The sequence below is a fragment of the Plecotus auritus genome (assembly GCF_963455305.1).
Source record: "Plecotus auritus genome assembly, chromosome: 7".
NCBI lineage: Eukaryota > Metazoa > Chordata > Mammalia > Chiroptera > Vespertilionidae > Plecotus > Plecotus auritus.
Window position 1 is genome coordinate 30,471,987 of NC_137774.1, and position 576,716 is coordinate 31,048,702.

The 576,716-nt window shown below is 46.2% G+C and overlaps 10 protein-coding genes and 1 pseudogene across 31 annotated transcripts in view; 7 read left to right on the plus strand and 4 right to left on the minus strand.

Moving 5' to 3' along the window:
* The first annotated feature begins 5,799 nt into the window (after positions 1-5,799).
* On the plus strand, positions 5,800-56,959 carry RHBDL3 (rhomboid like 3). 5 transcript variants are annotated; one of them, XM_080679079.1, is made up of 10 exons: positions 5,800-6,246; positions 7,782-7,805; positions 21,817-21,975; positions 24,710-24,776; positions 26,349-26,573; positions 30,103-30,251; positions 33,479-33,591; positions 39,222-39,322; positions 49,077-49,137; positions 53,189-56,959. In XM_080679079.1, exons 3-10 carry the CDS (start codon positions 21,941-21,943, stop codon positions 53,458-53,460), a joined length of 1,023 nt encoding a protein of 340 aa, XP_080535205.1. In that variant the 5' UTR covers positions 5,800-6,246; positions 7,782-7,805; positions 21,817-21,940; the 3' UTR covers positions 53,461-56,959. The 5 variants fall into 5 exon arrangements, with proteins under 5 accessions (XP_080535205.1, XP_080535203.1, XP_080535206.1 ...); XM_080679077.1 differs by lacking the exon at positions 24,710-24,776; XM_080679078.1 differs by lacking the exon at positions 24,710-24,776 and having other exon boundaries at positions 6,237-6,343.
* A 2,564-nt stretch (positions 56,960-59,523) lies between these two features.
* Positions 59,524-70,943, minus strand: LOC308255169 (protein Njmu-R1). Of its 3 annotated transcripts, none has more exons than XM_080682186.1 (10): positions 70,761-70,943; positions 70,020-70,100; positions 68,210-68,335; positions 67,162-67,305; positions 66,863-66,920; positions 65,570-65,689; positions 64,885-64,949; positions 64,409-64,545; positions 62,773-62,876; positions 59,524-62,224 (listed from the first exon to the last, which is right to left on the minus strand). In XM_080682186.1, exons 1-10 carry the CDS (start codon positions 70,898-70,900, stop codon positions 62,009-62,011), a joined length of 1,191 nt encoding a protein of 396 aa, XP_080538312.1. In that variant the 5' UTR covers positions 70,901-70,943; the 3' UTR covers positions 59,524-62,008. The 3 variants fall into 3 exon arrangements, with proteins under 3 accessions (XP_080538312.1, XP_080538313.1, XP_080538314.1); XM_080682187.1 differs by having other exon boundaries at positions 59,524-62,134; positions 70,761-70,927; XM_080682188.1 differs by lacking the exons at positions 59,524-62,224; positions 62,773-62,876 and adding an exon at positions 62,969-64,159 and having other exon boundaries at positions 70,761-70,925.
* Positions 70,944-79,853: 8,910 nt separating this feature from the next.
* ZNF207 (zinc finger protein 207) lies at positions 79,854-105,540 on the plus strand. 8 transcript variants are annotated; one of them, XR_013961060.1, is made up of 15 exons: positions 79,881-80,073; positions 81,359-81,485; positions 88,629-88,767; positions 89,950-90,117; positions 90,248-90,323; positions 90,823-90,870; positions 91,951-92,021; positions 92,585-92,742; positions 93,872-93,964; positions 94,968-95,210; positions 96,274-96,433; positions 96,578-96,761; positions 96,975-97,057; positions 99,354-99,408; positions 103,240-105,540. XR_013961060.1 is itself a non-coding variant. In XM_080677564.1 (12 exons), exons 1-12 carry the CDS (start codon positions 80,033-80,035, stop codon positions 96,736-96,738), a joined length of 1,485 nt encoding a protein of 494 aa, XP_080533690.1. In that variant the 5' UTR covers positions 79,876-80,032; the 3' UTR covers positions 96,739-97,426. The 8 variants fall into 8 exon arrangements, 4 of the variants coding, with proteins under 4 accessions (XP_080533691.1, XP_080533690.1, XP_080533692.1 ...); XR_013961061.1 differs by having other exon boundaries at positions 103,243-105,540; XR_013961058.1 differs by lacking the exon at positions 90,823-90,870 and having other exon boundaries at positions 79,876-80,073.
* A 22,584-nt stretch (positions 105,541-128,124) lies between these two features.
* PSMD11 (proteasome 26S subunit, non-ATPase 11) lies at positions 128,125-164,328 on the plus strand. Of its 4 annotated transcripts, none has more exons than XM_080677568.1 (14): positions 128,125-128,268; positions 131,287-131,388; positions 137,606-137,730; positions 144,249-144,320; positions 144,704-144,761; positions 147,796-147,990; positions 152,303-152,447; positions 153,536-153,596; positions 156,469-156,531; positions 160,308-160,433; positions 161,063-161,098; positions 161,361-161,412; positions 161,724-161,866; positions 161,977-163,403. In XM_080677568.1, the coding sequence occupies exons 1-13, from the start codon at positions 128,178-128,180 to the stop codon at positions 161,864-161,866; spliced, it is 1,269 nt and encodes a 422-aa protein (XP_080533694.1). In that variant the 5' UTR covers positions 128,125-128,177; the 3' UTR covers positions 161,977-163,403. The 4 variants fall into 4 exon arrangements, with proteins under 4 accessions (XP_080533694.1, XP_080533697.1, XP_080533695.1 ...); XM_080677571.1 differs by lacking the exon at positions 161,977-163,403 and adding an exon at positions 164,135-164,328 and having other exon boundaries at positions 128,145-128,268; XM_080677569.1 differs by having other exon boundaries at positions 128,145-128,268; positions 162,519-163,403.
* Positions 164,329-165,193: 865 nt separating this feature from the next.
* Positions 165,194-167,911, minus strand: LOC308255173 (uncharacterized protein; the record flags this gene model as incomplete). Its single annotated transcript, XM_080682195.1, has 4 exons — positions 165,194-165,213; positions 166,324-166,385; positions 166,598-167,679; positions 167,750-167,911. 3 exons carry the CDS (start codon positions 167,909-167,911, stop codon positions 166,337-166,339), a joined length of 1,293 nt encoding a protein of 430 aa, XP_080538321.1. The 3' UTR covers positions 165,194-165,213; positions 166,324-166,336.
* On the plus strand, positions 167,083-171,604 carry CDK5R1 (cyclin dependent kinase 5 regulatory subunit 1). Of its 2 annotated transcripts, XR_013961246.1 has the most exons (3): positions 167,083-167,500; positions 167,769-169,137; positions 170,062-171,604. XR_013961246.1 is itself a non-coding variant. In XM_080681116.1 (2 exons), the coding sequence occupies exon 2, from the start codon at positions 167,910-167,912 to the stop codon at positions 168,831-168,833; it is 924 nt and encodes a 307-aa protein (XP_080537242.1). In that variant the 5' UTR covers positions 167,083-167,500; positions 167,769-167,909; the 3' UTR covers positions 168,834-171,604. The 2 variants fall into 2 exon arrangements, 1 of the variants encoding a protein (XP_080537242.1); XM_080681116.1 differs by having other exon boundaries at positions 167,769-171,604.
* A 3,004-nt stretch (positions 171,605-174,608) lies between these two features.
* MYO1D (myosin ID) lies at positions 174,609-458,511 on the minus strand. 2 transcript variants are annotated; one of them, XM_080678530.1, is made up of 22 exons: positions 458,075-458,511; positions 362,941-363,149; positions 360,624-360,717; positions 357,649-357,814; positions 356,095-356,148; positions 354,602-354,697; positions 351,686-351,802; positions 349,737-349,940; positions 346,495-346,640; positions 345,558-345,672; positions 340,469-340,639; positions 336,460-336,530; positions 332,663-332,737; positions 326,475-326,607; positions 322,642-322,808; positions 320,945-321,152; positions 290,564-290,787; positions 288,044-288,188; positions 287,399-287,503; positions 277,425-277,538; positions 255,270-255,424; positions 174,609-176,745 (listed from the first exon to the last, which is right to left on the minus strand). In XM_080678530.1, the coding sequence occupies exons 1-22, from the start codon at positions 458,167-458,169 to the stop codon at positions 176,589-176,591; spliced, it is 3,021 nt and encodes a 1,006-aa protein (XP_080534656.1). In that variant the 5' UTR covers positions 458,170-458,511; the 3' UTR covers positions 174,609-176,588. The 2 variants fall into 2 exon arrangements, with proteins under 2 accessions (XP_080534656.1, XP_080534657.1); XM_080678531.1 differs by lacking the exons at positions 174,609-176,745; positions 255,270-255,424; positions 277,425-277,538; ... (5 more) ...; positions 326,475-326,607; positions 332,663-332,737 and adding an exon at positions 333,001-333,192 and having other exon boundaries at positions 458,075-458,486.
* LOC308254216 (coiled-coil domain-containing protein 28A-like) lies at positions 203,119-212,467 on the plus strand (annotated as a pseudogene). The gene is made up of 5 exons: positions 203,119-203,168; positions 205,179-205,285; positions 206,259-206,275; positions 208,267-208,335; positions 211,747-212,467. The product of its transcript is annotated as a coiled-coil domain-containing protein 28A-like (transcript).
* A 17,968-nt stretch (positions 458,512-476,479) lies between the features above and the next one.
* Positions 476,480-488,747, plus strand: TMEM98 (transmembrane protein 98). Of its 2 annotated transcripts, none has more exons than XM_080679214.1 (7): positions 476,480-476,557; positions 479,723-479,908; positions 480,786-480,917; positions 481,785-481,818; positions 484,036-484,151; positions 486,970-487,029; positions 487,645-488,747. In XM_080679214.1, exons 2-7 carry the CDS (start codon positions 479,772-479,774, stop codon positions 487,850-487,852), a joined length of 687 nt encoding a protein of 228 aa, XP_080535340.1. In that variant the 5' UTR covers positions 476,480-476,557; positions 479,723-479,771; the 3' UTR covers positions 487,853-488,747. The 2 variants fall into 2 exon arrangements, with proteins under 2 accessions (XP_080535340.1, XP_080535339.1); XM_080679213.1 differs by lacking the exon at positions 476,480-476,557 and adding an exon at positions 477,252-477,376.
* Positions 488,748-510,577: 21,830 nt separating this feature from the next.
* On the plus strand, positions 510,578-514,766 carry SPACA3 (sperm acrosome associated 3; the record flags this gene model as incomplete). Its single annotated transcript, XM_080678676.1, has 4 exons — positions 510,578-510,764; positions 511,561-511,719; positions 512,050-512,128; positions 514,700-514,766. 4 exons carry the CDS (start codon positions 510,578-510,580, stop codon positions 514,764-514,766), a joined length of 492 nt encoding a protein of 163 aa, XP_080534802.1.
* An 8,335-nt stretch (positions 514,767-523,101) lies between these two features.
* ASIC2 (acid sensing ion channel subunit 2) overlaps positions 523,102-576,716 on the minus strand; it is an 851,967-nt gene continuing 798,352 nt past the window's right edge. For both annotated transcript variants that reach the window (XM_080679281.1, XM_080679280.1), the window contains exons 3-10: positions 576,566-576,693; positions 536,135-536,285; positions 533,881-533,937; positions 532,413-532,566; positions 530,587-530,678; positions 527,225-527,304; positions 525,508-525,576; positions 523,102-524,007 (exon numbers count right to left, since the gene is read on the minus strand). In XM_080679281.1, coding sequence (XP_080535407.1) covers positions 523,906-524,007; positions 525,508-525,576; positions 527,225-527,304; positions 530,587-530,678; positions 532,413-532,566; positions 533,881-533,937; positions 536,135-536,285; positions 576,566-576,693 — 833 coding nt within the window. In that variant the 3' untranslated portion in view covers positions 523,102-523,905. The remainder of the gene's footprint in view (positions 524,008-525,507; positions 525,577-527,224; positions 527,305-530,586; positions 530,679-532,412; positions 532,567-533,880; positions 533,938-536,134; positions 536,286-576,565; positions 576,694-576,716) is intronic.

Sequence of the window (576,716 nt, forward strand, 5' to 3'; positions counted from 1 at the left end):
ACAAGCCTCGTGGCAAGTTGCCCATGGCCCTCCCAGACGCTCTTTGGTTCTCTCATTCCACACGGCTTTGTGAACACCCTCGTGCAGGGCCCCAAAGTGGTGAATGAAAGCTAACTGTTCACCCTCCTTCTAGGGTCACTGATTGCACATGTAGCTTAAGAGAAACAAAGCAAATAAACAGACTAAAGCCAGAGACAGCGCCCCCCTTTCTGGCTCACACCAGCCTGCAGCGGGCAAGCCCCACTTGGGGGCGCTGGTTTAGCCTGCTGGTGACCCAGGGAGAAAGCCGCTGCAGGCCGAGCTCAGGGCCTCGGGCACTCACGCATCAAGGACTGTTGTCTTTCACCCTTAAGATAAGAAATTTGATGACAATAGAGAGTCACACCTCCTCTGGGCCCAGGGAGTTTAGTGTCCCCATTTGTAACATGAAGGCTATTGTACCTATTCTGCGTGCCTCACACAGGCTGGCTTTTTGAGGATGAGCTGCAATGACACGCGGAAGTGCTTTGTAATAAAGACAGCAGCCGCACAGTTGTATTTTTAATATGCAGAAGAACCCTTTCTCCATAACGTGAAACTTGTTTCTTGCAAGGGGCCAAGAGTAATAACTATGTAATTAGACTTCATGTCGCATCAAGAGAGAATGCTCTGTTTTTCATGAAACAGACATTTGTTCAGCTCCTGTGTGTATTACCATGGATGCAAAATCGAATAGGCCAGCCCTGGATGGTTTGGCTCAGTGGACAGAGCGTCGGCCCGTGGACTAAAGGGTCCCAGGTTTGATTCCAGTCAAGGGCACATACCTCGGTTGCAGGCTCTACCCCAGCCCTGGTCGGGCCCTTGGGGGAGTCAACCAATCGATGTGTCTCTGTCACATCAATGTTTCTGTCTCTCCCCATCCCTTCTACTCTCTCTAAAAATCAATGGGAAAATATCCTCAAGTGAGGATTAACAAAAAAAAATTTTTTTGAATAGGCCATATCTCTCCTTCTAGGCATATACATTTGCATCTAAAGGATCTAAAACTTAGATAATGCAAGATCTAATGAAAATAGTGATCAGAGGTAGGCGTGGTCTCTTTGGAGTGGAGAGTTGAGGGAAGGCTTGGCAGAGGAGTAGGGTTTAGCAGAGTGATGCGCATGATCTAACAGACTGTTTACTGAGGAGACAGGACCTACCTGTAGCATAACCCAAGATCGCAGAGTGTTGGAGGATCCAAACATGAGACCCCGGGAACCAGCCAAGCCCCAGGGAGATGACAGAGAAGGAAGATGAGACCCAACGAAACAGCTGATAGTTTCCCAGAACATGTGATTGGCTCCACACTGAACCTGGGAAAGTTTCCTCTGTACTTTCCTAAGCTGCTTTTTTGGGTGCCCGCGCCTCTCTTTGAAAAGGTTTGGTGTCTGTGAACCTAGACGTCTCTCAGTCATGATTTAAGTTATTCAGAAAATTGGGGGCCCTGGGGTGACAAAGGAAGAGACGAAAGGAAGGGGGGGTGTTCTGTTCAGCAGCGTGTGCCGTTTGATCTTGAAGACAGTGGGGAGAATGGAGGAATGCCGGGGCTGGGCATGGAGGCTGGTTGGATTCCAAGCGCGGTCTTCTCCACTGTTTGGACTTGCAGACTTCAAACATGACTGGGGATTCCTGGAAGACAAAAGAATTCAGGGCCGAGGCTTGGATCTCAGTCAAAAATAGCTCATGTCTTCATCTCAGGCCGGCAAGGCGGCAGCTTGGGGCTGTTTGCAGGCTTCTCGGAGACTGGAGCTCCACGTGGGGAGAGGGGACTGTAAGGGTCAGTTTAGGGTTTGCTTCAGGGAGAGAAAGGGCCCTGAAGGGTGTGGGCCAGGCTGAGGGAGACATCAAAATGGGATACGCTTGTTGAAAAAGGACCAAGAGGGAGAGGTTCTGGAGGAAATGTATCTCTCTCTCTCTCTCTCTCTCTCTCTCTCTCTCTCTCTCTCTCTTTCTCTCTCTCTCTCTCTCTCTCTTCCTTTCTCTCTCTCTCTCTCTCTCTCTCTCTCTCTCTCACACACACACACACACACACACACACACACACACACACACGCTCACCACTGTTTAGGGAGCCATAATTACAGCCCTTAATGTTTCTTCCCTGGCTTCTCATTAGCTCACATTGTCCACAAACAAACTCCTCCGCTCCCCACACCGCCCCCTCCCTCTCCCAGCGGCTCCTTCTGGCTTTCCTTTTCCTGGTTCACCAATGGCAGCCCCAGGTTCAGAACATCAGATCCTAAAAAAACAACACAAAACCCACTCTGTACTGTGGTGGGTGCATCTTAGAGACTCAGCCCCAAACAGCGGGCCCCTCCCTCCATCCCTCCCACTGGACTGAAATTAGAGGATTATCTCATTTTCTCCCCAGAGGCCAGGGCCCGGGTCTCACTCCCTTTGTATTCTCAGCCCCTCAGCCAGGGGCTGGCAAATAATGGGCACTCGCAATGTGTCAGTTAAATTGCAATCCTGAGCCACTGCCAACTTAATCTTCCTAAAATGCTGCTCCGGTGAGAAGCTGCCGCTCCTCCATCGCCCACCGAGTGAGGTCCAATCTCCTGCGACGGGCACTCAAGGACTTTTGCGACACGGTCCTTAGCCACTAGGCCAGTGGTCGGCAAACTCATTCGTCAACAGAGTGGCAAACCGCGGCTCACAAGCTGCATGTGGCTCGCGAGCCGCAGTTTGCCGACCACTGCACTAGGTAGGCCATCTCCACTTTTGCTCACTCACTTCGCTGTTCCCACCCCAGTCGCGCTGTCCTATCTTGGTGCCCTTGCTGCAGTGTTTCCCTCCACCCAGAAACCCCTCCACACTCTCCACACAGCTCCTGTCTTTTAAGATTCATGCTCCTGTACAACACCCCTCCCCCCCCCCACCACTGCATTTGACCCTTCGGAGTTTGAACTGCTCCCCCAGGCTCTTGGCCTGCTCTTCATTGATTTAGAGTGTCTTGTCAGGAACTTTCAAAGAGGTCAAGGGTGAGAGCGCCTACATAATGAAGAGCAGGGTATAAATGCCAATCAGCCCTTGCTGGCTGTCCCTCCCACTAGACCCAGGGTTCTGTAGGGCCCCACAAGTGAGGGTGAGGAGGCTCCATGCCCATTCCCTCCTCTGTCCTCTGTCTCTGATATGGCACAGAACGGCTGGTCCGCAGGTTGGAGTGGGACTAAAGCTATCCAACAGCCTGGCCACTCGTACCCCTCAGAGGCCTGCTAGGGAGTGGGTTGTGCTGCAAATTCCCCAGGGGCCCGAAGGGTGGGAAGAGGCTGAGGCAACACTGAATGCAGAAGGTGGGAGTGTGGCCTCAGGGTCACGGAGGATGCTGGCTATCACAACTGTCTCCAAGTCCAGATGACCTCCTCCTCCCAGCAGGAGCCAGAGAAAGGGACATAGTCTCCTGAACAGAGGCTTCGGTGAGAGGCCGGGAATTCTTTCCTAGGAGACTTGTGGAAACACTGTCTGCCAAGGCGGGGTGAGCTATTCCTAGGGCAGATGGAGGAACGAGATGGCCTTCTGGATGCTTCTCAGATCCTCACTCCTTTATTCCAACTGCTGCTGCCCTGGTGATCTCTTACTTGGACGGCATCTCCATCTCCCTATGGTCAGGCCAGCTTACCTCCTCTCTCTCTCCTGCACTACAGCCCAAGGGATCTTCTTAAATATTACTCTCTTGCTCACAATCCTTCGATGACTCCCCATTGCCCAGCCTCTGCCCATGCCATTCTCTTACCTGGAATGCCTCCCCTCCAGCTTCCCCACTTTGCCTGGTTCTGGGGGCATATTCTTTAGGAAGCTCTTTTGGACCTGCAGGGACCCCCTCCTTTGGGTTTCTCTATGCCTGGACTTTCCTGGCCGTCAACCCCAGTTAAACAGTGTCTGCAGGGCAGGGTGCAGACCTTATTCACCCCTGTATTCCCAAAGCTCTGTCACTGGGACATCATAGGAGCACAATACATGTTCAGGGACTGAACTGAGCCTGCTGAGGTCCCCTCCGCCAGAGGGATGACAGCAGGGAAGGTATGGATAAGAGCTGTCCTTGGGCTGGAGAAGAGGCAGAATCTAAAGGGAAGCTGGGGCCCCATCTGGTTTGGCTCAGTGGATAGTGCATCAGCCTGCGGACTGAAGGGTTTGATTCCGGTCAAGAGCACATGCCTGGGTTGCGGGCTCCATCCCCGTAGGGGGCGTGCAGGAGGCAGCCAATCAATGATTCTCTCTCATCACTGATGTTTCTATCTCTCTCTCCCTCTCCCTTCCTCTCTGAAATCAATAAAAATATGTCTTAAAACATAAAGTAAAGGACAGCTGGGGTCAGAGCACAGAGTGGCCAAGGAGCCCTTCTTCCCCTCCCCTGCAACCACCCGCTCCCTGGCCCGCTTCTCCAGCCAGCATCCCAGGGGTCACGCACATGAAATCAGGAAGTGGGGGGAGGCAGTGACAGGACCGGGGCCCCAAGCCGCCTCTCCTCTTTTGGGGCTTCACTCCGCAAAGGAGTCAGCCTCTCTTCTGTCCCCCGAAGGCTGTTTTCAAAATCACACCCTAAGCAGACAGTTTTATTTACAAGGAAAATCTTGGCAGGATCTTGACTTGTTAGTAGAGTAGAGATGGGGGAGGGTGGTGAGAAACAAAAATAGTTGAGATGATCACACTTGCTGAAACCGAGATGAATATGGGTGTCTGTAGCAAACTCACCTAATTAGAACGAAATTAATTTCCTTTTCCATGTTTAAGGGGAGCAGTCATTGTCAGGGAGATGGTCACAGGTTGGATGTGGGGGTGCTGGGGTTATGTGTTTGCTTTGGGGACATGAGCACATTAGTTGCAATTTTCATTATTGGAGAAGAGCCTGTTTCTGAGAGGGAGCAAGGGCCGGAGTGAGTGGGTGGGTGGGTGAGAAGAAGGAGGAAGAGGAGTGGAAGGGGACAGCCTCCGTGTGGGCTGGGGGCTGACTGTGAGACATCACCAGGAATGAGTCCTCCTGGGAGAAGTGGGCACCATCCCAGCCAGCACTGGCCCCTGGCACGGTTTCCAGGCAGAGCCTCTGCTTGGGGGAGACAGTCTCTCCTGGCAGGTCTTTCCTGCAGAGGAAACGGCACCAATATTTTTTTTTTCTTTAAAATATCCCCTATTCCTTTGCTCTAACTTCATTCCTGCTTGCTTTAGTTTACCTCCCCTTTCCCAGTTGGAGCATTTCCCTGGGCTTCCCTTTGTCCACCTGGTCAAATGAAGCCAGGGCACTGTCCTATAGCGCTGGATGGAGGGAGGGCAAGGCTTAGGGTGGGGATCCGGGGCTTCCCTATCTGACTTCTCCCATCCCTAAATGATGGGCATACCTGGACCTCCCAGAGTCTGAGCCCTCAGTGAAGAGTCAGAGTGATGGGATCGCCTCCTCTCAGCATCCGTCCCCCAGTTCACTTTCCGTTAACCCTGGCGTTGCCAACTTAGTGAAACGTCCTGCCTCCTTCACGCATCTACTGCCTCCAACTAACCGTTAGCCCGGTGGGTCTAGGGACGCGGGCCCTGCACCCGGCCTCGGCCCCGGCTCCATGCAGAGTCGAACCGGACCCGGGGTGGAGGCGGGTGGTGAGGGGCCCAGGGACAGCGCAGCCCCATTTCCGCCCCGGGAGGTGCAGCCACTGCCAGCCAACCCCGCCGCAGCCCTCCGCCCTCCCGCGCCGCGGCGCTCTAACCCATTTGGCCCGAGTGGCGGCGTCCAGGGAAGAGGGTGGGCAACGGCGGTCCCCGGAGCAGCCCCGCCCCCGCCTGCGCACCGCCCGCGAGGAGTCCGTGGGGAGGAGGAGACTCCGGCGCAGAGCGGGGGCCGCGGGAAACGGGAAGGGAGCGCGGGGAGCCGGGGGCTGGGCCGGCCCAAGGGCGCCCTCGCTTCGGAGCCTGGAGCGGAGGCCGGCGGGCCGCTAGCGCGGAGAAGTTTGGCGGCCAAGGGGCGGGCGTTCCGGGTCGCGAGGCGGCGGTGCGGGGCCATGCGGGCGGGGGCGGGCGCGGAGGCGGCGCGGCGCGCACCGAGTCCCCGGAGCGGCGCGGCCGCCGCGGCGCAAAGTTAACCTGGCGCCCGGGACGAAACCACAGCCACCAGCCGCCCCCGGACCCCGCTCCGGCATGGGTGAGCACCCCAGCCCGGGCCCCGCGGTGGCCGCCTGCGCCGAGGCGGAGCGCATCGAGGAGCTGGGACCCGAGGCCGACGAGCGGCCGCCGGTGGCGCCCGAGGACGTGAGTGCCCCCTCCCCTGCCCGGGCAAACTTTCTGGGGGGCACTCGGAGGAGAGCTGCCCCGACTCGCCTCCATGGGGCAACTTGGAGGTTTCAAGGTGACGCGGGAGCGCCCCGGATTGGCCGGGTCCCCGCGGGCGGGAGGGGGCGGAGGGACCGGTCTCCCCAAAAGCGCGAGCGCCACCCCCCCTCGGGCTCCCCCGGCTTCCCTGCGGGACGCAGCCCGCACCGCTGCGCTGGGGACCGTCGGCCGCCGGGGCCCCTTCCCCGCGGCTGGTGCAGTGCCCGGGACGCGGCGTTTTCCCGCAGAGGCGGCCGCGTCACGGCAGTGACTCCCCCTCCCCTCCCACTGGCGACCTGCGGGTTCTCCGGGCCCGGGAAGGGGCGGGCGCCGCAGGGTCCCCAGAACCCGGCACCGCTAGCCGGCCTGAGGACCCCCTTGTTCGTCCACGGATCAGCCCCTGCCGGCACCTGCGGTGTCGCGACACTGATTGAAATTCAAGCTGGCCCCGTCCCTGCACCGGGAGGAGGGAGAGGAGTGCGGAGAGCCCGTCGCTCCTGAAGGGGGCTCCGGAGTCCGGGACGCGTCGGTACCAGGACGGCCCCCGGCGGGGTTGCGGAGGGGCTTCCCCAAGGGCTTCCCCGCATCTGCAGCTCGAGCCCCCCTCCCCTGGGTCCCGGAAGTCACCTGCGTTGCCGGCACTGGGAGGTCCTGGGAACTGGGGTTTCCTAAGCTTCTCCCTCCGGGGTTAACCTGCACCTAGAGAGGCAGACCTTTGGCCCTGCCCCGGCACTCAAAGTGGGGGATTCGGAAGTGAAGCCAGGTCCCCCTCCCAACCTACCAAACCTAAGCCGAAAGTCTGGATGGCCGGGGGGGTTGGCGGGGGGGAGCGTAACACCTTCCCTCCCTTTGGCTCCTATAGTTAAACCTCTCACTTGCTTCTGGCCCCAAAGCCCTGGTAGAATCTCACGTTCTCCCCTCTGGGACTCAGCCTGGAAGAGACTGGGTAAATTTCAGCACATGGGGGAGCCCCTTCCTCCCAACCAGCAGCGCCTGTGCGGGGGAGGGGGGGGTTTCCTGAGTAAGGGGTCTCTGCCCCCAGCAGGTGGAGGCCACTGCCACTGGTCTGATGGAAGGGCACCTGGGTATGCATTCCCTGGCTGGGGAGCAGAAGCGGATACAAGAGTTATAGTTACTGGAAGTTATTGGAGGCCCTTGGGCAGAGTCCGACGCCTTTATTGAGTCATCGTTGCAAATCCCCCTTGTTCTGCGCATCCCACTGCCTGGCTGTCTGGGAAAGAGGGACACTCCTCCCGCCTCCCCCTCCTGAGTTCCCTCCCTTTGCTCAGTACCGACTCACCTGGGGAGATCTTCCCAGGTTTTCACTGGTCTCTGGTGGTGGGTCCCTGAACCTGGGGAGCAGCTGGGAGGCTATGTGAGAAATATTAGGGGGCTACAGAAGCCTTGGTGATAAGTGTGTGTTTCTTTCTTTCTCTCCTCTTCCTCCTCTCCTGCATGGCCTTCCTCTCTACCAGCACTGGAAAGTCCTGTTTGATCAGGTATGTGAGCAGTTAAATTCCCCCCCTCTTCCTTCCAACCCTCCCCCAAATCAGAGAACTGAAGATGGTGACGTGGGGTGGGGGTGTGGCCTAGTGCATCGCTGGGACAGAAGACACTGCTCCCCAGGTTTCAGGAGGCGGGGGCTCCCCTGAGACATCCTCCCCTCCCTGGGTCCTCCTCCCAGCTCACTTCATCAGAGCTGGATCTACTATGTAGAGACTGGACAGTACATATTGAAAGTCAGGGATGGTGTCTGTATGCCAGGGGATTGCAGTTGGGCCTGGGGAGGCGGGGAAAAGGCTTAGGTTAACGTCCCCTCTTCTTCTCTAACCCACGATCAAAGCTCTGTGGCCACCAATGAAGTCAAATCTCTGCCATCCTTGGAGTGTGACTCACAATACGGGCTCTTTTGAAAGCTAACTGATTTTCTGGCAGGAATGGAGGGAGGGGTGTAGGGAAAATAGTATGTGATTGTTTGCAATGCCTAGAGTCTAGGCTGGGGAATGGAACAGGGTTAGGGATGCCAACTTTGAAACCCAGAGATGGACAACTGACCTTCAGCCAGGATATGGTTCTCTTTGCTTGGTACTCACGTTGGGTGCTGTTGTGATTGTCCTTCTCCCACTTCGTCCCATGAAGCAGCAGGAGAGGAGGCAGGAGCTATCCCAGTGTTGGGGGAATAGTGAGCACTGCAGTCCTGGGATGACAATGACTGTGCCATGAACTTCGTGCAGGAATATGTTTTATTGGCGAGGGAGACAGAGCTGAAAAGTTAGCTTGGACCAGACCATGTCCTGTTGTAGGCAGGGGAAGCCTTGGAGCGTTTTTTAGCAGGTTTGTTACGGGATCCAAGCCATGCTTTGGGAAGATTCTGCATGACAGTGGGGTGGGGGTGGATGGACTGCAGCGGTGAGTGACACTACTAGGAGCCTGCGGCCGTGCATGGACCCAGGCATTGACTTGGAGGAAGACAGTAAGAATGGAAAGAGGGACATGGCGATGAGAGACTCAGCAGATCTCACTAGACTGAATAGATGAGGTGAACCGCATATATAACTGACATTCTGAATCCAGGGGGGAAAGGGAAAATCAGGGTTGGGATTGGGGGGAGTGGGGTTGGCACAAAGGACAATTTTGGTTTCGGACAAGTTCAATTTGAAGAGCCAGCTCATTGCAGATGCCCAGGTGGGAGCAAAGACATGAAATTGCAGCTTGAAAAACATGGCGGGCCTGGGATGGGGATATGGGGTGTCATCCACATTAACACGAGGCCTGGCTGTGGTTTGGGGAGCGTCTAGTAGCTCCTGTCCCCGTGGAGTAGCACATGTCTCCCTCTGCTCCTAAGTGCCACCCACTCTTCCTCCGGCTCCTAAGCGTACAGCAGCTGCTGGCCTGATGTCCTGAGGCGGGAGTGAGCCGTTTGCTGCCACTAGTTCCCAGCCAGCAAGCTGCCAGCCCTTCACACTTCTTGTCAGATTTAGAATCAGAACCTAGAACACCGTGTATCATTCTGGTCGGCTCTGTCTGTGTCTTTCTCATTTGATTAATTTCCTTTGCTGGTCCCTGGGTGTGTGTTTACACTTTAAAACAAACTATTTGGATGAATGGAGGAAAACTTTTAGTAGAAGGAATTTGGAACTGGAGGGAGCAGGGAGAATGTGTAGTACCTGATATTAGTGGGTGGTCTATGCAATTCAGTTTCGGCCGCTGGAGGGAGGTCCTGAGTGTCAGAAAGACCATCCCCCTGCTTCGGGGAAGGCCCACCCAGAAACCATTGTGGACTGGCAAAATTATCCTAGGAAAGAAACTCCCAAAACATACTCTGGGCAAACAATCTTTTTCTCACAAGTTCTGCCTATCTACTCCCATCCCTCACGTGGCAATGAAGGCCAATTTTTGTCATCCTTCCTAACGGTGCTTCTTTAAATTTTTTAAAATATATTTTTATTGATTTCAAAGAGGAAGGGAGAGGGAGGGAGATAGAAACATCAGTGATGAGAGAGAATCATTGATTGGCTGCCTCTTGCACGCCCCACACTGGGGATCGAGAGCCCACAATCCGGGCATGTACCCTGACCTGGAATCCACCGTGACCTCCTGGTTCATAGGTCAATGCTCAACCACTGAGCCACGCCAGCCGGGCCTGTCAGTGCTTTGTGTTGAAGGACAGGGTTTGACCTCTGGCACATACCCAGTCCCTCTGCGTTCGTCCCCTTGCTTTGCAAAGCCAACCCTGGACCATTCCCCTGATAGGGCTAAATGAAGAGTAGGTCTAGAGCTTCACAAACGGACACCAGCTTCAGAAGGACGCCAGGTTATTCAGAACGCTGAAGTGTTTTATCCTTCCTGCCTCTTCCTCTGGGCTGCTTAAAGGTAGGATTCGGTGAGGGTGCCCTTGGTGCCCTTAGGAAAGAACATTGGCTGGGGATTGCAGGCAGCCTCCCTGCCGTCTCATAGACAGCCCCAACGGGTCAACCTCTGGTGAATGGGGGGAAGGGGGGACTCACACCACACCTGTCAGAGTTCCGGCAAGCTGATGTGGCCCTACAGTTCATTTCTCAGAGGTCAATGGGATGGGAGGCTGGCCAGTCAGTTCTCCTTCCCTCCTGGATCAAGGGGATACCAGTGGTCAGCTGGTTTCAAACTAGGATCTGCTGGGACCTTTTTCTAGGTGTTAGGAATGAAATTGGACCAGTTCCTCTATGCTGTCTAGTTCTTCAGCACATAGAGTAGCTTTGACTCAGCATGAAACTAATTGGACCTCAAAGGCTGGAAGCCATGACCTTGGCCTTCTGGTCTTAAAGGCTTCAAGCCATGACCTTGGCCTTCTGGTCTTAAAGGCTGCAAGCCATGACCTTGGCCTTCTGGTCTTAAAGGCTGCAAGCCATAACCTTGGCCTTCTGGTCTTAAAGGCTGGAAACCATGACCTTGGCCTTTTGGTCTTATGTGGTCACCCCTCAACTAAATGGCCAGAATGCCTTTTGTGGGAGCTGGAGGTGAAAGAAACAGGTGAACCGAGACCCTTGAAAGTTTATCCAGTGCCCCCCACACACACCCCCTGGCATTCTGGGCATTTGTCTGGCCTGCTCAAGCTGGCTTATTGCATGATATCCATCCTCACCCCTTCCTCAGTTTTTCCCATCGATCCCAGAAGTTACAGCAGTCAGGAAGCCTGAAGATCATCACCCCCTCTCCACTACCTCCCACATGTCCCATGTTTTTGTTTCCTATTTTAACTTCTGCTTGAAGGAATTGTCTTCTCATATTCTTGGGATCTTAATGGTTCTCCTAAATACTAGATTTTAAAGTTACCATAAATATTGATCTGTTGTTATAGTATCACTAGAGGCCCAGTGCACAGATTCGTGCACTGGGGTTGGGGGGGAGGTGAGAGTGTCCCTCAGCTCCATCTGGACCCTCTTGCAGTCCAGGGCTCTCACAGTCCAGGACCCCTCGCTCCTTATCGCCCGTCCGCCTGCAGCGGAGGTGGGAGAGGATCCCACCACCGCCACTGCGCTCACCAGCCGTGAGTCTACTCAGCCAGAAGCCAGGCTCGCTGCTCCTTAGCGCTGCCTTGGAGGCAGGAGAGGCTCCCGCCACTACTGCTGCGCTCGCCAGCTGTGAGCCTAGCCTCTGGCTAAGCGGCACTCCCCCTGTGGGAGCACACTGACCACCAGGGGGCAGTTCCTGTGTTGAGCGTCTGCCCCCTGGTGGTCAGTGAGCATCATAGCAACTGGTCGTTCCACCGTTCAATTTGCAATTTAGGGTTTTATTATATAGGATATTAGGGTTTTATTATATAGGGTGATAAAAAAAATGTCTTATTTTTCTATAGTTGAATCTGTTGGGCTTTTGCTTCACAATTTCTTCTATTGCTTCAGGCCTGAGACAGTTTTTATCCCTTTTCAGATTTCATAAATATATGCTGCTATTTCCTACTACTTCTATGATTTAGAAAAAATAGTATCTAGCCCTTTACTCTATCCAGATCTTATTCCTGTCGACTTACACCAACATCACCTATTAAGAAACACTTTCTGGCCCGGTCGGCATGGCTCAGTGGTTGAGTGTCGACCTTTGAACCAAGAGGTCAGGGTTTGGTTCCCGGTCAGGGCACATGCCCAGGTTGTGGGCTTGATCCCCAGTGTAGGGCGTGCAGGAGGCAGCTGATCAATAATTCTCTCTCATCGATGTTTCTCTCTCGCTCTCTTCCTCTCTGAAATCAATAAAAATATTTTTTTAAAAAACACTTCCTGCCCTGGCCAGTGTTGCAAAGTGATTAGAGTTTCGGCCCATGCACCGAAGGGTTTCGGGTTCGATTTCTGGTCAAGGGCACGTACCTGGGCTGCAAGTTCAAGCCCAGTTCAGGAGGCAACCAATCAGTGTGTCTCTTTCACACTGATGTTTCTCTCTTTCTCTCCCCCTTTCCTTACCTCCCTCCCTTCCACTCTCTAAAAATCAATGGAAAAAATATCCTCAGGTTAGAATTTTTTAAAAAAGAACAAACACTTCCTTTATACATTGTTTGAGAAATGTTATCATTTGGAAAATTTCTTCAGGTGGTTAGGTATATTTCAGGTTTTTCTCTGTTCCACTGATATTTACAATTTCACTCAGGTAATGTACCTTTTAGTTATTGCTTTATATGTGTCCTATAGCTTTCCTACGAGCTCCTCTTTTTAAGGTTATTCTTTGATAGTCTTACTCCCAGTCCCTTCCTGAACTCTAGGGAGGTGCCCTCAAGGATCCAAGGTCAAATAGCAGGTCAGTGGCAGATGTGGGACCAGAGCCCAGTTAACCCCTAAAGGGGTTGGAAAACCATTTCCAGGTTACCCTTAAAAATGCTTTCAAGATCTGTAAGTGTTTAATGAGCAGAAGGGTTCCTAGCAGAGTTCTGTTAATTTACACAACACAATTGCTTTCAGGCTCAAACAAGCAAGAGGGAAAAGAAGAATTGAAAGTGACTTGATTGTGTCTCTCTTTTTCCCTTCCCAAGGGAAGCATGCATTTCCCAGACCCCCAAAAAAGACCCCCAACTTTGCTGATCTCCCAGAAGGAAAGCGGACAGTCTTAATTATGCCACCACAATTACAAATCTATATATATACTAGTAAAACCCTAATATGCAAATAGACCAAACGGGGGAACAACCAAACAACCAGTTGCTATGACGTGCGCTGAACATCAGGGGGTGCACATGGAATATGGCGGGCATGGGCCGCAGCAGGATGGTGGAGCAGGTGAGCAGGGGCGCCAGACCAAGGCAGGGCGCTGGTCGCTGTTATTGGGGCGCGAGCCTCTGGTGGTTACTGAAAATTCTTTGCTCCCGTGTGCTGTGGTCCTGCCCAGCACTTGCACCTGCTGCCTGCGCCAGCCCCACTCGCACCCGCTGCTGGCACCCAGCGCAGGCCCTGATCGCTCAGTACTGTCAGCAGGTGCAAGCGGTGGCTGTCAGCCCCAATTGCCCCTCAGGGCCTCTCCACCTCCCCCTGCTCCTGGTCAGCAGGTGCAAGCGGGGCCGGCGCCATCAGCATGTGGCAGCGGGAGCAGGGTTGCTGGCAGACAGGGGACGGGGGAGAGGGGTCCTCGGCCGGAGGGGCTGGGCGGGTGCAGAGGATGGGCCGAGACCCACCCCTGTGCCCACCGCAGCCTCTCAGCCCACAGTTCCTTTCAGGGTGCATGAACTCATGCACTGGGCCCCTAGTGCGAATTATAAATGTGTAACTACCAGAGCACAGTGCTGCTTAGATGGGCTGCCCAGGACAGAACCCTGGATTTGGAGTCAGATAGACCTGAGTTCAGGCCTTACTGACTTTGTGATGGGGAGCAAATGACATTAGCTCTCTGAGCCTCAATTTTCTCCCCTTAAATGGAGATGATCATCTTTAACTCCAGGGGTGCCTGTGGGAATTAAGAGAAAGCTGAAACTCTCTTCCCAGTGCCTGATAACCAGTAGTCAGCCCCTCACACCCACTTCCCCCTCTCCCTGCCTGCGGCTCCCCTGGGACTCCTGCATTATGGCTGTGACTCGGCTTCAGTCCCCAGGCAGCTGGGACATGTGACAGCTGGCCCTGGATGAGTCAGCATGGGCATTATTACTGCTGCTCTTCGAGACCCAAGAGGCCTGGCTTCGAGTCACAGCCCCCAGCTGTCATCTCAGAGTCTGAACCTCCAAGGGCTTCTGTGGGGAGAGGACTCTGGAGGAGGAGAAGCAGGGTGGAGAGGGACAGTCTGGTGGAAAGGTGGCCCTCTCCCCCATTGCCCACCCAACCCCAACTTCCTATATTCTAGGGGAAGTCTGAGCTCTTCTTCCCCTCGAGGCCCAGGTGAGGAAAGAGCTGGGGAGCCCGAATGTCCAGCTGCCTGAATTCGGGTCAGGAAGCTTGATTCTCTGCTGAAGGAAGGGGGTTCTAGCTTCTCCCCTTCTGGGAGAAGCCCCTTGAGAGGGATGAGCTGCCCCCCTGCGGACTCCCCACGTGGCTAAAAGAACAGAAATAATGTAGCTGGGAATCCTGGAGTCACCATTCCAGCCCCAGCTGGGAGCAGGCCAGGTGGTGCCCCATTCTACTCTCCGGGAGTGCCTTTGGCCAAGTCACTGGTCTCTGCCCCCCTTAGTTTCTGTATCTGTTAAATGGGACTAATCACATTTACTGTAGGATTGGAGTGAGACTAGAAGTGACAAAATACACGCCCTAGCCGGGTTGGCTCAGTGGACAGGATTTGGCGCGTCGGCCTGTGGACCAAAGGGTCCCAGGTTCGATTCCGGTCAAGTGAATGTACCTCTTTTGCAGGCTCCTTCCTGGCCCAGGCCCTGGTTAGGGCGCGTGCAGGAGGCAACCAATCAATGTGTTTCTCTCACATCAATGTTTCTCTCTGTCTTTCCCTCTCTATTCCACTCTCTGGAAAAATCAATGGAAAAATATCCTCAGGTGAGGATTTAAAAAAATAAAAATACTTGTGAAAATCAGTATTTCTGAATCAGGGGGAAAGTCAGAGGATTGGTGGGAAGTGGTTTTCTCTCAGAGGTGAATTACCATCCTCATTGGCAGGGAAGGAAAACGGGAAGAGAAAGGGGCTAGTCCCATAACCTCGCCTCCTGACGCCTGACCCCGGCAGCTGCAGGCCTGGATGTCCTTTATGGGGCTGTAAATATCCGTGAATGGGCCAGAGTTCCCGGGCTCTGGCTGTTGGGTGGGATGCTCTGCTGAGCCATAAACCCCTGGGCAGCCTCGTTAATTCTGCTCTGCTCAGAAGCCGGCTAATGAGGCAAGGAGCCAGCAGATGAGCCACAGTGACCCCCCACCCCAGGTGGAGAGGGCAGCTGCCTGCACCTTGCCATGTCCCAGCACACATGCCCTGGAGTCATTTCCTAGGGCTCGTTCTGGTTCTGGTGGACAGAGGAGAGAGAGTGTGGCTGCGGATGGGAGACTTCTGAGACTCTAGGTCCCAACCTTCCAGACCCAAGACTCCTTCACCACGATGGCACCACAGGTGCTGCCTTTGGGGTCCTTGAAAGTGCCCACACCCCTCATTCAAATCGAGGGCCTCTCTAGATGAGGGACAGGGAGAGGGTCCTCCCAGGAGGGCGATGAGGATTCAAGTGTTGGGAGCTGGGACCAGATGTGTTGTTGTCCTGGAAATGCAGTTTGGGTACCTCACACATGCAGGAGAGATATAAAATAGGTATGTTCCTTTCTCTTCGGCTTCTCTGCTGCTGGGTAAATTCTAAAGCCTTGGCCGGCTGGCTGGCCTTGGCGGGAGGCGAGATGGTGCCGCTGTCCTGGGTGCTGAGCAGGCAGATCCCAGCTGGTGCGGGCTGTTCCCTGGGAGCCGATCAGCGGCCCATTGGGCCAGTCCAGGCAGTCGGCCAGTCGCTGATTCCTCGGCCTCTCCTGGGCTGGCATTCCCCTCCACCCTCTGGCTGGGACCGGGGTCTAACTTTGCTGGAGGAGCCCAGACACAGTGTCAGCTGCTGTGAGGGCCTGTGCCACTCGGGAGATGGAGGCAGAGGCTGATTTGGAACCACCAGCCAAGGGTGGGGGAAATGCCTCTACTGTGGACGCATGCATTTCCCCAGAGTGCTCCATGGAGTGTTTCTGTGAAAAAAAATACTGTGATCCAACACGTTTGGGAAATGCTGGGCTGAGCAAAATCAGACAGGTTTCCCCATTGCAAACCTTCCAGAGCCCTTGATTTGGTTTCTGCATCATGCCCTTCCAAGAGGGTTTCCCAAACTTACGAAGCCACAGAACCCTTATTTCATGCACCGTCTTGGGCCTGGTGTCCCACAAAACACACATTGGGAAACCCTGTGCCAGTTGTACTTCTTATAACTGAACAGGGCAGAGGAAAACAAGGAAGAGCAAGGCTGGAACCCCCAACCCCCAAGGAGGAACCCTGAATTGTCTTCATTTTGAGCAGTAACTCACTTTGTGATGTTGAGCTAGTTTCTTTTGCCCTCTGCTCTTGTGTGTCCATCCATAGCATGAGCGTGATGCCTGGCATGTAGTCAGTTCCAAGTAAGTATCTGTGAAATGAAATAACGAGAGGATTGAACTGGTGTCCCCCAAACTCTTTAGCTGTAGCGCCCTAAGGATGGGGCAGTGCAGCCTCTGGGCCCCTGCACCTGGGTGTCCATCCATCTGCATGTCCTGCTGTCCACACTTGGCCATCTCGGCTCTCCATGCCCCATTTTTCTCCCCTGTGAAATGGAGCCCACAATAGCATCTACCTCATAGGGCTGTGGAGGGGTTTAAAAGGGGGGGCGGGGGACTATATAATTTATCATCCAGATTGGGGCCATTTTGAGAGGGAAAGGGGCACTGTGAATAATCACGCACAGACAGTAGGGACAAGCCAGGACCGTCCCAGGCCCACCGGGACACAGGGTGAGGCGAGGGTGCGATGAGGCGGTGCCTGTTGTCCAGCGGGCGTTCCGTACGTACAGCGCCGCCTGTGCTGTCCAACCAGGTGGCATGCAGGAGGCCAGCACACAGAACACTCACAGTGGGGCTGCCCTAGCTGGGAGGGGGCTGCTCAGACCCCTTCTCCACTCCTATATGCCTCAGAGGTCCCGCAGCCCCCAGAACCCTGCAGAGTAGCTTGAAAACTCCCTGGATCAGGGATGAGGAGGGTCCTCCTGGGAGACAGAAGGAAATTCAAGTGCAGACACGGAGTTGTCCTGGAAATGCAGTTTGTGCAGATCACACACAGGATGGTTCCTTTCGGCCCTTCCGGACCAGGGCTTATGGTTCCCTGACCTGCTGCCCCTCTCCCCAATGTCACCAGGTGACAACAGACCTCACGTAGAGCTGCCTGGTCCTAATTCCACATTTCCCATCACCCCTGACTGAGCAAGGATGCAGAATAGATCCGCTGCCCCTATGGGCTGGATGGGGTGTGATGGGCCCCCTACATCCCCTGGAGAAGGCAGAGCTCCTACCACATGATCGATGGAGAAGCAGAGGCAGTGTGCCTAGGGATCTGCCCAAGATGGCACCGCGTGGGAGGAGGGGTTCCTTCTGGGACTCCCCCAACTCCTTGCCCCAGAGAGAGGGAAAGAGCCCAAAGTGGCCATAGTACAGAGGGAGCCCTAGACGGTTTGGCTCAGTGGATGGAGTGTAGGCCTGCAGACTGAAAGGTCCCAGGTTCGATTCCAGCCAAGGGCACATGCCTGGGTTACGGGCTCGATCCCCAGTAGGGGGCCTGTAGGAGGCAGCCGACCAATGATTCTCATCATTGATGTTTCTAGCTCTCTCTCCCCATCCCTTACTCTCTGAAGTCAATAATAACAATAATGCAGAGGGAATTTGGTGGGTCCTTTTCCCAGCCTAGGTCATAAGTGCACTAGGAAGGGGTCCAGGTGGGAGTTGGGATGCATGGCAGGCACAGACTGTGAGGCCCCAGGCTGGGGAAAACTGGCGACTTAGAGGATTAAGGGGGCAGAGGGCTGGGTGCTGGTGGGATTAAAGTTCCCTGGAGCCTCTCCCCACAGCAGCTCTTTTCAAGGCTGAGGCAGGTGGGTGGGAGCGGTGGGAGGGGCCCCTCACTGTCTCTCCCTCTGCCGGCCAGCATCCTCCGCTCAGACTGAATGTGGGCTTGGCTTCCCCCGCCCTCCACAGCACTGGGCCCTATTCAGGAGGCAGCTGCCAGGATGCTCCCCACTCCTGACTTCCTGCTGGGCCCCTGCCTGCGGTCCATGCACAGCCTCACTCACCAGCCCCAGTCAGGCTGCCTCCAACCCTCAGCCCAGACAGACTCATCCCCAGAGCACCCCGCTGCCATAAGTAGGTGAATGCAGGGCCTGGGACTCCTGGGACAGAGAGCTTTGGGGCCTTGAGCGCACTGTCAACAAGGAAATTTCATTTGTAGGGTGTGTATCCCCAAACGCTCCAAGCCACGGGACTGGTATGTTCTCATCACCCATAGCTTGCCTTGAAGGAGAAGTGCTCCCTGCTTTGCTGTGAATGGGGCAGTTGGAGCTGGATATTGAGTCCATGTGACCCTGGGTCCTGGAGAGCGTTGGCCTGCGTTTGTGTCAACCCACCATGACCCGAGGGGATGTGACCCTGCTTGACAGATAGGTGATTATGGCTCCAGCAGGTTACCCTAAAGTACACAAACCGGTTGGTTAGTGGCAGAGACAAGAGTGGGATTTTGCCTTGCTCCTTGCAGCCTCTTAAGAAGCTCTGAACTGCCTTCCTGGGCAATGGGACCTACCTCCTTCCTTTACACATCCTCTCTCTCAGGCTTTCTCTGTGTCTCTTCTCCCTTCGTCTCCCTCTCTCTGCCTCCTACCTGCCCCTGTGCCCCATGCCCACTGTCAGCCTCTGCTCTTGTCCTCATCGTCCCTGGTTCTTGGCGGGGGGTGGGGGGTGGGGGGAGTTGGAAGGTGCTCTGTGTACATTTGTGGAGCCCAGGCAGCCGCCCCACCCTTGCCTCTCCCTCCCCTCTAGTCAGCCTCCTGCATCCCTGAGGCCTCATTATTAGGGTAGTGATGACCCCATTGTCTGGCCTGTCTGGCCCTGGCACTGAAAGGTAGGGTTTTGGCAGAGAAGGGAGGCTGGGCCTGATTCCAGCTCATCCTCTGCAGTCTGGAGCCTGTAATGTGCTTGGGGCAGGACTGGCAGGCCTCGGTGGGGGGTGGGGGCTTGGGGAGCCCTAGGGCAGCCCCTGTCACTAGGACAACAGCAGGGAGCCCTGGAGGGGGAGGGGGAGAGGGAGCAGGTGGTCCTTTGTCTGAAGCTGGAATGAAGGAGAAAGGCCCTTGTCTGATCTCAGCCCCTTCACCCCACTGCCCCCCCACCCCCCCGCAAGCCTATAGGCAGCCCTTGAGAAGGGATTGGTATCTGCTTCCATGAAATGCAAGGCCATTGGGCTTCCTCCCCCTCAGCTGAGGCAGGAGACTCCATGCTGTGTGCAGACCACTGCCCCCCTGCAGTGCTCATGGCGTTGGAGTGGAGGATGGATTTTCCCAGGACTCAGGCCTGCTTCTGAACCCCACTGTCATCCCCCATCAGCCCACCCAGCTTGGGAGGCATGTGGAGCCAGGCCAGGCTGGCCAGTGAGACCCCCAGGCTGGCCAAGGAGGCACTCCCTGGCCGACATTGCCACTTTGCCTCTCTAAGCTTTACTTTCCTGTCTGAGCAATAAGAAAGTCAGAACTGTTACTTTTTTTAAAATATATATTTTTTATTGATTTCAGAGAGGAAGGGCGAGGGAGAGAGAGAGAGAGAAACATCAATGATGAGAGAGAATCAATCAGCTGCCTCCTACACGCTCCCCTGGTGCTTAGCATCCCTGACACACACACACACACACACACTGGGGATCAAGCCCACAACCAGGGCATGTGCCCTGACCTGGAATCGAACCATGACCTCTTGGTTCATAGGTCCATGCTCAACCACTGAGCCACGCCAGGCCTGGCAGAACTGTTGCTTTTTGAGGCTCCTTCCTGCCTTAAAAGTCTCTGTTTAGAGTGGGCCTGTGAGACTCCTAGAGCCCCTCCCCTCTTGGGTCAGCACTCACCTCTTTGATCCTTAAATTTTGCTTCTGAGCAGCAGGGCAGCTCTGGGGGTTGAAGGTCATTGGTGACCAGTGGTGAATAGAGGCAACACTAAGCTGCCTGGGTGTGGAGCCCTGGCTCTGCTGACTGCTGGCACTGTGCTCATTTTCCTGTGCCTCTGTTTCCTCATCTGTAATATGGCGATAATAATAGGACCTATTTCATACAGTTGTAGGAAGTCCAAGAAATGATATACATAAAGTGCTTACAACTGTATTTGGCCCCATGAAAACACTCAACACAAATTAGGTATGTTTATTTTTTCCTTTTAAATTGATTTTAGAGAGAAAAGCATGGATTTGTTGTTCCACTTACTTATACATTCATTGGTTGTTTGTGGAATGTGCCCTGACCAGGAGACTGAACCCGCAACCTTGCCATTCAATCTAACCAATTGAGCTACGCGGCCAGGGCCTAGGTATTTTTATTCTTAAAGGTCTTTATGGGGCTGGGGTAGCTGAGTTTTCTGAAATGCTCTGTCGTGGGAACCACATTGGTGTCATCTCTGAAAGCTGGTGTTTGGGCTGAGGGTGGGGACCCACACTGTTAGGCAGGCCTCCTTCGGCAGGTCCTCTCTCGCTGAGTTCTGGGAGAACTGAACTGGCCCATGACTGTGACTCTTGGCTGTTTCTCCTGGATTGCCTGAGAGATGCTGCCCTGAGAATCAGCCTTCCTAAGATGGTCTTCATTGACCTTATCTAGAAAAGGGGAAACGTGGATCTGGTCTTCTGGGTTCCTCTCTCTCTCTCTCTCTCCACACACTCATGGCGGAGTCTGATTGCCTTCAACAATCTCAGTAACCCATGCAGCATCTCCAGGATGCAGTGAGCTCGTGTGGGGAAGTGCTTGTGAACAGGCAAGCTCTCAGCAGGGTTAGCCTCAGTTCCTAGCAGGGTGGGTGCTGTGGGGGCAGGAGGGGGGGAGGGGGGACACTGGGTGGGTTCTTCGAGGAAAGGGGGGCTTTGGAAGAGGGGCAGAAAGGTTATGGGTTTCTCTGGGAGAGATGAATAAAATCCTTTTCTAACTGAACTGATGAGACTGCCCTTGGAAAATTAGCACCCATCTCTTCATCCGGACCTCCCCTGTGCATTCACCGAACAAATCTTTATTGAGTGCCGATTCCGCCGGCTCGATGCTAAGCACGGGGATATGTGGTGACGCTGCCGTGGGGGAACCGGCAGTCCAGCAAGGAGTCGAAAGTAGACGATTACAGAGCTGTGCGGGGTGGGGGCTGGAGGTCTGTCCGAGGTGCAGACGTGTCTAAGAGGAGCCTTTCCGGATAGGGGACATCCAATGAGCTGGGAAGGGTGAGGCGGAGGCCCTCAGGAAGATGAGGGAGAAAGGAATCCTGGGCGGAGGGATCCACGTGTGCAAAGCTACAGAGGGCAAAAGGGTGATGCCAACAGACAAAACACAGAGCACAGTGCCTTTGGGGAGCCCTGTTCTGGTGGCGGGGGGGGGGGGCGGGGGGGGGGCGGGAGGGTGTTTGACACGGAGGGAGCCAGCAGCCACATGCAGGATTGGCAGGCTGTGCTCCCTGCTCCCAGGCCTCGAGGATTCCCCACTGGAGTCCCTCTGGCCCAGGCCCCGGAAGTTCCTCATCTTCCTCTGCTCATCTTTTCATTCCTGCTTTCCTCTTCCTAGAGTCAGAAGTAAGGGCGGAGGGAAGGGAATTTAACCTCTCTGAGCCTCAGATTCCTTATCCGCACACCAGACGCTTGGATTAGTGGATCTCGAAGGTCTCCAGGGCCTTCCAGGATTTTACGTGATTGTCCAAGCTTGGTTTGGATGTTTCCCTCCGGGCCTTGCAAACATCCCAGACACCGCCCAGGCCACGTGTTGATGAAGATGGGGCACCTGTGGTAGAGCCGAGAGGGGGCCAGAGCCCACTGACACGCCCCCCCGACGCCCCTCTCCCTGGCTTGTCTGTGCTTCTCCTGTAGTGTGACCCTGGGAACACCGGCTACATCAGCTCAGGCAAGTTCCGCAGCCTCCTGGAGAGCCACAGCTCCAAGCTGGACCCGCACAAAAGGGAGGTGCTCCTGGCTCTGGCCGACAGCCACGCCGATGGGCAGATCTGCTACCAGGACTTTGTCAACCTGGTGAGCGCTCTGGGGCCCTTGCTGTTGGGAGGGGCCTGTCCAGGGATTGTGGTTTAGCCGACCCTTTTGGACAATTAAAGGGATCTCTTGGCCCAGAGCATTGAAAAAGTCCAGGCTTCAGCCGGGTATCACCGAGGACCTGGTTTCTCTTTGCCTCTCAGCTCTGCCTTCTCATCCTCTGAGAAGCTGCTGGCAATTCCAGCCCCTTCCGTTGTGGCAGCAAAGTGGCTGCCGTTCCAGCCCTCACACCCTCAGGCCTCACCACGCAGGAGAGGAGAGGGACTCCTGGTGGTAGCTCCTACACGGGATTTATTTCCTCCCTTCCATGGGCCCAGATTGGGTCAGTGGGGATGTGTTGACTGACTCCAACCAATCAGGGCCCACCTCTGGAGCTGGAAGTGGGCTCCATGCCACCGAAACCAAGTGCTGGGAGTGGGAGGCAGGAGGTCGTCATTGGCAGGAGAGGAACTGGGGAGCAGGTGTGGGGAGGATCACGCCAGACCTCTCCAGGAGCCGTGGGGCACAGGAGCTCATCAGACCTGCTGGCAGACGCCCTGGCTTGTTGGGGGGACTGGAGACAGGGTGCCCGTGAATCCTGCCCACTGCTCTGACTTAGAGTAGGGACTCCCTCCTCACTGCGGGTTACTGCTGTGTTACTACTGGGGTGAAACTGGAATGGGGTTCAGTGGGATTAAGCAGGAAGCATTTTACCTGCCACGAGATGGTTGGAATATCAGTAGACTCTACATGAACTAACAGGATGAATCCAAGGCTGGAGTCTGACCTTGGTTTCCCTATTGAAATGGGTGGGGCCAGTCACCTCTCTTCTGTCACGCATGGAGGGGTGAGACAGTGTCCTCTCTCCTGTCACCTGCTGGTGTCAGTGATGGGGGAGCCAGTCCCACTCACACCTGTCCTGTGCCAGGTGGGCTCTCCGATGTGGATACCCAGCTTTGGACTTGCTTGAATTGCCTCTTGGCTGAGGGCCTGCCTTTGCCCAGTGATTACAGGGGGCAGCAGTAGGGCTCTCGGGTTCTACTGCTGTTCAGAATGGACCCAGGGAGCAGGCCTTATAGAGGGCAGGGGTCAGAGCTGAGCCACAGGCGGAGGGGCAGCCGGGATTCATGGGGCAGGCGGTGGAGGTGAGCCCTGGGACTCAGAGCCCAGCTGTGCCAGCCAAGACCAGGCCACGGACTTGAGCCGGCACAGGCTCCTCCACCGCCCAGCGCAAGCACGTCTGCTGCAGCCCCCGCTCAGTCCAGGGCAGCATGAGGGCCCGGCTGGGCCCGGCAGGTGCTTCTCTCCAGCAAGGGGTGCGGGGGGGTCCTCTGTGAACTCGCAGGCACAGGGGCTTTGTCACCGTTGGGATTTCTGTCAGTTCGGAGCTGGAGCAGCCAGCTGGAGCCTGGATTCGTGGGAGCTGGGCTGCCCTGGGGACCAGGACTAAGAGGAGGTCACCAGCAGGGAATCTCTGGAGTCAGGCAGACCTGGCTCCCTCTTCTGGCTCTGCCTGTGCCACGCAGAGGGAAAGATCTTCTGAGCCTGGATTTTACCTCCTTCGGGGTCATTGCAAGGATTCAACAAGGTGAAATATATGAAAGACTTGGTTGTCTGTAGTATTCTTCCAGCAGGTAAACTCTGCCTCCTTCGTGAGCCCTTCCTCATCCCAACCCCCGCAGTGCTTTGCCAAGTCTCTCTCTCTTTTTTTAAAATATATTTTATTGATTTTTTTACAGAGAGGAAGGGAGAGGGATAAAGAGTTAGAAACATCCATGAGAGAGAGACATCGATCAGCTGCCTCCTGCACACCTCCTACTGGGGATGTACCCGCAACCAAGGTATATGCCCTTGATGGAAATCGAACCTGGGACCTTTCAGTCTGCAGGCTGACGCTCTATCCACTGAGCCAAACCGGTTACGGGCAGTGGTCGGCAAACTCATTAGTCAGCAGAGCCAAATATCAACAGTACAACGATTGAAATTTCTTTTGAGAGCCAAATTTTTTAAACTTAAACTTCTTCTAACGCCACTTCTTCAAAATAGACTCACCCAGGCCGTGGTATTTTGTGGAAGAGCCACACTCAAGGGGCCAAAGACCCGCATGTGGCTCGTGAGCCGCAGTTTGCTGACCACTGGGTTAGGGCAACCAGGTCTCTTGATTGATTGATTGATTGATTGATTGATTGATTAAAGAGAGAGAAACATCGAACTGCTGCTCCACTTATGTATGCATTCATTGGTTGATTCTTGTATGTGCCCTGACTGGGGATTGAACCCGCAACCTTGGCTTATGGGGACGATGCTCCAACCAAGTGACCTACCCAGCCAGGGCGCCAGACTTCCCTTATAGCACAGACCACATTATGTTACAGCTGAGAGGCCAGGGTTGTCACGTGAGGGCGTGCAGGTTGTGTCTGTACAGGATGCCTGGCAGAGGGGGGAGTGGGGACTGGAATCTGGCCTGGGCTTTGTTCCCCCAGGCCTGGAAGGGGTGCATCCACCTGGAGGGAGAGGATCCCTATCTACTTGGCAGGAAAGTGCCAACTAGCTGGATTCCAGAGGCAGGCAGATCTGGATATGAATCCTGACTCTGATTTCCTAACGATGGGTCTTTGAGAAATTACTCTCCAAGCTCTGGTCCCCATCTTTATGACGTGGGGATAATCCTAGGCACCAAATAACTAAGATGACACCCTCTTTTGCTGCTGTTTATACATCTGTCTCTCCTTATAAGTTCCGTGAGGCCCAAGACCATGGTTACTCCTGCGCCCAACACAGTGCTAGGCACACCAAGCGTGCAGGTGAGTGATGAGTATGGGCTCACCGTGCTTCTGTACTCAGTGCTGAGCCCGACCCCACACGGGTTGTCAGAGTGTGACTGCGGGTGTGTTTGTGAGTGTGCATGCAGGGCACGCCCGTGTGCATATTCACACTTGGAGATGGGAAGAGAGGATGGTAAGTGTGGCTACAAAATACTTCATGCTGGGGTCCTGTCTGGGGCTTACCGTGTACCTGGAGCGCCAAGCCCTGCCTGCATTTACAGAGCTCCTGAGCCAGTAGGAAGGACCAGACCCAAGCTTTGTAGGTATGGAGGGGAGGAGAATAGGGAATCTTTGGAAGGGCTTCCTCTGGGAAGGCCTGCTGGGGCTTTAAGCCAGATTTTAAAGGGGAGAGCCAGCAGAATCCAGAAGGGGAAAGGCTGCAGAGGGAGGCTTATCCCATCCATTTGGTCTGAATGCAGATCCTCTCAGCTACCTTCCCCAGACAGGGCTCCAAACCGCTGTGCCTTGGTCTGCCTGGTGCACCTGGCCAGCCCTCTCTGGACTCCTGCCTCCGGGTTTAGCCTATTGCCCACCGCTGGGCCCACAGTCCCAGGAATACGTTGATAAGCCCCAGCCCAGCTACGGTGGAACAGCCACCCAGGCAGTACTGTGGGCTCTGGGGTTGGGAAGACTCGGTCTCTAGGACATCTCCCCATAATCAAGGTCTAGAATGTGGTCATGGAGGGCAGGTGGGAGGCGACGGAGGCCTCGGGGCTGGAAGTCAGCAGGCTGCTCTGATCTCTGGGAGCCAGGCTGACTGCTGGGTGAACAGCCAGGGCTCTGCTGTGTCGGGCAGCCTCAGTCTGCCAAGACAGGGTCAGCCCTGAGGCAGGGTTCAGTGGCCAGTCACTGGAAGGTACTCAGGAGTAGTGACCTTCCACAGGCACAGCTCTGGGTTCTGGGAAAGTCAGCAAGGGCTGCCCAACCCTTCCCAAGCTAACGTTTGTGAGGATGCTGAGTCCTACTCACCCTCCAGCTCTCACTCAGATATCACCTCCTCCAGGAAGCACTCCCTGACCACCTCGAGACCAGGTTGGGCTCCCTCCCGTGTGCTCCTGCAGCAGACTTGACTCTGACCTGTGATTGCTGGTTACTCATCTGTCTCGAGCACCACTGTATCCCCTGTGCCTGGCAATGTGCCTGACACGTAGTAGTTGCTCAGGAAATTGTGATGGATGGATGAGAGATGGGTGGATGGAAGGAAGGTACTGTGAATATACGAATACAGGCTCAAGAGCCTTACGGGGTTTGAACTTGATGAGTCCTTAAAACTCTCTGTGCTTTGGTTTCCACATCTAGCAACATGGGGATATTCATAGACCTTATGTAACAGGTAGACTGCTTATAGCAAATGAACCAACAAATTGTGAAGTGCTTAGAACAGCCCCTGACATGTAAGAGCTCAGTGAATATTGCTTCTGGTGAGCTATTGTAGAACAATAAGAGAGGTGGGATCAGGCCTGGTTAAGTCTAAGGATTGTGCTGCCTGGGAAATGGGTCGGGGCTCCCGAGACCCTGGTTCTGACCCTGCCCGCCCTGTTCCCTGTGCAGATGAGCAATAAGCGGTCCAACAGCTTCCGCCAGGCCATCCTGCAGGGGAACCGCCGGCTCTGCAGCAAGGCCCTGCTGGAGGAGAAAGGGCTGAACCTCTCCCAGCGGCTCATCCGCCACGTGGCCTACGAGACCCTGCCCCGGGAGATTGACCGGAAGTGGTACTACGACAGCTACACCTGCTGCCCCCCACCCTGGTTCATGATCACCATCACCCTGCTGGAGGCAAGGACAAGGGTGGGGAAGGGCCACTCGGCCTTAGCACAGCCAGGGCAAGAGGATGTCTGAGATGGTGAGGGGCAGAGCAGCATCTTCTCCACCCAAAGGCGATGGTTGAGGGAGGAGCCAGTAGCAGTTGTCATTGCAAGCCCAGCCCCAGGACAGGCCATGCAGGGGTCCTGTTTCCTGGACCCCAAAGATATTCCCAAGATTCTTACTTCAAGCAATAGTCACTGCAGCAAAATCCCCATGGGACCACCCCACCTAAACAGTAACAACCAAAACAATGTAATAAGTTCACCGATCTGGGGGAGTTAGGCTAACTCACTAAAACCAATTTATTTGAGTTCCTCCCTGAGTGAGTCATGTGGACAGGTCATTTGCCCCCTGCCTCTCCGCCGGGACTCCATCCTCCGCCTAGGAAGCAAGAATAAGCAGATAAGCAAGCCTGCCCTCCTTCTCCCATAGCCCCCTCCCCCCACTTTAGCCAGAGAATGGAACACAAAAGCCTCCCACAAATGCATATGGGAGGGAGTGTTTCTGAACAGGTAAATGTGGACTTAACACATTTTGAAAGAACATTCTCCCCTTAGGGAATCATCCAGACCCACTGTTATTCTAAGAGTCTCCTGCTTCGATATCAACAGAATCTAAAGGTACCCCTTTCTGAATCAGGGCCCGTGCACGAGGAACTCTGAATTCTGTGGGCTGTTCCGCCTAAGAACCCGTGGGCCCCTCCACCCCTAAATGGATGCTCGGCTCCCCTTTGGCGTTTTATAATCTTCACTGGTTTCTCCTCCAGAACCACGGGCCTAATTACCACCCCTGCATATGTTCTTGCAAAGTTCCTAATCAGACGGCAGGATCAGGATCGTTAAGCTTCATGGCATTCTTTTTTTCCTAAATGAGAATAGCTGGTCTGCAGGCCCATAGCTTCTTCCAAGTTCACGTTGAAATTGCGATTTTTCTGAGATATTCTTGGACTCCTTCTTCAAATGCTTACGGTGTTGGTCTATTATATTAACTTCTATTTGAGGACCAATAATAACGAGCTGCCTTGGAAGCTGTATTTGTTGCCAGGCCACCCGCATCCTGTTAGGTGGACAGAACGGCTCCCCAGAGAGCCCAGGGGAGTCGAGCTGCTGGCGGGCCTGAGCCAGTCCAGGCTCCACCCAGGAAGCCCTAACCCGACGCTAATTACAGCTGCCTTCCCGAATCGCATGCCGGGTACCCGGCGGGGCCTCCTGTATTTTATCTCATCACTACCCTGGAAGTGCAGGCATTCATATCCCCATTTCCAGGTCAGGACATCGAGAACAAGAAAATTCAAATCATTTGTCCAAGGTTATCCAGAGAAGCCAGATTTTGTGTCCAGATTCATTTCAAATTTCCATAAGCCTCAGCTATGTAAACTCAAACCACCATCCTAGAAGAAAATGTTGAAATAACTGTTTCAAAGTCCTTGTACAAAAGCCCAAGGCTTTTTGTTTTAAATACAATTCTAGATACCCAGTTTTCTGATTCCATAACAGAGAAAATAGAAGGGACCCACTATTAACCAGCAATAAAAAGTAAGAACCTGACCTGGCTGGTTTGGCTCAGTGGATAGAGTGTCGGCCTGGGGACTGAAGGGTCCCAGGTTCAATTCCAGTCACGGGCACATGCCCAGGTTGTGGGCTCAATCCCCAGTAAGGGGTGTGCAGGAGGCAGCTGATCAATGATTCTCTATCATTGATGTTTCTATTCCTCTTTCCCTCTCCCTTTCTCTCTCTGAAATCAATTTAAAGTAAACCTGAGGGGTTTTTTTTGTTCATTTGTTTTTTGTTAATCCTCGCCTGAGGATATTTTTCCATTGATTTTTAGGGAGAGTGGAAGAGAGAGGGAAAGACAGAGAGAAACATCAATGTGAGAGACATCAATTGGTTGCCTCCTGCACGAGCCCCGACCAGGGCCCAGGCCAGGGCCTGGGCCAGAGAGGAATCAAACCCAAGACCTTTTGGTCTGCAGGCTGACGCTCTATCCACTGAGCCAAACCGGCTAGGGCTAAACCTGAGTCTTAAACACAAGAATTTGGGGCCATTTAGTTGTAGGAGGGAAGCCCCATCAATTGCTGGAGAAGACATCACTCCCGGTGCCCAGCTCAGTACCTGAGGCACCCTTAAGAGATTATGCACATACCTGATTAAGAACATAGGGACATGAATGATGCATTTTAGAAAGAGTTCCAGAAAAAAGTAGTTTACCCTTTTAGGGCTTAAATTAGTGTGCTTTAGTCATTTGCATAGTCTGCTTATGTGGGGTGGTGGTGAGGATGCAGAGAATTTGGGACCCTTGTGCCCTGTTGGCGGGAGTATAAAATGGTGCAGCTGCTATGGGAAATAGTATGGCGATTACTCAGAAAATTAAACATAGAATTACCACATGATCCAGCAATTCCACTTCTGTGTACATACCCAAAATAAATTGAAAGCAGGGACTCAAGGAGGTATTTGTACACCCATGTTCATAACAGCATTATTCACAGTAGTGAAAATGTGAAGCAACCCAAATGTTCATCAACAGATGAAAGATAAACAAAATGTGGCTTATACATACAATGGGAATGTTACTCATGCTTAGAAAAGGAAGGACATTTTGGCCTAATCAACAACATGGATGAACCTTGGTGACATCATACTAAGTGAAATAAGTAGAAGTCGAGTTACCTAGAGTAGCCAAAGTCATACAGACAGAAAGTAGAATGGTGGTTGCCAGAGATGGGGAAAGGAGAATGAGAAGCTAACGCTGCATGGCTACAGAGTTTCAGTTTTGCAAGGGGAAAAGACTTCTGTGGTGGTGATGGTTGCCTAACAATTTAAATGAACTTCATGCCACTGAGTTGCACACTTAAAACTGATTTTGATGATAACTTGTATTTCTATGTATTTTACCATAGATTGTTGTGGGGTTTTTTTGGTTTTTTTGTGTTTTTTTTTTAAATATATTTTATTGGTTTTTTTACAGAGAGGAAGGGAGAGGGATAGAGAGTCAGAAACATCGATGAGAGAGACATCGATCAGCTGCCTCCTGCACGCCCCCTACTGGGGATGTGCCTGCAACCCAGGTACATGCCCTTGACCGGAATCGAACCTGGGACCCTTCAGTCCGCAGGCCGACGCTCTATCCACTGTGCCAAACCAGTTAGGGCTGTTGTGTTTTTTTTAATCAACTTATGTGGCATTGCCTTATCCCCCAAATGGGTATGTTCTTTATTATTGGGGTTAAAGTTTAAAATCCTCCAAACCCTTCCTGCTTAGCCCCAAGGAAGTATGGGCAGAGATCATGTGACCATGCTGTGAATAGTTAACGCAAAATAATCAAACAGAAGTGGGGTAGAGATGGTTGAAGATGCTGAGTGCTGGCCACGGGGGAGCCCCTCGTTCTCTGAGAAGGAAAGATGACAACTTCCAGCAAGGATTCCGGGTGTTAGCACAAGAGGGTTCCTGGCAGCTTTGTACTTGGTAATGGGACCCCTCCATCCTGTGCTTTCCCCCAGGTGGCCTTCTTCCTCTACAATGGAGTGTCGCTGGATCAGTTTGTGCTGCAGGTGACCCACCCACGGTACCTGCAGAACGCACTGGTGTACCACCCACAGCTCCGAGCGCAGGCGTGGCGCTACCTGACGTACATCTTCACGCACGCGGGGTGAGTGCCTGTCTTCTTTCCCTCTATCAAGAGTCCCTATGGAAAAATAAGTAGTCCCGATAGCCTGGATTGAAATAAATTTTTTAGTTTGTCTCCCTGGACACAGGATTTGAGGTGACTTCTTGAAACTCTTCTCATACCAAAATATATGAGTTATTGGGAGTATATGGGAAATGGAAAATGCAGGGAGTAAAATGCTCACATCCCACAGTGAAATCAGCACAAACATCCATAGCACGTGAGTCTATGTACTTGCTAGAGGTAGGTTATAAACTGCTTCTGAGCTTCCTAGTGGCCAAAGCAAAGAGGGAAATATGGTCAGCTACCACGTTCATTGTCCATAAACTGTGTTGTGTGTGAGTGCCCCCATCAGTGAAATAAAGGACAGATTTCTTGAAGCTGCCTTCTTCCCAAAGTGCTCTCCATACATGGTGAGGGTCTTCGTGAGGAATTTGGCAATACTTACTGTTCTGTTTACAGAGCCTTGTGGCCTCGTTTAGGGCTGGAGCACAGTCAGTTCTCACTGGTGCCTCTTACCCAGGATCAGGCCAGGTGACTACCCAGGTCCAATTCCCTTGAAAAGCACTGTCTTGGCTGGAGACCATTTTTACATAGTAGAAGTGCTGAGTTGGAAAAGCGGAGTCCCTGGACCCCCTACCTCTGTGGTATCTTCTACAGCCTCTCTAGGGAGAGAAGCAAAGGGGCTCACTGTTAGTCTGGTGCAGCCCTGGGGCGGGGGGTGCCTGTCCCTGGGGTTGGACATGGGAAGAGGATCACTCTGGCCCCTGAGGCTCCATCATTCTCGTTCTTTGGCAGAAAGACCTACAGTAGCCAAGAGGGAGCCCCGCTGTGAGCCTCCCTTCCTGCTGAGCCTCTAAATGGCACAAACGCCAACCCCTAATTGGATGCACCTGCTGGGGAGGGCTTGGGTGAGGAGACATTCTGATGGACGCCTCCACGCTGAGCTGAGCCGGAGGAGACTGTGCCACAGGCTGTTTGCCTTGCCTGCTGTCCCAGGCTTTGATCTCACAGGGCTAAGAAGCAGAGGGAGGGAGGCGTGTCATTGTATCAGTCTTCTCGTGAGTCAAGATTAGGAGGCAACAGGAAGCAGGGACTTCCCTGGCTAGGCTGCCCAAGCCCGTGGGTGCACGTGGGTTGAGACTATCTGCCTTATTTGTAGGACTGCCCTCTGGCCTTCCCTGATCCTGTGAGGTAAAGAGGGAGAATGGACAATGTCTCTAAGGCTTCCTTGTCCATTCTTTGCCTCCCAGAGCTGAAAGCCGGAGTGGCCAGAGCACAGATGCTCTCCCCAGAGGCACAGGGGCAGCCTCAAGCCTTTCTCTGGCCGTTGCTTCTCCTGGAGCTATGCCTGTCAGGAAGAGCCCTGGGAGGATTCTCTAGGTCTGTGACCTTGAGGGAGGGGCTCCTGGCTGGTGCCACAGTAGACAGGTGATAGGAAGAGCTGGCCAGCATCTAGGGAAAGCCCGTAGGGTGACGCATTACTCAGGGACACACTCTAGGCCAGTGAATTCAGAAGTCACTGTGGTTGAGCCTGGCTGGCATGACTCAGTGGTTGAGCGTTGACCTATGAACCAGGAGGTCACTGTTTGATTCTTGGTCAGAGCACATGGCCGGGTTGCAGGCTTGATCCCCAGTGTGGGGCGTGCAGGAGGCAGCTGATCAATGACTCTCTCATCATTGATGTTTCTCTCTCTCTCTCTCTCTCTCTCCCCCCCCCCTCCCTCCCTCCCTCTCCCTTCCTCTCTCCACTTTTTAAAAAAGAAATCACTGAAGAAAGAGGTTGGCTGGGGAGGCAGGAGCTCTGGATTCCCCTCACCTAGCCCCTTCTAGTCTCAAGTTCTAAGCTGTAAACGAAGGAGACAGGAGCAGAAAACCTCTGAGGTCTCCCTGTGAGTCTGAGGCTACCACCCAGCTCCTTTTCAGTAAATTTTTCTGACATTTCTAATCTAGGATCCTTTGGCTGGCACAGTTGGGGTGTTGGGGTGGGGAGCCAGAGATTGCAGGGATGGTGGGAATTGGGGACAGAGCCTGACCTGAGTCATGTGCTACCTCACAGGCACCCTCCTGGATCAGCAGGTACCCGAGCCCTGCAGGCCAGGCCAGCATCCAGACCCTTGTTCCATGCTCTGTTACCCTATAACTTACGCTTCCCCAGGGAGCTGTCCAGCTGCTCAGTTTATGTGAGATAATGGATGTTAAAGTGCTTTGTAAACTTGAAAGCGCACACCAATGTAATAATAGTAATGTTACGATATTTTCTAGTAACATGCACTCAGCTAGACACCATTTAGCAACAAGATCTGGTCACATGATAGCGTAAAAAATAAGGTATTCTCAGGGCAAGAAACCCCAACCCTGAGAGTTTCAGGCAGAATGGGTCCCTGCACACCAGGAGGGAGAGGCCTTCCTCGTGAGATGTTAAGTGACAACTGAATTAGTAAGCTCCGAGACGCATCTCTAACACTTGCACTTGTTTTGAAAACATCTCTCTCTCTTTATTTTTATTTTTTAATGTATTTTTATTGTTTTCAGAGAGGAAGGGAGAGGAAGAGATAGAAACATCAATGATGAGAAAGAATCATTGATTGGCTGCCTCCTGCACGCCCCACACTGGGGATCCAACCCGCATCCCAGGGATGTGCCCTGACTGGGAATCGAACCGTGACCTCCTGGTTCATAGGTCAACGCTCAACCACTGAGCCACGCCGGCTGGGCAACATCTGTCTCTTTAAATATCAGTAGCTCTTACAGATACAATGGCAAGCCAGCGTGCCCTCGGGACCTGGTGAATGGAGCAGGGCCTGCACATCAGAGATCTGGGTTGTGGGTCTGGCCACGAACCAGCTGAGTGACTCTGAGCTGGTCAGTGCCCCTCTCTGAGCCTTGGCTTTTCACATGTTAGCCAATGGGGTTGCTGGGTCTTGACCACAGCCTCTCCCTGTGGCCAGTGCAGCACTGTCAGTTACCGCCCAGGCCCTGCACGTGTTCTTGTCTCAGGTGGTGGGAAAGATGTGGAAGGAACGCTCTTTCCAAGAGGATCTGTCTCTTTTGTGATTCCTGCCCCCACCATCCCAGACCATGAGTTCCTCAAAGGCAGGTATAGGGTCTTGCTCACTGTTGGATCCCCAGCATCTGGGCACTCAGTGTTTGTCGAATAAACGAATGGATAACTGGATTAATGAATGGAGTGTGGTCTCTCCATACAGGATAGAACACCTGGGCCTCAATGTGGTGCTGCAGCTCCTGGTGGGGGTGCCCTTGGAGATGGTGCATGGAGCGACCCGCATTGGGCTGGTCTACGTGGCTGGTGTGGTGGCAGGTAGGCAGGTGGGCCCTCTGTCTATAGGAAAAACCTCCCCAGGGTGGCTGGGACTCCCCATGGGGTCATGCAAGCCCCAGGCTTTCAGGGGGCCCAGGACCCTCATCACCAAAGCTCCTGACTATTAGGCTTTTTCTCCAGGCAAATCTCCCCACCTCCTTGGAGAATCTAGAAAGGGGACTGCCACCCAGAGAAGGAGGCATGTGATGGCAAAGGAGAGGAGAGCACAGGATTTGGAACACCGTGTTGCAGCTGTGTGAGCTTGGGGAAATTCCTTAACCTCTCTGGCCCCATTAAGCATTAAACGTGAACTAATAAGATCTGCCTGCAGGGCGTTAGGATGGTGGAGTGAGGTGACACGTGGAGTGACAGTGTTATATAAATTGTGCAAGGGCACACACAGAGATCCCTGTAGGGGCATCTAAGGGGTGGGGGAAGCCAGGTGCCTCCCTGGCCAGTCTAGTCCCTGTCCCCAAAGGGACATCTTGCCTCTGCCCAGCTGGCCACTGTCCCCTTGATTGACTCACCACTGACAGGAGAGAGTCTGGCCTGAAAGGTGGTAAGCATCCGTGCCAGCCCAGCCAGAGGAGTCCGGGCCCCCGCTGACTTGGCTCACGTGGCAGGTGATCATGGCCTTGAGCACAGGGCAGCCTGAATGCCCCCTTCCCTCCACAGTGTGGGGTGAGACGGCCGGGGTGAGCTGGGGAGAGCAGAGCAGGCTGTGCAGGAAGAGTCTGCACTAGCCAGGCCTCCGAACAGAGGAATTTCTCTCATGAAGTTTCCAACATCATTGCCGGATTTTTTATAACAAGGTTTGCTGCCTCAGCTCTTCACCTTGACAGCTGAGCCCAAGGGAGCTTTGTGTGTGTGTTTAAGTAAGATTTTAATCCTTCCTGAGGAGCATTAAGCTTATCATCAGGAGAGTGGGGCACCGTCAGCCTTGTAAACAACAGGTAGGCAGGGACCCTGGGAATAACTGAAGTGGCTTCAGGCATCGAAAGGGGAAGGGTCCCACGCCTGCCAGGCAGGGCCGGTCTGCTGGTTCCTGAACCCTCAGCCTGGATGTTGGTCCAGTGCCGGCTCCTTCGCTCCTCTGTGGGCTAAGGTTAAAGCCTTGGGTACCTTGGACAGCACCCATGCCCGCTTGTCCCAGAATCCAGCACCTCCCACATCCTTGTGGGAAGGTCTAATGAGCATCTCTGTGTGCTAGACTCACTCAGCCACCCACGCACCCCCCCTCCACCAGTCTCTTGACATCTGGGGATTTATAGCCACACTTTCCAGACCTAGTGCTCAGAGACCCAGATGGTTAATGGTGAGGAACAGGAAAGACACTCAGACACTCGCAGTCAGTAGTCGAGGAGATGGGAGAGCCAATAACCCAGAAGACAGAAATAAGATTCCAAATGACTCAGGCCCCAGCAAGATCAGACGATGCACAGTGGGGAGACAGTGCAGGTATCTTCGCAGCGATGTCCCTGCAGAGCGGGACGGTGCACAGACAGAGGGGGAGCTCGCCAGCTAAATACGGGGGTGTGGGGCTGTCACCAAGCAATGATGTGTGCTGTACTGTGTGAGTCATCGCTCAGGCTCAAGGGCACTCTCGTCACAGCAGATCATGCCATTTATCTCCTAGATTGAGTTGACTGATCTGCCCGCACCCCTCCCTTCCTCTCCGCTCAGAGAGGCGACCCATTCACAGACAGCTAGACCCTGACTGGACAGCCAGTAATCAAGTGCCTGCCCTGCAGGCCATATTTTATTCAGTCCTCACAAAAACTCCGTGAGGCAGGTACTATTACTCTTCGCCTGTTCCGGATACGGAAACCGAGGCTTAGAAAGCCTAAGTGACTTACCCAGGAAGACACAGTAGAAAGTGGCAGAGCTGGGCTCCAACCCAGGTGGTCTAACCCCAAAGGCTGTGCTCAAAACCAGTGCCATCTTACAAGAACCAAAAGGCAGGCATTCTTTGTGCAGATAATTTAATTGTCAGAAACCAAGGGAGGTCTTCATAGACATCGGGCCCTGCTCTTTCATTCCTGCCCAATGAAAATATTCCAAATCCAAGGCTGGCACAGTTTGTAACAAGGAGAGCTTACCTCTCCTGAGCACGTCTGGTACCCTGGGCATGCGATAAAGGGTTCACACGTGCTCTGCTGTATCCATCACAACCATCCAGAGAGGGGGTCCCGCCCCACCCCACCACCACCCCCCTCCCCCCCCCCCGCCACATTGCAGGCACTTCAGAACCATGGAGGGCAGATCAATTTGCTCAGCTAAGAAGGGCTAGACCTGGGGTAGATTCTTCTCTGCCCTGTGCTTCCGGCCAGTGCTGGAGGCCCATGTGTATTTCACTCTGGTTAACAATTAAATGGCCAACCCTTTAAACACTTTAGAAACTAGTATCTCCAATGTTCCACCAAGCTTTTATTATAGATTATATAGATTATAAAATCACGTGTGTATCCCCAGAGCCCAACGCAGGGATTGGCACATGTTAAGCAACAAATATTTGTGGAATAAATGAAAGAGTACATAAATAAATAAGGTTACATTATTTAAAGGGAGGTGTTCTGCCCATTTTTATTTGGATGTTTTTAGGGCCAAGGGAGAAGTGGGAGAACACCTGCTTTAAATTTTTCAGGCTAATATTATCCAATCTGTGTATTATGGCAAAGTCACCAATTTATCTGTGTACTGGCAGGGACCCAGAATTTGGGGGGGAGGGCGGGATTCACAGCCCCGACTAGACTTTGGTCTGCTGCTGTGCAGAGGTGTACCTTGCCACACTCTACCCATCCCGTGCCCCCGTGGAATTAACACTGGCCTTATTGAACCATTTATCCCTTGGTGGAATCCTGCCTTGCCCAGGCTTCCTGCCCTGAGATGGCTCTGCTAATTGTACTGATATGCATGCATGCCCTGTTTGAATTTGGTCTCTCCCAGTCTTTTTTGTCCAGGGCTAAGCGCAGTTCCTGGAGGGAAGTAAGTGCCACAAAGGGAGGGTAGGTGGGTCCAGATTGTTACCTTCAAGGTGCTAGAACCTCCCAGTTGGTGTGGCTCAGTGGTTGAGAGCCAGCCTATGAACCAGGAGGTCATGGTTTGATTCCTGGTCAGGGCACATGCCCGGGTTGTGGGCTCGATCCCCATTGTGGGGCGAGCAGGGGGGCAGCTCATCAGTGATTCTCTCTCATCATTGATGTTTCTCTCTCCCCTCCCCACCCCCGCCACCTTCCTCTCTGAAATCAGTAAAAATACAATTTTTAAAAAATATGCTAGAATCAGGGTCTGAGACTGGAATTACTGAATTTCTCATCTGAAAGGGACCTTTAAGGCCCCCTCCTGTGGGCGGCAAACTTTGCTCCCCAGGCCCCACCCCCATTCAGCTGCCATCTGCGCTCTGCGCTCTGCTCCTTAGTGTAGGATGTGGGTAAGGTTTTCTTTGAAAAAGGGTTTCACTGCTCAAAAGTTGGAAAAGCCTGAGACCTCCTCATTTCAACAAATATTTGTGATGTGAAAATCGAAGCCCAAAGAATTCAGGGGCTGTGTCCAAGTCACACAGTTAGCCAACCACACCCCCATTCCATGCTTCTTCCACAATCCCAGGATGACCCTGGCCCTGGGGTCAGGACTCTGATCCACGGTTAGGGTGAGGGAAAGGTCAATGAGGGGCTCCCTGGGGGCCCCACTGATGTCTCTGTCCCTGATAGACCACAATGGGGAGGCCGAGGGAGCAGAAGCTGGCGGGTTTGTAGGGACTTGTGCTGAGGGAAGAGGACAGCCCGGAGAGACTCTCTCTGTCCCTGCGGTAATTAATGAGGAGCAAGCTGAAGAGTGGGGCGGCTTGGGCAGCCAGCCCTTGCTGCCCTGCAATGCAGCCTTGTCAGCCAGCCCGGCAGGAGAGCGTGGGAATCCTTTGTCATGCAGATCCTGCTGCCGGTCTGTTTGCCACCCTGAGATTTTTTCCCCCTCTTCTATATGGTTGACCCTGTGGCTATGCAGTACAGGGAAAAAAAAAAAGTTATCTGACAATAGATCAATACCTAATTAAAGCCGGAGGGAAGGCATGAAAGAGGAGAGGAGAGATTTATAGCTGCCCTGGGAGGGCAGAAGGACTTGGGAGTTCTCAGTTTTTAGTTTGTGTTTTCCTGGGAAATTACATCCCCCTTGAGACCAAGAACCAGTCGTGGGGATCCCTTCTTTGAAGGATCTCAGTGAGCTCGGGAGCCTTGAGAGGGGTGGGGCGGGTACCTGGGGAGAAAGGGATGATGTTACAGGGGCTCTCCCCACCCAAGGTATCAGGTGCTCTGGTTCCTGGTTCCCGGCTGGGCTCAGCCACCTCCTAAGTAGTGGGCCCTCCACCCCTATGGAACCTGCAGAATTTGGCCTTCTGCTTGTCCCTCCTCTCTCCACCCTGGCAGCAGCTAATTGGCTCATGAGCCTGCAGGCATTTTCCAGTGGTGATTTCTGCACACTTCCCAGGCCAGCTACCTCTCATCCTCCGAGCCCTGGGCTCTACCTCCCAGTTATTTTTAGTCTCCATGTCCTTCCCTCCAAGCCAAAGCATTGATCACACTTAAATGAGACCAGAACAATACATTTCCCAGCTCTTCTCTCCCAGCTTTCCTCCCAGGACAAAAGTTAGTCATACCCCAGACCAAGAGTCCATGCCTGTCTTTCCCCCAGAGGCTGTGACCTCATCTCTCTCTTCCTGGGGACTTTTCAAGGGCATTTTTTCCCTCCAAAGATGCCCCATTTGCTGTGGAAACTTGTTGGCCTTCTGTGATTCCTCTCGGCTGGAGGGAGGTTGGAGGTGACCTAAGCAGGTTTGTAGACGCCATTGAGCAGAGAGAGTGATGGTAGAGGGTGGAGGTTAACTTCTGGACCAGTGTGGTGCGTGGCCACTATCAAGACTAAGACCTGGACTCAAATGCAGGTTCCTGTTCTTCCCACCAGGTGAGCCATGAGGCTACTAGCACCTTTCTCAAAGGGCTGTCTTGAGGGTTCAAGGGGAGAATGAATGTATGTAAAATGCTTGGCCGGTGTTTGACACACGGTGCTCCGTAGGTCGGTACCTGTTTCTGCAGTCACTACCTCTGCAATTTTTTTTTTTTTAAATAATGCAATTTTTTAAAAAAATATTTTTATTGATTTGGGAGAGGGAGAGAGAGCTAGAAACATCAATGAAGAGAGAGAATCATTGATCGGCTGCCTCCTGCACGCCCCCTCCTGGGGATTGGGCCCACAACCCGGGCATGTGCCCTTCAGTCCGCAGGCTGACGCTCTGTCCACTGAACAAACCAGCTCGGAATACCCCTGTAATTTTTGTTGTTGCTTCAGACCCCGAGATGGCACATTGGAGTGCAGAGGTTGGATTGAGAGGCAGATGTTCGCTTTCCTTTGTTGAGCCTTTGTTTCCCTGACTGTAAAAGGAAAAGTTGGGATCAAATGGTTCTTTCAGCCCTAAATTAATCATCAGGGACCTGCAAGGCAACATGGGACTGAGGGAGGGAGAGAAGGAGCCTTTTGCTCTGGGGTCTTACCCCCAAGGCTGAGGCATCTGAGGGTCTGAAGTGGGGGTAAGGAGCCACCGCCAGCATTCTTGAATTCTCGCTCGCTCTCTGCCCCAGGATCCTTGGCGGTGTCTGTGGCTGACATGACTGCGCCCGTCGTGGGCTCCTCTGGAGGGGTGTACGCGCTTGTCTCTGCCCATCTGGCCAACATCGTGATGGTGAGCACCTCGCGCCCTGGCATGCCTTCTGTGGCCTCCCCTTACCTGTCTCCAGGCCCAGGTGTGAATAGGGTGGGGCCGGGTTTGGGATCCTCATCAGGGTCTCAGCCCAGACCCATCAAGTGCCAGGCAGACCTGGCTGGTAGCAAAGTTTTCAAACACTCCTCACCCTCTGCAGGCCTGTTGCAAATGGGGCCCCTCAGTATATGATTCATATCTACTCCAGTTATGGCTTTGCCTAGGAATCAGCGGTCTCCCTATTCCGCCTCTTTCCCACTTGGTCACTTTAAAAAAGCGCTAAAATTCTTGACCACTAGCACACATCCTAATTGTAATTCATTGCTTGTCATAGATTGCTAAAAATAAAGGGACCTTAGAGGTCATCACATCAAAATTCTCAAATTAAAAAGAAGGCTCTGAGTCCTGGCTGGTGTGCCTAAGTGGTTAGAGGATCAGTCTGGGCACCGGAGGGTTGCAGGTTAAATTCCAAGTCAAGGGCATGTACCTTGGTTGTGGATTCGCTCCCCGTCCCAGGTCGAGGCATGAGTGGGAGGCAACCAGTCGATGTGCCTCTCTCACATCCATGTTTCCCTCTCTCTTCCCCCGCCCCCCACTTCATCCCTCCCTTTTACTCTCTCTGAAAAGCAATGGAAAAAAATATCCTCACCCTGGCCTCGTGGCTCAGTGGTTGAGCCTCGACCTATGAACCTGGAGGTCATGCTTCAATTCCCAGTTAGGGCACATGCCTAGGTTGCAGGCTGAATCCCCAGTGTGGGGTGTGCAGGAGGCAGCCAATAAATTATTCTCTTTCATTATTGATTTTCTATCTCTCTCTCCCTCTCCCTCTCCCTCTCTGAAGTCAATAAAAATATATTTAAGAAAAAAAAATCCTCAGGTGAGGATTAAAACAAAAAAAAGTCAGCTTTGTGGCAGAATTGGGGCTTGAAACCACATCTCCTGAAAACCATTCAGGTGTGTTCTCCATCTGCCTGTCACAGTGGTAGAACACTGCCATTCCATTTCTCACTCTCTGCTTTGCCTTTTCCTGAATTGTCATATCATTTAATGGTTAAAACTGTGGGCTATGGAGCCAGGCAGCCTAGATCTGAATCTCAGCCACTCACTTCCTAAAGAGTGACCTTGGGCATATGACTTCACTGCCTCAGTTTCTACATCTGTGAAATGGGATGATGTGGGATAAAATGAGCACTAGCCGGTTTGGCTCAGAGAATAGAGCATCGGCCTTCTGACTGAAGGGTCCCGAGTTCGATTCTGGTCAAGGGCACATGCCTGAGTTTCGGGCTCAATCCCCAGTGGGGGGCATACAGGAGGCAGCCAGTCAGTGATTCCCTCTCATCATTGATGTTTCTAGCTCTCTCTCCCTCGCCCTTCCTCTCTGAAATCAATAAAAATATATTTTAAAAACATAAAAGTAAATGGATAAAGTGAAAATAACCGCTCATTATAAGTGTTAACCTAATTCCCTGATCCTCACAAAAGACACCAGGGTAGAAATAAGAATTCATCTGATAGTTTCAGCAGAGGTCAAGGAAGACTGCGCCCTTGTTTTGGAAGGAATCTGAAGTTTGGAGGCTGAAGGAGGCGTCACTGACAGTGCTTGGCCCAGCCTGGCTAATGCCCCTGCTGGCCTGGGAGCCTCCAGGCAGGTCCCAGATCTTACGCATCTGTATCCCCAGTGCCTGGGGCAGAGCTGGACACATGGTAGATAATGCTACTAATTTTGCTGAGTGAGGAATGAATGAATGAATGAATGAATGAATGAATGAATGACCGAACGGTGTCCAGAAAAGGCATAGCTTCTCTTTGGGGTCCTCCTGCCCTTGCCCCCCTCCTCCAGCTCCATCTCCACCACATGACAGGTATGAATACTCAGTTACAATCGTTTTTGGAGTTCCCCAATTCTCCCATTTCATCTTTGTCATTGCCACTCTCACCTGCCCCACTCCTCAGCACCATCCCTGTACTTTTCACCAAAGTCCCCTTTGCATATTGAGAGAGAGTAGGAAAGGGAGAAAGGAGAGAAAAGAAGAGAGAGGGGAAGAGAGACACACAGACCGACACCGACTCTACTTGCTACTTGCCTGAATTTTGGCAACTGCAAGTGAGCACTTGGAGAACTACAGGAGGCTTGGGAAAGCCTGTGTGAGTGTGTGTGTGTGCACGTGTGTTTACTCACATGCACACGCATGCACACACACACACACGGCTTGGCCTGCTAAGAACCTGGAGCACGGTGCCGCGTCGCGTGCCCCTCTTAAATGGGCCATGCTGTATCAGTGCCACCACTTTCCCCAGACACAGCTTTTCCTCTGAGTCCCGTCTCCTCCACTCCCCCCTCCTCCTGCCCCAATTCCTTCTGTAGGGGAAGGAAATGCTAACCACCCCCTCCCTTTCCCCCCAAGATATGTCTGTGTGAAAGGGGATGAACAAGCACCACTAAGAGAACACGGGAGAGAAGAAACAGACAGGATTTCATAAAGATGCCTGGCCCCTGCCCCTTCCCCACGGCCTGGGAAACAGCCCTGATGCCCCGGGGAGTTCCCATGGTGAGGGCAGACCACCCTGAGACCAGAGGGCTAGGGCACGAGGTTGAGAAGGGAGGCGTGAAAGCAGTTTTGTTCCAGTTCACGCTTCTCTCTGGCAAGGAGCCCGCGCCTGTGGCCGTGATGAGCAGCCGGGGCTCAGAGCCCATTGCCCTTCCAGAAGGACACTGCTCTGCCCGGCCAGCGGGGAGCTTCGCAGTCCCCAGAGCATGACACGCAGTGGCCTCTCCCTAGAACGCTGTGTGGTGCTTATTTGACAGTGGAAAAAAAAAAAACAAACACCTCATTTTCTCACTTAAAAAGGTTGGTTTCCTTTCGTCCAGAGGCCACCTGTACCCAAATGAGCTCAGTGCCCAGCATTTCAGAGATGCGTTGGGTCCAACTATATGAAGTTGCCATTTCTGTGGGTCAGAAGCACTTAAACATCGGCAATTTCCTGTGGTTCGACCGAATAAATATACCATTGATTTTAATTGCAAAATGAAGGTTGGTCTGTGTGTGCGCGCACACAGTAAAACACCTCGTCAGAACAGACAGGAGAAAAAGCGTGGACTTGACGGACAGAAAATCCGGATTTGAGTATGAGCGTTGCCGTTGTGATAGCAGTGAGTTCCTTAACTTTCTAGGGCCTTCCTTTTCTTACCTGTAATCCCTTCCTCACAAGGTAGAGAAAGTCATGAAAATATGGATGAGAAAATGCTTTCCACTGGCAAGTCACCACATAGCTGGAAGGTCCTGTATGTGTGTGTGTTTATATATATGTGTACAACAGCGATGTGAAAGAGAAACATGATTGACTGCTTCCAGTATACACCCAAACTGGATACCGAACCTGAAACCTGGGTATGTGCCGTGATCAGGAATCGAACCAGTGACCTCCTGGTGCACAGGATGACCCTCAACCAACTGAGCCACACCAATCAAGGCCATTCTTTTATCTGTATAAATTCTGCCTCTATCTGCACAAAGGAAAATGTGTCCCTTTGGCTCTAGATACATAATAGAAAAATGTTTGACACTTGTGTTCTCAGGTCTACCTGTTTAAATGAGAGGTTTCGCCTTAAATCAAAGCCTGTCTTATTTTACATAAAAACACATTGAGTTTCAAAAAGCTTGCAGTTTACACCCACGGATTAAACTCAGAAACTGTTTCAACAAAAGATCTGGATGCCACAATCGAGACTCCTCATTTTAAACACTGGAAGCATGGAGATGCACATAATTGAATAATTTATTAATTGCCTTTTGCTGAGGGCTCTCGGCCAGATTTCCACTTTTGAATATGCCAGATATTTGCTCACACTTTGCTCCATAGGATAGATGTTTTCCTTAGATGTTGGAGGTCTGAATTTTCACGAATTGAATCATACTGTCAAAGCACAAGGCAAGATGGTTGTCAAAATGTCACCAACGAATTCTGTGTCGTCAGGTTCACTTTATTAAGTAAAACTCCTATTGTAGGACAAATACTCACGCCCTAATTTATCTGTGTCATGCTTTCCCGTCTCCTGTGTTGGATTTTCTTGAAGTCATTTAACAAGAAATGGTTTCTACCCGGGATATGGAATGGAAGCTCCCTGCCTGGGTGTCAGCCTCTAAGCTCTTAACTGGGTGGGTGAGCAAGGCGCCTAGGGTACTGGTGACTGCCTTGGGTGCCCTGGGTGAGTTACCATCTCACCTACAGGGCTCTGGGAGAGAGTGAAATTAAAAGGTTTGTATTCCCCAGGGGCCCGCAGGCTTTTCAACATTTATCGCAGCAGCAGTGCTGGCTGTGTGTGTGAGAGATGGTTTTTCTTCTCTCCTGTTGTTTAACTGCACTCGTTTTATTAGAGGGAGTAATGGGTTGGGGAAATGAGGCAGCTGGTGGAAGGGGTGGCTTTCTAGTGTAAGCCCTCAGCTGCTGGGAGACTGGTCATTTATATGACATTTGCTCAGCTGTGGGGGAAACTGAGGCAGCCAGCAGGGACAGACTGAACATGGCGCTGGCCCAGAAGTGTGGGCAGACAGAGCACTGGACCGGGAATCCTTCCAATCTCACCATTAATTCACTGTGTGTGACCTTGAACTAGCCCTCCTGGACCCTCAGTCTCTTCTTCGTTAAAGTGCAGGACAGAGGGTATGACTGGATCAGCGTGGCAAACCCCAGAGCCTTCAGGGACCAGGCAGGTATTGTACATGAAGCTGGCCTGGGGAGCACTGTACCGAAACTGGGGCTCCCGGGCTCTCCACTCAAGGTCATTGAGGTTCAGAATTTTTAATACCATTGTGCAGGGCAAACTCACCATCTTTGCCTCAGATCTAGGTACTAGCATCAGGCAGTGGTGTGTACTATGTGCCAGGCGTGTCTTTTGTGCTTTATATGTGTCAACTCATTTCACCTTCACAACAACCCAGTGAGGTTGGTAATTGATATGGGCACTATGGTTACTGTTTTTGCAAACTTACAAATGAGGGACGCTAGCAAAAAAGGAGTTCTGAGCCACCCCTCCCCCCATGGTCTTCCCAGACCCAAAAGATGAATGGTGCTTCCTAAGACAGACCCCAGATGGTGAGATGGGGCATGAACCTGAGCGGACCCAGAGAGCAGCTCATACTAGACTTACTTTGCTTGACGTTATCACTCGGAACTCAGTGAAAGAGACACTGTGTTCAGGTAAGATATTCAGAGGGTTTTATGAGGAAAAGGGATGCTAGAAGTGTTCTGTATCACTTTTATTTTGTGGTTTTTTAAAACATTTTTATTGATTTCAGAGCGGAAGGGATAGGGAGAGATATAGAAACATCAATGATGAGCGAGAATCATTGATCAGCTGCCTCTTGCACGCCCTCTACTGGGGATTGAGCCCATAACCAGGTCATGTGCCCTGACTTCCAGGAATGGAACCTTGACCTCCTGGTTCATGGGTCCACGCTCAACCATTGAGCCACACCAGTTGGGCTCACTTTTGTTTTTAATTGTGGTAAATATACATAAATTATAATGTACCATCTTAACCATTTTTAAGTGTGCATTCAGTGGTGCTAAGTACATTCACGTCATTATGCAACCATCACCTCCATCCATCCACAAAACTCTCTTTTCATCTTGCAAAACTGATACTCTATAACCATGAAACACTCCCCATTCCTCCCTCCTCCCAGCCTGTGGCAACCATCATTCTATTTCTGTTTCTATGAATTTGACTATTCTAGGTGCCTCATATAAGTAGAATCATACATTATCTGTCTTTTTGTGACTGGCTTCTTTCATTTAGCATAATCTGCTCATGATCCATTACAGTTTATAGTATGTATCAGAATTTTCTTCCTTTTTAAGGCTGAATAATGCTCCACTTGTATAGACATACCACATTTTGTTTTCTCCATTTACCTGTGGATGGACACTTGGCTGTGGTGAATAATACTGCTATGAACATGGGTGTCACTTTTGAGGGAGAATTAAGACCCCTGGGTGGATGGTTATCAGAGGCAAAGCCTGGCCGGACAATCGCAGGAAGAACTTTTCAGTGATTAGCTCACAGGCTGCCCAGGGGGTGGTGAGCTCCCTGTCGCAGGCCATTTTGTTGGCAGCTTGGCAAGGGGTGTGCCATTTAGGAGAAGATGGTCCATCAGGTGACTCCCAAGGCCCCGCCCGTCCTGGAGAGGAGCTGAGGGTTGCCCACCATCAGCTAACTGAGCTAGTTCCAAACGTTGCCAGCTCAGTGGAGGGCACCAATTCGTTTTGTTCCCTGTCTCCTGGGGATGCTTCTCCGTGGGCAGACACCCGGAGGGAACAATGTCCTGCCATCTGCTTCTTGGCATAGAACTTGTCAGTGAGCGAAGGTTAGACTTCCCCATCTAAAGAGGGGCTGTGTGTTGCCTTTTGTGAGCAGGGCTTGCCGGTCAGTGAGGAATAATGGGGGGAAAGCGGGTGATGGGCAAGAAGCCCAATGCCCAGGGATTTCTCCCTCTTTTTGGCAGCTTCCCTGCATCCCGCTTACTCCCCCAAAGCTTCCATAGACACTATTGTATGTGCCTCTGTGAAGTTTAACACGTGTCCCCCAATGTCAAAGGAGTGTGAGACGTGCCCCTCAGCTGGGCCTGGGCCAGGCAGCAAAGGAGGCAGAGTGGGTGGGGAGGGAACAGAAGCCCCTGGCTGTACCAGTTGCCTCCTTCCCTAGGTCTGATGTGTTCCCGAAGACCCCAGGCTCCTCTCGGTGTCTGCACATCACGCTTTGGTCAATGGAGTGGAGCTTTGAATGCACCACAGGAGTGCCCCTCAAAAGAACCCTGTGGCGAAGTCTTTTGTAAAGTGAAAAATCCTTTTGTAAGGTGGATAATTGTACTCTGTTCGTCGCCTTTAGAGGTTCAGAGTGTTCGGAGATTCTCGGGAAAGAGGAATTTGTTTGAAGGCCATCTGGCCCACCTCTTCCCGATGCCTAATGCTAGAGCATCCCCTTCAAGTGATGGGAAGCCCCGTGTGAACCCCTCAATGATGGGAAACTCACCATCCCCCAAGATGGATCAATCCATCTTTGGGCAGCTCTGCTTATTAGAAATGGAAACTTATCCTGAGCTAAAAAAAAATCTTGGTGTGAATCGATCAGACTGTCACTGCCTGCCTTCACTCCATCTAGAAGTCTTCTTGACTGCCTGCCTTCCTTACTCAGAAACTGAGGTTCTAGTCTGCTCCAATCACTAACCTTTGCTTTTCTTCTGCTTCCATAGAGATGCCTCTCATTACATACCTGATAGCTTGCACTGTAGGCCTACCTTTGGGAGCCCACCTGCATCACCGCCTCCTGAAATGGGACACAATGGTTTAACGCAGTGGTCAGGAAACCGCGGCTCGCGAGCCACATGCGGCTCTTTGGCCCCTTGAGTGTGACTCTTCCACAAAATACCACGTGCGGGCATGCACATACACTGCAATTGAAACTTCGTGGCCCATGTGCAGAAGTCAGTTTTCGGCCTGAGTGAGTCTACTTTGAAGAAGTGGCATCAGAACACTCAAGGGGCCAAAGAGCGGCATGTGGCTCGCGAACCGCGGTTTGCCGACCACTGGTTTAATGGAACTACCTCCTCCAGGCTGAGACTGGTTTAATGAGATACAGAATAGTCTACCCTGGGGTAGGAAGAGAGCAAAGGGACCACTTGGTCTCTCATTCAGTCCTCGGAACATAGCAGAAGAGTGGTCTGATCTGGAACTAATGGAACTCTCTCCTCTTTCTCAACTTCTGGAATGTGAAACTTCCAGGGAAGTCTCAGAGGAGGGAACTATGAGGGTTCAGAATGAGTCACCCCAAGATGGGCCTCTGAGGTGTGCAGATTGCTTTGAGCTAAAGGTAACTTTAGCTGCAGGCTGAAGAGAAACTTATGTTCCTCCCTTAACTACCTAGAAGAACTTGAATTAGGGGCCTTGCCCATAATAAGAGATCATCAGAGATAACCTCTTTAGATCTATCTATAGGGCAGGACAAACTTCTGTTTATCACCTGCAATGATTCTTTGAAGCCCCCAAGCCACCTGACCTCATCCTGGCTTAAGACATCTTACACACCCATGTTCCTTTCCTATCTTTAAACCTCTCGTGCATGTGGGGTCTCTGACTCTCATGTTTGCTGGGTTCCCGTACATATGTAGGTATCAAATTTGGTTATTTTCTCTTGCTAAAAAAAAAATCTCTGCGAAGTTTTCATCCATTGAGTCTTCTGCTTGCAGGTTACACTGAATGTGCCCTTTTCTTGTGTTGACTCACTTGACCCTTGACAACTGTGAACTCAACCCCTGAGTCTTCTCCTCAGTCATTCCTCATCTGCAGGATTTTGAGTTCTCTCATCATCTTGATGGTTCTGTTTGGACTCTGCTTAGTTTGCTGTCCTGCATCCCTTTGCAACCCTGGACATGTTTGTTGTAGGCAGCAGGAGCGGCGCCAGTTGTGTGACCGGTGGGGTCAGACCAAACCTGGGTTCAACCACCTCGGTACTTGGGTTCTGGCTGGGCAAGAATTCAGAGCCAAGACCCAAACTGTAAGAGAACATGAACTGGGTAAATTACAGAGGTAGAAAAGTAATTCCTAGAAGCAATGGGCTTAGGAAATGAGATATGGAAGTAAAGAAAGGGCCCTTGGAGCTTGGGAGTGAGGAAGTTAATGGTTCTGTGCCTGTGTCTGGGGAAGGGGCGGGGCGGGGGGAAAGGAAAGGCACATCACACTTGGAAGGAGATGTAGAGTTTAAGGGTGGAGATTTTAGGGGAGGTTCCAGGGAAATATCTTAATAGAACGTTCAGCAGTTTTCCAGGTGTGACCTTTCAGGGTTGTGGTCTCCACTGATTGATTGGCCAGCTCCAGGACAGGGGGTCATTATTCAGTGCAGCCGGTCCTGACGTCATTCAGTCAGCCATCGCTGGTTTTGTTGCTTATCTGGGCCTGGAGTTGAAATACAACTGAGGCCTAGATGTTATCTCTAGGGAAGAAAGGTCAGTGGTTCCAAACCTTGTGACCATGGATATGCCAGGAGAGGAAAAGTCATCCTGGGGGCAAGGTCCCACCCTGCAATTGATGTCCATTGCTAGGCTCCTGGGACTTTCCATCCTGGTGACCTTCTGTACCTGGCCCATCATCCGTCTTCCGTCCTCGCTCTGCTCATGTCTGCCTAACTGCCTACCACAGACCCAGCAATTAATGCAACTCTCAGGTGGTGTCTGTGTGCCTGGAGGAGACAGGGACTCTCATTTCCCTCTGTCTAGATTCTCTTGCCCTGCTAGTGCGGCTCCAGAGCTTTCTGACAGTAATAAGCTTACCATTGTCTAAAATCTTAAAGCCACGCTGGTGTGATCTGTGACTAAGCCACAACCCCTCACTCAGGACTTAATGGAGATGACTTATTTATTTATTTCTCTTTAAATATATTTTTATTGATTTCAGAGAGGAAAGGAGAGGGAGAGGGGGATAGGAACATCAATGAAGAGAGAGAATCGTTGATCGGCTGTCTCCTTCATGCCCCCAGGTGGGGATGGAGCTGGAAACCTGGGCATGTGTCCTGACTGGGAATCGAACCGTGACTGCCTGGTTCCTAGGTCTATGGTCAGCCACTGAGCCACACCAACCGAGAGGAGGTTACTTTTTTAAGGGTCAGGTTTTCTTAAGCAAGATACTTCTGCAGAGGAGTGGTCCAATCTGGAACTAATGGAATGCTCTCCTCTTTTCCTAGAACTGGTCAGGCATGAAGTGCCAATTCAAGCTGCTGCGGATGGGTGTGGCCTTGATCTGTAGTAAGTACTGACCGGCCCACTGGGGAGAGGGAGCCCTGCCCTGGGCCTGGGGATATAAAGACAGCACAGTCCCTGCCCTTCAGGGGCTTATGGTCAAGAAAAAGAGGGGAGGAGCTGTCAATAATGTGCAACTAAGTGGAGTGTTATGAGAGAAGTCTGGCCCACTCTGCTATTTCTTAACCTTTCTTGAACTTTTTATTGACATGTGATACGCAAACAGAAAAGTGAACACAGAGTAAGTGTCCAGCTCAATGACCGACACCCAGGTCAAGCAAAATAACTTCTTTTTTTTTAATTTATTTATTTTCTTACAGAGAGGAAGGGAGAGGGATAGAGAGTTAGAAACATCGATGAGAGAGAAACATCGATCAGCTGCCTCCTGCACACTCCCCACTGGGGATGTGCCTGCAACCAAGGTACATGCCCTTGACTGGAATCGAACCTGGGACCCTTCAGTCCACAGTCTGACGCTCTATCCACTGAGCCAAACCAGTTAGGGCCAAAATAACTTTTTTTAAAAAAAATACATTTTATTGATTTTTTACAGAGAGGAAGGGAGAGGGAGAGAGAGTTAGAAACATCGATGAGAGAGAAAGATCAATCAGCTGCCTCCTGCACACTCCCCACTGGGGATGTGCCCGCAACCAAGGTACATGCCCTTGACCAGAATCGAACCTGGGACCCGTCAGTCCGCAGGCCAACGCTTTATCCACTGAGCCAAACCAGTCAGGGCCAAAATAACTTCTTAATAACCTTTTGGGTCACGGAGTCGATCCTTTGAGATCTCCTGTTGGAAGCTAGAGACTCCATCCCTGGAAAAACGCACATATGTGTGTGTGCATGTGCACTAAAACTAGTAATTTTAGCAGGTTTACAAACTGTAACTAACCCATGAACCCCCAGGAGCAGGCTGTGGGCCCTAGTCAGGAGAGGTCCGTTCTACCTGCAAGGGTCATGTTGACCAAGACAGGCAGGTGGTCACCGTGTAGCCAGGGTGTAAGAGGGCATTGCGGGCAAAAGTGCAGCCTGAACCAAGACACAGGTGGGTGAAGGGTCATGGCCTGCAAGTCAGTTGGAAATTCGACCTCTGAGGTTTGAGACTGTGTGATTGTGATAAGAGATAATAGGAGTCAGCTCATGAACGGCTTTAAATGCAAAGAGGAAGATTGGACTTCATCCTCATACACTAGGAAACCACTGGAAGGTTTTAAACAAGAGTTGCTGACAGATTCGGGTTTAGGAGACCCGTCAGGCTGCAGTGTGGAGAAGGAGCTGAGTGTCAGGGGATGGGACCAGAGGCCAAGAGACTCATTCTGAGAAAGAGAGAATAGTCTGAACAGAAGTGAAGGGGGTAGGAAGAAAGCAACGGGAACGCACAGTCTCTCATTCAGTCCTCAGGCCACAGCTGTGAAGAGGATATTTTTAGGCTTAGTTTTCAGGGGTGCACCCGAGGCTCAGAGTTCCTTGCCCCGGGCCACCCAGCTAGAGGTGGTAGAGCCGACGTCGGAACCAGCCTGCGCCTTTCCTAATGCCCACACTTCAGCAGGCTGGGCAGGAGCACCGGGACGGTCTCTGCCTGGGTCAGCCACCTGCCCGATGGGGAAGAGGAAGACTGGGCCAGAAAAATCATGGGGCGGAGGGGCCTGTGTGGGCGCCACTTGATTCATGTCTTTCAGGACTCTCTGGTGTCGGTTTCCAGTTGGAGGATCTCCACTTCCAGAGAGGAACTTCCAGCCCTAAAGCGCAGACTTTGGGCCAGGGCAGTGGGGGAAGTGGAGCGGGTAGGGCAGGGGTGAGCACAGCTTCCCTGCCTGCTCAGACTCAGCTTGTCTGTCTGCAAGGAAGGGAAGAGAAGCATTACTCATACTGTTCACAAAGTAACAGCCCTAGCTGGTTTGGCTCAGTGGATAGAGTGTCAGCCTGCAGACGAAAGGGTCCCAGGTTCGATTCTGATCAAGGGCACATGCCTGGGTTGTGGGCTTGATCCCATTGTGGGGCATGCAGGAGGCAGCCGATTGATGATTCATGTTTCTATCTCTTTCTCCCTCTCTGAAATCAATAAAAATATATTTTTAAAAAATAAAAAACAACAACAACTCTAAGGATCATCAAAACTAAAATGCTATTTTGGAGTTGGGGACCATGTCTTTCAAACCTCCCCTGTGGAACCCAGGGCCTGCTAAGCAAAGGCAGGAAGATGCCCCAGGGCCTGGGGAGGAGTGGGGAGGACACAGTGCCTGTTACTGGCTGCACCTTTTCCGCCATCTGTCGGCCATCCTTGGAGTTGCAGGCCCATGCCAGAAGGTGAGGCAATCCCCGGGAGGTGCTGACACCCCTGGAATGGTTAGGGTGGATAGAAGTTCACTGGTGCATTAAATGGTAACTGAACAAGGACACAATTCCCCTCACAGGGTTTTCTTTCAATCTGTCAAATTCGCCTTGGTTTCCTCATCTGTAAAATGGGGTAAGAGTACCTGCCCTAAGTGTCCTTGAATGGTGGGTTAACAAAATGGCAATTTCCCAGCAACTATTATTTCAAGAGAGTACATCCCCATTGGATTGACCAATCCAAGAAGGTAATGCAAGAAGGATGGATTGGAGAGTGAGTGAGGGCATTTTAGAATCTGTTAAAAATCCCAGCACTTTGCCGGGACCATTTATTTCCATTCCTTCTTTGCCCTTCTCCCCCTTCATCTCTTCCTTCCAAGCACAGAAGCACTGGTTCTGAGGGTTTCCTGAGGGTTTTGAAATGATACATGCAAACCCTTTATACACTGTAAAGTGCTAGCACATGTTGCTTGTTATTAATGTCCTGGCAGTGTAGCCTGGTACACGGAGGCTGAGACTTTATACAGATGAGGAGGCTGAGCCTCTGGGACATGTGACAGCAGGGATCAAGGGCCTGTGGGCTTCTGCATGAGCTGTCCTCTCTGCCTGAAATGCTCTTCACTCAATAGTCACATCTCAGCTCAAATGTCACCTCTTTTAAAAATCTGTTTTTTTATTTATTTTATATATATATAAAATATATATATATATATATATATATATATATATATATATATATATATATATATATTTTTTAGAGAGAGAGAGTGGAAAGGAGAGAGAGAGAAACACTGATGTGTTAGAGACACATCGATTGGTTGCCTCCCCCCAATCAGGGCCGGGAGTCTGCAACCGAGGTACATGCCCTTGACCCTTCAGTCCGCAGGCCAACGCTCTATCCACTGAGCCAAACCAGCTAGGGCAAAAAAATACTTTTTTTTATTGATTTCAGAGAGGCAGGAAGAGGGAGAGAGAGATAGAAACATCAGTGATGAGAGAGAATAAAATGATCTGCTGCCTCCTTCTTGCCCTACATAGGATCGAGTCCACAATCCGGGCATGTGCCCTGACCAGAAATTAAATCGTGAATTCCTGGTTCATAGGTCGACGCTCAACCACTGAGCCACATCACCTCTTTAGGGAGATCTTGCCTGATTCTCCAAACTAAAGAATCCCACTCCTTACACCCAGCTTTATTTTTTTAAAAATATTTTTATTGATTTCAGAGAGGAAGGGAGAAGGATAGAGAGATAGAAACATCAATGATGAGAGAGAATCATTGATTGGCTGCCTCCTGCCCTGCCCCCTACCTGCAGGAAGGGGGTCAAGCCCACAACCCAGGCATGTGTCCTTGGCTGGAATCAAACCTGGGACCCTTTAGTCCACTGGCCAACGCTCTATCCACTGAGCCAAACCAGCTAGGGCCCATCATTGGCTTTAAATCACTTACATTTGTTTCCCATAGAGTTCCTCTTACTGAACTGATCTCGTGTATGTAATGCTGGTGGATTGCCAGGTCCTATAAGCTCTGGGAGAACAGAGGCTTGTCTGTCTGCTTCACTACCGTGTCCCCAGTGCGCAGAACAAACAGAGCTTGGTCTGTGGCGAGTAGATTAACGGGTGGATGGCAGAGTGGGTGGCTGGGTGGGTGGCTTGCAAGGCCTCTCCCTCAGCCCCTGCCCAGGGGCCTCCCGTGACTTCTCTGTGCTTCCTCCCCTTGCAGTGAGCATGGAGTTCGGGCGGGCTGTGTGGCTCCGGTTCCACCCATCGGCCTATCCCCCGTGCCCTCACCCGAGCTTCGTGGCACACTTGGGTGGCGTGGCCGTGGGCATCACCCTGGGCGTGGTGGTCCTGAGGAACTATGAGCAGAGGCTGCAGGACCAGTCGCTGTGGTGGATTTTTGTGGCCATGTACACCATCTTTGTGCTGTTTGCTGTCTTCTGGAATATCTTTGCCTACACCCTGCTGGACCTAAAGCTGCCCCCGCCCCCCTAACGGCTGGAGGACCGAGGTCGGGGAGGGGAGGGAGAAGCGGCCTCAGAAAGAAGCATCTGGATTCTGTTTTCTCATCACCAGCTCAGGGAGGCCGGGAGGAGAGGACGAGAGACGCTGGGCAGACTGTAGAGGCTCTGTTCCAAAAGGCACCTGCTGGAGGAGTTGGATTGGCTACTGTTGTTTTTCTAGACTCTTCCAAAGACATCGGGCCATCAAAGGCCTGCCGGGGCTGAGAGTGGCTGTCCCTTTTGGGTGGGCTAAGAGCAGCCTCATCTTCCACCCTGAGAGACCATAGAGCAGGGGTGGGGAACCTTCTTACTGCCAACGGCCATTTGGGTATTTATAACATCATTCACGGGCCATACAAAATCATCAACTTAAACATCAGCCTGCTACATTTGGTCAAACATTTGACTCATCCGTAATGCCTTGGCAGGGCCAGACCAAATGTCTTCCCAGGCCTTATATGGCCCTCGGGCCGGACATTCCCCACCGCTGCCATAAAGTGTAAGGAAGGCCTGAGGGGGCAGTAGCCAGGCAGGCCCTTGTCCAGCCCAGAGATAATGGCGGGCCAGGAAGTGTTCCCTCTGGAGCTCTGGGAGGGGAAGAGGGCCTGGTGCCGGACATGTGGAGTAGGCCCGGGGAACCCAGGTGCCTTCCTGTGCCTGTCGGTGGGCACTGGGGTGTGGCCTCTAACGCCTGGGGGGGGGGGGGCGGGCAGAGGAGTGAGATTCTAATTCCCTACCCTTGCCATGGGGGTACCCGGGAAGAGGAACCCCAGCAAGAGGGAATTCATCCCGCGATCCCCCTTGGGGAAGGCCCTGCTTTGGACTTCTCCCTCCCTCTCTTCCCGAATGCTGGCCTCTCACATCAGGGCCCACGTCCCATCCCATGCCCTGCCTTGTCTTTAGAGCCCTGCCCTGCCTTTCCATTGCCCTGACCCTACATCGTGCCTCTCCTTTGGTTGTGGAGACTGTTCTGATGGTGAGCACATGGTTTGGTGGGTGGAGATGCCCGTGTGATGGGAAAAACAATGTGAGGCGAGTCGAGTCCGCAGGGGAAGGCTGCGAGGGGCAGTGGGCGTCTGTGGACGCGTCTGAGTGAGAGGAAGAAGGGGCTGGGAGGTAGAGTATTGTGGTTCCTGAGGATTCTGGCTTTTAGCAAAGCCTGCCTCTTCTTTTCCACTCCCCGTCTCTTCCAGGCGTCTCCCTGGGAATCCCTGACGGTGGGAGAGTGGTCTGTGGTGGGAGGGCGGCCCCTCAGGATGCTGAGGTTTTCTCGCCTTTGCCAGCTTCTGCTCTAGTTCCCTCTGGAGTGGCTTTCATACTGAAAAGATTCTGTCCTGTCTCCCTTTGGAGGGAGGAGCTTTGGGGTGCAACAGAGGCTGGGCAGCAATATGGAGGCCACGTGACTTTTGAGTTCAGGGGGACGGGAGGTTTGCAACAAAAGGACTTCCAGTTTAGGTGGAGACCTGCTTCTAGAGAAGAATTGTTGGGGGCGTGGATGCGCATCAGAGGTGAGGCAGCCATAGCTCGGGTTCTCAGAGAGAGGAGGGAGCTGGGAGGTGTTCAAGTCCATCCCCACGCCCATTTCACAAGGGAATGGCCTCCCGGCGGGAGCTGGTGCAGGCCCCAGGGAGGGTGGGAGGATGGCTTTTGACAAAAGGTCGTTCTCTTTCTACTGCTCTTGCGACTCCCAACCACTGACAGCCCCGAAGGAGGAAGGACCCAGGCTTGGGTTCTGCAGGAACAAGGGCAGGAGTGCAGGGCCTGCCTCTGCCAGCCAGTGGCCAGGAGAGCCACACCGAGGTTCGAAGGCAGCCGGGCCGGACTTCTGGGCGTCTTGGGCCACGGTGGCTTCCATCCCCAGTCATCACACAGAAATGGGCAAGGTCTCTCTACCCAGTTCACCCACACCCAGGCCGTCCCCGCCTTTGCCCACTGCTCACCGGACTGTCCATATGGCGCAGAAGCTCAGGCTGCACTTACGCCAGCTCTGCTGAGGACTGCCCGCTGAGGCGGCGTGGCCAGGCCTGCGGCTGGGCTGCGTTGCCCTGAGGGACCTTGTCTGTGCCCTGCCAGCCATTCTCTGCCTCCTGAGGGAAAGGTGTAGCTGGGAGAGTGAGCTCTTTGGGAGAGGAGACGGAGCTGGAGCTGGGGGGTGAGGAGATGGGTAAGGATGGCAGAGGGGGCCGTGGCTGCTGCTAACCCTGCGTGCGTGGGGCTGACCCTCCTGGAGCGGCAGAGGCAGCTGTCACCTGCTGGGGAGCAGGGCTCTCTGCCAGACCCTCTCCTGGCCCCTGGAGGTTCTGGGTTGTAGTTTGAGGGAGCAGAGAGCTACCTCTCTCCCTGCCTTTATCTGGTGTGGCTTGGAGAGGAGCCTTCCTCTCTTAGGGGTGACAAGACTGTGAACTAGAAGATTCTAGAAAGCCCTCCAGAGGCATCCAGTTCCCTGGGGCTTAGGATGGAAACTTTGGGAAGACTGCCCAAGGTGGAAGTCCCACCCACCATCCTGTACGTCTGTCCTCTGAGGCCTGGAGCAGCTCAGATTGCCCCATCCTCACCCCTCATCCTCACCGTAGGCCCCCAGCCCAGCTGAATGTCAGCTGCTCCCTGTCCGCTGAGTGTCCAAGGGCAACTCAGAAGTTCTCCGGTCTGCTTAACAGCCATCTACAACAGCCTCTGCCAGCCATCACTTCTAAGCAGGGCCTTCCCACTACCCAGGTCTCTAACCCAGGGCCAGAGCCTAATTTCTAGTAGGAAAGGTTTCATTTTGGTGTAGGGCTTTCTCCTCAGCAGGTCCCTTTGTTCCCTGCCAGCAGCATGTCCCCATCCTCCCTCCTTCCTCATCCACGGTTGGCCTCCTGGCCAGTGCGCCGAAAAGTGAGGGTGGTGTGAATCTCGCGGCCATGGAGCGAAGCCGGATTTTCATCTGCATGATGCAGAAATTGAAACCTGGGGACTCTCTAAACAGCATCCACAGACTCACTCACTCGTTAAACGGAAGAGGAATCGCAGAAACTGGGGAAAGGAAAACAAACCTTCAAAGGAGAAATTTCGCTTTAATGACACCATTAATCATTCGTTTTTTAATTAGGAAAAGCTCCCTAATGAGGCGTAATAGGACTCTCAGTTTCCATGAGAACTACTCTTGCCCAGGGGATTAGGAGAGTCATTGCTCACCATGCCCAGCCTTTCCCCAGCGTCCAATTTCATTTGCAAATAATGCAGGTTCCCCAGGTGGCCGGAAGCCCTTTCCTGGCATCGTTCCTGTTGCTCCCAGGGCTGGCTGGAAAGCACGGATACTCCTCTGCCTTAAAAAACAGTGCCCAACGCTGAACTCTGCCCTCCCCACCCCCCAAGGAAGTTAAGTGGAAAACAAACAAAAAAACAAGCTGCAATGTTTGTTTCTAAATATTTTTGTATTGTGTACATTCTGTATATTTTTGTTGTAACATATTATTTGACCACAGATTCCATTAAAGATTTTTTTTAAGCCATCCGTTATTCAGAAAGTGACCTGAAGGGCCTGGCCTGTTTCCTCTCAGCTTGGGTCATGGCATGCAGCCAGGGGGAGGGGGAGAGGGAGGGCAGCCGTGGTGGTGGGTCTGTGATTTATATAATACAGATGGGGGTTGGTTCTTGGTGCTGGGGTTTCTGGCTTGGTGGTTCTTTTTTTTTTTTTTTTTTTTTTTTTTAATATATTTTATTGATATTTTACAGAGAGGAAGGGAGAGGGATAGAGAGCCAGAAACATCGATGAGAGAGAAACATCAATCAGCTGCCTCCTGCACACCTCCCCCTGGAGATGTGCCTGCAACCAAGGTACATGCCCCTGACCGGAATCGAACCCGGGACCCTTCAGTCCGCAGGCCGACGCTCTTTCCACTGAGCCAAACCGGTTTCGGCGGCTTGGTGGTTCTTAACCTTTCTTGAATTACTGAACTCTTTTTGAGCAGTTGATGAAAGCTATGATTTTTCTTTCCGTGAAGATAGCACAGACAGACAATTTTTAAAAACATTTTTTAAATTATTCAGAGAGAGGAAGGGAGAGGGAGAGAGACAGAAACATCAATGATGAGAGAGAATCATTGATCAGCTGCCTCCTGCACACACCCCCACCCGGGATCGAAACTGCAACCCTTCAGGGGAATTGAACCGTGACCTCCTGGTTCATAGGGTGAAGCTCAACCACCGATCCACACTGGTCGGGCCACAGATAGACAATTTTGTGTACAATTTGGGTGGGGCTGGCTGTGTATAAGGAAACCGATCCATGGCTTCGGGTCAAGAACCTCTGTGCCAGGTTTGTGGTGGGTGCCCCCGCCTTCCCCTTCCACTCTTACTCTACACCCTGATGAGAGATTAATATTTTGACTAATATTATTGGAAGAATCTTCTTTGAAATTTCTTAGGCATTTCCCTCTTTCCCTAGTAGCCTAGTCTTTAGGTCTTTCTGAGGACTGTCAACACCCTGATCTTTTGGAAGGGATAGGAATGTTCTCAGAGTAAAAGGGAACGTGTTCCTAATTCATAAAGGGAAAAATAAGAGCCTAAATGTTAAGGTAAAGTCAGTGCTTGGTAAGTCTAAGGACCCAGTGGGCTTTGAATGGATGCAGCCTGAGAAAGTGAAAGGTTTCCCCCAGGTTTTCTAAGCCATTGGCAGTGCATGTAGTTTGCTATTCATAACTGTTGAATTTTGTTTGAGGATGTAAGTACCCTGTTCAATTCAGCATAGCAGTTTCCCGTAATGCTCTTTCCCAACAGTTTCCTATGTGTCATTTAAAAATATTTCTCAATGCCGCCGAAGTCATCCCAGAACAAACTGTAGAATACAGTTCAGGCCTAAGGTCTAGGAACCCACCTCTGTTTGGAGTGTGAACTGACTTCTCTGTAAGGGAAGCTGGGACCCTGTGTGAGCACCAGTGTTCCCCTGGGTCAGTTCTGGGCTCCTACACCTGAGGCATTTAAAATCAAGCTCCCTGGACAGACAAAAGCTGTCTGGTTAGCTTTGCCTCTTGCCTCCTCTCACTTCCCTCATTCCTCCTCCTACCAGATTCTCATTCTTCCAATAACTTAATGTTTGCTGCTAATATGAACACAATTTACTGAGTACGGTACTAGGTGCTAGGCACTGGTTGAAACATTTTCAATATATCATTCTCTTTCACAGCTACTTGCTGTGATGTGGATATAAATGTCCCCATAGTTACACATGAGGGAAAGACAGGGAAATTTAGTAACTTCCTGTAGCATATGGCCTGGCTGCATTCATACCCAGAACTGCCTGGTTGCAGAATTCATGGTCTCAGCGCTCCGGTGCTCATATAGGAAGGACTTCTACACTAAACGTGTAGAAGAGTCAGGGTATTTGTGTCAAGATTGTCTCACTGTATTAGGGCCATCCAGGAACAGCAGTGAACCTTGGAACATACACTCAGTGTTCTAACAGAATCTCCCTCTTCCAAGTAGTTTACAAGAAAATCCACAGCTATCTATTCATGGCTGCTCCCTATCACCCCCTTTCCCCAATTTCCAGAATCTAGCATTACACCAACTCAAAGATTTAAAGTCTGAGGGCCCCATTTAGCAAGTTCAGCCATTATAGGACTGGAGCTGCCTTCCTAGACCTCCAAGACTTTGAGGAAGCCAGCAGGGCTTTTGTTACTGAGAAGACATGGTTAGGAAAGTGTAGTCGTAGTAACCGAATCTTATTTTCCAGATGCCTGCAGGCTTTTCTGGCATCTGGTCTAAGGGATCCTCTGGTGAAGGACAGGCACCTCTCAGGGTTAATAATGAATGAGAGGAAAGGGAAGTGGCCTGGGTGATGGAGTTCTACAGGTGACGCTACTGGACGGTGAGTAGTAAAATATTGCGTGGAAATTTCTTACACCCTGCCTGATGCCTCTTGCAAGATGCAGAAAAATGTGTTCCAGCAGGTGATTCAATTTTCTTCAACAAATTCCTCAGCATAACAATTACAATTTCCCCATAAACTTTTTGTGTGTTAATAAAAATGTCAGGCCTGAGAATCGAGCTCATTAAATAAAAATGACTATGTTGGTGAGAAGCTAAGTTGTTTTATTGTTATTATTATTATTATTATTACAAATATAATTACAACAGAAAAAGAAAGAAAAATAATTACAGGTAAACTGAAACCATTTTTGATACATGACATACATTTCCTCTGTGTGTCTATGGCACACAAATAATAACATAACTGTATTCCATACTGAACAAATCCTTTTAAAACTTTAAAAATTAATACATTAGCTTATTAAGATTTGAATACAGTACAGGTTTCTGGTCATGAGTTCTTTGAGTTTCTTCTCATGGCCAACAAGACATTCAATTCAATGTCACCATTTTCCTTGTCTACAGTAGTGATAAACAGTTTGTCACAGCCGTTTAAAATAAGACTATTGTATACAACTGTGTAATGTAATGAGCCTACATCACAAATTATATATAAAAGTACATATAGCCCTGGGCTGGTGCGCTCAAAATAGGGGTCACAGATTCGATTCCTGGTCAAAGGCAGGTCTCTGGGTTGCAGGTTCAATCCCCAGCTCTGGGGCATGTGCGGGAAACACAAATCATCTTAATGTGTCTCTCTCACATCGATGTTTCTCTTTCTCTCCCTCTCCCCCTCTCTCCTTTCCTTCCTTCCACTGTCTGTAGAAATCAATGGAAAAAATATCCCCGGGTGAGGATTAACAACAACAACGAAGTAATATAAAGAATATATACTTATACCTTGGCTATTCTTAAGTGACTTGAAGCAGACAATACATTTGCTTTTAAATGCCATTTACAGCATGAATTCTTAAATGACATGTGAATTTGAAAATGAAAACTGTTTTCCAGACTCAAAATGTTGATAATTTCCAAGTGGACAACCAAGTACATTAGAAAAAGTTGGGTTCCAGGGAAGTGCCATAAAATTGCTTACTTCCCATAGTCATTCTGAATTTAATGCTATAAAAATGCTACTTGGATTTTTTTTTTCTGCACTGCCTACAATCCAAGTTATTAAAGTTTAAAACCATATGAAAGCCTTTATGAAGATCCTGAACTGTATTTCTCATTAAAGGAAAAGAAATGCTGGGTGAGTCATGTCCCTCGACTTCTGTAGAAGACAAAGCAGGCTAAGGTCAGTCATTTTGAAAGTTAACACTCAGCACTTAATGTGAATTTATATGAGTTTAGGAGATGATTTTTACGAACTTGTGTCCCTCCAAGCATCCTGAGGGCAGTGAGAACACAAGACTTCCGATCATCTAAACAAAAATCATTATCAAATGGATTTATTAAAGAGCTATGCAGAACAAAGGGCAATCGTGTGCGTAGCTACAATTGGCTTCCATGGGAATTATAAATTATTCTAGCTGAGGGCATTTTTAACTGATTCAGAGTAAAACAATGAGGCTTGAAAACAAACTACAAAAAGCTAAAATCAGTGGGTAACTCTGATATGAAGAATCTGTGTTCTTTGTTATAGTTTGTTTGTAAAACGTATGTATTTTGTTAACACTCTGTTTAAAAACGTCAGCATTAGCAGGAAGGCTGGGAGTATTGTTGAGGGAGGGAAATAGATCAACCAAAGGACTTGTATGCATGATAAGCACACCAATGGACACAAGACACTGGGGGGGGGGGGTGGGATGAGGGCATGCGACAGGGGGTAGGGGAAGCTGGGGGAAGGTCAATGGAGAAAAAAAAAAAGAGATATATGTACTAATATATGTAATACTTTAAACAATTTAAAAAGTAATAATAAAAAAAAGAAATATTTGGGAAGAGGCTTGTATCCAAAGGATATAAAGAATTCTTAATTCAAAAATAAAAAGATAAGCCAGTTAAAATAGGAAAAAAAAAAGTCAGCATTTTCATATAAAAGAAAATACAGGCTCTTGGCTAATACCTGTGAACAAATGAAGAAAAGTGATGGGGCCACCTCTCTAGTAGGTTTCCATCAGAGATAATGTTTGATCTTGAAGCTAGTGCATCTAGATGTTCTTAAAGCTCATTTAATTTTTTACACACTTACGATTTATTTGCATATCGGCTTAAAAGCTGGCTTCATCGTCCAAGCCATTATCAATCAGACAAAGAACTATCAAGCACCCACAGGATGCACAGATCTCTTTGAAACCGTGTCACGGTGCTAATCTGTCCAAGAAAAGGAGTACATTTTGAGAAAGAAATATTATGATTTTTCTGAGAGCAAAGGTTGCTAAATACTGCAGCACACTCCTGAGAGAAACACAAAATCACCTCTGACTTTTTTAAGCAACAACTCCCTGAAGTCTAGAATTCATGGGACCAGCAATGTACTAAAAGTTCACAACTCTATCTAGGATTCAATGACCACATTCCTGATTTTCATGTCGAATTATGTTAAATTTTAAAAATACAAATGAAAAAACATAGAATGCATTTCAAATCATCTTAAATAGCAATCCTATGACAATTTATAACAACTGTAATTTCAAACACCAGCGCTGGAATATACAGCTTCTCAATCCAGTTATCTCAAAACGCCATCAAAAACTTCGGGCAGGAGCTTCTTTCATAAATTCTTCGAGGACGGCTACCACATTTTTGGCTTCAGGCATTTCTTCATGTTCCACTTTAACAATCTTCAAAAGGATATCTCCACTACCACAGTTCTTTAGGAACATGTAACATTTAAACAAAGCATAATGATTCATTTCTGCCTGTCGGATAAATCTCTTCAAATTATTTGTGTCTTGTATGGCCTAGAAAAAGATTACCCAGTTAAATACGTGTTTCATGAGATAAAAATGATGCCTAAAAACACTTCATATACAGCTGGAAACATTTCATATGTTGCAGAGATGTTTACCTTTTATTTGAAATATTTCTATCATTGTTATCACTAATATGCTGTACCCTTGGTACAACACAATTTCTTATATAAAGTAAAAATAGTTTTTCAATCCTAAACATACTTTTAAAAGGTGACAACACTCCTCCCAACCAAAATTTTGAACCCTTAGGCACTAAGCCACATTTTTTATGCTTTCCAACTAAGACATGTCACAAATTATAAGGTTGATATACCTGAGATATAAGCAAGCATTCAATCCAATTAACTGGAAATGCAATGTTATGTATGCAGAAGCCACTGCAAAATAAATAAAGTAAATGCCTTCTGAAGATTCTAGTTTTGAGAGGTCCTATTTAATAGACATCACAGCTAGAAAGCAGATTTGTTCCTCTGTCACTGGACCTAATTAAAATTCAGGTAAAAGTTATATGTGGCGCTTGGCACACAATTAATTACCTTTAGTTTAAAGTTCTCCAGTACTTGTCGAAAAAGAAAAGGGTTACCTCCTTCAGCACCATTCAAAAAAGCTTGCATCCAATCCTCACAAAATCGGTTGCTTCCTATAAAATATTTTAGAAAAATTAAATAAAAATGAAATTCTACAAAGTGCAAACATCTATTCTTTTTTCTTTCTTTCTGTTTATTTACTTTAAAATATGGGTTTTTAAATTTTTTTATTGTATATATTTTTTTAATTTGGGAGGGTTATTGATTTCAGAGAGAGGAAGGGAGATGGTGAGGGAGACAGAAACTTCAATGATGAGAAAGAATCATCCACTGACTGCTTTCTGCATGCCTCATACTGGGGATCAAGCCATGCAACCCAGGCACATGCCCTGACTGGAATCAAACCATGACCTCCTGGTTCATAGGTCGACACTCAGCCATTGAACAACACTGGCCAGGCTCTATTTATTTACTTTAAATTGAGGTATACTTGGCATATAACATTACATTAGTTTCAAGTGTACATAATGATTTGATATTTGTACACCTTGTGGTATTCTTTATTTCTTTTTTAAATAAAACACTTATAATGAATTATATAAGACTTCTATAATGGTCTAAGAAAACTGTACTCACTACCTAGCTAAAAACACCAAAATAGCTGAAGCCCCTATGTGCTACTCCTCAACTGCATTCCCCCTTCTTTCCCATTAGAAAGGATATTATTCCCATGTATTCCTTTAAACTCTTGTCACGTACTTTTGTATCTATAAACTCTATAAAGTATTATTTTGTATATGTCAAAACTTTTATGTATTTTTTTAATGTTTTTATTTTGGACAATATTACAGATGTTCCCTAATCCCCCAATGGCCCCCCTCCACCCAGTCTATGTATTTTTATTTTTATTTTCATATTGAAAGGAAAATAGTTTAATTAAGATTTAAGAATCACATTATGATAAATGATAATTTTAATACACCCTTTAAATTTACTATGTATTTTTCTTTAATGGCTGTTTCACTAGCATGTTTGTGAGCTATATGGAGACATGTAGCTCTAGTTCATACATTTTCACTGGTATATTCCATTGCATGAATATAGCAGTTTACCAGATCATTTTCCTGTCGATGGAAGCATTTAAGTTGCCTCCAATTCTTTGCTATTTCAAACAATGCCTTTATGAACATTTTTGTATTTGTCTCCTTGTATAAATATACAAGAGTTTTTGCCCACCTGGCATGGCTCAGTGGTTGAGTGTCGACCTATGAACCTAGACGTCACGTTCAATTCCCAGTCAGGGCACATGTCTGGTGGAGACCGTGCAGGAGGCAACTAATCAATGATTCTCTCTCATCATTGATATTTCTATCTCTCTCTCCCTCTCCCGTCCTCTCTGAAATCAATAAAAATATATTAATATTTATACACACAAAAGTTTTTCTATATACTTAAGAGTGGAATTGCTAGGCATGACGTGATTTTTCCATGTTTTTAGAATTGCTATTGTTTGCGGTGAGTCAGGGATAAACTTGTAAAGCTGCACAGGGCAGGAAGGATAAGTTTGTACTAATTGTTCAGAGTACAAAAACAGAGACCAACTCACAAGAGCCACAGGATGGCTGCTTCAGAGGTCGTGACTCACCTGCGTTGTAGAACTGAGGCTGGGAAGTACTGCAGTCAATGACCACAGACTTATGCTGCTCCTCCGTCATGGCCATGCACAAAGATGTCATGGTGCCTTCGTGAATAAGGCCTTCAAGACTGGCCACACTCAGAAACCTGCCACACACACAGTCCTTTACCACAAATAATATTGCAGGATGGGAGGGAGAAAGCAAATTCATTCTGCACTATGGGAGGTTTAAAAACATATCAGGCCCTGGCCAGGTATCTCAGTTGGAGCATCATCCCAAGGTTGCGGGTTCGATCCCCAGTCAGGGCATGTACAAGAAGCAACCAATGAATGCATAAATAAGTAGAACAACAAATCGCTGTTTCTCTCTAACATCAATCAAAAAAATTTTAATGTCCTTTAAAAATCTAAAAAATAAAAATATAAAAACATAAATACCAGGCTTGCTGTGTAAAAGGTTCTCTCTTTGCAAAACTATTGTTTACCTGTTAATATCTCTCTTTGTTTTTTCATCTGATTCTTTAACCTCAACAGGAGTATAACTCAGAGCCTACAAGAGAAAAATAAAGCCTAATTGATGCATGTACTCCAGTTTTCCTTATTGAGCAGCTACTTGTGAGTGTCACCTTCCCCCAAACGACCACCTGCTTGATGGGCATGGCCCAGGAACTCTCCTGAGCCTTGTGAAGCTGCTGTTCGCTAACAGTCTGAAACTGGCTTTCCCACCTGGTTGCATGGCACCATCCAGTCTCAGTTGCATCTACCACCACAAATTTAAATGGAAAAACTGGCCATTTACTCAAGCCTTCCCCAGTGTTTGGATATTTTAGTGAATTTTCATTTTTTCCTGGATATTTTCATATAGTTAAAACACTTTAGATTTCTGTTTTCCTTCTCAAATTATTTGGAAATTACACCTCTCCCAGATCATTTGAAAAAGTAATCATTTTAAATTGTTTTATCCTATTAGGAAGACCCACTATTTGCAATTCCACCTTAGTAAAGTACCTTTCTAGATCCGAGTAAATAGAGTGCAAGCATTGTTTGAGTAATATTCAGGGTTGGGGCGGGGGGAATAATGTTAAAGAAAATGAGTAAGTCTTTAAATAATCCAAACTCTGCTCCACTGATTCTCAGTTGAGGAAATGCTTTCATTTGAGCCACACTTACAGCATGCAGCAAAAAGGTAAGCTTCTCCTGAAAGAGAAGAACCACCCTCTGGATCGGGCATACGACATCCTCAAACCAGCTACTCAGGTAGGACTTGACGTGGTTCTCCAGGCCCCTTTCCTAGATCAAGAGAGAATGTCATTGCTTTAATATAAGCCTTCACCTTAGTGGACTTAACATTTTCTTCACGATACTCTTGACAGTGAAAGAACTGCGGACAAACACCTCTTTTTTTTAAGCTAACACCAACGCAAAAAAAGGAATTCTGATATAAAACACACTGAGAAATGCATTATATAAAATGAAAGACTGGATAGGGTTCTATGCTATCTCTTCACTGGGAGGAGTTGTGCATTACATGTCCATCTCCCCACAGTATACTCACTGGAGATACGCTCCACATAATCCTGTCTCCCCAGCTCCTGGTACAGTGTCTGACACATGTATGTATTAGCTTATAAAGAGCCAATTGAATGCCTGAAGGAATGTAGGCAGTTCATTCACACTGTGAATAGGGAAGAATACAAGTTATCTTGTCAAAACACTCAAGCCCACTCCATTTGTCAGACGTGCTGCCAAGAGCACATCTAGCTTCCTGGGCTGAGCTGCTCTCTGGGGACTAACAGAATCGCTCCAGTCAGAGAGCAGCTCCCCCAGACTCAAATCCCTGCTCACTCCTATGCTACTCTTTTCTGCAGTGCCTTTTAAGTGCATGATAAGTAAAAGGAGTTATTACCTTATGTAATGGGTAGTAAATTTGTAAGAGTTATGACTTTAAAAACTGCTACAAGCTGAATGGATAGTTTTTTAAAAGGTATAAATAAATTAATAGATGAGGATATATATAATTCATAAAAAATCAATGAATGAAAAATAGAACATTTCTAAAAAATCTTTGATATTGAGTTCAAGGACAGTCCTGCCATTGCAGAGCACATCTCTGGTGCCAGAGGCTTCATGGACCATTAGTTCTGACCATATATAAATCTTATGCACCCAGAAATCAGGAGAAGAGCACCCTCTTCCTCACTTGGCATGTTACCATATACCATTGAATTTAATGGACTGAATTTTTCATGGATACAAAACATCAGAAGCAGACTTGTGAAACTTAGAGCACTTATAGGACTATGTTCCCTGCTTCCCTTAACAAATACCTTTCAACTAGCCCTCCAAGCCGTGCATTTTTAGAATTTAGATGTCATTGTGTCCACCTGTATAACTTGACAAGTATAAAAGTTGTAGTATGTTAATCACCTCAGTCTCAAAAAACTATTGTCTCAATCATCTTACCTCACAGCTCATGTTATTTCTCAGCCCTTGAATGTACTTGTCCAATTCAAGCCTGAAAGTATGTTCTTAAGGAAGTAACAATGGATGAATCAAGAAGTGTTTTATCTCTCAATAGGAAATATAGTCTTGCAAATAACACAAACTGTACATTAAAACAAGCCAAGACAAACTGGTCATATAAAGGTATGGAATCCAAGTAAATATATAGGGGTAGGAAAGCCTTTTAGAGTAGTAATACCCCTTCTCTTGCCTCCCCACGATTTCTTTCCTGATATCCTCAAAGACCAAAGAAAGGATATAGCTCAAGTCCTTTTTCTGACCCTCCTAAAAAACAGACCACGTACTCTGAAGGGGTATGTTCAGAGTCCATTGCTGCTGTTTCAGGAAGCAGTTTTTCTTGCTGGAAAAGGCAGTAGTAACAACCGACCCGGTAACCCGGAATTCTAGAAAAGAAAGAAAAAAGCTCTATGTATTATTCTACGCATCTAATTTTATGGGCTGTTCTGAACCCTGGTCATCTTGACCTGGCAATACTGTTATATTGCTCACTAGGTCAGAACTTTCCAGACTTCTCCTTGGTTTACTCAGAACAGCAGAGGAAAATGAATATATACCATGATGGGCTTCAGCTAAAGCAGCACCTAACAAACATGGAATTTCTTTGAATTCACCTGTTTTATGGGAAAAATGCATGCAAGTTTCACTCTCGTTCATAGTACATGTCTACATAAATATAAGCATGTTTATCTCCCTCCCCCAAACCTTCACGAATCATTGGAGCTCCAGGCAGATATGACATGTTTACCCCATGGCCTTATATTTGACCTGTGGCCTCACATTCCTGAGGGGACTTGATGCCAACATCATGGTCTGAAGGGAACTACAATCAAGGTGTGTAATAGAAAGAAGGCTGGAATCCAACTGAGGACACCTATATTTAAGCCTGAACTCCATGAATGTGACCAGCCTTGTGACATGAACATCTCTGAATTTATTTCCTCATCTGAAAATGTAAGTAAGAGTATCTGCTCTATTGCCCCTTTGTAGAGAGAATGGCATCATACTTTGTGAAAGCACTTCACAAACTGTAGTGTGCAATTTTGGTTTTGGTGATTAACGCTTTTCTTCCAAGTCCAAGACTAAATCAGTACACTTCGGTGGGAAAGTCTCTGCTGTTCAATTAATTCCATTCCACAAATGTTTATGTGTAAGGCCCAGTGCTCAGGCAGGCAGAGAACAAGGATGGAGTTTGCAGGTCGAGTGGGAGTTGATCTTTTGGAGTTTCTCATCACTTCTCATATTTAGCTCAGAAATAAAAACTCGGGACACAGCACATTTTACACTTACCTCAGCTCCACAGATGCAACATTACCCAGCCCTTCAAAGACGGCTCCCTTAGAAAGACGCTTAGCAATGAAACTGCGTAGCTCTGGCTCCACTTCAGATGGCAGATTAGTGTCCGCCAGGGAGAGGCTTGACAAATGAAAGACACACAGTGCTTATCAGTGGCCTACTGCATTCACACCCCACAAGTCAGTCAGATTATTACTAAAAGCCAGAGTCCCTTTAAGGACTTGAAAAAACTTTCTGACTACTGGTGCGGCTGGTAGGAGTGCATGTTACCAAGTATGAGCTACCTCATCAAAGAGTTTAAAATTATACTCTTTCACCTCATTCTGTCTAGTGTGATGACTCCACTGGGACCCCCAATCCACCGGCCTTACCTTTATTCCATAGTCCCTCAAGTTTCTTATCTCACTTCCCTGCTTCTTACCCATCGTATAGTCCATGGCCAGTCATTATAATCAGACCCCTGCACACAAGTCTCATTCAACCCTTTGTTATTTTCATCTCACTGTACTTGCTTAGCAAAACTTCAGCCCTGATTAGTCCAGCTCTCTACTTACTCTGCACATGCATCTATGCAGTCGAATCTAGTTGGACAAAACTACATTAATGATCACTAGCCTCAAGTGGGCCCAGCTCTAACTACATTTCCTGGCTCACTCATTCATTTTTCTGTTCTGCTAAGTCACTATTTCACGCCTCCTCTTTTTTCCTCAATCCTCCATCTACCTCTTACCCATGAATAAACACTCTAGCTTAGCAATCACTCATGAGCTAAAAATAAAAATTTTAGTTTGGTTCAGGTTAGAATATAAAGTATATAATTTGAATATGCAGGAAGGTTTTCTATCACCAAACTTCCCAACAAATAATAGGAACCCAATACTTCTCAATACTTCTCAAGGTTTTTTTGTTTTATATTATGGAAAATACATATACAAAGTAGGGAGAATAGTATAATGAACTCACATATACCCACCACCCAGTTTTAACAATTATCAGCTTATGGCCAATTTTTTTTTATTGATTTTCATTGATTTTTAGAGAGAGAGGGGCAGTGGGATAGAAAGATAAAAACACTGATGAGAGAGACACATCCATTGGCTGCCTCCTGCACACTCCCTACCAGGGATCAAACCTGCAATCCAGGCATGTGCTCTGACCTGGAATCAAACTGGGGACCTCTTGATTCATGGGTCAACACTCAACCACTGAACCACACCAGCCAGGCATGGCCAATTTTGTTTCATCTGTACCCCCAAGCTTGTCTGTACCCTTCCACCTTCCAGATTTATTTTGAAGCAAGTCTCTGGCATCATATCCTATCAATCATAAATTTATCACTAGGGTATCTCTACTTTGCATCAAGTGTTAAGGTTCATTCATTCATTCACTTAATAATATGTATTAAATGAACAAAAGAGAGCAATCCCTACTGTCCTGGGGTTTATATTTAGTGTGCAGCCGAGGCGCTATGAAAGGGGGTATTCTAAGAGTACCAGTAAACAAAGGAGGATTTTAAACGTTTTGGTACCCATACAATATTGACTATTTATTGGAGTTCTTTTCAAGAAACTCAGAATACGTGTCTCTGGCTAACCACCTTGGGCACTATCAGTATTTGGCTCTGTCCCAGCCTTGAATGAATGAGCCAATGAGGAAATCAGGATGAGGTTCCTAGGACGCAGGTGGGCTTGAAGGTTTGACTCAGGGACAGCTGAGTGGAAATTGGGTCCCCATTGACTCCTCCAGGCCGACGATGCACGGAAGAGTCAAGCACAGGCATGAGTTACGGTCAAGCTGTTGTTACCTGAAGTCATCACCAGAGGGAGTTTCTGCATTTGTGCCACTTGGGCTTCCATCATCACTGTCCCCTCTCGGTGGTGCCGATCTACACGCCACAAAAGCAACACAGCTATCAGTGATGGGCTCCAACTCAAACAGCAAACAGGGGAGGGGCGAACAATCAACTAACATGCTACAAGGGAGAAGTGCCTATCCTCATGCCAAGGCAACTCCACAGAACAGTGCTGATGGCCCCTTCTCTCCAGGCCACATCAGGGAAAGGAAATGCAATATCCAGAAGGGCCAAGAAAATCCTCTCTAAAAATCAGACGTTAAAGGGCCACGAGAGCCCCAGGAAAGTCGGCCGGGCGAAGGGAAAGGAGGCAGCAAGGGCAGAGGATAACCAGAGGTGGGGTGGGAGGAGGAAGTGTGGGGGAAATGGAAGAAAGTGGGGCGATTAATGACGGGAAGGACGGGGGATGGAAGTTGACGTTACTGAACATGCATGCAGGGCACTGCGCTAAACAAAGGACGCGGGCGACGAGAAGGGACTGAGGAAATGACAGGGCCCGTGGGAGCGCAGGCGTCACAGCAGCAGGCACTAAAGTCCCGGATGGGGGCCCGGAAGGACGGAGTGGGGCGAGGAGGGCCCTTCGGGCCGAAACCCTCAGCCCGGAGAGAAGATGGCGTTTGCGAGCAGCCAGGCCGCCGGGCCCGGGTGCGAGGCGGTGCCGGGGCGGGGCCACAGGGAGGCCGGGAGCTGCACCTGCTTCCGCGGTAGCTGTAGAGACAGTAGTGGCTGCTGGGCGGCGGCTCGATTCTCCGCTCCTCCGCGGAGCCTCCCTCCTCGCTGCTCTCCAGCTCCTTTTCATCCCCGTCCAGCGACTCCTGCAAGGAGGGGAGCATCGCGACGGCTCCAAGCGGTCCTGTGTCCCCGCCAAACCGCTCCCCCGCTGCCGTACAGTCCTCGGCAGCCGGGCTCGTCCAGCTCCCGGCCCTCGCGCACCTGAGTTCCGCGGGTTTCCCTGGGTTCTCAGGTGAGGAAGCTGGCCTGGAAGGCTTTCTCCCCGCAGGGACTAGGGGCGCACTAAATTACCTATAGGGAAAGCAGTTCACCACTTCTATTTTAACTCCTTTTTCACCTCTGTACCGTTTAAGACGTAGGAGACTTCCCATGTGATAAAGATGGTACAACTAGCAGGACACATGGAAAAAGATAAAGCTGCCCTCCTATCTCCCTTCAGGCACGCTAACACACACACATCAGTATGATCAAAGATTTCAAAATTTAAAATGACGCTCCTCCCTTTAAAAAATAAAAGGTGAAAATATGGGAGAATTTTTAAAATGCTTGAAGAAGGCCTTCCTAAACTGGACAAAAAGGGGCCACATGCTAGCCTAACTCAGGGAAGGACTTCCTGGCTTGGCTGCCTTGCAAACTAAACTCAGAGACCTAAAATAACCACAAAGGATGGTCTGAAATTAAAACTTCTTAAATTAAAAAGCAGTTTATAGTAGATAGTCATTCCTAGGCCAGTATCTTCCCTGACAAAGACCAACTTTGATATTAACTGAGCCTATTGTCTTTTTGCATCTCAATAATATACCTTCAGAATGTCAGAGTAACTTATAACTTCCCTTTTCCCAGATCCCTCAGGGCACAACCAATGCGCCAGAGCAGAGATCACAAATTCCCTCATTGTTATTGTGTGATTGTTATCCTTTTAATAGTTGACTGTTAGCTATCCAGTATCCACCACTTTGCTTTCTCCCACCTCCTTAATCTATAACCAATGGATTTCTGTAATCCACTTCAGTCTCCTCCTTTGATGGTAATTTATAAAACTAGGTGAAAAACCCATCATTCTCTAGAGCAGTATCTCAATATGTTGAGATTCTGCTTCCTGGCAATTGTCGACAATTTGGTTCAAATAAATTCACAAAAATTCTTCACAAGTTTGAATGTTTCTTATGTTAACAAAATATAGCAGAACACTTAGAAGCCATACAGGAGAAGATTAATAAATCTGACCATGTAAAAACTAAACATTTCTGTGTGGCCCAAAGTCAAAAACACAAATGACAAACTAGGAAAATATTTGCAATATATGTAACAGAAGAAGGGCTGTCATTTGTCAATGAACAAAACAAGACAAGAAAAGACAATGAGCAGTTCACAGAAGAATGAAAAAAGAATACATAAATAAACTGCTTAATTTCAAATACAATTTATGGTATATTGTACTACTTTTCACCCAGCAGATTAGCAGAAATTCAAAAGTGTGAGGGGGTCCTAATATATGGTGACGGGAGATCTGATTTTGGGTGGTGGGCACATGGTGCAATACACAGATCTTGTAACATAGAAACCCGCACCTGAAACCTGTATGTTCATGGTGACCAATGTCACCCAATAAATTTAATTTAAAAATAAAGTTTGATAATACCCTGTGTTGGGGTGTGCAAAGAAGCCATCATTCTCATAAACAGTTGAGAGTAATAAGATTAATGCACATGCTTTGGAAAGAAATTTGAAAATATCTGTCAGTGTTTTAAATGCACATGCCCTTTGACTATCAAAGCAGCCACAGGACATCATCAAATAGATACATTCACGTAAGTGCAAAAATATATGAGTTCACATATTCCTTGCAGCATGGCTTGTAATGATGACAAACTAGACACAATCTGAATGTTGGTCAATAGGGGAGTGATTAAATAAGTTATGGTACATGCTGTGGTAGGCAGAATAATGACTCCCGAAAAATGACCACATCCTAATCTCTGAAACCTGAAAGCTAGTTACCTTAGGTAGCAAAAGGTACTTTGCAGCCCTGGTTGGTTTGGCTCAGTGAATAGAGCGTTGGCCTGCAGACTGGGGGGTCCCGGGTTCGGTTCCAGTCAGGGGCATGTAACTTGGTTGCGGGAGCGTCCCCAGTGGGGGGTGTGCAGGAGGCAGCTGATTGATGTTTCTCTCTGATTGATGTTTCTCTCTCATTGATGTTTCTGGCTCTCTAGCCCTCTCCCTTCATCTCTGTAAAAAATCAGTAGAATATATTTTTTTTTTAAAAAAGGAACTTTGCAGATGTAATTAAATTAAAGATCTTGAAATGGGAAGATTGTCTTAGATTATCCAAGTGTGCCCAATGTAACTACATGTACAAGAATCTTTATAAGGGATACAGGAGACCAGAGAGGAAAAGACAATTATGATACCTAAAGCGGAGATTGGAGTGATTTGGCACCACAAGCCAAGGAATTTATACAAGCTCTAGAAGTTAGAAAAGGCCATGAACGGATCTTCTGATCCTTCAGAAGAAACACAGCCCTGCCTACCTATTTCAAATGTCTGTAATATAATAACTGTATTGTTTCACTAGTAAGTCACTATGTTTGTGATAATTTGTTACAGCAGCAATAGCAAACTAACATGTGTATCAGAAGACTATACAGCTATTAAAAAGAATGAATTAGAATATGTGCACATATAGAAAGACAATCCAATATTTGTTTTTGTCCTAAAGGAGCTAGCAACACAACTGAAGAGAGAAAGCATGCACATGGGGAAGGGAGAATGTGATTACTGCCAAGAAAGTAATGTGGCCCTGACCGGTTTGGCTCGTTGGAAAGAGCGTCAGCCTGTGGACTGAGGGGTCCCAGGTTCGATTCCAGCCAAGGGCATGTACCTTGGTTGCGGGCACATCCCCAGTGGGGGGTGTGCAGGAGGCGGCTGATTGATGTTTCTGACTCTCTGTCCCTCTCCCTTCCTCTCTGTAAAAAATCAATAAAAAATATTTTTTTTTTAAAAGAAAGTAATGTGGACAGTTAGGGTGATCTTAGGAATCTTATTACTGGCCTCTTGAACTTTACCATATGTGAGCATAATCTGAGGACATTAGACTTTGCAAGTTGGTCTATTAACTACCAACAGCAATAATAAATATCAATATAGCATTTGTAAGAAAAAAAAAAGGTAATATAGCATTTGTAGTTTAACAATTGCTACTTATTTAGCAGTAACCAGGGATCAGGATATTTACCTATTTTATTTCATTTACCCTGGACCAACTCTGTAACAAAGAGGTTTATCCCTATTTTATAGATGAAGAAACTGAGGCTCAGTCAATATAAATGATCAAACTATGTTTATCTGACTTCAAAATCCATACTCTTAACTGGTTTTTTTTATATTGTAGTCACTTGCTTTGGTCTTAGAAATCATGCTCCAATAGTGTGGCCTACAGGAGCCTTCATAATCTAGCTTCTACCTCCCCCTCTGACTTTCCTATCACCATCCCCCTTGCTCACTCTGGTGTTTCTCAAACACTCCAATTTTTGTTCCAGTTTAATAGTTTTTTAATTTGCTCTTCTGCCTGGAATGCCCCCAGATAGTTGTCTTTTTTCTTTACATCATTCAGGTCTCTGCACAAATGTCACCTCCTCAGAGAGACCTTCTCTGGCTGTCCTATGCAAAAGGATATCCCACACACCTCTACCGCTATCCCATCAGTCCATATCCTATCTTCATCACACTTACCACTCCTGACAGTATTTGTCTGTCTCCCCACTAGCATGTCAGCTTATTCACTGTTATATTCTCTATCCTAGCACATGGCCTACAATGCTCAAGAACTATTTGCTGAATTAAAGACTTTGCAACTCCTCAGCATCATTTTCTTGCATGTTTCACTTTACACCATATTAAAGATATTAAAGTACACCTACATTCCATGTTAACTTTATAGAAAAACTAGAGGTCCGATGCACGAAGATTTGTGCAAGAATGGGCCTTCCCCTCCCCTGGCTGCCCACACTGCCTTAGCTCTGGCGGGAGCAGCCTTTCCGCTCTCGCCTGGAGCCGCCTTTCTGCCTTCCCACACTGCCCAGTGGCCCCGAGCAGCTGGGGTGGTGCGGAACGCCTGTGTCCCACCCCGCCCCTGGCCGCTGGGCACCTGTGTATGCAAATTAACCCGCCATCTTTGTTGGGTTAATTTGCATACGCACTCCTGATTGGCTGGTGGGCGTCACAAATGTACAGTCAATTAGCATGTTACTCTTTTATTAGGTAGATAATGGTTAACATTTATAGAGTATTTACTGTGTATGAGGACTCTTAAGTGCTTTACATATATTCATTTAGTTCTCACAATCCCATGAGGTTGATGTTATTATTACCCCACTTTACAGATGAGTAAGCCAGTTACTTTTGTCCATGATAAAATAGCTAATAAATGGCAAAGGTACATTCAAACCCAAATACTCTGGTGCTAGAACTCTTTATTTTATTTTTTATTGATTTCAGAGGGGAAGGGAAAGAGAGATTGAAACATCAATGATGAGAGAGAATCATTGATTGGCTGCCTCCTGCATGCCCCACACTGGGATCAAGCCCACAACCTGGGCACGTGCCCTGACTGGAAATCAAACCCTGATCTCCCAGTTCATAGGTTGATGCTCAACCACTGAGCCACACTGGCCAGACTCTAGAACTCTTAATACCACTAAACTGAGTTGAAGATGACTTGATCTAAAATTATGTTTTGTTTTGTAGCCATTTAATCAAACAGTTAATTTCAATTAACTGTTTTGTTTTCACTTATTTAGATATTTCTTACAATATTTTGGTTTTGAACTGCTTTTGTTAAATTTATTCCTAAATTTTATTCTTTTTGAAGCTATTATAAATGGAAATGTTTTCTTAATTTTATTTTCAGATTGTTTACTGCTAGTGTATAAAAGTACAATTGAATTTTGTATTTTGATCTTGTATTGTGAACCTTATTGAACTCTTAGTAGCTCTAGATTTATTTCTTTTTATGGATCCCTTAGGATTTCCTAAATACAAGTGTATTTGTTTGTTAGGGCTGCCATAACAAAGTACTACAGACTAAGCACTTTAAGCAACAAAAAAATGTATTGTCTCACAATTCTAGAGGCTAGAAGTCCAAAATCAAGGTGTCAGCAGGGTTTATTCCTTGATAGATAGTGGCCTTCCTTTTATGCATTATCTGTTCAAATTTCCCTTTTTTTGTTTGTTTATCCTCACCCGAGGATACTTTTCCATTGATTTTTAGAGAGTGGAAGGAAGGGGGAGAGACAGAGAGAAACATCAATGTGAGAGACACAGCTATTGGAGCCTACAACGGAGATAGGTGCCCTTGACTAGAATGGAACCTGCAACCCTTCAGTCCAAGGGCCAGTGCTCTATCCACTGAGCAACCCGGCTAGGGCAAATTTCCTTTTATTTATTTAAAATATATTTTTATTGATTTCAGAGAGGAAGGGAGAGGGAGAGAGAGAGAGAAACATCAATGATGAGAGAGAATCATTGATTGGTTGCCTCCTGCATGCCCCCTACTAGGGATCGAGCCTGAGCACATGCCCTTGACCAGAATCGAAGTCAGGACCCTTCAGTCTGCAGGCCCATGCTCTATTCACTGAGCCAAACCGACTAGGGCAAATTTCTTCTTTTTATAAAGGCAACAATCATATTGAAATCCATTGACCCTATTGACCTCACCTTAGCTTGATTACCTCTGTAATCAATATGACCATAAAAGGTCATATTCTGAGTTACTGGAGATTACTACTTCAACTCAATTTTTCCTTGTGTGTGTGGGGAGAGACACAATGACCCAATTCTACCCCTAACAAGATCATGCCATCTTCGAATAGAGATCGTTTTGCTAGGGGCAGAAATATTAATCATGCTCTGTAAACCGTGATTGTTGCTCTGATTAGAGAAAGCACATTCCAACCTGGCTGAGAGCTGTATGCCCCGGGGAAGAGGGAGTTAACCTGGGAATGCAGTCCATCCTCCTTTCCTGGAACTGCCTATCATCATAAAAAGATTAACAACTTTGTAGCCAAAAACAATAGAGCAGTGCCCTTTGCGAGCCCGGCATTCGACCTGTAACCATTATACCCATTCTTACTCCTTTTGCCTTCTCCCCATGTAATCTTTGTGCTTCTACCCAATATAAGCAGCTGGCTATGGACGGGTGCCGAGCAGATTTTCATGGATGACCTGCTGCTCTCCCATACTGCTGGCATTATTGGAATAAAAGCTCCTATGTGATTCACCCCTCTCTCTGCTGAATTGTCTCAAGTAGTGACAGGCAGCCTGGACCCATTGGGTGTCCGGTTTCAGTTTTACTCCTTCCATTCCAATCTGGATCCCTTTGTTTCTTTTTCTTGTCTGATCACCCTGGCTAGACCACCAATACAATGTTATATAGAAGAGGCTAGGGTGGACATCCTTGTTCCCTTACCTTTTCTTTCATTGTTATTTCTGGTAGAGCACCAAGCACTAAAATTAATTTGCTTGCTTCCTTACTTTAGGAGGAATGAATAAATGACTTCCTGCTCCACCATCCTACTTCAGATCAGTTTCTTCTCTCACCCAGATTACTGTCCCGTTCTGTGTCTGGCCTCTTAGCCTCCACCAATCCAGTGGCCACAGTGGTTTTTCTAAAACTCAAATCTAAGTCAGCTCCATACTTACTACTTCTGTGGCCTTGAGTAAATGACTTCAACTCTGGTAAGCCTCTTTTAAAAATATCTATATATTTTATTGATCCCCTACTGGGGATGCAGCCTGCAACCCAGGCATGTGCCCTTGACCGGAATCGAACCCGGGACCCTTCAGTCCACAGGCCGACACTCTATCCACTGAGCCAAACCAGCTGGGGCTAAGCCTCTTTTTTGTCTCTAGTAACAGGGTGATAATAACAGCACCTCCATCCCAGTGGAGAGAAGTCATGTACAACTTCCCTCGAAGCCTGGCACACAGTAAGTGCTTCAGGGATGTCTGCTATTTGTTTTCCTTTCAATCCTATCTAATAAAAGAGTAATATGCAGATTGACCATCACTCCAACACACAAGATGGCTGCCCCCATGTGGTCAAAGATCCTGACCCCATGTGGACACAAGATGGCCAGCAGGGGAGGGCTGCTGGGAGGAACCAGGCCTGCAAGAGAGGGCAGTTGTGGGCGATCAGGCCAGCAGGGGAGGGCAGTTGGGAGGGACCAGGCCTGCAAGGGAGGGCAGTTGTGGGCGATCAGGCCAGCAGGGGAGGGCAGTTGGGAGGGACCAGGCCTGCAAGGGAGGGCAGTTGTGGGCGATCAGGCCAGCAGGGGAGGGCAGTTGGGAGGGACCAGGCCTGCAAGGGAGGGCAGTTGTGGGCGATCAGGCCAGCAGGGGAGGGCAGTTGGGAGGGACCAGGCCTGCAGGGAAGGGCAGTTAGGGGCAAACAGGCTGGCAGGGGAGCAGTTAGGCATCAATCAGGCTGGCAGGGGAGTGGTTAGGGGGTGATCAGGCTGGCAGGCAGAAGCGGTTAGGGGCAATCAGGAAGGCAGGAAGGTGAGCAGTTGGGAGCCAGCAGTCCTGGATTGTGAGAGGAATGTCCGACTGCCAGTGGGATTGGGCCTAAACAGACAGTCAGACATCCCTCGAGGGGTCCCAGATTGGAGAGGGTGCAGGCTGGGCTGAGGGACACCCCACCCCCCGCCTTGCACGAATTTCGTGCACCGGGCCTCTAGTAGTAACATAAAATTTATACTAATAGCTATGTCTATGGGCCACGCGCTGTTCCAAGTGCAGCAGAGGAAGCTTACCTGGTTGGCCCCAAGTCATGCAGGGAGGCAGTGGCATGGACTCTGAACCACCTACCCTCTCTTGAACTTGCACTGTTCTCTGTCCTCCTAAAACGCCAGTCGCTAAGCAAAGCCTTCAGCATGAAGCCGGCTCGCTGCTCCTACTGCTCCTGGGGCCTGCAGAGGTCGCCTTTGCCAGCCAGCCCCCTTCCTAGGAGCTGCAGCGCTCAGCCTCAAAGGCCTGGCGGTCAGCTCCCTTAGTGAGACGCTCGCCTCCACCTCACTAGTTCCCATTGGCCTTTCAGGAAACCTTCCTTTTTTATTTTTTAAAAATATATATATATTTTTTGCCGAAACCGGTTTGGCTCAGTGGATAGAGCATCGGCCTGCAGACTGAAGGGTCCCGGGTTCGATTCCGGTCAAGGGCATGTACCTTGTTTGCGGGCACATCCCCAGTGGGAGGTGTGCAGGAGGCGGCTGATCGATTTTTCTCTCTCATCGATGTTTCTAGCTCTCTATCCCTCTCCCTTCCTCTCTGTAAAATATCAATAAAAAATATTTTTAAAAAATCACATTAAAAATATTTTTTTATTGATTTCAGAGGAAAGGAGAAGAGGGGGAGAGAGAAACATCAGTGATGAGAATCACTGATTGGCTGCCTCCTGCATACCCCACACTGGGGATCCCCAAGTACGTTCCCTGACCGAGAATCGTGACCTCCTGGTTCAAAGGTCGATGCTCAGCCACCAGCCACACCGGCTGCTGGGCCAGGATACCTTTCCTGGTAACCAATCACCGCCACGTGGAAGGGCTTTCTTCGGAGGCCTCCCAGCACCTCGAGTCCCTCGGCACCGCGCTGACCCCTTGCGGCTCGCTCATCTGTCACCAAGCTGTGACTGCGACTTCTTTGACTCAACATTTAAGTAAGCAAATGTCCAACACTTAGTTCAGAAAGGATTAATCCGGGCAATGAAAGCAGAATTGAAAATTGGGCGCTGCCTCAATGAACCTTTATTTGTAGTCTACCTTTAATGACGCTGGTAATATTTTCAGTCCCTCCCCTCAGATTTCCCCTTCAATTCGCGAGTTTCTCGGCATACCTAGGCAGCCGGCTCCTTTACAAAGAAACCCGAAGGGATCAACAAGCACAGCCAGCGACTGCGGGAGGCCACTGAAACAGACAAGATGGCGGCCGCCTCTCAGGCTGCGAGTCCCCACCCACTCAGGGCGGAGGGCTGCGTCATGTGACCCGCCCCTGCCTGGCACCGCCTCCGGCCGCAGTGCCTGACGGGAGGCAGAGCAGCGAGCGAGGGCGTCGGCCATTTTGTGTCTGTTTCCTGTGGGACGCCGTGGTGGCCGTTGGGTCTGAAGAGTGAGCGACTTTCGCCTCGTTTTTCCTGCTTATTTTCTCCTCCCTTTTTACTTTATCAGTAGAGCGCAGTTATGGGTCGTAAGAAGAAGAAGCAGCTGAAGCCGTGGTGCTGGTATCCTTTGTCAGTTTGAAGTCGCGGCCGCGCTGCGGCGCCGGTTGTTGGTGACGGGGAATGGGAGGCCTGGTTTTGGCCTATGGCGGAGAGTGTCTGGGATCTAGGCCTGGGGGTGGGTAACTTGGCGGCTGGAGGCAGATTTGCGAAGTCTTTTAGGAAAATGGGGTCTCTAGGGTGAAAGGATCTGCCAGTTGTGGGGCGTTGGACTCGGTGACTCAGGAGATTCCAGGTTTGGTGCGAGCGTTGACCCGCTGGGAGGCGGCTAGGACCCCTCCGTCAAGGACAGTGTCCCCTAAGGACTATTCTGCTGTACCCCGTGGTTTTGGTGACGATTCAACAAAGGGGTTTTCTTCAAGTAAAATACTCTGATTGACGCTATGGCTGATTAGGGGAAAGCTTCCGGAGCCAGTCAGCTACTTTTTTCCGTGTTTTTATTTTTAAAGAATCGATGGTTTCGTCAACTCGGATTTCAAATCATCCCCCCCCACACACACCCTTTTTTTTTTTTTTTTTTTTTTTGCGCGGGATGTGTGTGGCGGGGGAAGAACGAGCTTCCGCGTCTCGCTAACTGGCGCTTTAGTCTTGAAGAAGCTTTCTTTTTCAGGGTGGAGATTTTTGTATCTTATTTAGCTAGCTTTGAATAGTTGAACGGTCGCGGATTTTGTAATATTCTTTTAGGGGAATCTTACTACTATTGAGGTAATTCTGCTTTATGGATGTAACTCATTAAGTTTAAATACGTTCCTTGGCAACATAAGTTCATAGGGGATTGCAAACAACTTTATAGGTTAATTTGTGTCATTCACTATGAACTTATTTTTAGATTCTAAAAGAAACTTAAATTCTAAACATTAGGTAAATCTTTATTTTTCGATTATTTTTAATTATCTAATGAATGAATTCTATTTCTAAATCTGTCTTGATATAAAGTTGGGGATTTTATTTTTAACTTTGAACCCCTCTAATCCACAATATGCATTTGTAAATGTTGAAATAGTGAACAAAAGAAGAGTTAATTTCATATAAATCTGTTAAACACAAAAATTAAAAAAAAACTATGTTAAAATGTGTTTAGGGGTGATGGAGTATGGGCTTCCAAGAAATTCCATGGCAAGTTAATCCCTAATTGTATAATATCAAAAGCAAAGTTTCTGTAAAGTGCCTTTTTGCTTTTACCTGTTTCTCTATTTTAATGTTATTGCTATTCACTTATCATAGGGCAGGGTTTTTTTTAATAGGCATTGTCATTATGTTATTTTTGTGCCTTAACACTCTTGATCAGGTACTGTAATAGAGATTTTGATGATGAGAAGATCCTTATACAGCACCAAAAAGCAAAACATTTTAAGTGCCATATATGTCATAAGAAGTTGTACACAGGACCTGGCTTGGCTATACATTGCATGCAGGTAAGGATTTTACTCCTGTATTTAATTTTTACTTCCTTATGATAAGGAAACAACATTAGGGGGAAATTAAGAATGTTCATTTCTTTGACAATTGTAGGATATTTTTGTTGTTTATTGCAAAAGATCAGATTAAATGACCAATCAGCTTAAGAAAACACACCTGTGTTGTTTTTTAATTGATTTCAGAGAGGATGGGAGAGGGGGAGAGAGATAGAAATATCAGTGATGAGAGAGAATCACTGATTGACTGCCTCCTGTACTCCCCACACTGGGGGCTGGGGATTCAGCCTGAAACCTGGGCATGTGCCCTGACTGGGAATCGAACCTAGGACTGACACTCTCCACTGAGCCAAACCAGCGAGGGCAGCACACCTGTTCTTTAGCCATCGAAAAGAGAAACGATTCCTTTATGTTTAGAGTTTTATAGGTATACTATAAATTTGTGCACTTGGGGGTGTCCCCCTCAGCCCAGCCTGAGCCCACTCTCAGTCCAGGAGCCCTCGGGATGTCCATCTGCCAACTTAGGTCCACTCCCTGGGGAATTGGGCCTAAGCTGGCAGTCAGACATCCCTCTGGCAGCCCGGGAGCCCTCGGGGGATGTCCACCTGCCAGCTTGGGCCGTTAGTTGGGCATCTTTAGCGCTGCCGCAGAGGCGGGAGAGGCTCCTGCCACTGCCGCTGTGCTGGCCAGCCATGAGCCAGCTTCTGGCTGAGCAATGCTCCCCCCTGTGGAACTGCACTGACCACCAGAGGGCAGTTCCTGCGTTGAGCATCTGCCCCCTGGTGGTCAGTGCGCATCATAGCGACTGGTTGTTCCACCATTAGGGTCAATTTGCATATTACCCTTTTATTATATAGGATAGGACTAGAGGCCTGATGCACGAAATTCGTGCAAGGGGCTCTGCTCTTGCAGCCCCGGCTTCATCGGGACTGTCGTTCTGCTGTTTGGTCTAATTAGCATATTAGGTCTTTATTATATAGGTTTATATAGGATAGGACAGTGGTCGGCAAACTCATTAGTCAACAGAGCCAAATATCAACAGTACAATGATCGAAATTTCTTTTGAGAGCCAAATTTTTTAAACAACTTCTAACGCCACTTCTTCAAAATAGACTCGCCCAGGCCATGGTATTTTGTGGAAGAGCCACACTCAAGGGGCCAAAGAGCCGCATGTGGCTCGCAAGCTGCAGTTTGCCAACTACTGGGATAGGATTTTTTAAATTTAAATTATCTTTTTTTAAAATATATTTCTTTATTGATTTCAGAGAGGATGGGCGAGGGAGAGAAACATCAATGATGAGAATCATTGATCGGCTACTTCCAGCGCGTTCCCTACTGGGAATCGAGCCCGCAACCCAGGCATGTGCCCTTGACCAGAATCGAATCTGGGACCCTTCAGTCCACAGGCCAACGCTCTATCCACTGAGCAAAACCAGTTAGGGCTTAAATTATCTTTCATTCTAAGGATAGATTGGTGACACGTTGAGATCACAAGATATATCTCAGCACTTGAGTTAAAAAAGCAGGGATCAATGATTTAAATTTATGGGCAGCCCTAACCGGTGTGGCTCAGTGGATAGAGGGTCAGCCTGCGGACTGAAGGGTCCCGGGTTCGATTCTGGTCAAGGGCATGTACCTTGGTTGCGGGCACATCCCCAGTAGGGGGCGTGCAGGAGGCAGCTGATTGATGTTTCTCTCTCATCAATGTTTCTAACTCTCTCTCCCTCTCCCTTCCTCTCTGTAAAAAATCAATAAAATGTATTAAAAAATAAATAAATTTGTGGGCAGTCTCACCAGTTCTGATCCCGTAAGAATTAGTACATAATTAGCTGCCATTACTCACTGCCATTGAAGGATTTGTTATAATCTGTTGCCTGGGTTCAGGTTTATATTAAGAATTTATTCCTTGATCTCTTTTGGAGTGGTATTATTACATTTAATAGTTTCTTGGTTTCTTGAATCTTTTTACTACTATGTAAGGAGAGCTTTGTAATTTTTAAAGAGCTCATCAATACCATTATGTGTTATTCTACTTTTGCCAATTTTAGAGCTGCCTGAATTTTTGCCTAGTTGGACCTTATAAAGTTCTGAGATGAGCAGATCTCTATTTATTGGAAAATAATGTTGGTAGGAAGCAGGGAGGTAAATTAAAACAAGATTTTGCTCTCCTGGGTTGAAAAAAAAAAGTTTATATAGCTCCACTTCACTCTAGTTACATCACCACAACAATTTAACACCTATGCAGAAATATTTGAGAACCTACTATATACTTAGACAGTCACTAAGTCCCATGTAGCTATTCAAAAGAAAATTAAAATTGCTTAATCTGCCCTGGCCGGTTAGAGCATCAGCCCACAGACTGAAGGGTCGAGGGTTCGATTTCCAGTCACGTTTGCAGGTTCAATCCCCAGTGGTTTGAGGCAGGAGTACACCAATTGATGTGTGTCGTGTTTCTCCTCCACTCTTTCTAAAAATCAATGGAAAAAATATTCTCACTCCTTAGGTGGTGAGGGTTAAAAATTCCTGTCGCATTATAGGCCTTTTTTTTTTTTTAAAGAGAGAGAAACATTGATCTGTTGTCTCCATACGCACCCTACCTCGTGCATGGGATGATGCTCTTATCAACTGAACCACACTGGCCAGGGCTGGTACACCTTTTTAGTAAAAGGCGAAAGATTTATACGGTCTGAAGAGAAACCAGAGCATTGGTACACCTTTTTTAAAGGATCATTTTGGCTGCAAGGTTGAGAATAGACTACAGAGTACAGTGAGGCCACTTAGGAGACGAGTATTCTAGATGAAAGATGATGGTGACAGAGCCAGAATTTGCTGATGGATTAGATGTGGAATATGAGAGAAAGTGAGGAGTGAAAGATGATCTGAAGGCTTTTGACTTGAGCAATGTGAAAAATGACGCTACCACATACTGAGATGTGGAAAGCTACAGGAAGAATAGGCTTAGGGATAAAGATACCAAGATTTTTTTTAAATAAATTTTTATTGATTTCAGAGAGGAAGGAAGATGGGAGAAATATAGAAACATCAATGATGAGAGAGAATCATCCACCTGGGCATGTGCCCTTTGACTGGGACCCTTCAGTCTGCAGGCCAGCGCTCTATCCACTGAGCCAAACCAGCTAGGACTTTAATGTGTTTTTATTGATTTTAGAGGAAAGGAGGAGAGAAACTTCAATGTTTGGGGAAAGATTGGCTGCCTCTTGCACACCAGCAACCTGGGCATGTGTCCTGACTGGGAATCAAACCAGTGACCTCTCAGTGTGTGTGGGATGATGTTTACCAACTGAGCTACTCCAGTGGCCAGGGCCCAAGATTGTTTTTATGTTAATTTCAAGTGTGGGTATGTTAGTTTTGAAAAGATCCATTGACTATCCAGGTGGAGATGTCACATAAGCAGTTGGATCTACAAGTGGAGTTCAGAGGAGTTGGAGGTGGAAATAGAAATTTGGAAGGATACCGTATAAGGATGGCTATTTGAAGCCATGTCTTCTCTTAGGGAATTGTATATAATAAAAGCATAATATGCAAATCGACCGAACTGCCGAATGACCAGTTGGCGGGGGCGGGGCCGGTGAGCAGGCAGCACCAGGCCAGCCAAAGGGCTACCAGTGGGCAGAGGGAGGGGATGGTGATAGGGTGAAAGAAAGGTAGCAGCGACCAGGGGCTGTGGAGGGGCATTGGGTGGGGGCGGGGCCTAAGCCATCAGTAGGACATCCCCTGAGGGCTCCTGGACTCTGAGAGGGTGCAGGCTGGGCTGAGGGGACACCCCCGCCCCACCCCTTGAGTGCACGAATTTTAAATTTTCGTGTACCAGGCTTCTAGTAGAATATAGTTAGAAAAATGCAAGGACTCCATGTTGGGCCACTGCCAGCATTTAGAGGTCAGAAGTTTTAAAGAAGTCATTCAAGGAGAGGGAAAGGGTAGGAACACCAAGACAGTAAGTACCCTAGAAGCCAAATGAAAGTGTTTTCAAAGAGTGAGTTAATTTGACTATGTCAAATGCTGGTGGTAAGCCAAGTAAGAACAGGACTAAGATTGGATTGATCAAAGTGGAGATCATTGTTCCACTTTCTGAGAGTGATTTCCTAGAATGATGATGAAAGTTTGATTGGAGTGATTTCAAAAGAAAATGAGGTCTGCAGCCATACTACCCTGAATGCCCCAGATCTCGTAAGCTAATCAGGGTCGGGCCTGGTTAATACTTGGATGAGAGGCTGCCTGGGAATACTGAGTGTGCTGTAGGCTAAAAAAAGAGAGAAAATGAAAGCTGCCATCTTGCGTCCTAGAGAGTGTGCACTTATTCTCAGCTGGTCTGCTCAAGACCTTCTAAGCATCTACCCTAGTCTCCCTTGTAGTCCCATTTCCTCTCCAACAAGATGAAAGAAACTATCATGAACCAGGAAAAACTGGCCAAACTGCAGGCACAAGGTGTGCAATGGTGGGGAAGGAACTGTTTGCAGAAGGCAGTTCACAGAACAGCTATATCAGATGATAAAAAGACTTTAGTTTTCCTTAAAGAAGATAGGGTATTGAGGAGGTGAATGTGTTCACAAACCAAGGAACGGTGATCCATTTTAACAGCCTTAAAGATCAGGCATCGAACACTTTTCACTATTACAGGGCATGCTGAGACAAATTGCTGACACGATGCTACCTAGCATCTTAATTCATCAGGGTGCAGACCTCCAACTAGTTTAAAGAGCTCTACCCAAACAATCTGGATGGAAAAGCACCACTTGCTACCAGAGAAGAAGATGAAGTTTCAGATCTTGTGGAGAATTTTGATGAGGCTTCTAAGAAAGAAGCATACTGAATTGAGTCAACTTCTGAAAAAGATTAAACTTCTGAAGAAGTTACCATGAAGCCTCTGTTTTATATTATGACTGCTTTTTCAAATTTTATTTATGGATGTGTTAAAATCTACAGCTCTTTTCAGTTTTTGCTTATATACAAATTGTTCTTTGCCTAGTCTACAAAAAGGAGAAAATGGGAAAGTAGAGGCATTCTTTCAAGGAGTTGTACTATAGAGAAGATAAGATAAAATGGAGGGGAAGCTGGAAGGAGATTAGTTTAGAAATTAGTAGTAGTATCTTTGACTAAGTGATTCTGTTTATATATAGTCTTACTGTAATTTCAGAGCAACCTGTGAGATGAGTATGTCAGTTAAATCAGACATCCTCCAATTTTATAGAAGATAAACCTAGGACATTAGTAATTTAGAAGGCTTACATCACTCTTGCACCTATCTTTTCAACCGAGACCATACTGACTTATACTAGGCAAGATTCTAAATAGTGTTATTTTTCTCTTCCAACACCTTTTATTTATTTTTTATTTATTTTTTTAGCATATTACCCTTTTATTAGTATAGAGGCCTGGTGCACAGGTGGGGGCCAGCTGGTTTGCCCTGAAGGGTGTCCCGGATCAGGGTGGGGGTTCCCTTGGGGCAGTGGTCGGCAAACTGATTAGTCAACAGAGCCAAATTTTTTAAACTTAAACTTCTTCTAACGCCACTTCTTCAAAATAGACTTGCCCAGGCGGTGGTATTTTGTGAAAGAGCCACACTCAAGGGGCCAAAGAGCCCCATGTGGCTTTTGAGCCACAGTTTGCCCACCACTGTGTTGGGGGATGGGGCAGCCTGGGCAAGGGTTCTGTGGTTTGCAGGCCGGCCACGCCCCCATGGGGTTAAGGTCAGCCTGGGTGAGGAGCTGAGGGCTGTTTTCAAGCTGGCCACACTCCCTTCAGGGTGGGGGTTCCTGCTGGGGTGCCTGGCCCCCCTGGATGAGGGGCTGATAGCTGTTTCAGGCTGGCCATGCCCCCCAGCGGGGACCCTCACCCCATGGGTGCATGGCCAGCCTGGGTGAGGAGCTGTTTGCAGGCTGGCCACATAACCCAGTGGGGACTCCTGCTCCATGGGGGCATGGCCAGCCTAGGTAAGGTCTTCCAACACCTTTTAATTAGTATATTTACTAGTGGCCTGGTGCACGAAATTCGTGCACATTAAAGGGATTAATTAGAGGAAATAATTTAATATTGCTATTTGCCCTTTCTCTATAATAGAAGTGTCAGAGATGAAAGAAAAAGAAAATTAGTAAAATGTAGATGAAAACCTTCCTCCTATCAGAGTCTGGGGTGCACCATGGGACCCAGAGTCAAGTCCCCGCCCACCCACATGCGCCTCAAAATAGTGTGAGACCCAGACCCAGCTGCGCGCGCCCCCCCCCTCCCCCATTGGGCTAGATCCAGACCCGGCCAATCCCACCCTTGTCAAGCCCCACTGGGCAGGGGATGTAGCCTCAGATCCCTTGGCCCAGCCCCAGGATGGGGGGCGTGGCCTAAGGTCCCCCAGCCCAGACTGGGGCGGGGGTGTGCCTTGAGGTACCCTGTCAAGCCCCACTGGGTGGGGGAGGGCATAGCCTCAGGTCCCTGCTGATCGCTCATTAAGGCTCCTTATGGGAACTTGGCCTCAGCTGTGGGTGCAGCCATCTTTGTGACGGAGTGATGGTCAATTAGCTTATTCCCTCTTTATTAGATAGGATAGGATTCTTGCCCTTATCACTTAGAAATGTAGTGAAACTAGTTAATGTGCTTGGGGATGTAATTGCATTTCTTTTTTTTCTTTTTCTTTTTTTTTTTTTTAATATATTTTATTGATTTTTTACAGAGAGGAAGGGAGAAGGATAGAGAGTTAGAAACATCGATGAGAGAGAAACATCGATCAGCTGCCTCCTGCACACCTCCTACTGGGGATGTGCCCGCAACCAAGGTACATGCCCTTGACCGGAATCGAACCTGGGACCTTTCAGTCCGTAGGCTGACGCTCTATCCACTGAGCCAAACCGGTTAGGGCATTTTTTTTTTTTTTAAATATATTTCAGAGAGGAAGGGAGAGGAAGAGAGCTAGAAACATCAGTGATGAGAGAGACTCATTTATCTGCTGCCTCCTGCATGCTGGTCCCCAGGCTGACGCTCTATCCACTGAGCCAAACCAGCTAGGGCTAGAACCAGTCACTCTTAACCAACATACTAAATGGTCTCTAAGTGACTTGAAATTACTCTCTGAAATACTTTTATGAGATACTTTTACCTATCTGATGGAGGTTTTTGTTTGTTTTTTAATGTTAGGTGCATAAAGAGACCATAGATGCTGTACCAAATGCAATACCTGGGAGAACAGACATAGAGTTGGAAATATATGGTATGGAAGGTATTCCAGAAAAAGACATGGATGAAAGAAGACGACTTCTTGAACAGAAAACACAGGGTAAATATTAATGTATACTTTTTCTTAAAATAGCTTCACTAGTGAGAGTATTGCTACTTTAAAGTATAAATTTTAATGGTAGATGTTAGATTCATTCAGAATTCCAATTTGAGTTATATTTTTCTTTGTCTTATTTTGAAGTTGTGTATTGATTTTTATATGTATTATCTATCCTATAATAAAAGGCTAATGTGCAAATTGTCCCCTTGACTGGGAGTTCGACCAGGGGGCAGGGCCAGCTGGCCAACCACCCTGCACCGCACCCCCCTTCCCCACTTACCCAGCCTGATTGGCCCCCACCTGTGCACGAATTTGTGCTCAGGCCTCTAGTCTATAATAATAAAAGTATAATATGCTAATTAGACTGGACATCTGGACGAAGCTGGGGCTGCGCAGAAAGCCTGGGTCCCGGGTGCCTGCTGGCAGCTGGGGGAAGGAAGGCCTACTCTTGCACGAATTTCGTGCATTGGGCCTCTAATATATATATAAGTAAATAATGCTGTTTGAATCATGTCAAATATTTTATTCTAAACTGAATTCCAAGTGGAATTAACAAGTGCTGAGGCCTTTGAAAATAAAGGTAGTTTGTATTTGTTTTTAATTGATTTGAGAGCAAGAGAGACATTGATTTTGTTCCACTTATGCATTCACTGGTTGATTTTTATGTGCCCTGACCAGGTATTGAACCCCCAGCCTTGGCTTTTGGGATGATGCTCTAACCAACTGAGCTTCCTGGCCTTGGCAAAGGTAGCTTGTTTTGATTTATGTAAGCACTAATTGTATACATTTTTTTAAAAATTTGACTTTGAAGCCACATACTATCCAGTTGATATCTGTTTAATCACCTATGGAACTTTTAGTTTTGAAAAGTATTACAGAGAGGTCAGGCCTCTTTACCGTAGTTCACCTTTTTGAGTGGAATAGAAAGCTGTTTGTTTGTTTTTTTTTTAATGAAACTGACTTAGAATTATTTTTACCTGTCATAGAATGGGTAATTGCTTAATATAAGTTGAAAACACATTTGAAGAGTAAAGAATAATATTAACTGAAATATTTTTGGAAGAAAAATTTTATGAGCTAGTTGCACTGAAATAATTTTTTTAAATGTTGAATGTCTTAAACTTGCCTTGGTTCTCCGTCCCCCCTTCTCTATGGGAAAATTAATTAAAACTTTTCTAACAGAGAGTCAAAAAAAGAAGCAGCAAGATGATTCTGATGAATATGATGATGACGACTCTGCAGCTTCAACTTCATTTCAGCCACAGCCTGTTCAACCCCAACAAGGCTATATACCCCCAATGGCACAGCCAGGACTACCACCAGTTCCAGGAGCACCAGGAATGCCTCCAGGTAGCACATAGGGTTTCTTACAATTTAACATTCTTAGGATATTATTGATACAGTGTTAGAAGTATTATATTCTTCATCCTGACCTTTAATATTAATTTGATTTTTTTGTTGTTGTTGAAATTGTTTATAGGCATACCTCCATTAATGCCAGGTGTTCCTCCTTTGATGCCAGGAATGCCACCAGTTATGCCAGGCATGCCACCTGGGTAAGAAAACTTTTTAAATGGCTTGTGGACTTGTGCCAAGTAATGATCTTTCAACTTGAGTGTTAAATGAATTAAATGTGACTTTGCATTTTTTCCTTCTAAAAGGTATGGGCTCTGTAAATATTAAAATTGTCTGATAACAGGATCTACCAATAAATTTGAGGAATATAAATCTGTCTCTCATGAGAATAGATTTTTGTGTTTTAGGATGTATGTAGGCAGCCATCTACTTCAATTGCATCTGGTGTAATTAAAGTAGTTGGTTGTAGAGTTGAGTTTCTGAGATTCAGAACTGTCCATGACACTGTTGGTTGTGACAAGCAAATTCTGTAAATGATTTAAGTATTTGTCAAATCATCAAGAACTAAAAATAAATATGAGGTGCTTGTGCCCATCACTTTTACTTAAATGTTGTTGGATGTGACAGGTAAACAATACACTTTCCCACTGTATTTTGAAAATCACAGTTAGATTTTGATTTTGTCATACATTTTCACAGATTGCATCATCAGAGAAAATACACCCAGTCATTTTGCGGTGAAAACATGTAAGCATCTCATTCATGATGTAATTCAGGAGGTATAATCATGTCATTTTCTTGTGTGTTTAATGGGATCTATTCAATTGACTTCAGAAATTTTCTAACCTTCCTCACTAAAACTTCTTAAAACTTGCAAACTGGTTGACACAAGTCTCTGAAAGGAGGGATATAAAACATCTTTGAGGAAATAGTAATAAATCCGTATATAAAATAAGTATTTTCTAAACATGTAGCTATTTTCTCCGAACTGCTAAAAGTAATGGGATTTAGTAAAAAGGGTTGGTATTTAAGAAAGAATATATAATCTTTTACCAAATTATATGCTTTATTTTTATAGGAGGTAATCAAACTTTTTCTAACGAACTCAATATATAGAAGTTAATCTTCTGATAAAAGTCCTAAATCAAGAATTTACAAACTTAAAAATTTTTTAAGTGCACTGAACATTGGTATTTGAAGATGAGTTCTTTTAGGGGAAGAGAAAAAAAATAGAGGTTTTTAAATCATGCTATAGTGTTAGGTAGTCAATCTAAGTAAAAATTAGACAATCTCAGTTTACTTTTGACTATCTTTAATAATTGTGATAGTTTTTCTGTGCCCTCCAAAAAAATTTTATCCCCACAATGTACATTCAGTATTTTCCTTTTGAAAAATCTGTTGACTCTAAAATAGAAATTGCTTTTTTATTTATATTCTGTGTGGATATTTTTCAAGTGAGACAAAAGGTGATTTTGCTTCCCAGTTGCACATATTTTATATGAGGCCTCTTGTATATATCGAGAATAGCATGTAATATATTATTCCTGATGACTTTAAATGTATTAAAATGTTTTGTGGTTTATTTTACTTTTTGCAAAGACTGACTTCCCTCTTCCCCCATCTTACTGGTAAACCCAAGAGTTTGCTGGTTTTTAGGAGGCTTATTTTGATAGGATTTTTAGTGTGTTGTGTGTTCTTTCAGCTTGATTTCAATATTAGGGGTCAAATTCAAGTCTTATCTATTGTTTCAGGATTTAGCCAAAATATTTTCTATGGTATATACTGTTAATTAACTTTAGATGTTTCTTGAAATTTGCTTTCTGACAGAATGATGCCAATGGGTGGAATGATGCCACCTGGACCAGGAATACCACCTCTGATGCCTGGTATGCCCCCAGGTAAGAAATGTTAAGACATTTCCAATCAAGGGCACATTCGCTTCCCACTCAGGGCACATGCTCAGGTTGAGGGCTCGATCCCCAGTGTTGGAGCATGCAGGAGGCAGACAATCAATGATTCTCCCTCTCGCTCTCCTTTCCTCTCTGAAATAAATGAAAATGTATTTTTAAAAAGTAAAATATTAAAGAATAACTAGTGTTCACTTGATAATCTGCAGTGAACGTTTTAAGTTATATTGAAGTTTAAAGAATGCACTAGTCATACATTTTAGGAGAAGTTTAATCAGTTAAGCTTAGTTGCTGCTTTGCCCACATACAGGGTTTCTAGTGGTATCTTTCATTTCACAAAATTCTGGAGACAAGTTTGAGGCAAGGTTATTTCAAGGGACAAATGCCTAAGTTCTTTGGATTTCATTGAGTTCAGAAGTCAATTGTTAGTGACTTCGTAGAATGGAAGTATTTTTAATATGGTGTATTGTAACAGCAAAGTTTTTGGGAAATACTTTTTTCTTAACTAAATGCTTCCAACACCGAGTCCTCCTCCCAACATTTCTTCTTTACAGGTATGCCCCCTCCTGTTCCACGTCCTGGAATTCCTCCAATGACTCAAGCACAGGCTGTTTCAGCACCAGGTATTCTTAATAGACCACCTGCACCAACAGCAACAGTTCCTGCTCCACAGCCTCCAGTTACTAAGCCTCTTTTCCCCAGTGCCGGACAGGTAAGGTGAAATTCCTAAAAAAGGAATGCACTTATATTTAAAGGTAAAATGTAGTCGTTTACAGAAATCTTTGAAATTGTCATAGGTCAATTTTTATTTATGGTTTTAGTATAATTTATTAAGCATATTAAGAAAGGGTCTATTTCATGTTTGCATACATTGATTTTGTTGACTCATAAAAGATTGACTGGAGCCAGAGATAATATAGTATGTTATTTTTTTTATTGCTATGAACTCTAGTTATTCTAGCTTTAGTTAGAAATGAAAGTTTAATTTCTGGCGACTTAAATATGTGATAATGTTAAGTGGTCCTCCTTTACCTATTGAATTATGACTGGAATGAAAGCAAAGCCAAAGTTGAAAATCCTAAGGCCTTAATAAATCATTTGTTGGGCTCTTCTAGTCTACAACAGTGACAAACTACAATGCTGCACACTTGCTGAAAGGGCACCTTTTAATAGCTCTTGACTTAGTCGCACTTAATTTCCTACTGATTTTGTCTCTAGAACTCAGAAGCGCAAAAGATGCTTCTGTTACATTTGGTGTGTCTATTACTTTTTTCCCCAGTTTTATTCAGAATTAAGCAGATGTATTTGATTTAGAAAATCGGGGTGTATGTTCTTTTATTTTTCACTTTAAGGCTGTCCCTTAGATATTTCTTTTTTAAACTTTTTTTCCTGTTTGTAGTTGCTAAATTAAAAATATTACTTTTTAAATGCTTTTGAAGCACATTAACTTACGCTTTTGAGGTGAGTAGGTAATTTGTTTATCAAGAGATGTTAAATTTAGCAAAAAATTTTTGTTGTGTCATTGATAGAGAATTGGATTAAAGTGTCAATCTTTACTCTCCGTTTAAGGTATTTTTGAAATACCTCATTGCAAAATATTAGCTTAGAAAAGAAACTGGTTAACTAGGTTTATTGGTATAGAATAAATCTTTTTTTGAGGCTCATACTGTCACTTTATTATCAATGCATTAATTGCCTGCCTCATTAAATCAGATTTGATTGCATTATATTTTGCATTTACAGATATGCAATCTATGCTAAAAAAAAAAAGTCTACCACATGGCTTATTTTCACCCATTTGTTTGGAGACTTTTCATTGTTTCCTTTCTTTTATGCTACAGATGGGGACACCTGTAACAAGCTCAAGTACAGCTTCATCCAATTCAGAAAGTCTGTCTGCATCTTCTAAAGCTCTGTTTCCTAGCACAGCACAAGTACGCAGGAAGTTGCAGTTTAAAGTTGTTAAAATGGCTTTATAACTTAACCCTTTGGACCCTACTTTTAAACGAAATCTTTTCCCTCAAAATATACTATGTAATTTTTATTAAGTAAGATTAATGGAGTACAAATCAATTGTATTTGAAAATTGAACTCAGAAAAAAATGAACCCCAAATTTCTATGGTTCTAAAGGGTTAAAAGCATGTAAGCAGTAAATGCCTTATAGTAGCCAATGGTTAGCCTGATGCATGATTAAGCTATTTTGATTTATGCTGTTTAATCGAATGCATCACCTATCATGTAAGGAAATTTGGTTCTAAAGTTGTCCTGTCTACATGTTTTAGATGTTGGATATTACAAAAAAGTAACACATTAATTACTGGTAATTTTATACTTAAAAGATCCTTCTAAACCATTTTGATCATTATAATCATCTAGCCATTGTTAATTGAGAGAACATTGTATTACTATATTACTAATACCTCTGAAGGACATTTTTAATGTGTCACGATTTATATTAATTATGCTTAGTAACTGACATTTATCCAAGCATTTATATTCTGTAATTTCTAACCTTTTGGGGTTGTTTTTTTTTTTTCTTTTTTTTTTTTCTTGGTAGATTAATTAAACAACTAATTTAGAATAGTAAAAGTAGAACATAAGCTATCTCATTAGATAATAACTATTTCATCAACCTGGAATAAATACAAAGTTTTGTAAATGAAAGAACTTGGTTGAGGAGGTAGATGACACCTGAGAAGTTAAATATTCAGTCTTACCTTTTTGTTGTTCCAATGCTGTGTTTTAGATGTGATCGTGACCCAGCATATTTTGATATTCTTAAGTATTTCTTGATTTTTGTAGAGCATTTATCATGTTAACTTTGTTTTAATTTCATTTAGAGTTTGGTCCTTTATTGAATGTTGGTGTCTTATTTTTAAGTTGGTAGTAGATATACTCAGTTTTGGGTTTTGTTGATGAAAAATTGTGTTTTACAGGCTCAGGCAGCTGTCCAAGGACCTGTTGGTACAGATTTCAAGCCCTTAAGTAGTACCCCTGCAACAACTACAGAACCCCCGAAGCCTACATTCCCTGCTTATACACAGTCTACAGCTTCAACCACTAGTACAACAAATAGCACTGCAGCTAAACCAGCGGCATCAATAACAAGTAAGCCTGCTACTCTTACGACAACCAGTGCAACCAGTAAGTTGATCCATCCAGATGAGGATATCTCGTTGGTAAGTTGTTTACAGTTTTTTTGCTAGCAGAGTTTGATTGAATATCATTGTAGCAGCTTGTCCCATTTGAAAATTGTTAATTTGTAAAATGATGGTCGTATTAATCTGATTTAATGCTTACTAAGTGGTTTTTACCATTCTGATTTTTATTTTTGTTATCCTGACCTGAGGATACTTTTCCCATTGATTTTTAGAGACAGTGGAAGGGTGAAGGGAGAGACATGGGTGCACGCATGCGTGCGCGCACACACACATCAATTGGTTGCCTCCCACACACATCAGGGCTGGGGATCGAATCCGCCACCCTTCGGTGCATGGGCCGATGCTCTATCTATTGAGCCACACCGACCAGGGCCTGCCGTTCTGATTTTTTTTTTTTTTAAGCAATTTCATTTTGCCTTTTTAAATATATTTTTATTGATTTCCTTTATTGAAGGGAGAAGGAGTGAGAGAGAGAAAAGAGAAATACCAGTGCTGAGAGAATCATTGCTTGGCTACCTCCATGCCCCTCACTAAGGATCGAGCCTACAACCTGGGCATATGCCCAGACTGGGAATCAAACCAGGACCTCCTGGCTCAACCACTGGGCCACACTGGCTTGGCCATTCTGATTTTTAAAAACCACAGAGTAAAATGAATAGTGCATGTTTTGATCTTAGATGCATTTCCTCCCACCAGATTATTTCTGAAAGAAGAATAAGTTCTTACTCTTAAAATTCATTTTACTTAGACATAGATTTGTAAATTAATTGAAGAAAGAGTGAAGTGTGAGGTAGAAGACCATATACCTTGAAGACCATATTATCTTCTTCACAACTTTTATTGCAGAAACAATTTATAAATCCTAAAGTCGTTATCTGTGCTTCAAATACAAAAATAGATGGCTAGTTCTTAAAGAATCGATATTTTAAGTAGTTGAACTGGTTTGTGGGGCAAAAGTAATTGATTGGAAAATAAGAATACTTTTTTTAAAATTTATAAATAAGGTCTTAGATGCTTGCCTTTATGCTTAATGAGTCTCTGTATTCAGGTGTTTAATATCGTGCTTATTTTTTATTTTTAGGAAGAAAGAAGGGCACAGTTACCTAAATATCAACGTAATCTTCCTCGTCCAGGACAGGCTCCCATTGGTAATCCACCAGTTGGACCAATTGGAGCTATGATGCCACCACAGCCAGGCATCCCACAGCAACAAGGAATGAGACCCCCAATGCCGCCTCATGGTATTCCTCTTTTATGTTTATTGTTTTTAGCGGATTTTTTGAATCTACACATAAAATAAATGTATCTGCAGAAGATACTATCGTTAAAAGTACAATGCACAAACCAACTTAATCTATTTTTTGTATTTTAAATGTGTTTTTTAGGTCAGTATGGTGGTCATCATCAAGGCATGCCAGGTTACCTTCCTGGTGCTATGCCACCATATGGGCAGGGACCGCCAATGGTGCCCCCTTACCAAGGTGGGCCTCCTCGACCTCCGATGGGAATGAGACCTCCTGTAATGTCGCAAGGTGGCCGTTACTGATCTCGCTTCATCCAATCTAATAGGTTTGGAGATTAAACCTTTTCTCAACTTGTGCTGTTTATATAGCCAAGCTTCCGTCAATAAGGCTTCATTGTGACTTTAACATTATCTTCCCACATACCAGGAACTATTGGACATTTATTTTACATGGGAAAAATTATTTGGAATAATAAAGCAGGAACTTTTCCTGAAGTTGCAATTTATACTGTATGGCTTCTTTTTCATGTTTCATCTAGGTTTTTAGAAGTGAAGTATAGTAAATTTGGTTCGTTATATTGTGAAGGCGCTGGAATTTCATGAACATACCACCTTAATAAAGGCAAGTTCTGTAAGCTTACATTGCTATTTGTAAAGTTATGCCTTCACAGCATTTCAGATGCTGTTGGACTTCATGTCCCCAACCTAGCTTGGTGAGGGCTGTAACTATTTCCAAGTACCTGTACATTGGAAGTCTGAATGTGTAACAATATTTAATGTGTTTAGAGTTCCTCATGTTGCAGGGTTTACGAAATCTGACCCACTAAGGTCATGTGACTTTTTCTGTACTGTTAAACTTCATTGTAATAAAATGAGAGAAAAATTTATGCCTTTTTATTCATAACCCAGCTGTGGACCACTGCCTGCAAGGTTTGTACAGATGCATGCCACATTAGATGTCCACATAATAAAATTCATAGTTGCCAATGCAGTTTTGATATATCATTGGATTCTTTCTGTCTTTGAATTATAGGTTGTCCTTAGCTGCATGTTTTAAACTGGACAATATATATAGAATTGTATGTTAGTGCTTTAGTTAACAGAAAACCTTAGATAAATATGAGTCATTACATAATGGGTATGAAATCTTTATATTGTGTCACCTTTTTACCCCCTTGATGTCAATACTTGTTAGATGTCTTAGATATTTAAAATGTAATCCTTAATATTTCCTGCTTCCTGCTGATGATATTTAGAGCCTAGTGCCAGACCACTCATTTCCTTCTGATTATTTTTGAGACTGCAGTACCGCATGGACCTCAGAAGCTTTTCAGGTGCAAACTTCTAGAAGGTTGGCTGCAAGGAGTAATTATTGTGCTGTTAATGGATTAGTATATATTCTAAAGTGTAATGCTGAGAATCTATGCCTATTAGGATGGTTAACAGGGGAATTTGAAATTTTTTATTCTATTATAGTATTTGGAGAACTATTATGTAGAGGTGACTGCTATTTAGTATTTTGTGTTGTAAGTCTCATAATGATAGCTCCTATTGACCATTTTTGGCATCTAGTGTTTTTATCGTTTAAGGGTAGATTTGTGCTTATTTAAATATCAGTGACCTGTACTAAGTATAATTATTAATATAAGGACCTGAAGTTGAGGTTTTCCTCAATATAAAGTTAAAAGTTCTTAGAAAATGGTAACATTTCTTTTTAACCTTTATGTGAAGGTATAGGTATAAGACATGTATCACCTAGAATACGTTTCATCTTTGTGCTATTAGCTGAGCTTCATATACTGTCCCCCCCTCCAGTGCCTGCCTACTGAAATAGTTTTGGAATTTGGCAGCACATCATTTATACTGCCAAAGAAAAACATGTGTTGAAAAATCTTTGAGGTAAAAATGACTTGAACTTTCAAAAAGTATGCAAAACTTTATTTGTATTTAATGCAAAGAGAACATATTTTATGTCACTTGTCTGTTGCTTTTTGAGTTCTGAAGGGAGAAAATACTACTTTTAAGTAAGTAGTATAATTCTCATTAAAAGTCAATTTAGTAAAGTGTTATGCATGACACTTTTAAAACTTAAGCACACCATCTCTTGTGTTCTGTAGGTATATTGCTCAGATAGTGCTCACTTGATATATTCAAAGTGTAATTTGTGCTTGCATCAAAGCATAATTAGCTTCTAGAAAATACCTTTTACCTAACTGCTTCTGGGGTCCATGGTGTGGTTAAATCATGAGTGGAACAAATTAGTTGAATTAATCTTTTTTTGACACATGCTTCCTTAATAATGGAGTTGAATTGAAGTAAAATTCATCTTACCTCACAAGAGACAACTTTTGGGACTTGATATTTTCAGACAGGCATTGTAATTGCCATAATTTAGGAAGTTGCAATATTAATGAGGCTGCCAGCTTTGGCTCTGCCTTGCATCCACGCTTAATCGCCTTTTTTTAACAAAACAAAAATGAATTAAACATTTGTCTGGCACTAGTTTCTATTGTATAGATACTACCTACTGTATGGCAGTAACAAGATCAGCAGTTGAACAACTTTTGAGTGGCTACTGTTATTATTTGATTTGAGTACTTACTATTTTAGTACTATCTCACACATTTACTATTAGGATTGGGGAAAATACTCATTAGTGTGCTTCCATTCCACTGATAAGTTACATACTGAACTTAAACTCAGCTTAATTAAACAGGTGTGTGGGGGGAGATCCCAACAAAAATAACTATGGTCTCAGAGTAGAATTATAGTGGGCAGTAGATTTTTTTTGTTTTGTTTTTTTAAGAGCTACTTTTTTCCCCTTTGCTTGCTAGATCATTGGGATCTTTTAAAAATGCATGTCTTTTAAATTAATTGGGTAATGTTTTTCTAAAATTAAAATTTTCTTCTTCCTATAGCCCTGCCATAGGACAGGCTGAGGCTGAGTCTCAGTGTTGCCCTGTTCAGTCTGAGGCAAGTGGGATTTATTTTATTCCTTATAGGGGCTTTCACAGCTTGATGGCTGTTGGATATTTATGTCCCCAAACTTGCAGCAAGTTTGGTGAAGGCCCCTACGTTTAATTAAACGTAGGATTTTTATACTCTTTTGGCAGAGAAGGCTCTATATTAATATTCACGTTTAACTGTGGTGTTAATAAAAATAAGTACGAAGCATTGGATATAATTTGTGTTATGTTATATCTTAACAGCCCCAGTAAAGCTGGTATTGCAATATTGCAGTTTCATAAATTGACAAAATTTGACATTTTTGATTTGGAGGCATGAAATATTTCAAACAAATTTTCCACTTTCAATTTTTAGGAAAATCTTACTGGTTACTTTCTCTTCAAACTATTAAATTTAACCTCAAGGATAAGTTTGATTATTGGAAATGTTACTGGGTACTGAAATACACATTCTTAACCCCAACGTTACGCATTGAACATTAAGGTTGAAAGGTCATCTGGAAATGCTTGTGATTTTTAATATTTTTCAAACCTCACCACATTAGAGCAAATGTTAATGTAGAGCCCTGGGAAAAGTGGGAAGGTGGTATGTGTGTGGTCTGTATGCGTATACACTACACATTTGGGATAGTGAAAGTTTGGGTATTACAGACCTGTCAGTATGGCTAGATTACTAATTTTCAGGTAGCCAAATGAAAATCGTACCATGTGGTAAAATTAGTGTATTGAACTGTGGATTCAAAACAATTATTTTGAGGTTCATTTTCAGTCTTAGTGAACAATATTTTATACAACCTATATACTTGAGAAGTATCCATGTTTGTTTCCCAACTAAAGTTTGCTTTAAGTTGGTGAGAAAAGATGTGTTTATGCCTGTATATTGTAGCTGGTAAAAAGGGAACTGGAAGAGAGGCCAAAACGCAAAGCTGGATTTTGTTTCTTCCTGTGTTTGAGTCACCATTCTATCCAGATAACATTTTCATCTGAACAGTAACAACATATAGTACAACGTTTTTCACAAACCTGGTATTGTGTTTCTATATGATTTTAATTCTTGGAAGCATAAAGAAAAAAAATGCATTAAATGAATTCCAAGTTTTCACCTGGTTAATTAACTTTCATGCTTTTCTCTGTAATGAATCATGGGGGAATAGATTTAAATGTTTGAATAGGAGAATTTTGTCATGGAAGTATTCCACTGAAATATAATCTCAATAATTATACATTTTAAGACTCCATATTTGGAGTTGTTTTCTGTTGCACCACCATTTCCCAATATACTGAAATATTTTAAGAGCAAAGCTGCTTGTTCTAATAGTGGTCATTGAAATAATTATCATTCAAATAGGTTTTACATACTTGTATCAGAGGTAAGAGGGGTTTTCTTAAGGGTGGCATAATTTGTTGGAGATGATACAAAATATGTAATTTAAGATTTAGTTTCTTTGATATCTCTGTAGTTCTGTGACTCGAATACGATTTTAATAATTGCATAACTTTCGAGTGTTTATTACTTCCACTGGTAAAACTTGATAAATAAAAGGATATGTTGAAGTTACCTCTTCATTGAAATAAAATATACACTTGTATTGGTTAGGAGATTCTAAAAAATTCAACATGTACCCTAAAATTTGTATAAATAGGCATGTCTTTTTTAAAAGGTGGTATTTACCTGTTTGTAATTCCAAAATGAAAACTGTTTTATCTCACTGTAACTATGGAAAAGTCTTCTAAAACGAGGGAGGGGTTCAGTTCGAAAACTATTGACTATAAAGCAGATTTTTGTAAGTAAACATTTCCCCAATTATTTCTGCTTGCTATCTCATGGCTTGAATATTAGTGAAGGGTACTGCTTTTTTTTTTAACCCTTATTTTGTCATCTGAATCATTTTAATAAATAACCTTTTTTTTCCTAGCATAGAAACCATTTAAGCTTCTGAGTGGTATTTATTGGCAAAATAAGCAGTTACTTTAGTGATGTATATAGTGTTGTAAACATGGTGATACAATTTTGTAATGTCGACTTTTCAGAACTATTAATATCTTAGATCTAGATATTCCTATTATGGATTTAATTAAAAATAATACATAGGATCTAGGGAAAGCAGGACTTTGAGCTCCCTAATCTTCAACCTTTCCAAGTGTTTTCATATTCTTGACATTTTTGTTGGGAAATAAGTTTTAAAAGTAGAATTTTTTAAAAACTAGATTTCTTTAGTAAGGCTCAGAAGATAATTGTATTTTATTAACATTGTTTTTCTCCCCTGGGCTGTATACATTCTTGCTTGCATAATTTGGCCATAAAAGAAAGAGCTTCTCATTTTACCAACTCTGGAAAAATAATAGCTTAAAACTAATAGTTTCAGATTTTTAAACCATCTCTAAATCTATTCAATTAGTATGTATCCTCAGGGGAAAATATATTTCAATCAGTAAGATATAGGAGTTATATTGAGCAGAAATTGGAGACCTGAAGGAGATCTTCTTTGAAGCCAGTTTGAACTATTTCTGTTTCAAGCAAATTGGACATTATAAATTAGGACTGTTTCATGTTAGGTTCTTTAGGAGGCATGTAATCACCAGCTACATTGTGAGAATATGTTTGTGTATATGTTTTATTTTGATGAAATTAACTACATAGAAGATACATTTGAGTAAACTTGTAATGATTGGTTATTTGGACCCTACCCATTATTAATACTAAGTGCTGTAATGATGTGTAAAGTGGTGATATGGCACACCTTCAGTAGCATGCTGTGTATTTCGTCAGGGCTTGTATAATGCTGTGTTTGTAAAAAGGGGAAGTCCTTCATTGGAATTCTCCAAGCTCTTTGGCATTCTTATGTGTCCGGGATTTTAAAGAATCTGTATGCTTTCACCTTTGGTTAATTTTTAGCAACTGACAATGAAATTCATTGATGCCCATCGTTGATAAAATTGAAGAATGATATGTCCTCCCCAGTGTGTACTACACACAGACTAATAGTGATATGTCCTCCCCACTGTACTACACACAGATTATTTGGGAGAGAGACCATTGTATAGTTTTGCTAGACTTAAGAACTTTAAATATAATGAAAGGTAACAGCATTTCTGCTCTTGTTTTGCATTTATTATAATACTTTCACCAAATCATGTTATAATGTAGCTCATTCTCAATATTTTATTTATAAATAGTCAGAGTGAAAAGATTTGCAGCATTATTTTCCAGTCTCTACTCATAAAACAACACTGCTTAACTACCCAAGTGATCCAACAAGAATTATTAAAGTTCTGTAAGTTTGAATTAAAAACATAAAGGGGCGTGTAGTGAGTGAGCAAAGCCTCCCTTTTAGCTATTATTTCTGTGTACTTCTAGGAGAAGCAATAGAATTTACTTTTCAGCCCATATTTTTGTAATTTAAAATCTTTAACAGAAAGTGAAATCAATTTTTTGAAAAATTGAATTAGTATTAATAACTGTTAAATTGCCTCTGTGGGGTGTGTCTACATATACATAAATTAAGAAATTATAAATAACATTTAAGAGATTCCCCCCACCACCACCACCGGATATTGGACCTTCCCCCTTTTAGAATAAGAAAAATTTTCACATAATACACATTATGTTTTATTAAAATTGAGCTGTGTCCAAGAGATATGTAGTGTTATTATTATTAATTCATTCTGTTAAGGTCACTACATTTAATAGCCAATGTAAGGTAATTTTTGTAAGATGCAAGGAAAATTTTTTTTTAATGTATTAATGTCAGGGTCTGAGGAAATTTAATGCGCATTGACTTTTTAAAGTATGGATTGAACTCCTCAGTTTAATACAATTTGTGTTTTTGTTAACTAGCAGCAGAATTTCAGCATTTGCTACTTACTGGTAGAGAAGAAAAACCCCACAGCCCTGCCAGTACAGGTTAGTTTAATCTGTAAGTACCTGATGTTCCTATTTTTTTCAAACATATCCACATAACCCACACAAGGAAGAAAGCTGCAGTTGCTTAAATGTGAGTATGACTAATAATAGATCCATTGGACACTTTCAAATACCAGTACTTGGGCAAATTATTAGCTTTAGGTTTGTTAATCTCCGTTGTAACAAAAGTGTAATACTACTCCTTTATTACTTGGTTGTCATTGAGCCTAAATAGATATATTGTACATAAAAGGAAAAGACAGTGAAAGTTTCCATTAGCTATATGCTCATTTTGGTATGTCCTGTGGAGTGCAGGGCTTTGGATCCAGGGTCTTTTACTTAAGTCACTTCTGTGGTGGTATTTTCTTTACCTTTCAACTTTTTACAGTATGAATCAACCCAAAAAGTTTCCTCATCTTTAGCAATGATAAGTGGTGGGTTTTTTAGCTCTTAAAAAGTTTTAGTAATTTGCTGTAAATAAGTACTAATTTTGTTCATTTTTTGTAAACTAGAAACTATTCTGTTGGTGCACCACCATGATGGGTTTATTTTACTTTGAACCAAAAATAACAAACCTTTTTAAATATTCAAATGAAAGCTGACTACCCATCAAGAAATCTAGATGGATTCTCCATGTATTTCTTTTGAGGAGCAGAGATGTAATGGATTGTAAAAGATGTTCAAGTTTTTATTATTGTTTTCATTGGTCTACCATAGTTTATTGTTGTCTTGAACCATCCATGAGAAATATCCTTTAACTTTAAATACTATACTCTTACGTTGATAAAAATTTAAAATACCAAGATGAAGAATAAAGCATGCAGCTTAGTTTATAAAAGCCTGAACCATCCTTCCAGTTTGTAGCATTGATTGATTCATGGCTTCCACCTTTACACCTAAGTGTAATGTTGTCTAATTTGATTGAGACAGTCCACCCATAAAAGCAAGTGGGATGGTGATCAATGTTGTTAAATTTTTTTTAAAGCCTCAATTTATCAACTGATGAAAATATATATTTCATAAGGTATCCACTTGTTTTGGTTTTTAATATAAAATTACCTAAGGGCTTAAGTTTCATTGCCTTTCACAGTTTAAACTGTATAAGAAATGGTGTAGATGCAGTGGAAATGGTTTTCCTTAAAACCATCTCTTTAAAGCTGCCATTCTGGTGAGTACTATTTTATACTTTTGTATATCACAGTTTTTCCTTTTAAATTTAACAGAAAAGGGAAACTTCAAAGAGTGGGCAATCTGAATTTCTGCACTCTTTATTATTATTTGTTTGTTTAAAATATATTTTGTTACTGATTTCAGAGAAGAAGGGAGAGGGAGAGATGGAAACATCAATGATGAGTTATTGATTGGCTGCCTCCTGCATGCCCCACATTAGGGATCGTGCCTGCAACTTGGGCTGTGCCCTAACCAGAATCAAACCCGGGACCATTCAGTCCACAGGTCAATGCTCTATCCACTGGCTAGGTCTGCACTCTAGATATTACCTGAATTGAGAATGTTAAGAAGGTGATTATTTTACCTCTTGACATTTCTGCAGTAATGTAGGTTCGGGTTTTTTTTTTTTTTTTTTTTTTTTCTGATCTTCACTTACCAGATTAAAAAAACCTTTTACACAAATTATTTCCTTTTGGTGAGATGGAAAAAAAGGTTTTTATTCAAAACTATCTAGCATTTGTGATTTTAAGCTTAAGGTTTTCTTTTTAGTTGACAACCAAAATTTCTTTTGGTTCTCACTTTGTATAGGTATAAAATTTAAATACCAGAATTCCTATCTGTTCTTGAAACTGTTGTTTCAGTGTTTTGTGAGCAATTAAGCGGAGGGTAAGGTTGAAGGAGGCTAGCCTGAAATATGGTAATGTTGGTTAATTGATTCTCTTTGAGGGAGGCTAATTGGTTCATTTTGACTGAGACTTCAAAATTTCCAATGCATTCTTACATAGTTAACCTTGCATGAAAAACTTGGGTTAGAAATAGTGGTTTCTGGGACTGTAAACAGTGAAAATTAGCCTCTGTATATTTTTAGTTAATTGATAACTTGTTTAATACCTTCCCCTCTAGACTTGAGCCACATGCTAGCTTATGTAAATATATACACTAAGGATGTTTTCACTTTATATCTCCTGCTGATCTTTGTAAACTCATAATGAAAAATCAACTCTTAATGCTTTTTAGTATGAACAATGATAGTTTTCTAAAATAAATCTGAAAATTGCTACCTGAGTATGTGATAATGGTGATGCATTCTTCTAGATAAAGTACTAAACAATGTATGGACCCTCAATTTATGTCTTTAAGATTTAAAGTGAAGTAAATTTCTAAGGAACTCTGTCCTTTCCTAGCAAGGATAAGCAGACATTGAAAATTTGGTAAGTATTTAACTTTAAATGCATGTGATAGTGATGAAAGAAAGTAGCCAAATTTCCATAGTTAAGATAATATGTAGACATGAACAAGAATTCTTGGATCTCCTTTGCGACCTAATGTCTGCGTGTCTTGCCAGCAGTTTTATAAACTAGTGTTCACAATGATTAAATTGAAATGTACCTTACTCCTTGTCTGGTTTGTTTTCTTTTTCTTTTTTGTATGGTGCTTTAAAATAGTAATTTTATATTTCAAGCTTTTTTTCAAGGTTATCTTCAAGAATTATTCAGATGTCCCTATTTTTAAACCCAATGACAACTTTCAATTTACAAACATTTGTTTTCCACCTCCGATTAAAAATGAAAAATAGGCAGCTGATTGTAAAAATGGGGGGGAAATATTTGTGCTCTTTTTGGAATATTTGTAGGGATCAATATATTACAGTAAAATATTGTTAAACTGCCAAGGTTGCAGGTTCATTCCTGGGTCAGGGCACATACAGGAATCAACCAATGAATCTATGAAGTGTAACAGCAAACTTGTGTGCAAAAAAAACAAGAAGAAAAAGAAGATAGCCCTGGCCAGTGTGGCTCAGTTGACTGGAGCGTCATCCCTTGCACCAGAGGTTGTGGGTTTGATTCCCAGCCAGGGGGTATATAGGAGGCAACCAGTCCATGTATCTCACATAAGTGCTTCTCTATCTCTCTTTAACTCTTTGTCTTCCTTCCTCCCCAAAATCAATTTTCCTTAAAGGCAAAAAGTTTTTTAAAAAGGATGGTATATGGAAGTTAAATTTAATTGCTTTACCTGGGAAGGTGACTTATTTCTGAGTAGTATGTTCATTTCTTTCCAAGATAGTAAACCATTAATTTTTGAAGTGCCACAAGATCCCAATGGATTGTAGGAGGAGGGCCCTTCCCTCAGTTTAGTCTCCAGGCTTCACTCCAGCATTGTACTGGCATGAAGGGAAATGAAGAGCAAGTCATACAAGAGATACGATGGTAAGGGGGACCTGAACAAAACAAGGGAAGATGATTCGCTAGATCGTGTGTGATGAAGTGGTCTAGCTAAACAAAAAAATGTGGTGGCGTAATTTTTAATGTAAGAAAATGAAATCACTGATATAAAGGTTGTAATTAAATATTAGCTTTAAATTAACATTCAAACTGGTGATTAATAATTGCATTTTGTGGGCATTTATTTTTAAATAAAAACTTGTAACAAATAATAGTTCCTATTGTCATTTTGATATAGTGCATTTGGGAGGTAGTGCAAAAGAAAAATGATCACAATGATAGTGTTTTACTTAATGTTGAATTTTAGTCTATTTGTGTCTTTTGGGGGGGAAGAGATGTTCCTTAGTTTATGGCACCATATAATTAAACTGGAACTCACAAAGGGCACTAAAGTTTTCTTTTATCTTTTGAGGTGCTCCAGTGGTGTTTGCTGGGCTTTGAACTAGGTTTTGAGCGATGGTTAGGATTGGGACAAATTGGAAAAACATGTTTGAGGAAAGACTGGAAAATTCAACAATATAGAGGTACTAGAGGCCCGGTGCATGAAATTTGTGCATGGGAGGGGTGTCCCTCAGCCCAGCCTGCACCATCTCCAATCTGGGACCCCTCTAAAATCCAAGACTGCAGGTTCCCAACTGCTCACCTGCCTGATTGCCCTAACCCAGCTGTGGGCAAACTACAGCCCGCGGGCCGGATCCGGCCCGTTCGGCTGTTCTATCCGGCCCGCGGAGCCAAAAGAGCGGAGGGTTCTCTTGCTCTCCCTTCCGCTCCTTTACTTTGAATTTATATTAGTTCACACAAACACTCCATCCATGCTTTTGTTCCGGCCCTCTGGTCCAGTTTAAGAACCCATTGTGGCCCTAGAGTCAAAAAGTTTGCCCACCCCTGCCCTAACCGCTTCTGCCTGCCTGCCAGCCTGATCACCCTAACCACTCCTGCCAGCCTGATCAATGCCTAACTGATCCCCTGTAGGCCTGATCACCCACAACTGCCCTCCCCTGCTGGCCATCTCGTGTCCACATGAGGGCGGAGTCATGGTCAGTTTGCATATTACCTCTATTATATGTGAATGAAAGTTGTAGAGAATAGGATAAGATGATTTGAGGCTAACGTAAAGGTATGTAAATACATTAGCAATACCTTTTCTGTAGGAATTGGAGTCCCTTTAGTTTTTAGCATAAAATATTACTAGAGCTGTGGCTTTGCACTCCACATCTCCAGAAGCATCCACAATCTATGCAAATCACCAGAGGCTGTCACCATTTTCTCATCACTATTGGCATGGTAATGTGGAGTGGTAGGATTCCAGAACCATAATTAGTCCTGACTGACTTGGTCAAGTTAATACTAAATTCTTTATATTCACCAGAGCTAGGTTAAAATGTTATAGAAACCCAGTATACCTCAGACCCTTTTTTTCCTTGGTCACCTTCCTGTAAATTAATTTTTCTGCCATTTTCTCCTGATTGTAATATTGTTCCCCTCCCTAAATTGATAATGCACACAAGTGTTATTTCATATAACTGAATCCTCTGTTATCTTTTTTATTGGGGGTGGGGGTCAATCCTCACCTACAGATATTTTTCCATTGATTTTTAGAGAGAATGGAAGGAAGAGAGAGAGACATAGATTGGTTGCCTCAGAACGAACCCTGACCAGAGCTAGGGATGGAGCCTGCCTCTGAGGTATGTGCCCTTGAATCAAACCCAGGACCCTTCAGTCTGGCCAGTGTTCTATCTATATATATAAAATCCTAAGCAACTGGCTGACCATACAAGCAGCCAACTGGTAGCTATGATGTGCACTGACCACCAGGGGTCATCCACTAATGCAAGAGCTGCTGGCCTGCCATGACTTGGCAGCTGCAGTTCTCAAATGATGCACCCAGAACCAAGGAACAGGGACCCTGATTCTGGGGTGTATCACCCAAAAACCACCCTCGCAATCCGGGGCCCCTCGGGGGATGTTGGAGAGCTGGTTTTGGCCTAATCTCCACAGGCCAGGCCCAGGGACCCCACCTGTGCACAAATCCATGCACTGGCCCTCTAGTGTGTGTGTATGTATTAATATGCAAATCAACCAGACAGCAGAATGACCGGTTGCTATGACACACACTGACCACCAGGGAGCAGACACTCAATGCAGGAGCTGCCCCCAGCCTACGGGCCTCAATCACCCTCCCCCTGGCCAGAAGGCTCTGATCACCCAATGGAGAACAGGCAGCCGGTGGTAGGTGGCAGTGGACATGGGAGGGAACAGGCCAAGGCAGGTGCAAGTGGGGCCCTGGTATACACACACACACACACACACACACACACACACACACACACACACACAGGCAGGGCCAGCAGCCAGGGAATATTGGCCTTGATTGTAGTCCAGGCCTAGGGACCCTACCCGTGCACAAATTTTGTGCACAGGGCCTCTAGTTTTTCATAAGGGTATAGTCCACTTCCACTCATTTATTCCACCTCTTCAAATCTGTTCACTTGCATCATTCCCTGCCATAGCTACAGGAATGTATTCACACTTTTTAATCCTCACCTGGGAATTTTTTAATTGATTTTTAATAAGGTACGGGGGAGAGCAAGAGGGACATCAATGTGTGAGAGACAGTTGCCTCCCTCATGCCCCAAGTGGGGCGGGGATCTAACCTGCAATCCAGGTATGTACCCTTGACTGGGAATTCCATGACCCTTTGGTGTGCAGGCTGATGCTCTAACCATTTATCAACACCAGCCGGGCTGTATTTGCACTCAATGCTTTGGATTAGGTATCTTTTTTTTTTTTTTTTTTTTTTCATAGGAATCATCAATTAGCTGCCTCTTGCAAGCCCCCACTGGGGATTGAGCCCACAACCCTGACATGTGCCCTGAGCAGGAATAGAACCATGACCTCCTGGTTAATGGATTGACCCCCACTGAGGCACACTAGCTGGGCCTCATCCTTTTCCCTCAGAATAAAACTTAAATGATTGACCCTAGCTGGTTTGGCTCAGTGGCTGGAGCATTGGCCTATGAACTGAAGGGTACTGAGTTCGATTCCAGTTAAGGGCATTTGCCCATGTTGTGAGCTCAGTCCCATGTGGGGAGTGCAGGAGACCACTGATATCACTGATTTTCTCTCCTCATTGATGTTTCTGTCTCTGTCCCTCTCCCTTCCTCTCTGAAATCAATAAAAAATATATTTAAAGTAAAATTAAAACTTAAATGATTGAAAGTGGTATAAGGGGTAGGAGTCAAGAATGATGCTTAGGTTTTTCTGTTTGGCTTAGACCAGTGGTCGGCAAACCGCGGCTCACGAGCCACATGCGGCTCTTTGGCCCCTTGAGTGTGGCTCTTCCACAAAATACCACGGCCTGGGCGAGTCTATTTTGAAGAAGTTTAAGTTTAAAAAATTTAGCTCTCAAAAGAAATTTCAATCATACTGTTGATATTTGGCTCTGTTGACTAATGAGTTTGCCGACCACTGGACTAGACCTTTTTATCTGGCCCTTGTTTATCTCCCCAGTTTGTTTTTGTTTTTTCTTGCCACATCCCTTGGTACTTAGCTCAAACTCTTATCTCTCCCTGAACACCATATCTCCTTACCTCTTTGACTTTGTTGTTTCCTCACACTTAACAAATTTTAGTTTAGAGGTTATTTCCTTTTATACATCCTTGAGCCTTCATGATGATCTTCATATGTGCTTTCATTGCACCAGCTACTTAGCTGTTAATGTTGCCTGTTTGTACTGGGCTGCAGCTTCCTTGAAGGCAGGATTGTGTCTTCTCGACTGCATTTCTAAAACCTAGCATGCTGCTGCATGGTACTCAGAGAGAGGCACTTAATAATTACTGAATTCAACTAATAACATGCATCTGTGGGCTAATTGATTTCATCAAAACAAACCAAAGGTCTAGATCAGCCTTGGGCAAACTGTGGCCCACGGGCCGGATCCGGCTGTTCTATCCGGTTCTCTTGCTCTCCCCTCTGCTCCTTTACTTTGAATTTATATTAGTTCACACAAACACTTCATCCATGCTTTTGTTCCGGCCCTCTGGTCCAGTTTAAGAACCCATTGTGGCCCTCCGAGTCAAAAAGTTTGCCCACCCCTGGTCTAGATAGATGTGCTTTTATTTGAACATTATACAATTTAAATCTGACTCAGTCATGCTGTTCTTTTAAGCAAGATCTTTAGAAGGTACTAATTGATTGGCTAAAGAATAACCCTTCTGGACAGCAAAGGTCTCTTGGACAGAACTGTTCTGAAAAACAATGGAATTTGTGTTTTTCCAGGAAGAGGAGAAGGATTTTTGAGAAGTAACTTTTCCTATGGGATGTCTGCCAGAATAAAAAGCTCCTGTTTTCTACATAGTGAAAGATGAGCTCTAGTTTAGAATAGAGGTGGGCTAGAGTAGGGATTGCAAACTAAAAAACCTCCAAGAACCCAATAAATAATGGAAATGAGTGAGACAAGCCAAAGGAGAGTGGTGAACTCATGACCCTTGTAAAGGTTAATACCCTGTGTATGTTTGCTCACGGTTGCCAGATCTCATTTTTCTAGAGAAGTTAGAAGTCTTTTCATATTTGGCAAAAAGGTAGTTCTGTATTAAAAATTAAGACAAACTCAGCTGGTGTGGCTCAGTGGTTGAGAGTCAACTCATGAACCAGGAGGTCACCCATTCAATTCCCAGTCAGGGCACATGCCTGCCTTGGGGGCTTGATCCCCAGTAGGAGGATGCAGGAGGCAGCCGATTGATGTTTCTCTCTCACTGATGTTTCTATCTCTCCCTTTTCCCTCCTCTCCCTCTACAAATCAATAAAAACAGCATTAAGACAAAACTATGAGCCAAACGTGTCTGCAGGCCAATTCTCCTGTGGGTTACCAGTGTGGGACTTCTTGGATGGAAGTTGATGTTAGTGGGAATTTTTTCTAGTGGCTGTCAATACTAGGAAACACAGATAGTACCAGAGAGAAAGGTTTGCTGATAGAGAAGCAAATGATCTTTCAGTGTGGTTTAGCATGATGTCAGGTGAACAGACTGGTGCAGGTGAACCAGTAATTGGCCCCTGTGATCCAATCACAATTGTAGGTTAGAAAAAACACAAGAATTAGTCTTCACTATCAGTATTTCAGTTCCTAGAAGGATTGGGATTGCAATGGTAAAACTTAAGAACACAGTGCACATGTTTGGGTGGGAGAGGGTATATCTTGGAAATAGCTGTAATAGGTGACTAAGTTTATTCTAGTGTTTGAAAGAGGTTATTCTACCTCTGGTTTAAAGTGCCTGGCACATAGTGGGCAATATATGTTTGTTATAGTGAGTATGTTCACCTCTGTTATCTGCAAATCAAAAAAGGCTGTGATAACTGCCAGGAAATTGAGAAAGCAATGATCTCGGTTATGTTTTTCAGTCAGCAAGTAGTGGTGAGACAAAAAAGCAAAGAATTTAACTCCAGTATTTCATAATTACTAAGCACATAATCTTTTACCTGGTCCCTAGAAATGTATATGAAGTTTATACAGTTCCTTTTCTGAAAAGTTTCTATTTAAAGTATTGCATATTGCTTTAGAAAACCTAATGGGGATCAAATTTTAAAAGCAGTAATTCCACCCGGCTGGTGTGGCTCAGTGGTTGAGCGTTGACCTATGAACCAGGAGGTCACGGTTCAATTCCCGGTCAGGCAGCCGATCAATGATTCTCATCATTGATGTTTCTTCCTCTCTGAAATCCAATAAAAATTATAAAAATTATATATATATTAGAGGCCCAGTGCACAAAATTCATGCATGGGAGGATGTGTCCCTCAGCCCAGCCTGCACCCTCTCCAGTCTGGGATCCTTCTCACAATCCAGGACTGCTGGCTTCCAATGGCTCACCTGCCTGCCTGATTGCCCCTAACCTCTTCGGCCTGCCAGCCTGATCACCCCCTAACCACTCCCCTGCCAGCCTGATCGATGCCTAACTGCTCCCCTGCTGGCCTGATTGCCCTAACTGCCCTCCCCTGCCGGCCTGGTTGCCCCTAACTGCCCTCCCCTGCAGGCCTTGTCCCTCCCCAACTGCCCTCCCCTGCTGGCCTGGTCCGCCCGAACTGCCCTCCCCTGCAGGCCGTGTCCCCCCCAACTGCCCTCCCCTGAAGGCCTGGGTCTCCCCTGAACTGTCCTCCCCTGCAGGCCTGGTCGCCCCCAACTGCCTACCCCTGCCGGCCTGGTCGCCCTAATTGCCCTCCCCTGCTGGCCTGGTCCCCCGCAACTGCCCTCCCCTGCAGGCCTGGTTCCCCCCAACTGCCCTCCCCTGCAGGCCTGGTCACCCCCAACTGCCCTCCTCTGCCAACCCGGTCACCCCTAACTACGCTCCCCTGCAGGCCTGATCACCCCCAACTGCCCTCCCTTTCAGGCCTGGTCCCTTCCAACTGCCCTCCCCTGCAGGCCTGATTGCCCACAACTGCCCTCCCCTGCTGGCCATCTTGTGGCAGCCATCTTTGACCACATGGGGGCGGCCATGTTGTGTATTGGAATGATGGTCAATTTGCATATTACCTCTTTATTATATAGGATTATTATATAGGATATATATTTTTTAAAGGCAGTAGTTCTGCACTGGCTAGGTAGTCAATTAGTTAGAGCATCACCCCCATACACAGTTGTGGGTTTAGGGGCACATACAAGAATCAACCAATGAATGCATAAATTAGTGAAGCAAGTAGAGGTGTCTCTCCCTTTCTCTAAAATCAAAAAATTCTTTGACTAAAAATAAAAACTTGTCTGAGTTTTTGCTAGAAAGTGTTCTTATGAACTATGAGATTGTCTTTCTCTGAGGTTGATAATTGATGAAAAATTTATATAACAATTTATTACATTAATTGGTATTGTGCAAGTAGAAAGGCTTTGCTCTGACACAAGATATTTTTGAAATTTCGAATTTTATTTTTAATATACATACCTATTCATAGAAGCCCTTCATAATTTGAAAGTGAAATACATTGTGTATGTAGGACTTTAGCAATGTAATATGCTTCATCAAATTGGTGATGCAGAAAGATACTTCCTCTGTAATAAATACTGTGTATTATATAAACTTCATCAAATTAATTATGCTTTTACATAAAAATAAGATCAAATTCTAGACCAATATATTCTTGGCCACCTGCCATCAGGCCAATTGCATTACTGAAAAAATTTTTTCTACAATCTCTATTTTAGGAACATAGACAGAATTTTTATATTCATTTAAAAATATTTAAGAGCCCCTTTGTATAGATAAAAAGTAAATTTGAGGTATTTTGAAAGGATAGAAATATTGGAAGAGTTGATATCTACAAAATGAAATCTTGGTTAGGAAATTTACTTGGTTATTCATCCAGGTTGCTTCTGTTTTGCTCTTGTCTCTCTGGTCTTCACTTATGACCTCTTTGGATTGCTTCTTTGACTCAGACTTGGCATTTCTCTCTGGAATGAGGCTTTGGTAAGAAACACTCTATTCTTGTGGTGGGAAAACCATAGTCCTGGGGAACCCAAGACACCTGACTTAGTGCTTTCAGCCTCCCACCAGGAGAAGGAGAAACAGGTGGCTTGTATTTTGGGTTAATCCTAGCAGAACTAAAATTTTTACATTTGAGATCAGAATTACTGTGTCTGGTTTGAAGATTGGAATTTTTATTATCCTACTTACAAATTACTGTCTTTGTAGAGTTATAAGATATTAGAACTAGAAGGTACCTTAAAGGTCTAGTCAAACCTTATTTTACAGGGACTCAGAACTGCTTGAAGCAGTTGTAGGTTAAGGCACGTTAGAACCTGTTACTCAAATTGGCAGCAAATGCTTAGTTCTTTAAAACTTGACATTTTTGCCCTAGCCGGTTTGGCTCAATGGATAGAGCATCAGCCTGTGGACTGAAAGGTCCCAGGTTCGATTCTGGTCAAGGGCACGTGCCCAGGTTGCCGGCTTGATCCCCAGTAGGGGGTGTGCAGGAGGCAGCCAATCAATGATTCTCATCATTAATGTTTCTATCTCTCTTCCTCTCCCTTCCTCTCTGAAATCAAAAATATTTTTTAAATGACATTTTCTTTATTTTTGTTAATCCTCCTCCGAGAATATTTTCCATTGATTTTTAGAGAGTGGCAGGGATGGGGAGAAATATATAGAGAGAAACATTGGTTGCCTGCCTCATGCACACCAACCAGGGCAGTGGATCGAGCCTGCAACCCAAGTATGTGCCGGTGACCGTGAATCAAATCTGAGACCCTTTGGTGCTCAGGCCGACACTCTAACCATTTTGCAAACCGGCCAGGAGTTGGCTATTTTTAAACAGTGATAATTTAGGGTCTTGAAAAATAATTATAAAGGGAAGTTTGGTTTGGGGTAGGGCTCGGAGCATTTGCAGGGCTCTAAAGTACTGAGAAATTTTCAGGAGTATGAGAGTAGGAGGGATCGTCTCTGTGAATCTGCATGGAGAATTTACTTCATGGCTCTATTTTCTGGAGCTTTAGATATCTTATTCATACTTAAAGGCCTCTTTCAGTCACCAGTTCCTCCTGAAGTCTTCCCCAATCTTTCTACTAGCTTTTTTAAAAATGTGTTTCTAATTATTTCAGAGAGAAAGAGGAAGAGAGAGAAACATCAGTCAGAGAGAAACAGCCTCCCACACACACCCTACTAAAGTTCCAGCCCACAACCTGGACATTTGCCCTGACAGGTGACCTTCTGTTGCATGGAGTGATGCTCAATCAACTGAGCCACACCTGCTGGGCTCTACTAGCTATTAAAAATCCTTTCTCTTTTTTTAAATCCTCACCGAGATATTTTTCCAATGATATTTAGAGAGAGGGAAAGAGAGAGAGAAATATCCATGTGAGAGAAACCCATTGATTGGTTGCCTCCTGCACGTGCCCCAACCAGGGCAGGAGCCAGGGAGGAGCCTGCAACTGAGATACATACCCTTGACCCCAGGACCCTTCAATCTGCAGGCCAATGCTATATCCACTGAGCCAAACCAGCTAGGGCAAGAATCCTTTCTCCTTATACTAGATAAAAGAAACTGTGGCTTTGGGCAATATTTTATTTATACTTCTCTAATGAGAAGTTATGTTACAGTTGTTTGTGTCATATTGTTACATCAAAGTGTCTGTCTCTTAAATCATGATAGGGAAGGGCACGAGTTTTTAGATTGGAAAAATCTGGGTTTGAACACTAGCTCTGATCTTTACTAGCAGTGTATCTTTTTGTCACATAATATCTATTTCTATAGCGTTGTTGGGAGGATTAAATGGAGTAATACATCTACAGTACCTTTCATCATCATTTGCCATCTACAGGCTACAATCTAATGGCATAGAATTTCTGTTCTTGGCTGTCTGCTAAGACTTCTAAGGAGGTGGTTTGGGAAGGAAAAATTTACAGATCCGAAAACCCAGGTGTACAAGGAGTCATATGTAAGATCTCTGTCTTTTAATCTGATTAAACTGATGAGCAAAAGAGAAACTATGTAATATTAGGAAAAGCTGTCAGTCACTCAGGTTGTAAATACATTTATGATATACATTATACAGGGGTGGACAAGGTAGGTTTACAATTGTGAGTACTCAAAACAGTTTATTCTTTTTTAATTTTAATTTCTTTATTGGAAACAGTTTATTCTTGTATTATTTTTATTTTTTAAATATGTTTTGTTTTTGTTTTTTATTATTGATTTTAGTTTTGTTTTGTTTTATATTTTATTGATTTGTTACAGAGAGGAAGGAAGAGGGATAGAGAGTTAGAAACATCGATGGGAGAGAAACATCGACCAGCTGCCTCTTGCACACCTCCTACTGGGGATGTGCCCGCAACCAAGGTACATGCCCTTGACTGGAATCGAATCTGGGACCCTTCAGTCCGCAGGCCAACGCTCTATCCACTGAGCCAAACCGGTCTTGGCTCTTGTATTATTTTTTATTAATGAGTTTATTCTTGTATTTATTAATTGTCGTATTATTTATTTGTATAACAACTGTAAACTTACTTTTGCCCACTCCTGTGTAATGGAAATGCTACCACCATTTGTACTAGAAACAATTTCTACTTGGAAAATTCATTCTGATAACACAAAACTCTTGTTCAAAATTTGGGCAGATATGCCGGGCCACTGTAGCTCAGTGGTTGAGCATCGACCTAGGAATCAGGAGGTCACGGTTCAATTCTAGGTCAGGGCACATGCCTGGGTTGCAGGCTTGATCCCCAGTGATTCTCTCTCATCATTGCTGTTTCTATCTCTCTCCCCCTCTCCCTTCCTCTCTAAAATTAAAAAAAACAAAACCACACACATTAAGGCAGATATCTGAATTAGGCATGTGAGAAGAGAAGACATTCTAAAAATGTAGCTGTTGCCTTAGCTGGTTTGGCTCAGTGGATAGAGTGTCGGCCTGTGGACTAAAGGGTCCTGGGTTCTATTCCAATCAAGGGCACATGCCTGGGTTGCGGACTTGACCCCCAATAGAGGGCATGCAGGAGGCAGGCTTCAATGATTCTCTCTCATCATTGATGTTTCTATCTTTCTTTCCCTCTCCCTTGCTCTCTGAAATAAAAAATATATTAAAAAGAATCTATCTATCTATCTATCTATATATATATATATATATACATATATATATATATATATATATGTATATATATATATATATATATATGTATATATATATATATATATAAGCCTAAGCGACCAAATGACCAGTTGACTGGTTGCTATGATGCACACTGACCACCAGGGGGCAGACACACGCAGGAGCTGACCCCTGGTGATCAGTGCGCTCCCACAGTGGGAGTGCCACTCAGCTGACAGAACTGACCCAACCCGGTGGCCCACCAGCCTGGTGGCAGCCACTCACTCTCTCAGTAGTCCTGAAGGTCCAATCTCCAGAGAATGGGCCAGACACCAATGGACTGGCGCCGCCAGCACAATCCCGACAGCGCTGCTGGCCTCCTGGAAGTCAGCCTCGGGCACTGCGGCCGCTTCCCCTCCCTAGATGGTCTGCAAGGAAGAAATGATATAAAAGTGTTGCCGAAACCGGTTTGGCTCAGTGGATAGAGCATCAGCCTGCAGACTGAAAGGTCCCAGGTTCGATTCCGGTCAAGGGCATGTACCTTGGTTGTGGGCACATCCCCAGTAGGAGGTGTGCAGGAGGCAGCTGATTGATGTTTCTCTCTCATCGATGTTTCTAACTCTCTATCCCTCTCCCTTCCTCTCTGTAAAATATCAATAAAATATATTTAAAAAAATAAAAAATAAAAGTGTCCACCAGGTGGCTCCTGATAACCGGCGTGAGCATCAGTAGGATGGATCTGGATCCTGGGCTGATAAGTGCATCCCACCACCCTCCTGGAGGGCCGATCATGTCCCGGTCTCTCCTCCATCCCCCTGGGGATGGGCACCAGACGCAGGGCTCACGGCTGGCAAGCTCCGCTGTGGCTGTGCGAGCCTCTCCCCATCAGGACTGACTGGGCACAAGCCCACAGCAAATGCAGTGGGGCTGGGATGAGCAGGAGCGGCAGGCAGCGTTGGACTGTAGGTTTCGGCCCAATACCCGCAGGCCACACCGAGGAACCCCATCCATGCACAAATTCTTGCATCAGGCCTCTAGTAATCTATAATAATAAAAGCATAATATGCTAATTAGATCAGACGACCTTCCAGAGGAAGCTTGGGCTGTGAGGGAAGCTTGGGTCCTGGGTGCCAGAGGGAAGACAGTGCAGGCAGCCAGGGGAAGGAAGGCCTACTCTTGCAAGAATTTCATGCATCGGGCCTCTACTAAAATAAATAAAAATGTAGCTTGTGGTTTACCTAACTTAATGAGAACTGCTTATTTGTCTTGTAACCGTAAAGCTCTATCAAGATTTTACAATATGTCACAATCATCTATATAAGATGTAGTGTGGCCCTGGCCAGTGTGGCTTGGTTGAGTGTCATCCCGTACACTGAGAGGTCACTGGTTTCTTTCCCAGTCAGGGCACATCCAGGTTTCAGCTTGATATCTGGTAGGGGGCGTACAGTAGGCAGCTGATTGATGTTTCTCTCCCTCCCTTTTCCTCCCCCCCCATCTCAAATCAATAAAAACATTTTTTAAAAAAGATGCAGTGTGGATTAATGCGAAGTGAGGTTGGACTAGAAGTCAGAAGAACTGGACTCAAGCTCTGATTTTATCTGGGGAGGGATCTCTATTATAGGTTTTGTTACTGTAGCAAAGACTGTGGTAAAATACAGGCTGATCAGAAGCATCGTGCACAGCAAACCCTTACAATTTTGTGTATATCAATGTGTTGGAGTTACTAAAAAAGGCTAAGACCGACTAAAGCAGTAACATCTAATCTTTAAAAAAACAGCACACTCCCTATAATTCCTTAAAATATATGTGGTGCTCTGGCCAGTTTGGCTCAGTGATTACTAGGGGTCCTCAAACTTTTTAAACAGGGGGCCAGTTCACTGTCCCTCAGACCGTTGGAGGGCCGGACTATATTTAAAAAAAAAAAACAACTATGAACAAATTCCTATGCGCACTGCGGGCCCGGGAGTTGGGAGTCAGCTGCTAAGCAGGACAGGCAGCGGCACAAGGCGGGCCGGATAAATGTCCTCGGCGGGCCGCATGTGGCCCGCAGGCCATAGTTTGAGGACCCCTGGTAGACCGTCGGCCTGCAGACCCAAGGGTCTCGAATTCGATTCCAGGTCAGGGGTGCCTACCTCTGTTGCAGGTTGGATCCCCAGCCCCAGCTGGGCACGTGCGGGAGGCAACCAGACCATGTGTCTCTCATCAATGTTCTCTCTCTCTCCCCCCCCTTCACTTTCTTCCTCCCTCCCTTTCCTCCATCCTACTCTCTCTGTAAGATTCAGTGGAGAAGAATATCCTCAAGTGAGGAGATAGATAATAAAAAAGAAATGTGCGTTGGACTGACCCTCCCTAAAATACATAATATCCTGACTAGATATCACAGATCTAATGATATGCTGGTAATTCTGAATAAATGTCAGGTCCCGAGAAGCAAAGGCAGGCTAAGTAAGAGGTCCCTACAATTTACTAGGTTGTGCCAGACCCTAGGGTGAAGATGGGAAAATGATTTGAGAACACTCTTCAAAAAAGGACAGTGGAATGTTCTTCTGATGAATACAGTTAATAAAAAGGCCAAGAAAAAAAATGTCTCTGGAAAAAAAGAAAAAAAGGAGAAATGGTAACTTCCAGAAAAGGTAAAGCTACCAAATGCCTGTGTACGGAGATGGCGGCCAAGAGCATGGGCATTGAATGGTGGCCTCTGAGTGAGTGGCTTTGTCTGTTGGAATTGTTCTCTTGGAGGTAAGTTTAGGTCTTCTCACTCTCTTTGATCTTGGTCTAATTCCCTACAGCAATGGTCGGCAAACTCATTAGTCAACAAAGCCAAATATCAACAGTACAACGATTGAAATTTCTTTTGAGAGCCAAATTTTTTAAACTTAAACTTCTTCTAACGCCACTTCTTCAAAATAGACTCGCCCAGGCCATGGTATTTTTGTGGAAGAGCCACACTCAAGGGGCCAAAGAGCCGCATGTGGCTCGTGAGCCGTGGTTTGCTGACCACTGCCCTACAGTGACTCCACACCTTCCTAATTGTGGGTTCTCGGTAAGTTCATTAGCTTCTCTAAGCTAGCCTCAGTTTCCCCAACTGTAAAACACAGATATCTAGTACCTGCTGTTAAAGGTGGTTTTAAGGATCAGGTGAAGTAATATATGTGACCATTTCACTCTCAGCTACTAGGTTAGCTCCCTGTGCTGAGGAGCTCTTCCGGAGATGGGCAGAGCCGAGCTGCTTCATTGCTGGCCTCTAGCAACCACAGGAGCACCTAAAGCCCTATTCTTACTTGTGTTTCTTAATTTTCAATCATCTGACTTCTACCCAGTGGAGGAAGAGCAAACTGTGGACATTGTGAAGCCATTTATAAAGGGTGTGATGCTAAAAAATGCTCCCATTCTTGCATGGGATGGTTTTCCAAACAAGCCTTCTTAGTATAAATTCAGGAGCCCAAGGAAAAGCCCGGATACACCTCACAAAGAAGCAAATGTGTAAGCCACCAGCTCCTCCTTTTTTGTTTTTTGTGTTTTTTTTTAAAAAAAAACAGCTTTATGGAAATACTAGAGGCCCGGTGCACAAATTTGTGCATGGGTGGGGTCCCACAGCCTGGCCAGCGATAAGGGTTGATCGGGGCCATCTTGTCCAGTGCAGTTCGGGGCTGATTGGGGCCAGCCAGGGGGTGGGAGGGACCGCTGGAGGTTGGCCAGCCACAGGAGGTTGGCTGTGGGAACGCACTGACCACCAGGGGGCAGCTCCTTCATTGAGCATCTGTCCCCTGGTGGTCAGTGTACATCATAGCAATGGGTCAACTGGTCGTTTGGTCACTTAGGCTTTTATATATATATAGATAATTTACATATCATACAATTCACCCATTTAAAGTGTAAAGTTTAATAATTTGTAGTACATTTACAGAGTTGCACAACTATCACCACAATCAGTTTTAGAACATTTTCATCATTGCAAAACAGAAACCCTGTAACCGTGATCAGTCACACTCCATTTTCCTCCAAAGGCCCCAGCCCTAGGCAATAATGAATTTACTTCTTGTCACATAAATGGAATCATAAATTATGTGGTCCTTTGTGGCTGGCTTTTTTCATTTAATATAATGTCAAGGTTAAGCCATATTGTAGCATATATCAGTACTTCATTTTTATTGTCAAATAATATCCTATTGTATGGGTAGACCACGTTTTATTTATCCATTCATCAGTTGTTGGTCACTTGGACCAGTTCCTTCTAAAATTTCTCTCTTGCATTTGATCTTCATAGAGACTTTCAGAAGAGTGACTTGACTGCACTTATAACTTAACTGTAAAAGCCCTGATATAGGTGTTTCCCATCTGTACATATTTAATTAATGTTATTACCTAAACCAGAATATGAAGACTCAACCACTCCTATTTGAAAAGATCAATACTTTTCAACTCTTCTAGTATATTTCATGGTACTATTGAACTATTTACCCGCCTTGGTGTCTCCCAATTTTGAATTAGTCACCATTTGAACTTTTTGTTAAAAATATAAATGCAGGTACACAGTTGAAATTGGGAAATGCAAAATGAAAAATTACCTGTAATCCCAACACTCATAACATTAGCATGCTTTTAAGAATAAATTTCTTTGTAAAAATGTTATATGTTTATTATAAATGCAGAAAAAGCAGCAAAGTACAAGTTAGAAAGGAAATCACTCTGAATCCCAGAAATAACTATTTAAATATTAAGTTAAAAGCATTTCAGACATCTCCTCTTTTATGTACATACTAGAGGCCCGGTGCATGAATTCATGCACGGGTGGGGTCCCTCGGCCTGGCCAGTGATTGGGCCGATTGGGGTGGGGGGTAGCTGGCCGGGGGAGGGGACCACAGGAGGTTGGCCGGCTGGTCCCCAATCAGGGTCAATCGGGGGGCTGGCAGCCAGGGGAAGGGACTGCGGGAGGTTGGCTGGCTGCAGGAGGTTGGCTGTGGGAGTGCACTGACAACCAGGGGGCAGCTCCTGTGTTGAGTGTGTGCCCGCTGGTGGCCAGTGCGTGTCATAACAACCAGTCGACTAGTCATTTGGTTGTTCGGTCGCTTAGGCTTTTATATATATAGATACAGATAGGACAGATGGATGACCAGATAGAAAAATATAAGCTAAATATACATGATGATTTTTGCCCTGGCCAGTGTGACTCAGTTGGTTGAGTGGTGGCCTGTGCACTGAAAGGTCACCAGTTCAAGGTCAAGGCACATACCCACGTTGCAGTTTCCATCCCTAGTCAGAGGATGCAGCCAATGAATGTCTCTCTCTTCTCCTCCTCCTCCTGTCCTCTCTCAAATCAATGAAAAAAAAAAAAAAAAATATATATATATATATATATATATATATATATATATATATATATGATTTTTAACAAAAACAATATTTTAATATTTTACTTGAATTTTACAGAAGAGTTTCTGGTCCAAAATGGTGACTGAGCACATCCCACACTTTCTGTCCTTTTTCCGGGACTCTAGAAATGATGGGGGGTGGGGAATGCATTTAATATATTCATACATGTGCTCTAAAACAAGATGAGTTATCAGAGATTGTGAGAAGTTCCTGATGGGATTGAATGAAAGAGGATGGTGACAGTCCATGTGCCTGTGGGAATCCTCCTATGCTACTCCCACAAGAGGCAGGAGTTTCGTTCTCCTGTGGGAGGTGGGTGGGGGAAGCTGGGAGCTGGAGGAAGCCTTGCTGTGGGAGCTGGGCAGTACAGTGGCAGCCTCCAGGCCTATCCTGCATCCCACTCCATCCTCCTTTCTGGAGGTCATACAAGTGCAACCTCTATCTCTTGGCAGGAGCAGTAGTTCAGAGCTAGAGCAGTGTCTCCAGTGGCTCAATATTGGGGAGACAGGAGGAGTGCTTAAAGCTCCAGCAATCCAATCTGCATCCCTCAACTACACCCCCAACTTGAGAAAATTTCAATTTAGTAGGGATCTGAGAAAAAAAAAAAAAGCCCATGGTAAAGAATCCCCAGATACTTGAGTAGCACCTTGAAATAAAGTAAAATAAAGAAAAAAAAAAAAAAAAAGAAGAATTTTACTTGAGGGAACATAGCTAATGGAATTGAAACAAACCCGTAGAATAAGCATTATTAATATAATCAGAGAGATGCAAGGCTTTGCATCCATGAAGCAATAACAGGTATTATACTGGTAAAGATGAATTAAATTGGAGAACTTGATAATCTAAAACATAATCTATATTATAAAAGGCCAGTGGCTGTAACGCTGTAACAACCAAACAACCCGTTACCAGGAGGTGCATGGAGCACCTCTTGGGCCCTCCTCCCAACGCTTCCCCCCTCCCACCCCAGGGCACCAGCAGCATCGGTGGAGTGTCACAGGGTGCCAGCAGCGTGCGCGGAGTGTGCGAGGCATCATGGGGTGGTGAACATGGCCCTGATGGCAGGCTAGGCCTAGGGGACCCTACACACATGATTTAATCGTGCGCTGGGCCTCTAGTGTTTGAAATTAAAAAAACACTCAATAGATGGGTCGAGTGGCAGAATTGATGCACTGAAGAGTGAACAGTGCACTGGAAGACTGGCTGGAGAGATTCTCTCAGATGCAGTAAGAAAAGAAAAGAAAATGGAAGTATGAAAGCCATGGAAGGTAGAGCAGGAAGTGTTAACATCAGTCTGATAGCAGTGACAGGAGAAAGTGGAGACCTGGAGGGCAGATATGGCAATGTTCTCTGTTATTTCAGCAACTGCCCTTCTCCAACCCTTCTTCCTGTTGCCCAGGCTGTCTCTCACGATGGAGGCTGAAAATGCTCACAACTTGCTTTTCCGGCCACTCTCCCAGCTGGGGCCTGGGTGTGTGACCCAGTCCTGATCATGGGGACCTGACAGGACCTAGCAGAAAGGTCTTTCTCCACAATACCAGAGATGCGTAAGGAACAACTGCTTTCCTGTGCCATCGTGTGAGGAGAAACTCCCAGAAGCTGCAGTGGCCCTCTTGCAACCACAAAGAGACAAAAGCAATGCTGAAAGAAGGATGCCCCTTGCATGCCCCCTACTGGGGATCGAGCCCCCAACCTGGGCATGCGCCCTCACCAGGAATCAACTGGGACCCCCTGGTTCATAGGTCGATACTCGACCACTGAGCCACGCAGGCCAGGCCCTTGTATGTTTGCATGTTAATCCCCTATATATTTTAGACATTGAAAATACCTCCTTCCATTCTGTAACCTATTAACTTTGTTTATATGGTATCTTTCAGGGATGGAAATAACTTTCATGCAATCAAATCTTGTTTGTTCTCCCATTTGGTCTGTGTTTTTGGAGTTGTAAGTTCTTCCCTACTCTAGGTCACAAAGTTCATCCTACATTTTATTCAGTCAGCTTTGTAGTTTCCCTTTCACATTTAGTTTCTTAACATATCTGAAGTTCACTCTTATTGATGACGTTAGGTGTAGTGATCCAGTTTTCCCTACTTCACCTAAGAAGTTATCTATTCCTATTGATATGATATGCTCCTTTTATTGTATAGAAAGTGCCTGTGTATAAATGGGTCCTTAGAGTTCTCTATTTTTGTAAGTATGGCCTTGCAATATATCTCAATATCTGGTAGAGCAAGCCTCCTTTTCCCCAATTATTTTTCTTTTTTTTTTTTTTTTGTTAATCCTCACCTGGCGATATTTTTTTCCCATTGATTTTTTTAGAGACTAGAAGGGAGGGAGGGAGAGGAGAAAAAGAGAAAGAGAGAGAAACAATGTGAGAGAGACACATCGATTGGTTGCCTCCTATAGGTTCCCTGACAGAGCCAACCTGCAACCCAGGTACCCTTGACTGGGAGTGGAACCTACAACCCTTTGGAGCTCGGGCCAACACTCTAATCACTGACCCACACCGGCCAGGGCCAATTACTCTTCTTTTTTAAGGTTATGTAAGTCATTCATTTTCCTTAATATACATTTTAGAGTATTTTTACTCTTTTTCTTAAACTTGAATTTTGTTTGCACTTATAGATTTGGAGACAAGTGCTGAACAGAATAAATAAGAAAGAAAGAAAAAAAAACAACCCAGCCCTGGCCGGTGTGGCTCAGCTGGTTGAGCATTGTCCTGTGCAATTAGGGGTCACCAGTTTGATTCTTGGTCAGGGCACATAGCCAGATTGTGGGTGCAATCCCTGGTAGGGGAGTGTACGGGAGGCAACTGATGGATATTTCTCTCTCTCCCTCTCTCTCTAAAATCAATAAAAACATATGTTAAAAAAGAAAACAAACAAAATAATGTAATAATGACATTTCAGAGCATCAAAAAGAAAAACATTCTTAAAGTTATCAGAGAAAAAAGCAGATTACTGAGAAAAGAATAAGAATCAGATTGCCGTCTGACTTTCATTAGCAACATCAGATGCGAGAAACAGTAGAACATATGGAAAAAACAGAGCATCAGTGTGTGTTCTTGTTTCAGAAAACTTCAGGATGTATCTTTAAACTCAAGCTTGATATCTCAGGGAGACCAGAAAACTGAACTGTTCTCCTTACCTCGTTTTACAAGTTATCCATACAGTTGGCCCTCTGCTAAGTGTCCACATGTGTCACATTTGGGGGTTCAACCAACCCAACCAATCACAGATTGAAAATATTTGGGGGGGGGGAGGAAGTTACATTGTTGCTGACATGTACTATGTAGTTAGGCCTACCATGGTTATAATGGTTACATCTGTACTGAACATGTACAGACTATTTTTCTTGTTGTTATTCCCTAAACAATACCAAGGGATGGCGCTACATTGAAGGGAAAATCAGAGGAAATGCATAAATGAGACCATTTATAATTTAAGTGAGTAGTAATAGGCATATGTTATAAACTAATATTTCTTTTTTTTTTTTAATATATTGACTTTTTACAGAGAGGAAGGGAGAGAGATAGAGAATTAGAAACATCAATGAGAGAGAAACATCGATCAGCTGCCTCCTGCACACCCCCTACTGGGGATGTGCCCACAACCAAGGTACATGCCCTTGACTGGAATCGAACCTGGGACCCTTCAGTCTGCAGGCCGACGCTCTATCCACTGAGCCAAACCGGTTAGGGCCTAATATTTCTTTTTAAAATTTAAATTAAATTAATTTTTTTCCCATCACCATTTATCCCCTCTATACTCTCTTGGACCAATATCTCTTACTTTTGATGTTTTGATTTTATTCAATTCTTTAAAACATGGTTTATAAGCTTTGGAGTTAACACTGGGATAAGGGCATTTTATTTCACATGTTGAGAAAAAAAGATTTTACATAAAATATTTTGATATCTCAAGGATATACTATCTCTGCCAAGAAGCAGAGCAAGGAGGGCTATAACTTATGGTATCAAAAGAACATGTCAAATTTAACTTGAGACTTTTTACTCTGCTTGATCAAGGCTCTTTCTTTAGCTGGCTGAGTTGTAAATATGTATTCTATATCTTTGCATTTCTTATCGCTACAGAGGATGGCAAACCATGTTATAAATCCTGTATAATCGAAGTATTTTTAGGTGCACAGATTGCTTCCTTCAACAAGAGACTTATATTTTTTGTGTCACATCTCTCTTATTTAAGACAGAATTATGCTTTCCAGTTTTACAAACACTTTCTTCAAAGTGCTGAAAGAAAACTAAATGTGACAACTAGGAATTCTATTCCAGCTAAACTACTACTCAAATTTAGGGAGTAAATATAAATAATTAGAGGCACACAGTAGCCTAGAAAATTTGCCACCCATAGACTCACTGTGAAATAACTACTTTTTAGTTATTTTAGTTAGATTTTTCTGGGGACAGGAGTCCAGGGTCTGTTTTATCCAGAAGTGAAGCATCTGCCTGGCCCTAGGAACACCCCAACAACCTAGGTGCATGCGAAGGATGCACCCATGGAGTAGGTCAGTTTTCAGTCGGTTTCTTTGGTAGACTAGTGCTCTACAAGAAGAGAAATGAAAGAAAATGAGGTACAAGAAGAAACAGTGAGTAAATAAATTAGTGAAAATTACTGTCTAAATATTAATTGAATTAAAATTTAGAGAGAGTGGATGAGAGGGAAGGGGCTAGAGAGAGAGAACGCATTGATGTGAAACACATCCTTTGGTTGCCTTCCGCAGGACCCCGGACAGGGGCTGATCTCGAACCTACAACTCGGGGAGCTGCCCTTCATCCGGGAATCCAACGCGCACCCTTCAGTGCGCGGGGCGACGCTCTACCCATTGAGCCACACCAGCCAGGGCCGTTTTCTCTTTTTTGAGCTGGGGAATTTGGGTAGCTGTTAGGCTTCGGTGTGATTCCCCAGAGGAATTTATTTGGTGCATGGGGGCAAAGATGATATTTCACTTTTCTCCAACACTGGTGGATTTAATCACAGGCTGGCTAGCATTCTGTAGGATTCTAGCCCGGAAAGTGTGTGTGCGCGCGTGTGTCTCCCACAAGTGTCATTAGACCCTTGAACGAATTTGAATGGTGCTGTTCTTTGTGAGCCACATGTGAGCACTTTATAAGATTGTTTATGGCCCTGAGCGAATGATTAAACCTAGAAGCTACACAGAAAGCGAAAAGAGCTTTCAATGAATACCAAGCCCGGTGCTCAAATACCCCTCTCAAGGGCGATCGAGGGGAATCCGGGCTGAGACCATTTTTGGGGTGGTTGGGGACTAACTGGCCTTGAGTTCCTATTACAAGGCACGTCCTCTTTTATTCGCGGGCAGGCCGCTAGGCGGTGTCGGGGAGCTATCCGCCCACCAGCGAGCAGCCCCGCTCTCACCCTCACCCTTCACCCCTCTCGCACGGCGTAGAGACTACAACTCCCGTGGTGCTCTTGGAGGGGGTGTTATAAGGGGGGATGGGCACGGGGGCGGGTCTTCCGGGCGTGTGTTTCCGGCGTCGGCCGCGGCCCGGACGGTGTGAGAGCTGTAAGATGGCGGCGGCGGCGGTGGTAGAGTTCCAGAGAGCCCAGTCTCTACTCAGCACCGACCGGGAGGCCTCCATCGACATCCTCCACTCCATAGGTAAAGGCAGCCGCGCCCCCTCCCTGGCCCTGCTGTCCCAGTGCGGCCTGTGTTGGTCTGCGGCGGCGGAGCGGGGCCGGGCTAGCCGGTTCTGGCGCTGCTGACTCACTGTGTGTGTGAGGGGGGCCGGGCCGGGGGCACAGGCCGCTCGGGGCTCCCTGGAGTCCCCGGGGTCCCACCTCGGCGGGAAGCCCCGAGACAGCCCCGGCGTCCGCTGGCGGGCTGCTGACTCACGGTGGGCTCCGCGTGGGGTGGGAGAGCGGGCCGAGCCGGGGCCGCACCACTCCCTGGACTTGTCGCTCGCTCTGGCCCGAGCGAGCCGCCGGGACCCGGAGCAGTGCCGGCGGCGTGCTTGCTGCCACCCGGTCTGAGAACCTCCAGTTGAAGGGCCCGGGCGAGACCCGCTGTGGACAGGCATTTCCCGCCGTCGTTATCAGCACCGCCAGGTCCTGGTGGGAGTGAGAGCGCGAGCGCTCGCTCTTCTCTTGGAGTTTCCTTCCACGGGACGCTGGGAGCTGCTGCTTCTCCCCGGACCCACAGCACAAGGCTCCACGAGAGAGGGAGCCTCCTTCTGATGTGGGAAGTACCGAGGGGGCACACACTGCGGGTTGGCATTTGGTTTGAGGAGGTGGCCTCCACGTTCCTTTGCCCCCGTGTAGGGTGTAAAGAGCGAGATGTTGGGGTGGGACCGCCGGGCCAGAGGAGGTGACTCATCGTCCTACTCTCCCCTGTAAGGGTTGGAAGTGAGTTCGGGAGTTAGTTGTGAGCCGCGGAGTTCAGGGAACTCTGGAAGCGGCCGGCTGCCATAGCTGGGAGAATTGAAGAAAAATTCCTTAACACTGGTCTAGTTGTCTTACACTTCGCACATAACAGGAAAACTGCAGTGGGAGCCCCAGCCAGTCCCTTCCGACAGATTTCTACTAGGATTCAGGTGTGAACAGAAATAAATTTATGATGACAGAGAATGCTTTTAATGTTCAGTCATAAAGGGTTCAACTAGGGCATGAGCTAGCTCTTCACTGCACATGCAGTAATGCGATCTTTTTAACGTAGCTGGAGCGGATTTGATTTGGATCAACAAGTAGTATGAGAATGCACGTGTATGTGGGACCTTCAGGATGTTGGCTTTTATGTTGACTGGTCTGAAATTTGGTATTCCTAGCGTGCATGGAGGAAGGACAATGACAAGATCTTGATGTCTTTATCTTTGGGGTCCTGGAGAAAGAGGGGGCCTCCTTCTGGGAGCTAAGGTGCATTTGTGAATGGATGATACTGGTAAATAAAGGGTGTTTCATTTTGAAGTTCTGATCTTGACTTATCAGTTACAATTGCAGAACCAGAGTCATTGCAATCCCTGTTGCATATGTATTTTTAGTCTGAATACACACTAACATTTAGAACTATGAGAAGCATAGGTTTTATTTTTTGTGTGTGCCTAGATTTTGTCTTTTATAAAGTGGGAATTACGGTAAACATTATAAGGAGAGTATCTCTTGCTTGCTCACTACGCTAGGAGAGAGTTCCCTGAAAGTGTTCCTGTTAGAGCTTGAGTCATGATGGTTGACAGCCCTACTTTTTCTGGACTCCATTATGGAGTATCAAAGTCTTGGTTTTTGTCAAGTCATGATGCTTTGTAAAGAGAAGTGATAACTAGTGATGATCACTAAAATTACCTCTGCAAATTTGGAGAGGCTATTCAGTGTTCCAGATGTAGGATAGTTACTAACAGTCGAAAGTGGAACAGATAGCACAAAGTTATTTTAACAGGTCCTGAGTCTGTTAGGAAGCAGCAGTCCCTCCTAAGGATCTTGTTTTTCCTGAAAGGCTTTGTAGAGCTGCTTACCCCTAGCACCCGTCAGCGGAGGCTTTCCACGGGCCTAAAGTTCACTGGGAGACTATTTATCCTCACCTGAGGATATTTTTCCATTGAATTTTTTTTTTTTTTTTTGAGAGTGGGAAGGGGGCTAGGGGGGAATGGAAGAAGGGAAGGAGGGAGAGAGAGACAGACAGACAGACAGAAAAATCGATTGGTTGCTTTCTGCACATGTCCCAACCTGGGTTGGGGATTGAAACTGCAACCCAGGTATGTGCCCTTGACCAGGAATGAAACCAAGGACTCTTTGATGTGCTGGCTGATGCTCTAACCACTGAGCACCACCGGTCAGGGTGGTTTCTTGACTTTTTTTAAAATATATTTTATTGATTTTTTACAGAGAGGAAGGGAGAGGGATAGAGAGTTAGAAACATCAATGAGAGAGAAACATCGATTCAGCTTCCTCCTGCACACTCCCCACTGGGGATGTGCCTGCAACCAAGGTACATGCCCTTGACCGGAATCGAACCTGGGACCCTTCAGTCTGCAGGCCGACGCTCTATCCACTGAACCTAACCGGTTAGGGCTTGACTTTTGACTTTATAGTCATTAGTAACGTGGTCATTTGATTTTAGTTTGTGGCAGGTAAATGCTCGGATATGTTGAATATTTTCATGTAATAGTGCCTAGCCTGGGGCTTACCATCACGAGTATGAAAAACTTGTTTTGTTTGAATTTTGTCTTAACCCAGTGGACAGCAAACTCATTAGTCAACAGAGCCAAATATCAACAGTACAACGATTGAAATTTCTTTTGAGAGCCAAATTTTTTAAACTTAAACAACTTCTAACGCCACTTCTTCAAAATAGACTCGCCCAGGCTGTGGTATTTTGTGGAAGAGCCACACTCAAGGGGCCAAAGAGCCGCATGTGGCTCGCGAGCCGCAGTTTGCCGACCACGGTTTAACCAAATGACTGCAACAGAAATCTCAGTGTATGTGGGCAAGGGAAATTCTGATAGAATGAAAGACACATTTAAATAAAAGAGAAGAGTCTATTATGATGTACATGATTTTTCTACTTTTTTTTAAGCTTTCGAGTTTGTCTTTTGTTAACTGAGTTTGTAATTGGTCTTGTGAGGGTGAAATTTCCTTTAGTCTTCATTTTTTGTCAGAATTTTAAGAGGTTTTGATTTTCTTCTCCCAGTGAAGCGTGACATTCAGGAGAATGATGAGGAGGCAGTGCAGGTCAAAGAGCAGAGCATCCTGGAACTGGGGTCTCTCCTGGCGAAGACTGGACAAGCTGCAGGTGAGTGCTACAAATGGATTGCTTTCTCTTTTTACCTGTAATGCTGGGTGAAGTTGCAATTTTTTGTTGGAGTGAAGGAACATAGGAGCTTCACTTTTTTTAGCAAGAGGTTAAGTGGCCTTTAAATTCAGTTCTTTCATGGGAGAGTTTTGTTCTGTAGCTGCAGGAAAAGCTGTTCCTCTTAGATTTAATGATCTGGGATTTGTTTGTGGTTTGAATTTTAGCTGTATTCCCATTCATACAGGCAGCAGCAATAGCAGCAGCAGTCTTCAGTGATTTCACTGAGCAGCTCTGATGTATTTAAGGTGGGGAGTGACTTTAGGCTCCCAGTGTGGAAATGACTAGGGATTTTGCATGTAAGTAAGTAACTTAATGTCCTTTTTTTCCTGCTACAGGATGAGTCAGACATTAAATGGGAAGAGCCTTCCCAAGATTTCTTCATTGATACCTAGGTCTTTGTGCATATCATTGCCCAAACATTCTAGTTGTGATTGAACCATTGACTTTCTAGGCTTCAGATGGTGATGGGTATGTCCTTAGAATAAGATTCTTGTTGACCATGAAGGGCCTTTGACTAGTAAAGTAGTCAAAGGAACAGCTTTTCCTGCAGCTATAGTATTTAGAGAAGCCTGCTTAAACTTAAAATGGATGATTTTTGGTGACCTTACAGTGAATTTAGAGTTTATCTGATTAGAATGTATTAAGCTCTGGTAGGTGACCTCATGAATCACTTTTCCCCAAATTATGTTGTTATCCAAGAAATGTTAGGTGTAAGATAGCAAAACTTCTTGAACTTGAGAACTAAGATCTTTCCCAGTTAAGGATGACAAATTATTAGGCTAAATCAGTAGAGAGTTGTGTGAAATTGGGAGGATATGTTTCTGTGGGTCTTTATCTCATTTAAAATATCTATAATAAGAAAAATAGCTCTAACCAGTTTGGCTCAGTGGATAGAGCATCAGCCTGCAGACTGAAAGGTCCCGTGTTGATTCTGGTCAAGGGCACATCCCCAGGTTGTGGGCTTGATCCCCAGTAGGGGGTGTGCAGGGAGCAGCTGATTAGTGATTCTCTCTTATCATTGATGTTTTAATCTCTCTCTCCCTCTCCCTTCCTCTCTGAAATCAATAAAAATATATTTAAAAAAGGAAAAAAAACATGAAAATGACCAAAAGTCTTTTAAAAAAACACACACAAAACAGTTTTTGAGTATTTACTATGACCTATTTACTGGTTATTTTATTTATTTATTTGTTTGTTTGTTTATTTATTTATAATCCTCACCTGAGGATATTTTTCCATTGATTTTAGAGAGAGTGGAAGAGAGAGAGGGAAAGACAGAAATATTGATGTGAGAGAAACACATCGATTGCTTGCCTCCTGCATGCGCCCTGACCAGGGCTGGGCCGGGGAGGAGCCTGCAACTGAGGTACATGCCCTTGACTGGAAATGAACCTGGGATCCTTTGGTCCGCAGGCCAACCCTCCTCTGCTCACTGAACCAAACCAGCTAGGGCTAGTTACTGTTTTAAGCACAAACATGGTTTAGCTTACTGAATCCTTGAAACGACTCCATAAGGTAGATTCTATTATCTATTTACACCTGAGGAAACTGAGCACAGGAAGGTTACTGTCTTACTTAAGGTCTGTCAGCTAGTATGTGAGAGAGCCAGGATTTGAGCCCATGGAGTCCTACTACAGAGTTCATGGCCTCATGGTATAATGGTTGTTACTTCCCATAGTTATCCCCTTGTGGGTTATCAGTGGTGAGTGGTGTGTTTTTTTAATTTATGTTGACTTCCCTCCTATTTAACACAGGTATGGATTCTTTTTGCCCATCAGTTAATGTGAGCTTTTGAGTTAGAGAACAGTTTTGATAATTAGTCCATACAAAATATAATTAATAAGGTCACTTTCTTGAAAGAATTATAGAACCAAGTGAAATGATTTAAGATTTTTCTGTTGCTGAAACATCCAAATGTCTTTCCCTGCAGTAGCATAGGTAATTAGAAATGGCATGTAGTATATAGTCAGTGCTTCAGAAAATTTATCCCCAAATGTTAATTGTTTTACTTGAAATTTCCTTTTTCATGCTTTACTTTCTTATTCCTTGCCCTCCCTTCCTGGTGATCCATACCTGAGAAGTTTAGAAGTGTACTGTTAATCCTATTGGAATAAGAAGTTTTAAAAACTTGCTTTCTAAGGAAGAGTGATGAATAGGTATATACAATAGAAACCCTAAGGAAGTCTTGGGGCCTGCATTCATTTACCTTATTTAGCTATTAATAATTGATAGGTTTGTGTTTTCTTTGATTTGGAGTTTTCTGAGAACAGAAAATATGTCTGTTTCATGAATCTTCAATTTTTATGCGTTTAATACATGGCTAACACTGTGCTAAGTACTCTACTCAAAAAGTTTAAGATAGGGTCCCTGACTGACAGCACTCATTTTGGGACTTAGTGAATCAGACTGTGTCCTGTGCAAAGTTGTGATGGAAAGTATTGCTGAATATTATCAGACATGATGCCTAGGTTCAGGGTCTGCAGATTTCATAGCCTGAGACTATGAAATTATGTTGAGTTCTGTGAGGTTTTAAAAGGGAAGTTCTGATCATATAATTGCAAATAATCTCAGAATAGGAGGCAGGGATTATGTGATTCTGTGGAAATTAAAAAATTTAATTTAGTACATGTGAAAATGGAAAGAAACAGGGAATATAACCAAGAATGAATAAGAAACAATAGTAGGCTAAAATAAAAAATGAACTGAGTCTTTTGGCAACTAAGAGGTCATTTGTTTCTCTGTGAGTGTGAAGAGAATAACACACGCAGTGCTTGGAGAAAATACTGTAATGCTAGCAGGTGCTAGAGAGAAGGCACACTGCTTAGCACATGTTTTGCTTCTGCCTTTTCCAGGAAGGAAAATGATTTTCAAAAAATAAAAAGATAGAAAGAATTAAAGCCAAGGTAAGTGAGAGAAGAGAGAGCAGCAGATAGTCTCTTTAAATAAAAAGTTCTAGGCTCTGACATTTTCTGTCTTTTAGTATCAAAAGAATAGTTCTAGCAGATATTTTTATAGAACCACTGTTATTATTTTGAGAAAAATCATGGAGGATGGAGAGATATAAGAAAACAGTATGGATGAACATTATTCCACTTTTCAAAAAGGTAATAAAAAATAATAGACATGATAAAATGGTAATCATCAGTGAAGTTCTGGGACAGATTATTAGATAAGTATGTTTTAATCACTTGGAAATGTGGGTTTATTGAGAAAAGATTATTCCAAATTCACCCTTGGTTAGCCTTATTAGACCGTGGATATGCAGGGCTCCTCCACAGACAGTGGCTGGACAGCTGTTTTTGTAAATAAGGTTTTGTTGAACATAGCCATACCTACTTATTAACATACTAGAGGCCTGGTGCACAGGTGGGGTTTAATTCGTGCACAGGTGGGGTCCGGCTGGCCTGCCCGATTGGGACTGATAGAGCCCGATTGAGCTGGGTTGGCCAGGGGAAGTGGGGGAGGACGTGGGAGGTTGGCCGGCTGGCCCCACCCCCTGGTTGAACTTCTGGTCAGTCAAACTCCCGCCTGAGGGGAAAATTTGCATATTAGCCTTTTATTATATAGGATTACCTATGACTGCTTTGCACTACAGTTAGGCTGAGTTGAGTAACTCCCCCTAAGACCTTATAGCCAAAGCCGAAAATATTTACTATCTGGCCCTTCACAGAAAAAGTTGGCCAACCCCTAGGTTAGGGGAATGATAAAGACTACATATCTGATATATCAGAGGTTTTAAAGATTTGCCATAAAAGCAGGTACAGGTTATGAATTTATGACGACAAATGGATCATTTGTTAACCTGAAGGAAAGTCTCTAGCATCTGTCATAGGGATCTGTCCTTGTTCTTCTGGTCAGCATCTGGCATGGCTGAAGCCATTTCAGAAGGTGTGCTTATTTTTGTAGATGACTCAGTACAGGACAGAATTAAGATTTAGAGTTATTATCAGAGCCAGCAAGATTAAATTCAGTGTGCTAAGAGTAAAGTTATATACTTAAAATATTTATCAAAACTGAGGAAGGTGGGGAATTACCTATCTCTGCAAAAAGACCTTCATGGATTCACTGAACCAAGAGAGTGCTGTTAGAAAAAGCAAAACACGCTATTTGTGTTCCATGTGGTGGCTAGGTGAAAAGAATTAAGACACAATTTTACTGGTCACACCCTACCTGGAGCACTGTTTTCAGTTCTGGGTATTACAAGTGGTATATCTACAAACGAGTTTATTCAGAAGAGGGCAACTAAGGTGATTAGGAATTTGGGAACCAGGACATTGGTGGAACAGTTGAAATAGGTAAATATGTTTAGCTTGGAGAAAGGGAAAGTTAGGGAGATATAAACGTAGTTGTCTTCAAATCTCTGAAGCCACTTGGAAGGAGGGTATAGACCAGCCTTGGGCAAACTACGGCCCGCGGGCTGGATCCGGCTGTTCTATCCGGTTCTCTTGCTCTCCCCTCCGCTCCTTTACTTTGAATTTATATTAGTTCACACAAACACTCCATCCATGCTTTTGTTCCGGCCCTCCGGTCCAGTTTAAGAACCCATTGTGGCCCTCGAGTCAAAAGTTTGCCCACCCCTGGTATAGACTCATGTTTCAAAAAAGAATTTAGTTTGACCAACATTGGAGTAGTCTGCTTTCTGAACATTTCTGTCACTCGAGATTGTTCATAATTGTTCAAGCATAGTAGGTAATGCTGTGGGGGAAGAGACATTGCACTAGACTAAAAGCTATGATTATATAATTGGAATTTGCATAAATGTAGAGTGATTTTGAGGGGGAGAAATCAGTGTAGTCTGGAGTTGGCATGGAAGACTTACCAGGACTTTAGTTGGACCTAAAAAGGTATCTGATTCACATACTAGGAGGTTAAGAGGATGGGGAGAAATTCCAGATGGGAATGCAGCATGAGTGAGGCATGAGAGCAGGAGTGTGAATGGGGAAAAAATCTTAGACAGTGGAAATCAAAGGTCAGTATTGGCAAGAGAAAGATGAACCTTTCCACTCTGTATAAGGTTCCTTTTGTACCTGACACAGTCCCATGCATCCCGTGACTTTTCAGGCAGATGAAGATTTCAGGACCCTGAATTAGCATTCTCAGGAGGGTGAAGTTTGCTTGTCCTGATTTAGAGTTCTCAGGAGGGTGAGTCTACAATTGGAGAATAATAAAGAGGCAGTGGCACTAAAGTAATTTTAACCTACATTCCAGAAGTACTTCCTTATTTGTCAATTGAAATATTCTCTAATTTTTAGAATTACGGTATCACTTTCTTTCCTTATACAAGGGGGGAAAACCTTTATGGTGGGTAGGTGATCAAAACCTTTTTTGATCATAGTTTAAGACTTAGTTTTGAAGATTAATGAGGAATATTAAAAGGGAAAAACACCCTAACTTTTTTTTTTCTTTTTTTCTTCTTTTTAAATATATTTCATTGATATTTCACAGAGAGGAAGGGAGAGGGATAGAGAGCCAGAAACATCGATCAGCTGCCTCCTGCACACCTCCCACCGGGGATGCGCCCGCAACCAAGGCACATGCCCTTGACCGGAATCGAACCGGGACCCCTCAGTCCGCAGGCCGACGCTCTATCCACTGAGCCAAACCGGTTTTGGCAACACCCTAACTTTTATGTAAAAAGTTTATTCATAAGAGTGCCTGGGAACTGATATTGCTAAAAGGCTAAACTGGGGAGTACTTTGGGAAGAGAGGAAAAAGGGAACCTAGAATTGGAAATCTCTGTTCAGGGGGAACTGGTAAGGCAGATTTGAAAATTAAAAACAAGCAACTCTTATAACCTGTCCAAGGTGGCAGAGACAAAGCATATTCTATGTTCTAGCAAACTTGTCTCTGAGAGTATGAGTACTTTGCTGTTTATCTTTCATTAAAATGGGTGAGGCAGAGAGATGAGCATTTCCCAAGGCCCTTATAGTAATCCAGTGGTTGAGTGGGGAATAGAACAATACAAATTTGGTATATGTTGTTAGCTTATTTTTGCTACTCCTACTTGTAAGAATGTTTTAAATTCCTACTAAGTTTCATTTAGACTGATTCCAGTGACATAAGTACTGATTTTATAATCTTGGGTTATTTTTTAAATGGGTATTTTGTTCCTAATATTGATGTTTACTTTTTTCCTTTCTAAATTGCCTTCATTCAGAGCTTGGAGGACTCCTGAAGTATGTGCGACCCTTCTTGAATTCCATAAGCAAGGCTAAAGCAGCTCGTCTTGTCAGATCTCTTTTGGATCTGTTTCTTGATATGGAAGCAGCTACAGGGCAGGAGGTAAGCTGTTTTAATGACAGAAGGTAAACATTATGAAAAAAAGTTCGTTTCAGTGAAAGCAGTGCCTGACTGCACTGTGATACTCATGTAGAAGGGACAGCTGGGAGAACAGCTCAGGACTTATCATGTCAGTTTCTCTTTGTTCCAGGGCATTTGATACTTTGGGTCTGTTCCATGCTTTGCTTTGTAAGTGGAGATTGTTAGTGGTCCCTGGAATCCTCATTACATCAGGGTCACAAACTGATTCTTGCTTTTGAGGTATTGCATTGCCACACTTTTGTAATGTTTTCTGTGTCTATGGTATCTTTCATTCTGTGTCACAAAGCTCCTTGTGAGCACTAATTAAGTCTTGAGGCATCCCTTCTTAGCATGTTTTGTACTGAGTATATGCCTTTCTTGAGGGGTGAGCATCCATCTGTTTGTGTCTTGTGTGCGGAAGCCACTGGTGTATCTGTACATGTCCTTTACAAGTTCAGACTTAGACCCTGAGCTGTGTTTGAAGAGTGCCTCTTTGGATTCACTGAGCCTCTTCCAACCCTTTCAAAGATAGCTGCATTTACTGCAATTCAGGGGAAGGAGACTCTACCAAAGTTAAAACTTACTCTGTAAAAAGTGGCAGATTCAAGCAGAGTATATTGTGGTTACTTGAATCTGCAGGAATAATTGTTTGCTGTGGCCTCTGGGTGTACAACTAAAAGGTATGAAAGGGCATAGTAGCATATTGAGTAAATAATGAGGCATTTCAGAAACTAGGACATTAAGATTCTACTTTGAAATTATGTCTTTTAAATAACATAAACTAACTTTATTTGTAGAGAAGTCTTCAAATTGATTTGTTTCTAGCAGAACTATGTTCTTTTTAAATTGTACTTTGTGCCTGGCTGGAGTAGCTCAGTGGTTGAGCATTGACCCATGAACCAAGGGGTCACTGGATTGATTCCTAGTTAGGGCACATGCCTGGTTTTTGGCCTTGATCCCCAGGAGGGAGTGTGCAGGAGGCAGCCCATTGATGTTTCTTTCTCATTGATGTTTCTATTTCTATCCTTCTTCCTTCCTCTCTCTCTCTCAAATCAATAAATAAAATAAAATAAAACAAAATAAAATAAAATAAATTATACTTTGTTCTCATGAAAAAGTGCCACCATCTTTTGTTTGAAATAGGGTGCCTTTAGAATGGGCTGACTAAATGATAGCTTGAAACAAACCAATAAATGTTAGTTGGAACTTTTTAGGCAGAAAAAGTTAATTATCCAAGCTGCTCCTTTCTACACTGGTCCCTGGAATTTGTCCCTTCCCATAACATAGAGCTGACTTAGTGGCTAGAACTGCATTTGTTTAACAGTCAGTTCTCCTACTTCTTTATGGAAATCTTTCCAAATCATAATTTAGTATTCACCTATCACTGTCTGATGAGATTTACTTGCCTTTATATCATGTGGCTCCATGTCTGGTTAGGCTCTCCCTTAACTGTGTTTGTACATTGCTGTTGTTCATTGTATATTACGTTTTTGTTAAGTAGATCCCTTTCTTCCTTTTCCTAGGATGAAAGGAAACACTCTTAGGTATTATGTCATTACGACATTTTAGTGCTAAGTATAGGCTGATTTTGGGGTGGAGGGGATGATTATCATTATAGTCTTCATCCATGTAGCAGGACTTTTTTAAAAAAAAAATAGATTTTTGTTGATTTCAGAGAGGAAGGGAGAGGGAGAGGGAGAGAGAGAAGTAGAAACATCAATGATGAGAGAGAATCATTGATTAGCTGCCTCCTGCATGCCCCACGCTGGGGATTGAGCCCACAACCCCCGCATATGCCTTGACTAGGAATTGAACAGTGACCTCTTGGTTCATAGGTCGATGTTTAACCACTAAGCCATGCCAGCCGGGCTGTAGCAGGACTATTTTTTAAAAATATATTTTTATTGATTTTAGAGAGGAAGGGAGAAGGAGAGCTAGAAACATCAATGATGAGAGAGAATCACTGATCGGCTGTCTCCTGCACGCTCCCTACTGGGTATCGAGCCCACAACCCGAGCATGTGCCCTTGACCGGAATCAAACCCAGGACCCTTCAGTCTGCAGACTGACACTCTATCCACTGAGCCAAACCTAGAGCTTTGTTAACTACATTTATTTAGGTGACTACAGGTCTCTGACTTGGATATACTAGTAGTCTTCATCTTAGAAAATTCTTTGATTGAGTGATGGTAAAGGATAGAGGAGCGAATCACACACCGGTGGATCACTCTCATAGTAATATTGAGGCCTGAGACAAAATAGGAAGTTTTAGAACACTTTTATGAGAGCTAAGACTTTTGTGTTGGCGAGTTTGGTACCAAGAGTATGGGGGAGGGGCTTTTCCTTGCTTTTTTTCTATTTGGGGACTAACCGTAAGTTATATCTACAGAACAGTCTGCAGCTTGCTATATTCTGAAAGCTGATACGATTCAGATTAGGTTTGGGTCAATTTCTGTACTAAGGTTTAGAGCTTAGAAAATAAGCATATATGTATTGGGTTTGGGGTTTGGGCAGGGGAGTGGGAGTGGGGTGGTTGTTAAGGGGAGGGGAGTAGAAAATTGGGGTGAGGAGGAGAGAAAGAAGACAATCAAATCCTTGCCAAATAGTGAACTGAAATTCCAGAATTTACCTGAACTTACAGGGCTTTCTAGGAAATTGCCTATGGGAAGCCTTTTTTTTTTTTTGCTATAGTCTAACTGAAACAAATAGTACATTTTAAGAAACCTTACATCAAAAATCCTGTTATTGAAACAGTTATTTCAATGGAAAAAAGGAGTGTGTGCTAGAGAGTTTTAGACTTAGAACAGTAATTTTCCCCCATAGGAATTTAGTTAACAGAACTTAAAAAAATAGTTAAATATATTGATTTAAAACATAAATATCTAATTTTGACCACATCAAGCTTTTGTACTCAAGTGAGGGCTGGCTTCCTCCAGAAGCATGGGTGTGCATTCTTAGCCCCTTTATCAGTCATGGTTAGCATGAACAAAGCACAAAGCCTCGGACAAAATAGCTGTGGCATAAGGGCCTTTATTTTCCCCCCTTAGAACTGAAGCACCAATTATAGTCCTAAACAATGCAAATCATGTACCTGTAATTGATAACAGACATGCAGTTCATGTTCATTTGTACAAAAATCTGTGCTCGAGCAGAAATGTTTGTACTGACCTGAATTTTTTAAGGCTCGTTTGACATAGAAAGAGCACTAGAGATAGGGTCCAGTTCTGATCCCAATGCTGATATGTAATCCTGGGTGAGTCACTTAACATCTGGACTGTAGGGGAAATGGGGACAGGTGAGATTTTGTAGTAGAATTCAGTGTTTGTTTGTTTTTAACTAGGAATATACATCAGTGGCCAATCTCTAGACTACTGAATCATTAGGTATTATTCATTTTTTGTGTTTGAAAAGCTCTTTGGGTAAAATTGATGGTAAGCTTTTTGTAGCCCCCTCAAGATGTATAGTATAAAAGACTATTGTATTTTTGTTGCTAAATTATACAGTAAAATATTTTTATTTTTACTTATTTATTTTCTAAAAAATATATTTTTATTGATTTCAGAAAGAGGAAGGGAAAAGAGATAGAAAAACATCAATGATGAGAGAGAATCATTGATCGGCTGCCTCCTGCATGCCCCCTACTGGGGATCGAGCGTGCAACCCAGGCATGTGCCCTTGACTGGAATTGAACCTGGGACCCTTCAGTCTGCAGGCCAACGCTCTATCCATTGAGCCAAACAAGCTAGGGCCAGTAAAATACTTTTAGTTCTATTCATGTCATGAACAGAAATCTTACTTTGAGTTTGGCTTTTCAGAACATAACTCAAAACTCTGAAATTGTGATTGGCTTTCTTTTATTTTAGTTTTTGTAGAATTTTTATGAGGCCAGTTGTGTTTAGGGTTGGAGATTAAAGTAGCCACCAGAGGGCTCCAATGAATTGTAAAGGTTTCATTGAATCTCAGTGTTGAATCCTCTAAATACCATTTAATGTCAGCCATCCATTTATTTATTGAATTTTGACTTAGGATTTAAAGGCAGATGATGAGTCAGTTTGGACTGTCCATTTGCTTTTCTCTCCTTACAACATCTCTTGAGAGAACTTTGGATTTCCATCAAAAACCTGTTGTGCCCTAGTCAGTTTGGCTCAGTGGATAGAGTGTCAGCCTGTGTACTGAAGGGTCCTGGGTTTGATTCTGGTCAAGGGCACATGACCAGGTTGTGAGCTTGCTTGATCCACAACAGGGGGTGTGCAGGAGGCAGCTGATCAATATTCTCATCTTTCATGTTTCTCGCTCTTCCTCTTCCTTACTCTCTGAAATAAATAAATAAAAATATATTTAAAACAACAGTAACAGCAAAAACCTGTTGTATTAGAAATTAGTTCTCCAGAAAGTTGAATTTCATTTTATATTATGCTCTGATTAGCATTTTAATAAAAAACTTGCAATAACGGAAGTAATGTAAGACCTGCAGTACCTAATAAGTACTTTGTCAAAGCTAATATGTCAAGGATACCTGATGGCATTTAGACCATCTAGCATAGATCCCTACTTTAAATAAGTTACTTTGCACGTTACATCACTATTTAGGTGGCAGATAGAACTGGGCATTCAGAGTACCTATAAATAAAGCTTAAAAGCCTGTTTAAGTGTTCGTTTAATTCTAAGTTCTATTTGCTCCCTTTAATAAAAGCTAAAGTTTGCTGGGCTAGATGAATTTGTTAGTTGCACTTCTTAGAATCTGAAAGGGTAGAGCCAGCTGGGCCCTTTAAGTCTTACAAGCAACTGCTAGGAACAAGGCATTTGTGCTTAGGCTGAGAATTTCTCCCCTTTATTACCAGTGTATTCACATTAAAACATTATTGTTACTGTTTGCAACTATTTGGGAGCAAATTTCTGATTTAAAAAATTTTCAGCCATCATAGAACTCTACATTCCAGGGCTACATATATTGGAAATGCTGGGTCTCTTCTGGGAAAGGTAGAAGAGGAATCTCAACAATGAGACTTTTCCAGAGGAATACAATCTAAGCACCAAGATACTTGTTGTGTAAAAAGCCTCGTTGGGTCTCCATTATAATACTACTAGAGGCCCGGTGCACGAAATTCGTGCATGGGTGTGTGTGTGTGTGTGTGTGTGTGTGTGTGTGTGTCCCTGTGTCCCTCAGCCAAGCCTGCACCCTCTCCAATCTGGGACCCCTTGAGGGATGTCCGACTGCACGTTTAAATATCCCTCTCACAATCCAGGACTGCTGGTTCCCAACTGCTTGCCTGCCTGCCTTCCTGATTGCCCCTAACTGCTTCTGCCTGCCAGCCTGATAACCCCCTAACCACTCCCCTGCCAGCCTGATTGATGCCTAACTGCTCCCCTGCCAGCCTGATTGCCCCTAACTGCCCTCCCCTGCAGGCCTGGTCACCCCTAACTGCCCTCCCCTGCAGGCCTGGTCCCCCCCAACTGTCCTTCCCTGCAGGCCCGGTCGCCCCCAACTGCCCTCCTCTGCCAGCCTGGTCACCCCTAACTGCCCTCCCTTGCAGGCTTGATTGCCCCCAACTGCCCTCCCTTAGAGGCCTGGTCCCTCCTGACTGCCCTCCCCTGCTGGCCTGATCGCCCACAACTGCCCTCCCTTGCAGACCTGGTCCCTCCCACCTGCCCTCCCCTGCTGGCCATCTTGTGGTGGCCATCTTGTGTCCACATGGGGGCAGCCATCTTTGACCACATAGGGGCAGCCATCTTGTGTGTTGGAGTGACAGTCAATTTGCATATTACTCTTTTTATTAGATAGGTAGAGGCCTGGTGCACAGGTGGGGGCTGGCTGGTTTGCCCTGAAAGGTGTCCTGCATCAGGGTGGGGGTTCTCTTGGGGTGTGGGGTGGCCTGGACGAGGGGCCTGTGGTGGTTTGCAGTCTGGCCACACCCGCCCCCCCCCACCCAAGCGGAGGCCCTGGTATCTGGGATTTATTTATCTTCTATAATTGAAACTTTGTAGCCTTGAGCGGAGGCCAGGGCAGGCCAGGAAGCTTGGCTTCCTCCATCCCCGGGGGCAACCCAAGCCTCCTGCTCTCTCCAGCTCTGTGGCTGCCGCCAATTTAGTTGGGACTTATTTATCTTCTATAATTGAAACTTTGCAGCCTTGAGCGGAGTCCAGGGCTGGCCAGGGTGTGCGGGAAGCTTGGCTTCCTCCATTGCCGGGGAAACCCAAGCCTCCTGCTCGCTCCGTGGCAGTAGCCATTTTGGTTGGGTTAATTTGCATACTCGCTCCTGATTGGCTGGTGGGCGTGGCTTGTGGGCATAGCAGAGGTATGGTCAATTTGCATATTACTCTTTTATTAGATAGGGTAACCATTACACATTGAGATTGTGTATCAAGGCATGTCCCTTGAGACATTAAATAAAGCAACATGAGTAATATGTAAGGTGGAAATTAAAGCTATTCTCCAAAGCAAAGTTTTTGGGAGGAATGTGAGGACATAATGTTGCATGTATTGTCTCTTCCCTGTTGCAGGTTGAGTTGTGTTTAGAGTGCATCGAATGGGCCAAATCAGAGAAAAGAACATTTTTACGCCAAGCTTTGGAGGTATGTGCCTACATTAGTACTATTTTCAGGTCTCTATGCATTAGGCAGACTATGAGTGTAAGTAACACCATCCTGATAAAAGTATTTTCTTCAACTTTGTGTTATCCAGGCACCCAAAAATTATTGCTAGTAGTCTCATTTATGAGAATTGCTCTGGATGAAGTTTTATGACAGACCTGCTAACTTAGAGAAGTAAGCTGCAACATCATAAAGTTAATAGTCAGTCACTGCCCATAATAAGAGATAATACTATGGGCTAGATAAATATTTTTGGACTGAATTTGATGCTATCATCAGGACTTGAATATTTAACAGTAACAGTTCTGTGACTATCAATCTTTGATTTCTTTCTTTCATCAGTCAATGCCTTTTCTCTTTCCTAGGCAAGACTAGTGTCTTTGTACTTCGATACCAAGAGGTACCAGGAAGCATTGCATTTGGGTAAGTAGCTGGTAGTAATTAATAAGGCATCCTAGCTGGCTAAATGAGTGTATTTTAGAGCCTGACTACTCTTATTAGTTATGCATTAATAATTCTTCTTACTTCTAAGAAGGCTTAACCTTCTTTATTTACTGAATCTGTCATGGAAAAATGCCATTTGGAAGTTCTAATAAACTAACTAGAACTAATTTTTTAAATTTAGAGAATAGAAAGGTCAAATTGCAAAGTGTTTTACTGTCTTATCACATTTACATATCTGTTTATAATTATACTTAAAATCTATTTTTAAAAAGAAATTATAAAAAAATTTAAAAAATAAATTAATTAGATGTGAATATATATAGAAGTTGGAGTGGGCCATCTAAAGGCTTTCTCCTGTGTGGCATTTAAACACCTTGAAATCTTTGCCTGCTGCTGTTTGTTTTTTTTTAAATTAATGGGTAGATCCTGGATTATTTTTCCCATATGGAAGAACATGGCTTCTGTAATCCACTAAGTTGAAGAAATTGCTAATATTCAATTTTTATCCTGCAAAAATGACAATTTCATATGGTTCTAACAAATAGTAGCATGTAAAAAAAAGTTTTATTGCGATATAGTTACAGACCATAAAATTCATCCTTTAAAAGTGTACAAACCAGTGGTTTTTAGTATATTCACAAAGTTGTGCAACCATTACCACTATCTGATTTTCTGAACATTTTTATTACCCCAGATATAAATCTTGGACCCATTAGTTATCACTTCCCATTAATCCCTGATCCATCACCTCCCCCGCTCACCACGCAGTCACTAATCTATTTTCTGCCTTTGTACATTTGCCTGTTCTGGACATCCTATATAATAAAAGGGTGATATGCAAATTGACCCTAATGGCAGAATGACTGGTTGCTATGACACGCACTGACCACCAAGGGGCAGACGCTCAACGCAGGAGCTGCCCCTGGTGGTCAGTGCGCTCCCACAGGGGGAGCGCCGCTCAGCCAGAAGCCGGGCTCACGGGTGGCGGGAGCCTCTCCCGCCGCCTCTGCAGCGCTAAGGATATCTGCGGCTTAGGGGAGTGGGCCTAAGCCACAGTTGGACATCCCCTGAGGGCTCCCAGGTTGCCAGAGGAATGTCTGGCTACCAGCTTAGCCCCGATCCCCCAGGGAGTGGGCCTAAGCCGGCAGGTGGATATCCCCTGAGGGGTTCTGGACTGCGAGATGGCTCAGGCCAGGCAGAGGGGACCCCCCCTCCCCGAGGGCACGAATTTTCGTGCACCAGGCCTCTAGTTTCATATAAATGGAATTATATGATATATGGTATTTGTGATTATCTTCTTTCACTTAGGATAATGTTTTCAAGGTTCATCCATGTTATAGCATATGGCAGCCCTTCATTCCTTTTTTTAAAAAAAATATATTTCTTTATTGATTTCAGAGAGGAAGGGAGGAGAGAGAGATAGAAACATCAATGATGAGAGAGAATTATTGATTGGCTGCCTCCTGCACACCCCCTACTGGGGATCAAGCCTGCAACCCAGGCATGTGCCCTTGGCCGAAATCGAACCTGGGACCCTTCAGTCCGCAGGCTGACGCTCTATCCACTGAGCCAAGCCAGCTAGGGCGTTCTTCATTCCTTTTTAAAAAAATATATTTTATTTTTTATTTATTTATTTTTTAAAATATTTTTGTTGATTTCCAAGAGGAAGGGATAGAGAGAGATAGAAACATCAGGGAGAGAGAATCATTGATTGGCTGCCTCCTGCACGCCCCCCACTGGGGATTGAGCCCACAACCCGGGCATGTGCCCTTGACTGGAATGGAACCTGGGACCCTTCAGTCATCAGTCCAATGCTCTATCCACTGAGCCAAACCAACTAGGGCTGTCTTTTTTATTATAGTCATCTAGTGGGCGTGATGTGGTATCTCATTGTGGTTTTGATTTGCATTTCCCTAATGACTAATGATGTTAAGCATTTTTTCATGTACTTACTGGCCATTTGTATGTCTTTGGAGAAATGTCGATTCAAATCCTTTGCTATTTTTTAATTGAATTATTTGTGCTTTTATTATTTATTCTGGATACCAGTCCCTTACCAGATATATGATTTGCAGATATTTTTTTCCCACATTATGAGTTGTTTTTTCACTTTCTTGGTGGTTTTCTTTGAAGCATAATTTAATTTGGATTAAATCCCATTTTTCTTTTGTTACTTAGGATTTTGGTATCATTACTAAAAGGTCATTGTCTAATCCAAGATCAGGACGATTTACTCCTATATTTTATAGGTTTAGATCTTACATTTAGGTCTTTGACTCATTTTGAGTTAATTTTTGTATCTGATACAAGTCTGTTTGGATTTGATTTTTCACATCTGAGATGGGGAAGAAGGTAAGGTGTATTTGGAGAATATTGGTATATCCAGAACTCTTTCCTTCTTCCACCAACCCTAGTGCCTGGTATTTTTTATGTAGTCTGATTGCTGGACAGAAAGAGAGTGAGTGAGATCACTGGTTAACTAGTTTCAGCATTTTCTGGGTGGAGATTTCAAAATTTGCAAGTAAGCTCATAGAGCTCTTGGCTCTAATGTGCTCCTTAGAATACAGAAAGCTTCAAAGAGATTTGTGTTTCTCTTTTGGAAGATAGCACATTTAACAGAAAATTTAATTCTTGTAAATAGGTAAGCTCTTTTTGGGTTCAGGCCGATTTCTGTTTTTTTTAAAAAAAATATATTTTATTGATTGTTTACAGAGAGGAAGGGCGAGAGATAGAGAGTTAGAAACATCGATGAGAGAAAAACATCGATTAGCTGCCTCCTGCACACCCCCTACTGGGGATGTGCCCGCAACCAAGGTACATGCCCTTGACCGGAATTGAACCTGGGACCCTTCAGTCCACAGGCTGACGCTCTATCCACTGAGCCAACCGGTTAGGGCCAATTTCTGGTTTCTTTATCCTGAGTGTTCTTATGAGGGTGGGAGAGGGAGATACTATGGGATGAAGGTATTAAGATTATGGCTCAGAAAGGGGCATAATATTTTCCCCCCTCCAGGTTCTCAGCTGTTGCGGGAGTTGAAAAAGATGGATGACAAAGCCCTTTTGGTGGAAGTACAGCTTTTAGAAAGCAAAACCTACCATGCCCTCAGCAACTTGCCGAAAGCCCGAGCTGCCTTAACCTCTGCTCGAACCACAGCAAATGCCATCTACTGCCCCCCTAAATTGCAGGCCACATTGGATATGCAGTCAGGTAATACCTGTAAGCTACTCATGGGATGTTTTCTTAAAACTCACCTTATTTCATAGGTGGAAGGAATGGGGGATTGGGGCTGGGGAATAAAATTGGCTGATTTGGCTTGAGCCTTCTTCAGAGAAAACAGTTAGAAGGTTTTCTCTAACTAGCTGCCCCCTTCTATTAACTTGCTATTAACTGCCTAAAATATATTAATAACATGTTTATCCATGGTTGCCCAGGCAACCTGATTTTTAGAGCCAAGACCTTAGAGAGCTCTCGCTTAGGTTTAAAAAGCTCCCTAATTTCCTTCTTTGTCACTACTGAGGCTGGTGGCCGCTCTTTCTAACATTGATTAACCCGAGTCTGTTGTCACTTGGAGATCTTTGTAAAGCATGTTGGACTTTTCCAAGTGGCCTCAGAACAGGGCTAAGACAATACACCCCCACTCCCGAATTTCAGTTGAGTTTAGTGGGTAGCGTTCTGATGGAGTGTGTGAATGTTGGGGCTAGGAGGCCATGGGCAGTAGGATACTTGAAGTCAGCAGCTTTTATTAGTTATACTTTATTATTACTGAAGGAGCACTGGAATTAAAGGCAGAAGACTAGTTTAAGCCCTTCCATCTCTGTAGTCTTAATTTCCATGTCTGTAAAAGAGAGAGAATACCTGCCCTACTTGCCTCTTGAGTATTTTGAGTATCAAATGGCATGTTTTGTCATTCAGAGGTTAAGAGCAATAGCTCTAGAAACCGACTTTCTTAGGTTGACATTTTAGTTCTGCCAAATTCTAGTTAATTTATCAAAGATAGGGCAAGTTATTTAATTTATTTGTAAATTGTACCTCTTTATAGGATTGTGGTGGGGATTAAATTATGATGAATGTAAAGTTTTTATCATAGTACCTAGCCTTGACCAATTCTTGGCACTTTCTTTAAACCCCTGCTCTTTTATTATGCCCGCCCTTCATGGTCAAGACATGAAATTGCACCTGATTTCTCAGAGGAATTGGAGGCCATTTTTATGTAAACTCTCTTCTTTTCCCTCTCCAGAATTTAAGTCACTATCCATTTGTAGCTTTCATCAAGAATGATCCTTCTACTTGTCCTTTTGTTCCATTCTAAATCTGTAGTCTCTTCTACATGTGTATCTGCATCTCAGGCTTTGAACCACCCCAGCTGAAAAAGCACAGTTCTTTCTCCTTTTTAAATTGCTGTCTTCTCCTTTTCTTGGCAAGCTTCTTGAAAGTGTTGAAAGACTATCCTTATTTTCTTATCTCTCTTGATTCCTCTGATGGGAGAGGCGGGTGCACAGGGGCATGGTGGAGATTTTGACTCTGTTGAATATTCTACGTTTCTTTTTCTTCCTTTCTTTCTCTTTTTTTTTGGTTAATCCTCACCCAAGGATATTTTTTCTATTGACTTTTAGAGAGAATGAAAGGGATGGGAGGAGAGAGGGAGGAGGATGAGTGGGGGGAAGAAAGAGAGAGAGAGATGCATTTATGTGTGAGGTACATCGATTGTTTGCCTTCCAGACATGCCCCAACTGGGGCCAGGGAATCAAACCTGCAACCAGGTGTGTGCCCTTGACTAGAAATTGAACCCGCGACCCGTTAGTGCATGAGCCCACACCAATCGCTGAGCCATTTGGCCAGGGCTAGGCTTCTTTGATATCACTCTTTTTGGTTCTCCTCCCTTGACTGATTATCCTTGGTCACACTGCTGTGTTCCTCAGTGTTGTTTTCTCAGTTCTTTTCTCTTCTTGTTCTCCCTGTTTCCTGTCTAATCCCATGTTTTCCCCATGCTTTAGTTGCCACATAACTCTAATGATCCCCTCATCTAAATCTCCAGTAACTTCCTCCTAAATTCCAGATCCAGATTTTCAGCTGCATAATGGACATACTATATTTCAATCTCAACATGTTAAAAACCAAAATTATTTAACCCCTTCAACTGTTCCTTTCTGCCTCTCCTATTTTAGTTAGTGGCATCATCATTGACTTACTTGCTCAAGCTGTTGTCTTTGGAGTAATTTTGACCCCTTCCTCTCCTTCACCCCTCATGCTCATACTCAGTTGCCAGATCAGGGAGAGTCTGTCTCCACATCAGCCTTTCCTTTTCCATCTCTGCATTCACTGCTCTAATTGATGCCTAGACCAACTGGAGTCTTTTACTGATCTAACTGTCCCTAGTCACTTTCCTCAGTCCATCTTTCTTACTGGTCCAAAGTCATTTTTCTGAAACACAAATCTGATCATGCAACTTCTTTGTTTAAAATTTTCCAGTAGTTCCCTGTAATCTCCAGGCTAAATTATACTTTAACCAAAGGAAGGCATCCTGCCCTGGTCAGGTGGCTCAATTGATTGGAGCATTGTCCCATACACCAAAAGGTTGTGGGTTCGATCCCCATTTGGGGTGAGTACTGGAGGCAACTGATATACGGTATGTTTCTCTCTCCCTCTTTCCTCTCTCCCCCTTTCCTCTCTCTAAAATCAGTGAACTATATTCTTGGGTGAGGATTAAAAAAAAGGAAGGCATCCTTTCCTTCTCATTATCACCTTTGGTTTTCATTCCTATTCATCAAATTACTTCATGTGCTTCTGCTTCTGTGCCTTTATATAGTTTGTCAACTCTGCTTCAAAATTCCCCTTTTCATCTTGTCCCCTTGGCAAACTCCTATGCATCCTTCTAGATCCAGCTCAGATGTCTTCTCTATAAACCCTCTCCAGTAAGTCTTCTTTGCTTTAGACTTCCCTATGAAAGGTATATTCTTTTGTACATGTTAATGTACTAATCTTGTTTCTGTTTTGGTGACCATCTTTCCCACTGTGAGACTTAGCTCCTTGAAGACCTCATTTGTATTTATTTCCTCCATAGTAGCTATATCAGTGCTTGGCACATGGGAAGCTCTTATTAATATTTGTGTTGAATGAGTGACAGTCTAGTTCTTTTTAAACAATACACCCCACACCAACCATGATGCTCATAGTCCTAATGTGGCCCCTATTTACTAATGTGGTTGGGAAAACCATATACCATCTTGGGGTGGGGGCATATTTTACTTTTTTTTTTCCTGACTAGTCTTAGTTTGAGCCTGCTCTGTTCTCCTCTAGCTCTGCACTGGGAGGTATGGGAAAATGGAGATTTGTCTTACCTAGTTTTAGCGGGGTTAATAGTTTGTTGGATATTCTTTAGGGAGCTCTCCTTGGCTGCAGAGAAGGGTGGGTTTTCTGTGTTTAAGAATAGTAGAAGGAGGATCTGATTTCCTTCAGCCTCAGTGGGGAAGGCTTTTTGGGTAGGGTAAAGTGCTGGGGAAGTTCCCAGCTGGGGTGCCAGACACACAGGTATGTAATAGGTAGGTTAGAAGGGTGCTGAAACATTATCTTGGGGTCATATGTCAGTAGTTTCATTTTTTTACTCCAGCATGCTGAATACTCTTTACTACATGTACCTTGATTTGAAGAATGTTGGAAAGCCCTGTGGTAAACAAACGGATGGGGCTGAGGCAGAGTTAGAACTAATATGTACATAGACTCTCAGGACTTACGTGCTCCCAAGCTAAAAAGAACTAATTTTCATATTATGCCAGGTCATGGCATAGGTTGGAAATAGTAGCAGGTTCAATCAAAGTTAGGCTCATTGGGAGCAACCCAACTTCTAAGAAGTATAGAAATAGATGAATGTGATATGTCAGTCTAAATAAATACTGCTTAACTGTGTGCATTTAAGTCTATGGATTTGGCATTATGTGAAATCTATATACTGTTGCAACTCACAACTGGGCTAAAGGACATCCATAAATGAGAAATATTTCAAATGAGGATATAAGAGAATGGATTTTTTTTTCTCCCCCATGAAAGCTGCTTACATATAAAAATATTAAGCTTAGAAAAGCTATCTTAATGAAATGGTTAATATTATTAAAATCAGTCATTCGGGCAGTGCAGGGATGTTTGGGTCAACTTCCTGACTTATGAAAGTGATGTAACGGACGGTGTCCTTTTCCTAGAGGCTGCAAAAAGATAAGATGCATGCAGTAAGGGTGAGAAGCATGGAAAAGATGTTACAGTATGCAGGCTTTAGGATCTTCTTTGAGTTGGGTCTCCTTTAGAATTTATATTAGCAAGATGGCATTGAACTGGGAAGCCAAAGAAAGATATGGGTTCTAATCCCAGCTTTGCCACTAGCTGATAATGACTTTGGACAGGTCCTTTATCCTTTCCTGACCTCGGGAATAAGTAGTGGATGGGGTTGGGATATATTTCTGAGGCCCTTCCCAGCTCTGATCTTGTATGGTTCTCATGTGGTTCTTCCACCTTTCTTTTCAATGCTTAGGTATTATTCACGCAGCAGAGGAGAAGGACTGGAAAACTGCATACTCATATTTCTATGAGGCATTTGAGGGTTATGACTCCATTGATAGCCCCAAGGCCATCACCTCTCTGAAGTACATGTTGTTGTGCAAAATCATGCTCAACAGGTAGGTGCACGTTAACTCTGGGATATGAGAATTCAGATTTTTAACTAAGTTTTCTTCTGTGCCAGAGATGGCGTGGCAGGGACTGGGACAGTCATAGAAGCTGCAGCAGCTTCCTCTGGGGCTGGTGGAAGTAGATGGGAAGCCTCCTTGGAGTATCTTGCAATTATTCTGTCCAAAGAGTAATAATTGGACAGAGGGCCAGAAAATAACTTACAGATAGGGGGTAGATTTAGGGAGAGGTTTGAAAAAGGGGTCAACAGAAAATATGACAGATATTTATAAAGAATAATACATAGCCCTAACCAGTTTGGCTCAGTGGATAGAGCATCGGCCTGCGGACTGAAGGGTCCCAGGTTCGATTCCAGTCAAGGGCATGTACCTTGGTTGCAGGCACATCCCTAGTAGGGGGCGTGCAGGAGGCAGCTGATCTATGTTTCTCTCTCATCGATGTTTCTAACTCTATCCCTCTCCCTTCCTCTCTGTAAGAAATCAGTAAAATATATTTTAAAAAAAAGAATAGTACATAATTTTATCCACATTTTGGAGTAGTAAATGAGGTATTCACTGGGATTCTTTTTGGATCTTTATTTTATAAAGATATTTTTATTGATTTCAGAGGAGGGGAGAGGGAGAGAGAGATAGAAACATCAATGATGAATCATTGATTGGCTGCCTCCTGCACACTCCCTACTAGGGGTCAAGCCCACAACGGGGCATGTGTCCTGACTGGGAATCGAACCTTGACCTTCTGGGTCATAGGTCGACACACAACCACTGAGCCATGCTGGGCTGGTTTTTTGGATCTTATATTGGGATTTGACTTACACTTATTATTCTGCCTGTTGGTTTTACTACTTTTGGTCGGTTCATTGTGACTTTCTTTTTAATGCTAAAGTTTTTCTGCTCCTCACTATTGATTTTTGTCCCAGAGTGTAGGAATTCAGAGTGGCTTCTGCAATGTGAGGGGCATATGGGGTTAGGGGTGGGGCTGGTTCTCAGTAGATTTCTGAGAAAAAGAAATTTGCCTAAGCCTATACTTACAGCATAATATCCTGGAGCAATTGACCAAGTATGTTTTTTTTTTCTAGCCCAGAAGATGTCCAGGCTCTGGTGAGCGGGAAGCTTGCACTGCGGTATGCAGGGAGGCAGGTAGGGAACACCATGACTGCAGTTCTGATCTCTACTTACTCTGAGGCCAGCATATTGTGTCAGACATGATGTTTGGTGAGACTAGTGCTCTTCAAGTCTCCATTCTACATTTTTATCCCCTCTCCCCAACCCCTGTCCCTTAAGCCTATTCAGTATATTTCTTATACTGATAAATTTGTGATCTAAAAAGTCAGTGTTCTGTGCTCTTTTGGACATCAGATGGGTTGAAGAACTTGTAGGAGTGAATTTTAGCGTTTGCATTGAGTTAGGTTGCATTTAGCTTTGACCAGGAAATTTATCTGAGCCTGACTTGCAAATTTGACGTGTGCAGAATATGGAATCTTGAATTCTCCTAGTTGAAGCCCAGTAAGGCCTGGTGCACATGTGCTTTAAGAAGATCAGATTGCTTGGTGCAGAAACTAGGTTTTGATGACTCACCTGAGTGCTTCTCATATTAGCACCTTGCACTCATGTCCTGAGTTTTGGATGTGGTGCAACAAGAGTTATTTTTTCCTAAAAAATAAATTGATTTCAGAGAGGAAGGGAGAGGGAGAGATAGAAACATCAATGATGAGAGAGAATCATTCATTGATCAGCTGCCTCCTGCACACCCTCTACTGGGTATCAAACCTGCAACCGGGCATGTACCCTTATTGGGAATTGAACCGTGATCTCCTGGTTCATGGGTCGATGCTTAACCACTAAGCCACACTGGCTGGGCCAGTAGCTCTTTTTGTGGTACCTTTTGTGCCTAAATAGCTATGAGTATCACCTGTGTAAAGATGACGTCTCAGATATATTCACCATCTCTTCTTTGTACTTTGTTTAAATATCATTACTAAAGTAAAAGTAATCTTTATAGGTTCAAATGCATTTGTCTCTAAATAGGCACATTGGCTATCTCACTGTATCTTTAGAGGAATGGCCACAAGATGATTTCTTCCTTCTCCACAAGTGGCCCTGATTGGCTTTCTATCAGAAAAAGTTTCAGATCAGCGTCTAATTTCGACCAAAAGAATACTGGTTATTGCTAAAGTGAATACTGGTTATTATCTAGAAGTAGAGTTTAGGAAATGGGCTAAGAGAGATCAGGTGTCCAGAACAAGGTCAGGTAACTAACTGGTTGTGGTGGAGCCAGACTTTGAACTTGGGTTATCTTGGCTCTAAATTCTAGGCTTTTCTCATTATGACATTTCTTCTGTCTTTAGGACAAATGCTGAGAACACTTTGCACTATCTTTTAAAAAAATATTTTTATTGATTTTTAGAGGGAAGAAGGAGGCGGGGGCGATGGGGCGGGGGGGTGGGGGGAGAGAGAGAGAGACATCGATCTGCTGCCTTGGGTTGAGCCTGCAATCCGAGCATGTGCCTGGACCGGGAATTGAACTGGCCCTCCTGGTTCATAGGATGATACCCAACCAACTAAGCCACAGGGACCAGAGCCTTTGCTCTATTTTTAAAGTCTGCTGTATAAGACACACCATCCTTATTTAAGCACATAGGCTGGTACAGGAGGAGCTTCTGGTCCTGTGTACCTTGATGACAGCTTTTGAGCAGGAGTCAGACCATTCTTCTAAAGAGATTGATGTTGTAGATTTCTTGATGATCGAAGGGGACTTGATAGCTTGGGCAGGTGCCTTTTCTAACTAGGTTAGAAGGTGCCCTGAACCATTGATTGTACCTTCATCACTCTGGGGTTTTAACGTGCAGTGTAATATGTAAAATCGTGATGCCTCAACCCTAATGAATTGGTCTGCACGCTAATAAACCTAGCAGAATGAATCTTCATGAAGCACAGGTCTTATCAGGTGGGAAGGAAGGAGTCAGGGGTGTTACAGGGATAGGGAGTCTTGGAAAGAAATCAGTTCTCTGGTCATTTTCCCTTTTGTCATCTTCGGAGAATGCTGTGTCAGGGTTGTCTTTTTTTGGGGGGGGGGGGGCGGAACTTGCTGTTTTCTAGTATTTTTAATTTATTTCAGATTTCAAAGGGAAACTGGTTGGCACACAGTGGTATTCTTTTTCTTTTCCTTCCTGGATTTCTCAGGGAGTTTATTTGGGCAGACCAGGGGACAGGGAGGCCCTACATGTAAAAGGTGTTGGAGCCCTGGCTGATTTGGTTCAGTGGTTGGAGCATCGAAGGGTCTTGGGTTCGATTCCTGGTCAAGAGCACGTACCTGGGTTGCAGATTCAATCTCTGGCCCCGGTCAGGAGCATGTAGGAGGCAACCAATTGATGTGTCTCTCATGTCACTGTTTCTCTTTCTCCTCTTCCCTTCCTTCATTCCATTTTCTTTAAAAATCAATGGAAAAAATATCCTCAGGTGAGGATTAACAAAAAAATTAAAAAAAAAAGGTGTTGGGCCTTTTGGTGGTGAAATGTGCTAGTGCTGGTAATGAAGGACCCATTGGGGCAGCAGGAACTTGATCTTGGAGCTTGGTCCTGTAACTGCTTGACTGCCATGCCAGTTGGCGGCACTTGTTGGCTGAGATCTCCTCCACCTTCATGATCTGGATTGAGTGGGTGCAGGCATGGTGCCGGGCCCCCATGTCTGTCTGCGGGGAACAGGAGGGGCCAGGTGAATGTGCACTAGGGTCTGTGGGTGTTCCCCAAAATCCCATCAGGTGCCTGCTTTGGGGACCCCAGTCTCTGGCCACCATGAGTGTAGAACCTCCCAATTTACTTTGCAGGCACAGCCACAGTTCCCTCAGTGGTCTTATTGTAGCTTTTCTTGCCAGGCCTCAAGGACAGTTGTGGGCCTGGTTCTTCCCTGCAAGCAGAAGTTGTTGGGATGTAGCATACTGCTTATGAAACTTGTTTGTGGGACGTGGGTGTGCAGAACAGATCACTTTCACTATTTTTCTCTTTCTTCTTAGACAGAAGCATTAAAATGTGTGGCCCAGGCTAGCAAGAACAGGTCACTCGCAGATTTTGAGAAGGTAAGCATGGTGTTGAGTTGGTAGGGAACGGGTGGAAGAGAGGGGCATTTAAGTGCTTTTTAAGAAACATACACTATTTTAAAATAATTATCATTTCATAAGAAGTTGCAAAGATAGTACAGAATTATTTCATACTAGAGGCCTGGTGCAGAGATTTGTGCACTGGCGGGGTCCCTTGGCCTGGCCTGTGGGGATCAGTGGATCTCTGTGCCACTGCAGCCCGGCCTTACCCACCATCTCATCAGGCTCCAGCCCACTGTCCTCATCAATCCTGCACAGCACGAAGTAGTGTGCAAAGCGGTAGGCAGCTGGGGAGGAGCCCGAGCCTAGGCTGGGCGTGCTCCTGCTCATCTGGGTCCCGCTGCGCCTGTTACCGCCGCAGCTTGGGCATGCAGGGGGAGTGTCGGAGGGAGAGCCCCGGGAGCCTGCTGTCAGTGCCCTTCTGTCAGCTGAGCGGCACTCCTGCTGTGGGAGTGCACTGACCACCAGGGGGCAGCTCCTGCATTGAGTGTCTGCCTCCTGGTGGTCAGCGTGCATCATAGCTACCAGCAGGTCATCCGTTAGGTTTTTATATATATAGATACTATTAACCAGTTTTCCTCACTGGTAACATTTTAAAATATATATTTATATTGATTTCAGAGAGGAAGAGAGGGCGAGTGAGAGGAACATCAGTGATGAGAGAGAATCATTGATAGACTCCCTCCTGCACGGCCCCTACTGGGGATCGAGCCCACAACCTGGGCATGTGCCCTGACTGGGAATCGAACCTTGACCTCCAGGCTCATAGGTCGATGCTCAACCACTGAGTCACACCAGCAGGGTATTTAGTTCTTTACTTAGTACGATTTCTTTCCTTCCCTTAACACTTTATCGCACAGCTGACGCAAGCTAGGATACTGAGATCATTACTAAAGGTCAATAAATCACAGACATGAATGCCAGATATGAATGCACAGTCTAGATCCTTTTATCCCAAAGTTTAGGATGCTTGATGGAACACTTCTGTTAGGAGTTCCTTGGAAAATAAGTCTGTGAGCAGATATTTGAAACACTAGGGCTAAACCAGTGTTTAATTAGAAAGGCGCTAACTGCAGAGCTGTACTGTGCTGATTGATGTTCCTTGAAGAATTCCAAGAGCTAGCTCTGGAATTCATCATTTCCTATTACTTAACCTGAGAGTTCTTTTTTTCCCCATGGAGACCCTATTTGTTCTGTGGATATACATGTTGAGAACTAGTGTGTGTAGTGAATTTGGCCCGCTGCCACTGAAACTGAGCCACTCTTGGGGCTTACATGATTTGAGCTTTCAGACAAAGATGGTGCCTGGGGTGGCTCCATCTTTTAATTTTTTTTTTTTTTAAACCTTCAATTCTTTTTTTTAAAAAAATTTAATAAATCTTTATTGTTCAGATTATTACAATTGTTCCTCTTTTTTCCCCCCATAGCTCCCCTCCACCCGGTTCCCATCCCACCCTCTGCCCTTACCTCCCCCGCCACTGTCCTCATCCATAGTTGTACAATTTTTGTCCAGTCTCTTCCCGCACCCCCTACACTTCTTCCCCCACCCCCGAGAACTGTCAGTCCACTCCCATTATATGCCCCTGATTCTATTATATTCACCAGTTTATTCTGTTCATCAGATTTTTTATTCACTTGATTTTTAGATTCACTTGTTGATAGACATGTATTTGTTGTTCATAATTTTTATCTTTACCTTTTTCTTCTTCTTCCTCTTCTTAAAGAATACCTTTCAGCATTTCATATAATACTGGTTTGGTGGTGATGAACTCCTTTAGCTTTTTCTTATCTGTGAAGCTCTTTATCTGACCTTCCATTCTGAATAATAGCTTTGCTGGGTAGAGTAATCTTGATTGTAGGTTCTTGCTATTCATCACTTTGAATATTTCTTGCCACTCCCATCTGGCCTGCATAGTTTCTGTTGAGAAATCAGCTGACAATCGTATGGGTGCTCCCTTGTAGGTAATTAACTGTTTTTCTCTTGCTGCTTTTAATATTCTCTCTTTGTCTTTTGCTCTTGGCATTTTAATTATGATGTGTCTTGGTGTGGTCCTCTTTGGATTCCTTTTGTTTGGGGTTCTGTGCACTTCTTGGACTTGTAAGTCTATTTCTTTCACCAGGTGGGGGAAGTTTTCAGTCATTATTTCTTCAAATAGGTTTTCAGTATCTTGCTCTCTCTCTTCTTCTGGCACCCCCATAATTCTGATGTTGGTACGCTTGAGGTTGTCCCAGAGGCTCCTTACACTGTCTTCAAATTTTTGGATTCTTTTTTTTTTTTCCGGCTGAGTGTTTTTTGCTTCTTTGTATTTCAAATCTTGACTTGATTCTTGTGATCCTCTAGTCTGCTATTAGGTCTCTGTATAATATTTTTTATTTTAGTCAGTGTGTTTTTAATTTCTAGTTGGTCCTTTTTCATATCCTCGAGGGTCTCGCTAAATTTATTGGTCTTTTTTAGGAAATTCTTGAAAAACCTTATAACCATGGTTTTGAACTCTATATCCAGTTGTTTGCTTTCCTCCATTTCTTTCATTTGTGATGTTTCTTTGTCTCCGCATTTTCGCTGCTTCCCTGAGTTGGTAGAGTAGCTTTGTGTGCTAGGTGTCCTATAGGGCCCAGTGGCTCAGCCTCCCAGTTACCTGAGGTGGACACTCTTGGTGCACCCCTTTGTGGACTGTGTGTACAGCCTTGTTGTAGTTAAGCCTTGATTGTTGTTGGTATCACTGGGAGGAATTGACCTCCAGGCCAGTTGGCTGTGAGGATCAGCTGTGTCTGTGATGGGAGAACTTCTGTGCTGGAGACACCCTTATGACACAAGACTTGCAAAATTGCAAAAGCCTCTGTGCTCAGCTTGGATGGGGCAGAGTCTCAGGGCGGATCAGACAGCCTTGGCTTCCCGTCAGCCCTGCCCTATGAGGACCCTGGGTCTCAGTGTCCCCCGGTAATCGCTGCAAGCACCTCTGAGAGAAAGCCGCCCTCAAGTTTCGCCCGCTGCCAGACAGTCCAGTTTCTCCCCGAATGAGTCTGGGTTCCCAGAAACTCGCCCAGAACTGGAGTTCAGCTCAGTCGGGAGCTTCTGTCTCCCTCCTGCTTTAGAAAGCCAGCCGCGCACTCAGCCGCACGTGCACTCAGCAGTCAGTCCTCTCTGCGTGTGTGCGCCTCCGGACCTCTGCCTTCCGCAGCTCCCCTTAGTCTCAGTGTGCTTTCTCTTTTCCTGACAGTACAGATTCCCCCCGAATGAGTCTGGTTTCCCAGAGTCTTGCCCGGGACTGGAGTTCAGCGCAGTTGGGAGCTTCCGTCTCCCTCCCGCTTTAGAAAGCCAGCCGCGCACTCAGCCACCCGTGCACTCAGCCGCCTGTGCACTTAGCCACCCGTCCTTTCCGCGCGCGCATGTCTCCGTACCTCAGCCTTTTGCAGCTCCTCTGAGTCTCAATGTGCTTTCCTCTTTCCTTCTAGTTGTAGAATTTCTACTCAGCCAGCTTTCCTGTGGTTCTGGATGGTGTCCGTTTTGTCTTTTAGTTGTAGTTTTGATATTGTTGTGCGAGGCAGCAGTTTAGGTGTTTACCTATCTTGGTTTCTCCTCTAATCCTTTAATTCTTGATGTTCCTTTTCTTCTGCCTTCTGCCATAATTGTTCTTTCATCTCCCCCAGTCCTCCAGAACTGCAGTCAACCATGCAATTGCAAGGGCCAGCATACTACTTAGGAAGCTAGGCATAGTGTGAATTTCAAGTTCAACTCTGTGCCAATCTTTTGGCAGGCCCTGACAGATTACCGGGCAGAGCTCCGGGATGACCCAATCATCAACACCCACTTGGCCAAGTTGTATGATAACTTACTGGAACAGAATCTGATCCGAGTCATTGAGCCTTTTTCCCGAGTACAGGTAAGAACCCTCCTGGGGACTCGAGCCCCTCTCTGGCTAGGCAATCCCATTGCAGCCCCTCCTTCCCCACACCTGTCCACAATAGGAACTCACTTCAAGGATGTGCCTGGTAGGCAGAGACCACCAAGAGATTGGGATTCTTTTTTAAGAAATTGTGTTTATTGATTTTTGAGAAAGAGAGAAAAGCATCTACTTGTTCCACTTATTTATGCATTCATTGGTTCATTCTTTTATGTGCCCTGACCGGGGATTGAACCTGCAACCTTGGCATATTGGGATGACACTGTAACCAACTGAGCAACCTGGCCAGGGCCTGGGACTCTGGATGGAACAAGAATCCAGGAGAGGGATGCTGAGGGCAGAGGCTGTTGAGATTGCCGCTGCCTGTATTCAGTGCAGTCTCCTTCCTTCTGTAGTGAGCACCATGTGGTGAATGTTTTCTGAGGGTGTGGGATAGGAGTGTGTTTATTGTCTGTGTGATGAAGGCAGATGGACAGAGCACAGGAGACCTAAGCGTGGTCAAAGGGAATTTGGCCCTATGGACACTCAGCAACCCCCCACCCCCATCCCCTATATGAGAGGCAGAGGTAAAACTTTCAGTGTTGGTGTCTCTCTCCCTTTCCTTTTAGATTGAACACATATCTAGCCTCATCAAACTCTCCAAGGTAAGGAGTCCTGAGCTTGTCTTGGGGGTAGGGATGGGGAAAGGGGTTTGTGGGGGGCTGGCATTACACTCAGTGGGCCTTGTTGGAAGGCTCCCAAGCTCCTCAGTGAGGCATGGGGACCATGGGCTCAGAGCTGGAGTTGCCTTGTTGCTGTTTTGTCTTCAGTCCATCTGCCCTAAGTTCCTTTTATACAAGGCTTTCATGTCGGTGTGATCTCTGACTAGTGGAAATTGATTCCTTTAATCAAGTGCTTTGATTTTAGGCCGATGTGGAAAGGAAATTATCACAGATGATTCTTGACAAGAAATTTCATGGTGAGTAACACTCATATAAGGCAGGTGGGCTGGTGGTGGGGATGAAATGGTTGAAGAGGCATCATGTTCTTGTTTATCTTGAAAGAAGATAATTTCATTATTTTACCTGGTAGTTCCCTGGGATCCTTGCCCCTCATCCTCCTGGGGTGAGAGTGTATAGTAAACATGTATAAATGGAACAGGGAGATGGGTTCTGCTTCCTGTCCTTTCTGGAGAAATGAGGCAGCTGGGGAGTGGGTGTGTCTGAAATGCTCTTGTATCTAATCCTATCTCTTACATCTCTTACATGGTTGCCCTTGTGTTTCCTGCAGGGATCTTGGACCAGGGGGAGGGTGTTTTGATTATTTTCGATGAACCCCCAGTAGATAAAACTTATGAAGCTGCTCTGGAAACAATTCAGAACATGAGTAAAGTAGTGGATTCTCTCTACAACAAAGCCAAGAAACTGACATAGGTGAGTGCTGGCTCCAGGACCGGCCGGCAGCTCTGTCCTCTGCCTGTCGAGACTGAAAGCCTGCGGTGGCTCTTGGCCCCGAATTGACACTGCTCTGTCTTCTCTTACAGAGTTGGATCTGTAGCGGTCCTTTGGCGAGTGTGTGTGGCGGGAGAGTGAAACCTTTGGGGAAAATGCTAGGAGATTCTTTTTTCTTTTTGTTCTACTTTTCGCTCGGAAAGTTTTTAAATCCTCATTTGGTGCATCTGTATTCCAGCCGATAGGTGTGCCAGTTTTCATGTAATCTTTACTGGCCCAACTTGGGAGTGGGGACATTGCTTACAAAAAAAAAAGAAAAAGAAAAAAAAGATTATTCTAAATAAAAGGAAAAGGCTTACACTACCTAAAGCTGTGCTCTCTGCCTCCTGGGAGAGGGCTGCCAAGCCAGGCGCTCCGCCAGCCACCGGGCTCCCAATCCACCCGCTGGCGGCACCTCTCCTCTTCAGAATTGGGTGTTTGCCTGACCATCAAAGCAATGACTTTTTATTCTGTTTGTACTGAACCAAAACAAACAACTGTGTATAGACTGCTATTTTCTTTTTTATTTGAAATGAGGCATTTTGGTGTTCTTTCCCCTGTCATACGGCTGTCCACCCACCTTCCCTCCACAAAGGCTCCAGCAGACTGGCTGAAGGTCCCGCCACCGCCCCAGCAGCAGCAGCAGCTCCGCTCGGACCTGGGAAGGACAGGGGACGAGGCCAGGAGCTAGTGTCCACCACGGCCACACAGGAGCATGTGGGCCCTCGCGGGGCCTGCTGTGCATGTGGCTCTTTTTAACACAGTAAACTAGATTAGACGTCAGTGTTTTAATTGCCCCTCTCCTCTGCTCTTTCTCTTCCTTCTCTCTCCCCTTTCTCAGCCAGGAGACCATCACGTGTCTCTTCTTCCTCCTTCCCCCTCAGGAAGGCGGGCTGTCCGACGTCCATTAGCTTCTCTCCCTGTCCCACTCCTCTCCTGCTGGCCGATGGATGTATTCCGTTTTAAAACAGTGAACATCGGAAATGAGACTGTGGGGTGTGTTTATTTTTATTTTTGTTGTTGTGTTTTCGAGCAATCTCACATCCCCTTCCCAGGGATCCTCTTTCCTTTCTTCTTAGACCTGGAAGGGGGGAGGTGAGCCTGTGTACCGCATGCTTTGTCTGTGGCGAGGTCACACAGTGGATGCCACTGGCAGGTGAGCTTCGCGCCTCTGGGTGCTCAGCTCCCTCTTCCTCCTCAGCTCTTGTCTTCTCCCTTCCTCTCCCTCCTGCTTCCTTCCTGCTGGCCTCTTTTTGTCTTTCTTTCCCTTTCTCAGATGATCCTTCCAGGTTTTCGTAATAAATTTATATTTTGTAAAAGGATTTTGTTGTACCAGGTTTTGCATCCTCACTGAATCTGACTGGCTCTTATTTTCCTCTCCAAAATCAGGTTTTTATTCTCAACATCTCTCCCCATCATGTCCAGTCACTGTTTTGGTTTTGGCACCATCAATATCAAATGTACAAACGGTTCTTGCTAACCAACACCAGGTATATCTGATGTTCAGATGAGTTCCAATAAAAACAATTTTTTTTTCAAAAGTGTCTTTTCTTGAGTGCTGGAGGGCTTCCGGTGAATTGAGTCAGCTCTGTGGAGCCCTCTAGCCTGGCCACAGGTGCACTCTCTCATCTGCTTCCTGGGAGACCTGTAGACGTGGGTGCTGCACTGAGGGGTCTGGGTAAGAGAGTTGGTCTGTGAGGCCTGAAATGGGGAACGGTGCTCAGGTATCTGTTTTTCCAAGGCACCGTGGACACGGGGTTTGGGTGAATATATGTAATATCCTCCGAGCCTACTTCCTCTGCATGATGCGGATGGCGTTTCCGTGGTGGGTAACTGTGGTTTGAGGGTTCTATGAAGTCATGGAAATGCAAGTGCCTGGAGAGGCCTGACACTTGTTGTGGTTTCGTTTCCATTTGGAATTTTCAAGAGCGGTGATTGCCTCACACACCTCAGACCAGGGGATGGTCCTGAGGGCTCGGGCCCCTGGGAGGGAGGGGAGCTCTAGCTGCCAACTCTGCTTCCATGTGAGCAATTGCTATTCTCAGTTTTCAGTGTTGTGTCTCTAGTTTTACTTGCAGGAAGAGTTTTGCTTCAATAAAGAACTTTAAAAAGAGATTCCAAAGGTATCTTCAGAGCTGGAGCATAGGGGAGGGTTTCCCACATCTCGGGCAGCCCCGACTGGCAGTGGCCTGTCCTCTGCCCCTTTTGCAGGTCGCTTCAAGGAGAACCACGTGCCACGTGGCTGTCGAGCTCCTGAAACGGGGCTAGTTTGCGATGCACTGCACATGTAAACCCAAGCCTGGCTTTGAAGACGTAGCATGAAAAGAATGTAAAATAGCTCAACCTTTTTATATGTTGGAATATTTTGAGCATTATTGGGTAAATAAAATATATTATTAAAATTCACCCGTTTCTTTTTACTCTTTTATTAATATGGCTACTAGAAAATGACCTATGTGGCTTGCATTTGTGGCTCGTGTTACATTTTTGTGTGGACAGTGCTGCTCTAGACTCAGCACTGCTTCCCATCCAGGCTCAAATAAGCTGCGTCTCGGCACAGCTGAGTGGGTGGCCTGGGCCCGCTCACTCACCTGGGACCCTTTCTGGCACCAGCCTTCCTGGTGCCAGGGCTTGCTTGTGTGAATGAGATCTGATGGTGTTGGGAGCAAAGGCTGAGTGAGGCCTGACTCCAGCAGACCACTGCTGGTTATGTAACCTGTGCTGCCCAGAAGGGCCACTAGGGGCTGCTCTGAGATCCCTGGAAGAACAAAGCAGACTTCCTCACGGTTAGCTGTCTTTATTTGGAACCTCTTCTGGAAACCAGGAGGCTAGGTCCTTGGCCTCCCTAGGGGTGATATGAGAAAGGGGCATGTAGAAGGCAGGGACTCCCCTGTGATACACGGGCAGCCCAGCTCAGCGGTGCAGATGATAAGCAGGCTGGCCCTGCTGGCAGGGCAGCTAGAGATAGGCTATAGGATAAATGGGCTGATTGATGGGGGTGGGATTTGGAGATCTTCCCTGCAGTTCTTTGGAAGAAAACAGCTCTGCATCATTCAGCTGGGTCTGCCTCCCGGGTCCTTGATTCTGCCATTTCTGGCAGATTACTGTCCTTTCTTCCTTACCTCGCGATTGGAGCGGTGATGGAAGCTGGATGGTGGTGGTGGGTTGAGTGAGCAGAGGAGCGGTGTGCCTTGAGAGGCAGAGCTTGACTGGACGGGTTCCGGACAGCCTCTTCCCTCAGTCACAACAGCAGGTGGGCTGGCGACACTACCCCATTCATGCTGTGCCTGCTGCAAATATGACTTTGTCTTTGACAAGTGTGAGGAGGCTGGGGTCATACTGCCAAGGGCTCTTTTTGAAGGTGCTGGGGAAGGCTGGCTGGACAAAGGCAAAAGGACAGAGTGTGGCCAGGCTGAAAACGGTCCAGGCAAATGCATGCTTCCTTGGTTTGGAAAAGGGAGTGTGATGAAGTGGAGCTCGGTACTGCTGCCATTAATTGGAATTGCTAGAATTAAATTTGTAGAGACAGGTAACAGGGTGGATCCTGATGGGTCTAAGGGGTGGGTTACAGCCTTGTAATTCTGGCATATTTTGGGAAATGAGAACCACTTAACCTTTGCTTAACACCAGAATCTGAAGGGGACCTGAAATATAGAAAAGGCAATGTGGACATGGGCCACCTTGGGAGCTGGGCTTCTTCCTGAGGGTGGAGATGACAAGGCTGGGTCCAGCTTTGTGTGAGTCATTGGGGAGAGTCAGTGCGCCAGAGGACCGGAAGCTTAAGTCTTAGAGCTTCTGACTATAGAAAAGGGTTGAAGAGACTTCCATTTGAAAAGCAGGTGGGAGTTGTACACTGGAACATTCAGAGGGAGGGGCACATTGAGCTAAGGGCCTGCCTTCAGACTAAGCTAAGCTGACAGCTTCTGTGGATGTTTCTGAAGGGCTGTGGAAGAAGTAGCCCGCGGCACAGAGCAAGGCATTTTCTACTGTAGAGTCATCATGCTCCGTAAGCATTCAATTGCCACTATTGATAGAGAGGTCTCTGGGTAGCACATAAGCAAAGTCCAGTACTTTCTGATCTGGCATTGTTCTAAATGATACCAGATTTCTGTTCTGCTTAAGGCAGTTGTTAGAGCTGGCACAGGTTGACAGCCTGGTGTGCTGGAGTGGGCTGGGTGTCAGGGAATTGGATATCCTCTTTCCTGTATGGCCACTTCCTCATCACTGGGTCCAGAGGTGGTAATTTGAAGTAAGATATGTTTCCCAGGTTTGTGGTAAAATCTAAATCAATCTCCAGAACCAAACTATAAGAGTAACAAAGGAAGGATCTGGATTCTTGCCTGTGAAGGTAACAGTTCTTATTAGAACCAGAATTTCATTCAGAATTAAAGTTTTTTTACCTGCACCAAATCTTCAAATTATGATCAGAGGCTGGTTGGAGAAGTAGCTGCTTCTGTTATTACTGTAAGAGATAAGGGGGCGGGAAATTTCGAGGTCACATATGTGATGGGCTTAGTATTGGCTCATCTTTGGGGCAAGGACCAAGCCAGCGGCCTCAGGGACCTGTCACAGGTGTGGTGTGGAATAGCCAGTCGCTGTTTGTGGAACAGCCCGGAGCTGCCTACACCTCTTTAGCCTGGATTTCTAAGACCCGCCCGGGCCGTGAGCATTTACCTGGGATGACTGAACGGAGGTCCTGAAGGGGAAGGAAATAAAAACAATGGGGCAGTCCACTTGGGATGCGCGTGGCACTCAGGTGGCCTCTGCCAAGGCTTCGCGTTCCTCCCACATTTTTTCCGGGGAAAGAGGATGTTAAATGAAAGGAGGGAGCTCGGGGCCCCGGCCTCCGTGGATGGCTTCTCGTGCGGCTTGGGTGGCAGCCTCAGCCAGGGCAGGCCCCGAGTCGCCAGGGCGGAGATGAGGCGGAGAGCGTCCCCAAGGCCCGCAGCTGCCGGCGCCGCGGCGGGAACAAAGGCAGCACGTGTCTGGGCGGCGCGGCGGGCGGGGTCCGTCCTCGCCCCACCCCGCTCCGCCCCGCCCCGTCGTTCCCAAGGCCCGAGCTCGGGTGCGCGGGGCGCCCGGGACTCAGGCGGGCTGCTGCTGCTGCTGCTGCTGCTGCTGCTGCTAGAACGGCAGCGCGGAGCGGGCGGAGAGCTGTGCGGGAGGGGACGCTCCAGGGCGGGCGGTGCCGGCACTGCGAGTCCCGCCGCCGCCCGAGTCCGGGTCCTCGCTGGGCGCGGTGAATAGAGGCGCCTCGGGTTCGCGGCCGCGGCCCCGCCGGCCCTGCGCACAGCTCGTGCTGAAGACGGCGGCGGCCCCGGCTCCCGGGCAACACCAGGCCCGACCGCGCCGGCGCGTGAGCCGCGCGCTCTCGAGAGGGAGACCGCGGAGGTGCGCGCCGGGGCGGGAGCGCGGCGGCGGCGAGCGAGGGCGGGGCCGCGCGGCTGCAGAACCTTGGACAGTAGCTCCGGAGCCGCCGCCGCTGAGCGCGAGCCCCTCCGAGCCCCGCCGAGCGTAGCGCCGGGACCGCGGCGCGCAGTGCGGAGGGCGCGGAGCGCAGGAGCCGCCGCCTGCCGGGTAAGCCTGCGCCTCTGCCCAGGGAGCCTGGGCCGGGGTCGGGGCTGCGCGCGGGGTCGAGGCGGGGGTCCCCTCCCGCGGCATCTGGAGCGCAGCGGCCGCGGCGGGCGGGGTGCCGCAGTGGAGGCGGCCGGGCTGCGGCGCGGGGCGCGGGCGGGGCCGTGGAGCCCCGGGAGGCTCTGGTGGAGCCGGGGGTCGGGTCCGCGGGAACCGCGAGGCAGGGGCGGAGGAGCGCCTGGTGCTGAGAACCATCTTGTTTTCCACGCAGATCCGAAGGGCAGCACGCGCCCCCGGGAGCGCCCCCGCCTCCTCCCCGGGGCCGCCGCGGGCTCGGTGAGCTGTTTTTCCCCGCGGGCCGGCAGTCTGGGCGCGCAGGGGCGTGGGCCCCCGCCCGGCGCGCAGCGGCACCATGGGCACCGTGCTGTCCCTGTCCCCCAGCTACCGCAAGGCCACGCTGTTTGAGGATGGCGCGGCCACGGTGGGCCACTACACGGCCGTGCAGAATAGCAAGAACGCCAAGGACAAGAACCTGAAGCGGCACTCCATCATCTCCGTGCTGCCCTGGAAGAGGATCGTAGCTGTGTCGGCCAAGAAGAAGAACTCCAAGAAGGTGCAGCCCAACGGCAACTACCAGAACAACATCACGCACCTCAACAATGAGAACCTGAAGAAGTCGCTGTCGTGTGCCAACCTGTCCACGTTCGCCCAGCCCCCACCGGCCCAGCCGCCTGCCCCCCCTGCCAGCCAGCTCTCGGGCTCCCAGACCGGGGTCTCCTCCTCGGTCAAGAAGGCCCCGCACCCTGCCATCACCTCTGCAGGGACACCCAAACGGGTCATCGTCCAGGCGTCCACCAGTGAGCTGCTGCGCTGCCTGGGCGAGTTTCTGTGCCGCCGGTGCTACCGCCTGAAGCACCTGTCCCCCACGGACCCCGTGCTCTGGCTGCGCAGCGTGGACCGCTCGCTGCTCCTGCAGGGCTGGCAGGACCAGGGCTTCATCACGCCGGCCAACGTGGTTTTCCTCTACATGCTCTGCAGGGACGTGATCTCCTCCGAGGTGGGCTCTGACCACGAGCTCCAGGCCGTGCTGCTCACCTGCCTGTACCTCTCCTATTCCTACATGGGCAACGAGATCTCCTACCCGCTCAAGCCCTTCCTGGTGGAGAGCTGCAAGGAGGCCTTTTGGGACCGCTGCCTCTCCGTCATCAACCTTATGAGCTCCAAGATGCTGCAGATCAACGCAGACCCGCACTACTTCACACAGGTGTTCTCTGACCTGAAGAATGAGAGTGGCCAGGAGGACAAGAAACGGCTCCTCCTAGGGCTGGATCGGTGAGCCTCGTAGCATGCATCGTGGCTCAAGGATTCAATTCATTTTTTAAAATTTATTATTAAACAAGTCAGATTTTATGTACAGTATGAGTCTAGCAAAGCCACCAAGGGCCAATCTCGGCCCACCTTCGGCCCTGCCAGGGGTTTTCTTCAGCTCTGCCAAGAACTCTGGGCGCTTTTGAACTCCTGGACCTTGTGCAAAACCTAGAAGATGTATTCAGAGCCACCCAGGTCCCCGACCTTGAACTTTGGGGGATTCAAAGGACTGACTTGCCTCTGTCGCCTGCACCCTTGCTGGACCAGGGCAGGTGAGGCTGTCAGTCGCTCCCTGCGCGGGAGCTGGAGAGGGGCCTCTGGCCAGTTGATCCAGGGAGGATTTGGCGCCTCTAGTTGGGGGGCCCTTTTCCGGCTCCTGTTTTGGGTGGTCCATTCTCCCAGAGGCTCCTGGAGCAGCCATTCTGACTGAGCCGCATGTGGGGTTGCGAGGCAAGCTATGCCTCTTCAATCTAGGAGAAGCCAGCCTGGTGCAAAGGTTGTGTCCTGTTGTTGGGCCGTGCACAACCCTCGTTTGCTCTTTTTTCTTTTTTAGGGAGAAGGGCTTTCCTTTAGTGGAGACACGGAACTTGCTCCTCAGTCCCCTTGTCCCCTGCTCCCCACCATGTTGGCAGTATTGGTTAATGAGCTGGTTTGACTCATGAAATTCTTTTATTTTGGGTCCCAGCTAAAGAGGTGGGGTGAAGCTGGGGACACTCCTTTCCTGGGTGAGTGTTTCACTTGGGTAATGCAGCTTAGTCACCCCGTGGTGAAGGCCAGGACAGCTGCAGGTGCCCATGACCACCCGCCTGCCTCTGGGCAGGTGGTATGCTAGGCCTGAGACCAAGCCAGAGCCCACCTAAGGCCTGAGGCCTCTTCTTGCTGGTGCACATGCTATTTTGCAGAGCTGGGGCGTGGGGCTGGTAATGATGTACTCCCACCCCCCACTCGTACCCCTTTTCAGTTAAAGCTGTTTCCAAACAGTTAGGTTTCTTCTGAAGACGAAGCCTTGCCCTGCAAGGCCCAGGGAGACAGCTGGATCTCAGAGACAATTACAGGCCGGGGTAGGACTCCTGGTTGCTTTGTGAGCCTGCTGATTCTACAACTGATCATTTGCAGCTGCTGGTTTTGGTTTCCACTTTAGTGGCTGTAAAAACACATGATATGTACTTAATCCATTTTCTTTCTAATTCTCCCAGATTGGTGGCTTGGGATTGGGAGAGGACCAAGAGAAGGGACCGAGTCTTCCTCCATGGCCCATCACCCTGGCTTTGGGGAACAAAGAGCAGTGTGAAGGCTCCAGAGAATTCGCTCTTTCCAGCCCCCCAGGGCGTGTGGAATGGGGGGGTGGGTGGGGAGGCCGAGGCTCATGTTACATAGGATGAGGTCCCAGGTGGCTGCCATCTCAGCACAAGCACTACTGAAAATCACGTTAAAAAGAGCAAGCTGTGAAATTGAGGTCCGGCCTTAAGAGCCTGCAGCCCGAGGCAAGCCCGCGTGTGGGGAAGAGGGCCTGCCCGTGGGGGAGAGCATTTGCCCCAGCTGCGCCTCGAGGCCCACGCCGAGCCAAGCCGTTCCGGGGCCACCAGAGAAGCTGATGCCGCAGGGCTGGGAGGAGCCCGTGGCTGCTGGCACAGACTTCACTGCAGCGCTTCTTTCTTCTCTGCTGGAGTTGTCACCGGCCTGTCTGTTCAGATCCTGCCGCCACATGTGACCTGAGGTAGGAGGCCCTAGAGGGCAGCGGGCCCTGGTGGCGTGGAAGAGGGTGGTTCGATGCCGCGTCTCAAGAAGGAGGGGCCCGTGTTTGCAGTCACTTGTTCGGCTGGCTGAACCTGGCCTGAAACTGTGCTAAGTCACATCCACAGGATTCCAGTTTTGTGTGTTTCCTTCTCTTTCTCCATATTTATTTTTTTATGTTCTGGAGGAGGTGCGGAGTTCAGGAGTGGTTGGGGACTAAGGACATAACTCTAGTTCCATCAATGTGAAAGCCTGGCGCGTCCTCCTCCCTCTCCTTGCACTGGTCATCAGTATTGTGTAAAGGAACTGACACACTTGAGTGTGCAAGCAATGAACCCGTTTGACATGCTGACATGCTGCTATGAAGACTACTTTTAGAACAACATAAAAAAAAAACACAGAAAAAAAACTAACCGACAAAAAAGACAACCACCACCACCACCCCTTTATTCTTTCATTGTTGCTTTTACAGTGATATTGTGCATGCTGACCAGGAGCATTTTGTGTCTTAAGAAAAATAATCTTAGAACAGATGGCTGTGAAATTTACACCCGTGCACAGAACAAGTCACAGGAATAATCGTTCAGGATTTGGTTTTTCTCTTTCTTGTAAAGCTGAAGGGTTGATATATTCTTTCCATGCAGTTATTAGGAGTTAGTTGCGTTCCAACAGTTGTTAAACTTGCAATGAAAAGAAAATGCCATTTTTTTCACTCGGAATCTTTTCATAGCTGTATATTTGAAACTGCTAATTACACAACGTGCGATGTATGTTGGTTTTTTAGTGCAATTTCTTCTGTAGCTATTCTTTGACCAAACTGTGGGTATTGTTAATATTAATTTATATTTGTCTCATTTTGTATGTATGTGTAGTGTGTTTGTAAGTATGTGTGGTTTATAATCTGACAAGGTCACGAAGCTCAGTTTGGCTGTAATTTAATTCCCCTTCCCTTATTTTTATTTATTTTTGTACCGTGCTGATTAAATAAAATGCACTGACCATCCATTACATAGACCTCTTTCGTGGGCACATCACTCATGAGCAGGCCAGGCGACTTTTTATAAACGATTCCTGCACTCTGAATATAATTGGATTTGTGTTATGGGGGAGGGGCGGGGCGGTGGAAGAAGGGAGGGGCCGGGTTAGGGGAGAGCGCTTAACAAGCAGAGCACGTGGATGGTAAGGTGATTAAGAAGCACAGGTTAAGTCAACTCTGGTGTAGCTGCTGAGCGGGGCAGGAGTGGCTCCCTTGGCTTGATCAGGCCCAGGCATGGCCTGGTGACCGCTGGCTGAGTGGTCCTGCAGGGACCCAGTTGTGGAGCTTGGCTCCAAGGCTGTGGCCCCATGTGGTGTGGGCCTGGCTCTGTTCAGCACCCACTGCCCAGAAGCACCCAGGCCAGCAGGAGGAGTGGTGTCCATGTGGCCCCGGCTTGGGGCTTCCAATAAGCCCGAAATGGTGCAAGGGTGAGTCCCCTCTGGTTGGACAGGCATACCTCAGAGGTACTGTGGTTCGGTCCCAGGCACCATAAATCAAGGGAGCATTGCAATAAAGCGAACAGTCATCTTTTTGCTGGTGGAGGGTCTTGCCTTCAGTTTGTTAAAAATGCAGCATCTGTGAGCACGATAAAGCAAGCTCAATAAAATGAGGTATGCCTGTGTTGCCAGATGCAATAAAATGAGGTATGCCTGTGTTGCCAGTGGTCTCTGTCCACTCATGCTCCCAGCCCAAGCCTCGGGGACTAGGTGTGGGCCCCGTCCTATCCAGGCCCAGTGCCTGTGGTTTGCAGCTGCCCCTGGGCACCGAAGGCTGTTCTGCTCAGGTTGCAACTTGAGGGGCTCTCAGCCTCGCAGCGAGGGCCACTGGCTTTCCCGAGTGCATCCCCTGGTCCGCACTGCATGTTCTCTTCTGTGATGACTGGGTGGCCTCGTGTGGCTGCAGGGCCCATGGGTATTAGGGCCTGCAGCTGCCCCCACCCTGAGAAGTCCTGGTTTCTCTCACTCACCTGTCATCCTGCCACCCCCAGCCAGCCAGCCTCGGATCCCTCCCCAGGCTGCAGCCTTAAGAACCTGAGCCTTTCCTTCGTCAATGCATGCTTCAGTTTCAGTAAACGTGGAAGCATTGAACTTGGAGTTAGCCATCAGGCCTCAAAATGGCGCAAGAATTTTGTGCACTGGGGGTGGGGGGACGTTCCTCAGCCTGGCCTGCACCCTCTCCAATCTGGGACCCCTCGAAGGATGTCCTACTGCTGGTTTGCAGGGATTGGGCCTAAACCGGCAGTCGGACATCCCTCTCACAATCTGGGACTGCTGGCTCCAGCTGCTCACCTGCCTGCCTGCCTCCCTGCCTGATTGCCCCTAACCACTCTGCCTGCTGGCCTGCTCGCCCCCAACTGCCATCCCTGCTGGCCTGCTCGCCCCCAACTGCCACCCCTGCTGGCCTGCTTGCCCTCAACTGCCCCCCCCTGCTGGCCTGCTCACCCCAACTCCCCCCCTCCCCCCGCTGGCCTGCTCACTCCAAACTGTCCCCCCCCCTGCTGTCCTGATCACCTCCAACTGACCCCCACTGACGGCCTGCTCACCCCCAACTGGCCCCTCTGCTGGTCTGCTTACCCCCAAAGGCCCCTGCTGTCCCATCCTGGCCTGATCACCCCCCGGCGACGCAAGGTCCCAGCCCCTCCTTTTTTTCTTTTCTTTTTTTTTTTTTTTTCAGAGCCTCCTTGAGCGGAGGCCAGGGCTGGCTGGAAGCAAGTATCTAGGATTTATTTATCTTCTATAATTGAAACTTTGTAGCCTTGAGCAGAGGCCAGGGCTGGCCAGGGAGGGCGGGAAGCTTTGCTTCCTCCATCGCCCGGGACAACCCAAGCCTCCTGCTTGCTCCAGCTCTGTGGCTGGCTGCCATCTTGGTTGGGTTAATTTGCATACTCACTCCTGATTGGCTTGTGGGTGTGGCTTGGCATAGCGGAGTGATGGTTAAGTTGCATGTTTCTCTTTTATTAGTGTAGATATTAGAGACCTGGTGCATGAATTCGTGCATGGTTGGGGTCCAGCCAGCCTGGCCAGGGGGAGGGGACATGGGTGGTTGGCCGGCCTGCCTGCTGGTTGAACTCCTGGTCTAGGGGACAATTTGCATATTAGCCTTTTATTATATAGGACAGTGGTCGGCAAACCGCGGCTCGCAAGCCACATGCAGCTCTTTGGTCCCCTGAGTGTGGCTCTTCCACAAAATACCATGGCCTGGGCAAGTCTATTTTGAAGAAGTGGCGTTAGAAGAAGTTTAAGTTCAAAAAATTTGGCTCTCAAAAGAAATTTCAATCATTGTACTGTTGATATTTGGCTCTGTTGACTAATGAGTTTGCCGACCACTGATATAGGATATACACTGAGTGGCCAGATTATTTATGTGTTCAGAGATCATAATAATCTGGCCACTCAGTGTGTGTGTGTGTGTGTGTGTGTATATATATATATATGTGTGTGTGTGTGTGTATATATGTATATATATACATATATATATATTCATTATTGTTAAAAGTATTACATTACATTATCCCCCAATGACCTCTTCTAGCCCCCCTGCCTCCCAGGCCTTCCCCACCCTATGGTCTGTGTCCATGGGTTATGCATATATGCCTACAAGGTCTTTGGTTGATCTCTTCCCACCTTCCCTCTTAGATTCCTCAGTCTGTTCCCTGATCCCATGTCTCTGGATCTATTTTGTTCGTTTACTTTGTTCAGTAGACTCCACATATGAGTGAGGTCATGTGATACTTGTCTTTCTCTGCCTGGCTTATTTGGCTTAGCATGATACTCTCCAGGCCCTCCATGCTGTTTCAGAGGCTAAGATCTTTTTTCCACCATGTGCTATTTGTGTTCAGGAGGCTCAGGTGCATTACCCTGCATTTGTGCTGAATGCTCCCTCCCATCCTCCGGGGTAACAGCGGGCTCTGTAGAAGCGAAAAGTTTACAATCACGGGTGGAGTTTCCAATGAAAGATAAGCAGAACACCTTTAAAAATTAAGATTTAACGCTTTATTGCTCTTGATGGTAAATCAAAATATGCTTTAGAAATAGAGTTAATTTAATGGGAAATAGGAATATATGCACCAAACCATACATTGCATTGAATTAAATCAAGAGAAACACTTCATTGCGTACAATCACTGTGTCCTGCTTCCCTCTCGGCATCCGGGAAGACCACCGTGGTCTCACCCTACATTCCTGATCCTCCTTCAGTCCCACACGGACTTCTCTTAGAACACGATGAAAGTGCCCGTGACCGCCCTCAGCCAGGAGGCCCTCAGCCCGGAGGCCCTGGGGCTGGGCCGAGGCTCCCGGCCACGCAGAGGTGGAGGGAGGCCGCCAGCCCTCCTGTTCCCCCCTGGCCTCTGAAAGGCACTCATTTGGCAGGTTCCACTTTGGTGTGTCTAAGACAGACACTGCATGTCTCCTGTAGAAAGCGACAGGTCAGGGAAATAAGCAGAGTGGAGAGGCAGCGGTCCAGTTCAGATGGTTCAACTGGTGGCCAGGCGCTTGGCAAAACGACGTGCGCCTCTGAACCGGGCTGGTGGCCCCTCTGCGCGGCGCGGGCAGCTGGCCGGGCTTCGGGCGGGACAATGGCTTCCCAGGACAGGATGCCGGTGGAGTCTTGGTCGTGAACCGTGCACGGTGCCGATGTCCACCAGCCCTGCGGAGCCGGCGGGGGTGTGGAGGAGACCAGGCTGCCGGGACCACCTGGGGGTCAGCCAGGGGACCACGGCGGGTCCTGCGCGAGGCACAGGAGCCTGCCCTCAGGCACTGGGTGTGCTGTGCGGGTCAGGGAGACAGGACGGGAGCGTGGGTGGGAGCAGGGAGCGGCATGCCCTCACACCCTGCCAGGCTCCTGAGGCCTGGGCTCACCCTCAGCCCCTTCACCGGGTGCCCCGAGTTCCCTCCCAAGGCTCCGGCAGGGGGGCGCATGCTGCCCAGAGGGCCAGGCGCCCCCTTCAGCTGAGTCACGGCGGGGGGTGGTCTCAGGCGGACATCTGAAGGCACATGCCGGGCACAGGCAGGCAAGATGGCGCTGCTCTCCTGGCCTGAGGTCTGCGTGCCCAGCGGCGGGGTGGACATTCTGGCCTGGCCCGCAGTGCCAGGACTCCGCGTTTCCTACCTCCCCAGCCCCCAGGGTTCCCGTGTGCTCTGACCCTCCTGTGCCAGCCCTGGTTCTCCATGAGTATGAAGGGGCCCACGAGTGCCCCCAGCCCCTGCGACTCCATTTTACTCGTGTTCCTGACACGAGCGTGGGTGCAGCGGACACGGCATCTGAGGAGCAACCCTGCGAGCTGCAGAAATACGTGTCAGGCCACCACGGGCACAGGCGCGTGCTGGAGGATCCTGGGAGCGTCCCCGCTCTCCCGCAGAGAGGTGGCCGGGGGCTGGGCGGGGCAGGCGTGGGCAGGCCGGCTGCCAGCGGGGCGTGGCTGTCCTGCCAGCACCGCTCCTGGGCTGAGGGGCTGGTCCTGCAGGCTAACCTGCTCACCTGGAGGCTTTGGCTGCTGCTGGGAGAACGGGGTCCACGGAGGAGCCGAGAAACAGCCACGAGGACCTCAGCCCCCTGGGGGGAGGCGGGGCAGGATGGGCTCACGGACAGAGCAGGGGGCTCCCCACCCCACCTCCTACAGGGCCAGCAGGGGGTCCTGGGTCAGGGTGCTGACCCGTCCCAGGGACGCCCTCACCAACGGAAGGCACCTCCGAGCTGCCGGAGGTGAGACGTGGGCTCTGGGACAGGGCACCCGGCTCTTTGGTTTGTTGACTGGGGACAGTGGACGGTTGGGGCAGAGGAAGGCGAGACCGAAGGCAGGAGAGGGGAGATCATCTCAGGGGAGGGGCCTGTGAGGAGGCCGAGGAGGCACAGGGGCGCCCCACGCGGGCCTGGAGCTGATTTCTAGCGGGTAGCAGGGATCGGCAACGAGACAGAGACGCGGATGCTGAGCGGCGGCCGGGCTGCGGAGCCTCAGTTCCCGGGCACGCTGAGGGTGAAGCCGGAGCGGTTCTTGGTGAAGTCGGGCTGTGGCTGGTTGAGCCGCGTCTCCACGGAAACGGTGCACTTCTTCCCGTGCAGGCTGCACTGCACGGGGTTGGTGACGTTGACTTGAAGATGGCGCTTCTCACTGGGAGAACCAAAAAGAAAAAGACCAGACGGGCAGTTAGCAGGCAGCCAGAGTGGGTGATTCCCAGGCCACCCAGGGCCTGCCTCTGGCCAAGCTCCCCTGGGCCCCCCAAATGCCCCAGGGGCAGGGGCACCGGAGGCCTCCGCGGAGGCCTTGAGAAGCCCCAGGAGGCTGGTGCCGGGTGTGGCCTCCAGCCAGAGCCTCCGAGAACAGGGGGCTGACCCTCTGACCTCTGACCTCTGAGCCTGGCTCCGGAACCAGTGTGTTGAGTTGGACCAGAGGAGGGTGATGCGGTGAACCTCAGCCACCATGTCCCCGGCCTGAGACCAGAGTCCCGGGGCTTTAGGTGTCAGCAGGGGGCCTGACATGAGGGGCTGGGGATTCCTTCTGATGCACAACTATTTCTCAGGAATCTGACTGCAGCAGGGAGCCCGGGGCGGCGCCGTGTCTGGGGCTGCAGGGAGACTGCCTTGCACACTCCCTCTGGGGAGCGGAAGGTGTGGGAGCCGCTCGCCCTGCCCGGCACGGGTCCAGCTGTGAGAACGGGTCTGACTGCCGTGTCCCCGGGAGCCTCTGGGGCTTTGACTCGGCTTTGCCACCGCGCACCAGGCCGCTCTGCTGCTGGACCCACCGCGGTCGGGAGGTCGGCCACGTGAAGACTGTGAACTGGAGCGCACGCTCGGCCTGGGAGCTTGTGCCCCTGCTGCCTGAGGGGCTCAGCCAGGGTCCGAGGGGGGTCAACGCCCAGGAGGCCCGAGGGGGGGCGGTCAGTGAGGCTTGGTGCACCTGCTGAGTAGCAGCAGCCCGCCCCCTCCGCCCCCGCCCAGATACACTGCAGAGCGGCTTATTTTAAGACCCGAGAAAGTCTCTAAATAGGTTGGCCCTCACATCAGCTCACACGTGCCGGCACAGCCCACACTGAAACTCGGCTTGTGCCACGGCAGCTCTCTGTGCGCTGGGAGGTGAGAGGAGAAAGACCTGGTGGCCAGGGGCCTCCAGGGGTCGGGCTGGCCCCCATTGCTCTGCTGGGCTCCCGGACTGCGTCCTTCCCTGTGTTGAACAGCGAGTGCCAGGTGTCTGCACCGCAGGGCGAGTGGGGCCGAGGCCGCAGGCGCTCCCTCCTGCCCGGCCTTACGTGCCTCCGGGGCCCAGGTGAGCAGGAGGCGCTTTCCAGGCACAATCACGGATGCGTCCCCTCCTGCCCGGCTCTGAGCAGCCTGTCCTGGCCGCAGACGGGTGTTGCCGGCCTCAAGCAGAGCACCCGCCGGGCACGCTTCCCGGGGGTGCCCCGCGCACATGCCCCACAGCGGGAAGCTCGCGGGTGTTCTTCTCAGGCCTGTTCCTCCCCGTGTTCTCATGAAACCTGTCGTAGAGGCAGAAATGGGCGCCGGAGGAGACCCAGGGCTGTCACTTGCGGGCCTTAGGTCTCTTAATGCCTTGTCAGCTGCAGCTGAAACCTGGGCTTTGCCGGCTATTTTTAACCAGCCTGGACATAAAAATAGCAGAGCCCATCAGAGGCAGTGACGCAGGCCCTTCTCACCCCTGCGGGAGCAGGCCTGCTTTGCGGGGCAGGTGCGGGCCTGAGCTGCGGGCGGTCGGGTCCATGTGGGGCCCGTGGCCAGGAGCACGCGATGCCCAGCACTGCCCCCCACTGCCTGCGTGTCTTCCCGCCCCGTCTGTGGAGCCTGGTACACTCGTGCACACCCAGTGGGCTCCAGAACCACCTGGGGCCTCGGTCTTGGGGAAAAGGTTCTGAAAGAGCCCATTCCAAGTCAGCTAGAAAAATCTAACGGAGGAAACGTGAACCCCTAGCCCACCCCCTGTGCGTACAATCAGAACCGGCTACTCTCAATGCAGCCCTTCCAACGAGAGACCCCTCCCGGCCACGAGTTCAGGGTCAGAGGGTCAGCGGAGAGCACCCCAGCGCCCCGCCCCTGCTCTTGGCTCTGTGCATCTCCAGTACCTGCTCTACAGTCCTAGTGCAGGGCTTGGGCTGGTGGGAAAACAAGGAGCAAATGGCTACTGCAGAACGGCACCCCAGGATCACAAGGGCACAACTTCACCTTGAAATGGAGCCCACGGGTGGGGGATGCAGGATAAAAAAGGCAGGGACAATCACTGCTCCAGACTGTTCGCCCCACACTGGGCTGGGCGGAAAGCGTCCCTGCGCCCCTTCTTGTGTCCCAGTGAGCACTGTGGGGTAACTACTGCTGGCGGAGGAGCAGATGGGGGAGGAGGGCCAACCCCCGCCTCAGGGAGCAGAACGAAAGCAGGGACCGTGCTCTGGGACATCCAAGCCCGTAAGACACAAGTAACTATCATTTATGTATTAGAAACATTTTAAAAGCTTCAATTACAGGTGACCTACAGTATATGTTATAGGTGTAGAACATAGTGATTAGACATTTACATAACTTACAAAGTGGTCCCTTAGTAAGTCTAGTGCCCATCTGGCACTATACATAGTTACTAAATATTATTGACTATACTCCTGCTGTACTTGACATTCCGTGACTGTTTTTATAACTGGCAATTGGTACTTCTTAATTCCTTCGCCTTTTTTACCCATCTGTTCCCCCCCGCCCCCCACATCCGGCAACCATCAACTTGTTCTCTGTATGAGTTTGTTTGTGGTTTATTTATCTTGATTTTTAGACCCCACATATAAATGACATCATATGGTTTTTGTTCTTCTCTGTCTGCCTTATTTCACTCAGCATAATTCCCTCTAGGTCCACCCATGTTGTTGCGATGGCAAGATTTCATTCTTTTCTCTTTAGGGCCGAGTAACAGTCTATTGCGTATCTGTACCATGTCTTCTTCACCCATTCATCGATGGGTGGGCACTTAGGTTGCTTCCATACCTTGCTGCAGTGAGCATAGGGGTGCAGGCATCTTTTTAAATGAGTCTTTTGTGTTTCTTTAGATAAATACTCAGAAGTGGAATTGCTGAGTCATGTGGTAGTTCTATCTTTAACTTTTTTTTAAAAATATATTTTATTGATTTTTTACAGAGAGGAAGGGAGAGGGATAGAGAGCTAGAAACATCGATGAGAGAGAAACATTGATCAGCTGCCTCCTGCACACCTCCCACTGGGGATGTGCCCGCAACCAAGGTACATGCCCTTGACTGGAATCGAACCTGGGACCCTTCAGTCCGCAGGCCGACGCTCTATCCACTGAGCCAAACCGGTTAGGGCTATCTTTAACTTTTTAAGAAGCCTCCATACTGTTTTCTATGGCTGCACCAATCTACAATGATTGATGGTAGCCATTCTAACAGGTGTGAGGTGTTATCTCATTGTGGTTTTTGCATTTCCCTGATGATTACTGTTGAGGATCTTTTGGCCATCTGTATGTCCTCTTGGGAGAAATGTCTATTGGGATCCTCTGCCCATTTTTTAAAAAAATTAATCCTCACCCAAGGATATTTTTTCCACTGATTTTTTTTTTTTTTTTAGGAGCGTGAAAAAGAGAGAGGGAGGTGGGAGGAAATCTTGGCGAGAGGAGGGGAGAGGAGAGAAAGAAACACTGACATGATGGAGACAAGCCGAGTGGTTGCCTTCCACAGGCACCTGGGAACAATCCCGCAATCCAGGTGCATGCCCTTGACCGGAGATCGAACTCTTGGCCCTTGGATCTAGATGCCTGTTCTTATGCCAGTACCAGGCTGTTTTGATTACAGTGGCTTTGTAGTATAACTTGATATCCAGCATTGTGATTCCTCCAACTTTGTTTTTCTTTCTCAAGATTGATTTGGCTATTTGAGGTCTTTTATGGTTCTACAAAAATGTTAGGATTATTTTAGTTCTGTGAAAAATGCCATTGGTATTTTCATAGGGACTGCACTGAATCTGTAGATTGCTTTGGGTAGTATGGGCATTTTAATGAAGTTAATTCTTATCTATGAGCATGATATATGTTCCCATTTACTTGTATATTCTCCAATTTCTTTCTTCAGTGTCTTACAGTTTTCTGAGTACAGGTCTTTTTACCTCTTGGTTAAATTTATTCCTAGGTATTTATTCTTTTGGATGCAATTGTAAATAAAATTTTTTAAAAAATTACTCTTGTAGTTATTGGTATATAAGATGCAACCACTTTCTGAATATGAATTTTATATCCTACTACCACTTCATTGAATTAATTTATTAGTTCTAATAGTTTTTGTGTGTGTAGGTTCTCTGTATCTGGTGTGTCATACGCAAATAACAGTTTGGGATGCCTTTTCTCTTTCCTATCTGATGGTTGTAGCTGGGACTTCCAATATGTTGAATAAAAGTGGTGAAAGTGGACATCCTTGTCTTGTTCCTGATCTTAAAGAGAAAACTTATAGCTTTTCACCACCGAGTATGTTAGCTGTGGGTTTGTCATATATGGCCTTCATTATGTTGAGGTATATTTCCTCTATCCCCAGTTTGCTGAGAGGATTTATCATAAATAGGTATTGGATTTTGACAAATGCCTTTTCTGCTTCTATTGATACGATCATAGACTTTTGTCCCTCATTTTGTTTATGTGGTGTATCACATTAATTGATTTGTGGATTTTGAACCAGCCTCGCATCTCAAGAATAAATCCTACTTGATCATGGTGTCCGACCTTTCAATGTATTGCTGGATCCGGTTTGCTAATATTTTGTTGAGGATTTTAGTATCTATGTTTATCAGCGACATTGGCCTATAATTTCCCTCCCTCCCTCCCTTCCTCCCTCCCTGGATAGAGTGTTGGCCTGTGGACCAAAGGGTCCCTGGCTCTATTTTGGTCAAGGGGCATGTACCTTAGTTGCAGACTCCTCCCCGGCCCGGGCCCTGGTGGGGGCTTGTGAAGGAGACAACCAATCAATGTGTTTCTCTTACATCATGTTTCTCTCCATCTTTCCCTCTCTCTTCCACTCTCCCTAATATCCTCAGGTGAGGACTAACAAAACAAAACAAAACAAAAAGAACCAGATCTTGGTTTCATTGATTTTTTTCTACTCATTTTTAGACTCAATTTTGTTGATTTCTACTCTGTTATTTCCTCCCTTCTGTTCCCATTGTGTTTTGTTTGTTCTTTTTCTAGTTCTTTTAGGCATAAGGTTAGATTCTTAAATTTATTGAGACTTGTTTTGGGGCCTAACATGTGGTCTATCTTGGAAAATGTTCCATGTGTCCTTGGAAACAATGTATATTTTGCTGTTTTTGGGAGAAATGTCCTAAAAATATCAATTAAGTCCATCTGGTCTAAAGTGTCATTTAAGGCCACTGCTTCCTTGTTGATTTTCTGTCTGAATGATCTATCCATTGATATCAATGGGGTGTTCAAGTTCCCTACTATAACTGTATTACTGTTAATCTCTCCCTTTATGTGCATCAATATTTGCTTTACATATTTAGGTGCTCCTATGTAGATGTTTTTGAGAGTTATAGCCTCTTGTTGGATTGGTCCCTTTATCATGAAATGCCCTTCTTTGCTTCTTGCTATAGCCCTTGTTAAAAGTCTCATTTTGTCTGAGTATTGCTACCCTAGCTATTTTTATTTCCATTTTCATGAAATGTCTTTTTCTACCCCTTTACGTCTGTGTGTCTTTCAATCTGCGGTGGATCTCTTGTAGACAGCTTATATATGGGTCTTTTTATTTTAAACTTATTTATTTTTAAAAAATATTTATTGTTGAAAGTATTACATATATCTCCCTTCCCCCCACCCCCGCCTCCTACCCCAGACCCTCACCAGCTTGGGTCTTTTTTTCTTTTTTTAAAAAATATTTTTATTGATTTCAGAGAGGAAGGGAGAGGGAGAGATAGAAACATCAATGATGGGGGAGAATCATTGATCAGTTGCCTTCTGCATGCCCCCCACTAGGAACTGAGCCCGCAACCAGGGCATATGCCCTTGACCAGAATTGAAACCGGGACCCTTCAGTCCGCAGGCTGATGCTCTATCCACTGAGCCAAACCAGCTAGGGCTATATGGGTCTTTTAAAACCCTATGTCTTTGGTTGGAGCAATTAATACATTTACACTTAAAGTAATTGCTGATAGTTATAGAATTATTGACATTTTATTCATTGTGTTTGTAGTTCCTCCCTGTTCCTTTTTACTCTCTTGCACTCTTGTATAGTGATGACTTTCTAGTGTTGTGTTCAGATTCTTTTCTCTTTATTTCTTGTATATCTCTTGTAGATTTTTGGTTTGTGGTTACCATGTTCTTCATATATCCCACACTATGTTTATAGCAGTCTATTTTAAGTTAATGGTCACTTAACTTGGAACACATTTTAAAATCACTACTTTATACTCACCCTCTCCACATTTATTTTTGTCATTACTTTAAAAAATATATATATTTTATTGATTTTTTTAGAGAGGAAGGGAGAGGGATAGAGAGAAACATTGATGAGAGAGAAACATCGGTGAGAGAGAAACATCGATCAGCTGCCTCCTGCTGGGGATATGCCTGCAACCAAGGTACATGCCCTTGACCGGAATCGAACCTGGGACCCTTTAGTCCGCAGGCCGACGCTCTATCCACTGAGCCAAACTGGTTAGGGCAGTCATTACTTTTAAAAACTTTTTTTTGAGAGTGTTTATACATATCCCTTAATTTATTGTTGTGCTTACACACGATCTTACTTTTATCTTCTAATTTTTGTACTAGCTTTATAGTTGGTTGATCCATTGCTTTTACTAAATGTTTGCCTTTACCAAGTGAGATTTTTTTCTTTCCTATTTTCTTTCTTTAATCCTTACCCAAGGATACTTTTTCCAATGATTTCCAGAGAGACTGAGTGAGAGAAAGGGAGGAGGGGAAGGAGGGAGAGAGAGAAACATTGATGTGAGAGACACATCAATTGGTTGCCTCCTGCATGCACCCAGACTGGGGCTGGGGAACCTGCACCCGAGGTACGTGCCCTAGACCAGGAATTGAACCTGAAACCCTTTTGTCCATGGGCCGATGCTCTAACCACTGAGTCAAACAGGCCAGGATTTTGGGCTTGGAGGAGGCTATGCTGTGAACTGAGGCCAAATGCCAGTTGTGTTGGGCTGCATTTATAACAACAGTGAGGGCAAGAAGAAGAACCAGCCTTCTGCTGGTCTAAAGAGCTGGACGAAGCAACTCTGGTTGGTGTTGTCCACACACTGCCCTCAACAGACAACACAGACAGCGTGGTGGGTGGAGTTTGGTGGTTCCTCACTGAGCTAAACGTAGGATTAGCATGCAACCCAGCAATTCCACTCCTGGACACATGCCCCAAAGAAGTGATAACAGGTATTCAAACAGAAATGCATACAGGAGTGTTTATAGCAGCATCATTTGCAATAAACAAAGAGCAAAAACAGTCCAAACATCTATCAACTGATGAGTGGACAAGCAAAATGTGGGGCACCCATTTAATGAAATATTATTCAGCCGTACAAAGAAATGAAGCACTTTCAACAATAAAGATTTAAAAAAAAATGAAGCACTGATACTTGCTACATGGGTGAACCTTGAAAACGTTATGCAACGTAGGAGTCAGACACAACAAGGCATCTATCAATCATATAATCCCACTGACATGACATGTCCAGAACAGGCACATCTATGGAGAGAAACCTTAGCGCAGCTGGGCCACGGAGGAACTGCCGGGTTGTATGGTTTCCTTAGGGGCGATGGAAATATTCCAGAATGAGACAGTGGTGATGATGGCACAACAGTACGCATGCACGGATTCTGACAATATGTTTTGTGTATTTTAAAAAGTACATGGATCATAATGGAAATATAAGAAGTTGCCCTCAAACCGCGTTTCCTTTGCCCATCTCAAGTTCAACAGGCATGGTTTTGACACCAGCAAGGGTTTCTCTGCTGAGGGAGGAGATGGAAGGGCGGCAGCAGGCCCAGCAGCGGACAGTGCGGGAGGTCAGGGACGCCTCTGCCTGGAAGCTGTGGAGCCGAGCACCTTCCTTATGCTCTGAAGGCAAGAGAGGAGACTTCATAGACGAGGCAGGGTGTCTGATGGTGTGCCAGGCCAGACGACAGCTGCCGCGGAGGCCGGCTGCTGGGGGGGGACCCCCCCACCCCATCTTCTGTTACAGGATTTAATGGCTCAGCAAACTGTGGAATTCGGGGACTTTCATCTGTTCCAAGCCATCACTGCAGGCAAATGGCCTTTATCAGATTACTTTCCCTCGTTTTTCATTTAGACTCCTGTCCTCTGCTGATTAGAGAAATCGGTGGGTAAATGCATTGGAGGCATCAATGGGAGGTCCCGTGTGGCCATACATTCATTCGTCCTACAGGAATGGGGGAACTCTGGTCTCTCCAGGAGCTGAATCAGCCCAGAAAATGTCCCCTGCTTCACCCATGGGCTTGCCCTCCGTAGACCAGGACTTGGGGGATGGAGTGAACCACTCTTTCCTCTCCATGGTGCTCCCTGCTGGAGCCGTGGTGGTCCTGGGTCTAACCAATGCTCTTGGAAGGGAATGGAATGGGAGTGAGTGAAGGGGGGCGGTCTCAGGTTCAATTCCTGATCAAGGGCACGTACCTCAGTTGCAGGTTCCCCAGCCCCAGTATGGGTGTGTGCAGGAGGCAACCAATTGATGTGTCTCTCTCACATCAATGTTTCTCTCTCTCCCTCCCTCCTTCACTCACTGGGGACTGTGTTCTCTGGGGGCCTGGCAGAGTTCCTGAATGCAAGGGTCAGGCAGTAGTTCTCCGGTGTTGGGTCACAGGATGTGGGGGAGGAAGCTCGCTGTGTGCCAGACGCAGGCAGGCAGTACAGAGGAGACCCTTTTCGAAGTGATGATTAATGTAGTGGGTGTTTCAGGACAAACCCTAGAGCCATGAAGACGGGCTGCAGGTGCGTGTGCTCTCAGAGGGGCCTAGAGCTCGGGTCGCAGCTGTTCCCAGCGCATTTCATTTCCTGCGAGAGGCAAGTCCCTCTGCTCAGATCACACCGCGGAGGGCGGGTCTCCACACCCTGCTTTGGGAAACGCTGCTTCTGTTTCTGTCAGGGTCGGACAAGCCTTTTACTTCCTTCCGTCTGTCCCTTCTAAAGTGAGTCTAAGGGTCCAGGGCCCATGCAGTTTTGAGAGTGGGGGTGTCATGTCTCCTGGTCTAATGAGTCCTTTCTGGGTTTGTAGTTGGTGAAGGATGTAGGGGAAAGCCAATTAAAAAATTACACACACACACACACACACACGTATGTATATGAAGGGAGAAAGAGAGAGACAGAGAGAGAGAGAGGCAGCTTCCTGCACGCCCCACACTGGGGATTGAGCCCGCAACCCGGGCATGTGCCCTGACCAGGAATCCAACCATGACCTTCTGGTTCACAGGTCAATGCTCAACCACTGAGCCATGCTGGCCGGCGGGAAACCACTTTTATCTAGAAAGTAAAACTCGTCTCTAAACAGCTCTGGGCAGGCAGCGCATGCTGAGGCCCCAGCACAGGCTGGCGTCTGCCTCTGCCACATCCTAGGCTGATCTGGCTCTCGGGTGCACTGGGTGCATCCTCACTTACCCTGGAGGTCCCCCCAACCAGCACCCTTCCCCATGGCTCACTCTCACCCACCACCATCACCATTTCTCCCAACCTGCACTCCTTTCCTTTTCTATTTACCAAGCCCACACGATGGCTGGGCCCCGTCCAGAGAAAGAGGACACATTAGTGGGACGCAGGCCCCCAGCTCAAGGCATTCCCGTTTTACCGGCAAACATTAGCGCCGTGCCACACACACAGGCCGCCTAGAGGAAGGCCACCTAAGCGTGGGTGGCTTCCAGAGGGAGTAACGTCCAGACTGACACCTCCAGAGATAGGAATACTGGAGGAGTACGTATTTATTTTTTATTTTATTCATTTCAGAGAGGAAGGGAGAGAGAAACATCAATCATGCGAGAGAATCATTGATTGCCTCTTGCATGCCCCTACTAGGGATCCAGCCCGCAACCTGGGCATATGCCCTTGACCAGAATCGAACCTGGGACCCTTTAGTCCACAGGCTGATACTCTATCCACTGAGCCAAACCAGCCAGGGCTGCAGGGGTATTTCTGTTTGTTTTCTCCTTAAAATAGTGTTCTGTCACCCACGCCTGTGGTTCCAGTGACCCAGTCAGTGACCTTATCCTAGCATGAGGCCAAGCCCCTGCTTTCAGCCACCTACTGGACAAAGCCCTGCCCTCCCTCGGACAGCCGAGTCCTAATGTGTCCAACCCTGAGCTCATCCCTTGGCCCCTTCCCCAAATGGCACCCCTTTTCCCGCCGAGTCCGTCTCAGTGGGAGGGTACCACTCACCCAGTCACGGAGGCCCCAAAGCCCGGGTCAGCGGAGCGCTCCTCTCCCTCCACTGCCCACACCCAGTCACCACCACCTATTGATTTCACCTTCTCAATCTCTGGCCACACCCCAGGACCTCCCCCCCTCCCCCTGGTGACTGATGCAGCTCCTAGCTATCTCCTCTGCCTTCAGGTGGCCCCACACCCCGCCTCAGACGGTCCTCCACATTGTCACCAGAGAGATCCTTTAAAGGCACAAAAAGAACCTGTCACTCTGCTGCCAAAATCCCGTTAGTCATTCCCCAGAGCTCTGGAGAGCCACCCGCCTCCGCCTCCCCCGGGCTGGGCTGGGTGTTCGTTCATCTGCGGCCCTGTTCTTTTTTTTTCCCCTTTCGATGTTGTTAATCCTCATCCAAGAGACAGAGAGAGAAACATCGATGTGAGCGAGGCACATCGACTGGTTGCCTCCTGCATGCAGCCCTGGGGATCGAGCCTGCAACCAAGGTATGTGCCCTTGGGCGGAACTGAACCCGGAACCCTTCAGTCTGCAGGCCGATGCTCTATCCATTGAGCCAAGCTGGCTAGGGCGGTAATTATTTTATCAAAGAGTATTTCACCAGGAAGACATCTCCAGAAAATAAAAATTAAGTCACCTTTTGCAAAGATCTAGTAGTCCCACCGACTCACCCACACTTTCACCTTCTGAAGTTCCCAGGGAAAAGAGAAACACGGGGTAGGATGGCTAACATGTGGACTGATGGAAACATGGAAGGATGCAGGAATCACACCAATGAACATGCCACCTATTTTTCTGAGGTGGAATGGAGATGAGCCGACACTGGCTCCATGTGAAGGTGTCAGTAGTATCCTAAGTAACGTGGACGGGTATTTCTGATAACCACTTCTCTGTTTGCTGGCTGTGGCTGGTGCTCCTTAGCAGTGCGCCTTGCGTAGTGGAAAGGGTCTTGGATGGGGGTGGGAAGGTGAAAATCATCATCATCCCTCCATGGAGAACCTACCATGGACTGGGCACTGTATTAAACAGCTCACATGCATCACCGTGTGTAATCCTGCCCACAGCTTTGAGGCGCTGTCCTTATGCCCACGCGATGGGTGAGGGCACAGATGCTGAGGAAGGTCGCGTGGCGCTCACAGCGGGAGAGTGGTGAGTGAGGGTCTGGGCCCACAGGGTCTGTCTCTTGAGCGATGTGTTGAACCTCCCATTCTATTCACTCCCACGTTGGGGTGCTTTTCTCGCTCTACTGTGGGGCATCACCTTGCAGCGTGGGGATGCTTTAGTTCTCGGAGAAGAAGGCGTTCGGAATCTGTGTAACGACGCTAACGTTTGGGCGTCCTGACCCCTCCCCCCATGTCCATGCGTGGTCACCACTTGTCGATTTCTCTTCCTGGGTATTCGCTTCTTCACTCCTTGACCAGGAGACACCACTGCTGTGCCCAGGCCTGGCTGATCCCAGGCTGGCAGAGCACGGCCGCACTCCTGGCGCTGGGAGGTTCTGCGCGCGCTTTGACTATTTCCCCGCATAGACTGTCTCTCGATTTTCCAGCTGAAGCCCCGAGGAGGACGGCTGGTTCTGTTTCTGTCAGTCAGAGGGCTCCCGCTGTGTGTGTCTGCAGCCCTCCCCCGGCAAGCTGGGCCAGGCCGGCCAGGGGGCTGAGGCGGCTGGGGGCTCACCCTCATGGCCTCAGGACTGCTGCCTGCTCTCCGATTTCTTTCCCCTCCGCAGACATCAGAGACCGAGGTGGTGAGGATGCTCCATTTAGCTTTTTATATTTGGAATCTGGATGCTTTAAAGGCTACATTCCTCGGTCCCTCCCAAAATGTCCAAATGAATGCTTTACGCCGGGGATAATGAAGCCCTTCAAAACCCAAACTAAAAGAACACACCTCAAGTATGAGAAAAGGACAAAAAACAAGCAACAAGACACCATGAACCAAACCACACCCCCATCACAGGACAAATGGACAGCAGCTGTCAACCGGCTGCACACAGGGCCGGGCCCTGGGTCCCTTCTCGCACAAGAGGGCGGGCGGAGGGCTCGGAGCCTCCAGTCCTCGGACAGCCATCCACAGCCTCTCCTCTCTCCTCACAGCTCCGCCCTCTGTCTCTCCCTTTAACTTCTCACCTTGGTGCTTTTTGCTCTAGTGTCTTTGGGTTTATTTTATCACATAAAAAAGTGTTTGAGAGACTTTTTCTCCTTTTCTATGTTGAGCCTTTTTTTTTTTTTTCACATCTTTGCTGTTTCCTGCTTACATTTCTATTTCTCCTCCCTTGACACTTCTGCGAACAGCACCTCCAAAGTTAGCACCATCTGTGAACATCGGTGTTTATTTTCTATTGGCGTCATTAATGAAGGTGCTAAATAAGACCGGACTGAACATGTAGCAGGACCCATGTGGTCTTGCAAACAGATGATTTCTGGTGGTTTGTCAGCAACACTGTTCTCTATTTGCCTATTCATCTCATCATTATCTAGAAGCATTTGAGCCCGGTTGGTGTGGCTCAGTGGTTGAGCATCGACCTATGGCTCAATTCCCAGTGTGGGGTGTGCAGGAGGCAGCCAATCAATGATTCTCTGTCATCGTTGATGTTTCTGTCTCTCCCTCTCCCTTCCTCTCTGAAATCAATTAAAAAAATATATATATTTTTTAAAAAAGGCATCTGAGTGCAGCCGGTGGCTCAGCTGGTGGAGTGTCATCCTGTGCATTAAAAGGTTGCCAGTGAGATCCTGGCCAGGGCACATATCTGGGTTGTGTGTTTGATCCCCAGTCAGGGAGGGTATGGAAGGCAACATCAGAGTGTCTCTACCTATTTATCTCTCCCTTCCTCTCTCTAAGCATGTCCCTGGGTGAGGATTAAAAAAAAAAAGCAGCAGCATTTGAGCTTATATTTGTGTGTGGCCATGGGTCACTATTGAGGAGCTAACAGGATCCCAGGCCCCGCCCTCCGAGAAATGAACGTTGAAGCTGGTTTGACAGCTGCGCACGAACACTGACACACATACTAAAAAGAGTCCTCGAAAGAATGCACGAGGACGAGTACAGTAAGCCCTCGGATTCCGGACCTCGATTTAACAGACAATTTCTGGTCCATGTGTCATATGTGACCATTAACACCCTTGTTTAAAATGCTTTTAATCAAAATTTTCTTATAATTACTAGGTTATTTATTTATTTATTATTTCACTGTTATTTTTTATTCACTGTTAATCCTCACCTGAGGATATTTTCCCCATTGGTTTATTGACTTCAGAGAGGAAGGGAGAGGGACAGAGAGATAGACACATCAATGATTGGCTGAGGCCTCCTGCACGCCCCACACTGGGGTCCGAGCCTGCAACCCAGGCCTGTGCCCTGACCAGGAATCAAACTGTGACCTCCTGGTTCATAGGTCGACACTCAACCACGGAGCCACGCCGGCCAGACCCAACATTTCTAATTTTTTATTCAACGTGATTCTGCTGTTGTTTTACACTTTCCCTACCGTTCTTTCTAGCAATATTTATCTTAAAATGTCCCAACTTTCAAGGCAGCATTCTTAGGAGCGGTGATGCAAATTACAAAGTGGAGGGGGAGAAAGGTCTAATCCTTGCTTTGCAAATAGAAGCTCACATTCTCTAAAATTGTGGTGACTTGACGGAATTTGGAAACTGGTCAGTGTCCAAAAACGAGCAACAGATTATGGTTTCCTGCGTGGTTCAAGTCTCCACCGAGGGTCTGTGAGCACAGCGAACTGCTTGCTGAGCCTGGACACAGTGACTCTCTCGGACCCTGAGCCGTCGTCCAGAGCTCGGGCTATACCATCCCAGCTGGCAGCGGCAGTAGGGACGAGACGGGGGCCGGGGACTTCCAGGTTCTCTACATTTCTAGGAATGTTGCTTAACCAAGCGAGGAGACAATGGGGCATGGCGGAGAACACGCAGTGTGGAACCAGCCAGTCGAGGGTTCAAGGCCAGCTGTATGGATCTGCGTGATTACTTCATCCATAGAAGCTTGGTTTCCCTAATGGGCTAATGAACAGTGGTAGGGCGCTCTCTCCCCCAGAGCGTCCTGGTGAGCGCTCAAGAAGACGCCTGCACAGTGGCTAGTGCAGTGCCTGGCACTCAGCAAGTGCCATTTAGGGTTTGTTATTGGAGTAGAGTGCTTTAATGAAGGAGGCTCTCATGTTTAAGATGTTGGTTAAACAAGTGATAGGACTGAAAGGACCCCTTGCCATTGCCTGTCAGGGCCTCTTTGCTTGACCTCAAGTAATCCTTTAACAAACAACTCGGGCCCTACCCGGTTTGGCTCAGTGGATAGAGCCTGCGGACTGAAGGGTCCCAGGTTCAATTCCGGTCAAGGGCACATGCCTGGGTTGTGGGCTCAATCCTCAGTAGAGGGTGTGCAGGAGGCAACCAATCAATGATTCTCATCATTGATGTTTCTCTCTCTCCCTCTCTGAAACCAATAAAAATATATTAAAGAACAACTCAGCCCTGGCTGGGTAGCTCAGTCAGTTAGAGAGTTGTCCTGATACGCCAAGGTTGCAGGTTCGATCCCTCGACAGGGCACATATAAGAATCAACCAATGAATGCAGAAATAAGTGGAACAACAAATCGATGTCTCTCTCTTTCCCTCCCTCCCTATCACCCTTTCTTTCTCTCCCTAAAAAAAGGAGAAACACCTCTACCCCCTCCCTTGGCCATACTGGTGAAAAGGCCTGTGGATTCCAGAGGGCCCTTTTACCTTGTTTGGGGCATCTGAAAATCCCATTTAAGCTGACAAAGGATGCTGCTTTCTTCTTGGGGGCCGATGACACAGTTCTTTTATGCATATTTCCACCTCACTCTCATGAAAGCTTGCTGCCCATTCAGGCAACTGCAACCCACGGGGAAGAATATCTGATGAGGAAGCAAGTACCTGGGGATTTTTGTTCTGAGGGGAATTCAAAGAGGTTAAAACAGAAGTGACTATCTCACAAACCAACCCCGGAACCCCGAGATGAAAAGAAACAAGTTGCCCACTTTCTACCACCCGTTTGAAAGCAGGAAGACTTGCAGCACTCGGTTACGTGAGCTAAAAAACCTGCCCGTCTCATCGCAGTACAGAAGTCTTTACAGCACGAATGCTTTTCTTTTAAATATATTTTATTGATTTTTTACAGAGAGGCAGGGAGAGGGATAGAGAGAAATATCGATCAGCTGCCTCCTGCACACTCCCTACTGCGGATGTGCCTGCCACCAAGGTACATGCCCTTGACCGGAATCGAACCTGGGACCCTTGAGTCTGCAGGCCGATGCTCTATCCACTGAGCCACATCGGTTAGGGCAGCATGAATGCTTTTCAATGAAATGCACCCCCTGCCCCCCCCCCCCACTCCGATACACAACTTTCAGGCTGGTAACAATGGAGGTGAAGCAGGCCTTTCTATCAATATGTTCTCCACACTTCCTAGTGGCTCTGCTGCTTCTATGCTGCAATTGCTATTTTAAGTGAGGACATAATGCATCAATTTCCAGACTCTTACTCAGTGCCACTGCCACAGAACTGAGCACTCGGTAATCTTGTCAGGCAGCTCGGAACAATATTCCAACAGATGAAACATTCCACGCAGCCTTATTTCCCTTTTCCCGGGACGGGCGTCTATTTCTGGCCCCATAATGAGAGAGGAGCCGGTGGCGGTCAGGCCCTGCGCGCCCCAGATCCCACATCACAGGAGCCACTCTTCATGCGGCCGCCGCTGGGACACACCTCAGAGGACCCGTGGGGCTCACGTCCACTCGGAGGCTCGCTTATTTTTTTAAGTTTCCCAGAAATGGGTTGTTCGGGTTCAGGATGGTGCTTACTGGCTGGAAATGAGTGTGGGTTCTCTCCTGCCTGCCACAAAGGGTTCCCACTCCTTCCAAGATCACGAACTTGATTTAAGAGCCCAAGAGGGACCTTTATTTCCCTGCCCTCGCCCCTTGTCCCCCCACCCCCTAAGAGATTTCTATGTGAAGTGTCCCCACATGGCTTCTTGATAAATCTGTCTTGACCTCGAGTGCAGACACCTTCTAGCAGAAAGTTAATTGCCTCTGATACCTCGGTGGGCAGCCTGAGCAGATTTCCCTGCTGTGTGTGTTTACAGCTTTCGAGGCAGCAGCGTCTAACACAGGCCTTATTTACTGCCTGCTGGGGTACCTGGGACAGAGAGCCAGCGGTAGCCGCCACAGCCTTTGGTTCGAGAAGGGGTTAGTCACATTTCCCAAAGATTCACTCTTGATAAAAACTGGCTGGGATAAATGGGCTGGGCCACTTCCACCAACCCTCCAGTCTCTGCTCCTTTTACCTCCTAAATTAAAAATGGCACAGCCAATTAGATTGTGCGCATGGCAATTCTATTGAAAAGTGAATAATCCCATAATAACTCCACACCCCTGCTTTCTTTCTCGAAAGAAGGGATTCACAGCATCCAATGATTCAGCCATCCCCACGGAGCCCTCGCATTACGGGCTTGACTCATTAGCATGGAAACAATCAAACCAAATGCAGGGTTCCTCTGGGCTGGAAGTCAGACACCCTGAGTAATATTTAGGTCACTGCTGCCAGGGCAAGGCTGAAAAATGGTTCGTGCCCTGATTAGACAGTTACGTATTTGTTTTAAGTGACTGTCACGGGAAGGACCTGCAGGCTTTTTTTTTTTTTTGGCACAGAGAGGTTCTATGAGCAGTATGGAAGCAATCTGAAGTGGGCTGACGCAAATAACCCCTTTGTCCAGCCTATAGGGTGTTAGCACCAGCATTTCAGCTAGTCTTTTCTATCTTTGGGGAGACTGAGGAGCATTTTCCTGAGGAAGTGATATTACATCTGAATATCACGTTTTATTTTTAAAAGTGAGTAATAAATGCACCTGGGACGCTGTCCACAGGCGCAGGGTGCGTACAGGGAAAGCACGTTTTCCTTCCGCCCTCTCCTCCGGCCTCCCAGTCCCACTTCCCATGCATCAGTCCAGACACCGTCCTGTGTGAACGTGGTCTGCAGATCCAATACACTCTCACACACCCCTAAACATGAGGGGGGGTGACTCTAAAGCGAAAACCTTGGCTTTATCCATCTTAAAGACATACCTCTCATTTCGACGTAGGAGCAACAGCGATGGGACTATGGCTTTTATGGAAGAGGAGACTGGAGAGCCACTGGCTCATGACGGTCACGAGAGTGGTCCAAGGTTTCTGGCTGTTGATGTGTTTTATCATTTAAACATTAAGCGTGGCCTTCAGAACATGGAAGAGGTTCATTCTAAGATATACCATTACACCAAATGTCTAACTGTGCTCGATAGAATTGGTGTCTAGAAATTGTTACATTTTATTTTTTAAATAGAATGAGACCATCCTGTACCCCTTTGTATAGACAAGCTAATAGGAATGGCACACATCTGTTTTCTTTTTTCTTTTTCCAAGGAAGAGGGCATCAGTTAGAACCGTGGTTGGCAAACCGCGGCTCGCGAGCCACATGCGGCTCTTTGGCCCCTTGAGTGTGGCTCTTCCACAAAATACCACGGCCTGGGCGAGTCTATTTTGAAGAAGTGGCGTAAGAAGAAGTTTAAGTTTAAAAAATTTGGCTCTCAAAAGAAATTTCAATCGTTGTACTGCTGATATTTGGCTCTGTTGACTAATGAGTTTGCCGACTGCTGAGCTAGAACATTCTAAACCAGTGCGGCCAGAGCTGCTAGGCTGCCCAGGGCAAAGCTGTATAGCGGGTTGTGGGTTGGGGCGTCATTATAGTGGCCCCAGCAGCCTTCACTGCAGGGTATGGTGAATGCTAACAGCAGCACATATGCTTACACAGCACCCCCATCCCCATGAAAGGAGTTCAAGGCCTGGCAGCGCCGGGAACTCTGGTCTGGGGCAGCAATCCCATCTGGATGAGGCACTGCTGTGGACGAGGTCCTCTCCCGCCCAGATGAGGTGAGTTTCCAGGACTGACAGCTCCCAGACCCTCTGGGGCAGCGGCGGTGCGTGAGGCGGGCAGCACCTCCAGCCCAGGTGACCGGAGCCAGAGAGACTGACAGCTCGGGGCGGAGCACCCGGTGAGGGAAGAACAGTTCCTGTTCTCTTAATTCTCTTTTTAAAAGACTGGCTTCAAGTGAGGCATTACGGGGCCCCAAGAATGACAAGTGGGTGGGGCCTCTCTAGCGCTGGCAGGTGTGGGAATCCTCGCCCAGGGCTGGGGCCATCTCGCTGGGGGTTCTGGGCACCTGGACCTGGGCAGCTCGGGAAGGGCCGCTGCCCTGGGAACCGGGGCGGGGCGACCAAGGAAAGGAGGGCGGGTGGAGAGAACCGAGCGAGACAAAGAGAATGTGCACCCGCTCAGGGTGGGCTGCGGCGGGGGAGGCGGCGCCCGGCGGAGGCAGCCGCTTTTAGCTCTGCCGCTCCTGGGGTCGCCATGGCAACGCGGGCATTAGCGATTCCATCTGACATTAAAATGCCTCCGCCGCAGCGGCCGGGCGCGGGGGTGCTACGACGGGCGGGGGGGCGGGTGGAAAATGTGTTCAAACACACGCGTGCCCACCGAGGGGCCGGGCAAGGCTGGCTCCTTGGAGACCCTGGTTTTTCAGCATCGCTAATAGTGCCCCACTCCCACTCCGCCCTCCCTCCTTCCAGCTGTTTCTGTTCGTCTTTCCAGAGAAGGTGATGATTGGGCGCATTGATGAGCTCCCCTGGGTTGTTGAGAGAGAATGGGGATATGGGTTCGGATCAGCTGAGGGTATCTGACTAGTTTAAGACAAAAACATAAAGACATGGAGTATTTAGGGAACTAGCCTTTGTTTCTTTCAGAACCAGGGCTATATATCAACCAGAAATGGTTAAAGGAAAGGGAAGGGAGGGGAGGGGCTACCCCCACAGACATGTGGAATAGGATTAGTGGGAACCCTGAAGACAGGCTGCATGAACCCCGCTGCAGGAGTTTGCCCCTTGTGACAATTTTCCTGCTCAGATTCCTGCTCCAGAAAAAGAAAATCAATCTGTGCACCTTTTCATTTTTTTCCTTTTTGTACTTAAAGCCCAACGCCGTGGTATTATCACCCGCATGGTACTCCAGCACAAGCAGGGAAATGCTGGTGAAACTGTGTTCTTCTCACTCATCTGTAGCTGCTGAGCCGATGTGTCCCCGCCCCGCCCTCCGCGGGGAATGGCCTGGCCACTGTGCACAAGTCTGCAGAGAGATCTTCCCCAGGTCGCTGTCTGAATGCAATAGGGACTGAGCCCAGCAGCATCCTATTAGTACAGATGCCTCGCTGTGAAGTCCAACAAGGCCCAAGGGGTGTGGCTGGCAAAGTTTCTGAAAACTCAAAGGTGGGCATGCACACATGTCTTTGTATCCCACAGGCGAAGCTTCCCCTTTGTGACACATCCCGTCCGGGTCTGCAGCGTCATATTCCTAAGAACACAGAGGCCTGTTGATGAATAATAGGCGTGTGACAGGGTGGTGTGGGCTGGCTCTCGCCTGTGCTGCTCTCAGCTGCTGTGGAGAGCTGTGGGATTCCCAGGAATCCGAGGGTACTGTGTCTGCCTGCACTGCTATTTCCGGACCCGAAGAACTGGGTCTCTCTATCTAGACAGTCCTCAGTGCTCTGGGATGACCTGGGAAACCGCTCTGGTATGCCAGGGTAGGGAAGGATCCTTTCCAACCAGGCCTCGCCACAGCCAGGGACAGAACAGCTAGGAATAAAAAATACTAAATGCCAACTGCTATTGGTCCTACACCCAGATTCTTCCCTGCCCATATTCAAAGTTCATCTTCCTTGTAGGTGGAAAGGCAGGGGGGGTGGGGGACGAGCAGGGAACGGGAGCACGAAGATGCTGAGAACGCGGGGGCAGGGAGTCAGCCCCCTTCAATCAGCAAAGCACTGTCTTCCCATAGGTTTCCCGAAAAGACCAAGCCTCAATTCGGGAAGCTTAGAATTCCACAGCTGGGACCGAGTTCTGCTTCACGCGGGGAGACATCTACCACATTCTGGCTAGAAGCCGTCCATTTCTTTCCCAAGCACCTCTCCCTTAGGGACAGATGGCCGGTGCCTCCCTCTCGTATTATTGCACCCTGACACTGAAGAAGTCCTTCTAACACCATGACAACCAACCCACTCCTTAGAAACACACCCAAAATAGGGATGAGAAGGCCCAACGACGCACGTCGCTTCTGGAGCCTAAAATGCGTGTTCTGAGAGTGAGCCTTAGAGCAGCCTTCCTTAGAGGCTGTGTGTGTGATACAAGCCCCCAAATACCCACGCGATCACGAACAAGCTGAGGAGAACGCGGGGGAAGTGAGAGGAGGAGGGGTTTTCAGGGGCTCACAGACGTTGCTCCTATATCCAGTACCCAGAGCCTTAAGGAATCTTTACATGCAGATGCTAGAGAAATTAACGACCAATAATTTCAAATGATTGGGGGAAAACATTAATTTGCTGAGACATGGTCCATGGAACCCTCACCGGCCAACCTGGATGTTCCAAACCTCAGTTTCCTGAGACACTCCAAATAGTCATGTCTAATCAAAGGTACATCTCCTCCAGGAGCAGTTTTATGTCCTGTGGTTATAGAAAAAATTAACTAAAAATGATAAAAGTATCAAGTAAATTATCGTCACGGGGTCTCGCCCTCACTCCCACTCCGACTCCCATCCTGAAGCCCTGGCATCATCTCCTGGTCATGAGCAGAAACCGCTGAACTTGGAAAGCCTTAGACCAAGATGGGTTCCCCGTGTGTGGTCAGATGAGTTAAAACATTCTAGTGCTTGGAAGGGATGCTTGGTGAACGTAATAGGAAGATGAGACACACCATTTCCAAACACACAGCAGAGTCCTGAAGGAATGGGGGACGGAGCCAGTAAGATGTGATGCCCGGATGGGGAGGGACAGGAGGAGAGTGGGATGACCCGGTACAAAGGGGATGGGAGTATGGAACTAAGGGGTGGTACGAGGTCCCTGGTGACAGGGAGACCAAGAAAAACCAGCAGGGAAAGAGGTCCCAAAGCCAAGACTGATTTATGCTACACTTTTGAGGCCAGCTCTGCCTGTGCATTAAAAAAAAAAAAAAAAAAAAAATTCAGAGAGGAAGAGAGAGAACCATCAGTTGGCTGCTTCCTGCATACCCCACACTGGGGATCGAGCCCGCAACCTGGACACGTGCCCTGACCAGGAATTGAACTGTGACCTCCTGGTTCATAGGTTGATCCTGGGCTGCCTGTGCATTCCTGTCCCCCAGCTTCTTAGTCAACAGTGCCCTCTCCTACCACATCCCTGCCTACATACAAGAAAAATGCCTAGTGACAAGGGGGAGGGAGGGCCCGAGGGCCTGCTAGTGGCCGGGAAGAGAAGGAAGGAAAAGAGATGGGAGGACGGAGGGCAGCGAGAAAGGAAGATTTCAGCACAGGAGTGGACCTTCCTTCCAGTCCTACAACTTCTCTGACAGATAAGGAACTGGCACGAAGGGGTTGTGAACTGTGCAAGATCACTTAGGCAGCCCGTGGGGGAAGCGAAACTCTCACCTCGACTTCAGATTTCCGGTTCAGCGTCCATTCATCTAGTTTATGAGGGGAAGGGGAAGGGAAGAAGAACCGGATGCCATCAAGAACGAAAGAGCAAAATGCAAATGAGAAACAGAAGAATTCTCCACAGGAAGCGCAGAAGACTGATAATCAGTCCAGTAAGTCCAAGCAGTCTGTTGTGACGAAACGAGGCACCGAGACGAGAGCGCCACTTCTGGAGCGAGACCGGCTGGGCGAATCCTGACTTCGCCACCGGCAAGCAGTAACCCTCCCTGAGCCTCAGTTTCCTCAGTCGTGAAACGTGGGTAACAGCGGCCACCCACAGGTTTTGTGCAGATAAAAAAAAGCCGGCTCCACAGCAAAGAGCTTTGTCAGCAGAGTGCGTGGAGCTCCAGTGCGATTAGGACAATGACCACAGAGCTCCTAGCGCCAGGGACACATCGACGACTTCTTACTAGGAAGATGCAGTGAAAATTTTGTTGATGCCTTCCTAAGCGTGGAAAAGCACATCTATTTTCTTTGGCGCTAAATGGGTGTATATATATATCTTTTTGAATTTCCCATAATGAAAAAAACACACAAAAAACTTCCTTTTGCTTTTGTCTTTGGTGGGGCATGCTTCCTTCTGACACCAACTTACTTTTCTTGGTGAGAAAGTCCCCGTCTCAGTTTCGCAACTAAAAAAAAGGGTTGCTTCTTAGCAGAGCGTCACAATTTCTCCACGCCACCCGGCTTAGGCATATGATGGAAACAATGAAGTTTCATATTTCTAATTACTTTCCTTTTCCTTGAGAAATCAATTGGACTTATAGATTATAGCGAGATTAGGAATTCTCAGTATGAAAGAGTTCAGGTGCCAACATGCTTTTTTTTTTCTCCCTTTCACCATCTGTAAAATGGGTGCCACGCGAGGCTCAATCAATTATCTGAATGGGGAACGGCAGGCTCCTGGTGCTGTTTCTTCGGCCCCTCAGGTAACAGTCATCTGACCCCTGATCCAGTGGCTGAAAGACAACGCCCTCCCCCCCCCCCCCCCCGCCCCGCCGTCCCCTCGTCCCCCAGGTGGGTTTCTGTGGCCTCGTCACTCAGGGACCCCGCTCCTGAGGAGTTCTACATTCGTGGATATTTTTAGCCTCATTTACTTTAGCTGGTTCCAATGCCTTCACCACGTGGTTGGCAGCTGTGGGAAGCAGCTGCCGGGTTTGATTTCCAGTCAGTAGCACTTGATATTTCTTGTCAGGTAATTTCTAAAATTCCTTGTATTTTTTTCAGGTGATCTCAACACTTTTTTCCTCCCTCCCCGAATCTAAGGTGTAACCTCGGAGCTGTGCATCAGAGAGCCTGCTCCCGGTTGGGGATGAAGCCAGAACCCTGCTAGAAAGGAAGACATATTTCAGTGTTCAGGACCCACATTTTTCAGGCCCAGAACTGCCAGGTTCTGCTATCAGAACTCTGAGACAGTGTGGTGGGCTCTGGTCCTGACAGCTTCCCGAAGGCCCTCCCCCCTAGTTCTCCAGTTTGAGTAAGGAGCCCGCCCTCTGTCTCCTGGGAAAAAAGCAGAGAGGATGAGGGGTCTTGCTGGCTGCTGGGGACCTACCTTCAGTGACAACGGCTGCAAGGTACAGGAGGTAGTTACTCAGCCAGGGCAAGACTGGACGGGGCCCCGAGCCACCTCCTGCTCCCCTGCCATCCTTTCTGTCCTCCACACGCTTCCCTGTCTGTCTCTCTAGGGCAGGGATGGGGAACCTTTATTTATTTATTTATTTCTACCCAAGGCCATTTGGATGTTTATAACATCATTCGAGGGCCATACAAAATTATCAACTTCAAAAAAATTAGCTTGCTCTATTTGGTCAAATGTTTAATGAACTCAACCCAACTGGCTCTTAGCAGGGCCAGACCCAATGGTTTTGCAGGCCTGATACGGCCCGCGGGCCACACGTTCCTCACCCCTGCTCTAGGTCATTCGGCTGTTAAGTCTCTTGGTTCACCGCATACACCCGCCTACCACAGTGCTTTAATCTTCAGGCCTTTTGCACGCAGTTCCCACCTGGAAGACTCTTGGTCCCTTTTCCAGATCCACTGCTATTTGTCATTTGAGTCTCAACAGTGACGTTACTTTCAGGAGCCTTTCCTGATCCCCCGAGGCAGGTTAACTGTCTCCTGGATGCACTTAACACATTGGACTGTAATCGCCTACTTGCTCACTCCGTTCGCCTCTAGACTGGAAACTCCTGGGTCGGGTCTGGGTTTTATTCACCATTGCATCACTGTTTCCTAGCCCAGTGTCTGGCCTGGCACATAGTAGGTGCTCTGTAAATATTTGTTGAATAATGTTCCAGACCCACCAAGAACTCTCTCCATGTTTTGTTTTGCCTCCTGTATCAAACTCTTTGTTCCTCGAATCATCTCCAAACCTATTTTATCACAAAATCCATTCAAGCAAAGTCCTTTGTTACTTCTGAGTTTGAAAAGAATCTTCTTCAATTGTGCATGTAGGTATGAAAATGCGGCACTGCAGACTCCTAGACAGTGTCTGTGTCTGAGATAAATACATAAATGACAAGGGAAATTCTGGCTGGGTCACTGAAAAGCACTGAGACTGTTCATCTGTATCCTGGTCATTCTTTTTCATGAAGCAGCCTTTTTTTTTTTTTTTGTGGGTGGGTAAGTTTGGACCCCTATTTTTAAGGCATAGTTATTCTTGACAAGGAGAAAGCATAGGTTTCCAACCAAGAAAAAGCTCCCATTGACCATCTGGAACTGTTTTCCCTTTCCTTTCAAGAGAACTCTTCTTACAGTCGAGAGGAAATTTTCAATCACATGCAGTTTCCACTAATGTCCCTTCACCCCACACCCCACCTTCTGCTGTGAGCAGATAGGAACAAATGCCAAGAGCGGCAATTATCAGCAGCTCCACGCAGCCCCTCTGCTGGTCTCTCTACAACCACTTTTCATTCTTTTCACAATGGGTGTCTCTCCCCGGCCTCACCATCCAGGGGTCGTTCAAGCAGTGGCGTCCATGGTGTGTAGGATAACAACACAGGCCTCTTATAACTGCAACACCGTATTTGGCACAGGATTCAACCCTTTGCCCAGTGGCACCCGAGGCTGTGCCTGGTGCTGCCCAATCCACCCTGGATGCTGGCAGGATGACGGGCTGGTGGTGGCCGACCACAGGAGGGAGGGTCCGTGCGGCTGTCCCGGGGGTGTGCACAGAGATGATTGGTAACTGTGTGTCGAGTCCATGGAGAGAGACACTGCCAGGCACAGCGGACTCTACGCCAAAGACCTGCTCTCGGTCCTCATGGATTTTACATCCTGGAGAGAGCCTGACAGACAGGCCGAGGCAAGGCGATTCCTGCCCTAGTCAGAGCTAAACAAAAGCAGCCCCGCTTGATTCTTGCATCAACAGAATTGGTATACTGGGGATGGACCCTGCGTAAGGCTCGCACCTCTCCGTCCCACCGGGCCAATGGTCTGCGGAAGAAGTGGCCTGATCAGAGGGTCGGACCTCCTCCGCCCGCTGGAGAGCTGGTGGTAAGACACCCTGTTGCCACTGCAGGTGGCAGGAAGCCAGAAGGCAGAAATCACAAGCGCAGCGAGCGTCTCCTCAGACTCAGGAAGTTGACAGGGAGAGGAACCACCCTGACCTAGAACGTGGGGGCAGGTGTGTGGGAATTGCGGGGAGGGCTAGTGTGGCAGGCTGAATAATGGCCCCACAGAAGATATCCACATCCGCATTCCTGGGACCTGATACGGCAAAAAAAGGGACGCTGTGGATGTGACTGCACAGGCTCGTGCGACGGGGAGATGATCCCGGATGGTCCAAGTGGACCACAGGTGCAACCACAGGCGTCCTTTAAGAGAGAGGCGGAGGAGAGCCGACACAGACAGAAGAGAAGGCAATGTGATCACAGAGGCAGAGACTGGCGTGATGTGGCTACCAGCCAAGGAGTGCTGGCAGCCCCCAAAAGCTCGAGGCGACGCGGAGCACACACTCCCCTGGAGCCTCCAGAAGGAGCACAGTCCTGCCAACCCTTTGACCTTGGGCCAAAACGGAATCAGTGATACTGACTTTGGACTGCTGGCCTTCAGAACTGAGAAAAATTTCTGTTGTCTCTGCCACCAAGATTATGGTAGTTTGTTACAGAAGCCATGGGGAGCGAAGACGGACAGGGAGGTGTGCCCTTTGATGAGACTTGCGATTCGGTTCCAACAAGCATTAGATGGTAGGACTAATAAGAGAAGAGCAAACAGCCCACATTACTATATTCAGCAGGTTCAGCGAGTACGAAATTCTGAACACACACACACACACACACACACACACCCCTCCTGGAGTGGAATCATTAACGGTTCTTACCTAGCTTTGCAGTGCTGGGTCACCTCTGAGAGAAACTCATGGTAAATCGGAACAGGAACTGGTGAAATGAGGAAAAGAACCATGAAACAAGCTCCCCAGCTCGGTCAGGGCGGGTCCGGGAGGCATCGCGGACGCACAGTGGAGACAACGGTGGGAGCAGCAGAAGGTAAGTGGTCGCTTGGCGAGGGGTGAGCAGCCTGGACAGAGGGGCGAGGGGCACGCCCGCCAGACCCAGGGATGGGGAAGGGCCTGTTTTACAGCCTGAAGAAGCTGCTCCCCGAGGAAGGGTACGGGAACCCTTTCTTAGGAATAAATGTTATCTTCTTGGGCGTATGACTTATTTTTAGAAAGAGGAATGTAGGGACCTTGAACTGCGAGGTGCGCTGCATGGATGTGGCCAGGACAGGGTGCTGGGGTGCTGCCTTTTGCTTACAGCATGGCTTCAGGCTTAGGACGCTAACATGTTTCTATGGTCTCTCAGATGGGAGCTGGAAGAGGGGCCCAGGAGGTGAGAAACCCCCGAGCGAGACAAGCAAGAGAAGGATGCGCTTCGCAGCCTTGGCAGCGTTCCAAGGGGCTCTCCAGAGACCAGGCGGATCGCTGTGGGCGAGGCCTTGTGCTGACTTCCAACCTGAAACCAAGGCGGGGACCACACAGTCTTCCCAGGGGCGCCCGCTGCATCTACCTCGAGCACCCTCGTCCCAAACCCTGCCTTCCTGACGGGTCGGCATCGCTGACGGAACGCTCACAGTACCCACAGCACGGAGGAAGTGTCACGGGGGTTGGCAGTGAAAGCAGACGGCACAGTCTCAGTTCTCCAGGGAGAAACAAAGAACGACGCCCAAACCAAGACCAAAACCAAACACACAGGTGACAGATATCTAAGGCAGTGACACCCAGAGGAACTGGCAAAGGAGCGAGGATCTGCGTTCGTGACGTCCCCGGCTAGGCTGTCTCTGTGGCCTTGGGGAAGCCACAGAGCCTGTCTATTTTCGTCCATCTGTAAAATAAGTTTACTACAATAACATGACTCAGATGATTGTGAGAATTAAGTGAGATTACGTGAAGGCACTTTTAAAACTGTAACAATGATATCTCAAAATACAATGTATAGCATAAGGAAATATGAACAAAATTACAGGGAGGAAGGGTAGAGAAAATATAGCCTGTTAGTCTAATTCCAAGGATATAATTTGTTGTGACTCATAAGGATACTCTGGGATAATAATGAGAGCGATCATTCAAGAGGAGAGAACATCTTGATACTGAGCACAGTCTATGTTGGTTGCTGCCTGCCCCCTTCTTCAGTGCTCTGCGGTCCGTCCCTTTGGAGAGCGGATCCACCCCGCTCCAACCTCGGGCCCTGCTGCCCATCACAGGGCCACACTCCCACTCTCAGGGACGGGCACGGCATCTGGACCCTGGTCCCTGGCCCTCAAGCTTTAGCCTGGATGGAGGGCATGTGAGCTAATCAGAGCTTGTCCTTGGGATTCATCTATTTTGAAGTATGAAAGGTTTTTCTCTTCCTCCAGGTTGCTATGCTGGCACAATGCAAGCCTGGAGCTGCCCGTGGCTGATTTTCCCAGCGCAGAGCCTGGAGTAGGCAAGGGTTAGGGGAGTGGAGAAAGAGAGCAGGGCTGGAGGAAGAAAGTGGGTCTTGATTATGATCAAGTCCTTGGTTCGAGCGCTTAAGTCTCCAGGGTCCTACAAGTCTGGGTTTAAACAGATCATTTCATCTGAAAGAGTTCTGATCAGACAGTAAGCTTACTCTGCCACGCTGAACGACCTTGAGGAGGGCAAATAAGAATGTTGGAAAAAGACTCTACAAAGGCCATTGTTTTTCCTTAAAAACAAAACAAAATAAAACCAACAACAACACAAATCAAAACAACAACAACGAAGGGTGGGAACCAGCTCAGCACTTAGAAACATTTGTCCTCAGTTTCCTAAGCCTGGCTCAGCAGGACCCTCCGCTGCACTGCTCGCACACAAGGCCCTGGGCACGCAGGATGATAAGCGCCGGGAGGGCGTTCAGAGAGGGTCTGGCTAGATCACCCCAACACCTGACAGGCATGATCAGCCAGGAACGTGAAGTCAAAATATACACAGACAATAACGCGGGAACGTGAAGAGGCAACAGGGAAGCTTCCGAAGGATGAAGTGCCAGATGTTTTTCATAATTTGTTTACCGAGCAGCAACAACGGGAATCGCACAATGGTACTGTCTCAGAGGCCAGTGCCCTTTAAGCAGAAACTCGATCTTAACGGCTGTGTCGTTATCTGGTTGTAAACCACAGTACCAAGCAGCTGATCCACCGGCTCCTACAGGAGGAGAACAGCTCAGGTCCTGGAATGCACCACTCTGGTTCTGATGGGACTGAGGATGCCCCTGGCCATGCCCCTGGTGAGCGTGGAGCCAGAGACAAAGGAATGATAAACATGCACATCTTTCTGTGACTCCTCTGATCTCCATCTCCCAACCAGATAGGATCTGCCTTCTTTTGAGCCTCCTCACAAGCTTACATCTGTGACAGATGGCGCCTACGCCGTGACACGAATTCAGAAATCAAGAGATCGTGGCAGGTGAAACTGTGTCGTGCCAGCATCTTATGGTGACCTATGGCCTTCCAAGAGGTTCCCAAGTGGGGCATCTGGATTAACCTGAGAAGCATACGTGGGGAATCTTAAAAGTTGCTGAGAGCCAGTGTCAGGTAGACAGTCTCGCTGAAAACCTGGCGCAGGTGTTGGGAGTGCCCAGAGAGCGATGCGCCCGTTTTGCTGCAGGAGAGCCGAGGCCCTCCACTCCCACTGTTGGCTGAACAACAAATCCATGCAGCTTTATCTACACGAAGGTTATCTCGCTGGGTGGTTACAAAATGAATGAGACACATCCGCTTGAAGAAGCCAGACTTCGTTACTGCGCCCGGCTTCCCTGGGTTTTCTGCGGCACTGAGTTCAGTCAGTTGTCGGCGATTTGCCTTGGTTTTTGTTCCTGGACCTCCCTGGTGGCCGGAGAACACTCTCTGTGGTACAGCATGTTCTGTCTTCCTACTTTGTTTTTAAAACCTCACCTGAGGATACTTATTCTACTGATTTTTTTTAGAGAGAGTAGAGGGGAGGGTGGGGTCGGCGGGGGGGCGGGGGGAGACACACATCGATTGGTTGTCTACCGCATGAACCCCAATTGCACGGGCCCCAACTGGGACCGGGGATGGAACCTGAAACCAAGGGTTGTGCCCTTGACCGGGAATTGAACCGGAGACCCTTCGTTCTGCAGGCCGATGCTGTAACCACTGAGCCAACCAGCCAGGGCTTGTCTTCCTACTTTTTAATCATCTTCTGGTCCCTTCCTCTTCCTTCTGCCTCCATAACTTCAGGTACTTTCTACATGCTGGTAACTCCCAAATCCGTATCTCCAGTCCACTAGAACCCCAAACCTTAGACTCAAACCACCCCGGCACGTCTCCACTTGGCTGGGAGGCAGCTGGGTGTGCTGTCCGGCCACCCCTCGGCCAGAAGCCTGCAGGTCCTCTCTGACGCGGCCTTTCCTCTCCCGCTACGCAGCATCCATCAGCAAGTCCTGTGATTTTACCTTGTAAATCCCTTCATCCTTTCATCCCCACTGCTACCTCACTCTTCATCGCATCTCCCCGCAATGGCTGCTAACAGCTTCCTCTGGTATCCCTGCCCACCCCCCCAACTCTTCAAGCTGAACCAGAATGACCTTAGTAAAAGGTAAATATGTAAGTTACAAATCCCGTCTCCCGCTTAAAACCCTCGAGTTCCTACTGCCCTGGGGGGCTGGTGTGTGTGTGTGTGTGTGTGTGTGGGGGGGGGAGTCCAAATGCTTGCTGGCGCCTCTGTGATCTGCTTCCCTCTCTGGTTCCTGCCTCTCCCTCCCTCCCTCCCTCCCTCCCTCCCAGGGTTCCTGCCTCCCGCTCCTCCAGTGATCTCAGGTCTCCACACTTCCTGCTACCCTGGCTTTCACAACTGCTTGTCTGTGTGCGCTCTCCCCACCTCCCCCCGCCCGCCCCCATTCGGAGTTCATCCTAAGGAAGTAATTGGAAGCTCCAACAAAGATGGATCACAGGATGCTCATCACGGCACAAATTATAATGAAAAACTTAAAAACTACCAAAATGTCCAACAAACATTTTTTTTTTGATTTAAGAATGTTTTAAAACTTATCTTTATGACAAACATTTTTAAGTTAATTAAGTTAGTTAATCCTCACCAGAGGATATTTTTTTTCATTGCTTTTCCAGAGAAAGCGGGAGGGAGGGGGGGAGAGAGAAAGAGAAACACGGATGTGAGAGAGACACACTGATTGGTTGCCTCCCACACGGGCCCTAGTGGAACCTGCAACCCAGGTACATGCCCTTGGCTGAGAATCGAACCTACAACCCTTCGGCGCATGGACTGATGTTCTATCCACTGAACCACACCGGCCAGGGTCAACAAACCTACTTTTTAAAGGACAGCATGCAGGTGTGTGTTATATTTGAGGAGAAAACCAAGGTATCAAGCGTCTTTCCATCACGTCCCAGATACTAAACTAGGAGGGGCACGTATTTATTTCTGCGTGACAAAGTTCTAGGGCAGTGGTCGGCAAACTCCTTAGTCAACAGAGCCAAATATCAACAGTACAACGATTGAAATTTCTTTTGAGAGCCAAATTTTTTAAACTTAAACAACTTCTAACGCCACTTCTTCAAAACAGACTCGCCCAGGCCATGGTATTTTGTGGCAGAGCCACACTCAAGGGGCCAAAGAGCCACATGTGGCTCGCGAGCCGCAGTTTGCCGACCACTGTTCTAGGGGATTTTAATTTTTTTCCTTTTGACTTTTCTATGTTTTCTAAAATTTCTCCATGAGCATGCAATCATTATTTTCATAATTATGAAAAAAACAACAGCCAATACTTAATTTTTTTTTTTTTTTAGAGACGACCATCCCTGGGCAAGGTAACACAGGGCCGATGTAAACAGGGAAGAGCCTATTTCTCGGGGAGGACTGCTTGGCAGGGCAGGTTTAAATGCTTAACTGGTGTGATATCAAAGCTCGCCAGGGCGTCCGGAGATAATCTGCGGCCACGGGTGAGGGCAACAGCTGAAGAGGGTGGGGGGTGTTTCCGCGGATGCTCCACTAACAAATGCCAGGGCTAATCTTAACTCCTCATTTTTGGGATGTGTTTTCACTCCTGACTAAATCCTCCCTCCTTTCTCTCCTCGGCCCCTCCGTGGATGTGGGCACACGTTGTGGTCTTGTTCAACCAGCCGGGGGTGGGGGTGGGGGTGAGGTGGGGGTGGGGGGGCATAAGAAGAAATGGAGTCGAGTGAGTGAAATGTGGTTAATTCTCACCCGCCCCCCCCCCCCCCCCCCCAGCTGCTGCACGTCACTCAGCAGGGAACAGCAGGTGTCACCCTGCCAGTCCGGGGCCTGAGAGAGCGGAAAGTGAGCACACAAAGGTTTTGTTCTCCAGAAAAATGAAAATCATGCAGCTAAGCCCGTACAGCTGTATCCAGTGGCCATTTGGGCTACATTAGTCTTTGCAAAGTAACAGGAGACATGGAGTGCACGCCTGAGAATTTTACACAGTGTGTGTGTGTGTGCGCGTGTGCGTGCGCGCGCGTGCGTGCGTGTGTGTTGGGCGGGGGGGTTTGGCCCCTGGAGGGGGGTTGCCCCCTGAATGGAGCACAGATGCTCCTTCCGTTAAAGGTTCTTTTCTGTCTTAATTAAATTTGGAGTTCAATCCATAAGCAGTGTTAGAGGGTATACTTTTGGGAAAACAAGATCACACTTGCAGCCTACACAAAAAGGTCCTTTTAAAGCACAAAATTGGAAATACAGCCTCTTTTGCTCATTTAAGTATGATTGCTGATTAAGTTTTCACTTTAAACTCTGACCCAGCACATAGCATTTGTTGCAAAGCATGTATTAAAATAATTAAGCAAATAATTGAAAAACATACTTTTTGAAACAAAGATTTCAGCCCTGGCCTGGCAGCTCAGTGGGGTGGAGCATTGTCCTGGACACCAAAAATATTCTGGGTTCAATTCCTGGTCAGGCACAAGCGTAGGTTGGGGGTTCAAGCCTTGGTTGGGGCACATATGAGAGGAAGCCGATCGATGTTCTGTCTCTCTCTCTCCCCCCTTTCCTACCTGTCTAAAACCAATGAAACATATCCTTGGGTGAGAATTGAAAAAAAAAGTCTCTCTGAAGAGAAACAGTAGAATTCGTGCACAGGTGGGGTCCCTCTGGGTGGCCTGCAGGGATCGGGCCAAAACTCGTAGTCCAACGCTGCCTGAAGCTCCTACCTGCCACTCCCGCTCATCCCGGCCCCACTGTGCCTGCCATGGGCTCGCGCCCAATCAGCCCCGATCAAGAGAGGCTTGCGCTGCTGCAGCAGCGCTCACGAGCCATGAGCCCTGCGTCTGGTGCTCTCCCAAGGGGCGTGGCCTGCGGGATTGGTCTGAAACCAGCTCTCCGACATCCCCTGAGGGGTCCAGAGGGTGCAGGTCAGGGTGAGTGACCCCACGGGTGCACAATTGGGCCGGGGAGGGACTGTGGGAGGGCTTCAGGGCATGTCCAGTTCATCTCGCTCAGTCCTGATAGGCTGACCACAGCAGCAAGCTAACCTACTGGTCGGAGCATCTGCCCCCTGGTGGTCAGTGCACATCATAGCGAGCGGTTGAACAGCCTTAGCATATCATTAGCATATTACGCTTTGATTGGTTGTTCAGTTGTTCTGCCGTTTGGTCTATTTGCATATTACCCTTTTATTATATAGGAGGATTGATAGAAAACATAGGAACAATTAGGTAATATCTTTGAAGATCTCAGAGTGTCTTCCCTACAGAAACAAGACTGTAGCAATCTGCGGGAGAAGGACACATTTCTTTCTCATACTTAACTCTATTCCTGAGGAGAGTGTCGGTACTCAAAGTCATGAGGCAGAACATAGTGAGAGACCAGGGAGCAGGAAAGAGTTATGGGTCCCAGGGCTACAGACTCTGATTCTGTTAGTTCCTAGGTCTAGAAGAAAGCGAGCCAGCGAGAAATCAGTCATCTCTGGATGAGGGAAAACAAAAGAAGATCAGTTACAACTCGGAAGGGGCCTTTAGTATTACAGCTGGATAAAGTGAGTGGGTTCTTATTGGTTTAGATATTAAAATGACCCATTAATATGGCTGTTTGGGTTAAATGAGTGATGAGGCTTATGTGCTGACTGAATTTCCTTGATTTTCAAATGGCTTGTTCTAAAGGGAATGCCAATTTATTAGAACCACACTAGAATTACTATTCTCAGAATCACATGTAAGGTGGGAAAAAAATGAGAGTACGAATAAGAAAATATTAGGCAGTATGTATTTCATCCTCAAGTTTGAATTGTTTCTTGGAATCGGATCTGTAGACTTTTCCACTTGACACCCTTAAACATTGGCAGTATTCCAGCAATTGTTACCAACTCCTTGAAGCTTCATTGCCCAGGGTTTCATTTTGGTGGTTTGGAAGAAAGTCCCATGAATTGCATCCTTTCACAGTTAGAAATCGAAGGGGGCGGGGGGCGGGCGGGGGGGAGTTACACTTCTTGTTAGCAGGAAGTGGAGGTTGGGAAGGGATTCTATTTTTGAGGTTGAAAGGCCACCTTTGACCCAGAAATGTGCGGCCGCATAAAGACATTTCTCTGTTCCGTCTTAGTCGATTTACCCAAAGAATGGAGAAACACAGCCCGGTTTCCTCCTGGGGTCCTGAGATAATCCCTATTAACCGCATCTCAAGAATTTTAGATTTTCAGGTGTTTAAATGATCTTGTGTGACCCATGCATGTCCACAGTCACTTTAAATTTAGATTATTCAAAACCTTTCAAATTGAAATCTTGATTGTATTCTAAGATATGAGGGTCAGAATTTATTCTTCTGGACCAGGGGATGGGAAACTAAGGCCTAAATCTGGCTTACTGCCTGCTTTTGTAAATAAAGTTTTATTGGAACACAGCCATATCCATTTATTTACATATTGTCTCTGGATGCTTTTGTGCCATAATGGAAGAGCTGAGGACTTGCAGCAGAGGTCATATGGTCCTCAAAGGGGTCCCCAGAGAAAACAATGCATCCATAGAGAAGAAAATGTAATCCTCCCATAATGGCCGCTCTGAAGGAAACGTTTATAAAATTATAGTAACAGAAACACTAGTTACTGGTTTCGATTTAGAGTCAATCATCGAAGTATAAAACAATGTAAATATTAACAATGTCAAAAAAAAAAAAAGCTAGAGCTGGGAAAAGTTCAAGAAGGGGCACGTATATCTATTCCACTTGGGGGTGTCTTACGAGATGGCGCCTGAAGTTGATGGGGCATGAAATTTTCTTTTTATTTCACTGATTCTAAAGCTCACATTTAAAAAAATCCTTTAATGTCTTTGAAACTGGGATGCTCCTTACTCTTTTTTTTAAAAAAAATGTATTTTTATTGATTTCAGAGAGGAAGGGAGAAGGAGAGAGAGATGGAAACATCAATGATGAGAAAGAATCATTGATCGGCTGCCTCCTGCAGGCCCCTTCTGGGGATCGAGCCCGCAACCCTGGCATGTGCCCTTGACTGGAATCGAACCCGGGACCCTTCAGTCCGCAGGCTAACGCCCTACCCACTGAGCCAAACCAGCTAGGGTGCTCCTTACTCTTGATGATACCCTAATAATATAATTGGCAGTGTGTTTCCCTTAGTGGAATATAAAATAATGGGGTATCTTAAAATAGATGGCACCTTAGATCTGATGATGCAGTATCTTGCGTTGGAAAAGTAACCGATAGTAGGTAAATAAAGGGACCTGTGGTGGCACGGGGTCCGGGATGTGACCCCAGCTCAAGCTGCTTTGGAGGCTGGGGTGGCGGGGAGAAGAAGCATGGCAGGTTGAGGAAGAGGACCGATCCCCTCCTTCCTCAGGTTGTAAGAAGCTCACCTGGTGCAATAAGGAACTTAAAACAATGGAGGAGTGGAAGGTAGGAGGAGGGAGTCCTAAGTCTTTCAGTGCCCACTCTACGCAGGTTGTTAATGTCCCCCAAAAGGCCATTCCAGTGAGTCAAAACACAGGTGTTTCAAATCCAGCATCACAGTCAACGCCACAGCGACCAAAGCTAAAAGGAGTGATGAGAGAAAAGATGGAGCCTCGAAGCTCGGGGTGGAGACGGAAAAGGTGCTCAGCATTCCGACCGCACCGATGCCCACGGCGGTCCGGAGGGGGCGGGGCTGCTGGCCCTGGGGATGATTTCCCACTCTGGAAAACTTCAAGCATCGGAAGGGAACCTTCCACCGAGCAGATGGAGCGTGCTCGGGGAAAACAGGAGAAATGAGCTCACCTGGAGCTCTGTGGGGAGCGAGGAACTTCCTGAGGATACGAGGGAAACAGCTAGTGCCTCTCGTCTGGCTAGGCTTCCGTCGGGTCTAGAAGAACGGAATCCATCCAGGCAAAAACTCCGTCTGGCAGATGCACAAGATGCTCCCAATACTTCTAGCAGCTGGAATGAAATGCAGTTGCTTCCCTGTGGTTTGAAGAAAAGCAGCATTCTTGACTTTCCCAGCTGAACCCAGGGGCAGAGTCATCTCCCAGGACGAGGAATGAAAGTCATTAAGCGCAAATGCAATGGCTGTTTTCACGTGCTGCTTTCAGTACTGTGACTCGCTGTAATTCGCCATCACCGGAGGCCTGGCCCTTGTCGAAGGCTTCGTCAGGAACCGTGATAGAGGTTACTGCTGCCGTCTCGGTTATACGCGGTGCTCAGTGCTGTGGATGGGCTGGGGGTTTATCCTTCCTGAGCTCACCTAACTTCTTCCGCTGTTGGTCCCAAGTTGAAGATGCTTTGGGCGGCAGCCCGGCTTCTGTTTACATTGGACAATCAGTACACACACTGATGTGTTTTCCAATGGCCAGCGTTATCAATGTGTTATATTAGTATTTGTGAAATTTGCTATTTTTAATAAAGTGATTGTTTTTAAAAAGTAACCAGTAAATCATCAATAATGAAAAAACTAACAATAATTGGGAGGGAGGGAGAGACTAAAGGCAGCTAAATAAACCATCATCCCTTATAGTCAAAGGTCAATAATGTCCAAAGCAGTAGCAGAAGCACGTTGTTTATTTATCTTTTCATTATAAACTTTTCCCCTGTTTGATTTTTAAAAAGTATATAGATATATATTGATTTCAGAGAGGAAGGGAGAGGAAGAGAGAGATGAAACATCAATGATAAGAGAGAATCATTGATTGGCTGCCTCCTGCATGCACCCTATTGGGGGTCAAGCCCCACAACCCAGGCATGTGCCCTGACCAGGAATGGAACCTGGTCATCCTGGTTCATAGGTCCACGCTCAACCACAGAGCCACACCAGCCAGGTTCCACTATTTGATTTTGAAAAACCATATGGTATTAGTTTCTTGTGGCTGCTGTAACAAATTACCATAAACTTGGTGGCTGGAAGCAACAGAAATTTATTCTCTTACAGCTCTGGATGGCAGAGTCTGAAATCAAGATGTTGCAAAGGCCACATTCCTCCAGACTCAGAGGCTCTCGGGTTCCTGGCCGCTTCCAGTGTCTGGTGGCTGCATTCCTCCAAGCTCTCCCTCCACTGCCTTCTGTGTGTCAAACCTCCCTTTGCCCTTCCCTGTCCTCTAAGTGCACGTGTGGTGGCCTTGAGGACTCACCTGGATAATCCAAGAGAATCTCCGAATTGCAAGAACCTTAATTTAATTATATCCACAAAGACCTTTTCTCCAAATAAGTAACATTCACTGGCTCTGGGGATTAGAACATGGACATGCCTTTGGGAGCCATTATCAGCCTACCCATGGCATTAGTTTGATTAAAAAACCCCCACAAAAAACAAATCTTAAGTCATTCTACAATTTGAAGTCCTTTAGTGCCTACCCATAAGTTCCAGGATCAAGTTCAAATGATCTTTAAACCGAAGCACAAGAAACAAAAGAAAAATTGAATAGATACACTGGACTTCAAGATTAAAAACTTTTGGACTTCCAAGAACACCATCAAGAACATGAAGAGCCAAGCCACAGAATGGGAGAAATATTTGCAAATCATATATCTGATAACTTAGAACTCAGGGAGAAGAACACAACACAATTAAGCAAACTGGCAAAGGATCTAAATAGGCATTTTTTGAAGGAAGATATAAAAATAGCCAATAAACACATGACAAGATGCTCTACACCAGGCGTCCTCAAACTACGGCCCGTGGGCCACATGCAGCCCGCCGAGGACATTGATCCGGCCCGTCGGGTGCCGCTGCCTGTCCTGCTTAGCAGCCGACTCGTCCCGGGCCCGCAGTGCGCATAGGAATTTGTTCATAGTTTTTTTTTTTAAAACTATAGTCCGGCTCTCCAACGGTCTGAGGGACAGTGAACTGGCCCCCTGTTTAAAAAGTTTGAGGACCCCTGCTCTACACCGTTCGTCATCAGGGAGCTAAAAATCAAAACCACAACGAGATACCACTTCATACCAACTGGGATGACTGTACTAAAAAAGGCAAATAACATCTATTAGCAAGGAACAGAGAAATTGGAAAATAATCTGGCAGCCCTTCAAAGAGTTAAACATGGAGTTACCATATGAGCCAGCAATTTCACTCCTAGGAATATACCCAAGAAGAATGAAAACAAGTCCACATAGAAACTTATACATGAATGTTCACTATAGCATTACTCATAATAGCCCAACCCAAATGTTCATCAGCTGACAAAGAGAGAAACAAAATGCTGCATGAACTCACATAATGGAATATTATTTGGGAGTGAAAAGGAATGAATTATGGATACCTACTACGACTTAGATGAACCTTGGGAATACTGAGCTAAGTGAGAGAAGCCAGTCACAGGACCACATATGATATGATTCCATTATGTGAACTGTCCAGAATAGGCACATCTATAGTGACAGGAAGTAGGTAAGTTGAGGAGTTTAAAGGGAATGGTGGTGGTGGGGTGACTGCCAAAGGGTATGAGGTTTTCATTTGGGGTGATGAAAATGTTCTAGGTTGATTATGGTGATGATCACACAACTCTGAATATACTAGAACCAATGAATTGTAGGCTTTACTTGGGTGGATTGTATGGTATGTGAATTATCTATAATAATAAAAGTGTAATATGCTAATTAGAATCGACGTCCTTCTGGATGAAGCTGGGGCTGCAAGGGAAGCCTGGGCCCCAGGTGCCTGCTGGCAGCTGGATGGAAGCCCGGTCCCGGGTGCCAGAGGGAAACTGGTGCCGGCAGCCGGGGGAAGGAAGGCCTACTCCTGCATGAATTTTGTGCATCGGGCCTCTAGTATTCCAATAAAGCTCTTTATACACAGATTAGAGGCTGATGCATGAAATTCATGCCAGAGTAGGCCTTTGCAGCCACAGCCAGCCTCAGTGGTTGCTTTGATCCCGCGGCTGCAGCCCCAGCTTCGTCCAGAAGGTTGTCTGGAAGGATGTCCGGACGGCCATTCGGTCGATTTGCATATTACACTTTTATTATTATAGATAGTCTATAGAATCAGAGTCTTAAAAAATATATTTTTACTGATTTCAGAGAGGAAGAGAAAGGAAGAGAGATAGAAACATCAATGATGAGAGAGAATCATTGATCGGCTGCCTCCTGCATGCCCTCCCACCCCCCACTGGGAATTGAGCCTGCAACCTGGGCATGTGCCCTTGGCCGGAATTGAACCCAGGACCCTTCAGTCAGACCCACTGAGCCAAACCAGCTAGGGCTAATCAGAGAGTCTGTGGCCCAGTTTCAGTTCTGAGAGAACACGCAGATGGATGAGAGAGTACATGCATGTCACAGGCTTAGCAGGGCCCCAGCAGGTGGCAGATCCCTGCACGTGGGCAACACTGCTATTACCTGCCCGGCATCTGAAGGCACTTGGCCCCTGCCTATTGGCCCCTGGTCATCACTTTAACCCTGTGTCAGGGCAGTCTCCTCCGCACCCCTCCCACCTCACAGGCAGCGGTACTCAATGAGCAGAGTGCCCTGAACCGGCTTCAGCACACCTGCTTTTACTAGAGGACGCTCTCTTTCTCCCCTGCCTTCAGCCTGGCTCATTCCCCTTCCTGCCCCCTTCTGGGTTTCCTGAGCTCTATCTCTTCCAGGACGCTTCCCCTGGTTCTGAAGACCGCCCTGCCCTTCCCACTGGGCCGCTGTTCCTCCTGGGAGCTCCCACAGCTGCCCGCTCACTCCTGTCACAGCACTTACCATTCCCGATGGCATCTGCCTGCCTGCCTCACGTGTTACGCATCTTTATATAAAGATGCCTAGCAGAGGGGCAAAGAGTAAGAAATGCACCTGCTAAATAACCGCGGGCCATACAGAGAAGAGTTCTGGTGGTGTCAGCAGTAGAGTAACATTTCCCCGGGGAAAAGAAAAGATTTTTCCTCTTGTATCCAGACTAAAGCACTTCCCTGTTTCCCTGGGCCCCAGCGCCTGGCAGGTGGCTCTGGTCCTTCCCTTCCCCTGCGTGCGTGCGTGTGCAGACCTGCCCTGCTGTCTGCTTCCCACCGCGTGACCCGGGACAGGCACACGGTGTCTCTGTGACGCAGGTCAAGCCCTGCTTCAGCGGTGGCCCTGTCTGTTTATTAACACTTTACTGACGCACAGGTTCAGACGCGTGTGCTTCGCGGGAAGGGGCGTCTAAGGAGCAAAGGCAGCATGAGGGTCACTCCTGGCAGCGTTTGGAAAATGCACTTGCAGGCCCTGTGGGAGGTGATGCTCAGAGAAAGCCAGCAGTGTGAGCACGAGAGGGAATGGCTGCTTTCTAAATGCACCCCCGATCCTAAGCTCAGTGACTGACCCAGGGAGGCCTGTAGGAAACGCCCTGTGACCCTCAGAGGTTGTGAGTGTCCTAACCCAGGGTATCCAAGCCAGGGCAGCAGGACTTGGGAGCCAGTGATCTTGAGCTCCACCCCAGTGATTACTGATAATCCATATATGTCTGTGAACCAGGTGAGAGTGATTTTAAAGATAAAGGCTGCCACACTGCACCACTCCAGGTGCTCTCGCTACATCCTGATAGATAATCCTGCATACAGGAAAGCAGTAAGGGCTTGCTTATTTTTTATAACACTGGCCTTTAAAAAAAATACTATCCAAAATGTACGCATAACTTAATGAAATGATGATTTTTTTATTTTTACTCTGCAACTTTAAAAAAAATTATTTTTGTTAATCCTCACCTGAGGATATTTTCCCATTGATTTTTAGAGAGAGTGGAAGGGAGCGAGACAGAGAGAAACATCGATGTGAGAGAGACACACTGATTGGTTGTCTCCACACGCTCCGACCAGGGCCAGGGATCGAGCCTGTAACAAGGTATGTGCCTTTGACTGGAATCGAACCCGGGACCCTTGAGTCTGAGGGCTGATGCTCTATCCACTGAGCCAAACTGGCAAGGGCTACTTTGCAACTTTTGAATATTCCAAAGCTATCCCTATACATCTGTAGAAATAAATCTCTTTTTTTCCCTAAGTTCTTTAACAACCACAAATAATCTTACACAAACAGAATTATATATATATTTTTTGGTTCAGTCTTCTTTTTCCTTTTCAGTGATATATTTTAAAAATTTATATTTTAGAGTTTATATCCAAACCTGAGGATGACTGAGTAGGGAAAAATTTCATTATTAGCCACATCGTGGACGGTGCTCTTAGCAAATACTAGCAACCTTTCTCTTGTCTTGTCCCCAGTGCATTTTACTGATGAGGGTTAGAAAAGCAAAGGCCGGCAGCTCTCACGGGTCCCAGGAAAACACGCCAGATGGCAATTCTCAAAGTCAGTACATTCATATGCAGAAAATGAGACTCAATGACATATTCTTCAGAGGCTTCCTAGCATCAGCAATTACTTTTCCTTCCCTTTATTAAGACCGAAAAGGAGCAACACTGGCACGTGCCCACTCCCCGCCCCAACCCTGACCTTCTATGCATATGTGTCTATATATACACACTGACATATACAGGGTGGGACAAAAGTAGGTTTACAGTTGTTCCTATGGAAAATAACACAATAATAAAGAATAATAAAACCTGTGTTTCACATACAACTATAAACCTACGTTTGCCCCATCCGGTATAAATGCATATGCAAATTAGCCAAATTTCCTACCTTATTAGTGGATCTGGTAAAATATTTGATAGAGGATAAAAATGAGTACTTTGAGCTCTCTGTGATTTTTCCTTCTCTGAGTTTCCTCTCTTCCTTGTGAGCACCTGCGTTCTGGCACCTGCATGGGGTGAGCGGAGGGGCGAGGAATGTGCCCACCTGCCACGCGCCATCACAGACCCCCCCTTTCCTGACCCCTCCTCCCCAACACCTGTGGCTTGGAGTCTGCCCCTCTCCTTAAGCAGACTGGACAGTGACGTGGGCGGAGGAGCCAGAGGGAACGGAGCTGAAATCCTGACTCCGCCGCTTACTAGCCGTGGCCGCTGGCGGCAAGGGACAAGCATTTCTGGGTCTCAAGTTTCCTCATCTGGAAAATGGGAGGAATACCACCCCACTTCCTACTCATGAGCCGCTCTGAAGAATGGTGACCACTGCCTCTCTTCTGCCCTGTCTGGCCCCTAGGTCACTGATCCAGACTCAGGTTCTATTACTCTGCCGGGCAGGCGGCAGATTTTCATGAACAATGACAGCGAGGTGGGGAAAGTTAGTTGTTATACATTCTTATTGTGATACAGAACCTCTCGGTTCAAATTTTATATGCAATCACCCATATGAATGAACCCGTTTTCTGAACGTGTCCAAATAATTAAAAAAAAATTATCACCCAAGTATATTTTTTCCATTGCTTTTTTTAGAGAGTAGAGAGTAGAAGGGAGGAAGGGCGGGACGGAAGAGGAGAGAGAGAAACATTGATGTGAGAGAGACACACTGATTGGTTGCCTCCTGCATGCAACCCATTCGGTTCAGGGATTGAGCCTGCAACCCAAGTACGCGCCCTTGACCTGGAATTGAACCCGTGACCTTTCGGTGCCTGGGCTGATGCTCTAACAGCCAGGTGATTTTTTTGGTTCCATAATAAGTGTCTCTCTGCTCTACATTGAAGAATAGAAGTAGGCTGACATCCTTTCCCCCTTTGCTTCTGTTTACATACAAATAGAATTTAAGATCTGTTTCTCTTTTCTGGTTTTTTTTTCTAAAGGACTTGGGGTACTTGAGGGTATGCATCTGAAGTGCTGGGCTAGAGTACGGTGACTATGAATCTCATTGGGTTTGAATAGGGCACGCTTACGGTGGAGACTCCTAGCAAACAGGCACCGAGGCCTTCACACACCAGGTGGTGCAGAGTCAGCGGATTCCCTCCCCTTGATCGGCCTGCCCCGCGCCCCAGGCTGCCCTGTGCCGGCCGGCTGGCTCTGAGCAGGTATCCATCCCTATGCTGCACTAAAGGAGCTGCCTGTCCACTGTGGACTTAGACACTCTGAGGGCTGAACAGTAGCTCACCCACTCTCAGGTTTTCCTTTGAAATTCAGTAATGAACTCATTAAATCACCAACTTGTTGTGACAGGAAGTCATTCAGATGCTGATGTTATTGCCATGGAAACCATCCTTCTGCCGAGCTCTGAGCTGTCTTTGCCCAGGAGCACCCTGGCTCCATAATCACTGTCATCCCCAAATAACACGCAGCCATCACGGCTCCAGCAAGTCCAGAAGCAGGGGGCATACAGAGCCTATTCCTGCCTGCAGATGAATCCTGGGTTTTCACATTTTTAGCACACATCTCTGGTCTGTACCGGCCGTCTTTTAAATTCCGACACGCTGGCTGCTTTCCAGCGCCCTTCCTAGAGCAGCAGACAAAGGATTTTTGGGGAGATCACTGTCAGGGGATACTGTTTAAAGAGAACCTACTGCTTCCCCAAATCTTTGTACATCCACAGACAGAAAAATGAGTTCTCCTGCCTTTTAGGAGAGACCCCGAGAGAGGACGCCAAATTCCATTGTAGTTCATATCCTATAAAACCTGAAGGTTTCCTGGCTAGATCAGCAATGCCCCAATGCAAGTTCAAAGCGATATTTCCTTACTTTGTGAGCATCACCTAGACTAGGGGTGGGGAACTTTTTCTCTGCCAAAGGCCACTTGGATATTTATAACATAATTTGTAGGCCAAATAAAATTATCACCTTAAAAATTAGCCTGCTCTATTTGGTCAAACATTGAATTAACTCACCCCTAATGCCTTGGCAGGGCCAGACCCAATGATTTCTCAGGCCTTAGATGGCTCTCGGGCTGGGCGTTCCCTACCCCTGACCTAGACCCGTAGTCGGCAAACTGCGGCTCACGAGCCACATGTGGCTCTTTGGCCCCTTGAGTGTGGCTCTTCCACAAAATACCACGGCCTGGGCGAGTCTATTTTGAAGAAGTGACGTTAGAAGAATAAGTTTAAAAAATTTGGCTCTCAAAAGAAATTTCAATCGTTGTACTGTTGATATTTGGCTCTGTTGACTAAGGAGTTTGCCGACCACTGACCTAGACCATTGCTGAGATCCATTCCTGAAGGCTGACCAAGTCAGAGAGGAGGAACGCATCTCATGTGCAGCAGCCATCAGCCTTCTTGTACATGTTACAGCACCTGTTAGTCAGCGAGTCTGTAACTGTACCCTTCAGTTACTTAGCACCTGACACGCACTGCACCAGGCATTTTACATTCTGTTTCATGATTTAAATTAACCTACAGGAAAATCCCACGAGGCAGCTATTTTTGTCCCAATTTAACAGCTAAGGAGTGTGCAGCGCAAAGCAATGAGGTGACTTTAATAAATGCCGTGCTCTCCCATACTGCATAGGGGTCACTATGTCTTACCTCCTGTGTCCAGAGGCATCAAGGTGACTTCCGCTGCCTTAGAATCATAGATGCTCGGACTAAGCCTTCCGGGGTTCTCTTTTCCAACCCACCAGCACCTCCTAGGACATCCCAGGTGACCGTCTGGTCTCAGCTGTGTATCTCCAGGGGTGGGGAGCTTACAGCCTGCATCTGGACAGCCTCGTTTAAAAGCTCCTCTTCGTCCGTTCATAACGCCAATGAACAGCAATCATTGTTGGAGCTTCTACTGAGCCCCAAATGGAGGAAATGTGGTGTTGGCCCAAAGCTTGCCCTCGGGAATATCCAGGTACGAACGGGAGAAGAGGGAAATGAGAAAGGGGCCTAGGAAGCAGTGACGGCCAGGGCCCAGCAAGAGGCTCTCAGCAGCTCGCTGACTCTGACCTCTGTCCTGTGGGAAAGAAGCGTGCACCCCAGGACCAGTGGGAAGCTAAGCTGCCTTTTCTTTTTTAAAAAAATATATTTGTATTGATTTCAGAGAAGGGAGGGGGAGAGAGAGATAGAAACCTCAATGATGACAGAGAATCACTGATTGGTTGCCTCCTGCAGGCCCCACAGTGGGAATTGAGCCCTTAACCCAGGCATGTACCCTAACTGGAAATCGAACCCATGACCTCCTGGTTCATAGGTCGACAGTCAACCACAGAGCTAAGCCAGCTAGGCTAAGATGCCTTTCTGAATAAGATGAGAGAGAGAGAGAGAGAGAGAGAGAGAGAGAGAGAGAGAGAGAGAGAGAGATTTCGATTGGTTGCCTCCTATACACATACCCCAACCATGGATTAAACCCGAAACCTAAAATATGTGCCCTGACTGGGACTCAAGCCCACCACCTTTTTGGTGTATGGGATGATGCTCCAACCAATGGAGCCACTTGGCCAGGGCCGTTATCACTTTTTATTTATATATATACCTCTCTCTCTCCAAAATGCATGACTGTTATGACTATAAACACTACCATGTAAAGATGGGCAGTGAGTGGTGCCCCCCGGGCCACCTTCTGAGGTTAGGAGGGTCTCAAGCAGAGCACGCGCGGACCTTCCCACTGGATGAAGCTCTGCGTGTAGTGGTATGAAACTTCTGCTGGTGGGAATGAGATTTATCTTACTGCTCATTTGCTTCTGCCCTGGACTATGAGCGCTGTGGTGGCAGGTCTGTGATATATGCAGGCGTCTGTTAGCTCTATCACTTGGGGCAAGTCTCCTTCATCCCAATGCTTCAGTTTTCTCGTCTGTCAAAGGAAGGATACTGTCACCTCCATTATCTACCTTCCAGGGAAATTGTGAGGTGAAAATGCAAAGTGTGAATACCCTGGGAAATGTATTGAATCCACAAAAATGTGCCTAACTCAGGATTCTATGGTAGCGAATACTTACATATAAATAATTTAATTTAAAGCTCAATATCTATGTTACATCAAGTCTATTTACAAGTACCATGAAAACACAATGATTTTCTGAGCTTTTAGCACTGATTAACTTGAAGCAATATTCAATATAAAAATGTTTCTAGTCCAAAGCTGTGATTTTTTTTTTTTTTGTGATTTTTGTCTCGTGATCTTACTTATGGCAAATATTAAAGCAAAACTTTTCAGTTAATCACAGAGGATTAGCAAGGCCTCCATAATACTGCATCATTAAAAACAAGCAGCTCACCAACTCAGAGTCCAGCGTTTTCAGTCTTTAAAGATTTGTTTTCTAAATAATTAGAAAATGTACTTGTGAGTATACTCTGCCTACCTCTAAAAATATTTGGGGAGAGCTTACAATACAAGGAACAGACATAATCAAAGCGAAGTAATTTAAAAATAATATTTTCATCCAATTCACAGCCATTTCTTAAGAACATCTGTGGAACGGAATTAATCTAGAGTTACAAATGAGGTCTTCTATAGTCTCTGACACTGAAGATATTTTATTCTCTGGAACTAAACATGGAGCTGCTGATATCTGGAAATAAATGACTTCTGGGGGTGGGGGCTTGTGAAACTGTGGATTTGGAATGAACATTAATACAATTACGAAGTATATTAAAAATCAACATGCAGCCCATGCCCGGATCACATGTTTTACTGCCATTTGCATGTGACAGCTAGTCTTATGCAGACTATGTTAAGAAAACCACAAAAAAAAGGAAATAGCTCACGAAAAAACAGAGGAGCTCAGGCTAACTGGCTAGACAGGGACTCAACCACGTCCTTTTCTGCCTCTGTCCACCTCTACATATCCTATAGGCACCACCTTATATGAATCACAGGAGAGAAATGTTTTTGGCAACTACATCCTGGACACATCCAGCTTTACTAGTAGTCTTCTCCATGTGACTGACACACACACACACCCCCACCCAGGAGGCACTGGAATGCATGTGGTGCTTTTTCCCAGCAGTCTTACCTCCATTATTATGTTTGACCTAGACAAACATTTAAATATTCTGCTCTTCCGAAGAAGGCAGTAATCAGCACGAGGTCACATCTCCTCTTGGGTGGAAGCACACTGTCCGTTCTCTCTCCCCTATATTCCCACTAGGATGAAAGCCCTGCCACAGGAACTCTGCCATGCTCACTCCCTGGTACAGTACCTGGCACACTGCTGGCACTCAATATTTCTTGAGTGAATGGAGTGAATATTTTAAGTCTCTCCTCCACTGGCTATCTGCTTTTTCCTCAGCCTATAAGCATGTTCAGATCTCCCCCAAGAAATAAAAGACCCAAAAGCCCACCCATTCTTTTCTCCCCACCAGCCACAAAAATTTCCCTGAATTAAAATAAACTGTCCACAATGCCAGTGCCCTTCTAGCTATTGCTTCCTCTCATCTTACCTTACAGTTAAGCTTCTTAAGAGACTAGTTTATATGCATTATCTTTGTTTCTGTACTGCCTATGCTTTAACCTTTACAACCTATCCATCCACTCATCCATCATCTATCCATCCACCCATCCATCACCCATCCACCTATCCATCCATCCATCCACCCACCCACCCATCCATCATCCACCCACCCACCCACCCCTCCATCATCCATCCATCCACCTACCCATCCATCATCCATCCACCTATCCATCCATCCACCCACTCACCCTTCACCCCTCCCATCCATCTGCTCTTCTGTCCACCTACCCTTTTCCTCCCTCCTTTCCTTCCATCCATTCACCTGTTCTTCCATCCTCCCTCCTTCCTCTGCTTCTGTAAATACCTATCAGTGCCTTCTCTGTACTGGGCATTGTGCGGGGCACCGGGGACAGTCTTTGTAGTGGAAAGGTTTCTGATCTGGCGAGAGAGACATGTCTAGGGGCTCGGTTCCCTTGGTACTCAGCCGTGTGCTACAGTAAGCGAAGCCACAGAACAAACGTGGAGGGTCTTCCTGGAGAATCAGCTTTACTCCATGGAAGCGACCGGAACCCTTTAACACTTAATGAAATAAAAACCAATATTATGAATGGCAAAAGGAAAAAGCACGAATTGTTAAAATAAACACAGGACTTTGAAAGGAAGATGCTGGGATGGTACCAGGGAATCTTTTTTTTTTTTTAATTATATTTTATTGATTTTTTTACAGAGAGGAAGGGAGAGGTATAGAGAGTTAGAAACATCGATGAGAGAGAAACACTGATCAGCTGCCTCCTGTACACCTCCTACTGGGGATATGCCTGCAACCAAGGTACATGCCCCTTGCCTGGAATCAAACCTGGGACCCTTCAGTCCGCAGGCCGATGCTCTATTCACTGAGCCAAACCAATTAGGTGGTACCAGCGAATCTTGAGTTAACTTTTCTGTTGCTTAGGGGAGTTCCCTTAAAAAAGCCTAAAAAGCACACATAAGTAGATAACTAACACCCAAGGAGATGCACCACCTAGAGGAAAAACTGTAGTTTCAAATCTCGGAGGATACGTGTACAATTCCGGGGAGGGGTGGACAGGATTCCCCTTACAGAGGAGGGGACACCCCAGGGAGCTCCTGAAAGAGGAGTGGCTCACCAGGGGGAGGGGGACCCTCACCGTGGGCAGAGGCAGCAGTGTGCACACTGTTAGGAGCTGTAGATGGAGCTGGCATATGAGAACAAGGAGTCTAGCAGCAGCTGAAGAAAGAGGTAGGTTTTGATAGCAAAGAGCCCAGGTATCATGCTAGAAAGTTCCACAAATCATTCGCTCTCCTTGAAACTCTTTTTCTCTTGGTTCCCCTGTATTCTGGTTCTCCTACTTCTTTTATTTTTTATTATTTATTTATTTATTTATTTATTTATTTATTTATTTATTTATTTTATTGATCTTTTACAGAGAGGAAGGGAGAGGGATAGAGAGCTAGAAACATCGATGGGAGAGAAACATCGATCAGCTGCCTCCTGCACACCTCCTGCTGGGGATGTGCCCGCAACCAAGGTACCTGTCCTTGACTGGAATAGAACCTGGGACTCTTGAGTCTGTAGGCCGATGCTCTATCCACTGAACCAAACCAGAAAGGGCTACTTCTTCTTTTTTTAAAGGAATATATTTCTTTATTGATTACAGAGAGGAAGGGAGATAGAAACATCAATGAGAGAGAATCATCGATGGTCTGCCTCCTGCACACTCCCTACTGGGGAGTGAGCCTGCAACTCGGGCACATGCCCTTGGCTGGAATCAAACCTGGGACCCTTTAGGCTTCAGGCTGACACTCTATCCACTGAGCCAAACCAGCTAGGGTGGTTCTCCTACTGCTTTGACAATTTCTTCTTAGTTCCTTTGCTTATTTTTCCTCTGAAACATTCCTCCCTCCCCCTACCCCCCGCCCCCCGCAGCCCGAATTTTAGTGTTCCCCAGAGTTTCTTCTTGGCCATGTTTTTCTTGTTCTTCCCCACACATGGATTGTTTCCTTCACTCCCACTGCTTCAACTTCCTTTAGGCAGATGGCTTCCACCCTCCGGGCTCCTGACTCCCGTTCTCATTGCCTGCATCTCTCATCCGGAATTGACCTGAGCCTTTCAAAGCGATAGTCCTAAGCTGCCTCCATCACCTTCCACCCTTCTGCCTCCCTTCTGAGGCTCTGTCCGCCAGTCTTTCCAGTCTAGGTTAATGGAATCACCCAAATAAAAAACCAAGAGTCTCCTGTTACTTCACTCATCACACCTAGAGCCAATTGGTGGCTGACCCTGCCAGCACCCCTCTCTGTTATAAACCTCTGTTAAATACATCTTCTCCTTTAAATCTCCACCAGGGATTCTCAACAGAGCCAGGAGTTCTATCTACTGCCTTCACCCATCTGAGAATCACTGCCCATAAGGAGAGATTTCACTGCTGATGGGTGTATGCTGTGCAACTGGACTGTGTGAGGGCAGAGAAAGGTTAGAATCATTGGCCTGTCCACATTCCTCTTGGCCAGCTGCAATAGCTAGTTAACAGGTCTCCCTGACACCAGTTCCATTCCCTCTAAAACCCACTTCACAATTCTGCAGTTATCTTTTTAATACAGACGTCTGATTCAAGATGACAAATTATTAAAATTTATAAGACAAAACTATTTCAGGATGAGAAGAAAAAATAAGTGAATATTTATCTAATCTTGGGGTGGGTAAGACTTTTTTATTTTCATTTCAAAGAGGAAAGGAGAGGGGGGAGAGAGAGAGAGAAACATCAATGATGAGAGAGAATCATACATCGGCTGCCTCCTGCATACCCCCCACTGGAGATCGAGCCCGCAACCCCAGCATGTGCCCTGACTGGGAATCGAACCTTGACCTCCTGGTTCATAGTTGACGCTCAACCACTGAGCCATGCCAGCCAGGCAGTAAGACTTTTTAAAAGCATTTGTGCAAAGGCTAAAGGAAAAGGAAGATTGGACTTCATAAAAATGCAAAACTTCTGTAGAAAAAAAGAATGCAATTTAAAAAGAGGAATTGGGAAACTACTTGCAACAGACATGAGGGTGTAATAGTTCTAATATACAAAGAGCTCTTACAAATTAATAACCAAATGATGAAGGCATCAACGAATAACAAGAGGCAAAGGATATGAACGATTTCACAACACATGACAGATGACAAGCAGAACATGGGAGGAAGGATTCCATTTCATTTAAGAAATGTAAATAAAAACAATGGATATCAAAGTTTTTTCTCTGTCCAATTGACAAATTAAATCCAGTGCTGACATGAGGCATGCTTGTACTTGGCTGATAAGAGTGTAAATTGGCAAAACTTTTAGAACGCTAATCTAGAAATATGTATCAGAAGCCTTGAAAAAATAGACACCCTTTGACCCCCCAAATGCATTTTTAGGAATTCCTAAGGACACAATCATGGATATGAATAACTACACCCCTCTAAGGGCAATTATTACAGCACTGCTTATAATGCTGAAAACAAAACATTCAAGATGCTCAACTATAAGGCTTGACAATTAAATAATAAGAATAAATTTTAGTTTGTTTTTAGTACATGATACCATACAGGTGTTAAAAGTTGTTCTGCAAAGGAATACTTAGTGACACAGGAAGACATTTTCAGAATGTTTGCGCTATACGGTTAAGTGAAACAGCAATTATAAAATAGAAAGTATTTGAAAAATCTCACTTTTAGAAATCTACGTAAATATCTGTATGCAGAGAAGATATAAAAATGTTAACAATGGTTTGAAAGTGTGCTCACAGGTTTTTTCAATGTCCCTATGTACAGTTTCCAAAATTTCTACATAGAGAGTTGCCTCTGTTATCAGAAAAAATACAGTTAACTAGAAACACAAAATTCCTGTACTGGCTTCCTGTTGTCTACGGGAGGAAACCCAGTCGATCCCTTTGCCTGATATGGGAAGCCTTCACAGTCTGGCTCCTCCTCTCCAGTCTGCTCTTCCTGACTAGAGTCCCATATCTGTGGCCTACCCCATGGCCCATCCTCCAACAAGCCTGTGGTTTCAGACCTTCGCCTGCACAGCCACGCCCCCTCCTTCCTCTCCACCACAGATTTCTCCACAGCCTTCTCTCCAGTTCCTGGTCTTTCAATTCCAAAGGCCCTTGTCTGCCTCAGGGCCTTTGCATCAACTGTTATTGTTTTCTTTTCTTTTCCTGCCTGTATTGGTCTTCACAAGACCTGCTCCTTTTCATCATTCACACCTTAAATGTCACCTCTTCATGTGGCCTTCTCCAACCACTCTATCCAAAATAACTCAGCGACCTGCCTCGACCTATGTATATGTTTTACCTCTAACACAGTAGTTTCTTTACAACTGTTCTCTGAAACAGGCTGTAGGTGCTCTGAGATGGAGACTGGGTACAGCATCACGGCCTGGTGCCTTGTGGGTGCTCGACAAGTGTGTGCTGGGAATGGCTGTGTGACGGGGCTGCGGAGGGGCTCCACATGGGTGGAGGGAACCATTCTAGGAATGAGTAGCTGCTACCACTCACACAGGTGATGAGGTGCTACCTGTGGGTTAACGTCAGCTCACATCACTTTGTGGCTACAAAAAATTTTAACTACATTTTAGTAATTGGTAACTAATTCCTAAGCTTCAGATTAAAAAAAAAGAACTACAGCAAGTTTAATATTGAGACCACAGAATTAAAAGAAGGGAAAATAGGAAAATTATAGTGTCTTTGGGTCTGTCAGAAAGTGAATTCTCTAAATTCCTTAACCTACAGAATTTACAGGCTCCCTGTGGAAGCCTTAAATGAATGTTTGTTTCTTTCCCAATGTGCTCCCAGAGACTTCCCATATTTTACAGACAGACAGTGCAGGGAAATCACTCCAATGAAGGCAGCTTAAGAACGAAACGGTCCAATTTAAGGATGATGAACGTAGAGATGGCTAGTGACTCGAGGGAGAAAATGTTAAATCCGAGGTTTCCGCAGTCCAGTTACTCAGTGTAATAACATAAGCCCTTTGCTGATCGCCCTAACCTATCTTTGCAAAAAGTCACCAAACTGGACAGAGCCGGAAACGCTTTGTTGCAATGAGTCGGGTCAGCAATGTTTTTCTGTGAAGGGGCAGATATTTTAGCCTTGAAGACCATATGGTCTGTGTGGCAACTACTCCACTTGGCCATGGCAGTATGGACGTAAATGAATGGGCATGGCTGCTTTCCCATACAATTTTGTGGATAATGGATTTGAATTTTATATAATGTTCAGGTGTCACAAAATATCATCCTTCTTTTGATTCCCACCCTCCCCGACTATTTATTTATTTATTATTTTTTAAATATATATATTTTTATTGATTTCAGACAGGAAGGGGGGGAGAGAGAGAGAGAGAAAGAGAGAGAGAGAGAGAGAGAGAGAGAGAGAGAGACATCAATGATGAGAGCGAATCATTGATTGGCTGTCTCCTGCATGCCCCACACTGGGGTATTGAGCCTGCAACCTGGGCATGTGCCCTGACTGGGAATTGAACTGTGACCTCCTGGTTCAGGGGTCAACACTCAACCATGGAGCCATGCTGGCCGGGCTCCCCCAACCATTTAAAGTTGCCAAACCCACTTGGTGGTAGGCCAGATGGGGCCTGTGGGCCCGTCTGCTGACCTCGGGGCTAGTTTATGGCAGTTGATCTGTACACGCAACTATGGGGCAGAAACACGCTGAGGCAGGGCCCTGAGCGCAGGAGAGCAAGTCTTCTGCTCGAGTGCCCAGGCCCCTGAGACACAGTGTACTGCTGAGCACGACCAGACTAGCAAGGAACCTCGGGCACTAGGCGGCCAACACCGAGTTTAAGATGGAGCAACACGGGAGAAAGACTGCTCTGCAGGTGAGCAGTGTGCGTTCAGGTTTGATTAAAAGCGCGAAGCGCATTATACTAGTGCTTCCCACATGAGGATAAACAGAAAGTAAGTAATGAATGTGCTGCTAGCCGCTCGCGCCCGCACCTGTGGTCTGACACAGCAACGGAGCGGCTCACCGTTCAAGGCCTCCCTGTGGCATGACAACCGCCGACAGGAGGGCCCAGAGATGCCGTCCTTTTCCAGGGAAAAGGGCTTCCTCCACAGTTCTCACTGGTTTGGCTAGAGATTGAATTCCCAGGGAGATGAGAGAAAAAAGAGGTCATTGATCAGTCCCTCTCTCCTGCCCCGCTCATTTTCTATTTTGAAATGTGCTTCTGTTCTAAATATCCCTCTTTCTGCTTTGGGTAACACCGGTGCCTTACATTCGAGAGGCAGAACCCGTGGTACAGGACGCAGTGGGGTGCAGACTCTGGAGCCAAACGGCCTGGGCACCTGTCCACCACTAATTAGCTGTGAGAGTGAGTTACCTAGCCTCTCCGTGCCTCAGTTTCTTCAGTTATAAAATGGGGAGAATAGAACTCACCTTCTAGACTTGTCAGGTTGATATGAGTCAGCATATGTACAGTGCCTGGTATGGAGTAAAGATTGATAATTGCTAACTCTTTGTATTATCTTCATGCATGTGCAAACACACACACACACACACACACACACACACACGCACACACACACACTTTAATTTGATCCTCAAGCTGGCCAGGCATTACTCCCTTTTTAAGAAAAATATATATTTTATTGATTTTTTACAGAGAGGAAGGGAGAGGGATAGAGAGTTAGAAACATCGATGAGAGAGAAACATCGATCAGCTGCCTCCTGCACACCTCCTACTGGGGATGTGCCTGCAACCAAGGTACATGCCTTTGACCAGAACCGAACCTGCGACCTTTCAGTCCACAGGCTGACACTCTATCCACTGAACCAAACCAGATAGGGCGGCATTACTCCCTTTTAATGTGGAGTGATAAACTAAGGTTTAGTGCCCCAAGGCCACTCAACTATGAATCTTCCTTTTATTATGAACTAAATTGTCCTTCAGGGGCTTCTAAATAACGGAGTGACTGAGTGTGATCTTCAATTTCCTGCCCTTTGCCTGTTGGGGACCTTCCTTAAAGAAAAGGCTGTATTAAAAAAAGTGTGGTTATTTTTAAAATAAAAAAAATCACATATTTGTAATCCATATGCAATAGGAATCTCAATTATTTATCAGAAGGTGATTTTTCTTATATGCTTTATTACCATTACCTTTCTATTACATTTCACTGTTTCCATCCTTAGTACTCTGTACTATTTTAAGTTGTTCTCTTTTTACTGATTACTTATCATCGATTTCTTTTTTTAAAAAAATATATTTTTACTAGTGGCCCGGTGCACGAAACTTGTGCACATTAAAAGGGGATTAATTAGAGGAAATAATTTAATATTGCTACTTGCCTTTTCTCTATAATAGAAGTGTTAGAGATGAAAGAAAATTAGTAAAATGTATATGAAAACCTTCCTCCTGTCAGAGTCTGGGGCACACCACGGGACCCAGAGTCAAGTTCCCGCCCACCCACATACACCTCAAAATCGCATGAGACCCAGACCTGGCCGGCACCCCCCTCATTGTGATAGATCCAGACCTGGCTAGTCCCACCCTTGTCAAGCCCCACCGGGCAGGGAACGTAGCCTTAGGTCCCCTGGCCCGGTGCCAGGATGGGGGGCGTGGCCTAAGGTTCCTCCAGCCCAGACCAGGGTGGGGGGGGGCGTGCCTTGAGGTCCCCCGTCAAGCCCCGCCAGGTGTGGGACATGGTCTGAGATCCCCTGTCAAGCCCCGCTGGGTGGGGGGCATGCCCTGAGGTCCTGTCAAGTCAGGGTGGGGGGAGGGTGCAGCCTCAGGTCCCCCAGCCTGGCACCGGGAGGGGTGCGCAGCCTCAGGTCCCCTGGCTCAGTGCTGGGGCGGGGGGTGCGGCCTGAGGTTTCCCGGCCTGGTGCCGGGGTGGGGGGCATGGTCTGAAGTCCCCTGTCAAGCCCCACCTGGTGGGGGGCGTGGCCTGAGGTCCCCCAGCCTGGTGCTGGGGTGGGGGGAGCAGCCTGAGGTCCCCTAGCCTAGCACCAGGATGGGAAGCACACCTTGAGGTCCCTCGTCAAGCCCTGCTGGGTGGGGGGCGTGGCCTGAGGTCCCCTGTCAAGCCCTGCCAGGTGGGGGGCGCGGCCTGAGGTTCCCCGGCCTGGCGCTGGGGCCGGGGGAGCAGCCTGAGATCCCCTAGCCCACCACCAGGACGGGAAGCACACCTTGAGGTCCCTCGTCAAGCCCCACTGGGTGGGGGGCGCGGCCTGAAGTCCCCTGGTCTGGCACCAGGATGGGAAGTGCACCTTGAGGTTCCCTGTCAAGCCCTGCCAGGTGTGGAAGGCGGCCTGAGGTCCCCTGTCAAGCCCCACAGGGGCAGGGGAGGGCATAGCCTCAGGTCCCTGCTGATTGCTTGTTAAGGCTCCTTATGGGAACTTGGCCTCAGCTGTGGGTGCAGCCATCTTTGTGATGGAGTGATGGTTAATTAGCATATTCCCTCTTTATTAGATAGGAGGATTGACCTTGGAGAGAGGAAGGGAGAGGGAGGGAGAGACCAAAATATCAATGGTGAGAGAATCATTGATCGGCTGCCTCCTGCACGCCCCCTACTGGGGACCAAGCCCGCAACTCAGGCATGTGCCCTTGACTGGAATCGAACCCAGGACCCTTCAGTGTGTTTGCAGGCCGACACTCTATCCATTGAGCAAAACGGCCAGGGCTATCATCGATTTCCTGAAATGTAATTATGTCTGTTCCTAGACACAGAATTTTGAATGAAGTACTTCTTGACTTCTCAGCCCTCAGTCCTGTATGTACCCATGTGCTGCTCCCTGTGGGAGCAAAGCAGTTATCCTCTAGTCATCCTCATTCAAGTGCAAATGTGTAGTGTGACAAGGGAATATGCTCGTGGCTAAAAAATTAAACTATTTGGGAGAAACCTAATCCCTTCTTTATGTGTAAATATGCTAATTGATTCATCTGGCCATGGTAGGTAATTGTTTTTTTCTTTCAAATTTTCCTTGATTATCAAGCAATATATGCTTATTGAAATTAAGTCAAAAAGCATAGAGAAGTTGAAAGAAAAATGAAAGCACCTTGAATTAATCGTTTTGGTCTATTTTCTTCTACTTTCTTTTTATGCAGGTTTTCTTTTCGAAGTTGTGATCACAATTTGGACAACATATTACATAATTAAAAAACTTAGAAGCGTGTCCTTTGACAACAAAAAGTTTCTAAAAATGAGTTTTCATGACTGTAAAAAGTTTCATCACATGGCTACACAAGTTTATTGAGATATTCCTCTAATGTTTAGGTTGTTTCCAGTTTTTCACTACATATAAATCACTGCTATGTGCATCTTTCCATATAACATTTTGCTCACATTTATCATTACTTTCTAAGGACATATTTGGAGATTGTGAGGACAAAAGATATGAGCATTAATAAATTACGCATGTTTATTTCTTCCTCTGACTCTAAATGTAACCCTTGAAATAACCAAAACAGAGAAATGCTGGCCTCTCTGACTGCATCCTGTTCTAGCCTGCTTTGTTCCATGGCCTTCAGGTAACTGAAGAGCTTCCTGCATATACAGATGCTAATCATTACAGGAATGCTGTTTGCAAAGATACCCCCTCACCTGACAGTACCTCTCCAGAGGACATAAGGGACTTACGTATTATTTATCAAAGATTTAAAGGCACATTAACTAGGGTCAACAGACTGGGCACAATCTTCCTCCCACCCCTGCTGGTGCCCAGATGTGTGTGGTCGTCAACCACCTCTCGCTCCTTCTATTTTCCCTTCCTTTGACATAAAAGGTGCCTAAACTCTGTCCTTTCTCACGATGGGCTTGAGGATTAGGTCTCTCATCTTCTTAGTCAAACACTCGGACTTTCTTCGGGTAACATAACTACTACTAACATTTCTTTCCTTTTGGCCTTTTTTAAAGGGCGGGAACCTCTGAAAGACTTTCGATTCATGCTTTCAAATGGTTTTCCTGATTTGTACCAATGACCTCTTTCAGCAGCAATAAATCAATGCAGAATCTTATTGCATTCTCGCTAATGTAGACTGTTACCATTAAAATAAGCTACATTGACTTGAAGAAAAAAATAGTATCTTATTGTTATGCTAACACATTTTTGATTACTAATGACGTTGATATTTTTTTCAAATGTTTACTAACCATTTGTATAGCTCAGTGTTTTTTTTTTGTTTGTTTTTTTTTTTTTGTGTGTGTGTGAATTGTTCATTTTCTTTAATGCATCAGTGGAGGATAAGGCTACCCCAAGACTCTGTGCATTTGAATACCAGAGGGAATGATTTCCAAGGGACTAATAAGGAGGACTGCTTTAAGCAGAAGGAGCCAAAGAGGCAGCTCTCTCTGCTCCTCTCGGTGCCTCCACTGCACTCATGACAGTCAGTCTTAACCTGCTACGTATCGGTTTAGGATGAGCCACTAAAATGCCCTAGCCGGTTTTGCTCAATGGTTAGAGGGTCGGCCCGGGGACTGAAGGGTCCTGGGTTTGATCCCGACCAAGGGCACATACCTTGCACCTTAGTAGTAGGCTCGATCCCAGGCCCTGGTCGCATATGTGAGGCAACCAATTGATGTGTCTCTCTCACATTGATGTTTCTCAATGTCTCTTCCCCTTTCTTCCATTCTCTCTAAAAATCAATGGGAAAAATATCCTCCGGTAAAGATTAACAAAAAACAAACAAAAAGATGAGCCACTAAGTATTTGACTTAACATATTTGGTTTTTTAAACCTTCCTGGATTTCTATGATGCTCATTTTGGTTCACTATGATTCTTGCTGGGCTAAAGGCTACACTGAGAATATAAAAGCAGCAAGAGATGGTGAGATGTACTGATGATTGACTCAAATCCGCATTGCTGGAAGTCTGTTTGCAGCCTCCAACCTGCCATGGACCACTAGGAGATCATTTGTAGAAGCACTTCCCGCGATACAATCCTGGCTTCCCGTGACCCGCGTGGAGGCCTTACAGCCACGGAGTAGGGCTCTGGCGTGGAGGCGGTGAGCAGAGCGCAGGCACAAGAGTGGTGGATCCTCATCCCTCTCCACGTGCTCCCTTCACAATTTGGTCCAAATGGGCTGAGAAGGGGGCTGTCAGCTCGCAGGTGGATTTTCCTTACCTGGCTCTGAAGTTTCTAATTACTCACACCCAGCTGGGTATGAGGCTGACATCAACCTGCAGTAGTCACTTAGGAAAATCTCGGTCAGCACGCGTTCCCTCTCCTTCCTAAGCCCACACCCTGTACTTAGCCATGATTGTTAAGTGGCAATACCGTCAGTGCCGCGGTGTGGTGGACAACCCAGGGTGAATTCCACATCCTCCCTCCCTCAACCCGAGCCACCCACCCACCTGCTTTCTCCTTCCTCCCCTCCTTTGATATGTATTTACTGCTTCCTGTGCGAGGTGCAAGGGTGACTCAAATACACACACGACATATTCCCTGTTCTCCATGAACTTGGAGTTTCCTGGGGTGACAGATCAAGCATACAGCTAACTGTAAAATGAGCGACTACGGAGATAAACAAATGAAGAGCCCCAGAGGCCCTCCCCATGGCTCCGCGGTCAGCCCTTTCACTAAGGACTCACGCGAGAGGCACAGCCCTGCTGCGTCCTGGGGGTACAGCACAGAAGCGGGGGGGCCCACAAGGCTGCCTGCATTCTGCTGTCACTGTCACGGAGGGGAATTCGAGATCATCCTGGAGACAACATGCTCCTCAATCGCACCATGATGCACAACAGGCCATCAGGATGTGACAGCGTTTCCTGCTTCGTGGTGTGTAGAACTAGAAATCATCTCCTTATCTAGAAAACACTGTCTTGTGCTAAACCTGTTCCATAAAGAAATGATTTTCCTTTGTAGCAACGGAAGGCATCCTGGCAGCATCCACTGCACGATGCGGTTCCCACCTCAGTCCCTCCACCACCTCACCCCGCCTTGGGGCAGAACCGATTCTGTAATAATCATGGTGACAATAATAATCCAATGAGCCACCACCAGTTAAGCGCCTACTATATGCACACCTGAGGTAGGTGCTTGGCTAGACCAAACCCAACAACGCGTGAAGCAGGCATGGTTACCCTCAACGCGCTGACGAGGGAGGACAAGGTCTCTAGAGGTCAAATCAAACATCCAAACTCTGGTCCAGAGATGGGCTCCAGTGGAGTCTCGGTCCAAAGCCTGTGCTCTGCCTGTCGGTCTCGCTGCTTCTCAACACGAACACGCAGGGCCTCATGCTGTCACCCTGCTCAGTCTCAGAGGACAAGCAGCCCAAGGCCAGGAGGAAGCGTATGTGCACCAGAAGGTTGGGGGGACCACAGAAGCACACCTACAAGGTGCAGTTACCGACAGTGACCTGCGTGATGGGCTGTGCCCGGTTGGGTCAGTCATGCAAATGAGGCCACCGACACGGGTTGGGTCTCCCTGGCTTAGGGACACACCCCAGTCCGAGTCATCTAGTTCAGAGACGCAGTCACTAGTTTCAGAAGGGATAGCTGAGAAGTGTGGATGACTTGGTAAAACCTGTTTGTAAGAGCAGGAAAGCGATTCAAAAGGCATGTCACAATCCTGGTCAGGATCAGCTTCCTAGAAAAAGATCACGCAGCCTTCTAGCCCAAACTCGGGTGATCTGAGCCCTCTATATGGCTCAGGCCTTTCTCCAACGAAGTCCCAAGACCCGCCCGCCCCCCCCCCCCCCCACACACACACACATACACCCGCCAGTAATTCTCAGAATCTTCTTTACATCTCTGATGTTGTGTATGTGTTTTAAATATATTTTTTATTGATTTCAGAGAAGAAGGGAGAGAGATAGAAACATCAATGAAGCGTGAGAATCATTGATTAGCTGCCTCCTGCACACCCCACACTAGGGATTGAGCCCACAACCCTGGCATGTGCTTTGACTGGGAATCGAACCATGACCTCCCAGTCCATAGGTCGATGCTCAACCACTGAGGCATGCCGTCCAGGCTTGTGTTTTTTGTTTTTGTTTAAAGGCAGGTTGGTAGATCACTAGCAAATATTATTTCAGAAAATTCTCAAGAACGTAAAAGACTAACCCACATTCAGAACACTCATGCAACTTGAATGCTGTTAAAAAATTATCACTGGAGATGGAGGTATTCTTATAATCAATACTTAGGCAAGTTTGTGTTGAGACTATGGTTAAGAATACAGTTAGCTTTCAAGGCAAGCGGTATCTAATGCCACTTCTCTCTGTGGAGAAGTTCTTTCCACCTCTAGTCTCTTCCTTCTACAAACTGTCCTCTCACGGCTGCTGGGGTCATCTTTCCAGAGCAGATATCTGATTCGTTGGCACAGTGTGTAAGTCAGGGTGCCTCGTCACTTCTCCCTGTCTGGGACATTCTTGAGAGTTCAAGGTGGCGGCTCATTAATTATCCAGGCGTAAACCAGAGCCGTCCCCCGCAAGCTGGAACCTAGGCTCATCCCGCGGAGGAGATGCCCGACAAGCTGCCCTGCCCCTCCCCTGCCCAGGTCGGCCTCTGAGCAATGCCTGCCCTTCCTGAGCTTTGGGCTCTGCACCTGGGCCCTGCCCTGTGTCTCTGCTGGACGGCCTCTTTCCCAGGCACCTTTGAGTACATCACTTCCTGGATTACCAGCATTTGTTTTCCATGTATATTGTCTTCTGTAGACTGTGAACTCCTCGAGGTCAGGGGGTTTAAATCCTCCTTGTGGGGCCTGCCAATGTGGGAAGGGTGTTTCTTATGTCTTAAGTACTCAGTAAAAATTAGTTGATAATGAATAGATAAATTGGAGAATCTGGTATCTTTTCAATAAATACACCGAGATCTGTGTTGTGAATAAATGTTTATGACTCCAATGTTTTCTTATGGACCCGCTGACTGTCCGGGTAATCACAGAAACTTCAGTATGACTGCCATCTGAGTAAGCCTACAGAAAAATAATCCTCTATGAGCAATGTGTTTTCTCAGTGGTGAAGACAGTAACACACATATTTCACTTCCATTGTTCACTAGGGAGAGCATTGCTCTAGGCCCGTGGTTGGCAAACTGCGGCTCGCGAGCCACATGCGGCTCTTTGGCCCCTTGAGTGTGGCTCTTCCACAAAATACCATGGCCTGGGCGAGTCTATTTTGAAGAAGTGGCGTTAGAAGAAGTTTAAGTTTAAAAAATTTGGCTCTCAAAAGAAATTTCAATCGTTGTACTGTTGATATTTGGCTCTGTTGACTAATGAGTTTGCCAACCACTGCTCTAGGCCAAATGCTGAGCCCGGTAAGTAGTGACTCATCTCGGAAGTGTACTGAGTTGCACTGGGTCCAAAAACTCAGACCCCAGACTTGAACTCACCCGGGGTGCTTTCAGATCCACAGGGCAAAGCCTGGATCACTATCTGCTGTTGAGAAGACTGTGTGAAATTCCTGGGTGGCTCTTTCCTACCTAACCTGTTTCTGACAAGGGTGCACACCCGAAGAAGTGAAAGGAAGTTCCCCAGACGGACGGAGAACATCCCCTCCCACAGGGTGAGCAATGAGTACACTCCCAGTAATGTGAATTCCTTGTCTTGTAAGGTTTTCCCTCTCCCCAAGCCTTAATCTCTGAGTGATGAGCAAGGATTGGTACAACTTCCTATATCAGAACGTCCAGTGACTTTGGAGAGTGACGAAGTGAATGCAACGGTGTCATCCCACTATGACGGCCTTTCCCCTGTTGTGATGTTCAGCACCCATAATTGGAAGAGAATAGCCAGGAAATAGGACCTGTGATTAATGGAGGGATAAAAGTGCAGAGGATGAGTATATGAAGGTATCACAGGGTAAGTCATGAAATGGTGACAGCTGCTCCCACAGCCCTGAGAACTAGAAGGATCCACAACTGGTTTAGAAACAAGATCACATTTCCTGAGTGGATGTTTAAGATCATGAGATATATCACCAAGGGAGCAATGGAATAGATTCCTCTGGAGGTTTCTAAGGACAGAGCCGGTAGGAAGCAGTCAGGGATGAGTTTTGTTTAAATTCAGCCGTAACTGGCAGGAAACTTTAAGCCCTTCCCAACCCTGCAGTCTCAGGATTCTACATCAATCGCCAGTGAAAGATGAGCCGAACCCAGGACCAGAGGGGCCTCAAGAAGTTATCTGAGCTGCTTCCTGTCAACGGCATAAGACTTCTAATTTTAGGTCCCACTAAGGATGAGAAGCAGTAATACAGAAGCAGTAATACAGTCTCCCATCATTTTATCCGCCTCTGACAGTCAAAAGCCTGCCGTTATGTGCAGTCAAACATCCTTGGGGTTAGATGGAAAACAAGATGGTTTCCTCATATCATCCCTCATCTCCAGTCAACTAAGGTTATCATGTTTGTTAAGGCTCTTTTAGCATTCTTCATGCTTTCAAAGCTGCTCTTGTAAAGTTCAAGAAAATCTCAAAGACGGTGTGACATCCTAGTTTGACACGATTACCCTGCAGAGATGGATTCCGTAACACCAAATTTTGGGGGCTGAGGCATTCAATGAAATGGGAATAAGTTAGGGATGGAACCTGGATGGAGTTTTTAAAAAAATTGATTTTGGAGAGAGAGAGGGAGGGAGAGAGAGAAACATTGATGAGAGATGATCAGCTGCCTTCTGCTTACCCTCTACTGGGGATCGAGCACACAACCCCGGCATGTGTCCTGATCGGGAATCAAACTGTTGACCTCTCGGTTCATGGGATGAGGCTTAACCAACTGAGCCACAGTAGCCAGGGCAGAACCTGGATGGAATTTTAACACAACATTCCTGCTCCTAACACACTCAGATCCCAAAAGTGTCTATTAATGCCATCACCAATCTTCCATGAATATGAGCCACTGAGCACACATGACTGTTGTTGGGGAAGAAAGAAGTACAGATGAGAAAGGCCAGGCTAGAGAAAAGGCTGGCTCCAGTGAGGAAGGGGTCTGGGAAGAAAGGGTGGGACAAAAGGAGAATCAGACGTCACAACAACCAATGAGCTTACAGGGTGGAGGGACAAGTAAATAAAACAGGCAGAAGAGAATTTCTCCTCACGGATGTATCTCAAAACATCACTTGAAAGAGGCCTTCACCGGGTTTTCCTCTGGGTCACGCTAGGGCAGGTGAGTCAGTAGGAAGTGTGCCCAGGGCGTGCTGGCAGGAGAGAGACCGCAATGCAGCGAGGGGGGAGAAGCAGGCGAGAGCAGGGGCTACAGTGAAGGCAGGTGGGTGGGTGAAGAAAATGTTGTTTATTGGTAAGTGGCCAGTGAACTGGCCACAAATTTCTAAAATATATCCTTGCAACCCTCTATAAGGCCCTCTCCTCAGTGGTCACTTTTGAAGTATCTCTCTCTGTTGCTGCCACTCCTCTGCTCCTAGGGACGGTTCTGTGTTGAGCCTGTCTGCCTCTCCAGGAGCTCTCAGTTCCATCAGGTTTGCCATGTGGCCCAGAAAATCTGTAAATTCTCGGTGGGGCTGGGATGCTTCTCTAGAAGGTGGTAGAGGCCACGGGACAATTAAAATGACCATTTCAACGAAATGAGAAACGTTGAAACTTCCCCAGGTCAGGAGAGGAACTGACAGCTAATTTCCTTGGGGCACTTGGTAGCATCCCCCAACCACCTTCTAGCAAATTTTAAAATGAAAAATTCTTATTCTTTTGAAGAAGTAAGACTTTGAACACCCCACACCACCACCACCACCACCACCACCACCACCACCACTCAATTAGCTTGGGGAAATAAAAAAGCACTTCCAATCCACATGCAGAAAATCGGCTTTTGTTGAGGCAATTACGAACATTACCCTTTCATTCTGTAAGAAATCAACCCACACAGCGGGCTGAGAAAAAGCAAAGGCCACGGTCCCTTGGCCCTCAGGCTCCGTGCTTTCCTGCTTGCTTTAACTTGCTTCTGTTTTTAGTTCTTTTGATGGCTGACTTCAATCACTCAACAATATGCTTACACTGCTTATCCATTTTAGCTGTTATGCACTGACTTCCTTTCATGACAGATCTGCATTAAGTCATAACCCCCTCTTATCTTCATCGAAAACTCAATATAGTTCTGATGATCTTGATCACATTAGACAACACGTGCATCCTCTCTCTTGTGCCATCAACGAGAAACCAGTCTTCTTTGCCTTGTGGATGAGGCGAGGCTATCGGCAGCCCTACCTTCCCTTGAGCCCTTCTCCCCACGCCCACCTCCTGTTGGCCGTACTTTTACATCCTCCAGGTTGTGAACTCCTGATTTTTCCTCCAAAGGGTGCTCCTATACCAAGTATCCCGATCTCAGTCACCACCACCCCACCTACCGGGTGCTCCGGCCAGAAGAGAATCCTCTCCTCCCATCTCACCCCATCCAAGTCCCGTCGTTGCTTCCTCCAGAATATATTCTCGCCATCTCCAGTGCGAGATGCCAGTGCAAGTCCTCCCCTCTCTTTCCAGGACCAGCCACTCCCGTTCTGCGAGAGAATCCATCCACTACAAAATGGCCAGAGGGACTTTTCTGAAGTAGAAACGTTCTGAAGGATTGATCAGATCACGTCACTCCCCTTGTTAATAGATGGTCGCTCACTGCAACCCCTGGACCATTGCCCACAGGCCTTGAATGATCTATCCCTCACTTCCATTCTCCTACATCCTCCCCCTCATTCGCTCTGCTCCAGCTGGACCAGTCCCTATCTTTTGACTGTCACAGCTAATTCCTGTTTTAGGGCCTTTGCTCCTCTGCTGGGAAACACCCCAGATCTTTTCCTTTTTCTCAACCTTCGAATCCTAACCGAAGTGTCACGCCCTCTGAGAGGTCTCCCACGCGAGCAGAACAGCCTCCTGCCCTGTACGCTCCATCATGTTATCCTATTTTATCTTCTCCATCACACTCTAGGCATCACCTTACTTATGTGTATGTGTCACCGGGCACCTCCTTTCCAGAATGTGAGCACTGAGTGCTATTTTGTGCCCGGCCCATATCCCCATCGCCTGGAACAGTGCCTGGAACATAGGAGGCATTAAAAACAACACCGACTATTATCAACTCAGTGTTCTGTAACATGAGTAAGGCTTCTACGCTTTGACTAAGATTAACGCCAAAAGTCGGAAATAAAGCAGTGTTTTATTACTGCAACCATGTAATTATTATTCACTACTTAAATATATTCTCTCTTGAGTGCTTCCCACCTCCAGGAATTTACAATGACCTTTTCTCTATCATGGTCTAGTTTTTAAAGGATAGAATAAAACTCCTTGAGTTTCCCAGGTACCATTCACTGAAACCCTCTATCTTCTTGCTCTGATCTGGACTGACTGCTCCCTAAGTCTGTGTCACAAATTTTATTTTCCTCCTGATTTATATCTACTATCTCTTGGCTCTCATATCTTCCTCTTTCTTTTACCTTAGTCTGCAGGAATATATTTCCAGAAAACTACCTAGGAAAAGGTATATGAAAAGTCTCTGTTTGTCTGATTTGTAGAGAGAGAGTAAGGGAGGGGGATAGAGAGATAGAAACACCGATGAGAGAGGCATCATCAGTCAGCTGCCTCCTGCACAGCCCCTACTAAGGATTCAGCCTGCAACCGAGGTATGTGCCCTTGACCAGAATCGAACCTGGGACCCTTCAGTCTGCAGGCTGATGCTCTAGCTACAGAGCCAAACCAGCTAGAGTGCTTATTACTTTTTTTTTTAACGTCACACTTGATTGACACTTTGGCTGGGTGAAGAATTATAGGTTGACAATACTTTCTGCTCAGTGCTTTAAAGACAATTTTCCATTGTCGTTTGGCATCTAGTATCAGTGAAGAGCATTCACGTACATGCACACTTTTAGGTATACTCTCAATCTCAATGGGGCTTTCCATGAAAGATATTTACAGTAGAGAAAAGAAGCACACAAAAATAAAAAAAATAATAAAGAGAAAGGAAGCCACAATTGTGTCAGTACTGGCCAAGACTACTCAGGTTGATGCATACAAGAAGAAATTTTGGAAAGCTAGCTTACTTAAATTAACTGAATTAGGTTCAATTGTAGTATGTTGAGTAAAGAAATTCAATGTTATTTATCCCAAACACAGTGTTTCTACAAATTCTTCTCTTAATCGGGCTCAGTATTTTTTTGCAAGGCTTTTCCTAATAATTTCCTTAGCTAACCTCTTATTCACAGCACTCCACAGTTCACCTTCATGGTTCTCAGCACAACTGTAATTGCTTCTCACTGTCTATTTGTAAACTCTGTATGGTAACAGGGGGCAGTGTCTTGCTCACAGCTGTCTCTCTGGCATCTGGCTTGTACAGAAGTCCTGGCACTTTTGAGTTGGGGCTCACTCTATGGGTTGAGGAAATGAAAGCAAAGGCATACAAAGGTGAGGTACAGTTGAACCCCTCTGAGTGTCAAGAAGTAGATCCCTGTTTAGTTTTTTAGGCTTCCAGTCCTAACAGAAAGACCATGGCTTTCAGAGATCATGAGTTTTGGAGCCAGAGAACTTGGGTTTGAATCTGATTCTACTCTGTCACTGATTAGCTATGCGATGGGGAAAATCATTGATAGGTTCTGCATCCCAATTTCTTCATCTCATTTCTTGTAAAATGGATGTAAGAATGTCTACTTTGTGGTAGAGTGACTTTGAAGATTAAAGCAGATAATTTATGTAAATAAATGGACAAACAGTAGGATTTTGAAAGTAGTTATTAATAATAAAAGCACTAAAAGGTAGATATCTAATTAAACCTAAAGCACTACTTTTTTTTTTTTTAAATATTTTTTAAATATATTTTATTGATATTTCACAGAGAGGAATGGAGAGGGATAGAGAGCTAGAAACATCGATGAGAGAGAAACATCGATCAGCTGCCTCCTGCACACCTTCCACTGAGGATGTGCCCGCAACCAAGGTACATGCCCCTGACCGGAATCGAACCCGGGACCCTTCAGTCCGCAGGCCGACGCTCTGTCCACTGAGCCAAACCGGTTTTGGCTAAAGCACTACTTTTGATGGGGAAAAGAATCCAGAAATTATATCCCAATTTGCATGATGAAAATATTCTACAGTAAAAGTGAGAAAATTAACCATTTTCCAAATCTGAGGCTCCTTGAGGTCCAGGTATGTCCTTCCTACCGCCTGCAGTTGGTTCCACCACCACCACCTTCGACTGACCTTGCTACACAGCTCAATCCATTAAAAAATCATTAGGTAGGGGCCTCAAGCTACCGTCTTACATCCAATTTCTTCTGTGTCCTTTTACTCACTGATGAAAAATTTGAATGACTAAAATAGAAATTAATAAGGTTTTACTAGAAGTTTTACATTTATTCTACATTTTGTTTGGTTAAATAACATCAAATATACATGTGGTGTGATAACATACAGCAAGGAAAGGGACTTCTGGGGTGACTTATAGACGCCAATCTTGTTATTTTAGCCCCATGGAATGCAGTGAGTTCCTGCTGTGGGGGGGGGGGGGGCAGCTCCCTTTTTCCCTTATGCCATGGCCTTCCCTCACCATCCCCTCTGGGGTGGCTTCTCCTAACTTTGTTTTGCCTCCATTATCTTGTAAGGATTCCTGTTGCTTTTTCTTTGGCACTTGCCTGGATGACCCCCCTTCAGAGAAATGAGAGCTAGACGGAGGGTCAGGAAACAATTCCCCCTACAGACGCCAGAATTCCCAGGACCTCCAGTGGCAGTCAGTCCACAGTGTTCGGCATGCCCAGGGCAGTGGAAAAGAAAACAGGGCTTTTTACAAGGAAGGCTCCTTTTTCCACAGGAAAGGTTAACATCAAGGGAGCCTGTTCTGTTTTGGTTTGTGGTCAATCAATGCCCTCCTCTGAGAGACAGTGACAACAGCAGGGGAGCCGGAACCAGGCAGACAGGAACCGCAAAGCCACAAAAAGCCTTACATTTGGTTCCTTTTTACCTACTAAAGGGAATCCACTAATAGAATCTGGGAACAAAACTGCAATAAATTTAGCTCACTGCTGGGGAGATCAGGGGCAAGTCAGGTGGAAGGAGAGGAAGCATGTCAAAGCATTTATCTTCCCCAATGTGCAAGACAAAGAACACCCCAGAACTGACAAGCTTGCTGCTCCGCCCTATTTGCTATTAACGGATGGCAAGGTTTTTTTTTTTTTTTTTTTGTTTTTTTAAAAAATATATTTTTATTGATTTCAGAGAGGAAGGGAGAGGGAGAGAGAGAGAAACATCAATGATGAGAGAGAATCATTGATTGGCTGCCCCCTGCATGGCCCCTACTGGGGATCGAGCCCGAAACCCGGGCATGTGCCCTTCACCAGAATTTAACCTGGGACCCTTCAGTCCACTAAAGTTTGGCTCAGTGGATAGGCTGATGCTCTAGCCACTGAGCCAAACTGGCTAGGGCCAGATGGCAAGTTTTAAAAACCATGAGGATTTATATTTAAAGGAACCTGGGTCTCCTGACCTTCTTATGCCTCCACCCAGGGTGGAAGCAACAAAGGACGGCACATTTAGGAACATGCATTAAAGTCACCAGCTAAAGCCTTCCGAGGACAACTGTGACTTCCTAACTCTCATCTTTTATAAAAGGAAGGTGAAAAAGTTTTCTAAAGAGCACAAAACCCTAAAGAAAACCCTGTACTATGTATCAAGAACACCTCACGCACTGCTCTGGATAAGAAAACGACCTCAATTGGACTGAAGGATATGAGGGGTAGTCCCTGTGCCTATGAAATGTGCTTCTGTGAATTGATATTCAGATTTTCTAGATCTGATGAACATCAGCTCTGATTTGTGACTGACTCTCTTTTAAAAAAGGTCACGTGACTTAGACTAGAGACAAGGTGGAGGGGCTAACAATTAATCGCTGTTTGTCAGGAGCCCAGATGTTTAGTTTTATGCCTTTCCTTCTGCTGCAGGTATTCTCTCAGGCTTGAGTTCTGCTTTTCTGAACGGACGGCTACCACTGATCTAACCACAATGCTGACTTTATTTCCCAAGGATTCACAGTCCAGTCACAAAGCAGTGAGTATGACTTAGCTCCCACTAGTGACAGCTGGAAAGAGAGTCCAAGTAAGAATCCAAACAGATGGAACCTTCAAGAATCAGAAACCAGTTTCAAAGAGACCCTAGAGTTAGCAAATAGTGTCGGGTTTGGTTCTGGTCAAGGGCCCATGCCCGGGTTGCGGGCTCAATCCCCAGTGGGGGGCATGTAGGAGGCAGCCAATCAATGGTTCTCTCTCATCACTGATGTTCTATCTTTCTCTCTCCCTTCATCTCTGAAATCAATTAAAAAAAAAAAAAAGAATGCTTAGGTTTACGAAACAGAGCAAATGGTTGGCAGAAATTGTATATAAGAACGTAACAGAATATGGCTTCTATAAACCAAGTTACTTGGCAAAAAATATTTCCCTTTGCCCTGGTTGGTGTGGCTCAGTGGGTAGGGCGCTGCCCCATGCATTGAAAGGTTGCCAGTTCAATTCCCGGTCAGGGCACATGCCTGGATTTTAGGCTCGGCTCAATCCCTGGTAGGGGGTGTGCTGGAGGCAGCAGATAGATGTTTCACTCTTTTTTTAAAAAAATATATTTTATTGACTCTTTACAGAGAGGAAGGAAGAAGGATAGATAGTCAGAAACATCTATGAGAGAGAAACATTGATCAGCTGCCTCCTGCACACCTCCTACTGGGATGTGCCCGCAACCAAGTTACATGCCATGCCCTTGACCGGAATCGAACCCGGGACCCTTCAGTCCACAGGCCGACGCTCTATCCACTGAGCCAAACCGGTTTCGGCAGATGTTTCACTCTTATATCGATGTTTCTCTCTCCTTCTCACTCTCTCCCTTCCTCTAACAAAATCAATATCCTCAGGTGAGGATTAAACAACAAAAACAACAACAACAGTGCTTAGAATGAGTGATGGCTCTTTCTGGGACAAGTAGAGGTGGTGGACAGAATCTTGGTCTTGTGCAATTTTATCTGTCGAGTCTCATCTAATTTCTAATCTCCACCCCTCTTTTTCTCTGAAACTCAACCCATTCACTCCTCACACCCCACACTGTGGATCAAGCCCACAACACAGGCTTGTGCCCTGACCAGAAATCGAACTGTGATCTCCTGGTTCACAGGTTGACGCTCAACCACTGAGCCATGCCGGCCGGGCTCGACAGACATTCTTAAACTCTATCATATCAGTTCTATTTTATGTAATACCAACTGTGTCATTGCTACACTTTAAGGTTGATTTATATTCTTTAATATCTTTATGCAAATCATTGAACATTTTAATTTCTCAACCAGCCCCTTTTCATCTCGGTCTGTCATGTGGTCTTCAGTATTCCTCTACGCTTCCTTGAATTTTATTCAGAATGCAGACAGCTTCTACAATGTGGATTTCCTGTGATAGTCCCTTTCAGAAATGGGATTTTCTTTTCCTTTTAAGTCTACAGCCTGCACCTTTCTCACTGCTACTTTTTTTTCTTTCTAGGCCTCATAATTAAGGAGACGTCTCTTCAGTCCCGGGGTTCTCGCACAAAAGGGGCGCGTGGATTGTTCTGGGTTTCTTCTTACAGTCCACCTCTTTGTAGTTAGAATCCATTTCTCAGCTTTCAACCTGGAGAGCTGGCTCAGGAGCAAAGCCTGTAGTTGTGGTTTTGAAGCCTTTTACTTATTATGAAACTGCTGATCTGAGAAGTCCCTATATCTTGCTTCCTTGCCAGCTTAATGACAAGGAGAGTCTGGAATTATTTCTAGTTCTTTAGTTGTTAAAAAAAAAAAAAAAAAAGGAAATGAAAAACTGCAACCCCTAGCATACAACATACCCAGGGCTCTTCAAGTCTATAGCTCTTGTAGCGGCTGATTTAATATCTTAAAATACCAATTCACTTCTGTCCCTAGATATATTACATCAACACAAGACGAGGTATTCATAAAGGGGAGGAAACTGTAGAAGAGTTCTTTCATGCAGAAGGAGTCCTGAATTACTACTGTCTTTTGGGGGGGCAAGATGCACATTATCAGAGGGGAAGGACTGGAAGTATTCCCCGGCCAGTGGGCCCCATGGGCCGGCTTCGGTATTCTACCATTGTCCACTGAGAGCTTTCCGAGTGCCTGCCACTGACCTGAACACTATGGAAACTACAGTGAACAACAGAAATAAAGTCCTTGCTAAGATGGGGCTTATATTCCAGTTGGAACATATGTGATAAAGAAACCAACAGGTAAGGGTGCAGCGTCAGACAGAGCTGAGAGCCATGTGGGAACGGGAAGCAGGGCAGAGGGCAGGGAGTGCTGGGCGGGAACGGCTATGCTCTCCAGGACGTTTAGGGACAGCCTGATGAGGTGACCTGTGAGCGGAGGTGAAGGACATCCTCTCAGGGGACTTCTGCCTGAGTAACATTTCTGCTTCCATCTCTATGAAAACGTGGCACTTCTTTCTGTGTTTTTTTTTTTTTTTTAATAAATCTTTATTGTTCAGATTATTACAGGTGTTCCTCTTTTTTTCCCCCCATAGCTCCCCTCCACCTGATTCCCCACCCCACCCCATGCCCTTACCCCCCGCCACTGTCTTCATCCATAGGTGTAAGATTTTTGTCCAATCTCTTCCCGCACCCCTCAAACCCCTTTCCCCCTGATAATTGTCAGTCCACTCCCTTTCTATGCCCCTGATTCTATTATATTCACCAGTCCATTCTGTTCATCAGATTTTTTATTCACTTGATTTTTAGATTCACTGGTTGGTAGGTATGTATTTGTTGTCATTTTGTTGTTCATAATTTTTATCTTTACCTTTTTCTTCTTCTTCCTCTTCTTAAAGAATACCCTTCAGCATTTCATGTAATCCTGGTTTGGTGGTGATGAACTCCTTTAGCTTTTTCTTATCTGTGAAGCTCTTTATCTGACCTTCAATTCTGAATGATAGCTTTGCTGGGTAATCTTGGTTGTAGGTTCTTGCTCTTCATCACTTTGAATATTTCTTGCCACTCCCTTCTGGCCTGCATAGTTTCTGTTGAGAAATCAGCTGACAGTCGTATGGGTACTCCTTTGTGGGTAACTAACTGTTTTTCTCTTGCTGCTTTCAAGATTCTCTGTCTTTTGCCCTTGGCATTTTAATTATGATGTGTCTTGGTGTGGTCCTCTTTGGATTCCTCTTGTTTGGGGTTCTCTGCGCTTCCTGGACTTGTAAGTCTATTTCTTTCACCAGGTAGGGAAAGTTTTCTGTCATTATTTCTTCTAATAAGTTTTCAATATTTTGTTCTCTCTCTTCTTCTGGCACCCCAAAAATTCGGATGTTGGTACGCTTAAAGTTGTCCCAGAGGCTCCTTACACTATCTTTGTATTTTTGGATTCTTTTTTCTTTTTGTTTTTCTGGTTGGGTGTTTTTTGTTTCATCATATTTCAGATCTTTGGTTTGATTCTTGGGGTACGTTGATCTACAGTTGAGTTTCTGTATATTCTCTATTTCAGACAGTGTATGCTTAATTTCTGACTGGTCCTTTTCCATTTTTTTGGCATTCTCATTAAGGTCCTTGAAGGTCTCACTAAGCTCCTCGGAGGTCTCATTAAGTTTCTCGGTGGTTTTTAGAAGATTCTTGAGTAACCTTATAAATGTGGTTTTGAACTCTATGTCCAGTAGTTTGCTTTCCTCCATTTCTTTCATTCATGACATGTTTCTTTGTCTCTGCATTTTGCTGCTTCCCTGTGTCGATGGAGTGGTTTTCTGTGGTAGTTGACCAGTGGTACAGCCTATCACCTGAGGTGGACACTCTTGGTACACCCCTTTGTGGGCTGAGTGCAAAGTCTTGGTGTAGTTAAGCCTTGATTGCTGTTGGTACACTGGGAGGAATTGACCGCCAGGCCAATTGGCTGTGAGGACCCGCTGTGTCTATAATGGAAGAACTGCTGTGCTGGAGACATGCTTATGGGGCAGGACTTGCTTCAGTGGGGCTTTGGTGCTCACTGAGTCTGCCTCTTGAATGTGTCACTTATGGATGCGAGTAGTTAAAATCTGGTGTCGTCTCACACTGACCACTAGATACACTAGCTTCTGGATCTCCAATGGGGTGCAGGTCAGCTACTGTCTGAGGCCACCCAGCAGGAGCTACAGCGAGAACTACAGTTTTCTCCTCTTTGCTTGGGGTTTGGAGGTTTTGCAGCTGTCTTACCAGAGCTGCAGGTTGTTAGATTAAGCTACGATAGGGCAGACCATTTATATGCAAAAGCTGCTGGGTGGAGCTTGGGTAGGTTTGTAGATTGTGCGGGGTGGGGTCTCAGGGAGTCACTAGGCTAGGGCGTGGCAAACAGCAATGGCTGCCAGTCAGCTGTTTCTGCATCTCCGCGTTTCCAAGTCCTCCCGTCCTGCACCCCAGCGCAGTAAACAATGATTGCTGCGCGCACATCTGCAAGAAAGCCACCCTCACTTTCCAACCCGATGACAGGCAGTCCAGCTTCTCCCCGTAGGAGTTTGGGTCCCCAGCTTCTCCCCAGAGACTGGAGTTCAGAGTAATCGGGAGCTTGTCTCCCTTCGGGTTGAAAGAAGCAGCGCACCCAGTCGCCTGCCGCTAGCCCAATTCGCGCGCCTCCATACCTCAGCTTTTCAGCGTTTGTGCACGTCTCAATGCTCTTTTCTCTTTCCTTCTAGTTGTAGAACTTCCATTCAGCCAGCTTTCCCGTGGTTCTGGGTGATAGACGTTTTGTCTTTTAGTTGTAGTTTTGAAATTGTTGTGCGAGGCAGCAGTTTAGGTGTTTACCTATGCCGCCATCTTGGTTCGCCCTGCTTCTTTCTGTGTTTTCATGTGTATCTCTACAGAGGAGGGTGAACTGCTGTCACCATAAATCAGATGCCTTCAAAAATTGCAATTTTAGCCCAGCTGGTGTGGCTCAATGGTTAATCATTGATCTATGAACCAGAAGATCATGGTTTGATTCCTGGTCAGGGCACATGCCTGGGTTGTGGGCTCGATCCCCAGTGTGGGGCGTGCAGGAGGCAGCCGAGCAATGATTCTCTCTCATCATTGATGTTTCTCTCCTTCTCCCTTCCTCTCTGAAATCAATAAAAATATATTTAAAAAAAGAAAAAAAATTGTAATTTTAAATGGTCTAAATACCCCATTAAGGAGATGGACCATAATTTAATGAACCAAACCTCTACCGTTGGCTGCCTACATTATTTTCAGCCTATCCTTATTTTACTTCTATATCTTCAGCTGGAATTTAAACTATGATTAGTAGCCAGGCATTCAAGGAGAGCAGTTTGGGACTACAGATCGAGGGCTGTGGAAACCTGCATTCAGGGCCAGGGCCAGAGGAGCGGAGACCCACATGGTGGTGGCAGTGCTGGCGGGGGGGGGGGGGGGGGGGAATAGGGGAGAGGAGGGCAGGAGTAGAGGCCTTTGGGAGGTGCCTCCCTCCTCTGCTGGCCGGGAGGCCTCTTCTCCCCTGACCTCTGTATTCTCCCGGCTGCAACCAATGGCCGGCTTATTGATCTGCGTCTACCCGTGAGTTAAAAAGAACATTAGCAAAATATAACAGAGAAAAAGGTCAAGTGTTCAGTTAAACTCAGTAAAGGCGCTCCTTTAATTAAGCAGATAGTCAGGAGACTGCATACGAAAAACAAGAAGCAGATGGCACTGACTTCTGGCTTTCCTCCACAGACACAGAACAGGAAAAATAAGTTCCAATGCCCGAGACTGGGGCTGTGCTGAGGTTTCCAGCACCCAGACAGGCAAATGCCTGGGCAGCTGCAGAAGGCAGATGGGTCCTTTGACAGCCGAATATCGCAACGTTTCTGGTGACGCCCTCGTTAGGGCAGCCAGTGTCAGCCCATCTGGTTGCTGGTGGGCAGGAACGCTCATTACCAGCAGGTAGTCACTGCTGGGATGCCATACAAAAGTCAAGCCAGCCATTCCAGAACCTCTGCAAAGCACGCTGGCCCGGCAAACCGCTGGCCCGACCCCCCCGCCGGGAAGGAAACCCACTCGGCTCCGCGTGCCGTGTACAATGGGACCATACAGAATAGTGATATTCCGGGAGGCTTTCCTTGGCTTTATATCAAGGTATTCGAGTGCCATGCGACGGATCATTCAGTTAGAAAGCGCTTTTGTTCTTTGCTGCTTTTCTAAACAGGAAAGGAAAATAACCGTGACTTTAAAGCCACCAATAATATGCCGCAAAACTAGCTGCCATTTGTTTATTGTTGAAATGAAAAAAAATTTCGATAAGTAACATATATTTACTGCCAAACACTTACAGTGAAAAATAAATAAATCTCTCTCCTACCTCTTTGTCCCAGCACCCCATCTCCCCAATCCCTCTCCAGAGACAAACATTGTTACCCATTTCCAGCATATTTTTCCAGAAATAATGTATAATATTCACAATCATATGTGTGTCCCAAAATGTGTATACATACTTGTAATAATTATAAAGGCAGTATTTATTAAAATACATTTCATTTTCAAAATGTAATAGAATCAGTTGTTAAAGTGCATATATGTATTTTTGGGACACTACACACACACACACACACACACACACACACACTCTATTAATATATTTGTGTGTGTATACATACACACACAAGTACATACCCTTATTGTTATATTTAAAACAAACGAAGGCATATCAAAGGCTCTGAGAATTACTGCAGTAAAGAAGCCTGTTTAAATTCATTAACATATCCTAAATGTGTTTACTTATTAGAAGTATTAAATTTTATCTAATAGTATTTTTGTCTTTTTTTGAGAACTATTATATATGCATAGATTAATACACCTTTCTAATGGATAGCCACCCTTATATTCTTAGAGTACAGCCTCACTGGTCATGATACATTATTCTTTTAAAAAAATCTCAGATCCAATTTTTGGGCATTTTATTTAGGATTTTAAAAAAATCTCTGTACTGACATGAGATTGGACTACAATTTTCTTTTCTTGTATTATCTTTACCTGTTTTGGATCTAGTGTTGTGCTGGTCTAAACTCGTTTCCAAACTTTTTACTTCTCTTCTCTCTGAAACTTGGCAGGAATATCGCTCATAGACTTTATGTCCTAATCCTTGTCTTTTATAATTTTTCAAGACAGTGACTCCTTTTCACATCTAGTCTCTCAATAGCATGTTTTATTTTGAGCCCTTTCCTCGTAACTTCTAACTACAGAAGTTCTCGGAATGTACTTTAAGGAAATTACCTGAAAGATAAAGGATTAATCTGAAATTAAATCCATCTCACTTTTAGATTTCCATAATTAACCCACAGATAAATATGATTCTGTGCCACCTCCTTACGCTTGTAAAACACAATCTGTTTCTTGAAGTCAAACCAATGATATGATAGTTGACAATAAAGGAAAGTAGAAAAGAAATCAAGTTAACCTTTCCTCAAGAAGAAGTCACTAGCAAGTTGATGACTCTAACCCTAAGTCAAAATGCCAAGCCTGAATTTTCTGGGGGCAGGAAAGAGGGTTTTGATCTCTTATTGGTACTTGACCTCTTAATTCACAGGTCAAAAACCTATATATATATAAAAGGCTAATATGCAAAGTGTCCCCTTGGGAGTTCGATCACTTGCTATGACATGCACTGACCACCAGGGGGCGGCACAGAACATGGTGGCGGCAACCAGTGGCGGTGGTGGGGCGCTGACGGAGCCAGGGAAAGAGGAGGCAGGGAACCTGATCAGCCCGATCACAGGCCAGGCCTAGGGAACCTACCCGTGCACGAAACTATAAAAAAATCAAACAACTCAACAGCCTTTTCTTTCTTCCATATATAACTTTTAAAGACACTCAAAACTCTTACATATACAGGGCGGGGCAAAAGTAGGTTAACAGTAGTGAGTACAGAGTTTTCTTGTATTGTTATTTAATAACTTATTTTTTGTTGTTAAAAATATTTTTATTGATTTTTTTACTGAGAGGAAGGGAGAGGGACAGAGAGTTAGAAACATCAATCAGCTGCCTCCTGCACACCCCCCACTGGGGATGTGCCCGCAACCAAGGTACATGCCCTTGACCAGAATCGAACCTGGGACCCTTCAGTCCGCAGGCTGACGCTCTATCCACTGAGCCAAACCAGTTAGGGCTAATAACTTATGAATTATTGTTTTATTTTCCAAATGAACAACTGTAAACCTGCTTTTGCCCCCCTCCCCCCCCGTATTAAAGATTTGAGGGAATGCAACTAGAAACACATCTGAGAATGCATATGCTGAGGAAAGGAAGCAATGATGGATTCAAGGACCAGATTCACATGTAACATGAGAGGCATGTAACAGGGGTTGGGATTTGCTAAACAAGATCCAGATTGAGCAAAAATACTTCAATTTCCCAGGCAAAACTATTTATTAGTACAGGCATCCAAATTAAAATCCCTTTAATTGTCCATCTTTTGCCATAACTAAATATTAGGAGGAAAATAAGCCTACTTATTTGAGTTATAAATTTTATTGTAGAGATGCCTTCTCCATCCTAAACTCTTCAGTATTCCCCTTAGCTTTATAACTATTTGGCAGATGAAAGGGAGTTTTTCAAAGGTCCATATGTTAATTATTATTTTTTGATATTGCCTTAGATTCTTATTTTTCCCCCAGATAATCATTAAATATTATTTTAATCATAGCATTAAGAAGCATTTAACTATAAGATACTTAAAGATCTACTTTGATCTAGAATACAAGGTTTGATGACAAAAGAAACGGTCTTTGCAGCCCACTTCTAAAATTATACTCCATACATTTACCAACAAAGTTAATAGAGTAGAATCAGACGTGTGGACATTGGATTGTAAATATGCCTTTGTTTAGACAAAGAAGTCATGTCTAAACCTAAAGAATGAACAGTCCTCATAAGGAATACTCGGTTCCTTCTGGCAACTTAGGAAATGTCGTTTAGGAGGAAAAGGAACGGGACATTGGGCTCATGTCTCAGTCGCTGAGCTTTGAGGAGCGGCCTCCCAGCATCAGGGTGGTGGGGAGGCAGAGACAGGCGGCCACCGTGGGAAGAACATCTGACTTTGGAGTCAGCAAAACACCCACCCTAAATACCCCATGGCCTCCTCTGGGGAGAAAAACACCTCTACAACAACTCCAATGAAGAACCAGACAACATCACGCCCCTGCTTAAAATTACCCCTTCACTGGTCCCCATCACCCTCAGGATTGGCTCTCTGTTTCTATTTCTCACATCATTGTCAACACACACACACACACACACACACACACACACACACACACACACACGTACCCCAGATACATCGACGTTTTACTACAAAGTTCTCAGAAGATGCCATGTTCCATCACAACGCCACGTTTCTGTCGAGGTTGCTGCGTCTCTCAGGAATTCCTTTAGCTGTCATGGACCTACATGTCACTCTAAACCTACCTTCTAATTGGCTTATATTCACAGTAGACATACCCGATGATCGTATTTGGGGTAAGCGAGAAGCTGTGACAAAAAGTCGTTTTTCTATCTTTTTTGATTTCATTACATTTGGATTGGCAGTGACGAATTCACCATTAGGGAACCCTCTGGTTGTTGGTAGAACCGGAGGATGGAAAAGTAAAGATCATTCCTATTCTCGAAACTAAGCCTGGATGCTCATTGTGCCTTCTGGGAAACAGGTGATTTAAGTGGTCTTTATGAAGGAAAAGAGCTCTGTACACTAACACTGGCACACAAGTTCAGTGAGAGTCATGATTAAAGAGTTCACATGTTTGAAACTTGTCATAGTTACAAAAATCCAATGTTACCTCTTGAAATGATTCACCAGGACTCCAACAAGTTCTCCAATTCGGTTCTCGTGGGTCGGCTGCTTGCTGAAGAGGCAGACGATGAGGTCCTTGTTGTCTTTCGTGTGGAACACCACAAGCTGGTCCTTTCCATTGGAGACACTCAGGCCAGTCAACTGCAAAGAGACACACAGAAAACGATTAGGTTGGTTCTCAAAGGAATACATTTAAGATACATCCTGTAATTTAATAATACATTTTTTGGTCAGTATCCCGGATAACTTTTTGTCAAGTTTCATGGAACAAGCAGATGGAAGGCAATAATAAAGAATGAAAGTTAATAAAATTGAAAACAGAAAAATAGGGAAAAAACCCAACAAAACAAAGAGCTGATTCTTTCAAAAGATCAATAAAACTGCTAAACCTCTAGTCTGGAAGGATAAAAGGGAGAAGATCTAATTACCAATATGAGGAACTGAAGAGGGACTATCACTATAGACTACCTAAACCAAGTAATTCTTTGAAAGCCACAAACTACCAAGACTCACCCCAAAAGAAGGAGATAACCTGAATACTGCTGTATCTATTAAAGGAGTTAAAATTTTAGTTAAAGATCTTTTGAAAGAGAAAATTCCAGGTTCAGATGTTTTCACTGGTGAATTCAACCAAATGTTTAAAGAAGGAATAACACAGATTCTCCATATCTCTTTTTAAAAACAGAAGGGAAGGGAAACGCTTCCTAATTCATCTATGAGGCCTGCACTATCCTGGTTCCAAAAACAGACAAAGGCAGTAACAAGAAAACCACAAGCCAATATCCAATATCCTTCATGAACATGGATATAAGCATGGCCAATAAAATATTAGCAAATCGAATCCAATAACGTACAGAAACAATAACCCATGACCGTGTGGCATTGATCTAAGAAATGCAAAGCTAGTGCAATATTTAAAAATCAATCAATGTAATACATCAGAGCAACGGAATAAAAACGAAAGCCACATGATCATATCAATCAATGCATAAAAAGGACGTTACAAGTCAACATTCATTCATGATAAAAATCTCTCAGCAAACTGGATTAGAAGAAGACTTTTAGACTGATTAATGACATCTACAAAAATACCACTGCTAACATCACACTAGCCATTAGGAAACTGCCAATTATAACTACCATGTGACATCATCACAACCTATCAGAATGGCCCAAGTGAAAACGAAACAAAAATGAAACAGCAACAACAAAAAAGGTGACCACACCAAGTGCTGGCAAGGACGCAGGACCACTGGGACTCTCACACAGTGTTGGTGGGAATGTAAAACGGCACAGTCACTGGGAAACCAGTTTAGCAGTTACTCAAAAATTAAACATAGAATTACCATGTGACCCAGCAATCCCACTCCTAGGCATTTATCCTAAAGAAATAAAACCTTATGTTCACACAAAAGCTTATGCATGAATGTTAACAGCAACTCTATTCATAATTGCCCCAAACTGCAAACAACTGAAATATCCATCAATCGGTGAATGGATAAACATCTTTGATGTTTATTGGTACATCTTTACAATGCTCATTGATTCATCTATGCATTGGAATGCTATTCAGCAGTAACAAGGAATGAACTGGTGATATAAATTATAGATATCAATAACATGGATCTGTTTCAAAGGCATTATGCTGAGCCAAGCAGCCAGTCTCACAAGGTTACTGCAGGACTCCGCTTAAGTGATAGTGTCTGGAAGACAGAACTCTAAGGATGGAAAACAGATCAGTGGTTGTCAGGGTTTGGGATCAGGGGAGTCAGATACACGGGTTTTGGGGGTGATGGATGACTCTGCATCCTGACTGTGGTGGCTGTTACACAAATCTATGCATGTATCAAGACCCATAAACCTGTATACCGTCACCACTACCAAAAGCCAATCTTATTTATTACATGTAAGTATAAAAAACATAGATCCCTGATTGTTTGACTCCTAGATATTCTATTTTGGTCAGCAAAGCAAAACCCGGAGTGACTTCTCATTCTGTGGTTTGTTCTTCAATTGCAGAAAATACCAAAGTGCCACCTCCTGGCCGCCACAGGTGCTGTCAGCTTTGTTTGGCAATCACCACTGTCAGGGTACCCACTGGGGGCAATGCAGAGGGCCAGGCAGCCAGGAGGTGGGGGCGGGGGTACCTTAAGAGGCTGAAGGTATAGCCCCTGTTCTAGGGGGATTCATAACCCAGTGGAAGAGACGAATATCAAACAACGTTAACAGTTCACACATTTGGAAGGCCACTGAGTTCCAAGCCCACACTTTACAGATAAGGAAACTGAGGCTCAATGAGGTTAGCTGATAAGCGGTATAAATAAGTATTCCTAAACACCAGGTGAATACATTTTCATAGGATGTGAATTTTTTTATTGATTTTACTCGTAAAGAATGCCAGGGTCATTGCTTAATGGAGAGAAGAGAAAATATTCAAGGAGTTAGAAGTCAGTGCACAAATCTATGTAGATCCTGGGCTTTCTGAGGCCACTGGCAAGAGAATAAATCAATCTTTCTGCCACTTAGATGTATCCCACTGAGCTGATTTTTAGGTGATTAAATTAAAAGCATAATTTTCATTTTAAAAAACATTTTAGGTCAGTGGTGCTTCACTCTCATTTGATTATTTCATATATAAAATTCAACATTGAATTTATGTGGCACTTCGCTGGAGAGCTTGATTAAAGTTTAATAAAATGAGAATTCTAACAGCAGTAGCCCTGCCAGCATGTCCCAGGAGCATTAGCTGCAGGGGTTCAAGGACAGTCAGCAGTGAATGCCAAGGGCATACAGAGAGAGGGTCCCTCCCGAGGTGCTGTCTGGGCCAGCAGGGAGGAGCTGCTGACTCTTATCCCAGCCATCCTCCCACCTCCGAGTGTGGGCTTCCCTATGCCAGCCTGTCTGGGTGGCTTCATATTGCTGTCCATGGGAATTCTTCATGTGTTTGCTCAGGCCAGAGGAAAAAACAGCACCACATATCTTCTGCTACACAAATAAAGCAAGATGAAGACCCTGCCATTGCCAAGGCAGGACAAACAGCATCTAGAATGTCTCCTTTTGTTCTGGGAGACAGGATGGAAAGTGCAGAAAAGCAGTGGAGTAAGGGATAATCTGGATTTTTTTTTTTTTAAAAAAAAACTAGAGGCCTGATGCATGAAAATTCGTGCAAGAGTAGGCCCTCCTTCCCCTGGCTGCCAGCACCGGCTTCCCTCTGGCACCCGGGACCCGGGCTTCCCTCCTCCGGCTGAAGGCAGGCACCCGGGACCTGGGCTGGCTTTGTCAGGAAGGACATCTGGTCTAATGAGCATATTACCCTTTTATTATTATAGATATGTTTTTATTGGTTTCAGAGAGGAAGGGAGAGGGGGAGAGAGAGAGAGAAACATCAAAGATGAGAATCATTGATCGGCTGCCTCCTGTACACCACCCACTGGGGATCGAGCCTGTAACCCAGGCATGGTCCCTGACTGGGAATCGAACCCTGACCTCTTGGTTCATCATAGGTCAACGCTCAACCACTGAGCCACACCAGCTGGGCATAACCTGGATGTTAACCCCAATTCAGCCAGGTGATCCTGAATGAGTCATTTAACTTCCTAGGCACCTCTCTCCCTTTCTGCAAATAAAGATCACACCAGATGCCTGGTCTACCTTATAAAAGTGTGGTGAGGATCAAATAGCAGCAACTCAGGGTATAAAAAGATAAATAAGCAAAACCCCTCTGCTTTATGGGTTTTTACATTCAAATCTAAAAGAGGATGTTATAGCAGTATCTGCAAACTTCATACTTGTACCACGGGAAGGGGAGGTATTGTGTGGAAATACATTGGTTAGGGAAGGGGTCACTTCCCCAGTTATCTCTGAGCAGCCACAACACGCAAATATTTCTCTGAACAGAAGTGAAACTCCTTATCAAGGCTTTTACCTATTAGTCGCCTTATTTCTCACAATCTGTGGGCTCTCGATGCTATGATAAATCCAAGACTATTTCCTCTTTGGCCTTGAAGATTTGAGAGTCTCTGAGGATAACCTTGACCTCAATTCTCAGAGCCTCCTCAGTCAGGAGGACCCATCAGTGAACACAACTGGGCCGTTCGGAAGCAAGAGGCTACTCTAGAATTCGGAGCCATGGAGTAAGTGCAAGGAAGCGGAGAGATCCGGAAAAGAAAATCCCGATTTTGCATTCTCATCTATGAAACGAGGGTGAAACAGACCAACATTAGGAGGTGAAATAATTCTGAAACATAAACATGACAAATTGACAATACAATGGAAGAAGTGACAGAACAGATACTGCAGAACATCAAAGAAGAGTTGAATAAAATTTCTCAATGTCAAAAGATTTGAGTCTTTAGATAGGAGTCACAGGTACCAGCCCAACCACTAGTAAATTAACAGACAATCACATGGAGATGCAGCCCAGAGAAAGTTTCGAGTTTCTAGAACAAAGGGAAAGAAATCTATCTAGGCATAGAAAATAAGTTATCTGCACAGGAAAATAACACTCAGGCTTAATTACTTTTTAAAAAAGGTGCTCCTTCTGTCTGAAAATGTAGGAAGGTATAGGAAACGGAGAGGAAGAAAACATTAATTTTGTCATTATTCATAGGAGGATGTGAGTAAATCTGATTTATTCTTGGTATTGATTAAGAGAGATCAGTTTAAACATTTAATAGTAACCATTATTAGAATTAAAAAGAATGTATAACTTTATAATATTTAGTAAAAAGGAAATAAATGAAACTTGACCGCCTGGCCTGTGTGGTTCAGTGGTTGAGTGTGGACCATGCATCAAGAGGTCACCAGTTCAACTCCCAATTAGGGCACATGCTTGGGTTGCAGGCTCTATCCCCAGTAGGGGGCGTGCAGGAGGCAGCCAATCAATGTTTCTCTCTCATTGATGTTTCTATCTCTCTCTCCCTCTCCCTTCCTCTCTCTCTAAAATCAATAAAAGCATATTTACAAAAACTTGATCAACATTGCAACTCAAAAAAAGAAAGGAAATAGTAGGAATAATTAAAAAGCATTTACATAACATTAAATGTAAGAAAAAAAATCCATCTGTTTCTGTAAGAAATGCGAATGGGATACAATTGCTTTATTGGGTAAAGAAGGTTTACAGATTAGGTCAAAAGCAAAATTTAACTATACTCTGTTAAAGTTGCATCTAAAACAAAAAGACACAGCAGATAAAAAATGAAAAGGACAGACAAAGATGTACCAGAAAGAGAGTTGGGATGGGAATAATAAAGTAAAATCCAAGGCAAAAACCACATGACAGACTAACAGTGAAATAAAACTTATTACACAAAATATGGGCCGTGAGCAGTCACCAAAAAATTGTCTGAAAGCCAGGATATTGACTTTATACACAAGCACCTAGTTAGGAGACTACTACTATTGATCGATATTATTCAGGGCAATGAAAAGTAATTGTAATCAACTGACTAAAGGGATAAGTTTACATCTTTGATTGACAAGGGCTTTCAACTCTCGATTTTAACAGCTGCATGAAAGCAACGTGGTAAAACTCTTTAACAAGTTTCCAAAGCTAAGCCACCTTAACTGCACCGAGTAAATAACATCTCCACACTGAACTTCCACTTCTTTTGAATATTCCACATCCTGACAGGGATTAAGGGCACCACCAAGCAGGAAATTTACAACCTAGATAATGTTCTCATCACAAATGAACGTTGTACTTTACAAAATCACATATAAACGCCTTTGGAGAGGAAGCAGGGCCTGCCACGGCCTCCTTATTAATTCAAATGCTGGGTCCTAACAGTCAAGTTATTATTTTACAAAGCTAATTGTTTTATAATTGAACTGCGTTTTATATTAATCCATTTTAAATTTCCTTTTCTCTCTCTCTTAAAATACCAACCTAATTAAGTTGCTTTCCTAATTGGTCTTTCAATTGAAATTTTTTTTTGCCCTTTGTTGCAAGTACCTGATTTGTGGCATGCAAGTTTGTTTTCTTCAATTTTCGATTAAATTTGTCAAATTCCTTACGAGAAAGGTGGTTAGACCCTACCAGTTCATGGGTATCAGCCCAATGGTGAATTGTTTTCTCTTTTGCAAAAAAAAAGAAAAGAAAAGAAAAGAAAAAATAATCATTCCAGACAGGCAGGCCTATTGGAGGTCTCTCTCCAAAAATACCTGGCGGTTCGATTTCATGGGTTTGTCTTCTTGCAACCTGGAGTTCAGGGATTTCACGCAAAGTTGAACTTTAATTCCAGAAATACGGCTCTGAGGAAATAGCTCAAGAAATCACTTCAACGAGTTTTAATACCAAGCCATCCAGTGGAATTGAGCTAAGTCTCCTCTGAGTCTCTCCGTACTTTACGTTTTCATATATTGCAACTATCAATATGTCTGCCTGTAAGAGGCTGACTCCATTTTAATTACACCTTCATATTTACTGTTGTGGGCTTGGGGAACAGATCACCAGATTCATCTCAAGGATGCATGAAGCAAGACAAATGGCCCAACAGGGTGCTCCTTTAGAAGGCGCATGCAAAATTTAGTGTCTAAGCCTCGCCATCTCTACCTGGACGATTCAGAAGATATAAAATACCCCCCATTTGTGTTCTATTTATCACCTATGGTTGATTTAGCCAATAGCTATCAACCCTGGCTGCATCACAGAATCACTGGGGACACTCTGATTTATTTGGTCTGGGATCTAGGTGGGCATCTGTACTTTTTAAAAGCTCCCCAAGTGATTCTAATCGCACACAACCACGGATTCAGAGAAAACTACCAAATAACTGGGTCCTAACAGTTAGATTATTTTACAAAGCTAATTGTTTTACTAATTGAACTGCATTTTATATTACCCAATTTAAGTTTATTTTTTCTCTCTCTCTTAAAATACCAAACTAATTAAGTTGCTTTCCTAATTGGTCTTTCAATTGAATTTTTTTTTTTTTTTAAAAACCATACAAATGAATGATCCTCTCAATGCAAAAAGATTATTCACTCAATTTTTAGGTTTCCTTCCCTCACCCTATGTTTGTCAACAAGCTGAATACGTGCACACTAACGACACTCCCTTTTAGGGAGCGTGGATCTTCGGTTGTAACCGGGTCATTTGGGTATTGTTATCAGACTCTGGATCTAGTGAAAATTGTCCATTTTTGCAGGTTCCTAACACACAGGGATCAGTAGGGGAAGGGGGCAGCTTTACTGTTGGTGGGAGGCACCTTGGAACCACCAAGAGGGGGTGGAAACCTAGGCTCCTCCCTCAGCCTCCCCTGATCTATTCAGCGGAGAGGGGGCACCTGGCTTCCCTGGGGTGGGGGCAGGAAGTCCAGGCTCCCCTTTGGGCCCTTTGACATGACCCCGCGGGGCCTGGGAGGGATGCCTCTTTATACTTGGGTGAGGGTAGAGCTCTAGGCTCTCCACTGGGCCCTAGCTGACTGCAGCGGCGGGCGGGGGGAGGGGGGGGCGGCAATTTCTGGAGAAGAGGATTTACTGACAAAAAGGTTTCTGTTCCTCAAGGCTGCCCATTTCCTGGTCCTTTGGCAAGCGAGAGCAGCCTTTCTTGCCTGTGTCTGTTGGTGTTTCTGTGTTGGGCTCTGCCCGCTCCCATCCAGGGTATAGAGGAGGCCAAAGGAAACCTAGGGAGCCAAAACCGGTTTGGCTCAGTGGATAGAGCGTCAGCCTGCGGACTGAAAGGTCCCGGGTTCGATTCCGGTCAAGGGCACATAACTTGGTTGCGGGCACATCCCCAGTAGGAGGTGTGCAGGAGGCAGCTGATCGATGTTTCTCTCTCATCGATGTTTCTAGTTCTCTGTCCCTCTTCCTTCCTCTCTGTAAAAAATCAATAAACTATATTTAAAAAAAAGAAACCTAGGGAGCTCTCGGGCATACTGCTTCTCGGGTGTGCCCTGGGGCCCCTAGCTAGTCCACCTCCTCTCCACCTATCAGTCTTCCTATATAACACCATCAGTTTGTTTTATACTCTAACGTCCATTGTTTTTAGCGATCTTTAGGGAGAAGGAAAAGGAGAAATGCACCCATCCCGTCTTGTCCAGAACCAGAAGTTCCCACTTTCTCTTCCAGACGATGCATGCACATGGGTCAGGGAATGCAGCTTTCTCCTTAGGGAGCTCCCAGTACAACTGAGCAGCCAGGAGGCACACACCAGGAGTGGACGACACAAGCCTTGTGTGGGGAGAAGGGGCTGCAAGTTTCCCTCTTTAAAATACTGATGACCCTCACCCTCGCTGGTTTGGCTCGGTGGATGGAGCGTCGGCCTGCGGACTGAAAGGTCCCGGGTTTGGTTCCAGTCAGGGGCACGTGCCCGGGTTGCAGGCTTGATCCCCAGTGGGGGCCTCCAGGAGGCAGCCGATCGGTGATTCTCTCTCATCATTGGTGTTTCTATTTCTCTCTCCCTCTCCCTTCCTCTGTGAAATCAATAAAAATATATAAAAAAAATAAATAAAATACTGATGACTCTCAAATGTGAATGTCAGGCTTAGACCTTTCTCTGGGCCTCCAGATGAGGAGACAGATAGGGGCCCCCTGGAGCGCCCATGGGACCACCCCTCTGGCCTGGCCAAATGAAACTCACCTCCTTTCCCTCAACGCTCTCCGTCTCAGGGCCCCGTTTCCATGAAGGGCCACCAGTTACACTGCGTTCCAAGCCCAAAGAGTTCTCTTCAATCCCCCCACTCACCCATCCTCAACTAGGAGGCAGCACAGGGCAGGCAGGGCACAGGTTCTGAGCCACCCTGCCTGGACTCAAATCTGGGCACTGCCACTCGATGCCCTTGGGTAAACCTGATCTGTGCTCCATGCATCAGATTCTTCACTGTAAATGGGGTTAATAATATTACTTACCTCCCAGGGAAGATGAAAACATTACCTACATAAATGCATGTAGAACATGAAACTAGTGCCTGGCACATAGAAAGTCTTTTTGAAAAGTTAACTTCAAGAGTAATGCACTATGGCTTGACTCTTTTATCTCCGGTGCCATTGTTTCCATTGCGACGATTCTGAGAGCCCCTGAAATGGTATTTATTTCACCAGCCTCTTCCCACTTCTGTCCATACTTTGTAATGTTGTCAGAATTAGCTCCCTAAGAAATAAACCTCACCATGCCACCTAAAGTCTGTTGGTCTGGCCCAGTCGGTGTGGCTCAGTGTCGACCCATGACATGAACCAAGGGGTTCCCCGTTGGATTCCCAGTCAGAGCACATGCCCGGGTTTCCGGGCTTGATCTCCAGTAGGGGGCGTGCAGGAGGCAGCCGATCCATCAATGTTTCTCTCTCTTTATCCCCCTCCCTTCCCCTCTCTCTAAAAAAATCAATAAAAACATATATATTTTTAAAAAATCTGTATTGCTCAAAACAGTAATTCACAGATTCCTTTAAGAATCTGAAAAAAAGCTATAGGTGCCCAAGCGTAGAAAAATGCACAAGTATTTGCACGGACACATGAGCCCCTGAAACTCTTCCTGGGGAGCTATAAAACATGCTGATGCTTAGGCCTACCTGCAGAAATTGGATTTCATGGGCCTGGCGTGTGGCCTGGGTATCAGAATAAAAACAAAACAAAACACCCCAGGCTAGTCCAATGTGCAGCCAAGGTTTGAGGACCCATGAGTTAGAAGCTACTAACGTTTTTGACTTGGGTTTTAAAAGTGGAAACTAAATCATATCAAATTCAAATCTCCAAAGAATCCAGTTAGCAGGGAAAGCCTCACATTTTTCCTGGCCCACCTGAGACTGTGGTACCTTTTCCTACATGTTCCTTCTCGGAGACGAAGGGATGCAATTAAGAGAGAAACAGCTGTGCAAATGGAAGTACAACGTGGCAGCTGTCTTCAAAGGGGCTGCATTTTCTTTTTCTCTGACAGAAAGGAAGCACAGGTTTTCTTTTTCTTTCTCTGTATCCCAAGGGACCACGCTGGAGAGCCCTTGACCTGCGGGGCGTGGCCAGGACAGAAGCTAGTCTTGATGAGGCAGTTTCCTACAGGATCCCCAGGGCCCACAGGCCACTTGTTCTCAAAAGGTTAAGATGGAATATTTTAGGAAGCAATTATTATGCTCAGAAAGACGTATGCAAGTAAACAAAGGGAACGGGAGAGAGAAAAAGAGTGTTTTGTAGGCAACTCAGCTAGAAGGCTCCCTTGGGCTCTGGTGTGCAAAACACCTGCACTGGCTAACATCTCTGAGAACTGGTTTCTTCACTGATAAAAGGATATTTAACTTCCTGCACAGGATTCTTATAAAGATGGAGCGATCGTCTACTTAAGCCGTCTAAAGCCTGGTATTGGGCATGCGATGAATATTTCTCTTGTTATTTTTTTCCCTTCTCTTAAGATAGGATTTGATTCGTATGTGCTACTTGGCTTGGAAGGGAGGCAGCAGTAGGAGGTCACCGCCAGGGCTGTGGTTCCCAGGGCTCCATTCCCTGTGAGCTTTGTAGCCTTGGGCGGATGCTGTAGCTTTCCGAGGGACAGTTTCCTCTTGAGAGGAAGGTGCCTGTAATGTGCACCCACGTGGCCGCCACAGGCCTGTACTATGAGGTCTGTGGGCAGAGACTGTGGGATGCACGCACTATTCTATCGCGACTGCAGCAAACGCCCAGAGCGCCATAGGTGCTCAAAAGTGTTTACTGCATAAAAGAGGGCCCTGTCTTGGCTTAGTGACATCTATTTCTGCACACCCAGAGATCTTTTTTTTGGGGGGGGGAAGGGGTTAATCCTCACCTGAGGGTATTTTTCCCATTGATTTTTAGAGAGTGGAAGGGAGGGGGAGACAGAGAAATATCGATGATGAGATAGAGAAACATGGATGGGTCGCCTCCCACACACACACCAACCACAGCCGGGGGTTGAGCCTGCAACTGAGGTCCTTGCCCTTGACCGGAACTGAACCTGGGACCCTTCAGTCTGCAGGCCGATGCTCTATCCACTGCGCCAAACTGGCCAGGGCCGCAGAAATCTTTTCATGTCCATGCCTCCATTTAGGACTTTGTTTTAAAAGGATCTTGTTTCTAGGAATCTGACCTCTGGATAAATATGGTGGTGCCAAACTAATTTTCTTGTACCTCAGCTTTCAAAAAGGCTTTGTGTTTCTTTAACAAGATGGCTTCTTAAAGGGGTCATACATTGGCTCCAACACTTGTTCCTTTCAGACACTGGTTTGGTACATCTTTTACATTTATAATTGAATTTCCAAGTACAGTACAGATGAAAATGGACTCTACCTCCTGCCGGGAAGCACTGACTTCTGACATTATAAATCAGTTTGCTTAGTACTGTTTAACATAAACTGTGGTCTCTAACTGGTATGACGAAAGGCATTTACTTCTACACACATGTCAGGAAAACAATGGACAGCTTAGCTCTGGGATTCTCACTTCTTTCTCTCTTACCGAAAAAGAAAAAAAAAAAAGAGAGAGAAAGAACAAGAAAAAGAGAGAGAACATGGCTAGAAGTCATTTTTCTTAGAAGTATTTAAACCCACATGGATCACTCAAATCCAATAATGAAATCGAATGCTAAATAAAAAATTAGGAGAGTGCAAAGATTGTTTCATTGCCACAGCCATCAAAGCAAGAAGAGACTCTTAAAAAATTAAACTATAACCTTAACATCTGCATCTTTAAAAATTCTTTATAGGGATGGCACTTTCCCCCCTGAGATCAGGGGCTTCCGAATATCTAACGTTGGTAAGCGGCTCTCTTTGTTATAACAGGCAAACATAAAACGTTTGCACAAGGTGTTCAAAATAATACAGCTTCCGGGACCCACTGAGTATCAATTAGGAAGGTAAATTTATCACCTAAGCAAATAAATAAACCTGAGTGCCACTCAGCGTCTGACATTAAGGGGTTTTCTCCTTTCCATTAAAGAGGACTAATAAACATAGTTGAAAGGCTCGAGGGAGGAGGGAGGGGAGAGGGCTGGCGCACACCAGCTCAGGCAGGCAGGGCCAGACATCAGCTGACTGCTGCCCCTGAGATTACCATGGAAACACCTTCTCCTGCGACTGTGCCTTAGAAATGGTGATGGGGAGCAGAGCTGGTGGCCCGGGGATTTCAGCAGGGTTCACCCCTGGACACATTACAAGGACAATCCATCTTCCAAACAAAACACTATCTTTCTAGCAAGTCACGTCAGATAGAGTAATAAAGCCTGAAGCCCGGCATAATTACAATCCATTCACTGCTACAACACTGTCACATCGGTTCAGATAAGCGTCTCTGTTCTCTCCCCAGCTTGCTTCCTATTCTCCAGAACGAAAGGATGCATTTGTGTAATTAATTGGCGGCTTCCTTAGCCGTTGAGCCCAATACTGATAAAAAAGGGACTGTATCAAACAACATTCATGGGCAGAGCCAACCCATCGGGCACAGCTCTCCAACAAAAGGGGAAGGCAGGTTCCGGCTGAGGTCAGGTTAAATGTTTCAGTTTATGCCATTTCACTCGAAACAAGTGAACAGATTTCATGTTTACGCAAATTAAACTCAATCTTGGCAACCAGCTCCTCGGGCGCTGGCTGGGGTGAGCCCGTGTCCACACGGCTCCCCTGGCAGAAATGTGCGGACTCAAGCAGTGTGCGCCGGCCACAGGGTGTGATCTTCCTCACCAGTCTACCGTGATCTCTAGGGTGATTCCCAGAGTCAAAGGGGTGGCAATCCCAGTTTTGGGTACAATATTAGTAGTTGCGTGGATTCCTGCCCGCCTTTGTTCTCCATATGAAGCCGCAGCAACCACAGTCTCCCTCCCAGCTCCGCAAATCCTTCCAATTCTTACCCCACTAACCCCTAAAGGTAAAACATTTTAACATTTCTGGACAACTGTATTGGAATTAATGCTTTAATTTGATATTACAGCTCACAAATATAGTGTAGCGAGTGACTCAAGGGGGAGGATCCTAAGGACAATGACACAGATTCCAGCCGGCAGAAACCGTACCCATAACCAGGCAGTATTTGCACATAGGAAGTCTCTCTGTGGCTAATAAAGGGGCCACCTATAACCTGAATGCTTCATTCTCAGGTTGTTGTTGACAATTATTTGACTAGACCATTTGCGAGAACAATGTTGACTGAAAATACTCTCCAAAACCTAGCATGACTTCCCATTTTTATCTTTCCTGTGAAGAGCGACTGGAGTCATTGTTCAATGATACACTGATAGAACACTTCTGCTAATAGGAGGGGGGGAAAAGGTGCCCAGTTTTTCTTTTAGTTACATTTTGCTTAGTTTTACAGAAAGATCAGCCTTTATCTCCTGAGCACAAAAGGCAGGCACTGACAGAGTGTGGAGAGCTATGCTTGTAGGTGAAGATGAACTGAGACCCCAGCAGGTGCTGAGTTACACAGTTTGGGTCATAGAAAAATACATGCCACCACCATACACCTGTCAGAATGGCTAAATTTTTAGAAAAACTGAGAATACCAGTCACGATGAGGATGTGGAGCAACAGGAACTCTCATTAGTTGCTGGTGGGAGTGCAAAATGGTCTCTTTGGCAGGCGATTTGGCAGTTCTTATAAAGCCAAACTTAGTGTTAGCTCACGATCTAGCAATTTTGCTCATAGCTACGTACCCCAATGATTTGAAAACATGTGTCCATACAAAAACCTGCATGTGAATGCTTATAGCTGCTTTACTCAGAATTGCCAAACACTGGGAGCAACCAAGATGTCCTTCAACAGGCAGATGGACAGGCTATGGTATATCCACACAAAAGAGTATTATTCAGTGATGAAAAAGAAACCAGGCATCAAGTCATGGAAAGACACAGAGGAACCTCAAATACCTGTTGCTAAGTGACAGAAGCCAGTCTGCGAAGGCCGTATGCTGCAGGAGTACAATTATACGACATTCTAGAAAACGCACAACTACAGAGAGAGTAACATGGCTGCCACCAGTCCAGGGGCGAGAGAATGGTTGTAGAAATTTATAAGAACTAGCAGGCAGCCTTTCCTCTCTAGCTACCCGAGGGCTGACTGTCATTGTGGATGACGACAGGGGCCAGGGATTGAACCTGCAACCCAGGCACATGCCCTGGAGCAGGAATGGAATTTGTAACCCTTTGGTCCATGGGCCGATGCTCTAACCACTTAGTGCAACACTGTTCAGGCCTGAATTTTGTTTTTTAAAAATAGGTGTAAAAAAAATTCTTTGAACAATTGAGGAAATTTGAGTTGTGTTGGATGTTAAATATTATGGAAATGTTCATTTTTTAGATATGAGATGAGTACTGTGGCATTGAAGAAGAATGCCCTTATTTTTTTTTAAATAAGTCTTTATTCAGATTATTACAATTATTTCTCCTTTTTCTCCCCATATCTCCCATCCACCCATTTCCCACCCCACCTTCTGCCCTTACCTCCCCCCCACTGTCCTCATCCATAGGTGTATGATTTTGTCCAGTCTCTTCATGAACCCCCCATTCCCCTTTCCCCCTGAGAATTATCAGTCCACTCCCTTTCTATGCCCCTGATTCTATTATATTCACCAGATTATTCTGTCCCTCAGGTTTTTAATTCACTTGATTTTTAGGTTCACTTGTTGATAGATATGTATTTGTTGTTCATAATTTTTATCTTTACTTTTTTCTTCTTCCTCTTCTTTAAGAATACCTTTCAGCATTTCATATAATACTGGTTTGGTGGTGATGAACTCCTTCAGCTTTTTCTTGTCTGTGAAACTCTTTATCTGCCCTTCAATTCTGAATGATAGCTTTGCTGGGTAGAGTAATCTTGGTTGTAGGTTCTTGCTATTCATCACATTGAAAATTTCTTGCCACTCCCGTCTGGCCTGCATAGTTTCTGTTGAAAAGTCAGCTGACAGTCGTATGGGTGCTCCCTTGTAGGTAACTAACTGTTTTTCTCTTGCTGCTTTTAATATTCTCTCTTTGTCTTTTGCTCTTGGCATTTTAATTATGATGTGTCTTGGTGTGGTCCTCTTTGGATTCCTTTTGTTTGGGGTTCTGTGGGCTTCCTGGACTTGTAAGTCTATTTCTTTCAGGTGGGAGAAGTTTTCTGTCATTATTTCTTCAAATAGGTTTTCAGTATCTTGCTCTCTCTCTTCTTCTGGCACCCCCATAATTCTGATGTTGGTATGCTTGAAGTTGTCCCAGAGTCTTCTTACATTATCTTCAACTTTTTGGATTTTTTTTTTTGCTTTTTGCTTTTTCGGTTGAGTGTTTTTTGCTTCTTTGTAATTCAATTCTTTGACTTGATTTTTGTGTTCCTCTTGTCTGTTTTTGGGTCTCTGTATAATATTTTTTATTTCAGTCAGTGTATGTTTAATTTCTAGTTGGTCCTTTTTCATATCTTCGAGGGTCTCGTTATATTTATTGGCCTTTTCTAGGATATTCTTAAAAAGCCTTATAACCGTGGTTTTGAATTCTATATCCAGTCGTTTGTTTTCCTCCATTTCTTTCGTTTGTGATCTGATTCTTTGACGCCGCATTTTCACTACTTCCCTGAGTTGGTAAGGTAGATTTGTGTGCTGGGTTTCCAATATGGCCCAGTGGGTCGGCCTCCCCAGTTAACCTGAGGTGGATACTCTTGGTGCACCCCTTTGTGGACTGTGTGTACAGCCTTGTTGTAGTTAAGTCTTTATTGTTGTTGGTATCACTGGGAGGAATTGACCTCCAGGCCAGTTGGCTGTAAGGATCAGCTGTGTCTATGCTGGGAGAAGTTCGGTGCTGGAGACAGCCTTATAGGATTAGACTTGCCAAATTGCAATAGCCTCTGTGCTCAGCTTGGATGGGGTGGAGCCTCAGTCTTGGCTTCCCGTCAGCCTTGCCCTTGCGCACACGTGCGTGCCTTCAGACCTCTGCCTTCCCGGCTCCCGAGTCTCTGCCCGAGAGTCCAGACTCCCCCCACAAGAGCGTGGGTCCCCAGGGGCTCGCCTGGAACTGGGGTTCACTGCATTCAGAACTGGGGCTCAGTGCAGTCAGTAGCCTCTGACTCCCTTCCACTAGGGAAAGCCTGTGGCAACCTCCGCAGCCTTTGTGCGCACTGGCGCGCGCGCACTTTCAGTCCTCCGCCTTCCCCGGCTCCCAGTCTCCGCCCGAGAGTCCAGACTCCCCCCACAAGAGCGTGGGTCCCCAGGGGCTCGCCTGGAACTGGGGTTCACTGCAGTCAGAACTGGGGCTCAGTGCATTCAGGAGCCTCTGACTCCCTTCCACTAGGGAAAGCCTGTGGCAACCTCTGCAGCCTTTGTGCACACTAGCGCGCGTGCACTTTCAGTCCTCCGCCTTCCCCGGCTCCCGAGTCTCCGCCCGAGAGTCCAGACTCCCCCTGTAAGAGCATGGGTCCCCAGGGGCTCGCCCGGAACTGGGGTTCAGTGCAGTCAGAACTGGGGTTCAGTGCGTTCGGGGGCTTCCTTCCCCCTTCCGCCAGAGAAAGTCAGCCAGGCTCTCAGCCGCCCTTCCTCTCTGCGCGCACAAAGACCCTTTGCCGTACCTCCAATTCTCTGTGAGCTTTTCTCTTTCCTTCTAGTTGTAGAATTTTCACTCAGCCAGCTTTCCTGTGGTTCTGGATGGTGTCCGTTCTGTCTTTTAGTTGTAGTTTTGAAATTGTTGCACGAGGCAGCAGTTTAGGTGTTTACCTATGCCGCCATCTTGGTTTCTCTCCAAATGCCCTTATTCTTAGGAGAATGCACACAGGGGCATTTTAGTGGCAAAGTGTCATAAGAGAGAGAAAACAAATATGGCAAAAAAACAAAAAACAAAACACACCCAAACACTTATAAATTGTAGGGACAGAAGTAGCAGCGAACTCCAAGGGGGTAGGAAGTTCTCCAGGCAGGAAAGACACCTCTATCAAAGAGTCCCTTCATTCCTTCGCTGCCTCACTGAAGTAGAAATCATTCTTCTAAAGCCGACACCCTACTAGTTTTTGAAAAGTGAGGAATGGGTCGTGTCTGTTTCTACTACACAAGGTCTAGAATAAAACACATCATTGATTTCAGAATTTTTAACGTTTGGCGTGGAGGAAACCAAGGGGTATGGCTACTGCTCCTTTAGAATAACAAATGACAAGTAGAGACCTTTTAACATAGGATTAGCAAATGGTGGCTTGTGGGCTGAGTGCAGCCCCAGACGCATTTTGTTTGGCTTGCACGGCTTTTAACAATCAGGGGATTTTATAGGAAATACAGATGTCCGCTTTTTCTAGGTGAGTCAAAGACTGGGCATACTGGATGCAGGAACGGCCACAACAATGATAGTTGCATGCACATGCATGTACCCTAAGTTACTATACATATAGCACATTTTAAGTCCTGCTTGAGAAAGGCTGGGCTTCTGGCAATTGGAAGGGGGGTAGGTGGGAAGACTCCAAGGACTCAAGGATGCCTGATGAACTTGGCCTATTTGAAGCTCTTCTCTTCCACTGATCCTTTTCCCACTGGGAAAACCTAATGACCCACCCCAGTACTCAGCAGGATTTGTGACCCAGGTCCAAATGGGGCTTGGGACTAAGGACAATAGTCAAAAAGTGCAGAGGGAAGAGATCAATTGTACTCAAAAGGAACTGTGATCATTACCCATGCTATATATGGTATACTAGGACAAGTCAGGAAAGGCTATGCATAGAATTGCAAGTACTTGACAAGGAACTAGAATACCAATTTGGCTCATGCAGAATTGGTTGCTATGGTGAGGCCTGATCGGAGACACTGTGTTCAATATGTTCGTGTAGGACGAAACTCTAATAGTGTGCTGGGCTGGCTGACTTAGACTTGAGTCTAGAGCTGGCCCATGCTGCAAAGAAGAGTAACTGAGAGTAAAAAGACACACACAGGGAGAGGTAGAGACGGAGAGAATGGCTGAAACTTCGACTATCTAAGCGTTCATGCTGCTGAGGGCCGCAGGGTAACAGAGTCCCTTAGAGCTGCTCTGAAGCCTGGGTGGCGGTGTGTCCTGGATCTCCCTCAGGCTCCTCCCCCTTACTTCCACCTGTAACCTTACTGGAAACACAGCGGAGTGTTACTGATGACAGTTTATGGTCACCTTTTGTTCCCGGGAGCCAACGCAGACGGAGAAATGAAAAGCAGAGCACGAGAGGAGAGGAGTGTGGCACACGGAGCTCCATGCTTTTATCTATTACTCTTACTTCTGAAAACTTCCCGATTTGCTTCTGAAACATGGTGCTCTCGTAGTTCTTTTCTTTCCTAGAATAATCCATAACCAGATGGAACCGAAGAAACATGAGAGCTTGTTTAGCACATGAAAAGAGAGTTGAGCCTGGCCGGCGTGGCCCAGTGGTTGAGCGTCGACCTATGAACCAGGAGGTCATGGTTCAATTCCCATTCAGGGCACATATCCGGGTTGCAAGCTCGATCCCCAGTGTGGGGCATGCAGGAGGCAGCCAACTGATGATTCTCTCTCATCATTGATGTTCCTATCTCTCTCTGTCCCTCTCCTTTCCCCTCTGAAATCAATAAAAATATATTTTACAAAAAGAGAGTTGAGAAAATGGAGGGCCATAGAGAAGAGATTTCCTTTTTATTCCATTCCCGTCAGCGATTCTCTCTTTCCCCACCATGTAATGGGTGGATGTTCTTGAATAATCTGCCCCCTTCCTCCCTCTAGACCAGTGGTCGGCAAACTGCGGCTCCCGAGCCACATGCGGCTCTTTGGCCCCTTGAGTGTGGCTCTTCCACAAAATACCACGGCCTGGGCGGGTCTATTTTGAAGAAGTGGCATTAGAAGAAGTTTAAGTATAAAAAATTTGGCTCTCAAAAGAAATTTCAATCGTTGTACTGTTGATATTTGGCTCTACTGACTAATGAGTTTGCCGACCACTGCTCTAGACTCATAATTTCAGTCTCTAGCTGTACACACATCTGCTTTTAAATTTTTATCATAAGTGCTGAACTCTTCCCCTCCCTACAACATGAGACCTTTGACTACCTATGAAATGTATACTTATAAGTTTCGTGACACCTAAAACTCAACATGGTTAACATGAAAATCGTTCTCCTTCACCTCCTCTCAGCGGCTCCATCACTATGATCAGCATTATCATTTCTAAGGGTTCCTTGTCTTAAACCATGTTTTTAATTTCAAAATATTTCAATCATACAAAAGGTATCCTATCTAATAAAAGAGTAAAATGCAAATTGACCATCACTCCAAGACACAAGATGGCTGTCCCCAATGTGGACACAAGGGTTGCTACAAGATGGTCGGCAGGGGAGGGCAGTTGTGGGCAGTTAGGAGTGACCAGGCCAGCAGAGGAGGGCAGTTGTGGGTGATCAGGCAAGCAGGGAGGGCAGTTAGGGGTTACCGGGCCAGCAGAGGGCAGTTAGGGGAGACCAGGTCAGCAGGGGAAGGCAGTTGCGGGGGACCAGGAATGCAGAGGAGGGCAGTTGGGGGGGGACCAGGCCTGCAGTGGAGGACAATTAGGGGGGACCCAGGCCTGCAGGGGAGGGCAGTTGGGGGGGGACCAGGTCTGCAAGGGAGAGCAGTTGGGGGGGACCAGGTCTGCAGGGGAGGGCAGTTGGAGGGGACCAGGCCTGCAGGGGAAGACAGTTGGGTGGGGGGGACCAGGTCTGTAGGGGAGGGCAGTTGTGGGTGATCAGGCCAGCAGGAAGGGCAGTTAGGGGTGACCAGGCCAGCAGGGGAGGGCAGTTGTGGGGGACCAGGCCTGCAGGGGAGGGCAGTTAGGGGCGACCAGGCTGGCAAGGGAGGGCAGTTAGGGGCAACCAGGCCGGCAGGGGAGGACAGTTAGAGGCAATCTGCCTGGCCAGGGAGCAGTTAGGCGTCGATCAGGCTGGCAGGCAGAAGTGGTTAGGGGCAATCAGGCAGGCAGGCAGGTGAGCGGTTGGGAGCCAGCAGTCTTGGATTGTGAGAGGGATGTCCAACTGCCTGTTTAGGCCCGATCCCATCGGGCGGTTGGATATCCCTCAAGGGGTCCCAGATTGGAGAGGGTGCAGGCTGGGCTGAGGGACCCCCCCCCCCCACCATGCACGAATTTTGTGCACCAGGCCTCTAGTAAAGAATAAAATAACATATACCCACGTCCCTATTATCCGGACTTAATGCATTGCCACATTTGCACAGGTTGCCACATTTGCTTTGGACTGTAAAACATTTTTACCGACCCAGGTGGCAGTCCCCTATCCCATTCGACCTGCTCCCTCCTAGCCACTACCCTAAAGTTGGCTCCTCCCAGAACACACCCTGGAACAAAGGCTGATGGGCACACAGACCTGACTTGGGAGGTGCAGGGACGCTGGCAAGGGGGTGGAGAGGGGTTCAGGCAAGGGGAGGCAGCCAGGATGGCCCATCGGCTTCCACTGTGGGCAGCTGCAGCTTACTCCTGCAGGGCAGGTCTAGGAAACGGTAGAAAACACACCTCAGAATGACCTTGGTCAATGGTGACAGTGTTGGAGTATTTATCCCCCGACACCTGTTAGTCATTGGGTGGCTTGAGGGGGGCGGGGGTGGCATTTCCAGTCCTCTGTGCATGAGGCAAAGTGAGTTCTGGCAGCATAGCCTTTTGACAAAGATGCTGGCTGCTGGAAGTTAGGCCGGTGTGCCCGAAAATAAGGGGGTACAAGAGGATATGGGCCAAGTACTGAGAGCACCTGCGACCATGTGCATCCATCCTGCTGACACCGTTTAACCTTTGCTACAATTGTTAAACATCATTCATTTCGATGACATTGGGAACCTGAATTGTGATAATGTGATAAGGGGAACCGTGAATATAAATATACGCCAGTCGACATAAAAAAGGAAGGTAGGTTGGGAAAAGAACTTCAGTTCAAAGAGTTGTTTAGCTACTGAATTTATATTCAGTGCCTGACTGATCTCCACTTAACAGAAAATAAGAAAAAGAAATACAACGCATACCGCAATTTATGTTTGTTTGGTTCCACACTTCATTAGACGTAGGCAAAATCTGATCCCCCCCTTATCTTCCTTTACCTCCTACTTTAAGGCGGCAGGGTCATTAGGCTTCAATTGTGACTGGTATATAAGATTACAAGTCTTTTCTAAGAATATATACAATCAAGAATGTCTTAGAAGAGCATTTTCTTATTAGCTGCAATCCATTAGCCTTCTGAAAGGTGATAGAGAGACCGTGTGTGTGTGGTATGTGGGGGAGAGAGGTGCATAATGAAGACCAATCTCAAGCTGGGCAATAATTCCAGCAATCATCCTGCAGTGATATTCTACATCATTTAGCAAAGCCAGGAATGATTTGCTTTCTCTGTACCTCACAACCAACGAGACTCCTGATTTAACAAAATACAGCTACAAAACGATGTGCTTCCTACTCCCTTTTGCAGAGACCAAAAGGACTTAAAAGACTCTAATAATATTCCTCATACGGTCTACCCCGGGACCGGCACAGACCTCCCTCATTAAGAACTAACAGAGAGAGAAAATCACCTTTCACGTGAAGAGATCTGGGGTCTAGTAGGATCTTTCTGAAGAATTAGAACAGTCACTTGTTAAGCCGACCTCATACAGCAGGGGGAAAAAAAATGAAAAAGAAATCTCGTATTGAAATTCAAAGAGACACCTACCAAATTTCTCATTTCAAATAAGGAGTTGATTCCAGAACCTGAAAAGCCCGGGGAGACAGTGAGCCACCGAGTGGGTTTAGATCAGAGGTAAAATATATTGGTGAAAAGAACTTCAGGGAGCAGCATACATTTTACATTTAAAAGAGAGGTAATGCTTTCATAAAGTAATTCTCTACTGTTCCTCTACCTGATTCCATTTCTGTATAAAAACACGCCTTATGAAAATAAATAAGAAAATATATGAGGTGTCGCCACACTGAAGCAATGAGCGGGATCAGGCACAGAGAAAGAACAAGCCTTATGAAAATAAATGCGAAAACATATTATGTATCACAACAGTGAAGCAGTGAGTAGAATGAGGACTAGAGAACGATCACACAGAATGCAGAGTCTTTATGCTTAAAAAAAAATGCTTTCACTGATCTACTAGAAGCCTTGGATCCTCCTGAGAGAAAATTGTACATTTGTATAAAACATAAGATGGGCATAACATTTCCAGGGTTTCTAAAGCCCCGAAGGTTCCAGTGATCAGACTGTCAGCCCATGAGTGGCTCACGAACCCCACCCAGGCTGGTACCCCTTTGCTCGGAGAGAAGCGGAGAACACTCACGTTGTACAGAGGGATGGTCTTCATCACCTTGTACTGCTTCATGGGGTCCATCTTATAGAGGTGACGATCAGTGACAAAAATGGCGCGGTCTTCCACCTTACTGAACCGATTGACCTGCAAGAAAACCAACGAACAATTGTACCATCTCATGAGGCATGAAGCTCCATGATCTGCGAAGAAAACGTCGAGGGGCTGAGGCGGCTGGCTGTGGAGATGCAGCCTTTAACAGACTGCCACTCTACTGGACGCAGCAGAGATGCAAAAGCAGGAGCAGCATACAGATTTGTGGAATTTTACAATTTAAACTCCATGATTTTAGAACGTAAGGGGAAAAAACAAACAACAACCCCACAATGATTAAAAGGCTGAAACCATGTAACCCAGACACTATAAAGAAAATGAAAAGATAACCCACCGAATAGGAGAAAATGTGTACAAATCATATACCGGATAAGGGATGTGTATTTAAAACATATAAAGAATAAAACATATATTGTATTTGGAATACAGAACTCAATAATAAAAGGACAAAAACCCCCACACAATTAAAAATGGGTTTTTAATTGTGAATACACATTTCTCCAGAGACGACATACAAATAGCCAATAAGCTCATGAACACGTGACCGATACCATCAGCCACCAGGGAAATGTAAATCAGAACCACAATGAGATGCCACTTCATACCCATTGGGACAATGATAATAAAGAGGACGGACAGTAATAAGTGCTGGTCAGGATGTGGAGAAACTGGAGCCCTCACCACCACTGGTGGGAATATAAAGTGATGCTGTCACTTTGGAAAAGTCTGGCAGTTCCTCAGCCAGATAAACAGAGAGTTACCATATGACCCAGAAACTTCACTCCTAGGTGTGTATATATACCCATGGGAATTGACAATAGAATCACATAAAAACTTGTGCCTGAATGTTCACAGCAGCATTAATCATAATAGTCAAAAAATAGAGACCACCCAATGTCACCCAACTGACATTGGACTGGATAAATAAAATGTGATGTATTCACACAATGGACTATAAATTGGCAATAGAAAGTGAACTACTGATACATGCTATAACATGGATGAACCTTAAAAACGTGTTAAGTAATGTAAGCCAGTCACAAAGTACCATATACTGTATGATTCCATTTATATGAAATGGCCAGAAGCAGCAAATGGATAGGAACAGGATGTAGATTAGTAGTTACATAGGGCTGGGGGAGATGAGAGGTTTGGAGGGATGACGGCTAAGGAGTGTGGGGTTTCTTTTTGGGGTAATAAAAACGTTCAAACATTGATTGTGGTAATGGAGACCCAACTCTGTGAATAAACTAATAACTACTGGATGTGTGATTTAAAGTGGTGCATAGGATGCTGTATGAATTATATCTCAATGAAGCTGTGAAAGAAAAAGGTAACCCCCATACGAAACAACTCATTCTGCCCCTTCCCTAATGCACAGATTAAATTCCCTAGAGTATAATGACACTGTGCCATTAAATGCACATGTTCAAAAATGGACAGTGCCTTCTTGTCTACAGCACAAATAACTGTCTCCTAATTATGACTATCCATAAAAAGAATGGGTGCTACGAGAAGGCAGGAAGTGCCCCCCATAGGATTCAAGCGGAAGCTCAGTGGATATCTGAAGTGGGTGGGGTAGAGGGGGTTTGTGCTGCAATAGGAAGTCTAGGGATTCCCAAGGTCCCTTTCTTCAGATTCTGTGATTCTTCTACCCAACTTTCAAGTTCTCCTATCCGCCATTATTCTACTTATTTATTTCTTCCGCTCCTGTGTGATGTTATGTTCTCTATGTTTCTGATTTTCTCCTTCCTTTTTCTTTTTATCTATGTGTATTTCAAGATATTGCTTAAGTTTTCATTCCATTATAAAACCTTTTCAATTCCTATAGTGAAAAACGATTGCTGTTTTCCCTGAACTTCTTTCCATAGTTGTAGGAGAAAGAGATAGAATGTAAGTAGAATCAAGAATGAAATTTAAAAATTAACATTGATATAAAGGGCACAAGGTTCTTTTAAAGCAGGATACTTGAGAATAGGAGGAGCACTGGTGGGAGTGCTTTTGCTAATGTAAAATCGTGGATCCATCGTTACTCTTTGTTGGGCAAGAAAGACAGGAAAGAAGGTTGGCTGATACGTCCAAATACCAACACAATCAAGTTACATCTATCCTTAGTCTGTAGGTTCTCCTTACAAAGTCGAGCTACTCTCTACATCTATTAAAGGTGCAAATCTTTCATTTAATAATTGGAAAGCTTGAATAATTACAAGGACAGCTGACTTGTAATTTCTAGACCATGAATGCTCATTATAAGAAATATACTTGTTAAAACAGCAGTGTAGAACACTGTGTTTTTTTAAACTTACAGTTGAAGCTATGTTTGGCAAGAGGTTGGTGTTACTTATTAAACCTTGTGATAATTAATCGAATGACTATGATCCACGAATCTAGGTCTAATGAATTCAGCCAATGTGAGATTACACAGATGGTTTTAAATTGGACGTACATAAAAAGCTGCTTTCCTTGTAAAACTGCTACAGATAAGTTATCAAAATAGTTATAAAGAAGACTAACAAGTTCACTTCAAGACAAAGTAAAAATATTACATAAAACTGTATGATTTCTTTCTTAAGAAGGTCAAGAAGCAGCGAAACGAACGTATGGTAAAGGAGATGGGAACAGGGGCTGCCGTTGGTGGGGGTGGGACACGGCTGGGCAGGGGCATGAGGAGGTTTTTGGGGTGATGGAAATGCTCTGTATCTCAACAGGGTTTAAATTTACATGGGGGTATGTACTAGTCCAAACTCACCTGCACACTTCAGATAATGGGTATTTACCTGTATATAAACTATCTACCTCGATACAAAGACAAAACAAAGACAATCCCAACTATCCATGACAGATTTTTATTTACTGCCTTATTATTTCATCAACAGTAAGTTAGCTCCTTGCGGGTCATGATCTTATGGTGCCTTTTGTCTTGTACCTCACAGGCCCCAACAGAGAAGTGGGCAACCTACAGAGTAATACTCCATCCTTTCTCATCCGTTGGTTATGCGAGTCCTTTAAATCAGCGGTCGCCAACTGGTGGTCTGTGGACCTTGGTGGTCCGTGAGGTCTGAAAGGTTGGCGACGGCTGGTTTAAGGAAACATTTGGAGCAGCGGTCGCCAACCGGTGGTCCGTGGACCACTGGTGGTCCATGAGGTTCGAGAGGTTGGTGACCGCTGCTTTAAATCCCACAGGATAATTCCAAGAACTCTCCTTCCCCCCGTGGGCCAAACGGTGTTGATATGGGAACAGTCAGATGGGAAAACAGGGGGAGAGGCTGCACGCGTGGGAGGTTGCATAATGTAAGAACAAAATCCCCGAGTGGCCGATAAAAGCACAGGTGCTCAATAGCTAAAGTCCCCCTTGCCCAGGTTGGTCCTGGAAAACTGTGATTGCTGCACTGAAGAAAAAGGAACTGTGGGCGGCTTGCTTTTATGTACCCGGGGCTGTGCGCCCCTTTATGGGTAAGCCACCTCCTTAATAAAAAGCTCTCTAACGCTGCAGGCACTATAGAAGCACACAGATCGCTGATTTGAAGTTATTTATTCTCCTGGTTGGAATGGTTGAGATTTATTTGTATATTGTCTTTTCTCATAAAGCGATTTTTTCGATGACTTTAATTTTTCCCGTCAGAGTCTTTTTTTTAAATTTAAATTCTTTATTGATTAAAGTATTACATACGTCTCCTTTTCTTCCCATTGACCTCTCCCCGGCCGCTCCCACCCCCCAGCACATTCCCTCATCCCCCTACTGTCTGTGTCCATGGGTTATGCTTACATGCATGCATACAAGTCCTTTGGTTGCTCTCTTACGCTCCCCCTCCTCCCACCCTCCCCTGCCTTCCCTCTGAGGTTTGACAGTCTGTTCGATGCTTCTATGTCTCTGGATCTGTTTTTGTTCATCAGTTTATGTTGTTCATTGTATTCCACAAATGCCATCAGAGTCTTAAGTTTAAGGGCCAGCCATGCACACAGGGCGCTGGCAGCTGGACGGACTGTCCTGAGCGAGACGTGCCTACAGAAGCAGACCTGTGCCTGTATTTGCATGCGTATTACTTGGTAATAGCTACCCTTAGAAAACCTCTAGGCTCACAATTTTGTTGTGAGATTGGAACCGAATTAATTTTTCTACATTTGTTAATCCAGTATACAACTCCTATTAATTTAAAGAAATGATACTGGTAAATATTTACTTAAATTAAGTGATTCGATAAATGTTTTCTTCCTCCAAATTTACAATGTGCATTTTCAAGTACTTTATAAGTTGCTGATGATATACAAAGGAATGACAGAAAGCCCTTGGTTATGATACAAATCTGAGCCTAATACAGCAGATCGAGTTGAGACAGATAAGAAGGTTTTCCCGTCAGTCTTTTTTTTTTTAAATTTAAATTCTTCATTGATTAAAGTATTACGTATGTCTCCTTTTCTTCCCATTGACCTCTCAAACTTAAATAGTAAAATAGAGTGTATGTGGTGAAATAGTAACAGTGTTCCTCATCTTTTGCACATTTGTATTGAAAAATATGAGTGTGTTGCAAAAAAGTATGAAACGATGCTTTTGCATAATTTCATAAGGTCACTTATTTAATCAATAAGTGAAAATAATTTCATACAATGTATAAAGATAATAAAATTAGATAATGGGATTGGGAGGAAATGTACGTGTGTGTGATTCTGTAGAGTGCTACTTTACTAGCGAGTCAGAAATGCTACATTTGTAGGCACATCTTTTTCTAACAGATTAATGAAGGGACACTGTATAACTATGCAATTAGCTACTTGCTGATTAGCAGGTTTTAATTTTAGATTTGGGTAATATTTAAATCAAGGTATTGAGCACTAAAAATTTCTGAAGAACACCCTGGCTGGGTAGCTCAGTTGGTCAGAGCATTGTCTGGATACACCAAGGTTGCAGGTTCAATTCCCCTGACAGGGCACATACAAGAACCAAGCAGTGAATGCATAAATAAGTGGAACAACAAATCTCTCTCCCCCTTCCTCTCTCTCTCTAATATCAATAAATCAAAAATTTTTTAAAAATTAAAAAAAATTCTGAGGAGCTACAAGGTCATGTTTCTCAGTGATTAGAAGGAAAAGCAAAGCAAAACAAAACAATAAAAAAGACCACTAAAAACCCTCCACTAAGGAGAAGAGAAGGCACAGTTGTGATATATAAACCTCCATCCCTGCTCCCAAGATCTTATTTTAAAGATGCAACAAAGAAGTTGGGAGATTCATTTGAAAACATCGACAGTGTTGGTAGGATACACACCTGAGTAAATTACACAGGTGGATGGGACACAGAAGATATATCGCCATAGGTAAACGATAGCAAACTAAAATTCCAGTTTCAGTTTGAATTTTATTCAGTCTTCTCCCTTTCGCCTCATAGCTTTAGAAATCAGTCAATTCTCTAAACATATCCTTATAACCAATGTATATTCTTCAGTCTTGATAAAAATGAAGAGAAATGAAGAGTAAAATAGAGCCCAGCCAGTGTGGCTCCGTGGTTACGCATCACCCTATGAACCCAGAGGTCACGGTCTGATTCCCAGTCAGGCTCGATCCCCAGTGTGGGGCGTGCAGGAGGCAGCTGATCAGTGATTCTCTCTCATCACTGCTGTTTCTCTCTCTCCCTCCCTCTACCTTCCTCTCTGAAATCAATAAAAACATATTTTAAAAAATAGTAAAATAGAATGTATGTGGTGAAATACTAATTATTCTTTGTGGTGCTTATTCATGGCACACGGCAACAGTGTTTGCCAGGAAAGCGAACCGGCACTCGTCAGAGACTCGAAACGAGAGACTGCAGAGCGGGTCCATCAGCCTTTTCTAGGTTGTGTTGCACAACACTAGCCTCGCGTGATGCTTTGTACAAGAAAGGGTTCCCAGTCAAGCTGGTTTGAGGAACAATGCAAACCACAGCCTTCCCTGGGATGGTCATAACCACGAGTCCATTCAAGGCTCTGAGAATGCTGCAGATAGAGAGCATGTTCAACATTAAACTTGGGCCCTTTCTAAAAACACACTCAGATTCAACAGAAACCCATGTTGGAACACACTCATCATTTGTAGCCATCTGAGAATATGGAGACAAGAGAACATCGAAGACAAAATCTGAATAACAAGCCAAAGTAGTGTTCCTCATCTTTTGCGAATTCGTATTGAGAAATATGAGTGTGTTGCAAAAAAGTATGAAAAGATGCTTTTGCATAATTTCATAAGGTCACGCAAGAGTCACAAACGATAGGCCACAGCGGTCAAGTGGAAAGTATTGTCCTTTCTATTCTATGTCCATGACTTAATCTGGAAACTGACAAACAAAAACCTCAAAGCAGCAATTTTACTGACAATGTTTAGAAATGTTACATTCTTTTTTTATGTAAAAATGTAATTCCTAAAGAGAACAGGTCATAAATTTTTACCTTCTTTCTTAGCAACTCAAATTGTCCTTAAAACATGGATCGAGTGGGAGGGATGTCATGCAACTCAGTGATAGGTTTAGGTGGCATAACTCAGCTAAATCAAAATGGAAAGAAAAACTTAAAAAATATTTTTATTCATTTTAGAGAGAGGAAGGGAGAAGGATAGAGAGATAGAAACATCGATGAGAGAGAAACATGCTCGGCTGCCTCCTGTACGCCTCCTACTGGGGATCGAGCCCACAACCCAGGCATGTACCCCGACCAGAATGGAACCTTGACCTCCTGGTTCATAGGTTGATACTCAACCACTGAACCACATCAGCCAGGGAAGAAAAACTTGTTCTATACATATGTAAATCTGTAAATTTTAACTAAATTAAAATAATTATGGCATAGGAACACTAATTCTCTTCCATGTAAATCCATAAAGTAATAGAAAAACTGGATTGCAGACTCAATATTAGATAAGATCTCATCTTATTTCTTCTTTTACCCAAACTAAAATCCTCTACTAAAGAAAAAAATCCCTGTCATCTTGCTTTTGCCTAAACACTTCTAAGGATCTGTTTACAGGTTTAATCAGCACCACAGGGGCCAGAGAGAAAGATTCCCTGGAGAGTCAAAGCTATTAGGAGAGTGAGAGCAGCTATCTGCAGAAGTCTCCCATCTTAAAGGACAGTTTATGACGGTAGTTAATAGAAATTGGCTGCTTCATAAAAAAGTCAAGGCATAAAGAAGAGGACTTTACTGAAATCGTGTCAAGTTCATCTTGGTACATCTTTGGGATTAAAAAGATTCTAAAGAGGACATTACCTAACCTATAGTATGGAGAAATACTATTTTGCATTGGACTTAGAAATACAGGAGCATGGCTCAGTGGTTGAGCATCGACCTATGAAGCAGGAGATCACGGTTTGATTCCGGTCAGGGCATTTGCCCAGGTTGCGGGCTCGATCCCCAGTGTGGGGTGTGCAGGAGGCAGCTGATCAATGATTCTCTCTCATCATTGATGTTTCTCTCTCTCTCCCTTCCTCTCTGAAATCAATAAAAATATATTTAAAAAAATACAGGAGCATGGCTAAGAATTTTTCCGTTTTTTTCCAGGAGGAGCCAGGGAGAGACATGCATGCTGTTAGACATCCCATTGTCACCCCTGGAAAGAAAGAATCAGAGGCACCAGAGACCTTTCCAGAGTAGAGGATGACTGTCAACACCACCCAACGGTCTTTGATCACTTGTCCTGATTACTAATTTGACTTCATAGTTACCTTGATCCTAGAGAGGAAGTATCCTAGATAGTGGAAATGCAGACTTGCGGAAATGGCTGGAATGGTACATTCCTTGGTTAAATTCACTAACTGGCATTAGGGCTTATACTTTTTTGTGTGGGTCAGTGAAATCTGGTTAGCAAAAGTCATTTCCTGACTGGCTGATCAACCCTAGGTACACTTAGAAACTAGGGTTTCTGAATTCAGCTCAGAATTAGACTCGGGACTTCGGTAACCACACCGAGATACTAGCAAACTTTCCTTGGTGACATTTATTTCATTCTACGTTTAAAGCAGACTGCTTTCTATGTTGTTAAAAAGTTTATATTACATTGAATTGAATGTCTGAACGCTAGCAGTTGTGTTTTTGAACTTCATGAATAGTTCAAGCTCCTTCTTGTCTTATAGTATTTGGTCAGTCCGACTAAAGATCTGTCAAAATTAAAACTTTTGGTTTTGTTGTTTTATTTTATTTTTTTAAATTAATTTCTTTATTGATTAAGGTATCAGATATTTGTCCTCATCCCCCCATTCCCATCCCAAACCCCTCCCCATGCATGCCCTCCACCCCCGTTGTCTGTGACCACTGGTTAGGCTTATATGCATGCATACAAGTCCTTTGGTTGATCTCTTCCCCTAGGTTTTGCTGTTTTATTCCCTATTATTTTTATATTATTTATTTAATTGGTTTCTGCTCTAATCTTTATTATTTTATTTTTCTGCTTGCTTTGGGTTAGTTTGTGTGTGTTTTTTTTAGCAGTGTCTTAAGAAAGAAGATTAGACTATTGATATGAGATCTTTCATCTCTTCCATTATAGGCATTACAGGTCCCTCTAAGACGGCTTTCACTGCCTCCCATAAGTTTTGCTATGTTGTGTCTTCTTTTCCAAATGTTTGATTTTCCTGTGATTTCTTTTTTGACCACTGGTACTCAGGAATGTGTCACTTAATTCCCACCTATCTGTGCATCCCCTAAATTGCTTTCTGTTCTTCTTTCCTAATTTCACTCCATTATTGTCGGAGAATATACTTTGTAAGATTTCAATCCTTTTAAATTTACTGAGGCTTGTTTTATGACCTACCAACAGTGTTTCTCTAAACTCTTGCAAACACTAGATGTTATTAACATTTTAAAGTTCCCCACATTTATATAGAAAAATATCATTTCATTATTTTGATCTGAATAACACTGTAATTATGTATTTTTTGAAAATCTGAAACAAAAAACCTCTAAAATCACCTAAACCTGAACCTTTGTTGTGAGGTAACTCTTTGATATTTTCTTAATTCCTCCTTCGAATATTGGTGTATTTATATCAAAATCTCTCCTGGGGTTAATCTAGGCAATGTTTTTCTTAAATCCACCCACTTAACATTTTAAAATTTATTTGCATTATTTTATTTGCATATTTTTACAAAATGTTCTTTTATAGCTATTTCAATTTCCTCTCTCTCTCCTTTTCTAAACAAATGTTTTTTAAAAAAACAACCAACTATGTCCTTTGCCTTCCACTTTCCAACTTCCACCTGTTCCACTCGCCCAGCTGCTCTCATCTCCAGGTAAATAACGGTCCACACACATCCTGCTCCAGATGAGCAAATATATCCCTAGCACATAACCTTTCCCCCTCCCTTCTGAATCTCACTATGTCCTTCTCACTTTTCCAAACTACATTCTTCCTCCCTCTTCCTGGCGTGGCTCAGTGGTTGAGCACTGAGCTATAAACAAGGAGGTCATGGGTTTGATTCCCGGTCAGGGCACATGCCTGCGTTGTGGGCTCAATCCCCAGTGGGGGGTCGTGCAGGAGGCAGCTGATCAATGATCCTCATCATTGATGTTTCTATCTCTTTCTCCCTCTCCCTGCCTCTCTGAAATCAATAAAAATTTAAAAAACCAGCAATAAAACATGTATAAAACAGTACTCAATGACCATTAAATATAGGCAGACGAGTATGTGTTTGAAAGATAGATATTCAGTAAGATACAAATCCTTGACCTCTAGGAGGTCCCCCCTCTCCTGTTTTAAGAAGAATGGTTGCCAAGAATATCCACTCCCCTTCCATCCATGCCTCCCACGGACAGGCACAGCCTCCTGAGGACAGAGCCAGTGGTGCGCCTATCGCTATGTTTCACTGAGGGTGTGTCTCAGGGCGCTTCATCGGAAGCAGCCTCTTCCTTCCGAGGAGGTCTGTCTCAAGATCGCCTTACCTTACGGACGTGACAGGAGAAGAGGACGTTCATGTACTTGTCCTTCCGTTTCAGTTCATTGGCAACGGGGACGAAAGTGCCTGAGGTCTGAGGTGTATCTGGCTTCTGAAAGAGACAGGAAGTGCGATCGAATGATGATGCTTAGCATTTCAGATGAAAAAGTGAGCTCTTAGTGCACGGCTTTATTACTAAGCTCATGACGTTGCACACGCTTTACTTTTAACCTCCCCATCCCAGGTGCTAAGCCACTAAAAGGCTGTCTTAACAACAAAGGTCCTATAGTAGTAAACATTTAAAATAAGGGATCGGAGAGAGGATGAAACAGAGCTTGGGGAATAACTGATATAAAGTGATGGTTAAAAATAGTTGCTGAGTTATGCAAGGGAAGGTTTAAATGGTCAGAGCCATGGTATAGCAGGTACCTAACACACACAGACAGAAGAGAGAACACCCTTTTTAACGTGGGGGAAACGCCAGCTGTTGTACACTTGGAAGCAATAATACTTTTAGTTTAGTGTTGCTCATAGGATTTAGTTTCTGAAGGTGTCAGTTTTTCTATAAATTTTTGGAGAAAAATTCTTCTTTTTTTTCTTTTTTTTTTGTTAAGGGAGCAGGAGTGAACCCACTTAGTTCTCCTGCACTTACCGAAGCAAGATAGTTGCCCTCCCAGGCCCTTTGGAGCCCTAGGTCAGCCCTTTGACCCTTCAGCATCTCCATGGCCGCAACCTTTGCCCTGACCTGGGGCAGGTCTGAAGCAGGGATGGTCTTGATAAGCTGAGATGCTCGCCATCTACGAAGAAATAAACACAATGTATTTGACTGCAGAAACACAAGACCATTCATTCTCAAACACAAGAAGCTGACATTAAGTAGGATGAACCCAGACTGTTGCATGCTACCCTAAAAACAGTAACATGCCTCCAAAATATACACTATCTGGCTCTTTACAGAAAACGTGTGCCTTTGGACTAGATTAATACAACTAGCAAGACTCATTGAGAGAGAGAGAGAGAGAGAGAGAGAGAGAGAGAGAGAGAGAGAGAGAGAGAGAGAGAGAGAGAGGAAATGAACTGAGCAGGCCTGGAACCGTCTTTTGCATCTTGGCTGTTTGTCACCATATACCTGGAACCTAGGTCAGTGCCTGTGGCACAGCAGGTGCTGAGTGTATATTGCCATTAAATTTTACAAAAACTAATCAATTGTAGGCCATACAAACCTCAAAATCTAAGGAAGACTGTACAGGCCACAGAGCAACATAATCAAAACCAATAATTCTTTGCATCCATTAAAAATATTACTCAGATCTTTATTTGTTGTCATGCACAGGTCTTCAAGACTTATTTCTAAGTCAAGTCATATAACCATACTTATAATCTCGCTTGTGTAAAAGAGGAAAAAATTCCAAATTATATGTGACTCTAGATGCATATGCACTCACAGTATGAGCAGATGCTTTATATACGTATTTACTCATAATTCTTTCAACAACCCTACGAGCAGGTACTATTGTTACAGTCCTTTTACAGATAAAGAAGTTGAGGCACAGAGAGGTTAACTAATTTGCCCAAGGTTACACACAGCTCTTCAGTGGCAGAACTAGAATATGAACCCAGGTTCCAGGGTTTGTGTTCCGAACCATTACCTCATGCTGTCTCTTACACGTGTGTGTTTGTAAATGCAAGGACAAAGATTTAGAAGGATATAAACTAATTGTTAATGAGTGGTTATTTCAGGGGAAAGAAATAAAATGGGGAGAGACAAGAGGAGGTGTGGAGGATTTCAACTTTATATCCTATATATTTTTATGTTATTTCACTTTAAAAAAAATGAGCATGTATTCATGTATCACTTAATTATGTTTTAGATTATGTAAAAAATGCAGGTTGCAGAGAGTACAATTCATGAAAAAACACTTCTCTGTGCATTAAAAAAGGCTGCCAAGACTACAAATAACACTGAGAGTATTACACCTGAGAATTTAGGTACTTTTGCTTTCAATAAATCTGCACTGTTTGATTTTTTTTCTTTTTATGAGCAGTCATTCTGTTGCTTTTAAAGCAAATGAGATATGTAATATAAAATTTTCTTCCCATGCATTTTCTTTATCTTCTGACATCTGCCACCAATTTACATCCAATCTCTCAATGACTTCAGTGTTCCATGTGGACCATCATGCCACCAAATGACCACATTTGAGGACCATTAGCTTAGCTTATGGGACTAGACAGCTGCACCTAAGACAAAGCTAAGTGTATCTGGTGCACACTGGCACAACAAATAAGCTCAAACAATCAGGAGCAAGGAGTTATAAATAATTAAACACTCAGATTCAGGGCAGTTTACATAAAAAAAAAATGATCGCGTGGAAAGGTATCACATTTTACATAGATGCTTGTTTATTTAAAAAATACTGCGTGCTCTAAAACAGTTGTTTCCTCCCTTGTAATTTAAAATCTCATGGGAAACTTTAAAAAGGACCTCTGCTTGGGCCCCCACTCCCCAGCTCCATTAGACAGGTATTTCTGGAGGTGGGGCTTGGGCAGTGGCATGTATTATAAACTCCTCGTGAGTTTAAGGAAAGCAGGACAGACAACCACTGCACAGAAAGAATGGACGGAAATCCTAGTGTGAGTTATTTGCGGTGATTTTTTTTTTTTAAAACATATTTTATTGATATTTTACAGAGAGGAAGGGAGAGGGATAGATAGCTAGAAACATCGATCAGCTGCCTCCTGCACACCTCCCACTGGGGATGTGCCCGCAACCAAGGTACATGCCCTTGACCGGAATCGAACCCGGGACCCTTTAGTCCGCAGGCCGACGCTCTATCCACTGAGCCAAACCAGTTTCGGCTGCGGTGATTTTAATAGCTATTTTTTGCTACTAGAAGAAAGTAGAGTCTGCATGCCAATAACATCTTCACTATGGCTTGATCCAGGGGTGGCAGCACGCTGCTGTCTATATGGCTACAGGAAAAAATCAATGGACAGTTCTGCTATTTTGAGAGGGGAACAGACGCTTTGTGAAATCGAAGTCTACAAAATTGGAGACATGTTCGAACAGGAAATAGCTGAGCCAGCCTCCTGGTCGAAGAACTGTGATTTTTATATGACACGTTACGTGTGCTGCCATAAACGGAGGCAGCACATACGAACAAGTTCTTACCTATTGAAAATGGCCTGTAGGGCCTCCTCGAAGCGGCGAAGAACTTTGGGAGGGGTTGGCCACTTCACGTGCTTCCCGTGGTCTCTCATGGTCTTGACGCCGTGGAAGCGCCGGGCCACCTCGTGGATGTAGGACTTCACCTTGTAGTGCCGGTAGTATCTGATGATGGTCAGGGCTGCCTTGGTCCTCTTGTACCGCATGCGGGCCAGCGTGCCCCGCCACACCTTCACGACAGAGGAAAGAAAAAGAAAAGTGTTGCTGGCTGCCTGAGTAGTAGGTCACTTTGAAATCATAGAAGCTCCTCTGCTTATAAACTCAACTGGACAACTTGCATGTGCCACCCAAATCAGCCGGAGCTAAAGCATGCCAATTCTGCCAGCCACCAACAGGTGGCAGTGTGGAGTCGGGCCCGTCATTTTGGTCCAGCTGTCTACCTGGGCACTGTCTACACCGGAGTGCATGCTGAGTTTGAGGCGGAGTCTTGTTTTAACTTTATGGTCATGAAAAGAAGAACGACAAAGTACAAATATCTTTGGATAAATGTTTTTAAGAATGTTGCAAGGGAACAAGATGAGTCAGAAAACCAAAAGCCATCAACATCTGTAGTTCTCTTGTGAAGCCTGGTTTCACACAGATCATGTCCACAGGCCACCAGGGTAACACCACACTGCATGTACAAACTGACTTACATGCAGCCTGGGCGGCCCCTCTCCAGGTGCTGTGTAAACGCCCTAGGATTTAGATGTTTTCCTGCAGGAAGGGCAAAACAGATGACCAGTATCTCTCACCAGCGATGTTTCTCTCTCCCTCTCCCTTCCTCTCCAAAATCAATAAAAACATATTTAGAAAACAAAAAACAAATGACCAATATCATATGAATCATTGTTAAAATCTTTTCAGTGCTCAGAAATCAGACAATATATAAATGTCTCAATGCCAGCTTTTTAATTTTTTTAATTTTTAGCGAGAGAGAGGAAGAGGGAGAGAGGGAGGGAGGGAGATATATATATATATAAAGAGACACACACACACACATATCAATTGGCTCTCCCAGTTATTTATGCATTCATTTGTTAACTCTTGTATGTGCCCTGACTGGAGAGCAAACCCGCAACCTTGGCTTATGGGGACGATGCTCTAACCAACTGAGTTACCCGGCCAGGGCTCAGCTTTATTTAAGCATGGGGAAGTCGGAGATCCATCCATATCCTATCTAATAAAGAGGGAATATGCTAATTATCCATCACTCCGTCACAAAGGTGGCTGCACCCACAGCTGAGGCCAAGTTCTCATAAGGAGCCTTAACGAGCAATCAGCAGGGACCTGGGGCTATGCCCCCCCTGCCCCCATGGGGCTTGACAGGGGACCTCAGGCTGCGCCCCCCACCCCAGTGCCAGGCCAGGGGACCTGAGGCTGTGCACCCCCACCTGGCAGGGCTTGACGGGGGACCTGAGGCCATGTCCCCCACCTGGTGGGGCTTGATGGAGGACCTCAAGGCATGCCCCCCACCCCAGTCTGGGCTGGGGGACCTCAGGCCATGGCCCCGTCCTGGTGCCGGGCCAGGGGACCTGAGGCTACGGCCCCTGCCCTGCAGGGCTTGACAATGGTGGGACTGGCCAGGTCTGGATCTAGCCCATTGGGGGGGGGGGGGCGGCCAGGTCTGGGTCTCACGCGATTTTGAGGTGCATGTGGGTGGTTGGAGACTTGACTCTGGGTCCGTGGTGTGCCCCAGACTCTGACAGGAGGAAGGTTTTCATATACATTTTACTAATTTTCTTTCATCTCTGACACTTCTATTATAGAGAAAGGGCAAATAGCAATATTAAATTATTTCCTCTAATTAATCCCCTTTTAATGTGCACGAATTTTGTGCACCAGGTCACTAGTATATGTGTGTGTGTGTGTGTGTGTGTGTGTGTGTGTATGTGTGTATGTGTGTGTGTGTGTGTATATATATATATATACACACACACACACATATATATTTTTAAATTGATTTCAGAGAGAGGAAGGGAGCGGGAGACAGGGATAGAAACATCAATGATGAGAGAGTGTCACTGATCAGCTGCCTCTGGCACAACCCCTGGAGGGGATCAAGCCCACAATCCGAGAATGTGCCCTGACTGGTAATTGAACCGTGACCTCCTGGTTCATGAGTTGATGTTTCAACACCGAGCCACACCAGCCAGGCAGAGATACTTACATATTTTTTAGGTTCCCATACTTCTCAATCTCTTAAGCAAAGAGAAAGCTGGTGTAATCTTCATCAATGGCTCTTTCCCTACATGTGCTCTCCACCCCCCCACCACCAAGTCTTGCTTCCACAGTATTTCCAATACAAACCCTTCTTCTCCTTTCTGCTACTACAGTCGGCAACACTCAAATGACTCTACTGCTTTCTTAGACAATAAACTCCTTGTATACACCACCATCATGTTCGTTATTTACTGCTGCTTCTTAAATGACCATCCCAATTCTCAGGCTGAGGGTGTTATTGCCCTGCTTGTCTCTGGCCTCTTAAGACCAAGATTTGCAACCTCTACTTCAAAGCCCACCATATGGGTTCCCCAGATTCCTTCAGGTTTCTTTTATTTCTTCTTAAATCCCCAACTGTGCCCACCGGTTTCTCTCGGAAAAAATCATGCAACGCCTCTTTTATTCAGTCATCTTGAGGCTCTTGGTGCAGACTCCTAAATTGGCACCATGTGTTGCAATGTTCTCCCTTTTCAGCCTGCTGCACAATAGATCTGTTTGCATACTACATGTGAGGAGGTCATCGGGGACCCCAAAGAGGAACCAACAGGTCCAGGAAAACCATGATATGGAAGGAAAACATGACTAGGAGCAATCTGTGGTAGGAACCTCGAGTTCATATAGAAACAGAATATATAGACAATGGGGCAATGGAAACTTCCTCTGTGGCCTCAGTACAGAAACCCTTTTTAGTCAAAAGGGCCCCCTGCTCTGTAGCCGAATCCATCCTACAAATGGCTTTGTTACGCCTCCACCCAGGCACTAAAATAAAGGTTCCTTCTTTAGTATCTTGAAAAACCAAAAGAATACAATTACAGGGTGGACGTCTGTGATTCAGTTCCTTAAAGAAAACACATTTTTAAAGTTTCATACTGTTTGTTGCCTTTCTTTTAAGAGGAAGGAAATTAAGACTCCCTGGAGCTACATCTATATAGGAAACCAATCTTTAATTTCCAAGAAGTGTTTTATAGAGCTTCTTATTAAAATGTTTTTGGTTAGATGCTTTAGCAATGTGGAAAAAAATTTTATAAGTAAGTGCTTTTTAAGGCATAGTTGTTGTTTTTTGGAACCTTTAAAATGTCATCTGTATTCTTGGTTTAGTCTAGTTGAAAAAGCAAATAGTACAGAAATGCTACAAAAAAAAAAAAAAAAAAAAGACAGTAGCTCTCCCCCTTGCCCACCTAACCCCACCTTGAAGTTCCATTCCACACAAACAACTTTAACCATTCTTCTGGTATTCACTAATATCACGCACACTATTATTTCTTGGTGGATCCTTTCAGACATACCCACATTACAGAAGTTGGTGATGTAGCTCTCTCGCCATCACGCGAACCTCTCCTTTATCATCCCCATAATAAGTACATTTAAAATTTTAAAGTCAAAAGTGTTTATATTATTGTGTTATATAGTGTAATTTAACTATATTCATATTCCATATTAATTCGATTCACCATTGCATAATAGGACTACCCTCTCACTATGTCAGGGAAATTTGTTTTAACTTGTCGTTAACAGCTGTCTTATTTTAAAAGTCTGCTTTATTTACTATACTAGAGGCCTGGTGCATGAAAATTCATGCACTGGCGGGGGGGGGGGTCCTCTCAGCCCAGCCTGTGCCTCTCGCAGCCCGGGAGCCCTCGGGGAATGTCCACCTGCCAGCTTAGGCCCACTCCCTGGTGGAGTGGGCCTAAGCCACAGTCAGACATCCTTAGTGCTGCCGAGGAGGTGGGAGAGGCTCCCGCCACCGCTGCTGCGCTCACAGCCATCAGCCTGGCTTGTGGCTGAGAAGAACCTCTCCTGTGGGAGTGCACAGACCACCAGGGGGGCAGCTCCTGCATTGAGCATCTGCCCCCTGGTGGTCAGTGCGCGTCATAGCGACTGGTCGTTCTGCCTTAGGGTCAATTTGCATATTACCCTTTCATTATATAGGATACCTACTGTTAATGCCAAATGCTCTAACAGACCCATCAAGTAATCAACAATAATTTTTCCAGTTGTCAAGCCCATCCATCGAACCTTTCTCTTTCACATTCCTCTTCAGGCCACTGCACTCCTCCTGTTGGATTCCTGATTCCTGAGCACAAGTTCTTCTTTTTCTTGGTTTTCCTCCCTCCAGGAGCTTTCAAGAAAGGGTGCATGGCCAGTGAATTTCTAGTCTCTTTAATCTGAGAGTACAAAGCAGGTGCCTAAAATGTTGTGTGATTAGTGGCGGAGCAGAGCAGATGAGAACAGGCCCTGGACTCAGACTGCCTGTGTTCAAGTCCTGACCCCACTCTTACCAGCTGGTTTAACTTGGGCAAGCTCCTAACCTAGTTTTCTTATCTATAAACATGGGGATAAAAATGATGCTTACCTTGTAGTGCTATTGTGAGGACCAAAGGAGATAATGCACACCAAACAGTGCCTGGTGGGGAGCTAGAACACTCTATGCATTGGTTGTTAAGAGTATTTGAATTTTTGTCTCCTTTGGTATATGCTCAATTTTTTTTGCCTTAGTCATATGTCAATATGACCTGAAATCTTCCCTTCTCAGCGTTCCATCTACCCCAAATAGCGTCCGATTAGATCTGATTTTATTCTTCCACGGATCACATGGACGGGATGTCCATGATTTATATGCCTCATCCTGTCTTTCAGCTGCTCAAACAGAGTGAAGAGAGAGCTGGGGCTCAGGGGTCATTGAGTTCCTGCCCTGATACAAATAAAAGGAGTGCATCCGAGGTCTGCTCCCCTGCCTGGGGGCAGTGTAGGCTCCTGACATTCTTTTGGCTATGTCTTGTGGAGCTTTTTCCAGGTTTGGTTATAATAATTATTCCAAGCAGATGTGTCCCCTGTTCCTTGCCCATGTATTGATGCATCAAAGGCAAGAGAGATGGTAAACTTCCCTGACTTTTCTTGACTAAGGGAAGACGACTTCTTGATGGGAGAAAGGGTCTCCAGTGAAGTTGTGGGTTATTCCCAGTGAGTCTTCCCTATGGAATACCTTTATACTAAAAGCCAGAGCCCTGAAAAGTAGCGAGGCCTCTCAGAATTCCCTCCTCGTGCTTCTCCAAGTTCCAGTCTTTTCTTTGGCGAACATACTGATTTTTGTTTAGCACCTTCTTTCAGTTGGTCCAGCTTTTATTTTTTGGATGCCACTTCTCAAAGTTTATGGTATAAAGTTGAGCTCTCTTTTTGGTTTCAGGGTTGATGACATGTTTTGTTATTTTTCCACTTTTGTTAATTTCAGGAAATTTGGGGGAAAGGAATTTTGTGAACCTGCAGTTTTATTTTTTTTAAATCCTCACCCGAGGATATGCCTTTTTTATTGGTTGTTAGAGAGAGCCATCAATGTGAGAAACATTGATCAGTCACCTTCCGTTCACGCTCTGACCTGGGATCGAACCCACAACCTAGTTATGTGCCCTGACCAGGAATCCAACCTGCAACCTTTTGGTGTATGGCAGTGGTCAGCAAACAGCGGCTCGTGAGCCACATGCGGCTCATGAGCCACGGTTTGCCGCTCTGTTGACTAATGAGTTTGCCGACCACTGGTGTATGGGACAATTTTTTAACTAACTGAGCCAGCTGGCCAGGGCATGAACCTGTAGCTTTATCTCTACTCCTCACCCCTACCGGGTCCCTCCCACTCCTGAGTCTTTCCAGAACCCTGTGGTCAGGTGAACTGGCTCTCTCATCTGCCTTCTCTGCAGGCACTTAAGATTTCAGCTTCTCCACCTGTTGGGAGAGTAACTAACTACACACCCATTTGCTTCCCAAAGCAGGCAGATGCCTCTCGTCTGCTGCTGTTTCCACCATGGTCCCATCTGTCCTTGAGGGTTTCTCCAGTCCTTACCCCTTCCTGCTCAGTGAGGGTTTCTGAGCGGGAGTGGCTGTAAATACCGTCTGTCATGTTTAACCAGAGGTTTCATATTGCCGTCTTAACCCTGCCATGCTTTCCCCTGGTGCATACTTCCTCCGTGGTCAGGCACGGCAAAGCCACATCTGGCAGTCATTAAAGTACAAGATGTACTTTGCAAGAGATGAAGGATTCTGGTTTACACTCGATGAAGAAGCAGGTCAATTACATATCTTCAGTTTAGTCTCCGAAATAAACACAGGCCAGCTCTCCTTTTTTTCTATTTCTCCATGTTTCCCCCTCACCCTTCATTTAATATGTACTGAGAAGAAAATAAAATTCAGTGGATATAATTGGTAGGTTCTTAGCATAATTCTTGACATGCTATTCCTTAGTTTTATAGATAGAAATAGCATTTTGAGATCATATAGGGGAAAATTAAGAAGTAATGATGCCGAAACCGGTTTGGCTCAGTGGATAGAGCGTCGGCCTGTGGAATGAAGGGTCCCGGGTTCGATTCCGGTCAAGGGCATGTACCTTGGTTGCGGGCACATCCCCAGTGGGAGGTGTGTAGGAGGCAGCTGATCGATGTTTCTCTCTCATCGATGTTTCTAGCTCTCTATCCCTCTCCCTTCCTCTCTGTAAAGTATCAATAAAATATATTAAAAAAAAAAGAAGTAATGAAACAACCAAATCTTTAGTCAATCAACAAATTAAAACCATTAAAATAAAGACAGAGGCAAAAAAACACGCACCCTCAACAACAGCAACAAAAAAAAGCAAAGCGCACGCGAGCTTGATCCTTATAAGTCCTGTTGGTGGACTTAACTGTGTGTGTGTGTGCATGCGTGCGTGTGTGTGTGTATGTGTGTGCTTCGCGGAATGTAATTTAGAAACGCCCACCCCTGAGCTGCTTCATCTGGATCTGGTAGGCTTACTTGCCGAGTCAGCTGCCCTGTGAACCTTCATTTAGGACTCATACATTTTCTATGTGGCCTTGTCCAGACCCATTAGCCTAGCAATTCTTTAGTGCACACAACTGTTGCCCATTAATGGCTTCTTTTTTATGATGATGCCATAGCTGACAACCCCCTGGTAACTGTAACTTCAAGAAGCAATTGAACCTCTTGGTCAATTACAGTCAGAAGCCCCGCTTAACACGAACCCTAGCAGCACCCAAATTACAACTGTTTTGGAGACAAATGAAACGAAAATTACTCCAGTCAACAGGTCAGGTCAATCTGACGGGCCCTTCGGGAGCCAGCCTTGCTCAAAAGCTAACCCTCGGTGGAGCTGTACCAAAGAGGCTGCTTTCTTTGTACAGTAGGTCCTCGGGTTACATTGGAGATCTGTTCCTATGGCACAATGTAACGCGATTTTCTCCGTAAGTCGGAACCCACCTACATAAGCACCTCCGTCACTCACATGGAGCACATACACAGCAGTAATGAAGTAAAACAGTAAAAAAATTTTAAAAGATAACAATTCCTGACCTTTACTTGTGGTAAATAAATAATAAAAAACATAAAGCACATATGTACATACGTCTAAATGACGGAACTTTTTAAAAAAATATAAATAAATGTGAGATGGCGACGTAACCACGAAACGGCATACATCGAGTCCAACGTAACCCGAGGACTGCCTGTAGTTTGGTTTGTTTTCTTTAAAAAGGAGGTACCAAACAGATAATCCATCGTCAAAATCTCTCAGGTAAAGGCTTTCTCAAAGTTGCTTCTTGACCCAGATCTACAGGGTTCTGGTCAAGTGTTTGGGCATTTGAGCAGATTCAATGAGGTGTCTGGGGATGTTTCAAATTTGTCTGAAGGTGTGTACCACCTTGTCAGCCCCAGACCCACCTCCATCTAATGTCGAAGTGGCTCACCATCTGGTCAGGCACAGCCGGGCTTTTACCTTGTGTCACCAATGTGCTGACTTTTCTTCCTTTAGCCCAGCATCTAAACATGCAGCACTCCTTAAAAAAATACCCCCGCACACCTCTGCTGCAGGTGCTTACACATGATCTCAGTTCTGAATGTTTCCTTAGGTCACTCAAAAAAACTCAGATCCTAACGGTTATTAGAAAGCACCAGCCAAAGGTGCATCCTAACATGCATTTCTGAAGAGTTCCAAATGAATTCTGGGACACAGGGCCTTTGAAATGCTCCCTGAAAAAGGGGTTCCATTCTTAGTGAGTTTGGGAAAGCTGCTTACTGGGATTCTTTTTTGGAGATTCACAATGCACATTAGCATATGAAAAGTTTGGGGAAGTTCTATGTAAATAAACTTCAACAGAATTTTAAAAACATATTTGACTGTAGAATCCTTTGGCCACAGACTACTCATTCATTTTGAAGGGGGTCAAGATATGCCATCCCCAAATATGCCACTTTGGCATAAGCATTCTTTGGAGTGTTTGCTTATTCTACAAGAGTTTCCCAAATTCCTACTTGTCTGTGTGGTTTCCCTGGGGAATCCGAAGGAAAACAGGAAATACCTATGACGTCCTAGGAAAACCCAAAATGTCCATGAGATAACTGGGAAACAACTACAACTAATGCCTTAAAAAGTAAGATATGGTCAAATGCCCCATCGACGCAAACCTCCAGGCAACGAAGCTTGAATTCCTCCGCCACCAGCGAGGCTGTTTCCGACAGTCCAGCACCGCTTAGCGGACAGCTCCGTGGCTGGCATGGTGGGGCTGGAGAGCAGTCCTGCCCTGGAGGGAGAGGCCCGCATTCCTCAAAGGCCAAGGGGGTGAGGGGTGGGGAATCAGGTCACCCTAGGCAGGCTTCAGGTTTTTTACCTGTGAAGCAAAGATGTACACTAGGTGATTTATTAGAGCACCCACTCGAATATTCTATCAGAACAGCTACTGATATTGAGCAAAAATTTGAAAGTGTTATTTCAAAGGTTCTTTTTGATCCAAAGTGCACAAGAAACTGACAACCCCTATCTTTGACTTCTGCTTGCTGTTATTACCCTTAAGGGAAGGGAGGGAAAACATTATTTCACTACTGTGTGCCACACACCTGACATACATTAAAAATAGGTGTTTTAAAAACACTTTTTTTCCTTTTAATCCTCACATAAGGATATTTTCCCATTGATTTTTAGAGAGAGTGGAAGACAGAGGGAAAGACAGAGAGAAATATCGATGTGAGAGAAACACATCAATTGGTTGTCTCCTGCACATGCCCCAACCAGGGCTCGGGCTGGGGAGGAGCCTGCAACCAAGGTACATGCCCTTGACTGGAATCAAACCCGGGAACCTTCAGTCCACAGGTTGACGCTCTATCCACTGAGCCAAACTGGCTAGGGCCTTGATGTATTATTGATATTGTGCTGGTATTTGTTTCTCTTACTAATAATTCGCCATAGGGAAAGCAGGGGATACATTTGACATAAGTTTCTTTAAGTCATACAATAATATGTTTTGCTGGCAAATGCTTGGCTTTGGGAAACGATCATTTTTCAGACCCGGGAACCCTGCTTCTACAGAAGAATGCGACTAACCACACACAGCTCCTGCTAGCAGCCTGGCTCTGGTAGTGGGCAGGGGGCTTAGACCCGTGCTCCTCAACAAATCCCTGCACCCCAACATGCCACCAGTACGGGTGCTCACTATGATGGTGGTACCGGGTGACGATGCACCCTGAATCTTGGGGGAAGGGAATAATCTGGAAAAAGGCCCTTGGATTTCTTAGGGCAGTGGTCGGCAAACTGCGGCTCGCGAGCCCCATGCAGCTCGCGAGCCGCCGTTTGCCGCTCTGTTGACTAATGAATTTGCAGACCACTGCCTTAGGGAAAAACACTTAAAAAACATTTTAATAATGTACTAATGTCTTTAACCTGAAGTCAAAACTTCTGGGTAAGGGTAATGCCTTACACAGTGGTCGGCAAACTCATTAGTCAACAGAGCCGCAGTTTGCCGACCACTGTCTTAGGGTAAACATCAAATATGCTTCATTTTCTTGCCTTAGGTTGTAATTAATGGAGGAATGGCAGGATAAGTAAGGTCAGATGCCTGTTCTATAGCTCAAGTTTACACAGCACAAGTAGAACATAGTATGATTAACTATGAAGACCATCACTGGTCATAGCTCAATTACAAAAAGAAAAACCACAACTGTGCTGTTTGGATACATGATTTCTCATACTAATAGGTGATACATGTGATCAGAGTAATAAGTAGCTCATGCTAGAATAATGTTGAGGTGATACAGAAAGAAATGCTACTATTTACAGAAAAATATAGATAAAATGCCAGATTTGCTCAGCCATGTTTAGGTTTTATAACTGTACACATAGTTATAACTATTTTTATTATTGACAATTTTACCAGAAACATAACCTTGTACTTGCAAATCTAAAATATCCTACTACCTATTTCTTCCCCAAGAAATGTTTTGTTAACACAATATTTGAAAATTGAGGTTTCTTTGTCATATATCAATCAAGTCAGAACAGATATAAAATGGATGTCAACAGGAATATGATTAATTTTCCAACTAACTTCCTTAGAATCTATTTTGAAAAATTTATGTTTTTATCAGTCATTGGTAATTCTTTTTAGGTAAACTTTGAAAAACACATTTTCTTTGGATTGGCTTTTTTATTGGTTTGTATGAGATCTTTATAAATTAAGAAAATCACCCTTTGTCATTGGTGTTTTCAGTATTTTTTCCAGTATGTCAATGATCTTTTGATACTGTTTAAGGTATACTGCCATATGGAAGTTGTTTAAAAAATGTATGTAACCATTTTTCTTTCATGGTTGCATATACATTTAATACAAAACTGAGATCAAATAATAACCATAAAGTGCTCAATGGGGGGAGGAAGGGAGACACGTGCAATACTTTCAACAATAAAGATAAAAAGTAAAAAAGATAATAATCATAAAGTGCTTTGCAATGCTTTTATTTGATATATCAGGTGCATTTTCTTATGGGATCAGATATACTCCCATAAAATGATTCTGAATGGCCTCACAGTACTAAGATAGATGCATGTAATTCAATTAAACACAACCCCATAGTATGAGGTATTTTTAGCGTTTTCTATTTTTTAGTATAATTATTAATAAATTCCCAAACACAAATGATTTATGGCAAAGTTTTAGAAACAGAATTGCTGTTGTGATCCATTTATGTTTTCAACTGCTACATTAAAGTACCCATTTCCAAACTTTACCATGTGAACAGTTAAAAGAATTAACTCAACTGATAGCATAATATATTGCTGCTATGATTTAAATTGCTTTGTTATACAACTTTCCAAAAAATTCACTAGCTATTTGAGTCTTTTCTTTTGTGAATTCTCTCTTCATTCCTTTTTTTTGGTCTATTACATATTCATAATTTCGTATAATGATTTGTAAGGGCTTTTCATTACATGAAATAAGCTAACCTTTTATTACATTTACAAAGATTTCTTAGCGTTTTGCCTTTTACCAAATCCTGGCCATGATCATTTGGTTCATGCCAATAAAACATGAAAAGAGTTTTGCTAGGTGTTTCTGAGAAAGAAAATGTTCTCTCTTTTCTGAGAGGATGTCCAAGGACTGTCTAGAAGTGACGATTCCTGGAACAAGGAGGGAAAACATGTGGCTGCTGAAATCCCGAGCAGCCACTGTGCAGCCATCAGGGGGAGCCACACTTAGAATGAAGATGATCCAAAAGAAAGACTAATAAACACGCTTCCTGCTTTATGAACGAAATCTCTGCTATATTCTATGCCAATTTAATTGCATTTCCTTTCCCTTTTTTGTGGGGGAGGAGAGGGTAACTGAATATGCTGTGATACAATGGTATTTTTTGAGAAACAGAAATTTTAAATGTTTATGCAGGGACACCTATCAATCTTTGCACTTAGAATTCTTTCGTTGTTGCTATACTTAGAAAGGTCTTCTCTACTTTAAAATCAAGTGTGTGCCTTTCAAATGAATTTGTTTTGTTAAAACGTAAGCTCTATGGGGGCGTAAGGGAGACTCAATCACGAGTAGGAGAGAACCTTTATGCTACAATCACTCCAGGAATGGCAGGAGAATATGTTCATTCCAGTAGATTATCCGGACTTAAAGATGTGTGAGATGACCACTAAAAACTCTGTATTTTTTGAAATACTAATGAGTTAGCAGATACAGCCAATGGGTATGATAGAAGAAATATATTATTTGCGTCCAACTCACATGAATGGACTGAATCTAAGTCAGCTCCCATCTGGTCAGGCGGTAAGAAGAGTTAATGCTGGAAGTCTTTCTGAGGGTGTCTCCTCTGAAACAGTGGTGCAGAAAGCCACTGGGAAGCCGTCAGGGGGAAAATAGGCATACACACACATACAAAATGACTCGCGTGCAACAGGGATGAGCTACAGAATGAGGTCATATACTATAGGTTTTAATATACCCGTCAGAATAAATCAACCGTTTTATGCAAGGTCAGAGCAAGCATCTCCTGAATTCAGAGAATAAGTCAGACGGCTTTTCAACGCAACACCAGCATGCGATTGCCTAATTCTTTCTGTTTGAGAAACTTGGAAACCTTTTAGGATCATCATAATCTACCCTTCCTTTGGGTCTTTTTCATTCATTTCGACCAGCTTGTGATCTGTATTTCATGGAACTCTTCTATAGCTAGCTGCCCTCCGGATGTCCTCCGAGGAAACCGAAACCCGAATCCCAGCTGAACACTCGCACAGACATGAACCCTGCGGCAGGGAGCCTTGAAGAAATGGATGGGCACGGGCGAAAAAGGTGACAGAAGCACAGACACGGTGGTGACCCTGCTTAAGATGCCTTCCAGGTGGCCAAGCCCTTTCCTGCCGCAGCCTCTTATGTTATTTCCCTCTGCAAATCTTCTCTCCCCGAAGTTGTCCTGGAGTCCGTGCCTCCTCATTCTTTAGCTCTCAGCTTGATGCCACCTCCTCAGAGAAGTCTTCCCTGACCAGCCAGTCTTAAAATACAGTCCCCTTGTCCTCTGAATGCCCCAATCAGCTCTTCCTTTCCTTCATAACTGTGACACAATTTGTAACTGTTGACTTACTTTTGTCTCACTCGGCTAGAACGTTTGCTCCATGAGGACAAAACCATTTCTGTTATATTCATCACTCTACTTCCAAAGAGTGCCTAGCAATAAACACCATTTTCTGAATGGACACTTATCAGCTTGAATAAATGAAATAATCTGTGAAAAAGTAAAAAGGCCCTTCAGACTGCTTTATATCCAAGGGGGGCACAGGAATCTTAGAGTTTGTAAGTGCTCACTTAAAAGAAATAGACAGCTAGCTTGTCCTGTTACACAACAGTGAAGATGCGCCAAGCAAATTACGAAACGTTCAAGAAGAAACACATGGCAGCCGCCACACAGCTCTTGAGTCTTAATGGAATTCCAAAACCAATGTTCATAATTCTGGAGCAGTCTAGCGGGAATAAGCATCACCTTGAAAACATGTTGCCAGGTTGCCAATGAGTAACATGCTGCATGAAAGAGGCTGGTTTTCAGTGAATATTCCTTTTACATGGAAAGAATGTCTCGAAAAGTGTAAAATCTTCACCTTAAACAAGTCGGTCCTGTTATAGCCACAAAAATGTGGATATCTTAAATTAAGTTCTTACTTTCCTGTTCAGCTACAGGGCTTTTCATGAAACAGCTGCCCTTTTGACAAAAGTCAACACCTCAGTGTCACTGCATCTTATCAAGGGATCAAGGAAACGTGACAATACCTCCACATTCTTTCTAAGTCACGGAGACTAAGAAAAAGCCCATAAAGTCTACTGTGCATTTTTCCTTTTCCCAGTGGGCCCGTGAAAATGATGTAATTTCTCTATTACTGGAATGAGAAGAAAGAAGAAAAAAAGAAACTAGATTGGGAAATTCTTTCAAATATACAAATACTAGAGGCCCGGTGCATGAAATTTGTGCACAGGTGTGTGTGTGTGTGTGTGTGTGTGTGTGTGTGTGTGTGTGTCCCTCAGCCCAGCCTGCACCCTCTCCAATCTGGAACCCCTCGAGGGATGTCGGATGGGGAGTCGGACATCCCTCTCACAATCCAGGACTGCTGGCTCCCAACTGCTTGCCTGCCTGCCTGCCTGCCTGCCTGGTTGCCCCTAACCGCTTCTGCCTGCCAGCCTGATCACCTCCTAACCACTTCCCTGCCTGCCTGATCAATGCCTAACTGCTCCCCAGCTGGCCCGATTGCCCCTAACTGCCCTGCCCTGCCAGCCTGGTCACCCCTAACTGCCCTCCCCTGCAGGCCTGGTCACCCCTAACTTCCCTCCCTTGCCAACCTGGTTGCCCCTAACTAGCCTCCCCTGCCAGCCCGATTGCCCCTAACTGCCCTCCCCTGTAGGCCTGATCACCCCCAACTGTCCTCCCCTGCAGGCCATTTTGTTGTGGACATCTTTGACATGGGGGTGGCCATCTTGTGTGTTGGAAAGATGGTCAATTTGCATATTACCTCTTTATTCTATAGGATTATCTACTGGTTCTCAAGTGAACAAACATCAGTTTCTGATTAGTGGATAAGAAACCAACTCTTGGGTAGATTACTTAGCTGAACTAGCCATTCAAACTCACCGGCCACAGAAAACATGATACGATACATCAATTAATGTACCTTTGGCTTGAACTCAGCAGCCAATGGGTGTGCTCCCATGCACTTCTCTCTGTGAGAGGCGATCTGTGTTCCCAAAGGGGCAGAAAACCCTTGCTTCTTTTCCATACCTTCATGGACTCCACTGTGTCACTATGTTTGGCAAAAGGAGCTAGAGAGCCCCAAAGAGTCTCAGAGTTTCCATGTCTGTAAAGGTTTATTCCCTACATAAAAACCATGAAACAAGTTTCCTAGGATCATTGCATGTGTATTTACTTGACCAGACTAAGACCACTATAGACATAGCCCCTTGACTTACTCATCAGATAATTATGATAGAAAACTGTCTTATTACTAAATAACTGCTTTAAATTCTTAATTTTCTTCCTCTACCAAATAAGTCCATAGATTGCTCTCTTAGCTTTAAGTTACTGTCATCAACAGAGAACCCTATGCCAGGGTACAGTGTTGTAGCCAATATTCATGCTTTCCCTCTCGACCTACGTGGGTCACCCCCTTGATGTGATCTGCTTTGGTCCATAGGATATAAATGCATGCGACCTGAGAAGCATGGGGCACGCTTGTGTGGTCAGCCTTGCTCTCTTAGGCTTTTGCTAGTAACATGAGAAAAACATGCCCAGGTTCACCGACTTCAGAAAAAATTAGCAACATGTGAAGCCAAATTATATTCAAACTCTGGCCTGGATGGGGTTAGCCAAGAATGGCCAAACCCCAGATGCACGAGGAAGAAATAAATTCTGAATGCTATATCCATTACGTTTTAGTGTGGTAAACTAAATAATGGTCCCCTGAAAGGTAGCTACCTCTTAACCCCTGGAACCTACAAATGTTACCTCATGTGGCAAAAAAGGACTTTGCAGACACGATTAGGTTAAGGATCTTGAGGTGGGTAGCTTATCTTGGATTATCTGGTTGGACCTTCAAGGCAATCACGTATACACATTTAGGAGAGGGAGGCAGTGGGGGATATGAAGACCGAAGGGAAGGAAGGCACTGACCCTGGAGGCAGCGAATGGAGCCACAGGCCATGGAATCTGGCAGCTCCCCGAAGCTGGAAGAGCAAGGAAGGGATTATTCTCTAGAGCCCCAGGGGTGGCCTGTGACAACACCGTGACTTTGGCCCAGAGAAACTGATTTCAGACTTCTGGCCTCTAGAGTTGTGTTACAACAAATGTCTGGTGTTTTAAGCCACCAAGTTTGTGATACTTTAAAAATATACATATTTTTACTGATTTCAGAGAGGAAGGGAGAGGAAGAGAGAGATTGAAACATCAACGATGACAGAGAATCATTGATCAGCTGCCTCTTGCAAGCCCCCTACTGGGGATTGAGCCTGCAACCCGGGCATGTGCCCTTGACCAGAATCAAACCCAGGACCCTTCAGTCCGCAGGTTGATGCTCTATCCACTGAGCCAAACCGGCTAGGGCGTGTGATATATTTTTTTTTACAGCAGCCACAGAAAACTAAGACAGATGGTCTGTGGCACAACTGTGGTAATAGTTAACTGATACAAATCCAAACCAAATACTAGTATTAATAATATCAATGTTAATAATAATAGCAAACATATGGGACTTACCATGTGCTTACCATGAACTCCTTTAACACAATCATACTATAAGGTGTGGGGGCTGACACTCTAACCACTTAGGCACACCGACCAGGGCTCATAAACATTTTTTTTTCACTAGCAAAACTTGATAGTCCAAGTAAAATGTTTAAATTTGCCATGGCAAAGAATAGGAGCAATTTCCTGATATACTTAGATTTCTTGGTAATAGTTACAAACATTTGGTATTGTCAGAAAAGGCATATAATAAACCCCAACACAGTAGCCCTGACACTTAAACCACATATAGTCTGTTATAGACCTTATTTGGTAAACACAACATATTCTTAATGAAATATGTGGTACTTTAGAAAAGCTCTTTTACAAAGTCAGTTATAAAAATTATCCTTTTTGGGGTGATATTTTACATGAGCTGTCAGTCTTGCCACTGTAGTGAATGGACATTACAATAAAATATTTCCGTCACCGTCTTTAATATTTATTACCCAACTAGAGGCCTGGTGCACCAATTCGTGCACAGGTGGGGGCCCTTGGCCTGGCCAGCTATCGGGGTGATCGGGGCTGGCTGGCTGGGGAGAGGGACCACAGGAGGTTGGCCAGCTGCAGGAGGTTGGCTGTGGGAATGCACTAACCACCAGGGTGAAGTTCTTGCATTAAGTGACATGGACAATGCAGTCCTCCAAGCTGGATAACAGGAGGACAGCGAGGCCGTGGGAGCAAGGCTGGCGGTGGGAGGGAGGCAGTCCCACTCAAAATCCCAACAAGAGTGCTTCCTGGGTTTGAGTACAAACCTGGGTCCTGAGCTATCTGGCAGCTACAGAAAACAGGAAATCTAATGAGTTACATAGATCTCATTATTTAACAAGGTTGGTAATTAAATACTCCCCACACCCAAAATGCTTTTTATTTTTTTACAGTCATTTTTGTTGAGGAAGACAAATTTATTGCTCTGCAGCTTTTGCTCGGACACCTACCTGTAAGATCTTTGAGTCTAGGATAGCAACCCTCACTGTTCAGAAGTTTCTCATTTAATGCACACATCTATTCTAGAATCACTTCCCCTTCACTAATTAATTCCTTATAAAGAGTAATCTCTTGAGCTTCCAATAATTAAAAAAGAGAACTGCAATGAAAATGTAGCCCTGGGTTTCTTTCCTTCCATTCCCCCCCCCCCCCCCGCCCATCACTACTTATAGGGGCCAGAAAGTGTTGTCATGGAGACAACAGCTGCTGGGTTATGAGTGACAGGTCTCAAGAGGGAAGTGTCTTGGAATGGGAACATCTCAAGTTAAGGAAAAAAAAAGAAAAGAAGTGGTGAGGGAGAAACCAATGCAAGCTGCATTACCAAGCATAGCAGGGGAGCTCGGGTAAAAGGTGTATTTTAGCTAGCGAAGAATAAAGGCACTATTTTCCCTTTTCTCTCATCTAACATAGGAAATGTTTTCCTTCCAAAGGGGAACAGATTTCTTTTAAGCACACTGCAAGCATATGTACACATCTTGGCATAATTACATTTTAAAACTGGGATTCACACTGATGCACCAAATTGGTTGCCTTAGTAATGAGATATCACCCAGGCAACAGATCGTCTGTTTCCAACTTACAGGGAAGTGGGCTGGGGAAGGGGTGGCGGGAGTTTCTTATTAGCAGTATCTGAGAGGAGATAAATAGGAAACAAATTATTTGTGACATGTTGCCATTATTTTCCAAATATGCTTTTATCTTTTTTATTCATCAGAAAGGAAATGGGAGGGAGGGAGGGGGGAGAGAGAGGAAGGGAATAAAGGAGGCTCTGTTAATCCAATGTTAATTTTTTGCTCAGGCATTTTTTTTTGTTCTAAAAGGGCTGTGCATTTATTTGCCAATATGTGAATCTAAACGGTACCTGTTAGATTATATTGTGAATCAACAGAAAATTTTTCACAGGAGTAAAATCAGTGACTTGTGCACAGTGATGCTATTCATGTTCCTGTAACAGCCCTGCTGAGTACCATGCAGGGGTGTAAGGGGAAGGCTTCAATGTTCAGTATCCATTTACCTTGGTTTCCTCATTAAGAACATACATCCTATAGCTATTCTCATGACCATGACTCACGAATAAACAGTCAGTATACTTTCTCGCTGGGGGATTCTGGTACCTGGTTTGTTTTCCTCCCCCTCCTGCACTCTGCTTTCTTCTCCATCAGCTTTAACCTGCTAGTTACTAATAAACGGGCAATGCCCTAACTGCCAGAGGAAGTGGGCGCTTTTCAGTCCGTATTTGGTTGTGCATTTCTATGCCTGATACTACTGGCCAGTCCTTCTGATTTGAAATTTGCTACTTCCTTTGCTTCCCTGACTCATATATCCAACTACGTGCTGGTCACCTGACTCCCATGTCTCAAACGACTGAAGACATCATGCCCCAAACTATTAATTTCCTCCAAACCGGCCATCTTGCTTCCGGTCTTGCCGACTTCTAACCTTCCCTTGACACAGATCTATTTTTTGTTGTTGTTGACCCTCACCCAAGGTTATTTTTTTCTATTAATTTTACTTTAGAGAGAGTGGAAGGGAGGAGGGGAGAGAGAGTGAGGGAGAGAGAAAGGGAGAAACATCAATGTGAGAGAGACATATCAATTGGTTGCCTCCCATATGCACCCTGACCAGGGCTGGGCATAGAACTGCAACCCAGGTACGTACCCTTGACCGGGAATTGAACCTGCAACCCTTTGGTGCACTTGCCCAATGCTCTAACCACTGAGAAACATAGGCAGGGCGACACAGATCTATTTAAAAAGTGAAAACTGGCCACATCACTTCTCTTAAATCTTTCGATGGGCCTTCCACTGGATCTGGTAGGCACGTGGCAGAATAGGTAACCTGACATTCCTGCTGCGAGAGAAATGTAACAAACGCCCCGACGCATAGCTGAATGCTAAGGGAAGTAAAGGACTTACTTGGTCACCATGTAAAAGTCTGACAATTCAAATTGTTGACAAGAATGTGGAATGATAAAAACTCTCCTTTCAGTGTAAGAGTAAGTGGACAGTATTACTTTGGAAAGCAACTGGGCAATCCCAGTCAGCTTAAAAATGGGCAGACTCTACAAAACCTAGCATTTGCCATCGGCGGAACATGCCCCAGAGCAGCAGTTCCCGGGTGTGGCCTGGGAGCCCTGCGCTTTGCTGAGACCCTTTCGGCGGACCCTCGCGATAAAAACTCATCTCATAATAACACGGGCAGGCTACTTGCCTCTGTAACTCTCCTCCTATCCTGGGTCTACAGTGGAGCTTTCCACAGGCTACATCACACGTGATGACATGCTGTGACAGCTAATGGAATGTACACACACACACACACACACACACACACACACACATTTTGTATATTCTTGAACTTTGTAGAATTTTCAAAGATGAATTCTTTGGGGGACCCGGGGGTCTTCAAAACTTGAGAATAGCCGCCCCACAGACACTGATTCACTTACAGACAAGGAAACATATGACAATGTTCATCGTAGCATTACACAGAATGACCCAAAAAATGGAAACACTAACTGTTATCAGGAAAATAAGTAATAGTTTTTTAGCAATGAAAGAGCAAAAAGAAGTAAAGGTCAATCAACTAGCACTACACTTAGGGGCATTTAAAAACATACTGCGTGACAAGCATGAGAAAACCAAGCTGCAGAAGACTGTGCAGGCCAGCGTGGGAACGGAGCACTGAGTCACGAGAGGGCTATACTCAGGCCAGAGGCTGCCGGCCCTTGGCAGCGGCTACTGAGGAACCTGGACAGAAAGGGAGCGTGTTGACCGGGTGCTCTAAGAAGACAAGTCCTCAGTTAGCTCTTTACATCTTGTTAGGTAAATAATGGAAAGGTCAGTAAGTCTTCATATACTTGCTATGAAATTGAAGTTAAACCTAAACGGAATTCTGACATCATGTTATACTGCTGCCATGTATGTTTGCTTCCTAATCCTATATAATAAAAGGCTAAAATGCAAATCGAACGGCAGAATGACTGGTCGCTATGATGTGCCCTGACCATCAGGGGGCAGATGCTCAATGCAGGAGCTGCCCCCTGGTGGTCAGTGCACTTCCACAGGTGAAGCACGGCTCAGGGCTGGCAAGTGCAGCGGTGGTGGCGGCGGCAGTGCTAAGGACCCCTCGGGGGATGTCCACCTGCTGGCTTAGGCCCACTCTGGGCCTAAGCCAGCAGGTGGACATCCCCCGAGGGGTCCCCGACTGCGAGAGGGCACAGGCTGGGCTGAGGGGGCCCACCCAGTACATGAATGTCATGCACCGGGCCTCTAGTTATCTATAAGCCTGTTTTTTGTTTGTCTATTCCTTACCTGAGGATACGTTCATTGATTTTGGAGTGTAAGGGAGAGTGAGAGAGTGAGAGAAACATTGATCAGTTGGCTCTTGCACATACCTTGACCAGGGATCAAACCTACAATCCAGGTATGTGTCCTGTCCAGGAATCGAACCTGTGACCTTTCAGTGTACTGAACGCTGCTCCAACTACAAGGGCTATGTGGCTGTTTTCTAAAAAGGGCAAAGAACTTTCCAGTAACATTGAAAGGGCTGTTTTTGTAAAGCCAAGGACTAGGATTAGTCTATGTTTATTATGGAAAATGACATTTGTTTGAATATTTTTGTAGAAAACTTTGTTCCATGTATTTGTCATTAGATGTCTACCAAGGTCATTGAATAAAGAAATTTTGCCAAATCTCATTCTTTTTTTCTCTCTGAGCATGAGGTCATCATTACCTTGGCGGTTGGTTTTATAACCTTTTCTTCAATAGTGGGAGTCATAACTGTTTCCCTATAAGAAGGGCACTCTGAAGGATGCCACTGTGGTATAAGTGAGCAGGGGTTAAAAGAGTGTGTGCAGAAGGCTGGACTACTGGGTGAAAATCCCACTTCTGACACCTGTGTGACCTCCAGCAAATGACTCAGTCATCTGTGGCTATAGTTCTCTTTCCTAATAAATGAAAATAGTAACAGACACCTATTCTCTAGGTTCTTGCAAAGATTTAGTTAATATGTGTAAAGTGCCCAGAATGGTGCCTGTCACTCAATAAAAATTAGTAGATTTTTTGTTTTGTTTTTTGTTTTGGCTTTACTTTAAGGGCAAAAGTAATTGATTATATGAAAGATAATTATTTTGCTTTTAGTCTGAGAGATACAACACTTGATTGGTCTCACAAAGAAGTCAGGGAACGTTGTTTGAAAATGATGTGAAAGCCCCCCTGGTTTCATGCCACTGCTTGACAAAGTTTTGCAATCAACGATACATCAGTGAACAGAAGAAGCCAATGAATAAGTAACCCAATAAAATCCAATTTTGACATAATGACTCTATTCACACTTTTTCTCTGGCTGGTTTATTACAAAATTAGTATACTCAGATCTATATTAACCTTGGAGACTTCCTATAATTAATAGTTATGATATTATCCTCAGGTTTAGATTTTACTACTTCACTATACAGTATGTTTATGCTTAAGGAGTCACTTTTAATCCTCTCTTTGATTAGGAATAATATAATTCAACAACATCAAGTACAAATTTAACAAATTCATACAAGAACATACTAATAATATTCACTTATTAATTAGGACAAACCAACCAGGGCAGTCCTTTGGGTGATACATTTGTAACATACAATTTTTAAAAATATATATATATTTTCTGATGTTATCTAATATGTACTTAAAAAATTATTTTCATTGATTTCAGAGAGGAAGAGAGAGATAGAAACATCAATGAGAGGGAATCATTGATCGGCTGCCTCCTGCACCTCCCTGCACTGGGGACTGAGCCCACAACCTGGGCATGTGCCCTTGATCAGAATCGAACCCGGGATCCTTCAGTCCACAGGGCGATGTTCAATCCACTGAGCCAAACTGGCTAGGGCTGTAACATACAATTTTTAAGGATAAAATGATATGTCATTGAAAATCAAAGTTAATAAAAGAAAGACCAATGTGTTCCATTCTCAAAGGTGCCACAGCCCCATAGGTGATAGGAACTCCATCCCTAACCATCTGTGGAATGAGGTTTCTAAGTCAACTGGGAATACCGAACAGAAACCACATGTAAGGTAATTAATAATGGTGAGGCATTACTAATTTTCCATCTGGTCTGAAAATGAAACATTAAAGCCCTTATCTGTAGTGATTATACGGGTATGTAAGGGTGAAGTGATAATACATCTGGGATTTCCTTTTTAAAACCCCGCACAGAACAAACATGAGGTGAGAACTAGATAAAGTAGGAAAGGCAAAATGTTGATAATTGTTGAAGCCGGGAGATGGAATGTGGGGACTCATTCTATTCTTGCTCCTTTTGTAAATATTCACAACCTGTCATAATAAAAAATATCAAAAGAAAGAGAAAATACCTCTTTTTTCCCTCCAAGATATACTAAAAAAATGACTTCTACCAGGTCCTCAAAATGCAATCAATTCCAGAAACTAGAAGTAGTACACTTAACATTCTATGATTGCAATGCAATAAAAGTAAGAATTGATAACAAAAGTGGAAAATGAAACCAAACATACACACAAAACCATGGATCACCTGGAAACAATTTAAATTTCCAAAAGGCTGGCAGCCCTTGCTGCTGTGGAATTCGTGAGCTGCAATTGTGATCTCAGAGTATCCACAAATTGCTTGGAGGAAGATGATTAGAGCCTTAAAGATGTTCTTTTGGGAAACAATGTCTTGTGTTTAGTAGTCTCCTGGGTGTGAATAGAAAGGGCCGTGACCTCCCAACCACACCGTGACCTCCCAACCACACCGTGGCTCACTGTAAAGGAAATTCCATCCCTGGAGCTGGGACAAAAACTGTGCAACCTGAAATGATCCAAGCATATGGCATGGTGACCAATTACGACTTCTATGAATGATCAATTACGATGCTCTTTCAGAAAGAATTCTTCCCAAATAAAGACATAATTCACAAAAGCACGTATTGGTTACACAGGTGGGTCAAGAAAGCCACTCTTCAAATCCACCTATTCCAAAGTTGTTGCTAATAGCAACAAAAAGGGTAAACTCCCCCAACACTTTTCCATCTCCCTTTGAGAATCCATTTTCAATTCAATGACAATTTTGACCAACAGATTGCCTAGAATGAGAAAGTACATTTAGAACTATACATGCACCAAAAAAATAAGGGAGTTTTTTGAGTGGTTCCATACCCCATTCCTCTTTCAAGATAACAAAATATTTTAAACTAAATGGGTACAGAGTATGAGAGAGTCACTGCTCTTTCAAATGCATTTGGGGCAGCATTTTCCCTCAGAGTTAGAACTATGGAATTCTTTCAGGATTCCCCCAACCACAAACAAAAAAAGTATCCTATTTTCTGGGAATTAATGAATATGACACACTGAAGAGGAATGATAAATCAAAACCAGAAAGCTCCAGGTTGAAGAAGAAAAAAGAAAGCCAAAGCAACAAAATTACCCAGGAGAGATGTGCCTCACAACATACTTAGCGATCATTATACACTTCAACTCAGCCCCGAGTGTTAGCTGCCAGAACTTACTCAACCCGTCTCTCAAACACCTCCTTGCTTAAAGCTGTAATTCTAAAACGTTAAACAGTTCCTTCACTGCCATCTAGAAATACCATCTCATTTGATTTCTCATTCAAGTGAGATGTAAAGAACACACACACAAACTCTAAGGTAGAGGGTAAGTGGGTGAGCGAAGCAATTATGTATTGTGGGAGGAAGAGACGAGTGACCTAGGTTACACTGATTCATTTCTCTTAATGACGCAAAGATTTGTAGGTGACAATTAGGCTTTTTTCAATGTTCGGGCAAAACATTCAGGCTTTAGGTCATTCGGAAAAGGTGTTTTTAAGAATGAAAATAACCAGCACTTCACTGAGACAAGATCTTTCATGCATCAGTTAGTGGGACAACCTTTCTGGAAGCCAATGAGTACAGAAGATCTTAAAAGTGCCTACCTTTTAAGTCCACATTTTTGTGCCTCTGACTTTAGTGAGGGGTGTGTTTATGGGTCTTTTTTTAAAATATATTTTTATTGATTTCAGAAAGGAAGGGAGAGGGAAAAAGAGATAGAAACATCGATGATAAGAGAGAATTATTGATCAGCTGCCTCCTGCATGCCCCATACTGGGGATTGAGCCTGCAACCCAGGCATGTGCCCTTGACCGGAATCGAACCCTGGACCCTTCAGTCCATAGGCTGATGCTCTATCCACTGAGCCTAACCGGCCAGGGCATGGGTCTTTTGGATTGCCTCTTCTGGTACTTGTTTTTCAAATCCTTGGCCCATTTTTTGGACTGGGTTGTTTGTCTTTTTCCTATGAATCTGTAGGAGCTACCTGCATATAATATGTAATATAATAAAATGTGTCTTCTTTTTTCCTTTATAGCTTTTGGGTTTCTCCAAAAAATGTATAGGTTTGGGATTTTTTTTCTTCACATGGTATAAGATAGGAGAGCAATGCTGTTTTATTCTAGGTTAATAACCAGCTATTCTAATTCTATTTAATAAAAAATTCCTGTGTTCCCCCTCCCCCACCCACCAAATTGAAATTCTGCCTTTGTCTACCATTAAATTCCCACATATACTTAAATCTATTTCAGGACTCACTATTATATTCCACAGTCAATTCCTATGCCAATATCATACTGTGTTTATTACAGCACATCATAATAGGTTTTAGCCTGTGAGAACCTGGTTTTCAGTGTATATTCATATATTTTTCTGTGCCTTTCAATGGCAAGTTGGAAGACGCAGAATTAGGGATGTTTACTAAAACCGGAAACTCCCAAACTGACTGTTCTTAAATTTTTTTTTGAAGGTTCTTTTTTTTGCATTTTATTTATTTATTTTTTCTTTTCTTTTTTTTCTTTATTGATTAAGGTATTGCATATGTGTCCTTATTCCCCCATTACCCCCCACCTCCCATTCATGCCCCCACCCCCCTGTTGTCTGTGTCCATTGATTAGGCTTATATGCATGCATATAAGTCCTTTGGTTGATCTCTCCCCCTTACTCCCACCATCCCTTACCTTCCCTGAGGTTTGACATTCTGATTGATGCTTCTCTGTCTCTGGATCTATTTTTGTTCATCAGTTTATGTTGTTCATTATATTCCACAAATGAGTGAGATCATGTGATATTTATCTTTCTGTTCTTAAATTTTTATTTATTGACTAGAGGCCCGGTGCATGAATTCGTGCACAGGTGGGGTTTGGCCAGTCCACCCCGATTGGGGCCTATCGGGACCGGGCCAGCTGGGGGGAAGCAGGAGGTCAGCCAGCCGGCTCCACCCCTGATTGGGGTTGGGGGGCCAATTGGGGCTGGGCCGGGAAGGGAGGGGCTGCAAGCAGTTGGCTGGCCCAGCCCCCAATCAGGGTGAGGAGGGGGCCGATTGGGGGTGGGGCCAGCTGGGGGGAGGGTCCCCGGGCAGTTGGTGGGCCGGCCTGCCCCCTGGTCGAAGGGATAATTTTCATGTTAGCCTTTTATTATATAGGATTGATTTTGAGAGAGAGAGAGAGAGAGAGAGAGAGAGAGAGAGAGAGAGAGAGAGAGTAAAAGAGGGAGAGGGAGAAAGAGAGAAAGAAATTTTCCACTTAATTATGCAATGATTGGTTGCTTCTTACATGTGCCCTGACTGGTGCCAAAAGTGATTGCTCTTAAAGGAATAAAGAGTGCTGTGGCAAATAAAATTGAGAGAAAAGAGTTCACTTACATGGTGAGCAGAAATGTGAACTGTTAACATCTATTATGATTACAACCATACTAATATATACCTTTTTGGTTGTTGTTTGTTAATCCTCACCCAAGGATATCTTTTTTCCATTGATCTTTAGAGAGAGTGGAAGGGAGGGAGGAAGGAGGGGAGAGGGTAACAGCAGGCCTGAGACTCCTACCCTTCGGCCTGCTGGTGAGGTTGGTTGGCCCTCGGCTGGTGTCTGTCAGTTTCCCACACTGATATCAAACTTGCCCTAAATAGCAGTGGTTTACAACAAGGTCTATGCTGAATACCTGAGTTCTCTATGGGAGTCTGGGATTGTGGTACATGCTAGGCTGGCGGTGCCTACATGAATAGCCCCCCATCAAAACTCTGGGCACCGAGGCTCCAATAAGCTTCCTAGAAGATACCACTTGGCACATGTCACAACTCACTGGGAGGGACTCAGCATATTCTGAGGGTCTCCATGGGGAGAGGACTCTTGGAAGCTCGCTCCTGGTTTCCTCTGGACTCACCCCATGCGCCTTTTCCCTTTCTTTGGGGTAATACATTTTACTCACGAGCACAACTATATACTGAGTCCTGGGGGTCCTTTTAGTGAATCACTGAGACTGGGAGTGGTCTTGGGGATCCTGGACACAGGAGGTAGGAGAAGTTGTGGGCGGAGAAGGTATTAAATCTTGCAGAAAAAGAGAAAAGTGCGTTGATAAAATCGCCACATGAACTATGATCTCATTTCTATTCTAGCATCTCTGCTTGGATACGTGCACAGAAAGACATCGCAAAGGATGGTGACCACGATGTTCATGGTGTTACCTCGGGATGGTGGGATTTTAGGTGATTTCCCGCAGTGCCCTGATACTTTCCTGTGTGGTTTGAACTTGTTTTTACAATGAGCATACTTGACTTAGATAATCAGAAAAAAAGATAAATCTATTTTTTCTTGAAAAAGGAAATAAAAACCGATGGCTGGAGATTCTTGTTTAAAAATAGCATCTTTGATGCTGTCTCTCTTAACTTTCCATTAAATTCTTACAAAAATAGAGAAAGTGAAAACATCCCATGGAAAGTTAGGTGACTGACAGCCTATTCCCAGAAACGGACAGAAATTTCCACTAATTTCATGGCTTGAGGAGTCGTTTAAAGAACACAATCAGTAGATCATATAAGTCAAGCCCCAGAGTGGTCCTGCCTGAGGCCTGGGAGGAAGCTCCCTGCTCCTACTGCACTGCCTCCTGGTTAGGAATTGCCAGATCTGCATACCAAGAGGACTGGAGAAGCCTGTCCTCCAGGCATCGGTGGTGGTTTCTGGGACAGCCGTCCCTTTTCTTTTAGAATCTCTTCTCTGGGTAGAAATTCTCATTTCTCATCAGAAAGGAAGCAGAGAACACTTACAAAGGAAGGGCCCTCGTAGGTGTGTATAGCTGAATTATAATCTTTTTTCAGGGTTCTTTTAATTGGTTTTAGAAAGAGGAAGGGAGAGAGAGAGAGAGAAACATCCACGTGAGAGGGAAACATCGACCAGTTGCCTTCCGCATGCATCCCGACGCGGAATCAAACCTATAACCGGGTATGTGCCCTGACTGGGAATCCAACCCATGACCCTTTTGGTGTATGGGATGATGTTCTAACCAACTGAGCCACCTGGCCAGGGCTGGAATGACAATATTTATGTAAGGCTTGGCTGCGGGGTGGGAGGGAGAGGAGTGAGTCCTATTTATGGCGAGCAGAGCTGTAATAGACTAAAGTCTGTGGGACGCTGACAACCTGGTTTAAGAAGAGGATTCTACCAGCCACCACACGACAGAAAGGAGTTCAGGGGATGTTGACTTTTTATAAACCAGGACTGTCCCAAGCAAACTGAGAGGTATGGTTCTGCTGGTTCAGGTGCACCCTAAGCTGAGTCAACCTCTTGGACAGGTATAAAGAAGAAAAAGTATCAGACCTACAAAACAACAACAAATGCATCACTGGAAAATACTGAAGAACTGGTATATAGAAATAATGCACCATGGAAGACAGAAAACAGAGACCCAAACCTGTCAATTTACTAGCAGTAAACTGGGAAAGAAAATAGAACTGAGGAAAAGCAATATAAAAACATACGCCAATTAAAAGAAGGAAACTGTTTCAGGATGCAACAGAATTTAGTATTTCACCCCAAGTTCTTCCAAATTCTAGGCAAAATAAATGAAAGAGACCAATACTTAGGAACATCTTGGCAACGGGGAAGAGAAAACGTCCGTTATTTGCACACGATAGAATCATTTGCCCAGGAAAACTAACAGAATCAGCAAATATAAGTCAAGAAAGGTTTCATCGGGATACAGGTCCACCAATAAAAGCCAATATTATTTCTCTGTGTCAACTCTGCCATGTAGAAAATACAAAAAAAAATTCACCGCAGTAACAAAAACAATAAAATATCTAGAGTGAACCAGGAATTCATAAGGAGTCTCCAAGTCAAATGTGAAAGTCTAGTCTATACCCTTAAAATGATTTATTATTGTAAAAACTTTAATCCTTTCAAATTTCAATGCAGTCCTAGGAAAAAGTATTGTTGAATTTAATGAACACAATAAACACACATTAAAATGTCTATATACAGGTTAATTGACTTTAATAAAGAAGAGTAGAGAAGATGGACTTATCCTACCATATAGGATAAGACATGCTATAATAAAAACTGAGTGGCATTAATGCAAAAACAGGCAGATATAAAAACAGAACAGAGCACTCAGAACCAGAATATACATTTTTACCATATAATAAAATCAGTGGGTAAAGGATAGGTTGTTTCATAGATGGTGTTGAGAAAACCTGCTCACCATACAGAAGAAAATGAAACTGGATTTCTATCTAAAACCACATACACAGGTGGATTATAAACGGATTAAAGACCTACATGTGAAAGGTAAAGGTACACAGTTCATAGAAGAAAATATAGGACAGTATCTTTGTGACCTGGAAACAGGGAAAGCCCTCTCTCTTTTTTAAAAAAATATATTCCTATTGATTTTAGAGAGGAAGGGAGAGGGAGGGAGAGAGATAGAAACATCACTGATGGATCGGCTGCCTCCCGCACGCCCCCTTACTGGGGATCGAGCCCGCAACCCAACCATGTGCCCTGGACCGGAATTGAACCTGGGACCCTTCGGTCCACAGGCTGACGCTCTATCCACTGAGCCAAACAGGCTAGGGCTGGGGAAACCCCTCTTAAACAAAATTCCAAAGCACAAAATATAAGATGAAATCCTGAAGAATTTGATTATGTCAAAATTAAGGATTCTCTTCCACAAAGCATATTATAAAAGCATCAGAATGTATACAGAATGAGAGAATATATTTATAATGTCTAAAGTGAATATATGATTTATGTATAAAATATTCATAAAATTCCTGATAATCAACAAGAAAATGATACCAACTCCAGTAGGCAAATGGACAAAGGATATGAACAAGCAGTTTACAGGAAAAAACAAAAAGCAAATGAGTATTCAATGAGATGCTCAAATGCAATGGCAAATGGAGAAATGAAAAGTGCAACAGCGAGATATCATGATACCTACCAGTCTGGCAAAATGAATAGGCAGCTGGAGGATACTGTAAGGATGTGGGCACACAGCGACCCCCATATACAGCTGGTGGTGGTGCAGACTGGCAGAGGCATTTTGGAGAGGAACCTGGTATGCCGTATACCAATTAGGTCTGCACCTACCCAATGACCTAAGCCCTTTTCTCCAGGTATATATGCTGGTGACATTCTCCCAGAGACACAGGATTCCTTTTTATGTACACATATAATATGTTACACTAAAAGTGTTCATATGGAAGGTCTGAAAATAGGTGTAAGGAAATAAAAATAAATACATGAGTGAGTGAATGAAATGAGAAGGGGGCCCTGTGCAGATCAATGGGGATGGGTACCAGAATCTAATGAGCATCCTGACTCCAACACTGCACACCTCAGTCAGTGCAGGTGGTGGGTAATGCAGGGTGAAGGAGGTTGTTTCAAACATCTGGGCAAAGCTTTGGAATGACAAAATAAAATTAAAGAAAGTTCCGTATGCAGTTCAGCTGAGGGAAACACCTCAGTTAACAGAAGAGACAAAAACAGGCTGTTTCAGACATCTCTCCAACTTTAAATACCAGATGACAAAATGTCTCCAGTATTTTTGAAGATAAAATAATTTGGAGCTAAGACAGTCAAATAAGTTTTCCATGTGTGAAGGTAACAGAAAACACTCCAAGGTATGTGTAGATACCAAAAAATATACCATTACGAACATTTCTTGAATCAAAGAAAAGGTTCAACAGATTTTTGAGAACATAACGGCAAGGCCTCCTCCATGTCTGTAAAACGTACAATTACCTTTTGGAGAAAGAGGACAATCCTCAGGAGCATCTGGGCGCGGAGCTCCTCCAAGGTAAACAAGGTGCGGGGTGTGCGGATGAAAATCTTGGTCTTCCCGTAAGCCACGTCTTCCTGAAAGCCACACTGTTCGATCAGCTTCTTCACAGCTTCTTTGTCGGAAGGGAGGTCGTGGTTGGGCCAGGTGAATTCCGAGATCATCTTGTACCTGGTGAACCAAGAACAGGGTACGGATGAAGGGAGGAAAACCATGTGGTCTCAATAGACGCGGAAAAACCGTTCTGTAAAATTCAAGATGCTTCACAGAGAAAAAAAAAAAAAAAACTTCTTTGGCAACTAGGAATGAAATAAATGTCATAGCCTGATAAGAGATATGGAAAAAAAACCCTTCACTAAGATCCAACACTCCTTCATGATAACACCCCTTCCTAACATAGGGATAGAAGGGTACTTCCCGAATTTAATATAGGCTCTGCATCAAAAACTTACAGCCAATATCAAGCATTCTCTTCACAGAGAGAAACAAGACAGGGTTGCCGCTATCACAGGTTTTCTAACCAGCACAGTGAGACTAATATGAACAGGTAAGTGATTGGGGAAAGTGCAAAACTAACATTATTTATGCACAATATGCTTGTTTCAGAGGAAATCAAACAGATAAAACTTATCACTGAAAGAAAACTAAGCAGCATTCTGCATATAAGATGAATACACAAAAATCAACCATGCTCCTATGTGCAAGCGGCCAACACTTCTTGGCCACATGGGCCTCTCACGGGGCAGCTCCCTACACACCAACTTCACGGGAGTGCGAGTGTGAGCAAGATGGAAGTCACGGGGTCACAGCCCTTTGCAGCCTAATCCCAAAAGTGACAGCCCATCATGTTTCCCATATTCCATGTTGCTAGCAGCAGATCACCAGGCCCAGGCCACCCTAGAGGGAAGGGGACTAGGCAGGGTGAATTCCAGGAGGTGGGGATCTTGGGACCAGCTTAGAAGGCTGCTTACCCCAGGGTACCCCCTACCCAGGTGCAAACTTGTTCAATACATGGAGTCAAATTTAGTCATGTTCATACTCTGTATCCGAATTTTAAGTCACAGTGAGAAAGGCTTTGCCCACTCTCATTAGCCTGTGGGTATCAGGAAGGCAGGGACTGTGTTTTGTTCCCCACTATATACCATGTTGCCTGCTATCCGATGAGGAAATAGATTTGTTGAGTAAAACAAAATAAAACCGGAAGGAAATACATCTAAAAGCTTACTCACTTGCCAGAGAGGGACAGAAATAGAAGCCCAATGAAAGAGTTCGACTATGAAGAGGTAACATTATACAACATCATATGGAAAAAGGAAACAAAATCAGAAACCTTGCGAATCCTATATAATAAAAGGCTAATATGCAAATCAACAGAACTGTGGAACAACCGGTCACTATGACACGCACTGACCACCAGGGGGCAGATGCTCAACACAGGAGTTGCCCCCTGGTGGTCAGTGCGCTCCCACAGGGGGAACGCCGCTCAGCCGGCTTGCTGGCAGTGCTAAGGACCCCTTGGGGGATGTCCACCTGCAGCTTCCTCAACTCTATTGTTCATTCATCAGATATCCAGATGCTCACGCACGGTCCCACCTGGGGAAGACTAGGACTCCATAATTCTCAGTGTGCTAGCAGGTGTCTTTGTTGAGACCATTCTCACCTGTGCAGAAACTTCTCGTACGCCTGGCGGAAGGCAAATCCTGCCCGTCGCACCCTCACGTTTTCCAATAGTCCAAGGTACTCAACCTGATGCCGGCAGCGCTCATCATCAAATATCTGCGGGGATTTCTTGTCATTGGGTTTGATGCAACGTACATAGTAAGGTTCCTAAAGAAATGAATCCGCAAATGGTGAGTTTCAGAAAAACCCAGGCCAACGACACTAACAAATAAGCTAGTCTAATTTTGAAGAGTGAAATGATTCAGAGCTGAACTATGGTTCCTGTGACGGACTGCCTACTTCTGATTCACCTTTACTGCTAGTGGCAGCCTTTTGGGACCCTAACCCAAAGTGGGAGGGGTTAACCCCTGACCTCCTCCTTTTTGAGCCCTAGCCTCTGTCTCTGTCTCACTAGCCCCATGAGGCTGTCAGAACCACTACTCAAATCCCATCCACTTGCTCTGCAGTTGGCAAATTCTCCCCGGAGAAAGGCGGTCTCAAACCCGGGCTCTTCTCCGTGGCTTCCAGCCCAGTAGTTCTCCACTATCTTGTTATCTCTCCAGTGTCTTTAAGCAAAGGTTCTGCATATTTTATTTGCGTGTTCCAGATGTCCCCAGCATGGATGTGGGTTTAAATTACCTAGTCTGTGATTACCAAAGTAGAAGCCCTAATGTCCTCATTTCATACATCAGTTGCCCGGAGACAACACCAGACCCGGACCATTTTAAACTAAATTGCTGGCCTGAACTTTTTCAGGCTACCCAGGTAGTGAGAATGTGGACTGCAAACCTCTTAAAAGATACCTTATGATGATACATTCTCAAGGGATGTTCACCTACCCCCTCCTGGCTTACTGCAATTTCCCTTTTAGATAATGAGGGATTGTTTCTAGTTCACTCTAGATGCAACCTTGGTGTATCAGGGGACACTTTAACCAACTGAACTACCTAGCCAGGACAAAGCTTCTTCTGCCTTCTTACTAAGGTTTTTGTCCCAGCTCCCATGTCTATCAGTTTTGGGTAGATTTGGTTTGAAATCTCCCACTAGGACTGTGTACTTATGCATTTTTTCCTTTAAAAATTTTCAGGTTCCTTTGCTTTATAGAGTTCATGCATAATCATGGCTATGTTATTTGGTACATAGTTCAAAATGACTTTACTGTCTTGCGTACCTTCATTTTATTATTATCAGTCTCTTTATCTGTGTTATACTTCTTTTTCTTAAATTCCATGTTCTCTCACATTAATATTGCTTTTAACCAGTTTTTTTTAAAATCTACCTCTTTGATTATAATATTCATGCATAGTGTTAATTAGGCATTTCTACCTATCTGGTCTGTTTAGTCTATTTTCATTCATGGTGAGTACCAACTATGTAGATTTATTTCTATCACACTATTTTGTATTTTCTAAATGTAATCCACAGGTTCCCATTTCTGCCCTGGCCATCTTCCTGCCTCCTATTGTCTATATCCTTTTGCTTATCCATGCTCTCTCCCTCATCCCCCAGCTCCATAAACATCCAGACTGTGAGGGTAGTTGCCTACCTCATATCCAGTATCTTTTTTCCTACTTTGAAACAGAATAGTTATTTTTAGCTGGGTGCACTGCTGACTAGAATACAAATGCACTTCCCAGCTCCCCTGTCAACTAGGTACAGCAAGTGAGATGTAGCCGAAGGGCTGTGGGAGACTTCTGGGAAGTCTCTTTATTTTTTAATATACTTTTATTGATTTCAGAGAGGAAGGGAGAGGGAGGGAGGGAGGGAGGGAGGGAGGGAGAGAGAGAGAGAGAGAGAGAGAGAGAGAGAGAGAGAGAGAGAGAGAGAAACATCAATAATGCCACAGAATCATTGATCAGCTGCCTCCTGCACGCCCCAAACTGGGGATTGAGCCTGCAACCTGGGCCTGTACCCTGACCAGGAATCGAACCGTGACCTCTTGGTTCATAGGTCGATGCTCAACCACTGAGCCACGTCGGCTATGTGAGAAATCTCTTTAAAAGGCAGGTAGCTCGCGGTTCAGCCATCCTGGAGCAGGAGGATACATGACAAGAACAAGGATGGTGGAGCAGAAAGACAAAGGAACCTGGGTCTCTGATCACCTTAGAGCTGCCGTAGCAGTCCCGTGATACCGTCTCCTGTACTTCATTTACAGGAGAGAGAACAAATCTCTCTCAAGGTTAAGCTATGAATGGGGGTCTCTTTTATTAGCAGCTGAATGCAATTTCTGACACAGAAACTATAGATGGTTCTAGTATTTTAATTTTTTTAAATGCACATTTAACTACTGATTTTAGAAAAATGATTCTTTTTTAGTTAATTACATAAAGCTAATATATTTTATAAAATCCTCTGTTTAACTCTAGTTCCTGTGTTGCATGCTTTCCCGTTAGGTTTGCCTTCCTTCTTGCTGAGTGAGGCAGGTTGAGCTGACATGCAGAGAAGCTGAGAGGCAAAAGGAAGAGTTCTAATGAATTCTAGTCTCCACCCCTCCTGTTCTACAGGTTTGATTATATAAACCAACAAATTGTGTTTATTTGTTGTCACTTGAGGCCAAAGAATCCTAGTGAAAATAAACAGAAAGCACCCTAGCTGGTTTGGCTCAGTGGATAGAGTGTCAGCCCAAAGACTGAAGGGTCCCTGTTTCAATTCCGGTCAAGGGCACGTACCTCACTTGCAGGCTGCAGAAGGCAACCAATCGATGTGCCTCTCTCACATCGATGTTTCTCTCTGTCTCTCCCCATCCCTTCCACTGTCTCTAAAAATCAATGAAAAAATATCTTCAGGTGAGGATTAACAAAAAACAAACAAAAACCAGAAAGCTACTGATCAGACATGTTCTTGTGGCATTTGCCTAATTCATCCACAGGGAAGGCACCAGAAATGGAACAGATTTAAATTCTTAGAGAGGAAGTTGATTTTTTTTAAAAAAGGATAATAATGAAGAAAAGACACAGGACAAGCACCAGAAGAGAAAGATAAAAATGAAGGAATTAAAAATAATGAGTCCCAGAATGCTGCCTAATTTATCAAAGTTGTCAGCAGCAGTAGTTGAAAGTAAAAATATGTTCTTTACGAAAAAACAGACTAAAGTTATCAAACAGGGTTAGATCTCAAAGGCGTAATAAAAAGCAGATGTAATGGTCAATAACACATCTTTTTATTTCAACTATTTAAAACAACCTGAGGATAATACTTAAGTACCAAACCTCCTCTTATAATTTTTTTTTATTTTTTATTTTTTTAAAATATATTTTATTAATTTTTTACAGAGAGGAAGAGAGAGGAGAGGGATAGAGAGCTAGAAACATCGATCAGCTGCCTCCTGCACACCCCCTACTGGGGATGTGCCCGCAACCAAGGTACGTGCCCTTGACCGGAATCGAACCTGGGACCTTTCAGTCCGCAGGCCGACGCTCTATCCACTGAGCCAAACCGGTTTTGGCCCAAACCTCCTCTTAAAACTCTATCTGGTCATTTTGTATTCAGATATAATGTACAGATGGTATATTACAATTTAATCCAAAAAAAATTTTTTTTAAAAGCCAGCCCTTTGGTGTCAGCCCAGAGCAGAAGTTGGGGCATATATTATAATTTATGCTATAATTTTACAATTTTACCTGGGACACAAACAACTGTTTTACCTAGCCCCAATTAACAACCATTTGATTTACTATAATTACCTAAAAACCACACCAGGAATAAAAATTCTATTACAGTGTTCGCTTTAAATATCTAGTCTTCAATTTGATTTACTATCGTTACCTAAAGAGCAAGTCAGACCTACATTCTCTCTAACGTAGATCATGGGCCGTCGGAAAAGAAAAGCATTACCTTCGATGCAAGGTTGTCCACCAAGGCGATCATGGAATTCTTAAACAAGGTGGCAGCGGTCAGAGGGCGCTTGGTCACCTCCGTGATGCTCAGTTTGCCTTCGGGCCACATATTCTTCAGCACGGGATTTGAACTGAGGAGCACAGGAAGAGCCGTGCAAACAGGCTGAAAAAGAACCGCTAAGCAGCCCTGCCGAACCTACCCTGGGCGGCACGACTGGACCACAGACTAAACGCACAAGGCCTAACTGGAGGAACAATTCCATCCAGAAAATGATGCTGAGAGATGTGTCCAACCTGTACTGCATTAAAAAAAACACCCTCTTTAAACTCCTTTAAAGTGACATCTGTATTATTATGACCCAGTACCCTCAAAGAGTTAACATAGGTCTTACAATCTCTACATAAAACAGAATGGTCTGGGTGGTAGTTATAGGAATGAGTGCAAACCACTAGCAGGGAAGTGACTCTCACTGTTATGGTAGAAAACATGAACACCAAAGTATCTCCTGATTGAAACAAATGTCCATACAGAACAGGCGACACCGCAACAGGCAGGCCTTTCCAAAAGCACAGCGAGGAAGGTAAAGTAGCCATTCTCACACCATCTTCTAGAAAGTCCCTCGCCGCAGCTGGATTTATGAGCCACTTTCAGGTAGCACTGGCGGCTATAATCTGTTACTGATGTGACACTAAGACGGCTATGATCCCATTCCTGAAAGTGTGCTTCGGGCCAGTGTTCGTGCTCCCCACGGTATAGTCTTATGTGGCTCCGTGGAAATATTTTTAAAAACCCGTGGGGTGGTCTCAACTCGGATTTTCTTCCTGTTTCATCTTGGGTGCTTTTGATTTTCAAGAAATTGAAAGGTGAAACCTTCCTGGGAACTTTTCTCTTGTCAGATTTTTTTTTTTCCTTTTCTTAAACTGGGGTTTGAGACTAGAAAAGAATTAACATGGGCATTTTTTTGCTAATGGTGATTACTACTGCCATCATTTCCCCCACTTGTCTTCTCCTGGTATAAAATTGAGAGAATTGAGTTCGTTTCCCAAATACCTAGTAAATTTCTATATAGAGCAGCTCAAAGTAATTGCTGCAAACATGCTAAGAATCGATGAGGTGAGGGGAAGATTTACCGGGTCTCTGAGTGAAGACAGAGCCACACTGCTAACCCTCACTGTCGCTAGCAAGAAAGTGGGTATAAAGTAATGCACTGGTCTGAGGCTTATGGACCCAGTTTTTTCACTTTCTAGTTTTATTCCATAATTTTCCAATGATATGCACAGCAATACACATAACCACATCAACGTACATGGTTTCCCCCCAATGTTTCCATTCTAATCTTTAGCAGAGAGAGAACTTAAGGTGGTGGTTCTTGACATTTAGTACACATGCGTGTGGGATGCCTTCCGAACACCTACTGAATACAATTTCCTGAAATCAGAGCAGGTGTCCTTAGAAAATTCTGATGTGAGCAGTTTCTACTTTGTGTTTTTTTTTTTTTTAAGTTCTTTATTGATTAAGGTATCACATATTTGCCCTCATCCCCCTGTTGTCCGTGACCTCTGGTTAGGCTTATATGCAAACAGTTTCTACTTTGATCTAAGCAGTTTCTACCCCCAAATACCACCTTACTCACTGTTGGCCATTTTTAGAGACTCTTGTACTACCTTGTGAGTTAGGGAGGGGTGTTGAAAATGAAGGAACCAAGACATTTATTATATTATTATACTGTTAAGCAGTAGGATTGACACACAATGAGTCAAAATAGACACATACAATTATTTTACAGAGAAAGCACTTTTGAGCCAGGAAGTCATGAGTGTGATATTAACAAAATAGTTTTCAAACATTTAAAGGAATCTTTTTCTGGGACCTGTGCACTATTGCTGGATATGAAGACTGGTGCAGCCACTATGGAAAACAGTATGGAGTTTCCTCAAAAAATTAAAAATGGAACTGCTTTATGACCCAGTATTTCCACTTCTGGGTATATATCTGAAGAAACCCAAAATACTAATTCAAAAGAATATATGCACTCCTATGTTTATTGCAGCATCTATAATAATAAAAGCATAATATGCTAATTAGACTGACGTCCTCTGGATGACCTTCCGGACAAAGCCGGGGCTGCGAGGGAAGCCCGGGTCCCGGGTGCCTGCCAGCGGCCAGAGGGATGCCTGGGTCCCAGTTGCCAGAGGAAAGCCGGTGCCGGCAGCTGGGGGAAGGAAGGCCTACTCTTGCACGAATTTCATACATCGGGCTACTATTTATTTATAATAACCAAGACATGGAAGCAACCCAAGTGCCCATGAATATCGACGAGTGGATAAAAACAGCTCTGGTACAATGGAATATTACTCGGCCATAGAAATGAATGAAATCTTACCATTTGCAACAGCATGGACGGACTTAGAGGTTTTTATGCTAAGTGAAATAAGCTAGACAGAGAAAGACAAATACTATATGACTTCACTTGTTTGTGGAAGCTAAAGAACAAAATTAATGAACAAACAAAATTGAAACAGACTCACAGACACAGAGAACAGTCTGATGGTTGCCAGATGGGTGGGGCACTGGTGGGGGGGATGGGTGAAAAGGTGAAGGGATTAAGAAGTACAAATTGTAGTTACAGAACAGTCACGGGGATATGAAGTACAGCATAGGGAATATAGTCAATAATATTGCAGTAACTATATATGGCGTCAGGTGGAGACTGGAAATTTCAGGGGGAACACTTTGTAAAGTATCTGATTATCTAACCACTAGGCTGTACACCTGACACGAATACAAAATAATATTGACTGTAAACTGTAAGGGGGAAAAAAAGGGCATTGCTACTGATAGCTCAAAAAATAAAACAAATGAACTAAAGGAACCCTTTCTTTAAAAGGGAAACTTAGTTATCCAGAAACCCAGTATGTAAGGCCAGGCAGAACTTATCTGGCTAAGAAAACAGAAGTGATGAGCAAAGTCTGTTCACCTGGCCTGCCACTGGTTTGCTTTCTTCCTTCTTTCATTTACACACATACACTCACACATATGCATGCACGCGCGCACACACACACACACACACACTCTAACATGCATGTATACTCTGAAGGTCTACAGAACTGGAGATCCAAGTTCCTTTAAATATATACAAAGAAAAAAAGGATGGAAACTTGGGAGGCTATTTAGCCATGGAAGCACTGACATGTCCGGAGGCAAAGGTAGCCCATCCAAGCACCATCCAGGAGGATGGTTTTTGCCTGAACAATTTCAAGACTTCCCACCCCACTGGCAAGGCCTTTCCTATGATGGAGATCTATACAGTAAGTTGCAGTCAACAGATGTTTAATCCTTTTGCACCTTTGACAAGATCATCCCTATTGTGAAATGAATTCATCTTCGCTTGATGCCTTTCATTGTTGGATTTATCGAAGTTCCTTTGTTCCGACTCTGTGCTTACCAAGCAATTAAACATTCTGGATTTTATGAATAATGTTTTTCAGTCAATTAATAAACTAGAATTCTCACTGCTGTTTTGACTTTCCCAGTGGGTTTTCCGATAGGAAAAAAAAAATAGCTTGTCATACCAACACAAGTATTCCATTCCACATGACCATTAGATTTTCCTCTGGAAATAATCCACAGGCTGTTCCGTTTCTTCATTTGTCCTGTGAGCTCAGAGTTATGCAAAACCACCCCTGGAAGGTGGAGCTGTTCCCGGGGAGCTGAACTTGGGGCCATGACGAATTCATGAAGGTAAGGAAAGCCACCTGGGGCAGTCTCTTGGTACACAGCCCAGCTCTGCCTTCTTCCCTTAGCAACAAACCCACTGGCCAACAAAGGCCGTTTTTTCTAATTTGAGTTTTTGACTTTTCTACACAGAGCCATGCCAGATTCTGTCCTTTGTCCCTCTTACCTGGTAAGCTATGTACCGAAACTCCTTTCTGAAAGTCCCCTTTCCCCATGGTCAGCTCTTACAGGGATCCCCTCTGTCTGTAACATGCTAATGGCACAGCGCCATCAGCACTCCTGGTGGCATGCACGCAGATGAACCGTTTCATAGCAAAACTGCTTGAAACAACTGTCTAAACACAACGTCGCCACATTCTAATTTTCTCCATTCCCTTGAGCCCACTTCCATCACACATTTGCCTTCCACAACTCTACGGAGACCAGTGTTGTCAAGGGTCCCACTGATGTTCATGTCCTGTAGTGCCTCTCGGTCCTCACATCACTCTGCTTTGGACAGATTTTTGACATGGTTTATACTTTGTTCTTCTTAACACGCTTTTCCCTTGGCTTGGCCTCGCTGACACCAGGTTCCGGGTTTTCTTCCTGCCTCACTGGCATGCTCAGTGTCCTTTGCTAGTTCCTCCTTTCTTTCTTGACTCTAAATGCTGGAGCGTCTCAGGGGTTCTTTTTTTGACCTCTCTTCTCTCTTATTTTTAAATCTGTGTTCCCCCTAAAACCTCATCCAGTCTTAAGACTTTAAATACGATCAATGAATTGGTACCCCTACTCCCACCTTTACCCTGAGTCCCAGAGGCATACATGCAATTGCCTATTTGGCATTTTCAACTGGATGTTCAATATAACATGCACCTCCGGCATAAAATATCCTAAACAAAACTCTCCATTTCCCCCACCAGATTAGCTCCTCCTCTTGTCTTCCCCCCATCAGGCATCCCTTCCCCACTGCTCAGGCATCGGCTTGGGTTTCTGTTTTTCTCTCGCATCACACATCCCATTCATCAGCAAATCTTGTTGGCTCTACTTACCATCTATCACCCGCTCTGACCACCTTTCATCATCTTTGTCGCTACTATCCAAATCTCAGACAAGTCTCCTAACTGGTCTCCCCATTTCTACTCTTGCCCTCAACACAGTGTGTACTTTATAAGGTAGCCCTAGAGATTTCTTTAATGTATAAATCACATCGTATCATTAATTCCAATGGCTGCCCTTCATTCTTCCTCCTTACCTTGGCTCACAGACTCTTCATAATCCAGGCCCTGTTGACCTCTGTAAATAATCATTTCTTATCTCTATCCCCATCTCTCTTTTTTAAGACACAATGACCTTCTGGCTGTTCTCAATTGCTCCCAAACTCATTCTTACCTTAGCACCTTGGTACTAGCTGTTCTCTCTACCTGAAATGCTCTTCTCCCCCACTGTTCACAGCTCACTCCCCCACTTCATTCAGGTCTCTGCTCAAACATCACCTCTCTTAAGAAGCCTTTCCCACCACCCTATCTGCAATGCCTCCCCTGCCCTTCCTTGCCTGCACCCTTCAATCTTTTTTTTTTTAAGCCTTGTCGAAACAAGGCCACCAAAAATTTTGGTTGCCTCCCCCCCAAAAAAATTGGGAGAGAGAGAGAGATCACCCTTCAATCTTTTACCTACTTTATTTTTCTTCACAGCACTTGTCACTACCTGGAAGTTAGCTGTCTTTTTGTTTACTGACTGCCCCCTCTGCTAGAATATAAGACGCAGGGGGGCAGGGACTCTGTTTAAATTTCATCCACAGCTGTACCCCAGAGCGTGGAAGAACGTGTGGCTCAGAGGTGCTCAGTACATCTTTGATGATCCACGGACCAACTGACCGAGGAGACTTGATAAATGAGTGTCTACAGTTCTCGAACCCCAGAGAAGCAGCTGGCCGAGCGCCCTTCTTTCTTCATGGGCCTTTTTCCCCAAAGTATCATGCTGGGTTTGAACTTGGTTTTTCCCCTTTTCTGGGATTGCGAGAAGATTCTGTCCACGCAGGATCTACCATCACTGATTCTGGCTGCCACTCGGAGAGCAGAGGGACCTCTTCGTCAGAGGCAAAGACACCACCGTGGGAATCTGAGTGTGTAAGTTTTCAGCTGGGTCAGAGGTTATCTGACACCTTCCATTTGCCACTGGCCCGGCCAGGGACTCCTGAATATTCCGGTAGGGGGTGCCAGAAGGATGGCAACAGTAAACAGAGAAACTGAGGCCACCCAAGGGCAATCAAAGAAAATCATATTCATAGCAAGTCCCTGTCCTAAGTGTATTGATTGTTATAATTATAGAGTAATATTTTATTAAGTCTGATCAAGCAGAACTAGAGAATTTACCAAAATCTTAAAATTGTCACATAAAAACAATCGTGTGCATATATACTGTGCAATATATGCCAAAGTGTTCAATATAAAGATAGTAAAATTTAACCCTACCTGTTATACATCAGGCGCTTGAAATCTTGAAATAAAGTGTCTTTATTTTTGTCAATAAAACCGATGACAGAATAGCTAATGGAGGAAAAACATAGCAAATGTTCATTACTCACAAAGCAAGAGCCACATTTAAAGCTTTTCTAGAAATCTACAACACCCTCCCACTGTTAATTATGCAATCAATCTATGAGGCTGATTCTGTCCTCAATGTTCTGTGTTAAGGAACATCAAATTTTACCTCCTAAATAAAGGGGCTATTGTTTCTATTCTTCAAAAGGAGAGCAAACATCATTACCATAATTACAATTAAGATCATTTTCTACTGGCTCACTGCTTACCTCAAGAAGATGACTCTTAAAATACAGACAGCTGTATTTATCATCCAGCATTACTAAGATAAAAGCAAACCAGCGACACACAGGAACTAACAGCCTCATCCGTAGGGAGGTCAAGGGACTTGCCTAAGGTTCGCTCAGTGTGTTCGGGGCGGGATAAAAGAATCCAAGGAGAACCGCAAAGGATGGTAAGAGCTGGATAAGCAGAGGAGAAAGCAGAAGGCAGATCACACAGGGAAACAGATTACACAAAGGGAAGGAAGCAGGCACATGCATGACATTCTTGAAATAAAACGAGGAGGCCAGTATTCATGGTCTGGAGGAAGGGAGATGAGTAAGGTCTTGAAAGCCCAGTAGTTGGTGAGAAAGGTGGGTATGGGACCTGTTCTGCTGCAGTGACGGGCATGGCCTCTAGGTGGTGCGCACTCAGGGCTGGGGGTATAAAAGTCATGGAGGATTCTGGGTGATGGTAATTATAGATGCAGCTACTTCTTACAGCTCTGTTTTCTCACCTGTCTACATGTCCCCTCAACAATCACATCAATGCACACAGTTCTCAGATCTCTAACCCTGAACCCTCGCCAATATTTCAGCCTTGCACACTTAATTCTGCAAGAAAGTCCCGTCACGCTATGCTGCCCATGGGGGGTTGGGGGTACTTGGAGGTCACCAGGTCCAAAAGTATTTCCTTGTCTCCCCCACTCTAGGTCTTCTTCCTAATACCTTCAAGCCATTTTTGACTGAACCCTTGAAGTCACCTGACTCAATCTATTGTGTAACCCATAAAACTCAAACTTCCAAGTCCTTATTTTGGGCCTTGAAGACTCATGATGATTTGATCTGAATTTATTTTTCCAGGCATTTCTACTTGTCTTTGCTACAAAAAGGATACACTCCTGTCAAATGGACCCAGTTGCTATTTCCTGAATGTTTAGCACTCTTCCCACTTGTTCCTATAAAAATAATCCCCAGCATCCAAGCACTGCATCAAGGACCGAAGACAGCATCGGCTTCCCTGGGTGTATTACACACAGCTAGGAGTATGATATCATTTCCTTATCCTGAATCCTGACAACAACTCCATATGGCAACTATTTCAGACCATCTTTTATTGTATCGATGTAAGCATGTAAATGTGTGTGTATATATATATACATGTGTAAGTATTTATACAGATAATATAAAAATGTATGTGTATAAATACATACACACACCACCATATATGCATGTATGCATCTTACGCGGAAAGCTCTTTGTGGGCAGGAACCACCTATAATAATAAAAGCATAATATGCTAATTAGACCGGCGGACCTTCCCGAAGTAGCCGGGGCTGCGAGGGCCAAGGCAGCCTCCGCAGCTGTGGGGGCCGAGCCCCTTGCACGAGTTTCATGCATTGGGCCTCTAGTACTTTATAAAGCACTGTGCACAAAGAAAATGTCCTGTAAAAACCTAAAAAAGGACTGGAGGGCTCAGCATAGAGGCAGATGACATTTAACACAGACACACCCAATAGGAGGAGGCAATGGGACCATAGAGGAAACACTTCAATCAAATGGGCCTAGTTGCTGAAAGACATCTGGCCACAAAGCCTCACACCCCCGCCTTTTTACTAGCTGCCAATCCTTTCATTGCCCCATCCCCAGCTCCTTCCCTCTTCTGCACTCAGAGAGGTCGGCTGGAGTTCTGGGGGTCGGGAAACCTAGTTATTGTCTCAGCTCTCCCATGAACATGCTGTGTAACCTTGGGTATGACTTTTACACTCTCTGCATAAGTTTCCTCAGCTGTAAAACGAAAGGGATGGCCTGGTGGTCTCTAAGGCCTCTCTGTCCAGCCCTGCTTCTATGCCACTTCGAGCTAGATGAAAGCACCCAGGAAGCGAGGCCTGGGTTTTCAGTGGGAGACAGCTGTGCGGTGCTGGATCTTCCCTCCTCGGTATTCTGGAACCTGGGAACAGGACCAGAAAAAGAGGAAAATGGTGCCATACCAGCCCTAATGGCTAGTCTGACAGATGGGGTGATAATTTCGAGTCATATTATTTTATGATTCCAGAGTTTTCATTTAAATCAGGAACAGCTATTAAAATTTCTTCAGATGTCTTTTCAGCATGTAGAGATCATCATTTGCCTTTTTACAGTTGTTTCATCTCTTCCTATAATGGGTTTTATGAATATAAACAGAATTCCTAATGTAAACCATAAGGAGAAAGAACAAGAGAGGCCTGTAAACAATAAGGAGCAATGTTCAGTGGACAAAGCTTACTAAGTACAGTGGGCTGAAAAATGCTCCCCCTGAACAGCATCCATGCCTAACTCTTAGACCCTATGAATGATAAAAGGTATGATTACATGAGGGATAAAAGGTATGATTACGTGAGGGATGATGAGAGGAGAAGCTTATACGGTATTACCCAGGGGGGCCTTAATGCCTTCACAAGTGTAGTTTTAGCATAGAAGCAGATGAGTTATAACACGGACACACCCAAGAGGAGGAGGCAATGTGACCACAGAGGCAGAGAGCCTGGAGTGATGGGGCCACAAGCCAAGGAATGCTTGCGGCTGCCAGAAGCTAAAAAAAAATGCTCTTCTTTAGAGCCTTCAGAGTGTGGCCTTGCTGACACCTAGATTGCAAACTTCTGGTCTGCTGAACTGTGAAAGAATATATTTCTCCTGTTTTAAGGCATCAATTGAAGGTAATTTGTTACAGTAGCCCTAGGAAACTAAAATGCTAAAGTAATTATTTTTTTAGTTATAGTTTCTTATCAATTTCTACTTTTATTGTAATCAGAAAATGTGGCTCCTGCAAATTTTACTTTTCAAATAATATTTGATAAATAAAATGGCAAAACTGGTCATGATGGGTGACTCTCACCTCAGGGCCTGTGTGTCTGCTGCCTCTGCTGCCTGGAACTCCCTCGCTTCTCCCTCCTTTCTTCCTAGTTCTTTGCCCTAAGCCTCTTTTACTTTTAGGACTCAGCTTGGGTATCACTTCCCCCAGCAAGACTTCTCTGTACTCCACTCTGGGTTAATTATTCCTGCTCAGTGTTTCCATAATGCCTGTGCATTTCTTCCTTCCATTCATCTTTTTTTATAGTGACGTACAATGCATCTGCTTATATCCTCCTCTACACTATTACCTTCTTCAGAGAAAGGCCCATCTCATCCTATTGTTCTATCCCAGTCCTTAACTTTGTTTATTTATCCATCTGTTGATTTTGACTGATGAACAACTATGCCAGGAGCTGTGCATGGCCACACAGTGTGTGCTCAATAAATGTTTGAAAAGCAAGGAATGCATGAAGCGATGCCAATTTTTTTTTTAAGTGGAAAGATTAAAAGAGGCCTATAAAGTGACTGAAAATAATGCAAATGAATAGGAAAACAACCTATATTTCCCCCTGGTTATAATTTCTGAAGTGAGGCTGCATGCAAACATTACATTAGGTGCCAAAGTAAGATACTCACACTACATCCCCTGCGTAATGTCGAATTCGAAAGTCCCGATCAAACTCCAGGATTTTGTCTGAGGCACAGAGCTAAGAAATCAAGAAGGAGATTATTTTTAAAACAGCCATTTACACTTTCCTAAAAATATATTCCAATTTCATAGAAGAAGATAATTTTGTCACAAAATCGTGATATCATTATGAATGAAATCACACTGTGTGGGGCTTGATTTAAATATTTTGCTTGTGTGGTAACGACTGGGAGGTTTCACTAGAAATCCACACAGCACCCCCTGATGCTGAATATGGGCGAATGACCAAGTTCTGGACAATGGAAGGTGAGTGGAAGTGAGGTGAGGCTGTTCCAGGCCAAAGCTGGTAAGAAATGGGCAATCGTCCTCTGTACTTTCTTTTCTCCTCCCCCTGTTGGATGCAAAGAAGGACACAGGGGATGGAAGAGGCAGAAGATGAAAGAAGTGTGGGTCCCTGGAAGAGAAATAGACTTCTATTGTTTATGATACTTAAATCTTGGCTGCTATCATATATCCTATATAATAAGAGCTAATATGCTAATTAGTCCGAACAGCAGAACAACTGTCTGGACGACCTTCCAGACGAAGCTGGGGCTGCGAGGGCTGAGCCCCTTGCATGAATTTTGTGCATCGGGCCTCTAGTATCCTATATAATAAAAGGTGAATATGCAAATTGACTGAACAGCAGAATGACCGATTGCTATGGTGTGCACTGACCACCAGGGGACAGACGCTCAATGCAGGGGGCAGATGCTCACGGCTGGTGAGCACAGTGGCAGTGGTGGGAGCCTCTCCCGCCTCAATGGCAGCACTAAGGACCCCTCGGAGGATGTCCGACTACTGGCTTAGGCCCGCTCCCCAGAGAGCGGGCCTAAGCAGGCAGTCGGACATCCCCCGAGGGGTTCCAGATTGCGAGAGGGTGCAGGCTGGGCTGAGGGGGACCCCCCCCCCCAGTGCACGAATGTTGTGCACCGGGCCTCTAGTATATATATATTTAAGAATAGTTTATTGATTTTTAGACAGAGAGGAAGGGAGAGAGAAACATTGATGTGAGAGTACAACATCAATCAGCTGCCTCCTGCATGCCCCCTACTGGGGATTAAGCATACAACCTGGGCATCAAGCATACAACCTGGGCATGTGCCCTTGACTGGGAATCAAACAAGCAACCTCCTGGTGCATGGTAAGATGCCTAAACAACTGAGACAGGGTTCTTGGCAGCCCAGCCTAAACTGACTGATACGGTTTCATTCTCCATGTTCCACGTAAGGAGGGCATTTAAGTGCTTGCTGTTTGCCAGGAATGTACATCTTTCAATCCTCACAACTGATACTTGAAGTAAGTATCATGAGTGTTCCTTTTCACACGTGGAAACTAAGGCTCAAAGAAGTTAGGCAATTGGCAGAAGATCACATAACTGTTAGCTGGCAGCTCTGGGAAGGATCCCTGGGACCGAATGTAATGTCTTTGCTTCCCATGCACGCAGTAGCCTGGCTCATCTGCCTTTTGCTAAGCTGGGAGCCCAGTTCAGGCCTGTCATTGCTTAGAGATTAACCTTGACTCCTCTCTCTTATTAGCCTCTTGTTTTTTTTTAAGTCCTCATCCGAGGATATATTTTTTATTTTTATTTTTTTTTTTGAGAGAGAGAGAAACACCATTAGGTCTCTCTCTCATATGTACCCCAACCAGGGATGGAACCTGCAACCAAGGTATGTGCTCCAACTGGGGATTGAACCCACAATTTTTTTGGAGTATGGAACAACACTCCAACCAGCTGAGCTACCTGGCCAGGGCTCTTATTAGCCACTTTTATAAAACCCTTTTATTTATGAAATCCCCAAAGGAAAAGGACCCAAGATATGCCTGTACCAATTAAATATTCTTACATTTGGATACATTTGGAATCACAGTGATGAAAATATCCTGACAGCTTGGTTATTTCACTTCTTTCCTTCATTAGGCAAAAATCCCAGAAAATAACACATTTAAAAATTCCCCATCTTAGTGCTTGTCTGGGGGATGATGCTGGAGGAAAGAGCCACCTGGTCCGAGAGATGGCCAAACGCGGACTCCCATATTTAAAAAAGAAGCAGAAAGAGAAAGAGAAAGAGAAAGAGAAAGAGAAAGAGGGAGAGGGAGAGGGAGAGGGAGAGGAGAAAGAGAGGGAATCCCATCTTTACAGATTAATAACTGTTCAACATTTCCTATCAAATCAGTAGCAACTGCTTAAATGCATTATGTACAGTTGCTACCTGAAGAATAAGATTATATTTCAAAGTACTTGGTTGACACATTTAATTCAGGTATGTAAATGGCCAAAGTAACACATATCAAAAATGAGGTGATTTCTCATGGGAGAGTCACAGTTATTTTTTAAAATGAAGTAGAGTCTTGCATGTTTTAATTGAAAATTCAATATTCTGTAAGATTTATTTGGTATGACCATGACCAATTCATTTCAAATTTGACAAACACTGATGGCCTATCATCTGATAGGTACAATTCTAGGTGAGTCTCCAAAACCTGAAATGTGATTACAAAGGACATTTTTTTTTAATAAAATATCTTTCTTTATTGATTTCAGAGAGGAAGGGAGAGGGAGAGAGAGATAAAAACATCAATGATGAGAGAGAATCATTGATCGGCTGCCTCCTGCATGCCCCCTACTGGGGATCGAGCCCGCAACCTGGGCATGTGCCCTTGGCCGGAATCGAATCTGGGACCCTTCAGTCTGCAGGCCGACACTCTATCCACTGAGCCCTAGCCCTACAAAGGACATTTTTAACCCAGTCCTCCAAAACAGGACACTGGCCCGTGTAATCACGCCATCTCTAACAGCATCATGCCAAAGGATTTAGGTTGCTTCTAACTTTGCTCACTGCTCTGTCCCCAGCACCCAGGATTGTACCTGAAAAATGAGAGGCATTTAGTATTTGCATTATAAATGGGGAATAACAAAAAGGGATAGTAGTATGTGAAAACCGACTTGTAGTAGGGCTGCAAGTCATTCCTTAGTAACAGACCAACGAGAGTATTTCAGAAATAAACTGTCCTAAAATAAGTATCCGCTAGTAATCTGTATCTTGATGGTTTGCGCTTTGTCTAGTTAACTGTGGAATCTTCCTATTCTGATGACATAATTGCAAAGGGGACGAAGTTAGGGAATAGATTTCTTTGTGCTGAACAGTGGAGTGCATCCTGGATTTACATGGAATGACGGAGGAGCAGAAATGTTTGCCCCATTTTTGTGGAAGTGAAGAAGAATGGGGTCTGGTTTTCCTCTAGCTTATGGCTGCTAGACAAGCCTGCATTTGTAGGAAACACTTGGGGATGATGGTGTACCCCTGCCTAGGACAAATATTAATGGTATACTACCATGCGAGGCAGGGCACAAAGGTCTGACAACCACAACTGCCACCAATTATTCGGAAATGGGATCTATTGCTAACACTTTTTTTAGAATGTGAAAAATGGGGCGGGGGGTGGTTTAAAAAATATACCCATGCATTTAAGGAACTAGTCTCCTTTTAACAACCAGAATTACAGCCAAGAATGTCTCTGTTTTTAAGAAAGTCACCTAGTCTGGCAAAACACACATACCACACCTGATAGCTAAGGGCTATAGTAAAAAGTCGAGGACAAAAGCTATTTTCAGTGCCAGAATGATGATCAGAGATGAGGGAGCAAAATCGAGCACAGGCACAAGGACTCTGTACCTATTGGTTAGCAATGACATCATCCCTTTTCCTATTTCTAGTCCCATTGCGCAGTCTGAAGCGCCCTCTCCTGGATGATATGAGTTTTACCAACCTTGTCCTATAAATCAGAGAAGGCAGAATTTATCCACAGCAGTAAATCCTTAACTGGATGCTTATGGCCTGAGCTGAGTGGACACACGGTTGTGATAACCCAACACAGGAAGTCATGCAAGTCTGCCACACAATGCGGAAAGCCTTACGGACGAACGCGAGAGGGCGTTCTCAGCACACACGTTACCTTGCGGCTGGAGAAGTGCCCATGTTTGCCCAGTTTGCTGTTCAGTGCTTCGAGGAACATTGCGTCGGTGACCTTGCCGACGTTCATGCAGGCGTCGTCCAGGATGGCGATGATCCCCTTGTGCTGCTGCTCCACCAGGTCCACGATGATCTGATTGTTGAAGTAGTCGATCTGCCGGACACAGCACAGAAGCAATGTCCATGGGAGCAGGGGCCAAACCCGGAAATACCAGTGCCCCGTGTGCATCAGTTCCGTCAAGCTCCCTCCATGGAAAACATGTGAATGACACCTGTGAGGTCCGACACTCAAATTCCCTCAGAGGCTTCTTTGTACCAGGAGACACTGTCTTCGAAGAGAACAGCTCCAGGCAAAAATTATAAAGTGGGTAACGTTTCGCCCATCACTACCTGCTGTTTTAATCTTGTCTCCGCCTCCTGCACCTGACCCTGCTCCTCCAGACTCGACTCTCAATCCCCTAATCTGTTTGCCATTAACCATAAGACCCAGACCGCACTGAGTGCCAGCCAATAACCTTAAAGTATCATCTGACATGTAATTTGACGAAGTGAAGGTATTACGCAGAACTGGCATTCTATGGACCGGGATTAAAACCCAAAGGGGCATTCTCCTCCAGTTTCCCCAAGTTAACAAGCATATATGGGTTCTTCAGGATATACCATAAAGAATGTAATTCTGAGATTAAGTATCTACAAGAGATAAGAATGAGCTTTTCCTTTACTTCCATGAGCTGAATAAAGTTTTAAGTAACTCCTGGCTTTTTGGCAACTTCAATACATACAGGGTTTACACCAGCGGTCGCCAACCTTTCAGACCTCACGGACTACCAGTGGTCCGTGGGCCACCGGTTGGCGACCGCTGGTTTATACAACAGTTCTCTCCTACACCTGTTCATGCTGATGTCCTGCAGCTCACACATCACCTGCAGCTCACAGAGAGCACTGAGGCCTGGCTGGGCAAGCTGTGCCTCATGTGAGGATGGGCAGCTGATTATCTTACATTTTAATCTGAGTGTTAATGTGCTCCATCTCGTTGATGAGGTGCCTGAACTGAGAGCTGTCTCTATTAACTTCTGTAAGATCCATAAACTCAAAATAGACTATTCAAGTGCCTCATGTATTCCTGTTCTGTGCTATTTAAGATCAAGGACTCATGCCTGTTATTTGCCTGTGGTTTTCAGCTCCATTCCTAGTCTTTTAAGTTCTCTTTTGTATTCTACAGACGCAAAGTCTCAAAATGGGTGGCTTTTACTTTCTTTTTTATACTTTTCTGGTTTGTCTAAATCAGTGGTTCTCAAGAGAGGGGGACTTAGGGCCCTGGGGATATTTGGCAACCTAATGTCTGCTGACATTTAAAACAATTTTTTAAAAATTTTTTATTGATTTCAAACAGGAAGGGAGAGGGAGAGATAGAAACATCAATGATGAGAGAGAATCATTGATCGGCTGCCTCCTGCACGCCCCACACTGGGGATCGAGCCCACAACCCGGGCATGTGCCCTGACTGGGACTCGAACCGTGACCTCCTGGTTCATAGGTTGATGCTCAACCACTAAGCCACGCCGGCTGGACTGTCTGCTGACATTTGTAATCGTTATGTCCAGAGAGTGTTCCAAGCCTCCAGTGGGAAGAGGTCAGGGATGCTGCTAAATAAACATCCTACAGTGCACAGGACAGGCTCACATCAAAGACGGGTCTGGTCCAAATGTCAGTAGTACAGCGACGGAGAAGTCCTGGCCTAAATCTTTACCTTTCTTGACTTTCCGGTTTGGCTCAGTGGATAGAGCATTGGCCTGCGGACTGAAAGGTCCCAGGTTCGATCCCGGTCAAGGGCATGTACCTTGGTTGTGGGCACATCCCCAGTAGGGGGTGTGCAGGAGGCAGCTGATCGATGTTTCTAACTCTCTATGTCTCTCCCTTCTTCTCAGTAAAAATTCAATAAAAAAAAAAAAAATATATATATATATATATATATATATTATATATATATATAAAATAAATAAATCTTTACCTTTCTTGTGGCATTTATTACATTTCTAATTAGGGAGGAAAGTTATTTCCATCATTTGGAAAAATATCCTTAAAATACTAAAAAAGCAAGAACTCTATATTAATTAATAGCTGAAATTTTAGACTTTGGGATGGGGGAGTTAGAGACTAAGTCTTTTGTCCCAGGGACAAAGAAGTAAGTTCCCTACAATTCTAATTATATAAACCAAAAGTGACTCATCTTTGCTAAGGAGTCCAGTGACTGTTAGTTCGTAAGTTTCATGCTGCTTAAAGTAGTGGTTTCCAAACCAGTTTCTTCCAGCAACTGGCATCTCCAGGAGGTTTCTTAGGGGACCCAGGGGCACGCAGAGATGTGATGGGCAGGCTCTGGGCCCCCCAGTCCCATTCCAAGTTAAGCAGCTTTGTGCCGAGAGTCAAGTTCTCAACAGCAAAACATGACCTGCAAACTACGGCACCAAAGGCTTTTAAAATGGAATCACTTAAGACAACCAGACATGTGTGCCTCCCAATGAGAGTTCACACACCATTGGTAGAAAAACACTGGTCCTGAACCCGGTCGAGATTCTAGATCTAACAACCAAGGACATACAAAAAACAGAGAAACATAGTCGATGACAGCTCAGGAATCTGATTCGAAAAATCCAGACTCAGGGAAACACAACAAAACAAAGGACCCATAACCTTCAACAAAAGATTACAAGGAAAAAAGGAGAGAAACAGAGAGAGAGAGAGAGAGAGACAGAGAGAGAGAGAGAGAGAGAGAGAGAGAGAGAGAGAGAGAGAGAGAGAGAGACAGGCACTGGGTGAAGAAAATCTATAGATACGTGAGAGACCTATCAGCCAACCACAGTGTAAGAGCCTTATTTGGATCCAAATTCAAACTGAGTGTAAAAACAAAAAAGAACTCTAAGACAATTGAGAAAAATGTAAAATCTGAACACTGACTGGATATGTGGTACTAAGGACTTACTGTTAATATTTTAGGTGTGACAATGGTATTGTGCTTATGGTTTTTAGAGAAACACACTGAAATATTTACAGATGAAATAAATCACATTATTGTCACATCACAGTCTGAGACTTGCTTCAAAATGATCTGGGGGTGGGTGGGTACAGTCCACTGATGACTGTTAAAGCGGGGTGATGCGTACATTAAGTTTATTATATTATGATCTCTGCTTTTAGATTATATATTTGAAATTTCTGTAAAAAAGAAAAAAAGAAAGAATCACTATGTTCAGAAGTCTGGGGTTCTTAAAGGAAATACTTGCCCAGAATAGTGATTCTCATCTAGCGGGAGCTGGCATAGGGTCAGGCTTCTGTTCCCCCGAGGTCACATATTTCTTTGTTTATTTCGCTAAGAATTTTTGTGTATCCAGTGCTTTTGCTCCTTTTTCAGTAGTTTGAAGTCGCTTCCTGCAATTGTTGACTTTTCTCTTTATCAACCATGTCGGTGGAATTTGATACTCTGATAATTAAAGGATATTTTTGACCAGTATCTCTGAATCACATCTGAGTAGCAAGTTTTATGATTCAATTTGCTATAAAAACCTAAGCCTCAGTTATAATTGGGTGTTGTACAACACATTCATCCTAAGAATGCTGCATATAAATTTTATTGAGTTACATCTGAATTGTGTTGTAAGAGTTCACTCCTTAAAACAAAATTGCCGGTAATCCTATTATAAAGTAATAGCACACTTTGGTTTATTTGAAATAGGCAAAATTTATACTGACATACTTGGAGAAAATTTTTAAGGCATTCTAATGTTTAACAAATGCAAGGCAAAGAGGCAGTTTGAGGCAGGGAAGCTAGCATTGCTCCTTTTTCTGAATGAGAGGGAGAGGGACAGTGGGAAGGTAAAAAGGAATATAAAAGTAATTAAAATATGGCCTTTCGAATAGTTTTTTCACTGCTATCATGTTGAATATCACAAAATAAATACTGACTTTATTTTTATTGTCTTTACTCTTTTTTTAAAAAATATATTTTATTGATTTTTTACAGAGAGGAAGGGAGAGGGAGAGAGAGTTAGAAACATTGATGAGAGAGAAACATCAATCAGCTGCCTCCTGCACACCCCTTACTGGGGATGTCCCCGCAACCGAGGTACATGCCCTTGATCGGAATTGAACCTGGGACCCTTGAGTCTGCAGGCCGATGCTCTATCCACTGAGCCAAACCGGTTAGGGCTGTCTTTACTCTTTGACAAGAGGATAAACACAGTTTTATAAACACAGAAACTCAGGGAAGCTCCGATGCTTTTGCATGACTCAAGTCTGTTCTTAAAATTGTTTAAAACAAACATTCAAAAGAAAAATTACTAGGTCTCATTTCCATCATGAGCAGGGGCTCTAACTGTCATGCTTTTTAGCTATGATCTCTGGATTTGCACCCGAGACCAGGCCTGCGTTCTGGTGACGTATTACCAGGCTAGTGTGATTCTGACAAATATTACAGTTCACAAAGAGCCATGAAGAGAGAGGTGAGAGCGGAAATGGGACATGCAGGAAAGAAATGGAAGTAAACGGAATGCAAGTGTTTCACGCAAGGATTTCAGATAACAGGAATAACATCCACTGAGGACAATACAATGTCATGTAGCTAACAATGCAGAGAAGGGGAGAGAGAGAGAGAGAAAAAAAAGGAGTAACAGGAGAAAAAGAAAAAGAGGAAGGAGAAGAAACTAAATCTGGAAGCAAAGTTCAGCCATTTTAAGGCAAAAGTTGCTGCTCTGAATAACTTATAAATGATGCTGAACTCTTAACAGACATATGTGAACCAGAAAACCCATGTAGTACCCGCCATAAAGTGGAAATGTTCAAGTTACTGATTAAAACAGCATTTTCTGGGCACCAACAGGGAGTCTTTTAAATTAGGAAAATCCCATCTACTTACCCTGAAAACGAAATGTATTTACACGTCCCCAAATGAAAAGCTAAAACGTTGTTGTTTCACATACCCCAGGCAGATTTTAAAAAATACCTTTTAAAAGATGGTAAGATTTGGCATTATAATCCTGTGTGATGGCCTGAGACATCGTCCCCAGAGGTGTACTCACGTGCTTCCAGGGGATCCCTTCCCGCTGGTACTCCTCTTGTTCCTGCTTCAGAACCAGCTGAATAAATAGCTGCTGCAGTTTCTCGTTGCAGTAATTGATGCAGAATTGCTCAAAGCTGCAAGAAAGGAATACATTATGTTTAAACAAATGAAAAGTAAACAGCAGGCCCTAGCTCGTTTGGCTCAATGGATAGAGCACTGTCCTGCAGACTGAAGGGTCTCGAGTTTGATTCCGGTGAAGGGCACATGCCTGGGTTGCAGGCTCAATCCCCAGTGGGGGGCGTGCAGGAGGCAGCCAATCAATGATTCGCTCTCATCATTGATGTTTCTATCTCTCTCTCCCTTTCTCTCTGAAATCAATAAAAATATTTGGAAAAAAAAAAAAAAACCAGCAGGTTTTTTTTGGATAATTCTCACCTGAAGATATTTTTTAAATATATATTTTTATTGATTTCAAAGAGAGGAAGGGAGAGGGAGAGAAAGATAGAAACATCAATGATGAGAGAGAATCATTGTTCGGCTGCCTCCTGAACGCCCCCTACTGGGAAATGAGCCCGCAACCCGGGAATGTGCCCTGAAGGTGAATTGAATCATGACCTCATGGTTCATAGGTCAATGCTCAACCACAGAGCTACTCCAGATGGGCCTGAAGATATTTTTCCATTGATTTTTTTAGAGGCAGGGAGGGAGAGGGAGAGGAAGAAAGAGGGAGAGAGAGTGGGAGGAAGAGAGAAACATCAATGTGAGGAACATATCGATTGGTTGGCTCTCACACCAACCTCGATTGGGGCTGGGGTAGAACCTGCAATCTAGGTATGTGCCCTTGACTGGGAATCGAACCCGAGTCCCTTTGGTGCACAGGCTGACCCTCCAACCACTTACCCACACCGGACAGGTCAAAAGTAAACACTAGAGTTGTAAGTATTTAATCGGTTTACCTGTTGTTGTCGAAGATTTCAAAGCCATAGATATCCAAGACACCAATAACAGTGTTTTTCCCATGCACTGTAGTGTCATAGTTCTTGACCTCAATAATATCATTGATGCGAGTCACAATCCAACAAAAAAGGCGCTCATATATTGCCTGTGAGGAAAACAACATCATAAATTCTTGCTGGTTTGGGATTGAGTCTCTGTTTTAGTTTGTGATATGTTATAAATTCCTCTCCTCCTCCTTCTTCTTAACATTTAGCATAGCTGTTACTACCCGAAGCAGAACAATACGAAATGCAGATTGTCTGATAAAAAAACAATGCAATGGATGCAAAACAAAACCGTTTGAATTTTTAGATTATTATCAGGTACTATGCCTATTGTATTCCAAAATATTCCCCAGGTACATTTCCATACCCAGCTATTTCAATAATTTGCCTACTCCCCCAGGTAAGTCACTTCCTTGCTTTGTTTTGAATCTAAAAAGTGGGAAAGCAACGAGTTAATAAGTCCGTTCTGCTAAAGCTCTGTAAATTTGAAAAATGCAAATATTGATTTATAATGCTAAATAAAGACCTGGGCTAACGGCCACGTTTGACATTCCCTGAGAATCAAACACATATCCAATACACAAGGATATACATGCACAGTCATACGTGGACAAAGGCACCACACATGAACACAGAGCCATATCCTGGTACAAACATGCTCTGCAATGTCACATCCTTAGAAAGTCTTTCCTTAACGGCTCCCTCGAGCCACCTCTCTCTCTACTGGTCCACATCTATACACATTGCTCCACTCATCACCTCCCCTTCTCTCTTTAATCCACTCTGGTCTTCGCTTAGCTCCCACGACTCCACCAAAATGGCTCATTAAGGACCCCGAGCATCCCTAGAGAGACCCTTTCTTGTCCCATTAGAAGGTCATCTCATTCAGATACTCAGCACTCCTCACCTGAGTGTCCATTCTTCTGGAAAACTCCTCCTCCCTGGGATTCAGGATGCCACACTTCCCTAATTTTCTGTTATTTCACTGGCTGCTCCTTCTTGGGGACCTTTGGTCCTCCTCTACCTGACCTCTGAAGGCGGGCATTCCTCCTAGCCCTCTTCTTTCACTCTCTAACACCTTTCCCAGTGGTTTCACCCAAAATTAAACTGCAGTGATATAATACTACTCCCAAATGTCTTATCCCAAAGCGGACCTCTTCTCCGAGCTCCAGATTCCTATGCGTGACCTGACACCACCATCTTCCCCCCACCCCTACTTTTAACCATGAATAAATGGCAAGAGAAACTTAGGAATTTACTCATTCAGTCAACAAATAGTTGCTGAGGACTTGCTATGTGCAGTTTGTTGACGATACGGTGCTAAGCAAATATAAACATGGTCTTCTCCAAGGAGCTTAAGGAGCAAGGTGAAGGGAAAAATCTCTCTCTCTCTCTCTCTCTCTCTCTCTCTCTCTCTCTCTCTCTCTCTCTCTCTCTCTCTCTCTCTCTCTCTCCCCCTCTCTCTCTCTCAAGGACAGGTGTATGAGATCTGAGGAGAACGGAGCCTGTTCAGTGTTCAGAGAGGCCAGGGGAGACTTCCCTGAGAAAGTGGGCTGAGATCAGGATGAGTAAGTGTTACCAGGTGTGAGGGGAGAGAAAAACAATCAGAGCAGAGGAAACAGCATGTGCAGGGCCCTGTGGCCGAAGGAGAAAAGGATGAAGACAACTTGTAAGGCCTTAGAGAAGGCTAATGTGCGGGAGTGAAGAACGGAGGCTGGACTGTGGTGTGAAATGAAACGAGGCAGGAGAGGTAGGCTGGAGCCAGACCACGTTAAGGAATTCCCTTGATTTCATCATTCTCCAGACAAACAGGTCCTGTGAGTTTTATTTTCCAAACACTGTTGGTCTCAACTCACCCTCTTCTCCCCACTGCCACTGCCACTGCCACCTTCCTGGTCCAGGCTGTCGCTGTCTCTCTCCTAGATTACTGAAACGTCCCCTTAATTGGTCTCTTTGCTACCATTCTTGCCCGCCCCTCCTCCCCCGCCTCCCATAAGATTCTCCATACTGAGGTCAGAATGATCATTTTAAAAATTCAAATTTGACATCATTGTCCCACCTTCAAATCCTCCACTTTCCATTGCACTGAGATGCATTCAAATTCTTCCCAAGACTAAAACCACACCTGAGACTTACACAAATAAAAAATGGAACAGAAAGCAATCTCATCAACCAGCAAAATAGAAAAGAAAATGTTAGACTTGAAGAAAATTAAACGTTTGCCACGCAGAAAACAGACCAAGGGTTAAAGTGACCAGCTTTTACAAACTGACGATAAAAAGGTAACAGCCCCAAAGAAGCATGCACAAAGGATAGAGCCAGGCAATGCTCAGAGTAGATTTAAATACCTTCTGTGACAAGATGCTCAGATACACTAGTAATGAAAACTGAAGTAAGGATGAGCTATAACGATGTACCCATAAAAACCAGTAAATTTAACATTTAACATTAGCGTGTGTGTAGAGAGAGATGTACGGGGCCAACTGCAGCATCATTTGCGGTGGCAACCAAGGAAACAAGGTGAATGACTTAGGAGGAGGACGGCTAATAAATTATGGAGCCATCACCGCACACTGGTACACAGACGAACAGAATGGAGCAGACGCCATCTGCGGACGTGAAGGGGCCTTCCACGAAGCATTATTGAGTGAGAGAAGCAAAACAGAGGGCACGTGAGAGGGGCCCATCTGAGTGAGGGACCTGCAAAGCAAGTGCCCTTGGCTTGCCAGTCGGTTGGCCAGCTTTGCTTTTCTCGGATCATTTTCGAGCAGAGATGCTCACAGTCAGGGGTGTTGATGGAGACTGTGATGGCCAAAAAGTATCACGACCGAAGTCTCCAAAAGCCGGAAGCTACTTTCAAGGGACCTCTGAACACATCCTTACAGAAAATTCACTAAAACTGCAACTGAACCTGGTGGGCATAGCTCAGTGATTGAGCATAGACCTATGAACCAGGAGGTCATGGATCAGTTCTGGTCGGGGCTCGTGCCCGGGCTGTGGGCTCCATCCCTAGTAGCGGGTGTGCAGGAGGCAGGCAATCAATGATTCTCTCTCATCATTGATGTTTCTCTCTCACTCCCTCATCCTTCCTCTCTGAAATCAATAAAAACGTATTTTAAAAAGTAAAGTAAAATAAAATAAAATAAAATAAAACCGAGACCCACACCAGGCCCAGGGAACACGAGCTGAAATCCCACCTTCGCGAAGGCGTCCCTGCCGTAGCACGCTTCCTGCTCCGTGTGCTGCTTGTCGATGATGTCACGCCCTGTGGCCACAGTCCGGTAAAGAAGGGCTTTCTCAACCATGTCCGTCTTGGTAGAGAGCAATTCTGCTATGATGGATACGACCTTGCCGTTTTCAATGAGAGGCGTGTCACCATCCACTACAAATTTTAAATTTCCCTATACCAGGAGTGAAGAAACGAGACACACCATTGCCAATGAGATTCTGAAACAGTATGTCAGGGATACGTTTATATAATGCGTGACTTTGTTTGTAGCATGTATTTTCCTAAATATATTACATATAAATACCTAGCGCTTCATCCATTTTTCCCCCTCTTTTCCAGATACCCGTCTCTTTTAATTTTCAGTATACGTTTTTGATGGGTAGATGTCTTATATTTTGATGTAGTCAAATCTATGAATCTTTTCCTTATGAATCTTCTTGGGTGTCATACTTAAACCATCTGTACTCCAAAGATTTTATAAATATTCAGTATTTTCTTCTAATAGCTGAACAGTTTTTTTTCGTACATTTAAGCTTTTAATCCACCTAGAATTTGTCTGTATGTGGGGTAAAGCAAAAGTCTAACCTTGTTTTTTTCTAATAGTTTGTTAGTTGCTCCAATACTACTTATTGAATAGGTTAGCTTTTCATCCTGATTTGGAATGTTACCTCTACTATATATTAAATCCTCCCCAAGTTGTTGAGTCTATTTATATTCCACTCATTCAATAAATACTAACCATCAACCAAGTGTCCAGCACATCAGCTAATCTGTTGATTAAGCTGGTGAATTTTGCAACAAGTTTTAAGGTTTTGTAGCTTTTATTATCATTTAAAATCTGGTAAAAATTAGTCATGTTTCCTCTCCTCCCTTCCCCCTACTCTAATCTTCTTCTTTAATACATTTTTATTTGCTCCTCCTACATGTTTACTGTTCCAGGTAAATTCTAGAACCATTATGGCAACTGCAAAAGAGAATTTCTATTTGGATTCCGAAGGATACTGCTATATTTATAAACTAGTTCAAGGAATGAGACAATTTATCACATTAAAGTCTCCCAGTCAGAAACATTTATGTAAGGTATCATTTATATTGCTGCATAGTATTTTTTATATAGGTCCTGATTCACTTAGAGTTAAATCTTGTGAAGGCAAAGTGCAAGGTAATTTTTATTCCATATTTGAATTCAGGCTGTCATTCATTCATTCATTCATTGTGAGGTTGCATGTTCATTATGTTTTAAACATGTCCAAATATACAGGGGTGGGCAAAAGTTGGTTGACAGTGGTTTGCATGGAAAAAGACACGCTATGATTATTACAACGGCTGTATTAACTCAAAAGATTGTCACAATGCAACTGTGAACCTACTTTTGCCCACCCTCGCATAGACGGTTAATGACAGAAATCTGACCCAGGGTTCTTCCCTTCCTCTGGGTTTGGTGTGGGGTCGTGGAGAACAACTGGACCATAATGCGGCCAGCGTGGTCCATGGTGCTGGCGGCCGTGAACTCTGTGCCCCTGACCCAGTCAGTCATGCTGCCCCCGTTGGGCTCATCCCCCAACCTGCAATATGAGACAATCAAAACTCCGGTTCCAATAATCTATGACTCCAATGTTTAGGAATTTATTCTGTCCAAACGTTTTAGTCACATCATTGCTGAATTCTTTCATTCTTGAAATGAACCACTTCAAAGTCAGACATACCAATGAGATAATTAAGTCAAGCCACAGTCTCAAAACCTACCATGGCTTGGAAAATATTATAATATGGTGGAGAGAACTCTCGATGAAATAATTTCTTTAAAACATTACTTCTGAAATCTATAGGGGAAAAAACAACAACACCCAAACTCTTCTGAAAGAGCATCCTACCTCCACAGGGAGGTGACGGATTCTGAGAGACATCCCTACTCACCAAGTGAAGAATAGTAGCCAAAATTTTATACACGGTCTGAATCTCCTCAGGTTTGAAGCCAATTACTTTCATGGCATCAGCTACCACTTTGAATTCGGCGGCATCGTTGATAGAAGACTAGGAATGAAAATGGGAAAGTTAAGTCACAGGCATTTCACATGAGCATTACAACAATCACGAGACTAAATTCAAGTTTAGTCAAGGTCTTGATGCTTGTTTCTTAAGTCACTGGGAATGCAGAGAAAATAAAAATGAGTTCCAGGGTAGAAATGTCCTGCAGCACAAACAACGCCCACTTGTGTGTGAGAGCTGCTGTCACTTCTGGACCCTCCAGGGAGCGAGCAAGTCCTGAGCTGACTCAGCAAAGCCGATGGATGCGCTGGGAAGGAAGGAAACAGCAGGGGCTGTGAGCTCCAAAGGGAAACCCTGGCTGTGGGAGCCTCCAAGACACACACACGCCTGGCATCGTCTCCCATGGCCTTTGGTCCCTCACAGGGCTGGAAACAGTACTCCCTCTCCTGTACGGCCAGGCTTTCTATTTCACAGGTGAGGAAAAGAAGACCCTCAACGCAAAGCAACCTGCCTCAATCATTCAGTGAAGCTAGCAGTCAACAGTCTGGGCCTATAATTTCACAGGCATTCAGTGCATTTGACCTTCTAACTGGTTCAGGGGGTTTGCTATAGATGAAATGTTTGTGTCCCCGCAGAACTCCCAAGTTGAAATCCTAACCCCAAAGGTGATGATTTTAGGAGGTGTGGCCTTTGGGAAGCGATGAGATCATGAGGGTGGAGCCCTCACAATGGGGTTAGTGCCCTTTTATCAAAGAGGCACAGACATCCGTTGTCCCTCCTGCCCTCCCTGCGAGGAGGCACCATCTATAAACCAGGAAGCGGGCCTTCACCAGACACTGAATCTGCAGGCATCTTGATCCTGGACTTCCCAGCCTGTGAGAAATAAACATCTGCTGTGTATTATAAGCCACCCAGCTTACGGTATTTTTGTTGTAGCAGCCAACTGGAGTAAGCCTTGAGAAGCTGTAGCCATCAGATTAGAAACATAAGTGTATTAACAGAAATTCACAAGGAAGCAATGGCAACTGCCTATCTTTGAAGTTCACCCAAAGCAGCAGCCGGCAGGCCCGGCTGGCCCTTTTCCTGGCAAGTTTCCCACCTGCTAAGAAAGGGTACATACAGGAAGGGGTCCTCCAGTGTCTGGGACACAAACACGCAGGTCCTCCACCTACCTGTTCTTTGACCTTGGGCAAGATACTTCACCTCACTGAGTCTCAATTTCCTCCTGGGTAAAATGGGCATAACAACATTTCTCACAGGGCTGCTGTGGGACTGAATGAGGATTCATAGAAAGCCCCTGCTTAGGCTTTAACACAGAAAAGCACTGGAAAAGTGTCAGAGGTTACACATACACTGTGATCAATAATTATTTCGGGATGGTAGGCTTTAGCATATTTTTGTTTCCTTTAGATTAATCTTTTTTGAGTAGAGACTATGACCATGTAGCGAAGTCCTTGTTTTTATTAGAGAGGAAGAAATAAAAAGGAGGAATGGAAAACTTTGATGAAAAGGGAACCTAAACTAAATTTAGCTTAGAGAGAAGGTTAACTGTTCATTTAATTCTTGCTTTCTTGGGGGGGGGGGGGTGGGGGTGAGAGGGGAGGGAAACTGGTTGGGGGAGGGGCTCTGTATGACCTGGCCCAAAGTAATTTGGTCAATAAGACAATTTGATAAAAAGGAATGTTTTTTAAGTGTTGATTGTACAATCCTTTATGCATCTTTAGTACCTCTGGCCTATCTCAGAAGCTGGAGTGTTGTCCTCTAATGTTTTGTTTGTTTTTAATTAATTTCTGGCTAAATACCCTGTTCTCTGATAAATGTAAAAGTAAAAAAAAAAAAAAAATCATGCAACTTAAATGTCAAACGATGGAAAATCAATCGCAAAACCCTAAATATAATTTATTTCTATGCACGGCAATAAAAATACAGGTAAACCAGTAATGCAGGTATCATTAGCTTAAGATGAATAGTAAACATTTTAAAATAAAAAGAACACCTCCCACATCTTAGATCCTTGCCTTTTATAAATTCTTTTATTTTTCACACAATACATTTTTAATTATAGAAGACATTTAAAATATGAAAAAGCAGAACACAAATACCTGTAATATCATCAATCCAGAATAAATTATTGAAATGTTGATCTATTTCTCTCTATATCATATTTTGGGTATTTGTAAACAGTACCTTCCTCCCAAAAATCAGGATAATACTGTGACTACTGTTTCATATCCTAACATCAACAAACTATTATTAGGGTTAGCTGAAAAATGACCGGCGGAAAACCAACTAAAATAAAAGCAGAAAGTACCTGCATTGCGTGCAAGGACTCGCATGCGAGGGAAGGGGGGAAAAGGAAGGTAAAGTGTCAAAGCTAAACGGAAATGCTGCAAGGGTCACAAAACTACTGCCAGGCTACATCAATAGCTGAAAGAATAGTGAATGGAGAACTTTGATAGTCATTTCAACCAAAACGCTCTTAAATTTTCTCTTGTCTTAACAACTTGCCTTTGGCCAAATCACATGGTATTTTCTTTTGAGGTGGATTTTCTAATCATTGTAACATTTTTTATAGTGTCAAAATAAAAGAAGGGGATTAAAAATTAAAAGAAACCGCAAGATCACAAGAGAGAAACTTCCTGTCAGATGGTGATAAGATAAAGTAATGGGTTATTAGGCAAAGTTGTTGAGTCAATCGTGTATTGCCTCTCTGCCCCTGAGAATTTTAATAAGGGAAGAGTCATTCATTTGCCTAAAGGCAGCAGCCTGGACCAGATAATTATTTAATGTCCCCTCCCATTCTCTGATTCTGTATCTGAACAATCTTAACGAGGAAACGCTCACCTTTAACTGAGCTCCTACATGGATATAGTTGTAGGAAGAAAGGGATTTCTGGAGATGCAGAGAGCGGAGCATCTGTTCGGAACCTCCCTGGAGTAGCTGAAAAATAACGTAAAGTAAATGAGCAAAATACATACTATATCAAATATACCAGATGTTCTGACCATGGCAATTGAGCTTTTATTCATTTTCTGGGCTTCATTTACTGAGGTCCTCCTGTTTCTGGCTTTGAAGTTTTCTTTTCTTTCTTTCTTTTTTTTTTTTAACCTACTAAAGGTAAACGGCTTCAGTAGTTATCAGTCATGGAGAATGTTATACAATCATGAAGAAAATACCTTTAAAAGTCTTAGCGCTTTCACAACAAAACTGGCATAAAAGGTTTTTCCTATGGTCATTTGTAAAACAGGAGCCCAGGCTCTATGCTGGTTACTTGCTTAGCAGCCTCAATACCCAGACAGGTTAGAGTTGTGTTTGAGAATTCAGAAAAAGTCAACATTGCCGCGGAAGAAAGAGGTACCGCAGTCATAGGCTGAATCACAATGGAAAAAAACAGCTTTTCCTCATCCATCTCTGGGTCACAGGCAAGGAGGACAATTGGATAACTGTGAAAGTTTACACGTGGAAACCAATCTTAGTGATTTATAATTTTATTTTATAAAAATCCAAGATGGTATTGTTTAATTTAGTCACCCAGTTTGTTTATTTTTATTATATTTTTAATTTTTATTTATTGTTTTTCTATATATATTTTTATTGAGGTATTATATGTGTACATATCTTACCATTGCCCCCCCACCCCACTCCCATACATGCCCTCACCCCCCAATGTTTTCACCCAGTTTATTTATAAGCACTGGTTTATATTACATTGGGCTCTACCAAAGTATAATAACGTATCAGACTCGTTTTCTCAGCAGAAAGACTTGCCAACAGGAGGGCTGTTGTAAAAAGCATTCCCACTAAGAGCATTCCCCAAAGTGGTATTCATAGTTGTTGTTGTTTTTTCCTAAGCTATCACAGATTTGATGGGGTAAAGACAACAATTCTCTTGAATCATAAATTCGTTTTTTTTTAAGTACTCATATCGCTTTATAGTCTCCAAGAGTAAAATAAACTGAGTTTGCGCTCCTACCTCTAAGTTCCCAAATTGAACAGCTTCAATTCAAAATAAAACAAAATTAATTTAACATATTCAGGATGTCCCATTTCAAAAGCTTTTACACATCACTTAACTGCTAGCTACACTGCAAAGAAATGCAGGTGGTGCTCAACCAAGGCGGTCATCTGGCTGGTCACCCACCTGGCCGCTCGTTCTCACAGGCATGCTAATCAAATCTCTGAGGAAGCACACGGGGTAGGAAGTGTGCATGCGTGTGCTGTGTCATGGGACAATGGAGGCAAGGGAGGCACAGGACAGGGGAGAACCCCAACATAAAAACATTCATTTCCTGCACAATTTAGCAAATGATCAATGATCTGCACCACAGATTACTAACCTGATAGAAAGAATGAAAGCTCCTTTCTCCTGGCTGTTGCACAATCACTCGAGACTAGGAAACAAACAAATTAAAATGGTTAATTTGAGAATGTACCCCTAAAACAAAACAGGAGCCACCCTGTCAGGGAGTCCTGTATCAACAGTGTGTGTAAATGTCCCGAGGATCCCATGGACAGTACCCATCAAACGAGGTCTCCTTTATGGGGTTTTCTGTGAAATTTTTTGATAATTCTTTTTACTGCTTAAAACAGAGTTCTTGAACCTAAAGATGAATTTTTTATTTTATTTTATTTTATTTTATTTTATTTTATTTTATTTTAGGGAGGAAAAATGGGAAGTGGAGAGAATAGGAAGGAGCAATTAAGGATGAATAGTCTCAACATTCCCTTCCCCAGGGTCTGCTGACATTGCAAAGGCAATGCCTTATATTCTGTAATAAAATCAGTTGAGTAAGATCAGTCTAGCAGGGGTCCTCAAACTACGGCCCACGGGCCACATGCGGCTCACCGAGGACATTTATCTGGCCTGCCGGGTGCCGCTGCCTGTCCTGCTTAGCAGCTGACTCGTCCCGGGCCCGCAGTGCGCATAGGAATTTGTTCATAGTTGTGTTTTTTTAAACTATAGTCCGGCCCTCCAACGGTCTGAGGGACAGTGAACTGGCCCCCTGTTTAAAAAGTCTGAGGACCCCTGGTCTACAGAGACCCCTGCCTGACATGGTTCCCGAAAGACTGCTATGAAGAGGCTGCTACTATGGAAATGTATGTTCATTCACAGGGGCCCCCTTGACCCAATATGTACATGAAGTGAAGCCATGAAACATTTGGAAAAACCCTGGTAATACCTGGCATTTCCTGTCCTTTTTAAACTGCCTCTGATAGAAACACATAATTTCCTTATTAGTCTGACTTCAATTTAACAAACAAAAATGGACTATGCTGCATGGTACTGCCATAAAGAGTGCTACAAATAGAAACGAGAAGAAAATGAGATTTCAAATTAATTAGACGTAAAACACATGGAAGTAGGAAAGCAATACATTGTATACTTTAAACCCATACAATGCTATATGGCAGTTACATCTCAATTTAAAAAGGAGTATGGACATGACTGTTTGAAAAGAGTGTCATTCAGGGAAGGAACATGATAGTTCTTCTGCAATGCACTAAAAACAAACAAACGAACCAAAAAAACCCAAAACATATGGGAGGTGATGATGTATGAAAAGGGTAGATCTGATTAGTCCTAGATTGGTGTTTGGTTAAAACTTACCCAGAAGTGGGCACACACTCACAGACCACCCCCACCCCTCCCACACACTATCTAAATCTTTACCTACAAAATCTGTAACTTGGTTGAACTTCCTATTGTAAATGCTAATAAAAGAACACGGAAGGGGAATATCTTGTCACAGAAAGCTAACTGAGGAGCAGGAAGAGAGGGAGAATTAGATTAAAAGCTACTTTGAAGCCATTAAAGAAATTCTATAATCAGGTTTATAAAAACAACCTTCAGCACTTATAAATGTTACCCCGGGAGGTCAAGCACATTTTACCTTCTCCAGTAAGTAGTTACTGATATGTCCGCCAATCGGGTCCCCCTTGAAATCGAAGTTGATATCCATGTATTTCCCAAACCTGCTTGAGTTGTCATTACGGTTGGTTTTGGCATTTCCAAAAGCTTCCAAGACACAGTTGGACTTAAGTAGCATATTCTTCACCCTTGAACACAGACAAAGCAAAGTCATTATAAAAAGTTTTAAAGGCTGGGCCTTAAAAAAAACTAGACTTCATTAAAAGGCATGCAAATATTTATACAAAGATGTTTACTACAGCACTGTTTACTATCCAGTGTACATGCCTGCCCCCCCCCCCAACACAACCTAAATGTCTATCAATAGGGATGAGTAGAAATAAATTACTGTTTCCCAGTATAACATATATGGATATAGAAAAATGTCCAGAATATATTAATGAATGAGAAATTAAGTTGCAATATAATACATATTGCAGGATCTGTGTGTGTGTGTGTGTGTGTGTGTGTGTGTGTGTGTATACATATGTGAGTGAATGTGCTCATGCACATGTGTTAGAAAATGCTTTAAAAAAATCTAGAGGAAACAGAACACTTCACTATGGTTACCTAGGCTGATGAGGTAGGTAGGGTGGGATTTCAGGGAATGTTCACCTTTAACGTAATGCTATAATTTTTAGTTTTTCTTTTAAATAAACATGTTTTATTTACATAAAGAATAATCTTAAAACACTGTGCTCTGAAAAGGAAGGGTGAAACAGAAAATGATACAATTTCTAAAAGTACTTGCCTATAAAGCCTAGAACTGTGAAATTAATTGCACTTACTTATATATCATCAATGTGGTCTTTATTATTTTAGAAATTGCTCATTGTTTCATTTGAAGCTCTATGGCATCTCTCTTGTATCAGTTAATTCATTTTTAAAAATATATATACTTTTATTGATTTCAGAGAGAAAGGGAGAGGGAGAGAGAGATAGAAACATCAATGATGAGAGAGAATCCTTGATTGGCTGCCTTCTGCATGACCCCTCCTGGAGATCAAGCCTGCAACCCAGGCATGTGCCCTGAGCGGGAATCGAACCATGACCTCCTGGTTCATAGGCTGATGTTCAACCACTGACTCACACTGGCTGGGCAGTTAATTCATTTCTTAATGATTGCTATCCTTCTACTCTACAGAGCATTCTCTCCTGATGGATTATTTTAACTTCATCCTACTACTTATGTCTTTTTTTATTTCACTGACAGAATTCCTCTCATATGCACATACCTGCAGGAGTAACTCTGGCACAACCGGGGAAGGGAGGCCCCAGCTGGCAGCCGGAAGGAAGGCCCTAGCCGGCAGCCAGAAGGCCCCGATCAGCCCTGATTGCTGGCCAGGCCTAGGGACCCTACCCGTGCACTGGGCCTCTAGTATGCCATATCCCACTACACCAACTGGGTTTAGACATAAAATCAATTTCGTTCTTAGCCAGTTATTCTCCTGAGCTTTTAAGGAAATTTTAAAAACTTACTCATATTTTTGTCTTATTTAGATTGCAAAGCCAGAATGAGAAGTGAGAAATGTGTCACAATGAACAAAAACATACCTTCTGACCTGACTATCCGGCCCAATTACAACAAAAAGAAGAAAGCCACCTCGGGTACTGTACTCTAAATTCTCCTCTCTCACATCAAACCAGCATCCCTTCTTTCTATTCATAAAATCGAAGAGGGAGATATGTATACGGAGTGTCGCTCTTCAGTGAGGGAATATTGAGTTTCAAAGTAGCAACTCTGAAAAATCCTTTTTTCTCTTCAAAAAGTCCACACCACATAAGAAAGTTGCGTCATGTTGCTTTATAGCCACATTTCTTCCTTTCTTTTAAAATAAACGCATCTAGCCCTGGCCCGTGTGGCTCAGTTGGTTGGGCGTAGCCCCATGCACCACAGGATCACTTTGGTTCCCGGGTGGGGCACATACCCAGGTTGTGGGTTTGATCCCTGCTGGGGTATATACAGGAGGCAACTGATTGCTGTTTCTCTGTCACATCAATGTTTCTTTCTCACGCCCTCTCCTTTCTTCTCTAAAATGAAATAAAAAACACCGTATTTTAAAAAACAAACGAAAACTAAATAAAAAACCCATCCGTTCATTCCTTACACATTTGTAATGTAAATACTACGTGCCAGTCACTGTGCTAACTGCGGGGCCCCAGACAGTGTGCAGGAGCTCTATTACTCATCTTGCAGTGAGCGGCAGCCTGGGGTGGCTGAAACCCTTTCAGAAAACGAATCATACTTAGAACGTTTACATTCAGGAGTTCTAGTTGTAATAATGATGGCATGGATCTGCCTTCCAGAGGCCCCTGCACGCTCAGGAACCTAGGGCTCCTCAGAACACCACTTTAAAAAGACAGAAATAGAAAGAACAAGAAACCTGTGAGCATTTGCACTATAAAAACTGCCAGTGTGAATTATAATGTCTTTGCTGACCACATACAACCATTAAGGAAGCAGTTATAAACTAGAAAAGAGACACTTTCATCTGTTTCAGAATAATCTTATCTTTATGTAAAGCTTATACCACAGTACTCAGCTTTTTTTCCTATTAAAAACAAATATAAAGCCCAGCTGGCATGGCTCAGTGGTTGAGCGTCGACCTATGAATCAGGAGGTCACAGTTTGATTCCCTATCAGGGCACATGCCCTAGTTGCAGGCTTGATCCCCAGTAGGGGGCGTGCAGGAGGCAGCCAATCAATGATTCTCTCTTATCACTGATGTTTCTCTCTCTCCCTCTCTTTTCCTCTCTGAAATCAATAATATATCTAAAAATAAAACAAATATAGAAATAGAGTGATATAAATATAAGTAGAGACAGCATGCGATAGGAGAATCAAAGCAGTTTATCATCAATAAATGGTTGATAGATATCAGAGTTTAGGTCTAGCCGTTTCCATGTAGAAAGTAAAGCTCTAATCAGAATTTCTCCCCATTAGGAGGTCGCCCTTACCTTTCGATCTCGGCTCTCTGGCTGGGGTTGGTGATGGCCGCAATGTACTGCATGATGTACTTACTGGCTTCGGTTTTACCAGCTCCACTCTCCCCTGGGGGGAAATCGTGCCAGGCTTAAGCAAGCTCATTGTTAATGGGATAATTTAAAATTGTGGTGTTAGTTATTTAAAATCCCTATGTTTCACTGTTTGCCTTTTTTTGGAGTTTTGTCATCCTGTCTTGATGTGGTATTGGTTGTAGCCATGTTGAAAAAAAAATAAGACTATTGTAGAAGTGAAGTAACAAATAGATTACAAATCAAGATGTATTTAGTAAAAAAAATCATGAGCTAAAATGTGATAAACTAATTCCTTAGACTAGTCTTAGCCCTTCACAGTGATTCTTACCTCGTAGAAAAAAAGTTAGTGATTCAAACAGTAGCCTCAGCTAAATGAATATTACCTTTTTTCTTTAACAGTATTTCCTTTCATCTTACTGGAGACAAAATAATTCTTTCAGAAAATGAAAATTAGAGCAATTTTGGTTAAAAAAAAACCAACAACAACAGGCATCAAGCAAGCTTCAGACACATGGTATCACAGAAAAAGCATGACAACTGATAAAAGGGGGAAGAAGAGGTCAATTTTGAATTATCTACCCCCAATTTTTAAATGTTTATGCCTTCTGACCCCAAAATTCTACCTGTAGAAATTTATACTGTGGAAATAATAAAATACTAATATAGTAATAATCATCATACTTTTGAAAAGGCTTTTTGCTGCCTACATATCATAGCTAAAATCTGAAAATAATATGCCCATAGGTAGAGGAAAGGGGAAATAAACTAGGATTCGGCAGACTACTACACAATTGTCAGAGAATGCATTCTTTCTATAGTACTCTAATGAAAAGATGTCCATTATATATTGTTAAGTGAAAAAAACAAGGTATTAAAAGCAGCTATCACATAATTCTATAATTGTGCATTACGACATAATTATATATGCATGTGTAACTATATGTATTTGTACATGAAAGAAAAGGTATAAAAGGATAAACACTATTTATTGTTCACAGTGTTACTGCTGAAATTATTTTTTTTTTGGGGGGGGGAGATATTCTAAGGCAGTGGTTCTCAACCTTTCTAATGCCGCGACCCTTTAATACAGTTCCTCATGTTGTGGTGACCCCCAACCATAAAATTATTTTCGTTGCTACTTCATAACTGTAATTTTGCTACTGTTAATGAATCGTAATGTAAATATCTTAGGCTCTACAGCAGCGGTTCTCATCCTGTGGGTCGTGACCCATAGGTTGAGAACTGATAGCAGGGTTGCCTAAGACCATCGGAAAACACAGATATTTACATTACGATTCATAACAGTAGCAAAATTACAGTTATGAAGTAGAAACGAAAATAATTTTATGGTTGGGGGTCACCACAACATGAGGAACTGTATTCAAGGGTCGCGGCATTAGAAAGGTTGAGAACCACTGTTCTAAGGGAAGGGACTTCTTGTGTTCACTTAATACAATCAGGCAATATTGCTTAACATAGTTTATTTTCACAAAATGTAGTCCTAGGCTATCATTCTCTAACTCTGAACTCTTCTGACCCTTGATAGTCTCCTCTCTGAAGTAGAAACACAACTGCTTTACCTACCACTCAGAGCTGTTTCGATAATCAAAATGGAATAAAAATCATAAAAGTGTTTGTAAAAGTATAAAGCCACTCATGCAAAATGTGAGGTGCCATTAGCACCACAAGAAGTTTCTACAGTTTGGGGGAGGCCCTCCTGGGTCGGTGGGCAGGTATTTTCCTGCATGAAATTCCTTGAAGAGCTCAGCTCCACTCCTTGGGCCGTTGGGGTCCATCTCCCTCCTGGTGGAGCACCCCCAGCTCTCTGGGCCTATTTCGGGGCCCCCTCAACACTAGCTCCCATTCACCACTCTGACTGAGTTCATTCTTTCATTCTTGGTCCCAGGATTTCATTTTCTCCGTTTCACTCTGTCACTACCTAAAGTAACTTTTGTTACGATTTGTCCAGTACTTTTATGTGTTTGAGGTGGAAGGGATTACCTTGGCAGCTCAGTCTACAAAACTGTCTAGAGGTCCATCCAAACGTAACCTGTATTTTGTAAATGAACCAAGACTAGACGGCGGTCGGAAATGATATAAATAATTTAGTATGTTCATCGCATTTTTTTTCTTCTAAAAATTGCTTACGTTTCTAACCTCAAAAAAAGATCTAATGAAACATTTGGATCCTTGAGTACCTAATAAATGAAATACAGTCTAACCTTGGCAGTACAGGGGACCCCCCTCCCTAAAATACCTGATATCACAATGCAAGTGTCTTTGGATCGCCTCTTCATGGCCTTGTAGGCAGCATCGGCAATAGCAAACAGGTGCGGTGGCCTCTCGTACAGCTCCCGTCCTTTATACTGCTCAATCGTCTCTCTCCCATAGATGTTCAGCGACTTGTAGGGATTCACAGAAACGACTACTTCTCCGATGAATGTGTAGATGCGCCCCTTTTCGAACCTGTGCAGAAGTAAAAGAAAAGGAAAACAAAGTTGTGGTTATACAGAGATGCTATTTCTTTTTTCTGTGCGTCTCTTCTCTCCAAGAAAACCCAAACGCCACAGGCACACAGTTTCTGAACTGCCGTCTCTTTGGTTCCGAGTTTACAGTTTAGACAGGACCGTTTGGGGCTGGGCTGAGATGCTGCTGCTGGGAAGGCCCAGAAGGGGTCGGAAGCCAAGAAAGAATCTAATTCTGTGGGGGGCAGGGGATTCCCAATTTTAGAGAAGGTACAGTAAGAAGGGGAGGGAAGGGGGGGGGGAGGACACACAGTTGAAGACAACCTAAGTGTTCTAGGAAGAAAAATTAAGTTAAACCAGGTATTGCATCAACTGAACCAGATTTTCACTTATACAGAAAAAGGTCCAAATACGTATATTTCTTTTCCCTCTTGAAACCCCACTCAAATGTCAGAAAAGGGATAAAAACAGTGAATCCATAACAGAGAGGATGGCAGAGGAGACGCTTCTGGCATAAGTCAAATCCATTTTTTGAACGATTACCTAAAATCCCATGGGGTAGATAGGTCATTATTTATTTAACCATCCCCCTTCCTTCCTTCTATTTTGAGTAATACCGTAGAAAACACTTTTGACACAAAACCTTACAAATCAGCCCTAGCTGGTTTGGCTCAGTGGCTAGAGCAGGGGTGGGCAAACTTTTTGACTCGAGGGCCACAATGGGTTCTTAAACTGGACCGGAGGGCCAGAACAAAAGCATGGATGGAGTGTTTGTGTGAACTAATATAAATTCAAAGTAAAGGAGCGGAGGGGAGAGCAAGAGAACCGGATAGAACAGCCGGATCTGGCCCGCGGGCTGTAGTTTGCCCACGGCTGGGCTAGAGTGTCAGCCTGCAGACTGAAGGGTCCTGGGTTCGATTCTGATCAAGGGCACATGCCTGGGTTGTGGGCTCCATCCCTAGTAGGAGGAGTGCAGGAGGCAGGCAATCAATGATTCTCTCTCATCATTGATGTTTCTCTCTCCCCCTCTCCCTTCCTCTCTGAAATCAATAAAAATATATTAAAAACAAACAAACAAGAAAAACCTTACGAATCAGTGCTTTCATTCCCATGGGACAGATCACCAGAATGGGATAATTCAGTGGTCGGCAAACTGCGGCTCGCAAGCCACATGAGGCTCGCGAGCCGCGGTTTGCCGCTCTGTTGACTAATGAGTTTGCCAACCACTGACCTAGACTCTCGATTCCAATAATTACAGGCTGTTGTTGTTCCTTGTGATTAAGCCCCTATCCCAGTGGTCGACAAACTCATTAGTCAACAGAGCGGTTTGCCGACCACTGGGATAACTGGTTGTAAAGTATATGGATTGTAAAAAGTTTTTATAATATGATCCCACCTTCCTATATAATGAAAGCTTAGATTGCAAAAATGTCCCCTTGATGGGGAGGTGTCTGGGAGTTCGACCAGGGGGCAGGGCTGGCCGGGGAAAGGGAGGGAGGCCCTGGCCCGTGGCAGTGGCTGGGCGGCGGCAGACGGCTGGGGACGGGAGGGAGGCTCTGGCTGCTAGGGACTCGACCAGTGAACGAATTTCGGGCACTGGACCTCTAGTTTTACCATAAAAGGCTAAAAAGCCACCCCACATATGACTGGTATATGTAACTGCACATAGATATATTTTATACATGATTACATAAGCATGGGAAAATATGGAAGACTGCATGCTATGTCTTATGTATCCTTTATATCAATGGTCGCCAACTGGTAATCCGCGGACCACTGATGGTCCGTGTGGTCAGAAAGGTTGGCAACCGCTGCTTTTTACATATAATAGGGTGAGGAGGAAGGCCATGTGGGCAACTGGAAGGAAGCCATAGGAACAAAGAAAAAAAGAGTGAAAAACAAAAACCAATGCCGAGCCTATGTGCCTATATTTACAAAGAAAAAATTTAAAATTTAGAAAACCCAGACACAGTCACTATGTACCTATCAACTCACACATATAAACATATATGAACCAGAGCTAGGCTGACATGGACAAGTGGTTGCCACCATCACACTCCACCTGCCGAGAGCCACAGGCAGACACACAGGTCACTTCCGAGAGCAGCATGCAGGGAGCGCCACAATGGGCCGAACGCTGACCTGGACAGCAGCCGTGTCTCCAACACGCTTGCTGTGGGGCCAGGGCAGCAGGGCCAGAACTAAGCCTTTGGGACCACAAGGCCAAAAAGTACCTTCAACTTCCTTTGCATGGCAACAAGGCTGTGGCTATAAATAGGAGTGGAAACAAACAGATGTTGATAATGTCAACAGTAAATTAAAACCAAGATTTTTATCAAGTGGTTGGTATATATTTAAATAAGAGCTATGAACCAGGCAGGGTTTTCTGTGCCTTTTTCTACAGTGGTTTTCCTGTGCATGCACCAACTGTGAGCAAGTTTAAGGGTGGCTGCAAGTCCTCTGCATCTGGGTCTGAATGCTCACATTGCACACTTAGTAACTGTGAGACCTCGGGAGAGCTACTTAGCCTCCAGGTGTTTCAGCTTATTCACCTGTGAGATGGTGATAATTACACCCCTCGCCCCTTGGCATTGTGCAAGGACTTTAAAAAAGAGGCAATTAATTTTATGTCCCCAATTATGTTATGCAGGAAGGAGATTTTTAATAAATGCTTTCGTTTTATTATCATTGCTACTTAAATCACAGCGATCCCTACACACAAGGAATTAATTCGGTGATCGTAAATCGCTTGCGCCAATAAACTAGCGGCTAGTCACAAGCAAAATGTCCACACAACTCATGTTCAAAGACACACAAAAGTAATACAAAGCGAAGACTCACTACCCAGCCTTTTAGCTTAACCTTCAAATTTGCATGACATGCTCAACAGCTGTCTTCAAGGGTAAGAATTTAAAAAAAAACCCACAGGATTCTTTTAGTTTTACAAAACACTGCCCACACAGGAAAAAAGGAAGAAAGAAAAAAGAAAAGAAAAGAAAAGAAAAGAAAAGAAAAGAAAAGAAAAGAAAAGAAAAGAAAAGAAAAGAAAAGAAAAGGAAGAGAGAGAGAGAGAGAGAGAGAGAGAGAGAGAGAGAGAGAGAGAGAAAAGAGAAGGATATTAGAAAAAATTACCTCATGAGTCTGGAACTTGGTGACTAAGAGGTACAGCAAATAACACATGAGATTAGAATGTTCTAAGAGTCCAGGTCTGTCTAATCATGTACTTTCTCCAAAATTCATTTTATTTCAAATTAAATGATTTTGTTCATCCAAAGTTCTAGGTGACATTGAAAACACACGAACAGAACGATCACAGGCATAATTATTAACTTGGAGAGAGAGTCAAAGGTTCATCCAAATACGATATTAAATACAATGCTTCAGCCCCTTCCAAAACATCCCAGGCTTATCTTATTTGAAACCATGGTTATCGAAGACGAAATTTTAATTTGCTTAGGCTGAAATCCACCGCTAGAGGGTGCCAGCAGACACATGAACACCAATCCAAGATTTCAATTTGCTCTGGAAAGCCTTGGGAGATGAAGTCAGCTTCCCGGAGGTAATGTGGTCACCTGCCTGGTTTGCTTACAGGGGGAAATGCTGTAATGATCCCAGATGACACGTGGGAAGATGCCACCTCTTACAAGAGACCAAGATCAACCAGACACTGGGGCCTGACTCTGGGAATTAAGAAAAGAAAAAGAACAGGGAAGTACTGCCAATAGATAATAACAGTAATGAACGGTAAGATAATGGAAGCATGACCTGCCATGGCCAAGATGACCGCAACACACCCCTTCCAAGGAGGAGCCCTAAAGAGAAGCATGTGAACTCCATAGCAGAGTACAAGGTCTTTTGTGTTCTGGCCTCAGGTTCTCTTCACGTGACTCTCCTAATTACCCATCCACACCTCCCCATCTCCTTTCTCTACCAAGCTCACCTCCACGTTAATGAGCTGCTTACAGTTCCCAGGAGCACCATGACTTCACGGTTTGCTCCTGGAGTTCATTCTGTCCTTTCCCCACCTGGTCTCTTCTTCCCCCAGCTGCTTGGCAGGTTCTCACTTCTTCAAAAGCCTCCGCATCAGCTCCTCTACGAAGCCGGTCTTGACACCCCATCTCAAACGCCAGGACCCCATCTCAAACACCAGGATGACGGTATTTGCTTTGTTCAGACATTTTCTTTAGAATTCCCCCAAGAGTTCAAATAAGCTTAACAGCAGCCATTGATGTTGAAAGCTGAATTTCTTTAAGAAGTTCAAAACTATTTATTGAATGGGCCAGCTGCTTTCCACTGGCTTCTGAATGAAAAACAACGAGGTTCCAAAAAGGCTTTGAATTAACGAGTGGCAACGGAGAAAATGTAAGAATGCCTCCGGAGGAGGACAACAGTCTTTTTGTACAAGACTTTGGAAACATTTATTTAAACAACAGCAACGAAGGACTCCGTTTCCAGGAGTAAAGAGAGCACTGACAGCCCAGTGTGTGACCTGGCCACAGGGAAATGTGAACAATCTGCAGTGGATGCTCGCAACCGGCCTCTTGTACGGAGCAGGGAGCTGTATGACACTTCGGAACATTTTTGGAAAACTAACAAAAACAGGGTGTTCCCCAAAATATGTATACACACTGTGAACAGCTGAGAGCTCAATTTCAAAAAGGAAATGTATTTTAATAAACGCTGCCTTTATACTTATTCAAAATGTGTGTATACGTTTTTGGGGGACACCTGTATATGAGGTTGGCTGGTAGCTCCTAATGTTGCTGAACAAAGTGGTGAATGTAATGGATGAGGTTGGGGATTCAAATCCCCAGCTCCAGTGCCACAAAATGACCTGAAAGCGTTTGCGGGTGCCCTGAAGGAGAGCCTGGTCTCCCACACCTGGGGCTGAGATCCCCGGCGAGCACAGCGCCTCCTGTTGGGCTGCAGCGAGAAGGACACAGCAATCACTGCTGTAGTGTTCACCCAACAGCATAGAACCTGAGTCCAATCAGGAGGAAACCTAAGACAAACTACACTGAAGCGCATGCCACAAAATAACTGAAAAGTTTTGCAGTCAAGAGAACAGAGAAAGGCTGAATAATATTCCAGATTATAAGAAGTCAGAGCCGAAACCGGTTTGGCTCAGTGAATAGAGCGTCGGCCTGCGGACTGAGGGGTCCCGGGTTCGATTCCGGTCAAGGGCATGTGCCTTGGTTGCGGGCACATCCCCGGTGGGGGGTGTGCAGGAGGCAGCTGATCGATATTTCTCTCTCATCGATGTTTCTAGCTCTCTATCCCTCTCCCTTCCTCTCTGTAAAATATCAATAAAATATATTAATAAAATAAAAAAAAAGTCAGAGACATAACTGCTAAGTGCAAGGCCCGCTCCAAGGAAGTTTCTTGTGGTATTCTTGCCAATTTTTCAGTACACTTGAAATTATATCAGAATTAAAAGTTGTTCATAAAAATCCAATTTCCAAGCTTCTTTATACAGTAGGATTAAAATTTTATTGACCCTGAATAGACAATGCAGACTTAGTAATAGATTCAAAAGATATAAATGAAGAGCTAGCCACAAGTGTTGCATCTTTTCCACAGCTTCCCTCATCACTTTCCTGTGAACTCTTCTGGAAATAGTTTATTCACACACACAAATGCACACATACAGTTTTTTACACAAGTGACCTTTTTCTCTAATTAAAATAGATATCTAGGTTTAAAATTTACGTATTTTTTATTTCATATAAATAGAGAAGAGTTTCATTTTTTATGCCTGCAATAGTATTTAATTTCATATCATATAATATAACCAACCCTTAATGGATGAACATTTAGGCTGCAAACAATGTTTTGGTACTAGGAACAATGCAACTATAATATAATGGCATATATTCTTTATGTATATGTATATGTGTATGTATATATATCTGTAGTACACGTTTTGACATTTAAAGTTGCTGGTTCAAAGGGTATGTGTAATTTAAACTTAGGAATGACTGTCATATTCTTCTCCAAAGAGGTTGCCGCAATTGAAACTTCCCTGATGACGTGTGAGTTTCTGTTTCCTGGGTGTGGGTTTTTAGCCAACGATGCTGGCCCATGTCGAAAGGGCACCATATATTGCAGTTTTACTTTCAAAGTACACAGAACTTTGACCCCTTTCTTTCCCGAGGCACAGAACTTTTGCAATGTTTATGAGCAAACTGCCAAGTTTCAATTCGGTTCAGTTCACCTTCCCTGATTCTTAGACGAGGATCTCTGCCAAGGGTGAAAGCATCGAGTCTACTGCTTCTGGCAAAATCATGGTCTCCACGGGATGGACTCAACCTGCTTTACCCCTTTGTTAGACTGCACGTTCCTGAGCTGGGCAGGGACTGTGTGTCAGAGAGATTATGAGCGTCCGCGTCCCACAGCCCCACGGCGCTGGGTTTGAATCCTGGCTCTGCTAGTTACTGATTGTGTATATTCATCAACATCTGAGTAACTAAAAAGTGCCAGGCATGAGGCCAAGAGCCCGAGTTACAGAGAAGAATAAATTGCATTATTGTACTCAAAGGTCTGTATACACAGTGCCGTGTAGTTCAAATTTCACATGATAGATGGTTTAAAATGTACATATTTTTTATTTATCATTCTCCTCTTAAACCCATGCGCGCTCTCTCTCTCTCTCTCTCTCTCTCTCTCTCTCTCTCTCTCACACACACACACACACACACACACCATTGCACTGTTTCGGAAAAGATTTAACAACAAAGATAGAAAGGATGCTATGGAATCTTAAGAGAAAGGATACCTCACCCAGCTTTAGAAGTGGGAGGGCTGGTTCAAAGCCGGCATCCTAAAACAGAAGTTACTTGACATCTGAGCTAGTTCTGTGATTACACAGTCTCCATCTAGGCACTCCTCAGCTTCCACCGCCTTAAGAACACCTAGAAGAGGACACTTTATTTTGACTTTTTTTTTTTTTTTTAACATACTGAATCTTGGAAGAGAATGCTGGGGAAACACCCTCACTGTCCCCCAGTGGAACACAGGGGTATCCCGGTCCCTTCCAGCAGGGGACAGAAAGGGAGCCTTGAGAAGTGCACCTCAGCCCCTGACTGCAGTCGGCACTAACTAGCTCTACGTTACTTAACCGTTCTGGGTCACCCCTTCTCTTTTTCTCAGACTTAGCTCTCAATCACAGTGGACATGCAATGTTATATTAGTGTCAGGGGTACCACATTCTGCGCCCCACTCTCTTCATCAGTAGGGCAGTAGGAGCAGCGACCTCACAGCACTGTCACAGGAAGTGAGATACCCCACCCGCTGGAACGCTCAGCCCACTACCAGCGCGTGGTAAGAGGGCAATGAACGAAGTCCTGTTCTCATTCTGAGCAATCTGCGGGCTGTCTGAATGGCGGGAGGCGTCTTCCTATGCGCAGGTCCCTGGTCCAGAGCGCTGCCTCTGGGCTGTGTGGTTTACCCTCACAGCAAGGGTCCCTTCTGTTATCACGATGAATCACGGGCCTGCTTGCATCATGTCGGGCAAGTGTTCTAGCGGTTCCTAAGGACCCCCTAAAGCCAACAGCCCCTCCACAGGACGTAGGAAACCAGTGAGGGCACTGGCGGTGGTTTCACTGACTTCCTGAGTTCAGGTCTCGGTTTCCTTCTCGAGACCAACATCTCTTCACGTGGGCAGCACGGAAGGTATTAACCAGAACGTGTGGTCAGCAGACGCCCAGCTGAATGTAGTTTACATTTTGTTTGTATGTTTGTAAATGGGGGAAAAATGTATTTTTGGTAAATACATTTTAAGATAAGGAATGCTTTTTCAAAACACATTTCTGTTATTTACTAAGGCATGCCTTGTAGAAACATATTCACTCTAAACAGGTTGACTGCCGTCTTTCATTTTATTTGTGTTCATTTGTTGATTCATTCAATACACAGCTACACAGGCCCATGTTCCAAGCCCTGTGGGTGCTGGGAGCCATGGGGAGAAGGGGAACAGGCAAGCGCTGTCTCTGCCACAATGCAAGGTAACAAGAGGGACAGACACTCAACAAGAGGTGAAGGGACCTGCACCCCACGGTGGGTGGGAGGGGACCAGTGTCTGAGGAACCAGAGCAGGACAATGGGACTGCTCCACAGCACAGACTACAAGATGTGTGCGAGGAGAGGGTGGAATGTGCATCGGGCCTTGCAGGAGGTTTGGTCTTGATTCCAAGGGCAGAGTTGTTGTTGTTGTTGTTTTTTTTTATATTTTATTAATTTTTTTACAGAGAGGAAGAGAGAGGAGAGGGATAGAGAGCTAGAAACATCGAGGAGAGAGAAACATCGATCAGCTGCCTCCTGCACACCCCCTACTGGGGATGTGCCCGCAACCAAGGTACATGCCCTTGACTGGAATCGAACCTGGGACCTTTCAGTCCGCAGGCCGACGCTCTATCCACTGAGCCAAACCGGTTTTGGCGAGTTGTTGTTTTTTATTATTGATTTCAGAGAGGAAGGGAGAAGGAGAGATAGAAACATCAATGATGAGAGAGAATCATTGATTGGCTGCCTCCTGCACGCCTCACATTGGGGATTGAGCCCGCAACCCAGGCATGTGCCCTGACCAGGAATTGAACTGTGACCTCCTGGTTCATAGGTCTACGCTCAACCACTGAGCCATGCCAGCCGGGCCAAGGGCAGTGTTTTAAGTACTAATCACAGTGGCTTTTTTGCAAGCCCCCTCTGACCACAGGGTGGGAAGGATGGAGTGCCCGGTGACAGAGCAGAGAGGAGGCTATGTAGGCGTTAGTCCCAGGATGGGCAGGCTGCCGCGTGGGCTGGGATGGAGCAGTGGAGATGGAGAAGTGGGCTGGTTTTAAGAGAGGAAGCAGAATTGATCAGCCCGGATAACTTGCGGGATGTGAGAGGTGAGAAAGAGGGAGGTGTCAGGGCTTCTCACAGGAGCCACGGAGCAGGCCACGGAGCTATGTACGGAGGAGAACAGGGACAGGAGAAGAAGAGCAGAATTTTAGGAGGTGGCCGTGGTTTGGACAGGCTGTGCTGAGTCGCAATTACCTGAGAGCTATCCAGTCAAGATGCCTTTCACTTTTCTTTCTCTCACAGTCGAATGAAACCCGATCCCTTGGACACAAAAGGAAAACCACCCAGGACAGCAAACACAGGGAGGGCAACCAATAATAAGCACCAGGCAAGGCGGGCAAATGCTGCAGGGAGACAACACACAACGGTAACAGCGGTAGGACACATACCGGGGTTCCATTTTAAATTTTTTTAGTAACTAAATTGGATCATGTCAAGTCACTTGGTGACTCCACATTCCTGCTGGAAGAAAACAGTAGAAACAACACAACCCTTTCTCCTCCATAAAGACTCTGTACTAAGGTCCTAGGCAATTTGGTTAAAATAAATAAATAAAATAAATCCTATATAACAAAAGCCTAATATGCAAATCGACTGAACGGCAGAACGACCTGTGGAACGACCAGTTGCTATGATGTGTACTGACCACCAGGGGGCAGACGCTCAACACAGGAGCTGTCCCTAGCCTGCAGGCCCCAGGCCAGCCAAGGCGGGTGCCAGCGGGGGCCCCCCAATCGCTCTGCTGGTTGCCCCGCAGAGGAAGGCAACTGCCAGTGGCAGCATGGGGTGGGGCCCGTTAGTGAGCAGGCCGGCGCCAGCCCCCAATCGCCCTGCCGGAGCGGGCAGCACCAGGTCAGCCAAGGCGGGTGCCAATGGGGGACCCTGATCGCCCCACCAGGCACCCCACAGATTGGCCCTGATCGCCGGCCAGGCCTAGGGACCCTATCCATGCACAAATTTCGTGCACTGGCCCTCTAGTAAATAAATAAAAGGCTAGCTCTCAGAACACTGTCTAAATCATTCTCTTGACTATGAAAGATACTTTTACCAACTCATTCACTTGGCAAGAGGAAACAGAACATTTTATAGTAATATGTCAACGAAAACGAGACAATCCTCAACGACACAAAGTAATCTGTCACGTGTGGCACAGCACACCATGCCCACAGATAAGCAGGATGGGTTGACATCTGTGAACACATGGCTTTTCAGGTTTTGTCGGCCGGAGCGTCTGAAAAGGGTCCACATTTCAAGTCTGTCACTATGAGGGGAAGGATAATGGGAAATCTCACAGGGCACTCAGTCAGCCAATCACCTTACAATGGACAGTCTCCACGACTGCTGGTGTGAGGACGTTTCCACGCTGGGCAGAGGATCATTGGGAGGTCAGAGCACCTGCAACTTCAACCCAGGGAATCCTGAAATGGTTCGGCTTTGATCGTGCAAGAAAAGCCGTACTTTGCATGAGATTATAAGAGGTTATTATAGCGTACCAAACCCATACCACGGGATGCAAATGGTTTTGACCATCCTTTGCCACCCTACAGCTTTTAAACACTATTTAACCGACTGATCAATTTGGCTAAAATCCTAACGGAGGAAATGCAGGGATCAATGAACCGGAATGCAGGGAAGCCATAGAAGGGCCTGTAAGAGTCCTAAGAAACTACAGACCCTCAGACCAATAGACGGACATTTCAATGCTCATATGCCATTAAAGTGAGTAGCAAACAAACACACCATGAGCGAGATGTTATATATGTTACACTGTCAGCCTATGAATAAATCACAACAGCGTTATCGATCGCCGAAATGCCGAGTGCCTAATAACGACAGGCAGGAAGAGTTAGACCAAAACGTAAGAATGAAACTTTAATAACATGACACTCTATTTTCTCTTCTGATGCACAAGTAATAAATATAATTTCTTCAACCTGGGGCTCACGTTATACATTTATTCCTTCCCATCCATTTCATTTAAAAGAGGACTTCTATTACAGTAACCGTTTGGCTAGTAGGCATGCCTAGGGGAGTAGTTAACTGGAATTTGCCTTAACCAAGGAGTTAGCCTATTTATAAACCAACTAGTAGCCCTGCACATGAATCCAGTACTCGCCAATAGCTCACTGCCACCCTCTAGTAGCTCTCTGCCTGCTGCCTCGCCCTCCTGTAGCTCCCTCCGACCCCCCACACCCACATAGCTCGCTGCCCCACCCTCCTGCTGATCCGTGATCCGGTTATTACATGGTCGGTCGTTACGCTTCACGGAGTAATGACCATTTGCATATTACATCTTTATTATATAGGATACTGCCCAGGAAGATGCAGGATACTTGGATCTAAGTCAGAAAACCCTTTGGCAAGGATGCACACTTATGTGAATTGGTAACAATATGCATTTTAAATAATACTATAAACCACTTATACTATTGTACCGAACCCTCTTTTAAAAAACAAACAAACAATCTCACAGATATCTGAGGACTGAAAATAAAAAGGATAAACTTAGGAAGATTCTTAGCCCATCCCACCCTCACATTCATACTCATAGGAAGCCTCTTCACCTTACACTGTCCTTAGGGCATTCCACGCCCTGGCGCTCTCTGGGTGACCTAACAGGTATACACTGTCCCTTTTTAACAACTATGCCTAATTTAGTAAATGACCGAAAATCTAGTCAGCCCACTACATCACTTTTTCATAACATGTGAAGGCTCTGATGTATTTAGAGCAAGGTTTTTCCAGGTGTTATTGAATCTACTCAGTTTGGGGTACAAACTGAGTAGTCGTCGTGGCTGGAGACACCGAAGAGAAATAATCGCTTAAGTAGTCAGTGAACGAGTTATTTCCATTTCAGTTACTGTGACAACACCTGTGTTAAGTTCAATAAACAAGGACACACTGAACTGATATGTACTGTGCACTTACTGTGCCAAGAACCACCTCAGCTGTTCTTCACGTATGTTGTTAATTATGTTTGTTAAATATTAATAGAAAACCTTCCAAAACCTTTTGTTGGCATCATACACCCAGTTACAGGTAAGAAGAAAATTACCATACATTTAACCAATCACCTAATTATCATCTCTGCTTGGAGAAGTCTGGATGACAAAGCCACACTTCCCACTGACTGGCCTGGAAGGGAGATCTATTTCTACCACAGAATGGATTGTGTAAGAGTAGGGGAAACCCTGAATGTTTCACAGATGCACCAAAGTTATGTGGTCCGGCTATTGTTTCTGTTGGGCCACCACAGAATTGAGCAGGGGATTTTAAAACCAGCAAAAATATTTATTGAATGACTGACTGACCGGCCAGCAATGTTGTCAGCAACTCTCCTTGGCTCTGCTTGTCAGACGTCTGTAACACCCATTAAGGCCACATTTTCTCTGTAAAGCCTTTTTTTTTTTTAAATAACATTCCTTGTATCTAAGGTAGAGTGAGGGGTTAACTTCTTTCTCCTATCAGCAGTGTAGAATCTATGTCGTTTAGGTGGCCTTGCCTTTGGACTGTGGACAGCAGCCCTGGGGAGGGCGGGAGGTTAAACTGGCACAATCAGTATCCCAGCTGGGAGTGTCTGCAGGCCCAGAGCCCTTCTCGGGGCCGGTGGCAACACTGTCTCGGCTCTGAGGTCCACGACCCCTACAGGGAAATTCAGAACATCAGACGGCATCCCCAAGTGACACACCGAATGCTGCTGAGAAAAGGGCGACGCTGCTGTTACTAAAAACCAAGTAGGTGAAGGCACGAGGACATGATTCCATCCTTGCTTTAGCCTGGGAACGGACACTTTTGGGTCTTCCAGTGCATCAATACCCGGAGGCCTGTAAATACTAGAGATAATACAGGAAAGAATCTTCAGGTGAAGACCTTGGGAAAGAAGGTTTCCCTGCACAGACCACCTGGCAGCCATTACCCAGACAGACCACGGGACGTCTGGAAGATAACCACCTCAGACCAAAGCAGAGGCGAAGAACGCAGGACTGACTGGTCTCAAAAATGTCCTGTTCACGATAAGAACGCTCAACGTTTTCTTCAGGACACCCGGCAGTGTTTACCGATTTGGAAATCCTAAGGCCCTTGGATAAAATTTTGCCATTTCTAATTTTAGCTAAAGCCTCCTAACTCTTGTATGCTCACTTGGCACTTCTCATGGGGGCCCCTCCACAATGGCTGTTTGTTTTGGTGTTGAGTTTTTATAGTAAAAAGAAGGCAGCTGAATTGGGAGGGATTTAAAGAGGATAGAAAGGTGAAAGACATCAACTATTCCAGACTGCAGAGAGTTTTCATTTAAAATGAATTTTTATTGATATTTAAAGAGAGAGATGAAGGGAGAGAAAGAGAAAAATACTAGACTGACTGCCTCCTGCACACCTCCTACTGGGGATCTAGCCCAAAACCTGGGCGTGTGCCCTGACCAGGAATTGAATCAGTAACCTTTGGGTGCACGGGTTAGGTTGGGAGCTTTCATTTTTAAATGATATTTGAGATGCTGCATTTTACAGCTTATTCCTATGTTGTAATTGCATTTCCTAAGAAATGGTGAGCCATATTTCTTTTTAATTTATTATTATTCATTCCTAGTACACCGTTGTGGGATCCAAGGGAATATTTACTAAAGGAGGAGGGACCTGGAACCATTAAGAGATTCATTAGGAAAAAAACACACACAAAAAAACAAGTATTAAATGGGCCCATATTCAATTTCAAAAAATCAACACATTCCAAAGACAAACATGATAATCCACCACTCTTCATTCTCCAGTCAGTCCTCCACTTGTGAAAATAACGAAGTGTGGTCTGTGCTCAGGAATACCAGACACCAGGAAGTGAACTAAGAGAATAAGAATGTGGTGGCAAAGAAAAGAGTCAAAAACTAAAAACAGATCAAATACATCAGGAAATGGAAAAAACAAATAATTTTCCCTAATTTTTTTTTGTAGTTCCTAAAGCAGAAATTAAATCATTTTTATTGCTAGATCAAACCGAGAAAGGAATGTGTGTAAGTAGATGGGTTGCCAATTTAAGAAAATACTCTAATATTTATCTTTTGTTTATGTGTCACCCCAACAACTATGATTGTGAATCCAGAGCTCCACAGACCAAGAAGAAAAGTGTCAGCTGCCCTCAGAAAGTAGCTGTCCTCTAGCCCGGCCTTGCTCATTTTAGCAGCAAGCAGTTTCTCTGCACTCCACCTGTCTGGTGATATTACATCTCAAAAAGTAAGAGGAAATAAGCCTACTTATAAACTCCGAATCTTTACTAAGGTTCCATTGTCCTCTGTGAATAAGAATGGAAACTAACCTGTGTCATTAAATAGCTAAAGCTATTAATATTCTTATTTTATAATTTCAGGAAATACTTTGTCTCAAATTTTTGCTTATAATTTGTCTAAGTTTTAAAAAAGTCAAGGATTTGGCCAGCATGGCCAGCATGTCTGGCAGATCTGGGGCCGAGGATTCTGCTGGCTCAGTCCACTTGTGTGGCGGGGCCAGGGTCAGGATTGCACTGGTGCCGCTGGGGTGTCCAGCAAGGTAGGGGGCAAGGAGGTGGCCCCTGCTGTGGGGAAATCAGTTTCATACAAGGAGACTGAGAATATGAGCGGATGTGCTGAGGATGACGGGAGGCAGGCTTCTCACTACTGCAGAAGGAAATGGTAGCTACGGGAGGGAGAAGGCTAAAAGCAACCCATGGTGCTGGAATGAAAGGAGGGATATCAGTATGAACTTGTGGTATTTCATATAAATAGACAAAGGAAGAGAGAAACACCCATACGTGCGTGTGCGTGCGTGTGTGTGTGCGTGTGTGTGTGTGCGCGCATTTCCCCCACGCCCCCAGCTCTGTTTGACAGTCTAAAAGCAGTAACACACCAGGAGCAACAACCACACCTACTACCCAGGTCTTGCTTTCCACATCCCACACCAAGGCTTTTTGGAGAAATGGCTATTTCATCACTGGGACAGGGAAGGCCCAAGATGAGCCTGGAATGGTAGTGAGCCAGAAAGGAAGAAGTTCTCAAAGATTGACAGGGACATGGCAGACGGATACCACAGCTAGACCAAAGGGGCTTTCCACTCTCCAAACCTGGGACAAGTAGGTCTGCTTATTTGGGAAAACACGGAGAATGAATATCACTGTCGATGAGTATTTCTCTCTGTCCTTCGTGGGTGTGTGGACCACAGCTTTTACCTTCTAGCTGCCAAGAGACGCAGACCACAGATTAGACCAAAGCGTGGGGTTAAACTGGCATAAATCCATCACCACAAATGCACAAACAGCTCAGATCTGTGCTCTGTTGACAATATGGTGCTTTTAAAAAATATCTAATATGCAGATGCCTACACATCAGCAAATATCTATACATGTTGCTAATAAGACCCTTCTCTGGATACAGTGAGGCAATGCATTGATTTATGCTCTGAGCGCGTACTTATGTCGGGGTACTTGCAATCAGATGCAGAGACGAATGGTTTTGGTTATTAATGCATACAAAAATATTTTTCTAAGTTGTATCCTTAATATCTACTAGAAGAAAACATTTTTTTCCCCTGAAAAATAATTTGTAAGACATGGTATCAATTAGGTTGGCTTTAAATACTCCCTTTCCTCAAATTCTGACTAAAAGATTAATCACTTGGGGAGGAAAAAAAAAATCTTTCTCACTGTTGATAATCTGTGGTTGAGATTTAGCTTTGACTTTTAAAAAATATTTGTATATTCAAACATAAAAGTTGTAAGAACAGCATTAAAAAAAACAACTCCCAAATATCCTTCCCTCAGATGATTTCAAACATATCTGTGTTATTCTCACATATATATGTATGCACACACAAATACACACACACAATATTTTATTTACGCCGGCTATAATAATCTGTTTCTGAGATCAACCAACTTATTTCAGCCACAGAACTATACATAATTTCATTCTTCAAATAATACCTAACTCAAGTTAGGCAAGGTAACTGATAGTGCTGGTAGAGCTGAAGGCCTTGTTTTGGCACGGTTTGAGATTTGGAGGGTAAATCAAACCATTACACAAGAGCCCAGTAATCAAACCAAGCTCTCTATGGAAGCCAGGCCGCCAGATGAGTGAAGCAGAAAGGAGATAAGTACCCGGGACATGCTTGTCCGTCCCCACATACATAAAGGGAGCAGCTTGTTTACAATACCTAATATATAATTCTTATTTTGAAATGTGGACCAAGTTGTGACAGAACTGATTTTTCAAAAGAAGCTAGAAATTGTGGATTTTTTAATTTACTGACTGATTTTAGAGAGAGTGAGGAAGGGAGGGAGGGATGTTGAGAGGGAGAAGGGGGGCTTGATTCTTACATGTGCCCTGACCCGGGATCAAATGCTCTCACCAAGTGAACTACTCAGCCAGGGCCTACAAGTAGTGGATTTTTAAGTGTTATTATCCTATTTTAAAATGGGGCTAATGTTTAAAAATAATAAAACTAGTTCAGGGAAAAAAAAAAGTTCATCTGTGACTTGTATACAGCACACTGAACACTACCAGTTGCCAGGTGTAATGGTAATTCCCATTAAATATCTGGCGATGACTAATAGCAAGTTCTAATACCATAAATAGGTAACAGACACTGTGTAAAACAATGCCCCGACCCTAGGATCCTGGAGTCATTCTCTTGCAGAGGAAGTGAGGCAATCGACACGGCGCACATGAAAAAGGAAGATGGAGCTGGCAAGGCTGATCCCTACCACAAAGCAACATCTGTGAAACAGCTTTGTAGAGGAACCTGTCTGAGTGCTCCCTCTCATAAAGAAGCTGGTTCAAACACGGCACATACCTCAAGAGACCGGTCATGATTCAAAAGAACAAAGACTTTTCATTTGAAATTTTTAAATTTAATTTTTAAAATCAGAACATAAGCAGTGCCAGGTGGGTACTGGAAACGCTGGGGGGAACCACTGTGTAAAGTATACGGTTGTCTAGCCACTATGCTGTACACCTGAAACTAATACGAAATCATATTGAATGTCAACTGTAATTGGGAAAAAAAAGTTCCCTTTGCAGCCAAACGTTGACCTTAAGATTTATGTAGTAAAATCAGTATTTACATGACTAATTAGTACGACGAATGTTTGTTTACTTTTGCCTTATATAGCTCAATTCACTAATTAGATAATCAAGATACTACAATTACTCATAAAATAAGATGGATCCAATTTATATATATATATATATTTTTTTTTTTAAATATTTTATTGATTTTTTACAGAGAGGAGGGGAGAGGGATAGAGAGTTAGAAACATCAATCAGCTGCCTCCTGCACACCCCCTACTGGGGATGTGCCTGCAACCAAGGTACATGCCCTTGACCGGAATCGAACCTGGGACCCTTCAGTCCACAGGCTGACGCTCTATCCACTGAGCCAAACCAGTTAGGGCCCAATTTATATTTTTAAACATCTACCATCACTTAAGAAATCATGCAGTTCCCCCTGTGCTCTTCATGAGGCTCTCCTTGGCACCCCCGTCTGTCAAGCCTGAATGACCTCTTGCTCTGCTGGCCATTGAGGATGTTAAATCCTCTATAACTTGTCAATTATTCGGGTGCTGCACTGGGGATATCTCTTCTACTACCCTTTAAGCTATGGAATTCTGTATTGCTATTTAATATTTTAAGTGTTTCCACGTTTCTTTATAGTCTCCAATAATTCCTAGAACAGTGTTACTCCAAGTGGTCCAGCTGCAAATTGTTGCTTGGCCGTGGTAAGTATGGAATCAGCGCTTAGACACGCTTACGGCAATTTGACGTTACAGTGAACAGCCAAGAGCGAGATCAGTGAACTCATTTTGTTACACTCTCATGGCGAGGTCCCGTATGGTGCACACTGGGTGTTAGTCATACACAGTTGGACCATGTTATAATGAGAAATACTCAAGAACAGTTTATTAACTCTAACTCAAAAGTACATAAAAACCTCAGAAAACATAAGCATTTATTTGTTTTTATTGCTTATGTTTACAATCATTTAAATTTTAATAAGGTCTGTTTTCAAATTTGTAGTTCAGCACTCTTCGCCACACCAGGAAAGCAAAATTTGTAGTATTTATTTTTAATCCAATTTAACTTCATGCCTACTCCTTCACAAAACAAGCTTCACAGACATTTTTTTTTGTCCAGAAAAGACACATCTTTTCGAACGTAACACTTACTGTGAACCAGATTATGATGATGGGAACCGGTCCAGAGAAATCAAGACCCAAAGAGTTTGAAGTAGGTTTCACTTGGCGGTGCGATGCACTCATAATAACGGAGTCTAGTTTTAGGGCTAAAACCTATGATGAGGTGTGTGATTGGCAGCGACGACTAATAAAACCATCAACATGAGACAGCATTTATACATAAAATATAAAGGAATAACCTCAAAACCAAAAGAATTCTTTGAAAGAAAAAGTACTAACTTAAAAAGCCAACACTTGTAGCAGAGTCGAACCTGGTCTGGGCAGCCGGTAAGGACATCAAGGTCAGAGTTGATGCTCCAAAGAACCCTAGACCTTGGACTTGATCCTGGAAGAGCTGATCCTGTCTGAGGCTGCAAGTTCTCTCCTGGGGTTTTAGAGACCCTTCCAGAGTCTCTAACCACCATCTCTAACCACATCCTTCTCAGGCAATATCCAACTTTAGGGGTGACACTGTCCTCCGAGGGTTGGATGGAAGGCACAAGAGCATGATTGCCAAAGTAACCTTCTACCACCACACCTCAGGGGTAAGGCTGTTTTGTTTTGCTTTTCCGATGAGAGTTTAAATGTACCTTTACTGCATATTTCATATGACCCCATTTGTAAATGAGAATGCCTGGCTTTGTAAAAAGGGTGCATTAACTAAAAGTGAACCTTCGTATTTGAATGCCTAATAAAGAGATGGATATACTTTCCAGATACTTCTCCTAGGAGTCAGGATTGTGCCATCTGTTACTGTATTTTGTTGTTGTTGTTACCGTATTTTTGTAGCTCACTGGGTGTTTGGCTTCCCCAGTCAGTCCCCCGCTTGTTCACCATGAATGAATTGCTTATTTCTTTGCCTGCCCTTTAGCTCCAGCAGATTCAGGAAAGGAGTGGTGCCGAGTAAATGGTGAATGGCATTTCCCATGTTTTAACACTGGCAACAGGCAAGGCTTAGCTAAATAACAGAAGGAAGTGCAAGAATAGGTGGATTTTGCTATTCTGTCTACTCTACACATATTATATATACATATACAGAGAAGAGGAATACATTAATTTCATTTAAGGAACATTATCAGCTGTACAATTCCGATTTCTCAAAATTGATTTTTTTTTCCCACAAAGGATTTCATGGAGTCAATTTAAACCAGATTGGGAAAAAAAAAAACCCCACGAAAATGAACATGCATTAATTCTACCATCTTCATATATATTAATAGGAGGTAGAAAGTAAACTATACCTTTAAGGGTGGCCTTGGAACCACTCTCTAGAGGTCCCTCTTGTTAATAACTTCTTATGTGTCCTTTCAGAAAACTTGCTGTGCCAATAGTCCATGAATGCACATTTATTTTAAAAAATAAAATTATATATACATGTATGCATACATATATAGGGTGTCCCCAAAAATGTACACACACTTTGAATAATTATTAATTCCAAATGTTTCTTTCTTTTCAGATTTAACCCACTGGAATTAATAATTATTCAAAGTGTGTATACACTTTTTGGGGTTACCTCTATATACACACATACATATACCATGTAATCTGATCTATACGTTGATTTTATTAATACCTTAAATAATAGGGCAAAGAGTTTGTACCCCAAACATTCCCTCTATCTACTCCCACACTTCAACCCCTTCTCACAGTTAGGCAGGGCCATGTTATTAGTTGTGAGGGCCATGTTATTAGTTGTTAGGACCATGTTATAATGGGCTATGGGACACACACACTCCTTGACCAAAGCACAGAAAAGCTGGCGTGCACACTGTGCTGGTATACAGGACTACTCTCCAACCAACCAAGTCATCCGCTGGGCAGGCCTTTAATATGTCTTTAAATAACCTGTCCACTTACCGCAATTTCCTAGGCTTCGGGGTAGAAGTATTTTAGTTTGAGAGTTTTGTTTTCTGAAATGTAAGTTTTTATGAGTCTTTAAACAAGTAGGTCAAATACATTATTTGGCTCTGTAAATTCTGAGTTACTTTGAATAGGCGATGGTTACTTGACTCACACCATTACACTGATGCCTTGGCGCACAGACAGTGGTTGAAGAGGTGGCTTCACCAGAGACAGTGGATTCCTTCAGAAGAAAGGGAGAAGACTGTTGACCCTGATAGGCCATCAACGAGGAGGAGCGCTCACCTGGCCGGCGTGGCTCAGTGGTTGAGCATCGACCTGTGAACCAGGAGGTCACAGTTCAATTCCCGGTCAGAGCATATGCCTGGGTTGTGGGCTCGATCCCCAGTAGGGGGCGTGCAGGAGGCAGCTGATCAATGATTCGCTCTCATTAGTGATATTTCTATCTCTCTCTCCCTCTTCCTTCCTCTCTGAAATCAATAAAAATATTTAAAGGAAAATAAAAAGGAAGAGGAGGGCTCAAAGGAGACTGGGAAATAGCATCAGAATAAAGAAACGGGAAGGGGCAGGACTTCTGAGGGGAAACGAACATTGTTCTTAAAGGCTGCGTTTCCAGGTTGGACATTTCTTCCAACTGCCCTTGAACTATTTCCACTGGGATGTCTCACAGGCATTTCAGACTCAACCTGTGTTAACATTTAACTCAACTAACGCCCCACCAATGAAACCTCCTCATCCTGCTGTCATCCTCACATCCACGAAGGGCTGTCTACTTAGCCAGGAAGAACCTGGAAACCAAATGAGGCTCCTCTTCCCGCCTCCTCCACCCGGTCACTGAGGATGCCACGGCTGCACCTCACACCCTCTGCTTCGGCCCTGCTCCTCAGTCTGACGTGATCTTCTACAATACCCACGACCTCGCTTTGCTGACTTCTGTGGGACTCCCAACTCTTCTTCATTGTTTGTTTACTTCTAATTGTGAAATAGCTTTCTTCATTTTCATTTATTATTGAATTTATTGGGGTTAATAAAACTTCATTGGTTAATGGAATTATATGGTTGAAGGCGTACAATTCTGTAATACATTATCTGTACATTGGAGTGTGTGTTCACGACCCCCAAGTCATGTCTCTTTCTATCACCCTTATCCCTCCTCTGCCCTCTCCTGCCTCCCTCACCCCCATTTCCTTCTGCTAATGACCATACTGTTGTCTGGCTACAAGGTTGGTTTTTTTTTTTCTTTCTTTCCTTAATCCTTTCACCTTTTTCATCAGCCACCACCCCTTGCCCCCCGCTCCTCTGACAGCTGTGAGTCTGATTTCACTTATATGTGGAATCTAATGAACAAAAGAATTGCGAAATATTTCAAACACTGCAGCAGACACTGTATGCCCTCTACCCAGAGTCATCCCCCAACCCTTCTTCTTTGCCAGCAGACCTATGATTCTGCTCAGGTGTTCAACCTTCCCCAACACATACACACAGTCATTTACTCAGGAATGGACGCTGGCATAAGCTAAAATTGGGAATTCTAGTCTCCTTGATCAGATTAGGACAGTTTCCTAGATCTGTGTGAAGATGCGGGGGAGGGGGACAGGGGAGGATTCTTTAAGGGAGCTGCCATATGCACACGTTGCCTTAAAATTTGTCTTGAGGTGAGGGGAGCCAGCCTAAAAGGACAAGTCAAAATGCTGAGGGGATGGGAAGGAGCTGGGTCCTTGAGGAGACACAACTGAGCAAATGGATTATGAAACCTCAGATCCACCCTACCTTTGGACTTCTTGTTATCAGAGAGAGATAACTTTCTTTGTTGTGTAAGCCAATTTTGTTTGGGTTTTCTGCTACTTGTAGCCAAAGCATTCTGCTCCCGAGAAAAGCTGATAAGCTTAGTGTTGAATACTGAGTTTGAGTTTAGGGTGGACATCCAAGCAGAAACACGATCACAGAACAGGTGAGAGGAGAGGAGTGCAGAGATGTGGGACTCAGCACAGAAGTGACATGCAGAGTCAGCTGAAGTCACCAGGTATGACCATGACTACTTGATGGCTAACACTGACGCAGTGCCCTTCACGTGCTACGCACCATTCCAAACGTATTAAAAGAATTAGCTCCTTTATCCTCACAGCGTTAACACCTTCCAATCCCAGTGTACACATGGCAGAAAGGAGGACTAAGGAGGTTTAGTAGCTTGCCAAAGGTTACAAAGGTTGGATGGCAGGGCCATGGTTTAAACCCAGCAGGCTGGCAATAGAGTAAACACTATGTTATGTTACCTAATGCTTAAATCATAGGCAGAGAAAACAGTGGGGTCATAAATTGCAATATTCAGAGAAGTAAAGACAAACCACAAAATTTCTAAGGAAAAAAATAAAGGAGCAGCCCTGGCCCCAGGTATGGCTCAGTTTATTGGACATCATCCCATATACCAAAAGGCTGCGAGTTCAATTCCTGGTCAGGACACATGTCTGCGTTGTAGGGCGTGCAGGAGGCAGTCGATCGATGTTTCACTCTGAAATTGTTTCCCCCTCTCTCTCCCTCTAATCTTTCCTCTCTCTAAACGTCAATTAAAAAAATTTTTTAACAACAAAAAAATAAAGGAGTAGCTTCAATTGGAGGAAAAGAATGAAGCATAACAGTAATAAAGTCTGACACTCAGGGAGCCGGAGAGACAACTCGGGGAGAGGCCCTGACCCCGAGACAGCCTGCAGATTCTGTGCTGGACAAGGGATGGGGCTGCAGAAGTGCGGGCGGAGGCGGACACCAACTTCGCCCACTGCACAGTTTTGCTTAGGAGCAGCATGCTCTAATAGTGCATTTAGCTACCCGGTCTTAATAAGATACTAAGTCACCCACAGATAGGAAGATAATAGTTATTGAGTACAGACAAAATGCCAAGCGCCAGGCTAGGTTGGAACTTCATATGTATGTTTTCACATCTAATCTTCACTATAACCTTTACCATCACTACGACATTATCTTCTCATGAGCAATTTCACCAAGCAAATATAACTTATAAGCATGCACTCATTCACACCCACCAGCAAGTCCTGTTAGTTCAGTCTTCAAAATATATCCAGAACTCAGTCACTTCTCCTGTAAATGGCTGTCAGCACGGACGATTTCTCAATATTTGGGAAGATATCCTGGTAATGACCTTAGTCTTCCTTTGAATATCCTCAAATATTACTTCGCAGACAAAATAAAGAAGACTGGGTTCTAACACATCCTACTACTACTCACTGTCCAGGATGTGTTTGTCAGGCCAGGCAATGTGCTAAGGCAGCGACTGCCAACCCTCTTCATCCCATGGTGCACATTAACTAATCACACCAAAAATATATATATATATTGTTTGCTGATCTGACCAAATATATTTTTTTTGCTGAAAAAATAGGCATAATTTTCATTCATTCACACTGGATGGCTATTATTGTGTTGGCTGTTTTTGTTTTTTTACTTAAAAACATTTTTTTTTATTTGATAATCTAAAGGGAAAGAGGTCATTGCCCCTGACTACATAGGTATTGCATGTTTAAAAAATTCTTGCAGCTCACCAGCTGAAAACTGCTGTGCTGGTAACCAATATATAATCACTAGTGGCCCGGTGCATGAATTAGTGCACATTGGAAGGAAATTAATTAGAAGAAATATTTTAATATCGCTGCTCGCCCTTTCTCTATAATAGAAGTGTCAACCAAATTCACGATCAACAATGACAGATGGAAATACACACGTGCGACTGGCACCTGTGAGGCTTTATATGTATTGCGCATGCGCGAGTCAACTTAGCCTTTTATAGATATAGAATAAACTTGCTGAATTAGGCCTGCTTTCTGATTTAGCTAACCTTTTTCCAGCCCAGTGAAGCTTCTCTTTTAGGTAATTGTCAGCAATGCGTAGCAATAAATATCAACACGAAGCAGACTATTATTGCATATCACGCAGGGAGAACAAAGGGTAAATTTTTTTAAAAAAATATATTTTATTGATTTTTTACAGAGAGGAAGAGAGAGGGATAGAGAGTTAGAAACATCGATGAGAGAGAGACATCGATCAGCTGCCTCCTGCACGCCCCCTACTGGGGATGTGCCCGCAACCCAGGTACATGCCCTTGACCGGAATCAAACCTGGGACCCTTCAGTCCGCAGACCGATGCTCTATCCACTGAGCAAAACCGGTTAGGGCCAAAGGGTAAAATATTTAACTGCAGCAGTGTTTGACTATATTCTGTGCAGTGAGAAAACCTGAAGTCATTTTCAAGGTCCACCATTTCTTACTTCTTTTCAGTTGGGACAAGTTTCTAAGCTTTCTAAATCTCTGTTTTCCAGCTAATGAAAAGAAAATAGGATTCCACCAAGTCTCCTATCTACCTACTCCAGGACTTCTGTGAGGATCAAATGAGAGGCGGCACGGGAAAACGCTTCACAGACATTTGGTTACAGTGTGAAATGTTTCCACCTGGCTATAAAGCAAGTGGTGTTCCTGGGCTGAAGAAACTGCAAGGAGGCTGGTTGCTAGGGAGAGGAAGCCAGGCATTGCTACATGACGTCATTACCCGTAGAGACAGCATATAGAGATCCTTCCGAAAAGCCCACTGGGAGGTATAGACAAGCAATCAGGAAAACACAGCACAACAGCCTCTGCGATGGAGGAAGTGCAGGGCGACACTGGAGTACAAATCAAGGGCAGGTGACCAGACCTCAGGGAGCTGAGAAGGTGGGAAAGAGGCATGTTCCACAGCTGGAACAAAGACTGAGGAGCTGAAGGAAGAGTAAGGTGTCTTTAAAGAAAGCTTCAATGAGGCTGGAGAACAGAGCACAGAAAAGACAGTACAGGTGAAGGGAAGACATGATAGAAAACAGAGGCATTCCTCGTTGATGATGCAGGGTCTTGCCAGCCACTTGAAGAAGTTTAGGCTTTATGCCAAAAGCAAGGGAGAGTCAGGGGAGGATTTCAAAGCAAAGGCAGGAGGTGCCGAGTCTTGCGTTTTGGAAGGTGTGTTCTGGTTACAGCATGGAAGGATTAAGACTGGAGCTAGGGAGACCCGTTAGGGACAGCTGCATCCATGGGACCCTTAGCAGACACCTCAACTAGAAATGGTGACAGTCAGATTCAAAAGCGATTAAGGAGACTGAATTTACCTCATCCGGTGACTGACTCGGTGAGGCTGGAGGTGATGTAGAGAAAGATGAATCGAGGACAACTAGATCTCTGGCACGGGCCCGGGGCAGAGGGCCGAGCACAGAGCCGCTTGTACATGTTGGTAAATTTCTCAAAGCAGCCACACTTTTTGGAAAAGCGACCTGCCCGAGTCTCGGTCAGCCCCATAAAAAATGCCTTTGTGTTGACATTTTAAATTTATTCCTTCTCTTTTTCCTACTGCACTTCTAAATAAGAGTAAATGCTCTCTGGATTGGTAAACAAAGAATGTGGCCTTATAAAACGGTGTGGGAGGAAGAAGGATAAACAAAGGGCCTACTTAACTGGAGTGGCTATTAGTTGGCTGTTGGCTGTTGTCGGAAAGAGCCAAGTAACTTGGTATGATGAAAGCAAGACAAAGAATTAGCGGACTATTTAAAATGAAATCATTGTTTCTTCTAAGTGGGAAACATTACCAATTAAGATGCACGTTAATCATTCTTGAAAATTTAAATATTTACTCTGGAATTGCTATATTAGCTAGTAAATGTTGCTTTGGGGGTCATGCTCCTTGCAATAACAAACTCCGAATGTTCAGTGGCTGAACTCGAGACGTGTTATTTGTTCCTCACACATTATCCAAGACAAATGTTTCTGGGGGTAGAGGGGGCCTTTGTTCCAGACAGTCATTTAGTGACCAGTCTGAGAGAAACTCTTCCATCTGCAACACACGACTTCTTGGTTACCTCGGCCACTGATAACCAGCCAGCAAAAAGGGACTGGGGGTGGAGGAGAATCACACGTGGGAGGCTTTTCTGAGCTAGACCTGGGAGTGGCTGGACCTCAGAAATTCCACTGGCGAGTCCTCAGTCACATAACACAGAGAGCTTCAAGGAAGTGTGTGCCCACAAAGGAGAGGAAGCAAGTTTTTGTGAGTAGTTAGCAGTCTCTGTTATACATGGGAAATTCTAAGGACAACATATATAACTTACTCATCTTTGCAAAGCCTAACAGCATCTCTAAGAAAACAGGCATTAAAATACTCAAATGTAATTCTGTTGAAAAAATAACATGAAAAATAATGCCTTGTAAAAGATCCATTTTATGGATAAACTAGTGCAAAAAGGTTAACTGTAGAATATATAAACTGAAGAAATGTAAAAAAAAAAATCTGAAGCTTTCTAAAATCTTGATTTAGAGAAGTTGTTCATTTCAACCTGGATTTTCCTTATTCACCAGGAAGATACCAAAAATATTATGAAGAAACCATTCCAAACTTGTGGCTCAATAAGAACCGTGAATACTATTTCTAAAGTACTACAAAATCCCCGTTAGTGCCTAGTAATTACTCACATGTTGTAAATGTTCATTTGTTAGGTGTTACTCTCATAATTTTTGTATAAAGCATAGTTATTATTTCAGGTAGTTCAAGCTCAGGGAAACAAATAAGATCCAAACATGGAGATTTTCCCCAGGAGCCAACCTCCATATTTGTAATTCGTGTCTCTGAATGAAAATCTATAAACCAAGATTGAGTTCCCAGTTTATTAGTCAGGGTAATACTCGTTTGTGCTGTGGTAACAAATAAGCTGCTGAATTCTTGATGGCCAACACACAAAGGTTTGTTTCTTGCTCATGTAATGAGTTCAATCCTGGTCAGGTAGTCCTCCTCCAATTTGTAGATTTGCCAGCTACAACATGTGGCCCATGAGGTACCACGGCGAAGGAGAAAGAAATGAAGAGAGCACAGCAGCTCTTAACAACCACGGCCCCAAAGTGACACATACCACTTCTGCTCAGAGTTCACTGGCCAGTACTAGTCATGAGGTCCCAACCTAATGGCTAGCTAGGCTAGGACATGTGGAGGAGTACATACATGGCTCTCCCATGATTATGGTCTGGCCTAACTGGTACAGACCATAAAGCCCAGTTCTTAGCTACATTTCCTACTCTACATTTAAAAGTTGTATTCTGGCATACAAATTAGCTTCCTGTGATTTGTTTCCTAGTACCAGTGAAACAGATAATATAAACGATCAAGGAGACATATGTACTACTATTTGTAATACTTTAAACAATAAAGTAAAATTTTAAAAAATGATCAAATTAAACTTCTGGGCTTGCAAACCTAAACAAATCCTTTATTCTTGATGACTTATTGGCAGTTAACATGATCCGAGGCCCTCTGGGAAGTGGTCAGTTGATTCCTCTGAACATCTCTTAGCCACAACGCCCTAAACAAGGAATCCATTCATCCATCAGTCAATATGGATTAACTACGTGGATTAACTATGTTTTGATTCTCAAAACAACATTATATGGGATCTACTATTTTACAGAAAGGAAACTGGGGCATAGTGAACCTTGAGTAACTTGCTTAAAGTTTCACAACTAGTAATTGGCTGGGCTTGAATTTAACTAGACAATGTACATAGTGGTTAAAACGGGTTGAGTTAAACTTTCTGAATCAAGCCACAGGTTGTTGGTAAAACCGTAGGTTGGCTGTCTGGATCAAGCCCTGGCCCAACTGTAGCGGGGTTGCGGATGTCTATGTGTCTAGTGTGATGCCTGACACTAAGGAAACAGCATGAAAAAGACATGTGTGGTTCCTGCCTGGACAGAACTTACAGTTAAGTAAGGGAGACGGCTTTTTAAAAAAATTACCAACTACCCTATTATTACAATCCAGATATACTGGAGACATGAAGAAGAGCAGAATTGCTAACATGGCACTTTGAGACTTCACTGGTTTAGGGAAGGTTGCTGAGACAAAAGCAGGGCCCTGAAGGATAAGAAAGGGTTAGACAAGGTGAAAAGGGAGGGTTAAGAATGTTTCAGAACAAGGGAATGGGACAGGCTGTGGTGAGAAAGCCTAGAAGCAGTTCAATATTAATTATTACTTCTGGTCTTGAGCTTTGAAATAGTTTTAATAATTCTTTCAGTTTCTCTCCACTTGACTGCTATAACACTATTAAAACTGAATTTTAAAAAATTCAATTTGATGCTAACCAATCAGGTGTGCAATAGACTGCAATTCCTTTTTGTTGTTAATCCTCACCTGAGGATATTTTTCCATTGATTTTTTTTTTTTTAGGGGGAGTGGAAGAGAGAGGGAAAGACAGAAACACTGATTGGTTGCTTGCCTCCTTGGTTGGTTGCCTCCTGCACAAGCCCCAACCAAGGTACATGCCCTTGACTGGAATTGAACCCGGGACCCTTTGATCCACAAGCTAATGCTCTATCCACTGAGCCAAACCAGCTAGGGCTAGACTGCAATTCTTTAACATTGTCTTCAAATATTAGGGGAGGGAAGAAAATTGAATACAACTTCCCTTTGAAAAATACTTACGCTATATATTTGCAAATTAGTGAACCATGAGTTAGAACTTTGTTTTATTTTTTTAAAATTTGATTTAAAAAGTGGTCTACATGGAATAAGATGGATGCTCAATGAAACTGTAGATATTGCAGAAAATTAATTCCTGGGTGTAACATTAAATTTAAAATTAATACCAAAACCTGAATCCGTCTTTATTCCAAAACAGAATTTAGTCTTTCTTCTTCAAATACGATATACTTCCATTTGGGGGGATTTTTAAAAATAACTTTTAAAACTAGCGTTTTGAGGCTGAAAGAGGAAAGACACGTGGCAAGAGAAGCCACATTGTGAAAACTTTTTGGATAGAAAAGATTATCACAATTCATCCCTGTAACTTAGGCAAATACCTTTGTGCCTCAGTTCTCTATTTAATGCGGTACTAGTCTAGAATAATCTCTAAATTCCCTTCCAGGTCAACCTCTGTGATTCCAAATGCATGTGGTATTTCTTATACCCCCAAATGTCCACCTGTCAAACTTTATGCATAATTCTGTCCAAAACAATCACTTAATAATAAAACACACATTACTGTATTTTGTAAGTTTATACCATACATGTACATATACACAATATGTATACACTGGCACAATTTACATAATAATTGGTAACACACTGCAAACCAAGATTTCCATGGTGCATGGAAATGTCTAGGAGACATGAAAAATCAATATGGGCCTATGACAAATCATATAGTCTACGAGAACAAACATACCTGAAAATTATTCAACTAGGTAGTGAAGCAGAAGACAATTGTGACATTAAAGTTAAATACTGATATGGTGTTGCAAATCAAATAAAAACCATATTCATCTGCTAAGTACTTCACAGTAATGTTATAAGAATGCGTAAAAAAATCTGTAAAACTTTTTGTAGTCCCAGAAGGTATACAGGGGCTGAAGTGTCTTTATTCTGCTGTGGAACAGGAAAACAGCCGTATTATTTAGTCGTTTAGCGACTAAACAACTTGGAACAAGAACATATTTCCACCTCTCTGCATTGTAGTCATAAAATGTACATACATTTAATGTGTTTTGAAGCTAATATTTTATACTCATAAAATGACTGCCGTTTTAAAAACGGATCTTCTCAGCTAAACACGGGAGTTACCAATTTCAAGGAAAGTAAGCCTTCTCAGCTCTAAAAGCCTATAAAGTTACAACTCATTTAAGTTTGAAAACTTAAAAAACAATTAACCAAAGTAAAAGAGAATTCTAAGAGGAGGCTGGTGTTACTTCTTCCTTGCTGTAAACCATTTTCAAGTAGTATAATAACAATCCACATTTACTGAGCGTTCCTATACTAGGCGTTATTATGTCACGAGATTACTTTTAATCCTCACCACAATCCAATGTATCACATACTTCTTTATATTCCAGATAAAGAAACCAAGACTTCAAGAGGTAGTGAGTTCTTGCCCAAGGTCACTCAAGTATTAAACACAACCGCTGAGTTCACCCAAGCTGTCTACTTCTACAGCTGGTGCCCTTAACCACTCCTCCCTCCTGCAGATACTCTGTAAACAACTCTTACTTATGCCACTGACCAAACTGTGGATCCACCCTCCCCGGCAGCACCGGGCTGTGGTTCCATGGGACAGCCTCTGTGTGGAAGGCACGTTGGCTAAACATCCAACAGCAGTTCCAACTCAGTGGGAAGCGTGGTAATTGGTTGCTATTACTCTGCTATGGAGGCAGATATTCAATGGAGTTAAGACCTTTCTAGCTCAAAGATCAAAAAGCAAAGCTCACATGCACCTGGCCCTCTTTCCAAGAAAGCATGTTGAAAGAAAGACCATGTTGAAGGGAAGATATAGAAAAGCAAAGGCTCCCTCTTTTCTAGCCTGAGTTTTGGAGGCCATGGAGGCATGATAGCATAGGCTTTGTAGTCAGAAAGACCTGGGTTCTAATACTAGTTCCACCACGTGCAGTAACTTTGATCTCAGGTAAGGAGTTAGTCTCTCTAAGCCTGTTTTCTCACCAGTAAAGTCAGGGTATTATACCATATATGGTGCTTGTGAGTACCAATGAGACAGAGTATGCAATACTGATACTAGGGGTGGGGGGTGGGGAGAGGTCCAGTTTCCCTTATTAATATTTCTGAAAAGAAAAAAAAATCGTGGGACAAAAAAATTGTTAATCCTTTCCAGCTATAAAATCTTGCAAAGTCCTTTCTGCCTCATTTTCAGTTCAAAAAGTAAGAGACTGATCAAAATGAAAAAGAATTCCACTAGAGAGGTTGCTTTTCCCTTAAACTGGACTATTTGAAAAAATCGGATAGGCCTGGGAGGTGTTCGACCAAGAGAAAAGGAAGCCAGCAGTCACTGAGGCCGCAGCAGCTGGCCATTCGCTTTACTCTGAAAGCACTGGCTGCTGATAGGATCGCATCGCAGGAAACCGTCAGGGTGTTGGCTAAACGAAATCTGCATGACACAGCAACAATTCCTCATCATGTAAACGTCATCTTCATCACTGATTCTGTCTGGCTAATTTGGCTGCCAGACGTGAGGGCTTCGCCAGCTTGGTTAGGTCCAGGGAAGTGGGGAGACAAGCAGGGATCTGGGAGGAGTTCTGGGGTGGAAACTGCTGGCCCCGGCCCCTGCCCCAGACCCAGCGCCTCAGGCTTCTGTTCCTCTCTCCTCCTTCAGGCCTTCCTCCTCCCGTTATGAAAGGGCGGCCTCTGCTTGGATGAGTTTCTGTCCGTTCAGAAATCTAACTGCACATGGCTTTGCCACAGCCCCTCCCCTCTTTTTCTAGATGAGGGGCTTTCAACCTTGATTTTGTGCGTGCTCACATATATGCACATGGACTTTTCTGCAGGGAAGTGTCCATACTTCCATCAGATTCCTCAAGGAAGCAATGACCCCCCAAAGGAGTAAGAACCACTGCTGTTCTATCTCAGTACCCTTCCGCTTTAGTTTCTACTGAGAACTCTCTTAGCCATTCAGCTTCCTAATTCCCAACTCCCAATAGAAGAGTAACAATAATGCTACCATTGACGGAGCTTTGAGTAGGAGTCAGACACTGTTGGAAAGACTTTATGTGGATTAACTATGTTTTGATTCTCAAAACAACATTATATAGGATCTACTATTTTACAGAAAGGACACTGGGGCATAGTGAACCCTGAGTAACTTGCTTAAAGTTTCACAACTAGTAACTGGCTGGGCTTGAATTTAACTAGACAATGTACATAGTGGTTAAAACGGGTTGAGTTAAACTTTCTGAATCAAGCCACAGGTTGTTGGTAAAACCGTAGATTGGCTGTCTGAATGAAGCCCTGGCCCAACTGTAGTGGGGTGAGTTGAGGGGAACAGGGGGATCATAGTTGAAAATACAGCCACTCCTCAGTAAGCCCACAGCAGAGTAGTTTCTCTTAAAAAGGATGTAGGTGGAGGGCAGGAATACTTAATATGTTTAGTATAACCATCACTTTCATTGTTTATCTTCTAAGTATATTTCAAAATCAACAAACTAACTAATAATTAACTAAAACTTATGTTTAAGAAATACAAGTAAGAAAAATAAGGGGTGGCCAGGAGCCTGTCAGCTGAAGAAAACTCAATCACCCACATAGATAAACATACACAAAGTCAGACAGACACCCCTGATGGACATGAGGCTTCCCTAGTGGGCCAGGGAGATCCAGTCCTGGCTTACAACTGAACGTTCACGGACCGCTCGAAACTCCAACCACCAGCTATGTTAGTTTATTCCCCCAGTCCTTAGCCCACACTAACAGCATGTTAGGGAAAAACTCCTCTTACTTATGAACAAATACAGGATTATTTCTTTAAAAATTACTGCAGAGAGAATGAATGAGACTGAATATGGGAAATAGAAAAAGAATATATACCAAGATAAATTTGCCAGACCAGATAAAAATCATGCCCCAAAACACAGAAAGATGAAGACACTCCAAAATATAATTCAAGAAGTCATTTTAAATGGTCTTAATGAAGGGCTACACTAGAAATATCCCATGTTTGTTCTAAGGTAAACTGATAGAGAGGAATGAACACCCAGATATATCCTAGTGAAGTTACTGAGCTTCAAAAATAAAACAATACCCCCCAAATGAATTCCATGACCATTAAGAAAAAGAAAAAAATAACTCAAGCCACATCCACCTATAAGAGAAAAATCAGGCTAGCCTTAGACTTTCAGGTATATTCAACCTCAGAAAACAGCACAGCAATGGTGACAAGGAAAAGAAAGTACAACTGAAGAATTTTATACCCAAATCATCACTTTAGAATAAAAACATCAGGTGTGATTTGAAAATGTGCAAGAATGGAAATGATACAGTTCACATGAGCCCATTCTGAAGAAACCCATGGAGGAATAACATCAACCAAGGAATGAAGGGTGAAATTGTAGCACAAGGATTGGGGGCAAATGCTGGAGAGCATTTGCTCTCATTAAAGGAGAAAATAAAAAGGTTACAAAATAAGGGACAATCTATATCAGACATCCTATCTAATAAAAGAGTAATATGCAAATTGACTGTACCTCCGCTACAACAACAAGCAACACCCACAAGCCATGCCCACCAGCCAATCAGGAGCGAATATGCAAATAAACCCAACGAAGATGGCTGCGGTCACAGAGAGCAGGAGGGAGGCTTGGGTTTCCCTGGCAATGGAGGAAGCCAAGCTTTCCGCCTGCCCTTGCCGGCCCAGGCCTCCACTCAATGCTACAAAGTTTCAATGATAGGAGATAAATAAATCCCAACAAAAATGGCAGCAGCCACGGAGCTGGAGAGAGCAGAAGGCTAGGGTTGCCCCTGGCGATGGAGGAAGCCAAGCTTCTGCAGCCCTGGCCTGCCTTGGCCTCCACTTAAGGCTACAAAGTTTCAATTATAGAAGATAAATAAATCCCAACAGAAATGGCTGCCGCCACAGAGCAAGCAGCAGGCTTGGCTCTGCTCCAGGCTACAAAGTTTCAATTGTAGAAGATAAATAAATCACAGATACCAGGGCCTCCGCTTGGGTCGCCGGGGGGTGTAGCCGGCCTGCAAACCACCACAGGCCCAGGCCGTCCCACACCCCAAGGGAACCCACACCCTGATCCGGGACACCCTTCACGGCAAACCAGCTGTCCCCCACCCGTGCACCAGGCCTCTATCTTATCTAATAAAAGAGTAATATGCAAATTGACTGTTACTCCAACACACAAGATGGCTGCCCCCATGTGGTCAGAGATTACTGCCCCCATGCGGACACAAGATGGCCACCACAAGATGGCCAGCAGGGGAGGGCAGTTGGGAGGGACCAGGCCTGCAAGGGAGGGCAGTTGGGGGTGATCAAGCCTGCAGGGAAGGGCAGTTGGGGGGGAACCCAGGCCTGCAGGGGAAAGCAGTTGGGGGGGACCAGGCCTGCAGGGGAGGGCAGTTAGGGGTGACCAGGCCTGCAGGGGAGGGCAGTTAGGGGCAAACAGGCTGGCAGGGGAGCAGTTAGGCATCAATCAGGCTGGCAGGGGAGTGGTTAGGGGGTGATCAGGCTGGCAGGCAGAAGCAGTTAGGGGCAATCAGGAAGGTAGGCAGGCAGGCGAGCAGTTGGGAGCCAGCAGTCCTGGATTGTGAGAGGGATGTCCGACTGCCCACTGGGATCAGGCCTAAACGGGCAGTCGGACATCCCTTGAGGGGTCCCAGACTGGAGAGGGTATAGGCTGGGCTGAGGGACACCCCAGGAATTTCATGCACCGGGCCTCTAGTAATAGCATAAGTAGCACAATTCAGTAAGTAGAGGAAGAAAAAAGGTAGAAGCTCATTTAAATGTTCTGACTTCCTCATCTTCCATAACGAGGGTCCGTAGATACTAGTATTGTTTACAGTTTACATTTTAAGTTACGAATGAATTGGTGGTATTTAATGGTATACAAGTAAATTTGTGCCCAACATAGCTAACTATACAAGAATATCCTTTTACCTTTTCTTCTTTACTAACAGAACCCCAATTGGGCTCAGAGAGGCAATGTGCCCAGCTAGGGGTGAGAGTCAGGGGTGACAGCCAGGGGTGATGGTGGGGCACAGTTCTGGTCAGTACAATGCAAGTTGAAGGTGTGAAGGCAAGCCTTGCTTCCCCAATGCAGGCATCTCTTTTCCTTTGCCTCTTTTTTTCTTCCTGTCCAGAATTCAGATGAGAGGCTGGCGGTACAGCAACCACCATATAACCAGAAGACAGGCATGGGCTGCCGTGTCACAAGCCAAGGGTAGCCAAGGGCCAGGGGCACTGCTGACTGTGCAGCTACGAAACCAGCCCGACGACTGATCTCTGCCCTTTTTATTTTATGAGGACACTAGAGGCCCAGTGCACGAAATTCGTGCATGGGGGGTGTCCCTCAGCCCAGCCTGCACCCTCTCCAATCTGGGATCCCTCTCACAATCAGGACTGCTGTCTCCCAACTGTTCACCTGCCTGCCTTCCTGATTGCCCCTAACCACTTCTGCCTGCCAGCCTGATCACCCCCTAACCACTCCCTTGCCAGCCTGATTGATGCCTAACTGCTCCCCTGCCAGCCTGTTTGCCCCTAACTGCCCTCCCCTGCAGGCCTGGTCACCCCTAACTGCCCTCCCCTGCAAGCCTGGTCACCCCCAACTGCCCTTCCCTGCAGGCCCAGTCACCTCCAACTTCCCTCCTCTTCTGGCCTGGTCACCCCTAACTGCCCTCCCCTGCAGGCTTGATCACCCCCAACTGCCCTCCCTTGCAGTCCTGGTCCCTCCCAACTGCCCTCCCCTGCTGGCCTGATCACCCACAACTGCCCTCCCTTGCAGGCCTGGTCCCTCCCAACTGCCCTCCCCTGCTGGCCATCTTGTGGTGGCCATCTTGTGTCCACATGGGGGCAGGATCTTTGACCACATGGGGGCAGCCATCTTGTGTGTTGGAGTGATGGTCAATCTGCATATTACTCTTTTATTAGATAGGATAGAGGCCTGGTGCACGGGTGGGGGCCAGCTGGTTTGCCGTGAAGGGTGTCCTGGATCAGGGTGGGGGTTCCCTTGGGGCATGGGGCAGCCTGGGCGAGGGGCCTGTGGTGGTTTGCAGGCCGGCCATGCCCCCCGGCTACCCAAGCGGAGGCCCTGGTATCTGGGATTTATTTATCTTCTACAATTGAAACTTTGTAGCCTGGAATGGAGGCCTGGGTTGGCCAGGGCAGGCAGAAAGCTTGGCTTCCTCCAACGCCAGGGACAACCCTAGACTCCTGCTTTCTTCAGCTCCGTGGCTGCCGCCATTTCTGTTGGGATTTATCTATCTTCTATAATTGAAACTTTGTAGCTGGAGTGGAGGCCTGGGCCAGCAAGGGCAGGCGGAAAGCTTGGCTTCCTCCATTGCCGGGGAAACCCAAGCCTTCCTCCTGCTCTCTGTGGCCGCAGCCATCTTAGTTGGATTTGCATATTCGCTCCTGATTGGCTTGTGGGCATGGCTTGTGGGTGTAGCGGAAGTACAGTCAATTTGAATATTACTCTTTTGTTAGATAGGCTATCCCCTATTTGGTTAAGTCAGTGGTCAGCAAACTGCAGCTCGCCAGCCACATGCAGCTCTTTGGCCCCTTGAGTGTGGGTCTTCCACAAAATACCATGGCCTGGGCAAGTCTATTTTGAAGAAGTGGCATTAGAAGAAGTTTAAGTTTAAAAAATTTGGCTCTCAAAAGAAATTTCAACCGTTGTACTGTTGATATTTGGCTCTGTTGACTAATGAGTTTGCCAACCACTGGGTTAAGTCAATGATGCTGGAGTTCTATTCCATAGAAAACAAACAAACAAAAACTCATAATCCCAACTGAAATATCACTAGAAAAATTAATAATAGTAACATAACTAATCAAAAAATGGATGATGAAAGGGACAAGGGGTATTTAAAGTTATAGCTACAAAGGTAACTACTAGGGGCAAAAAAACCCTAAAAACTAAATGTAAGTGTTCAAATTATCAGAAGAAAAATACACATAAAACAAAGCAATTAAAAAACTGAACACAGAGTAAAAATTAAGACGAATTAAAGCCTCCTCCCCCTCCGCAAACTCCTGCAAAATAGGACAAAACTAAGACTTAAACATATCTGTCATATCAATATATTGTGATTTAAGCTCATTAAAAGCAAGACTCTGAATGACCACAAAGTAAAATCAAATTGTGTGCTGAATACGAGAGACATCGGGAAAAAAGCAACTCTGAAAGTTGACATCAATTCTCCCAAAACTGAACTTAGGTAAACTGAATGCAGTCACCCTAGAAACTTAAGGAACTTTCATTTTGGAAATCGAGAGGCTGGTGTTCAAGTTCAACTTCAGCAAAGTAAAGAATAATGAAGAAATTTTTGGCTTTTCACACAGCAAAACACAACACAAAGGGTCAGCATCACCGTTCTAATTATAGCAGCCACAGTAAGCCTAACAGTCTACTGTTCGTCCAGTGCTTGGCACGTGCCAGCCACGGCCCCACGTGCTTTACACCTATTATCTCACCTTAATCCTCACAACCCTGCCAACGAGCCAGTGTGGTGCCTCTGTTTTACAGATGGAACATTGGGACTTGGGAAGGTGGCATCATCGTCCATGGTCACATAGCTAGTAAGGGATGGCTCAGTTTGGCTCAGGGCCTCTTCCTTCAGAGCTGGTGTCTGGTCTCACTCACTAGACAAAACTGCCTCTCAGCAACACAGGTGACAGCTCCATGAAACAGAATATGAAAAGCACCTGACAAAGGTGCTATTTTTAAATAATGAGGAAAAGACAGATTATTCAACGTATTACTTTGGGAAAAGTGAACCTCTCTGCTGAGATAAGTAAAATGAGATCTCTACTGTTGTATCATACACAAAAATGAATTCCAAATGCATTCAAAATTTAACATAATACACAAATAGAAGCAGGTGAATAGTTTCATAATCTTGGATTTGGAGGGTCTTTATCATCATGATACCAGAGGCCATTAAAAAAAAAAACTTAACAGGTTTGACTATATAAAAATTAGAAACTTTTATTTGGCCAAAGTTACTACAAAGTTAAAAGACCAAAATGACAAATATTTACAACTTACATAGTAGAGAGGAATAATATTTATAAAGTTATTAAAATCAATAAGATTCTGACAAATACGCTAATAAAAATAGGCACTTTGGGGCATATACATGACTAATGCTTCTAGGAAAAGACATTCAAGCTCACTAACAATCCAGGAACGTACAACAAAATAATGACATACCATTTTTCACCCATTAGACTGGCAAAAGCTGCTTATAATAGCAAAATCTATTGTTAAAGGGATAAGATAAATAGGTACAAGCACTCGAGAGAGCAAGTTAGTAACATGTATCAAAGGGCCTTAAAATTATGAGTATAGTTGTATACTCATCATTGGGTACCCTTGGGTATCCTTGGGAAGATTGGTTCTAGGACCTGCCTCGGATGCTAAAATTGGAGGATTTGGAAGTCCTTTCAATAAAAATGGCATTAAATAATGCAAACAATTGGTCGTCTGCATCGGATTCCTAAGGGTAGGTCAAAAATACTCTTTTTGATCTGCAGTTGGTTGAATCCTTGGATTCCAGACCAGCAGATAAGGAGGGCTAACTGCATGTGCATGAGCAAATGGCTCAGCAATCACACTTTAGGCACCTGCCTTGCAGGAAGACCAGCCCAAGTGTGCAAAAATACATAGATGAGGGTATTCACTACAGTATGCTTGTAACGCAGTATTTGTGAATAGGAAAATGATCAGATCCAAACAATGACATTAGGCAGCCATTGGAAAGAGTGAGACAGCATTTCATTATACTGCCATGGAGAGTGGTTAAGGTCACAGTGTAGTAAATGGAAAAACAAACCATACTATAGAACACTATTAAGGCATGGCCCCTTTTATTTTTTAATGTGAACTGTGTGGATATACATGTGTGCGCATACACACACACACTCACATGATCCCTCTCCTCTTCTTCCTCCCTTCCTCTCCCCCTCCTCTTATATATGTAACTAGTTGGTTGTCCAAATGCTTACATGCTCTGGAAGGAGACACACTAGAAGCTCGGTATTTACTTTGGGGGAGTAGGAGGGTGCATGGGAAGGGAGTGAAGGCATTTCACATTTTACTTCATTTACTTTGGATTGTTTGACTGTTGCTGCCATGTTTTTCTTTGGTAATTAAAAAAATAAGTATAAAAAAGTAAACCAAATTAAAAGTAACTAAGATTAATTAAAACAGAAGGTTTTATACAAAGAACAGTATGTCTTTGTTATCTCAGCTGGGGCTTATTTGAAAATTGTGACATTAGAAATAGTACTTGTTGAGCTTATTCAGCTTTGTGTGGGACATTTGTACATCCCAAACAAGTTCTAGTAAAATAAAAATGTCCATACTACATTATTTTATAACACAGGCTATTTCTTATTTCAGGATGAATTTTCTTTAAAGGAAAGAAACGTGCTCATATTTAGAGTTTTGAAACGCTATTGGTATTTTTAATTGCCTGAGCATGATGGAAGTTAATTGCTGCTTCCTTAACCAAATACTACTATATTACAAAGCTATAATAATTAAAACAGTATGATACTGGCATAAAAACAGATACATAGATCAATGGAACAAATACAGAGCCCAGAAATAAACCCACGTTTACATGGTCAATTAATTTAAAACAAAGATTATACAATGGGGAGAGAGGACAGTCTCCTCAGTAAATGGCAATTGGAAAAAAGGACAGCCACATGCAAAAGAATGAAACTGGACCACTCTCTTATACCACAGACAAAAATCAGCTCAAAATGATTAAAGATGTTAATGTAAGACTTGAAACCATAAAACTCGTAGAAGAAAATACAGGGCGAAGCTCTTGGGACACTAGTCTTGGCAATAATTTTTAAAATTTGACACTGAAAAAAAAAATCTGTTAAAGCAAAAATAAACAAGTGGGACGACATCCAATTAAAAAGTTTCTTCCCAGCAAAGGAAACCATTATCAACATGAAAAGGCAACCTATGGAATGGGAGAAAAGATTTGCAAATCATGTATCTCTTTAAGGGTTAATATCCAAAATATATGTATTTTTAAAACCTCATCTAACTCAACAGAAAAAAATCTGATTTTAAAATGGGCAGGGCATCTGAATAGACATTTTCCCTAAGACAGTGTTCGGCAAACTCATTAGTCAACAGAGCCAAATATCAACAGTACAACGATTGAAATTTCTTTTGAGAGCCAAATTTTTTAAACTTAAACTTCTTCTAACGCCACTTCTTCAAAATAGACTCGCCCAGGCCGTGGTATTTTGTGGAAGAGCCACACTCAAGGGGCCAAAGAGCCGCATTGTGGCTCGCGATCCGCTGTTTGCCGACCACAGCCCTAAGACATACAAACAGCCAACCGGTACATGAAAAGGTGCACATCACTAACCATTAGAGAAATCGATATCAAAACCACACACCTGTTAGAATGGCTATCAAAAAAGCAAGAGATAACAACTTTTGGGAAGGATGTGAAAAAAGTGGAAACCTTGGGAAAAGGAAATGGATGCAACCACTATGCAAAAAAACACGATGCTTCCTCAAAAAAGTTTAAAAATAGAACTACCATCTGACCTGGGAATTCATTCCACTTCTGTGTATATATCCGAAGGAAATAAAATCACTACCTGGAAGACAGATCTGCACTCCCATGTTCATTGCAGCATTATTTGCAGGAGTCAAGACATGGAAGCATCCTAAGTGTCCATGAATGAGTAAATGGATAGAGAAGATGTGATACGTATAATGGAATATTATTGAACCATAAAAAGAAGGAAATCCCGCCATTGTGACAACATGGCTGCACCTTGAGAGCACTGTACTAAGTGAAATAAGTCAGACAGAGACACAAATACCCTAGGATCTCACTTATATGTAAAATCTGAAAAAAAACCTGAACTTATAGAAACAGAGAACAGATGGGTGGTTTGCTGGAGGTGGGGGCTTGGCAAGGGGTGAAGGAGGTTAAAAGGTATAAACGTCCAGCTATAAGATAATTAAGTTCTGGGGATATAATGTACAGTGTGGTGACTATAGTTAACAATTCAGTATTATATATTTGAAAGTTACTAAGAGGATATATATTTGAAAGTCACTAAGAATATATATTAAAAGTTGTCAAACTGTAACTATGTGAGGTGGTGGAGTTAACTAAATTTGTTGTAATCATTTTTCAATATATGTCAAGTTATTATGTTTTATACTTTAAACTGATATAATGTATGTCAATTTTATTCTAATAAAACTGGGAAAATTTTTCCATAATACATTACTTTATAGTACAAATTATCTCTTATTTCAGGATGCACTTTCTTAAAGTACGGTAACATACCCACATTCATAGCATTTTGAAACTTTAATGGTATTTTTCATTGCCAGGCATGATGGAAGCTAATTGCCTGCCTTCTTAACAGAACACTCACTGCACAAATGAGAGATGATGTCAAAATGCTATAATATTTTTATTACGACTTTATCTGGAGTCCAGGGTGTATGCATACTCTAGGGTGTATGCATTTCCTGGAAAATCTGGGAGTATTTTAGAGATCTTGATGTCTTCTTTCCTGTCCAAATCTAGCTTGCCCAGTCCCATCGACTCCCAAAACACTCGGTTCTTCCCCTCTTCCACAGCGCTTACCGCATTCCATTGGACTTGCCTGTCTGCTTATCTGTAATCAACATCTCCCTCTGACCTACTGAGCACAGAGCCTGGCACACAGGGTCAATATGTATGTTGACATGAATGACTAAATGGTTTTAGACGCACGCAGAAAAACTGTATAGGGATACATTAGTAACAGCAGCCAGAGGCAAAGATTCTTTGCTTGACCACACTTCAGTCAGGCTCCTGAACCTTCTCCGAGGCCCATCTGTGAACTTGCTTGTAAAATCTAGTTTCGGCAAGACCCCTTCTAAGTCAGTTTAACCACAAACCCCAACCCTCGATATCTGATCGTCTTTCATATCTGCTCAGATTCCTCACCTTCCACCCCACACCTTACCTCCAACCCCCAGGGGCTATCTGATCACGCTGGCCTCTCTTCAAGCAAGAATCCTGTTTGGTTGGTTTGACCAGAATCCCCTTGACCCGGGATGTTTCCTTTTAGTGATTTTCCACCTGCTGACCACCACCCTGCTCCTTGGCTATAAATTCCCACTGGGATTGGGATTTGGGCCCAATCTCTCCCTCCCCCACTGTACGATCCCAACACCTTGTAAGATAGCCCCCAACCTGGAATAAAGTCTTCCTTATCAAACTTTTGACAAGTGTCATGAAATATTTTTTCTTTAACACCAGCTAACATTACCTTAGAAAGAACAGGAGTTTAAATATTTAGTGGCAAATCTATGGCTTGAAACGTTATCTGTAGAAAAATTATATCCCTTCTGTAATTTCTAGTTGCTACTATTAAAATCTGAACTCTAACAAACCTAAATGTTTAACGTAATCTGCAGAGGTGACACCACGCACCAAAAACCCTGTCCTGACTTAGGACACGGTGGACACTAGATCTCCCACACGTTTGTGATAGAGAAAATGTCTATTTGAACAGAAAACAACTCATACTAATAGTACACTATTTAGATGGACATAACATTATCATGAGAAAACATGAAACAGTGTGCTATTTACTTATGCATTCCTCATGCTGTTTTACGTTTTCCTGCTAAATTATGATATAATCATCGTTTGAAAGGTATATATGTAAAATACTTTTAAAAAATGTATATATAAATTTATTAGGAAGCATGGGAATGTGAAATGATAGAGCCAATTGTGGAAGACGGTATGGCTGTTCCTCAAAAAATTAAACACAGAGAAGAAACCAAGATGGCGGCATAAGGTATACACCTGTACGTGCTGCCTCTCACAACCACACCAAAACTACAACTAAAAGACAAAACGACTATCACCGAGAACCACGGGAAAGCTGGTGGAGTAGAAGTTCTACAACTAGAAGGAAAGAAAGAAGCTCATTGAGAATGTGTAGGAGGTGCAGAGGCTCAGAAAAGCAGAGGTACAGAGGCTAGCGTGAATCGGGCTGGCGACTGGATGCGCTGTTTTTTCCAATTGGAAGGGAGATACAAGCTCCCGACTCCTCTGAACTCCAGTTTCCGGCGAGACTCTGGGGACCCAGACTCCTACGGGGAGAAACTAGACTGTCTGGCAACAGGTTGGAAAGTGAGGGTGGCTTTCTCACAGAGGTGTGTGCAGGAATCAGTTTACTGCGCTGGGTAGCCATTGCTGTTTGCCACGCCCTAGTAATTCCCTGAAACCCTGCCCCACCCAAATTACAAACCCACCCGAGCTGTGTGCAGCGGATTTTGCATATGAATGGCCTGCCCTTTCGCAGCTTAACCTAACAAACTACAGCTGGGTCAGACAGCTCCAAAACTTCCAAACCCCAAGCAAAGAGGAGAAATCTGCAGATCTCCCTGTATCGCCTGCTTGGTGGCCTCAGACAGTAGCTGACTTGCACCTCCTTGAAGACCCAGGAACCAGTGCACCTAGAGGTCAGTGTGAGATGACACCAGATTTCAACTCCTCACAAACATAAGTGACACACTCAAGAGGCAGACTCAGTGAGCACCAAAGCCCCACTGAAGAATGTCCTGCCCCATAAGGGTGTCTCCAGCACAGCAGTTCTTCCATTATAGATACAGCCGATCCTCACAGCCAATTGGCCTGGAGGTCAATTCCTCCCAGTGTACCAACAGCAATCAAGGCTTAACTACAATAAGACTGTGCACCCAGCCCACAAAGGGGTGCACCAAGAGTGTCCACCTCGGTGATTGGGAAGGCTGAGCCACTGGGCCCTATAGGTCACCTACCACACAAAGCCACTCCATAAACACAGGGAAGCAGCCAAAATGCGGAGACAAAGAAACATGTCACGAATTAAAGAAAGGGAGGAAAGCAAACTACTGGATATAGAGTTCAAAACCACAGTTATAAGGTTACTCAAGAATCTTCTAGAAACTGCCGAGGAACTTAGTGAGACCTTCAAGGATCTTAATGAGAATGCCAAAAAAATGGAAAAGGACCAGTCAGAAATTAAGCATACACTGTCTGAAATAAAGAATAATATACAGAAATCCAACAGTAGACTAGAGGACCTCAAGAATCAAACCAAAGATTTGAAATATGAGGAAGCAAAAAACACCCAACCAGAAAAACAAAAATAAAAAAGAATCCAAAAATATGAAGATAGTGTAAGGAGCCTCTGGGACAACTTCAAGCATACCAACATCTGAATTATGAGGATGCCAGAAGAAGAGAGAGAGCAAAATATTGAAAACCTATTAGAAGAAATAATGACAGAAAACTTTCCCTACCTGGTGAAAGAAATAGACTTACAAGTCCAGGAAGAGCAAAGAACCCCAAACAAGAGGAATCCAAAGAGGACCACACCAAGACACATCATAATTAAAATGCCAAGGGCAAAAGACAAAGAGAGAATCTTGAAAGCAGCAAGAGAAAAACAGTTAGTTACCCACAAGGGAGTACCCACACAACTGTCAGCTGATTTCTCAACAGAAACTATGCGGGCCAGACGAGAGTGGCAAGAAATATTTAAAGTGATGAACAGCAAGAACCTACAACCAAGATTACTCTACCCAGCAAAGCTATCATTCAGAATTGAAGGGCAGATAAAGAGCTTCACAGACAAGAAAAAGCTAAAGGAGTTCATCAACACCAAACCAGTATTATATGAAATGCTGAAAGGTATTCTTTAAGAAGAGGAAGAAGAAGAAAAAGGTAAAGATAAAAATTATGAACAACAAATACATACCTATCAACAAATGAATCTAAAAATCAAGTGAATAAAAAATCTGATGAACAGAATGGACTGATAAATATAATAGAATCAGGGGCATAGAAAGGGAGTGGACTGAAAATTCTCGGGGGGAAGGGAGCGTGAGGGGTGCGGGAAGAGATTGGACAAAAATCTTACACTTATGGTTGAATACAGTGGCGGGGGGTAAGGGCATGGGGTGGGGGGAAATCAGGTGGAGGGGAGCTATGGGGGAAAAAAGAGGAACACCTGTAATAATCTGAACAATAAAGATTTAAAAAAAAAACTAAACATAGCCCTGGCCAGTGTGGCTCATTTGATTGAGCATCATCCCACACACCAAGAGGTCGCAGGTTCCATTCCCAGGGCACGTGCCTGGGGTTTTGGGCTCAATCCCCAGTAGGGGGCATGCAGGAGGCAGCTGATCCATGTTTCTCTCTCATCAATGTTTCTATCTCTCTCTATCTAGAATCAATTTTTGAAAACCTATTTAAAAAATTAAACACAGAATTACCATATGATCCAGCAATTTCACCTCTAGGTATACAACCAGAAGAAATGAAAGCAGGGACTCAAACAGAAATTTGCATACCAGTGTTTACAGCAGCATTATTCACAATACCAAAGACAGACGCAATGCAAATGCCCATTGATGGGCGAATAGATAAACATAATGTGGTCTATACATATAGTGGAGTATTACTCAACCTTAAAAAGAAGTGGAATTCTGACACTTGCTATAGCACGGATAAACCTTGAAAACATTATTCTGAATGAAGCCAAAACAAAAGAACAAATATTGTATGATCCCACTTACATAAGTTACCTAGAATAGTCAAATCATAGAAACAGAAAGCAGAATAATGGTTACCAGGGGTGGGGGGTGAGGGGAGTGGTGGTGGGAGGAGTTAGTGTCTAATGGATGCAGAGTTTCAGTTTGGGATGATAAAAAAGTTCCAGAGACGAATGATGGCGATAGTTGACTGAAATGTACATTCAAAAAGGGTTAAAATGGCAAATTTTATGTTATGTTTATTTTACCATAATAAAAATTAGTAGGAAGTATTTCATTATATTTCCAAAGTTTTTACTTACTTGTTTATATTTCCAACCTCCAATCTATTCAATTAACACATACCCCCCAAAAATGGTAGAAAAAAAAAAAAGACATCATTAAGTTTAAAGACAAACTTTCTAGAATCTACAGCCCACAAAACAGATGGCCGATGACTATGTACACAAGGAATTATCTTTTATGCCAAAGCAAGGAGGGAAAAAGTGAGCTTAAAAACACAACTCCCACTTAAGCAGACAAATATTTTCTGAAATCTGGTTTGCAGGTAAATTATAATGTCTATCCTTATTTATTTTTTTCACTGATTTTTTTTTTTAGAGGGAGAGGGAGAGGAAAGAAGGGAGGGAGGAAGGGATATGGGAAGGGAGGGAGGGAGGAGGGAGAAAGAGAGAGATGAGATGGGAGGGAAATATGGATCCTCCTGAGTGTCCTGCAACCTGGGCATGTGCCCTGACCGGGAATCAAACTGGCATCCTTTTGGTGCATGAGACGACGCCAAACAGCCATACTGGCCAGAGCTATCCTTCCTTATCAACTCATTTTCACTAAGGAAAAAGGGATAACCCTGCATAACATCAAGAAATAACTTTTACCAAGTCAGAACCACACCACTGGGAAAAAGCGCATGATCACTAACCCCCAAATACCAGGCAAATAACAAAACACAGAACATGGGAGACTAAAAATCACTGAACAACACCTCCAGTGAAGGCCTCCACAGATCCAGCCGACTTGGAAGCAGGGATACAGATGGCAGGAACTATTTTCCAGAAAGGGTCCGGGTAAGAGCTCATAGTTTTACTAAGTAAATCAGACTGTTTTCATTCTTCTGTGTTATTAGAAGGAGGAGACAGGAAACAGGTGGAAGAGTCAATCAGAGGATGGCTAGGCTCTTGGCAGTGATATGCCATGTTCCAATGTTCCCTTTAATTCTGTCTCCAAGGGCAGATGGGGGTGGGGATGGAGGGGAGAAGGGGAGAGAGTATGCAGTGTAAGCCACTAGGAAAAATCAACTGCTTCATATTTAACACTAGGGGCCCAGTGCATGAATTCGTGCACCTTGAAAGGAACTGTGGGCCGCGAGGCTGCGGTGGGCACAGGGTTGGGCCTCGGCCCATCCTCTGCACCCCAGCCCGGCTCCTCCCACAGTGGCCCCTGATCCCCTGTCTGCTGGCAGCCCCGCTCCCACCCCCACTCCCATGCACTGACAGTGGAGGTGCCGCTTGCACCCGCTGATGGCACGGAGCGATTGGGGCCAGTTGCCCCTCAGGAGCAGGGGGAGGTGGAGAAGCCCTGAGGCAGCAGGTGCGAGCTCCTGGCGGGACTGTGGCGTGTGGTAGCAAAGAATTTTCAGTAACCACCAGAGGCTCACCCCGATGACAGTGACTGGCTCCCCACCTTGGTCTGGCACCTCCACTCACCTGCTCCACCATCCCACCACACCCAACGCCTGCCATGTTCCGCATGCGCCCCCCTGGTGGTCAGTGCACATCACAGCGACCAGTTGTTCAGTTGTTCTGCAGTTTGGCCTATTTGCATATTAGGGTTTTATATATATAGATAATAAAAAGGGTGTAAGAGCTAAATTTTGAGGTCCTGCTTTGTGCTAAGAGGCAAGGTGCCACTCTCTATGCACTTTTCTTGGGGAAACATCACAACAACCCTATGGGGTTGTATTCGGGATTGTTGGTTCTGTTGATTCTGCATTATTATATTCCTGTTTTACTGCTGTGGAAACTGAGGCGCGTACCAGTAGGGTAAACTTGCCGGAAGCCACACTATTAGTAAGTGACGAAGGTGTGACACACACCTTGGGCCTGACTCCAGAGCTCACGACACCCTGAGCTACACCACCTCAGTCCCACACAGGCAGGAGAAAATAAGTTAGGAACGAAAATGGAAGTGATAGGGAAAAAATGCAATGGCAGATGCCAAAATAAACTACAAAACATTTACTTTCAAGATGAGATCTTAAAATAGTAGCAAGTGAGCTAACCGAGAGAAACTGAGCAGGCATTGGAAAAGGGTAAATAGATACAGTTGGCATATTCGAGTAAGGTCTTCTCAGGGCGCCATAATTCCATTTTGGTGGACAGGTATTTCTCAGAACATCAGACATACCCACTTTCAAATGAATGGACAGTATCATGTACCCATATCCAAAGTTGGGGTTTTTTTTGTTTTTTTTTTTGTTTGTTTTTTTGTTTTTTACTTTTAGACACATACCTGTGCATGGATCCTAGAAACGTGAGCTTTGAAAGTCATTCCTTAGGTCAGACCCTAGTTTGCACTTGCTAGGAGTGGGACCTTGAGTCTCATGTTGTTTCTAAACAAATGGGGAAATAAGGAAAGAGACAGAAGCACAGACACAATGGAATACAAAAGTATCTAGCACAGGATCTATTATAAATGCTCTCTCCCTTACCATTAACCAAGTAACCATTTCTTCCAAGAATAAAAGAGTTGACCTAATAGGTTCAGTCGTTTAAATTACGATAGCATTATTTTTTTCAGGGAATTGAAGCCCTAGAGCAGGGGTGAGGAACATGTGGCCCAAGGGCCGTGTAACGCCCACAAAATCATTTGGTCTGGCCCTGCCAAGGTATTAGGGGTGAGTTAATTAAATGTTTGACCAAATACAGCAGGCTAATGTTTAAGTTGATAATTTTGTATGGCCTGCGAATGATGTTATAAATATTCAAATGGCCCCTGGCAGAAAAAAGGTTCCCCACCCCTGGTCTAGAGTCATGTCTAAAGTTAGAGGGAAAAAGAGCTCCAAGTGAGGGCTGAGACAGTCTCCTCTAATTAAGTGAATCATTTATAATATTTTAGCTTTTGCATGAAATCGATTTTACTTTTTTGTTCTGAATAAGTGGGGTGAAGAAAGTATTAACATTTAAATCAAAGCAAGAGTCCCCCATCCAATGAAAATAGCATCTACACAATACAATGATCATTACATATAATACTAAAAATATATAACTGCTTAGAACCCCTCCCCGCCCCCCCCAGGAGCTGCTATCACTGGATAAAGCGGGGATGATGAAAACATGACTTTGGGATACTGTAATAGTGGAGCATGAAGCTGATACAAATAATGCTACAGAGATATTATCTATTGACCTGAAAATGTTTTTAAAAACAGTAAGCCAGAGAAACCTTTGTACCTATTTATGGCATGAATCCATTTTTATTTTTTAGAAATCATGTAGGCATTTATCTTACCTCTATATCTCTACATATATTGGAAAAAATAGCCTGGGCAGATAAATACAAATATTAAGAATGATTATCACTAAATGGAATGATTACAGTTGTTTTTTTCTTTTCCTAACACACTTTCTAATTTTTCTACAACAAAATTAAAAGGTTTTAAATGATACATGATGTATATGAATGGGAGAAAAAGGGGGAAAGATAAGGTTTTTATAAATATATTACTGACTGTGATCAACAGAATAAATAGTGTCACAGATTAAAAAGAAAATGGAATTCAGCACAGTACTAAGCAGCAATTTTCATAATGTGCTATTCTAATCAGAAAAATGCTTTTAAAATTCTGCTGAGAAAGAGAAGAGAATGACATTTTTTTCAAAGCACATATTTACTCAGAGGAAAAAGAAATAGCTTTTTGATATTTTTTTTGCTACGTTAGACCATGCTGAGGTTTAACTGCAGGAAACCTATGAAAAAAACACCCTGTACTAATGGTACCCAGATACATCCTCACAGAAGGAATTTATTTCACTTTTGTTCTCACTGATTAATGAACACTACTTAGAACCCATGCTGACAGAGCATTAAGTGCATTCACATAATGAAATAATAATCCCATTAAAAAAAAGGTTTCAAGAGGAATGTGGTCATCAGGCTTCCACTAAATTGTTTTGAAAATGAAGGCTTAGGATCTATTACAAAAGAACACATGCTCAAATCTAAATAAACAAGGTGAAAAACAATGTAATTAATTATTAATGTAACACAAAGTAATAACCGAACTGCGTGCAGTGAAAACACTGTGCTGCATTTATTAACTCATGTTGGGCCCCAGAGAATTTGATTACTTTTCTACACACTTATGTTGTGGTATTTGGACTTAGGTTTATGCGTTATTCTATCTAATAAAAGAGTAATATGCAAATTGACCATCACTCCAACACACAAGATGGCTGCCCCCATGTGGTCAAAGATCCTGCCCCCATGTGGACACAAGATGGCCACCACAAGATGGCCAGCAGGGGAGGCAGTTGGGAGGAACCAGGCCTGCCAGGGAGGGCAGTTGTGGGCGATCAAGCCTGCAGGGGAGGGCAGTTAGGGGTGATCAGGCCAGCAGAGGAAAGAAGTTGGGGGCAAACAGGCCTGCAGAGAAAGGCAGTTGGGAGGGACCCAGGCCTGTAGGGGAGGGCAGTTAGGGGTGACCAGGCCTGCAGGGTAGGGCAGTTAGGGGTGACCAGGCCTGCAGGGGAGGGCAGTTAGGGGCAAACAGGCTGGCAGGGGAGCAGTTAGGCATCAATCAGGCTGGCAGGGGAGTGGTTAGGGGGTGATCAGGCTGGCAGGCAGAAGCGGTTAGAGGCAATCAGGAAAGCATGCAGGCAAGCAGTTGGGAGCCAGCAGTCCTGGATTGTGAGAGGGATGTCCGACTGCCCGTTTAGGCCTGATCCCACTTGGGCCTAAACGGGCAGTCAGACATCCCTCGAGGGGTCCCAGATTGGAGAGGGTGCAGGCTGGCCTGAGGGGACCGTCCCCCTGACCCCGTGCACCAATTTCGTGCACCGGGCCTCTAGTTCTTAAATATTTACAGAAGTTCACACTGGCCTGCTGCTTTCTTTTCCTGAAATTCCAATTCCTTGATCTGGTCTCTAGGCATGTCTTTGTCATTACAGGTAAGTGCGAGGTGTTTCCCACCATCTCACTTTTTCTAGGTAAGGCAATGCAGCAGCACAGACTTTGAGTCTTGGCTCGGCCACTTCCTAGCTGTGTGACTGTGGGTAATGGCCTCGCTAAGCTTTGCAGCCTCGTGTATAAATAGAAGTTACTGTCCTATACAGGGGGTTACAAAGATTCATTAGATAAATGTATATAAGACACTCAGCACAGTGCTTGGAGGAAGACGTTCTCAAAAAAGTGATACCTACCAGGTCACATGCTGGCTCTACCACTCATTAGCTGTGTGAACTTGAGTAAGTTCCACCTCTTGTGTCTCAGTTTCCCCAAGTTCAAAATGGAGATAACTGGAGTACCTATCTCAGGAGGGCTGTGGTGCAGAGCTGATACAGGTGAGGTGCTTAACCTGTGCTTGTCACATCATGTTTACAGGAACATGGGCTCCTGTCACTTCGTCCAGGAGGTGGAGCTGACTGGGACCCTCTGCTGCCGCCTCCCTGTGCTTCTTGATTCCGTTTTCCTCTAAGTCCAAGGACTTGTACTGTGTTCCACTGTCTTCCAGACTGTCTTTAGTTTCTCTACCTCTAATAGATAGCAGATGAAAGGACATGTGTAAGACAGAGTAGGGTCTCCACAAATGCTTCTCAGAAGAAAGAATGAATCAAGTTCTACCCTTTCACCAATGGCAGCTCTATCTGTACTTTTCCTTTTCCAGGTGGTTGCTGAGGCAACTGCTCCAGCCCCAATATGGCCAAGTACTTTCTGCAACATCTACACCAGGCGTCCTCAAACTACGGCCCGCGGGCCACATGCGGCCCGCCGAGGACATTTATCCAGCCCGCCGGGTGCCGCTGCCTGTCCTGCTTAGCAGCCGACTCGTCCCGGGCCCGCAGTGCGCATAGGAATTTGTTCATAGTTGTTTTTTTAAACTATAGTCCGGCCCTCCAATGGTCTGAGGGACCTGTTTAAATAGTTTAAATAGTTTGAGGACCCCTGATCTACACTAATAAAAGAGTAAGATGCAAATTGACCGTACCTGCGTGACGCCCACCAGCCAATCAGGAGCGAGTCTGCAAATTAACCCAACAAAGATGGTGAGTTCATTTGCATATGCAGGCGCCGAGTGGCCAGGGGCGTTCCGCCCCACCCCAGCCACTCTGGGCCTCTGGGCAGCGTGGGAAGGCAGAAAGGCAGCTCTGGGCCGGAGCGAAGGCGGTACCAGTAGCCAGGGGAAGGAAGGCCCATTCTTGCACGAATCTTCATGCATCAGGCCTCTAGTATACTTAATAAATGCCAATTAATCATGCATGTAAAGCTAAATATTAAGAAAAGGAAAAGATTTCACTATCTAATAAACAAATCCCCATTTCATACCACTGTATCAAGATGGCTATTTTCCATAATTTTTTACTGAAGTAAATAACATTCAGGGCCTTGAAAGTAATAGCATAGTAAATAGAATATCGGTAGTTATAGATAATGTTTAGCTATAAAAAATGCTTAAAGATTTCTTATAGCTCCCAATCTTCTTATAGCCATTAATTCTATTAATCAGGAATTATGTCTGGCATACTCTACATTATTTCCTGATTATATTTTGTATTTGAACACACACTAATGAGAAGGGCTGGGCAAGCTAAGAAAGGAATTGATGTTTAGAGCAGTGGTGCCAACCGGTGGCCCGTGGACCACTGGTGGTCTGTGAGGTCCGAAAGGTTGGCGACCGCTGGTTTAGAGTAAAGGCAGCTGCATTAAAAACTGTCCATGTCACCAATTTTATTGACTTGAGAAAGAGCATGTTTCATTTTGAAGGAAAACTAAAAAATGAATGTAAAAAATAGAAATTATTATATATTATTTGTCTCCCCTGTCCTTTAAAATGCAAATAACTTTTAACGTGGGTACAAGTTAGCAGCTTAATTTATTCAACCTATCAAATGTTTCTGTGCCACAAAACATAATCTGAACTCTTCCCAAGGGACCTTTACATGATTCCAAAGTACAGTTGGGTATAGCACCCTTAGGTGTTCAAATCATAAACCACACACACCATACCAAGTCCCTCTGAACTGAATTCTTCCTCCAGCCTGGACTCCTCCCCTGAACTTCTCCACTGGAGGTCTGTTGGGCGTTTCAAACAGAATGTTCAAACTGAGCTCTTGATATTGCCAGCAGGCCTGCTCCACCTGCTCTCTGCACCCCACATCTCGCCTGCCAGCAACGCCTATCTTCAAACGATTTCCAGGGCCTGCCTTCCCACCACCTCTGCTGCTGCCATCCTGGTCTGAGCCACCACATCTCTCTCACCTGGATTACTGTACAGCTTCCCATCTGGTGTCCCGGCCTCTGCCCCTGCTGCCTCTTCAGTTTACATCTCTAAAGAGCAGCCGGAGTGATTCTGTTACTATGTAAGTCAGATCACGTCATGCCTCTGCTCAGACTCCCCAAGGCGTTCAGAAAAATGCCAAATCTTTCCATCAGCCTTCCCGACTCCAATCCACCCACATCTATGGCGGTGTCTCTCTCTCCTCCCCACTCCCTGTGCTCCAGTCTCGCTGGCTTCTCCATTGTACACACCCAGCAAGTCCCCTCCTGACCGGTCTCTGCAGCAGCATTTCCTTCCAGTTGGAGTTCTCTCCTCCTAAACTGGCTAGCAGCTCACTACAACTGCATGGCTCCCTTCCTCACTTCTCTCCAGCATCTCCTTCTTGGCAAACCACACCCCTCTCCCCACTCTGTGCTCTTCCTCCATAGCATTTATCTCCACCTAATGCATGGTATTATTTGCTTCTTGACAACGATTTTTATTGTCTGTCTCTCCTCCCTAAAATAAAACTCCACTAAGGAGCCCTGGCAGGTGTGGCTCAGTTGGGTTGGGTGGAGTCCCATGCACAAGGGGTCACCGGTTCAATTCCCAGTCAGTGCACATGCCGGGGTTGTGGGCTCGATCTCCAATGTGAGGCGTGCAGGGGGCAGCCCACTGACGTTTCTCTCCCTCTCCCTTTCTCTCTCTCTAAAACCAATAAAAACCTATTTTAGAAAACTCCATGAAGGAACAGATCGTTTACCTTTTTTGTTTGCTTTTTGTCCTTTTTTTGGTTTGTTTTCTCCAGAGCCAGGAACGGTGCCTGCCATATAGTAGGCACTTGATAAGTGTTTGCTGAATGAACACATGAGTTAATGTCTCCAAAATTTAATAATATTTGATATCATGTTTAACCTGATTAATGTTAATTAAATATAAAAAACAGAAGCCCCAGAATTGCCATCAAATTAGTAGGACACTTTGGGAGGATGGCAAATTGTTCATTCACTCCCTGTCCCAGTCACTGGGAAACGGCAGTGAGCAAGCAGATATGGTGCCTGCCCTCACGACCACGACCACAAGGTTCCTGTGGGTAAGTTCAGGATCAGCAGGCCCCAGTTTACCAAGCTAGCAACCTGTGAATCACCCTCAGTTCTTTCTTCTCCCTTACCTTCTACACAATGAACCCACGTGTGGGCAAGACCTCCTGAGTGGAAGTCAGGAATGTGTCATAGACGGTCAAACCTCCTAACGCCACCATCGATTCCCCAGCCTTCATCATCTGCCACCAGAGAATGATGGTACACCCTAACGAGCATCTTGCTACCAGTCTCTTCCCATCCAGTCTGTTTTACACATTGTGGCTGTAATTGCACCCCAAAAAACAAACACACACTATTCCCTTTCCTAAGTGTCTTCCTACTGACCACAACAGGACATACAAAGTCCTGAACACTCTTGTCCCAAACATACCTTCACAGGTTCATTAAACACAGCTTTGTCCCCCACCCCCAACACACACACACACACACACACACACACACACACACACACACACACACACACCCATCCCCCAGATACCAGTCCCTGCCTGGCTGCTTGGCAAACACTGATTACTCCATCACTCAGTATTCAGTGAAAATGTTACCTCCTCCAATTGCCTGCAGAAGAGAATGTTTCCTCTTCTGGGCTCTCATAACATTCTGTTCATACTTGTTATTTAAAAAAAAATATATATATATATATTTCCACTGATTTGAGAGGGAGAGGGAGAGGGAGAGGGAGAGGGAGAGGGAGAGGGAGAGGGAGAGGGAGAGGGAGAGGGAGAGGGAGAGGGAGAGGGAGAGGGAGAGGGAGAGGGAGAGGGAGAGGGAGAGGGAGAGGGAGAGGGAGAGGGAGAGGGAGAGGGAGAGGGAGAGGGAGAGGGAGAGGGAGAGGGAGAGGGAGAGGGAGATCAATGATGAAAAAACATTATCTGCCTCTGTATGCCCCACACTGGGGATCGAGCCCTAAAACCAGGCATGTGCCCCGACTGGGAATCAAATCGTGAACTCCTGGATCATAGGTAGACGCTCAACCACTGAGCCATGCCAGCTGGGCTCTGCTCATACTTGTATCATGGCTTTGAAACATTATATTATTGCCATAGCTTCCTTCCTCACTACTACAGAAAGGCACCCAACCAGTGTCTTGAATAAACACGTGAACAGCACTGCCACAGTTTCCTTACACAGCCTGAAACTGGCTTCCTGGAATGGCTTCTACCTTCTGATGCCGGTTCTGCTTGAGACCACAGAGAGCACAACAAACTCCTTATCACAGGAATGCGTTTCTAACCTGAAAGCAGCCAACACATCCTTCTGGATATTTCTTCTGACAGACATTGGAACTCATTTCTCCTGAGTACATACCTAGGAGGAGTGCTGGGTCATAGGACAGGTGTATAGTTATTTAGCTTTGAAAAAATACTGCCTAAGAGCTTCCCAAAGTGGCTAAATGAATTTATATTCTTCCTGGCAATAGATAACTGTTTCAATTGCTTCATATCCTCACCAATATTTGATTTTTGTCAGTCCTTTTAATTTTAGCCACTCTGATGAATTATAACACTATCTTGTGGTTTTCAGCTAGCATTCCAATGATGTGCAATGATATTGTGGACTTTTAAAATGTTTATTGATCATTTGGTTATCTTTTTAAGTGCCTGCCTATTTGCCTATTTTTTTTAATTGGGCTGTTTTTTTTTGGGGGGGGGGGTAAGTGGGATGGGTAGGAATTCTATGAATATTGTGAAAATCTTTTTCCAGGTGTGGCTCATATTCATTTTTAATAGCTATGTATTATTCTGTCCATTACATATGTCATCATTTAATTATTTTCCTACTGCTATTATTAGATTATTTCTAATTTTTTGCTGTCATTAAACACTTGGATGACCAACTTTTAAAGTTTTATCTGTTATCTAAAAAGTTTCCTTAACCTAGATTCACAGAAGCAGAATTACTGAATCAATGTATATGACCCCCTGGGTTTGATATAACTGTTTCAGAAAGAATTGTATCAACTGACATTGGTACCCAGCAATGCTTGGGAATACACCATGTCCTCACCGATGCTGGCTTTTAAAAAATGATACCATTTATCAAATAAATATTCCTTTACCCTTCGGATTTACGATGCATACTTCATTACTTATTAAATTTTCATGGGGGTAACAGTCTCCTTCTGGGCTCTCCTTTCAGTTCCATCAATTTGTCTGTTTTCACAACACCATCCCATCGTTCCCATTCTCACAGCCTCATCGTTATTTCATTGCAGCAATATTCACTGGGCACCTGCACTGTGTTAGATTCCAGGGTAGAAAGTGTGAGCCAGGCACACCGGGGCCCTGTCCTTCTGGCACTTGCAGCTGGCGGGAGGATGGAGAGAAGTCCCCAGACAGTGACAACACAGGGTGGTACCTTTGCGAGGAGATGCACAGGGAGCTAAGGGACCTCTAACCTGGACTCGGAAATGGGGAACTGTTTCTGGAGGCTGTGATGTTGTCGGGCTGAGAAGCACGCTGAAAAGATGTGGAAGTGGAAGAGAAAAGGGAGCCCGAGAGCATGCCACTCCGATGGGAGTGCAGAAAGGAAGCGGAGTGCGGCAAGAGCTGAGGCTGGAGGCGGAGCACGGTGTGCTCATACAAGACCTTGAAAATGAGTTTGTGCTTCTCCTGCGGGCAAGGTAAGCCACTCAAGAGTTGAACCCTGGAGCAAATCCCTGGATATGCACTTCAGAAAGGCCACTTTGGCTGTGAGAGGACGGGAAATAATGTAATGGGGGAAGGCAAGAGTACCGCCGAGGAGCCTACTTGGGTGCCAGGAGTAAGCTTACATCTTTACTCGCAACTCTTCTTTCTCAAACTTTTCAATGCTGCTACCACATATTTTCCCAGATTAACCATGAAATTATTTAGCCAAACTTCCTCTTATAACACAGATTCCAACCCAACTGTGACTTTATCTGAAACGACTTAAATGTTTAAATTAACTCATGAAGAATTACAACTTTGTTGATCTTTTTCTCTAAGGTTATGAAGTAACTGCTGCATATATTTCTGCAAAGATAACTGGTTGTGAGAAAAAAAAAAAAAAAAACAACTGAAGGGGGAAAAGGCAGGGTAGGAGAGTCTTCATCTTGACCAAAAGTAGAGGAAATGTGAAAAATCAAGGGGAAGCAGAAGCAAACAGGACTCAGTCGAAGCCAAGAAGGCAGAAGGAGCTGTTGCAGAGAGCCAGGTGGACAGTTTGTAAATTTAGTTAAACAGAGGTACGCCGAGGCCCCGATGAAGAAAGAACCTTATTTTCCCAAAAGCCAAGAAGTGAATAAGCAAAAATCTCTAACCAGAATTCAGAGCAAGCTGGAGTCTCACCAAAATGACCATAAGCCACAGTAGCGGGGTCTAAGCACCAAAGGAGGGCAAAGCCCCCGGAAGAGACTCTGCGTGCTTTAACACGGGGCCCAGCGAAGTGAGCAGTAACCGTGTGGCTTCGCTTGGCCACAGCCTGGATTCTCTCACACGGAACAAAGTAGAGCAGTGACCTGGCAAGTCCATGACAGACAGCAAGCTGAGGGTAAAGGGCTCCCTCCCGAGAAAGAAAACCTGGGGGGTTGCGGGGTGGGGGGAGGTTAACCCTATGAGAAGGAAACTAACCCTCCTGGTATTCTTCAGTACTGATCAACAATGGACACGTAATTCTGCCAGTAGACAACACCGATAAATTGTTCTGCCCATATTATTATGCACAATTTATTCTCAGGGTTTTTTTTAAAGGCTTTTTTAAAATTTTTTATTTTTTTTACCCCACAGAGATTTGTTATTCTGAAAATGGTTTGAGTGTCATTTTCCAGTATGAATACTGAGGTATGCAATTCCAGTCAACATAGGAGAAAATGAAAAGATGTCATAGTCTGACAACATTACGGGATAGAAAATGCCGAAAGGACGTAGTTCTCATGCCCTTTCCTCTCCAGGGCTCCCATTCTCAGTGGTCGCCTTTATTTTATTTTTTTAAAATATATATATATATTTTTTAATATATTTTATTGATATTCTACAGAGAGGAAGGAAGAGGGATAGAGAGCTAGAAACATCGATGAGAGAGAAACATCGATCAGCTGCCTCCTGCACACCTCCCACTGGGGATGTGCCCTCAGCCAAGGTACATGCCCTTGACCGGAATCAAACCCGGGACCCTCCAGTCCGCAGGCCGACGCTCTATCCACTGAGCCAAACCGGTTTTGGCTTAAAATATATTTTATTGATTTTTTACAGAGAGGAAGGGAGAGGGATAGAGAGTTAGAAACATTGATGAGAGAGAAACATCGATCATCTGTCTCCTGCACACCCCCTACTAGGGATTTGCCCGCAACCAAGGTACATGCCCTTGACCGGAATTGAACCTGGGACCCTTGAGTCCGCAGGCTGATGCTCTATCCACAGAGCCAAACAGGCTAGGGCTCTGTTGTCTCCTTTAAAAAGAAAGACTATGTACACAGAGACTTGGTTCCAATGACAATCTTCGTCTTCACCTTTTCACCTGGGCAGAGCATAATGCCTTCATTCAGGAGATGTTTACACATTCAGAGCACTGGGGCTATGTGCACCCTCCCTCCTGGGACTCACGGGACAACAGGGCAGGCAGACAGACAGACAGACCATTAGAGGGCAGGGCCCCGGGGACATGGGAGAGCCATCTGGGAATTCAGGAAGGCAACCTGGAGGAACTGACATCTATGGGAAGTTTATGTGGGCATCGCCCAGGACCTACAGGCTGGGGCCCAAGCTAAGAGCTGGAACAGGGCGACTCCACCTGGGGGTGGGCTGCAGGTGTGCTCTACCAGAACACGGCAGAATACAACCTGAGCTCATGTTACAAATGTGCCCACACTAGCCATAAGCACAGCCTTATTCCTTCCCCTCAGTAGGTACTATTGATATTATCACTTCCTAGGTAGGTCGTAACATGGAAAGGAACGTCAATCAGTGCTTGTAAAGAACTCAGGAAATGCTGTTTTTGTCTCTTGGCTAGAATTCATTCATACTCATTCATTCATATTCTCTCTCTCTCTCTCTCTCCTCGTTCTCCTATCACTATTATTTTTTCTACTCTTCAATCCTCATGCAGAACTTGATTCCCAACAGTTCCAAAATATGCACATTCTGAATTTCAGCCACCAAAAGAGAGAGCAAAATTATTTCATTTCAAATATAAAATCCTGCTGAAGAACTGTGATTGTTCCAGCTTGAGTCAGGTGTCCACTCCTGGACCAATCAACGGTGGCCAATGAGGATGAGGGTCTTATATTTAAATTGTGGCTCCCAAAGTTACCATTTGACTAGATTGGAAGGAGGGATGGGTGCTAGTCAGATGAAACAACAGGTGTCCACTATAAGACCTGAATGCTGTAGGGAAGGGTCCAGGTCAGAGGGCAAGGGTGAAGATTCGGAAGAACAAAACAAGTGAGAGACCAGTGTTCCTGGGAGGGTAGAAGAGACGGGATCCATGGGAGGGTAGGCGGGACTGGCCTATGAGAGGAGGGTTAGCACATCTTGTACAGTAACAGAAGGGAAGGAAGGGGCAAAGACACGGCATTTAGATGTACCGGCAGGAATGGGAGTTCAGATCTAGAGAAGTATTTCTCTGAGAAGCAGGATGATGATGCAGGAGAGAGGGGACAGGATAGAAATACGAGATTAGTGGGAAGAATATGAAGTAGATGCTTTGCAGAATAAGAGCGAGTAGCCCAGGGAAGCACAGGAGGAATCCCTGCAGTCTTAAGATCCACATGAGGTTAACAACTATACACTTATTGATACCTATCTGTACGTAATTTTCCCCAGCAAGTCTCAGCAGCCAATATTGAATGTACAGAGGGAAACAGAAAAGAACAATCTGATAGGTCCACGGCTGGGCTTTGGCCAGTGAGGTCCCTGAGTGGCAGTGGGACAATGCAGATACAGGCTGAGAAAGAAGATAGATGGAGCAATGGAGCGTGGGTTGCTAATCCTGGGTCAGAAGGGAGAAGCAAGAAGCAGTACGAGAACAAGAATACAGATGACATTTCGGGAGATGACCAGGAGCACGGGAGCTGACGCGCCATCAGTTTAGCTGGCTGCAAGGTTTCGGAGACAGTTCATCCCAACAGTGTCTCAGTGCACAGTGGTCACTCAGGACTCTTAGGGTTCAGATGGACACTAAATTGATAGTGTTTCTGAACTATTCTTGGTCAGAAATACTCGCTATTCCTCAAAGTCTTTATATTTCTTCTCCTCCCTCTCTCTCTAAGCTACCTGCATTCTTTCTTGAGTCATGGTGTTTCACGTGCCCTCCCCCCACTCTCATTTAGAATGCACTTCCTGCTCTATGTGCCCGGACTACAAGATCTCACCAACTTCAAAATCCAGGTAAGTATGCAATTTCTTCTAGGAAGCTCTGCAAGGTTCTACCTAACCCAAGTCATTCTTTCTGTCAATACACAGGTGTGGTATGTTGTTGTTTTTAATTTCGTATGGTTATATTGTCACTTGTTTTATTTCTAATTCTCTTTAAGGACAGAAATTCTTAAATTCAAGTTTTAATCCAAAATGTGTATGTGTGTGTTTGTGTGTAATTGGAGCCTATGATTGAATACAGATGGACCTGGAGAGCATTATGCTCAGCAAAATAAGCCAGTCGGAGAAAAATAAATATCACATGATCTCACTCATTTGTGGAATATAATAAACAACATAAACTGATGAACAAAAATAGAGTCAGAGAAAAAAATGTTAGAAAATAATAGAATCCTGTTATTTGCAGATTTTTAATATTTCCTACAACTTTTGTGATATTATACTACTAGAGGCCTGATGCACAAAATTCGTGCAATGGCCTTGGCCCTGGCCCCCAACCCCACCCACCGTGGCTTTGTCCGGAAGGAAGGACATCTGGTCTTATTAGCATATTATGCTTTTATTATTATAGATTATTATAGATGTTAGTACAGTTTTGGTAATATTATATTTAAGATCTTTTTTCTTGAAATATTACTGTTTATTGAATGTAACATTATATTTAAAATCGTTTTTCTTAAAATATTAATGTTTATTGCATGTAACATTATTATACTGAAAATCATTTTTCTTGAAATAATGATTATTGCATGTAACATTATAAAAAATAAAATTTAAAAAAATTTTAAAAATAAAGCATATAGAACAGAAAAAAAAGAAAGTATTCAGCCAACCAAAGAAGCAGACAACCATCTTCTTATTCTAAAGCTCCTATAGCATACGGAGTATCTATGGAGAACAAACTCCTGTGACCAAACAGAAAATGGGGAAGTGTGTTTATATAAAATGTATTTAAAGCTGCACAACCAGCTAAATTAGTAACGGAATGTTGAATGAATCAAATGGAATGCTTAGCACTGACTACCAGCCTTACGTCTCTTAGTCACTAAATCATGTGTTCTATGTGGTATGCCAAAGGAAATCCAAAGTCACCAACTTTCCTTCTTTCCCCCTACCTTTAAGGAATAGAAGAGATTAAAATAAGGGAGAAAGAAGTAGTGTACAGACATAGGAATCCAGACTGAAGAAAAGGCAGTGGGTTCATCAATGTACTACAGGCAAAATGTGAGATCTACAATTCCCTAAGGACGAGTACACATAAACTCACCCAGTTATTTTTCAGACGAGGATTAACACAAAGAAAATCCATTAACAACAATAAAACATATGCTCCCCAAATGAATATGGCAATACCCATGTTGAAGACACTTCCATGCTCTGTTGAATTCGTGTCACTTGCTACCGAACAATCTAGTAATGGGTGTAAAAATGTCAGCGCTGGCCGGTGTGGCTCCGTGGGTTGAGTGTCTTCCTGTGCACTGAGAGAACGCCAGTTCGATTCCCAGTCAGGGCACATGCAGGAGGCAGCTGATGGATGTTTCTCTCTCTAAAAAGTCAATGAAAACCTATTTTTAAAAAACTAAAAGAAAAAGTTAAATGTACACACACTTTGACTTCTATTTTACTTTTAGGAATTTATACTAAGAAAAACTCACACACACACACACACACACACACACATTCATTGGCACAATCATATCTTTATTAACAAAAAACTGAAATCAGCTCACTGTTAAATTGATTAAACAACCTGTATGGAATACAGTAAATAATATCCTATATAATAAAACCCTAATATGAAATTCGACCAAACTGCGGAACAACCGGTTGCTATGATGCACACTGACCACCAGGGGCAGACGCTCAATGCAGGAGCTGCCCCAGGTGGTCAGTGTGCTCCCACAGGGAGAGCACCACTCAGCCAGAAGCCGGGCTCATGGTTGGAGAGCACAGCGGGGGAGGCGGGAGCCTCTCCTGCCTCCACGGCAGTACTAAGGACCCCTCAGGGGATGTCCGACTGCAAGAGGGCACAGGCCGGGCTGAGGGACCACCCCTCACCCCCCACCCCCCAGTGCACAAATGTTGTGCACTGGGCCTCTAGTATAAAATAAATGTATAAAACATATGCTGCTAAGTGAAAAAGGCAAGTTTAAGATGAGTATAGTGTGGTCTAATTTTTATAAAAATAAATTTTAAAGTAACATTAATATGTACATACACATGTATGTGTGTACATAAGGATAGAATAAATATACACCAACAATTATGTGAAGGGGATATAAATTCTGGGAATTTCTCTTTGTACATTTTATATTTATGCAATGCTTGAATTTTTAACTTTGTATAACTTTGTTATTAGGTTTGTAATTAGAAACCTATAGATATTTTAAAGTAGATGTGTATCTATTGACATGTAAAAATATCAATAATACATTTTTTTCAAGTGAAAAATGAAGGAAATGCAGGCTAAATCAGCAAGTTCCCATATTAGTGTTTTTAAGAAAGTTACACATATACAAGAAAAGGACCCTAGTAGGACACACCAAAACATTGAAAATCGCTATTCCGGGTGGTGAGATTTTGTGTGTGTGTGTGTGTTTTTTTTTAACTTTCCTCCTTATAACTTCCTGTCTTGATCCCTTTTTTAAAAAATAAAGACCATTTTTATAAGTAAAGTTTCCCTTGAAAAAAGTCTGTCTTCACCCTAGCTGGTTTGGCTCAATGGACAGACCATTGGCCTGTGATCTGAAGGGTCCCAGGTTGGATTCCAGTCAAGGGCACATGCCCGGGTTGCGGGCTCAATTCCCAGTGGGGGGCCGTGCAGAAAGCAACTGATCAACGATTCTCTCTCATCATTGATGTTTCTCTCTCTCTCTTCTCCCTTCCTCTCTCTAAAATAAAAAACAATATATAGCCCCGACCGGTTTGGCTCAGTGGATCAAGCGTCGGCCTGCGGACTGAAAGATCCCAGGTTTGATTCCGGTCAAGGGCATGTACCTTGGTTGCGGGCACATCCCCAGTAGGAGGTGTGCAGGAGGCAGCTGATCGATGTTTCTCTCTCATCGATGTTTCTAGCTCTCTATCCCTCTCCCTTCCTGTGTAAAAAGTCAATAAAATATATTATTTAAAAAAAAAACTATATATATATATATTTAAAATCTGTCTTCAATTTCCACTTTCAAACTTGTTTAAGAGCTAATATCAGGTTGAACAATAGTTCATAATAAATTGTTTTCATCTTACCTCCTCTCCCTATTTACCCTATTATTTTAATTTTGCTTTCTCTCCTCACTTACATAATAGACTCTAGGTTTATTCCCACTAAAAGAAATAATCAGCCATAGCTTTGCTATGAAAAGAGACAGGGGTAGCAAAATATTGATAATGTCATTTTATATTTTCAATGTATGACTTGCAAAGAGCTTTTATATTTACACTGTTATTTGGTTCTTGAGTCTCTGTGACAGGCAGTGGAAGCATAATCCTCATTTTCAGGTGAATAGCCTGAGTTCGGGAAGGTGGAGGGATGTGCCCGGAGTCGCAGACGGGTGAGTGTTAGTGCTAGCTTGCACAATCCAATGTGGTAGACATGGACCACATCTGGCGATTTCAACTTAATGAAAATGATGTAAAGTTCAGTTCCTCAGTTGCACTCGTCACATCTCAAGGGCTCGACAGCCACCTGCGGTTAGTGGCTACTATATTAGACTGTGGCAGATACAGAATATTTCCATCACCACAGAAATGATGGGATTTCCACTCCAACAACATTTTCCACTCATGTGGTGGCTTTCTACACCCATGCTTTGCCCTTTGAAAGAAGGGAAAATATTATTTGATGATCTTACTTTACAAGACGTGAACCTCTGAAAAATATAGGACAAAAAACGGTGCCGAGTTTGGTTAACTGCAAGGCTGTTGGTGCAGAGAGGACTGAGCAGCCGGAGGTGGACATGTGGAGAGTGCGAAGGGTTGCAGAGTGAACTCCAGAGGTTGCCTGGCACTTACTCCCTCTCATCTTCTTCCGCAATAGAACTAAGACTTTAGGTCTGCCCCTGCCCCACACAGCCTTTGTGACTCACAATTCAGGAATTGGCCTGCAATGAAACTTGGGCTTAACTAATCAAACAAGATGAGGAATTAGCTGATAGGGTGACACCATGTGGCTCTGGTCTTCACTCTGGAAAGCTGAAGAGCAGAAGACCTAGTTTAACATCATTTCAGGCATCACCCAAAAAGTACACATACATCCTGTGATCACACACATTACTCTGACAGCTCATCAGCACAGCAGATCAGCAAATACGGTGTCATTCAGATTCACTAATGCAGGTCACCGACAGGTAAGTATCTAGATATATCTTGGTGTGAAAAGTCTAACTTGGGGCTTTAAGAGATAAAAATACATTCTTACAAAAGTAAATTAAATTAGTGATAGTACTGAAAACTTCTGTGTACAAAAACTATCAGAAATTTTCAATTTATTAAATAAAAAGGGCAACAGACTGACAATATAAATATTAAGAAAGCACACTCCTAGGTAAACTTTGGGAAGAACAAAAAAAAAAAGAAAAAGAAAAAACTTTGGGAAGAACATTATAATCTTTTGTAGTCAAACATTTATAAAAATTTCAATAATCAAGACAGAATACAGAGATTCGATGATAGTATAAGTCTCATCTTTGTAGAACCAAAACATTAAACAAAATAACCCTTTCAAAACTGTACTGGGTTTCTTAGTTATTTGATTCCATTTACTAGTAGACCCTACCCCTATTAAGAGAAACCTCAAATTGGGAATTCTTCCTATCTTGTGGGATGAATGGAAGCAGAATTTCCATACCGCTACACTTTCATAGAAGAAAACATCAGTACAGAAAACTGCTGTGCAATTTTCTGTCTTTTTTTAAAAATAATATATTTTTATTTATTTCAGAGAGGAAGGGAGAAGGAGAGAGAAATAGAAGCATCAATGATGAGAGAGAATCATTGATCGGCTGCCCCCTGCATGCCCCACACTGGGGATCGAGCTCACAACCCAGGCATGTGCCCTGACTGGGAACTGAACTGTGACCTCCTGGTGCCTAGGTTGACCCTCCACCACTGAGCCACGTTGGCCAGGCTGCTGTGCAATTTTCAACGGAACAAACATGAGGGAGGTTAGGAGTGCTTTTGAAATCACAAGCATATGCTGTTTGTCCACGTACTCCAGAGAATAATTACAGCCTACTGAAGAGAAAGTGAACTGCTGGGCCTAAGTAAAAGGACGGTGGCCACTTGTCCTCTTTCCTCAGCTGAAGAGAAGCTGCAGGACATACTTTGGAACTGTCCCAGCAGAACTTACACTCAACGTTCCAATGGGATGAAAAAGCAGCTCTCACAGGCTAGGAAAGACAGGCTTGAACAAAAGCAAGCTTAGTACTGTAGTCTGCACACGACAGTCCCTATACAGCAAGACTGAGTAAGACCAAGGGTCGTCTGGTCAGAAAGGAACTCGTCTGCTGGAAAAGGTAGCAACTGACAAGCCATGAAGTTCAAGTATGTCCTATGTGATACCTGCTATAAAAAAATCCAACTTTCTGTTTCAGAGAAGATGCTAAAGTTGATATATGCATGCAATAAAAGCATGCAATGAAAAGTGTGTCTCCCTCCATTTCACTTAAAACAGGTCATTCGTTTAAGATTAAATGAGATGAAAGAGATATGATATGAATCCTGGACCAGGAAGTACACTGCTATAAAAGACATTATTGGAGGCAATGGGCGAAATCTAAGAATGGACTTTGGTACAAGACTATTATCTAATCCAAAGTAAAATTTCCTGCTTCTGGTATCTGTCCTGGGGTTATGTAAGAGGCTCTCCTTGTACAAAGGAGAAAGGAAGTGAACACTGACTGACACATGAGGGGTAAAGGGGCTTGATGTCTGCAGTTACTCTCAAATATTAGAGGAGGAGGTGATAAAGCAAATGCCAACTATGGGTGAATCTGAGTGAAAAGTATATGGGAATTCCTGTACCTTTTCAGACATTTTAAATTATGTCAAAGTAAACAGTTACAAAGAAAGTTAATTCATTTCTCTTTTTTTAAAAAAATATTTTTTTATTGATTTCAGAGAGGAAGGGAGAGGGAGAGCGCGATAGAAACATCAATGATGACAGAGAATCATTGATTGGCTGCCTCCTGCATGTCCCCTACTGAGGATCAAGCCCACAACCTAGACATGTGCCCTGACAGGGAATTGAACGGTGACCTCCTGGTTCATAGGTTGGCACTCAACCACTGAGCCACACAGGTGGGGCTCATCTCTCTCTTTACATTCCTATAAGAAAGCAAGTGGTTCCGTGGCAGTCGCGTCTCACAGGGATCAAGAAAATGAAATGTTCCGGATGTTGCAGAGGTCTGGTTTGCTTGACGAGTCACTGTCCTCTGTCGTTAGCTCCCCGACGGTCATGCTGGGCCTAAAATGGATTCGGTCCCGATAGAACACTCTTGTTTAGGGTGGTGTCAGTCAGTGACTACCTGCAGTTTGAACTATCGGTGCAGATGCTATCTAACCACAGTCTCCCATGCCCTCACTGTAAAGATGTGTCACTGGGCTCATTCAACACAAAAGTCCCAAAAGTCCTATTTGTTCCTTAAAACATATGCTTTCAGGGAATAGCCCTATAATAAAGAGGCTTTTAGAGGACCATTTCAAAGACAATACCAAGTTCCCTAACATTCCCATGCACCCAAGTTATGTAAATATATATTATGACATAGGAGAAGGAATGCGTTGTTAGAAGTAAACATTAGGTAGTAAGACATATACACTTGGAACAAGCAGTCCCTTAACAATCAAGTGTGCTCATTGTACAGCTGTGAAAACACATCGGAGGCCGAATTGTGGCGTTGTGTGCCCTTTCTACAGTTTAAAACAAAACACAGAAGGAAACACACTTTACCATCATGATGTGTCATCCTCAAATTACATGTCTAACCCTTGAGCTTATTTTAGAAATGCTCCTCACTAATTTGCCTGTGCTTCTGAATAGCAAGTAATATGTTTTCAATCATGAAAGGTTACCGGGAAATTCTTGCGGTGAGAACTGGCCTTCCCCTGGCGTAAAAACCGGCAGTCTCACTGCAGGCCTTTGGGAAGTAATATTTTTTTTCATCATTGTCAAGCAGCCTTCAAACCCATTTAATAGCTACTGTTCCCGAGAACGGTTGTTTACAAAGCCATTTGAAAACTGATGTCACTCAAAACCATGTAAGAGGAAAAAAAAGAAGAGTAAATCGGATAAAGAAATTATTTTTTTATAATCGTTTAGGAGAGAATCAAACTGTATGACCTTTTCTCATAAAAATAATAATTATCCACGGATGTGAAAATGGACAACGGCCCACCCTTAACACATCACACAGTTACTGCTCTGGTACCATTTGTACAGCACCATTATCAAAGAACTGGGCCATTTTCTTTGGAACAAACTTGTCTTCGTGTTAGTTTTTTTTTAATATATTTTTATTGATTTCAGAGAGGAAGGAAGAGGGAGAGAGAGACAGAAACATCAGTGATGAGAGAGAAACACTGATCAGTTGCCGCCTGCATGCCCCACACTGGGGATCGAGCCCGCAACCCGGGCATGTGCCCTGACTGGGAATTGAACCATGACCTCCTGGTTCATAGGTTGACACTCAACCACTGAGCAATTTTTAAAAAGTATTCGTCATGTAAAATGTCTAGGTCGCACACAAACTGAATGGCCTTTGTACATGCTCTATTGCCTTCTTTTCCATTGTTTCTCTAAATTTCCATTGACCAAATTATTCGTGCACCCCAATACAGTAATGCTGCCTTTTTTTTCCCTTCCCCCTAGCTCAATTTTATATAACCTGTTTCTTTTTTTAAAAAAAAAATCCTCTCACTAGAGCAGCCATGGGCAAACTACGGCCCGCGGGCTGGATCCGGCCCGTTCGGCTGTTCTATCCGGCCCACGGAGCCGAAAGAGCGGAGGGTTCTCTTGCTCTCCCCTCCGCTCCTTTACTTTGAATTTATATTAGTTCACACAAACACTCCATCCATGCTTTTGTTCCGGCCCTCCGGTCCAGTTTAAGAACCCATTGTGGCCCTCAAGTCAAAAAGTTTGCCCACCCCTGCACTAGAGTATACTTTTCATCGATTTTTAGGGAGAGTAGAAGGGAGGGGGAGAGAAATGTCGATGTGAGAGAGATACATCAATTGGTTGCCTCCCACATGTGCCCTGACCAAGGTATGTGCCCTTCAGTCCACGGGCTGACACTCTATCCACTGAGCCAAATCAGCCAGGGCTCCTGTTTCTTATTTAATATCTATCTATATCAATTTTTCTTTGCCCAACCTTTTTCTCCTTTTTTATTACCAATGTTTCTAAAACATAACTACAAGTGCTATGAATTAAAAGGGAACAGGGCAGTGCCAAGGTCTGACAGGGCTTGCTCACCAGATTTACATGGGAGTCAATCTCTGCTTCATTTTGCTCATTTATGAGAGAACTAGAGGCCTGGTGCACGGAATTCGGGCGGGGCGGGGCGGGGGGGGGGGAGGTGTTCCCTCAGCCCGGCCTGCACCCTCTCACAATCCAGGACCACTGGCACCTAACCTGCCTGCCTGATCGCCCTAACCACTCTGCCTGCCTGCCTGTCTGCCTGATCGCCCCTAACCACCTCTGCCTCGACCCCGCCACTACAGCTTCATCAGGAAGGACATCTGGAATGATGTCAGGAAGGTCGTTTGGCTGTCCGGTCTAATTAGCATATTATGCTTTTATTATTATAGATACACCTCCCTGTACTTAGTTTAAAGTTACTTATAAGGAAAATTTTTTTCAGATGACTGATTACTTTGCTTTTCCCCTGCACCTGGGCTGCTAGGAACTGCAGAGAATTCTCCCAGATCCACACATGGGAAACTGTACAAATTTCTGCTTTTCAACCTCAAGAGACCCTTGGACATTGCTTGGTGATCTTCCTAGTTGTCTTTAAACAGTTTGACCATCACGACATCAGAAGGTAACCCTGTTCACCGACACCTCAATCTTTTTCTACCACTCCCTTCGTCCTCCACCATTGTCTTGCCTTATTTCAGAGAAAAATAAAATCTATTAGAAACTACTCCAACTTCCAACCAGCTTACCTATATCCACTCCCATCCTGAGCACCCTTCCTCCTGTCCCAGGAAAAGAGGTAGGCCTAGAGCTTGGGACCCCTCTCCCACTTCCTCGAGCTTCCCTCATACCCACGAATATGCCTACATCTTGCCTCACCCATCTTGAAAAACAAACAACACAGCATCTTCTATCAAATCTGCAGCCCCTCTTCCTCATAGCCCACTCTTTCCTGCCCTTCACAGTTATGATTCTGGAATAAACCACACCCACTCCACCCATTTCTCTGCTCACTGTAACCTGGTTAACACCCTGCCATATACCAACTCCCCCAGTCACCAACCCAACGATTCATCCATCCTTTGCTGATGGGATCTCTCTACAGCACTTACTTTTCTAGTTTCTCTCAGACCATTACTTGCTGGTTCATCTGTTTATTGACTCTTCCTCTAGTAGGAAGAGTCAACTTCAACGTTAGAGTGGTCTGTCAGTGGGAGTAGACATTTCAAATCAACCATTTTGAAAAGCACTTCATAAAATGTAAAGCTTTACATCTATTCACATCTTTTAACCAAGTGATTCTACCTCTAGGAGTCTGTGTGCCAAGAAAACATTGTAATCCTATCTAATAAAAGAATAATATGCAAATTAACCATCACTCTGCTATACCCACCAACCACGCCCACCAGCCAATCAGGAGTGAGTATGCAAATTAACCCAACCAAGATGGCTGCAGCCATAGAGAGAGCAGGAGGGAGGCTTGGGTTTCCCCTGCGATGGAGGAAGCCAAGCTTTCCGCACACCCTGGCCGGCCTACTCCAGGCTGCAAAGTTTCAATTATAGAAGATACATAAATCCCAACAGAAATGGCTGCCACCATGGAGCGAGCAGAAGGCTTGGCTCCACTCCAGGCTACAAAGTTTCAATTGTAGAAGATAAATAAAAATCCCAGATACCAGGGCCTCTGCTTGGGTCGCCAGAGGGCGTGGCCAGCCTGCAAACCACCACAGGCCCAGGCCGTCCCACACCCCAAGGGAACCACCACCCTGATCTGGGACACCCTTCACGGCAAACCAGCTGGCCCCCACCCATGCACCAGGCCTCTATCCTATCTAATAAAAGAGTAATATGCAGATTGACCATCACTCCAACACACAAGATGGCTGCCCCCATGTGGTCAAAGATCCTGCCCCCATGTGGACACAAGATGGCCACCACAAGATGGTCAGCAGGGGAGGGCAGTTGGGAGGAACCAGGCCTGCAAGGGAGGGCAATTGGGGGCGATCAAGCCTGCAGGGGAGGGCAGTTAGGGGTGACCCAGCTGGCAGAGGAGGGAAGTTGGGGGTGACAGGGTCTGCAGGGAAGGGCAGTTGGGGGGGACCCAGGCCTGCAGAGAGGGCAGTTATGGGTGACCACGCCTGCAGGGGAGGGCAGTTAGGGGTGACCAGGCCTGCAGGGGAAGGCAGTTAGGGGCAAACAGGCTGGCAGGGGAGCAGTTAGCCAACAATTAGGCTGGCAGAGGAGTGGTTAGGGGGTGATCAGGCTGGCAGGCAGAAGCGGTTAGAGGCAATCAGGAAGGCAAGCAGGCGAGCAGTTGGGAGCCAGCAGTCCTGGATTGTGATTGGGATGTCCGACTGTCCGTTTTAGGCCCACTGGGATCGGGCCTAAACGGGCAGTCGGATATCCCTCGAGGGGTCCCAGATTGGAGAGGGTGCAGGCTGGGCTGAGGGACACCCCCCCCCCCGCCCCCGTGCAGGAATTTCATGCACCGGGCCTCTAGTCATAAATAAAAGGAGAAATAATCCTTGAACAGATATGTTAAATGCAATATTATTTATAATTTTAATAAGATGATACTAGGTTTAAACTAATGTTAAATGGGAAAAATAGGTCTCAACATTGTCTATACAGTGGTATCGAAACTGAGTAGAAAGCATATGCAAAGGAAAAAAGTCTGAAAGGAGATACTCCAAAATGTTAACAGTGATTTTCTTAGGAAATGAGAACTGAATTATGGGTGAATCTTACTGTCTTTATATATTTCTGTACTTTCCAAGTTTTCTACAAGGATCATTTACATATTGAGGGGGGAACGCATATGTGAGAAACAAATTCAATGTGACGCCAAAATTCTTTTTGAAAGCTTCCCTTTACTCCCCCTGCCTCCACCCCCAACACTCTTATGGGTTCCTGCAGCCTGCCTCCCATATCTCTATCACAGCTTGATCACACTGCTGTAATGACGTCCATGTCTGTCTTTCCTTCCCAATTTAGGTTAAATGTGGGCATAGATTGGTTTCGATTCTCTGTATCTCCTAAACATAGCATATGGTTGGTGAATAATCAAATGTACCAAATGCTTAAATGAATGAATGGTTTAGTTCACAAACAAAAAAAGTACGGGATGGATTAACAAGTTATGGATTTTTTTCCCCACACAACTGAACCAATGCTCTAAGAACTAATACATGCAACATGGTAAGTTTACCCAATAAAGTAGGGAAACAATAAGTTCCACATTATGAAGTGTGCTAGCTGCCTTAAGTTTACATAGTTATTTTGCAGTGATGTTTAAAGTATGCAAGTTTTTAACTTAGTTCATAAGAATCCCCCCCCCCCCGCCCCCAGCTTTTGTTTCTTCTCTTTGTGAGGCACACGTTTGAAAGTCACCTTTCATAGCCACTGATTTCAAATACGGGCAAAAATCACCTTCATTCCCTAAAAAGAGAAAAGTCAAATACTCTTTGCTAGCAATGTCAACTACTGGAACCAGTCCAAACTAAAAAAATAAAATAAAATCTCATTTTCACCTAATGCAGAGCTTCTTTTCCATTCACTGCAAACACATGGGAATTTTAGTTTGTTAATCAGAATTATCATGAGAATCTAACTCATAAGGGGTTAGGAAGAGACAAAAATGAATCCCAACAGAGTACAGACTATTGAAAATTTATAAAATTTTGAAAAACTGGCTTCTGCCTTGCTTAACTATTTAAAATTCCTCACAAGTGAGTCACCTTTCTCCCAAAAAAAAAAAAAAAAAAAAACCAAAGTTCCACCTGAAATAAACCTGAAGATGAAGAACTTGCACATGTAAGGAAATCAACTTCCGTATCTTCTGGCCTAAAAGAGGAAATCCTTGATGTAGCCAACAGCAAACAACCAATTATCCACAAATAACTCTTGCTTCACTTTGGGACACAGTATCTACTTTATGCAGTGGTGAAAGATTTCATTTTATTTGACAAACTAGTAGCAGAATCTGTCTGCACTTCTTGAACACAAACCAACTGAGCTAACAACCTGGGATTAAAAACGTCTTATAAACGTGCAAATCTTGAGGGCATCTGAGACGCAACATGAAATCAGAAAGCAATCTGGAGAGAAGCTGAACGGGCACAAGAAAGTCTATAAAAACCATAGCCACAGAACACAGGAACTGCAGGCAGGGAGGTGGGGTGCTTGGCTGGGTCTGAGTGCACTGCCCGAATCCACACACTGTACCGAGGAGCTATGAGATGCCAACGCATGATATGCAAGTGTGTATGTACGTGTATGCAGATGTTGCTTCTCACGCATACGTATATCCCATATTTGGCAGTTGCTCTTCCAGTCTCTGCAGATTCGCTGAAGGAATGACGTACCTTCAGCAGATATTGGCTGCCCTGAGGTTTATGATGGCATTCCGCAGGTCAAAGGACTTCCACCAACTATTAATTGCTTGCTGATTTTTCCACTGCTTCCTCAACCATTTCTTTGAAGGCTCCCCGTTGCCTTTTTTATTTGAAAACACATCTTGCTGAAGTATGCTATCCACACATAAAAAAAGTTGATGAGTTACCAAAGCAAACACACCTGTATGACACTCCTGTACGAAGATCACTACCAGCAGCCCAGAAGCCCTCCTCCAGCCCCCTCTCGCTGCTCCGTCTCTCCTCTCCAAAATTAACCACTCTCCTGGCCTCTAATACCACAGATTAGTGTTGCTTGTTTTTTAATTTATATAAAAGGAAGCATAGAGTAAGTACTGTTTTTGCATCTCCCTTCTTTGGCTCAGTGTTATGATTGTGAGAAGAATTCATGCTGACACATGTAGCTGGAGTTCATGCATCTTTGTTATCTCGTGATTCTATTGTATGAACACTGCAATTTATTTTTCCATCCTGCTACTGATGGAAACTTGTGTTCTTCCCAAGTTTCGGCTCTGACTCCAGACTGCATTTTACTATCGAACGCTCTTGCTTTATGTCTACACTGCAGGTCTAGCAGTACTTTTTTTTTTTCATGCTTCATATCATTTATTCAAACACATATTTTGGTCAACTACTACAGATCAAAACAGTTCCTCAGAACTCAAACTAAATAACCAAAAAGAAGGCCATGACAGAGAAACCACCACCAACATTCAGCTCAGCAGCGTGCAGCAGAGTTCTTCGAATGAGGCTGAGGCACTAACACTCCCTGGCCCTTGCTCCGGGGGTCTGTGCGGCCAGCTTGCACTGCCTGAGAGAGTATTCGTTCTCATCCCCTCGTGCTCCTTAGGGACACCTCTTCCTCCGCATCTCCCCTGACCTCTGTGTAGTGGTCAACTCTGCCAACCACACGCCTCCTCTCTTGACTTTTGCGATACCACACTCTCCCGTTGGCTTCCAACCCCTCTGGATGTTCCTCTTCATGATCCCATCAGTGTGCTTCTTCTGACTGTCCCTTAAATAGATTTCCCTCAGGATTCAGTCCTTGGCCCTTTCCTCAGGCTTCATGCTCTTTTCTGGTAACCTACCTCTCACAGGCACATCCCCTGGGCACCTCCATTGCAACACGAGGGAAGGTATTGAGAGACATTCTCCTTTTCCCAATATTCTATGCATACAGTCAATACCCCCAGTCTCTTTCCCTGCCCTCTAACTCCTTCCAGGTGTAAGAAGCAGCCGGGGTAGTAGAAATGGGCTTGGAGGTCACGCCAGTCTGGTTCTCAATTCAAATTGCCTTTTAATTAGCTATGTATACGACTTTGACAAAGTCATTTTCCCTCTGGATACATGTTTCACTTTCAATCATGTAAGATTGAATAGATTCAGCCCAGCTGGCATGACTCAGTGGTTGAACATCGACCTATGAACCTGGAGATCACGGTTCAATTCTTGGTCAGGGCACATGCCCAGGTTGCAGGCTCAATCCCTCGTGTGGGGTGTGCAGGAGGCAGCCGATCAATGATTCTCTGTCATCATTGATGTTTCTCTCTCCCTCTCCCTTCCTCTCTGAATAGATTCAAAGAGATGAATGAATGAATGAGCTTGATTAGTTAAAGCCCATCTAACACAGTGCCTGATGGCTGGTAGCTGTCCCAGTCATTAGTGTCCTCTCCATTTTCTCTTTTACGGAAACTGGTGCTATCTCCCTAAACATACAACCGTGAAAGCAGAACTCTATGTGAAACCTCCAAACCTGTCAGACTGGTCTTCTGATTGTCCCTGGATACATCCTGCCCATTTGCGGAGGCTCCTGTGCATGGAATGCTCTCCCCTGCCATTCTTACTTCACACATACCTAAGTCTTACTCATCTCCAACACCCAACCCAATACTCTACCTCTATCAAGGCCCTCCTCAATCACTGAAGCTCACAGACACATCCTCCTGGTCTGAATCGCAGAGCATTGGTACCAATGACCTGGCACTTACCATATACTACTTTATGGGGCAGGGGGAGTCATATACTTTGTCAATGCCCCTCTTACCCAATTACACCATGAACTTTTTACAGAGAGTGATATCCAGCCCGTAGTATACACAGTATTTAGAGAGCAGTTTTAACTAACACCCGTTGACTGCTATGAGAGGTCAATCTCCTCTGATTTGTACAAACTGAAGGCATACACATCATTTAATAAATTCAACCATTACTTTAAGATATGTAACCAGATATGCAAAATCTTAGAATTTGGGACTTAGAATGTCACCAAGACCAGTCTTCCAGGTTCACAGCATCCCTTGACAGTACGACACGTTTCTGGGGCTTCCTGAGAAAGAACCCCAGCTCAGTGAGGGAACTCTCAACTTCTGTTGCAATAAATCTGCACAACCAGAGACTCACTGTATCCTTGGGGGACCCATTTGATGTCTAGGTAGCAGCTGCTTTGTTTTGGAAACAATCTCAAACTTACAACAAAAGTTGCAAGTACCTTCTTTCTCCCTGAACCACCTGAGAGTCATAACTCACTGACCTGAAGCCCTACCACACCCATCTGTGTGTAATTCCTACAAGTGAGAACATTCTCCGACACAACCACAACACAATCATCCAATCAGGAAACAGACAGCTGATACATTTACTAACAATGGATTCACAAACCCCATTCAAACTCCACCAAATGTCTCAATCACGTCCCTTACAGCGAAAGAATCCAGGTCAGAGTCATGCTTTACCTTTCCTCATGTCTCTCTAACCTCCTTCATTCTAGAGTCTTTCCTCGATTTTCACGAACTCGACATTTCTGAAAACCAGTTATTAGGTAGGTTGTCCTTCAATGTGAATTCGCCAGATGTTTCCTCTGACTAGTTCCGGGTTACGCATCTTTAGCGGGAATGTCACAGAAGTGACGCTGTGTTCTCGCTGCATCTATTCACCTAGTGTGTGTTCTGGTTTGTCCCATTATTGATGCTGCTCCTTTTGATCGCTTAGTAAGGTAGTGTCTGCCTGTCTTCTCCACTGCAACAATATTTCTTTTTTCCCCAATGATATTAATGGATGAGCATTTTGTGGGCAGGTACTAAGTAGATATCTCAGTCCTCAACAAATTTCAAGTTGTTCATTTATTAGTTTATGTAAATAGGACCCACGGTTACCTATTTCAATTTGATGCTCAGCCTGATTCAGAGGTAGCTAGGTAGCTAGTGGGAGCTCCTTTAAGCTGGTTTCTGTGCCTTCCATACCCCTTCCTCCATTCTTTGAGGACTTCCTGTCTTCCTGGCATGGTTCGAGGACCCTGGATTTTCTTGTCCTCTGTCTTAAAGCAGGAAAGGATGTCACTCATCTGTTTACAAACGTGGAATTATACCACCTATTTCATGAAACAGAATCTACATCCTGGCAGACACACAGAGCCTATTTCATACAGTTTGATTTATACTATTCCGGGATGATTCCAGACCTCAGCCTATGTACCTCTTCATCTGGCTGTTTGTCTGGACCATTATAATACTCTCTATAACTAACTGGTAAACATAAGCAAATGTTTCTATCTGTGAGCCGCTCTAGCAAATTAACCAAACCCGAGGAAGGGGTCATGGGCACCTCCAATATATAGCTGGCTGGTCAGAAACGCAGATGACAGCTCAGACTTGTGACTGGTGCCTGAATAAGGGGGCAGTATTGTGGGACTGAGCTCCTGACCTGTGGGCTCTGACACTATTTCCACGTGGATAATACCAGACTTGTGCCTATTCCATGTGAAGGAAACAGTTGGTGTCCACTGAGAACTGGAGAACTGCTTGGTGGCATTGGAAAACACACCTGAGTCATCATGTCCTATGTCTTGTCCCTTTGTCATTAAGTGAATAGTTTCAAGTGCCCTCATCACATAGCATTCTTTTCTGAATGAACACATGCTGTCTACAAAGCTTGTTTTTAAAAAAATACACACACACACACACACACACACACACTAGAGGCCCGGTGCACGAAATTCGTGCACGGGGGGGGGGGGTATCCCTCAGCCCAGCCTGCACCCTCTCCAATCTGGGACCCCTCGAGGGATGTCCGATTGTCCACTGGGATCGGGCCTAAACGGGCAGTCGGACATCCCTCTCACAATCCAGGACTGCTGGCTCCCAACTGCTCGCCTGCCTGCCTTCCTGATTGCCCCTAACCACTTCTGCCTGCCAGCCTGATCACCCCCTAACCACTTCCCTGCCAGCCTGACTGATACCTAACTGCTCCCCTGCCAGCCTGTTTGCCCCTAACTGCCCTCCCCTGCAGGCCTGGTCACCCCTAACTGCCCTCCTCTGCAGGCCTGGTCACCCCTAACTGCCCTCCCCTGCAAGCCTGGTACCCCCCAACTGCTCTCCCCTGCAGGCCTGAGTCCCCCGCAACTGCCCTTCCCTGCAGACCCAGTCACCCCCAACTTCCCTCCTCTGCCGGACGGGTCACCCCTAACTGCCCTTCCTTGCAGGCCTGGTCCCTCCCATCTGCCCTCCCCTGCTGGCCATCTTGTGGTGGCCATCTTGTGTCCACATGGGGGCAGGATCTTTGATCACATGGGGGCAGCCATCTTGTGTGTTGGAGTGATGGTCAATCTGCATATTACTCTTTTATTAGATAGGATAGAGGCCTGGTGCACAGGTGGAGGCCAGCTGGTATGCCATGAAGGGTGTCCCGGATCAGGGTGGGGGTTCCCTTGGGGCGTGGGGTGGCCTGGGCGAGGGGCCTGTGGTGGTTTGCAGGCTGGCCACGCCCCTGGTGACCCAAGCGGAGGCCCTGGTATCTGGGGTTTATCTTCTACAATTGAAACTTTGTAGCCTGGAGTGGAGCCAAGCCTTCTGCTTGCTCTGTGGCGGCAGCCATTTCTGTTGGGATTTATGTATCTTCTATAATTGAAACTTTGTAGCCTTAAGTGGAGGCCAAAGCAGGCCAGGGCTGCAGAAGCTTGGCCGCGGGCAACCCTAGCCTTCTGCTCTCTCCAGCTCCGTGGCTGCCACCATTTCTGTTGGGCTTTATTTATCTTCTATAATTGAAACTTTGTAGCATTGAGTGGAGGCCTGGGCCGGCAAGGGCAGGCGGAAAGCTTGGCTTCCTGCATTGCCAGGGAAACCCAAGCCTCTCTCCTGCTCTCTGTGGCTGCAGCCATCTTAGTTGGGTTTATTTGCATATTCCCTCCTGATTGGCTGGTGGGCGTGGCTGGTGGGTGTAGCAGAAGTACAGTCAATTTGCCTATTACTCTTTTATTAGATAGGATAGATCACATATCTATCTATATATGTACATATAAAGATAGAGATAGAGAGAGAGATAGAGCTATCACTCTAATACAGTATTCTGCCCCTAAAATTCACCCCTCCCTAAAAGAATCAGGTTTTGTTCAGGTTATCTACTCATAGTCATGTTGCTTCCACATATTGATGTGCTTCAGGAAAAGGGAACTCCATCCTCAGCTCTTGACCATTCTGAATCGATCATGATAACCAGGGTTTAGTCATTTGCATGTGACCAAACGCTGACCAATGAAACGTGAGGAAGCCTTCCAGGGGCTCCCTAAGAAAGAAGCACCAGACAAGAAGGTGGTTCCCTCTCCTTCCTGGGGAGGTGACTGTGTTTGGGAGGGATGCACAGATGGCTGTGACTATCCTCCACGAGCCTGAGGGAACCAGCACACAGGCAGGGCCAAGACACCAATCACAGACCCGAGGAGCCTTCAGGACTGGCCAGAGCAGCCCTTACCTTGAGATAATACGGTTCCTTTTTGTTTGGTCAATTGTTCCTTCTTTCAGGTGCAGCCAACAGCATTCTAACTGACACAGGATGGAACTGGAACTGTTCACCCCTCCAGGAGAGGTGGGATGAGCCCGAGTAGAACTTCCAAGCCCACAGTTCTTGATAGAGACCAGGCTGACGCATGTACAGTCTACTAACACCCTCCTCTTCGGCCCTCCTGCAGTGTGAGTTTGATCTTACATTGTTGCCCTTCAGTAGAGAACTAAAGATTTGTTTGTTTATTGTTAACATTGTTAGCTTTTCCATTGTTTCAACCCGTTCAGGTCTTTTTAAGTAAGTTTGTTTTGAATGGGGGAATAATAGAGGAAGTTATAGACTTGCTACTTGATTTCAAAGCAATTTTACAGCCAACAAGAGAGAAAAAAAAGTAAAAGAATACAGAGCTAAGAGATTTTTTTTCTTCTTCCAGTAATAACTGTGCCACTAAACCAATGAGGAATCCTGGACAAACCACATACTCACTGTGTCCCTAACTTCATGCATCTGTACATCGGCGAGATAACTAACTCCCAGGTTCCTTTCTGGCATTAAACTTTTATGACTCAGAGACGTCCTTAGAGAATGTATGACTCAGAATTCTTCTTTTATTGCTTGAAGCATGAAATTAGAAAAATAAGTGCCCCCGAAAATCAGTGGAAGTCTATTAGTCATTATAGAGATTGACTTAGTTCAAATCAACACAACACTGCTCTTGGGCTGCCGACTCCCAGAAATAACTTTGCTACACTACAGATCAAGACAGGACTATCCATACATATTATCGTTCAAGGGACCGCATAGAAAGTAATTGCCAAGTCCACACCCCACCCACCAACCTGACAAAAACCAACACTCGGAAGAGCCACCACACCTGGGGAATTCGGGCAGCTCAATGAAAGGAAGCCCAGAGACTGAAAAGTATGCTATCCCTCTGAAGTGATTGCAAGATGTGTGGTGTGGCCCTAGCCGGTTTGGCTCAGTGGATAGAGCGTCGGCCTGTGGACTGAAGGGTCCCAGGTTCGATTCTGGTCAAGGGCATGTACCTTGGTTGCGGGCACATCCCCAGTAGGAGGTGTGCAGGAGGCAGCTGATCGATGTTTCTCTCTCATCGATGTTTCTAACTCTCTATCCCTCTCCCTTCCTCTCTGTAAAAAAATCAATAAAATATATATATATATAAAAAAAAAAAAGATGTGTGGTGTGTAAAGTCCTTCAATCACTTCCCAGGGTACTTAAAAGTCTGATCGTCCATTTTCCAAGAACCTTTGCAAAGCTGTCCCTGGCCAGCCCTCCATCATCACCTGTCCCCACTCTGCCTGAAGATTCCAGCCTCACAGGACGCCCTTCAGTTTCTAAAACACAACAAGCATCAGTCTATCAACATCTCCCTCCTTTCTCCCTCTCTCATGATTCTGCCTGGCCTGTACCACCCTTTCCTATCGGATTCCACCCCCCACCTGCCTCCTCCCATCCCCCCCCCCCCCAGCCAGATTCCTTATCCTTCTAATCTCAAAGCCAACTTCCTCATAAAATGCCTTCTCTGTGGCAGGCACACTCACCGCAGCCATTTCCCCGATGAGGAACCCTGCTCTTTCCCTTCATACACTTATTCCTACTTGTAATTATTCTTTCCTTGTTTACCACAGTTCTGTGTGTCTCCCCAGCTGCTTCCTCAGCTCGATGGGAGCAGGAACCTCGTCTGTCTGGGTTGTCCCTGCACACCCAGACAAGAATAAAGACGTGGTTGCCATCAGAATTTCAAAGGCAACTCGATGACATGGAAAAATGCTTCTTAAGCCACTATGTTATATAAGGAAACTGTTTACAAAATTATATCTCGTATAAGCAGGAAGACTCCAAATTTTAAAATATGTCCAGTTATAAATGTGCACAGGATTATAAGGACATATATTAAAGTATTAACAAGGATGATGATACCTTTTCGCGTGGAGAAATCTGGTGACAGAAATAACCTAAAATATGCTGCACAATACAATATACAGATGATGGATGTATCATAGAATTGTACTCCTGAAAACCTATCTTTATTAACCAATGTCACCCCAGTAAGTTCAACAAAAAATTAATTTAAAAAATAATGAAAGCCCTAACCGGTTTGGCTCGGTGGATAGAGAGTCGGCCTGCGGACTGAAAGGTCCCAGGTTCGATTCCGGTCAAGGGCATGTACCTTGGTTGCGGGCACATCCCCAGTAGGGGGTGTGCAGGAGGCAGCTGATCGATGTTTCTCTCTCATCGATGTTTCTAACTCTCTATCCCTCTCCCTTCCTCTCTGTAAAAAAAATAAAATATATATTAAAAAAATAATGAAAAAAAGGAAATAATATCAAGTGTGCTAAAAGTGCCCAACTATAACCAAAGGTGGAAAGAACAGAAAACACGTCGTAAGGACGCGTGACTATCAAATAAATAAACTGACTTAATAATCATAACAGAACTAAGAACAGTGACTATTTGGGTACGTTATGATCCACTTGTTAATAACATACCGGTCAGCTCACATTACAGTCACACCCCATTTAGCCTGAACAGAACATACCTGTGGAGTGAAAAACCATTAGCCGAGGATGCTGGTGGCTCCTCACCCGGCTGCAGATGACAATCACCTGGGCTCTTATGAGACTTACTACCTCAGAATCTCCAGAGGTCGAGCCCAGGGAACCTATATGTTTTTAAAGCTTGGCAATGATGACACAGCGCCAAAGGTGAGAACCCTCCGCCTAGGATAAATCAAGACGGTAAGAGAAGAGGTTCCTTTTCAGCAAAGGTGTCAGAAAAACAGGAGCCTCGGAGCCAGGGATGCAAACAGTAATCGCTTCTGCCAATAGCAGCTGCCCACCGCACAGCAACAAGCCATCAGAGAGCGTGCACGGGGCAGAAAAATCCACTCAGCATGCTTTGGTTTGTTCCAGCCACACAAATAATTCAAATACCAAGGGGAGCGATACGCTTTGGAGTAGCACCTTTCCTACTCAGAACTCAGCCTCGGCCTACCTGCCTTGCCAGCCAAACGTATCAAAGCAACCGAAAAATGCCTCTGAGCAGAGAAGAGAAAAAAACAGACATCTCAGAACTCTTGTCCTACGCCTGATAGCCCCAGACAACCCCTGTCTTCCTCAGAAGACATTAACCCCTTCTTCCGCTCCCCCCAGGGGCTCATCCGGAGCCGGCCAGATTTGTACACTAAGAGGGGAGAGAGCATTCACAAGGAGGTGCCCTGAAAGAGACAATAGAAAGTCACCCAGAGGGTCTAAAACTTTAAACTGTTAAACTGTTCAGATCAATTCGGTGTGGAACAAAACATTCCCCATAACCCATAAACCCCAAGCGCATGAAAACAAGTGTTCAGAACTTCGGTCAGGATGATGTAAGTCAGTGGTCGGCAAACTGCGGCTCGCAAGCCACAGGCAGCTCATGAGCCGCGGTTTGCCGCTCTGTTGACTAATGAGTTTGCCGACCACTGGGATAGGGGCTTAATCACAAGGAACAACAACAACAGCCTGTAATTATTGGAATGGAGAGTCTAGGTCAGTGGTCGGCAAACTCATTAGTCAACAGAGCGGCAAACAGCGGCTCAGTTTGCCGACCACTGATCTAAGTCATTTAAGAGGAAAATTAAATTATATTCGTCACATGCTATTTAAGGAGTAGACCGGAGGGAGCATTACATTTGAGTATACCCTCGATGTGTTACGAACAATGAACAACGCACCTATCATTTCATGACATAACTTTGTAATGTAGGGACCAGTTCCATTTTACGATGGGGCAATAGAGGCTCAGAGAACTGAAGCAAATTGTTTTAAGCCACACAACATGTAGTACCACCATGCTGAAGTCTGGGGAACTGAACTATTTCCTTTGCTCATTATTTCAGACTGCACTGCCAGTGTTCACATGATTTTGGTTGGGCCTATTTCCCTGTATGTGTTTACAAGGGTAAAAGCCAGCTGGAAAACAATCACCTAGAACAGTGGTTTTTCAAACTGTTTGTCTCTGTTTGTTTTCTCAACGTGATAGCATTTTTTTCTGCACAAAAACTTTCTTGGCATCCCCATATGTAGAAGCACAGCTGCGTGATTAAAAGCAGTAGTCAGCAGGGGGCCGGAAGCCCTGCCCCACCCCACCTAGAATCCTCAGGTACCTCATGGCCTGGGACACCACAGAATAAATGCAGATTAAGAAAATTGCACCCATCTAAATAAGTACGGTCATTGGATTGGCTGTATAAAAACATGTCCCTTAGAGATATTCAACAAAGGATATAAAGCTATACACAAGCATCTCGATGCTGGTGAAAACGTGGTCAAATGCTAAGGGAAGCAATAACAGGACACAAGCAAGATTACAGTGCCGCTAAAGTCTGTTTTCTCCCGTGTAAATCAGGCATCCTGACCGAGTTCTACAGGTCTTTTAAAAGAAAAGTCCACCGTTTCACTAAGACCCCAAATATATTTTAGTATTCCCCCTCCCCCTCCAAGAGTAATGGTAGTTTCACTATCCTATCTTCCCAAAGACTGTAGGTACAACAGGAAAACCAGAGTATATAATGATGTCCAATACATACATGAAATATACAGTACATACATAGTTCAGGCAGGAACAGAGAGGCAGAGATATTATGTATCTATTTATTCATTCATTGGTGGGGGCAGAAACATTTTGCCGGCAATGCCTGGAAATAAGCCTTCAGAGATAAAGTGAAGACTTGGCCCTTGCCCTCGGGGCCAGAAACGAGAGGTTAGGACACAAATAGGAACAGACAGGGCAGGTTGAATGCAACGAGAAACTCCTCACAGTTTACTTACTGACATTTAAACCACTCTAGAGATGTTGGTTTTAAGGGCTTTTTAAAATTTTTATCATTTGAAATTCTTCTTAATTATAGGAACAGAGGCTAGAAAGGCACATCCGGCAAACTCAACCTCACTCTTAAGAACTACACTTATCACAAACTTAAAAAGACTAAGACGTCTGTAAAAGCCAAAACGGAAACAACCAATTTAGGGTTCTCCAAAATAAATGTAAAGGTTTTTAATGGAGTTCGACCTTTTTTTTTTTTTAATTGACTATAAAATTTTTCTTGACTTTATATTGAACACAAAGCAGTGGTTTGAGACGGAGCCATTCGGGATCACCCTGACACCGAGACGGACGATCCCCTATTGTACAAGTTACTCAAAGCAGACTTTGTGGTCAGAGGGGAAAAAATGGCTTGAATTTCTCTTGGTGTTTGCTTCATTGTTTCAGATGAAGCCATTTTTTGACTAATTCGTTTGCTTCTAGAAGTAATGGGACCCTTGAATATACATAATAGTAATTCCGCCCCCCCCCCCCCAAGTGTTAGTAATATGATTGTGGGAGATACATGGAGAGAAACAAAAGCAAAGTTGTTCCTTGATATATCTTTTTCCATCTATCCCATTTGGGTTTTTTATTTTTTTTATTGACTTCAGAGAGGAATTGAGAGGGACAGAGAGATAGAAACATCAATGATGAGAATCGTTGACTGGCTACCTCCTGCACGCCCCCTGCTGGGGATCAAGCCAAAAACCGGGGCATATGCCCTGACCAGGAATTAAACCATGACCTTCTGGTTCATAGGTTGATGCTAAAACACTGAGCCACACCGGCTGGCCGGCTGGCCGGCTGGCCGAACCCTTTTTTTTTTTTTTTTTTTTGTAAGAACTCTGAATTGGCTCATGATTCTTTTAAAAACTAGTCAGCAGTAAGCAATCTTATTAAAACTAAGTCACTTTACTAGAGTTAACACTTTAATCTCACTAAGGTGAAGTTCATTTCTATACTTCGCACCAAGGAGACAAAACGTGGGGGGAATGGAAGAGGTCTCATTCAACCAAGGAGACAAAACGTGGGGGAAATGGAGGAGGTCTCATTCAGCTGCCTGGAATCTTAAATATCTTCGAGGGTGAGGCTGGGACAATGAGGAGACTGAGAGGTGGGCAAAGTATCAAGAGGAACCAGCTGATGCTCTCGAATCCCTTCTCCATCCAATGAAGTCACTTATAAGAACCCTTTACTTTAAAATCATCTCCTTCCAAAAAGCAGATCATCCCCATTTCACCAATCAGGCATCAGAAAATTTGCACTTTCTTTTCTAGGCCCAAAGGCAAGACACACTTTTTTAACTGAGCAAAGTTTTTCTCTAACCCTGTCCCTCCTGTCATCAGGGCCTGCCTCCCCAAGAATAAACTGAGTTCGAACTATATCCCGCCCACCCCTTCCCACCTGAGGTACACCTTATCCCTGGAACAGTTACACACTGCCAAATTATTTCTCAACAATGACATTCTCAGTCCCTCCTTCTAACTGATCTCATCGAGGCACGAGAAAGAACGGATCGAGCTAATTTACATGAATGCAGCTGGTCTGCAGTAGGAGTAATGGACTTTTTAAACTCTAGTTGGAAGGATATGGGGCAGCATTAGACAGGAATGACAAAAAGTGCAGACAGTGTGGAGGGAAATATTTTTGAGCAATGGAAGCTGGCTAGCAGCATGGCCAGCCCCCTCGTGCTGAAAGTGGGTGAGAGAGAAGAAACGTGGGGGCGGCGGGGGTCATTGGGCAGTGGGGGCTGCGTGAAGGAGACTGCTTCCAGATGAGAGACCATCTACTTCCAACAAGGGTCTGCTCAGGCTCTACCCCCTCACAGAGCCCTTTCCACCGACTCCCAATCCCATTCTCTTTTTTCCTGAAATTCCCTCAGAACTCTAGTACATAACATATATACAGCTCAATTATACTGTCACCAGTCCTCTTATTTTTATTTTTTAAAAATATATTTTTATTGATTTCAGAGAGGAAGGGAGACAGAGAGATAGAAACATCAGTGAGGAGACAGAATCAATGATCAGTTGCCTCCTGCATGCTCCCTACTGGGGATCAAGCCCGCAACCCAGGCATGTGCCCCGACCGGGAATCAAACAAAGACCTCCTGGTTCATAGGTTGACACTCAATCACTGAGCCACGATGGCCAGGCACCAGTCCTCCTCTTTAAAAATACGGCATGTTAATCTCTTCTCTGCAGGAACTCCTTCAAAGAATTGACTGTCTGCACTATTCCTGTTGGCTCAGTAATATTCTATTTTATGTTGATCTGTTTATTAAGGCATCTTTTACTCTCAATAAAGCTACCCCCGCAAAGAGTGACTTCGTAAAAAGTAACTCTCACCACAGTACCCAACACAACGTTAAGTACACAGGCAAGAATTCAAGTACGTAGTTGCTAACTTTAAAGCCAGGAGATTATATTACAAATACCGGTCTATAGTTTAATAAGGAAACAAGTTACATATTAAAACAAACAAACAAAACGACTTTCTACTTTAAGTTCCTCACCCAGCTACAGTGCCTGGGGATTTCAGGCACCAACGTCACCAACCTTCGTGAAAGCAGAGAACAGTGTGACATGCAGAATAAAATATTTTGGAAATTTTTAATAGGAATAGCAGATTTCCTTTTCCAAAGAGTTGAAAACAATTTTCAGAGATTAGGCTGTGATGCCGCTGGAGAGAGCAGGAGTATGAGTATGTGTGGGGTGACAGTTATGCAGAGAATTGGGAATGGCAAAGGAACTTGGTCCACAGGACTGGGGACAGCGGACCACCAACCGAGCATCTGCTCTGCTACGGGTACCACGTTGCGTGTAGTACAGGTGCTATAATTTAGTCTTCACAATAACACATCATCTTTACAGATGAAGAAACAGAGGCTCAGGGAGGCAAACTTACTTGTCCGAGGCCACGTAGGTGGTAGTAAGTGGACAGAAACAGGATAAGGTCTATATTTGTCCATCTCCAATGATCTTGCTCTCTCCACTAGGGAACCCCAACCCCTTCCACAGCATTTTTCATCCTTGCCTCCCAAAGGAACCAAAGCAAATAGATCTGTCTTCATGAGGAAGGAAGAAGTGAAAGTAGACCTCCAGCAGCAACGGGGTCAGGGCAGGGAGGTGAGGCCATTTGGGAAGGATTCAGGAAGATAGTTAACATTAGTTGGGTGGGCATTATGTACCAAGCACTGACCAGACACTTTTTACACATCACGTGATTTCATCCCAATAATCCTGAAAAGCAATCATTTTATATAGAACTAGTGGCCGGTGCACGGATCTGTGCACATTGAAAGGGAATCTGGTGTGGGTGAACCAGATTTGGGGCCAACAGGGCCCCAGCAACAAGATAACCCACGGCCGATTCTGCGAGGAATCAGGCTCCCTCCTCCCTCCGCTCTTGGCCCGGGGTGTGGTCAAGATTCAGGGCTGACAGGGCCCCAGCAGCAACCTAACCTACTGGTCAGGGCGTTTGCCCCCTGGTGGTCATTGCACATCATAGCTACCAGTCCAAGGGTCGAATGGTCGCTTAGGCTTTTATACATAGAGACTAGAGGCCCGGTGCACGAAATTCGTGCATGGGGGGAGGGGTGTCCCTCAGCCCAGCCTGCACCCTCTCCAATCTGGGACCCCTCGAGGGATGTCCGACTGCCCGTTTAGGCCCGATCCCACTTGGATCGGGCCTAAACGGGCAGTCGGACATCCCTCTCACAGTCCAGGACGGCTGGCTCCCAACTGCTCACCTGCCTGCCTTCCTGATTGCCCCTAAACACTTCTGCCTGCCAGCCTGATCACCCCCTAACTACTCCCCTGACAGCCTGATTTATGCCTAACTGCTCCCCTGCAGGCCTGGTCACCCCTAACTGCCCTCCCCTGCAGGCCTGGTACCCCTCCCAACTGCCCTCCCCTGCAGGCCTGGGTCCCTCCCAACTGCCTTTCCCTGCAGGCCTGGTTGCCCCCAACTTCCCTCCTCTGCCGCCTTGGTCACCCCTAACTGCCCTCCCCTGCAGGCTTGATTGCCCCCAACTGCCCTCCCTTGCAGGCCTGGTCCCTCCCAACTGCCCTCTCCTGCTGGCCTGGTCCCTCCCAACTGCCCTCCCCTGCTGGCCTTCTTGTGGTGGCCATCTTGTGTCCACATGGGGGCAGGATCTTTGACCACATGGGGGCAGCCATCTTGTATGTTGGAGTGATGGTCAATCTGCATATTACTCTTTTATTAGATAGGATAGAGGCCTGGTGCATGGGTGGGGGCCAGCTGGTTTGCCCTGAAGGGTGGCCCGGATCAGGGTGGGGGTTCCCTTGGGGCGTGGGGTGGCCTGGGCGAGGGGCCTGTGGTGGTTTGCAGGCCGGCCATGACCCCTGCAACCCAAGCGGAGGCCCTGGTATCTGGGATTTATTTATCTTCTACAATTGAAACTTTGTAGCCTGGAGTGGAGCCAAGCCTTCTTCTTGCTCCGTGGCGGCAGCCATTTTTGGGGGGATTTATGTATCTTCTATAATTGAAACTTTGTAGCCTCAAGCGGAGGCCTGGGCCGGCCAGGGTGTGCGGAAAGCTTGGCTTCCTCCATCGCCGGGGGCAACCCTAGCCTCCTGCTCTCTCCAGCTCCGTGGCTGCCGCCATTTCTGTTTGGATTTATGTATCTTCTATCATTGAAACTTTGTAGCCTTGAGTGGAGGCCTAGGCCAGCAAGGGCAGGCGGAAAGCTTGGCTTCCTCCATTGCCAGGGAAACCCAAGCCTCCCTCCTGCTCTCTGTGGCTGTAGCTATCTTAGTCGGGTTTATTTGCATATTTGCTCCTGATTGGCTGGTGGGCGTGGCTGGTGGGTGTAGCTGAGTGATGGTTAATTTGCATATTACTCTTTTATTAGATAGGATAAGGAAACTGAGACTTAGGCAAGTTAATCTACCCTAAGTCTTAAAGCAAAAAAGAATAGAAGTGGCCCAGCTGGTGTGACTCAGTAGTTGAGTGTCAACCTGTGAACCAGGAGGTCACGGTTTGATTCCTGGTCAAGGCATATGCCCAGGTTGTGGGCTTGATCCCCAGGGTGGGGTATGCAGGAGGCAGCCGATCAATGATTCCCTCTCATCATTGATGTTTCTCTCTCTCTCTCCCTCTCCCTGCCTCTCTGAAATCAATAGAAATGTATTTTAGAAAAAGAGTAGAAGTGTAGCTGGGTTTTGAACTTGGTCAGTTAGGTCTCAAAGACTGTGCTCTTTCCACTGCTCCCTGTCACAAGCATGCTCTCCCTCCTCTTCTTCCCATCAATGCCCAAAACTAACGTTTGAGGAAACTGTTCTATTAAGAGACCTAACCAGTAATTATATGGCAGTTGAACCGAAAGGAGCCTGCTTCCCACAGGAAATAAAACTGTCATCTCGACCCGAGGAGTGTAACAGACAAGGAGAGAGAGGCTTCCAATGTATATTTTAGAATGCTGTTACCCTCTGACCCCATTCATGGATGGAGCTGACATTTTTATAGACCCTGTCAGGGAGGCTCATCAACAGCTCATCGACCCAGCGGGGCTGCACCACCACGGACAGCAGTTTCCAGCTCGCTCCACTGAGCAGGGCCAGTGATCCTATCCGGTCCAACAGCAACCCAGCAATGGGTGCCAGAGAATGGCCATAAAACGGGACCAGTCCTGGAGAGAGGGGCCTTTTGGCGGCGCTGGCTCCGACGTAGGTGACAATGTCAACAAAGAGCTCTCCGCATTAGGGTAATAATCCACAGTGCAGACAACTGACACAGGGGCCATTAAATAAACACATCTCTGTCCGTATACCGGAGGCACCATCTTTGTCTCCACGTTAAGCAAAAAGGCCAAAGCTCATCTCTTGAATGCAGCAGCAGAACCCTTCCTAAATCTGCAAGGCAACGCACCGGCGGCGGCTCCTGAGGGCCTGCTTCCACCCACATCTGGCTCTATTTGGGAGCTAAATTCAGCAGAAGTCTCCAGGGTCAACAAATGACCCCGAGTAAAAATAGTCTTGGAAATCTGTCATGGAGGGAGCAGGAAAGGAAACGAGACGGCAGGGTGATTCACTCCAAATGGCAGCTCCCAAAACCAAAAGCTCATTTCTGTCCCAATCCGAAGCCAATGTGCAAAACAGGCACAGCGCACACTGTCCTTTTCCGAAGGCCTCTGGAAGGGGCTGCCAAAGAATTTCACAGGGAAGCCAAGAAGATTTAGTGTGCCATTCACCCCTCCTATAAATCTAACCAGGGCCGCTTCGAACCAACGCTCTGGACCAATTGCAGGTTTATCCTTGCTTGAAGACCACCCAGAGTAGCTAAGGCTTTGCCCCTGGCAAGCAAGAGGGATCCTTCACCCCACCAAATTTTCCAAATGACCAAAGAGTTGCTGAGAAAGAGGACAGAGATTGTGATTGTGTGTGTGTGTGCGCGCGCCTGTTCGCTGCCTTTCTAATTCTACACCCCACTCCCCCCGCCACCACAGTTAAGATGTATTAAAATAAGTATAATATTTTAGAAGACTATATGCTTTTTCAAATTAAGGCTTCTACTGGTTGAAAAAGAATCAGCCTATACTTGACTGCTCAGGTGACTCATTTTAAGATGGAGGGAACACCTAGGTACCCAATTCTGCAGCAGATAGAAAACATCACAGCCACTCACCTGCACTGTCCCTTTAAAGCCCTGTACCTGATGCTGTGTTCATAATTTATGCTCTTTTCCTTAAAGATGGTTCCCCACCTCCTCAACTGTAAGGAGTTTCAAAGGACCACAAGGCCTGGACCCACCTCTGGGCAGGCTCTCTGTCTTCGAAGAGCTCGCAATCTGGTGGGCGGGCAGGCGTGCGGGGAACAACACCATCATATGATACATTCTCTCTAACAGCAGGACCAAGTGTCCATGTACCCTGGGCGCACAGGTAAGAGTGGAACGAACCCTGACGTGGCGGACTGGGAGAGACGTCTCAGAACTGGTCTTCAAGAATGAGTACGAGTGTGACAGGCAGGGAGGGTAGAGGTGAGGGAAGGAGAACATTCCAAGGGACTGAGAACAGCCCAGGCCTGTGGCTCTCAAACGCAGACAATGTCCCCTCGCCCCAAGGGGTATTTAGCAATATCTGGAGACATCCTGGTGGTATAAATGGGAGAGGAGTGGTACTACTGGCGTCTGGGGGATAGAAGCCAAGGATGCTGCTAAACATTCTCCAGTGCCCAGGACAGCCCCCACAACAAAGCCGTCTCCAAGGCCAAGAGTGCTAAGGCTGAGACACCTGGTCCAAGCAAAGGTATAAAACACACAGTGTGTCACGGCCAGGGCTTCGAGTGGTCATAGGTTAAAAGTGAGACATTGCCTGTAGCTTTGGCAAACAGAGGGCTTTAAATGACCGCTTTTACGGCAGAGAAAAGCCAATAAGAGAGGGGAGGAAACGTTAAATTTCCAAGGAGCCAAGATAGAAGGCTGAGCCGATCCCTTATTCTTAAAACAGAAACCACCACCAACGAAGTTAGGAAACTGGCCTCCCGGGAGCCGACGGTGTATTTCTTCGTCCTGTGCCATGAGAAGCAGGACTCTCGGGGACGCTGTCCTCGGCTCGAGGCCACTCCAGAGCAGCAGTCCGCATTCTTCCCTTCACGGGGGTGGCTAAGTGAGGAGCGAGGAGCACAGTTGTTCCATGTGGCTCGCCCTGGCGGGGCGCTCACTTCGAGAGAGGGTGCAATGCTGCTGTGAATGCTGGGAAAACTGCAGTACAGGAATGGCCCACGCAAAGGGGGCTTCGGGTCCGGAGAGGGAGTGGCTACGAGGAGAGCAGAATATGGTGGGGAAGCCACGGCCAGGGCTTCGAGTGGTCATGAGGGTTGTTGGCAGGAGCCATGCCTGACCGTGAAGGCAGGAGGTGCCTGGGGAGGAATCTTACCCTTGAAAACGGAGTGAGGAGCTTACCAGAGCAGCCAAAACCACCTCGTCCTCCACCTCCACAGAAAGTAAAAACAAACAGAAGAAACCTCCCCTAGCAAGAGACTTCTAGCAGGGAAAGGTGGCGGCCCTCAAGCTACCGGCAGTTTGGGGCATAAGGGTAAAACATAAAAACTGAAACTCCTTCTCCGATACAGGTACTGACTCGCACTAATCCACATCACCCTTCAATCTTGCCTCCTGCAGACTCACATGCACGGACACCCATGTACGTCAATTTTTAAAGAGAGAAACACGAAGGGGAAAGTTGCATCAATTGTAGCGGATGTCTAAAAGTCAAGCCTTAGTTCCAACAGGAAAAGAAAAGGCCAGCGCAGTAGCAAAATAAGCAGATAACTCTAAATGGACAATGTCATAAAAGGGTCAAAAAGGAAAGTGAAACATTCTTTTTTCTCTCTCGATGAAAAACACTGTCACAAGAATGTGCCCACCAGTGTGCTGGGTGCTGCTGTTGGAAAAATTAAAGTCGAGTTTGGATGACACAGACCCCTGAAACAATTGCAGCCTTGGGGGCCTCACTATAGGCCCCGGACCAAAAATCCTAAAGAGGGCCTTGCAGAAGCCCGGGGGGGAGCAGAGGACAGGGCATTCCAACGGAGTGAGAGAAGCACAGGTCGGGAAGGCAGGAATGACGGGGCACATGCACACTTATTACAGAGAGATGAAATACTCTCCAATCTCGTCTGGATCCAGCCATAAACATACACACGGCATGGCCCAACCACCCATGTCCTGGGAGATGAAAACACAACCTCACAGAAGAGCACCTGTACCTGCAGTGAGTTTCTGGTCTCCTTCTGCAAAGTGCACGTGTCCCAGGGCCGCGGCAGCATGAGCCCGGGAGCTCAAGCAGCTACACACTGAAACAGTTTGCAGGGGTATCAGGGTGACAAGAAATTCAGACTGCCAAAGAGAGGACTGCTTTCCACCTGGGTCTTCAGGGTTCACAGCTGAGGAGGAGGGTAAGGGCGCTGCTCCCCTTGGCTGGGATTGTATTTACAGCTACGGGGAACAAACCACTGCCAGCATATAAGTAAATCGTGAACATCGCCCAATCTGTACAATGAGAATTGCAGCCAATTCTAAGAGTTGTCAAGTACTCACACAGATGAGACACACACACACACACACACACACACACACACACACACACACACGTCTGAGTATCCAGAATCTTGACTGACATGGTGACTGAGCATGAAGGCAGACCTAGAATCCTGGGCATTAGCCAGGGGACGTGCTAATGAGAGCTGTGGGGATTCCTCTGATACCTCCTTCCCCTCCAGATGATGTATTCACTATCACCCAGAGTAGGTTTTCGTGCCTCCACACCTCTGCTCACGCTACTCTATCCTCAGTGGTCGGCAAACTCATTAGTCAACAGAGCCAAATATCAACAGTACAACGATTGAAATTTCTTTTGAGAGCCAAATTTTTTAAACTTAAACTTCTTCTAACGCCACTTCTTCAAAATAGACTCGCCCAGGCCGTGGTATTTTGTGGAAGAGCCACACTCAAGGGGCCAAAGAGCCGCATGTGGCTCGCAAGCCGCAGTTTGCCGACCACGGGCCTAGACAAATCCTATGCATCCTTTATGACTCAACTTGACTCAACTTTTCTCATCCTCTATATCAAGCATGTCAAACTCGCAGCCTCTAGGCCGCATGCCTTGTTTGGCCCGTGTTAGCCTTTGAGTTTGACATGCTTGCTCTACATGGTGTTCTAAGCCAGCCTCAAGCATCTCCCTCTTCAATTACTTAGCAAAGAATCACCTAAGCTCTATAAGGCTTAATTAGCTCTTCTGTTGTTTTCTTCACCTATTTAAATCAAAAACAATTTTCACCTTTCTCCCTGTCTTCATCGACATGACCCCTCTCTGAGAGGCATGGAGCACATTTTATAGGTCTTTGGATCCTCCCACCCTACCTCCTAGGGTGCCTTATACAATTAAACTGCCAAGTTCTCTTTTGTGCACATAGTTAAATTTGGCTCACATTAATCATCTTAAGATTCAAACCTCACACTTAGAAAACCTGCAACCACCCAACTGGCATGCCTCAGTGGTTGAGCGTCAACCTATGAACCAGGAGGTCACTGGTTCAATTCCCGGTTAGGACGCATGCCTGGGGTTGTGAGCCCAATCCCTGGTATGGGGCATGTAGGAGGCAGCCGATCAAGGATTCTCTCTCATCGTTGATGCTTCTCTCTCTCTCCCCCTTTCCCTTAATCTCTGAAATCAATAAAAATAAATAAATAAAATAACACATCTGCAACCAATGATATATGAAAGCAAAACAAAAATATAATTAAGCACTGAAAAATCTTGCAAGTCCTCATTATTTTACAAATGAGGACACTCACACAGGTGTGTGTGTTTGTAATAGGCAGGTGTAGAAAATTAGGTCCCATTCTCTGGGACACAAGGAAATCTGGCCACGAGCAGATGAAGACTCTAATGGGGGTTTGCAATTGCAAAGGTTAAAAAAGGTTTTCAAATACAAATTGAGACCAGCAGGGGTAATTAATAGTGAGATGTGGGGTTAGTTAAGCACCAAAACCTAGAAGACTATGGTGTTCACTTCCTACGAGTATGGTGTGATATTTAACATAAACCTGGCCAGAACTTCCAGGTAACGCACAGACCAAAACTCGGTTATTTTGAAACTCTATTTACTGTAATGGTTTTAAAAAAAACCCCAAAAAACTACTTTAAAGCTCTGCTTACATATTACTCTATCAAAAGAGAAAGAAATCACATGTAGAAGACTTTCTAAAAATAAATTCGTCTTTGGAAGCTCATTTGGGGGTGCTGAGTTGTGACTGCATTTTCAAGGATGTCAATAACACAAGGGCTCCATCCATAACTCCTTGAAAAAAAAAAAAATTGAAACCATGAACGCCTTGTCAAATTCAGACAGTTTATCTTGGCACTGGCAAGCCGAGCAGTCTCTTCGATGTCTGGAAACGTGTCTAATTACGTGTAGAGAGTAACTAAAAAATAGCCCGTGTCCTGGAACAGACAGCTCAGGGATCACTCCATAGCATCCTGCACGACGCGATGGAACCACGCCAGGGAGGGGAGTGGGGAGGAGAAGGGAAGAGAAAAAGAAAAGCAGCAAGTGTGAAACCGGGATGCGCCCCTAGCTCCTCTCCTAAACAACCTCTAGCCTTCCCAGGACTTCGGGCCGCCACGACTCTCCCTAAAGTTACGTTCCTTTACTTTTGTTTCCATGAGGTCACCCGGCCCGCCCACATCACTTACCTGGGGGAGCACACTAGCCTGCTCTGCCCCCAGCGCTGCCTCCAGCTCCGCACAGCCCTTACACCTCCCACCCACCCCCACCCCCGCGTCCGGACAGCACCCGGGGCACCCCTCTCAGGAAGGCGCAGCCCTCCAGCTCAGCACGCCCCTTACACGCCAATGCAGCCGCGCCCGGGGCGTCCTTTCTCGGCAAAGAGCCCGGGATACCCCATTCCGGTGGCACTCCATTCCTTGAGTTCGGGGCGCCCCCGCACCCACAACCCGGCCGCACCGCAGGGGCGCCCCCTCTCGGGGCAGCGCAGGCTCGCGCCAGGGCGCCCGCCGCTCCGCCCTCACCTGAGTCGGAGGTTGGCCATGAACTCGGGCATGGAGACGGTGTCCATCAGCACGAAGTCCGCCTTGCCAAACTCCAGGCTCTCCTGCTCCGCCATGGCGCCGGCGAACGGGCTTAGGTGGGCGCTGCCGGGCTCAGGTGGGAGCGCTGGGGTCGCGGGATCCGGTCCGGGGGCGCGCGGCGAGCTCGGGCGGGGCCGGGGCGAGGCCGCGGGCTGGGGGTTCCGGGGGGAGAGGGGACCGTGCTCCGCTCGAAGGGTCTGGGCCGGACAGAGGCCGCCCCGCTGCTCCTCGGCGCGCTCTCGGTCCGCGCGGCGCACCCGGCAGTTTCCGCTTCTCCCGCGGCGGCTGCCTGGCGCTGTGGGGGACGGGACACCGAGACGGAGACGGCGGCGGCTGGTCCCGCCTCTGGCCTGGGTCTGGCCACGGCCCCGCGGCCCCGCGCCCCGCCCCGGCTTCTCGGGCTCCGCCTGGCCCCGCCTGGCTCCGCCCCGCCGCTGAGACCCCGCCCCGCTGTGGCGCTGGCCTCCACCTCCTCACCTGGGCGGCGCGTTCGCGCGGGGCGGGAGGCGGGGGCGCGCGCGGGGCCGGGCTGGTCGCGGGGCTGCAGCGCCCTCTGGGGACCGGCGCTGGGACCTCGTGGGGCGGGGCCGAGGAGGGCGGACGGAGGAGGGTGGGTGGGAACAAGTGTCCAGGGTGGCGGCCTCTCGCCCTCGCTTGGTAAATGCCAACCAAGTCACAAAAGTAGCCTGCGGAGCTTTTGGCGAGGATAATTCCTCATGATCCAGTCACCCAGCCGCGAAGGCCCTTCTGCTTCTCTGCTCACATCCTCTCCTTGAAAGGATGTTTTGCGCTCAGACTGAAAGAATAACAGCTAACATGTTGATGACAATCAAAGTGACCAAAGCACCTTAGAGAACTTAAGTAACTTGCCACATGGCTAGGAAGTGGGGAAGCTGCATTTTCATCCAGGTCATTTGGCTTATGAGCCCCAGCGGTCAGCCACAGACTGCTTTCCTTTTCCAATGTCCCATAATCCACCTTTCTCTTCCACTCCTCTGAGCATATCATCAAACATCCCCTTATATTATTATTAAGCTTTTAATGTATGTATGGATCATCTCCCTGGGATTATTAGAGGCTACCTGAGCATGGGTCCATGCCCTAAATGTCCCGATATCCCCCTTGGCACCCACCAAGTCCTATTGTACTGCCTTGCACCTGTAGCTATGAAGTCCACAGTGGTTCAATGGACTACTAGAACAAGCTTCGGTGGTCTCCAATTTATAGATACATTGGTTGAGCTTGGAAAATTCCTTGGGAACTTCGACTGCATTTCCCAATGAAAATATTTTATAAATGGCTTTCTAAGGCAGCTCCTCTTCTGCCTGGTGTTCCCGTGAGGACCATTTTCTGTTCCAAAATCTACTAGGGAATCTGGAAGCCCCCAAAGACCTGGATGGGCTCCAGCTCTGTGGGCCAATTTGACTGAGTAAAACAGCCTGAAGGACCCTGCTCATGGCCTGCTTCAGCTGCCGAAACCCACCTGCTTCAGCTGCAGAAACCCACCCTGGCCGAGAGCGCGGGGAAGGCAGCTTGGTCACCTCCCCCGAGAGCTGCCCCACCCCTTGCCCAGGCAGAACTGCAGTCTGACCACCACTGGCAGCTCTCCTTCCTCCAAAGAAACCCCTGTGGGTCTCAGTGTTCTCATTTGTGGAGTAAGACCTCTGGGCTAGACACTGTCCATGGTAGGACTGTCCTTTACGTGGGTCATTTGTGTGGGCCAGCCAGTGGCTAAACAGGTGATTGCATAGAGTATGGTATAGTCATAAAATGCTGGTGTTGGTATGTTTTAACAGAAGTAGAACTGGGTTTCACAAAGAAAAGCAAGAAATCTCAAATGTTGTTCTATTTGGAGCAATCAGGGACCACACTCAATGACCTATTACTAAAGGTATGTATGTATATTTCCTGAGCACTGGGTCACTAGAACAAAAGAGATTGTACAGTGGGTATGATTTATACAGTGATATACAGAGATGGGTTTCAAATGGCCAAAGCAAGGGAACTCTTGTTTCAATCAATATCTCATACAGGAGCCCAACGTATATAACATATACAGAACATATGCAAAGGGGATATTATAAGCCGAGATTAGTATAAAATCAGGCATTCAGACAAATGAGGCTTTTTTGATGAACCCAGATCTGTGTAGCGGGGCTCATTGTCACCTTACATCGGCCTCAGGATTCCAATTTTCTTTTGCATGTGGTTTTGGTTGTACAGTATCAAGACAATTCTGATTTGCATGGGTAAGCAGTCATTTTTTACTCCTTACGGTTTTACATCCAGCCTTTTTAAAGGCCAAAACACAGCTACAATCTGATGAATCAATGACCCATTTACAGGAAGTTTCAATATGTGCAGAGATGGCCGGAGAAACTAAACACTGAAGTCTGCATTCAAACAAGGAACTGTAGAGCAGGTTAGCTCGTTAATCTCCTTTGTGATAAAATTTGTATGTAAACACGTTGGGCTATGTAGTATGTGTGTGTGTTAACACTTGAAAATATACCAAACACCAAAATAAAAATGAACATCACCAATAATGAGATACACATGAGTGATGTGATCTCCTAAAACTGACCTAACGTCACTCACCTGCTGGATATGCATCAGCTGAATCTAATCCTGAAGAAACACCAAATAAACCCACCTTAGGAGGCATTCTACAAAGCAGCCAATCCGCACTCTTCAAAAACATCAACGGCATGAAAGACAGAGAAAGGCTGGGCCAGATTAAAGGACCCCAGAGAGACACCACAACTGAAGGCAATGTGTGACCTGGACTGGGTCTCACACTAGGAAAAGGTAAAAGACATTATTGGGAGAATTGGTGAAATTTGAATACAGACCGTGTATTAGTTGGTTTTCCTGAATTTGATCATTGTGCTGTGGTTCTGTACCAAAATGTCTTTGTTCTTAGGAGATACACTCTAAAGTATTTATGTCTAAAGGGTATGATGGCTCGCCGAAACCGGTTTGGCTCAGTGGATAGAGCGTCGGCCTGCGGACTGAGGGGTCCCGGGTTCGATTCCGGTCAAGGGCATGTACCTTGGTTGCGGGCACATCCTCAGTGGGAGGTGTGCAGGAGGCAGCTGATCGATGTTTCTCTCTCATCGATGTTTCTAGCTCTCTATCCCTCTCCCTTCCTCTCTGTGAAATATCAATAAAATATATTTAAAAAAAAATAAAAAAATAAAGGGTATGATGGCTCAAGTTGTTTGGCAAAGATAATAATAATGTGCTGGATATACCCATAGATAGATAGATGGATAAAGCAAATGTAAACAATTGGTGGATATATAAAGAATATATGGGAGCTTTTTTTTATAGTTTTGTAACTTCTCTTTAAGTTTTCAATTATTTCAAAATATAAAGTTAAAAATCAAATAATGGTCTAAAACTGTTAAAAAAAACTTTGAAAAACTTTATTTAAAATTATCTTTGAGAAATCAAATAATACGTACACATGAAAGTCACAACAGGTGTTTACAGAACTGAAAAACCAGAGTACACTTTGAAAACTGATAGAGAATATCTGTTAGCTCTGGTTGCCATTGCTGTGCTAGGAGATTATAAACACTGAAGGAACAATTCTAAAAGCAAAAATAATGTGATGTTTGCTTTAGTTGTCAAATATGGCCATATGCCCCAGACAGGGTACATCCTGCTCTCTGCCTGAAATTCTTTCCTGCTGTCAGCCTTCACCGCTGTGGCCTCGCTAACTTCTGCTCATCCCTTAGCTCTCAGCCTCAACATCACCTCCTCCAAGATGGCTTCCATGATCTCTTAAGTCAGGGTTGGCTGTCCCTCCTCTGTGTCCCCACAGCACCCTGGAAGTGTCACTCCTGTTACAGCACCGAACACACTTGAGCTCATTGTCCATCTCTCATTAGACTGAGGGGGCCATCAGGGCTGGAAGCGGTGTCTGTTCTGTTTTCGGATGTTACTCTGGCACCTGGTAGCACAGTGCCTCGTGTGTGAAGCTCTTAATAAACAGCCGCTTGATAAATGAAAATGGGATGGTCTCTGATCTGTGGCGTACGTGATGTGAGGTTGTAATCCACCCCCTTGGTCGATCTTCTGCATTGAAATCAGTCTCTGTGCAGCATTTATCTCATTCTCGTCTCCTGCCCCTAGAACAGCCTTGGGCAAACTACGTCCCGCTGGCCGGATCCGGCTGTTCTATCCTGTTCTCTTGCTCTCCCCTCCGCTCCTTTATTTTGAATTTATATTAGTTCACACAAACACTCCATCCATGCTTTTGTTCCGGCCCTCCGGTCCAGTTTAAGAACCCATTGTGGCCCTCGAGTCAAAAAGTTTGCCCACCCCTGCCCTAGAAGCAGGTCTCAGGGCTGTGCTCACTTCTCCCCCGGGGCCAGGCCTGCACACTCTATGTTCACACTGAACAGAAGCTGCTGTTGGGAAAACACTTCTGTAGCTGACAGCTGCTGTAGAGGATCTGCTCCGGGTTATCCATGAAAATCAACTCTGAATCTTCCACAGCAAATATTTGCCCCCGGTCTACCTTCCCAGCATGCTTCTGGGCTGCCCCACCCTCCCTCTCTTTACCAGGTGCTCTGCATCCAGGAAGACAACTCATCGCAGCCTGCGTCCTGCCAGACCCAGGCAGGAAGGCTGGGAAAAGCAGTCACACCGCATATCGTTAGCCCCAGTGATTCCAGAGCAGAAGTAGGAAGGCACATTTATGTTCCAGAGTAACTTCATGATGCGTTCACAGCCTTATAGCCTTGAAATGGAACTCTCTGCCTTAGATATTATTCAACACGTATTTTCTCCTCTTTCATGCCTATGACTGGATTTTAACTCATCCAAGATATGCTCTCTATGGTTAAAGGAGCCTAAATTTTGTAAAATATATTTTCATTGATTTTAGAGAGGAATGGAGAGGGAGAGAAAGATAGAAACATCAATGGTGAGAGAGAATCATTGATCGGCTGCCTCCTGCACACCCCCTACTGGGGTTTGAGCCCACAACCCAGGCATGTGCCCTCCTTGACTGTAATCGAACCCGGGACCCTTCAGTCCACAGGCAGACACTCTATCCACTGAGTCAAACCAGCTAGGGCGAGCCTAAATTTTTTAAAGTAAAAAGAGACCCAACTGTTGCCTCCCTGTTGTCAGTGTATGGCCCACCTGTGGACTGCTTCCCTACCCCACCCCGGCTCCCGCACCCTTGCCTTTCACAGTATAGGCATCCCACAGGACACAGGAGAGGGGGTTTTCATAGCAGGGATCACGAGCATTAACCACCCTGAAAGCCCAAGAAGTGACTTAAGAATTTCATCTTCTCACTTCTAGTTATTAAAGATAGAGGATCAGCCAGCCAGTGACTGATCCAGGGTGCTGTGGGGACACAGAGGAGGGCACAGACCTGGTTCTGGGTCCCAGGGATTTCTGTCCCTGTGGCCCAGCTGAGCTTACCTGTTACAGTGTTGAGTTGGGGACAAGGATCTTCCCTTAGCTCTTTGGCATGGCTGATACTTGCAGGCAGAGCTCCTTTTAATATAATCAAACTAAGCACAGAGGAAGTTGGGCGATGCCCGCAAAGAGGGGGTGGAGATGGAGGAGGAAGGAGAGAAGGAAGGGGCTGCCTCTGCCAGGGACTCAGGGCAGCAGGTGGACAATAACAGGCACTGGTTCTCAATGTTGAGTTTTCGCCATCCTTTGATGATAACGTGTGGACTTTGGCTCCCAAGACAAATGTATCGAGCACATACACAAAGCAATCTGCACGTGAGCTCCTCCCAATACACCACACCCCCGCCCTGCCCCCCAAAATAACCTGTCTATGCATCCCAAGTTAAGAACCCTTGGGCTAAGGGAAGGGTCACACCACAGGTCCTCGTCATTGGGGAGTGGAGAAGAATCTAAGCTCGTCATCACTGTCAGTATCCTGTGAGTCACCAGACAGGCACTGTCCCAAGAGTACATCCTCCTCTGTGGGCAGAGGAGCCACCGATTTGAGGCCACAGGAAAGACAGAATCGGATGGCGCAGGTGGACACAGCCTGGGGCTGCCGCCAGGATTGTTCCTGCCTAGGACAGCATTGTTTCTGACTATAGACATGTCACTGGAATGCGTCCTCTTTGATAAGGACATAAGTACTTATCACACTGAGTTGGAGTTGGCTGTCTAGGCGTGTCCCTAAACTCTCCAGAACAGGGGCCATGCCCTGATCATCCTTTCCTTTCGAGCCCTCAAGCTGTGCCTGGTGCCCCTTAGGTATTTCTTCCCTAGAATAGGGGAATTCATTGGGGGTTAATGTACTAGTAAATGGGTGGGTATAGCTGTAATATTCTATTGCAAGGAGCGTGGCATTTCTCTGAGTCCCAAGCCACAAAACCACTAAATCTCAAGCTAGAGCTAGAAAATGCGGAAGTGTGAGAGGAACTCATGAAAGGGAGAACAAAAAGGCACATCCACAGCTGATGCATGGGTTGATGCTGTCTTAAGGCAGGATGTCTCCCACTTTAAAGTGTATAAGAATCACTTGGAGCCTGTCCGGTGTGGCTCAGTGGTTGAGTGTCAACCTATGAACCAGGAGGTCACAGTTCGATTCCGGGTCAGGGCACATGCCTGGGTTGCGAGCTCCATCCCCAGGAAGGGGCATGCAGGAGGCAGCCGATCAATGATTCTCTCATCATTGATGTTTCTATCTCTCTCTCCCCTTCCTTTCCCCTCTCTGAAATATATATATATATAATATATTATATATATATATTTTTTTAAAAGAAGATATTGCTGGGATTGAGAAAAATTTCAATTCCTTTCTTCCCTTCACCAAAGTAGCACGTAGTTAGTACTAACATCATCTACCGTTAATATTGGGTTAGTATCTACAGAACTGACATTCCAGGAGGAATGTGACATCATGCTCCAGGTGACATCTCCTAATCCGCCTCCCCAACCTGCTCTCCTCCGGCCAGTCACCCAGAGCTTCTCAGCTGGTGGGCAGCACCCGTCTCCTAGAGTTAAGATCATGAAATCAGATGACATTAAAATGCACAGAGTGAGTCTCTGACTTTTCCCAATCAACTGGATTAATTCTTCAGACTATCTAGAGGTAGAAATAATATGAGCAGTATTTTTATCCAGAGTCTGACAACCTAACCCTGAAGAAATGAGACAAGGGGAAAGTGTCAATGATTTAAAAGTAGAATCCAGCCCACCCAGTGCGGCTCAGTGGTAGAGCATTGATCTATGAACCAGGAGGTGACAGTTCGATTCCCAGTCAAGGCATATGCTGGGTTGGCTCCATCCCCAGGGGCGGGCAGAGAGGGGTGCGCATGCAGGAGGCAGCTGATCAATGATTCTCTCTCATAATTGATGTTTCTATCTCTCCCTCTCCCTTCCTCTCTGAAATCAATACTTTTTTTTAAAAAAAAAAGTAAAAATAAAATAAATAAAAAAGTAAAAGCAGAATCTAGGAGGCCTCAGAGGCCATATAATCTAATATCGCACTCAAGGCCTGAATCCCTTCTACAATGTGCTATGATGCCTGGACCATTTGACTCATTAGGCCACCCCCACCCGCTGCAGGTGTCTCCACAAAAAGCAGATTCCAACACCCTTTCACTCGGGTTGAGTCCTGAATCACTGCCCTATACGCCAACCAGCTCCCAACTGTCCTATCTTCTGCTCTTGTTACTCATTATCCCTATTTACGAGCTTGGGATGGCCTTTGGGTCTAATATTCCACTGAGAGAGGACCAGGGTCAAGTGCACTATAATCCAGGAAGGCCGCCAAGGTCATCGCCCGTTAAGGAAGAGCCTCCCATTTTTCTTGAGTTGGCCTGCCTTTTAGAGTTGCTACCCACAGAATCCTGGATCTCTTTTCTCTGACCTCTTTGAAGTCTGCCTTCTCCATTTCTAAGGCCTGTGTCCGACTGTGCTTATCTCTTAGCCACGTTACAGCCACTTTCTCCTGGTGTTCCCATTCTTTCCAAGTCTCTAATGAGCTCTTCTGAATAGGATTCGGTTCCGAGTGGCATTTTCCCATACAGTGGTGGTCCAGTGGCACCCAAACTTGAGGTACCTGTAGCAGAGCCTTAAGATGGGGCTTGGGCATCTTTGTTTTAATAGGTAGCCCAGGAGATTCTGCTGAAGGTGGGCAGGGGGCCTAACTTGGAGATATATCGGTGGAAATTTTGGTGTCAGATTTTAATTCCTAGCCCTTCAACTTACTACTTATGTGATCTTGAACAAATTTGTTCATCTGTACAATAAACCTCAGTTTCCCTGTCTTTATTAAAGAGATGATAAAATCCATCTCTGAGTATTAAAACCATGAAATGATGACTCTAAAGTGCCTCATAGAGCCCTAACCGGTTTGGCTCAGTGGATAGAGCGTCAGCCTGCGGACTGAAAGGTCCCAGGTTCGATTCCGGTCAAGGGCATGTACCTGGGTTGCGGGCACATCCCCAGTAGGGGGCGTGCAGGAGGCAGCTGATCGATGTCTCTCTCTCATCGATGTTTCTAACTCTCTATCCCTCTCCCTTCCTCTCTGTAAAAAATCAATAAAAATATATTTAAAAAAAATAAAATAAAATAAAGTGCCTCATAGAATCCAAGGCAGGTAGTGAGCACTGAATACACACTAGCATTGCCATTGATGAAATGGCTTCCTTTGTCTTCAGAGCAGGGAAATTATTAGCAGGTAATAATTTATCAATGCCCTTTTTAGCAGACTAAGATTTCTAATATCTACCTGCGGGTCTTCCAATCGTCCTATGATTTTCCTCTTTGTGACATGTGGTTCCTATTGGGAATTTATTACCATTTCTATGCATAGCCATGGGCTTTGCACTTAGTAGGGGATCAACATTTACTGAATATTTTCGAATGAGTGAATGCCATCTGGCTTGGCCTTCTGTGCTACCCTCGCGCCCCCCCCTCCCCCCCCCCCACACACACACCTGCTCTTCTGCTCCTCCCCCAATGCTCTCCAGCATCCTCTTAACATCAGTTCCCTCCTGGTCTGACCCTTCCCGTGGCCCCAGGCCAGTGACGTGCGCCATCTCACCCGAGCCTTGGAGATACCTGCCAGTTGGTATTTACTTCTTTGCATGAAAGCTTCCAATTCACTTCATCATGTGCTCTGTGCATATATTCCATGTTTAAATAGAAAGATAATGAGATGGAGCTGGTGAAATAAGAGTAGGAGTGGGGTGGTGGGTGTGACATGGCTTTGACAACCAGGTAATAGGGAACCACTTTTTCTTCCACAGAAGCATTCGGTTTAGCTTCTGCAGTTGTTATCAAAGGATTAATTCAGAAGACTTGAGCCTGCACCATGGATAAGTTCCATTCAAAGTTCTCCATCAAAGTTCAGTGAGTAGATACGTGTAGCAGCTATGCAGAGTGCTTGGACTAAGCGTGTGTAACTACAAGAAAGGTGGGGCTCTGGTGTTCAGGTTTGGGAGGTGGTAGAGGGTGGGGTTGGAAGCAAAGGTTCTGGGACTGGTTCTGACCCATATGCACTGTATGTGGCCTGGGCAGGTCACTTAAGTCGTCTGAGACTCAGTTTCCTCTTCCGTAAAGTGAGGAAATCCCTCATAATGTTGGTATCCTCCCTCATAATGTTGCTATGATAATTAAATGAGGCAAAGTACGTTAAACACTTAGCATGGGGTCTGGGTCATAGTTAGGGCTAGAAAATATGGGAGTGTGGTAGGATGAAATGATCCACCAGTTCCCCGACCCTGGCTTTGATGGGCTCATAATTAGATGGGGGAGGGAAGGGAGTCTGGTTCTTCTCTTCCTTTGACACCTGGTTCTCTGGTGTCCTCTTATCTGTTGGTTTGTGTCAGACTGGCCACTTCCTGGAGGCTGAGCTGATACCGTAATTACAGGGAGTTCGTGGCCTCTCTGTCTACAATTGCTCAACGTTGATTCTAGAAGAGACAGCGACTTTCTGGCCTTCCTAGTCATGTTCTGTCCCTGAGTTCCTGATTGCTATTGCATGACCAGGTATGTACTTGCCTTTCAGGAGATACATACATTTCTTTCCCCATGCAGATACGAACACGCAGGGCGTAAGCATGATGTGTGCGAAGAGCTGCTCCTGCCACCCCACCCCCAGATCTGTATCTTTGGGAAGGTCTTACAGACCCATGGATCCCAAATCTGGCTGGTCATTGGATTGACCTGAGATGCTTTAGAAACATACAGCTTCCAGAATTCCACCCCCAGTCCTTTTGAGTTCTTTGTGCCCAAGAGCCACTGTAATGAGGACTCCCAGAGTTAGACACATAAAAAGACTAACTCCCGAGACTAGGGTTGCCTGGGAAACGGATGGCCATTACATCAAAGCAGCTGCTTTCTCTGTCACAGAAGAGAGCCTACAGTTTTGAGTTTCCCGCCTCACACTCCTCCTTTCAGGAACGTAACACCAGCCTGCTTTCGGCCCTACGCCTAGTATCCCTGAAGGATTCTGAGAACATTCATCTCTTGCAGGCACAATTGCCAGTCCCTTGTTTTATTGGGAAAGAGTGCTTTCCAGCTCTCCCTATGAAATCTCTGGGGAGCACACACGTGCCTGCAGGCAGGGCTCTGAGCTAGGAGTGTAAGGATTACACCTCCCACGTGCACTTCCATTGCGGATGTGGCCAAAGCTTCCCTAAGATGAACACATATTCCAGCCGGAAAGGTGGGCCAGCTCAGCCTGTGGGGAGACCAGGGGAAAGAAAAAGGAGGCCAAGTTTGGTGACATGGGGAAAAATCCCAAAACAAGAGAGTTGGGACTCCCTTTGTGAAACGTTCGAATGGCCAAGGCAGGTGTCACGTTCGGGGCCCTGGGTGTGCTCTTGACTCCAGACTGTTCTGACACAGGAGTCCTTCCTCACACGCTGAGCTCCTGGAGAGGCGCGTGCCGGCGGCTTCTGTTCACTGGATCTGCCGCCGGCTGCTATCGTCTCCCGTTGGCTTCCTTTCTGTTGGCAGATACTCTGCACACCTGAGCTCTCAGTGTCTCCCTCTCTTGTATCTGTTGACAGGCAATCTGTAAATTGATTCTTTTTTTTTTTTTTTAATCCTCGTTGGAGGATACTTTTTCCATTGATTTTTTTTTGGAGAGAGTGAAAGGGAGGGGAGAGACAGAGAGAGAAACATTGAAGGGGGAGAGACACATCGATGGGCTGCCTCCTGTATGTGCCCCGACTGGGCCTGGGGATTGAGCCTTTTACCGAGGTACATACCCTTGACTGGAATTGAACCCGAGACCCTTCAGTCTGCGGGCCAACGCTCTAACCACTGAGCAACCAGCCAAGGCTGTAAATGGATTCTTTTTTTTTTTTTTTAAATATATTTTTAGTGATTTCAGAGAGAAAGGGAGAGGGAGAGAGGTATAGAAACATCAATGATGGAGAGAATCAATGATAGGCTGCCTCCTGCACGTCCCCCACTGGGGATCGAGCCCGCAACCCAGGCACGTGCCCTGACTGGAATCGAACTGTGATCTCCTGGTTCATAGGTGGATACTCAGCCACTGAGCCATGCCAGCCGGGCTGTAAATTGATTCTTAAATGCCTTCCTCTTTTCATGGAGGGCGGTATTCACCGTCTAGTCCCACACTGGGAAGAGCTGCAGAGATCAGGCTTTCGTTCCCTGGTGCCCTGGACTTAGAATGTGCCTGAAGTGGGAAGACACCTTTATCCCTTCTCCCTGCCCACCAGCCTCACCCCACAGCACACACCTTGTAGGAAACAAAATTGGGCAAGTCTTCCCCCGCAAAAGCAGCTATGGAGAAGAGAGGAAGGGGTTCTATGAAACATGGGCTCAGGCCCACTCTTAGATCTTACTTCTTCATGATAAGGAGGCGAGGCTGAGCGTTCATGTGTGCTATTGTGCCAGAGGCCCCTGCATTCCAGGCGTCTCCTTTGGAACCTGTTGCTTATCCCAGGAGAAGGGGGAAATGGGATTGAGGAGAGATGGGAGGAGAGGAGGTGCATGACATAGAGCAGGGTTTCTGAACCACAGCACTGTTGACATTTTGGGGATGGATGATTCTTTGTTGGCACGGGGCTGTCCTGTGCATTGTAGGATGATGCTCAGCATTCCTGGCCTCTACCCACTAAATGCCAGTGGCACCCTCCCTCATGCACAGCCACAAATGTCCACGGACATCGCTCCATATGCCCTGGAGGAGGGCAAAACCGCCCCAGTTGAGACCCACTGCTGGAGAGCCTGCAGGTTGGAGGGGCCCTCTGCAGGAGCGCGTGGACTGAGCAGTCTCCCAGTCTTTTAAAAATATATAATTTATTGATTTTTAGGAAGAGAGGAAGGGAGAGGGACAGAGAGAGAGAAACATCAACATGAAGCGCAACATCAATCAGCTGCCTCCGGCTCAGCCCCTCCCCGGGGATCGAGAGCCCACAACCCGGACATGTGCCTTTGAATGGGAATCGAACCGACACCCTTTTGGTGCATGGAACGATGCCCAACCAACTACAGCCTTCCGATCTTAGGCTCTCCTTGGCCTGTCCTTACCACATGGGTCTGCTTCTCCAGGCCTCCAAAGGGCCAGGTCTGTCCCCTGGGTGAGCCTCTCAGGGCGCAGTGAGGATAAAGCAAGGTGTTGGTTGGTTGGATAAATGCATAGAGTGTGTAAGTGCAAGCCAGGTCTGCCATGGGAGCTCAGAGGCAAAGGATGGGGTCTCTACTATAAAGGGGCTCACAAGCCTGCCGTGCAGGGGGCCGCGGGGTGTGTGTGTGTTGGGGGGGGGGCTTGAGGGGAGACTTGTGCATTGTTAGAATCAGGAGAAACTTTGAGTCCCGCTGTAAGCCTTTCCTTTCGCAAAAAGGAAACGGAAGCCCAGGGTGAGAAGAGGACTTGCTTCCAGGACATCTCCTGTCTACACAGAGTGAGCATGAGAGCTCATGGGTGGGTGACTCTCGGCTCAGCCTTCTTGTGACGATTCCCCTGCCTCTCTCACTTCAGCCAAGAACGCTGGTGACATAGCAGCGTGATGGTGATAACGGCTCGGAGACCACAAAAGGGCGCTGGGCCTTGGTGGCAAGAGGGACTCGATCACGTGTGGAATGTGGATAACCAGGCACTCGGGGAGGAGCCTTAAAGGAAAGATAGGTTGGAAGTTGGAGTTGGGTGCAGGCATGCTAGGTAGGGGTGACGGATAAACGGTGGCGTGGAGACTGGAAAACACAGGGCATCCATCCGAGGAAGAGCAAGCTCCCCCCCCTCGTTCCCACCCCCGGTCCGCCCCTGCACTTGGCGGGAAGTAAGCTGGGTGGGAATTGAGAAGTGCCCAAGTAAAGTGCTTGCTAAGATGAAATACACAGCGTGAGCGTGTTCTCTTATCTGAAACTGTATTTTCCATCCTCAGAAGGTGGCGGATGTTAACTCAGCTTCTGGTAGGAAAAACAGGCACAAAAAGTTGAAGTGACCTGGTTAGTCTGTATTATCCCCACACATGGGTTAACTCACCAGGTACAAATTCCTCCCCTCACCCTTCCTCAGAGACTGCTGATAGGTATAATGGCCTGATATTTAGAAATTGATTTTAGAGGGAGGGAGTAAGGGAGGGAGAGAAAAGGGTGGGAGACATCAATTTATTGTTCCACTTATTGATGCATCCATGGTTGATTCTTGTATGTGCCCTGACTGGGGATCGGACCGGCAACCTCAAACCAGCTGAACTACCCGGCCAGGGCCAGGGCCTGATTTCTTTCACCACATTCCTACCATTGTCCCTCTGGGTCCTTCATGTGGTTCCACATATGCACTAATCCACAGAAGCCATGGGTGCTGGGTTCGACCGAAAATTGCCCACTCTGGGAAGCCTTTGCTTTTCTGTCACACACCCTGTGCTGTGTCTCCCCCAGACCCACCCAGACCTCCGTGGGTGCTTCTGGGTCTCAGATGCCCTGGGCTCTTCTGGAGGATTGGCAACTGGAACGGTTGGCCAGGAGGTGGTTAGCCTGTCCCACAGAGACCCTGGAGGCAGTCAAGCAGAGAGATCCTCTAGGAAGAGCTTTTGAATAAATGAAGTGGTTCTGAATGGCCCTGTTGTCGAGATGATTGCACTTGTCAAAACAAATCGGTGTGTCAGTGAGCTGCGTTGGAAGACACGATATCTGAGAGGTACCCGTGTCTTGGTGCTATGCACCTGGACCTTGGGTCCTGTGGTTTTAGCCTCTGACTTGATTTGAAAATAAAATAAAATAAAATAAAATAAAATAAAATAAAATAAAATAAAGGCATTTTCTCTTGTATGTGTCTTATTTTTGTTGGTGATGAAAAGATGAGGAAGTAGCACCTATTTTTGTTTCTACTATTTTTGGGATGAAAAGTTTCACCTGCAAGTGGAGAAGGGGCCTGGGAGGTGTGAAGATATGATATGTCTAAGGGATGAGAGAGTAAGACTTGGATAGTTAGGGACAGATTGCTTAGCAGGAATGAGTGCCTGTTCAGGTCTGTCATTCTGAATCGAGAGCAAAGCCAATTTTGTGGTGTGATCTTCTCCGGCTGCATGTGTCCGCCTTGGAGAATGCAGAGGTTGAGTCCTGCTGACTAGGAAGGAGAGGGGGGCAAGGGAGCCACTCCACGGTGGACCACGCGTGCCGTGATGCTCATGGGAGACACAGATGTCAGGAACGGGGATTTCTCTCCAGCCCCCTTCAGTGTTAGCTGAGCCGAGAAGGCGCTTGCCCGAGCAGCAGTGGTGACACCCAGTGACCACTCCTTGAAGTGTAACCTCTTGGTTGTAGGTGGTGAGCAGACCCTGAAGCAGCCTTGTATATTTAATGGCAGCAAAATAACCAGGAGGTGTTCTGCTCCACCGGGGAGGCACTCAGCCCTCCCTGACTCCCTCCATAGTTGTCTCTCAGAGGACTCTGTCCCACTGGCCCTGAACTCTCTGTGGGGATGGAGAGGCTGCTGCTCAGCTGGGTAACTGGAAGCAGAGGTCGGGCACTGAAGGCAGGCAATCTGGGGGCTGTTAGCTCAGAGCTGGGCTTCTCTGCTCAGTTCCTGCTGTCCTGGGGTCTAGGACAAGCAACCTAGGATGGCTTTGGGCACTAGAATGGGTTTTTAAAAATACATTTTCATTATTGATTTCAGAGAGGAAGGGAGAGGGAGAGAGAGAGATAGAAACATCAGTGATGAGCCCAGATGGCATGGCTCAGGGGTTGAGCATCGACCTATGAACCAGGAGGTCAGGGTCGATTCCCAGTCAGGGCATATGCCCTGGTTGCGGGCTCATTCCCCCGTGTGGGGTGTGCAGGAAGCAGCCGATCAATGATTTCTCTCATCATTGATGTTTCTATCTCTCTTTCCCCGCCTTCCTCTCTGAAATCAATAAAAATACATTTAAAAAAATAATGTGCATGAGAGTGTTCTTACTCTGACACGCTGCCTGGTTTCAGGTGTTAGTATTAGATATTTACGCCAAGGTAGACTTCATACATTTTAAGGAGAAAGAAAAGAATTTCAATGGCAATGAAATTCCATCAGAGGCAGCGAACTCCTGGTCACTGGGGGCTCCAAACAGAGGTCAGGCGACAGCCGACATCCTTTCCTGGGTTGAGAGTGCAGAGGGAGGAGGGTGTACGAAGCACACAGACGGGGCTTGGAGTCAGACAGACTTAGCGTCACACCCAGCTCTGCCCGTTACTAGCTGTGGCTCCCCTGGCAGGTCGCTGAGCCTCCCAGATCCTCTGTGTACCTGCATGAAGTGCAGACAACTCCTACCTCCCAGAGCTGGTGAGACCCCGGGACATAGTAAAACTCATTAATTCACGTCATTCAAAATCAAATATTTGGGGCACATATTATGGGCTGGGCACTGTGCTAGGTGCTGGGTGACATTGCACACGTTCAGGCAGACAGTTCTAGTTCAGATCCCACTTACTAGCTGTAGAAACGTATTTCACTGCTTTGAGCCCCAGTAACCTCATATGTAAAGCAAGGGAGAATAATGGGATTATTGTCATAATTATGGACTCCATACAAAGTACTCAGCATAAAAGTGACACATAAAAAGTCTAAGAAGTGGCAGTAACTGTGATTAATACAATCATGTTGACACATTAAAAGGAGGGGATGCTGGTGGGCCACATTTAAAGCTGGAGACCTAAATGACTTTTCCTTATTGAGAACATTAAATCCATTCTTGAAATAGCCTCACCTGCATTAAATAAAATATGGATGCTCTGGGCAGGTGGCTAAGTTGGTTGGAGCGTTGTCCTGTACACCAAAAGGTTGTGGGTTCAGTTCCAGGTCAGGGCACATATACAGGTTGCAGGTTCAATCCCCAGTTGGGGTTTGTACAGGAGGCAACCGATCGATTTTTCTCTCTCACATCAATGTCTCCCTCTCTCCCTTTTCCTCTTTCTCTAAATAAATAAAATAAAATAAAATAAAATAAATGGAAACAGCCTCCAGTGAGGATTTAAATAAATAAATGAATAAATGAATGAATGGATAAATAAATAAATTATGGGATGTTACTTTCCCTTATACACACCTGTTCACTACTCCCTAAATACTTAATGCAAGAGCGGCTCTGAAGAGGGGTGGTAACATAGAATGGGCAAGACAGGAAGGCTGTGAAAACTGTCTTTAGAGCTCTTTCAGAAGTCTTTTGAAGATAATTGTCTTTTTGCAAAAGTATAGTTTCCCTTGCTCTCCCTGATTGCGCAGGTGTAGGCACCCCAATGTCCCCTGGGGAAATCCCTGTTTATGGGTCTCTGTGTCCATTGGACCAGCTGCCTTGACTTAGAGGAAATGCAAACTTGACCTTTGTCCCCAGTGGGGATCCTGGCCCCGCCCTGAGCTGCTAGCTGCAGCCCTTCTCCAGCCGTCTTTCTCCCAGCTTCCTGGTCTTGCCCCTAGCTCAGGCCAGCCCCAGCCGTTCTGAGAGTTCGCTCCAGCAAGGGGGACTGGCTTCCCGTGGTCTCTGTCTACACCCACAGCTCCGAGAAGGCCTGCCGGCCTGCCACAACCCCTCCCCAGCGGGCCTCTCTCCTTGGAAAACCAAGCACTAGCCCATAAAAGGGCCCAGGACACAAAACGAGCATGCATTCACGGGGAAATCGGGGATTTAAAAATGTGACCCTTTCATTCAGGTCAACCTTCCTTTCTTTCCAATGCGGGTGCCTTATGCCTTGCCCTCTCAGCATTTCTCCAGGAGCTTAACCCTCTGCCTCCAGCCTCCCATGGCTGCCATACCCCAGCAGGCTTCCAAGTGCTGGGAATGGGTCTAGAAGTCCTATCCCCACCGTAGAATGACAGTGAAACAAAACTAAGCTTTATTGTCACTTATTTCACAAGTGTTTAATGAGCACTTACTAAGTACCAGGCACTGTTGTAGATACTGGGGGTCGGCAGAGAAGAAAACGGTAAGGTCCCTGTCCTCATGGAACTTACATTCAGGAAGAGGAGAAGGAATAAACAAACATGTAGTGCATTTTCAGGAGGTGATGAGTGCCGTTAAAAAACACACGTGAGGGCCAGGGAGTGTGGATCACGGAGGTGCCGGGGTGATCAGGGAAGACTTCTCTGAGGAGGTGACTCTTAGGCAGGCACTCGAGCAAAGGGAGGGAGGGAGCCCTAGGAATAATGGTGGCAAGGATTCCAGACAGAGGGCACAGCATGGCCCTGAGGTAGGGGGAGCTGGGCATGTTTGAGGAATGTCAAGGAAGTCCCCCTTTTTTTCTGTGTCATACTGTCACGAGTACTTCGGAATTTTAATTGTGAGGGAATACACAGAACATAAACTTTACCATTTTAGCCATTTTGAAGTATACCGTTCACCCACATTAAGTCTATGTGCAACCATCACCACCATCCGTCTCAGCCCTTTTTTCATCTTCCCAGACGTAAACTCTGTACCCCTTAAAACGAACTCCCCCTCCCCCTCCCCACCAGCCCCTGGCAGCCAACATCCTACTTTCTCTGCGATGAGCACTTTAAATGTGTCATCTCACTTAAACCTCAAAACAACTGTAGGCCATAGGTTTTACTGCCGTGCCCATTCCACGGAGGGGAAACTCAGACTGCGGGAACTGCCTGAGGTCACTCAGCTCCTCTGTGGAGGTCACTCAGCTCCTCTGTGGAGGCGGCGGACCTTAAATGGTTTTCCTGGCTCCGGCTCCTAGTCTTAACCACCCTACCTGGAGGGGGTGAAGGAGCCACTCTGCCGCCCCTCTGACAGCCCAGAGTGGCCCAGGAGGGGCTCGCAAGGGTTATGAGCAGGTGAGGAGCTTTTCTTGCTGGAGCAGGAAGGTTTGTTGCACCTGACTGGCCCTAACTGTCCGGAAGGAAGGGACTGCTGCCCGGAGACGTGGGTGGGGGTGGAGCTAGCAGTTTCCTGGCCTGCGTGTTACGGGCTTCGGTGCCAGGGAGTCCACTCCCTCCCTCACCACTTACAAACTGAGAGCTGGGTAAGTTCTCTTTCAAGCCGGTTCCCTTCCTTGCAAACATCATCATGCTGACTTCCCAGGGTGGGTGAGAGGATCAAATGAGATAAGGCACGTAAGATACCTAATCAGTGTCTGGGACATAGTAGGCGCTCAACAAATGTTCACTCCTTGCTTGGACAGAGCACGGGCTACAACGCACTGGCCAGGAACCAGCCTCTTTGCTCTTCCCTCCGGGCCATGCACGCATCCTGTTAGTCCATTCAGAGGATGCTTACAAGTAGCCATCTCATTTTACAGACGAAGAAACCAAGGCACAAGGAAGTGAAATAAACTGCCCCCAGCTAGAGAGCGTGGCAGAGCCAGGATTTAAACCAGGCAGTATGTAGCAAAGACAAGTCACACTGTGGAAACTGCTCGTGCTCCCCAGCCCCCACTGGATGGCCAGCCTGGGTGGGGGTTGGGGGAGGCAGGGACCCTCCCCCTTCCCTCCAATCCGCCTGCCGGGGCCTGGCCTCCGCGGGGGCGCGAGGACCGCTTGTTGGGTCTCACGGTGACTGCCTCCAGCCGCCCCAACCCCCGGCCCGCCGGGGGGCCTGGCGGCGACAGCGGCGCCTGGCAGCGGGGGATTTGGACGCGGCCGCGTCCCCCCCTCCACTCCCTCTGCGCCGCCGGGGGTTTGGCCGCGCCGGGGGACTTATCTCCATTCCCTGGGACAGCCCCGCTCCTTCCCGGCATGCCCCGCTCCCAGGAGCCGCCCGGAGTCCCGCGCCCGGACTTTGCCATCGGCGGGGGGCCAGCTCTGGGAGCGCCCCGGAATGCGTCCTGCAGCCGCAGCCTGAGGTGGGTACGCCCGCCGCTCCGAGCTGCGGGAGAGGGGCTCCGGGCGGGCCGCCCTGCCCCTGGGAAGAGGGGGCGCCCGGCCGGCGGGCAGGGTGTGGGGGATCGGGGCGCCGCCTGGGGGGTGGGGAGCCCGCCTGGCCGCCGCTTTGTTGCGGCGACGGTGCTCGCGCGGGCACGGACTTAGAGAAAGTTGGAGCTGCGCGCCCGGTAGTCCCCGCGGTGCGCGCCCAGGCGCTGGGGGTCCCTCCCAACCTCCTGGGTGTTCGGGGTGGCCGGGCGGAGGGAAGGAGGTAGGGGCTTGGGTCTGTTTTATCCTTGTGGGTTTAGAACTCAACAGCGGGGAAGGGACAAAGAGAAAGAGAGACAGACAGACAGACACTGGGAACTACCCAAGCTACACAAAGAAAGAAAAACTCCTGTTGAAATACAGAGGAGGAAACACACACAAAGAAACACTCATACAGACAGATCCCCGAGAAACACGGCAAAAACTCACGAAGCTCATACACATTCACAGAAACACACTCAAACGCACAGGCAGAGAGGAACAAAGCGGGTGGTCTTGGAGGCCACGGGCAGGGGGAGGGGAAAGGAAATTCGGAGAAGGGGAGAGACGGAGGGAGGGGGAACCGTCCCTGGAGTGGAGAGGAAACCGGAGCAGGGAATGGAGAGGCAGAGAGAAATGAGAGGAGGGAAGAATAAGACTAAAGGAGATAGCACTTTAGGAGGGACAGTATGACACACATCTAGAGAAACTGAGGCAGACCCTGAGAATTAGCCCCCCCTCCCCCAACATATAAATCCGAGATACAGAGATGGAAGAGACCCCAGCCATCTCACCCTGTGGGCAAGTGAGTTCCCAATGGGAGAGTAGCTATGTGAGAACTCTGAGAAAGACCTCCTTGGCACTATTGAGCCCCTCAAGTCTCCATCTTGTTCACCTGGCAAACTCCTATTCATCCTTCAAAACCCAGCTCAAGCATCTTCACCTGCCCTGTGAAGAAGGCTTACCCAGAAAATGTCACGCAATCACAGTTACTCTCTTTTCCGTGTATTTCTGCATATGGCACAGGCATGTGGAGTTGAAATCGTTTGTTGGTCTGCCTACCTCTTCCCCTGGCTCTTCAAGGTTTGAGGTCCATGTTTTAATTTATTTCCAATTTCCAGAATCCAGCCTAGTGCTTGGTACATAGTAGATGGTCAATAAATACTTACTGAATGACAAACAGGAGCCCTTGGACCCTCTAAGACAGGGAACATAGAATTAAATCCAAATAGAGGACTCATAGAGACTCCTAGGTCAAAGCATCCTTTTTTTGTAAATGAAGAATTAAAACCAGAGAGGGGAGAAGACTTGGGACACAAGCAGGAAAAGACCATTGTGAATACATACTTTGAGACTTCCTTGTTCCTCCAGCCTATGAGTTTAAAATAGGTGTGAAAGATCCTCCTGAATGAAAACAATCAATAGCAACCAACAGTTTAATACCAGCTATACATTTCCAACACTGAAACGGACCATCAAAACTTTTTCTGGAATATTTAGACTTCTCTTTACTGTGTAGAAAGGAAAAGGGAGGTGAACGCTCACCTCAGCTCACGTGGCTGGCTCTCTGCCTCCCGACTGTATAAACTTGCGCAAATGTCTTAACATCCCTGAACCCCAGTTTCGTTTCTTTTCTTCTTAAATATATTTTATTGATTTTTTTACAGAGAGGAAGGGGGAGGGATAGAGAGTTAGAAACATTGATGAGAGAGAAACATCGATCAGCCACCTCCTGCACACCCCCTACTGGGGATGTGCCCGCAACCAAGGTACATGCCCTTGATGGGAATCGAACCTGGGACCTTTCAGTCTGCAGGCCGACACTCTATCCACTGAGCCAAACCGGTTTCGGCTGAACCCCAGTTTCTTCAACTATAAATGGGGATATGAATACCTGTCTCATAGGGTCTTTAGAAGCGTTAACACATGACGTGCCTAGCCCAGAGGATGCCTTCAGTGTAGACACTCGTGCCCTTCTCTTTCTGAAGTGGCTATTCTTCCATGCGCCGGTTGTAAATGTGAAGACAACAGTGCTAGTGAAAATGTTTCCTTTTGTCCCAGGACAGAAGTTCAGCCTGGTCCAGCTGGGGAGCACACTCTTTTTAGAAAAGAAAAGGCAAATTTGGGGCATGGCATAAAATGCATCTTGATTCTGTGGAGGCCTTCAGGTCTCTGCAGGTGACTTGGGGCCACCTAACTTCCCCCTCCCAAGCCCCTCCTCCCCCAGCAGGTAAGACCCCACTGCCCCATCCTTTTTTGCACCTTCCTTACCAGGCCTGCTCTGCCCTGTGTCTTTCAAGCTTTTGCACTTGCCGGGAATGTGACCGGGACTGAGGGGCCACCAGAAGCATGGAGACTGTGGTGATCGTTGCCATAGGCGTGCTGGCCACCATCTTTCTGGCCTCGTTCGCAGCCTTGGTGGTGGTTTGCAGGCAGCGGTACTGCCGACCTCGACCCCGGGACCTGCTGCAGCGCTATGATTCCAAGTGAGTGCACCCAGGCAGGGGAGGGGGAAGGGGGGTGTGCCCTGGGGCTCCCACAAAAGTAAAAGAAGTTGGTGCTGGGCACCTGGCTCAGCTTTTTGTCTCTGCAATGGTACCTGAAGGCTCTCCTTCCCAGTAAAGACCTCAGAGCTTGAGAATGTTCCTAAGCCCCCAACATCCTGAGCCACCTCTGACTCTGTCCCCGAACGAATGAGAAAGCAACTCAACATGGTCACCTAGCATAACGGTGGGACCGTCTGCACAAAACGGCCACCTCACTCAGCATTTGGACAAGCCACATCCCTTTCCAACCAAACTCATAGGAGGAGAAATCCGATGCCCGCATGTCTAACCAGCAGACACTTGGTGGTGTGAAATCCCAGCATAGGCCTATCTCTCTGCTCAGATTTCTTTTCTTTTCTTCTTTTTTTCTTTTTAGTATATTTTTATTGATTTCAGAGAGGAAGGGAGAAGGAGAGGTAGAAACATCAGTGAGGAGAGAGAATCATTGATCGGCTGCCTCCTGCATGCCCCACACTGGGGATCAAGCCCGCAACCCGGGTATGTGTCCTGACCGGGACTCGAACTGCGACCTCCTGGTTCATAGGTTGACGCTTAACCACTGAGCCACACCGGCCGGGCTCTGTAACTTTTCTCTTACTGTTTTCATGCCTTGCTTGCTCCTTGATTCACTGTCGAGCCATGTGCCCTGCCCGTGATGACAGTCCCATTAGCTCAGGTTTGGATCCAGGACAAGCGGTCCTGCTTGACTTATTCACTCCCGTCAGCCTTTGGGGGGGCGGGGTATGTGGGCCGCTGTGCAGAGGGGTCAGCAGTAGTCGTCCATCCTGAAGCCGCTTCCCTGGGCTCTTCCTTCCAGGCCTATTGTGGACCTCATCGGTGCCATGGAGACCCAGTCCGAGCCCTCTGAGCTAGAACTGGACGACGTCGTCATCACCAACCCCCACATTGAGGCCATTCTGGAGAACGAAGACTGGATCGAGGATGCCTCGTAAGGCCTTGGGGATGGCCTGCCTTCCTGGAGCCCCTGGGGATGGTCGGAGGGACTCCCTTGTGCCCGTTTCGGGCTTCCTGTGCCTGAACACTTGACTGGGCATCCAGGAGCCCTGTGTCCGTTTCTGCTCTTTCCCTGCTCTCGTGAGGAGGGAAATCAGAATATGACATAACAGTGTTTGTCTGGGACTCACCCCCACCCCTCAGGTTGCAGACCTGAACACTGGCGTTCATAGATGTATGTCAAAAGTTGTTAGAAAATCACCCTGAGGTGCTTGGTTATCCTTGGGGTGCCCTTGAATCTGACAGGCAGGCTCTGGGGATGCAGCCTTTGTCCTCGGTGTCCTCAGGGATCTCTCCGTCCCACAGGAGCCACTCCATTCCCCCGTCATTTAGTCATTCACTCACCGGGCAGATGTCTGTCTGTGAGGCCATGTGTGCAGGGCCCTGGGCCAGGCACTGCAGATGGAGGCAGAATTCTACTACGTACAGTATCTCAGAAATGATAGGGGTCTCTGTGCACAGCCCAGTGGGTGCATGGCGGAGGCGGTGTCTACAGTTGCCTGGGGTGGGGAGGTGGGGGTGGAAGGAACAGTGTCAGAAGCTCAGAGCATGACTTGATTGGTGGGGAGTAGTGTTGACGAAGCGTTGATTAGGTGGGGGTGGGAGGAGAAGGTTAAGGACAGAGGGCCTTCCTCACTAGCTCCTGGACTTGTTCGTTCGAACATGACGAGGCATCGCTGCTCTTAGGTGGTGCCCAGGTGTGCAGAGCTAGGTGAGGAGCTAGGTGAGAGGCAGCAGTGGGGGCTGGGGGGGAGGTGGGCCTCTAAAGATAAGCACTGACACGCTCTTCTTGTCTCCCCAGGGGTCTCATGTCCCACTGCATTGCCATCTTGAAGGTAATACGCTTTGATCGCCCCAGGTGATAAAGAGGCTGGTCAGCAGAGCACCCCGGTGCATAGCTGGTTAGAGTTGGAAGCAGCCATAGGAAGGGCACGGAACCCTTGCAGGAGGCCTTTCTCACCTGCCTGAGGCTTGGAGGTTCGGGAGTTTGCCTCCACTCCTACAGGGACGGGCTGTTATACGGCAGAGGCGTGGTTGTACCTGCTCCTCACAGTCCAGTGGCCTGTGGGAAAGACCACGTGGGTAGTCCCCAGCCACGTTGTTGCCGACTGTGGGCACAGCTGTGTGCCCGAGACTGTGTAGGTGCTGAGGGGGAAACGGGGCTTCGCACCTTCCCCCGGGCACTTGCTTTCATTCACAGAGAGCTCAGCCCTGAATAGTGGGTTGGGCTCTATATCTGGCTTCTCCAATACTAGAAAGCCCGTCACCGGCCCTCTTTGGCGATGACAGCAGTCAGCCAAATGGGACAGTCAGTGTTAAAAAATCCAAACCACGAGTACTTCACATTGAAGACAGTTTTTTTTTTTCCCTTAAATGTCTGCAGCCTCCAGGACCGGGTGAAAAATTGCACCCAGTTTGCATTTTGGGTAATTTTTATAGTTTCAGCATTTGTTTTTCACTATTTGCCAGGCACGATCCTGCCTAATAGAATCATAGTAATATTGAAATACGTGGCCATTGGTAAATAGTGTTGGTTTCTTCATATCTGTAACCTGGGAAACCACACATTTATCTTTATCTAGGAATTATTCAGAATTTCAAAACAAATAGCTTCCTCTTTGCTTCAGCGTCTTGCAGTGTAAGATATTAAAACACCTTTCCTCCCGCCTCTTCTTCCGCTGCCTCTCTTGGGGGACAATGAAATGCTTAGTAGGACATTGTTGTCACCGAGTCCTGGCTTTTTATATAATTCCAAGAAGCTCTCTGGGTATAGATGCGGTTGTAGACGGAGATAGAGCAATAATGGCCCTGGCTTTTGTCCCTTCTCTTGCCTATTAGAGGAGGAGGACAGTGGCCCCCTGGAGAGGATGAGTCAGCCGGAAGGAGTCTTTTATTTATTTATTTTTATTGTTTATAGTATTACATATGTTTCCTTTTTCCTCCACCGACCCCTCCCCGGCCACTCCCACCCCCCAGCCCATGTCCCCCCCTCTCCGCCAGTGTCCGTGTCCATTGGTCATGCTCATATGCGTGCATGCAAGTCCTTTGGTTGATCTCTTACCCCTCCCTCCACCCTCTGTTGGATGTTTCTCTGTCTCTGGATCTATTTTTGTTCATCAGTTTGCGTTGTTCATTATATTCCACAAATGAGTGAGACCATGTGATACTTATCTTTCCCCGACTGGCTTATTTCGCTTATTGGGTTGGGATCAATGGTTCACCTTGGGACCTCAGATCAAAGGAGAGGCTCTCACCTTCCTGTTGAGATCCCAGGGTCATTTTGCTGTGGCCACCTGCCCTTGAGTCCCTGTGGTGGGGGCTCCTGGATCTCTCCTGGGTGGGCTCCTGGGCTCCTTGGTGCCCCCTCTTTTGCAGCCCCAACATAAGGCGGGTGATGGAACTTCTTTAGAACCATCCAGGTTCTACCATCAGGGAGGTGCGGGAGGGGAGACCGGGACTTTGGGGGTGGCCAGCGGAGTTGGCGGATGATGAGAAAGGCACGAGTCTTAGCCACGCCTGTTTCCTGCGTTTTTCCAAGGCTCTTGCATCACCATCCAGACAAACATGCTAATGTAGTCCCCTGGAGAATTGTTGAGATAAGTGGCACTTTTGGAGGATGTGCTTAAAGGGAGGAGGTGTCCCTTGTCCAGCCAGGTTCCTGAGGGTGCCCCGTTGGCGGTGGAAGACTAAACCAGGAGGTGAAGGAATAGAAAGAGAAAGTGGGTCCCCCTCACGCGAGACGGTGAAATTAGAGCACATGATTTTTCTTAGACAGATTATTTCAGTTTAGACTTCTCTACGCCCAAACCCTGACCCCGAGCTGAGGTTCCTGCCCCGCCCTCCTCACCCGGCCGTGTTCTCAGGGTCGGCCTCTTCCACCTCATTTCCTCTCTTTTCTGTGTACTTTTCACTTCCATTTGACCATTTGGATTAGGGGGCCCAGCTGTGGGATGAGACCCAAGGCGGGGGTCCTATTTGTCTTTGTGGGGGTGGCAGAAGCCCCTCGGGAGCTGGGTCACCCCTCATCACCTCTGTCCTCCTTGCTGCCTTAGATCTGTCACACTCTGACAGAAAAACTTGTTGCCATGACAATGGGCTCAGGGGCCAAGATGAAGACTTCGGCCAGCGTCAGCGACATCATCGTGGTGGCCAAGCGGATCAGCCCCAGGTGAGTGGCCAGGCTCCTCCGGGGAAACCACACAGGCCACTTTAATGATTTACGTCCCGAACACCCGCAGGGCATCCAACAGGGGTTGGGTGGGGAGACTTTCAAGCTAAGATGTTTCACACCATCCCCCCACCTCCAGGGGGCTTTTTGGGAAATTCCAACATATGACGAGTGCTGACTCTTCTACTCCACACATCCCACTGTGGCTGCCCCCTCCTTTTTTTTTATTTTTTGTATGTTTTTAATAGATTTTCAGAAAAAGAGGAAGAGAGAGGGATAGAGAGGTAGAAACATCCATGAGAAAGAAACTTCATCGATTGGCTACCTCCTGCATGCTCCCTACTGGGGATGGAGCCTGCAACCTGGCATGTGCCCTGACCGGGAATCGAACTGGTGACCTCTTGGTTCCTGGGTTGATGCTCAGTCACTGAGCCATACCGGCCGGGCTGCCCCCTCCTTCTCAGTCCCATTCCAGCCAGGGCTGCTTTCCTCCTCTTTGCCTTTGTCCCAGGCTTCGGGTCAGTAAGCACATTTCCCGCACCCCCATCTGCTGTGACCTCCTGGCCATGTCCTGTCTCCCACCCATATCTGTACTGGAAACTAATTTAGGGGTGGCTGGCACCCACTGCTCCATCCATGGCCCAGCCAGCAGCCTCCAGGACTGAGTGGGAGGTGAAGCCGTACATCACTGGGCTCTCCCAAATTCCAGGCATCTGCAAAATCCCGTGTAGGAGGCAACCAGGATTGCAGTCAACAGCTACACCCCCTCCTGTGGGGTCAATTTGGTGAAGAAAAATAAAGCCCTTTTCTTAGAGAGGGCCGTGCTAAGTTTGTGCTGCCATCTGGTGGCTGGTATGTGGATGTGCCTGAATGGGGTGTTGTCCCTGTCCAGCCACATCCCTGATGGGAATGGTGGCCCCTCTCCCCCGACCCCCCCTCCACCCCGAGTTCCAGGGCCTCTTGCTCTCCTGGTGGCTGTGGCCTAGGGTGAATCATGAGGAGCCAGCCCTCTGAGGGCATAGGAAAGAGTTGGTGCACTTGAACTCTGTCCAGGGAGTTCAGTGTGTTGAGAGAGTGGGAGGGACTCCACTCAGAGCCGTTCTTGGCTTTCTATGGAGCTCTCCCCGGTGGGTGCGGTCCCATAATTTATATCAGCTGAGGTCTGCCCCTGGCCCGAAGGGCCCTCTAATCAGGCTCTGGGCAAGCCCTAGACCAGTGGTCGGCAAACTCATTAGTCAACAGAGCCAAATATCAACAGTACAACGATTGAAATTTCTTTTGAGAGCCAAATTTTTTAAACTTAAACTTCTTCTAACGCCACTTCTTCAAAATAGACTCGCCCAGGCTGTGGTATTTTGTGGAAGAGCCACACTCAAGGGGCCAAAGAGCCGCATGTGGCTCGCCAGCTGCAGTTTGCCGACCACTGCCCTAGACCGTCCTCCGGCCACTCACTATCAATAGAGTCTCCTCATTGCTCATACCTGCTGGACCTCCATCATGTGCCCTGTCACTCCTAAGAGCCACCCCAGGGGGCCTGACAGATTCACGTGGAACCAGGTTGAGGCAGCATTGCCAGGAGGGGTTGGAGGAGGAAAGCGATGAGGGTTCTGAGGATGAGTCCAGGGCTGGGTGGTCAGGATGAGCAGTGGTGCTAGGGTGTGGGTGTGGCATTGCTCAGAGGGCGGGTTTGACCTGGTGCCCCCGGCCCATCCTGCAGAGCACCTCGGACTGCTTCCAGAACATTCCCGCCAGAATTCAATCTGCGTCCTTGCTTTGCCTTGTTGTCCTCGCACTTCATTCTCCTCTGGCCGGTTCTGTCCTGTTGTTTTTCTTTCTCCATTTATTCCACGTGGTGTGTTGGTAGCATCTTAGTTTCAAGGGGCATGGCATCAGCTCCAGGCGCCATGGAGACAGGCCGGCTGGGCAAAGGCTGGAGTGGCCATCCCTCTGCATGTTCTCACCAGCCCCGCAGCGCCCCCTCGCCCCCCACCCCCCGCTCCCCCGCCCCGAGACCAGAGCATTTAAGGACATCTGTTTTGAACTGCGTTTAGAAATCAAATAATACATTGTTGTTATTTTTTCCTTTCTGATTATCACATGGTCAAGAGCAAAAATTTGGAGCAAGACCTTGTACCATGCAAATCAGAATGAATAGTTTGGTTTTTTTAACCTGAACTAGATTTAAAAAAAATTAACCACAAACTCTACCATGTGTTAAAAAGAAATACAGTGGAGCAATTTGCCCCGAAATTAAACTTGTAGGGTTTTTTTTTAGTGTTCTATATAACCTTTATCCATGTTTTTTATTTTCAAACACAAAAATAATAAATACCTGTAAAAAGAAAAACATTGCAGATATGGATTATCTAGAAAGTGAAGTATCCCCTAATTCTACCCCCTCCCAGTTCCTGGGGGTCACTGCTATTGAATAGTGAGTATCACTCCGGCCTATTCTTCTCTGCATTTCATGGCTTTTATTTTATTTTTATGCAAATGGGACCCATCAAACTTTACATATGTTGGGCAGTGTGTCTTTTTAACTTAGTAGTGTATCTTGAACATCATCTCAGATGTTGGCCCATGTACTTTTCAAATCATTGGAACTAAAGCCAAACCAGAAAACTGAATACTCTCTAACCGAACCTGAAGTCTTCCTAGTTCTCAGGCGGAGAAGGCAAAAGCCGTTAGAGATAGAACCACCAAAGACGTGGGCCTGGATATTAAAAGAGAAGAACTGGGCTAAGCAAAGGTAGAAAGGAGGGAGGGAGTGAAGGCGCTAAGGTGAGTGAGATCCTGAAAGCCCTGTGCCTCCCCGCAGAGTGGACGATGTTGTGAAATCCATGTACCCGCCGCTGGACCCGAAGCTCCTGGATGCACGGTGAGATGGCCGCCCCTCCCTCCGTGCTGCGGGCTCACGGCTTGATCAGATCTGTGAGGTCAGCTGCTTGGGTTGGTGGGGAGAAGGCCGTGTTGCCGGGTTCCTGGGCTGCCCCGGGCCTTGGGTACTATTCAGTGCAGTGTGAATGGTCAGCCAACCAGTGAGCCACACCTGGCTGGGGGATTCTGAATTATGCCTGTAATTTGACCCAGTTACCACTAGGTGGATGCTCGAGGTGGGGCGTGGCTACCCTGTCTTTAAGTGGGTAGCAGTGGGATGTGCTCATCCGATTGGCTAGATGCAGGTTTTCCCATAACACTCTCTTCTGGAGGCTTTTCATTGGTGAGCAGCAGACAATGGGCACCACAGTCTTAAAATAAGCTAATGAGACACAGCGTTTTATATTCTCATTAAAGACTCTGAAAAGCCTTCAGGTAACCTTGTTTAAATGAGCCCCTCCCAAATTTGTTTGAGCATCTGTAAAGTGCATGCTCACCCACCTCCTAGGGAAGGGGCTCCGGTTAGGGGAACAGACTATAGACTTCAGACCAGTTGGGCTTTGGCACGAAGTTCCTTCTTTCTGGGGGAACCTGATCCTGTTGTTGTTTTTTCTAGGACAACGGCCCTGCTCCTGTCTGTCAGTCATCTGGTGCTGGTGACCAGGAATGCCTGCCACCTGACCGGGGGCCTGGATTGGGTAGACCAGTCGCTGTCCGCGGCTGAGGAGCACTTGGAAGTCCTTCGAGAAGCAGCCCTGGCCTCTGAGCCAGAGAAAGGCCCCCCAGGCCCTGAGGGCTTCCTGCAGGAGCAGTCGGCCATCTAGTGCCGGCTGGCCAGCCGCTGACCACAAGGGCCGGCCTGCTGCTGTCTGCGGGCGGCCCGGCTGCGCCTTCCACTTTTCCTGTCGTTAGTTCCACACGGCTCGGGGGCCCAGCTGTGTGCATCATACATCAGGAGAGCCCGTGTGTTGATGCCTCTGCTGCAGTTGCAGATGGTGGCTGGCGAGTGGCAGTCTGACACCACGGTTAGGGGAGATGCCGTTACCGTCTGCGTGGCAGCCCTCTGAGCGCTGGTGGACTCTAGCCTTTATTCGGCTCACCTGGTGCTTTCAGGGAACCTGAGCCACCTAAGGATTCTTAGGAGGTTTCACATCACAATCAGCATTTCTGGCTTCCCTTGAACAATCGGAAGGTGAGGCAATTCTGACCTGCTTTTTCCAAAGAGGACAATCAGTTGGAACTAAGTAGGAGTAGCCCCCCCTTTTTTTTTTTTTTTTACTCCTCACTTGTGGATACTTTCCCATTGATTTTTAGAGAGAGACACAGAGAGAGAAGCATCCATCTGCGAGAGACACACAGATTGGTTGCTTCCTGCACACACTCTGACCGGGGCTAGGAATGGAGCCTGCAACCGAGGTACATGCCCCTGACTGGAATCGAACCCGGGACCCTTCAGTCCGCAGGCCGCAGCTCTATCCACTGAGCCAAACAGGCTAGGGTAGGGTTGCCTCTTTTTGCAAGACTTGTACTCTCTCACCTGGTCTGTTTCATTGATTTGTGTTACCTGCCCGTTCCCTGAGGCATCTGAGTCCCCCTCCCCTGCATAGGTGTGTGTTGGAAGGTGTGCACCCCAGAGTTGATTATTCCCTTTTCATCATTATGCCTGTAATTTGACTCAGTTACCACTAGGTGGATAGTAAATGCATACTTAGGTTTTTCTCAAGTGTGTGGTTATTGAGTCAAATTCAAATGCGTGGGGGACATATTTGTCTGAGAACCGAGGGTGGAAGGAGAGAGCCTAGGAATCCTCAGAATGTTTTGTGCGTGTGACTCAGTGAAATATTTCAACGCCCTGAGTTCACATTAGCAATGCGTCCATGAAGGACGTGCTCTGCGTGCTTTGGACATCGGTGTGTTTTGTAAATGTTGAAAGGTGAGGGGCATTTTTATGACTTGAGACCTGTGTGAGGTCGCGAATCACAGCTGCACAATCCAGACGCACATCCTGATTGCGCCATTTCCAGCATGAGGGCAGGAACGTCTGAAGGACTTTGCTTCCTCCCAGGTTCTCAGAGGCAGGCTGGCTCTGGGGGCAGGGCCTGGCTTGGGGGCTGCCTTGGTTCACGTCTGATGCGGTGAAAAATGTTCGGAGCTCTGCATTAGTTCTCATTTAATGTTCTCTGCCCTGACTCAAGTCAGCAAATCCCTCAGCCTGATTCCGGACATCCAGGTACCCATATCCCCAAGCCCAAGATTTGGGCCTTGCTTGTCATTGAGATGTGTCATTGGGCCCATTTCATTCTTCCCTGGAGAGCAGGATGTGTGTAACCAGCAGAGTTCCCACCTGGGGAGGTGGCGTCGGGAGAGGGAAGCTGGAACTCCACTCTTGTGGACTGAAGGACGCATTCTTTTGTTGTTGTTAATCCTCACTCTTACTTTTCCATTGATTTTTAGAGAGAGTGGAAGAGAGAGAAACATCGATGTGAGAGAAACACATCGGTTGGTTGCCTCCTGCACAAGCCCCAACCAAGGTACATGCCCTTGACCGGAATTGAACCCGGGACACGTTGGTCTGCAGGCCAGCCCTCTATCTACTGAGCCAAACTGGCTAGGGCGAAGGATAGATTCTTGATCACAGGGGACACCTTATTGGATGGCCCACTCCCATCAACTCTGATTGCATGCTATATGGTAGTTAACGTTCCTGTCCTGCTGGTGAGCTGCGAGTGGGAAATGTCCACAGAGCACTTGGACTTTTCTATTTGTGGCCTCCATAAATAGACGTCCATAGTCCTCCTGGTTTTGTCCTTTTTCCCTCCCTTTCAAAACCTGGTTTCATAACCAGACTGGAAACTCATTCATACTAGGCTCGCAATGGCTGCTTCAGTTGTAAATGTCCCCTGCACTTAACCTGGACCAGAGCCCTAAGCCAAAGAGAAGCAACCCTGAGTTGACCTCTCAGATACCATCCACCAGGTGTGGGGTTAGAGGTGGAGACATTTCCCCTAAAGTGACCCCCAGTGTCACCTCTGAGCCCTGGCGAGTCCCAGCACACCTGCCTCCTGAGGCCCTGAGCTGCTGCCCTTCGTGTGGTGAGGAGAGGCTGCTGAAGACAGAGGAAGTGTCTGCTAGATGGCAGGCCCTCTGCTTCCGCTGCTCTGTAGTTTTTTCTTTCATCTCCAGGGCAAATGAAAGGTCTCTGGATAAGGGTGGTGTTGAGGTGGAGCACCAATTGCCCTTTGGGAGTTGGCGGAAGTTACTTCTTCCCTTGGGAGGGGCTGGTTGGTGAGCACGAGGGATCTAGCCAGGAGGTTTCCCGGAGGACAGACACATCCCAAGTCCCTTGTTCACTAGTGCCTATGTGCATGGTAGATCTTTTCTTCCATGACCCCCACCCCCTCCTACCCTGGGGTAGGAGCATCAGACCAAAATTCTAAATGAAGAAGGAATTAGGGATAGGATTTGAGTGTGAGAAGAGTAAAGTCTTTGAAGTCAGGCAGAATTAGGTTCAAATCTGGGCTCAGTCATTTACTGTGGGAGCTTGAACAAGCTACTTAACCACCCTAGTCCTTGGCTCTCTCACCTGGAAAATCAAGGCTACTGCCTCATTGGGTTGGTATGTAAATCAATGAAATGGCATATGAGAAATGTCCAATTGTGTGCCTGGTACTGATTAACCAACATTAACCCTTCTTTCCACCCCACCCCCACCCCCACCCTGTGCCCAATGCAGCTGACCCAGATCCATCACCTCGGTTACCATGGCTCTTTCCAAAAAATCTGGAGTAGGGAGAGTGGTCCAGCATGTCCCTGCCCCACCCCACATTCAGGACAGACAAAGCTCTTAGCCTCTTATCAGGGTTCCCAGGGTTGATTGCTCAAGTTGCATTCCTGCAGCGCAGGGCCCGGAGCCTCCTCCAGCTTGTGAAACCTCCCCAAAGGAGCGGCATCCAGCTCACCCGGTGCTCACCCCGTGCTCACCCTGACCTGCCTCGTTCCAGGAGCGGCTCCGCAGGGACTCTGTGTGCCCACAGGAGCCTGATCTTTAGAGAAGGCCTTGCAGTCCAAAGCCCCTGAGTTGTTTTATGACCTTACACATTTTGGGAAGATCTCAGATGACGAATTCCCATTCATTTCCTTCTTTGGTCCCTCTCTCCTCTCCCTCCCTTTGCAACTCCTCCCCGCTTCCTCCCACAAATAAGTACTTTTTGCTTACTCTGGGAGGAAGTGTTGTGCTAGGTGCTGGGGATATAGAACAAAAGGCACAAGCCCTGTCCTTAAGAAGCAAAAGAGACAAAGGAGCAGCTGTGGTCAGTGTTGTGAGAGATGTAGTGTGAGGGGCCATGAGGGCATAGGGTGGGGGGTGGTGGCGGTGTTGAGATAGCCAAGGAAGGCACTTGGAAGGAGCTGATGCTTGCGTTGAGGCGTGACAGAGGGTCAGAGAGAGATTCTGGGCTGACCAGACGTGGGGAAGGTCCGAGCCCAGGAGAGCATGCTCATTGGAGAAATGCAGGTGTTTGGGGAAGGCTGGAGTGTGGGATGTAAAGGCCGGACAGGTTGGCTGGGCATCAGATCATGGAGGATTTAACAGGTCATATTAGGGAGTTGATGCTTTATTCTGAGCATAATGGGGACCATAGAAAGGCTTTACCCAGGGGAGCAACTTGGTCAAAATTGCCATTTAGAAAGACACTCATTTACTTTACACCCTATGATGTTAGGCTCCAGGATCCATAAATTTGCCCGATGCCACTGAGTGCTTTTCCTCCCTGAATCTGAGAGGCTCATGACTCAGTCATGGTGTAAAGTCAGGGTGGGCAACTGGGTGGGAAGGGAGTAAGCGAGGAGCTAGGCATCAGAACCGAAAGTGCAGGGAGAAGTAAGGTTGCACTGGGTCTGCCTCTGGGGGGTAACGGTCTCTGTACCAGAAATGCTGATGAGCAGAGAGAGCTCTGAGGATTTGAGGCATAACTGGGTCCTTTCTGTTTCATTCCCTCTGAATTTTCATCATCCCCATTTTACAGGCAAGGAAACCAAAGTGTAGGGAGGTCAGTGACTTTCCTGGAGTCATTATGAATCAGAACAGGGATTTCAGCTCCCCAGCTCATGTTCTGTCACCACCACGCCTGCCCACTAGGGGGCGGTGCGTGTGGCAATCTACAGTGAAGGGAAGGAAACAACCCCTATGAGTCATTCTATTCCTTCTAGTTCTACTATTTTTCATTAAAAAAAAAAAAATGGTGGTCCTGACCAATAAATTAATTTCATGGCCAATAGTCGGTTACAACACATAGGGGGATAGAACATGAGCAGTAACACGAGGGTTGGGGCATGGGTGAGGCATTCTCTCTCCAAAATGACTTAATTTGTTCTGTTTTAAGGAAAACGTGCTTTTACCAGAATAGTCGCAAAAATTTACGGTGCAAAATGGAATAATTAATTTATTACAGTATTGATTAGTTCGAGTCGTCTGTGGAGCATCCACACTGGGTGAACCCTGGGGTATATTGGAGTGAATAAAAAAGATAATGCCTCTCTTGGGGCACATGTAATCTAAGGTGGAAAGAAACCCATAAAGAATGATTTGCGATACAATACAGTAAGTACTAAGTAAGGGAACTTGTGTGTAACGGGAGCACAGAGCAGGGCACCAAACCCAGTCTAGGCGAGTTTCCGGGAAATAGGATATCTTGGAATTGTCCAGGAGACATAGGTGTTAGGTGGGAGGAGGTAGCGGTGGAGGAGGACCGCGGATCCAGGCAGGGCAGTTGTGCAGTGTGACACTCCATACTGTGCATGTGTCAGAGGTGAGGTGGTGGGAGAGGCATCGTGGGGAGAGGAAGGCAAGGACTAGACACAGGACTTTTCCTCCAGGTGGTAGGGAGCAATTGAAAAAGATGGAAACGCTCTTATTTTTTTCTTGGAAACTATCAAATAATCTCTGCACCCCCACCAGTCTTTAATGTTACCCTCACCTGATAGGTGAACAGTGATTTGGCATTGTGTTAATTTGCATTAACATGACTGCTGGTGAAGTTAAACATTTTTCATGTGTTTATTAGCTCTATGTACTTATTCATGTCCTTTGTCCATTTTCCTCCTGGGACTGTAATATGTTTCTTATCGATTTATATGAGCTCTTTCTATATTAAGGATAACAAACCTTTGTCATATCTATTGCATATATTTATTTTCCCCAGCCTTTGTCATTTGCTTTCTAGTTTTGTTTAGAATGTTCCTGACATCCAGAAGTTTTAATTCTGGTTCTGTCAAATCTATTGATTTTCTTTCCCTTAGTGATATCTTCCATTGCTTTTATGATTAGAAAATCCTCTCTCATCCAGAGAACAAATAAATACCATTGAAATGTTTGAAGCAGCAAAGTGCCATGGGTGGATGATTAATAATAATATTCACAGGTTAGATGTAGTGGCAGAAAAAAAAAACAAAAACCCCAAGCAACCAGAGTCGAAAAAATCAAACTTCACTTTATCCACCCCAAAAATAGGGGTGGGAATAGAGATCAAAGAGATGGATGAGGGAGACAAGGAGAGGCGGGGAGAGTCTTGAAGGACGAGTAGGAAGAGGTCAGGTAGACAGAGTGGGTGGGAGTGTGCAGAGAGGAAGCTATCTGTCCCAAGGTAAGATATCGAGGAACATAATATATTTGGTTAGAATCTTAGATGAGAAGAAGCAGTCCTGGGTGAGGGGATTGGAAAGAATCAGGACCCATAAATCATGTTGAGAACTTTATTCTGAGAGCAGTGGTGAGCCATTGAAGATATAGCCCAAATTATTCTTGCTGCCTCATGGAACCAATCTCTGCGTAGAGTTTCATTCAGGAAGCACCGTCTGGCAGCCAAGACCACTGACAAAATTCCATCGGCAATGGCACTGTCTGCCCTCTCTTAGAGAATAGCCTGTCTTCATCTGGGCCGGATGGTGGGGAGATAATGTCTTTGCTTATCTTTTCTTTCCCTCTAGTCCTTGGTGCTGGGAAAGAGCCTGGGCTCTGGAAGGAGACAGATCTGGGTTGGAATCCCGACTCTGCTACTCCCTAGCCATCTCCTTCCTCACCTGACTGCTTCCCTTCCTTCTGCAAATTCCATTGGACACCTTTTATGTTGCACGCGTTGTCTAAGTGCTGGGGATATAGGGCAGAGATAAACCACACAATTTCTGCTCTCATAGGATTATAAACTAGTGAGGGAAGACAGATATTAAGCAAATGATTGCTTAAGTGCATATGAAATTAAAAGCTTGTAAAGTGTTTTAAGAGGAGAGATATAATCTTATAAAAGATTGTTAGGATAATTAACCTATCAAGGAAGGCTTCCATTAAAAGGGATCTACTCTCTGGAGATAAGTAGCAGTTCAGAGGTGGATGAGTGGGGACACAAGGAATAGTCCATACAAACATCCTGTAGCAAGAACTGAGACAAGGCCAGTGTGACTGGAGAGTAAACAAAGGGGACAATGAGACAGGCCATGGGAAGGACGTGGATTTTGATGTGAAGAGTGATGTGAATTCATTCAAATGGTTTATTCACAGTGGGTGATGGTGGACTGGGTTGGAGATAAAGACACAATCAGATTTGTATTTTGAAAAAAAAAACACCCTTTTGGCCTCTATGTGGAGAATCAGTTGGAGAAGGCCAGAATAGGGAGTGAAGACCCATTGCTACTGCATCAGTCTGGGTGAGAGGAGATGATAGCTTGGCCTGGGCGGGGAGAGGGAGATGGAAAGTCAGGGGAGTGGATACATTTGAGGGATATTTAGAAAGTAAAATACATAAGACTTAGGTAGATTGGACATGGGACCGTGATGCAAGATAATGGGGTGTCAAGAAAGACTCGTCGGCCTCAGGTTTGCATGCCTACATGGGGATGACAGTTTGGGGACAGGGATCACTGGCACAGCAAACACCAGAAGAGGATGCAGTTTGGGGAAGAGGTAGGAACCATCTGTTTTGGACTTGAGTTTGAGATGCATTTGAGACACCTGCGTTGAGTTAAAACGGTTGAAGCTCAGAGCGGAGTGGGCTGGGGATTTGTCATGGATCGTTATTATTAGAGTTATGGCTATGGGTGTGATGCTATGGGAAGAGTAGAGAGTGAAAACAGAAGGGCCATGGAAACCCTAACATCTAATATGATCTTGGGCCACTCTAAGGCTCTTGTAGAGTTACTTCGATGGTTAAATGAAGTACCATATGCCCAGTGCCTGGTGCACAGTAGTCACTCAATAAATGTTAGCTACATCTCCCTTCTCTCCTTGAACCACTCTTCTCCCTTTGTTTTATTCCTCTCTGGCTCTATGTACTGCAGCTGGAGATGAAAACCTAATTCTCCCAACTTGAGATGGCTCTAGGGTACCTCATGCTCTTCCCCGGGTCCCGCCCTGAAAGCCCACCTTCTGAGAGCTCTCTGACACGGGACTGAGGCTGCTTGGACCCAATGCCAAGCTAACTTTCTTAGCCCGCACAGCAACCTCGACCCCAGGATGATAAGCATGCCACCTCGCATTGTTCCAGGAGAAATGAGTAGGCCAGATTTCCCTGTCCCACGTGGGAGTGGGGTTCTTGGGGTACCACCAAAATAAGCATTTTCAGAAGCCACCATGAGAGAATGAGATGTGGTCAAAGGCTTTATTGGCATGGAGTTACATTCCTTGGGTTCCAAAGTCCTGAAAAGGGTGTAGCTGGGGGTCCAGTAGAGCCAAAAGCAGGGCCAGCGTCCACCTTTCCATGGCGGAGCTGGGTCCGGCAGAGCACCAGACTGAAGTCCATGAGTCCATAGTGTGGAATCCACCTGGCCATGGGCCACGTGGGCGAACGAAGGGGAAGGCACCCCCTGCAGCAGCATTTCTAGAACATTTTGTATTTTTTTCCAGCGGATTTTCACAGTGATTATCTCAGTTGCTCATCACAGAACTTCTCATCATAAAATGCATTTGCATATTTTATTTACCTCTAGTCCTTTTCCCACCGCTAAAACAATAGCATTTTGAGCAAATACGCATACGATGCCAGGAATTCATTTCGCTCTTATTCTGAAGCTTGCTTTCTCATTTTAGTTTTAAATCATGAATTTTATCTTCCTTGTCATACTTTTCCCCAGACATTTCAGTGATTCGCAAAATCACAATTCTCCTCTTTTCTTTTTTTTTGGCACTTGCTCTCTTCTTCTCCTCAGTACTGAGGTTTCTGGCCCCCAAAACCCATGGTTCCGGCACATTCAGGAGCTCACGTTTTTGACTTCTCTTCACCTCATTTCTCTCGGAAGCAGATGCTGTTTATTCTGCATTGAAGCTTCAAATTAGCTTTAACTGGAGATTTGTTATGCAAGACAACCTCACGATCCCGCAGCCTCAGCCAGGTCCTTCCTGTGGCCCTGGCTCCTAAAGAGTCTCTGCTTCTCAGTCTCAAATCACGCCCCCCTCCCTCTTCTGCATAACATTTACCTGTTTTTTCTTTCTGTATTCTTGATCTCCATCTTCTGCTATCTGTGTTCATCCTCTCCTTAGAGATGTGTCAGGCACCTACTATGAACCACACTTTGCTGGGCTCTGAGGACGCCAATACTCACGACCTGGTCCTTGACCTTGAAGTGCCCCCACACTGCAACACTGGGTCTCAAACCTGAGGGCACATTTGAATCATCCCCTGAGGAGTGTAAAAATATATGAATGCCCAAGTCCTAGTCGTGGAGATTCTGATTTATTTGGTCTTGAGTGGGACCCAGGCATTATTTTTTTATTTTTTCCCCTCTCTTTCTCCCCCCACCGCCGCCCCATTGATCTCTTCTGGCCTCCTCCCACACCCCACCCCAGGCCTTCACCATCCTATTGTCTGTGTCCATGGGTTATGCATATATGCATACAAGTTCTTTAGTTGATCTCTTCCCACCCACTGACCCTCCCCTGCCTTCTCTCCAAGATTCCAGTCTGTTCTATGCTCTCTGGGTCTATTTTGTTCATCAGTTTATTTTGTTCATTTGATTCCACATATGAGTGAGATCATGTGATACTTGTCTTTCTCTGACTAGCTTATTTTGTTTGGCATAATACTCTCCAGGTCCCTCCATGCTGTCTTAAAGGGTAAGAGATTCTTCTTTTTTACTGCTGCATAGTATTCCATAGTGTTATTTTTTTAACATCGATGAGAGAGAAACATCAATCAGCCACCTCCTGCACACTCCCTACTGGGTATGTGCCCACAACCAAGGTACATGCCCTTGACCGGAATCAAACCTGGGACCCTTGAGTCCACAGGCCGACGCTCTATCCACTGAGCCAAACCGGTTAGGGCCATAGTGTTATTTTTTAAAAAAGAGATTCTAATGTTTAGCCAGGGATGAGACTCACTCACCGGTCTAATGAATGAGGCAGGCGTGTGAGCAAATAATTTGAATACATTGCAAAGGCAGAAGCAAGCATAGGGGCTGGAGGCGAGTGGAAGAGCAGCCCCTCATTCAGCCCAGAGCAGTGCCCCATCCCATTCCAGGGAACCTTTTCTCAGAGCCCTCCTTCCCTTCCTTCCATTTCCAGTGGGATGGGCGAAGTGGGAGTCAGGCTGAATGGGATCCAATCCCAGCGCTGCCACTTACTAGCTGGGTGGCCTTAGGCAAATTGCTAACCACTCTTAAATCTTAATGCTCTTGTCAAAGTGTGAGTGTGTGTGTGTGTGTGAGTGAATTGTGGGTGCTACCGTATGTAATATGCCTAGCCCACTGCCTTACACCCAGTAGGTGCTCAAAAATGGTGGTATGTCCACTCTGACATACTGCACGCCCACCGATGTGCTCAGTGTTTCTTCTTCCAGCAGCAAGTACTCACAGGACCTTCTGTGTTGAGCAACGTTTCTCCTTCTTACCTTTCTTTGAGATTCCATTCAGACCTCCTTTCCTGTGACGGAGGCGTGTGAGGCTAGGTGAAGTGCCTCTCTCCATAGCCCTCCCTTCTCCTGCCGAGGAAGAGGGCGTAGACTGGCTGGACAGAGGCTGATATTCTCGGGGTCACCTTTTACTGGTTAGCAGGGCTCCTGGGACTCAGGATCAGGACCAGGCCAGCGGCTTCCTGACTCCCCGCCCTTTTCAGGGAGCACTGTGTCTCTTACTGTCTCAGCGTGGAGCATATTCGGTCTGGCCTGGCTACCTTCCGGAAGGTTGCATCCGTGCCTGTGTCGTGGAGCCAAGCTTCCTCTGTAGGCCTGGCCACATCCCTGCAGGCGAGCCTTGGTGCGTGTGGGGATGTGCTCTCATATCTAGATTTGGGAGTTAGGAAGTCCCACTTGTATCCCTGGCATTGATCTGAATTCTCCAACCCAGATCAGAGGGTAGAAAGTACCACAGTAGATGAATAGACTAGATATGTGTCTCCCATTTGGCACATGATGCTTGTGTGCCCATGTCATTGATCTGATCTCACTGGAGCTTGGAGGAGAGGCCCCTAATATCTGTCATGAAGTGAAAGTTGTGATAAAAAGTCATAAAAGCATAAACAGTATGAAAAGTTCAAAGGTAAACTCATTAAGTTCAGAAGCATAATATATACTTAGGACGAGAGAGAGAGAGAGAGAGAGAGAGAGAGAGAGAGAGAGAGAGAGAGAGAGAGAGAGAGGAAGAAGTCATCTAAGCACCAGAGGGACTCATCATACAGCGCTGGGGGATGTGAACGCTGAGAGAAGCTTTGGCGACAGGGGCCTCCCAGGGATGGGGTCCCCACAGCCCATCAGTAGCTGCTTAAACGCCTTGCCTGCATTATTCGATTTAATGTTCACAACAGAACAACCTCATGAGATGGGTATGATTACTCCCACCAACCCGAGGCTCAGAGAGGTGGAGGCACTGGCCCACAGAACGAGTCAGTAGCACATCTGGGCTGAGAATGAGAATCCAGGCCTCCAAGTCCATTGGCAGGTGCTTGCCTCTGTGTCCTGGTGTGCCCGCTTTCCTCAAGGCGGGACCTGCACGTGGTCCCTGAGACAGGGAGGTGCTCCTGCCTGGGCGGGGCTTGGTACTGGACAGGACAGCCCTGTCCCTCAGGCCCCCGCTGGCTGCAGTGCCCTGGCCAAGTGGCCCCGTGGGCATGACCCGCTGTACTGGTCCCTTCCTTAAGCACACAGAGCAGACACTTTTCCAGATTGGGGACAAAGTTCAGAAGGTGGGGCTGGGTGCTGCAGTGCCAGCTGGCTGCCAGCTGTGAGTAACAAGGTAGAACACCTAGGACACAGGTGTGAGGGGCCGAGACAGCCCCCAGGGCCCAAGTTCACGTCCTTCTCTCTGGATGTCGGGCTGCTCCCTGCCTCATGCTCCCAGAGCCATGGAGGACTCACAGCTGGGAATTAGAATGTGTCACATTTCCCTTCCAGTAAAATTTGAGATTCATGTCTCTCTCTTTCATTCTTAGCGGTTGACTTGAGGCCTATTTGAATAAAATATGTGTCTAGTGGGGACCTACCCAGGCTGGGGCCCTGCTGAATACTGGGGTTTGGAGAGAGACTCATCATTCTTGATCAGCCCTTAAGACTTGACTCAGCCGGGTCCTCCTCCTGGCTTTGCACTGGGCTGTCCCTCCGCCTGGAACACTCTCTCTGTCCTCAGTTCTTCCTCAAGGCATGTCCAGCTGTTGCCCAATAGGGTCACAGCTAACACTTAATGTACTAATATGGCCTGCCAGGCACTGTTCCAACATTTTATGTTTATTCATTTCATTTAATCCTCTCCACATCCCTATGACATAGGTATCATTATTCACATTTGGCAGCTGAGTAAAATGAGGCACAGAGAGGTCAGGAACGTGTCCAAGGTTACCCTGCTAGGAGGTGGAAAACCTGGGATTGCATTTGGTCTATTTCCAAATTCAGAAATGGACAGCTAGTTTTAAGGAAGGAGCTTGGATCCAGTTCAAATCCTGGACTCACCACTTAAAGCTGTGTGAGTCTGGGAGGTGGCTTAGCCTCTCTGAGCCTCAATTTTCTCATCTCTAAAGGGGAGTATATATCCAACATCAAACAGATGCTTCTGAGGTTTAAGAGTGAAATTGTCGATCGTTCACCATAAATACTAACTCCCTTCCCTTTGCCTCTCCTGACTTTGGAATCAATGGATTATATAAATACAAAACTTGAGCATAGGTAAGAATGTCATCCCTGGAAAGGATCTTAGCTATGACTCAGTCTAATGTATTGACTGAAGGGCGAGGAAGTGACAGCACCTGCTCCAGGTGACACGCTAAGCTGGTGACAGTGACAGATTGCAAGTTGCCTTCCCTAATACCTGTTCTCTTTAACATCTTCTTCCCTCTGGTAATAGAGCTGCTGGTTTTTAGCTGGTTCTCGGCTTCTCACAAAAAGACTACATTTCCCAGCTTTCCTTGGAGTAAGTGGGGCCATTTGACCATGTTCTAGCCCAGTGGTCGGCAAACTGCAGCTCTGTTGACTAATGAGTTTGCCGACCACTTGTCTAACCTAATCCCAACGTAAAGCATTAAATATGGACTAGAACTAAGGCCAATCAATGTTTGCTGAGTTGACAGTGGGTCCCCAAGAGAGGCCTGGCCTGTCTTTTTTCCTCTCTGCAGGGCTTGGTGTATGAACCTGGAGTTTTCACATCTCGAGGCCCTGAGATGACTTCTGGTGCCTGTGGGTGTGGGCAGCTGCCTCTGGAAAGGGGGTTGTGGCTGGAACGAGGTTCTCAGGTCTGGGTGTCTGGCCTCTGTCAGCCTTCCTTCTCCAGCCACAGGGGAAAAACCCATGGGCAGAGACATCCTTTGGTTCCGAACCTGGGTCTCCGGGTCAGGCTCGCCCCGAGTTCTGAGCTGGTGAGCTGAGGGAGCCTGAGGAAGCCCAAAAGGACCCGCCGGGAGGATGGATGAGCCCTTCTGCTCTTCCTGTCGCTGCCACCTGCATGTCCTCAAGATGATGACTTATTTTCTTCCTTGAAGAATGCTTCTCTTTTTGCTTTCCCTCTTTTTGAATTAATTTTTTCATCGAGAAATGTTTCAAAGATGAGACAAGAATAGAAAGGACCATAATGAGTACCTATTTACCCACCACTAAGCTCTATCCCATCAGGCCATGTTTGTATCAGACCTCGTGTAAAGGAATAAAACATTACCGATATAATGGAAGCTCCCAGTGTGTTCCATTCCCACTCCCATCCTCCCTCCTCCTCAGAGGTGACTGTTACCAGGAATCCAGTGTTGACCATTCCTCTATTGCTTAGATCACAGACTCTGTGCAGTCACTGCTCAGGGAGAGGCCGTCTGGGGCCCGGGAAGGATGCACGCTGGGCCCCCAGGTTGGACACCAGCTATGTATGTGGTTGCTAGGACTCGCTGATAATTAGAGTCTCCAGGTTGCTAGGTGACCTGGGTTGCTAAGAATCTCAGTTTATTATCTGTCTTGAGTTGTCAGAAGCCCTGGGTTATTTAGTTTTTCAATTTATTAAAGGTTTGATGGCTCTCAAAGGCCCCAAGTTAGTAGAGACCTCAACGATTAGGGGCCCCTGCTCTTAGGGCTTGTGGAGTCATCAGGTTGTTGAGGCGCATTTGGGTTATGTTCATGTTCTAATCATTTACCCTCTAGCCGGTCCGTTTCAAATAATCTTAAATTAGACTTTGGAAAAATCCCAGTTGACCAATGCTTATTTCCAATTATTTTATTAGATTATTCAGAATGATAAAACTAGCCTGTGCATTTTTCCTTTAAAAAAACTTACTTTCAAACAATTGTAGGTTCATAGAAAGTTGCAAAAATAGTAGAGAGGGATCTCATGTACTCTTCATCCAGTTTCCCCAAATGGTTACATCATACATAACTGTAATAGAATATCAAGTCAGGACATCAACATTGTTACCGTGCGCGTGTATAGGTCTATGTCATTTTATAACACATGTAGACATGTTTTATAACATGTGTACCCACCACCCCAGTCAAGATACAGAACTGTGCAGTCTCCACAAAAATCACCCTTGTGCTATCCTTGTATATCACATTTGTCTCACTCCCTCACCAACCAGTGCCTTCCATGTGCCTTACCCATCAATGGGTCAAGGAAATAGAGAGAGAAATACACCAAACTCCTTGTTCTGGAGGGACCCACAGACAGGGCTGCAGTCATGTACACCATACATTGCAGTATAATGTGCTCATTCTGTGATAGGGATAAACTTTAGGTGCTGGGACAAGAAAGGCTGGAGGATTCAAAGAGCAGAGAGTGTTGAATTAACCTTTCTGCAGAAGGTGCAATGCTGGGCTGATTTTGAAGGACGAAATGGAGTTATCGAGTGCCCCTTGAGGAGAGATTCTATCTAGGCAGACAAGCCTGGGAAGCCCAGTGGGTGGTATCCACGGGGAGAGGTGCTGGGAGCGGAGGCTGGAGGACTGGGGAGAGGACAGACTGTGGAGGACCCTCCGGCTGCTGGACTGAACCAGCTGACCTAGTCCTGCAAGTGACAGACCCATTGAAAGGTTTAAAAATGGGGACAGGTGCATTCAGCTTTGTCACATCCACATAGAAGGATGAGTTAGGAAATGATTGCGGTCCCAGCTAAGATACACTGAGAGCACCCCACCAGAGTCTTGGGGACAGATGTGGAAGAACCATTTTGACCTCTGCGGGACATCAGGCTGGGGTGGGGGAGTATGACAGGGATGAGCAAGCTCTTTTTCTAAGATGAACGTTTTTCCTTTATTTTTTTTAAAGGCTGTATTTGTTTCCCTGAGGATGCATCCCTAGGATGGAATGCTAGTAGCATAATTCCCTGCTTATCCACAGATCTCCTGACTTCAGGGAGGGCCAAGACAGCAGCAAGTTGGATAAAGAAAGGCCTCTGACCTGTTAAAACAAGTCATGCTTTTCCTTTGCCTTATCCTTCAGGCCATGGTGTGTGTGTGTGTGTGTGTGTGTGTGTGTGTGTGTGTGTGTGTGTGTGTTTTGACAATTCAAGTGAGGTTCTCAAAAGTTTGGTTACTTGGTTCTCTCTCCCTTATAACAACAATAATTAAAAACCACCTTAAATGAAGTCGAGTGTCTGCTTGGTGCCTGGTTCTGTGTAGGATGTGTTGTCTGTTATCCCGTTAATCCCCTTCCACCCCACAGGGGCTGGTTCTTCTCATTTTCCAAGTGAGGGTGTGGAGGCTCAGCAAGGCTAACTACCCGCCAAGGTCATAGAGCTAGAGAGTTTGCCACATCAGGACTCCAGTCCAGGTCTTGCTGCTCTCAGCCGGCGGCCCTGTACTGTCCAAGCCACAGATCGTATGAGGGGAGGGAAGGAGGTCAGCCAGTAGTGGCATCGGGGCAAGGAAGGGAATAACCTGAGTTGAGGAACCTGATGACTGTTAAAGTGTTTTCTACCAACTTCACACAGAGAGTGGATCAGTTAGGGCTCTCCACAGAAACAGAACTAAAAGGATATGTGTGTGTATATAAATACTCACATACACACACACACGCACACACACATACAGGGGACTTAAAAAAGTTTGGCTAGAAGACTGGATATTATATATTTATAATTTACTAGAGGCCCAGTGCATGAATTCCTGCACAGGTGGGGTCCCTCAGCCTGGCCAATCGGGGTCAATGGCGGGGGGCGGCGAGGAGTGGCTGGCTGGGGAGATTGGCTGTGGGAGCGCACTGACCACCAGGGGGCAGCTCCTGCTTTGAGTGTCCAGTCAGTGTGCGTCATAGCAACCAGTCGACCAGTCATTCGGTTGTTCAGTTGCTTAGGCTTTTATATATATACACTAGAGGCCTGGTGCATGAAAATTCGTGCACGGGGTGTGTGTGTCCCTCAGCCCAGCCTGAACCCTCTCCAATCTGGGATCCCTCTCACAATCAAGGACTGCTGGCTCCCAACTGCTCGCCTGCCTGCCTTCCTGATTGCCCCTAACCGCTTCTGTCTTCCAGCCTGATCACCCCCTAACCACTCCCTTGTCAGCCTGATTGATGCCTAACTGCTCCCTTGCCAGCCTGTTTGCCCCTAACTGCGCTCCCTTGCAGGCCTGGTCCCCCCAACTGCTCTCCCCTGCAGGCCTGGTCCCCTCCAACTGCTCTCCTCTGCAGGCCTGGGTCCCCCCCAACTGCCCTTCCCTGCAGGCCTGGTTGCCCCCAACTTCTCCTCTCTGCTGGCCTGGTCACCCCTAACAGCCTTCCCCTGCAGGCTGGATCGCCACCAACTGCTCTCCCTTGCAGGCCTGGTTCCTCCCAACTGCCCTCCTCTGCTGACCATCTTGTAGCGGCCATCTTGTGTCCACATGGGGGCAGCTATCTTGTGTGTTGGAGTGATGGTCAATTTGCATATTACTCTTTTATTAGATAGGATGATAAGGCTCATGCAATGATGGAGGGTGAGTTGGCAAGCTGGAGACCCAGACAACCAATGTGCAGCTCCCGTCCAAAGGCTGGCAGGCTCCAGGCCCAGGAAGAGCTGATATTTCAGTGGAGGCCACAGGCAGGAAGAAAGCCCACGTCTCAGTTTGAACAAGGTCAGGCAGGAGGGATTCCCTTTTGAGGGATTCCTTTTTGTTCTATTCAGACCTTCAGCTGATTGGGCAAGGCCCACCCACATTAGGGAGGACAATCTGCTTACAATCTGCTTTACTCTTCTATTTTTAAAAAAATATTTTTATTGATTTCAGATAGGAAGGGAGAGGGAGAGAGAGATAGAAACATCAATGATGAGAGAGAACCATTGATTGGCTTCCTCCTGCATGCCCCACACTGGGGATTGAGCCTGCAACCCAGGTATGTGCCCTTGACCGTAATTGAACCCGGGATCCTTCAGTCTGCAGGCCGATGCTCTACCCACTAAGCTAAACCAGCTAGGGCTCTGCTATTGATTTTTCTGTTAATCTCATCTAACGTACAGTACAGTGAATATAGATGACATTACTGTATTATAATCATCAAACTTGCTAAGAGATGAGACCTTAACTATTCTAACCACTGAAAGTATTATGTAACATGGTAAATAGAGGTGCAACTTCTCCCTGTGATGGCAATCATATTACAATATATACATGGATCAAATTAGCCTGTTCACCTTAAATGTATACATTATATGTCTCCCTTCCCCCCTCTCTCTCTAAAAACAAACAAACAAACAAACAACCACAGAGGAATTGAGCTGGCTTTGGGGAAACAGGAAATACTCCTACAGAGCTCAGCAGAGAAGCGAAGACCAGCACATTCCCAACTGGGGCCTTTGTCTGCCCTCATACCTGTGCCTCTTGAGCTGCTGTTTCTTATTCCCATTTAAAAGTGAAAGTCAGGTGGGAAATAACAAAACACACAATAAAATAAAATCAGCCGAAAGATGACTCAATAAAAAGAAGCGATAAAAAGGTAAAAGCAGGCCGATGCAGTAAAAAATCCAAAACTCAACCAGACAGAATCACCACCGAGGACCAGGCGATGAAAACAATAGTGATAATGGGCGGATCTAAGTGGTCAGCATCTTCGTGCTCGGAGACAGCGAGGGAGGATTATTTTCATTTTACAGAGGAGCAAAATGAGGCTCGGGAACTGAGAACCAGGGTTCCAGGGGCCAGGACTGGGCCCCCAGCTCCATTCCATAGATGAGGAAATGGAGGTTCACATTTCAAGACTAAACAGCCAGGCAGGGGTCGAGCAAGACAGTGATCTTGGGTTTATCTAACTCAAGTCCAGAGCTCTTTTCCCTGAATAAAGGCTCACGCCTGGCTGCACACTGGAGGCATCTGGGAGCTTTTAAGTAATTCTGGTGCCGAGTAGACATTTTTCCAAAGAAGATGTGCCAGTGGCCAACAGGTATATGGAAAGAGATGCTTAGCATCACTAGTCAATAGAGAAATGCAAATCAAAACCACAGTGCCGTATCTCACCATATCCAAGACACAACAAGGATTGGCAAGGATGTGGAGAAGCTGAAAGTCTTGCGCCTGTTGGTGGGAATGCAAAATGGTGCAGCCGCTATGGAAAACCGAGTGGAGGGTCCTTAAACCATCAAAAATAGAACTACCAAGTGATCCAGCAATCCCACTTCTGGGCATTTATCCAAAAGATTTGAAATCAGGATCTCGAAGAGATACTAGCACTCCTGTGTTCATTGCAGCACTATTCATAATAGGCAAATGTGGAAACAATCTAATGTCCATGGACCGATGACTGGATAAAGAAGTTGTATATGTTGTATACACAATGGAATACTCTTCAGCCTTAAAGAAAAAAATTCTGCAATACGTGACAACATGGTTGACCCTTGAGGACCCTGTGCTCAGTAAATAAGCCAGTGACAGACAAATACTGCATGATTTCACTTATATGAGGGATCTAAAATAGTCACAGGCTGAGACTCAGAGTGGAATGGTGGTTGCCAGGGGCTGGGGAGGGGGCTGGGAGTTACTAATCCATGGGCAGAAGTTTCAGGTGAGCAAGATGAATCAGCTATGAGATCTGTTATAGAACACTGTACCCTAAAGCAGTGTTGTACACTTAGAAATTTCTTGAGGCTAGATCTCATGTTAAGTGTTTGTAGCACAATAACATTTTTAAAGAAAAAAGAAATTGTGTCCCAGCCATTTTGGCTCAGTGGCTAGGCAGGGGTGGGCAAACTTTTTGACTCGAGGGCCACAATGGGTTCTTAAACTGGACTGGAGGGCCGGAACAAAAGCATGGATGGAGTGTTTGTGTGAACTAATATAAATTCAAAGTAAAGGAGCGGAGGGGAGAGCAAGAGAACCGGATAGAACAGCCGGATCCGGCCCACGGGCCGTAGTTTGCCCACAGCTGGTAGAGCATCGGCCTGCAGACTGAAGGGTCCCAGATTCAATTCTGATCAAGGGCTCATGTCCAGGTTGTGGGCTCGATAGGCAGGAGGCAGCTGATCAATGATTCTTTCTCATCATTGATGTTTCTATCTCTCTCCATCTCCCTTCCTCTCTGAAATAAATAAAAATATATTTAAAAAAAATAAGAGGCATCATACAAAAAAAAAAAATTGTGACCGTGGCTGCATCAACCCTTAGTTCTAACCTGGTCAGTCAGGCAGAGAGGAGGCGCCTGGTGCAACTGAACACGTTTATGGCTATGCTGAGCTCTTAGTAGTAATTGTGCCTGTGTATTGAGCATCCTGAGTACTAAGTACTAAGAACTAAGCACTTTAAGTACTAAGCATCTATACAGATGTTCCAGGAGTTGTTATTCCTACTTGAGAATTGAGGAAACTGAGAGGTTGAGTTACTTTTCTGGGTCACCCAGCTGGTAGCCACCAGCGCCTGTGTTCCTGCCCAACGCAGCCTAACTCCAAAGCCCATGCCTCCCTGCTGTGCCACACAGCTCCCAGCAGGGCCTCTGCGGGGCACAGACATGGTTGCCACATGCCCTTCCATGTCCCTTCTGTGTCCCCCAAGCTTTAGGGTTCACAGCGTCATCTTTGTTCCTAGCTTGTCCACACTGAAGTCGTCATCCAGATGGAGAAGGGGGTGGTGTGTGGCTCAGCATTCTAGAACTTTCAGCCAATTAGAGGGGTTCAGTGGTGGGAGAGGCTGCCTGGGGAGACAGTGGGCACCTGCTGACATTGCTGGGTAATCAATCACCAGAAGGATCTGTTAGGAGGAGAAGGGTCATCCTTCAAAGTAGTGTGTGTGGCCCAGCCGGCATAGCTCAGTGGTCGAGCATCGGCCTATGAACCAGTAGGTCACGGTTCGATTCCCAGTCAGGGCACATGTCCGGGTTGTGGGCTCAATCCCCAGTAAGGGGCATGCAGGAGGCAGTCTCTCATTGACATTTCTATCTCCCTCTCCCTACCTCTCTGAAATCAATAAAAAGTATATTAAAAACCCCCCACAAAGTAGTGTGTGTGTGTGTGTAGAGGTGGGCAAGAGAAGTTGCATTTAAATACTCCTCATATGTTCCCAAGGCTCTGCAATTGAGGGGCTTAGGGGGACTGGTTGATCGTCAGTGGCAGAGAGATGGTTCTAGAAGATGAGCTCACAGAACTGGGGAGTTCCAGAAGGCCCCACGTGAGTTTAGAGATCACCTGGGCGCCTGGGGACCCGGCAGTGTCACGGGCGTGGTCCTCTCCTGAAGTGGCGTCTTGGCACCATCTCCGCTGCGTCAGCCTTGGTGGGAACCACACCTGCTCAGTGAGCCCCCTGCCCCTCTTTCTGCAGGTGTTTACGAGGTACCTGGGCTGGGCTGGCCAGGGAGGGGCTGGGATTGAGAAGGGGGTGGTCAGAGATGGGGGCATCCTGGGCTGGGAGGTGGTCAGTTCAGGGAGGGAGGGAGGGAGGGAGGGAGGGAGAGAGAGAGAGAGAGAGAGAGAGAGAGAGAGAGAGAGAGGGGCCCACGCTGGCAGGTCTCTGGTCTCTGAGTCAGCAGACCTGACTCCTCGTGCCTCTAGACCTGCTGTGAAATGCTCCGGATAAAATGACTTTTAAGTCACTTTGCTGCCAAAAATTCAAAAACAGTCTCTGTAGAGCAGTCACCTTGGTTTCTATGTCTATAAAATGGGGATCATAACCCTACCCCGCGTGGATTGTTGAGAGGATTAGATGAGATTAAGTTGGAAGGCATCCGGAAAAGGCTGGGCACCGTGTCTGCCCCGTGTGAACTCAGGTTAATTGTCTTCTTCCCTTTCTTTCCTGCACTTTGATGGGAAGCGCTCATACTTTTGTGGGCACCACTTCAGGATATTTCCGTTTAAGAAGCATCCATTGAACAGCCACTCCATAGCAGCAGCTCTGCTTGACCCCTAGGATATAAGAGGAATAAGACAGCTACTGTTCTTCACAAGTTACCTTGCGGTGGGAAAGACTAACACACACCCCAGTCCAGTGGGACAGAGGAGGGCAGAAGCACAGGGTATTTTGGGGTGTTGGGGAGCAGTGGCCTACCGGGGAAGTCCTGCTGGAGAAGTCATCTCTGATGAGACCCTTGACGTCTGAGTAAGCGTTAGTCATGCGAAGGAGAGACCTTCTATCCTAGACGGCAGGACCATCTTGGGTTGAATACAGTGTTACTGGAAATTTAAGTGTGAGGGAAGAGGGGTCCGAGGGGCTGGATCCTAAGGGGACTTGTAGACCCTGTTTAGGAGCAGTGATGAAGGGAGCTATCAAAGGCTGTCACAGGCTTTATGTTTCTTTTTTAAAAAAATATATTTCTTTATTGATTTCAGAGAGGAAGGGAGAGGGATAGAGAGATAGAAACATCAATGATGATAATCATTGATCGGCTGCCTCCTGCATGCCCCCTACTGGGGATCGAGCCCGAAACCCGGGCATGTGCCCTTGCATGGTCCCAGGTCCCAGGAATCGAACCTGGGACCCTTCAGTCCGCAGGCTGACACTCTATTCACTGAGCCAAACCGGTTAGGGCACAGGCTTTATGTTTCAAAGATTTATTTTGGTGAATATGCGTCAAACACTTTTGAAGAAGAGACAGGACTGGGTACAAGGAGACCATCCTCACACCAGGACGGTGCTCTGAACCCGGGGCAGGAAGGCTGGGAGGGACCGTAGCATCAACAGCACCTCGGGATTGACCAGTTGGGATGGGTGAAGGATGGAATGATGGAGAGAAGGAGTGAAGAACAACAGCTATATTTCCAGTTTGGAAAAACATCCTGGGTTTACAACCAAGAACATTTTCAGCCAAGATAGGGAAGAGTAGCTGTTAGTGGGAACGTGCGTTCTGTTGTAGGCGAGCTTGGCTTGAGATGACTGGGATGTGCAGGTGCAGATGTCCAGGTCTGTTGCCCTGGAAGATGTAATAAGTCATCAGCCTCAGGCGGAGGTGACAGCAGGGCGGCCCAGGGTCTCCTGAAGTGGAGGAGAAGAGGCCTGAGACGGCAGCTCCCAGGGTGGAGGGGCTTTGGCAAGGTGATGGTTTGGAAGGGGCGGTGGGCATGACGGAGCGTTTCAGTACGGCCCTGGGACCTGTGTGTGCCGAGAAAGAGCAGTTTCCACTTAGAGGGCTGCGGGTGACCTTGCTTCAGTTCAGGCCAGGGAGGGAGGCTCTGGGCCAGAAGAGACTTTCCTTGGCAGCTGGGCTCAGGGGCTGATTTATACCCATGACACTGCCCGGCCCGTCGCCTCTGGGAACATCCTCTCATGGCCATACCCCAGTGGGACTTGGCATTCATATAAACTTTGGTCTCCGTCCAAACATTGCTCCTTCCTAGTTATACAATCTCAGGCGTCAGGATTCAGTACTGCCCGGCATATCATATGGGGCTCAAAATATATTTGTTTTCTCCTCCAAGTCCTTGCCTCTTCTCCTAGCTTCTGGGACAGGGTGGAGTCAAGCAGGATTAGAAGGGAGAGGAGCTGGCCTCAGGAAACCCTCTCCTGGATCTCGGGAGTGTGGCTGATGCTTCACCAGGGCTGCAAGGCAGCTGGTTGGCAGTATGAAGTCTTCACCCATTTCCAGGTCCACTCAGGCCCTGTTTCTCTCCTTCTTCCAAGGGTTAGACTCCTGTGAGAGGACGGCCAGGGCTGTGGGGCTGCCTGCCTCAAAGTCCAGCTCTGAGCCGGCGTGGTGGGGGCCCCACCTCTGCACCCTGCATGGAAGCCAGGGGCTGGGCTCCCAGAAGGCAGCTGTGCCCACCTGGGATCCTGTTGCTGGCCGTTGCTTCTCTGCTAAGCTGCCTACTCACCTGCGGCCAAGCCAAGGTCTACAGTCGCTGTGAGCTGTTCCGAGTGCTCCAGGATTTTGGCCTGGAGGGATACCGCGGCCACAGCCTGGCTGACTGTGAGCACCCCTCTTCCTGGCTGGCCCTGTCCCGCTCCATCCACCTTTTTCTTCCCTCCCCTATCCCTCATCCTCCTTCTCCTCACTCAAGGGGTGTGTCCTCAGGAGCTTTCTGAGCCTCAGTCCTCATTTGTAAAACAAGAATTAGGTGAGATCACAGGTAGAGAACACCCAGCACGGAGTTCAATATATAGCAGGCCCGCAACAGGCAGTCAAATCAATGGCCCCTTCATGGCCCCCACAGCTAAAGTCAACAGAATAATTTATATCCTAATCTCAATCTTGACATGAAGATCAGACATTCCCATTTTGTTTAGGGCAAACTGAATATACAAGCTATGCCAAGCGTTGCAAGCTGGTGGTGGTTTGGGAAGCTGTGGAGTACAGCCACATCTGGACCCATGTTCCTCTAGGTGTAGCCCCTCTACAGGTTCTACCTGCATCTTTCTAATCTTGCCTCTAAGGATTTTGTTCTAATTCCTTCATCCCACAAACATTTCTTGGACTTGACTATGTGCAGAACAATGAGACAATGAGAAGATTGCTGGCCTAGGGCAGGAGGTCTGAGGCCCAGTCTTGACTTGCTCTTTGGTAGCTGTATGTAACCTTAAGTCACTTTGCCCTCTGAGGCTCGGTGGGTTCCTCTGTTAAGTGGGAGGGAGGGCCTCTGCCCTGATCACCTCGAAGCAGGAGTTGAGGCTCCAAGGAGCTAACATTGGGACCTGCACTGGGAGCCCTCTGGTCTGGGGTGGCCTTGACCATGGGACCCTTTGGTCTGTGTCTCCACCCTGTACAGGGCTTTGTCTTGCTTATTACACAAGTGGCTTTGATTCAGCTGCTGTGGACCATGAAGCTGATGGAAGCACCAACAACGGCATCTTCCAGATCAACAGTCGGAAGTGGTGCAAAACTCTTAAAGAATACACCAGCAAGGGGTGCAATATGTACTGCACCGGTAGGCGGGCCTGAGCCTGGGCTGGCTGGGGCCAGGCCTCTGTACCAGCCTTTGCTTCTCTCTGGTTTTGTTTGCTCCTCTTGCCTTTATCTCTGAGTGGGGATCCCCTTACATGGTGTTGGTCTTACCAAGGAGAGCATGATGGGGCAAGTGATGGGGGTGGATCTTCCATGAATCTGACTTGGGCTCCCTAATGGGAGATTGTCCCAAGAACTATCAGAATGGAACAGGGATTGCTTCTGATCAGAGACAAAAGTGATACCTGTGCTTCCAGAGGGGTCCAACTCTGCCCCCTGCTCCCTCATCCTGTTTCTCTGCCTCCCACTCCAGAGTTATTGGATCCTGACCTTAAGAATGCTGTTATCTGTGCCATGAAGATAAGTCAACAGCCCCAGGGGCTGGGCAGCTGGTAAGTAACTTGGGATGGAGCCCCCAAGGGCATGTGGCCAGGACTGGTGGCCAGCAGCAGGGAACTGACCTTTTCCGAGTTCCCGCTTCGTCCCAGGCACCATTTCACAGCTTCACACTCTGACCCGCACCCCTTTTGGTGTAGGGATTACTACACTGAAGTACTCACAGACAGCACCCTGCATGTCAGGGATAATAAGCAGCTCACTGGAGGCCGTGGAACACAGCCTGGCTCTATCAAGCGTTGCCTATGTTGACATGCCTGCCTCCAGATCCACTAGATCTGGGTCTAGTAAATATTTTTGAACCATGGCATCTTCGTCTAAACTAACTTTCTTACAAAGTCCCATGATTATAACAGATGAACTAATAGATTCCTGCCCGAGCAGGGTGGGCTCTCTGGGGCCTCAGCCTGTCAGCCTTCACCTTTCCCACTCCTTTCCCACATGATGGGAAGCCCTCCTCACAGGCACGGGGGTTGGATGGGCATCGATGGGGCGTTAGGCTAGATCTTTGGTTCACAGAAGGTCCTCGGCCTCAGTGGCTCAACAGCTTCCCAGCCTCTTCTCATGGGAGCCTCACTTAGAGTTTCCAGCCTCCCTTTACTCACATTTCTGGCTGAGAGACCAGCAGGGCAGAATGTGGGGAAGGTAAAGTCCTCCAGGTGGCCGGTGCAGCCAGATCCATGGGCAAATGTGCTAGCGACAAGGCTGGTAAAATCACTGGAAGGCACAGGATGTCTGGGAGAGAGTAGAGGCAGGGGGCCCAGTGGAGGAGTCTTTGCAGGAGTCCAGGTGAGAGATATGGTCCGGACCAGGATGGTTCCACAGGTGATGGACTGGAGAAGGGTTGGGTCCGAGGGCCTGTGGAGGAGGACTAGGGACAGGTGATGTGTGGTCAGTGAGGGAGAGGAGGAGGTGAACATGCCTGTGAATATAAAGAAGGTCTGAGAAGGGCCTTGACAATGGCCACAGCTTTGGAGACATGTGATGTGAGAACAGGAGACGCCTGAGAAACTGGATCTGGAGGCAGGCCCAGCAGGACACGGTGCACATGTATAAACCAGGCAGGGTGAATGCAGGCTCAGGCAGGAATCCAAGGTCTTGAGGTGTTGGGGTGCCACCCAGGGATGGAAGAAACAGGTTGTTTTGGGTTAAATCAAAGAACGACCGTCTTTTGTACAGTGTGAGGTGAGGACGCTCATGGCCTGTATAACCCCATAGAGGTGGCCAAGGCTAATAGGAAGTGGCCCCAGGAGGTGGAAAGGGTGCTGCTTACTCCTCCCACATGCGCACACTGAGAACTGCTCTGTGCTGGGTGCTGGGCTTCCAAGATGACTGAGACTCATGTCCTTGCCCTCAAGGGTCTCACAGTCTAATAGAAGAGACCCAGGAGCCAGTAGACCACTCTTTTTTAAAAATATTAATATTTTTTAATCCTTAAGAACTTTTTTCCATTGATTTTTAGAGAGAGTAGAAGAGAGAGGGAAAGTCAGGGAGAAATATTGATGTGAGAGAAACACATTGATTGGTTGCCTCCTGCACGAGCTCCTACCAGGGCCCTGGCCCGGGCCGGGAGGATCCTGCAATTTAGGTACGTGCCCTTGACTGGAATCGAACCCCAGACCCTTGGGTCCTCAGGGCGACACTCTATCCACTGAGCCAAACCAGCTAGGGCTAGACCAGTGGTCGGCAAACTGTGGCTCGCAAGCCACATGCGGCTCTTTGGCCCCTTGAGTGTGGCTCTTCCACAAAATACCACGGCCTGGGTGAGTCTATTTTGAAGAAGTGGTGTTAGAAGTTTAAAAAATTTGTCTCTCAAAAGAAATTTCAATCGTTGTACTGTTGATATTTGTCTCTGTTGACTAATGAGTTTGCCAACCACTGGGCTAGACAAATTATCAAAATTTGGAACCCCTTTGGGACAAAGGGACCCCAGAACCCCAGAATCTTGCTTATCTTCAAGATGCCAGTGTGACGCCAGAGCAATGCAGTGGTCCTGAGTCTATAAACTCGAGTTACCAACTTGAAAGACCCAGGAAAATAGGGCGTGGATGCTGTTAATAGCTGTGGCTGGGCAAGTAATTTTGCATCTCAGTCTCCGTTTTTCACTTGGAATACAGGGAACATGATATCTGCCCGATGTACCGCATAGGGCTGCTGTGGGGGACAGATACGTGGGTGATGGATGTGACAGGGCTATGCAAATGGTAAAGGGCTGCCCATATGCAAGGGGCATCGCTGTGGCAGAAGCAGCGTGATGTGCGGGAAGACCATTAGGCTGGACTCAGGACTCCAGGCCTCTGCCACTGACATCTGGGTGAACGTGAGCAAAGGACTGTGACCCTATGGAAAAACAAGGGGGCTACATGGATGACTGCTTTTAAAGGCCATTCTGGTCCTTTAAGGGTTCTTTGCCAGTGAACACAGTTTGCTTTCCTCTCTTTTCCTTGCTAGCCCCTGTTCTCACCTAATTTCTGGCGTAGAGCCTACGCTCCTTCCTGTTCTTCTCTGAACAGGGACTGAGTCTGTCTCTGATTGGGTCTCTCCTCTTCCCCACTCTCCATCCCCAGGGAGGCCTGGAAGCATCACTGCCTGGGCAAGGACCTCAGCGACTGGGTGGACGGCTGTACCTTCTAGGATCCTCTCTGGATGGACCGGGCCAGGCACAGCAGGCTGGGGCAGGGTGTGGTGTGGGTCTTGCCCAGGAAGGAACACGAGGCAATTGATAAAGAATAGTTTAACACACCTGTGTTTCTCAGCTGTCACTGTGATTTCAGGTGGCCTGTTGGAGCCAGAGCATCTCGGGGTTTCTTCACCTGTCCACTTGGGCTGGGCTTAACCTAGGCTCCAAAAAGCCTACCGTGGAAGGCTGGCCCACATTCCTGGGGGGCCTGGGGCCTGGGGGCTCAGTGTCTCCCAGTCCACACCTAGCAGAGTTTCCTAGACCCTTTAGCCGAATCTAGGTTTGCCAGATTTATCAAAACAAGCAAACAAAAATATAAACAGATAACAAAGACAGGATGCCCGATGCCGTGGCCGGTTTTGCTCAGTGGTTGCCCAGGAGCAGGTGGAGATGGAAGAGGAGTATCCAGGGGGAAGAGTCCTGGCCAAAGCCAGGCAGCCCTCACTTGTGCATAAGGGTGGATGGTCTCTGGGCCCACCGGGACGTCCCAGGTCCTGGTGACGCGCTCAGGTTGGTTAGAGAAACCAGGCTGTGCCCTGGAGTCTCCCTGCTTCCGCGTCACTCTCTCACCCCACATTCCATTGGTCACTAGTTCTATTTTACCTAAAAAAAAGATGTGGAGCCTGACCTTCCTTCCCCTCCCAGATACCTCTGCGTTATATCAAGCCCCATCCCTTTTTCCCTAGGACCACTGCAGTGGCCTTATAGGGGATCCCTCGCCATCGACCCGCCCCTCAGAGCTCTCTACCTTCTTACTGCCTTGCATCCCGGCCCCAGTGGCTTTTCTCACTTTCAGGTTAAAGGCCGAGTTCCTCGGCTTGGTACCTTGTGCCGCGCCAGCACGGCCAAGGGTGAACCTGAGTGGGGGCGGCTGAAAGGCTTAGAAAAGACAGACAAGAGAATGAAAGCTGGGTCTCGGTGGGACGCTGCTTCTCTGAGAGACAGCGACGACGCCCACAAGCCGTGTCTTTATTTTATAGCCAGATTCCACGAGGCAAAGTAAGGGCGTGGTCAAAATGTTTACAACATTCTCGCAGGTTTCGAATCTACTCAATTACATGCACCTGATCAAGCTTTGTTTTGGCAGCACTTGCTGCACCTCCCGCAGCCTATATCACTTAGCCACCTGGGACCACAGGTTCGGACCATAAGGTCAAGCTTACAACCATAGCCTTTGGCTACAATTGTGCTGGGACTTGCACATGGCTTTGCCACAACAGGACCGTGTCTTCTCATTAGTCCGAGGCTTGAACCTGACCAAACGCTGTAGCCACTCTCTGCAAGAAACATTAATGATTAACAGAAAATCATTGATCGGCTGCCTCCTGCACACCCCACACTGGGGATCAAGCCCGCAACCAGGGCATGTGCCCTGACCAGGAATCGAGCTGTGACCTCCTGGTTCATAGGTTGACGCTCAACCACTGAGCCACACTAGCCGGGTGAGCTAGGTATTCTTTGGTGCCCACCAATCACTTTGTGTTGGGCCTCTTTAACTTGGATGTAATTTCTTTAGAAAGGAAGCCCCGATGTCTGAATTACACTCAAGACAAATGGCCCATATGGTGATAAGTTAGCCAATGAGCCACTTCCTTCAGAGACCTGGCTTGAAGACCAGTTTCAAGGAGGCTAGATGTCCAAATTCCCCAGCCCAAAGCTGTGCCGCGCCAGCACGGCTGAGAGTAAACCTGAGAGCGGGCGGTGAAGGATTTAGAAAAGACAGACAAGAGAAAAAAGCTGGGTCTGGGTGGGACACTGCCCTTTCTGATGGAGAGGCAGCGTCACAGCCTGTAAGCTGTCTATTTTATAGCCAGATTCCATGAGGCAAAGTAAGGGCGTGGTTACAACATTCTTGTGCATTTCGAATCTACTCAAGTACATGCACCTGAACTCTATCAAGCCCACATCACTCAGACACATGGGGCCACATGTTCGGACCATAGGTTCAAGTTTACAACTATAGCCTCTGGTTATAATTGTGCTGGGAGGGCTCTGCCTGCCAAGCTGGGACTTGCACGTGGCCATGAGAGGACTGTGCCCTCTCATTAGTCCAAGGCTTGAACCTGTCCAAACACTAGCTGCTCTCCACACAAGGCGTCACTCACAGCCATTGCCAGGAGGTGGTTTTTTCTTCTTTCCTTCCCTCCTTCCCTCCTTCCTTCCTTCCTTTTTCCCTCCCTCTCTCTTTCTTTCTTCCTTTCTTTATCCCTCCCTCCCTTCCTCTCTCTCTCCCTTTCTTTCTCTCTCTTCTTCCTTCCTTCCTTCCTTCCTTTCTTTCTTTCTTTCTTTCTTTCTTTCTTTCTTTCTTTCTTTCTTTCTTTCTTTCTTTCTTTTTCTTCAAACAAAGAGCCTCATTGCAGTTCTGCTCAGAAATGAATGAGATGTCAACAGTGGTGCGTGTCCGGGGGCTCAGCGGCAGCCAGAGGACATTATGCATGCATTTCCCGTGTGCAGGGCACGCGTGGTCTTATTCCTTAAGAACCAGGCCACAGGGATGTTTGCAAAGCTAGGCTGCAGTTGCTCTCTGTCTGCAGGTCTCCTCAGCCCTCCCAATCACCACATGAATAAGGTAATTTTATGAAATCACAGCTCCAAGGTTCTCGGTTCACATCCATATTCTGCTCATTCATTCATCTCGCCATCTGTGAGCTCTCATTCGGCGCACAAGCTGCAGTAGGTGACAAAGGCTTAAAAAAATGATGGGAGGGAAATTTTGAAATTGATCAAACCCTGCCTGTCATTCCCCCCTGCCCCTCCTGTGAATTGAAAAATGGCAGTCATTAGGGCATATTAGGGGGGACGTCAGTTGCTCCTCGTGGTACCGCGGTGATCTTTGGGAGGAGAGGTTACTGCTTTCGGGAGCAGGCAGCAAAACTGAGCATCCGTGCGCCCCTGGGGATCACAAATAAGCTCTGGGGCTCCATCACCCTCCTCAGATGGAATGCAAGTTTTATGATTATCCATGTGACCCTGTTCATTTTTGTTTTCCGGGAGAAAGTTCATAGCTTTCACCTTATTTTTAATCCATACAAGTATCCAGGTAAGATCAATGTTTTACTGGAAGAAAGAAAGAAAATAGCCCTAACCGGTTTGGCTCAGTGGATAGAGCTTCGACCTGCGGACTGAAAGGTCCGAGGTTCGATTCCGGTCAATGGCATGTACCTTGGTTGCAGGCACATCCCCAGTAGGAGATGTGCAGGAGGCAGCTGATTGATGTTTCTCTTTCATCGATGTTTCTAGCTCTCTATCCCTCTCCCTTCCTCTCTGTAAAATATCAATAAAATATATTTTAAAAAATAAGAAAAGATAGAAAATATATACCTTAACTCATTTGACCCCATAATGACCCTGAAAACGAGGGACCCTCATCTCCATCATATAGGTGGGAACTGGAGGCTGGAAGCAGTGAGTGAAATAGCTGCTTAGACACCTGTCCCCGTCCTCCAATTAGACTCAGAGGCTGTGAGAGCTGATGCACCAAAGAGATTTGCTGTTTATTTCCCATCCCCTCTCCTTTTATTATTTTTTTATTTTTGTTAATTCTCACCTGAGGATATTTCCCATTGATTTTTAGAGAGAGTGGAAGGGAGGGAGAGAGACACACAGAGAGAGAAACATCGATGTGAGAGAGAACATCGATTGGTTACCTACCGCATAGACCCTGACCTTGGCCGGCATAAAACTGAGGTACATGCTCTTAACCGGAATCAAACCCAGGACCCGTCAGTCCACAGGCCGATGTTCTATCCACTGAGCCAAACCGGCTAGGGTTTTCCGCTCCTTTTATAAAGGGGGAAACATAGGCCCAGAAAAATGAAGTAAATTGTCCAGGGGTGTATGAGTAGTTTATAACAGAAATGGGTTAGAAATGCAGTTTTTTGACTCTGTCAAAAGCCTTTACTAACCTATTGCTCCCACAAAGACTGTGAGCACAGGTTTTAGTGATTGTTAAATTGGATTAGTAAGCAGCTCTCCTCTCACCTGTCCTCAGGGGGGTGCTGTCCACTGCCCTGGGTTACGGTCCCCTGGAACTGCATGACCCCAAACACGGTTAACCTACTAGCCTTAGGAAAACACAAATGATGCACAAAGTGATTCCACATGCCAGGATCCTCAAATGAGCGGGGAGAAAGCCATTAGCTAAAGAAATCAAACTTTGCTCTGGGAAACATCTTCTCAGACCCGGGGAGATCAGAGGAAGGGACTTGGAGAACTTCAGCTATGATGCACCTTCAGCGTGCTGAACCTGCCCTTCATCCGGGGCACCTGCCACTCTCTCAGTAGTCATTTTGGACACGCCCCTTGGACTTCTATGCTTGGGTGCCCTGGATCTCTGTGCAGTCCCTGGGCTGTGTATTTGCCACGCTGCACCCCTCTGCCCCCGCCCCCCCACCGCCTCCCAGGCTTTGTCTCCCAGGCTGTGCATATGCCGCTGACTCACTCTCCTTCTACCACAAAACTCCGATTCATCTTTCCTAGCTGTCTGTTTCCTGGAGGACTCACATAATCAATTCCTGGAGGGCAGGTGCCCCATACAGACTGGGCAAACAATCAATAGGAGTGGAATGAATGGCAAGTCTGTGTCTTGTCTCCCCTTCCTGTGTCGCCCTGTGCCTTCCCAGCTGGGCCAGGAAGCGTGTTCTGTGCAGCTCGGGGCCTGCCTGGCTTGGCGTGGATCTGGCCTGGCGACAGTCCGCGTGGAAGCACGTTCTTGGCTCTCAAGCCTCCCTGGCTTCTCTGTAATGGGGAGCATATTCACTGGCACTTTCTGGAGGCCCTTCCCTCTGCACGGAGTTCGGGTCTCACGATGGAACTGAAATCTCTGAGTTTGTGGACGAAGAGCTCCCAGGTCTCTCCGTGGGCCTCTCAGGCTGAGCTGAGCTTTACCTGAGGGGAAGCCTGCCCACCGAGGTAGCACCTGTGGGGGGGCCTGCCTCAGACTCCTCCTTCCCAGCTCACCCAAGCACCCCCTTTGGGGACCCTTTCTCACTAAGGGGGTTCATGGTTAAGACTCTTAGAAAAACAGGGATTAGAGTGTCGTCCCAACATGCCAAGGTTGCAGGTTTGATCCCTGGTCAGAGCACATGAAAGAATCAACCAATGAATGCATAAATAAGTGGAACAGCAAATCGATGTTTCTCTCTTTCTCTTTCCCTTCTTCTATCCCTCCCTCCCTCTCTCCCATCCTCTCTCTCTAAAATCAATAAATAAATTAAAAATCTAGCTGCAGCTGGAAAGGGGAATGCAAATGGCCTCTCTTTGCCAAAACAACAAAGCAGGAGCATATAAGCAGCGGCCTGGTCTGGGATGGCTGCTCACAGAAGTGCTTCGTCCTTTCTCTCTCCCTAACTGCAGACTCCACTGCTTCTGTTTCTGGGGTCAGGTGCCACTATTGATTGATTGATTGATTGATCTCACCCTTTAAGGTCACTGATAATCCAACCTTGCCGTTCCGTCTTGTGATTGGTCCAGACTCCTGGCTGTTTGTTGTCCTTTCGGCCACTCTCAAAATGGGACACACCCCTGTGCCTCCTCTGTGCACCGACCTCCCAGGCCTCCACGAAGAAAATGATTGCAAAAATGGTTATTTGTTTGAAGTGAGGATGATAAAAAACACCCTGCCACTCCCAGGAGTTGAGGCAGACAACTGGTCTTTGGTTAACAATCAGTCAATAATGATCAGTAGTTGGCTGTTGACTTGCTCTCTTGGATTTCCTGCCTTTCCCCCTTTAAGCAGGTTAAGCTCGTAGACCTGCTTCAAGGTGAGCAAAGCCAGAATCCCCCAGTCGGAAGGAGAACCTAACGTGTGGGAGGCCGGAAGCAATGCAAACCCGCTTGAGTGTTCTTTGCTCCATCTCACATTGATGTGAGGTTGTTGTGTGTGCGTGTGCTTTTTAAAGGAAGCCAGACATCCAATGAAGCGGGTGGAATTGCAACTTAATCTATAGATTTTGAAAAATTTATGAAACTGTTAAACTGGGACAAGGCAGAGCATCTGATAGTTTCCAGACTCACTGAATAGACATGTCATTTGGCTCCTGGCCCTGATGGGAGCGTCTGAGGACACTCCCTGTTCTCCTGCCTCCGACCCTCGAGGCGCCAGCAGGACATCTTCCGGCCTGAAGCAGTGAGGAGTGAGTTTGTCTCAGGAGAGGGATGCCCGTGCCCTGGCAGCGTCGGGAGAAATGATGGCGCTCAGTTCTTCTTGCTTTAAGCGGTTTACAGATGGAATTGGGAGCTTGGAGCTTGGGGTTACACCTTTGGCACCGCCACTAACTTACCAGGTTACTAGGCAAGTCCCTTGCCTCCCCTTTTGGGGCTGCTCATTTGGAAAATGAGGACAGTCCTACAGGATCCTATAGTGGGACAATAATGGCCCCCAAAGATGTCCACACTCTGACCCTGGAACCTGTGAATATGGTACTTCACCTGGTCCACTAGACTTTGGGGAGGTCATCCTGGATTATTCTTGGGCCCAGTGTAATCACAAGGGTCCTTAATGGATGAAAGGGGGAGGCAGGAACACTTCTGAGTCAGAGGGAGCTTTGACTACGGGATGCTGTTGTTAGGCGAGTGAGAAGGACTCCACCTATCATTGCTGGCTTTGAACAAAGAAGAAGAGGCTATGAGCCAAGGAATGTGGGCGGCCTCTGGCACCAGGAAAGGTGAGGAAGGGGTTTCTCCCTTGGAGCTTTTAGAAGGAACCCAGCCCTCCTGAGTCCTAGATTTTAGCTGAGACCGGCGTCAGATTTCTGACTTCCAGAAACTGTCAGATAATGCCCAGCTGGTGTGGCTCAGTGGTTGAGCATTGACCAGGAGGTCACAGTTGGATTCCCAGTCAGGGCACATACCGGGTTTCAGGCTTGATCCCCAGTGTGGGGCTTGCCAGAGGCAGCCGATCAATGATTCTCTCTCATCATTGATACTTCTATCTCTCTCCTTCCCTCTTCCTCTCTGAAATCAATAAGAATATATTTAAAAGAATATATATGTGTTGTTTTAAGCTGCTAGATTGGTCATAATTTGTTATGGAGGCAACAGAAAATGAAAACAGGGCTCCTTCCTGCAACTTGACATTGTTTTTAAGAATCCAAACCCAGCTTTGCCAGCAGCCCTGGGCAGCCTCAGCTGAGAGGACATGTCTCAGGGATGCTCGGTCCCCCTGCCTCCCGGCTGTGGTATTGCCAGCTCCCAGTCCCATCTATGCTCAAGTGTGGCTCGTTTGACGCGGCCCCCTGGGCAGCGGAGGGGAGCCGCTGTAGCACCGTGAGTGTGGAGGGGCCTCTGGGGGTCATCAGTGAAGACACAGGTCAGGTATTGTCTTCATCCTCAAACTGAAGGAACTGAGCCCAGAGAGGGGTAGGGTCTCATCCATGGTCAGGCAGCTCCTGCGGGAAGAAGGCAGGGGACTGGGCTCTGAAGTCCTGACGCGGGGTTTTTCAATAGGTCACATTGGGGAATACCTTTCCCTTGTGTTAGTGTGAATGGGTTGGGCAGGAGAGAAAGGGAGAGAGAGCGAGCGAGCTTGGATGGCAGAGCAGGGATCAGAGCCTGGTCCAGTGGAGCTTCTGTGCATCTATGCATGAGCGGAAGGCACACACCACAGTTGGCCTTTCTTCCTGGGCATTGGGGGAGACTTGGAGTTGGGAGTGGTTGGGGAAGGGACTGTCCCTATGGAATTAGCATATGGCTTGAGCACAAGGATTCTGACTGAACAGCAAGCTCTCTTTTGCCACCCAGGGCTGGAAAGGGCAGGCCCCCTGCAGCCTAAAGGCCCCTCCCCGCCTCCTTTCCCGCCTGGACAGCTTCTGAGGACTTGTGAGGAGCGAAGCCGAATGCCAATGTGACCCCCACAGGGACAAACAGGTCTGTGTGATGGGCGAAGAGCTGAGGTGCAGAGAGGGGCGCAGAGAGGGTTCTGGAGCGCTGGTGTGTCAGGGAGGGAGGCCACACTGGGCCTGTGTGCAGCCCAAGTTCACTGACGGGTCAGGATGGAAGGTGGAGAGCAGAAGGTGTGAAGGCCTCCTCTATGGTTTTTGTGTCTGGGCAGGTTCTCCGCCTTCCCTCTTCACGCCAGGGCATGGCATTCAGACCCTGGGTCGTGAAGTCATTTACAAGGTCACGATCAGCAGTTGTTAAAGATCAGAGTAGAACAGGTTTTGTAAAGGTAAGTGTTGCTGCACAAAGCTTGACAGAACCTGTGGTCTTTGGCCTGGGAGGTCTGGCCCTTTCCTAGGTGCTTGGGGAGAGAGACCTGAGGGTGGGAGGAGGCAGACACCGTGGAGCCACTTCCACAAGACCAGCTTTTAATATGACCGTGACGGGAAGCACGAATAAATAAACGCCAGAGAAAATGGGAAAACTAAACCAAACTCAGAACAGCAAACCCAAAGATCAGAAACAAAACCAAACGGACCTCTGACAGACAGTAAACCCCCCAAAGACAGAACCGGACTGTACAAGCCATGTCACAGGGAGGGCAGAACACGTGGGAGCCACGGACACGGGCCGGAGTCACCAGGCCACAGGCCTCCGTCACAGGCGCTGGGGTTGGAGGGGCTCGGCCGGGTCCCCCGGGGGTCGGCTGGGGCGGGAAGGGGACTGTGGGCAGGTTAAGGACCTTTCACGAACCACACAAGGACCGGACGTAGCCGACAGTTCTGCGGTTTCCCTTGGTTGTGCAGCTGCGATTCCAGCTGTGGCCTCGCGGTGACTCGGGGCTGGAACCTGGTCCCACCGCGTGGGAACCGCACAGAGGAGCGTCTCGTACACAGACAGACGTGGAGGCGGCGCCGTGAGAAGTCTGAGCATGCAGGTGCTTTCTACATCTGGCAGTGAGATGTGATGGCAGATTGGTCCTTGGACTGTTCCAGAATGTGTCTCGTGTCTCCTAAGAGGGACGCACGGCGGGGATCGAGGACGGGTCGTGTCCCACGTGGCCGCAGCGAGGTTTTGGCAGAGAGTTTGCTATGTGTGCATATGGGGCTCTTGCTGCTTCCGTCATCAGGGGCCATCCCGCCTGAGCCTGCTGTCCCGTGTCCCGGGTCTTGGGCCTCAGGGTCTGCTTGGGGGTGCCGGGTGCTCCGAGGGCTGTCAGCAGGCGATCTCCTCCAAGGTCCCCAGGGCCGTCTGCAGGGGCACAGTCACAGTGTGGCTGATGGTTTCAGAGTGGTTTGGCATCGTCTCACAGGTGCTCTGGAGGGAGGGGAAGGTGGTGTTTATTTATTTAAAAATATTGTTATTGATTTCAGAGAGGGAGGGAGGAGAGATAGAAACATCAATAATGAGAGAGAATCATTGGTCGGCTGCCTCCTGCATGCCTCACACTGGAGATTGAGCCCACAACTGGGGCATGTGCCCTGACCGGGAATCGAACCTGAGCCACGCCAGCCAGGCAAAGGTGGTGTTTATATTCAAAAATTCATCAGGTGCCCCTGGCAGCCTTGGGGACCATGCTTCTCACTTGTGGGCTCCCCAGGGCATTGCTGCTCCTGCCCCAGACACCCCATGCACCAGTTTGGCATCTCAGGCATGAGGCTTAAGGGGCCTCCCTGCCTTCAGAATCCTCGCCACTGCCCACCTGGTGCCCCCGGTGCAGGGAGAGGACTCTCTGGTGATGGGGTGTGGCTATTCCTCCTAGAGGTCCCCTGATGTGCCACCTGAAGCTACATCTGAGTGACGTCTAGCTTTGGGCTGGATAGCCCATCCTAATCTTGGCCTCGGGGGCCTCCTTTGGGGCCTAGCTGGGGTGAGGAGGTGCAGCCTGGGGCTAGGCCTGGTGCAGGGGGTGCTGATCAATCGCTGAGGCCAAGCTGTAAGGGCAGAGGCCTCGAAGGCCAGAACCAGCGCTGGTCACAACTGCCCAAAGGACCTTCAGGGTTAGACTGTACACAGGGAACAGTCATCTTGGGCCCCTGAGCAGGGTGTGGCCGAGGGGCCGCAGATCTTCCAGGAGATCTCCAGGCTGTCCCGAGTTGCTTCGGGTGGGAGGGCGGGAGGGCTGGGAGCAGAGACCAGCCAGGAGGCCGTGTAAGAATTTGGAGAGATTTGATGAGGACGATACTGCAGGAGGGAGAAGGATAGAGGGGGAACCTATGACTGAGACATTTCGGAGGCAGGAGGGAAGTGGGGGAACCTGAACTTGCTGAGCACTTACTATAAACTAGGCATGCTGCCCGGCCAGTGTGGCTCAGTGGTTGAGCATCGACCTATGAACCAGGAGGTCAAGGTTCAATTCCCAGTCAAGGCACATGCCTGGGTTGTGGCAGCTGGATCCCCAGTAGGGGGCATGCAGGAGGCAGCAGATCAATGGTCCTCTCTCATCATTGATGTTTCTATCTCTCTCTCCCTCTCCCTTCCTCTCTGAAATCAATAAAAGTATATTGAAAAAAACAAAAACACTAGGCATGCTGATTGTTTCATAGGCTGGTCTCCCTCATCTGAATGACACCCCTCCACACCCCCCTAACCGGCTTCCATTCCCGGTCCCTGTGAAGAGGCAGATGCTCAGGGAGATAGATACTTGTCCCCAGGCACACAGCTCAGAAGCAGGACCTGGGATCCAGCCAGGCCAGCTCCATCTGGAGCCTGGGTCCCTTCCGCTCCGCCCCTCCTGCTCTGGCCCCGTATCTGGTTTCACGTCGCCTGTACAGACCAGAGGAGCACATCGACCTCCGACCCACACGCCGCTCTCACCACGTTCTCATCGTGGCTCCCTTCGTCCTCTTCTTTGCCAAGCAGGTCTAATAGTTTCTCTTTGATCAGCTGCAAGAGAGGACGGAAGTGGGTGGTCAGGCTGGGGGAAGGGGCAAAGGCAGAGAGGCCTCCTGCCCTGGGTTCTGCAGGGGAACCACAGCGGCAGCAGCTGCCTGAGCTGTGGCCGGACAAACCGTGGCAGGACCCGCCGGGCGGAGCCTCCGCCCCATCTCTGGGCTGCCAAGGGATTCTGGTGCAGGGGCTAGAGCCTGGAAGAGGTCCCAGGAGGGCCCCGTCACAGTGTGGACCGCCTTCTCCTGTGGATGGACAGTGTGGAGCAGCCGCATGTGCTGGCGTGGCTGGCTCCCCATCTGCCCTCAGGAGCAGCCTGGGCCCCTTTCTGAGCCCGGGTCTGGGGGACAAGATTGCTAATTACTTTCTAGGCCTGCCACCCCCACAGTTCATAAGATCAGGGCACACTCGAGTCCATGACATTTTATTCTTAGCAGCGGAGGGTAGTTATCAAATGTTACCCAGTGTGATTCAATTTCCCTAACTTTGTACAGCGTCTCACAAAATTAAGAACAAAGAGGAATAAAATCTGGCCACGGGGCATGGTTTTGGTGTGTGGAACAAGGTTTCCCGGCTAAAAGGCAGGGCGGGACGTGGCCGAGGGGCCGCAGGGGCCGCAGATCTTCCAGGAGATCTCTCCAGGCTGTCCCAAGCTGCTTCGGGTGGGAGGCTGGGAGGGCTGGGAGCAGAGACCAGCCAGGAGGCCGTCTAAGAATTTGGAGAGATTCCCCAGACCCAGCTCCCACGGGGCCCTCCAGCCCCACAGTGAGCAACCTTTGGCCACGGCCAGCCCTCACTGGGGGCAGACCCTGCTCGCAGGCACTGTGTGTTGGGCCCAGACCTGGTGCTCCTGGGGCCTTCGAGGGCCTGGGCGTGCCCAAGGGGTTCTGGAGCCCTGCAGCCAGCTGGGTCTGGGAAATGGGTGGGAAGGCTGACGAGCACCAGGAGCTCCCAATCCTAAAGCTGCTGTCCGCTGTTTGGGAAGCTCTCAGATGCTTTGTCCCTGCTGCCCCTGAGGGAGACATCTCCACAGACCATTAGCAGCCAGAGGCAGGGGGTGTGGCCTTGCTCTTCTCAGGACCGAGGAGGCTGCTGGGAAATTACCGCAGTCTCCCTGAACCATGACGGTACCACTCAGGTGACCAGCCACCCAGAGAGCAGGTGTGTGTGTGTGTGTGCAAATGGTGTCTGTGCACTTGTGAGTAGTATGTGTGTGAGTGTGATATAAGTGTGTGTGTCTGAGTGTGGTGTATGTGTGTGTGCATTTGTGAGTAATGTGTAAGTGTGGTATAAGTGTGTGTGTGTGTCTGTGTGTGTGTGGTGTGGGTGTGTGTGTGTGTGTGTGTGTGTGTATGTTCAGGCTAGCTGTGGGAGGGGCTCAGGGCTGGCCTCAGCCCGGTCTCATCTCCCTTTTCTTCTCTCCCTGCTCGTGTAGACAGCCCACTGCTTTTCCTCTACTGGACTGTGGCTTCCCCTCCCTCACATTCATCCCTCCCTGATACCTAGGGCTTGGTGACAGACAATAGCCATGGACAGGAGGAGGGTGCAGGTTCTGGTGGAGATGTAGTGCATCGGTTCTGGGCATTGGGGCAGGATGAGGGCACCCGCATGTGGTCATTTCCCCAAGAGGGATCCCAAATCTTACCTCATAAATGTAATCAAAGAGCTCTAGTATTGTGAGGATACTAGCACCAATGAACAACCCCATCTGGCCACCAATGTCACCTGGAGAGAGACAGAAAAGACCAAAGGTTTGGCTTCACTCACAGCACTTCCAGGAAGGGCGAACAGACTCGGAATTCGGAACCCAGACCTTCTGAGGGGAGCCCGGGCTTGTCACTGGAAGGCAGGCCTTTGACAAGTCCCGCCCTCGATGCACAGCTCTGAGAGCTGATGGCGTGCAGCACCTAGTGAGGATGCGAACTAACCCGAATGCTTATTGGAGGTTCCAGAATAGACCTCATAGGCTGACAGGCTTGCCAATTACATTAGAAACCGCACTGATTTGGCCTTGCTTTGGCTCTGGGCTGAGAATAGAGATAAGACATGTGTGGTCCTTGCCCTGGGCAAGGGCACAGTCTAGCCTGAGACACAAGTGTCAGGTGCCCTGAGTGGGGGTCTTGGCAGCAGTGTCACAAGAGGCCTCCTCGCCCATGCCTTTAATCATGACATGACCTTCAGGGTCACCTTGGGGCTCCTCTCACTCTTGGGATGAGGCCCTTGGAAGCATCTTCCATCTCCCTTACCCAAAGGTAAATGTTCAATTTGGTCTCTTTCTAGAGCAGAGGTTCTTACTCTGGGGTGGATGGGCCCCTTGACCCAAGTTATTCTGGACCGGTCTTCAGATCCCCCTGCATCAAACTCCTGGGAGTCTTGTAATCAGTGTAGATGCCTAGACCTACCCCAGGCTACATATCAGATGTGGGGTCGGGGTCTGGAGGTCAGGATTTGTATGTTCCCCAGGGGGTCCTCTGGTCCACTAGAGTTTGAAAACCCCTCTCCTGTGGGCCCTTCAGCTGGTTGGAGATCCTCCGAAATGGAATGAAAACACTAAGTATGGGCACCTGGCTTTTGTAGTGGGAGAGTTTATCTTGGAGAGGCTATTAGCCCATTCTCCAAGGGTTGTGATCCCCCAGAAGCCCATGGTGCTTTGCCCCATTGCTCTCTGGGGCTCTGAGCTCGGAGTGGCCACCAGCTTGCTGTGTGCCTTTGATAAGCCCTGACCCACTCAGGAGCTTTGCCTTCAAAGCACCCTTGGTGGTGGAGGCTGTTGGGAGGGGGCTTGGAGGAGATGAGCTGGGAAGTCCTTCCCAGCTATAATCTCTAAGACTGGGCTGGGGCGAGTGCTGGGAATGGGGGTGCTGTTGGGGTGGGCACACAGTCCTCCTGGACACTCCAGGATGACCTCTTGGTCTGAGAACTTCCTGATGGGCTGCCCACTCCTACCCTGATCATAGCTGGGAGGAGCCTGACAGCCACATCCTGAACCAGTCGAGATTGTGGGGCGGGGGTGCTTCCTGGTGGGACTTGGTGCTGAGCTCAGAAGGCTCCCTGCATGCCTCTCCTCCCTCATGCTCACTCTCATGCCCGTAGTGGAGGTGTATCGGGGAGTGTGCACTTATGTGTGTGCATGTCAGGTGTGAGTGTGTTTGTATGTGCGTGAAGTGTGACTGAGTGTGGGGATATGTGCCAGGGTCCCGTGAGTGTGCAGTGTCTGGATAGAAATAGGCAGTACATCTAGCTGTTAATGGCTTTAGATAGATGGTGATCTAGGTCTAGGGTAGGTACACGGAGAGTGTCTAAGCGTGTGAGTGGCTTTGTGGAGGTGGACCGTGTGTCTGAGTGTGAGCACAAGTGAGCATGTGCAGGTGTGAGTGTGTTTGTGTGCATAGGCAGTTGTAGGCAAGAGTGTGTGTGCAGGCATGCAGTGTGTGTGCAGGCGGGTCTGTGTAGGTGCACACCTGTGTGTGTGGCTCCCCATGGAGCGTGTGTGGCCACGGGGAGGGGGGCAGTGGGCACTGAGGTGAGGGTGTGGGCCGTGTGGCAGTGAGAGGGGGGCCTGACAGCCTGTGGCTGATGGTTCCCAACGGCACATGCTCCCATCACGAGGCTGCAGATGGCCCCATGCTTTTCTCAGCGGCTATTCTGGGAGGGAACATGATGCTAGGAATGCTCATCCTCATATCTGATGCAGAGACGAGCTGTCCCTCCTGACAGATCCAAGCTCGGGCCCTCCCCGCTGTGTGTATGTGTGTGTGTGTGTGTGTGTGTGTGTGTGTGTGTGTGACTGTGAGCTTATGTGGGGATGGGAGGAATCATGTCCTGAGTCCATTTAGAAAATGAAGGTGGCAAGGGCTGGGGAGGAGCCTATATCTCCAGCCCAGGGTACAATTCTCTAGGCTCAGCCTCTTTGGCCATAGGGGCCTGAGAGGCCTGAGCGACAGCCACCTTAACCCAGCTGGGACCCAGACTCCTGGGAGAGGTGCAGAAAGGCCCGATGGCGCCTGGCAACATCAGCCGGGTCCTGGTCCCTGGCACAGAGACTGTCCAGGGACCAGAAATGATATTAATGGAGCTTCTGTGGGCTGGGGCTTTGCCACATTTAACCATCACAGCCAACACATAGAGTGGGTTTCATTAGACCCATTTTACAGATGAGGGACCTGAGGCCAGTGAGGAGAAGCCACTGGCTTACATTCTCACAGCTGGTCTTTGCTTTATACCCTCAGGTAGAAGGTGTCTCTTCCTCTCCTTGCTCCCCTCACCTGGCTCAGCTCAGAGGCAACAACGGCTACTTTTGCTTGCAGATCCCTTCTTGAGAGTGAGGGGGAGTTGTCAGGAGGCCCCCAGGGGCAGGTCTTCTGTCTGCCTCAGGGGTCTTGTGCATGTTGTGCTGGGCTGGGGCAGGGTTGAAATGAACTCCCTGCATCCATTATGTGCCTGCGGGGTCAGGGCACCTTGTGTGGGTGGCAGTCAGGTCTGTAGATACCTGCGGACAAGTGGCCCTTCTTTTGTGTTTGACAAAGGACCCAGCGCAGAGGGCCACCTGGCCTTCTCAATGCAGCAATGCTGCTTTCCAGGGGGGCTCCACTGGGGACCCTCATTGTGTCCACCACCTGGGGACCCTCCACAGCTCAGTCTTCCCAGCATCTAATAGCTCTTTCTTCCTGCCCCACCCCAAGACTCTGACACCAACCTGGGGGCGGAGAATCATGGAATCCAAGAGGGCAGCTCTGGAAAGGCCCTGAGAGATCTTCAGCCCACCCGCCTCCCTGTGTTGATGGGGAAACTGAGGCAGAGATTACAGCATGAACTGGCCTAGAACCTTCACCACACTGGGGGTCTTCGTGTTCTGGGACAGGAGCCGTACAAGGATGGAGGGAACAATGAGCGGGCATAGAGCTAGACTTGTCAGGAGGCATACAGATCGACCTGCCCACCTGCCACCTCCCTCCCTCTCACCTCCTATAAGATGTGGAAATTTGTGCAACAGACGCTTCGACTTACCAAGTAAGGCAGCAACTTCATACGCCTTCTTTTGTTCAATTGTCTCGTAATTGAGAGCTTCAAAAAATATATCCAGAACGAGGATGTTCTCTCTGCAGAGGGAACATTCAGTACATACATGGGTGGATCTGTCAGGATCCACAGTGATCATCTAACAGCTTTCCCCTGGACAGATGGAGAAACTGAGGCCCGGGAAGTGCCACAACCGTCCCAACGCTCGAGCTGGTAAGGGGCAGAGCTGGGCCTTGAAACCAGGAGCCCTGACTCCACCCTGTGCTCTTCCCAGGCCTGGGGGCTGAACCTGGAGGCACCTATCAGCGGTCCCCCTCTGCCCTGAGTTCTCTCCCTGACTCTGCACGCTGCCTCTCCTCCTGGTTCTCGGGCCCCCAAGGGGTCTGCCCGGGTCCTTCCCTGCAGGTGAGCTCAGGAATCTTTTGACGAGGCTTGCCCGCCCAGCTGACCTCCCCTACCCACTCCTGAGAGTCCCCCAGTTCCCACTGGGATTTACAACAAGCTTCTAGTCCGAGGTCCCACCCTGGCATTACCAAGTCAGCTGCCAGAGCCAGAGTGGCTTTTTAGGGCACAAACCTACAACTGTGGGTGGGGCGGCTCTGGCAGGAGCATCTTGGTTCCCTCTGTTCCCTTAGGCAGATGTGTTAATGAGACACATCTTGGCAGGAGGCCCCGCTGCTGCCTGCAGAATGTCTGCTCAGCAGCAGGACCTGGCACCTCCTATGATTCCCCATCTCCTTCGGTGCTGCGCACAATGCCTCAATGCCGGTCCCCAATCCACTGAACAGAAGCAGTCTGCTTTGTAGACATCACCCAGGAGGGGCTCTGGCGATGGTGCTGGCAGGAGGGAGTGGCTGGGGAGAGGAGCAAACCCCTTCTCCACGCAGGGCTCTCCGAGGTGCCAAAGCAGCACCAACTCTTGCTTGGTTTATGGCGACGACCTCCTAACTGGCTCCCTTTTGCCCACCCGGCTTCCCATCCATCCTCTAAGCGGCTGCCCAAAGGGTCTCTCTAAAACTGCTAAACAAGTTCAAATGAAATAAAATTACAGTTCAGTTCCCGAGTCACTCAAGCTATGTTTAATATATATATATACATATATGTGTACACACACACACACATATTTCCTATTGATTTCAGAGAGGAAGGGAGAGGGAGAGAGAGATAGAAACATCAACGATGACAGAGAATCATTGATTGGCTGCCTCCTGCATGCAATCCGGGGATCGGGCCCGCAATCTGGGCATGTGCCCTTGACCAGAATTGAACCTGGGACCCTTCAGTCCTCAGGCTGACGCTCTATCCACTGAGCAAAACTGGCTAGGGCTCAAGCTATGTTTAAAATGCTTAATGCCGGTGGACTGAGGCGATGACATTGAAATGAACACCTGCACCATGAGGGATCAGTCAGGTGAAGAGTGAGAGGATAAGCATTCTGGGAAGAGGGAACAGAACATGCAAAGCCTGCCTGGAATACTCCTATGCATCATTTAAAAAATCTCTTGACGTTCCTTGGCAGCATCCCCATGCGAGGTGCAGTCAACCACCTCCCTGTATCCCTGGGGCCGGGATCAGCCTTTGTTGCATTCAGTTGTCTGCTTGTAGCCCTGAAGGACTATAAGCTCCTTAAAGGCAGGGACTGCATCTTAATCATCTTTGTCTTCTGATGCAGGCAGTGCTTGCCACACAGTAGGTGCTCAATGAATGTCTGCTAAATGGAACTGCTTACCTTTGCCCTCTTCCTTGATTGCCCCGAATTTCCTCCTGATCCATACCACCCCCCTCCTCCCCAGTGCACATGCCCCTAAGCTTACGAGATATATTTTTCTGATTTGTTAAACTTCTTCTCGAGGTACTTGGCTGACGTCTTACTGGGGATCTTCACCATGGAGAGCTCTTTGTTGTAGCGGGTCAGGTTGCAGGGTGTCCTGCAGAGACAGTAACTGCTGTCCTTTTCCGCCAGCAGACCTGCAGGGGAGAGGGAGGGGGGCTTAGTCCGCTGTGAGGTCTGTGACCTCTGGGCCAGGGCAGCAGGTCCAGCAGGAGAGAAATGAGCTGGGAAGAGGTGCCCTCTCCATGAGTGAGGGGTGGGGGGCTGCAGAGAGAAGGGGAGCTGGGCTGCTGCTCTAGGTTGAGAGCGCTTATGAAAAAGTGCCCGCTCTTTCTGGGCTACTCTTGGTCCTGCGTTCCTTCTGCTTCTCTCACTGTTCTGTGGCGCTTTACAAACTGTTGAAAAGGCACCGCTTTGGGAGAATAGGCTCCGAGGGAGTCCTGGCCCCTTCAACTTCCCGGGCCTTCGGCTCTGCTCCTAGCCTCAGTGTTCTCATCCACAAAGTGGGCCGCCCGGCAAAGGCACATGTGGGAGACCATTGCATCTGAAACCTGGGCTCTGCGGATTCCCTCTGGGACTGGCTCCCCATAGCCAACGCCCACCTCTTGTGCCCGCTGGATTAGGACACAGGCCAAGATTTGCACTCTTCTCTAGAGGCAAACTCCCCGCATCCAGGTCTCTTCTCCCCCCCTCCCCTCCCTTCCCTTCCCCTTCTCTCCATTTAGGACCCGGTGATTAAAGACAACATTTCCCCCTCCCCATCTTTCCTCTAACCATCTCAGTGTTAGATGGGTTTTGTTGATTCCTCACTCCAAGGAGAGACTAAGTCTTTGCACGCATTGGAAGCCACTGCCTGTCCTCTCACCAGCCCCCCTCTCTCCCCCTCCAGTCATGGAAGCTCTGGCAGTGTGAGTCAAGAGCTGCTCCCACTTAACTCCAGCAAGTGCAGCTGCCAAGGAACTCAAGTCCATGCACACGGCCTTACCTCTTTCCTCTGCCCCACCTACTTAGGCTCAGCTGCTTGGAATAACCTTGGTGGTCTAGCTGTGTGAGCTACCAGCATGTGTGTGTGTGTGGGATACTGTCACACTCCTTCTGTGCCCCCCACACCTGTCGTGCATCCTCTCGCATCTCTGCCCCTCCTCTGCATTCCTCAGCACCCCCACCCCCTGACATTCACTGCTCTCTGTCCACCTCTCTGCCTCCTTTCTCTCCCCCGTGCCCTTCCCAGCCCTCATCTACTTGCACCAATTCCCTCGCACCCTGCTCTCCACTTCCCTCTCTTGCAGCCATTTCACTCTATCCAGCCTCTCCCTTTCCCCTTCCCCATCCCCTCTCCAACCGAATCTCTCTCCTACACCCAGGAGATCCCCATCTCAGGCCCCTCTCCTACACCCAGGAGATCCCCATCTCAGGCCCTCCCCAGCATTCCACATGTCCGCAGTACTGACCTAGCGCAGGCTCTGCACACTCCTTGTGCTGCTCGGGGGTACAGAAAGGGGCGTCCCCTGCAAAGAAGAAACACAGGGAGGTACAAAGGCCGCAACACCTCTCCTCCCGGGGCTGGGGCAGGCAGCGCACCCCTTACAGGCAGGGGCAGCCACTGGACAGTCCAAAGGGAGCCCTGGACCAGGGCAGCCTGGGGGCATCGGGAGCAGTGCACCCAGGGCCAGAAGACGGGGTTCCCATCTGCCCTGTGACCTTGCTGGCTGATCTGCTGGTCGGGGGAGGCGGTAAGCACCTCCTAGGTCCTGGGCGTGGGCCACTTCCTTCTGAAGGGGGAAGTGCTGCATCCAGCCTTCCCAGGGCACCGGAGTGGCAGTGATGGAGGGGGGCTGTGCACCCTGATCCCGAGGCGGGGCTCTTCCCTCCACACACGGCACTGGGAGAAGGGCTGCTTTGTAAGCGCCTCTTGCTGCACCCGGCATTCCCACCAGCAATTGAGAGGCCAGTACCAGTGTGCTGGGTGGAATGACTGAACTTCCCCTGCTTGCTTTCAGCTCAGGTTCCCTGAGGCCACCTCACAGTCTGAGCAGCAGGCAGGTAACACTAACTCCTGCTCAGCTGTCCTTCCTGGCATATCTTTGTAGAAGTGCAGGGTCCACTGTTCTCTCTTTTACCAAGTGCTGTAGTGAATGTCCACCTCGACGTCTTTCCTCACTACCCCCCACACACCTTTTTCAAGAGCTGAGAGGCTGTTATGCTCCCTCCTTTCCAATATACATATAACCTAAGGATATTTTCCCACTGATTTTTAGAGATAGTGGAAGAGAGAGGGAAGGACAGAGAGAAATATCGATGTGAGAGAAACACATCGATTGGTTGCCTCCTGCACGCGTCCCAACCAAGGAGGAGCCTGCAACCAAGGTACGTGTCTTTGACTAGAATCAAACCCGGGACCCTTCGGTCCGCAGGCTGATGCTCTATCCACCGAGCCAAACCAGCTAGGGCTCCGATAATAATAATTTAATCGATAGTTTTCCTTTTTGCTCCGTCTTCTAGGCAGCTCAGAGGAAATTTTATTTTTAATTTATTTCTAAAATTTTTATTTATTGATTTAGAGAGAGAGAGAGAGAGAGAGAGAGAGAGAGAGAGAGAGAGAGATTGCTTTGTTGTTCCACTTACTGATACAGTCATTGGTTGATTCCTATATGTGCCCTGACCAGGGATCAAACCCACAACCTTGGCATGTTGGGACGGTGCTCTAACCAACTGAACTACCCAGCCAGGGCCTCAGAGGCAATTTTAAAGATCAATAATTCTAACCTTAGATTACTAAATAAATTACTGATTATTAATGAAATAATTCAGAAGTTAGCTGTGAGGATGTTCATTTCAGCATTGGTTTTATTAGAAAACAATTGGTATGAACTAAATGCCCGATATAAGGATTTCGTTAAATATACTTAAATAAAGCATGCTATAAACATGAAATAGTAGCTGATAAATATGCGAGCAAAATGCCTGGCACATAGTAGGTCTTTAGTCCACAAGACTTTTGGTTCCTCCTCCCATATGCTAACACAACAACCACTGACTTCTGCAGTTTAAAAAGTATTTTTATGTCTTAGCCTAATTTTTGTTTTCTTTAAATATAATGAAGCTGAGAACACAGAGGTTTAGAAACTTGAGCCAGGACACAAAGCAGGTGAGTGGAGGAACCTGAATTAGAAGCCAAGGCCTCCAGCCCTGGTCATCCTCCCTGCCCTCATCAGCCCCACTCCCTCTGCAAGGCCGCCTCTGACAAGCTGACCGCCTCTGATGCGATGGCCACATGCACTGTAAGTCTGACACCAGAAATGTCAGCACCGGCATTCACAGGTGGGCTGCTGGGCTTTTGCCTCATTTGAAAGAGTGCTGGACTTTTGGGTTCAGGAAGGGAAATATCAGGATGAAAGCAGCACACATCTGGATGTGTGAACATGGACCACACCAGGAAGCAACGATTGCAAGCCTCCAAATATCTGGACACAGCAAACAGCAAGCAAACATCTTGAACACTGGGAGGAATGTTCTCCAAACATCTGGATGCTTCAGGACACCAGGGTGCTGCCTCGGTTGCTAGAGTGTGTTTCTGCATGCCCTCTAAATGTCTGGGCACCAAATAACACCCCTTTGGATGCTCGTGGAGGCGGGGAAGTGTTTCCCATTAGGGTGAGAAATGCAAAGGAGGTCCCCTGTGGCCGCCCCTCCCCTGGCACGGACCTGGCATGTGGACCATGCGGCAGTTGCAATTCTCCACGATGTAGCGGGTCTCACAGTCGATCCTACAGGCGGTGATGCTGTAAACAGGAAAGAAGTCGAGTCCCATCTCTGAGGATCGGCACTCGCCCCACGGAGGCGGCAGGTATGTGAGCTGCAAGACAGGAAGAAGGGGGCAGCAGTCAGCTCTGGAGGTTCAGCCTTGATGGGCTCAGCGCCTCATTCATTCACTTACTCAACAACAAACAATTATTGAGCAACTAATTCATGACAATCTAGACTCCAATGACCTCACATGCCTTCAACATCTGGCTCTAACATTTGTATTCTTATCTCCTCTCTTATGAACCTTCCCAGAAATGCGGATCTTCACAGAGCCTTTTTCACATGCCGCATCTTGTCTCTTCCATACTTTGTCATCTCCCATCTCTGAGAAATTCTACCCTCCAGACTTGGGACCTGAGACCTAGACCTGGAGGAGGGGTTGGCATGCAATGGCCTTCGGCATACACCGTGCTGTTTATGATCCTTGGCCCTGGCTAGAGCAGCTCTCCAGTGCCAGCTGTGAACAAACTCCTTTGGGGAACGTGCCACTTGTTTTCTGAGGCCCAATGACTGTAAACTGTTCTAACACCTATGGCACTTGCCTGCTGGGGATGAAGAGAGTGAAGGATGAAGGAACTAATGGTTGCTGAGCACTTACTGTGTGTTACACCCCAAGCCAAGTCCTTTACATCTTAAAAAAAATTTAAGAATAAAAAATACGATAAAATGAACACATTTCCAATGCACAGTTCAAAAAGTTCTGAAAAATCTACACACCTATGTAACTGCCACTTCAATCAAGAATAAAACATTTTTGCCCTGGCCGGGTAGCTCTGTGGGTTAGAACATTGTCCCAATATGCCAAGGTTGTAGGTTCGATCTCTGGTCAGGGCACATAGAAGAATCAACCAATGAATGCATAAATAAGTGGAACAAGAAATGGATGTTTCTCTCTCTCTTTCTCTCTCTCTCAAATCAATAAATTAAAAAAGATACAGGATATTTTTAATTACCTTAGAAAGTTCCTTCCTGTCCCGTTCCAATCAGCCCCCACCTGCCCGGGCAATCGCTGTTAGGGATTCTATCACCATAGGCTGGCTTTGCCTCTTCTCAAATTTCATATAGATGAAGACTTACACTATGTGCTCTTTTGTGTCAGGCTTCTTTAGCTCAACAAAAAGTCTTTCACACAAAGAAAACTTCAAGACAAAGATACCGCATGAGAGAGAGAAGGTTATTTTCACAGTAACAGGATCAACCATCAAGAGGACATCATAATTCTCAATATGCATTGCCTAATGATAAGTCTCAAAAGTACGTGAAGCCCTGGCCAGTGTCTTCAAGTCTGTGTTCATTTATTGTGTTCTACCCAATCTTCTGATAATCCCACCCAATGGTTTTAAATTCCAGGTCATGGCATTTTTCAGTTTCAGGTTGACTTTTTAAAGAAGTTTCCATATCTTGCCCCCCTCGTTCCCCCGCCCATCTCTCATTATTTACATCTCTTTCTGCAATTATTTAACATGTTTATTGTTGTTATTTTAAAGTTGTTGTTTTCTAAATTGGGTTATACGTGGATCTGTTTCTACTAATTGTTTATTTTTCTTTTCATATCTTACCCCTTTCTTCATGTGTCTAGTTAGGTTTTGATTGTATAGCAAAGGACACGGTCATTTTTTGTTGCATGCTGGACATTGTAGATAACTATAGTGGCTCCAGGTGAGTTATCTTCCACTGAACAGCATTGAATGAATCGCTTTGATTTTGTGAAGGTGTTGTTTAGGCTTTGTATAAGAATGGGTATAATATTTTTGTTTTTCCCTTAGTCCTGGGCTATAGCCCTTAGCCTTAGAATGTGATGTTAACTCCTAAAGTCTGACACTTCTGGGATTTGAATGGAAAGCCTGAGATGGATGCTTATCAGGTGTAACGTGGTGGAACTTGAATGACAAAATCTGTCTTCCCTGCATTGACAGCTGCTGAAATGACTGCCCAGCTCTTTCACCTGTAGTCCTGGGCTTCTTGGAGTGTCACCCCTAGCCATATGAAGTTCAAGGTTCAGTCTATGATTTTAGGGAAGTTTATAAAAAACATTTTGGAGCCCCCCCTCTGTGGGTCCCACCTTTCTAAGATCTTTCTTCCCCAAAATGTTCAACCTTTCTGGCAATCATGAACCATGAACTCTGTCTTGTGCCTTTTAAAAAGAATCTATTTTAATTGATTTTTTAGAGAGAGGGGAAGGGAGAGGGAGAGAGAAACATCGATCTGAGAGAGAAACATTGATCGGCTGCCTTTTGCATGCCCCTTCCTTGGGACTGAGCCCACACACTGGGCATGTGCTCTGAGCGGGAATCAAACTGTGACCTCTTCGTGCATGGGACGATGCTCAATCCACTCAGCCACAGCAGCCAGACAGACTTGTGCCTTTTTAAATGTAATGACTGCTACTTTCTGCTCGAGCTCTACTCCAGTATTCCCTTACAGGGGTCCTCAAACTTTTTAAACAGGGGGCCAGTTCACTGTCCCTCAGACCGTTCGAGGGCCGGACTATAGTTTCAGAAAAAATCTATGAACAAATTCCTATGCGCACTGCGGGCCCGGGACGAGTCAGCTGCTAAGCAGGACAGGCAGCGGCACCCGGTGGGCCGGATAAATGTCCTCGGCGGGCTGCATGTGGCCCGCGGGCCGTAGTTTGAGGACCCCTGCTTAGAACTTGACCTGCCCTCCAGGGAGAAGTCAGATAAATAAATGTGTATTTCACCCAGTGTGGGTCCCTAGCCTCAAGGGCTGCACACCTCCAGGTCCTGCCTGCTTTAGTCCCATCAAATAGTATTTTAAACTATTTTGTCCAAAGTTTATAATTCCTATTTCCAGGAGATTTAGTCTGATATAAGCTGTTCCACCATTACTGAGAACCCCAAGTCTCCACACTCATTTAACATTCACAGGACTCCTTTGAGGGAGATGTTCCTGTGCTCGTTTTATTAATGAGGCACCTGAGTAACAGAAAGGTTAAGTAGCCTGTTCAAGATCACACACCTTGTCTGCGGCAGAGCCAGCATCCAGTCCTGGGGATTTCTGACTCCAGCCTTGCACCTGTCACACGATACTACATTGTCTCTCCAGGAGATCGGTGGGAGAGGGAGAAACACACCAGGGACGACTCTCAGAGCATTCCTTTTTTTTTTTTTTTAAATGCAGGTTTGCTTTACTATCTCATCTTTCTTTGGAGTGCATAAGTTGACCAGCCTTTGCACAGATTTCCTGTACGACTTTAGATAATTCTCTCCTCTGAACCTTAGTTTTCCCACCTGTAAGTAGGAAGGATTTAAGGGTAGATATTCGGTGATTAGAATGCATTAGGTCTCCTACACTGCTCAATATTGGATCCATAAACACACTAATTGGATTTGGGAAGGACCAACAGTGACTTTTGACAAAGCTGGGTGTGTGTGTGTGTCTAAAATGATGACTATTGACTGCGGGGGCTACTCATTTGTGGCAAGCTGGCACGGCCATGGCATACTCAGCCCCAGGGCGCCTTATGTGCCACGCCAGCTCAGCCAGGTTCAGTGACCCTGAGTGGGGGCAGTGAAGGCTTAGAAAAGACAGAGAAGAGAAGAAAGCTGCGTCTTGGTGAGACGCTGCCCTCTCTAATGGAGAGAGACAGTGCCATGGACTACAAGCTGTGTCTTTATTTTATAGCCAGATTCCACGAGGCAAAGTAAGGGCGTGGTCAAGATGTTTACAACATTCTCATGGGTTTCGATCCTACTCAATTACATGCACCTGAACCCTATCAAGCCCACATCACTCAGGCACGTGGGACCACGTGTTCGGACCATAGGTTCAAGCTTACAACTATAGCTGTTGGCTATAATTGTGCTGGCAGGGCTCTGCCCTCCAAGCTGGGACTTGCACGTGGCAATGAGAGGACTGTGCCCTCTCATTAGTCCGAGGCTTGAACCTGTCCAAACACTGTAGCTGCTCTCCCCACTCACTTCTTTTTCTTCCACTGAAACAGATTCCCACAGTGGGTGGACCAAGCATGGAGCTGGTGAGGCTCTGGTGATGAGCCAAGGTCTGTTCAGGATCAACCACTTCCCTTTTTTTGGCGGAGGTCATGACTCAGAGCCCACGACCACCCTGCTGTGGCTGGCTCGTCACTTGTTCCATCAGCTTTTCTGAAGCCTCACACACCACAGCAGCTGGGAAATCGCAGCATGTACAGTATCGACTCTTGCTTGTCAGTGAGTGTCTGAAAGTAGGTTGGAGTATTTTTTTCCAGGGCCAGCAATGCTTCTGGGGGACCCCGAAGCACTGCCTTCAAATATCCGAAGGGCTGTCTCAGGGAAGAAAATTCCATTTGTTTCCGGGCATCCCAAGGGGAAGACAGACTCAAGAATCGTAATAAGGGAAGTGGGGAGCATGATGGCATTTACTGATGCTGCAGGTACCGTGGCAGGCACATTACATGCATGACCTTATTTAATCTTAAAGAAGGAACAATTCTGGCTCAACTTTCTAACCTCCCGTATGATTCCATAATAAAAGCATCGTCTTGAGGGTAAGTTCCCCATCATGAGGGGTGTTCAAGCAGAAGCTACCCAACTACCTGGCTGGGATGGGAAGAGACAGGTTCAAGCATTGAGTACCCAGGGGATGAAATGACTTCTAAAGTCGCTTAAGCCCCTTATGTTTAATCATAGACCTTACATCTATTATTTGATTTAAGGACTAGAGGCAGTGGAATGAGCCAGAAAGAACCCCCCCCTCCCCATTCTTTCATGAACTATCTGTGTGACTTTGGGTCAACTTCACAGCCCCCTCCACCCATCCCCAGCATTTAGTCTCATCTGATTAAATAAGTTCAGTGCCCAGCACCTAGTAGGTACTCACCAAGACTGAGCTCCCATCCCTTCCTCTAATAAAGTCTTCCATGTTTTCCCACCCTTTCATTCATTCAACAAATAGCCCAGCTCCACCTCTGTTCTCCTCACAAGTTGGTTCTATAGACCAGCAAATCTCCGCCTTGTTTGGCATCACGTTACTTTGACTTGGGTAGATTATGAGAAGGATTCCTACTAATTCAGGCGTCCAAGATGGCACCAGGCAGCTGGATCTCAGGGTCGAGCTGGGAGAGAGACCTGGGCTGGAGACGGATGTGTGCGGAGCTTCGATGTATAATGAAGCTGTGGGGTAGCTGAGCCAGCCCAGGGAGAGAGGGGAGATGCCCAGGATTGAGCCTTGACAGGTGCCTGTGTTTGCCTGACAGCTCGTCCTCCCTTACCCGTTTTTTCCATTGTGCCGTGGAACTGGTTGGTGGCTTTGGATAATTGCTTAAATTTATGAACTGAGTAAAGAACTCAGAACTTTTGTGACAGAATGCTCTGGCGCTTGCCTTTCATTGCTCCACTGTCTTGAGGCTTCTCTCTACAGTCCTTTCCATTTTATCATTAGAAGCTTGGGTTTGCTTCCTTGGCATCCTGTGCCGGTCCTCAGCCACCAGCTCTCAGTCTCTCCCAGCCCACCGATCCCGAGGCGGGCCAGCAGGTGGCGCTGCAGCAAGCATAGCTGCCCAAGGCCTGTCTGTAGTCTGAGCTGCCCCAAGGGAGGAAGCCATAGGCCCTTGCCAAGCTCACTTGGCCTTTTCCTTGTGTCTGCAGCCCACTCTCAGAGGCCTCGTCTGGATGCTGCTGCTGCTGCTGCTGTGTGGGGTGATGCTGAGAGATGATGAAACTGCATGCGAATATATTCATTCTGCTCCTAGAAAGGTTAGGAAAGGCATGAGGGAGACAAGGAGAGATGCCCACCTACCTCACCTGATGCCCACCTGGCTCTCTTGTTATGGCAGCCACTTGGCCTCTTGCTTCAGTGATGGCACAAGGTGGACCAAATCCCTTTAGGCTCGGGGTCCGCCTGGTTTCCTCCTCTTCCTCACTTACCCACCTGGCTGAGAGCAGCCAGGCTAGGAGCACATGCTGTGTGGTCAGACCCATCTGGGTTTCAATCCTGGCTCTGCCACTTACTTAGCAGGGGACCTGGAGCAAGTGGCTGGGCCTTTCTGAACCCTTCTCTCTGCATGAGAATCGCCCTGAGGCATTTGCTACTTCAGAGGCTACTACTTTTGAACTTAAGGTCTGTGTGACCCAGCGGTCACACCTTCCGGCCTCTGTTTGGTCATAGGGACAGGATGTGTGAAATCAGGCCTTTGTTAAGTTCCACAGAAAGCCTCTTGCCCAAGGCCTTAGAACACGTGGAAGATGCTGAAAGACTTGGAGGAGGGGTCTGCATCACAGCAAAGCTCCCTCACCTTGCGCAGTCCTAGTCCCTCTCCCCTTTTGCTCTCCTCATGTGCTTTGCTACCTTTTCCAGAATCAACATATTCTCAAGTATTTTCTTAAGGAAAGGCAGTTCTAGAGGAACCGTCATGTTGGTGCCCACAGGCTCTGTATTGAGGTGGGCTCAGCACCATATCCCATCTAAGTCCTGGACCAGCTGAGGGCTAGGTTTTCCTGTGTGATGTTGGGCATGCCACTCAACTTCTCTGGGCTTCTCTGTTCCATCTGTAAGGGGTGGGGTCCGAAGGGTACTGTGCTCTGAAAGGCCCCAGGTTCCCCTATGAGGTCCCCCTGCTGTGTCCTGGGATCCCTCCCGTTCACCCCATTTTCCCACCTTCCACTGCAATGCAAACTTCTGCCTCGCCTGCCCGGCTGGATGGGAAATCAGAGCCTGCTTTTTAAGCCATAATTTTCAGTTTGATGTTTTTATTGCATCCCGCCGAGTGATTTAAGCATGTTCACAAATGATTATATTGTGCTGTTTTTAAACAATGTTAAAATCAAATCAAATCCTAAAGTCAAACCCACAAATCCGTTGGTAACAGAGGCAGCAAAGGAGTCTCAGGGGAGACATGTCCTTGTAGGTCGCACGGAAACAGAGAAGCACAGCCCCCTCCCCCCACCCCGCTCTGCCAGCTTCAGAGAGAGTTCAACCCACAAGGTCAAAGCAGAAGAGACGGCATCAGGAAGAAGCTCAAGTCATCGTAAAAGACTGAAATATGGTCCCTTTCAGTCCCCAAAAGGGCCCTGAGAGAACAGGCCCCACTTGCCCCAAAGACGGGCTGTGGACTGACTGAGGGCACTTCTAGGATCTCCATTGTGTGTCTGGGAACCTGGGGCATTGAGGTGACTGGTCATGGACGAGCTGGATGGGAACCCAGCAGACTACACCTTTAATAACTACCTACACTGCCTGGACGAAAGAAAGAATCTACCACGGAAGCAGAGGGAATTACTGGGTGGGAGGGAGAGATAGGAACATGTGTTCTTCAGACCCTGATACGGGAAATACTGCACAGCTTCATGGAACAGTTTAGTCCTCATGACAACCTTGCCAGTTAAATATTATTACCCCGTTTTATTGATGACCAAACTTTGGTAACTTGCCCAATACCACATGGCTAAGAAGCAGGAGAGGCAGGATTCTAACCTGGTTCTGTTTGGCTGCAAGGCTCCTGACTGGGGGTCAGGAGATGTTCTTTTTTTTTTTTTTAATTCTTTATTGTTGAAAATTTTACATATGTCTCCTTTTTCCCCCATTGACCTCTCCCACCCACTCCCACCCCCCAGCACATGCCCCACCCCTCTATTGTCTGTGTCCATTGGTCATGCTCATATGCATGGATACAAGTCCTTTGGTTAATCTCTTACCCCACCTCCGGACTCTCCCCTGCCTTCCCTCTGAGGTTTGACAGTCTGTTTATGCTTCCATGTCTCAGATCTATTTTTGTTTATCAGTTTATGCAAATGAATGAGATCATGTGATATTTATCTTTCTCTGACTGGCTTATTTTGTTTAGCATAATGCTCTCTAGGTCCATCTATGCTATTGCAAATGGTAAGAGGTCTTTCTTTTTTACAGCAGTGTAGTATTCCATTGCATAGATGTACCATAGTTTTTTAATCCACTCATCTGCTGATGGGCACTTAGGCTGTTTCCGAATCTTAGCTATTAAAAATTGTGCTGCTATGAAAATAAGGGTGCATATATTCTTTCTGATTGGTGTTTCTGATTTCCTGGGATATATTCCTAGAAGTGGGATTGCTGAGTCAAATGGGAGTTCCATTTTTAATTTTTTGAGGAAACTCCATACTGTTTTCCACAGTGGCTGCACCAGTCTGCATTCCCACCAGCAGTGAAGGAGGGTTCCTTTTTCTCCACATCCTCACCAGCACTTGTCGTTTGTTGATTTGTTGATGATAGCTATTCTGACAGGTGTGAGATGGTACCTCATTGTTGTTTTGATTTGCATTTGATAATTAGTGACTTTGAGCATGTTTTCATATGTCTCTTGGCCTTCTGTATGTCTATTTAGGTCCTTTGCCCATTTTTTGATTGGATTTTTATCTTCCTTTTGTTAAGTTGTATGAGTTCCCTATAAATTTTGGAGATTAAGCCCTTATCTGATGTAACATTGGCAAATGTGTTCTCCCATGTGGTGGGCTCTCTTGTTCTGTTGATGGTCTCTTTTGCTGTGCAGAAGCTTTTTATTTTGATGTAGTCCCATTTGCTTATTTTCTCCTTAGTTTCCTTTGCCCTAGGAGATGTATCGGTAAAGATATTGCTACAACATATGTCTGCTATTTTGCTGCCTATGGATTGTTCTAAGATTTTTATGGTTTCCCGTCTCACGTTTAAGTCTTTTATCGATTTTGAATTTAGTTTTGTGTATGGTGTAAGTTGGTGGTCTAGTTTCATTCTTTTGCATGTATCTGTCCAATTTTCCCAACACCATTTATTGAAAAGACTGTCTTGACTCTGTTGTATGCTCTTGCCTCCTTTGTCAAATATTAATTGAGCCATAATGGCTTGGGTTGATTTCTGGGGTCTCTGTTCTGTTCAGGAGATGTTCTACCTCGGCTCTGCTGTTACCCCGCTGTCCTGTTTAGGGGACTCAGCTTTTTCATCGGCAGCATCTGGTTCAGACTAGATAACCTCCAGAGGTGGTGTAGTGTAGGTAGTGGTCTATAAGGCAAACCAGGTGACTGCTCCTCCTCTCCCAATTCTGGGCACATGGCAGACATCACCAATCAATCACAGATTATGGTCTTAGACATATCTAAATACTGCCATTTGCTTGAAACTGAAATGTATTTTGGGAGGCCTCATCTGTAGAACCCATTAAACTAGTCATGCTTAAATATTCACATATGCCAGATAAAAATTATGATGTACTAATACAAGCTGTGACTGCCCAGCAAGAACAACAACCCGACCTGCCCCTGTGTGTGGGAGCATCCTAGACTGGTGTGGGCACCATCTGGACTAGGATTTCCCAATCAGGATTCTGTGCTGAGATCACAGAGTTGCTTGTTGTGCTGGCTGGACACTAAGTAGTAGTAGCTGATGCAGCACTTTAACAAGCAACGGAAAGGAATTTAAAAAGTGAATTACCCATGGTTTGTGACTAATAATAAGATAATTAGGTTATATCCATTGCAATAAGGTCCATGAGTGGAGAGAATATAACAAGAACAGAAAATGTTTATGCAAAAGAGCAAGAGGATTTTTTTTGAAAGGCTATGACTTGCCTCATTCTAACATGACTTTCACCTGAGGCCTTGCTGGCTCCAGGTATTGAGGCTCTACAAGAAGCCTTCCAGTTTTGGGGTCATGGGCAGCCTTTGCAGCTTTATTTCCATCCATTCATCCATCCACCCACCATCCACCATCCATTTATCCATTCACCCATCCATCCATCCACTCATCCATCTATCCATTCATCTATCCATCCATCATCCACCATCCACCACCCATCCATTTATCCATTTACCCATCCATCCATCCACTCATCCATCTATCCATTAATCCATCCATCCATCATCCACCATCCATCCACCCATCCATTTATCCATTCACCCATCCATCCATCCACTCATCCATCTATCCATTAATCCATCCATCCATCATCCACCATCCATCCACCCATCCATTTATCCATTCACCCATCCATCCATCCACTCATCCATCTATCCATTCATCCATCCATCATCCATCCATCCATCCACCTATCCAGTCATTCATTTATCCATTCACCCATCCACCACCCACCCATCCATCTATCCACTATCCACTCACTCACCCCCCATGTCCAATAAACATTTATTTAGCACCTAATCTGTCCTGGGAACACTGCTAGGAACTGAGACTATGAAGATGAATAAGATGTGGTTCCTACAACCACAAATGGGGCAGTCCATTAGAATACCCCACAATGAGTACTCTAATGGGGTACCAGGTACAGGATAATGGGGGCACTGAGGAAGCCTAGCCAGACCAACTTGGAGTGGGGGGAGATCAGAAAATACTTCTTTATGGAGGGTGGTCACCTTTCAGGTGAGTCTAGAATGACAATGTCGTTCATTAGGCAGATCAGGTGTGGGAAGGGTGTTCTGGATCCAGGGAACTGCCTGGGCAAAGCTGCGGAGGTAAAGAGTGGCCTGGCCTGGAGGGGGAGCCTCCGGCAGCACAGAAAGACAGGCATATGGGTGAGTGGTGGGCTGGGTGCAGTGCTCAGTGCTTAGGGAGCAGCCCCAGGTGACTGAAGAATCCTCTATGATTGTGCTCGTGACACCTGCAACTTGCCGCAAATATACATCCCCCACGGGAAGCAGCCCTGCTAAACTCCTGCCCCTCCCATCTCCTCCCCTGCCCAGTGGAAGGCTGCCTTGCGGGAGTTTTTAGCGTGTCTGTGCATGCCGACGCATCATTATAATCACATCTTCATCCGGACACAATTTCTTGGGCAAGTGTTGGCGGCGCTGCTGGCGGCGTGTTCTCAGCAAATTGCCTGGGTGTGTGATTTGTTGGTGGAAACAGGGAAAAGGAAGTGTTGCAGAGATGCTGGTGGGGAGGCGGCCTCACGCCCGGGAATGAACTTGGAGTCACGCAGTCCTAGCTTGGCCGCTTACTCACCGGCTGGTGTAGGCCAGGCACTGCGCGGTTTCTTCACTCCTTCCGGCCCTGCGCCAGCCTCTCCCTTTGCTTTTCCTGTCCAGGGCCCAGGCAGGTTCTCCCCGGACTTGTCAGTGCTGTGGGGCCTCATGATAAGGCGCTGGGGGCGACATTCACACTTTAGTCCGAGCGAGTGGAACTTCTGGCTGTTGTGCACTCTACACCCTGCACAGCTGTGCACAGCAGCTCCAAAATGGTCCAACAGCATAGAGAGAGGTCAGTCCTGCGGCCTCTTCCAGACCCTTCAGTCGATGATGCCCAGGGGTAGACCAAGGGATTTTCTTAGAAAGATGGAAATGCAACCGGAAGGAAAAGAAAAAAGGAGGAAGAGGAGGGAAGGAAGGGTAGGGCAGAGATGCAGTCTAGAACCCAAATGGCCCCTTTCCAGCTGGCAGAGCTGAAAGTGTGGGTCAGAGAAAGGGACCAGGGTGAGGGCACCAGGTAGTTTCCCTGACTGGTGGGGGCAGCACTTTAACAATTCCATGCCCAACCCTCCACCGGGGGCCTCTGAAAGCCCAGTGAGAAGGAGGCAGAGCGTCCTCTCCCCCTGGGAATTCCCTGCTGCAGCTGGAGGCCTGCAGAGCAGACCCCACCCTGGAGCCCACATCCAGGAGCTGAACTTGCTGCCTGGGCTGGTGACACTGTTGCAGCCCCCTGAGCCTGAGATGGCCCAGTGTGGGGGCCCTGTATGTACAGAGCAGTTGCCACAACATGCATCTTTTATGACCCCCTGCCTGTAGGTTTTCAGGGGGTGGGGTGGGGTGGCATAAAATGTGTGGATTCTGGAAGGGTAAGATGCAGAATCGGACAGAGAACAGACTGATGATTCCAGAGAGAAGAGAGGTTGTGGGACTGGGGGGAAAAGGTGAAGGGGTTCAGAAGGTCAGACGGGTGGTAACAGAATAGTCATGGGAATGGAAAGTACATCATAGAGAGCATCTATCTATATAAAACCTTAATATGCAAATCGACCAAACAGTGGAAACGACCAGCGAAATGACTGGCTGAATGACTGGTCACTATGACGGCCCTGACCAGTGGCAGTGGCAGCAGGGAGGCGGGGCCAGTGAGTGGGCGGTGCCAGGCCAGCCAAAGTGGGGGCGAGTGGGCTCCCCCGCCCCATCACCCCGCTGGTTGCCCCACAAATTGGCCCTGATCACTGGCCAGGCCTCGGGAACCTACCCGGGCACGAATTTCATGCCCTGGGCCTCTAGTAGTCAACAATAACTATGAATGGTGCCAGGTGGGCACTGGAAATATCGGGGCGGGGGGGCGCCACTTTGTAAAGTATAGGACTCTAACCACTAGGTTGTACACCTGAAACTAATACACACTAATACTGTAATTTAAAAAAAATAAAAGATGTGGCATTGAACGTTTATGCTTTTGGGCCATTTAATTCTCAGAGGTGAGGGAGAGTTCTCAGGCGCGATCCTCCTGGCTTAGCCCTGTGCCAGCTGAGCCACACTTAATGGGATCTTACATCATTTTCCAAAGGGAGGTAACTGCTTTGTACCTACACCGTTTGTGACCCATAATCTCCCATATCACTAATATTCTCGGGGGGCTCATTGTAATTGTGAAAGCCCCTCTATCACTTTCTGTTATCCTTCGTTCTGTTGGCTCCTTTCCACCATCCCTAGAAATGCCACCATCGTCAGCATACCGGACCACATTTCTCACATAGGCGAGTACTTTACAACCTTAAAACACCATTATTTCCTGCTAAATGGTTCCAATTTTGCACGGCAGAGCTGGTGGTCTTATGTGGCTCCCAGGGATCATTACAAGTCTATAGGGTGCATCCATGAAACGCTTCAAAGGGGGGCTGGGCCCACGGTGCCCTTTGGTAGACGTAATCTCAAATGTTTGACCATTAGGAAGGACTACAATGGAAAGATCAATATGCCGCTGGCCTCGGGAGTTCACCGTCATGCGTACCTGTTACAGACTGAGCTGTGCCCCCTCCAAATCCATATGTTGAAGCCTTAACCCTCAGTGTGACTGTATTTGGAGCTAGGACCTGTAAGGGAGCAGTCAAGGTTAAACAAGGTTATTATGGATGGAGGCCCTATTCTGATTGGATTACTATCCTTATCAGAAGAGGAGGAGTGCCCTGGCTGGTGTGGCTCGGTTGGCTGGGTGTCATCCCATGCACCAAAAGGTTGTCGGTTCAAATCCTGGGCAGGGCACATGCTGGGGTTGTGGGCTTGATCCCCTGCTGGGGGAGGAGGTTGCAGGAAGCAGCCGGTCAATATTTCCCTCTTTCTCTCTCCCTCTCCTTTCCTCTCTCTCTAAAAATCAGTGAAAATTAAAAAAAAAAAAAAAAAGAAGAGGAAGAGACACCAGAGTTCTCTCTACACATGCACAGAGGAAAGGCCACGTGAGGACACAGAGAGGACACGGGTCCCACCCCACAGGTCTGCTGTGGAGTTGGAAGGAGACGTCAGCTCGCTGGAGCAGAGCAGGTTCTGAGTTAATACCCGGGGTGGCACTGTCGGCTAAAAACTGGGCTGTGGGTTCAGGTAGACCGGAGTTTGGGTTCTAGCCCTGTTACTGTCTTTGTTTCCCCATCTGTAAATTGTAATAATACATATTTCACCGTTGTGAGAATATCTGTATTTTATTGGTTATGAAATACACATTTCCCCACACCCTAACATCAGGGCTTCTGAGCGTTGTGTTATAGTTTAACAAGTAGTGGTTTTCATTTTTACTGGCACATAACATAATGCTGACCCTGATAGTTGCCGTTGTCTTAGATTTGATGAGATAGAGCAGAGCAGATCATGCTCGAAAGGGCTCAGCAAAGCACCTGGCACAGAGCAGTTGCTCAATAAGTGGCCACTGTTGCTATGACTTCTTTTGGGAACTGGCAAGTCTTAACATATCTGTTAGCCTCAATTTTCTCATCTGCACAATGGGAATAATTATCTCTATGTCATAGGGTTTGAGGGAGTATTAAATGAGATAACATGCAGACTGAGACATCTACCACAGCATTTGGCATATGACAGGAATCCCAGGAATGTCCCCCACCAGCCTGGGACTCTACCCGGAGTAAACCTCCCCATGGTGGAGTTTTGGCACAGGTGGGGTGAGGAAGGGGGAGGGTTCCTTAGGCCTGAGCACCTTGGCCTTGCTGGATAAGGTTTTTTTCTGCTCACTGCTGCCCCTGGAGGGCCTAAGGATTGGGGCAAGGCTACTTGAACCAGATGGGAAGGATAGAGAAGAAAATGGTGCAGGCTACCCTGCTCGGCGAGACGAAGACCTCCATTGAGATCCAAGTCCATTCAGGGACTGTGACTAAGAAGATGTAAATGACCCTCTATGTCCTTTGCTGAGGTTGTTTTTACACTGAATGTGGCTGCTGGGAAAATGGCCCAGATCACACATCTAAACCGAGAGGCCACTTATGGGCTGGAGACATAGGGTTGGAGAGGGCGGCCCTTGGCTGGCCATGTGGGCTGGCAGCATCCCTTCTCCGGCTTTTCCCAGAGGCCACAGTCTGGATTGGGATCATCAGACCTAGTGTCAAACCCTGGCTCTGGATGATCGCGGGCACACGCCACTCCCCCACGGGTCTCAGATCTGCCAAGGCAATGTGTATGCAGGCTCTGTCACGTTGTTGCTACTCAACATGTTACCCAGTCTGCCCCACTTCCCTCCTCCCCGACTCTGATGATGAGTGTCGGAAGAAATCATAAGCAATGCGGATGTAACTACAAAATACTCAGATATATATTCCCTGTCGCTCTGGTAAAATGGTCTTTGAAGCGAACGTTACCCTGCAAGTCTGGAGCATCTCAGATGAGCAGATGCAAACTGTCAGACCACAATGAAGTCCCGGGCACTCGCCTTTCCAAGAGGAACAAATAACCTCCATTTCATGCTCTTTGCTGGCTCCTTGAGATTGTTCCACGGCCCTCAGCCCTCCCGCTTGGTGGTGCGGAGACTGGCATATCCCACCACAAGAGAGGGAGGGAGGGTGGGTGGAGGGAGGAGGCCTGGACAGACACACCTTTTGGTCCTGGCACTTTGCATAAATTAAGTATGAGGTAGGTGCTATTGTTGTCCCTGTGATAGAGATGAGGAAACTGAGGCACAGATGTGCAGAAGCTTGCCCAAGACCTCACTGCTGGTGAGTGGTAGAGTCAGGATTCAGGCTTGGACAGGCTGATGCTGAAGCCCTACACCACTATCCTAGGCTCCTCTCTCCCAGGTACTCCAAGTTATGTAGTCTCAGGTGATGCCCGCTGCCCCAGAAAGAAGCCATTCATGATCAGAGACCTACTAAGAGATTCCTGCATGTCTCAGGATGTGCCACTGATGGCCTCTTCTCTTCTTTCCCTCTCACCGCAGGACGGCCATATCATCACCATTTTACAGATGACAAGACGGAGGTTCACAGAGGCAAAATGATTTGCCTGAGGTTACCTAGCAAGTCGAGGGCAGGATAGGAACCTGTGTCTTTGGACTCCTTTTCTTGCCCACATCGAACCAGCTGTCTCGTCTTCCCTTGCCCTGTCCTGTCCTCTTCCTGGGGCACTGTCCAGCCATCTATGAGGGGCAGCATGATCCCATACACAGAGCTGACCATCACACTGTCCTGTGGATTCAAAGCTTTGTCCTTTCCTAGGAGCTTCTTCAAAAACACAAATCCATGGATGTATCTCTGGGATAAGCCCACAGGCAGACACCTTACTTGGGGATTGTGTTGTGAATGGCAAGAATTAGAAAGAATTTGGAGTCAGACATGCCACGCTTGGAGCTCAGCTTCACCGCCTGCTAGCTTGGTGACTTTGGGCCAATTATTGAATCTCTTTGAGTATCAGTTACCTCTGTGTGAAAGAGGAGTATCACTCTCTGTCGTGGAGAGTTGTTAATGAGCTAATATACGAACATAATGCAGCATATTGTTTATATGATACATAGCAGGTGCTCAATACAGTGGAGGCCCTGTCCTTTGTCCTTGGCAAAAGAGTCCAGAAAATTTGTTTGCTTTAAGAAAATCCAGTCTGTAAAGTTCACCCAATAATTATTTTAACTATTCCAGGATCCCTGATGTTCACAAAGGGCTTAGCCAGGTCCTTTTCCTTTACATGGCAGCTACATGTGTACACGTCCCTGCCCGTTTACGAATCATCAGATACTTGACAGTGACATTAGTTGGGAGAGAGCCATGTTGTGGGAAGCCAGAGCTACGAGCGATTGCCTGTTAGCAATCGAGTAGGACGGGAGGGAAAAAGTAGGTCTGAAAGAGCAACCTAAGGAAAAGACTTCACTGATTAATATCTATCTCACCCTCTTCCCAGGAACTCATCCTTTAGTTGTTTAAAGCAAGATGTAAATGCAGAGTCAGGCACCCTCAAATGTTTCCCCTTAACTTTAAAAGCCTGGTGACAGGTGACTGGAATGAGCCTCCCCAATCTAAGATGCCAAGGTTATAATTGTTCATTCTTCTGGCTGTAATTTATCCTGCTATCCCTGTGGGTAGCTGAACAGCTCTGATCACAATTTGCCCAATCGGCTTATAAGTCTTCCTGATGAATCACTCTCATTCTCTCAGTCCTTTCTCTGGGCTGCAGTAATTCTTGACAACTGTCTTAGAGCCTCTGTCTCCTGTGGGTGCGAAAGACAAGAGCCATCCATTAGGAAGAACACGTGGAGGACAGGAAGCTCCCGGCATTGGGGCAGTAGGCAGGTGGAGGGCCGAGGGCACAGGATGTAGGACACGATCTGTGCTCAGTGACCTCCAGAGTATGAGGCATCCTTGCCTGCTTGGGGTCTTTGGATCATGGGAGGCTGGGCAAATCCTGCCCACTGAGCTCCACTGAGTATCTAGAACATCTTCCTTAAGAAAATGCCATGTGCTCAACGGTGAATCCACCACACAGATAAATTCGGGCAGCATGGCGAAGATCGCAAGTGCTCCAGTGCTGGAGTTCTCATCTTCCTGGGCAGGTTGGTTTTCCCACCCCCTTTGCTTCTAGGTGGGGCACGTGACTAGTTCTCACCAATGAGATGTGGGAAGAGGTGGTGTAGTTGAGGTGGTCAACAGTAGATGTCCTAGAGGACAGAGCTGCAGGATGGGAGGAACGGGATCCCTGAATGGCCGAATGGAGCAGAGCTGCACTGCCCATTGCACTGGGCTGGGACGAGTGAAGAATAAAAGTTTATTGTGACAAACCACTTAGATGTAAGGGTTGGTTGTTATAGTAGTTAGCCCAGTGGTCGGCAAACCGCGGCTCGCGAGCCACATGCGGCTCTTTGGCCCCTTGCGTGTGGCTCTTCCACAAAATACCATGTGCGGGCGCACACGTACAATGCGATTGAAACTTTGTGGCCCATGTGCAGAAGTCGGTTTTCAGCTCTCAAAAGAAATTTCAATTGTTGTACTGTTGATATTTGGCTCTGTTGACTAATGAGTTTGCCGACCACTGAGTTAGCCTCTCTTGCCTATAACAAACAATACTTTCTTTAACAGGACTCGAACATTCACTTAAGGAACTCCCTGTGGGCAGAGTATTCTGAGTTAGCAGGGTGGCTTCTACTAACTAGATAGTACAGGGTAACTCACCTCTGATAGCCTTTGTGTGGACATTCACTTGTAACTTGAAGAGCATTGGATGTATGGGCTCTTAATGGCTAGATCTGATAAACTGCTCTTGTTGGGGGTTGGATGGAAGAACCTCGACCCCTCTTCCCTCTCTCTTAACTTCCTCTGGATGGGTGAGCAAGTCGGATTCCATCTCCTCTTCTTGACACGTTGAGAATGTGATCAGTTCCCTCCTGGGCTATTGCAACAGTCTTCTCTGTGCCCCGCCCCCTGCTTCCCATGTACCCTCCTCCAACCTGGCCCCCACCTCATTTTCTGAAAATGCAGACTCAACCATGTCACTGCCTTCCCTTGAATGAAAACCCAAGCTCCTTTTCTTCAGAAGACCCTAGATCAGTGGTCGGCAAACTCATTAGTCAGCAGAGCCAAATATCAACAGTACGACGATTGAAATTTCTTTTGAGAGCCAAATTTTTTAAACTTAAACTTTTTCTAACGCCACTTCTTCAAAATAGACTCATCCAGGCCGTGGTATTTTGTGGAAGAGCCACACTCAAGGGGCCAAAGAGCCGCATGTGGCTCGCGAGCCGCAGTTTGCCGACCACGGCCCTAGATGATCTGCCTCCCTGTCTCTCTTCTCATCTTTCCCCACTTGTGCTCGTCGGCCTCCCTGCCTGGAGGCTTCTTCCTGCTTCTCAGCCTGCAACCACCTACCCAGCTTTTAAGACTTCGTGTTCCTCTGCCAGGGAGCCTTCTCCATCACTCCTTCCACCTCTAGACCTGGTGTCCTGGCTCACGTCTGACCCCAGCACCTGCAGAACCTTATTGACCTTATTGGCCGACATGCCTTCAAGCTTTTTGGGGGCCAGGGCTTGGGGGCCTGGTTTCTCTTCCCCAGGCTGGCACACAGCTGGAGCTCATCTGCCTCAACTCCCCGCTCTGTTGCAGCCACGCCAGTTCCCAAGGCAACCTTCCCTCCCTGGGCCTGTTTCTCCAGAAACAAAACCTGAAGGTTGCTTGGCAAGGCTGGTCCTTGATGGTCCCCGGGCTTTTCCAGCTTCCGTGCTCCAGGACTCTCTGATTTTACGGCTAACATAGTGCAATTATGGGGGGAGAGGGGAAAATCAATACTCAAGTTTTTCCTGAGCCGTGCGTGAGCTGCAATTCTTCAGAAGACTGTCCTCGGGGGTGCCGGTGGCGCTTGGCTTTGCCTGTTGCCAGAGAGGATTTATCATCGCAGAAAAGCTTATGCTGCAGGTTTAGCAAATGTGGCATCTCAGGTGTTCCAGCGCTTCATTTATCGAGCAAACACCACTTCCCCATGCAGATTTCAGTCACTTGGATCGTACACTGGCACTCAGATAGAAAACTGGGTAAGAGGTCCTCTTTTACGGGCTCTGAGGAGAAACAGACATGACCCGTGATGCCCTGGCCGGGGAGGAAAGGCCATTGCAGGTTTGCCACTTGCTACATAGATCCCTGACTTTAGACATCAGGGCACGTGTGGGGTGGGCAGCAGGGATTCTCAGCACACTTCATGCCACGCCATCAGCGGCCTCAGGGGGTTCTGCCGCCACTGGCCATGTGGCCTTGGACAAGCTACCTCCCCTCCACTGGGCCCAGGATAGCCCTGGGGATCCTGTTGAAATGCAACTTCTGATTCAGCAGGCTGGGGATGGGTCCGAGGCTCTGTCTGTCTGACCAGCTGGTGTTTCTGATGCTTGGTCTTGCTAATGCTGCTGGGCCTTGGGCAATAACACGGAAGGGCACAAAGCTAATCGAATCGGTGCCTCTCTACCAGGCACGATAAATATACACTTTGAAGGTAAAGGTGATCTGGAAGGAAGGCCGCAGTGTCTCGAGATCATGGAATTTTTAGGATGTTTGAGTTGGGAGGGACCAAAGATACGATCACATCTTACCGTTGTTTGCTACCCATTCCCCAGGTGCCAGTCCTTGGAAGATGCACCGTTACTCTGCATGCCACTGCCAGTTAATGATGAGAGGCCTCCAACTGTAACCCGCCTCAATTTTACAGATGTTAAATGCATGACATAGAATCGATGGAATAGGACATCCATTTAACAGCCCCCAGCCCCATTTTACAGAGGACGAGATGAGGTGCAGAGAGGAGGGACTTATCTGGGTGCACGGCCAGCAGGAGGCTGAACCGGGATGTGGTGCAGTTTCATTTCTGACAGCACCATCAGCACAGGGGTGGGCAAACTTTTTGACTCGAGAGCCACAGTGGGTTCTTAAACTGGACCGGAGGGCCGGAACAAAAGCATGGATGGAGTGTTTGTGTGAACTAATATAAATTCAAAGTAAAGGAGCGGAGGGGAGAGCAAGAGAACTGGATAGAACAGCCGGATCCGGCCCGCGGGCCGTAGTTTGCCCACGGCTGGGAGGTGTCCCTGTGATCGCTGCACGGCCATGGCTCCTGTGAGACCCCCAGCTCATCCCGCGCCAGGCGGCCCCTCCGGAGAAGGACCCCTTCTTGTCCCTTGGCAGAACATTTCTGCTAAGAAACCTCAAGCGGAGGGCTTCTGTTGTCTAATTTTATATTCAGAGCATCATTTGCTTTCTATTCAGGAAATTCCTAAGTGCAATTGCATCTCAGATGGCACAGTGTCAGCTGTTCCGCCCTTGGCCTCACTTCGTGGGAATTAGAAGAAAAGCAGCTATTTCATCGTCTCTCTCTCCATCTCATCTCCTCCATGATAAACGGTGGAATCAACTGAATAGCAGAACTGGACCGCCCAGGGCAATGGTGCTCAGGCCACACGGCGCAGGATCCCTGGGGTGCTCGAAGAAAGCTCAGGCGCCCCGGGCTCACCCGGTATTAGGACTCATTGTTCCAGTATAGGGCCCAAATAGCAGTATTTTTCAAAAGCTGCCTAGTCGAGGATTCTCACCCTGTGGTTAGGTTGAGATCCATGAATCTAGTCCAGCCTATTTGACAGATGGGGAAACTGAGGTCCAGAAAAGCCAAGTGATTTGCCTGGCGACCAGGCTTCAGGTCTCTGGGTTATGCCTGGATTCCTCATTCAAAGCTCGAACTAGCCTAAAGGTGACAGGTTCCAATGGCACACAGCTGTGTGTGTGAGAGAGAGAGAGAGAGAGAGAGAGAGAGAGAGAGAGAGAGAGAGAGAGAGGGAGAGAGAGAGATTCACTCTTCTTTGGAAAATCCATGCAGAAATGAACAGCAGAGCTTGGAAGGAGTTGAAGTAAAAAGATCTCAAGTAAAACATGGACATGCTTGATGCAGTTTGCCTGGTCATCACTGCTGACAGCGCATGGTAGGGTGCCTAACCTCTCCCCAGCTCCACAGGTGGAATTCAGCCTCGAAACAGGCACATCACCAGGGCTCACAGACCCTCTTTCCCAGCCCCGAAGGCATGCGAGGGACTACCTGTGGGCCCTCTCCAGTGCCTCATGCCCCCATATCAGAGCGCCCGCCGTCCCCCTGTCAGGGGCAGGCTGTTCAGGGCTGGGTGACCTGGGTGGCTCTATAAAGTTTACTGTCCATGGAATGAAATTGATGCAGTTCCCATCAGAGATTGCCCTGAGGACGAAATTAATGGGAAGAATAAGCTGTTAAATGATGCAGAAATGAAACACCCCATTGAGCTGGTGACTTCAAGCAGGTGAGTGCTGTCCCTGGAAGGAGCTGAGTGTGCCCGGCTGCCCAGATTTCCTTCCGAAGCCAGGCTTCTCCCAAAGCTGCTGACCACCTGCCGGGAGGCCCAGGATTTGGAACTCGCCTGTTCACTCACCTCCACGCCAACAGGCCCATGTGAACGGGCTGGTGCGTGTGTGTAAGGAGGTGGATGGGAGGGGAGGCAGTGCCAGGGAGGAGCCACGTTAGGGCTCTCAGAATGTCAGCAGCATCACTTAGCGCTCTGGACATTGAACGGCAATCGGTCTTCCGGTCCTTCTCACCATTCCGGAGTTTTCTAACTTGGGGGTGCATCTGGATTCCTGGGGGGCTTGTTAGAAAGTCAGATTCCTTGGCCCCACCTTCAGGGAGTCTGATGTAGTAGGTTAGGTCTAGGAACATGCATTTAACTCGCTTCCTATCTGCTTCTGATACACATTGAAGTTAAAGAACGACCAGCTATGGGAAACTTCATTCTCAATATTGAGGTGATGGGGGGGGGGGATACTGGAACCTGCTATCTCAGCTGAAAATCAAGAGGAAGACCTAGATGACAGCTCTGAGCACCTGTTGTTTCCCCACCTGCCCAAGGAGGTGGACATGAGCATGGCAGCTGGAAGCCGAGATGAAAGAGGAGTGAAAGTTTAAAATGCGGCCCCACCTGTGCTCCTGGCAGGGCTGGCTGCATTGTAACGCCTGACAGCCAAACCCCAGAGTCTTCTAAGTGTTTTTTTTTTTTTCCAAATATATATTATTGACTTCAGAGAGGAGGGGAGAGGAAGAGAGAGATAGAAACATCGATGAAACAGAATCATTGATCAGCTGCCTCCTGCATGCCCCCTACTGGGGATTGAGCCCACAACCTGGGCATGTGCCCTGATCGGTAATCAAACCATGACCTCCTACTTCGTAAGTCCATGTTCAACCACCGAGCCACGCCAGCTGGGCAAGTCCTGTAAGGTTTATTGGTTGGAGGAATCGGACACCTTTCTGGATAACCCTCTGGAGGAGAGTGGAAGAAAAATCACTTTCAAGCAGCGGGGCCCAGTGGTGCTGGGCAGGAGTGAGTGGATGGCTGGTGTGTGCGCCCTGGCTCCAGGGTTGAGGGGCCGTGGCTGCGGTTTTCTTACTTCTCTGGAGGAAAAATAACGGATACAGGTGGAAATACTGCATGTGGGGAAGTCTGGAGCGTGGCTACATAGCCCAGGCACATGGATGTGGGCAGCTCAGCTCCCGGGGGCTTGGGAGGCAGCACAGTATTATCTGGTGTTGGAGGTGGGTGCACGGGACAGACAGAGGCGGTACTTGCCCAGATTGAGAAAGAAGACACGTGCTTTGCTTTATAGAATCGGAGTTTTCCAGTAAAATTACACTTACCTCCTGCTGATGAATTGATATGAGCCTACTTGAAAGGAACTACATAACGTTTATTGGCATATTAAAACATTTGGAGAAACAATTCTGGGATGCCTTCTGTAGAGCCAGGAAAGTCCTTGTGCTATGAATGATAATTAATAGGAAATTAATCTTTGACCGGCAGATCGTATAAGTGATTGAAGTTTTACAAAGGAGTTTCATACACACGAGCTAATTTAGCCTCACAAGAAGCCCTGCGAGGTAAGTTAGGTGCTTGCAGACCACGTGCAGGGCGGCCAGCAGGTGGCACAGCCACCAGAGACAGATCTGACGTGGGAACCTGGTTGGTAGGCTGGGAAAGGCTGCGAGAATGGTTCCATTAGAGTATATTTCCACATGTCACTTTTAAACATATATATATTCTTATTGATTTCAGAGAGAAAGGGAGAGGGAGAGAGAGATACATTAATGATGAGAGAGAATCACTGATTGGCTGCTTCCTGCATGCCCCACACTGGGGATTGAGCCCGCAATCCAGGCACGTGCCCTGATCGGGGAATTGAACTGTGACCTCCTGGTTCATAGGTCGATGATACACCACTGAGCTATGTCGGCTGGGCCATGTGTCTTTTTTTTTTTGGCAAGCATACCTATTATGCTTTTAGAGCGATTGAAAATATCTTTATTTGACTTACCCACATGCAGTATTTATATCTGTTCTTTTTCCTCCAGAGAAGTAAGAAAACGTCTTTTTGATTCTTGCCATAGCTTCTCTTTGACATAACCCCGTCCATGATAAAGCTTTACTGCTGGCAGCCCCTGTTTTTCTTGTCTGTGGCTGTCAGCTCTCTAGTCACCATCTATCTTCCTTTGGTCCTCTACTCCCTCTTTTCTTTTTTACGGTACGTGAACATCTTTGGGGAAATATTTTTCAAGAGCCTTACAAATGTTAATGTCCCTGGACCAAGTAATCTCATCCTTCTAAAAATGAGTCCAAGGAGAGAATTAATATTAGCCTAAAAGTGAGGTAGACACAAAGATGTTCGGTGGAGTGTTAGTTACAGTAGCAAGAACAGATGAAGCAATCCAAGTGTTCAACACCAGTGGGAGGGCAGCTACACTGTGATGGGCCCATTGAACAGAAATGTCATGCAGCCATTAAAATGTTGGCTGTGGAGCGTAGGCAAGAACAAGGAGAAAATGTTTTCAACATGATGTTAAGTGAGGACACACACCTGCTTATACCATATAACAGCCATTTTCAATCTTTTCCCCCTCATGGCACACACAAACTAATTATTAAAATTCTACGGCACACCAAAAATATATTTTTGCCGATCTGACAAAAAGATAGGTATAATTTTGATTCATTCACACCAGAAGGCTATTATGTTGCCTGTTGTCTTAAATTTTTTTTTTTTAATTGACAAGCTAAGGGAAAAGAGGTCAGTGCCCCTGACTAAATAGTCAGATATGGTGTGTTTTAAAAATTCTTGCAGCACACTGGTTAACAATCGCTGCTGTATAATTATGGCTCTAAAACAAAAAAACAAGAACGATGAAAAAACCTACAACAACCACCACCACAGAAAAATGAACCCATCCCAAATCCATGAAATCTATAGGCCAAAAAAGAAACCAGAACAAATATTCCAAAGTGTTAAAACTTAGGATGTCATTGGTGGTTAAGTTTTTTTTTAAAAAAAAAATGATTTCAGAGAGGTAGGGAGAGGGAGAGAGATAGAAACATCCATGATGAGAGAGAATCATTGATCAGTTGTCTCCTGCACACCTTCTACTGAGGATCAAGCCCACAACCCACGCATGTGCCCTTGACTGGAATCGAACCCGAGGCCCTTCAGTCCGCAGGCTGATGCTCTATCCACTGAGCCAAACCAGCTAGGGCAGTGGTTAAGTTTTCATGCTTTCAATTTTTCTGTCTTTCCCAAATCTGCAGTGATGCATGTGTATAACGTCTGAAGGGAAAGATGACAAAGCCTTTGCGTGGCACTGTGGGGAGTGGTTAGGCCTGTGTTAGTTTCTCAGGTGGAAAAGGGGGACGCATCCTACTGAATGGACATGCTTGTTTGGGGTTAGCTTACTAACAGTAATGGCACATGGTAAGGGCTCTAGATCTGTTGAAAACGACTGAATGACTTCTTACTCAAAGGACACTTGGAGGAGGATGGGGGGCAACGTCCATCCTCATCTTCCAGGTACGAGCAGATAGTTGTTCATTCATCCACGTATATTTATGAAGTGTCTACCATGTGTAAGAAGTAGTGGTAAGGACGGTTCCTGTCACTAACATCAGCCTCATTTGACACAAGCTAAGGAGAGAAAACCGAAATGGGAGGATCGAGCTATGCAGCTGAAAGCATAAAAAGTGGAGTTGAGCCCGGCTGGCGTGGCTCAGTGGTTGAGCATCGACCTATGAACCAGGAGGTCACGGTTTGATTCCCGGTCAGGGCACATGCCCGGGTTGCGGGCTCCATTGTCAGTGTGGGATCATGCAGGAGGCAGCCAATCAATGATTCTCTCATCATTGATGTTTCTCTCTCTCTCTCTCTCTCTCCCTTCCTGTCTGAAATCAATAAAAACATCTTTTTAAAAAGTGGAGCTAAATGAAAAAGAAAACCCTCTATGTCAGGTTTTTAGAGCATTTATTTCATTTAACCTTCACGACAGCCCTTTGAAGTGGGAATGCTTTTCATTCTACGCTGACAGAAGAGGCCTGAGAGGTTAAGGCCCTTGTTCGAGCTGCCACAGCAGTGAGGGTGGCACTGGGATTCCATCCAGGCAGTGGGGACGCTGGAGCACATGCTAAGTCACCTCCCACCTTACAACACAGGGGCTCTCTCTCCCTAGTCCTTCCCCACCACGGCAGGACACAGGGCCATCCTTCAATCAGGATTTCCTCTGGGGTCCTGGGAACCCACTTCCTGCAGTCTTTTCCCTGTGTCTTCTCTCTGAAGGGCATGTCTTTATTGCTCTGGGGCAGTAAAGAACTTCTGGAGTTGGGGACTTACTAGTGAGCCTTGAGGGTGAGAGAGACAACTTGGAGCACATTCAGGTAGCGCATAGGGCAAGGACAGCTGGTCACCCTGGATGCGGCACCTAGCAGCTGCAGAAAGTGACTGTGAATTTGAGTCACTACAGCTCCCCCTCAAGCTCTCCCTCAAGTTGCTGAATTTATTGGCATACGAAGTTATTAAATTTTCTCTAATGACCCTTTTTATACCTACAGATTCTGTACTGAGGTCCCCTCTCTCCTTCCTAACACCTGGTGTTTTTCTCTTTTTTTTTTCTTGATCATTATAGCTACAGGTTTATTAATTTTATTAATCATCTCAAAAAATCTTTGGGCTTCCTTGTTTTTCTCTATTTTTATAATTCATTGATTTCTATTCTGATCTTAATTATTTCCTTTCTTGTGTCTACTTTTGGTTTAATTTGCTCTTCTTTTTTTTCTAGTTTCTTAATGTGCAAGCTGAGGTCATTGGTTTGAGACTTTCTTCTTTGCTTAATACAGGCGTTTAATTCTATAAATTTCCCTTTTAGTACTGCTCCAGTAGCATCCACAATTTTCATTTTTATTCAGCTCAAAATGCTTTCCAATCTGTTTCTTGATTTCTCCTTTCACCTGTGGATTATTTAGAAGTATGTTATTTAGCTTCTGAATATTTGGGGATTTTCCAGATATCTTTCTGTGATTGATTTCTAATTTAATTCCATTATGATCAGAGAACATACTTTGCATAACTTGAACCCTTTTAACTTCACTGAAATTCGTTCTGTGGCCCAGAATATGTTCTGTTTTGGCAACTGTCCTTTGTGTACTTGAAAAGAATGTTTATTTTGCCTTTGTTGCAGGGAGTGCAAATGTCTATTAGGTCAACATGGTTGATAGTGTGGTTCAAATCTTCTATTTCCTTGCTGGTTTTCTGTCTACTGGTCCTAACAATTATTGAGAGAAAGGTTTGAAATCCCCTGCTATGACTGTGGGTTTGTCTATTTTGCAGTTCTATCATTTTTTTGCTTTATGTATTTTTGAAGCTTTATTATTAGGTGCATAAATATTTAGGATTTTTATGTCTTCATGATGAATTGGCCCTTTCATCATTATGTAATGGCCTTCTTTATCTTTCTTTGTGATATTATTGGCTCTGAAATCTACTTTGATATGAGTATAGCCATTCTAACTTTCTTTTGGTTAGTGCCAGGATGATATATATGTTTCCATCCTTTTCTTTGAACTTTTTGTATCTTTATATTTAAAATGCATGTTCTTGGTAGCCAGCACAGTGTTGGGACTTGCTTTTTTTATCATCCAGTCTGACAATCTGCCCTTTAATTGTCAAGCTGAAACCATTTCCGTTTTATGTGAATGTTGCTGTGTTAGATTTAAGTCTACCGTGTTACTGCGTGTGGTCTGTTGGGTCCACTTGGTCTCCCTTCTCCTTTCTCCTCATTTTCTGCCTTTCAACATTCAGAACTCTTGAAAATGGTCGTTTGATAAGTTTTGTCTTTTTGTGTGTGGTGGTTTTGTGTGAGAGGATAAACCCACCCCGTTACTATATGTTGACTAGAAGCAGGAGTCGGAGCCTCTGCAGCCACCAGCAGTCCAAGCCATGTCAACACGGGGCTCACTTTCATACCAGGGGTTAAATGCTTGTTCCAGGTCAGAGCAGATTTGAATCAGGGATGCCTGGCTCCACCCTGAGTCATTGCCTCTCTATCTAGAAACGAGTGATGGAGCCACTTCACAATCAAAGTGCTTGCCCAGTCATTACCAAATCTGATTCTCACAAGAGCCACGTGAGATAAATAGGCATTATGAGCCCATTAGACAGGTAGGGAGTCTGAGGCCCAAAGAGGTATAGTAAACTGCCCTGGTTACATGGAGAGCGAATGGCAGAGTCAGGACCATCACCGGGGCTCTGTCCTCCACTCCTGGCTGCATTCGCTGTTTTCTCTCCCCCTCATAGCAAGGCAGCAGGCAGGGAGCTCAGCTGTCATTCCCGATCGTAATGACAAATGGATTCCCCCGCTGGGAAGAGGACGAACAGTCCAGTGTCCTGCTGGAAAACATGTGGAAAAGCAGTGCCACAGTGAACGCGGTCCCAGGAGGGCCGCTGCGCTGCCCGGGCGCATGACATGTACCGTACAATCCAGTCTTTTGACCGTTGCCATGATGTGTGGACATAATGGGAGTGTGTTTCCTTGGAAAATTTCTACAGTGACTCATCCTCATTTCGACTAGGACCAATGGAAGAACTGGGTAAGCCTGGGGGAATAGCCATAATAATAGCAATGTTTGCTACCTATCAGCTTTCTATCATTAAGCGGCTTCTTAAAAGCTTGTAAAATAAAGCAACATCAATCACATTTGAAGAGGAGTTGGCATTAGAAAGATGTGGAGCTCTGTCTGGCTGATGTGGCTCAATGGTTGAGCATCGACCTGTGAACCAGGAGGTCAGGGTTCGATTCCCAGTCAGGTCACATGCCTGGATTGCAGGCTCAATCCCCAGTAGGGGGCATGCAGAAGGCAGCTGATCAATGATTCTCTCTCATCATTGATGTGTCTATTTCTCTCTCCCTCTCTCTTCCTCTCTGAAATCAATAAAAAAATATTTTTTAAAAAAGAAAGATGTGGAGCTCTGAAATGGATCCTCTTTCATTGAGGGTCTTCTCTCCCATTGGTGACCAGGAACTCTGCCACGTAGCTGTCAGAAGGCCCTGGCCTCTGGTGGCCTGTGAGCTCAGACAAAGGGTGGGATGGTGGAAAGAACACAGGCTTTGGAAGCTGCAAGGTCTGGGTCTGAGTTCCGTCTCTCCACTTCTGAGCCTCAGTTTCCCCAGGTGTAAGATGGGCCCAGGAAAGCCCGTCTTGAAGGCAGTCGTGATGAGGCACAACTGGACCAAGCAGCTAGGGAGGAGGCTGTCCTGGCTGGAGGCAGCGGGCCCCCACCCTTACGAGAGCCTGTCTGCCAGTTAGACGCCGGGTCCAACCCCAAAACCATATTTGTAAATAGCTGCGCTATGCACACCCTTAAACATTTGCACAATTATAAATACACAAATTCATTCTTATTGTGAATATTCCAGAAAAGTAAAAAAAATCTCACACACTCAATTCTGCCCCCCGACCCCCCTGCCCAGCCACTCTCAGTATGGCGTGCTCCTCTCCAGTTCTCTGTGTGCTACTAGGCGCACATGCGCATTTATGAACATATCGCTTAGTTTAGCGTGTGGGTATTTTGAACACAAATGGAATTGCACTGATTGCATTGTTCTGTAATTTGTTTTCTTTTTTCTTAAACTTACTAATATATCCTGGAAAATTACCCCTAGGGACTTCCGGGTCTTCCCACCCTGGTTTACCTGTTGTAGGGGAGGTGGGGGATTCATACGCATTTGCCCTCCTTTATTTATCGTCCCCCATTGAACAATTAAGTTGTTTCTAAATGTTTGCTCTCACAAGCAGGGCTGCAGAAAGGATCTTTGTCCATGCTTCTCGGGGCACAAGTGTAAGTGTTTCTCCAGAACAGATGCCAAGAAGTGAAACTGCTAGACTGAAGCGGATGCGTGCTTTTGTATTTTATGGGTCCTCTCCCGTCCCCACCCGACTCTCCAGGCCAAAGGTGCTCCCAGTTTACTCTCCCCTCAGCTGCCTCTTCTGCCCTCTCCCGAGATGGAGGGCTTCTTTGCTGGGGTCCTGCCCCCGCTTCTGTGTGTTCCTTTCGCAGTCCCCGTGGCTCTCCCTATAGCCTCGGCCCAATGCCATCTTCCTGTCCTTTGCCACCCAATTGAGACAAAGGTCCCCTTTTAAGGATGCAGAGAGCTGTCTCAAAACAGAAAGCAGATCAATCAGGGAGCGATGACTCCCATTTCAGAATGGCTTTTTGTTCCACAATAGAATCTGCTGCAGGGTTTATTGCAATCCATTAACCAATATTGATTAAGTTTGCAATTCATTCATTCACTCATTCATTCATTCTCTGATTTACAGCGTTAGGCTCTGTGCTTGCTATTTTGGCGTCCTCGCGTTCAAACAAAGGGCATACTTTCAATGTATAGAGCAAGACGTGCCAATCACTTACTAGGTAAATGTGTATTAATAATTGGCTGGCTGTTAAAAAGTTTTAAATGCTAAAAAAAAGGAGAGATCTCAGTAGGTGAGAGACCAAAGATGCGTGGGGGACAGAGCAGTCTAACAGATTAGGACTAAGATTTACCAGTGCCCAGCGGATGATGACTGGGACTACCCAGCCAGTTTGTCACCCCAGAAACAAATGCAGGGACTTCTCTATCCTTGGGCAACAGTTGTTTTCAAGCGTGAAGGAGAAGGAGGGGAATAGAAAAGAGATGTCTTTACCAGGCCCCCCTCCTGTGCCCTGGCCAAGGGAGTATGACCGTCAGCAGGACCGTCCGTCCCTCCCCTCCCTCCCTTCCTTCTTCTTTCATGTTGATATTTCTGTAAGATTTGTTTGTGATTATTTAACCTTCCCAGTTGGCAAGGGAAAAAAGATGAAACAGCTTTCCGCCTGCATATGGAAATGTCCTCTGCAGATATAGCTTGTCCCTTATTAAAAAATAAAACCAGAGAAAAATCCAAGGCCACCCTGTTCAGAGTTCAGATAGCGAGCTGCTCATGAATCAAAAGATAATGTGGTCCTGGGTAGGAGGACCCAAGCAAAAAATGTTCTGATGGATTAACTTGTCTCCTGAGTAAGATAAAGTTGATGAGTGAATGGACATTAAGCCTCATTTCTTCTTTTTTAAAAAAATATGTTTTTTTTAATTGATTTTTAGAGAGATAGGAAGGGGGAGGGTTAGAGAGATAGAAACATCGATGAGAAACATCGTTGATTGGCTGCCTCCTGCATGTGCCCCGATTGGGAATCGAACCAGTGACCTCTTGGTTCATGGGTCGACGCTCAACCACTGAGTCATACTGGCTGGGCCGGGCCTCCCCTCTTCTGCCTCCTGGGTTTGAGGAGGAAATAGCCACTGAGAGCTAAACAACTGGATTCGGATGTCAGAGCCAGTGCCGAGGGGGTCCGGGGAAGTTCTGCCCTGATGGGTGCTGGTGAGTGTGGGCACCCCACATTGGACCAGAGTGGGGCTTCCCTACCAGTTAGTACAACTTACAGCTTAGCCTTTTTTGTTTTTTTTGCACTCAGTAAAGGGATTTGTTTTTTTTAGTTCCTAGTGTTAAAGACTGTTTAATTCAGTTACATCGTATCTGAAGGCTAAGTAGAGCTTACAAGAACTGTAAATTATTGAACTCAGCCCTCAGAGATCATTCCACAACATTCTAATAATATATTCTTAATAATATAAGACTTAAGAAATTTGCAGTATATGGGGCACATTACAAAGCCACATATAGCTCTTACTCTGTGATTGACTGATTGTCTGCCTCTCTTGCTAGAGTCAGGGGTGGGCAAACTTTTTGACTTGAGGGCCACAATGGGTTCTTAAACTGGACCGGAGGGCCGGAACAAAAGCATGGATGGAGTGTTTGTGTGAACTAATATAAATTCAAAGTAAAGGAGCGGAGGGGAGAGCAAGAGAACCCTCCGCTCTTTCGGCTCCGCGGGCCGGATAGAACAGCCGAACGGGCCGGATCCAGCCCGCGGGCCGTAGTTTGCCCACGGCTGTCTAGACTGTGAGCTCTGAGAACCAGGTCAGTCCTGTTCATGGGTGACTCCCTCATGCCTAACACAGTGCCTGACACATAGTAGATGCTCAATAAATAAATGAGTCAGCAGGAAACGATCCAGGCACGGGGCAGGAAGGCTCCAGGCCTGTGTGTGGGGGCAGTGTGTGAATCAGAGGGGGGCTGCTGAAGAGCAGTGGGATATAATCACTGGGAATGGCGATAATTGAAGTCAGGATGTGGAATTTGGGCTTTTTTCTCTGGGTTGGGAAAGATACTAATGAGTCCCAAGCAGGAGAGTGACATGATAAATGAGGCTCTCTCTCTCTCTTTCACACGTTCATTTATTTATTCATTCCACTTAATACAATTTGTCAAGCATCTTCTGTATATAGATGCTGAGATATAAAAAACAGAAATAAGATAGGGTCATATCTTCAAAGAGCCCACAATCTGGTAGGAAAGAGAGATAAATAAACAGATGGTCATCGTAAATTTTATGCGAGAGTCACACAGAATACTCTCGGATGGCCTTCTGGAGGAGGTTGCCTTGGAGCTGAGTCTCAGAGGGCAGGTGTGAATGAGATAAAGGATGGCTGGGAAGGGTGTTGTTGGCAAGGAGAGCGAGGGGAAGAGCTTGCGATGCTTGGGAATGACAGCACACAGTTCAGTAAGCCTGGTGCCTGCAAGACAGGCCGGGAGCAGACAGAGATGAGACAGAAAAGGTGGGAAGGAGCCAGAGCAGAAGACCCATGGGGATATTCGTGGACTCCATCCTGTGGGTAAAGAGAGAGGGGATGCTCAGATATGTCTTTTGGGAAGAGCATGTTGATGCAGAGAACGGATTGGAGAAGGGCAAGATGGGCAGCAGGGAGATGAGCGAGGTGGCTGTTGTTCTGACCCAGGTGAAGAACCACGAAGGACTGAATTTACGTAGTGCCAGGTGATATAATAGTAATAGCTAGGGTGATATAATAATAATAGCTAGCATTTACTGAGCACTTACTATATGCCAAGAGCTGTTCTACATAAATGAGTTAACTCACCGAGTCCTCTAGTCACCCACTGAATGTAACTGTCTTTATTCCCATTTTACAGATGAGGAGAATGAGGCACAAGGTCACACACACCTAAAGAATGCAGATTTGTACTCAGGTTGTTTACGGGGTTGGGGAAGCTAGGGGAAGCAGCAATTCTAGGGTGCAGGTTTGGAATCACAGGAAGAGGATGAGCCCAGTTTAGACTGTTCCTTTGGGTGCCTGTGGGACTTGGAGAGGAGGCGTTCGGCAGCACCTGTATTGTTGGGTCTAGAGCTCTGGAAAGAGATCTGGGCTGGGGGTAGCAACCTGAAAGTCACGGTCAAGGCCAAACTCATTCAAGGACAATGCAGACTGGGAGAGGCCAGAAAAAGCATCCAGAGTGCCCATCCTCTCAGGGGCGAACAGGAAAAGAACTGCTTATGAAGAGGACTAAGAGGAGCAGGCAGAGAGGCGAGAAAAAAAACAAAGCAGGGTGGAGAAGAGTGTCACAGGGAGGTGTGGTTACGTCCACATGCTGCTGAGAAACCTGGTGGGATGAAGCCTGAGAAGTGAGCAGCATCCTTATCAACAGAGATTGGGTTTAGTCGTAAAGACTCCATGGATGACCTTGACAAAGAAGAGTTTCAATGGTGTGCTAGAGGTGGACTGGGAAGTGATAGGAAGGTGAGGAGGTAGAGACAAGTAAGTCTAGAGAACTCTCTGGAGACTCTTTGTTGGAAGGAAAGGAGAGGGGAGGCAGGGTGGAGCAATGCTACCTCCTTCTAAGACTTGAGCATATTGTATGTGGACCCCTTCCCCCCCCCCCCCCCCCCCCGCCCCCGCCCCGGCCACCGCAACAGAGCTGAGCACATTGCCTTATCCCAGTCAATCACAGTTCTTCTCCTCCCTCCTCCACTCCTTGTCATCCCTTCACCTTCATAAAATCAAGTTCTCATTGTGCAGGAAAAAATGGTGAAAACCCAACTATTGTTAAAAACATGTGGACATCTGAAGATATTTCTACTTTGAGTGGTAACAAGTGATGAAGCAGCTAAGCTAGTAGATGCCTAATTGATTTCTATTTTCATCTGTTTATGGGAAACAATGTTCTCTGTTGATCATGGAGTGAATGGCCACACAGTGGGGTGTTCCGGCTTCCGACGCCTCCCTGGTGCTTTCTGGAGCAGAGCTGGATGCTGCCGTATGGACGAGGCTCCTGCTTTGGCAGTCTGAACGTTGCTCAAGGCATGTGTAACAAATTCCGCCCCCTGCCTTGAAGACAACAACCGGGCAAACCTCCATTTCTAAGGGGGCCCATGGAGACACTGATATTAAGGATAACGCAGTTGGATGCCAGATTGACAATGAGCCTCTCTTGTGAAAGGCACTCAGGAAGATGTGTTGGGGAGCTTGATGGGAGCTGCCCAAAACAGGCAGGGGAGAGGCAGTTGGGCCTTTTTGTTTGAGGTGGGGGATACTGTTTCCTGTGGCGAGCCATGGAGGGATTCCCTCCAGATGTTGGAAATCTGGTCTAACCTACGTCAAAGGCATAGGCTTCTACAGGGGCCAACTGGGCTCCCACATCCTGCCAATGACCTCATTGAGGCCTTCATTTGCTGCCCCGACCAGGCCAGTGGGCAGCTGCTCGATGCAGGGTGTGGTGAGACGATGGGCTTTCTCACGGGACTTTGGATACAGCTCCAGTGAGGAACCAACCCGGAGTCCAGGCTGTGGAACTGCAATCCTCATCCCAAAGGTTCCAGCTGGTAGTGGAAAGGGTTCTTGGTGAGACTGAGACACCTCTGGGTAGTGATTTCCAGCCCTGAACCCCCACGGTATCTCTGACACCCTCAAATATAAACCCAAAACCATGTGTTCCAGAGAGTGTCCTGAACAATGAAGCTGGTGGCCAACCAACAACCAGGATCTCCAGGTTCATTCGCAGGCCTACCAAGAAGCATGGGCAAGGTCAAGGTGTGGATTAAATATTTGATGAGCCCTGGTTGGGTGACTGAGTTGGTTGGAGCTTCATCCCATACACCAAATGGTTTCAAGTTTGATTCCTGGTCAGGGTACATACCTAGGTTACAGGTTCAATTCCCAGTCAGGGTGTGTATGTGAGGCAACAGATCAATATTTCTCTCATATCAATGTTTCTCTCTCTCTCTCTCTCTTCCCCCCTCCCCCCTTCTTTTTTTCTCTCAATTCAATAAACAACATATCCTCAGGTGAGGATAAAAATATTTGATGAATACATGGATAAACATTTAGAAAACAATAATCTCCACCCAGGTATTTGAGCAGGGGGCGAGAGATGATAAGTCTTTTGACATCAAATCACAATTGGAAGTCCCACCAGTGTTAGCAATCATCTTAAACTTGGGGCAGAGTCTGACTGGTAATGTCAACACCGAAGACCGTTTGTGTTGTGCTCTTACCACGTGACGGCCTCAGATTTGCACTTGCCCACATAGTCACTTACTCGTCTAATTCTTCCCACATCCCAGAGTTCTGTTCTGGCCCTCGCGTCTGCTCCATCTACTCTCCTATACACAGATGGCTTCTAGATCTATATCTCTAGCCCCGACTCCTTTCATAAGCTCTTGGTTTGATTAGGGTGTCTAAGTGTGCAGCCAGAAATGATACAGATATCACCATCCATCACAGGCAGGCTTAACAGCCTCAGGGACATGGAGGGCCCTCGGGGCAGATTCTAATGGCGTTTTGGCAGGGGAGGTTGGCGGAGACAGGGAGACCACTACAGTGCAGCATCTGAGTGCTATTTGAGCACAGAGTGCAGACTGGAGCATTCGAGTGCGTTTATTGTTTCAACAATGCACATTTCCCCAGCTCACATACAGCAAGGCACTGGGGATGCACAATCTGACAGACACAAGCCTTGCTCTCAGGGAGCTGTCGGTCTCTGGTGAGACAAGGCTGAGGGAGGCTCAAGCAGGAAGTTCCTAAGAGGCAGGTGTAAGGAGCGGTGATGCATAAGGGAAAGCAAGTCTTATAAGGAGGGTTTTGTGTCTCTTAGAATCCCACTTCATCCCGTGAGCTCTCCAAGGCTGGGCCAGGTCTTGCCCGTCTTCATATTCCCGGCACAGTCGGTGCTCAGTGAACATTTGCTGAAGGAATAAATGAACGCACAACGTGTTGTAAGGAGCTCCTTGGATGGATGGGAAGGTCTTCTTAGAGACCATGCTCTTTGAACAGTATTTGGAAATAGAAAGATACCTTTGCCAGGCAGATAAGACAAATAAGGGGTTCTGGGCAGAAGGAATAGTGGGTGCAAATGCACCCAGGCAGAGACCCAAGAGCATGAGCTATTTGGTGAATGGGTCTCCTTTCTGGAATGTAGGGTACACAAGGGTCAACCACAGGCAGATAATGCGGCTGAAGAGGGGGCATGGGGCCCGTGGAAGAGGGTCTCAGAAGCCATTCTAAAGGGCTGGCATTTTGGAAATTACAGTAAACCCGGGAGTGTGAGGGTTTTAGGCAGGTTAGCGATGTGACTACTATGCGTGGGGCTGAAGAATGGGCACCAACAAGGAGCATGCCCAGAGCCTCTCTTCTAATGTTAGGGCTGCTATTTACTCCAGCTCCTGCAGAGCAGGGAGCAGCTGCCAACCTGAGGCCCAGGGTTGTAGTCTGATTTTCTCCCCACAGATAGATCTGGCTCAAAGCTGAGCCCTGTACTCCCCTGGCTATGTGACCTTAAGCAAGCTACTTAACTATGTTTCTGTCATCTGGACCGTGGAGGTAACCCTGTCCCCCTTTCGGGGTTGTGGGACTAAACGACAAGAGTCTCTGCAGCTTAGTGCCTGGCAGGCAGTGAGCGCTCAGAGAGCAGTAACCTTTTGTCTCATCTCCGGGGTTCTGCTCCTGCTCCCAGCACATTATCCCAATGCCTGTCTCCGGGGGAGTTGGTCCTGAGGTCTCGCAGGGGCTTCTGTAGTGGCTGAGCTAGTCGGGGAGGGATGGGGAACATTTCTCAGGTTGTCCGCAAAGGCAGGGGCATACCTTGACTTCATTGGGGTTAGGGCAAACACTGAGTTTAAAAAGGCAATTTGGTCTGGATTACAAAAGAAAATGGAAGCATACTGAAAGGAGTGCGTGTGTAATTTTGCACGGGTGGGATGAGTTTTCCCATGTGGAAGGACTTTTCCATTTGCATAAAGTTCAAGGCAGGGTTCCTTTAAGTCACCGGTTCCTCCTGGGGCTCTCACTCAGGAGTCAGTTTCCCTAGCACGATTCACACCGACTTCGCAGGGGAGAGCCTTCTGCTCCCTACAGTCTTGTCCCCCCTCCTGACCTTCTTTCACCTTGAACTTTGACCTCAGGCAGGGGAATCCTGGGATGGGATCCATGTAGACGCCATAGACTGTGGGATGCACCATGATCTTTTGTGCCACCAAGAAAGAAAAAGCAGTGCCGATCGATCAGTACTGTGAGATGCAGCGCATTGGGGAACAAGCCCTGGTTTCAGAAATGTCACAATGTGAAAACACAGGCATCTTAGAAGCAATGAAACACAGTGTTTGAGCATCAAGATCAGCTGGGGAGGCTAGGCCAGTACTCATGGCAGGATGGAAATGTACAAAGGGGGACCGACCCCCAAATGACACTTGGCTTCCCATTATTTAATCACTTTATGAGAAAAAACACGACTACAAAGGCTCTATGAGGACAGACCCTGGCTCTGCTGTGTTCACCGCGGTGTCCCCATCACTTCACGCATAGTAGGTGCTCAACAAATATTTGCTGAATGAGAAACCAAACAAAGCCACATTATACAACACAAGGAAAAACACAGAAAAGAAAAGAAGTCATTCCTCATCGCCCCACTGTGGGTCTTTTGGCTTATTTCCCTTCAAGTCTTATTTCCTATGAATACGCTCTTTCATATACATGTAAACATAACGGATTATCAGATTTAGCTCGGGGATGTGCTTTTGTATTTCTCTATTAATATGAATGAAATGATCAAATGAGATGATGCGGAAATGCTTTGAAGACTGTAAAATGTTTAACGAAATATATTATTATTAGTTATAATTATCATGGCAACACGGATCTGAATGAGGCTGATTTTCTGCGAACATACTTCAAAGCAAATAACGAATTTGCCCTCGAAGCTGGGAATGTGTTTGCTCCCACCCACTGTGGGGAGTCCCTCTGCTTCACACCAGGGAGGGAAAGCAACAGAAGGATTCGTGGAAATCATCAGCTCCACCTTCCCACCCAGCCCAGACATTTCCTTTTACTTATTTATCTACTTACTTATTATTTTTTAATTTATTGAATCGATTGGGGTGACACTGTTCAACATGAACATACAGGTTTCATGTGTGGATTTCTATGTTACAAGATCTGTGTAGAGAAATGTCTCCAGTGTCACTGATGCAGGGGAAGTGGGGATGGGGGAAGGATACGTGCATCTCTCAGGCCAAAGAAATGGCCATCTGCCAAGAGCTTCCTTCTCTCTGACCTTTGACCTTCGCTAGTGGCCAGGCAGAGTGACCCTGCGGGTTCAGAGAATGCTACTTGCCTCCCCTCATGCTGATAGCAGTGTGGACAGAGATGTCAGCCCAGGTAAGTCACTCACGACGGGTGTGGCCGTTACAGTGAACAGCCCACAGAGTCCCATTTACCTTGGGCAACGAGTCAGAAAGTCACCTTTAGAGTCAAAGAATCATGCACACAGTGAGTCATTGTCTAAGCCACGCCTGGGTCTCTGAAGGGAGGAGGGTTTGCTCACACAACACACAGAAGGCGGGACTGACCAAGATTCTCTCCTGGACCAAACTCTAGCCTCAGGGTTGGCCTACAAAGACCCGAACAAACACTACCATGGTCTCTGACAACCCAAAGCTACATCCTGAGGCTGAGCCTAGCCCCCTGCCCCCTTAGAGGCCCTGTCGGAGAAAACTCAAAGCTGTCAAAGAACTGACTATTTGTTCCTTCCTGCCAATCCCTGAAGATGGGCCTCTGTCTCCCCGTGTGTATGGGAGGGTGGGGGCCTAACGTGGATGAGCGCCAGCTGGACACTCAGACGGGTTTCCAGTGGACCAACCTGTCCTCTACCCTCTCCGTAATGTTTCACTTCCCTGACTGCCGTGGTCACCTCTGGACAAATCGGAGTTGAGCTCAGTTCATGCCGAGCCCTCTTTCCTCTTGCAACGAGTGTGCTGCTGGTTCAAGTCTGCCCTTGCCGCTTTGACGAGGGTCCAGCTTGGCAGTACGCAGAGGCAGGCTGTCACACCTCGGCTAATCGCTTGGGCTCTGGTGCATCCAGACTGCCTGTCCACCTGCACGCCTCGACTGCATTTTTACTCTTTCAAATTTTTGTTGTTGTTGTTAATCCTCACCCAAGGATATTTTTTTCCATTGATTTTTAGAGAGTAGATAGGAGGGAGGGAGGAGGGGGGAGAGAGAGAGAAACATCGATGTGAGAGAGACACATTGATTGGTTGCCTCCCACACTTGCCCTGACTGGGGCCAGGAATCGAACCTGCAACCCAGGTACGTGCCCTTGACTGGGAATCGAACCCTTTGATGCGTGGGGCCACGTTCTAACCACTGAGCACACGGCCAGGACTCTCACTCTTTTAAAAAATTCTTTCAATTACTGTTGACAGCCAATATTATGTTAGTTTCAGGTGTACAGCATAGAGACATTTGTATAACTTATGAAGCCATCACCCCCAATAAGTCTGGTACCCACTTGGCACCATACATAGCTATTACAATATCATTGACTGTATTCCCTATGCTGTACTTTACATCCCCGAGACTATTTTTCTGACTCAAATCCTCAGCACTAAACTTGGCTCCCTGCTGTCTGGTTCCTGCCCTCCTTCTTTGTCCTTAAGGGGGAGGTTTCCTAGGGACACAGCTCACTTCCCACCTCGCGCACACCCTCACACACTCCATTTCTGCTCCCAACACCTGTCTCAGTCCCTGGGCCTGGAAGGCCGGGCCAGCCTCCCAGCCTCCTCTGCCCCAGCCTCAAAGCTGCCGCCCACCCACTCGGTGCTGCAGTGGAGGCTGGACTTGGCCTTCAGCAACTGCCCAGGCATTAAGTACAGCTGAGGCCTATACCATCAATTTCCCTCCAGAGATTCAGAACTATAGCTCGCTCACATATTTAAACCCAGTTTCTAATACAGAATAGCCGTTTTGTAAAATGGCTAAAGAACTCCGGTCAGTACTAGATAAGAGACGACATTTGAGTTATATTTAAAAAACAAGCTGAACCTGTAAGTTCTACGCGCACCTCTTTGCTGATCACTCCTTCATGTTCTCCCGGATTCTCCCTTTCTGACTCGCGACAGCGGTGTCCCCACCACTCACTGCCCTCACTCCTTGCCCCAGGCCTCCCAGGGCGAACTGTCTCATATGATCTGGTTTAGGACTTCCTCAGAGTCACAGCCTCTCCCGCTTTTATTGCAGGTACACCAGGGACAAGAGAAAGAAAGAGTCCCGACTGAGAATTCGTGAACGGTCTCCCTTCTAAGATGTGAAACCCATGTCAGACATGAGGCGGGGCCAGTCCTTACTCCACTGACACTCAGGGTGGATGCAGCAGTCCTGGTTGCTGGGAGGGGCCCTCCCCGGCACCAAATCGAGAGAGCAGGCAGGAGCCCATGCAAGAGGCGTTCTTCCACTTAATTCTATTACGAGAGTGATGCTCCATTCCTTCGCTTTTGTGTAGGCAATTTTGAATTATATTAACACAAGTGATGCAACATATCAAATCCTGGTTAGCAGTTTCTCAGAGCGTGTACTGTTCCCCATATCCCCGCCCCCCACCAAGAATGGTTGGGTATAAAAAAAAAAACCCAACCAATTCAGTGAAAAAGACAATAAGCTGGGTTTCCTTCACACCCTCTTTTGGGAACCGACATGTGGTACCTGAGAATTGGGTCACAAAGGTTAGCCAACACTTTCTCTACTTTCAGGGTGAGTCCCTTTACTGAGCCCAACTGTGCTCCAGCCTCCTGGTGGATTTAGAACCTTCCAGAAGTGGGAATCCCATTTCTCCTCCTCCTGACCCCTCTGCAGGCAGCCTGAGAGGCCGAGGACCCCTGACCAAGGGAGCCCAGGAACTTACCCTTTGCTCCTGCGTGGCCACAAAAGTCTGGAACCCTGGTGCCACCCCAAAGCCCAGCTCTTGGATGAAAGGCGGCTCAGACTGACTGTGGATCTGAACTTTCACTCCTGCTTCAAACGTCGTTTCCTCTGGAAGAACAAAAAGGGACAGA

What these genes read in the sequence shown, in the direction of transcription:
- RHBDL3 (XM_080679077.1), top strand. Translation starts at nt 6,136, where the DNA reads ATGGGTGAGCACCCCAGCCCGGGCCCCGCGGTGGCCGCCTGCGCCGAG. An exon ending in CGTGGCTGGTGTGGTGGCAG is followed by an intron (nt 33,592 to 39,221) that starts GTAGGCAGGTGG and finishes TCTCTGCCCCAG; the next exon opens with GATCCTTGGCGGTGTCTGTG. An exon ending in GGGTGTGGCCTTGATCTGTA is followed by an intron (nt 49,138 to 53,188) that starts GTAAGTACTGAC and finishes CTCCCCTTGCAG; the next exon opens with TGAGCATGGAGTTCGGGCGG.
- LOC308255169 (XM_080682186.1), bottom strand. Translation starts at nt 70,900, where the DNA reads ATGCTCCCCTCCTTGCAGGAGTCGCTGGACGGGGATGAAAAGGAGCTG. An exon ending in TCAGAAAAAGGACTTGAGCT is followed by an intron (nt 66,921 to 67,161) that starts ATATCCTTTCTT and finishes TTAAGAACATAC; the next exon opens with TTTCAGGCTTGAATTGGACA. An exon ending in GCCTCAGTTCTACAACGCAG is followed by an intron (nt 62,877 to 64,408) that starts GTGAGTCACGAC and finishes AATATTTTATAG; the next exon opens with GAAGCAACCGATTTTGTGAG.
- ZNF207 (XM_080677564.1), top strand. Translation starts at nt 80,033, where the DNA reads ATGGGTCGTAAGAAGAAGAAGCAGCTGAAGCCGTGGTGCTG. An exon ending in GATGCCTGGTATGCCCCCAG is followed by an intron (nt 92,022 to 92,584) that starts GTAAGAAATGTT and finishes TCTTCTTTACAG; the next exon opens with GTATGCCCCCTCCTGTTCCA. An exon ending in TGTTTCCTAGCACAGCACAA is followed by an intron (nt 93,965 to 94,967) that starts GTACGCAGGAAG and finishes TGTGTTTTACAG; the next exon opens with GCTCAGGCAGCTGTCCAAGG.
- PSMD11 (XM_080677568.1), top strand. Translation starts at nt 128,178, where the DNA reads ATGGCGGCGGCGGCGGTGGTAGAGTTCCAGAGAGCCCAGTCTCTACTC. An exon ending in AAGCAGCTACAGGGCAGGAG is followed by an intron (nt 137,731 to 144,248) that starts GTAAGCTGTTTT and finishes TCCCTGTTGCAG; the next exon opens with GTTGAGTTGTGTTTAGAGTG. An exon ending in TTTTACGCCAAGCTTTGGAG is followed by an intron (nt 144,321 to 144,703) that starts GTATGTGCCTAC and finishes TCTCTTTCCTAG; the next exon opens with GCAAGACTAGTGTCTTTGTA.
- CDK5R1 (XM_080681116.1), top strand. Translation starts at nt 167,910, where the DNA reads ATGGGCACCGTGCTGTCCCTGTCCCCCAGCTACCGCAAGGCCACGCTG.
- MYO1D (XM_080678530.1), bottom strand. Translation starts at nt 458,169, where the DNA reads ATGGCGGAGCAGGAGAGCCTGGAGTTTGGCAAGGCGGACTTCGTGCTG. An exon ending in CACTTGCATTGTGATATCAG is followed by an intron (nt 360,718 to 362,940) that starts GTATTTTAGGGA and finishes ATTTCCCCCCAG; the next exon opens with GGGAGAGTGGAGCTGGTAAA. An exon ending in CTACAGGCCATTTTCAATAG is followed by an intron (nt 288,189 to 290,563) that starts GTAAGAACTTGT and finishes ATTTCTTCGTAG; the next exon opens with ATGGCGAGCATCTCAGCTTA.
- TMEM98 (XM_080679214.1), top strand. Translation starts at nt 479,772, where the DNA reads ATGGAGACTGTGGTGATCGTTGCCATAGGCGTGCTGGCCACCATCTTT. An exon ending in GACTGGATCGAGGATGCCTC is followed by an intron (nt 480,918 to 481,784) that starts GTAAGGCCTTGG and finishes TTGTCTCCCCAG; the next exon opens with GGGTCTCATGTCCCACTGCA. An exon ending in CCGAAGCTCCTGGATGCACG is followed by an intron (nt 487,030 to 487,644) that starts GTGAGATGGCCG and finishes TGTTTTTTCTAG; the next exon opens with GACAACGGCCCTGCTCCTGT.